This window comes from Rattus norvegicus, chromosome 16 (assembly GCF_021556685.1).
Source record: "Rattus norvegicus strain SHRSP/BbbUtx chromosome 16, alternate assembly SHRSP_T2T, whole genome shotgun sequence".
In the NCBI taxonomy this organism is placed as follows: Eukaryota; Metazoa; Chordata; class Mammalia; order Rodentia; family Muridae; genus Rattus; species Rattus norvegicus.
Window position 1 is genome coordinate 20,051,783 of NC_141549.1, and position 576,716 is coordinate 20,628,498.

Below are 576,716 nucleotides of genomic sequence, written 5' to 3' on the forward strand. Positions count from 1 at the left end.
ATTCAGTATCACATATGAGGAGAGACATAAAAGAGGGCCAGAGAGCCCGGAGAATAAATGGAAATCTACAGCAGACATGGTGTGTGTGTGTGTGTGTGTGTGTGTGTGTGTGTGTGTGTGTGTGTGTGTGTGTGTGTGTGTTTGTCAAATGAGGTCCTCCTGAGGATGTATCAGACACCTGGGTCGGAAATGTTCTCAGGAAAAACAGTGGTGACATTACCTGATACTCATAGCAGTGGGGATATGGAAGCTGAAGAAGCCACCTTCTTCAGGAACATCCTTATAGAAGAAGGGGCGGGGGATGGTATGGGGACTTACAGACAGGAAACTGGGAATGGGAATAACATTTGAAATATAAGTAAAGAAATATCCAATAAAAAGCTAACATGTTTAGTATATAATACAAAAACAAGATTCATTGATGAGTCCAATATAATTAAACATCTGTATATAAATTTTTACCCATACACCCATTGTTCATCTAAGAAAAGTTCCATGGTATGTGGGGTATTAACAGTAACTTTAACAAATTATACTGATCAAAAGAGGTAGCTATATGAAGAAGAAAGAAATGTAGTCCATTACCCAGACCAACCACAAAAGTCAATTCCCCATGCATCAAGGAACAGGACAGAAGACTTGACATCACAAATGTGGTAGATGAGAAAGTAGGAAATATGCTTGACTTCAATGTACAGAATAGTACTTCCTGAACATTATTCCTATAGTATAGAAAAGAAAACCAAGAATTCATAAATAGTACCTCCTGAAACTTAAAAGATGACATAAGTCAAAGAACATCATTTGACTGAAAAGAATGCCTCTACCATGGGTTAAAATCTTACTAGTTCCTTATAAAAAATAAGTCCACTTACAATATAAACACATGTAAAACGTTATCTATTAAGTTTCACCACTATTAAGGAGCATTATCAAATATGCAAGTTAGTCTACATGTGATCAGACAGAATTATAAACATGGTTATCCCAAAGCTACAAATACTGCAAACTAAATGAGTAACTTCCCTTTAAGATATTCTGGTGCAATAGTGGGACAAATTCTGTGGAAAGAATTCTGTTTCTTGATTATACTTAAGACACATTCCATGTGATGGGACCCATGTCAGAAATTGCTAAAGCAGGCAAAATCCTAGAAGTAGATATGTTTTGATCCAAGAGGAAGACTCAGTACTCTTTTTTTTTTAATTAACTTGAGTATTTCTTATATACATTTCAAGTGTTATTCCCTTTCCCGGTATCCGGGCAAACATCCTCCCTCCTCTCTCCTTCCTTATGGGTGTTCCCCTCCCAACCCTCTCCCCATTGCCACCCTCCCCCCACCAGTCTAGTTCACTGGGGGTTCAGTCTTAGCAGGACCCAGGGCTTCCCCTTCCACTGGTGCTCTTACTAGGATATGCATTGCTACCTATGAGGTCAGAGTCCAGGGTCAGTCCATGTATAGTCTTTGGGTAGGGGCTTAGTCCCTGGAAGCTCTGGTTGCTTGGCATTGTTGTACATATGGGGTCTCGAGCCCCTTCAAGCTCTTCCAGTTCTTTCTCTGATTCCTTCAACGGGGGTCCTATTCTCAGTTCAGTGGTTTGCTGCTGGCATTCGCCTCTGTATTTGCTGTATTCTGGCTGTGTCTCTTAGGAGTGATCTACATCCGGCTCCTGTCGGCATGCACTTCTTTGCTTCATCCATCTTGTCTAATTGGGTGGCTATATATGTATGGGCCACATGTGGGGCAGGTTCTGAATGGGTGTTCCTTCAGTCTCTGTTTTAATCTTTGCCTCTCTCTTCCCTGCCAAGGGTATTCTTGTTCCCCTTTTAAAGAAGGAGTGAAGCATTCACATTTTGATCATCCGTCTTGAAGACTCAGTACTCTTATCCTACTAAAATACCATATCAATTAAGTGACTGCCATGTGTATAGATTTGTGTTTCAGTCAGCCCTCATTAAAAAAGCATCACCTTCTTGTAGACTATGGAAACTAACACAGAGACCACACACTGGAAAGTTTACAGAGAAAGTGGGAACCCAATTTTAAATGGGATGAGTTCTTTTAGGATCTCCCTCAAGGATCCATTATCTCTATATTAAAGGAAACACAGAGATTCTAAGAGACAGAGGTGATAGATTAAGGAAACAATGCCTTCTAGACATAATTTCATACAAAAGTAAAACATTTTTGAACAAGGTCCCTAGGAAAAAAAGAGAAGAAAATTAATATAGAATTTGTGATAGAATCTGTGAAGTACTATTAAGAACTCAATAGGATTCGAATAATGAATTACTCCGTGGATGATGGTAGAGGTAACCACATTCACTTGAGTGCATTCAGAGGACCTGAGATAGTGCCACCTAATGATGGCACCTATGCACAAACCTGTGTTTCCCTTTAGTATTTTGGTATTTTATTTTAGTAGTTTCTGCAATTAAATGAATATAAACATCCTCCACTTCAGAAGACAGATGTGCTGTGTGTCTTCCATGGATATTAGACACATGTTGTACTCTATTCTCACTCTAAAGTCAAGTCTAAACGGAAGCATGTGCCGTGCACTCACTGAGTTTTGGTGAACAGGATTTCTAAGAGTGAGGAGAAAAAATACTTCTCATGATTTACTGGATAGTACAATTCAGGGGACTTGAACCCTGATCAAGGAGAATCCATGTCTCTGTGAGACCACATTATCCTGAAAATGACTCATTTCTTTTTCTTTTTCATGATTAGGCAGGTAGCAGGCTAATAGCATATGTGTGTGTGTGTGTGTGTGTGTGTGTGTGTGTATGTGTGTGTGTGTGTATACATACATATATATGTATATATACACATACATATATATCCTCAATGAAATTAAATTTTTTCAGAGATAAGTGACATCATGAATAGCAGAGGACCAGGGTAGAAATGACAATTTATGGGGTCAGGTCTTCACATGCTGTAAAGTTGTAAAGGAAAGGCAGCAGAGCACTGTGGGAAAAACAGTCCAAGGAGAGCAATGGACCCAGATGTGTAACAATGTAGTTATCTGCCCAGGGTTTCAACAGAGGTCAATGTGTTGCATTGTTGAGATGGCAGCCCTGTCCCCCTTTGCACGAAATCAGATGCTACTTAGGCTCATGCACTGCTTCCTCAGGAGTTAGCCCTTCCATTAGGTTAATTGTCAGTGTCCACAGACTGCACTAAGCCAACCTTATCAATCAGGCCACTGTTCAGTATTCATTTTAATCTCTCAGAGACTCCTCAGTCCACTCCTTTGTAGCTTCCCATCACACATGTACCTTCTTGCCTTTAGCTGTTTGTATGTAGTGCTTCTAGGTTTCTGGTTTGTGCTGTCTTCACTGTAACCCTCCACCATAGAGCCTATAGTTTGACCAAACACTGACCTCTAACTCCCTCCTTCAGTTAAATCTGTTCCCGATATATACTACATGCACTTAATATGTGAAGGGAGTGTCCCTCTGATTTGTGAGGGCATATCATAAAGTTGCTAAATAGAACACCTTGGTGTCAAAGACCGTATTGCTTGTCCTAGGGACTTATCATATGAGTTTTTAATTAAACTGCTTGCCTATTAAGTATAAGGGTTTTCCATTAAAATGTTAGAGGTGAAAGCTATGAATGTTTACACTTTTTATTGCATCAGTAGCTTCTTTAGTGTATTTTCAAGTGAAATCAATCTTTAACCCTACTCTTAAATACTACTCAAATTACCAAGTCGTGTGTAGTTAGTTAGTAAAGAGAAAAGACAGTTGAATGGTGGCTTCTTTGAATTTCCTTTCTTTGTTTCTATCTTTTTTCTTTTTCTTTTTCTTTATAAAACTTTTATGCTGCTCCCTCCATAAATGTCCATTAACTGGGGCTTTATGAACCACTCCAAATACCTGATAGAAAGGTGATTACCCATTCTTGTGTAGGGCATTTTTGGGAAAACACACTGTATTGGATTCATAACTGTCACCAGTTTGTCACATCCAGAAGACCTAGTTTCATAGCACTGCTCCCTATAATTTGCTTTTATGTCCTTTCTGACTCCCTCTTCAACAACAGTACCTGAGCCTTGGAGGATGTTGTGCTGGTTGATTTTAATGAACTTTCCATAAATCTAGATATAATCTGGGAAGACTGAATCAGAGTAGAGGAATCTTCTCCATCACATTGTCTTGAAGGAAGTCTGTGGGTCATTTTTTGTAATTGATGTTGAATGTCTCCTGTAATTGTAGGTCTTGGTAATAGTCATTGGCACCACTGGGTGGATCATCCTCAGTTGTATAAGAAAACAGGCTGAGCAAACCATTGGGAGGATGGTAATAAGCACTGCCCATTTCTCCCGCACCCCCACTCTGTTCTTCCCTCCCTCCCTCCCCCACTCTTCTTATCTATGGGTGGGTGTGCATGGGCGGGTGAGTGTAAGTGACAAGGCACCTATGTAGATGTGAGCCTGCAACATCTTAGAGTTGCTTTGATCATCTACAAGATAGCAGGTCATCAGGCTTGGATGAAAAATGATCTTAGGTGCTGCGTCATCTAAATGGCCACTCTTCTAGGAATTTCTTCCCATTAACATTCTTTTCATTAAAAAAAGAGAAGGGTTTCTAATATTTCTGTCCCTCTCTAAATACATCAAATCTTGGAAAATATTAAGGAACACATAAGGCTGTGCGTGTACTTTAGAGGTAGTGTGAGTTTGCTTCACACATGGAAGGCAGCTCTCTAACAGTGAAGACAAGCATGACATTTTAAGGTAACTAAATATTTTTAGTACATTCAATAATTGTATAAGACACCAGGGCCTGATGCTCAAGTTCCTGATTTTTCTTTATTCATTTGTGTCGAGAAGAAGTCAGTGTGTTTTTCCTGTTGTTTGAAATGTTTCCATATGTTGTATGTAAAGATATAGGCTTATAGCAATCTTTGTTAGGAATGTATGAAGATTTCTTATACCCCAACAAACAAAGGACAGATTGGGCAATGGATTTCAAGACATTTCTTCAGAGACTTCCAAAAATTTCACTGATATATTTGAAGATGCCCAGCTAGAAGAACATAACAACCAGAAAAGTAAGAGCTTTTGTGACAGACCCTGCTCCAGGTGTTCAGGCCACACATGAATATCGAGCTGCATATCTGCTACACATGTACTGGGAGGCCTAATTCCAGCCCCTGTATGTTCTTTGGTTGGTGGTTCAGACGCTGAGAGCCCAAAGTGTCCAGGTTAGTTAACTGCTGGACTTCTTAGGGAGTTTTATTACTCTTTTTCTTTTCTTTTTTTTCGGAGCTGGGGACCGAACCCAGGGCCTTGTGCGTGCTAGGCAAGCACTCTACCACTGAGCTAAATCCCCAACCCTGAGTTTTATTACTCTTAAGGGCAATAAGCTCTACCCACTGTTTAGCTGTGGATGTCTGCATCTGTCTGAGTAAGCTGTTGAGTGGAGCCTCTCAGAGGACAGCCATGCTAAACACTTGTCTGCAATTATAACAGAGTATCATGAAATGTCAAGGATTGGTGCTTGCCCACGGATGGGTATCAAGTTTGGCTAGTAATTAGCTGTCTATTCCCTCAGTCTCTACTCTATCATCAATTCCTGATTTTTTTCTTTCAGTTTGTTTATATGGCAGATAAATTTGATGAGTGTTTGTAAACTGAACCATTCCTGCTTCCCTGGTATAAAGCCTATTTTCCAAGTATTCTATCTAGTTGTTTTGTAGAGAGTTTGGTAGCTCAGTTCATAGAGCAGGGGAGTGTAGTTGACAAATACATTTTATAAATATTTTTTATAAGTTTTTCATTTATATATAACATATAGTATAATAAAATGATATATATATTCATTTTATGAGTGTGTAGGTTAGTGGTTGAGCACTTGTGTAGTGTCTATAAGTGCAAAAGCACATGTGAGACTGTAAAGGAACTGAGAAATAGCAACCTTCTATATTACTGTTGGAAGTATAAATATCAAATGGTTCAGCCTCAAGCACCTGAATGTGCACAGAACTTATAATAGACAAAAGGGAGGAACCCCAAGAAGTACAGCGTGATGAGTAGGTAAACAAAGTGTGGCATATCAATACAATGGACTAGTATCTTACAATGACAAGATGTATTCATAATAATCCTAAAACAGAAATAAACATTACAAACCTTACATTCTGTGAAAATAGCATTTTTAATGGCCAAAAGCTTTATTTTTATATTAAATGATTTCATTTCTATTAAATACTTAGAATGAACTGGTTAGTGGTGACATATGCCTTAAATTCCAGCACTCAGGAGTCTGAGGCATGTAGTTCTCCATGAGTTTAAGGACAGCCTGGTCTACAGAGTTAGGTATCAGACAGCCAGGGATGCTACACACACACACACACACACACACACACACACACACACACACACACACACGCACACACACACGCACAGATATACGGACATACATGCACATACATACACAGACAAATAGACATACAGGCACTCACAAACTCATTCTTGAAAATAACTCGCCCACATACTCACTCACTCACTCACTCACTCACTCACTCACTCACTCAAAGGAAAGCCTCAAAAATGAGGCAACAAAAAGAAATCAATCAATAAAACACAACAACTGCAGCAGCAGCAGCAGCAGCAATAGCAACAACAAAAACTAACAGAATGAGAAACCTAAAGCAGAAGTTAGATTGGGTTCCAGCCTGTTTCCTCATTAATCAAAGGGCCTCTCGGAAAAGAGTTCATATTATGGGCTATTGCAATGGCATTGGAGCTGTACACGACCTGATTTTAAGGTTCTATATTTGAAGGTCATACTTCTATCATCAAAGAGAGATAGTAGGAACTGGTGCCTAAAAAGTTGATGGGGGTAGGCTGTGGAGGAATAAAGAGTAACTTGTAGGGGTTGGGGATTTAGCTCAGTGGTAGAGCACTTGCCTAGCAAGGGCAAGGCCCTGGGTTCGGTCACCAGCTCTGGAAAAAAAGAAAAAAGAAAAAAGAAAAAAGAAAAAAAAAAGAGTAACTTGTAATGGCCACAGGGTTTTGGTGAAAGATAAATTATTTTTTTTAAAACCAATAGAGTGATAGGGACATAATTTTAATAAAATACTAAGACAGCACTACTAGATTATATGCTTGGAAGTAATAAACTTAGCACATAAGTTTACTACATACCTGTGAACCTATTATTATTGAAAGATTATGCTTCTTTCCTATGTGTGAATAATTTGCCTACATATATGTGTGTGGACTGTGTGCATGTCTGGGCCTGTGAAGACATAAGAGGGGTCTAGATCACCTGGAATTAGATTTGAAGATGGTTTTGGGCTTCCACATAGGTGTCATTGTAGGTTGCAGGGTTTGTAGGTGACAGATATTGAGGATTACCTTTGCCCTCCAGTAGCAGACAGGGTACCTTCCAGTATTATGAACTCTGGTTAGTAGGGTGAAGAGTCTAGTTAGACCCCGGCTCAACCTCTCCCACTGTGATGACAGAAGTGTTACCATCAGAAATCAGTCCTGAACATCAGATTGTGTAGACCAACCAATAGTCTTGACACAAGCCTGTGACAGTTGAGGCTTCCTATAGGACCCTATGGTTAATGACTCAGCAGTTTGTTACCCATTCCTGTTACTGGAGGTGAAATTGTGTGGCACAAGATGTCTAGGTGGAGCCTTCTGTCTGCTGCTAGTTTTTTTTAAAATTTTTTTATTTTTTTTAACTTGAGTATTTCTTATTTACATTTCAAGTGTTATTCCCTTTCCTGGTTTACGGGCCAACATCCCCCTAATCCCTCCCCCTCCTCTTCTTTATGGGTGTTCCCCTCCCCATCCTCCCCCCATTGCCACCCTCCCCCCAACAATCACGTTCAGTCTTAGCAGGACCCAGGGCTTACTGGTGATCTTACTAGGATATTCATTGCTACCCATGAGGTCAGAGTCCAGGGTCACTCCATGTATAGTCTTTAGGTAGTGGCTTAGTCCCTGGAAGCTCTGGTTGCTTGACATTGTTGTACATATGGGGTCTCGAGCCCCTTCAAGCTCTTCCAGTTCTTTCTCTGATTCCTTCAATGGGGGTCCTGTTCTCAGTTCAATGGTTTGCTGCTGGCATTCGCCTCTGTATTTGCTGTATTCTGGCTGTGTCTCTCTGGAGCGATCTACATCCGGCTCCTGTCTGCCTGCACTTCTTTGCTTCATCCATCTTATCTAGTTTGGTGGCTGTATATGTATGGGCCACATGTGGGGCAGGCTCTGAATGGGTGTTCCTTCTGTCTCTGTTTTAATCTTTGCCTCTCTATTGCTGCTAGTTTTTGTCTCCATATGTATTCCCTAAGCATATATATATATATATTTTTTTTTTCCTATTTGGCAGCATATATTAAACTATTAAACTTGGCATTTTTGCTTTTGTTGGCTGAGAGAAGTGTAGAAGAAACCCACAAGGTTTTTGGAATAGGTGGATTATTGTCTTTTAAGGTGACTGGCATTGACAGTTGTGGGAAAAAAATAAATATAAAATAACATACATGTATTAATAAATCATGTCAGGGAGAAAAGTTCTGAGACAGAGGTCATAGAAACCTCATGGAAATGTAAAGAGAAGTGGCCTTCATCCTGCACATGCTTGGGCCGTTTTGAGACTGTCCATTCTAACAAGTGCTGGAGGACTCCTCCCCCGATCCATGTACTTCCGGTTCCTGGAGCTGATGCGGGCATTCACCAAGATGGCGGTTGTGAGACTTGCTCCGTCTAGTCTCTCCAGTGTGAGTGGACCCCACATCAGTGGACTTCCAGAACAAGCCCGATCCTTAAAGGCTTTGTGGTCTCACGGGGCTGTCTGTCAGAACCAACAACTGCAGGATGGAGCTGCGGTCATCTCCACAAGGACTTCATCTCCTCAAGAGGTAAAGGGGCAGCGCGCAAGTCTGGAGTTTAGGAAGGAAGGATTTGGCCTGTGATACACAAGGAGCAAAGGCAGCCCTCACATACGTCCCCTGTTTTCCTGCCTCATTACAAACAACTCTGGAGCATCACATAAATCAGTCATCAACCTTTCTACAAGGGCTCACAGAAGACATCTGAAGCAGATGACACCGTCTCTGGGAAGGTAACTTACTACTTCTGAGATAGAATCTCACTTTGTGGGCAGCCTGGTCTACAGAGAAATCCTGGCTCAAAACACCAAACCAAACCAAAACCCCAAAAACATTAACAGAGCCCAGGCAATCTCACAAGTCTCTGCAGCACCATTTGCCAAACAGCAAGTCAAGGCGTTCTGCTGCTCTCCCTAGCTGCTTGTCTCTCTTCAGGATCCCTAAGCATCCTTTTCATGATGGGTACCAGGTGACCCATGATTTGAAGACACAGCCCAAGCCTGGGGACTCCTGAGTTTATACCTGCTAAATGTTCTTAGTCATATGAGACCTCCACCCTGTGGGACAGCAGCTCCTAGGCCTTAATGAAACTACCTAATTTTATTTTTATGTATAACTTAAGTTGTGTAAACATACAAAAAGACACACAGATACAGACACACACATGCACGTGGGCAAACACACACACACACACACACACACACACACACACACACACACACACACAATCGTTTTGCCTCTGTGTATTTTCTGTGTACCATGTGTGATAGAACCTGGTGCTGGTTCCCCTGGGACTGCAGCTATAGACAGTTGTGAGCTGCCCTGTGTGTCCTAGCAATCAGAACTGAGTGTTCTTCAAACCAAAACTAGAGCTGGTCACAGCCATGCCCCCATGTAGATTTTCTTTTTGTTTTTCCTGTTATTGTTATTTTTGCTGTCTTTTCCTTTTTTATTAGATATTTTATGTATTTACATTTCAAATGTTATCCCCTTTCCTGCCTCTCCCATCCTCCCTCTATAACCACCCTGATTCCCTGAGAATTTCTTAATATAGAGCATTAATATTAATAGACAGCACTGGAAAATTTATCACAAGACAAATTGTCAATTTTAGGGCAATATCAATAATGAATATTAGATCAATATTACCTGTTTGCTAATGGATAAAAGACATATTGAACAGGAACTGTGACCATGTTCCCCTCACAGAAGGTGAGTGAGGACCTTCTGTTCTGTTGATTTTGCACTGATATACATGTGAAGGTCAGAGATTCCCGTTGTTTTCCTCTCACTTTCCAGTGCCCCACACATGTGGAGCTAAGTGTGTACCAACTGACGGTTGAGCCAACTGACGGTTCTGTTCTGCCACATTGTGGCTTCTGAGGACTATACTTAGGCTATCAGGCCTCCCTGTGGGTTCCACCCCTGGTCCCTCTGATCTGGAGACAAACTTCACTCACCCACATCCCTGGTGTGTTTGATTTACTATCTTGGAGCACATTGATATTCATACTTGCAGGCAAGTAAGCCTTGGGGATCCCCTTTTTCCCCACATCTACAGTTGGGTTTTCAGGGTAAAAGTTTTACCAAGTGAGGTTTACCAACCACCAAAGCACTTCATAATTTTTCTGTGCCGGGGGTGGGGTGGGGTTCCTTTTCTTTTCTTTTCTCCGTATTTATTAGATTGGGTGTTTCTTATTTACATTTCAATTGTTATTGTTATTCCCTTTCCAGTTTCCAGGCCAACATCCCCCGAACCCTTCCCCCTCCCCTTCAATATAGGTGTTCCCCTCCCCATTCTCCCCCCATTACCTCGCCCCAAGAATCCCATTCATTGAGGGTCCAGCCTTGGCAGGACCAATGGCTTCCCCTTCCACTGGTGCCCCTACTAGGCTATTCATTGCTACCTATGAGGTCAGAGTCCAGGGTCAGTCCATGTATAGTCTTTGGGTAGTGGCTTAGTCCCTGGAAGCTCTGGTTGCTTGGCATTGTTGTTCATATGGGGTCTCAAGCCCCTTCAAGCTCTTTCAATCCTTTCTCTGATTCCTTCAACGGGTGTCCTGTTCTCAGTTCAGTGGTTTGCTGCTGGCATCCACTTATGTATTTGCCATATTCTGGCGGTGTCTCTCAGGAGAGATCTACATCTGGTTCCTGTCAGTCTGCACTTCTTTGCTTCATCCATCTTATCTAGTTTGGTGGCTGTATATGTATGGGCCACATGTGGGGCAGGCTCTGAATGGGTGTTCCTCCTGCTTCTGTTCTTAACTTTGCCTCCCTATTCTAGGGGTGGGGGGATTTTTATTTGATATTTTTTGTTCCCATGTTATCCCCTTTCCTAGTTTCCCATCCATGAACCGCCTATCACCTTGCCCCTCTCCCTCTTCTATGAGGGTGTTCTCCCACCCACCACTCACCCCTTCCCACCTCCCTGTCTTATTATTCCCTTACACTGGGAGGTAGAGCCTTGGCAAGACTAAGGGCTTTTCCTCTCATTGGTTCCCAAAAGGCCATCTTCTGCTACATATGCACCTGAAGACATGAGTGTGTCAATGTGTACTTTGTACATGGAGGGACATCTGGGTTCTTTCCAGCTCCAGGCAATTACAAAAAGGGTGCTATGATCATAATTTGAGCATGTGTCCTTGTTATATGTTGCAGCCCCTTTTAGGTATATGCCCAGGATGGGGTATAGCTGGGTCCTCAGGTAGTACTATGCCCAATTTTCTGAGGAACATGCTAAGTAATTTCTAGAGTTGTACCAGCTTGCTCTCCCACCTACAAGGAGGAGTGTTCCTCTTTCTCCACATCCTCACCGACATCTGTTGTCACCTGAGATTTTGTTCTTAGTCATTCTACTGGTGTGAGGTGGAATCTCTTCATTTTCTTGATTTGCATTTCCCAGATGATTAAGGATGTTCAATAGTTCCTTAGGAGCTTCTGGGCCTTTGATATTCCTCAGTTTAGAATTCTTTGTTTATGTTTGCACCTCCTCATTTTGTAATAGAGCTATTTGATTCTCTGGAGTCTAAACATAGATTTCTTTGTATACGTTGCATATTAGCCTTCTATCAGATGTAGGAGTCGTAAAGATCTTTTTTCTAATCTCTTTGTTTCCATTTTGTCCTAATGACAGTGTCCTTTTCCTTGCATAATCTTTGCAATTTTTTGAGGTCTCATTTTTTGATTCTTGATCTTAGAGCCTAAGCTATTGGTGTTTTATTCAGGAAAATTTCCCCAGTGCCCATGTGGTCCAGGCTCTTCCCCAATTTTCCTTTTATTATTTTGAGTGTATCTGCTTCTATGTGGAGATCCTCAATTCACGTGGACTTTAGCTGTGTACAGGGTGACAAGAAAAGATTGATTTGCATTCTACATGCTGACTGCCAGTTGATTCAACAGCATTTGCTGGAAATGCTGTCTTTTTTCCACTGAATGACTTCAGTGTCTTTGTCAAACATCAAGTGACCAAAGTTATGTGGGTTCATTTCTCTGTCTCCAATTCTACTCCCTTGATCAACCTGCCTGTCTGTGTACCAAACCATGCAGTGTTTATCACTATTGATATGTAATACAGCCTGACGCCTGGGATGGTGAGTCTCCCAGAAGTTCTTTTATTGTTGAGGACAGTTCTCACTACCCTGGATTTTTTATTATTCCAAATGAATTTGCACATTCCTCTTTCTACCTAAATGAGGAATAGAGTTGGAACTTTCATGGGAATTACATTGAATCTTAGATTGCTTTTGGTCAGATTTCCATTTTTACAATTTTAATCCTGCCAATATGTGAGCATGGGAAATCTTTCCATCTTATGAGATCTTGTTCAAGTTCTTTCTTTAGAAATTTAAAGTTCTTGTCAAAGAGATCATTCACTTGTTTGATTAGAGTCACACCGAGGTATTTTATATCATTTGTTACTGTTGTGAAGGGTGTCATTTCCCTAAGTCCTTTCTGAGCCTGTTTATCCTTTGAATAGAGGAAGGCCGTGGACTTTAGTGCTAATTCTTCAAGGTTTTCTCCATTTAGTTTGATATTGGCCACTGGTTTGCTGTATATTGTTTTTACTATGTTTAGGTATGGGCCTTGAATTCCTGATCAATCCAAGAATTTTAAAATGAAGGCTAGCCCTCACTTTTTACTTTACATATATTATAGTTTTTATTGGATGGAAGATTACTTAGATTTGTGTTGATTGTTGTAATTTAACAGGCTCCACAGACATTGTTGTCAATTTCGAATCATTCACTAACTGTGAGCACACAGTGGCATTACTGGACTAATTAAAGTTCTCTAAGTGCCAGGAGCCATGTGGAGCTAGACAGGTTTAGTGTGTCAAGAGGGTCAGCTAGAAGCCCTGTTGGAGGCTTCCAGCCTATCCTACAGTGCCCGTATTCAAAACAAACAAAGAAAGCAAAATCTCATAAATGAGTTAGTCAGTAAATAAATAGTGTGATACCTAGAAAAGCAACACACGGGTGTCAAGCTTCTCTTTGGTTGCTGGTTTAGTCTCTGGGAGCTCTGAGGGTCTGGATGGTTGATGTTGTAGTAATTCCTATGGGGTTGAAACTCCTTCAGCTCCTTCAGTCTATTTTATTTTTCTTCTTCTTCTTCTTTTTTTTTGATTGGATATATTTCTTTATTTACATTTCAAATGTACATTCCTTTCCCATTTTCCTATCCATAAGCCTCCTATCCCCTCCTCCATTGCCATAACTGTGGCCCTCCCATTCACTCTCCCATTCTATACCCCCAAAAATTCCCCCGTTCTGGGGTCCAACCTTGGCAGGACCAAGGACTTCCCCCTCCACTGGTGCCCAAGAAATGATATTCCAACTCTGCAACATATGCATTTGGAGTCCTGGGTCAGTCCATGTATAGTCTTCGGGTAGTGGTTAGTCCCTGGAAGCTCTGGATGGTAGGCCTTGGTATTCTTATGGAGTTGCAAGAACCTTCAGATCTTTCAATCCCTTCTGTAATTTCCCCAAGGGAGTCCCGTTCTCAGTTGAGTGGGTTGGTGCTAGTCTTCACCTCTGTATTTGACATGCTCTGGTTGTGTCTCTCAGGAGAGACCTATATTTGGTTCCTGTCAGCATGCTCTTCTTAGCTTCATCAATCTTACCAAGTTTTGGTGGCTGTATATACATATATATATATATATATATATATATATATATATATATATGGCACATATGTGGGGCCGGTTCTGAATATCCATTCCTTGAGCGTCTACTGTAACCTTTGCCTCCATATCCCTTCCTATGAATACTTTTGTTCCCCATTTTAAGAAGGATTGCAAGCATCTGCAGTTTTGTCATCCTTCTTCTTGAGCTTCATGGGTCTGGGGATTGCATCTTGGGTAATTTGAGCTTTTGGGTTAACATAAAATTATCACTGAGTGTAAACCACGTGTGTTTTCCTGTGAATGGGTTCCCTCACTCAGGATGATATTTTCTAGTTCTTTCCATTTGCCTATGAATTTCATGAAGTCATTGTTTTGGATAGTGGGGTAGTATTCCAATGTGTAGATGTACCACATTTTCTTTTTTTTTATTTTTATTTTTAATTAACTTGAGTATTTCTTATTTACATTTCGAATGTTATTCCCTTGCCTGGTTTCCCGGCAAACATCCCTCTAATCCCTTCCCCTCCCCTTATTTACGGGTGTTCCCCTCCCCACCCTCTTCCCATTGCCTCCCTCTCCCCAACAATCATGTTCACTGGGGGTTCAGTCTTAGCAGGACCAAGGGCTTCCCCTTCCACTGGTGATCTTTCTAGGATATTCAATGCACCTATGAGGTCAGAGTCCAGGGTCAGTCCATGTATAGTCTTTAGGTAGTGGCTTAGTCCCTGGAAGCTCTGGTTGCTTGGCATTGTTGTACATATGGGGTCTCGAGCCCCTTCAAGCTCTTCCAGTTCTTTCTCTGATTCCTTCAACGGGGGTCCTATTCTCAGTTCAATGGTTTGCTGCTGGCATTCGCCTCTGTATTTGCTGTATTCTGGCTGTGTCTCTCAGGAGGGATCTACATCCGTCTCCTGTCGGCATGCACTTCTTTGCTTCATCCATCTTGTCTAATTGGGTGGCTGTATATGTATGGGCCACATGTGGGGCAGGTTCTGAATGGGTGTTCCTTCTGTCTCTGTTTTAATCTTTGCCTCTCTATTCCCTGCCAAGGGTATTCTTGTTCCCCCATTTAAAGAAGGAGTGAAGCATTCACATTTTGATCATCCATCTTGAGTTTCATGTGTTCTAGGCATCTAGGGTAATTCAAGCATTTGGGCTAATAGCCAGTTATCAATGAGTGCATACCATGTGTGTTTTCTGTGATTGGGTTACCTCACTCAGGATGATATTTTCCAGTTCCGACCATTTGCCTACGAATTTCATAAAGGCATTGTTTTTGATAGCTGAGTAATATTCCATTGTGTAGATGTACCACATTTTCTGTATCCTTTCCTCTGGTGAAGGGCATCTGGGTTCTTTCCAGCTTCTGGCTATTATAAATAAGGCTGCGATGAACATAGTGGAGCACGTGCCTTTTTTATATGTTGGGGCATCTTTTGGGTATATGCCCAAGAAAGGTATAGCTGGATCCTCAGGCAGTTCAATGTCCAATTTTTTGAGGAACCTCCAGACTGATTTCCAGAATGGTTTTACCAGTCTGCAATCCCTCCAACAATGGAGGAGTGTTCCTCTTTCTCCACATCCTCGCCAGCATCTGCTGTCACCTGAGTTTTTGATCTTAGCCATTCTCACTGGTGTGAGGTGAAATCTCAGGGTTGTTTTGATTTGCATTTCACTTATGACTAAAGATGTTGAACATTTCTTTAGGTGTTTCTCAGCCATTCGGCATTCCTCAGCTGTGAATTCTTTGTTTAGCTCTGAACCCCATTTTTTAATAGGGTTATTAGTCTCCATGCGGTCTAACTTCTTGAGTTCTTTGTATATTTTGGATATAAGGCCTCTATCTGTTGTAGGATTGGTAAAGATCTTTTCCTAATATGTTGGTTGCTGTTTTGTCCTAACCACAGTGAGATCCCATTTGTCAATTCTTGATCTTAGAGCATAAGCAATTGGTGTTTTGTTCAGGAAATTTTTTCCAGTGCCCATGTGTTCAAGATGCTGCCCTAGTTTTTCTTCTATTAGTTTGAGTGTATCTGGTTTGATGTGGAGGTCCTTGATCCATTTGGACTTAAGCTTTGTACATGGTGATAAGCATGGATCGATCTGCATTCTTATACATGTTGACCTCCAGTTGAACCAGCACCATTTGCTGAAAATGCTATATTTTTTCCATTGAATGCTTTTGGCTCCTTTGTCAAAAATCAGGTGCTCATAGGTGTGTGGGTTCATTTCTGGGTCTTCAATTCTGTTCTATTGGTCTATCTGTCTGTCTCTGTACCAATACCATACAGTTTTTATCACTATTGCTCTGTAATATTGCTTGAGTTCAGAGATAGTGATTCCCCCTGAAGTCCTTTTATTTTTGAGAATAGTTTTAGCTATCCTGGTTTTTTTGTTATTCCAGATCAATTTTCAAATTGTTCTGTCTAACTCTTTGAAGAATTGGATTGGTATTTTGATGGGGACTGCATTGAATCTGTAGATTGCTTTTGGTAAAATGGCCATTTTTACTATATTAATCCTGCCAATCCATGAGCATGGGAGATCTTTCCATCTTCTGAGGTCTTCTTCAATTTCTTTTTCAGAGTCTTGAAGTTCTTATTGTACAGATCTTTTACTTGCTTGGTTAAAGTCACACCGAGGTACTTTATATTGTTTGGGTCTATTATGAAGGGTGTCGTTTCCCTAATTTCTTTCTCGGCTTGTTTCTCTTTTGTGTAGAGGGAGGCTACTGATTTATTTGAGTTAATTTTATACCCAGCCACTTTGCTGAAGTTGTTTATCAGCGTTAGTCGTTCTCTGGTGGAACTTTTGGGATCACTTAAATATACTATCATATCATCTGCAAATAGTGATATTTTGACTTCTTCTTTACGATCTGTATCCCCTTGATTTCCTTTTGTTGTCTGATTGCTCTGGCTAGAACTTCAAGAACTATTTTGAATAAGTAGGGAGAGAGTGGGCAGCCTTGTTTAGTCCCTGATTTTAGTGGGATTGCTTCAAGTTTCTCTCCATTTAGTTTAATGTTAGCAACTGGTTTGCTGTATATGGCTTTTACTATGTTTAGGTATGGGCCTTGAATTCCTATTCTTTCCATGACTTTTATCATGAAGGGGTGTTGAATTTTGTCAAATGCTTTCTCAGCGTCTAATGAAATGATCATGTGGTTTTGTTCTTTCAGTTTGTTTATATAATGGATCACGTTGATGGTTTTCCGTATATTAAACCATCCCTGCATGCCTGGGATGAAGCCTAATTGATCATGGTGGATTATTGTTTTGATGTGCTCTTGGATTCGGTTTGCCAGAATCTTATTGAGTATTTTTGCGTCGATATTCATAAGGGAAATTGGTCTGAAGTTCTCTTTCTTTGTTGGGTCTTTGTGTGGTTTAGGTATAAGAGTAATTGTGGCTTCATAGAAGGAATTCGGTAGTGCTCCATCTGTTTCAATTTTGTGGAATAGTTTGGACAATATTGGTAGGAGCTCTTCTATGAAGGTCTGATAGAATTCTGCACTAAACCCATCTGGACCTGGGCTCTTTTTGGTTGGGAGACCTTTAATGACTGCTTCTATTTCCTTAGGAGTTATGGGGTTGTTTAACTGGTTTACCTGTTCCTGATTTAACTTTGGTACCTGGTATCTGTCTAGGAAATTGTCCATTTCCTGCAGATTTTCACGTTTTGTTGAATATAGGCTTTTATAGTAAGATCTGAGGATTTTCTGAATTTCCTCTGAATCTGTAGTTATGTCTCCCTTTTCATTTCTGATTTTGTTAATTTGGATACACTCTCTGTGTCCTCTCGTTAGTCTGGCTAAGGGTTTATCTATCTTGTTGATCTTCTCAAAGAACCAACTTTTGGTTCTGTTGATTCTTTCTATGGTCCTTTTTGTTTCTACTTGGCTGATTTCAGGTCTGAGTTTGATTATTTCCTGTCTTCTACTCCTCCTGGGTGTATTTGCTTCTTTTTGTTCTAGATCTTTTAGGTGTGCTGTCAAGCTGCTGACATATGCTCTTTCCTGTTTCTTTCTGCAGGCACTTAGAGCTATGAGTTTTCCTCTTAGCACAGCTTTCATTGTGTCCCATAAGTTTGGGTATGTTGTACCTTCGTTTTCATTAAATTCTCAGAAGTCTTTAATTTCTTTCTTTTTATTTCTTCCTTGACCAGGTTATCGTTGAGTAGAGCATTGTTCAACTTCCATGTATATGTGGGCGTTCTTCCCTTATTGTTATTGAAGACCAGCTTTAGCCCGTGGTGGTCTCATAGCACGCATGGGATTATTTCTATCTTTCTGTACCTGTTGAGGCCCATTTTTTGACCAATTATATGGTCAGTTTTGGAGAAAGTACCTTGAGGAGCTGAGAAGAATGTATATCCTTTTGCTTAAGATAGAATGTTCCATAAATATCTGTTAAGTCCATTTGACTCATGACTTCTCTTAGTCTGTCTACGTCTCTGTTTAATTTCTGTTTCCATGATCTGTCCATTGATGAGAGTGGGGTGTTGAAATCTCCTACTATTACTGTGTGAGGTCCAATGTGTGTTTTGAGCTTTAGTAAGGTTTTTTTTACGTATGTAGGTGCCCTTGTATTTGGAGCATAGATATTTAGGATTGAGAGTTCATCTTGTTGGATGTTTCCTTTGATGAATATGAAGTGTCTTTCCTTATCTTTTTTGATGACTTTTAGTTGAAAATTGATTTTATTTGATATTAGAATGGCTACTCCAGCTTACTTCTTCTGACCATTTGCTTGGAAAGTTGATTTCCAGCCTTTCACTCTGAGGTAGTGTCTGTCTTTGTCTCTGAGGTGTGTTTCCTGTAGGCAGTAGAATGCAGGGTCCTCATTGCGTATCCAGTTTGTTGATATATGTCTTTTTATTGGGCAGTTGAGACCATTGATGTTGAGAGATATTAAGGAATAGTGATTATTGCTTCCTGTTATATTCATATTTGGATGTGAGGTTATGTTTGTGTGCTTTTCTCCTCTTTGTTTTGTTGCCAAGACGATTAGTTTCTTGCTTTTTCTAGGGTGTAGCTTGCCTCCTTATGTTGGGCTTTACCATTTATTATCCTTTGTAGTGCTGGATTTGTAGAAAGAAATTGTGTAAATTTGGTTTTGTCATGGAATATCTTGGTTTCTCCATCTATGTTAATTGAGAGTTTTGCAGGATATAGTAACCTGGGCTGGCATTTGTGTTCTCTTAGGGTCTGTATGATATCTGACCAGGATCTTCTGGCCTTCATCGTCTCTGGTGAAAAGTTGGTGTGATTATATGTTACTTGACCTTTTCCCCTTACTGCTTTTAATATTCTTTCTTTATTTTGTGCATTTGGTGTTTTGACTATTATGTGTTGGGAGGTGTTTCTTTTCTGGTCCAATCTATTTGGAGTTCTGTAGTCTTCTTGTATGCCTATGGGTATCTCTTTTTTTAGGTTAGGGAAGTTTTCTTCTATGATTTTGTTGAAGATATTTACTGGTCCTTTGAGCTGGGAGTCTTCACTCTCTTCTATACCTATTATCCTTAGGTTTGATCTTCTCACTGAGTCCTGGATTTCCTGTATGTTTTGGACCAGTTGCTTTTTCTGCTTTACATTATCTTTGACAGTTGAGTCAATGATTTCTATGGAATCTTCTGCTCCTGAGATTCTCTCTTCCATATCTTGTATTCTCTTTGTGATGCTTGTATCTACGGCTCCTTGTCTCTTCTTTCGTTTTTCTATATCCAGGGTTGTTTCCATGTGTTCTTTCTTGATTGCTTCTATTTCCATTTTTAATTCCTTCAATTGTTTGATTGTGTTTTCCTGGAATTCTTTCATGGATTTTTGTGATTCCTCTCTGTAGGCTTCTACTTGTTTATTTATGTTTTCCTGTGTTTCTCTAAGGGAGTTCTTCATGTCTTTCTTGAAGTCCTCCAGCATCATGATCAAATATGATTTTGAAACTAGATCTTGCTTTTCTGGTGTGTTTGGATATTCCGTGTTTGCTTTGGTGGGAGAATTGGGCTCCAATGGTGCCATGTAGTCTTGGTTTCTGTTGCTTGGGTTCCTGAGCTTGCCTCTCGCCATCAGATTATCTCTTGTTACTTTGTTCTGCTATTTCTGACAGTGGCTGAACTGTCGTATAAGCCTGTGTTTCAGGAGTGCTGTAGACCTGTTTTCCTGCTTTCTTTCAGCCAGTTATGGGGACAGAGTGTTCTGCTTTCGGGCGTGTAGTTTTTCCTATCTACAGGTCTTCAGCTGTTCCTGTGTGCCTGTGTCTTGTGTTTTCCAGGCAGGTCGCTTGCAGCAGAAAAGTTGGTCCCTCCTGCGGTCCCGAGGCTCAAGTTTGCTCGTGGGGTGTTGCTTATGAGCTTTCCGCAGCAGCAGCTACCGGGAAGATCTGTGCCGCCCTTTCTGGGTCCTTCTGTGCACCAGGGTTCCAGATGGCGTTTGGTGTTTTCCTCTGGAGTCAGAGATGTGGGCCGAGTGTAGACTCTTCTGGTTTCCCAGGCGTGTCTGCCTCTCTGAAGGTTTAGCTCTCCCTCCCACGGGATTTGGGTACAGAGAACTGTTTTTCTGGTCGGTTCCTTCAGGTTCCGGTGGTGTCTCAGACCCAGGGGACACGCTGCTGCTTTGCCCTTATCCAAGGGAACCCAGAGGCCGTATACAGTTTCCTCTTGGGCCAGGGATGTGGGCAGGGGTGGGCAGTATTGGTGGTCTCTTCCGCTCTGCAGTCTCAGGAGTGCCCACCTATCTAGGCAGTGAGCTCTCTCTCCCACGGGGTTTGGGAGCAGTGAGCTAGAGGCAGGGAGCGGGAGATTGTTGTACCACATTTTCTGTATCCATTCTTCTGTTGATGGGCATCTGGGTTCTGTCCAGCTTCTGGCTATTATAAATGAGGCTGCTAAGAACATAGTGGAACATGTGTCTTTGTTATATGTTGGAGCATCTTTTGGGTATATGCCCAAGAGAGGGATGGCTGGGTCCTCAGGTAGTGCAGTGTCCAATTTTCTGAGCAATCTGTAGCCTGATTTCCAGAATGACTGTAGCAGTCTGCGATCCCAGCAACAATGGAGGAGTGTTCCTCTTTCTCCACATCGTTGCCAGCATCTGCTGTCCCCGGAGTTTTCGATTTTAGTCATTCTGACTGGTGTGAGGTGGAATTTCAGGGTTGTTTTCCCTTATGACTAAATATGTTGAACATTTCTTTAGGTTCCTCTCAGCCATACGGCATTCCTCAGTTGTGAATTCTTTGTTTAGCTCTGAACCCCATTTTTAATAGGGTTATTTGTCTCCCTGCTGTTTAACTTCGTGAGTTCTTTGAATATTTTGGATATGAGCCCTCTATCAGTTTTAGAATTGGTAAAGATCTTTTCCCAATCTGTTGGTTGCCGTTTTGTCCTAACCACAGTGTCTTTTGCCTTACAGAAGCTTTGCAGTTTTATGAGATCCCATTTGTCGATTCTTGATCTTAGAGCATAAACCATTGGTGTTTTGTTCCGGAAGACCAACCTTAGTCCGTCATGATCTGATAGGACACGTGAAATTATTTATATCTTCCTGTATCTGTTGAGGCCTGTTTTGTGACCAATTATATGGTCAGTTTTAGAGAAGGTACCATGAGGTGCTGAGAAGTATGCATATCCTTTCATTTTATGATGGAATGTTCTTTAAATACCTGTTAAATCCATTTGGTTCATAACTTCTGTTAGCTTCAATATGTCTCTGTTTATTTTTTGTTTCTATGATTTGATGAGAGTGGGCTGTTGAAATCTCCTACAATTATTGTGTGATGTGCAATGTGTGATATGAGCTTTAGTAAGGTTTCTTTTATGAATGTATTTGCCCTTGCATATGGAGCATAGATATTTAAGATTGAGAGTTCATCTTGGTGGATTTTTTCCTTTGATGTGTATGAAGTGTCCTTCCTCATTTTTTTTGATGACTTTGTTTGAAAGTCAATCTTATTCTATATTACCGTGGCTACTTCTGCTTGTTTCTTCAGATCATTTGCTTGGAAATTTGTGTTCCAACCTTTTACTCTGAGGTAGTTACTGTCTTTATCTCTGAGGTGTTTTTCCTGTATGCAGCAAAATGCTGAGTCTCCTGTATGGATCCAGTCTGTTAGTCTATGTATTTTCATTGGTGAATTGGGTCCATTGATGTTGAGAGATATTAAGGAATAGTAATTGTAGGTTCCTATTATTTTCGTTGTTAGAGGTGAAATTATGTTTGTGTGACTCTCTTCTTTTGGTTTTGTTGCAAGGAGATTACGTTCTTGCTTTCTGTATGGTGTAGTTTCCCTCCTTGTGTTGTAGTTTCCCACCTATTATCCTTTGTAGTGCTGGATACATTAATTGAAAGTTTTGAGATATATATATATATATATAATACTATATTATATATAGTATATATATAAATTATAATATATATATATATATATAATTTTTTTTTTGGTTCTTTTTTTCGGAGCTGGGGACCGAACCCAGGGCCTTGCGCTTCCTAGGTAAGCGCTCTACCACTGAGCTAAGTCCCCAGCCCCATATATATAATTTTTTTGTTGCCTGGCCTGGCATTTGTGTTCTCTTAGGGTCCATATGACATCTTTCCAGGATCTTCTGGCTTTCATAGTCTCTGGTGAGAAATCTGTCATAATTCTCCTAGATCTGCCATTTTATGTCACTTGACCTTTCCCCTTACTTCTTTTAATATTCTTTGTTTTGTGCAGTTGATGTTTTAACTATTATGGGATGGGAGGAATTTATCTTCTGGTTCAATCTATTTGGAGTTCTGTAGCCTTCTTGTATGTTTATGGGTGTCTCTTTCTTTAGGTTAGGGAAGTTTTCTTTTATAATTTTGTTGAATACATTTACTGGCCCTTTAAGTTGGAAGTCTTCACTTTCTTCTAAGCCTATTATCCTTAGGTTTGATTTTCTCATTGTGTCCTGGATTTCCTGGATGTTTTGGGCTAGGAGCTTTTTGTGTTTTCCATTATCTTTGACAGTTGTGTCAATGTTTTGTATGGTATCTTCTGCTCCTGAGATTTTCTCTTCTATCTCTTCCATTATGTTGGTGATCCTTGTATCTACAGCTTCTTGTCTCTTCCATAGGTTTTTTATATCCAGGGTTGTCTCCCTTTGTGCTTTCTTTATTGTTTCTATTTACATTTTCAATTCGTTCACCTGTTTGGTTGGTTTTTTTTTTTTTGGAATTTTTTCAGGGATTTTTGTGTTTCCTCTCTAAGGGACAAATTGATCCATTCTTATTGCCGTGTACAAAGCTCAAGTCCAAATGGATCAAGTACCTCCTCATAAAACCAGAATACTTAAACCAATAGAAGAAAAAGCAGGGGAAAGCTTCGAACACATGGAGTTTGGGGAAAATGCCTGATGAGAGCACCAATGGCTATGCTCAAGAATTGTCATATGGGATCTCATAATATTGCAGAGCTTCTATAAGGCAACAGATACTGTCTTTAGGATAAAACAGCAACCAAGAGATTGGGAAAAGGTCTTCACCCCTCCGACATCTGATAGAGGGCTAATATCCAATATGTACTAAGAAATCAAGAACTTAGACTCCAGAGAGCCAAATAACCTTATTAAAGAAATGGGTACAGAGCTAAACAGGGAAATCTCAGCCGAGGAATATTGAATAGCTGAGAACTACCTATAGAAATGTTCAACAACCTTAGTCATCAGGGGAACACAAATCAAAACAATGCTGAGATTCCTCCTCACAACCTGTAGAGTGGCTAAGAACAAAAACTCAGGTAATGACAGATGCTGGCAAGGATGTGGAGAAAGAGGAACACTCTTCCATTGTTACTTGGATAACAAGCTGGTAGAACTGCTTTGGAAGTCAGTTGGAGTTTCCTCAGAAAATTGGACATAGTACCACCTGAGGACCCAGGTATAATAATTCCTGGTCATAGAGACAATAGATGCTCCAACATATGTCGAACAAATATGCTCCAATAAGTTCATAGCAACCTTATTTATAATAGCCAGGAGCTGGAAAGAATCCAGACATCCATCAACAAAGGAATGGATACAGAAAATGTGGTACATTTATACCATGTAGTACTACTCAGCTATTAAAAAACTTCATGAAATTCATAGGCAAATGGATGGAACCAGAAAATATCATCCTGAGTGAGGTAACCCAATCAGAAAACAACACACATGGTATGCACTCACTGATAAATGAATATTAAACCCAAGGCTCAGATTACCCAAAATACAATCCACAGATCACATGAAGCTGAAGAAGGACGACAAACATGTGTATGCATCAGTACATTTTAGAAGGGGAAACAAAAATATTTATAGCAGGAAATATGGAGACAAAAGTTTGGAGCAGACCTTGAAGCAAAGTTTATATAAATAGATAAATGAATAAATAAGTAAATAAGTAAATAAATAAAACAAAATCAAAGAGAGAAAAAAGAAAGAAAACATCCACAGATTATGGGGAATTGACAGCATTTTAACAAATTACACTGATCCATAGAGATAGCTGCATGGAGAAGACAGAAACTTAGTCCATTTCAACACCAAGCACAGAAGTCAATGCCACATACATCACATACACACGGATCTGCATAATACTTCACACAACAAATGTGGCAGAGGAGAAAGTAGGAAATATGTTTGACTTTACTGTACAGAATGGTACTTCCTGAACATTAGTCCTATAGCACAGAGAATAAAAGCAACCATTCATAAATCATACCTCCTGAAATTTAAAACATGGCATAAATCAATGATCATCATCATTTGACTGAATATGATGCCTCTGCCATTCATAAAAATCTTAGTAGATTCTTATAAAAATAAGTATATTTACAAAACAAACCAAGATAAACCTCATCTATTAAGCTTCACACCTACCAAGTAGCATTCATGATACGTAAAGTAGTCTGCATGATTTCAGAACAGAAATGCAAACATGGTTATCCCAAAGCTACAAATACTGCAAAGTAAACCAGTTACTGGCTCGTAAGATGTTCTGGTACAGTAGTGGAACACATATTATGGAAATAATTCTATTTCCTGATTCTATTTCAGACACACTCTATGTGATGGAAGCCAGGCCTGAAACTGCTAAAGCAGCCAAAACCCTAAGAGTAGATATGTCCTGAGCCAAGAGGAAAACTCAGTACTCTTATCCGTATCAATGAAATGACTGTCATAGCTATAGATCTGTGTTTGGAACCCTCATTAGAAAAGCATCATCTTCTTGTAGGCTATAGACACTAACACAGAGACCCCAACCTGGAAAGTGTACAGAGAAGGTGGTAACTCCATTTTAAATGGTATGACTCCTTTACATCTCTCCCTCAAGACTTCATTATCTCTATAGCAAATAAACGTAGAGATTCTAAGAGATTGGGGTGATAGATTACTGTAGTGAGTGACTTACAGACATAATACCAAGTCCCTAGTAAAAGAGAAGAAAAAACAACATGGAATCTGAGAAGTAATACTAAGAAGTCAATAGGATTCAAACAAGGAATTGCTGAGTGGATGAAGGTAGAGGTCAGTACTTTCCCTTTCGTGCATTCAGAGGACCTGTGGGATCACCTAAGGACGGCACAATGGCACCAGCCACCCTGGGTTTCCCTTCAGTATTTAGGTATTTTAGTAATATCTGCAATTTAATGAGTATAAATATCCTCCACTTGGGAAGACAGATGTGATGTTTGGATTCCACTGAGCATGGATGTTTGTTAAAATTTATTCTCAGTCTAATAGGTCAGGTCTGCACCTGAAGGGTGCACTGTGCACTCACTGATTTTGGTGAACAGGATTTTATGTGTGAAAAGAACAAATACTTCTCACGCACTTACCAGATGATGCAATCCAGGAGATTGGAACCTTGATCAAGGAGAATCCATGTCTCTGTGACTGCAGTGTCCTGGAGGTGACTCATTTGTCCTCCTTTGCCATCGGGCAGGCAGCAGGCCAATACCATGACAGTAGATGTATCCATGTCCAAGGTGATCCTTAGTGAAGCTCAGTTTTTTTCAGAGATAAAGTGACGTCACGAACAGCAGATGACGTTTGCAGACATGACAATTTATGGAGTCTGGTCTGCATACGCTGTAAAGTGGTAAAAGAAAGCCAGCACAGCACTGTTAGTAAAACAGTCCAAGGAGAGCAGTGGGCCTCTGATTTGTGAGGGTTTATCATGACATTGCTAAGTAGGACTCCCTCTTGTCAAGGACTCTGCTGCTAGTCCTAGTGACTCATCCTATGAGTGTTGACCTAAACTGTTTGCCTTTTAATTAAGAGTTTCCCATTAAAATGTTTTAAGTGAAAGCCACAAGTTTCTATACTCTTTATTACATCAGTAGCTTTTTAGTGTATTTTTCAAGTGAAAACCAGTCTTCAACTGGTACCCTTTAAAACTTCAGGAGCTCCTTCCAGTACCTGATGGAATTAGGATGCCCCATTCTGTGTGGGGTGTTTTCAGCAAAGGCCCCTGTATTGGATTCATGACTCCTAGCATTTTGTTCCATCCAGAAGACCCAGTTTTACAGGAATGCTCCCCAAAATTTCCTCGTCCTTCCTTTCTGACTGTTCAACAGCAGTACTGGAGCCTTGGAGGCTAGGATGCTGGTTGATTTTAACCAACTCTACAAAATATAGATATAATCTGGGAAAAGTGAATCACAGAAGAGGTATCTTCTCCATCACATTGTCCTGAGGGGAAGTCTGAAGCTCATTTTATTGTGATTGAGTTATAATTGCCCTGCTAAGTGTAAAAGACAAAAGAGAGGGGTTGGGGATTTAGCTCAGTGGTAGAGCGCTTGCCTAGGAAGCGCAAGGCCCTGGGTTCGATCCCCAGCTCCGAAAAAAAAGAACCAAAAAAAAAAAGACAAAAGAGAGAACCCCAAATAGTCCAGCATGATGAACGGGTAAACAGAGTTTATCGTATTGATACAATGGACTAGTCTCTAGAGATGGACAGAGGCATTGACAGTATCTTATGATAAAAGAAGCTATTATTTAATGACCAAGAAAGGGGATATTTCTATATTAGATGACTTCATTTCTGTTAGATACATAAAATGACCAGGTTGGTGAGGGCATATAACTTTAATCCCAGCACTCAGGAGGCAGAGTCATGTAGATTTTCAAGAGTTTGGGGCCAGCCTGGTCTACAGAGGTACATTTAGGACAGCCAGCTCTACACACACTCAAACGCGCACACACACAAACACACCCACACACACCTACCTACCCACCCACCCACCCACCCACACACACACACACACACACACATGGAGAGAGAGAGAGAGAGAGAGAGAGAGAGAGAGAGAGAGAGAGAGAGAGAGAAAGAGAAACTTTCTTGAAAACCAATCAATCACCCAAAGAATCAATTAAACAAACAAAAACCTCAAAAAACACAACACTAAAAACCAATCAATGTATCAAACAATATCAGAAGCAACAGCAACAACAACAACAACAACAACACCCAGCAGAATGTGACACCTAGCCAAAAGTTAGTTTGGATTACAGCCTGTTTACTTGTTGACCAAAGGGATTCATGAAACCCGGGCACATCATGGGCTATGCAAAGGCAGTGGTACTCTACACATCCTGATCTTAAGTTCCTACACTTCTGTCATTGAAGAGGGATAGGCTGAGCTGGTGCCTAACAAGTTTATAGGGTGTAGGGTCTGGAGGAATAAAGAGGAACTTCTAATGGCCACAGGGTTTCTTCTCAAAGATAAAAATGTTTTTAAAACCAATAGGGTAATGGGTGCATAATTTTAATGACATACTAAGAATGCACTCCTAGATTATATACTTGGAAAGAATGAACTTAGTGCATAAGTGTATTACATACCTGTAAACCAATTATTATCGAAAGATTACGCTTCTTTCACATGTATGAATGTTTTGCCTACGTGTCTGTGTGTGTACTATATGTATGTCTGGGCCTGTGAAGATATGAGGGTTCTAGATCGCCTATAATTAGATTTGAAGATGCCTTTGAGCTTCTTTGTAGGTGTTACTGTAGGTTTCAGGGTTTGAAGCTGACTGATATTGAGGATTACCTTTGCCCTCCAGTAGCAGACAGGGTACCTTCCAGTATTATGAACTCTGGTTAGTAGTGTGAAGAGTCTAGTTAGACCCCGGCTCAACCTATCCCCCACTGTGTGATGACAGAAATGTTATCTTCAGAAGTCAGTCCTGAACATCAGATTGTATAGAGCAACCAATAGTCTTGGCACTGGCTTGTGATGGTCAAGGTTTTCTATAGGACCCTTTGGGTAATGACTCAACAGGTTGCCACCCATTCCTGTTGCTGGATTTGTAACTTGTTGGCACAACATGTCTAGGTGGAGCCTCGTGTCATGTTAGTTTTTGGCTCCATATGTATTCCATACATATAGGAAGCTGATAGAGTAGATTTCCATTTAATTTTTTCAAAGGGACTTTAGTGTTTGTTGTCCCTCCCCTTATTTCCTACTTTACCTAGGTTTGCATGCCAGGGCAGTGGGTGCCTGGTTAAGAAAAAGAAATTGACCCTCTTCCTTATCAAGTATGAATCTGTATGCCCATTCCAACATGCAGCCAGCAGGTGACCTGGATACACTGGAGAGAGTGATCAACTCCAGTCAACATCATGTTGATGAATATGAAAGGAGGGTAACGGGGCTTGAAAAATGCGAGGGAGGTAGAAGTGTGTACCCTTTGCCTCTACCCATTTCTCCCGGTTCCCTCTCATTAACCCCTCCTATTCTAGCTTTTATCTCTTCCCAACACTATACACTCCTTCCTCTTCCTGGGCAGATATTCTTCTGCCCCCTAGTTCCCTAGTAGATAGTCAGGAATCCTGTGTGGTTATCCAGATTGTAGTTCTCATGTCAGATACTTAAAACCTAACATCCTTAACAGCAGACACATGAAATATTTGTTGTTTTGGGTCTGGGGTTTGCTAAATCAGGATGATTATTTAGGTCCATCAGTCCAGTCTTAGGGTTACAGATTACAATGGCTGCCCTAACTGCCCTCAGTATTCCCTTTGAAGGCCATTCAAGTAGATCTACTTCAGTGTCAACATTGACAGAGCTTTGAACAAGCACTGAGGGGGCTGGGCTCCTAACAGTGGAGTCTGAGGGGGGCACACATGGAGCATAATCATAGGGTCCTGCCCTTAAGCCAGCTCCATTGTGTGCTCAGAGCACATCACTGTGGTGGTGCCGGCACAGCTGAGCTACTAGTTTATAGCTCAGTATTTGCTGAACTAGCAGGACGTGCCAACATTTTGTTGGCAAGTATTGATTGTTAATACAGAGAATTATTGTAGAATTTGGGAGGTGGCGATCAGTTAACGGGGAGGGAAGAGGGAAAGAAGGTCCTGGGTGGCCCTAGCTCAATAATGGATGAAGACTCGATGACATTCAACTTCCCCCGAAGGAGACGCTGGTACACACGTCTGTGGCATTCCTGTCGTCGTTTAGGTTGCCTGTGTCATCAGAGATCAAGGCAATTTCACCGCTATCAGATCGGGTATGACCCGGTGGGTCCATTACAACGAGCGGCAAGTGTTGGAGATCTGGTGACAACAGAGAGTATGATCTACTCCAGGGAACATCATGTGGATGAATATGATAGACGGGGCAGGTAATTGATGAGAGCAGTAAAAGCAGGTTGGTGGGAACTGTTAGGGACACTCAGGGCTAAGCAGGAAGAAAAATCAACTTCTAGCGTTACATCTTGAGGGTGGAGAATGGTCATACATAGGCTCATTTTCACTGGGGACCCCTGGGTTTTATACCTGCTAAATGCTCTTAGTCGTATGAGACCTCCACACTGTGGAACAGCAGCTCCTAGGCCTTAATGAAACTACATAATTTTACTTTTATGTTTACCCTTAAATTTTGTAAGAACACACAAATACACAACACACACACACACACACAAATACAGTTGTTTTGCGTAGATGTATTTTTTGTGCACTCTGTGTGACAGAACCTGGTGCTGGATCATCTGGAACTGCAGCTATAGACAGTTGTGAGCTGTGATGTGGGTCCTAACAATCAAACCTGTGTTCTCTACTAAACAAAACTAGAGCTGTTATTGCCAAGACCCCTATCTAGATTTTATTTTTTTGTTGTTGTTCTTTTCTGCTTTTCTTTTTATTTGATATTTTATGCATTTACATTTCAGTGTTATACCCTTTCCTGCCTCTCCCATTTCCACTCCCCACTCCCTTGATTCTATGAAGATTTTCTTTTTCTTTTTTTAAAGATTTTATTTATATGAGTACACTGTAGCTGTCTTCAGACACACCAGATCCCATTACAGATGGTTGTGAGCCACCGTGTGGTTGCTGGGAATTGAACTCAGGACCTCTGGAAGAGCAGTCTGTGCTCTTAACCTCTGAGCCATCTCTCCAAGCAAGATTTTCTTAATATATAGGGCCTTAATCTGAACATACAACACTAGAAAATTTATCATAAGGTAAATTGTCAACTTTAATGCAAAAATATCAATAAGATCAATATGACAGGTTTGCTAATGGATCAAAGACATTTAGAACTGGAACTGTGACCATGCTCCCATGTAATCACCTTCTGTACTGTTGTTTTTACATCGATACACATGTGAAGGACAGAGATTGTCCTCATCTCACTTCCTGTGCCCCACACGTGTGGAGCTTAGGGTGTGGTGGTCAGAGACAATGTCGACTGCTAGTTATGTTGTACCACCATGGGGTTCTAAGGTCTGAGCAAGCAGGCCTCCCTGTGGGTTCCAGCCCATTGTCCCTCTGTTCTGGAGACTCCACTCAAGCAAGTCCATGGTGTGCTTTATTTACTGTTTTGGAGCACAATGATCCTCACACTTGTAGGCAAGTGAGCTTTGCGGATCCCCTTATCCCAACAGCTCCAGTCAGGTTTTGAGGGAAAATGTTTTATCAATTGAGTTTTAACAACTACCCCAGCCCCTCATTCCTTTTTCTGTGTGTGTGGGTTATTACCATGAACCCCCTTGCTCATCGTCCCTCCTCCTCTTATATGAGGGTTCACCCCACCCGTTTGCCCACTCCTTCTGGATTCCCTGCCTTAGCATTCCGTTCTACTGGGGCTAGAGCCTTGGCAGGACCACGGGCTTCTCCTCTTATTGGTGCCCAACAAGGCCATCCTCTGCTACATATGCAGTTGAAGCCATGGGTCTTTCCATGTGAACTCTTTAGATGAAGGGACATCTGGGTTCTCTCCAGCTCCTGGCTATTATGAATAAGGCTGCTGTAAATGTAATGGAATATGTTTCCTTGTTTTATGTTGGAGCCCTTTTTGGGTATATACACAGGCGTGTGTAAAGCTGGGTCCTCCAAACAGATTTCCAGAGTTGTTGTCCCAGCTTGCTCTCCCACCTACAAAGGAGGAGTGTTCCTCCTCCTCCAAATCCTCGCCTACCTCTGTTGTCACCTGAGCTTTTGATCTTTGCCATTCTGACTGGTGTGGGGTTGAATCACAGGGTGGTATTGATTTGCATTTTCTCTGATGACTAAAGATGTTGAACAGTTCTTTAGGTTCTTTTTGGCCATTTGATATTCCTCAATTGAGAATTCTTTGTTTAGCTCTGCTCCCCATTTTGTAATAGATTCTCTGGAGTCTAATTTTTTGAATTCTTTGTGTATATTGGATGTAAGCCTTCTATCAGATGTAGGATTCATAAAAATCTTTTCCAATCTGTTAGTAGCCATTTTCTTCTAATGACAGTGTCCTTTGTCTTACAGAAGTTTTGCAATTTTATGAGGTCCCATTTCTTTATTCTTGATCTTGGAGAATAAGCTATTGTTGTTCTGTTCAGGAAATTTTCCCAAGTGCTCATGTTTTCCAGGTTCTTCCCCACGTTTTCTTCCTATAGGTTGAGTATATCTTGTTTTATGTGGAGATCCTTGATTCACTTGGCCTTATGTGTGTGCAGGGCGATAAGAATGGTTCGATTTGCAGTCTACATGCTGAGTGCCAGTTGATCCAGCACCAGTTGTTGAAAAAGCTATCTCTTTTTCCACTAGATGGTTTTAGCTCCTTTCTCAAAAATCAAGTGACCATAGGTGTGTAGGTTCATTTCTGGGTCTCTTATTCTATTCCATTGATCTACTTGCCTATCTCTGTACCAATACCATAACACTTTTATCATTATTGCTCTGTAATACAGCTTAAGGTTAGGGAGGGTAATTCCCCCAGAATTTCTTTTATTTTTGAGTATAGTTTTAACTATCCTGTTATTTTTTTGTCAATGCAAATGAATTTGCAAATGTTCTTTCTACCTCTATGAGGAATTGAGTTGGAATTTTGATGGGGATTGCATTGAATCAGTAGATTGCTTTTGGACAGATGGCCAATTTTATAATATTAATCCTGCCAATCTGCGAGAATGCGAGATCTTTCCATCTTATGAGATCTTCTAATTGTTTCTTCAGAGACTTGAAGTTTTTGCCATACAGAATTTTCACTTGCTTGGTTAGAGTCACACTGGGTTATTTTATTTCATTTGTGATTATTCTGAAGGTGTCGTTTCCCTAATTCCTTTCTTAGCCTGTTCATCCTTTGAGTAGAGGAAGGCTACTGATTTGTTTGCGTTAATTTTATATCCACCACTTTGCTGAATTTGTGTAGGGGGCATCCTTGTCTGCTCCCTGATTTTAGTGGTATTCCTTCACGTCTCTCTCAGTTTAGTTTATGAAACACCAGCATATTTCCCTAGTCCACATGCTTCTTGGTCATTTTGTAATTCTAAGGCATTAATTAGTCTTTAAGCTGGAGTTTCATATAAAGAATACAAGAATGAATTACAGTTTTAAAATATTCTGCTTATTGAATATTTTCTTTGAAAACACTGACTTGTCCAACGGTAATTTTTCATTCTGTCAGTCCATTTACTCCCCACATGTAACTTAGATATCTCCTGTGTAGAATACACATTCTAATATCTCTCAAGGTCTTCCTATTTGTAATTCCTTGTTTCTCTGCCCAGTCAAGCTTCCTTACATTCTATAAATTTAAATATAACATGAAATGAACCTTGCTCTTTGGAACCATCCTTTCATTTTGCTGAAATTCTTTTGAATCTCAAGCAAGGCAGCTAGGCCACCATAGGTTATTACCTTGTAGGAATATTTACCCAATTTTGGTGTGAGTACATGGGCACATTGATCAATATATGGCAAAGCATGAGGTCCTGGTTTCTATACTGGTACTGAGTACAGAAATAGTACACATGGGCATAAAAGAATGAAATGAGGAAATAAAAATGAATCAAAGTATGGATGACTGACGACTTACATTTTTGTTCATTGTTAAAAATGTACATAGATACAAGCAGCCTGTATAATTGCAATTTACCTGTGGGTTGTGACATATTTTGTTTAATGTAGGGCACAAAGCATTGCATGATTACCTTTTATTTTGTAGAGTAACAGTGTTAAAATATTGCTAATTATTGTTCTACAACAGTAAATAGGATGAGTGACCTTGTACTCTTAGAGAGGCTAAAATGTGAATGAAAAAGGAAGGTAACCACACGGATGAGATCGGAGGATTATCAAGCTCAGGACATGGTCAATAAAGAGAGTTCTTTTCTATAAGAAATGTAAATTTTTTTCTGTGAAAATTTTTATGTGTACTGCTGATAAAATCCCGTTTTTCTCTCACAGAAAAGTTCTGTTTGTTATCACTAGGAAGAGAAATCATTATCATGATCAGCAAATGCTGAGCTCTCAGGAGCTGGAAATGCTTGTAGTGTTGTAGCAGATTTCTTGCCAATCCAAATTCAAACATCACAGCAGCCCCTTGTAAGATAGCTACTATGTTTATTGTTCATCCCTTGGATGGGGACATGGAATCGTGGCGTTTCTAAAAATCCCAAGTAGTAACTAGTAAGTTCCAGATATTAGAGTAGGGTTTAAATTGAAGCTGAGATCAATTGGGGAACTTTTCTAGGTTTCAGACTATGTAGTACTTACAGGTGATGATAGTCTTATTTGGAATTCATAGATGTCCTTAAATGTGCTTCCAATTTGCAGGACATCCCTACATTATGCATGTGTCCACAACCATCCAGATGTAGTAACACTGTTACTGGAATATAACTCCAACATTAACATCCAGGATGATGAAGGCTGCACACCGTTGATTAAGGTAGCTATTGGCCATCTATCTGTTTTGGTATAAAATGGATTAGAGGTGTCCTTGTTTGGTTTTTGCTGCTGTGAGAAAGCACTGAACAAAACCAACTGAGGAGAGGGAAAAGTTATTTGGCTTACATGTATACATCCCAGTTGATCCTTGTGGGAAACCTGGTCAGGAGCTCAAATCAGGAACTCGAGGGAAGAACTAAACTAGAGACCAGGGGAGAATGCAGCTTTCCATGGCTTTTACCAAGGTTTGCTCATCATTTCTTCTACAACTGAGAACTTTCTTCTCAGGCATGCCCCTACCACAAGACCTTGGGCTTACCTACTTCCTTTTTTGGTTAGATACATTTCTTTCGTTACATTTCAAATGTTATTCCCTTTCCTGGTTTCCTGTCCATAAGCCCCATCTCCTCTCTCTCCCCGATACGGGTTTTTTCCCATCCATTCCTCTTACTGCCCCCATATTCACCTGCACTGGGGGTCAAACCTTGGCAGGACCAAGGGCTTAGCCTTCCACTGGTGCCACAACAAGGCTATTCTCTGCTCCCTATGCAGTTGGAGCCCTGTGTCAGTTCATGTATAGTTCTTTCCTGCTTCTATCTAAACAAAAAAATTCCACACAGTTGCCCAGAACCCAGTCTGATAGAGACAATCCCTCAAGTGAGGATCTTTCCAGGTGTATTAAGCCTGGGCCACATTGGCAAAAAGAACAAAATCTAACCAAACAAGCAATCTCTGCACTGTGACAGCCAACCAGCACAGACCTGAGTGCTTAGAGCATCTAGGTGGGTTGGTAGAACCCCTTAACTCTACCACTTGGAAAAAGATGTGGTGGGGAGATCATTAAATGAGTCAAGCCTGGAGTACTTAAGAAGACCTTGTGTCAAAATAGAAGGATAATATGAATAACTAAAACTCTGTCTGATTTAAGGGTAACTATTCAGTATCATGGTAGAAATGTCTCTCTTGGCTTCCTTGAATTGACGATGTATTTCTTTGTACAATTTCCACAGGCCGTGCAGTGCCAAAACACAGACTGTGTTTATATATTGCTCAGGCACAATGCTAATCCAAATCTGACAGATTTCCATGGGAATACAGCCTTTCATCATGCCGCTTCCAGGGGAAACATAAAAATTGTAAAATTGCTCCTGAAGTACAACGTTGATTTTGAAGCCAAAACAAAGGTAAAGGTCATTCAACTTCATTCCCAATGCACTTCTACCTGTCACACTCAGACCTGTTTTCTACATGCAGAACCTCAAGCATTCTCTCTGAATGTGTTCAGAGGAGTGCTTTTTTTCTTTAAATAGAATACACACACACACACACACACACACACACACACACATATATATATATATGTTATATATATATGCATATATATAACATATATACATATTTGTAATTAGTGCAAAAGAACACAGAACAGCATGGTTTTCCTCAGCATTGACCTTGTTTAAAATTCAAGAATAAAGGCTTTAGGAACACACACACACACACACACACACACACACACACACACACACACATCACATCTACACTGACAATAAATATAAATACATTTCAAGTTAAATGATTGTAGAATAAATAGAAATGGCTTGCAGCTAAGGAGGTACTAATGTGGGTTTGGCTCAGGGATGAGGGCAGACTGGAAAAGGAAAGAGGTGACAGGCAAATTAGGAAATTTGATCATTGGAGACAATATGCAAAAACATTTTTATTATTTTCAAAAGTTTTGGTATTCATAGAAGATGCTGTTGACCTTGGGAGATAATTCTTAGTTTAGAAAAGAAATATATTTGAAGTGCAGATTGAGAAACTCTGCTCCAGATACCTCTTGAGCACACTCCTTCAACAGGGGCATACCAAACTTCGTTTTGGGGTTGTGTCCATAGAGGTCCTACTCTTTGGAGCTAAGAAGAGTGGATCCATTGAGTGTTTGGGGAAAATTCTGGAAGGGATTGGTGTTCATATGCAGTGTTGTGTAGGCAAAAGATGTGTCAAAGGGAAGAAGAGAGCTGTGTGTGGGAAAGCACAGCAGGTGTTGTAGGGAAAATGATGCCTTGTGACTCAGTACAGTGTGTGTTTATGTTCACAAAATCTGTGATGAACTTTATAAAGTGTTTTATTAAATGTAATATTGTTTTCTTTACAGTATGGCTTGACACCACTGCAACTTGCAACATATGAAAATCACACTGAAATGATAAAATTTTTAGAATCAAAGAGTGCAGATGCACAGGCCGTGCAAGTGTCAAGCAGGTACAGTTTCTTCTCTTCTACAATCTTAGTGTTGTTCTTGATGGTGACAATTACTTAAGTATGAATATTAAAATGATATTAAATGATTTGAAAAACTCAGAGACAAATATTTAGAAAGCTTATGACACAGGAAATATGGAGACTGTTCCAACACAACAAAAGAACAGCAGTACCAGGATTACTACATAGTTCAGTAGTTCAGTTCGTGAGTCATGAACCAAGACAAAGAATAAGCTAGATCAGCTGTTGGTCCACTTCAGTATTTTTTATTTTGACACAGTTTGCCACTGAATTAAAGGTCATGTGTGTCATTGGCAAATGTTCTACCATGAATAAACACCCCCAGTCCCTGAGTCTGAAATTTTATAATTTCTGACTCTAAAAATGACAGCATAAGCCATATGTTTAGAATTATACATACATAATCACAGGTAATAAATAGTGTTTCCTAATGATCTGTTTGAGTTTTGAAATGTCCAATGCAGCAGAAAACTACCTTTTGCTAGGAGGCTTTCTGTCAACTTTCATCCTGTAATGAACCAGCAATGTTCTTGATACTGCAGTCCAAGACATTTTTGTGTCATATTTCAGATGGAGCTTTCAATGTGGATACATAAATAGTTCATTTCCTTCCACATATTCTGGTATTGTAGAATTATAAATCTTGTCCTAGACTTTGTTAATGTTTAGCTCTACAAAATGATCTTACAAAGCTATATTCCTTTCCATATGAAATAAAATTGTTTATGCTGAAATTCCCTGTTTAGTACACATGTTTACCGATTGTTTATGTTGAGCCATTATTTCCAGACAACAGATCTGTGCTTTAAGGTGAGCCTTTCTAGAGAGAGCTCACTCTCATTTCAAAACTTTAATGCTCTTTGAAATATTTAATTTTATTTTTTCTTATTCACTTTACATCAAACTCACTGACCCTGTCTCAGTCTCCTTATTCTACAGTCCTTTCCGGTTCCCTTTTCCCTTCACCTCTGAGCAGTCATGGATCCCCTATGTATCCCCACACCCTGGCACTTCAAGTCTCTGCAAGGGTAGACACTTCCTCTCTCTCCAAGGTCAGACAAGGCAGCTCAGCTAGAAGGAGGTATCCCATGTATAAGGAACAGCTTTTTGATAGGCCCCATCCCAGTTGACTGGGACCTATATGAAAATCCAGCTGCTCTTCTGCTACATATGAGTGGGAAGGTGTGAGTCCAGCCCGTGTATTTTCTGTGGTTGGTGGTTCAGTCTCTGAGAGCCCCAGGCGTCCAGGTTATTTCACTCTGTTGTTTGTCCTCTGGAGTTCTTATCTCCTTGCAGACCTGGAATCTTTCCTCCTAGTGTTCCCTAAGAGTCTACTGCCATACATCCCTGAGCAAGGCAAATCTTGTCATTAGAGTTTTTAAGTGGGAGGAAGGGAGGGAGGGAGGAAGGGAGGGAGGAAGGGAGGGAAAGAGGGAAAGATTGTGTGTATGCTTTCTCGAGCCTTTTAGTTTGTGCTCTATTTAAAACTTAACCATGCCTCATGTTTTCTCTTGTGAAATTCGGGAGGATACCAGTCAATAATCATAATCATTTGCTGAAAAATGAATTAAAGATTATTTGCCTAGACCTGTAGTTCTATGAATTACATCCCAGACTGTGGGAGGTAGGAGACACATAGACCTTTGTGAGTTAAGTCCAACATGGTCTATGGGGTGGGTTTCAGACCAGCATGGCTACATAGTGAGATCCGGTTTCAAAAAAGAATGTTTGTAAACATCTAAACTAAGACACAGGGGACTCAAATATAAAGGGCTTCAAATGCTCGCTAAATGTTTTTCTTATGAATAGTACGATAACCATAACTTTAAAATCTATGCCACAGTGCAAGAAGACCAGCACATAAAAAAAAAGTGAAGCATGTCAGATTTAACAAAGGTAAGATTTTTATATCATATATAAATTTACTATATTGTAGCTGGTCTTATTCACCCTAGATAAAATAGTGCAGACATTTTAGCTCCTCTCCTACTGTGACCACACAAGGCAGCCCAGCTAGCAGAAAGGAATCCAAATGTGAACAGAATGTGAACCTGCCCTCAGTTCAGTAAACCAGGAGTCCACATGAAGAGCACGTGAAGCTGCACGTCTGCTACCTCTGAATATGGGGTCTATGTACAGCCCTGACGTGCTCTTTGATCGGTGGTTCAGTCCCTGTGAGCCCTCATGGGCCCCCGTTGGTTAATCTGTAGGTTTTCTTGTGTTCCTGACCCTTCAATGGCACTGTCCTCCTTTGAATTCAATATCCTTCCCCCAACTCTTTCACAAGACGCCCCAACCTCCACCTGATATTTATTTGGCTGTGGGTGTGCACATCTGTTTCTATCCAGGGCTTGATGAAGACTCTCAGAAGAATTATCCAAGGCTTCTGTCTGCAAGCATAGCAAAATATCATTAATGGAGTCAAAGATTGGCTCTCTCCCATAGGGTGGGTCTCAAGTTGGGCCAGTTATTGGTTTGGTATCTCCTTAATGTCCGTTCCATTTTAACCTGCCTATCTTGCTGGTAGGATAAATTTTGGGTTGATGTTTTTCTGAGTGCTTTGGTGTTCTCCTCCTTCTCCTGGAAGTCTCCCCTGTGTACAGAAGATGACCACTGAAAGCTGCATATCACCTGCTGCTAGTAGGCTCCGCGAGTCTCAGCTCCATAGATAGACTGCTAAGAGCCCCCATGGTTCTTGGTCTTTGTTTCACCACAGAGATGCCTCTCCACTGGTATCTTCTGTCCCAGCTCCCACACCACACCTGCTCTGCACCTTAGTTCCCCTCCCCATCTCCCACAAATTTCCCTCCCTCAATTGAATCCTGATATCTATTTCATTTTCTCTCCTGAGTGAGATTCACGCATCTTCCCTTGGGCCCTCATTACTTAGCTTCTTTAGGTCTGTGCACTGTGGCCTGGTTATTCTGTAATTTATGGCTGCTAAGGTCCTCACCTTTAAGTGAGTACATACCATGCCTGTCCTTCTCGGTTTCAGTTACCTCATCCATTATGATGTTTGCCAATCCCATCCATTCTTAATTTTTAGAAAAAAAACCTGTCAAGTTCCTTTTCAAAGGGGGTTGTAAATGTGTCCTCCCACCAACAATGGAGGAGTGTTTCCTTTGCTAAATATCCTTGCCAGCATGTGCTGTCACTTGTGTTTTCTATTTTAGCCATTCTGACTGGGGTAGGATGGAATCTAAGAGTTCTTTTTATTTGCATTCAGTGATGACTGAAGACTGAACATTTACTAGTTCTCTGCCTCCTGAGATTCCTCTGTTGAGAATTCTCCATCTACCACTTTACCTCATTTTCCAATTGGTTTATTGGTGTCTAACTCCTTGGGTTTTTATATATAATTTGACCATTATTTCTCTTTCAAGTGCAGGACTGGTGAAGATCTTTTCCCAATGCGTAGGCTTCTGTTTTGTCCTTTAATGGTTTCCTTTGCTTTACAGAAGGTTTTCAGTTTCATGAGTCCCCATTCATCAGTTGTTGGTCTTAGAGGCTGGGACATTGGTGTTCTGTTTAGGAAATTGTCTACTGTACTAATGTTCCAAGGATATTAATGTTTCTGCTTCAATGCTGAGGTCTTTTATCCATGTGAACTTGAGTTTTGTGCAGGGTGATAAATACTCATCTATTTGCATTCTTCTTCATGCAGACATCCAGTTACACCTGCATCATTTGTTGAAGATACTTTCATTTTTTCCCCCATTGTATGGTTTTGCCTTCTTTGTCCTAATCATGTGTTGGTAGATATGTGTGTCTTTGATTTGATTCCACCGATCAACTTTTTGTTTCTGTACTAATTCTATACAACTTTTGATATGATTGCTTTGTGATATGTCTTGAGATCAGGGATGGTGATACCTCCAAGAATTATTTTATTATTCAAGATCTATAACTATATCGATATCTAACTCTATCTATCTATCTATCTATCTATCTATCTATCTATCTATCTATGTCTTAGCGATCTTGGGTTTTTTTTTTTGAAAGAATTGCTCTTTCAAGGTCTGTAAATAACTGTCTTGCAATTTTGATGGGAAGTGCAGTGAATGTGATGATGCTTTTTATAAGATGGCCATTTTCACCTTGTTAATCCTATCCATCTGTAGCATAGGAGACCTTTCCATCTTCAGATGTCCTGTTAATTCCTTTTTCAGAGACATAAAGTTTTTGACAGACAGGACTTTAAGTAGCTTGATTAGAGTTGTATTGGGCTATTTAATATTCCCTGTGGTTACTGTGAAGGGTTTTGCTTGGCTAAATTTTTTCTTATCCCTTTTAACTATTGTATGAGGGAGGGCTGCTGGTTTTTGGAGTTAATCTTGTATCCAGACACTTTTCTGTAAGGGTTTATCACCTTTGGTGTAGGTGTACTTTGGTAGATTTTGCGAGGTCTCCTTTGTATGTGGGCAGCTTTGCTTACTCTCTGGTTTTAAGTTTCTCTGCATTTAAGTTGTTATTGTCTATTGGCTGGTTTAGGTATGCAAATTTGATCACTGAGGTCTCTAAGACTTTTAACATGAAGGGGTGTTTGTTTTTATATGGCTTTATCAGCATCTAATGTGATGATCAAGTAAAATTTTTCCATAACCCCACCCCTACCAGCTGCAGCTATCCATTCATTTTCATGGCTGTCAAGCCATCTCCTCTGTATCTCCCCAGACCCGATCCTGAAACACTCAATTGTCCCAAATTTATCCACTCCCACCTACTTCCTTCCTTCCTCTGCCTCCTCTGACTATTTTACAGTATGTTCTAAGTTAGATTCAAAATCCTCTCTTGATCCTTTCTTCTTCATCTTCTTTTGGTCCTGAGTATAGTAGTGAAATCCTGTACTTTATTGCTAATATCCACTTATAAGTGAGTATACACCATCCATGTCTTTTGGGTCTGGGTTATGTCACTCAGGAAGATACTCTCAAGTTCTATTCATTCACCAGCAAAATTCATTATCTTTGTCCTTAGTAGGTGAATGGTATCCCACATTGTCTTTTTTCATTTTAAAAATTTATTTTTTTGAGATTTATTTTATTTATATGAGTACACTGTAGCTGTCTTCAGACACACAGAAGAGGGCATCGGATCCCATTTCAGATGGTTATGAGCCACAATGTGGTTGCTGGGAATCGAACTCAGGACCTCTGGAAGAGCAGACAGTGCTCTTAACTGCTGAGCCAACTCTCCAGCCCATAGCAGCCTTATTTATAATAGCCAGAAGCTGGAAAGAACCCAGATGCCCTTCAACAGAGGAATGGATACAGAAAATGTGGTACATCTACACAATGGAATATTACTTACCTATCAAAAACAATGCCTTTATGAAATTCATAGGCAAATGGTTGGAACTGGAAAATATCATCCTGAGTAAGGTAACCCAATCACAGAAAAACACACATGGTATGCACTCATTGATAAGTGGCTATTAACCCAAATGCTTGAATTACCCTAGATGCCTAGAACACATGAAACTCAAGACGGATGATCAAAATGTGAATGCTTCACTCCTTCTTTAAAAGGGGAACAAGAATACCCTTGGCAGGGAATAGAGAGGCAAAGATTAAAAGAGAGACAGAAGGAACACCCATTCAGAGCCTGCCCCACATGTGGCCCATACATATACAGCCACCCAATTAAACAAGAGGGATGAAGCAAAGAAGTGCAGGCTGACAGGCGCTGGATGTAGATCTCTCCTGAGAGACACAGCCAGAATACAGCAAATACAGAGGCGAATGCCAGCAGCAAAGCACTGAACTGAGAATAGGACCCCCATTGAAGGAATCAGAGAAAGAACTGGAAGAGCTTGAAGGTGCTCGAGACCCCATATGAACAACAATGCCAAGCAACCAGAGCTTCCAGGGACTAAGCCACTACCCAAAGACTATCCATGGACTGACCCTGGACTCTGACCTCATGGGTAGCATTGAATATCCTAGTAAGATCACCAGTGTAAGGGGAAGCCCTGGGTCCTGCTAAGACTGAACCCCCAGTAAACGTGATTTATGGGGGGAGGGCGGCAATGGGGGGAGGATGGTGAGGGGAACACCCATAAAGAAGGGGAGGAGGAGGGGTTAGGGGGATGTTGGCCCGGATACCGGGAAAGGGAATAACACTCGAAATGTAAGTAAGAAATACTCAAGTTAATAAAAAAAAAGAAAGTATGTGTACATGTGACCTATGAAGCCAGAAGTAGTCATTCTCATAGAGTTGGAGTAAGAGTTTTAGAGATGGGACTGAGAACTGAACTGTAGTCCTCTGGAAGAGCACCATGTGTGCCTAAATGCTGACCCATATCTCAGGTCTATAAATTATTATTCTTAACTTAATATAATTTTTCTTTACTTATTCACTTTAAATTCAGCTCATCGATTGTCTCCTGGTCACTCCTTTTACACAATCCTTCCTCCATCTCCCACTCCTCCCCTGAGTGGGTAGGAGACTTGCACTTGACGTGTCTGCAAGGCTAGGTGCTTCCTTTCCCATTGAGTCCCGACGAATCAGCCGAGTTAGAACAACATATCCCAAGGATATGCAATAGCTTTTGGGATAGCCCTCGCTCCAGTTCTTTGGACCCACATGATGACCAAGCTGCATGTCTGCTATGTAGGTCGGGGAGGCCTAGGCCCAGCCCACGTATGTACTTTGGTTGGTGGTCCCTAGCCTAAGAGCCTCAAGGGTCCTGGTTAGTTTACTCTGTTGGTTTTCCTGTGGAATTGCTATCCCATTTTGGGTACTCGTACTTTCCTGTATTCTTCCACATAGATTCCCATGTTCCCTCCACTGTTTGGCTGTGGGTATCTGTATCTATGTGTCCAAGTGAGATGCTGGATGGAGCCTCTCAGATGACAGCTTGCTCATGCCTGCAAACATTAAAGAATATCACTAATAATGTCAGGGATTGGTACCTGCTCATGAGATTGGTCTCAATTTGGGCTGCTCTTGGTTGGCCATACTCTCAGTCTCTGCTCTAACCTTGGACTTGCAATATTTTTGGTAGACAAAATAAATTATGGGTGCCATATCCCCAACGTGGTCAGTCACAGCTAAGGTCATCCCAGTTTTTTCTTGGGTGCCTCAATGATTCTAGGTCTCTGTCTCATCAGAGATGCTCCCTGCTCTTCACCCTTGTCAGTTGCAGATTTCCATTCATTTTCAGAACCTTCCACCCATCACTCCTCTTCCTTCCCCACACCTGATTCTGAACCCCTCCCTACCCCTCTGTATCTCTTCTCTATCCAGTTCACTCCCTCCGACTTCCTCTTAGGACTGCTTTGTACACTCATTTAAGTGAGATTCAGGCATCCTCACTTGTGCATTCCTTCTTGTGTAGCTTTTCTGAGTCTGTGGATAGTTCTATGGTACCTGCACTTTTTGGCCAATAACCATCTATAAGTGAGTACATACCACACATGTCCTGTTGGGACTCAGGATGATGTTCTCACGTTCCATTGCTTTGACTGTATAATTCATGCTGCCCTTGTTCTTAATGGCTGCATAGTATGCCATCGTGTAGGTACACATCTTTTCCTTTATCCATTGTTCAGTAGAGGGACATCTAGGTTGTTTCCAGTTTCTGGTTGGTATGAGCAAAGCTACTAGAACATAGTTTAAGATGTGGTTCTTTGGTATCGTGTGACATCTTTCTGACTACACCCAGGAGAGTTATAGCTGGCCCTGGAGGTAGAACTATTCTCAGTTTTCTGAGAAACCACCCAATTGATATCCAGTTGTTGTTGACACCCACCAGTGATGGAGTAGACTTCCCTTTGCTCCACATCCTGCCAGCATTTACTCTCACTTGAGTTTGTCACCTTGTTTTGTGATGGGTGTCAAATCACATGTCAGTGGGTTTGAGTAAGCAGCCCTTGGTTTTGTTCTCTGTATTGTTTGCCATGTTTCTATGTTTAATTTTCATACCATCTTCTCTTGAGCCTGTTTGCTTCTTTTTTTCAATATTTCAGATTTGATGTTTAGCTGCTTTTATGAAATCGCTCCATTTTATGAAGGGACATAGTGCTATGAACTTTCCTTTTGCACTGCTTTTATTGTGTTCCCTAAGTTGGGATGTTTTGTGCCTTCATTTTCATTGAATTCTAGAAAGTCTTCGATTTCTTTTTGCACCAGTGGTCACCGAGCATAGCATTGTTCAGTTTCTATCAGATTGTATGCTTTCTGTTGTTTTCTTGTTGATGTAGTCCAGCTTTAGTCCATGGTGACCTTATTAGATGCAAGAGTTTTTTGGGGGGATTGTTGTTGGTTCTTTTTTTCCCTTTTCTTGTATCTGTTGATGTAGATCTGTATCTATATATGTTCAATTTTGGAGAACATTCCATGAGATGCTGAGACGGTACATATTTTTTATTTGTGTGAAAGGTTCTGTAGATATCTGTTAGGTCCATTTGGTACATGCCATCTATGAGTTGCATAATTTTTCAGTTTAGTTTCTCTTTTGGTGACATGTCCTTTGGTCATAATAGTGATAATATGTAGTTGATGCCCCCTACTCGTAATTTGTGAGGTTTGAGGTGTGGTTTAAGCTTTAGCCAAATAAGTAAATGTTTCTTTTATGAAGCAGGATGCCCTTGCATCTCAGGCATTGTTCAGAATTGAGACATCATGTTGGTGTATTTTCCTTTGATTTGTATGCAGTGTCCTTTCCCATCTCTTTTGATTATTTCTGATCGAAGGTCTATTTTACCAGTTATTAGATTGACTGCTTCAGCTTGTGTCTTGGGTCCATTTGCTTTTCAGTCCTTTTGTTCAGCCCTTTATTTTGTGGTAGTTTTTATCTTTGTGGCTGAGTTCCGTTTCGATATGCAACAGAATGATAGATTCTGTTTATACATCTGCTCTCTTAGACCCTGTCTTTTTGTTTGGCAAGTGAATCTGTTCCTGTTCAGAGGTATTAATGACTAACGATTGCTTTTACTTATTATTTTGATGTTGGTTTGCATGTCTTTCTCTTCTATTGGTTTTGCTGTGTGATTATTAATTTCTTCTGTTTTGTTGAGTTCAGTTACTCTACTTGTCTTGGAGTTTTGCTTGTAGCATCCCTGGTAGGTATGGATTAGTAGAAAGATATAGTTTGTATTTGGTTTTGTCACAAAACATCTTTTTACTCCATGTATGTTGTTTGAAAATTTTGCTAAGTGTTGTAGTCTGGGCAGACAGTTGTAGTCTCTTAGGGTCTAGAAGACATCTCATTGGCTCTTCTGGCTTTTAATTCTCTGTTGAGAAGTTCGGTATATTTCTGATTGGTTTGCCTTTATATGTAATATGTTACTTGCCTCTTTCTCCTTGCCGCTTTTTAATTTTCTCTCTTTTTTGGTGGATTTACTGTTTTGGTTATTATGTAGCTGGAGGATTTTCTTTTCTGGCACAATAAAGTATTATTTGTACTTTAAGCTTCTTGTGTGTAGATAGGCATCTTTTTCTTGAAGTTTGGGATGTTTTCTTCTATGATGTTGTTGAGGATATTTTCTGTGCCTTTAATCTGGGAAACTTCTTCCATTCCTATTTTTCATAGATTTGGTCCTAATTTCACATCCTGCTTGTCAGGCTGTGTCTTTTTAGTGGGGAAGATGAGTTCACTTATATTGAGAGATATTAATAGCCAATGAGTGTTAATTCCTACCATTCTCGTTTTGTGAAGAGATTATTATGTGTTGGGAACACTAATCAATTTGGTGTTCTGTGAGGTTCTTTTATGTTCATAAGCATTCTTTCTTTACGTTGTATAAATTATCTTCTATGATTTTGCTGAACATATGTTCTCATCCTTGGAGCTCGTACTCTCCACTTTTGTTCATGGCTATTATTCTTAGGAAATTTCACAGTGTCTCAGACTACCTGAACATTTTGGGTCAGTCATTTTTTTAAGTAACCTTTTCTTTGGATGATGTATTAATTTCTTAAAGTATATATTCTATGCCTGAGATCATCTCTTCCAATTCTTTTATTGTGTTGGCTGTGCTTCTGTTCTTGTTCTCTTTTGTAGATTTTCCCTCTCCAAGGTTCCATCAGTTTGTTTCCTTTATTTCTTTTTTTATCATTTGCAGGTATTGACATGTTTTATTCATTTTTCACCTGTTTGATTATATTTTCCTATACATTTTAAGGGATTTATTAATTTCTCCTTTAAATTCCTCTATCGTATCAATAAGATTGGTTTCAAAGTAATTTCATTGTGCTTTGATTGTGTTAGGATATCCAGGTCTTGCTGTAGTAGGATATCTGGGCTCAGGATGTGTCATGTTGATTTGGCTCTTGTTGAATGTATTCTCATGCTGGCCCTCAGCCAACTGTTTATCCCTGGGTGTTTTTCAGGTGCAGTGTCCTGAGGTGGGCTCTGGGTTTTTCTCTTTTTACGGGTGAAGTTGAGACATTGTCTCACTAAATTGTAGTTCTGTTTGTCTAAGGAATCACAGTGATCAATGTGTTTTTGCTTCCTCAGTGTTGGTATTCATGTTATGCACCACCAGACCCAATCTGTTATTCTTTCCAGAATCATTAGCCCAGAGTAAAAAGAATCACAGTTGATTATATTCATACTGGTAAGGATTGGGCTTCCTGTCATTCTGAGAGAGTTCAGTTAGGATCATCGCAATTGTTTACGGCTATTTATTTCTAGACATTAATGTTTGATAAATTGCTGTCATCCTTGATTTGAAATATATAGGGAATGGATTGGTTCTAAGTGAAGTAATTGGCTACAAATGAATATTTACTCTAGAATACTCTCTAGATTGCTCTTATAGACATTGATACTAATAATGAGTCTGATTATTCGTAATATTCTTCTATACTTGTAATAATACATTCTTTGTTTTTATTTTCAGAAGTATTTGTTTTTAACAATGAAAGGCCTTTGTCCCGGTAAGGTTTAACAATACATTAATACTAGAGAAATGCAAAGATAATAAGTAAATTATTTTGGGTATACTTTGAGACTTGTGTCTTACAGGTCCCACAATATTCTGAATATAATTTTAGGTTGAAAACTTGTTCAGTGTATTTCATAAGAAAATGAAAATTATACTCACCCACCATTTCCAAGAACAAACTATACAGTTTTTAAAAAGAGCCTGCTAGGATTAACTGTGCAAGTTAGTGTCTACTTAAGATTCTTTGGCTTTTCAAAGCCTTACTAAATACTTGTGCACTAAGACCCACACTCATAGTTATCATTTCAGTCATTCATCTTGTCTGACATGTTACATAATTTGGAATGATTCTCAGTCAGTCATTACTAGAGGATGGCAACAATTTCTTTCCTCCTTTGGCACCAGCTATGAATGCAAAGGTGTAGTATATATCATAGATGTTGGAAGACACCCATGAGTTGCAGTCCATCCAATGACAGGCTGAGAGAATTTGAAGGTGGATGTTAAGAATTCTCTCTGTACATTTATTAGGTGTTATGGTTATTCTGAAGGGATGGATATGTACAGGATTTTGTGTGTCTAGATGAACAAACTATATCTTATCTTGGTGGGCGGTTTATGTCCTTATAAGTTAGTTATGAGTTAATTGTGCGAATGTATTGTTCATTAAGTAATTAACATATGACTCTGGTTGCTGGGTTACAGTTTGTTGAGTCATGACTTCACTGGGTTGTTGGGAGTGTGAGAAGAGTCTGTGACAGGAAGCCGTGCTAGGCTATAGAATGCTTGGGGCTAGCTTGACATTTGGCCACACTAGCATGGCCCACGGAACGTGATGTGGGTTTCAGGTTGGGAACAACCCTTTATGGAGACAGTGTGTGAAAATGGAGGACAGAGAAACATCTAGAGCATGTGATTCCACCTGGCATGGGAACTCGAGGGAATCATTCACCTTTTAATTATTCCACAAGTCCAATGTCTTCCTGAAAGTTCCACCCGTCAATTATCCATTCATATGATCTGCTTTCCACAGTAACAGATCCTTTGAATCTCAATAGGTTAGCTGAATGTATAGAACTAAATGACCATGTGACAATTATTTATCTCTGTATAAAAGGGGTTTTTGCCTTCCACATCAGTTGGACATGAACATACAGGTGAAGGCCCATCCATTCCTGTCCAGGATGCTAGGTTAGACACTGGTTTGGTAGAAAATTAAAAGGTGTATTTCAAGCTAATTCTGTGCTCATTAAGAGTAATTACCTTCACAAGAGAAGACAATTATGTTGTTCTCTTTATTTGGGCTCTACATCAGGAAAACATTTTATAAATACTATCAAATGACTTATTTCCTCCATGTTTAAAATTTCCTAAATCATACAAGCTAATGTCAAAAATCAAGATTCAAACTTTTCCATACTAAAACTGTTCAATGACTCCTTGCAAAATATGCATTTTAACTTATACTTGGAAGTGCAGTTTCACAGTCTCAATGCGCTTAGTCTTATTGTTCTTTTTTTCTGTTATTACCTTATTATGTTCATAAAAATGCATAAATGGCACAGAAACAGGCATATTGTGACTTCAGGATTCATTCATGCATGAGTTAAGAAGGAGCAGCTTGAACATTACAAAAGCAGTGGTGGGTTTTGAAGAGCTCTAGCAGCAACAGAAATCTATTTGATGTTCGACAAGCAAACCACTTGGGTGATACCATCATAGATAGTGAAATATTCACAAAGTATCATGGGAAAAGGTGCTTTGTTGCATCAGGGGCAGAGACTGTTATGATTAATGTAGTCAGGGGACTAATTCCATTGCATCTACAGATTAAAAATATCACTTGGTATAGCTATGAGAGCAAAAGCTGGAAAGGTGTGTGTGTGTGTGTGTGTGTGTGTGTGTGTGTGTGTGTGTGTGTAACTGTGTAATGGTTTCATTAGGCTAATTTTGTGTTGCTAAATTCCTTCCCTTTTTTCCACATGGGGAAAAGTTGAAAGGAAAGTATTCCCAGACTTGTAATGTAATATAAGTTAGGAAATCAAACAAGAAGTAATTCAATGCATTGGATTAATGTTTAATATGAATATTAACATAACATTCTTAAAATACCCCACAGTCGAGTAAGATCACCAAGACAGCTAAAATCCATTCTGAAAACATCTATCCAGCATAATTCAGGTAAGATTAAGTGTAAGTCCTCTACTGATTCTACCCTTACTATAAAAAGAATAAGGTAATCAAATACGAATATATTTATATTCTTTGTTCACTTGCTGGCAACCATTTTTAGACTATAGATTTATTAAGGTATTGTTTCTAAGAAATGTCAAATTCAAATTATACCCTCTGATGTGTTAGCTTCTTCAAATTGAACTACTGATGCGTGTAGTGTCTTTTGATACAAAAAATACACTATTCCATGATTTGTGTCTTCTCTAGACACATAGCAGTAAGTTGACTTTGTAATAAAATACATTTTTATTTCAGTTTTTTATATATAATATATATATATGATTAATGCTACGTATTATAGGTGTTAGTGTCTGTAAAATATGATAAGGTTAAAAAACAAACCAAAAACAGTATTCAATTACTTTCATTATGTTTTGGAGACTAAATGTTTTTAGCATAATCTGGAATTTTTCCCTTCATAATATTTCAATCATACTTATTTGATAATTCATAGATTATCTTATAGTTATTTTTAGATGTCTTCCATTTAATGTAAATATCTTGATATTATAAATATCTGGCTCACTCAGGAACCCTTGGAGAAGTGAATGGTGTGTGAGATTTGTAGGTAGTGCTGGGGAATGAAAACTGATATTCTTAGCATTCAATGAAAGCGGCCTCCATATGGGCTACTCTGACAGCACCTTTTCCCTGTAGTCCTATTAATTAGCAAAAGATATAGTGATACTTGATTTATATGCTGCAAGACAAAATTTCCAGTAAAAACAACATTGACACAGTAGATGGAAGGTTGAAAAACCACATCATTCTCCAGTACACAGCACTGAATGATCCCTTGATTGAGTCTGAATAAGATTAGATTCCAATAGGGGGAGAAGCACCACAGAATTTATCCTTTCAGCAACCTACACCACAGCATCTCTCATACCTACTGTGCCTTTGGAGAGAGCCAGCCAGAGAATAGTGTAGAGGAACCTAAATGACCCTCTTCACATAACCCTGAGGGAAACAGAATTATCATAATGTGGGTGTCTTTTTTTAAAATGTATTTCAGCACTGGAGTTTTGTTTGTGTTGTCGAGGACTGTAAGAGGCCCCACACATGCTGAGCATACGGTCCACCATAGAGACATTTTCTCAGCCCATTTGTTGATAGGACAAAAACTTGCTCTGGTCATGGGCAATGCCAAGGGGTGTGCAGTGGAGTTTTACATACTGTAAAGGAAATGAACTAGGGTTGTTCATTCTCTGAAGCATGTTTCAAGGGCAGGCTTTATCCAGAGAGTGAAACTTGAGACACACTATGGTTTATATGTGGAAATATATTTTAAAAATGTTTTATGTGAGATTGCTGTTCTATCTGCAAGTTTCTTTCATGCTTCTCTCTGGAGTAATAATTCATGTTGCATAACTACTAAGGAAGTCTTTCCAGTTGCTCTTGCCATGGCCAGCAATGGAAGTTGATGTTGAACTTCTTTTTGATGGAAATGAGCTAGGGGTCAATGCTAGATCTGAGGGCCCTTAACATCTTCTTCAGAAGATCTCGACTACAGTAACACACTGATCTCTCAAGAGCTTTGTCACACTTGCAGCTGGAAATGTTTTATAAAGGTCTTTGGGTCTCCTATATTTGACTGTCCTGCAATGACAGTCACCAGAGACTGTGCTTCCCGGTGGTAGCAATGAATGTTCCCCTACAGTGAAGGAAGTTCAAGTCGACCTTTGTAGCAGTCCCTTTCACTGCTGTACCAGATGAGCATGCTCACCTAGAGTGCTGCAAACATCCCTAGTCCAGAGGCAAAAAGCAGCAGTGGCAACATGACGCTGTCCTTTTAACCCTTCACTATGGGACAACAGTTCAGGCTAAGATGATAATTTCTGTGTCTGATAGTGATCAGGATCATAGGTAATTTGCACAACAATTTTTATAAGTAGTAACTTTTGATGAAATTTTCTCTTTGTCTTTAAAATATACTAGGAAATGGGAAGGAAGGTTTTTGCATATATTTATTATTTACCAATAATTATTCACTTTAAAGGCTTTTCATAAATGGTGCCAAAAGATATAGGGTCACAAATATTAGCCTTTGCACTTATTGTCATGTTTCCTATAGTTGTTTAGTGACAAATTTTGCTTCCCTATTTAGAAGCTGGTATGCAACTTACAGGAAGATCACCGTGGTAAGAATGTGTGCATTGTACAATACATTAATCTGTAAAAAGTATAATGTTCAGAACATGACACTGTCTTTGTCTCTGTGTACAACGATTTCAGCTTCTTTATTTCTTCTATAATCACAAGCTAAACAATTATTTGTAGAGCAAACCATGTTCAAACTACTAGACCTATCTCCCACACAGCATGAGATATGGACAAACATCCTTAGGTAGGGAGATGATTCAGTGGATAAAGTGCTTGCCATGAGTCTGTGAGAATAGAAGTTTGGATTCTCAGAATCCACATGAAGTCTGATGATCTCACGTGCATCTGAATCCTGGGGCACTTATGATGAGGCAGGAGGTGGTGACAGAGAATCCCCTGAAGTTTACTGGCTAGTTTGCCTGGGTTTCTTATTCACGAAGAAGGGATTGAGCCACAAAACTGAGGTTGGAAGAATGTTGCATGCTGTTATTCTAAAGGCTCCCTGACAAGCCCTCCTTTGTTGTTCCTAGGTGTGTGAATGTGGATAATGTCAGCTCTACCTCCTCTGTGAAGGTAAAATGCTTCTTTGTGAAATTAATTTTCTTATGAATTTTGTTATAATTCAGCAATAGTGTAACTGGGATCAGTTTTATATGGAAAGATTGCTCAAGGGAGTCTACATTGTAGATGTGGAGATTTCTACAAACTGCAAGTGAGCAGTAAGTCCTTGTGGGTAGTGGTGGCCAATAAGAGAATGGACTCAAAAGACATAGTGAGTGGAAGATTGAGCACAGTCCTTGTACAATAGAAGATGTCTGATGTTTGACAAGTATTGTTTGCAGAGATGAGTACACATTTGACTGATTTTAAAATGTGACTGTTACTAGACCATAATATTTCTTTTTTAAAAATTCTTTATTAGATATATTTCTTTACTTTTCCAATGTTTTTCCCCTTCCCGGTTTCCTGTCCATGAGCCCCCATCCCTTCCCCCTCACCTCTCCCATACGGGTTTTCCTGGGCTGGAGAGATGGCTCAGTGGTTAAGAGCACTGACTGCTCTTCCAGAGGTCTTGATGAATCCAATTCCCAGCAACCACATGGTGGCTCACAACCATCTATAATGAGATCTGATGATCTCTCCTGGTGTGTCTGAAGACAGCTACAGTGTACTTATATATAATAAGTACTTCTTAGTAAGTCCAGACATTTCTATAATCCAGGAATCTCCTAAGTGACTTGACCCTCAGGAAAATGCATGCAATTTTTTTCATCTTTATTAACTTGGGTATTTCTTATTTAGATTTCGATTCTTATTCTGTTTTCGGGTTTCTGGCCAACATCTCCCTAAACCCTCCCCATCCCCCTAGCCCCTCCCTGTCGCCTTCTCTATGTGTGTTCCCCTCCCCATCCTCCCCCCATTACCGTCCTCCTCTGCTAAGTTGTAAGTAGGCATATTAGAAGATATTTTATATTTAATAATGAATTTTAATTTTCATGTGTCAATATCCTGTAATTCCTAAGTAATAAAGTTGATTTAAAAGCATGCATCCTAAAAGAAAAGAGTTAATTTCGGGACCAAATAAAAAGTTAACTGTCCCCTCTGCATTGCAGGGAGAATCAGGGAGAAAGATCCACATAAAACCTAAGAAGAGCCAGAACAGTTTTAGAAAATCTGGAGTTTATGTGTCTTCTCGGGTAGCCCCAATTCTTGAAGTATGGGAAGAAAATACATCTGCAACGGTAATCCCCACTGATGTGAGAAGTAACCTATTTCCTTTTGTGAAGGGGAGTGATGGGTGTTTGTGCCTATGCCTTCCTAGTGCAAGTAGTGAACGAGTAGAGAAAGATCAGCCTTGAGCATTCCCTTCACACTCTCCATATCCTCACTCCTTGCCAGTCACTGCATTAGGCAGTGCTTCTCAACCTTCCTAACGCTGTGACCTTTAATACAGTTCCTCATGCTGTGGTGATTCCCAACCATACAACTGTTTTGTTGCTACTGCATCAGTGTCAGATTGATAATATCATCAACTGTAATGTCGTATTGGTATTTTCAGAAGGTCTTTGCCAACCTGTGTGAGACTGTTCTATGCCCTCCTCCAATAGGGTATGACAGACAGGTTGAGAATCACTGTCATAAAATGTAATAATAGTAAATTAGACTATGGAAACAGAAGAAAAAACAGAAAATGAGCATGTTTTTAACTCACTGAGGAGAAGTCATAAAAATACAGAAACCAAATAGTACATGCTCCTGGAAATAGGTACAGTCAATATGAAAGCGACCACCATAGTTGTGTTTCATTTACTTTGGATTGACTGACTTTATGTGTGTGAATGTTTTGCGTGTATTCTGTCTGTATACCATGTGCGTGTGCTTCCCACAAAAATCAGAAGAGGTCATTTCATCCTTTGTTCTTGTTGTTCCAGAACTTTGTCAGCCAATATTATGTGTTTTACAAAGCAAAGCCAGGTGTCCTGGAGGAGCAATGAATGTTTTAAACTCCTCAGCCCCTTTTCCAGCACACAGATTTAATATGTTTGATAGGCAAAAAGATTAAAATTATCATCAGGGGAAATAAGAAGTCAGTCTTCTGATATTTCTTAACTTCCTGGACAGGACCTCAGCATTCTGGTTTTACCCATTGAAGTCCAAAGTACTTATAGGCAGGGTGCCCACAACAGGTGGCTGGGTATGTTGGTGTACACAGTTAATTCACGAACTCATAAAGCAGGCAGGGTGGTCTCTGTCAGTTCAAGGACGTCCTGTTCTTAATTTATTTGGGGAGTAGGAGAATGTAAGTTGAATTGTGGGTATCAAAAGATAACTTGTATGAATCAATCTTTCCCTTCCTCTGTTTCCAGTCTCAGGTATCAAATTCAAGTTATCAGTCAGGCTGCCAAGTAGGTTTATCACATTTGTAGCATGATTTACACTTTGGTTAGCATTAACAGACAGACAGTAGATAAACTCTGCATGTGTGTGTGTGTGTGTGTGGGGGGGGTTATTTAACATTAACACAAATGCTAAGCAGTGCATGGGAGGATCAGACAAAGAGATGGGAGTTCATGTGTTTGAACACTTGGCCACTGTTTGGGAGATTGTTTAACTTTTGGGGTCTGGCCTCGCTAGCAGAAGGTTTTCAGTGGTAGATTTTAATGGCTGTGACTACTTGTGGTACCAGTACTGTGTTATCTGCTTCCCGGTCTACCAGCCTGTGAGAACCAATAATGTACTGCCAAAAGTCAGGCCTCCCTGTTCCTTCCTTGAAATAAGTGACTGGTTTTCCCCATCAGATATTTTGTCACAGAAAGTACAGAAACAAATTCAAAAGTAACAGCCATCTTTCCTGTTTAAATCCCCTTTCAGAAGTTACAAAGCAAGCAGAAGGGTGTGTCTGCTGATCTTACACACACTACTTACTCCTTACTCCACTGCATACTGTCAACACGTAGCTAATTACCTTCCTCTAGACCTCTAATTTCATCATTAGGAAAGAGGAAGTTCAGATATAATTATTACACATAATGGAATCATTAGAAACTGTAAATTTATAGAAACCAAACTCAAATGCTCTTCCTTTATGCCTAGATCAATTTGGTTTCCAATTAACTACTACAGGTGATGAACCTGAGTAATTTTTATTCTAGGAAGAACTTAGCAAAGACATGGAACTCAGGTACTTTTTATTTTTATTTTTATTTTTTTCTTTATTAACTTGAGTATTTCTTATTTACATTTCGATTGTTATTCCCTTTCCCAATTTCCAGGCTAACGTCCCCCTAGCCCCTCCCCCCTGTTCCCCTCCCCATCCTCCTCCCATTACCTCCCTCCCCCTAACAATCTTGTTCACTGGGAGTTCAGTCTTAGCAGGACTAAGGGCTTCCCCTTCCACTGGTGCTCTTACTAGGATATTCATTGCTACCTATGAGGTCAGAGTCCAGGGTCAGTCCATGTATAGTCTTTGGGTAGTGGCTTAGTCCCTGGAAGCTCTGGTTGCTTGGCATTGTTGTTCATATGGGATCTCAAGCCCCTTCATGCTCTTCCAGTCCTTTCTCTGATTCTTTCAACGGGGGTCCCGTTCTCAGTTCAGTGGTTTCATGCTGGCATTCGCCTATGTATTTGCTGTATTCTGGCTGTGTCTCTCAGGAGAGATCTACATTCGGCTCCTGTCGGCCTGTACTTCTTTACTTCATCCATCTTGTCTAACTGGATGGCTGTATATGTGTGGGCCACATGTGGGGCAGGCTCTGAATGGGTGTTCCTTCTGCCTCTGTTTTAAACTTTGCCTCTCTATTCCCTGCCAAGGATATTCTTGTTCCCCTTTTAAAGAAGGAGTGAAGCATTCACATTTTGATCATCCATCTTGAGTTTCATTTGTTCTAGGCATCTAGGGTAATTCAAGCATTTGGTCTAATAGCCACTTATCAATGAGTGCATGCCATGTGTGTTTTTCTGTGATTGGGTTACCTCACTCAGGATGATATTTTCCAGTTCCAACCATTTGCCTATGAATTTCATAAAGTCATTGTTTTTGATAACTGAGTAATATTCCATTGTGTAGATGTACCACATTTTCTGTATCCATTCCTCTGTTGAAGGGCATCTGGGTTCTTTCCAGCTTCTGGCTATTATAAATAAGGCTGCTATGAACATAGTGGAGCACGTGTCTTTTTTATAAGTTGGGGCATCTTTTGGGTATATGCCCAAGAGAGGTATAGCTGGGTCCTCGGGTAGTTCAATGTCCAATTTTCTGAGGAACCTCCAGACTGATTTCCAGAATGGTTGTACCAGTCTGCAATCCCACCACATCCTTGCCAGCATTTGCTGTCACCTGAGTTTTTGATCTTAGCCATTCTCACTGGTGTGAGATGAAATCACAGGGTTGTTTTGATTTGCATTTCCCTTATGACTAAAGATGTTGAACATTTCTTTAGGTGTTTCCCAGCCATTCAGCATTCCCCAGCTGTGAATTCTTTGCTTCGCTCTGAACCCCATTTTTTATTAGGGTTATTTGTCTCCCTGCGGTCTAACTTCTTGAGTTCTTTGTCTATTTTGGATATAAGGCCTCTATCTGTTGTAGGATTGGTAAAGATGTTTTCCCAATCTGTTGGTTGCCGTTTTGTCCTAACAACAGTGTCCTTTGCCTTACAGAAGCTTTCCAGTTTTATGAGATCCTGTTTGTCCATTCTTGAACTTAGAGCATAAGCCATTGGTGTTTTGTTCAGGAAATTTTCTCCAGTGCCCATGTGTTCCAGATGCTTCCTCACTTTTTCTTCTGTTGTTTGAGTGTATCTGGTTTGATGTGGAGGTCCTTGATCCACTTGGACTTAAGCTTTGTACAGGGTGATAAGCATCGGTCGATCTGCATTCCTCTACATGTTGACCTTCTGTTGAACTGCATCATTTGCTGAAAATGCTATGTTTTTTTCTATTGGATGGTTTTGTCTCCTTTGTCAAAAATCAAGTGCCCATAGGTGTGTGGGTTCATTTCTGGGTCTTCAATTCTAGTCCATTGGTCTATCTGTCTCTGTACCAATACCATGCAGTTTTTATCACTATTACTCTGCAATACTGCTTGAGTTCAGGGATAGTGATTCCCCCTGAAGTCCTTTTATTGTCGAGGATAGTTTTAGCTATCCTGGGTTTTTTGTTATTCCAGAGGAATTTGCAAATTGTTCTAACTCTGTGAAGAATTGGATTGTTATTTTGATGGGGATTGCATTGAATCTGTAGATCGCTTTTGGTAAGATGACCATTTTTACTATATTAATCCTGCCAATCCATGAGCGTGGGAGATCTGTCCATCTACTGAGGTCTTCTTCAATTTCTTTCTTCAGAGACTTGAAGTTCTTATTGTACAGATCTTTTACTTGCTTGGTTAAAGTCACACTGAGGTACTTTATATTCTTTGGGACTATTATGAAGGGTGTCGTTTCCCTAATTTCTTTCTCTGCTTGTTTCTCTTTTGTGTAGAGGAAGGCTACTGATTTATTTGAGTTAATTTTATACCCAGCCACTTTGCTGAAGTTGTTTATCAGGTGTAGTAGTTCTCTGGTGGAACTTTTGGGATGAACCATAGAATATGAAGGAGAGAGAATATTACAAATTTGCTATTTAGAGGAGAAGCAGAGCAAAACATCAGAGGCCAAGAAACACATTTTGTCACTTCTTTTTATATATTTCCATCTTAAAAAGTACCATGACTTTAGATCCCAAAGAGCAGAATAGTGGTAAGTTTAAACCTAAGAATGTCCACATTAAAGATTTTTAAAGACTCTGGGCCGTTTACTCATCCTGAAAGGAAGCAGACGTTACTGAATATCATTGAATGTAGTGCTAAATATCAACAGAATACAGAAATAGTTTGGGGACTATAAATCAAGGTCCTGACATTATCAGAAGGGTGATGAAATGAATAAAATCAGTGAATTTTAAATCAAAAATAACAATGATAATTTTCCTTATAGGATGAAAAAACTAAAATGGAAAATTTCCATTCCGTGCCTTCTGAGGCTGCTGCTGATGTTGGACCTTCCACTTCTACTGCTGACAGCCTGGATGCTGCTGAGCCTGCGCAGACTAAGTCCACCAAGGAGGCTGCCAGTCTGACTGCAGTTGAGCCTGAGCCAACTAAGTCCACCATTGCCGCTGACAGTCTGACTGCAGTTGAGCCTGCGCAGACTAAGTCCACCATTGCCACTGACAGTCTGACTGCAGTTGAGCCTGCACTGACTAAGTCCACCAAGGATGCTGCCAGTCTGACTGCAGCTGAGCCTGCGCCGACTAAGTCCACCAATGCCGCTGACAGTCTGACTGCAGTTGAGCCTGTGCCGACTAAGTCCACCAATGCCGCTGACAGTCTGACTGCAGTTGAGCCTGTGCCGACTAAGTCTACCATTGCCGCTGACAGTCTGATTGCAGCTGAGCCTGCGCCGACTAAGTCCACCACTGCCGCTGACAGTCTGACTGCAGTTGAGCCTATGCCGACTAAGTCCACCAATGCCGCTGACAGTCTGACTGCAGTTGAGCCTGCGCCGACTAAGTCCACCACTGCTGCTGCCAGTCTGACTGCAGCTGAGCCTGCGCCGACTAAGTCCACCACTGCCGCTGACGGTCTGACTGCAGATGAGCCCGAGCTGTCCCTTACATATGCTGCTGACAGTACTGTGTCAGGTGACTCAGGACCAGCTAGTCACATTGGATTGGATTATGTAGTTGATTTACCTCTTTACAAGGAGAGTACAAGGTACAAACCCCATGCTGACCCAGAGCCCACTCCTGGTTCCTGCACTTGTTATTCCCTTGATTCCATTCAAATGACTAACCTGACTCTTTTGATATCCTTTAGTGAAGAAGAAATATTTTATACTGCTTCTTCAGATGAGGAATCTTCTTTTATTCCTGACATAGAAGAAGGTCTGCCTGCTACTCAGGCACCTGTTGATAATTTTGATGCTTCTGCGTCAGCTGAACCAATAAACCACAGCATGAACCCTCTCAGGGTGGGTGGATATCTTCGGGCACCAGCGATAGCACACATCCCCTTTTTGCCTTTTATATGGCTTGTATCCTCACTTTTCTCTGTCATAACATGGATGAAAATCCAAATTCAACATGCATGGCATGAAGAAAATGGCCAAGGAGCTCCCACTGACAAAAAAGTTGGATCAGGTAAGTTAGACAAAAATAGTAGCTTAAAATAGATGAATTTTTTTCCCTTGAAACCTAGGTCTGTTTTGTTAATAAATTTCATGCTTCTATAGGGTTATTCATGAATAACCTAGAACCTGAAAATTTTTTTTCAATTTATATATTTTCAGTAACGTGATAAATCCAGTTTGGACAAATACAAGTGACATGTAAAACTGTTTTCTGATTGGTTGTTTTCTAGTCTAGAATGAGGAGATTATGGTCACTCCCAGTGAAGACCTTGTGTTTCCTGAATGACTAAGCAGGGGTAACTTCCTGTTAAATGTTATTGTCTATTTAATGCTGTCATTCTGAACTCTGACTTCTGAGGTTAGCATAGCCTTTGACCGCAACATTCCAAAAGAAGCAACTTCTGAGATTAAAAATAACAAGAGAAGCATCCACCTTCTCACTGTTTCTCACTACGTTGATCCCGATGATAATGACACTGATGTTGTTGATGCTGGGCATGACAATATCACCAGTGATGTGCCTGATGATGCTGTTGATAATTCTTGTTTTTCTTCTAGTGGCTGCGGCTCCTGATCCCTAGACCCTTGATGTTCCTCCAGGATCGATTGGAATGCCACAGCAGTCTGTGTGGGAGAATTGATCATATATATAAATTGTAGAGTTAAAGGTATAATGTGATAGTAGACTGAAGTAAAAATTTATTGTTTCACTGGAGACTCAGTTGTGCCATGTGATGCTTCCTAGAAAAAATGTTCAATTATTTTCAATTTTATTTTTTACTTGTTTACTTTACATCCTGCTCACTGCCCCCTCCCTGTCAGCCTCTCCCACAATCCTTCCCTTGCGCCCCGCCTCCTTCTCCTCTGAGAGGGTAGGGGCCACTTGGTTATCTTCCCACCCTGGAACATGAAGTCTCTGTGAGACTATGCCCTTCCTCTCCCACTGAGTCCAGACAAGGCCGTCTAGATAGAAGGACATATCCCGCATACGGGCAACAGCTTTAAGGATAGTCCCTGCTGCAGTTTTTTTGGGACTCACATGAAGATCGAGGTCCATATGTGCTACCTATGTGTGTGGAGGCTTAGGACCAGCCTCTGTATATTCTTTGGTTGGTGGATCAGTCTCTAAGAGCCCTAAGAGTCCAGGTCAATCGATTTTGTTAGTCTTCCTGTTGCGTTCTTATCTTCTGAGGGACTGCAATCCTTCTACTTTTTCTTCCATAAGAGTCTTCAAGATCCATCCAATTTTAGCTGTGGGTGTGTACATCTAAGTCAGCTGCTGGGTGCAACCTCTCCAGACAGCCTGTGCTAGACTCTGTCTGCTAGCATAACAGGGTATCATTCAGAGTCAGGGACTGTCGCTTGTTCAAGGGATCAGTTTCAAGTTGGGTGGGTTATTGGTTGGCTGTTCCCTCAGTCTCTCCTCCAGCCCTATTCCTTCATTTCCTGTAGACAGGAAAAAATTTGGATTTAAAGTTTTGTGGTTGGGTCGATGTTCCAGTTGCTCCACTGGGCTTCCTGTATAGCGAGAAGAGCCAGGATCCCCATGCTCTGTATCCCCAGTGCAGTGAGTCAAAAGCTCCAGTGATTCTTGTTGCCTCCCCTACCTCAGTCTCTGTCTCTCTCTGAGGTCGCCTCCTCACTCACCACCCCTATCTGTTGCAGATTTCCATTCATTATCATGGTTCCCTCCCCCTCCCTACACTGGACCCTCAGTGACCCTATTCCTTCCTTTCTCCTTTCCCAACTGGTTCCCTTCATCCATATGCCTTCCATGACCCTTCCATATTCTCAATTATCCTTTCTTGTGCCCTTCTTTTGTTCAGTCTTCTTGGATCTGTGGAGTGTAGCACTGGGCATCCTTTATTTTATAGGCTCCTTACTGAGAGGGGAGAGGTCATGCTTAGCTTCCTTTTCACTGAGCCCCACTGGATTGCATACCTACTTTAGGCTCCTAGGCATATGAGAGCTGCGTACCTGAAGACAGCAGCTCATAGGCCTTCTGTACGGAAAACAGAAACATTGAGTTAGTTTATCAATTCTTTTCCATGGTCTCCTTTAGAGCCCGTTATTGGGCACATGTTTTAGGTCAAGAAGTTAATACATTTTATTTTCTTTGTCTATCATTAAATTGATTAGATTTATATGTAGGAGTTTTTACTGCTGTGCGTTTTCTATGCAGTATGTGTGATAGAACCCAGTGCTGGTTCCCCTGGAACTGGATTTACAGATGGTTGGTTTTGAGTGGCCAGCGATGTGCTAGCAATTAAAACTGAGTGCTCTACAAACAAAACTAGAACTCTTAACTGCGTCTCCATCTCTCTAGGCCATATGTGTGTATGTATGTGTGTGTGTGTGTGTGTATGTATATGTATATGTATGTTAATATTATACAACATGGTAAATTTCACCATAAGATAAATTTTTATCATGAAACTTCAATAAATTTTCTAGTATCGTGCAAAAATTTTCACCAAGAGATATTTACACCAATATGACTTGTGCTTGCAGATGGGTCAAACAAAGACATTTTGAATTGGATCTATAACCCTGAACCCCAGTATAAGCCTTGTGTACATCTTGTGTGTGCATTGATCCACATGTGAAGGATAGAGACTGATATTGTCTTCCTCTCAATTTCCTGTACCCCACTCACATGTGTAATTGTGTGGGTCAAAGGACAATGCCACTCTACAGTTCTGTTCCGCCACATTGTGGGTTCTAGGGACTGAACTCAGGCCATCATCCCTCTGTATGGGTTCCACCCCTGGTCCCTCAGTTCTGGGGACATGTTCATTCACTCAAATCCTAGTGTCTTGGAGCACACTGATCTTCATCCTTGCAGGAAAGCAAGTTTTGGGGATCCCCTTATTTCCACATCTGCAGTGAGGTTTTCAGGAAACGTGTTTTACCAAACACCTCAGGCTCTAATCCTTATTTCCTATTGTTAGGCTGTACTAGGTTATGAAGGAGAACCATAGCACAGTAGTAGATATTCCATAATCCACATGCTTCTTGATAATTTTGTAGATCTAAAGGCCTTTAGTCTTTAAGTTACAGTTTCATATAAATAATAAATTCTGAATTAGAATTCCAAGATCTTCCTGTTTATTGAATATTTTCTTTAAATACACTGACTTGTCCTACTGTAGTTTTTCATTCTGTCAGTCCATTTACTCCCCACATGTAACTTAGATGTGTACTGAGTACAATACACATTCTACTATCTCTCAAAATCGTCCCATTCTTAACCTTTTTGTTTCTGTGCCCAGTCTCAGAGCCTGTAAATCATTCATAGGTAATGTCAACAGCCTGTGAATCAACCCCAAGAAACACATACCAACTCTGTCACTTCTCTAAAGGACAAGCCTACAGTCTGTCAGTCATTCATAAGAAATGACTACACCCTGACCATCATTCATAAGAAACACCCAACGCGAATCACTATCCCTGAACTCAAGCAGTATTACAGAGCAATAGTGATAAAAACTGCATGGTATTGGTACAGAGACAGACAGATAGACCAATGGAATAGAATTGAAGACCCAGAAATGAACCCACACACCTATGGTCACTTGATTTTTGACAAAGGAGCCAAAACCATCCAATGGAAAAAAGATAGCATTTTCAGCAAATGGTGCTGGTTCAACTGGAGGTCAACATGTAGAAGAATGCAGATCGATCCATGATTATCACCCTGTACAAAGCTTAAGTCCAAGTGGATCAAGGACCTCTACATCAAACCAGATACACTCAAGCTAATAGAAGAAAAACTAGGGCAGCATCTGGAACACATGGGCACTGGAAAAAATTTCCTGAACAAAACACCAATGGCTTATGCTCTAAGATCAAGAATCGACAAATGGGATCTCATAAAACTGCAAAGCTTCTGTAAGGCAAAGGACACTGTGGTTAGGACAAAACGGCAACCAACAGATTGGGAAAAGATCTTTACCAATCCTACAACAGATAGAGGGCTTATATCCAAAATAGACAAAGAACTCAAGAAGTTAGACCGCAGGGAGACAAATAACCCTATTAAAAAATGGGGTTCAGAGCTAAACAAAGAATTCACAGCTGAGGAATGCCGAATGGCTGAGAAACACCTAAAGAAATGTTCAACATCTTTAGTCATAAGGGAAATGCAAATCAAAACAACCCTGAGATTTCACCTCACACCAGTGAGAATGGCTAAGATCAAAAACTCAGGTGACAGCAGATGCTGGCGAGGATGTGGAGAAAGAGGAACACTCCTCCATTGTTGGTGGGATTGCAGACTGGTAAAACCATTCTGCAAATCAGTCTGGAGGTTCCTCAGAAAATTGGACATTGAACTGCCTGAGGATCCAGCTATACCTCTCTTGGGCATATACCCAAAAGATGCCTCAACATATAAAAGAGACACGTGCTCCACTATGTTCATCGCAGCCTTATTTATAATAGCCAGAAAATGGAAAGAACCCAGATGCCCTTCAACAGAGGAATGGATACAGAAAATGTGGTACATCTACACAATGGAATATTACTCAGCTATCAAAAACAACGAGTTTATGAAATTCGTAGGCAAATGGTTGGAACTGGAAAATATCATCCTGAGTGAGCTAACCCAACCACAGAAAGACATACATGGTATGCACTCATTGATAAGTGGCTATTAGCCCAAATGCTTGAATTACCCTAGATCCCTAGAACAAACGAAACTCAAGACGGATGATTAAAATGTGAATGCTTCACTCCTTCTTTAAATGAGGAAAAAGAATACCCTTGGCAGGGAAGGGAGAGGCAAAGATTAAAACAGAGACTGAAGGAACACCCATTCAGAGCCTGCCCCACATGTGGCCCATACATATACAGCCACCCAATTAGACAAGATGGATGAAGCAAAGAAGTGCAGACCGACAGGAGCCGGATGTAGATCGCTCCTGAGAGACACAGCCAGAATACAGCAAATATAGAGGCGAATGCCAGCAGCAAACCACTGAACTGAGAATAGGTCCCCTATTGAAGGAATCAGAGAAAGAACTGGAAGAGCTTGAAGGGGCTCGAGGCCCCAAAAGTACAACAATGCCAAGCAACCAGAGCTTCCAGGGACTAAGCCACTACCTAAAGACTATACATGGACTGACCCTGGACTCTGACCCCATAGGTAGCAATGAATATCCTAGTAAGAGCACCAGTGGAAGGGGAAGCCCTGGGTCCTGCTAAGACTGAACCCCCAGTGAACTAGTCTATGGCGGGAGGGCGGCAATGGGGGGAGGGTTGGGAGGGGAACACCCATAAGGAAGGGGAGGGGGGAGGGGGATGTTTGCCCGGAAACTGGGAAAGGGAATAACACTCGAAATGTATATAAGAAATACTCAAGTTAATTAAAAAAATGGGGTTCAGAGCTAAACAAAGAATTCACAGCTGAGGAATGCCGAATGGCTGAGAAACACCTAAAGAAATGTTCAACATCTTTAGTCATAAGGGAAATGCAAATCAAAACAACCCTGAGATTTCACCTCACACCAGTGAGAATGGCTAAGATCAAAAACTCAGGTGACAGCAGCTGCTGGCGAGGATGTGGAGAAAGAGGAACACTCCTCCATTGTTGGTGGGATTGCAGACTGGTACAACCATTCTGGAAATCAGTCTGGAGGTTCCTCAGAAAATTGGACATTGAACTGCCTGAGGACCCAGCTATACCTCTCTTGGGCATATACCCAAAAGATGCCCCAACTTATAAAAAAGACACCTGCTCCACTATGTCCATAGCAGCCTTATTTATAACAGCCAGAAGCTGGAAAGAACCCAGATGCCCTTCAACAGAGGAATGGATACAGAAAATGTGGTACATCTACACAATGGAATATTACTCAGCTATCAAAAACAATGACTTTATGAAATTCATAGGTGAATGGTTGGAACTGGAAAATATCATCCTGAGTGAGGTAACCCAATCACAGAAAAACACACATGGTATGCACTCATTGATAAGTGGCTATTAGCCCAAATGCTTGAATTACCCTAGATGCCTAGAACAAATGAATCTCAAGACGGATGATCAAAATGTGAATGCTTCACTCCTTTTTTAAATGGGGAACAAGAATACCCTTGGCAGGGAATAGAGAGGCAAAGATTAAAACAGACACAGAAGGAACACCTATTCAGAGCCTGCCCCACATGTGGCCCATGCATATACAGCCATCCAATTAGACAAGATGGATGAAGCAAAGTGCAGGCCCACAGGAGCCGGATGTAGATCGCTCCTGAGAGACACAGCCAGAATACAGCAAACACAGAGGCGAATGCCAGCAGCAAACCACTGAACTGAGAATAGGACCACCGTTGAAGGAATCAGAGAAAGAACTGGAAGAGCTTGAAGGGGCTCGAGACCCCATATGTACAACAATGCCAAGCAACCAGAGCTTCCAGGGACTAAGCCAATACCTAAAGACTATACATGGACTGACCCTGGACTCTGACCTCATAGGTAGCAATGAATATCCTAGTAAGAGCAGCAGTGGAAGGGGAAGCCCTGGGTCCTGCTAAGACTGAACCCCCAGTGAACTAGATTGTTGGGAGGAGGGCGGCAATGGGGGGAGGATGGGGAGGGGAACACCCATAAGGAAGGGGAGGGGGAGGGGGGAGGGGGATGTTTGCCTGGAAACCGGGAAAGGGAATAACACTCAAAATGTATATAAGAAATACTCAAGTTAATTAAAAAAAAAAAACACCCAAATGCCTGTCAACCATACATAGTACATATCTACAATTGTTCAATATGCACAGTAAACATGTACAGCCTTCTAGTCAGTCATCCATATTAACTGAGTGCTACCTGCAAATCATCCATAGGAAGTACCCACATCCTGTCAGGCATTCATAGGGAATGCCCACAGCCTGTCAATCGTTTATAGGAAATAGCTACAGCTTGTTAGTCATCAATACACATTGCACACCCCCAAGCTGGCAATCATCTGGAGGAAGAACCTACATTCTATCAGTCATCCATAAGAATTCCCTACAGCCTTAGAATCATTTATAAGGAATGACCATATCCTGTCATCTATTAGAAACACGCACAGTCTGTCAGTCATCCACACATCACATACATTGCGTGAGAGTCATCCATAGGAAAAGCTAAGTGCCTGTCATGCATACAAAGGAAATGAACACAACCAGTAAATCATGCATAGGAATCTCCAACAGTCTGTCAGTTATCAAGAGAAAATTCACACAGTCTTTCAATTATCCAAAGTAAACAGCAACAGTATTCAATTAAGATTAAACAGAAAAATTTCAAAAACCCACAACCCTCACACACTGATATCATAAATGGGGACATGATAAACCTGGGAGACAGCACACAATAAATCATGCCGAGAGCAAAGATTCATCTCTGCCTCAGGCTCCTCCTCCTACATCATTCAGGCCTCAGGTTTGCCATGCAGAGCCGATCCTGTTACCATGCCTGCTTGAAATCAAATGGGGAGATGTTAGTGATGATCAACATCATGTATTTATTCTTTATGAAAAATCCTGTAGTGAAGGAAGCGCAGGATTTTGTTTCTGTTGACAGCACATTTTCAGAAGGATTTAGAACACTTTTTCTGCATACAGGTAGCTAATTCTTCAGAGCTCCTGATAAAGCAGAAGATTGTATAATAGGAAAACAAGGCAGCAAGTTTGTGTCCATTCAAGAGTCCATCCTCATATTATTTTGATTATATTGACAATAGCGAAAAGTTCAGAAAAAATAAAGGAAACTCCTCATTCTGAATGATCACAGGTTACCATGGACACACAAACACCAATGTTTTTAACAATGTGAGCGTAGAATTAATATTTTATGAGTAAATCACATTGACAGGTTTGTAACCTGCTTTAATGGTTTACGTTCCTGTATGAAAGGCACACACACACACCGACACACAGACACACACACAGACATGCACACACACACACCGACACACAGACACACACACAGACACACACACGCACACACACACACACACACAACACACACAAAGGTTTTATGTTTTGATATATCTTGATCAGTACCGTAGATAGGCCATTGCCTAATCTCCACATGGTTAATTCACCTTCTGCCAATAATTCTGAGTTTTTACTTACTAAATGCTGAAACAAGATGCTATTTAAGACAGTCAGAGAGTGAAACATTCAAGGTTTTGTGTGTAGATATTTCAGAGAGAATCACAGAGACTAGGTGCAAAATAATTCTTTATAACAATGGATGTAAGTTGAATGTGCTTCCTGAAGTATTTTCAGGGGGAAAATCGGGATCACATTAGGAGACAGTGTTCTTTCTGCAGTTTTTCCCTGGCTCTTTGCCAGGCACACCTTTCTTATTGCAGTTCGTTTGAACGGGCAGCACTCATTTTCCTACCCTAGGTTTTGATGTTCTTGGGCTGGATCCTGCTACTCTGTCTCTATTTCCTCATTCACACAATTTCCTTTAAGTTCTTCTTAGAAATGTTACTTCTTCAAATATTAATTTGTGGATCTACTCTATTCCTCTCATATGAAAGCCACGGACTTCAGGCTGTCTGGTAAGCTTTTCTTTATAAAACTTTCTGGGATATTTATCGTGGCTGTAATTATAATAGATTTTTTAACTTGATTCTTCATAATCTTAATGTTTTTATTCCTTGATAATACTCACTAAATCTTTAGTTAATAGCTAAGGAAACCTGAGTTTTCTGATGGATAACGGAGCAGTCCCACTGATGTCCACATCCTAAAATTCCCTAATTTGCCTAAACCGCAGCATGCTTGGTGAATCTAAACATACAGTGGAGTGGTGGATATTATCCCAAAATTTCAGCATACTGACCATATAATTTAGAGACTATTTGTAGCTCAAGAAGACGAACGACAAAAATCTGATGCTTCAGTACTTCTTAGAAGGGGGTACAAAATAGTCACAGGAGGAAATACGAAGACAAAGTATGGAGCAGAGACTGAAGGAAAGGCCATCCAGAGAGTAACACATATGTGGATCCATCCCACATGCAGTCAACAAACCCATTCACTATTGGGGTGACAAGAGGTACATGCTGACAGGAGCCTGATACAGCTGCCTCCTGAGAGAATATGCCAGAGCCTGACAAATCAGAGGCAGATGCTCTCAGCAAGCCATTGGATTGAGAACTGGGACCTCAATGGGGGAGTTAGTGAAAGGACTGAGGTAATTGAGGGGATGTGCAACCCCATAGGAAGAACTACAGTATCAACCAACCAGATACCGCAGAGCTTCCAGGGACTAAAGCACCAAGTAAAGAGTACACTTGGAACGAACCCTGGCTCCAGCAGCATGTGTAGCAGAAGATGGGCCTTGTTGGGCATCAATGGGAGGAGAGACCCGTGGTCCTGTGAAGGCTCAATGACAAGTATAGGGGAATGCCAGGGCAGGGAGGCAGGAGGGAGTGTGTGGGTGTGTGGGAGTTCACCCTCATGGAGGCAGGGGTTGAGGAGATGGGATGGAGTAGCGGTTTTCTGGACTGGAAGCAGAGAAGCAGGATAACATTTGAAATGTAAATAAAGCAATTATCTAATAAAAGCAATAAAAATCAGTGGAGGGCTATTCCTATAAAAACTTAAATTCAAGGGAGCTAAATCATTCGCTAAGAGTAGTTTAAAGAAGTACATGGCTGTGGCAATTTTAGACGATGTCAAGAGACTTCAAAACATTTCATTTTGTATGTTGAACACAAATTTGTCTTCTGCATTCTTAAGGTTAATCTCTCTCACTGACTGTCACCTTTCTCAATCCTGTAGGAGAGTGAGGTCCACTTGATTCCTACACTTCCATGCTTAGTGATCAAGAAAGTGGTTCTCTCATTAAATTCCCTGTTTATGAGTCTACAACTAGTTTGTTGTTTCTTTGGTTGCAATAATCGCAACCCCCTACACTCTTATGCAACTCTGAGATTTTCTGAGCACTTTTAAAATTGATTCTATAGTATTTTATCTTTTAGAATATTTTTAGGAGATGTGGCCCAGTGGTTAAACGCACTGGCTAACTGCTCTTCTAGGAGACATGAGCCTAATATCTAGCTGTACATGGTGGCCATCAGCTGTCTGTAACTACAGTTTGAAGGAGATCTGGCAGTGGCACCCACTTCTGAATGCTTCAGGCACTACATTCATTCGGTGCACAGAAATACATGCAGACAAAATATCTATACAGGTCAAACATCAAAATAATAAACGCTTGTCATGTGCGTCTGTGTTTGCCACCTATGTCATATCTAGAGCATCCAGAAGATAAGGTCAGGTACTCTTGAGCCACTGGATAAGTTCTGAGAATAGAACATAGATTTTTGGCAAATGCACCAGGCCCTTATCAATACTGAGCCATCCCTGCAACCCCCATATAGGTTCTTCCTATGTCACAGTGCAATCATCTTTGGCTTTCATTTTGGCAATTGGAGCTCATTACGCTAGAACTACTTCTTAAGCCCTGCCAGGTCAGGATTTCTGGTCCCTGGGTTTATCAATTTAAAATGGCATACAAAGATAAGCAGGGAATCCTCAACAACGGAACCTCAAATGGCCAAGAAATCTTCAAAGTACTTAGCCATCTTGGAAATGAGTATCAAAATGACCCTGAGATTCCATATCCACTGTTAGAATGGCTAAGTCCAAAAATTCAAGTGATAGCACATGCTGGTAAGGATGTAGAGCACAGGAAAGAGTTTCTCAGTGTTGCTGGAGTGGAAACTTGTACAATGAATTTGGAAAATTAATTTGGAGGTTTCTCAGAAAACTAAAAATTGTTTTACCTCAAGACCCAGGTATACCACTCCTAGGCATATACCAAAAAGATAACCAACCATACGACAGGGACACCTGCTCAACTCTCACTTTCCAGTGCCCCACACATGTGGAGCTAAGTGTGTAGTGGCCAGAAGGCAGGGTCAACTGACCGTTCTGTTCTGCCACATTGTGGCTTCTGAGGACTGAACTCAGGCCATCAGGCCGCCCTGTGGGTTCCACCCCTGGTCCCTCTGTTCTGGAGACAAACCTCACTCACCCACGTCCCTGGTGTGATTGATTTACTATCTTGGAGCGCACTGATATTCACACTTGCAGGCAAGTAGCTTTGGGGATCCCCTTGTCCCCACATCTGCAGTTGGGTTTTCAAGGCAAGAGTTTTACCAAGTGAGGTTTACCAACCACCCCTTCCCCTCATCCTTTTTTGGGGAGGAGTATTTGATTTTTTTTATTTCCATTTCAAATGTTATCCCCTTTCCTGGTTTCCCACCCATGAACGCCCATCCCATCTTCCCTTTCCCTCTTCTATGAGGCTGTTCCCCCACCTATCCACTCACCCCTTCCCACCTCCCTCCCTGTCTCAGCATTCCTTTACACTGTGGAGGTAGAGCCTTGGCAAGACCAAGGGCTTCTCCTCCCATTGGTTCCCCACAAGGCCATCCTCTGCTACATGTGCACCTAAGACATGGGTCTGTCAGTGTACTCTGTAGATGGCGGGACATCTGGGTTCTTTCCAGCTCCTGGCAATTACAAATAAGGGTTCTATGAACATAATGGAGCATGTTTCCTTGCCACATGTTGGCGCCCCTTTTGGGTATATGCCCAGGAGGGTGTATAGCTAGGTCCTCAGGTAGTACTATGTCCGAATTCTGAGGAACTTACAAACTAATTTCCAGAGTTAGTATAAGAGCTTGCAATCCCACCTACAGTGGAGGAATGTTTCTCTTTCTCCTCATCCTCGTCAACATTTGTTGTCACTTTAGACTTTTTTCTTAGTCATTCTGAGTGGTCTGAGGTCAAATCTCAACATTTTCTTGGTTTGATTTTTGCTGATGATTAAGGATGTTTAATAGTTCCTTAGGAGCTTCAGGGCCATTTGATATTCCTCAGCTTAGAATTCTTTGTTTAGCTCTGCACCTCATTTTGTGCTAGAGTTATTTAATTCTCTGCAGTCTAAACTTATGAATTTCTTTGTATGCATATTAGCCCTCTATCAGATATAGATATAGATACAGATTCTCTGGCTTCTCCTTCTATTCCTGCTTCTCCTTCTACTCCGGCTTCTCCTCCTCCTTCTTCTTCTCCTTCTCCTTCTTCTCCTTCTCCTTCTTCTTCTTCTCCTTCACCTTCTTCTCCTTCATCTTCTTCCTTTTCTTAGGCTTCTTCTTCTTCTCGTCCTAGTCATCTTTGTGGTTGTCATCATCTCCTCCTTCCCCGCCTTCTCCCCTTTGCTTCCCCTCCCCCTCCCCCTCCTCCTCTGTCTTCTTCCTTGTCCTCATTGGCTTCTTTGGCTTTGTTGGCTTCTTATGCTTCGCCAGCTTCTTCTGCTTCGGCTTCGCCTTCTCCTTCTTCTTTGGCTTCTGCTTAGGCTTCGGCTTGGCGGTTTCGGCATCGGCTTTAGCTGCTTCGGCGGCTTCCGTGGCTATGGAGGCTTTGGCGCCTTTGGCGGCTTCGGTGGCTTCGGGGGTTTCGGCGGATTAGGTGGCTTAGGCTTCCGCTGTTTTGGCTTCAGCTGCTTTGGCTTTGGCTGCTTCTGTTGGAGCTTGGGCTGCGGCTTCGGGTGCTGCTTCTGTTGCTGCTGCTGCTGCTGCTGCTGCTGCTGCTTCTGTTGCTGCTGCTGCTCCTTGTCCTCGTCCTCGTCCTCCTCCACCCCTCCTCCTCCTCCTCGTCCTTGTCCTCCTCCTCGCCCTCCTCCTCCTCGTCCTCGTCCTCCTCGTCCTCGTCCTCCTCCTCATCCTCCTCCTCCCCCTCCTCCTTCTCGTCCTCCTCCTCCCCCTCCTCGTCCTTCTCCTCCTCCACCTTGTCGTCCTCTTGGTCCTCCTCCTCGTCGTCCTCCTCCTCCTCTACTTATTTTTCTTCTTTTTTTAATTGGATATGTTTCTTTATTTACATTTCAAATGTTATTGCCTTTCCCAGTTTCCTGTCCTTAAACCCCTATGCCCTCCCCCTTCCCTGTAAGGGTGTCCCTCCCCGAATCCAACCCCCTTACAATCCACCCCTACATTCCCCTGCACTGGGGGTCCAACCAGGGTAGGATCAAGGGCTTCCCCTTCCACTGGTGACCAACAAGTGTATTCTCTGCTACATACACAGCTGGAGCCCTGGGTCCATATATAGTCTTTGGGTAGTGGTTTAGTCCCTGGCAATCTCTGGCATTGTTATTCTTATGGGGTTGCAAGCCCCTTCAGCTCTTTCAATCCTTTCTCTAATCCCTGAAAGGGCGTCCTGTTCTCAGTTCAGTAGTTTGCTGCTAGTGTTAACCTCTGTATTTGACATGCTCTGGTTGTGTCTCTCAGGAGATATCTATATCCAGTTCCGGACATGACGCACTTCTTAGCTTCATCAGTCTAATCTAGTTTTGGTGGCTGTATATGTATGGGCCACATGTGGGCCAGGCTCTGAATGGCTGTTCCTTCAGTCTCTGCTCTAAACTTTGCCTCTATATCCCTTCCTATGGATATTTCTGTTATCCCATTATAATAAGTAGTGGAAGCATCTGTATTTTATTCAATCTTTTTCTTGAGCTTCAAGTGGTCTGTGGATTGCATCTTGGGTAATTCGAGGTTTTGGGCTAATATCCACTTATCGATGAGTGCGTGCCATGTGTGTTTTCTGTGGTGTGTTACCTCCCTCAGGATGATATTTTCTAGTTCATTCCATTTGCCTATGAATCTCATGAAGTCATTGTTTTTGATACCTGAGTAGTACTCCATTGTGTAAATGTACCACATTTTCTGTATCCATTCCTCTGTTGAAGGGCACCTGGGTTTTTTCCAGCTTCTGGCTATTATAAATAAGGCTGCTATGAACATAGTGGAGCATGTGTCTTTATTGTATGTTGGAGCATCTTTGGGTGTATGCCCAAGGGTGGTAGAGCTGGGTTCTGAGGTAGTGTAATGCCCAATTTTCTGAGGAACCTCCAGACTGATTTCCAGAGAGGTTGTAGAAGTTTGCAATCCCACCAACAATGGAGGAGTGTTCCTCTTTCTCCACATCCTCACCAGCGTCTGCTGTCATCTGAGCTTTTTTTATCTCAGGGCTGCTTTGATTTGCATTTACCTGATGACTAAGGATGTTGAACATTTCTTTAGATGCTTTTTGGCCATTTGATAATCCTCAGCTGAGAATGTTTTCTTTAGCTCTGTACCCTATTTTTTGATAGGGTGATTTGGCTCTCTGGAGTCCATCTCCTTGAGTTCTTTGTATATTTTGGATTAATATTAGCTCTCTGTCAGATGTAGGATTGGTAAAGATCTTTTCCCAATCTGTTGGTTGCCATTTTGTCCTAATGACATTGTCTTTTGCTTTACAAAAGCTTTGCAGTCTTATGAGGTCCCATTTGTTGATTCTTGATCTTAGAGCATAAGACATTGTTTTGTTCAGGAAATTTTCTCCAGTGCCCATGTGTTTGAGATGCTTCCCCACTTTTTCTTCTATTAATTTGAGTGTATCTGGTTTGATGTGGAGGTCCTTGATCCACTTCTTTGTACAGGGTGATAAGCATGGATCGATTTGCCTTTTTCTATATGCTGACCTCCAGTTGAACCAGCACCATTTGTTGAAAATGTTATCTTTTTTCCATTGGAAGGTTTTAGCTCCTTTGTCAAAGATCAAGAGGCTATAGGTGTGTGTTTCATTGCTGGGTCTTCAATTCTGTTGCACTGATCTACCTGCCTGTCTCTGTAGCAATACCATACAGTTTTGAAGACTATTGCTCTGTAATACTGCTTGAAGTCAGGGATGGAGATTCCCCCAGAATTTCTTTTACTGTTGAGTATAGTTTTCGCTATTCTGGGTTTTTTGTTATTCCAAATGAATTTGCAAATTGCTCTTTCTATCTCTATAAAGAATTGAGTAGGAAATTTGATGGGAATTGCATTGACCTATAGATTGATTTTGGCAAAATGGCCATCTTTACTATATTAATCCTGCCAATCCATGACCATGGAAGATCTTGTCATCTTCTGAGATCTTCTTCAATTTCTTCAGAGATTTGAAGTTCTTGTCATACAGATCTCTCACTTGCTTGGTTAAAGTCACATCAAGATATTTTCTGTTATTTGGGACTATTTTTAAGGGTGTCATTCCCTAATTTCTCTCTCAGCCGGTTTATCCTTTGTGTAGAGTAAGGCTACTGATTTGTTTGAGTTAATTTTATACCCCGGCACTTTGCTGAAGTTGTTTATCAGGTTAAGTAGTTCTCTGGTGGATCGTTTGTGTTCGCTTAAGTACACTATCATATCATCTGAAAATAGTGATATTTTGATTTCTTCCCTTCCAATTTGTATCCCTTTGACCTCCTTTCGCTGTCTGATTGCTCTGGCTAGAACTTCAAGAACTTTATTGAATAAGTAGGGAGAGCGTGGGCAGCCTTGTCTAGTCCCTGATTTTAGTGGGATTGCTTCAAGTTTCTCTCCATTTAGTTTGATGTCAGCTACTGGTTTGCTGTATATTGCTTTTAGAATGTTTAGATATAGGCCTTGAATTCCTGATCTTTTCAGGACTTTTATCATGAAGGGGTGTGGAATTTTGTCAAGTGCTTTCTCAGCATCTAATGAAATGACCATGTGCTTCTTATCTTTGAGTTGTTTACGTAGTGGATTACATTGATGGATTTTCATACATTAAACCATCCCTGCATCCCTGGGATGAAGCCTACTTGATCATGATGGATGATCGTTTTGATGTGTTCTTAGATTCAGTTTGCAAGAATTTTATTGAGTATTTTTACGTTGATATTCTTAAGGGAAATTGTTCTAAAGTTCTCTTTCTTTGTTGGGTCTTTGTGTGGTTTAGGTATAAGAGTAATTGTGGCTTCATAGAAGGAATTTGGTAGTGCTCCGTCTGTTTTAATTTTGTGGAATAGTTTGGACAGTATTGAGTTGAGATCTTCTATGAAGGTATGATAGAATTCTGCACTGAACCCATCTGGACCTGGGCTCTGTTTGGTTGGGAGACTTCTAATAACTGCTTTTATTTCTATAGAGTTACGGGGTTGTTTAGATGATTTATTTGTTCTTGATTTAACTTTGGTACCTGGTATATGCCTAGAAAATTGTCCATTTCCTCCAGATTTTCCAGTTTTATTTAATATAGGCTTTTGTAGTAGGATATGATGATTTTTTAAAATTTATTCAGATTTTGTTATGTCTCCCTTTTCATTTCTGATTTTGTTAATTTGGATACACTGTCTGTGACTACTGGTTAGTCTGGCTAAGGGTTTATCTATCTTGTTGATTTTCTCAAAGAACCAGCTCCTGATTTTGTTGATTCTTTGTATAGTCCATTCCATTTCTACTTGGTTGATTTCAGCTCTGAGTTTGATTTTTTTCCTGCCTTCTACTCCTCTTGGGTTTATTTATTTCCTTTTGTTCTAGAGCTTTAAGATGTGATGTCAAGCTGCTGACATATGCTCTCTCCTGTTTCTATTTGTAGGCACTCAGAGCTATGAGTTTTCCTCTTAGTACCGCTTTCATTGTGTCCCATAAGCTAGGGAATGTTTCATCTTCATTTTCATTAAATTCTAAGAAGTCTTAATTTCTTTCTTTATTTCTTCCTTGACCACATTGTCCTTGAGTAGAGCATTGTTCAACTTCCATGTATATGTGGGCTTTCTGTCATTATTGTTGTTACTGAAGACCAGTCTTAGCTCATGGTGATCTGATAGGACGCATGGGATCATTTCTATCTTCCTGTATCTGTTGAGGCCTGTTTTGTGACTGATTATATGGTCAGTTTTGGAGAAGGTTCCATGAGGTGCTGAAAAGAAAGTATATCGTTTTGTTTTAGGATGGAATGTTCTGTAAATATCTGTTAAATCAAATTGGTTCATAACTTCTGTTAGTTTTTGTATGTCTCTGTTTAATTTCTGTTTCCATGATCTGTCCAGTGATGAGAGTGAGGGGTTGAAGTCTCCTGGTATTATTGTGTAAGTTACAATGTGTGCTTTGAGCTTTAGTAAGGTTTCTTTTATGAATGTAGTTGACCTTGCACTAGGAGCATAGATATTTAGGATTGAGAGTTCATCTTGGTGGATTTTTCCTTTGATGAATATAAAGTGTCCTTCCTTATCTTTTTTAATGACTCTTGGTTGAAATTCAATTTTATTTGGTATTAGAATGGCAACTCCAGCTTGTTTTTTTGGCCATTTGCTTGGAAATTTTTTTCCAGCCATTTACTCTGAGGTAGTGTCTGTCCTTGTCTCTGACGTGTGTTTCCTGCATGTTGCAAAATGCTGGGTCCTCTTTATTCAGTCTGTTAGCCTATGTCTTTTTATTGGGGAATCGAGTCTGTTGATGTTGAGAGGTGTTAAGGGATAGTGATTGTAGCTTCCTGTTATTTTCATTGTTAGAGGTGAAATTATGTTTGTTTGTCTCTCTTTTGGTTTCAATGCAAGGAAATTATATTCTTGCTTTCTGTATGGTGTAGTTCCTCTCCCTGTCTTGGAGTTTTCTATCTCTTATCCTTTGTAGGCCTGGATTTGTAGAAAGATACTGTGTAAATTTGGTTTAGTCATGGAATAGCTTGGTTTCTCCATCTATGTTAATTGAAAGTTTTACTGGATACAGTAACTAGGGCTGGCAGTTGTGTTCTCTTAGGGTCTGTATGACATTTGTCCTGCATCTTATATCTTTCATAGTCTCTGGTGAGAAGTCTGGTGTAATTCTTATAGGTCTGCCTTTGTATGTCACTTGACCTTTTTCCCTTACTGCTTTTAATATTCTCTCTTTGTTTTGTGCATTTGCTGTTTTAACTATTATGTGATGGGAGGAATTTCTCTTCTAGTCCAATCTATTTGGAGGTCTGTAGGCTTCTTGTATGTTTATGGGCATCTCTTTCTTTAGGTTAGGGAAGTTTTCTTCTATAAGTTTGTTGAATAATTTACTGGCCCTTTAAGTTGTGAGTCTTCACTTTCTTCTATACCTATTATCCTTAGGTTTGATCTTCTCATTGTGTCCTGGATTTCCTGTATGTTTTGGGCTAGGAGATTTTTGCGTTTTACATTATCTTTGACAGTTGTGTCGATGTTTTCTACAGTATCTTCTGCCCCTGAGATTCTCTCTTCTATCTCTTGCATTCTATTGGTGATGCTTGTGTCTACGACTCCTTGTCTCTTCCTTTGGTTTTCTTTATCCAGAGTTGTCTCCCTTTGTGCTTTCTTTATTGTCTCTATTTTCATTTTCAACTCTTTCACCTGTTTTATTTCATTGTGTTTTCCTGTAATTCTTTCAGTGATTTTTGTGTTTCCTCTCTAAGGGCTTCTACTTGTTTACTTGTGCATTCCTGCATTTCTCTAAGGGAGTTCTTTATGTCTTTCTTAAAATCCTCCATCATTATCAAAAAATGTAATTTCAAATCCAAATCTTGCTTTTCTGGTGTGTTTGGATATCCAGTATTTTCTTTGGTTGGAGAACTGGGCTCTGTTGATTCAAAGTAGTCTTGGTTACTGTTTATTATGTTCCTGCGTTTGCCTCTAGCCATTGGGTTGTCTCTGGTGTTTGCTTGTCTTGCCATATCTGGGAGTGTCTTGTCCCTGTGAGAGGCCTGTGTGGCCCCACTCCTGTAGAACTGTTTTCCTGTTTTCTTTCAGCCTTTCCTGAGAACAGGTGCTTGCTCTCAGCTGTGGCAGCACTCCTGGAGACTGTATTCCAGCTCTAGGCATGGGCAGGAATCAAAGGGTCCTGCCCCTGATTGCTCATGTAGGTCCTTGCACCCAGCGGGCACACTTGGCACTATTCAATTCCCTCTTGGGTCTGGACTGTGGGCAGAGGGTATTCTCCACTGACTTCTCAGGAGTATCCACACTTCTGAGATTCCAGCTCTCTCCCCCATGGGATTTGGCTTCAGGGAGCTGTTTGGGGGATCAGTTCCGTCCTGGGCGCAGACCAGAACTGCAGGTACTGGCAGTTGTCTGTTCTTATATCCCTCTGTCCAGAGGCATTGTGCAGTTTCCCCTTGGACAAGGAATGTGGGCCGAGGTGTTCAGAGGTGGCAGTCTGTCCTGGGGCCTTGGGATGTCTGCGCGCCTGGGTGGTCTGCTCTCTTTCCCACGGGATTTGGGTGCAGGGAACTGTGGGATGGTATTAGTTCACCAGCAGCCTTATTTGTAGTAGCCAGAAGCTGCAGACAAACCAGATCTCCCTCAATAGAGGGATGGATACAGAAAATGTGGTATATTTGCATAATAAAGTAATTTTCAGCTGTAAAAAAATGTCTATGTGAAATTTGCAGACAAATGGATGGAACTAGAAAAGATCTTCCTGTGTAAGGTAACCCAGACACAAAAAGGTCACATAGGGTATGGTCACTGATCATATGGTCACATATCACTTATCTCACTGATAAGTGGATATTAGCCCAAATTTCACAATACTTACAATATAATTCACAGATCATATGAAGCCCAAGAATGAAGAGCAAAATGTAGATGTTTCATTCCTACTTGGAGGGGGGAACAAAATAATTATGGGAGGTAGAAGAGGGAGGAACCTGGGAGGGAGATAGCAGGCACAGGGAAAAATGGTGGCAGGAAGAGGTCTGGGAGGAGAAGGGGAGATGTACTAAGGGTCAGGAAAATGAACAGAGGTGTGCAGTAGTGGGGTATGGGTACTGGTGACAACTACTAGATAGTCCCAGATGCCAGGGAAGCAAGAGTTTCCCAGGACCCAATCAGAATGACATTAGGCAAAATACTCAACAAAGAGGAGAGAGAACCAGTAGAGACTATATCCTGTTGATAGCATGGCCCCAGCTGAGGGATGTGGCCACCCACCATTTCAAAATATTAACCCAGAATTGTTCATGTCTAAAGGAAATATAGACAAAGAGTGGAGCAAAGACTGAAACACCATCCAGGGACCACTCCACCTGGGGATCCATGCCATCTGCAGACACCAAACACAGACACTATTGCTGATGCCAAGAAACACTTGCCGATAGGAGCCTGGCATAACTCTCCCCTGACAGGCTGTGCCAGAACCTGACCAATTCAAATTCAGGTGCCCAAAGCCAACCATCAGACTGGACATGGGGGCCCCATGGAAGAATTAGGGGAAGGACTGAAGGAGCTGAAGGGAACTGCAACACCATAGGAAGAAAGATACCAAGTAATTACACAGTAGGAGATTCCAAGGACTAGACCACCAACCAAAGAGTATACATGAAGGGAATCCATGGCTCCACATACATATATATCAGAGGATGGTCTTACCTGGCCTCATTTGAAGGGGAGGCCCTTGGTCCTCTGGAGGCTTGATGCCCCAAAATAGGGAGATGCTAGAGTAGGGAAGTGAAGAGTGAGTGGTTGAGTGTGTGGAGGAGCCCCCTCATAGAGGTAAATAGGAGGGGGGAGAAGGAGATGGGATGGGGGGTTTGTGTGGGATAATCCGGAAGGGAGATATCATTTGGAATGCAAGTGAATAAAATGATTAATAAAAAAGGAAACTGGTTAGCTGTAGCATGTATTGTCTAGGGTTTGTGTGCTGAGAAAGTGCAGGTATAAATGAAGCTTTGATTTGAACAAATGATTTGAACAGTCTGAAATGGTGGACCAAGTGACCAACTGCTCTGAAAATGTCTGAGACGCAAGTCTTTAGAGGAAAAACTTCAATGCAGTTGAGGTAGTATGAAGCAGAGAGCTGGAAAAGACCCTCTGAAGTGCCAGGGCAGCAGGGGCAAGGGAGGTGCCTCACTTCCGTGGCTGCCCAACACCAGCTGCTATGAGGCCCTGTGCAGCCCTTACTGCCTCTCTACCTGGCACCAGCCTCTCCAGCCACAGAGTGTGCCAGGATTGAGGCAATTGTGGGGGAGGGGCTGAGGGGGCATGCAGTCAGAGCCAGGTGCACCTGCCCTCATCTGCCCAGGAGCAGCCTTAAAGTAGCCAAACTTACTCTCAGGAGCCCATCTCTAAAAACTCCTGTTTCTGTCACAGAGAGCCTCCCCCAAATCCCAGCTATCACCCAACTGCCACAGTCCATAAGATAGTTTTGATTTTGTCCCTGAATAATGTTACCTTTCTGCATCATTGGTTTGCAAGTCCTGGGCTGACTTGTTTAGATTTCCAGGTTTGGAAGCTGCTGGATCTTACTAGTCATCAGCAGATTACTGATGATTATTGGAAAAAAATTGCTTCCAGAATTCAGAATATATTTGAGATCAGCATTTCTGGTTGTCTCAGTATGTCTGATGTGTGTTCTAGCATTTAAGTGTCCTGGACTTCTTAGGTATACAACATATAGGTGTAAGCAGCTTCCTGACACCTCTCTCATAGTGGTCATGCCTCACTGCTCTTTACTGCAGAAAGTCCAAGTAGGCAACCAGGACAAACTCACTGATGAAAGACTCAAGCAGGTAAATCCACAGGATTTACTGAGAGCTCTCACACACCGACTGAACACCTGTCCCAGCAACATTTTGAAAGGTAGTTGCATTAAAAGGAATTACTAGACACTAAAGTGGGTTGTTTTCTATGTAAAAATGAATATTTGATTAGGCTAGTGAAACTACAGTGCTGTGGTGATGAGCAGAAAATATCAATTCTGCTGTGTTTTACAGTGAGTGCCTAATCAGTGTGGCCAGCCATTTTATTAGCTCCTGATTTTGTTAGCTCCTATTTAAAATTAATTTTTTCTTTTCATTTATTCATTTTTTAAGTTGGTCAATACCATACTGGGCCTTAAGTTACAGTACTCAGTTTAGGTCAGAATAAGTTGTTCAAAGGTTTTTCAAAAGCTTAATTTACCTTTCATGCTATCAGATGGCATATTTTAAACATGGTTTAAAATACCAGTGTTTTTTTTTTTTTAATGAGCTCCAATCTTTATTGCATAAAGAAAGGAAAAGGTTCAACCCTTTTAATGCTAAATGAATTAAACCCAGATGTATGAAGAAAGCTTTCTTCTCTTTAATAAGGATAAGCTGCCTTGCCTTATTTATAATAGCCAGAAGCTGGAAAGAACCTAGATGCCCTTCAACAGAGGAATGGATACAGAAAATGTGGTAAATCTACACAATGGAATACTACTCAGCTACGAAAACAATGACTTCATGAAATTCATAGGTAACTGGATGAAAATATTCTGAGTGAGGTAACCCAATCACAGAAAAACACACATGGTATGCACTCATTGATAAGTGACTATTAGCCCAAATGCTCGAATTATTCCAGATACACAGTACACATGAAACTCAAGAAGGATGAAGAAAATGCGAATGCTTCACTCCTTCTTTAAAAGGGGAATAAGAATACCCTTGGCAGGGAATAGGGAGGCTAAGTTTAGAACAGAGGCTGAAGGAACGCCCATTCAGAGCCTGCCCCACATGTGGCCCATACATATACAGCCACCAAACTAGATAAGATGGATGAAGCAAAGAGGTGCAGGCTGACAGGAACCAGATGTAGATGTCTCCTGAGAGACACAGCCAGAATACAGCAAATACATAGGCGAATGTCAGCAGCAAACCACTGAACTGAGAACGGGACCCCCGTTAAAGGAATCAGAGAAAGGACTGAAAGAGCTGAAGGGGCTCGAGACCCCATATGAACAACAATGCCAAGCAACCAGAGCTTCCAGGGACTAAGCCACTACCTAAAGACTATACATGGACTGACCCTGGACTCTGACCTCATAGGTAGCAATGAATAGCCTAGGAAGGGCACCAGTGGAAGGGGAAGCCCTTGGTCCTGCCAAGACTGAACCCCCAGTGAATGGATTGTTGCAGGGGAGGGCAGTAATGGGGGGAGGATGGGGAGGGGAACACCCACATAGAAGGGGAGGGTTTAGGGGGATGTTGGCCTGGAAACCGGAAAGGGGAATAACAATTGAAATGTAAATAAGGAATACCCAAGTTAATGAAGATGGGAAAAAACTTGTCCCATGGCCCTGAGAAGCCTGCCCATTCCTCCCGCTCTCTGCAGCCTCCTTCTTATTTCCTCTTTTCCTCCGCTATGCACTTTGCTCTCTTAAAAATACCAGTGTTTTAAGATATAAATGGAGCTTCAAGTTGAAGAGCATAAAATGAGAAAGAAAGAAAATGTAATTACCTACATTTGGCTTGATAATTGGAATTACATCAGTTCTATAATACCCTCCCTGTTGACACTCTTCCTTCGGAATAGCATTTAACATCTCCTGACAGACTGGCTTACTCGTTTGTGAAGGGAGGCTCCTTCAGTTTAATGATTATATACGGATTCATTGAAAGTTAAGTGTGAGGAGAACTTTGAGGAGACTGCCTTGAGTAGAGTCTACTGAGTGTGGCCATTCACTGTGTTTGTCAAGGATGCAACCCACTAAGAATTGAGCCCATGCCAGGCATGCTGTGAAGTGACACTTTTCTTTATTTTAACATTTCCTGAATAGTTTCCTCTGTTACAGATAAAACATTTTTAACATTCTTAAGATAATTCATTTACTCTTTTCCAGAAAAATATTCATATTAATGGATATGCTGAGATTTCATTTATTGTGATGATTTTCTTTTGGCATTTCAAAGCAAAATATTTTTTAATTCAATGTATTAACAGTTGGATTATCTTTTCATAATTAGGTGTCATGTTAAAACAACAGGCATCATATTAGCAGACTACTAGGGGTGTTCAGAGTAATACTTGGAAGAAATAAAATCATAGTTGTAGTTAAAGTAGAGGGAAAGTAGTAAGTTTTTAAAGGACTGAATATGTTATCACAATCAAATATTATAAACTTTACAACCTTGAAACTGATAATGTAAATAATCTCTATTAGGTCAGTTGTTATATGAGTCAGTTAGCATTTCACTGTCTGTTTTAGCTATTTATGGTTTTTGAATCATCAAGTGGGTATACAGAATGCAGTATCCTAATAGAAATAGGAAAGCCGTATGAATATTTCCTCTGTAGTAACTTTGTTCTTCACTGATCAGACTGTCCTTGTACTGTAGGGTACACTTTTCCTGTTCTTAACTGTTCTGTAGCGAGGTGTGGGAAAATTGGGCCTTTATGTTAGATTGCTCTGACTGACAGAGTGGTGTTTTGGGTATTGTACAAAGAGAATGGTTTTCATATCGATATAAAACGACGTTTGTGTGGGTTATTTATTCATGTTTCCTAATTTATTCCATATTATGGTGCTAAATAATAGTTTAATTTGGATACTGTATCCATAATTTTTAGTTAGATTGGTTAACAGTTTATCTGCTTTGTTAATTTTCTTTAAGAATCAGCTGTTGGTTTTTTTGATTCTTTGTATTGTTCTCTTTGTAAATGGTTGATTTTAGTCATGTGCTTGACAATTTCTGGCTGTCTATTCCTCTTAGGGATGTTTGCTTCTTTTGCTTCTATAGCTTTCAGGTTTTCTGTTAAGTTTTCAGTATAAGACCTCTCCAATTTCTTTGTAAAGTCGTTTAGTGGTATGAACTTTCCTCTTAACATTACTTTCATTGTGTCCTCTGATTTTGAATATGCTGTGCTTTTATTTTCATTGAATTCTGGGAATTTTTTATTTTTTTCTTTATTTCCTCCCTGATCAAGTTGTCATTGATTAGACATTTCTTTGGTTTTCAAGTATCTGTGTGCTTTCTGTTGCTTGCTTTCTTTCTCTCTTTCTCTCTCTCTCTCTCTCTCTTTCTTTCTTTCTTTCTTTCTTCCTTTCTTCCTTTCTTTCTTTCTTTTTCTTTTTCTTTTTCGGTATGGATGTTCATTATTAGACCCTGGCGATCCAATAGAATGTATGAGATTATTTCAATCTTCTTGTATCTGTTGATGCTTGTTTTGTGTCCAATTAACTGGTCAATTTTGGAGAAGATTTCATGAGATCCTGAGAAATTTTGTTCTTTTGTATTATGGTGACATGTTTTGTGGATATCTGTTAAATCCTTTTAGTTCATAACTTCTGCTAGCTTTTCTGTGTGTCTGTTTAGTTTCTGTTTCAATAACTTGTTCATGGGTGAGAGTGGGCCATTGAAGTCTCCCACTATTACTGTGTAAGTTCAATATGTTTTTTGAGCTTTAATAATGTTTTTGCTTTTTTTTTAAGAATGCTGGTGTCCTTTCATTGGGACTTAGATATTCAGAATTGAGAGTTCATATTGGTGGACTTTTCCTTTGATGAATATGAAGTGTCCTTCCCCATCTCCGTTGGTTATTTTTCATTGAAAGTCTATTTTATTGGGTATTAGAATGGCTACTACAGCTTGTTTCTTGGGACCATTTGCTTGGAAAACTTTTTTCTAGACCTTTACTCAGAATTCTTTCTGTATTTGTCAGTGAGGTATTATTCTTGTATGCAGACAAAAGCTGAATCCTAGGGACTGGGGATTTAGCTCAGTGGTAGAGCGCTTACCTAGGAAGCGCAAGGCCCTGGGTTCGGTCCCCAGCTCCGAAAAAAAAAAACCAAAAAAAAAAAAAAAAAAAAAAGCTGAATCCTGTTTGCAAATCCAGTCTTTATTTTGAATTTGAGTCCACTGATTTTTATAAATATTTTTTTATTAACTTGAGTATTTCTTATATACATTTCAAGTGTTATTCCCTTTCCCGGTTTCCGGGCAAAATCCCCCTCCCCCCTCCCCTTCCTTATGGGTGTTCCCCTCCCAACCCTCCCCCCATTGCCGCCCTCCCCCCATAGTCTAGTTCACTGGGGGTTCAGTCTTAGCAGGACCCAGGGCTTCCCCTTCCACTGGTGCTCTTACTAGGATATTCATTGCTACCTATGGGGTCAGAGTCCAGGGTCAGTCCATATATAGTCTTTAGGTAGTGGCTTAGTCCCTGGAAGCTCTGGTTGCTTGACATTGTTGTATTTTTGGGGTCTCGAGCCCCTTCAAGCTCTTCCAGTTCTTTCTCTGATTCCTTCAACGGGGGACCTATTCTCAGTTCAGTGGTTTGCTGCTGGCATTCGCCTCTGTATTTGCTGTATTCTGGCTGTGTCTCTCAGGAGCGATCTACATCCGGCTCCTGTCGGTCTGCACTTCTTTGCTTCATCCATCTTGTCCAATTGGGTGGCTGTATATGTATGGGCCACCTGTGGGGCAGGCTCTGAATGGGTGTTCCTTCAGTCTCTGTTTTAATCTTTGCCTCTCCCTTCCCAGCCACGGGTATTCTTTTTCCTCATTTAAAGAAGGAGTGAAGCATTCATATTTTGATCATCCGTCTTGAGTTTCGTTTGTTCTAGGGATCTAGGGTAATTCAAGCATTTGGGCTAATAGCCACTTATCAATGAGTGCATACCATGTATGTGTTTCTGTGATTGGGTTAGCTCACTCAGGATGATATTTTCCAGTTCCAACCATTTGCCTACGAATTTCATAGACTCGTTGTTTTTGATAGCTGAGTAATATTCCATTGTGTAGATGTACCACATTTTCTGTATCCATTCCTCTGTTGAAGGGCATCTCGGTTCTTTCCATTTTCTGGCTATTATAAATAAGGCTGCGATGAACATAGTGGAGCACGTGTCTCTTTTATATGTTGAGGCATCTTTTGGGTATATGCCCAAGAGAGGTATAGCTGGATCCTCAGGCAGTTCAATGTCCAATTTTCTGAGGAACCTCCAGACTGATTTACAGAATGGTTTTACCAGTCTGCAATCCCACCAACAATGGAGGAGTGTTCCTCTTTCTCCACATCCTCGCCAGCATCTGCTGTCACCTGAGTTTTTGATCTTAGCCATTCTCACTGGTGTGAGGTGAAATCTCAGGGTTGTTTTGATTTGCATTTCCCTTATGACTAAAGATGTGGAACATTTCTTTAGGTGTTTCTCAGCCATTCGGCATTCCTCAGCTGTGAATTCTTTGTTTAGCTCTGAACCCCATTTTTAATAGGGTTATTTGTTTCCCTGCGGTCAAACTTCTTGAGTTCTTTGTATATTTTGGATATAAGGCCTCTATCTGTTGTAGGATTGGTAAAGATCTTTTCCCAATCTGTTGGTTGCCGTTTTGTCCTAACCACCGTGTCCTTTGCCTTACAGAAGCTTTGCAGTTTTATGAGATCCCATTTGTCGATTCTTGATCTTAGAGCATAAGCCATTGGTGTTTTGTTCAGGAAATTTTTTCCAGTGCCCATGTGTTCCAGATGCTTCCCTAGTTTTTCTTCTATTAGTTTGAGTGTGTCTGGTTTGATGTGGAGGTCCTTGATCCACTTGGACTTAAGCTTTGTACAGGGTGATAAGCATGGATCGATCTGCATTCTTCTACATGTTGACCTCCAGTTGAACCAGCACCATTTGCTGAAAATGCTATCTTTTTTCCATTGGATGGTTTTGGCTCCTTTGTCAAAAATCAAGTGACCATAGGTGTGTGGGTTCATTTCTGGGTCTTCAATTCTATTCCATTGGTCTATCTGTCTGTCTCTGTACCAATACCATGCAGTTTTTATCACTATTGCTCTGTAATACTGCTTGAGTTCAGGGATAGTGATTCCCCCTGAAGTCCTTTTATTGTTGAGGATAGCTTTAGCTATCCTGGGTTTTTTGTTATTCCAGATGAATTTGCAAATTGTTCTGTCTAACTCTTTGAAGAATTGGATTGGTATTTTGATGGGGATTGCATTGAATCTGTAGATTGCTTTTGGTAAAATGGCCATTTTTACTATATTAATCCTGCCAATCCATGAGCATGGGAGATCTTTCCATCTTCTGAGGTCTTCTTCAATTTCTTTCCTCAGTGTCTTGAAGTTCTTATTGTACAGATCTTTTACTTGCTTGGTTAAAGTCACACCGAGGTACTTTATATTGTTTGGGTCTATTATGAAGGGTGTCGTTTCCCTAATTTCTTTCTCGGCTTGTTTCTCTTTTGTATAGAGGAAGGCAACTGATTTATTTGAGTTAATTTTATACCCAGCCACTTTGCTGAAGTTGTTTATCAGCTTTTGTAGTTCTCTGGTGGAACTTTTGGGATCACTTAAATATACTATCATGTCATCTGCAAATAGTGATATTTTGACTTCTTTTCCGATCTGTATCCCCTTGATCTCCTTTTGTTGTCTGATTGCTCTGGCTAGAACTTCAAGAACTATATTGAATAAGTAGGGAGAGAGTGGGCAGCCTTGTCTAGTCCCTGATTTTAGTGGGATTGCTTCAAGTTTCTCTCCATTTAGTTTAATGTTAGCAACTGGTTTGCTGTATATGGCTTTTACTATGTTTAGGTATGGGCCTTGAATTCCTATTCTTTCCAGGACTTTTATCATGAAGGGGTGTTGAATTTTGTCAAATGCTTTCTCAGCATCTAATGAAATGATCATGTGGTTTTGTTCTTTCAGTTTGTTTATATGATGGATCACGTTGATGGTTTTCCGTATATTAAACCATCCCTGCATGCCTGGGATGAAGCCTACTTGATCATGGTGGATGATTGTTTTGATGTGCTCTTGAATTCGGTTTGCCAGAATTTTATTGAGTATTTTTGCGTCGATATTCATAAGGGAAATTGGTCTGAAGTTCTCTTTCTTTGTTGTGTCTTTGTGTGGTTTAGGTATAAGAGTAATTGTGGCTTCGTAGAAGGAATTCGGTAGTGCTCCATCTGTTTCAATTTTGTGGAATAGTTTGGATAATATTGGTATGAGGTCTTCTATGAAGGTTTGATAGAATTCTGCACTAAACCCGTCTGGACCTGGGCTCTTTTTGGTTGGAAGACCTTTAATGACTGCTTCTATTTCCTTAGGAGTTATGGGGTTGTTTAACTGGTTTATCTGTTCCTGATTTAACTTCGATACCTGGTATCTGTCTAGGAAATTGTCCATTTCCTGAAGATTTTCAAATTTTGTTGAATATAGGTTTTTATAGTAAGATCTGATGATTTTTTGAATTTCCTCTGAATCTGTAGTTATGTCTCCCTTTTCATTTCTAATTTTGTTAATTTGGACGCACTCTCTGTGTCCTCTCGTTAGTCTGGCTAAGGGTTTATCTATCTTGTTGATTTTCTCAAAGAACCAACTTTTGGTTCTGTTGATTCTTTCTATGGTCCTTTTTGTTTCTACTTGGTTGATTTCAGCTCTGAGTTTGATTATTTCCTGCCTTCTACTCCTCCTGGGTGTATTTGCTTCTTTTTGTTCTAGAGCTTTTAGGTGTGCTGTCAAGCTGCTGACATATGCTCTTTCCTGTTTCTTTCTGCAGGCACTCAGCGCTATGAGTTTTCCTCTTAGCACAGCTTTCATTGTGTCCCATAAGTTTGGGTATGTTGTATCTTCATTTTCATTAAATTCTAAAAAGTTTTTAATTTCTTTCTTTATTTCTTCCTTGACCAGGTTATCATTGAGTAGAGCATTGTTCAATTTCCACGTATATGTGGGCATTCTTCCCTTATTGTTATTGAAGACCAGTTTTAGGCCGTGGTGGTCCGATAGCATGCATGGGATTATCTCTATCTTTCCGTACCTGTTGAGGCCCGTTTTTTGACCAATTATATGGTCAATTTTGGAGAAAGTACCATGAGGAGCTGAGAAGAAGGTATATCCTTTTGCTTTAGGATAGAATGTTCTATAAATATCCGTTAAGTCCATTTGGCTCATGACTTCTCTTAGTCTGTCGACATCACTGTTTAATTTCTGTTTCCATGATCTGTCCATTGATGAGAGTGGGGTGTTGAAGTCTCCCACTATTATTGTGTGAGGTGCAATGTGTGTTTTGAGCTTTAGTAAGGTTTCTTTTACGTATGTAGGTGCCCTTGTATTTGGGGCATAGATATTTAGGATTGAGAGTTCATCTTGGTGGATTTTTCCTTTGATGAATATGAAGTGTCCTTCCTTATCTTTTTTGATGACTTTTAGTTGGAAATTGATTTTATTTGATATTAGAATGGCTACTCCAGCTTGCTTCTTCTGACCATTTGCTTGGAAAGTTGTTTTCCAGCCTTTCACTCTGAGGTAGTGTCTGTCTTTGTCTCTGAGGTGTGTTTCCTGTAGGCAGCAGAATGCAGGGTCCTCATTGCGTATCCAGTTTGTTAATCTATGTCTTTTTATTGGGGAGTTGAGGCCATTGATATTGAGAGATATTAAGGAATAGTGATTATTGCTTCCCTTTATATTCATATTTGGATGTGAGGTTATGTTTGTGTGCTTTCATTCTCTTTGTTTTGTTGCCAAGACGATTAGTTTCTTGCTTCTTCTAGGGTATAGCTTGCCTCCTTATGTTGGCCTTTACCATTTATTATCCTTTGTAGTGCTGGATTTGTAGAAAGATATTGTGTAAATTTGGTTTTGTCATGGAATATCTTGGTTTCTCCATCAATGTTAATTGAGAGTTTTGCTGGATACAGTAACCTGGGCTGGCATTTGTGTTCTCTTAGGGTCTGTATGACATCAGTCCAGGATCTTCTGGCCTTCATAGTTTCTGGCGAGAAGTCTGGTGTGATTCTGATAGGTCTCCCTTTATATGTTACTTGACCTTTTTCCCTTACTGCTTTTAATATTCTTTCTTTATTTTGTGCGTTTGGTGTTTTGACAATTATGTGACGGGAGGTGTTTCTTTTCTGGTCCAATCTATTTGGAGTTCTGTAGGCTTCTTGTATGTCTATGGGTATCTCTTTTTTTAGGTTAGGGAAGTTTTCTTCTATGATTTTGTTGAAGATATTTACTGGTCCTTTGAGCTGGGAGTCCTCACTCTCTTCTATACCTATTATCCTTAGGTTTGATCTTCTCATTGAGTCCTGGATTTCCTGTATGTTTTGGACCAGTAGCTTTTTCTGCTTTACATTATCTTTGACAGTTGAGTCAATGATTTCTATGGAATCTTCTGCTCCTGAGATTCTCTCTTCCATCTCTTGAATTCTGTTGGTGAGGCTTGTATCTACAGCTCCTTGTCTCTTCTTTTGGTTTTCTATATCCTGGGTTGTTTCCATGTGTTCTTTCTTGATTGCTTCTATTTCCATTTTTAATTCCTTCAACTGTTTGATTGTGTTTTCCTGGAATTCTTTCAGGGATTTTTGCGATTCCTCTCTGTAGGCTTTTACTTGTTTATTAATGTTTTCCTGTGCTTCCCTAAGTGTGTTCATGTCTTTCTTGAAGTCCTCCAGCATCATGATCAAATATGATTTTGTAACTAGATCTTGCTTTTCTGGTGTGTTTGGATATTCCATGTTTGTTTTGGTGGGAGAATTGGGCTCCGATGATGGCATGTAGTCTTGGTTTCTGTTGCTTGGGTTCCTGCGCTTGCCTCTCGCCATCAGATTATCTCTAGTGTTACTTTGTTCTGCTATTTCTGACAGTGGCTAGACTGTCCTATAAGCCTGCGTGACAGGAGTGCTGTAGACCTGTTTTCCTCTCTTTCAGTCTGTTATGGGGACAGAGTGTTCTGCTTTCTGGCGTGTAGTTTTTCCTCTCTACAGGTCTTCAGCTGTTCCTGTGGGCCTGTGTCTTGAGTTCACCAGGCAGCTTTCTTGCAGCAGAAAATTTGGTCTTACCTGTGGTCCCGAGGCTCAGGTTCGCTCGTGGGGTGCTGCCCACGGGCTCTCTGCAGCGGCAGCAACCAGGAAGACCTGTGCCGCCCCTTCCGGGAACTTCAGTGCACCAGGGTTCCAGATGGTCTTTGGCTTTTTCCTCTGGCGTCCGAGATGTGTGTGCAGGGAGCAGTCACTTCTGGTTTCCCAGGCTTGTCTGCCTCTCTGAAGGTTTAGCTCTCCCTCCCACGGGATTTGGGTGCAGAGAACTGTTTATCCGGTCTGTTTCTTTCAGGTTCCGGCGGTGTCTCAGGCACAGGGGTCCTGCCCCTCCTGGGCCCTCCCCCACGGGAGCCCAGAGGCCTTATACAGTTTCCTCTTGGGCCAGGGATGTGGGCAGGGGTGAGCAGAGTTGGTGGTCTCTTCCGCTCTGCAGCCTCAGGAGTGCCCACCTGACCAGGCGGTTGGGTCTCTCTCTCACCGGGTCTGGGAGCAGAGAGCTGCTGCGGGCCGGGATCCGCGGGTGTGGGACTTCCGGTAAACACAGAACGTGCCCGGTCCTAGAGAAATTCTGCTTTCCTGTGTCCCAAGCTCACCAGGCAGCTTTCTTGCAGCAGAAAATTTGGTCTTACCTGTGGTCCCGAGGCTCAGGTTCGCTCGTGGGGTGCTCCCCACGGGCTCTCTGCAGCGGCAGCAACCAGGAAGACCTGTGCCGCCCCTTCCGGGAGCTTCAGTGCACCAGGGTTCCAGATGGTCTTTGGCTTTTTCCTCTGGTGTCCGAGATGTGTGTGCAGGGAGCAGTCACTTCTGGTTTCCCAGGCTTGTCTGCCTCTCTGAAGGTTTAGCTCTCCCTCCCACGGGATTTGGGTGCAGAGAACTGTTTATCCGGTCTGTTTCTTTCAGGTTCCGGCGGTGTCTCAGGCACAGGGGTCCTGCCGATCCTGGGCCCTTCCCCACGGGAGCCCAGAGGCCTTATACAGTTTCCTCTTGGGCCAGGGATGTGGGCAGGGGTGAGCAGAGTTGGTGGTCTCTTCCGCTCTGCAGCCTCAGGAGTGCCCACCTGACCAGGCGGTTGGGTCTCTCTCTCACCGGGTCTGGGAGCAGAGAGCTGCTGCGGGCCGGGATCCCGATTTTTATAAATATTAAAGATCAAAGATTGTTATTGTTTTTTGGTTGGACATGGTAGTGTGTGTGTGTGTGTGTGTTTGTGTGTGTGTGTGTGTGTGTGTGTGTGTGTCTTATGTTAGGTTTATTGTGAGTTGATTAATTTCTTGTTTTCTTGGGTGTAGTTACATACCTTGTGTAGGAGTATTGGGTCTAGTGTCCTTTGTAGTGCTTTATATTAGAAAAATACTGTTTAAATTTGGTTTGATCATGAAATATCTTTGTTTCTACATCTATGATGATTGAGATTTGTGCTGGGTATTGGAGCCTGGGCTGGCACTTCTGGTCTCCTATGGACTGCATGACATGTGTCCTGGATTTTCACGGTTTAGTGTCTCTTTTGAGGAGTGTGGTGTAATTCTCACAGTTCTACTTTCATATGTTACTTGACCTTTTCTCCTTACACCTTCTAATATTCTTTCTTAGTTCTGTGCATTTTGTGTTCTGATTTTTGTGTGACAAGAGGATTTTATTTCCTAGTCCAAAGATTTTGGTGTTCTGTAGGCTTCTTGTATGTTTTTGGCCATCTCCTCCTTCGGATTAGGAAAGTTTCTTCTTAAATGTTGTTGAAGACATTCTCTGGCTCTCTGACCTGGGACTCTTTGCCCTCTTCTATTCCTATTATTCTTAGGTTTGTTCTTCTCATTGTATCCCACATTTTCTGGATGTTTTGGATGAGGACGTTTTGTATATTGTATTTTCTGACCAATGTGGTAATATCTTCATATACTATACTTGTGATTCTCTCTTCCCTCCCTTGTCTTCTGCTGGTGATGTAGTTCCTGAACTGTTTCCTAGGGTGCCATCTTCAAGGTTGTTGCCTCCATTTGTGATTTCCTTTTTCTGTTTCAATTTTTTGTGTCTTGAACATTTTTGTTCAATTCCTTTACCTGCTTGGTCATGTTTTCCTGTATATCTTTAAGGAATTGACTTGTTTTCTCTCTAATGGATTCTACATGTTTGCCTGTGTTTTCCTGTATTTCTTTAAGGGAATTATTTATATCCTTTTTAAAGGCTTCTTTCATCTTTATGAGTTGGAATGTCAGGTCAGAATCTAGTTTCCAGGTGTGTTAGGGTATCCAGGGCCTGCTGTTGTAGCAGAACTGTTTTCTCATGGTGCCATATTACCTTGGCTTCTCTTGCTTATATTCTTGTGCTTTTTCTCTTATTACCTCATTAACTGTAATGTTAACTGGATTGTTTGTCTCTCATTGGAGCCATTCACCTGTGTCCCTGGTTAAGGGAGACCTCCTGAAAAGCTTGTGGCAGATCTCCTGGGAGGTGCTCAGGATGTAGGGTGTGGTAGCAGGTCAGACAGTCTAATCTGCTCTGGTTGGAAGTGTAGATCAGAAAGAAGACGGGACTTGATCAGAGAGGTGAGTAGTCTCCTGTGCTGGGCTCTGTGGTGATCCCAGCTGGCATGTGTACTGGGATAGGGATCATCCCTGTGTCCCTGGTGATGGCAGATATTCAGGGAAACGTGTAGGCTCTACAGTTTGGAAAGGGGCAGACACATCTATCTGTCCTGGGCTTCTGTAGTATTTTCACTCAATTCATGTGTGCTAAATCTGTTGGTGCTGTGGAGGAAGTATGAAAGAGAGCAGCACTACAGATTTGTCTTGAGGTCTGGGGTCCTCCCAGGCTTTTCCCTGAGGCTACAATGTATGGAGAAGAAAAGTTGTTTCATCAACATACATGTTAGTTCCATTAACATTTGTGTGTGCATGTCTTTGCATCCCTTTTCTGAGGCTCTTATGTATATTATATGCGAAATACTAAGTTCCTTCTCTATAACAAGGAGCATGCTTGGCAGTGCCTGTAGAACAAGGCCAACAATTTTGTGGACCATTGGCTTAGGATCAGAAGAACCTATTGTTTCTTCTCATACTAGGTTATAGTCACCAGCCCCAAGGCTGTTGGGTACTCTGTCTATAATGATCCAGAAGTATCCTTTGTTGCTTTGTGCAATCTTGCTTTATTAGCTTCCTGGTGTCTGCATCGCATTGTATGGTAATTTCTGCTTACCTCATCCCATTCCTTTATTAAAAATAAATATTCTACTTATGAGTCATCACTCTTGGCATAAGACATAGCTTGTATAAGACGTTGTAATACCAAACAACACTATCTGCCTGATCTTTTGGTCTCTTGGTCTTCTATCACAGGACAGTGTCACTGAAAAATAACTTGGTGTATCAGTCCACAATTGACATCTTCTGTTTTACCTCAAAAGCTCATGCAACTGTGTGATCTAAAGAAACGAGGCCATTTCATGAGTTAAGTAAGGAAGAGTGATTATCATCTGTGTGGTACTAATATTTGAGAATATGAAAGAGAGCCAATGTCCTTCAGGCATATGTGAAGTCTCATTAGAGAGCCCTGGAGAGGACACTATTTGCAGTGGACACCTGAAGATATGATATACTCTAGAACATAGGAGAAGAGCAGGTATGAATGGATTTGGCATGTGAGCGAGGCTGTGAGTATTACAGGCCAAGCTTGAAACACGGAGTTTCCCACGTCTTTTTGAGTCCAGAGTATCATTATGTTTCATCGAATTTGCACATTGTGGTAACAGAAGCTATTCGGTTTTGCTCTCTTTAAGTAGGATTGATTACACTACTCTCTTTTTTCCACTTTGAAATATTGGGATACTAATCATTTGTTGTTGTTAATTTCAAGGAATCTACACAGGGAACTTAGGGTTTCAGTTTTTTTAAAATGTTGGTATTTTTAAAGACTATGGGTATCATGGCTATTCCAGGTTGTCAACTTGAATATATCTTGAGTAAATTACAATACAGCATTGGAGGGTTCACCTCTGATCCTGATCTTGAAGATGGGAGATACAAGTTTTCTGACATGGATCTTGGGATATGAGATCTTGAGGCACAGTGGCTATGAATCCCAGGAGACCAAGGCAAGGAGATCTCTGAGTTCAAGGTCACCTGGAGCAAAGCAAGTCCCAGATCTAGGCATGGTGGTACACACCTTTAATCTGGGACACACCTTCTGCTGGAGACCTACATAAGGACAATGGAAGAAGGAAGAATCTCTCTTTTTCTCTCTACTGCCTTGTGGGACTGAGCCAAAGCTAGATCTTTGGACTTTTATTCACAGCTGCTTCTGACCATTGTTGGGACTTGGAGTACAGACTATAAGTCATCAACAAAGTCTCTTACTATATAGAGATTACTCATAAGTTCTGGGACTCTAGAACCCTATTTAATCCATGGGATTTAAGAATTTAGAAGTGTTTTTTGTTAGGAAAAACAGGACTCCTTGGTTAATAGGGATGGACAGGCAAGCTTGTGAAGGGTGTTATTCAAGTTAAAAGTTGTGGAATTTCAACTGTCAACTTGACACAAGCAAATATACTTGGAAAATGTCTGACAGTTGACCAGGTTGTCCTGTTTGCATATGGGTGTTAAACTGTGTGACAGTTCATTGATATGAAATACCAAGCCCACTCTGGATATGTCTGGACAATAGGCTGAGCCATGACTTGTCAATGAGTGAAGAAAGCAGGAAAGAGGAAAGCAAGTATGTGTTTAATATTTTTTGGATTTGACTATGAATGAGATGTGATTAGACTCTATTTTTCAGCATTTGTAGCCTTGTATATGATGAGCTGTCATTTAGAACTTTGATACAAATGACTGTTTTCCCATGTATTTCACGTTGGGTCAGGTTACTTAATCAGCTCAATGGGAATGAGGATGAAACTCTTTTCTGTGTTTGGTTTACAGAGTAAAGATAACCAGGACATTAATTCATGGGACATCTCCAACATCCCCTTTTGAAACATAGTTTGCATAGTGAATCCTGGCATACAAGGCTAAGTCTTTGAGTGACTAAAGTATATTTCCTTACTGCTTTCTTGTGCTTTTCCTTCCTTTCCTTGTGCTTTGCCTGTGAATGTGGCAACTGTTAGAAGGGACTTGTTAGGCCATGGAGACAGAAAGTCAGTCACCCACAAAGAGATGAGAAGATATATTAAGTTGATGACATACAGTTTTAGGTAAAGATAATGAACTAGGAGCAGGTAACAACTTTATATAAATGGGACTGGAGACATTATTGATTATGATTAAAAAGCATATATGGAAATGAAGCAAGGAAAAACTTGAGCCTGTTGTAAAACTTCTAAAGTAGTTTCAGAAGTGCAGGGTGGCTATAGATAGGATGCTTAAACTATTTTCCTTAGGTTAAATAGAAGGTAATTGCATACAATAGAACAAAAATATAATGGTCATAGAGAATGCAGTTAATATTTTATGGCACTGTATGTTGAAAACATATCAGTGCCATTTAAGTTGGCACTAACTAAGAATTTCAGAAAACTGTGTTGGTTAAATGAAAATGGCTCCCATACTCTTTTCTGTTTGAATAATTGTTAACCAGCTGCCTTAACTCTTTGCGAGAGATGAGAGGTGTGGCCTTTTAAAGGAGGGGCATCATGTTAATAGTCTTGGATGTGGATTCCTATAGCCATGCCCAGTGTATTTTCTACTTTCAACCTGAGGTTCCAGATGTAAGCTCTCAGTGCTTCCTGCTGCCCTGTGTTTATTGTGCCAGCACCATCTCTAACTGTGGATTTGTAAGCCCAATTTACTGCTTTCTTTTAAAACCTGCCTTGGCCATGTTATGTTTTATCACAGCAGTAGAAGGGTAACTGTATGAAAGTGTTCTGTGGAAGATCAGAATACTGATGTCTCTCCATCCAGGTACAGGAAACCAGGAAGGGGTGTGTTTTAACTGTAGCTCTAGAGCAGGTAGCATGAATACCATGACCTTGAGGGTAGAAGAGATCCGAAGATGACGAGTGTAGACTGCCATGAACAACCACATAAGGAACATTCTCATCTACTCCTTAACAGAGTTAGCAATATTAATTTATTCATTAGCTCTCTCTTTTATAGAAGATTGGAAAGCTAGCAATGATAATTCACAGGCACTGAGATTAAATGTATATGAGAATTTGTTAAAGATTCAATATGTATTATGATTATAGTATAAGAAGTAAATCAAAGTCAAAGTTCTTGTGACATCTACTGTCAACCAGTGAATCAAATGAAAATTACATTTACTTTAAAAAAATCGGGGGTATTCGTGAGGTTAGTCTGATAATGTGAGTGACTAAGTAGATTAAAATGCACTGTAACTCATGGAAATCAGACTGTCTTAGCCTCTAAGTGCTTGCATTAACATTTGTGCTACCGTTCTTGGCAATGTTCGTTACTGAAAATGATTATGGGCACCAAAATAGAATTTCACTTGTATTTCATGTATATGGGTTTTTTTTTCCTGTTTATGTGACTTTTCCCCATTCCTGCCTGGTAAATTTTTGCCTGACTAGGGAGGTGAACAGCTTTTTTCTGAACCTCTAAAACTGGAATTAGAGGTAGATGTGAGCTACTCTTATGTTGCTGGAAATGAAACCTGGATGCTCTCAAAAAATCTACAGTGTTCTCAGCTGCTCATGTGTTTTCCATCCCAAGGTTTTTTTTTTTTTTTTTTTTTTTTTTTTTAATATTTCCTCTCCAAAGCTGCTAGGTCATTAGAAGGGTTATTCCCCTACTGTCCTTTCATTCATTTGCAAGTCAGAGAATCAGCCTACTGGAAGAATAAACCCCCTAATTGGCAATTTAATGCATTGTGATCACACCTGAAATTATATACACACAATCAATAACAACAATAACAACAGCAACAACATCAACAAATGACTCAGTCTTATATGTATGCTTACTCATAGGCCTATGGGGGGCGAGAGGAGAAGGAGACCAAGCAAGATTCTATTGTCAAGGTCTCATTTATTGGGGTGAACGTTCCAGCTTTTAAGGCTTTCAGGTAGGGGGAGTGTCCTTTGTGAAACACAAAGGATGGAGGGATGAGGATATAGTCAGTGATAGCAGGAGGCAAAGAGGTCAGGCGGTAGACGATGAGGTCATGCGGTGGAGACACCGGGTGTTGACTCAGGAGATAACTGGTAAATGCTCAAGCTGAGGCATCCCTTGAATGTTATCTTCCTGTGCTGTAAATTCATGGGAGAGGCTTTTGTCCAACAATCTCAAGACTTCATGGCAGTCATCTTAGGGGTGAATATCTGTGGCCAAACAGCCCAGAGTCACCTAGCCACTTTGCGCCATGGAGTCAAAAAGTGGCCAGGCCCAAATCCAATATGGCTCCCTACATTTCCCCCATTTTTCTTTATAAAAGACCATTAGCTGGAAGTAGTGGCCTAAGAGAGATTAGACATGCCTCACAGAGTGCCCAGCTCGGCCATGGCGAGCCACTCTTGCAGTTAGGACTGCACCCCAATGGCTAGGAATGAACTTATGCTGTAACACACCGTACTGGGCTATACGTGTGTGTTTATTGGGGGAGAAACTGGGCCGAGGAGCATTTGACCAACCCATACGTTTAAACAGGGTGTAGCCACCTCTGTCTTAGGATCTACCTCTCGAACCCCAGCCTTATCTGTCATAGGGTCACCTTGTTGCCCTCAAGGCTCCATGTCTTAGATTGGTCAAGGGTCAGAGGAAGTTGCCCGTCGTTGATGATGGCTACACTGGGTCATCTACTCATTCCTCTTATTTGAGCCCAGGGGCGAAAGAGTAGGGGCCAGATGACATTAATATAAGAGATTGTGGAAATCAAGCCTCTCCTGATATGTTGTAGGCACCTCATCTTGTTCATTGTCTCTCTGGTTCTCCTCAGCTATTCTGGTCTCCAAGCAATGATAAGGTACTGAATCAGAATTTCTAGGCAAAGCAGAATCTATTTGTGATTTAATAAAGCATATAAGTCGCTGAAAGGCCCAAGGACCAAAGGAAATCTACAAAAGTAGGCCCACAAGGGGTCCCAAAATTGAGGGCAACAGGGTAGAGAGCCATGGGGATGTAGAAAACCAGTTTTTGTAGCAAGACTCTTGTTGCTCTCTCTCTCCTTCGTTTTTCTAGGCTAACTCTCACCTTTTTTAGACTGTCTTCTACAAGTCCAGTCTTATCTACATAAGCACAGCATTCCTATTTTAAGGCTGCACAAAGTCCTCCTTGTTGTAGGAAGATTAAGTCTAGGCCTCGTCTATTTTTTAAGACTACCTCAGACAACGAGGCAACTGAATCTTTTAAGTTAGCTAATCCATCTCTTAATTCAGCAATATCCTTATCTATGGCTTCACTAAGCTGGTTATAGTATTGATGGGAGGTAACTAGGGAAGTGATGCCAGTGCCTGCACCCGCAGCCCGTAGTCCTAGGAGAACCGCGAGAGTGATGGCAGTTACTGGTTCTCTTTTTACTTTGTGGGGAAAGCCCTTTTCCTAGGATTTAAGAAAAGTCTCTGGCTCATGTATGCTGATTCTGGGGAGTAATTGTACTCATACACAATAATCGTGCTGCTGCAGGAACTCAGATATTATTACATAGGTAGTCAGCCCTGATGAACATGCCAGATAAGTATGGTTTGGGGCGAGCAGGTACTCATGATGTTTATTAACAACCAAGGTATGGTTGTATATTTCTAACAGCTGGTGAGGATGGAGCATATGTTCTCCCAAAATATAACTTTCCACCCCAGATACCTCGGTGAGGGTAAATCCTAAAAAGTCTCCATCTTCTTTCAAGGGCACAGGAATGACTCCACGGTCCCGAACCAGGAGAGCTGAATCTTCATGCTCCCAGGATCAGCATGTCTCACCAGACACGCAGGCAGCTGGCACACTTCTGTAGCATCCTGTAGAAAAAAACACAAAGATTCCCTCTTCCACATAAAAATACCTGGACATGTTCATGCCAATATGTGGATCTTTCTATTTCACCTAGGCAGAAGTATGCCTAGTTGTAGGGTGCCATAAACTCAGAGTGTTCCTTGGCATCCAAATTTATAATTAATATAAAAGGAGTATTTTTAAATAATTGCATAGCATACAGGGATATAATTCCCCCTGTTTATTTATTAAGACATTGTTAATATACTATTTATTAAGACAAGTCCTCTAGGATTAAATTGCGGACACTGAGCACTTGTATTTATAAATAGACTTGTATATCAAATTACTGTCTCTAGCATTATTGTGCTAGAGCATTTGGATAATAAAGAATAATATTTTTTGAATAATTGTTCCTATGTAAGGCCTATAATCTGCCTGGTATCATTGTCCTCCCTTGTTAAGGAGTCTAGGCAATCCAGTTTGAGTTCTTAAATGTTCTTGAGTAGTGTAACAGCTATTCCCCAAATGTTAAAGCTCATTTTGAGAGCAAAGGTTTGTAGTAAAAATTTCCAGATACACTGAAAGATTTAAAGTTTTAACTTCTTACATTGAAGAAGTGATGAAATTACATAATAAGGGTATTAGCCATTTTTTTAAATTATAAATAAGTTTGAGTTAGTCAATGTAACACTGGCAATCCTAAATCACAATCCTTAAGTTCTCCTTGTAACACCAGAGCACAACCACAACTTTGGAAGTCATCTGAGTTCTGAGTAAGACTAGGAAGCTTCCCTTGGGGCAGTAGAATTAGCATCAAAATACAGGTAACTTCAGGGCAAACCACAACTTTGGAAAGCAAAACTCAACCTCCAACAAACGATCTAGTCTCCAAGACACAGAGTCTATCCTTCATGCTACAAAGTTTGATTGCCAATTCCTACATATGAACGCACGATGGTGTGGTCTCCAATACCTCAACAAAGAGACATTGCCCTAAATTCTTTTAGAAGCCTGGTTTCTAGGATAAGAGTTCCATAAAAATATTATCTCAATTTAGACCTGTTTCCCTAGGTTGGCTCATGCCACATGTTGTCTAGAATGACTGTATCCAAATTACCAGTTTTATGTCAACTTTCTGTTACCAACGTTATAATTTTATAACCATCTCCAATAACCTAAAAGTCAATAATCTATGACCAAGGCATGTAGAGCATATTTATACATTTAAAACCAGTCAGAAACAAGATTGAAGTGGCTACACATGTCTTTAATATTTAGACCAAGCACCATTTTTACTTTTCTAGCTGTGATTTTAAGAGAAGCACCTTGTCACCTGCTAAGTCTAATAATAAGTCAGGGATTTTTCTAAGAGAAACAGCCATCAGCTCCCATACCATAGAAGCTGAGGGGCTGTTGGCGCCTTTAAGATCAGCTCCTGTAGACGCTCTGCCCCCAGGCAGCTTCTCCAGCTGACCTAGGCTCCTAGCTACAGGTACAGGGCTCCAAAGGCCCATTGAAACTGTTTTTTATTCATTTGTTCCCTTTTTTTGAAACGAGTTAAAACCAAATCAAGGTGTGAATGACTGGCAGATAAAGTTTTTACCATTTTTTCTTTTGAACATGAAACATAAAACATTTAAACAACAAGAAACAAAAACCACAGACATAAACTGACAGACATGGACAGCTTGGTGCACCAGACAATAGACATACAGGGGAAAAACTAGATGGTGTCCCACCGAAGGGACTCAGATATCCTACCTATGGAACCCAGAACCAGAAAGAAGCATTTCTCCAATAGGAGCCAGCAGAGAGGCAGGACATCTCCTGCATTTCTTCTGTTACTAGGAGAGCTCTGTAAGTTTTTCTCTTTCTCCAAAGCATCCATGGAGAGTCTGGGAGGACTCTTTTTCCCAAACCCATTCTCTCTCATGTCTAGGGTGTAAACTATCTCTAATCAGGTCCAAAGACTAAAACATAACTCTAAAAGAACGCATACATAAAAACAATTTACCATTACCTTGTCCCTTTTTTATTACAAGTTTTACTCAAGCTAGTCCAAATCATCGAGGCCTTTTCTAGCCCATCTTACCCCAATATATCCCTGTTTCTGCGCTGGCTTCCTCACCTTGAAACTCTTCTTATGCTGACTTGGCCTGAGCTGTGCTGTTGCCCACGCACAGCCTGCAGCTTGCTTGTTAGCAGGCCTGCACACTTGTCACCCTCAGCCCCACACTGCTTAAAATTAACCAGGGACATTTTTCATCAATAAAACAAAAGAATTTAGGACAGACAGGATAAACAGTTCTCTGCACCCAAATCCCGTGGGAGGGAGAGCTAAACCTTCAGAGAGGCAGACACGCCTGGGAAATCAGAAGAGACTGCACTCTGCACACATCTCTGACGCCAGAGGAAAACACCAAACGCCATCTGGAGCCCTGGTGCACTGAGGCTCCCGGAAATGGCGGCGCAGATCTTCCTGGTTGCTGCCACCGCGGAGAGCTCGTAGGCAGCACCCCACGAGCAAACTTGAGCCTCGGGACCACAGGTAAGACCAACTTTTCTGCTGCAAGTGACCTGCCTGGTGAACTCCAGACACAGGCCCACAGGAACAGTTGAAGGCCTGTAGATAGGAAAAACTACACGCCTGAAAGCAGAACACTCTGTCCCCATAACTGGCTGAAAGAAAACAGGAAAAGAGGTCTACAGCACTCCTGACACACAGGCTTATAGGACAGTCCAGCCACTGTCAGAAATAGCAGAACAAAGTAACACTAGAGATAATCTGATGGCGAGAGGCAAGCGCAGGAACCCAAGCAACAGAAACCAAGACTACATGGCATCATCGGAGCCCAATTCTCCCACCAAAATAAACATGGAATATCCAAACACACCAGAAAAGCAAGATCTAGTTTCAAAATCATATTTGATCAGGATGCTGGAGGACTTCAAGAAAGACGTGAAGAACTCCCTTAGAGAACAAGTAGAAGCCTACAGATAGGAATCGCAAAAATCCCTGAAAGACTTCCAGGAAATCATAAATAAACAAGTAGAAGCCCATAGAGAGGAGTCACAAAAATCCCTGAAAGAATTCCAGGAAAACACAAACAGTTGAAGGAATTAAAAATGGAAATAGAAGCAATCAAGAAAGAACACATGGAAACAACCCTGGATATAGAAAACCAAAAGAAGAGACAAGGAGCTGTAGATACGAGCTTCACCAACAGAATACAAGAGATGGAAGAGAGAATCTCAGGAGCAGAAGATTCCATAGAAATCATTGACTCAACTGTCAAAGATAATGTAAAGTGGAAAAAGCTACTGGTCACAAAACATACAGGAAATCCAGGACTCAATGAGAAGATCACACCTAAGGATAATAGGTGTAGCAGAGAGTGAAGACTGCCAGCTCAAAGGACCAGTAAATATCTTCAACAAAATCATAGACGATAACTTCCCTAACCTAAAGAAAGCGATACCTATAGGCACACAAGAAGCCTACAGAACTCCAAATAGATTGGATCTCCCATGCTCATGGATTGGCAGGATTAATATAGTGAAAATGGCCATTTTACCAAAAGCGATCTACAGATTCAATGCAATCCCCATCAAAACACCAATCCAATTCTTCAAAGAGTTAGACAGAACAATTTACAAATTCATCTGGAATAACAAAAAACCCAGGATAGCTAAAACTATCCTCAACAATAAAAGGACATCAGGGGGAATCACTATCCCTGAACTCAAGCAGTATTACAGAGCAATAGTAATAAAAACTGCATGGTATTGGTACAGAGACAGACAGATAGACCAATGGAACAGAATTGAAGACCCAGAAATGAACCCACACACCTATGGACACTTGATTTTTGACAAAGGAGCCAAAACCATCCAATGGAAAAAAGATAGCATTTTCAGCAAATGGTGCTGGTTCAACTGGAGGTCAACATGTAGAAGAATGCAGATCGATCCATGCTTATCACCCTGTACAAAGCTTAAGTCCAAGTGGATCAAGGACCTCCACTTCAAGCCAGATACACTCAAACTAATAGAAGAAAAACTAGGGAAGCATCTGGAACACATGGGCACTGGAAAAAATTTCCTGAACAAAACCCCAATGGCTTATGCTCTAAGATCAAGAATGGACAAATGGGATCTCATAAAACTGCAAAGCTTCTGTAAGGCAAAGGACACTGTGGTTAGGACAAAATGGCAACCAAGAGATTGGGAAAAGATCTTTACCAATCTTACAACAGATAGAGGCCTTATATCCAAAATAGACAAAGAACTCAAGAAGTTAGACCGCAGGGAGACAAATAACCCTATTAAAAATGGGGTTCAGAGCTAAACAAAGAATTCACAGCTGAGGAATGCCGAATGGCTGAGAAACAACTAAAGAAATGTTCAACATCTTTAGTCATAAGGGAAATGCAAATCAAAACAACCCTGAGATTTCACCTCACACTAGTCAGAATGGCTAATATCAAAAATTCAGGTGACAGGAAATGCTGGCGAGGATGTGGAGGGGGAACACTCCTCCATTGTTGGTGGGATTGCAGACTGGTACAACCATTCTGGAAATCAGTTTGGAGGTTCCTCAGAAAATTGGACATTGAACTGCCTGAGGATCCAGCTATACCTCTCTTGGGCATATACCCAAAAGATGCCCCAACATATAAAAAAGACATGTGCTCCACTATGTTCATCGTAGCCTTATGTATAATAGCCAGAAGCTGGAAAGAACCCAGATGCCCTTCAACAGAGGAATGGATACAGAAAATGTGGTACATCTACACAATGGAATATTACTCACCTATCAAAAACAATGACTTTATGAAATTCGTAGGCAAATGGATGGAATTGGAAAATATCATCCTGAGTGAGGTAACACAATCACAGAAAAACACACATGGCATGCACTCATTGATAAGTGGCTATTAGCCCAAATGCTTGAATTACCCTAGATGCCTAGAACAAATGAAACTCAAGACGGATGATCAAAATGTGAATGCCTCACTCCTTCTTTAAAAGGGGAACAAGAATATCCTTGGCAGGGAATAGAGAGGCAAAGTTTAAAACAGAGGCAAAAGGAACACCCATTCAGAGCGTGCCCCACATGTGGCCCACACATATACAGCCATCTATTTAGACAAGATGGATGAAGTAAAGAAGTGCAGGCTGACAGGAGCCGGATGTAGATCTCTCGTGAGAGACACAGCCGGAATACAGCAAACACAGAGGCGCATGCCAGCAGCAAACCACTGAATTGAGAATAGGACCCCCGTTGAAGGAATCAGAGAAAGAACTGGAAGAGCTTGAAGGGGCTCGAGACCCCATATGTACAACAATGCCAAGCAACCAGAGCTTCCAGGGACTAAGCCACTACCTAAAGACTATACATGGACTGACCCTGGACTCTGACCTCATAGGTAGCAATAAATATCCCAGTAAGAGCACCAGTGGAAGGGGAAGCCCTAGGTCCTGCTAAGACTGAACCCCCAGTGAACTAGATTGTTGGGGGGAGGGCGACAAGGGGGGGAGGATGGGGAGGGGATTGCCCATAAAGAAGGGGAGTGGGAGGGGGATGTTTGCCCGGAAACCGGGAAAGGGAATAACACTGGAAATGTATACAAGAAATACTCAAGTTAAGTAAAAAAAAAAAAAAAAGAACTTGATTAAATCCTTTTTCTTCACTCTTAATCCTCTCTACCTGAGTGAGTGCTTGATCTCTCCTGAAACAAGCCTCCTTAGACAGTACCTTCCCCAAGGGGATGGGACGACACTTATTCGACCGGTCTTACCTCCCTCTCTTCACATAAATTCTTCTTGTCACATAATCCTCAACACACTAAATGCAAAGAACAGAGAAAGAATATTAAAAGCTGCAAGGGAAAAGGGCCACATAACATAAAAAGGCAGACCTGTCAGAATTACACCAGACTTCTCAACAGAGACTATGAAAGCCTGAAGAGCCTGGTCAGAGGTCATGCAGACTCTAAGAGAACACAAATGCCAGCCCAGGCTACTGTACCCAGCAAAACTCTTAATCAATAGGTGGAGAAACTAGAATATTGCAGGAGAAAACTAAATTCAAACAGTATCTATCTACTAATCCAGGACAACAGAGAATCCTGTAAGGAAAAGTTTAATATAAGGAAGATACCTATAACAAAGAAAAGACAACATATTAAACATCTCACAGCAAAGCCTAAAGGAGAAAACCCCAAACACATAAAAAATACTTACAATAGCAAATATAACAGGAACCAACAGTCATCTGGTTTTAATGTCTCTCAATATTAATGAACTCAACTCACCTATAAAACGACATAAGCTGTGTGATGGGCTACACAAACAATATCAAGCATTTTGCTGCATATAAGAAGCACACCTCATTAACGTAGACAGAAACTATTTCAGAATAAAAGGATGGCAACAGTTCTACCGAGGGAATGGGCTCAAAAAACAACCTGGAGTTGCCATCCTAAAATACAATAAAATAGACTTTCAACTGAAAGTTATAAGTATGATGAACAAAGACACTCATATTTCATTAAAGGGAAAATCCCCCAAGAGAAAATTAAGAATTCTGAATATCTATGACCTGAATGCAAGGGCATTCCCATTAAAAATAAAAACCTTACTCAGGATGATATTTTCCAGTTCCATCCATTTGCCTATGATTTTCATAAAGTTATTGTTTTTTTTCCACTGTTCAATTTTGATTTTTACTTTTTATCTTTACTAACTTGAGTATTTCTTATTTACATTTTGATTGTTATTCCCTTTCCGGTTTCTGGACCCATAACCTGTCCCCCTCCTCTTCTATATGGGAGTTCCCCTCCCCATCCTCCCCCCATTACTACCCTCTCCCCAAGAATCATGTTCACTGGGGGTTCAGTCTTGACAGGACCAAGGGAGTCTCCTTCCACTGGTGATCTAACTAGGATATTCATTGCTACCTATGAGGTTGGAGCCCAGGGTCAGTCCATGTATAGTCTTTGGGTAGTGGCTTACTCCCTGGAAGCTCTGATTGGTTGGCATTATTGCTCATATGGGGTCTCGAGCCCCTTCAAGCTCTTCCAGTCCTTTCTCTGATTCCTTCAACGGAGGTCCTGTTCTCAGTTCAGTGGTTTGCTGCTGGCATTCGCCTATGTATTTGCTGTATTCTGGCTGTGTCTCTCAGGAAAGATCTACATCCTGTTCCTGTCGGCCTGCACTTCTTTCCTTCATCCATCTTATCTAAATGGTTGGCTGTATGTGTATGGGCCACATGTGGGGCAGGCTCTGAATGCGTGTTCGTTCTGCCTCTGTTTTAAACTTTGCCTCCCTATTCCCTGCCAAGGGTATTCTTGTTCCCCTTTTAAAGAAGGAGTGAAGCATTGGCATTTTGGTCACCCCTCTTGAGTTTCATGTGTTCTGTGCATCTAGGGCAATTCAAACTGTAGGGATAATAGCCACTTTTCAATGAGTGCATACCATGTGTGTTTTTCTGTGATTGGGTTACCTCACTCAGGATGATATTTTCCAATTCCATCCATTTGCCTACGAATTTCATAAAGTCATTGTTTTTGATAGGTGAGTAATATTCCATTGTGTAGATGTACCACATTTTCTGTATCCATTCCTCTGTTGAAGGGCATCTGGGTTCTTTCCAGCTTCTGGCTATTATATATAATACTGCTATGAACATAGTGCAGCATGTGTCATTGTTATATGTGGGAGCATCTTTTGGGTATATGCCTAAGAAGGGTATAGTTGGGGGAGGGTTGGGAGGGGAACATCCATATAGAATGGGAAGGGGAGGGGTTATGGTGATGTTGGCATGGAAACCGGGAAAGGGAATAACATTTGAAATATAAATAAACAAATACCCATTTTAATAAAGATGAAAACAAACAAACAAACAAACAAACAAAACCATGTATTGTGTTTTCCACATTGTCTTTACTATGTTGAACTACTAAGAAAATGTAAAACACTCATAGCAGTTTCAAATAAATGTTAACCTGCTGGGTTTACAAAAACAAAGCAAAACAAAACAAAACAAAACAAAACAAAAAACAAACCTTTAGTAAAGCTCAAAAGACACATTGAAACCCACACAATAATCATGGTAGACTTCAACACCCCTGTCTCATCAATGGAGAGGTCTTTGGTAGAGAAACTAAGCAGAGACACAGTGAAACTAATAGAGGTTATGAACCAAAAGTATTTAACAGATATATCCAAAACATTTCACCCTAAAGAAAGAATACACCTTCTTTTCAGTACCTCATGGTATCTTCTCCAAAATGGAACATATAATTGGATACAAAACTGTTCTTAACCAATACAAGAAGATTGAAATAATCCCATGCACCCTTTCAGGCCACAATAGCCTGAGGCTGGTCTTTAATAAGAGCAAAGGCAAGAGAAAACCCACATACATGTGGAAACTGAACAACTCTCTACTTAATGATCATTTGGTCTGGGATGAAAAAACCACCACTTTCTGGAATTTAATGAAAATATGAACACATCATACCCAAACCTATGGCACACAATGAAAGCAGTGCTAAAAGGAAAATTTGTACCACCTCGAATGGCTGAGAAACACCTAAATAATGTTCAAATTCATTATTGATCAGAGAAATGCAAATCAAAGTGACCCTGAGATTCCACCTTACACCACTCAGCATATCTAAGATCTAAACCTCAATTAACAACAGATGTTTGTGAGGATGTGGTGAAAGAGGAACTCTCCTCCATTCCTGGTGGGATTGCACACTGGTACAACCACTCTGGAAATCAATTTGGAGGTTGCTCAGTAAATTGGAAATAGACATACCTAAAGATGCAGAAATACTACTCTTGGGAATATACCCAAGATTCTGCAGCCTGCCAGAGGGACACATATTCCACTATGTGCATAATTGCTTCACTTGTGATGGCTGAAACCTGGAAACAATGCAGATGTTCCAAGACAGAAGAATAGATAAAGAAAATGTGGTTCATTTACACAATGGAATACTAACCAGCTATTAAAAATGAGGACATTCTGCATTTTTCGGGCACGTGGATGGAACTAGAAAATGTCATCCTGAGTGAAGTAACTCAGACCCAAAAGGACATGCACAATATGTCCTCACTAATAAGTGGATATTAGCCAAAATAAAAAAATACAGAATACCCATAGAGTCCACAGGACTCAAAAAGGTCAACAAACTAAGGGCTCAAGTGAGGAAGCCTCAGTTCCACTTGGGAGGGAACAGAAAGCAATCACAAGGGGGAGGGAGGGAGGTACTGGGAGGGAATGAGGTAGGGAGGGTCATGATCTGGTATAATGATCTGAAGCCCTGAGGTACAGCAGAAAACATTGAAACAGATGAACTTGCGAGGACAGAGGTTGAGAAGACCCTCTAGAATATACCAGAGACCTGGGAAGTGAACGACTCTCTGGTCTCAAATGGGGTACCCTAGGTGAAAGGCCCTACTGTGAAAAGACTGAACTTTTTGAGTCCACCTGTCTTTTCCCCAGGAAGACAGGGAATCAAGTGAGGGATGGAGTAGCTATCCCACAGCCAAAGCTCTGACCCATATTTCTTCCTGTCTGAAGGAAATGCAGGAATGGAAATGGAGAGGAGCTGAGGAAAAGGAGGTCAAGCAAAAGGCCCAAAGTGAGATCCAGCTCAAGGGGAGGTGCCAAGACCTGAAACCATTACTGAAGCTATGGAGCTTTCACAAAAAGGGATGTATCATGGTTGCTCCTCAAAAGACCCAACAAGCAGCTGAAAGAGTCAGATGCAGTTATGTGCACCCAACCAGTGAACAGAAGCTGCTGACTCCTCTGGTTGAATTGGAGAAAAGCTGGAGGAAGCGAAGGAGGTGGGTAACCCTGGAGGAGGACCAGCAGTCTCAATTACCTAGCCCCCCTGAGATTGCTTAGACACTGGATCACCAACCAGGTAGTATACAGCAGCTGAGATGAGGCCTCCAACACACATACAGCAGAGGACTCCCAGGTCTGTGTTCAGTCAGAGAAGGATGCACCTAATCCTCAAAGACTAGAATTCCCAGGAACTTTACGGGTTGGGTGGAGTGCATGGAATGGGAATGTTCTTGTGGAGAAGTTAAGGGAGGGTGATTGCAAGGGGAGGGAGGTATGCAATATGGAACACTGGGAGGTCGAGGACCAAGAGGTGAATAAATATGGAATGATAAAAAATAAATAATTAGTAAAAAAAATACCTAGGGTACATTCCCAAAAGATAACCTAGTACAGAACAGAGACACTTGCTCAACTATGTTCATAGCAGCTTTCTTCATAATAGCCAGATACTGGAGATAACCCAGATGCTCCTCAAACAAACAATAGATAAAGAAAATGCTATATCTACACAGTAGAATACTATTCAGGTATGAAAAACTAATGGATGGAAATTGATGTCATCCTCAATTAGGTAACCACACCTAAAAATACATGCAGTGTATGTACTTATTTATAAGTGGATATTAGCAATAAAATACAAAACACTCTCAGTGCATTCTATAGACCCAGAGATGCTAAACAACAAGGAAGGCTCAAGAGAGAATGCATGCTTTTCACAAGGAGGGGGAGTAAAAGAGTAATAGGAGAAAGATGGAGGGAGGGCACTGTGTAAGAGAAGTATAGAAAAAGGAATGGGGAAGGGATTCAGTATCACATATGAGGTGAAACATAAAACAGGGTCACAGAGCCCAGAGAATAAATGGAAATCTACAGCAGACATGGTGTGTTTGTGTGTGTATCTGTTTATATGTCTGTGTGTGTGTGCTTGTGTGTATCTGTTTGTATGTCTCTGTGTGTGCACCTGTGTGTGTGTGTGTGTGTGAGCCTGTGTGTGTGTGTGTGTCTCTCTGTGTGTGTGTGTTTGCTGAATGAGGTCCTCCTGAGGATGTATCAGACACCTGGGGTGGAAAAGTTCTCAGGACAAATGGTGGTGACATTACCTGATACTCATAGCAGTGGGGATATGGAAGATGAAGAAGCTGCCTGTCAGGTAGAAACTCCAGTAGAAGAATAAGGACACCAACACACAAGAGGACACAAATTTGTGACCCCCAAATTTATCCTTCCTGCAAGAAAGGCAGGGACAAGATGGAACAGAGACTGAGAGAATGGGCATCCAACAAGAGGCCCAACTTTAGACCCATCTCACAGGCAAGTACAAGTCTCTGACACCATTAACGATAATTCGTTATGCTTGGAGACAGAAGAATAGCTTAACTTTCCTCTGATAGGTTCCACCAAGCACTGACTGAAGCAGATTTAGAAACCTACAGCCAAATATTGTGTTCAGAGGCTCTTATGGGACACTTGGCAGAATGACTGAGGGCCAGAAGAGGATAGCAACTACACAGGAATACCAGGAATCAAGTAAACTGAACCTCTCAGAGACTGAACTACCTACCTAAGATCATACATGAAGTAGTCCTAGGCCCCCACACATATGCTGCAGATATGTAGCTCAGTCTTCATTATGGGCCCCAAACATGGAGTGGGAGCTGTTCTTAAAGCTGTTGCCTATCTGTGGAATCAGCAGCCCTTTTCTAGACTCAGTAGGCAAATAGCAGGCTATCTTGTGGAGCAAGAGGGATGGAAAAAAACAATCTTTAATATCAATAATAATAATAGGCCAATCGGCAGGGATGCTGGAGAGTAATGGCAAACCTCTCTGTATGGGACCCATTGTTTGCATCTGAGAATTGATAGCTCTTAAATCCTGCAATAATCGCCATTTTCCTGACTTTTTCTTAATAACAAATATGGGTGTATTCCAAGGTGATCTGGATGGTTTAATATGTCCTAATTGCAATTGTTCAAATACTAATTCGGCAGCAGCAATTAATTTTTCAGAGGATAGAGGCCATTGAGGAACACATACAGGCTCCTCTGTTTTCCACGTAATGGGTATTCCTCCCTCAATGGCCCCTAGGAAAAACCCAGACCCGTCCTGTTTTGTTTTTGTTTTGACAGTACTGGGTCAACTCGTCCTTGTAATTTTTTCCCAGACCTTTTCTAGGCATGTAGCCCATTTTCGCCATTATATCCTTAACTTGCAGGGAGTAAGCATTAGTCAGTCTCATGTCTAGATTTATCAAAACATCTCTGCCCCACAGTGTCACGGGAATGTCTATAACATAGGGAGCAATCTTTCCTGATCTCCCTTCTGTATCCTTCCATGTCAATTCTTTGGAGCTTATAAAAGGAGCCATTTCATACCCTAGACCACGTAGGGCCTGAGATGATGTTTGCGTAGGCCACCTAGGTGGCCAGTCATGAGCAGAGATAATACTATGATCTGCTCCAGTGTCCAACAGGCCAAGGAATGATTGTCTCTCTACAGTCAATGTTAACATTGGATGATCACCCAGTTCCAATGAGATAAAGGCAAATCGGGAGCCTGTAGATCCTAAGCCCCTGTCCCCTCTGATTCTATTTTCAGCAGGAAAGCACTTATGCAAGCTAGGCGGAAGCAGCATTTGAGCGATTCTGTCTCCAGGGGAAATTGCAGTAATTCCCTAGGGGGAGGCTACCAGGACTTTTACTGTGCCTAAATAATCAGGGTCAATTACTCCGGGCACAATCTGTAAACCCTTCAGGGCAGAGGAGGAGCATCCCAACAATAGCCCAACTGTATCTTTAGGGAGGGGTCCTCTAAAATCTGTGTCTACAGGCTGTACTCCCATTTGGGGGGTTAGTACGAGTCTGGTGGTGGAGTGAAGGTCCAGTCCTGCGGAGCCTTTAGTGGCTCTCCTCGGTCCTTTGGGTGGCGAAGGAAAGGCCAAGGCCTCTGATTGTCCTGTCCCTGTCTGTCGCCCTGCAGAGCCCCATATATTTGAGGGCCCTGGGGACGTGGGCCCTGTTGTCTGTTTTTTGGCCGTGCACCACCATATCCTGTCGCTAGGGGTCGGCCATCCAAGTCCTTCACAGATCTACACTCATTTGCCCAATGACTTCCCTTCTTACACTGTGGACATAGTCCAGGCTGCTTAGGTCTATCACTAATTCTCCCCTTATTCCTTTCAGGACACTGTCTTCGATAATGCCCTTTATGGCCACATTTGAAACAGGTATCCGTGGTGGCAGTTTTTCCTAACTGTATCACAGCTGCCGCTAGGCCAGCATTAGTCAATGGTCCTCCCAGTTCCCTGCAGACTTTCATCCAAATTTCTAAACCTTTGTGTTAGTATGGGTTTATAGCAGTCCTACATTCTTTTGTACATTGCTCATACACTAGCTGCTTAATGAGAGGCATGGCTGTATCAGGGTCTCCGAAGATCTTGGTAGCAGCCTCTACCATGCAGGCTACAAAGTCTGAAAACAGCTCTGTGGGTCCTTGCAGAACCTTGGTAAGGTTCCCGAAGACTGCACCCCTATTAGGCAGTGCTTTCCATGCCTTGATGGCTATTTCATTAATTTGACTATAGACTTGTTCTGGATAACCAGTCTGGTGCAGAGTGAATCTCCCTAGACCCAATAGCAATGTCAGCATCCCAATGTCTCTGAGGGTCTACTCCTGAGGCTAGATTAATGGTGGCCTGAGTATTAGCATACTCAAAAAGATAAGATTTCCAATCTAAGTATTGACCTGAGGAGAGGCAGGCTTTAGCCAGACTCCCCCAATCCCCAGAGGTGAGGCAATACCTAGCAATAGCCTCAACTTGAGCCACAACAAAAGCTGCACTCACCCCATAGGTTCTGACCGATTCTGCCAATTTCTTTATAGTCTTAAAGTCAACATGTTCATGATATCAATGCCCGTTAGCATCCAGAAACACTGGAAAACTTAATCCCATCTCTTTCCACACCTCTGGGCAAAAGGAAGTAGCTTTTGTAGGCTTCACCATGCTTTTATATTGAGGGTTATACGGAGGTGCTGTTGGTATAACCGCTTTCTTGTCTAATTGTCCGCCTTGTTGCCATGTGGCACTAGCGTGTGGCCAGTCTGGATCATATCTCTCCCTCTCACACTGAGCAGCCTCTTCCTCGAAATCAGCCTCATCATCCTCACTAAGCTCTGAATCATCTGACATTTCTAAGGTCAAGGCTTTTAAAGAAGAATATATCTTATTTGTTTCCTGGTTCTGATTATCCTCTTTTTTTTTTATCTCTACCTTCTCTCTGTTCCTTTTATCTCCTTTTCTTTTCTTTTTTTCTTTCGAGAACTTTTCTCCCTCCGACCTACTTTCTTGTTGCTCTGCAAGGACCCTCTGACCTGTCCTAATGGCTCTAACGGCTTCCTCACGTCGTTTATCCTCTAAGCAGGCACGGACCATTCGCCAAAGAGGTTTTGGTCAGGGCTTAAGCTTGCCCTCTGTGGCTTCTCTATCCCACACAAAGAAAAAAGGAAACAAAAAGAGGTACAAGCCCTACCCACAAAGGATCCATTGGAAACAACATTGCCATAGTTTACAAACCTTTCGGTTTCTATAGCAAGGCTTTCATCTTCTCTGCTTACCTCCAGAGAACCTTATGGTCCCTTATCCGGGAATTTACCGATGTCACCGTCCTGAACTTTAAGAGTTCTGAATCCACGAGATTGTCCTCGGGTCACCGCACAGGCCACCAATTGTCTTGCCTGCCTCGGCCAGCAAGGAAGACGCAACACGGTCGGATTCTTCTCAACAACCTTTATTGCAGGACCACCTCTTTGCTGATACGGGGACCTCGAGCGGCAAAGCACTCGCCTTATATACATAACAGGCTGTGGCTAATTGTCCTTCAGGGATTGGCGGAGAATGAATCACCTCACTAGCATGGTACCGTCCCGGCCAACTGACTCCAGGTACAAAACCTGCGCATGCGCAGTACCGTTGTTCACCACAGGAGGGCGCCCTACAATCTCTCTTTAACCCTACTCTGAAAAACTACTCATATTACCAAGTCATGTGTTATTAGTTGCCAAAGAGAAAAGACAGTTGAAACCTGGCTTTTCTGAACTAACTTTCTTCCTCTCTCTCTCTCTCTCTCTCTCTCTCTCTCTCTCTCTCTCTCTCTCTCTCTCCCTCTCTCTCTCTCCCTTCCTTTCTTTCTTTCTTTCTTTTTTTCTTTCTTTCTTTCTTTCTTTCTTTCCTTTGTAAAACTTTTATCCTGCTCCCTCAAGAAGTGGCCATTAATGGGGGCTTTATGAACCACTCCAAATACCTGAGATGATGGTGATGCCCCATTCTTTTTTTTTTCAGAGCAGGGGACCAAACCCAGGGCCTTGTGCTTGCTAGGCAAGCGCTCTACCACTGAGCTAAATCCCCAGCCCCATGATGCCCCATTCTTGTGTAGGGTGTTTTCAGGAAAACACCTGTATTGGATTCATGACTGTCATTACTTTGTCACATCCAGAAGACCTAGTTTCACAGCATGTCTCCCCAAATTTTGTTCTTATATCATTTCTGACTCCCTCTTCAACAACAGTACCTGAGCCTTGGAGGATGTTGTGCTGGTTGAATTTAATGAACTTTCCATAAATCTACATATAATCTGGGAAGACTGAATCAGAGTAGAGGTATCCTCTCCATCACATTGTCTTGAAGGAAGTCTGTGGGTCATTTTCTTGTGATTAATGTAGAATGTCCCCTGTAATTGTAGGTGGTGGTCCTAGATGTTGGTATTCCAGGGTGGATGGGCCTCAATTGTATAAGAAAACAGGTTCAGCAAACCATGGGAGCAAGCACTGCCCCTCCCACTTCTCTCTCTCTCTCTCTCTCTCTCTCTCTCTCTCTCTGAGTGTGTGTGTGTGTGTGTGTGTGTGTGTGTGTGTGTGTGTGTAAGTGATGATGCATATATGTAGAGGTGAGACTGCAATGTCTTAGAGTAGATTTGATCCTCCTACCAAGATTGAGGGTCATCAGGCTTGGATGGAAAATGATCTTATGTGCTGCATCATCTAAATGGATGCTTTTTTACGAATTTCTTCTCATTAACATTCTTTTCATTCAAAAACATAAGTGTTTTTAATATTTCTGTCCCTTTCTAAATACATCAAACATTAGAAAGTATTAAGGAACACATAAGGCTGTGCATGTACTTTAGAGGGAGTGTGAGTTTGCTTCACACATGGAAGGCAGCTCTCTAACAGTGAAGACAAGCACAATATTTTAAGGCAAGTAAATAATTTTTAGTACAATCAATAATTGTATAAGACACCAGGGCCTGATGTCTTTATTCATTTGTGTCCAGAAGAAGCCAGTGTGTTTTTCCTGCTGTTTGAAATATTTCCAGAAGTTTATGCAAAGGTATAGATGTAGCAATCTTTGTCCAGAATATATGAAGATGTCTAATAACTCAACAGTAAAAGGACAGCGTGGACAATGGATTTCAAGACACTTCTCCAGAGATTTCCAAGTACTTCATTTATATATTCGAAGATGCCCAGCTAGAAGAACATAGCAACCAGAAAAGCAACAGCTTTTGGTCCAGCCCCTGTTCCAGTTGTTCAGGACACACATGAATATCGAGCTGCACATCTGCCACACATGTACTGGGAGGCCTGTCTCCAGCCCCTGTGTGTTCTTTTGCTGATGGTTCAGACACTGAGAGCCCAAAGTGTCAAGTCTAGTTAACTCTGCTGTATGGCCTATGGAGTTTCATTCCCCTTGAGGGCTGCAATCCTTCTTCTGAATCTTGTATATGAGTCCTTAAGTTCTACCCACTGTTTAGCTGTGGATATCTGCATCAGTCTGAGTAAGCTGTTCAGTGGAGCCTCTCAGAGGACAGCCATGTTAAACACTTGTCTGCAGTTGTTACAATTGTTATAAAATACTCTGTTACAGAGTATTATGAAATGTCAAGGATTGGTGCTTGCCCACGGATGGGTATCAAGTTTGGCTAGTAATTAGCTGGCCATTCCCTCAGTCTCTACTCTGTCATCAATTCCTGATTTTTTTCTATCAGTTTCTTTATATGGCAGATAAATTTGATGAGTGTTTGTAAACTGAACATTGCTGCTTCCCTGGTATAAGGCCTATTTTCCAAGTATTCTATCTAGTTGTTTTGTAGAGAGTGTGGTAGCTCAGTTCATAGAGCAGGGGAGTGCAGTTGAGAAATATATTTTATATGTTTATCATTTATGTAACATATAGTATAATATAACAATATATATTCATATATATTTATATGCTGAGTGTGTAGGTCAGTGGTAGAGCACTTGTGTAGTGTCTAAAAGTGCAAGAGCACATGTGAGACTGTAAAGGAACTGAGAAATAGCAACCTTCTATATTACTGTTTGAAGTATAAATATAAAATGGTTCAGTCTTAAGCACCTGAATGTGCACAGAACTTATAAATGACAAAAGGGAGGAACCCGAAGAAGTACAGTGTGATGAATAGGTAAACAAAGTGTGGCATATCAATACAATGGACTAGTATCTAGCAATGACAAGACTTATTGATACTAATCCTAAAACATTAATAAAAATGACAAACATTAAACTCTGTGAAAGAAGAAATTCTAGTGAACAAAAAGGGGTTAATGTTATATTAGATGATTTCATTTCTATTAAATACCTAGAATGAAGTGGTTGGTGGCGACATATGCCTTTAATCGCATCACTCAGGCAGCAGAGGCATGCAGTTCTCCATGAGTTTAAGGTCAGTCTGGTCTACAGAGCTAGATTCAGGACAGCCAATGGTGCTACACACACATACACACACACACACACACACACACACACACACACACACACACACACAAGCACGCACACGCACATGCACACACGCACATTCATTCTGGAAATAACTCACTCACCCTCTCTCTCTCACTCACTCATTCAATCAAATCCAACAAATACCTCAAAAACCAGACACAAAAAAAATCAATCAATCAATAAGACAGTAGCAGCAACAACAAACGCTAGCAGAATGAGAAACCTGAAGTAGAAGTTAGATTGGGTTCCAGCCTGTTTCCTCATTAATCAAAGGGCCCCTCAGAAAACCATTTATATTATGGGCTATTGCAAAGGCACTGGTGCTGTACACAACCTGGTTTTAAGGTTATATATTTGAAGGTCATACTTCTATCATCAATAGTTGGAAGTGGTACCTAAAAATTTAATAGGGGGTAGGCTGTGGAGGAATAAAGAGTAGCTTGTAATGGCCACAGGTTTTTTGGTGAAAGATAATTTTTTTTTTAAAACCAATAGGGTGATAGGGGCATAATTTTAATAAAATACTAAGAAAGCACTAATAGATTGTATGCTTGTAAGTAATGAACTTAGCACATAAGTTTACTACATACATGTGAACCTATTATTATTGAAACATTATGGTTATTTCCTATGTGTGAATGATTTGCCTATGTATATGTGTGTGCACTGTGTGCATGTCCAGGCCTGTGAAGATATAAGAGGGGTCTAGATCACCTGGAATTAGATTTGAAGATGCTTTTGGGCTTCCACATAGGTGTCATTGTAGTTGCAGGGTTTGTAGGTGACAGATATTGAGGATTACCTTTGCCCTCCAGTAGCAGACAGGGTACCTTCCAGTATTATGAACTCTGGTTAGTAGGGTGAAGAGTCTAGCTAGACCCCGGCTCAACCTCTCCCACTGTGATGACAGAAGTGTTACCATCAGAAATCAGTCCTGAACATCAGATTGTGTAGACCAACCAATAGTCTTGACACAAGCCTGTGACAGTTGAGGCTTCCTATAGGACCCTATGGTTAATGACTCAGCAGTTTGTTACCCATTCCTGTTACTGGAGGTGAAATTGTGTGGCACAAGATATCTAGGTGGAGCCTTGTGTCCTCTGTTAGTTTGGCTCCATATGTATTCCCTCTGTGCGCGCGCACACACACACACACACACAGACACAGATTTATATATATATATATTTATATATTCATATATTCATATATTCATATATATATTTATATTCATATATATTATTATTTTCATTTTTTAAAATTTGGCCACATATGTTAAACTGTTAAACTGGGCATTCATGCTTTTGTTGGCTGAGAGAAGTGTAGAAGAAACCTACAGGGTTTTTGGAATATGTATATTATTGCCTTTTAAGGTGACTGGTAGTGACAGTAGTGGGAAAATAGATAAGTATAAAATAACATACATGTATTAAAAATCATGCCTAGGAGAAAAGTATTGAGACAGAGGTCACAAAGTCCACATGGAAATGTAAAGAGAAGTGGCCTGGACATGCTTGGGCGTTTTGAGACTGTCCATTCTAACCAGTGCTGGAGGACTCCTCCCCCCATCCATGTACTTCCGCTTCCTGGAGCTGATGTGGGCATTCACCAAGATGGCGGTTGTGAGACTTGCTCCGTCTAGTCTGTCCAGTGTGGGTGGACCCCACATTAGCGGACTTCCAGAACAAGCCCGATCCTTAAAGGCTTTGTGGTCTCACGGGGCTGTCTGTCAGAACCAGCAACTGCAGGATGGAGCTGCGGTCATCTCCACAAGGACTTCATCTGCTCAAGAGGTAAAGGGGCAGCGCGCAAGTCTGGAGTTTAGGAAGGAAGGATTTGGCCTGTGATACACAAGGAGCAAAGGCAGCCCTCACATACGTCCCCTGTTTTCCTGCCTCATTACAAACAGCTCTGGTAGCATCACATAAATCAGTCATCAACCTTTCTACAAGGGCTCACAGAAGACATCTGAAGCAGATGACACCGTCTCTGGGAAGGTAACTTACTACTTCTGAGATAGAATCTCACTTTGTGGGCAGCCTGGTCTACAGAGAAACCCTGGCTCAAAACACCAAACCAAAGCAAAACCCCCAAAACATTAACAGAGCCCAGGCAATCTCACAAGTCTCTGCAGCACCATTTGCCAAACAGCAAGTCAAGGCGTTCTGCTGCTCTCCCTAGCTGCTTGTCTCTCTTCAGGATCCCTAAGCATCCTTTTCATGATGGGTACCAGGTGACCCATGATTTGAAGACAGAGCCCAAGCCTGGGGACTCCTGAGTCTATACCTGCTGAATGCTCTTAGTCATATGAGACCTCCACCCTGTGGGACAGCAGCTCCTACGCCTTAATGAAACTACCTAATTTTATTTTTATGTATAACTTAAGTTGTGTAAACATACAAAAAGGTACACAGATACAGACACACACATGCACGTGGGCAAACACACACACACACAAACACACACACACACACACACACACAATTGTTTTGCCTCTGTGTATTTTCTGTGTACCATGTGTGGTAGAACCTGGTGCTGGTTCCCCTGGGACTGCAGCTATAGACAGTTGTGAGCTGCCCTGTGTGTCTTAGCAATCAGAACTGAGTGTTATTCAAACCAAAACTAGAGCTGGTCACTGCCAAGCCCCCTATCTAGATTTTTTTTTGTTTTTCCTGTTTTTGTTATTTTTGTTCTTTTTTCTTTTTTCTTGGATATTTTATGTATTTACATTTCAAATGTTATCCCCTTTCTTGCCTCTCCCATCCCCCCTCCACAACCCCTGATTCTATGAAGACTTTCTTAATATATAGAGCATTAATGTTAATAGACAGCACTGGAAAATTAATCATAAGACAAATTGTCAACTTTAGGGCAATATCAATAATGAATATTAGATTAACATTACCTGTTTGCTAATGGATAAAAGACATATTGAACAGGAACTGTGACCATGTTCCCCTCACAGAAGGGGAGTGAGGACCTTCTGTTCTGTTGATTTTGCACTGATATACATGTGAAGGTCAGAGATTCCCATTGTCTTCCTCTCAGTTTCTTGTCCCCCACACATGTGGAGCTAAGTGTGTACTGGTCAGAGGACAGAGCCAACTTACAGTTCTGTTCTGCCACATTGTGGCTTCTGAGGACTGAACTCAGGTCATCAGGCCTCCCTGTGGGTTCCACCCCTGGTCCCTCTGTTCTGGAGACAAACCTCACTCACCCACATCCCTGGTGTGATTGATTTACTACTTTGGAGTGCACTGATATTCACACTTGCAGGCAAGTAGCTTTGGGATCCCCTTATCCCCACATCTACAGTCGGGTTTTCAAGGCAAAAGTTTTACCAATTGAGCTTTACCAACCACCACAGCCCTTCATTATTTTCTTGGGGGGGATTTTTATTTGATATTTTTCATTTCCATTTCAAATGTTATCCCCTTTCCTAGTTTGCCATCCATGAACCCCTATTTCATCGCCCCTCCCCCTGAGGGTTTTCCCCCACCCATATACTCACCCCTTCCTACCTCCCTGTCTTAGCATTCCCTTACATTGTGGAGAGGATAGAGCCTTGGCAAGACCAAGGGCTTCTCCTCCCATTGGTGCTCAACAAGGCCGTCCTCTGCTACATATGCACCTGAAGACATGGGTCTGTCAGTGTACTCTGTAGATGGCGGGACATCTGGGTTCTTTCCAGCCCTGGCAATTACAAGTAAGGGTGCTATGAATGTAACTGAGTATGTGTCCTTGTTATATGTTGGTGCCCCTTTTGGGTATATGCCCAGGAGGCTGTATAGCTAGGTCCTCAGGTAGTACTATGTCCGAATTCTGAGGAACTTACAAACTAATTTCCAGAGTTGCAATCCCACCTACAGTGGAGGAGTGTTCCTCTTTCTCCTCATCCTCGTCAACATTTGTTGTCACCTTAGATTTTGTTCTTAGCCATTCTGACTGGTGTGGGGTCAAATCTCAGCATTTTCTTAGTTTGATTTTTGCTGATGATTAAGGATGTTTAATAGTTCCTTAGGTACTTCAGGGCCATTTGATATTCCTCAGTTTAGAATTCTTTGTTTAGCTCTGCACCTCATTTTGTACTAGAGTTATTTGATTCTCTGCAGTCAAAACTTCTGAGTTTCTTTGTACACATTGCATATTAGCCTTCTATACTCTGTCTTCTCCTTCACCTTCTTCTTAGTCGTTGTCTTCGTTGTCTTCATCGTTGTCGTCTCTTCCTACCCCTCCTTCTCCTCTTCACCCTCCCCTCTCCCCCCTCCCCCCGCTTCCTGTGATCCTCGTCCTCCTAATCTCCTCCTCCTCCTCCTCCTCCTCCTCCTCCTCCTCCTCCTCCTCCTCCTCCTCCTCCTCCTCCTCCTCCTCCTCCTCCTCCTCCTCCTCCTCCTCCTCCTCAGTCTTCTTTGTCTTCGTCTTCTTCCTAGAAGTTGTCGGCTTCGTCGGCTTCTTAGGCTTTGTTGGCTCCTTGGCTTCGGCTTCTTTTGCTTCTTTCCCTTCTTCTTGGCTTTGTCTTCGCCTTCTTCTTTCACTTCTTCTTTCCCTTCTTCTTCGGCTTCAGCTTCAGTTTCGGCTTCGACTTAGGCAGCTTCGGCCCCATCGGCTTCAGCGGCATCGGCTTCGTGGGCACTGGCTTGGTCGGCATCGACTTCCGGCACATCAGGGTAGGCCGCATCAGCTTCGACAGCTTCTTTGGCAGCCTCGGCCTCGCCTTCAGCTTAGGCTTTGTCTTCGGCTTCGGCCTCGGCCTCGGACTCTGCCTCGGCTTTGTCTTCGGCTTCGGCTTCGGCTTCGGCTTCGGCTTTGGCTTCGGCGTTGGCTTCTTGGTCAGCTTCGGCTTCGGTGGTTTCAGCATCGACTTCGTTGGCTTCGGCGGCTTCAGCCGCATCGACAGCTTCGGTGTCGATTTCTTCGGCTGTGGCTTGGCCTGCTGCATCAGGTGCTGCTTTGGCTGCATCTTCTGCTTCTGCTTAGGTTGCTCCTGCTGCTGCTGCTACTGCTGCTCCTCCTCCCGCTCCTCCTCCCCCTCCTTTAACTTTTTCTTATTTTTCTTCTTCTTTTATATTGGATATATTTCTTTATTTAACATTTCAAATGTTATTCCCTTTCCCAGTTTCCTGTCCATAAACACCCAATGCCCTCCCCCTTCCCTGTAAGGGTCTCCCTCCACGAATCCACCCCCTTACAACCCACCCCTACATTCCCCTGAGCTGGGGGTCCAACCAGGTTAGGACCAAGGGCTCCCCCTTCCACTGGTGACCAACAAGTGTATTCTCTGATACATATACAGTTGGAGCCCTGGGTCCATATATAGTCTTTGGGTAGTGGTTTAGTCCCTGGCAATCTCTGGCATTGTTGTTCTTATGGGGTTGCAAGCACGTTCAGCTCTTTCAGTCCTTTCTCTAATTCGTGAAAGGGGGTCCTGTTCTCAATTCAGTAGTTTGCTGCTAGTGTTCACCTCTGCATTTCACATGCTCTGGTTGTGTCTCTCAGGGGACATCTATATCCGGTTCCTGTCATCACACACTTCTTAGCTTCATCAGTCTAATCTAGTTTTGGTGGCTGTATATGTATGGGCCACATGTGGGCCAGGCTCTGAATGGCTGTTCCTTCAGTCTCTGCTCTAAACTTTGCCTCTATATCCCTTCCTATGGATATTTCTGTTATCCCATTATAATAAGTAGTGGAAGCATCTGTATTTTATTCAATCTTTTTCTTGAGCTTCAAGTGGTCTGTGGATTGCATCTTGGGTAATTCGAGGTTTTCTTCTAATAGCCACTTATCAATGAGTGCATGCCATGTGTGTTTTTCTGTGATTGGGTTACCTCACTCAGGATGATATTTTCCAGTTCCAACCATTTGCCTATAAATTTCATGAAGTCATTGTTTTTGATTGCTGAGTAATATTCCATTGTGTAGATGTACCACATTTTCTGTATCTATTCCTCTGTTGAAGGGCATCTGGATTCTTTCCAGCTTCTAGCTATTATAAAGAAGGCTGCTATGAACATAGTGGAGCACGTGTCTTTGTTATATTTAGGGCATCTTTTGGGTATATGCCCAAGAGAGGTATAGCTGGGTTCTCAGGTAATGCAATGCCAATTTTCTCAGGAACCTCCAGACTGATTTCCAGAGTGGTTGTACCATTCTGCAATCCTTCCAAATCCTGGCCAGCATCTGAGTTTTTTATCTTAGCCATTCTGACTAGTGTGAGGTGGAAATCTCAGGGTGTTTTTTGATTTGCATTTCCCTGATGACTAAGTATGCTGAACATTTCTTTAGGTGATTCTCAGACATTCAGTATTCTTCAGCTGGGAATTCTTTGTTTACATCTGCACCCTAATGTTTAATAGATTTATTTGTCTCTCTGGAGTCTAAGTTATTAGGGTTTTTTTTGTATATTTTGGATATTAGCCCTGTATCAGTTGTAGTATTGATAAAGATCTTTTGCAAATCTGTTGGTTGCTGTTCTGTCCTATTGAAAGTGTCGTTTGTATTGCAGAAGCTTTGCAGTTTTATGAGGTTCCATTTGTCAATTCTTGATCTTAGAGCATACACCATTGTTGTTTTGTCAGGAAATTTTCCCCAATGTCCATGTGTTTGAGCCTCTTCCCCACATTTTCTTCTATTAGTTACAGTGTATGTGCTTTGAAGTTGATGTTCGTGATCCACTTAGACTTAAGCTTTGTACAGGGAGATAAGAATTTTTTTTTGTATCTTCTACATGCTAACCTATTGAACCAGCACCATTTGTTGAAAATGCTATCTTTTTTCTATTGGATGGTTTTTGCTCTTTGTCAAAGATCAAGTGACCAAAGGTGTGTGGGTCCAGATCTGGGTCTTCAATTATATTTCACTGATCTGTCTGACTGTCTCTGTAACTATACCATACAGCTTTTTTTCACTATTGCTCTGTAATACTGCTTGAGGTCAGGGATGATGATTCCCCCAGAAGTTGTTTTATCATTGAGTATAGGTTTTGCTATCCTGGTTTTTTTTTTTATTCCAAATGAATTAGTAAATTGCTCTTTCTATCTCTGAAGAATCAAGTTGGATTTTTGATGGGGATTGCAGTGAATCTGTAGATTGCTTTTGGCAAAATGGCCATTTTTACTCTATTAATCTGGCCAATCCATGAGAATGGGAGGCCGTTCCATTTTCTGGTATCTTCTTCAATGTCTTTTCAGAGACTTGAAGTTCTTGTCATACAGATCTTTCATTTATTTCATTAAAGTCACACCAAGTTAGTTTATATTATTTGGGACTATTTTGAAGGGTGTCATTTCCCTAATTTTTTTTCTCAGCCTGTTTATCCTTTGAGTGGAGGAAGGCTACTGATTCGTTCGAATTATTTTTATACCCAACACTTTGCTAAAGTTGTTGTCAGGTTTAGTAGTTCTCTGGTGGAACTTTTGGGGTCACTTAAATATACTATCATATCATCTGCAAATAGTGATATTTTGACTTCTTCCCTTCCAATTTGTATCCCTTTGACCTCCTTTTGTTGTCTGATTGCTCTGGCTAGGACTTCCAGCACTATATTGAATAAGTAGTTAGAGAGTAGACAGCCTTATCTAGTCCCTGATTTTGGTGGTATTGCTTCAAGTTCCTTTCCATTTAGTTTGGTGTTAGTTACTGGTTTGCTGTACATGGTTTTACTATGTTTAGTTATGGACCTTGATTGCTGACATTTCCAGGACATTTATCATCAAGGTTGATTAATTATTTCAAATATTTTCTCAGCATATAAGGAAATGATCGTGTGTGTTTTTTTTCCTTCTCTCCATCTTTATTAAATTGGTTATTTCTTATTTACTTTTTTTTGGAATTGTTTTTATAATTTTTTCATCTTTATTAACTTGAGTATTTCTTTTTTTTTTCAATTAGTCAACGTTTTAATTCATAGGATTCTGGCTTTTTCTTTATCTGTCAAATTATTATATTTTTTAATTTATTTAATACTTAATAATAATTCTTTGGTTTCCGGGCAAACATCCCCCCACCCCTCCCCTTCCTTATGGGTGTTCCCCTCCCAACCCTCCCCCCATTGCCGCCCTCCCCCCAACAGTCTAGTTCACTGGGGATTCAGTCTTAGCAGGACCCAGGGCTTCCCCTTCCACTGGTGCTCTTACTAGGATATTCATTGCTACCTATGAGGTCAGAGTCCAGGGTCAGTCCATGTATAGTCTTTAGGTAGTGGCTTAGTCCCTGGAAGCTCTGGTTGCTTGGCATTGTTGTATATATGGGGTCTCGAGCCCCTTCAAGCTCTTCCAGTTCTTTCTCTGACTCCTTCAACGGGGGTCCTATTCTCAGTTCAGTGGTTTGATGCTGGCATTCGCCTCTGTATTTGCTGTATTCTGGCTGTGTCTCTCAGGAGAGATCTACATCCGGCGCCTGTCGGTCTGCACTTCTTTGCTTCATCCATCTTGTCTAATTGGGTGGCTGTATATGTATGGGCCACATGTGTGGCAGGCTCTGAATGGGAGTTCCTTCAGTCTCTGTTTTAATCTTTGCCTCTCTTCCCTGCCAAGGGTATTCTTGTTCCCCTTTTAGAGAAGGAGTGAAGCATTCACATTTTGATCATCCGTCTTGAGTTTCATTTGTTCTAGGCATCTAGGGTAAATCAAGCATTTGGGCTAATAGCCACTTATCAGTGAGTGCATACCATGTATGTCTTTCTGTGTTTGGGTTAGCTCACTCAGGATGATATTTTCCAGTTCCAACCATTTGCCTACGAATTTCATAAAGCCGTTGTTTTTGATAGCTTAGTAATATTCCATTGTGTAGATGTACCACATTTTCTGTATCCATTCCTCTGTTGAAGGGCATCTGGGTTCATTCCAGCTTCTGGCTATTATAAATAAGGCTGCAATGAACATAGTGGAGCACGTGTCTTTTTTATATGTTGGGGCATCTTTTGGGTATATGCCCAAGAGAGATATAGCTGGATCCTCAGGCAGTTCAATGTCCAATTTTCTGAGGAACCTCCAGACTGATTTCCAGAATGGTTGTACCAGTCTGCAATCCCAGCAACAATGGAGGAGTGTTCCTCTTTCTCCGCATCCTCGCCAGCATCTGCTGTCACCTGAGTTTTTGATCTTAGCCATTCTCACTGGTGTGAGGTGAAATCTCAGGGTTGTTTTGATTTGCATTTCCCTTATGACTAAAGATGTTGAACATTTCTTTAGGTGTTTCTCAGCCATTCGGCATTCCTCAGCTGTGAATTCTTTGTTTAGCTCTGAACCCCATTTTTAATAGGGTTATTTGTCTCCCTGGGGTCTAACTTCTTGAGTTATTTGTATATTTTGGATATAAGGCCTCTATCTGTTGTAGGATTGGTAAAGATCTTTTCCCAATCTGTTGGTGTCCGATTTGTCCTTACCACAGTGTCCTTTGCCTTACAGAAGCTTTGCAGTTTTATGAGATCCCATTTGTCGATTCTTGATCTTAGAACATAGCCATTGGTGTTTTGTTCAGGAAATTTTTTCCAATGCCCATGTGTTCGAGATGCTGCCCTAGTTTTCCTTCTATTAGTTTGAGTTATCAGGTTTGATGTGGAGGTCCTTGATCCACTTGGACTTAAGCTTTGTACAGGGTGATAAGCATGGATCAATCTGCATTCTTCTTCATGTTGACCTCCAGTTGAACCAGCACCATTTGCTGAAAATGCTATCTTTTTTCCATTGGATGGTTTTGGCTCCTTTGTCAAAAATCAAGTGACCATAGGTGTGTGGGTTCATTTCTGGGTCTTCAATTCTATTCCATTGGTCTATCTGTCTGTCTCTGTACCAATACCATGCAGTTTTTATCACTATTGCTCTGTAATACTGCTTGAGTTCAGGGATAGTGATTCCCCCTGAAGTCCTTTTATTGTTGAGGATGGTTTTAGCTATCCTGGGTTTTTTGTTATTCCAGATGAATTTGCAAATTTTTCTGTCTAACTCTTTGAAGAATTGGATTGGTATTTTGATGGGGATTGCATTGAATCTGTAGATCGCTTTTGGTAAAATGGCCATTTTTACTATATTAATCCTGCCAATCCATGAGCATGGGAGATCTTTCCATTTTTTGAGGTCTTCTTCAGTTTCTTTCTTCAGTGTCTTGAAGTTCTTATTGTACAGATCTTTTACTTGCTTGGTTAAAGTCACACCGAGGTACTTTATATTATTTGGGTGTATGATGAAGGGTGTCGTTTCCCTAATTTCTTTCTCGGCTTGTTTCTCTTTTGTGTAGAGGAAGGCTACTGATTTATTTGAGTTAATTTTATACCCAGCCACTTTACTGAAGTTGTTCATCAGCTTTAGTAGTTCTCTTGTGGAACTTTTGGGATCACTTAAATATACTATCATATCATCGGCAAATAGTGATATTTTGACTTCTTATTTTCTGATCTGTATCCCCTTGACCTCCTTTTGTTGTCTGATTGCTCTGGCTAGAACTTCAAGAACTATATTGAATAAGTAGGGAGAGAGTGGGCAGCCTTGTCTAGTCCCTGATTTTAGTGGGATTGCTTCAAGTTTCTCTCCCTTTAGTTTAATGTTAGCAACTGGTTTGCTGTATATGGCTTTTACTGTGTTTAGGTATGGGCCTTGAATTCCTATTCTTTCCAGGACTTTTATAATGAAGGGGTGTTGAATTTTGTCAAATGCTTTCTCAGCATCTAATGAAATGATCATGTGGTTTTGTTCTTTCAGTTTGTTTATATAATGGATCACGTTGATGGTTTTCCGTATATTAAACCATCCCTGCATGCCTGGGATGAAGCCTACTTGATCATGGTGGATGATTGTTTTGATGTGCTCTTGGATTCGGTTTGCCAGAATTTTATTGAGTATTTTTGCGTCGATATTCATAAGGGAAATTGGTCTGAAGTTCTCTTTCTTTGTTGGGTCTTTGTGTGGTTTAGGTATAAGAGTAATTGTGGCTTCATAGAAGGAATTTGGTAGTGCTCCATCTGTTTCAATTTTGTGAAATAGTTTGGATAATATTGGTATGAGGTCTTCTATGAAGGTCTGATAGAATTCTGCACTAAACCTGTCTGGACCTGGGCTCTTTTTGGTTGGGAGACCTTTAATGACTGCTACTATTTCCTTAGGAGTTATGGGGTTGTTTTACTGGTTTATCTGTTCCTGATTTAACTTTGGTACCTGATATGTGTGTAGGAACTTGTCCATTTCCTGTAGATTTTCAAGTTTTGTTGAATATAGGCTTTTATAGTAAGATCTGATGATTTTTTGAATTTCCTCTGAATCTGTAGTTATGTCTCCCTTTTCATTTCTGATTTTGTTAATTTGGACACACTCTCTGGGTCCTCTCGTTAGTCTGGCTAAGGGTTTATCTATCTTGTTGATTTTCTCAAAGAACCAACTTTTGGTTCTGTTGATTCTTTCTATGGTCCTTTTTGTTTCTACTTGGTTGATTTCATCTCTGAGTTTGATTATTTCCTGCCTTCTACTCCTCCTGGTTGTATTTGCTTCTTTTTGCTCTAGAGCTTTTAGGTGTGCTGTCAAGCTGCTGACATATGCTCTTTCCTGTTTTTTTCTTCAGGCACTCAGCGCTATGAGTTTTCCTCTTAGCACAGCTTTCATTGTGTCCCATAAGTTTGGGTATGTTGTACCTTCATTTTCATTAAATTCTCAGAAGTCTTTAATTTCTTTCTTTATTTCTTCCTTGACCAGGTTATCATTGAGTAGAGCATTGTTCAATTTCCTTGTATATGTGGGCATTCTTCCCTTATTGTTATTGAAGACTAGTTTTAGGCCGTGGTGGTCTAATAGCACGCATGGGATTATTTCTATCTTTCTGTACCTGTTGAGGCCCGTTTTTTGACCAACTATATGGTCAATTTTGGAGAAAGTACCATGAGGAGCTGAGAAGAAGGTATATCCTTTTGCTTTAGTATAGAATGTTCTATAAATATCCGTTAAGTCCATTTGGCTCATGACTTCTCTTAGTCTGTCTACGTCTCTGTGTAATTTCTGTTTCCATGATCTGTCCATTGATGAGAGTGGGGTGCTGAAATCTCCCACTATTATTGTGTGAGGTGCAATGTGTGTTTTGAGCTTTAGTAATGTTTCTTTTACGTATGTAGGTGCCCTTGTATTTGGGGCATAGATATTTAGGATTGAGAGTTCATTTTGGTGGATTTTTCCTTTGATGAATATGAAGTGTCCTTCCTTATCTTTTTTGATGACTTTTAATTGAAAATTGATTTTTTTTTGATATTAGAATGGCTACTCCAGCTTGCTTCTTCTGACCATTTGCTTGGAAATTTGTTTTCCAGCCTTTCACTCTGAGGTAGTGTCTGTCTTTGTCTCTGAGGTGTGTTTCCTGTAGGCAGCAGAATGCAGGGTCCTCGTTGAGTATCCAGTTTGTTAATCTGTGTCTTTTTATTGGGGAGTTGAGGCCATTGATGTTGAGAGATATTAAGGAATAGTGATTATTGCTTCCTGTTATATTCATATTTGGATGTGAGGTTATGTTTGTGTGCTTTTCTTCTCTTTGTTTTGTTGCCAAGACGATTAGTTTCTTGCTTCTTCTAGGGTATAGCTTGCCTCCTTATGTTGGGCTTTACCCTTTATTATCCTTTGTAGTGCTGGATTTGTAGAACGATATTGTGTAAATTTTGTTTTGTCATGGAATATCTTGGTTTCTCCATCTATGTTAATTGAGTGTTTTGCAGGATACAGTAACCTGGGCTGGCACTTGTGTTCTCTTAGGGTCCGTATGACATCTGTCCAGGATCTTCTGGCCTCATAGTTTCTGGCGAAAAGTCTGGTGTAATTCTGATAGGTCTACCTTTATATGTTACTTGACCTTTTTCCCTTACTGCTTTTAATATTCTTTCTTTATTTTGTGCGTTTTGTGTTTTGACTATTATGTGACGGGAGGTGTTTCTTTTCTGGTCCAATCTATTTGGAGTTCTGTAAGCTTCTTGTATGCCTATGGGTATCTCTTCTTTTAGGTTAGGGAAGTTTTCTTCTATGATTTTGTTGAAGATATTTAATGGTCCTTTGAGCTGGGAGTCTTCACTCTCTTCTATACCTATTATCCTTAGGTTTGATCTTCTCATTGAGTCCTGGATTTCCTGTATGTTTTGGACCGGTAGCTTTTTCCGCTTTACATTATCTTTGACAGTTGAGTCAATGATTTCTAGGGAATCTTCTGCTCCCGAGATTCTCTCTTCCATCTCTTGTATTCTGTTGGCGAGGCTTCTATCTACAGCTCCTTGTCTCTTCTTTTGATTTTCTATATCCAGGGTTGTTTCCATGTGTTCTTTCTTGATTGCTTCTATTTCCATTTTTAATTCCTTCAACTGTTTGATTGTGTTTTCCTGGAATTCTTTCAGGCATTTTTGTGATTCCTCTCTGTAGGCTTCTACTTGTTCTCTAAGGAAGTTCTTCACGTCTTTCTTGAAGTCCTCCAGCATCATGATCAAATATGATTTTGAAACTAGATCTTGCTTTTCTGGTGTGTTTGGATATTCCATGTTTATTTTGGTGGGAGAATTGGGCTCCGATGATGCCATGTAGTCTTGGTTTCTGTTGCTTGGGTTCCTGCGCTTGCCTCCCGCCATCAGATTATCTCTAGTGTTACTTTGTTCTGCTATTTCTGACAGTGGCTAGACTGTCCTATAAGCCTGTGTGTCAGGAGTGCTGTAGACCTGTTTTCCTTTTTTCTTTCAGCCAGTTATGGGGACAGAGTGTTCTGCTTTCGGGCGTGTAGTTTTTCCTCTCTACAGGTCTTCAGCTGTTCCTGTGGGCCTGTGTCTTGAGTTCACCAGGCAGGTCACTTGCAGGGGAAAAGTTGGTCCTACCTGAGGTTCCGAGGCTCAAGTGTGCTCGTGGGGTACTGCCTAAGTCCTCTCCGCGGCGGCAGCAACCGAGGAGATCTGCGCCGCTCTTTCTGGGAGTCTCCGTGCACCAGGGTTCCAGATGGCGTTTGGTGTTTTCCTCTGGCGTCTGGATGTGTGCAGAGTGCAGTCTCTTCTGGTTTCCCAGGCGTGTCTGCCTCTCTGTAGTTTTAGCTCTCCCTCCCACGGGATTTGGGTGCAGAGAACTGTTTATCCCGTCTGTTTCCTCGACTTGAGTATTTCTTATTTACATTTCAGTTGTTATTACCTTTCCTGGTTTCCAAGCAAACATCCCCCTGACCCCTTCCCCTCCCCTTCTATATGGGTGTTCACCTTTCCATCCTCCTCTCCTTACAACCCTCCCCACAACAATCCTGTTCACTGGGCATTAGGTCTTGGCAGCACCAAGGGCTTCCCCTTCCACCGGTGCCCCACTAGGCTATTCATTGCTACCTATGCAGTTGGAGACCAGGGTCAGTCCATGTATAGTCTTTGGGTAGTGGCTTAGTGGTTGATGGTTTAGTCTCTGGGAGCTCTGGAGGGTCTGGATGGTTGATGTTGTTGTTATTCCTATGGGATTGAAAGCCCCTTCAGCTCCTTCAGTCTGTTTTCTTTTTCTTCTTTTTAATTGGATAAATTATTTATGTTCAAATGTACATTCCTTTCCCATTTTCCTGTCCGTAAGCCTCCTATCCCCTCCTCCTTCATCATAACTGTGGCCATCCCATCACTCCCCCTTTCTATGCCCCCGACATTTCCCCGCTCTGGGGTCCATCCTTGGCAGGACCAAGGACGTCCCCTTCCACTGGTGCCCAAAAATGATATTCCAACTCTGCAACATATGCAGTTGGAGTCCTGGGACAGTCTATGTAAAGTCTTTGGGTAGTGATTTAGTCCCTGGAAGCTCTGGATGGTAGGCCTTGGTATTGTTATGAGGTTTCAAGAACCTTCAGATCTTTCAGTCCCTTCTGTAATTTCCCCAAGGGTGCCCCATTCTCAGTTGCGTAGGTTGCTGCTAGTGTTTACCTATGTATTTGACATGCTCAGCTCGTGTCTCTCAGGAGAGACCTATATCCGGTTCCTGTCATCATGCTCTTCTTAGCTTCATCAGTCTCACCTAGTTTTGGTGGCTCTCTCTCTCTCTCTCTCTCTCTCTCTCTCTCTCTCTCTCTCTGTATTTCTGTATATATATATATGGGGCACATTTGGGCAGGCTCTGAATGGCCGTTTCTTGAGTGTCTGCTGTAAAGTTTGCCTCCATATACCCTCCTATGAATATTTTTGTTCCCCATTTTAAGAAGGATTGCAAGCATCTGAATTTTGGTCATCCTTCTTGAACTTCATGGAGTCTGGGGATTGCATCTTGGGTAATTTGAGCTTTTGGGCTAACATACAATTATCACTGAGTGTAGACCATGTGTGTTTTCCTGTGAATGGGTTCCCTCACTCAGGTTGACATTTTCCAGTTCCATCCATTTGCCTCTGAATTTCATGAAATCATATAGTTGAGTAGTACTCCATTGTGTAGATGTACCACATTTTCTGTATCCATTCCTCTGTTGAAGGGCATCTGGGTTCTTTCCAGCTTCTGGCTATTATAAATAAGTCTGCTATGAACATAGTGGAGCATGTGTCTTTGTTATATGTTGGAGCACCATTTGGGTCTTTGCCCAGGAGAGGTGTAGCTGGGTCCTCAGGTAGTGGAATGTTCAATTTTCTGAGGAACCTCCAGACTGATTTCCAAATTGGTTGTACCAGTTTGCAATCCTACCAACAATGGAGGAGTGTTCCTCTTTCTCCACATCCTCACCAGCATCTACTGTCACCTGAGATTTTATCCTAGCCATTCTGACTAGTGTGAGGTGAAATTGTAGGGTTGTTTTGATTTGCATTGCCCTGATGACTAAGGATGTTGAACATTTCCTAAGGTGCTTCTCACCCATTCGATATTCCTCACCTTTGAATTTTTGTTTAGCTCTGTACCCCAGTTTTTGATAGTGTTATTTGGCTCTCTGGAACATAAGTTCTTGAGTTCTTTCTATATTTTTGATATTAGCCCTGTATCAGATGTAGTATTGGTAAAGATCTTTTCCCAATTTGTCGATTTCTATTTTGTCCTAACAACAGTGTCCTTTGCCTCATAGAAGCTTTGTAGTTTTATGAGATCCCATTTGTTGATTCCTGATCTTAGAGCATAAACCATTGGTGTTTTGTTCAGGAAATTTTTCCCAGTTCTCACGTGTTTGAGACAGTTCCCTACTTTTTCTTCTGTTACTTTCAGTGCATGTGGTTTGATTTGGAGGTCCTTGATCCATGTGGACTTAAGGTTTGTATAGGGAGATAAGAATGGACCCAAAGCCCTTGGTCCTCCGAAGGTTGGACTCCCAGTGCAGGGGTATGTGGGGGGGCAGTAAGGGGAATGTATGGGGTAATACCCATATGGGGGAGGATATTGGAGGGGATGGGGTCAGATGGACCGGAAACTGGGAAGGGGAATAACTTTTAAAATGTAAATAAGGAAACATATCTAATAAAAGATTAATAAAAAAGAACGTAACTATTTGCATTCTTCTACATGCTGTCCTCCATTGATCTAGAACCATATGTTGAAAACGCTTTTTTTTCCATTGGATGATTTTAGCTCCTTTTTCAAAGATTAAGTGACCAACGGTGTGTGGAAAAATTTCTGGATTTTCAGTTTTATTTCGCTGATCTATCTGCAGGTCTCTGTACCAATACCATACAGTTTTTATGACTATTGCTCTGTAATACTGTTTGTGGTGAGGGATGGTGATTCCCCAGGAAGTTCTTTCATTGTTGAGTATAGTTTTTGCTATTCTTGTTTTTTTGTTCTTTCAACGGGCCTCTGTGTCAGCACTCAGGTGGAATTGTTTTCCTGTTTTCTTTCAGCCATTTCTGGGAAGAGGTGCTCTGCTCTCAGGTATGGAGGTGCTCCTGGTGACTGTCTTTGAGCTCTTGGCACAGGTAGGAATTGGAAGGATCCCCCACCCCCGACTGCTCCTATGTCCCTGCACCCAGCAGGCAGAGATGACACTAGACCATTCCCTCTTGGGCTGGGAATGTGGGCAGAGGGTAGTCTCCTTTGATTTCTCAGGAGTGTCCTCACTTCTGAGGGTCCAGCTATCTCCCCCACAGGATTTGGGAGCAGGGAGCTGTTTGACTCATTCAGTTCAGTTCTGGGCACCGACCAGAACTGCAGGTACCTGCTGCTAACAGTTCCTATATTACTGTGTCCAGAGGAACTATGCAGTTTCCTGTCTGACCAGGGATGTGGGCAGAGGTGAGCAGAAGTGTCCTGCGGTTTCAGGATGTTCTGCACTTCTCAGTTTTCAGCTCTCTTCCCCACGGGATTTGAGATTAGGGATCTACACTCTCATTCTCATTTCCTATTTTTTTGCTTGAAGGAGAATTGATGATACACCAGCATATTTTCTGAAGTCCACATGCTTCTTGATCATTTTGTTATTTTAGGGTGTTAATTAGTTGTTAAGGTAGAGATTCATGTAAATAATGCAAGGATGAATTATATTTGATATAATATAATGAAAATATTCTTTTGCTTATTGAATATTTTCTTTAAAACTCTGACTTGTCCAACTTTACTTTTTCATTCTGTCAGTCCATTTATTCCCCACATGTAACTTAAATATCTATTGTGTATAATACACATTCTAATATATCTCAAGATCTTCCCATTCCTCAACCTTTACATTCCTCTGCCCAGTCAAGCTTCCTTACATTATATGAATGTAAATATAACATGAAATGAACTTTGCTATTTGGAAACCTCGTTTCTTTTTGCTGAAACCTTTTGGACTCTCATGTATAGGAGATTGGATGCCATAGGTTATCTCCTTGTATTTATATTTACCCAATTTGTTGTAAGTCCAGGGACACATCGACCATTTTACCATAAAGCCTGAGGTCCTACTTTACTACCTTTTAGCCCCTGTGTTATCATGGATACTTTATCTATAAGCAGTATGTGGTGATCCTAATGGCAGCAAATATGGAAACCTTAATCGTGGGTGTAAAAAAATGAAATTTGGAAATGAAAAGAGTCAAAGTATTGGTGACTGGGGGTTTCAATTTTTCATTTGTTGCTAAAATTTACGGAGATACAAATAGTCTGTAGATCTGCATCTGTAGGTCATGCCTATGTTGTGTCAGTCATCTAGCATAAGACCCACAACATGTCAGTCACCCACAAGTCATACAGGTTATCAAAAATCTGTCCCTAAAACCTACATAGCCTGTTAATTATCCAAAGGAAAAGCCCACAGCCTGGCAACCATCCATAAGAATTGCCCATGTCCTGTCAGTCATCCACTGGAAACCCCCTCATCCTGTCAATCATCTATCAGCAACTCACAAAACCTGTCAGTCACCCAGAAGAAATTATCACAGTCTGTCAATCAGACCTAACAAATGGCCATAGTCTATTAATCACCCACAGGACATGCCCACAAAGTTATATACAAACCCCTCAGAGCCTGTTAGTCATTCATTAGAAACTCCCATAGCCTCTCATTCAATGGAGAGACCCACAGCTTGTCAGTCTTTCATAACATATCTTAAAGCCTGTCAATTATTCATAGGTAGAGTCAACAGCCTGTCTCTCAACCGTAGGAAACACATACCAACTTTGTCACTTGTCCAAAGTACAAGCCCACACTATGTCAGTCATTCACAGGAAATACCCACACCCTGTCCATCATTCATAAGGAACACCCAACGCCTGTCAACCATACATAGTACACATCTACAATTGTTCAATATGCATAGCAAACATGCACAGCCTTCCAGTCAGTCATCCATATTAGCTGACTGCTACCTGCAAATCATCCATAGAAAGTACCCACAACCTGTCAGGCATTCATAGGAAACACCTACAACATGTCAATCATCCGTAGGAAGGAGTTACAGCCTGTTTGTCACCTACATGGCAGACCCCCAACCTGGCAACCATCTGTGGGAAAAACCTGCAGCCTATCAAACACCCATAGGAATTGCCCACAGCCTTAGAACCATTTCTAAAAAATGCCCATATCCTCTGAAAATCCACAGAGAAAGTCAACAGCCTTTCAGTCATCTATTGGAAACACACACAGTCTGTTAGTCATCTAGAGGACACACACATTGCTTGAGAGTCATCCATAGGAAAAACTAAGTGCATGCCATTCATGCATAGGAAATGACCACAGCAAGCCAATTGTGCATAGGAATTTCCAATAGTCTGTCAGTTATCAAGAGAAAATTCACACAGTCTGTCAATTATACAAAGTAAATATCAACAGTATTCAATTAAATATTAAACATAGAAATGTTCAAAAACCCACAACCCCCACACACTCACAACATAAATAGGGACGTGATAAACCTGGGAGACAGCACACAATAAATCATGCTGATAGCAAAGATCCATCTCTGCCTCCGGCTCCTCTCCTACATCATTCAGACCTCAGGTTTGCCATGCAGAGCCGATCCTGTTACCATGCCTGCTTGAAATCAAATGGGGAGATGTTTGTGATGAGGAACTTCATCAATGTATTCTAATAGCTTTATAAAAATCATGTAGTGAAGGAAGCGCAGGATTTTGTTTCTGTTGACAGCACATTTTCAGAAGGGTTTAGTCCACGGTTTTTCTGCATACGGTAGCTAATTCTTCAGAGCTCCTGATAAAGCAGAAAAGTGTGAAAACAAGGCCCTGCCTTGTGTGTCCATTCAAGAGTCCAACCTCACCTTATTTCAATTATATTGACAATAGCAACAAGAAACGTCAGAAAAATGAAAGGAAATGCCTCATTGTGAATATGATCACAGTTTACCAAGGATATAAACACAAATGTTTACACAATATGAACATAGAATTAATATTTATTTAATAAATCCCAGTGAGAGGTTTACAGCGTGCCTCAATTGTTTACATTCCTGAATGAAAGACACACACACACACACACACACACACACACACACACACACACACCCCTACACAAAGGGAGTATAAAATAGTCATAGGAGGGAATACAAAGTGTGAAGCAGAGACTGAAGGAAAGGCCATCCAGAGAGTGCAACATAAGGGGATCCATCACCAAACTCAGGCACTCTTGTGGATGCCAAGAGGTGCATGCTGACAGGAGCCTGATATAGGTGTCATCTGAGAGGCTCTGCCAGAGCCTGAGAAATTTAGAGGCAATGTTCTCAACAAACCATTGGACTGAGAAGTGGGACCACAATGGAGGAGTTAGAGAAAGGACCCCATAGGAAGAAAAACAATGTCAACCAACCAGATACCGCAGAGCTTCCAGGGACTAAAGCTCCAAGTAAAGCATACACATGGAGCAACCCCTGGCTCCAGCAGAATATGGAGCAGAAGATGGACCTTGTTGGGCATCAATGGGAAGGGAAGCCTGTGGTCCTGTGAAGACACAATGCCCCAGTGAAGGAGAATGCCAGGGCAGGGAAGCAGGTGGGAGTGGGTGGGAGGGTGGGGAGTGCCCTTATGGAGGCATGGTGTGGGGTGATGTGATGGGCTGAGGTTTTCTGGAGGGGAATCATTTCATATGTAAATAAAAAATCTTACGAATGAAATGAAAAAGAGTAGAGGGCTATTCCTATAAAAACTGGAAATCAATGGAACTAAATATTTTCTGAGGGCAGTTTAAAGAAGAAAATGTCTGTGGAAATTTAGAAGATGGTAAGTGACCTCAAAACATTCCATGTTCTATGTTGAAGAGAATTTTGTCTTCTGAATTCTAAAACTGACTCTTTTTCCATTCTTAATCCTGTAGGAGAGCGAGGTCCACCTAATTCCTACTCTTTCATGCTTACTGATCAAGAAAATAGTTCTCTCCTTCTAAATTCACTGTTTATGAGTCTAGAACTTCTTTGTTGTTACTTTGGTTGCAACAATTGCATCCCCCTACACTCTGTTGCAACTCTGAGATTTTCAGTGCTCTTTAAAAATTGATTCTATAGTATTTTATCCTTTGGAATATTTTTAGGTCTAGAGATATGGCTCAGTCGTTAGGAGCAGTGGCTAACTGCACTTCTAGGAGACCTGAGTCTAATATGCAGCTGTACATTTTGGCCTTCAACTGTGTGTAACTACAGTTTGAAGGGGATGTGGAATTCTATTCTGGATGCTACAGACACTACATTCATTTGGTGCACAGAAATACATGCTAAGTATCTATACAGGTCAAATATCAAAATAATGCATACTTACCCATGGGTGTCTGTTTTTACCACCTATGTTGCACCTATAGTGTCCAGAAGAGAGGTTCAGGTCCCAGAGATGTAAGTGCTCTTAGGCACTGGATGATTCTGAGAATAGAAATAGGTTGTTGGAAAATGCAACCAACCCTTATCAATATTGAGTCATTCCTCTAAGCCCCACATTGATTTTCCCTATTTTATGGTGTAATTTTGCTTTGTTTTTGTCCATGGCAGTTGGAGCTCTTCAAGAGAGCACTACTTCTTAAGCCCTCCCAGGTCAGGCTTTCGGGTCCCTGGGTTTATCAATTAAAATTGGGGTACAAAGATAAGCAGAGAATTCTCAACAAAGGAATTTCAAATGGCCAAGAAGCACTTAAAGAAATCTTCAAAGTCCTTAACCATCTTTGAAATAAGAATCAAAATGATGCTGAGATTTCATATACACTGTTAGAAAGGCTAAGTCCATAATTTCAAGTGATAGTACATGCTGGTAAGGATGTGGAGCACAGAAAAGATTTTTTCATTGTTGCTGGAGTAGAAATTTGTACAATTAATTTGGAAAATTAATTTGGCATTTTCTCTGAATACTCAAAATAATTTTACCTCAAGACCTAGCTATACCACTCCTAGGCATTTACACAAACGGTTACCTACTATACAACAGGGACACTTGCTCAACTATGATCATAGTAGCTTTGTTCATAATACGCATAAACTAGAAACAATTCAATTGCCCCTAAAACAAGGATGGATAAAAAATAATGTGGTACATTTGCACTGTAGAATACTATTCAGCTATGAAAAACAAAGACATCTTGAATTTTGCAAGCAAATAGGTGGAAATTGAGAATATCATCCTGAGTTAGGTAACCCACACCCAAAAACATGCATTGAATGTACTGACTTATAAGTGCTTATTAGTCAAAATTACAGTGTAATCATAATATACCGTATATACAGAAAGATACTGAATATGAAGGAAAGCTCAATATAAAATACCTGATTCTCACTTAGGAGGGGGAATAAAATAGTCATAGGAGAAATATGTAGGGAGAGAACTGAGTAAGAGAGGGATAGGAAGAGGAATAGGGAATGAGTTGAGTATGAAGTTTGAGGAGAGACAGAAGAGAGGGCTGGAGAACCAGAAGTGTAAATGAAAACCTATAGCTGGAGAGAGGGAGAGAGAGAGAGAGAGAATAAGAGAGAATGAGAGAGAGAGAGAGAGAGAGAGAGAGAGAGAGAGAGAGAGAGAGACAGAGAGACAGAGAGACAGACAGAGAGAGAGACAGAGACAGAGAGACAGAGAGAGACAGACAGAGGCAGAGAGAGACAGAGTTGGGGGGTGCGGAAGGTGGGAACATCTTGAGGATATACCAGACACCTGGAGTGGGACATTTCCCATGGTAAATAGTGGTGACATTAGCTGATACTCCTGGCAGTGGGGATATGGAAACTGAAGATGCCACTTCTGTAGCCACACAGGAACTCCAGTGGGAATATAAGGACAACAACCCACAAGAAGACACAAAACTTTTGACCCCAAGTTTATCCTTCCTACAAGAAATGCAGAGAGAAATGTGGAGCAGAGACTATGGGAATGGACAACCTATAAAGGTCCTAAGTTTAGACCCATCCACAGGCAAGTACAAGTTCCTGACAATATTAATGATACTTTGTTATACTAGAAGACAAAGGAATCACTTAACCCTCCGCTGACAGGTTCTACCTAGCAGCTGACTGAAACAGATTCAGAAACCCATAGTGAAACATTGTATCATGCCTACAGACTCTTATGGGAGATTTAGGGGAATGAGTGAGGGCCTGGAACAGAACATCAACTACACAGAATACCAACAGAGTCATCTAAACTGAACCTTTGGGACCTCTCAGAGACTGAACAATGTAGTACATGAAGCAGAACTTGTCTGACACACATTTGTTGAAGATGTGCAGCTCACACTTTATTTCGAGTGCTAAAAGTGGGGTGGGAGCTCTTTTTAAAGCCGTTTCTTGTCTGTGAAATCTGATACTTTTTCTAGACTCAGTAGGAGTGGATGAACGTAATCCTGCTGTTTCTTGATGTGGCAAGGTGCGGGAATACTCACGGGGCTGGGGAGTTCAACCTCTTAGAGGAGGAGGAGAGGTGGGATGGAAGGAAGAATGGTGTTAGGATGGTCTCAGAGGGGGCAATGATTGAGATATAAAGTGAATAAAAATATAAAAAATAAAACAAAAGTATATGTAATATATAGCAGAGGACCCCTTGGTCAGGCTTCTGTCACAGAAGATGCCACTAATCCTCAAGAGATTGGAGGCCCCAGGAAGTTTAGACGTTTTGTGGGTGTGGATATCCCCAGTAGAATTGGCGGGGGGTTATGGGATCCAGAATTCTTGGGGAATGGGCCAGGAGGGGAATAATATCTAGAGTGTAGAATTGATTAATTTATTTACTAATTAAAAATTCTTTGGATCTTTGTAGATGTAAAATTGTCAGTATAACCCTTTAAGAAATTATTCATATCTACATCAAAATGATAATTCACCATTATAAAGCTCTCATGATCCTAGAGATGCAGATAAGATCTTGTCTATCTAGAGGATTAAATATTATTTATTGCATTATTAAAGTCAGAGTCTATATGACCAACTGAGGAGAGGTAAAATGGTTTTGAAATTATTCAACGTTAGTATTGAAAGACATCCTTGAGAGAATAGGGATACCCAGTGTCCTAGTTAGGGTATTACTGCTGTGAATAGACACCATGACCAAGACAAATCTTATGAAGGACAACGTTTAATTGGGGCTGGTTTATGTGTTCAGAGGTTCACTTGATTATCATCAAGGTAGGGGTATGGTGGCATCCAGGGAGACATGGTGCAGGAGGAGCTGAGAGACTACATCTTTATGTGAAGGCTGTTAGTTTAAGACTGACTCCCATGCAGCTAGGATCAGGGTCCTAAAGCCTACACCTCAGTGACACACATTCCAACATGGTCACAACTTGGAATATTGCTATTCCCTGGGCTTCACACATATAAACCATCAGACCCAGGATACAGTTCAATATAATAAAGACAAGATAAGAATGGTACACAGCAAATATCATTCTAAAATATATATGCCCAAGCATTCACACTAAATCAGAAATCAGAAATGTGAAAAGTATATTTGATCTTCCCCTGTTCAATAAAATCATTGAAGTCTTAGCTAGAATAAGAGCACAAGTGAATGAGATAGATGTACACCCTTGAAAGAATGAAGCCAATGTCACTTTATTTAGGCCTGGGTGGTTGATATACACAAAAGACTCTAAAGCCTCCACCAAAATTCCCCTGTAGCTATTCAATTGTTCAGCATTGTATTAGAGGAAAAGCAATGCATAAAACCAAGTTAGTTTCCTAAATCCAAATACCCAGCACACTCTGCAAATAAGCAAACTAACAGATTCTCACAGATATTATAGACTAAATATAACCAAGGAATTGAATGACTTGTATAGTTAAAAACTCTAAACTTAATGTAAATTAACAGAAGAAGACACAGTAACATGGAAAGGCCACACGCTCCTAGGTCAGAAGGATTAATATGGTGGAGTTGGATGTGATGGTTTATATTTCCTTGGCTCAGGGGTGGCACTATTAGAAGCATGGTCCTGTTGTAGTAGGTGTGGCCCTGTTGGAGTAGGTGTGCGACTGTGTGTAAGGGGTTTAACACACTCATCCTAGCTGCCTAGAAGGCAGTATTCTGTAGGACCATCCAGATGAAGATCTACAGCTCTCAGATCCTCCTTCACCATGTCTGATTGGTGGCTGCAGTGATCCTGCTGTGATGATAACAGGTCTGAACCTCTGAAGTTGTAAACCAGCCCTAATGAAATGGTGTCCTTTTAAGAGTTGCCTTGGCCATGGTGTCTGTTCACACAACTAAAGTCCTAAGCTGAGGAATATTGAATGGCTGTGAAGTACCTATAGAAATGTTCAACAACCTTAGTCATCAGGGGAATGCAAATCAAAACAAAGCTGAGATTCCTCCTCACACCCCTCAGCATGGCTAAGAACAAAAACTCAGGTGATGACAGATGCTGGCAAGGATGTGGAGAAAGAGGAACACTCCTCCACTGTTACTTGGATAGCAAGCCAGTACAACTGCTCTGGAAATCAGTTGGGAGTTTCCTCAGAAAATTGGACATAGTACTACCCGAGGACCCAGGTATACTCATTCCTGGGCATAGAATCAATAGATGCTCCAACATATAACAGACAAACATGCTCCAGTAAGTCCATAGAAGCCTTATTTTTAATAGCTAGAATCTGGAAAGAACCCAGAAGTCCATCAACAAAAGAATGGATACAGAGAATGTGGTTCAATTACACAAACGCAGTACTACTCCGCTATTAAAAAGACAATGACTTCATGAAATTCATAGGCAAAAGGATGGAACTAGAAAATATCATCTTGAGTGAGGTGACCCCAGAAAATAACACAGATGGTGTGCACTCACTGATAAGTGAATAGTAGCCCTGAAGCTCAGATGAGCCAAGGTGCAATCCACAGACCACATAAAGCTCAAGAAGAAGGACAACCAAAATGTGTATGTGTCAGTATTTCTTAGAAGGGGGAACAAAAATATTTATAGTAGGAAATATGAAGCCAAAATTTGGAGAAGGGATTGAAGAAAAGTATAAATAAATAAATTTAAAAAATCAAAATAAAAATAAAGAAAACATCCACAGTATATGGGGAATTGACAGCACTTTATCAAATTACACTGATCCATAGAGATAACTGCATGCAGAAGACAGAAACTTAGTCCATTTCAACACCAAGCACAGAAGTCAATGCCACATACATCACATACATACGGATCTGCATAATACTTCACACAACAAATGTGGCAGAGGAGAAAGTAGGAAATATGTTTGACTTTACTGTACAGAATGGTACTTCCTGAACATTAGTCCTATAGCACAGAGAATAAAAGCAACCATTCATAAATCATACCTCCTGAAATTTAAAACATGGCATAAATCAATGATCATCATCATTTGACTGAATATGATGCCTCTGCCATTCGTAAAAATCTTAGTAGATTCTTATAAAAATAAGTATATTTACAATACAAACCAAGGTAAACCTCATCTATTAAGCTTCACACCTACCAAGTAGCATTCATGATACGTAAAGTAGTCTGCATGATTTCAGAACAGAAATGCAAACATGGTTATCCCAAAGCTACAAATCCTGCAAAGTAAACCAGTTACTGGCTCTTAAGATGTTCTGGTACAGTAGTGGAACACATATTATGGAAATAATTCTCTTTCCTGATTCTATTTCAGACACACTCTATGTGATGGAAGCCAGGCCTGAAACTGCTAAAGCAGCCAAAACCCTAAGAGTAGATATGTCCTGAGCCAAGAGGAAAACTCAGTACTCTTATCCGTATCAATGAAATGACTGTCATAGCTATAGATCTGTGTTTGGAACCCTCGTTAGAAAAGCATCATCTTCTTGTAGGCTATAGACACTAACACAGAGACCCCAACCTGGAAAGTGTACAGAGAAGGTGGTAACTCCATTTTAAATGGGATGACTCCTTTACATCTCTCCCTCAAGACTTCATTATCTCTATAGCAAATAAACGTAGAGATTCTAAGAGATTGGGGTGATAGATTACTGTAGTGAGTGACTTACAGACATAATACCAAGTAACTAGTAAAAGAGAAGAAAAAACAACATGGAATCTGAGAAGTAATACTAAGAAGTCAATAGGATTCAAACAAGGAATTGCTGAGTGGATGAAGGTAGAGGTCAGTACTTTCCCTTTCGTGCATTCAGAGGACCTGTGGGAGCATCACCTAAGGACGGCACAATGGCACCAGCCACCCTGGGTTTCCCTTCAGTATTTAGGTATTTTAGTAATTTCTGCAATTTAATGAGTATAAATATCCTCCACTTGGGAGGACAGATGTGATGTTTGGATTCCACTGAGCATGGATGTTTGTTAAAATTTATTCTCAGTCTAATAGGTCAGGTCTGCACCTGAAGGGTGCACTGTGCACTCACTGATTTTGGTGAACAGGATTTTATGTGTGAAAAGAACAAATACTTCTCACGCACTTACCAGATGACACAATCCAGGAGACTTGACCCCCGATCAAGGAGAATCCATGTCTCTGTGAGACCACATTATCCTGAAAATGACTCATTTCTTCTGCTTTTTCGTGATTAGGCAGGTAGCAGGCCAGTAACAAGAATGACTATATATATATATATCCAATTGAATTAAATTTTTTCAGAGATAAGTGACATCATGAACAGCAGATGGCAATTGGAGAAATGGTATTTTATGGAGTCAGGTCTTCACATGTTATAAATTTGTAAAGGAAAGGCAGCAGAGCATTGTGAGAAAAACAGTCCAAGGAGATCAATGGACCCAGATATGTAACCATGTAGCTATCTGCCCAGGGTTTCAACAGAGGTCAATGTGTTGCATTGTTGAGATGGCAGCTCTGTCCCCCTTTGCACAAAATCAGATACCACTTAGGCTCATGCACTGCTTCCTCAGGACTTAGCCCTTCCTTTGGGTTAGTTGTCAGTGTCCACAGCCTGCACTAAGCCAACCTTATCAATCAGGCAACTGTTCAGTATTCATTTTAATCTCTCAGAGACTCTCAGTCCACTCCTTTGTAGCTTCCCATCACACATGTGCCTTCTTGCCTTTAGCTGTTTGTATGTAGTGCTTCTAGGTTTCTGGTTTGTGCTGTCTTCACTGTAACCCTCCACCATAGAGCCTATAGTTTGACCAAACACTGACCTCTAACTCTGTCTTTCAGTTAAATCTCTTCCCGATATATACTACATGCACTTAATATGTGAAGGGAGTGTACATTGCCTGTCCCTCTGATTTGTGAGGATATATCATAAAGTTGCTAAATAGAACACCTTGGTGTCACAGACTGTATTGTTTGTCCAAGGGACTTAGCATATGAGTTTTGAATTAAACTGCTTGCCTCTTAATTGTAAGAGTTTCCCATTAAAATGTTCAAAGTGAAAGTCTTGCATTTTAAAATTTTTATTGCATCAGTAGCTTTTTAGTGTATTTTCAAGGGAAAACAATCTTTAACCCTACTCTTACTTCTCATATTATCAAGTCATGTGTTATTAGTTGGCAAAGAGAAGACAGTTGAAATGTGGCTTCTCTGAATTTTTGTTCTTTCCTTTCCTTCCTCCTTTCTTTCCTTTTTTTCTTTCTTTATTTTTGTAAAACGTTTATTCTGCTCCCTCCACAAGTGGTCATTAATGGTGACTTTATGAGCCATTCCAAATACCTGAGATGATGGTGATGCTCCATTCTCGTGTAGGGCGTTTTGAGGAAATCACCCTTATTATATTCATGACTGTCATTACTTTGTCACATCCAGAAGACCTAGTTTCACAGCACGTCTCCCCACATTTTGTCCTTATATCTTTTCTGACTCCCTCTTCCACAACAGTACCTGAGCCTTGGAGGATGTTGTGCTGCTTGATTTTAATGAACTTTCCATAAATCTACGTATAATCTGGGAAGACTGAATCAGAGTAGAGGTTTCTTCTCCATCACATTGTCTTGAAGGAAGTCTGTGGGTCATTTTCTGTGGTTAATGTAGAATGTCCCCTGTAATTGTAGGTGGTGATACTAGATGTTGGTACTTCTGGGTGGATGGGCCTCAGTTGTATAAGAAAACAGGTTGAGGGGCTGGGGATTTAGCTCAGTGGTAGAGCGCTTGCCTAGGAAGCGCAAGGCCCTGGGTTCGGTCCCCAGCTCCGGAAAAATAAAAAAAAAAAAGAAAACAGGTTGAGCAAATCATGTGAACAAGGCAGTAATCTCTGCCCCTCCCCACTCTCTCTCTCTCTCTCTCTCTCTCTCTCTCTCTCTCTCTCTGTGTGTGTGTGTGTGTGTGTGTGTGTTTGTAAGTGACAAAGTCCATATGTAGAGGTGAGAGTGCAATGTCTTAGAATTGGTTTGATCCTCCTACCAAGATTGCAGGTCATCAGGCTTGAATGGAAAATGATCTTAGGTGCTGTGTCATCTCAATGGTTGCTTTTCTACAAATTTCTTCCCATTGACATTCTTTTCATTTAAAAAGCAGAAGCATTTCTAATATTTCTGTCACTTTCTAAGTACATCAAATCTTAGACAATATTAAGGAACACGTAAGGATGTGCAAGTACTTTAGAGGCAGTGCGAGTTTGCTTCACACATGGAAGGCAGCTCTCGAACTGTGAAGACAAGCACAACATTTTAAGGGAAGTAAATAATTTTTAGTACAATAAATAATTGTATAAGACACCAGGGCCTGACACTCAAGTTCCTGATTTTTTTAATTCATTTGTGTCCAGAAGAAGTCAGTGTGTTTTTCCTGCTGTTTGAAATATTTCCAGAAATTATGTAAAGGTATAGGCTTATAGCAATTTTTTGTCCAAAATATATAAAGATGTCTAAAATCTCAACAGTAAAACGTCAGCATGGGCAATGGATTTCAAGACCTTTCTCCAGAGATTTCCAGCTAGATACCTAGCTAGAAGAACATACCAACCAGAAAAGCAACAACTTTTGGTCCAACCCCTGCTCCAGTTGCTCAGGCCACACATGAATATCGAGCTGCATATCTTCTACACATGTACTGGGAGGCCTGTCTCCAACCCCTGTATGTTCTTTTGCTGGTGGTTCAGATGCTGAGAGCCCAAAGTGTCAAGTTTAGTTAACTCTGCTGGACGGCCTATGGAGTTTCATTCCCCTTGAGGGCTGCAATCCTTCTTCTGAATCTTGTATATGAGTCCTTAAGTTCTACCCAGTGTTTAGCTGTGGATGTCTGCATTTGTCTGAGTAAGCTGTTCAGTGGAGCCTCTCAGAGGACAGCCATGCTAAACACTTGTCTGTAATTGTTATAATTGTTATAAAATACTCTGTTATAGAGTATTATGAAATGTCAAGGATTGGTGCTTGCCCACGGATGGGTATCAAGTTTGGCTAGTATCCCTCAGTCTCCACTCTGTCATCAATTGCTGATTTTTTCTTTCAGTTTGTTTATATGGCAGATGACTTGTTGAGTGTTTGTAACTGAACCATCCCTGCTTTCCTGGTATAAAACCTACTTTGCAAGTATTTTCTGTAGTTGTTTTGAAGAGACTTCGATAGCTCAGTTCACAGAGCACTGGAGTGTAGTTGACACATACGTTTTATAAATACTCTTATAAGTTTCTCATTTATATATAACATATAGTATAATAAAATGATATATATATATATTCATATGCTGAGTGTGTAGGTCAGTGGTGGAGCACTTGTATGGCACATGTGAGACTGTAAAGGAACTGAGAAATAGCAACCTTCTATATTACTGTTGGAACTATATATATAAAATGGTTCAGCCTCAAGCAGCTGAATGTGCACAGAACTTATAAATGACAAAAGGGAGGAACCCCAAGAAGTATAGCATGATGAATAGGTAAACAAAGTGTGGCATATCAATACAATGGACTAGTATCTAGCAATGACAAGAGGTATTCATAATAATCCTAAAACATGAAAACACATTACAATCCGTAAACTCAGTGAAAATAGCATTTTTAATGACCAAAAAGCTTTATTTTTATATTAGATCATTAATTTCTATTAAATACCTAGAATGAACTGGTTGGTGGTGACATATGCCTTTAATCCCAGCACTCAGGAGGCTGAGACATGTAGTTCTCCATGAGTTTAAAGCCAGCCTGGTCTACAGAGTTAGGTATCGGACAGCCAGGGATGCTACACACACACACACACACACACACACACACACACACACGCACACACACACACACACACACACACACACACACACACACACGGACATACACGCACTCACACAATCAATCAATCATTCAATCAATCAATCAATCAATCAAACAAAAACCTCAAAAACAAGACAACAAAAAGAAATCAATCAATTAAACACAACAACTGCAGCAGCAGCAGCAGCAGCAACAACAGCAACAACAAACACTAACAGAATGAGAAACGTAAAGCAGAAGTTAGATTGGGTACCAGCTTGTTTCCTCATTAATCAAAGGGCCCCTCAGAAAACCATTCATATTATGGGCTATTGCAATGGCATTGGAGCTGTACACAATCTGATTTTAAGGTTGTATATTTGAAGGTCATACTTCTATCATCAAAGAGGGATAGTTGGAACTGGTGCCTAAAAAGTTGATAGGGGGTAGGCTGTGGAGTAAAAAAGAGTAACTTGTAATGGCCCAGGGTTTCCTGTCAAAGATGAGAATGTTTTTAAAACAATAGGGTGATGGGAGCATGACTTTAATAAAGTACTAAGAAACCACTACTACATTGTATGCTTGTAAGTAATGAACTTAGCACATAAGTTTACTACATACCTGTGAACCTATTATTATTGAAACATTATGCTTATTTCCTATGTGTGAAAGTTTTGCCTATGTGTCTGTCGGTGCACTATATGCATGTCTGGGCCTGTGAAGATATAAGAGGGGTCTAGATCACCTGGAATTAGATTTGAAGATGCTTTTGGGCTTCCACATAGGTGTCATTGTAGGTTGCAGGGTTTGTAGGTGACAGATATTGAGGATTACCTTTGCCCTCCAGTAGCAGACCGGTTATCTTCCAGTATTATGAACTCTGGTTAGTAGGGTGAAGAGTCTAGCTAGACCCCGGCTCAACATCTCCCACTGTGATGACAGAAGTGTTACCATCAGAAATCAGTCCTGAACATCAGATTGTGTAGACCAACCAATAGTCTTGACACAAGCCTGTGACAGTTGAGGCTTCCTATAGGACCCTATGGTTAATGACTCAGCAGTTTGTTACCCATTCCTGTTACTGGAGGTGAAATTGTGTGACACAAGATGTCTAGGTGGAGCCTTGTGTCTTCTGTTAGTTTTTGGCTCCGTATGTATTCCCTTGGCGCATGCATGCATATATATATATAAATATATATGTGTATATATATGTATTTATATATGTATTTTTTTCATTTTTTTAACTTGGTGACAAATATTAAACTGTTATACTTGGCACTTTTTGCTTTTGTTCGCTGAGAGAAATGTAGAATAAACCCACAGTGTTTTTGGAATAGGTGAATGATTGCCTTTTAAGGTGACTGGCATTGACAGTAGTGGAAAATAAATAACCCCAAAATAACATACATGTATTAATAAATCATGTCAGGGAGAAAAGTACTGAGACAGAGGTCACAGAGACCTCTCGGTGATGATAAGAGAAGTGGCCTCGATCCTGGACATGCTTGGGGCGTTTACCTCCCTGGCCGTTTTGAGACTGTCCATTCTAACCAGTGCTGGAGGACTCCTCCCCCGATCCATGTACTTCCGCTTCCTGGAGCTGTTGTGGGCCTTCACCAAGATGGCGGATGTGAGACTTGCTCCGTCTGGGCTGTCCAGTGTGGGTGAACCCCACATCAGCGGACTTCCAGAACACGCCCTATCCTTAAAGGCTTTGTGGTCTCTCGGGGCTGTCTGTCAGAACCAGCAACTGCAGGATGGAGCTGCGGTCATCTCCACAAGGACTTCATCTGCTCAAGAGGTAAAGGGGCAGCGCGCAAGTCTGGAGTTTAGGAAGGAAGGATTTGGCCTGTGATACACAAGGAGCAAAGGCAGCCCTCACATACGTCCCTGTTTTCCTGCCTCATTACAAACAGCTCTGTGGCATCACATAAATCAGTCAGCAACCTTTCTACAAGGGCTCACAGAAGACATCTGAAGCAGATGACACCGTCTCTGGCAAGGTAACTTACTACTTCTGAGATAGAATCTCACTTTGTGGGCAGCCTGGTCTACAGAGAAATCCTGGCTCAAAACACCAAACCAAAGCAAAACCCCAAAAACATTAACAAAGCCCAGGCAATCTCACAAGTCTCTGCAGCACCATTTGCCAAACAGCAAGTCAAGGCGTTCTGCTGCTCTCCCTAGCTGCTTGTCTTTCTTCAGGATCCCTAAGCATCCTTTTCATGATGGGTACCAGGTGACCCATGATTTGAAGACAGAGCCCAAGCCTGGGGACTCCTGAGTCTATACCTGCTGAAAGCTCTTAGTCATATGAGACCTCAACCCTGTGTGACAGCAGGTCCTAGGCCTTAATGAAACTACCTAATTTTATTTTTATGTATAACTTAAGTTGTGTAAACATACAAAAAGGCACACAGATACAGACACACATGCACGCAGGCAAACACACACACACACACACACACACACACACACACACACACACACATACACACACACAATCGTTTTACCTCTGTGTATTTTCTGTGTACCATGTGTGGTAGAACATGGTGCTGGTTCCCCTGGGGCTGCAGCTATAAACAGTTGTGAGCTGCCCTGTGTGTCCTAGCAATCAGAACTGAGTGTTATTCAAACCAAAACTAGAGCTGGTCACTGCCATGCCCCCATGTAGATTTTCTTTTTGTTTTTCCTGTTTTTGTTCTTTTTGTTCTTTTTTCTTTTTTTCTTAGATATTTTATGTATTTACATTTCAAATGTTATCCCCATTCCCCCTCCATAACCCCTGATTCTATGAAGACTTTATTAATATATAGAGCATTAATTATAATAGACAGCACTCGAAAATTTATCATAAGACAAATTGTCAACTTTAGGGCAATATCAATAATGAATATTAGATCAACATTACCTGTTTGCTAATGGATAAAAGACATTTTGAACAGGAACTGTGACCATGTCCCCCTCACAGAAGGTGAGTGAGGACCTTCTGTTCTGTTGATTTTGCACTGATATACATGTGAAGGTTAGAGATTGCCATTGTCTTTCTCTCACTTTCCAGTGCCCCACACATGTGGAGCTAAGTGTGTAGTGGTCAGAGGACAGAGCCAACTGATGGTTCTGTTCTGGCTTCTGAGGACTGAACTCAGGCCATCAGGCCTCCCTGTGGGTTCCACCCCTGGTCCCTCTGTTCTAGAGACAAACCTCACCCAGCCACGTCCCTCATGTGATTGATTTACTATCTTGGAGCACATTGATATTCACACTTGCAGGCAAGTAAGCCTTGGGGCTCCCCTTATCCCCACATCTACAGTCGGGTTTTCAGGGCAAATGTTTTACCAAGTGAGGTTTACCAACCGCAAAAGCGCTTCATTATTTTTCGGGGGGGGGGCGATTTTTTCCTTTTCTTTTATTTCCCGGTCAATATTAAATTGGATGTATCTTATTTACATTTCAATTGTTATTCCCTTTCCCGGTTTCCAGGCCAACATCCCCCGAACCCCTCCTCCTCCTCTTCTATATGGGTGTTCCCCTCCCCATTCTCCCCCCATTACCTCACCCCAAGAATCCCATTATTTAAGGGTCCAGCCTTGGCAGGACCAATGGCTTCCCCTTCCACTGATGACCTTACTAGGCTATTCATTGCTACCTATGCAGTTGGAGCCCAGGGTCAGTCCATGTATAGTCTTTGGGTAGTGGCTTAGTCCCTGGAAGCTCTGGTTGCTTGGCATTGTTGTTCATATGGGGTCTCAAGTCCCTTCAAGCTCTTTCAATCCTTTCTCTGATTCCTTCAACGGGGGTCCCGTTCTCAGTTCAGTGGTTCGCTGCTGGCATCCACTTATGTATTTGCTGTATTCTGGCTGTGTTTCTCAGGAGAGATCTACATCTGGTTCCTGTCAGCCTGCACTTCTTTGCTTCATCCATCTTATCTAGTTTGGTGGCTGTATATGTATGGGCCACATGAGGGGCAGGCTCTGAATGGGTGTTCCTTCTACGTCTATTCTAAACTTAGCCTCCCTATTCTGGGGGTGGGGGGATTTTTATTTGATATTTTTGGTTCCCATTTCAAATGTTATCCCCTTTCCTAGTTTCCCATCCATGAACTGCCTATCACATTGCCCCTCCCCCTCTTCTATTAGGGTGTTTTCCCACCCATCCGTTCACCCCTTCCCACCTCCCTGTCTTAGCATTCCCTTACACTGGGAGGTGGAGCCTTGGCAAGACCAAGGGCTTCTCCTCTCATTGGTTCCCAAAAAGGTCATCCTCTGCTACATATGACCTGAAGACATGAGTGTGTCAATGTGTACTTTGTACATGGAGGGACATCTGGGTTCTTTCCAGCTCCAGGCAATTACAAAAAGGGTGCTATGATCATAATTTGAGCATGTGTCTTTGTTATATGTTGGAGCCCCTTTTAGATGTATGCCCAGGATGGGGTATAGCTGGGTCCTCAGGTAGTACTATGCCCAATTTTCTGAGGAACATCCTAAGTAATTTCTAGAGTTGTACCAGCTTGCTCTCCCACCTACAAGGAGGAGTGTTCCTCTTTCTCCACATCCTCACCAACATCTGTTGTCACCTGAGATTTTGTTCTTAGTCATTCTACTGGTGTGAGGTGGAATCTCTTCATTTTCTTGATTTACATTTCCCTGATGATTAAGGATGTTCAATAGTTCCTTAGGAGTTTCTGGGCCATTTGATATTCCTCAGTTTAGAATTCTTTATTTAAGTTTGCACCTCCTCATTTTGTAATAGAGCTATTTGATTCTCTGGAGTCTAAACATAGATTTCTTTGTATACGTTGCATATTAGCCTTCTGTCAGATGTAGGAGTCGTAAAGATCTTTTTCTAATCTGTTAGTTTCCATTTTGTCCTAATGACAGTGTCCTTTTCCTTGCATAATCTTTGCAATTTTTTGAGGTCTCATTTTTTGATACTTGAAATTGGAGCCTAAGCTATTGGTGTTCTATTCAGGAAAATTTCCCCAGTGCCCATGTGGTCCAGGCTCTTCCCCAATTTTCCTTTTATTATTTTGAGTGTATCTGCTTCTATGTGGAGATCCTCAATTCACGTGGACTTTAGCTGTGTACAGGGTGACAAGAAAAGTTTGATTTGCATTCTACATGCTGACTGCCAGTTGATTCAACAGCATTTGCTGGAAATGCTGTCTTTTTTCCACTGAATGACTTCAGTGTCTTTGTCAAACATCAAGTGACCAAAGTTGTGTGGGTTCATTTCTCTGTCTCCAATTCTACTCCCTTGATCAACCTGCCTGTCTGTGTACCAAACCATGCAGTTTTTATCACTATTGATATGTAATACAGCCTGATACCTGGGATGGTGAGTCTCCCAGAAGTTCTTTCATTTTTGAGGACAGTTCTCACTACCCTGGATTTTTTATTATTCCAAATGAATTTGCACATTCCTCTTTCTACCTAAATGAGGAATAGAGTTGGAACTTTCATGGGAATTACATTGAATCTTAGATTGCTTTTGGTCAGATTTCCATTTTTACAATTTTAATCCTGCCAATATGTGAGCATGGGAAATCTTTCCATCTTATGAGATCTTGTTCAAGTTCTTTCTTTAGAAATTTAAAGTTCTTGTCAAAGAGATCATTCACTTGTTTGATTAGAGTCACAGCGAGGTATTTTATATCATTTGTTACTGTTGTGAAGGGTGTCATTTCCCTAATTCCTTTCTGAGCCTGTTTATCCTTTGAATAGAGGAAGGCCGTGGACTTTAGTGCTAATTCTTCAAGGTTTTCTCCATTTAGTTTGCTGTATATTGTTTTTACTATGTTTAGGTATGGGCCTTGAATTCCTGATCAATCCAAGAATTTTAAAATGAAGGCTAGCCCTCACTTTTTACTTTACATATATTATAGTTTTTATTGGATGGAAGATTACTTAGATTTGTGTTGATTGTTGTAATTTAACAGGCTCCACAGACATTGTTGTCAATTTCGAATCATTCACTAACTGTGAGCACACAGTGGCATTACTGAACTAATTAAAGTTCTCTAAGTGCCAGGAGCCATGTGGAGCTAGACAGGTTTAGTGTGTCAAGAGGGTTAGCTAGAAGCCCTGTTGGAGGCTTCCAGCCTATCCTACAGTGCCCATATTCAAAACAAACAAAGAAAGCAAAATCTCATAAATGAGTTAGTCAGTAAATAAATAGTGTGATACCTAGAAAAGCAACACACGGGTGTCAAGCTTCACTTTGGTTGCTGGTTTAGTCTCTGGGAGCTGTGGAGGGTCTGAATGGTTGATGTTGTAATTAATCTTATGGGGTTGAAACCCCTTCAGCTCCTCCAGTCCGTTTTCTTCTTCTTCTTCTTCTTCTTCTTCTTCTTCTTCTTCTTCTTCTTCTTCTTCTTCTTCTTCTTCTTCTTCTTCTTCTTCTTCTTCTTCTTCTTCTTCATCTCCTCCTCCTCCTCCTCCTCCTTCTTCTTCTTTTTTTTTGATGGGATATATTTCTTCATTTACATTTCAGATGTACATTCCTTTCCCATTTTCCTATCCATAAGCCTCCTATCCCCTCCTCCTTCACCATAACTGAGGCCCTCCCATTCATTCTCCCGTTCTACACCCCCAGACATTCCCCCACTCTGTGGTCCAACCTTGGCAGGACCAAGGACTTCCCCTTCCACTGGTGCCTAAGAAATGATATTCCAACTCTGCAACATATGCATTTGGAGTCCTGGGTCAGTCCATGTATGGTCTTTGGGTAGTGGTTTAGTCCCTGGAAGCTCTGGATGGTAGGCCTTGGTATTCTTATGGGGTGGCAAGAACCTTCAGATCTTTCAATTCCTTCTGGAATTACCCCAAGGGAGTCCCGTTCTCAGTTGAGTGGGTTGGTGCTAGTGTTTACCTATGTATTTGACATGCTCTGGTTGTGTCTGTAGGAGAGACCTATATCTGGTTCCTGTCAGCATGCTCTTCTTAGCTTCATCAATCTTACCTAGTTTTGGTGGATACACACACACACACACACACACACACACACACACACACACACAAATTAAAAGGTGAGGAATATCGAATGGGCGAGAAGCACCTTAGGAAATATTCTTAGTTCAATATTCTTAGACATCAGGGAAATGCAAATCAAAAAATCCCTGAGATTCCACCTCACACGAGTCAGAAAGGCTAGGATAAAAATCTCAGATGACAGCCGATGCTGGTGAGGATGTGGAGAAAGAGGAACACTCCTCCATTGTTGGTGGAATTGCAAACTGGTATAACCACTTTGGAAATCATTCTGGAGGTTCCTCAGAAAATTGGACATTGCATTACCTAAAGACCCAGCTATACCTCTCCTGGGCGTAGACCCAAATGATGCTCCAACATGCAACAAGAAAACATGCTCCATTATTTTCATAGCAACCTTATTTATAATAGCCAGAAACTGGAAAGGATTCAGATGCCTTAAACAGAGAAATTGATTCAGAAAATGTGGTACATCGACACAATGGAGTACTACTCAACTATCAAAAACAATGACTTCATGAAACTCAGAGGCAAATGGAAAGAACTAGAAAATATCAACCTGAGTGAGTTAACCCATTCACAGGAAAACACACATGTTCTACACTCAGTGATTATTGTATGTTAGCCCAAAAGCTCAAATTACCCAAGATGCAATCCCCAGACCCCATGAAGCTCAAGAAGAAGGATGACCAAAATGCAGACGCTTGCAATCCTTCTTAAAATGGGGGGGGGGGGAGTATTCATAGGAGGGGATATGGAGGCAAACTTTACAACAGACACTCAAGGAATGGCCGTTCAGAGCCTGCCCCACATTTTTAAATAGTGTTATTTGGCTCTCTGGAGCCTAAGTTCTTGAGTTCATCTTTTTTTGATACTAGCCTTGTATCGGATGTAGTATTGGTAAAGATTTTTTCCCAATTTATAGGTTGCTGTTTTGTCCTAATGACAGTGTACATTGCCTTACAGAAGCTTTGCAGTTTTATAAGGTCCCATGTCTTGATTCTTGATCTTAGAGCATAAGCCATTGGCATTTTTTCAGGAAATTTTTCTCAGTCCCTACAAGTTTGACACAGTTCCCCACTATTTATTCTATAACTTCCAGTGTATGTGGTTTGATGTGGTGGTCCTTGATCCATGTGGACTTAAGCTTTGTACAGGGTGATAAGAATGGATCGATCTAAGATCAAGAATCGACAAATGGGATCTCATAAAACTGCAAAGCTTCTGTAAGGCAAAGGACACTGTGGTTAGGACAAAACGGCAACCAACAGATTGGGAAAAGATCTTTACCAATCCTAGAACAGATAGAGGCCTTATATCCAAAATATACAAAGAACTCAAGAAGTTAGACCACAGGGAAAGAAATAAGCCTATTAAAAATGGGGTTCAGAGCTAAACAAAGAATTCACAGCTGAGGAATGCCGAATGGCTGAGAAACACCTAAAGAAATGTTCAACATCTTTAGTCATAAGGGAAATGCAAATCAAAACAACCCTGAGATTTCACCTCACACCAGTGAGAATGGCTAAGATCAAAAACTCAGGGGACAGCAGATGCTGGCGAGGATGTGGAGAAAGAGGAACACTCCTCCATTGTTGGTGGGATTGCATACTGGTACAACCATTCTGGAAATCAGTCTGGAGGATCCTCAGAAAATTGGACATTGAACTGCCTGAGGATCCAGCTATACCTCTCTTGGGCATATACCCAAAAGATCCCCCAACATATAAAAAAGACACGTGCTCCACTATGTTCATTGCAGCCTTATTTATAATAGCCAGAAGCAGGAAAGAACCCAGATGCCCTTCAACAGAGGAATGGATACAGAAAATGTGGTACATCTACACAATGGAATATTATTCAGCTATCAAAAACAACGATTTTATGAAATTCGTAGGCAAATGGTTGGAACTGGAAAATATCATCCTGAGTGAGCTAACCCAATCACAGAAAGACATACATGGTATGCACTCATTGATAAGTGGCTATTAGCCCAAATGCTTGAATTACCCTAGATGCCTAGAACAAATGAAACTCAAGACGGATGATCAAAATGTGAATGCTTCACTCCTTCTTTAAAAGGGGAACAAGAATACCCTTGGCAGGGAAGAGAGAGGCAAAGATTAAAACAGAGACAGAAGGAACACCCATTCAGAGTCTGCCCCACATGTGGCCCATACATATACAGCCACCCAATTAGACAAGATGGATGAAGCAAAGAAGTGCAGGCCGACAGGAGCCGGATGTAGATCGCTCCTGAGAGACACAGCCAGAATACAGCAAATACAGAGGCGAATGCCAGCAGCAAACCACTGAACTGAGAATAGGACCCCCGTTGAAGGAATCAGAGAAAGAACTGGAAGAGCTTGAAGGGGCTCGAGACCCCATATGTACAACAATGCCAAGCAACCAGAGCTTCCAGGGACTAAGCCACTACCTAAGACTATACATGGACTGACCCTGCACTCTGACCTCATAGGTAGCAATGAATATCCTAGTAAGAGCACCAGTGGAAGGGGAAGCCCTGGGTCCTGCTAAGACTGAACCCCCAGTGAACTAGACTGGTGGGGGGAGGGCGGCAATGGGGGGAGGGTTGGGATGGGAACACCCATAAGGAAGGGGAGGTGGGAGGGGGATGTTTCCCCGGAAACCGGGAAAGGGAATAACACTCGAAATGTATATAAGAAGTACTCAAGTTAATAAAAAAAAAAAAAAAAAAGAATGGATCGATCTGCATTCCTCTACAGGCTGACCACCAGTTGAACCAGCACCATTTGCTGAAAATGCTCTTTTTTCCATTGGATGGTTTTGGCTCCTTTCTCAAAAATCAAGTGACCATAAGTGTATGGGTTCATTTCTGCATCTTCACTTCTATTCCACTTGTCTATCTGTCTGTCTCTGTAGCAATACCATGAAGTTTTTTTTTTTTTTTTATCACTATTGCTCTGTATTACTGCTTGAGTTCAGGGATAGTGATTCCCCTGGAAGTGATTTCATTTTTGAGGATAGTTTTAGCTATCCTGGGTTTTTTGTTATTCCAGATGAATTTGCAAATTGTTCTGTCTAACTCTCTGGAGAACTGGATTGGTATTTTGATGGGGATTGCATTGAATCTGTAGATCGCTTTTGGTAAAATGGCCATTTTTACTATATTAATCCTGCCAATCCATGAGCATGGGAGATCTTTCCATCTTCTGAGGTCTTCTTCAATTTCTTTCTTCAGAGGCTTAAAGTTATTATCATACAGATCTTTCACTTGCTTGGCTAGAGTCACACCGAGGTATTTTTTATTATTTGGGACTATTAGGAAGGGTGTCATTTCCCTATTTCTTTCTTGGCTTGTTTCTCTTTTGTGTAGAGGAAGGCTACTGATTTATTTGAGTAATTTTAGACCCAGCCACTTTGCATAAGGTGTTTATCAGTTTTAGTAGTTCTCTGGTGGGACTTTTGGGTTCACTTAGATATACTATCATATCATCTGCAAATAGTGATATTTTGACTTCCTCTTTTCCAATCTTTATCCCTTTGATCTCCTTTTGTTGTCTGATTGCTCTGGCCAGAACTTCAAGAACTATATTGAATAAGTAGGGAGAGAGTGGGTAACCTTGTGTAGTCCCTGATTTTCGTGGGATTGCTTCAAGTTACTGTCTATTTAGTTTAATGTTAGCAACTGGTTTGCTGTATATGGCTTTTACTATGTTTAGGTATGGGCCTTCAATTCCTATTCTTTCCAGAACTTTGATTATGAAGGGGTGTTGAAATTTTGTCAAATGCTTTCTCAGTATCTAATGAAATGATCATGTGGTTTTGTTCTTTCGGTTTGTTTATATAGTGGATTATGTTGATGGTTTTCTGTATATTAAACCATCTCTGCATGCCGGGGATGAAGCCTACTTGATCATGATGGATGATGGTTTTGATGTGTTCTTTGATTCTGTTTGCCATTTACAAGAATTTTATTGAGTATTTTTGTGTCAATATTCATAAAAGAAATTGGTCTGAACTTCTCTTTCTTCATGGGGTCTTTGTGTGGTTTCTGTATAAGAGTAATTGTAGCTTCATAGAAGGAATTTGGGAGTGCTCCATCTGTTTCTTTTTGGGGGAATAATCGGGATAGTATTGCTGTGATATCTTCTATTCTGATAGAATTCTGCACTAAATCCATCTCGTCCTGGGCTCTTTTTGGTTAGGCGACTCTTAATCACTGCTTCTATTTCTTTAGGAGTTACAGGATTGTTTAGATGGTTTATGTGTTCCTCATTTAACATTGGTAAATGGTATTTGTCTAGAAAATTGTCCATTTCCTCCAGATTTTCCAGTTATGCTGAATATAGGCTTTTGTTGGATGATCTAATGATTTTTTTTAATTTACTCAGATTTTGCTATGTCTCTCTTTTCATTTATGATTTTTTTGATTTGGCTACACTTCTCTGTGGTCTCTGATTAGTCTGTCTAAGTGTTTATCTATCTTGTTGATTTCTCAAAGAAACAGCTCCAGGTTTTGTTGAATCTTTATGTAATCCTTTTTGTTTCTACTTGCTTAATTTTAGCCTGGAGTTTGATTATTTGCTGCCTTCTACAAATACACCACTTGGGTGTATCTGTTTCTTTTGTTCTAGAGCTTTTAGGTGTGCTGTCAAGTAGCTGAGTATGCTCTCTCCTGTTTCTTTTGCAAGCACTCAGAGCTATGAGTTTTACTCTTAGCACTGCTTTCATTGTGTCCCTTATATTTCGATATGTTGTATCTTCATATTCATTAAATTCTAAGAAGTCTTTATTTCTTTAATTCTTCCTTGACCAAGTTGTCATTGAGGATAGAGTTGTTCAACTTCCATGAATATGTGAACGTTCTGTCAGTTTGATATTGCCCATTGGTTTGCTGTTCCTTGCTTTTATTATGTTTGGATTTGGGCCGTGAATTCCTGATTATTCAAGACTTTTAACATTAAGGGGTGGTGTATTTTGCCCAAGGCTTTTAATGATAATGTATTTTTTAGTTTGTTTATATAGTAGATTATGTTGATTGATATTCATATATTGAACCATCCCTGCATCTCTGGGCAGAACTCTGCTTTATCATGATGAATGGTTATTTTAAAGCGTTCTTGAAATAGGTTTGTTAGAAATTTATTGAGTATTTTTGCCTCAATATTCATAGGAAAAATTGGTCTGAAATTCTCTTTCTTTTTTGAGTCTTTGTGTGGTTTAGTTATCAACATAACTGTGGCTTCATGGAATTCCCAGAAGTTAAACTCCTGAGAGAAAAATAACCCTATTAAAAATGGGGTACAGAGGTAAAGAATTCTCAACTGATGAATTTCAAATGTCCAAGAAGCATCTAAAGAAGTGTTCAAAATCCTTAGTCATGAGGGAAATGAAACTCAAAATGACCATGAGATTCTACCTCATATCAGTCTGAATGGCAAAGAGTAAAAACTCATGTGACAGCATATGCTGGCCAACATGTGGAAAAAGAGGAACAGCCCTCCATTGCTGGTAGCATTGCAGGCTTGTTCAATCACTCCGGAAATCAGGCTGGAGGTTCTTCAGAAAACTGGACACCGTGCCTCAGAACCAGATATATAACCCTGGGCATATACCTACAAAGATTCCCCAACATTTAACAAGTACACATGATCCACTATGTTCCATAGCAGCCTTATTTATTTATTTATTTATTTATTTATTTATTTATTTACTTATTTTTAAATTTATTTATTTTTAATTTTTTATTATATGTTTCTTTACTTACATTTCAAAGGTTATTCCCCTTCCTGGTTTCCTGTCCATAAGCCCACATTCCTTCCCCTCCTTCTCCCCTATACAGGTATTCCTCCTATACATCCCCCTCATTGCCCTCCCCCATATTCCCCTGAACTGGCGGTCCAACCGTGGCAAGACCAAGGGCTTTCCCTTCCACTGGTGCCCCAACAAGGCTATTCTCTGCTACATATGCAGCTGGAGACCTGGGTCAGTCCATGTATAGTCTTTAGGTGATGGTTTAGTCCCTGGAGGCTCTGGTTGGTTGGCATTCTTGTTTTTATGGGGTTGCAAGCTCCTTCAAATCTTTCAATACTTCCTCTAATTCTGCCCAACAGGGTCCTCTTCTCAGTTTGGTGGTTTGCTGCTAGCATTGACCTCTGTATTAGACATGCTCTGGATTGTCTCTCAGGAGAGATCTATATCCGGTCCCTTTTTAGCTTCATCAATCTTATCTAGTTTTGGTGGTTGTATATACATGGGCCATATGTGTGTCAGGCTCTGAACAGCCATTTCTTGAGTCGCTGCTCTAAACTTCGCTTCCATATCCCATCACATGAATATTTTCCCCAATTTTAAGAAAATGTAGGAGCATCTGCAATTTGGTCATCCTTCTTCTTGAGCTTCCTGTGGTCTGTAGATTGTGTCTTGGGAAATTGGGTTTTTGACTAATATCCACTTATCAATGAGTGCATACCAAGTGTGTTTTTTGTCATTGAGTAACCTCACTCAGCATGATATTTTCTAGTTCATTCCATTTGCCTATGAATTTCATGAAGTCATTGTTTTTGATAGCTGAGTAATACTTCATTGTGTAGATTTACCACATTTTTTGAATCCTTTCTTCTGTTGAAGGGCATCTGGGTTCTTTCCAGCTCCTGGCTATTGTAAATAAGGCAGCTATGAACATAGTGGAGCATGTGTCTTTGTTGTATGTTTGAGCATCTCTTGGGTATGTGCCCAAGGGTGGTAGAGCTGGGTCCTGAGGTAGTGTAATGTCCAATTTTCTGAGGAACCTCCAGCCTGATTTCCAGAGAGGTTGTAGAAGTTTGCAATCCCCCCAACAATGGAGGAGTGTTCCTCTTTCTCCACATCCTCACCAGTGTCTGCTGTCACCTGAGGTTTTTTTTTTTTTTTTTTTATCTCAGGGCTGTTTGATTTGCATTCACGTGATGACTAAGGATGTTGAACATTTCTTTAGATGCTTTTTGGCCATTTGATAATCCTCAGCTGAGAATGTTTTCTTTAGCTCTGTACCCTATTTTTTGATAGAGTGATTTGGCTCTCTGGAGTCTACCTCCTGAGTTCTTTGTATATTTTGGATTAATAATAGCTCTCTATCAGATGTAGGATTGGTAAAGATCTTTTCCCAATCTGCTGGTTGCTGTTTTGTCCTAATGACATTGTCTTTTGCTTTACAAAAGCTTTGTAGTTTTATGAGGTCCCATTTGTTGATTCTTGATCTTAGAGCATAAGCCATTTTTGTTTTGTTCAGGAAATTTTCCCCAGTGCCCATGTGTTTGAGACTCTTCTCCAATTTTTCTTCTATCAATTCGAGTGTATCTGGTTTGATGTGGAGGTTCTTGATCCACTTGGATTTAAGCTTTGTACAGGGTGATAAGAATGGATCCATTTCCATTCTTCTATATGCTGACCTCCAGTTGAACCAGCACCATCTGTTGAAAATGCTATCTTTCTTCCATTGGACAGTTTTAGCTCCTTTGTCAAAGATCAAGAGGCTACAGGTGTGTGGTTCATTGCTGGATCGTCAATTCTGTTGCACTGATCTACCTGCCTGTCTCTGTACTAATACCATAAAGTTTTGAAGATTATTGCTCTGTAATACTGCTTGAAGTCAGGGATGGTGATTCCCCCAGAATTTCTTTTATTGTTGAGTATAGTTTTCGCCATCCTGGGGTTTTGTTATTCCAAATGAATTTGCAAATTGCTCTATCTCTATAAAGAATTGAGCAGGAAATTTGATGGGGATTGCATTGACCTGTAGATTGATTTTGGCAAAATGGCCAACTTTAGCATATTAATCCTGCTAATCCTTGAGCATGGAAGATCTTGTCATCTTCTGAGATCTTCTTCAATTTCTTCAGAGATTTGAAATTCTTGTCATACAGATCTCTCACTCGCTTGGTTAACGTCACACCAAGGCATTTTATGTTATTTGGGACTATTGTTAAGGGAGCCATTCCCTAATTTCTCTCTCAGCTTGTTTATCCTTTGGGTAGAGTAAGGCTACTGATTTGTTTGAGTTAATTTTACACCCCGGCACTTTGCTGAAGTTGTTTATCAGGTTAAGGAGTTCTCTGGTGGGTCTTTTGTGTTCGCTTAAGTACACTATCATATCATCTGCAAATAGTGATATTTTGATTTCTTCCCTTCCAATTTGTATCCCTTTGACCTGCTTTTGCTGTCTGATTGCTCTGACTAGGATTTCCGGTACTATATTGAATAAGTAGGGAGAGCGTGGGCAGCCTTGTGTAGTCCCTGATTTTAGTGGGATGGCTTCAAGTTTCTCTCCATTTAGTTTGATGTTAGCTACTGGTTTGCTGTATGTTGCTTTTACTATGTTTAGATATGGGCCTTGAATTCCTGATCTTTCCAGGACTTTTATAATGAAGGAGTGTGGAATTTTGTGAAATGCTTTCTCAGTATTTAATGAAATGACCATGTGCTTCTTATCTTTGAATTTGTTTATATAGTGGGTTACATTGATGGTTTTCCGTATATTAAACCATCCCTGCATGCCTGGGATGAAGCCTACTTGATGATGATGGATGTTTTCTTAGATTTAGTTTGCAAGAGTTTTATTGAGTTTTTGCAGTTTTTTTTTTTTTTTTTTTTTTTTTTTTTTTGGTTCTTTTTTTCGGAGCTGGGGACCGAACCCAGGGCCTTGCGCTTCCTAGGTAAGCGCTCTACCACTGAGCCAAATCCCCAGCCCGAGTTTTTGCAGTTTTATGAGATCCCATTTGTCCATTCTTGATCTTAGAGTATAAGCCATTGGTGTTTTGTTCATGAAATCTTCTCCAGTGCCCATGTGTTCAAGACGCTTCCCCACTTTTTCTTCTATTAGTTTGAGTGTATTTGGTTTGATGTGGAGGTCCTTGATCCACTTGGACTTAAGCTTTGTACAGGGTGATTAGCATGGATTGATCTGCATTCTTCTACATGCTGACGTCCAGTTGAACCTGTACCATTAGCTGAAAAATGCTTTTTCCATTGGATGGTTTTGGCTCCTTTGTCAAAAATCAAGTGACCATATGTGTGTGGCTTCATTTCTGGGTCTTCAATTCTATTCCTCTGGTCTATCTGTCTGTCTCTGTACCAATACCATACAGTTTTTATCATTATTGCTCTGTAATACTGCTTGAGTTCACGAAAGTGATTCCCCTGGAAGTCCTTTTATTGTTGAGGATAGTTTTAGCTATCCTGGGTTTTTTGTAATTCCAGATGAATTTGCAAATTGTTCGGTCTAACTCTCTGAAGAATTGGATTGGTATTTTAATGGGGATTGCATTGAATCTGTAGATTGCTTTTAGTAAAATGGCCATTTTTACTATATTAATCCTGCCAATCTATGAGCCTGGGAGATCTTTCCATCTTCTGAGATCTTCTTCTATTCCTTTCTTCAGAGGCTAGAAGTTTTTATCATACAGGTTTTTCACTTGCTTGGTTAAAGTCACTCCAAGTTATTTTATATCATTTGGGACTATTTTGAAGGGTGTCATTTCCCTAATTTCTTTCTTGGCTTGTATCTCTTTTGTGTTAGAGGAAGGCTATTGATTTATTCGAGTTAAATTTATACCCAGTCACTTTTCTGAAGGTGTTTATTAGGTTTAGTAGTTGTCTGGTTGAACTTTTGGGATCACTTAAATATACAATCTTATCGTGTGCAAATAGTGATATTTTGACTTCTTCCTTTCCAATCCGTATCCCGTTGATATATTTTCTTGTCTGATTGCTCTGGGTAGAACTTCAAGAACTATATTGAAGAAGTAGGGAAAGAGTGGCCAGCCTTGTCTAGTCCCTGATTTTAGTGGGATTGCTTCATGTTTATTTCCGTTTAGTTTAATATTAGCTACTGGTTTGGTGTATATGAATTTTACTATGTTTAGATATGGGCCTTGAATTTCTGTTCTTTCCAGGTCTCTTATCATGAAGGGGGGTTGAATTTTGTCAAATTCTTTCTCAACATCTAATGAAATGATCATGTGGTTTTTATCTTTCAATTTGTTTATATAGTGGATTACGGTGACGGTTTTTCGTATATTAAACCATCCCTGCATTTCTGTGATGAAGCTGATTTGATCATAATGGATGATTGTTTGGATGTGCTCTTGGATTTGGTTTTCAAGAATTTTATTAAGTATCTTTGCGTCGATATTCGTAAGGGAAATTGATCTGAAGTTCTCTTTCTATGTTGGGTCTTTGTGTGGTTTAGGTATAATAGTAATTCTGTCTTCACAGAAGGAATTCGGTAGCGCTACGTCTGTTTTAAATTTCTGGAATATTTGGATAGTATTGGTATGAGGTCTTCTATGAAGGTCTGATAGAATTCTGCACTAAACCCGTCTGGACCTGGGCTCTTTTTGGTTGGGAGACTTTTAATGACTGCTTCTACTACTTTAGGAGTTATGGGGTTGTTTCAATGGTTTATTTGTTCCTGATTTAACTTTGGTAACTGGTATCTGTCTAGGAAATTGTCCATTACGTGCAGATTTTCAAGTTTTGTTGAATATAGGATTTTGTAGTAAAATCTGACGATTTTTTGAATTTCCTCTGATTCTGTTGTTATGTTTCCCTTTTCATTTCTGATTTTGTTAATTTGGACACACTCTCTGTGTCCTCTTGTTAGTGTGGCTAAGGGTTTATCTATCTTGTTCATTTTCTCAAAGAACCAGCTTTTGGCTCTGTTGATTTTTTGTATAGTCCTTTTTGTTTCTACTTGGCTGATTTCAGCTCTGAGTTTCATTATTTCCTGCGTTCTACTCCTCCTGGGTGTATTTGCTCCTTTTTGTTCTAGAGCTTTTAGGTGTGCTGTCAAGCTGTTGACCTATGCTCTCTCCTGTGTCTTTCTGCAGGCACTCAGAGCTATGAGTTTTCCTCTTAGCACAACTTTCGTTTTGTCCCATAAGTTTGGGTATGTTGTACCCTCATTTTCATTAAATTCTAAGAAGTCTTTAATTTCTTTATTTCTTCCTTTTCTAGGATATCATTGAGTAGAGCATTGCTCATCTTTAATTTCTTTCTTCAGAAGCTTGAAGTTCTTATCATACAGATCTTTCTCTTGCTTGGTTAAAGTCACACCGAGTTATTTTATATCAATTGGGACTATTATGAAGGGTGTCATTTCCCTAATTTCTTTCTCGGCTTGTTTCTTTTTTGTATAGAGGAAGGCTACTGATTTATTTGAGTTAATTTCATACCCAGCCACTTTGCTGGAGGTGTTTGTGTATTTTATGTATTTACATTTCAAATGTTATCCCCTTCTTTGACTCTCCCATTCCTCTCCACAACCCCTGATTCTATGAAGACTTTCTTAATATATAGAGCATTAATGTTAATAGACAGTACTGGAAAATTAATCATAAGACAAATTGTCAACTTTGGGACAAAATATCAATAATGAATATTAGATCAATATTACCTGTTTGCTAATGGATAAAAGACATTTTGAACAGGAACTGTGACCATGCCCCCTCACAGAAGGTGAGTGAGGACCTTGTGTACTGTTGATTTTGCACTGATATACATGTGACGGTCAGAGATTGCCATTGACTTCCTCTCACTTTCCACACACGTGGAGCTAAGTGTGTAGTGGTCAGAGGGCAGAGCCAACTGACGGTTCTGTTCTACCACATTGTGGCTTCTGAGGACTGAACTCAGGCCATCAGGCCCCCCTGTGGGTTCCACCTCTAGTCCCTCTGTTCTGGAGACAAACTTTACTCTCCCACGTTCCTGGTGTTATTGATTTACTATCTTGGAGCACATTGATACTCACACTTGCAGGCAAGTAAGCTCTGGGGCTCCCGTTATCCCCACATCTACAGTCAGTTTCTCAGGGCAAATGTTTTACCAAGTGAGTTTTACCTGCCACCACAGCCCTTCATTTTTTTGGGAGGGGGTTGTTTGATATTTTTTTATTTCCATTTCAAATGTTATCTCCTTTCCTGGTTTCCCATCCATGTACAGCCTATCACATCGCCCCTTCCCAATTTCTATGTGGGTTTTCCCCCACCCATCTACTCACCTCTTCCCACCTCACTGCTTTAGCATTTTCTTACACTGGGGGATAGAGCCTTGGCAAGACCAAGGGCTTCTCCTCCAATTAGTTCCCAATAAGGCCATCCTCTGCTACATATGCACCTGAGGCCATGGGTCAGCCAATGTGTACTCTGTAGATGGAGGGACATCTGAATTCTTTCCAGCGCCTGGCATTTACAAATAAGGGTTCTATGAACATAATGGAGCATGTTTCCTTGCTATATTTTGGAGCCCCTTTTGGGTATATGCCCACTAGGGGGTATAGCTGGGTCCTCAGGTAGTACTATGTCCAATTTTCTGAGGAACTTACAAACTAATTTCCAGAATTATTTTGCCAGCTTGCTCTCCCACATACAGTGGAGGAGTGTTCCTCTTTCTCCACATCCCCATCAACATTTGTTGTCACCTTAGATTTTGTCCTTAGTCATTCTGAGTGGTGTGAGGTCAAATCTCAGCATTTTCTTGGTTTGATTTTTTCTGATGATTAAGGATGTTTAATAGTTCCTTAGGAGCTTCAGGGCCATTTGATATTCCTCAGCTTAGAATTCTTTGTTTAGCTCTTTACCTCATTTTGTAGTAGAGTTATTTGATTTTCTGCAGTCTAAACTTCTAGATTTCTTTATATATATTACATATTACCCTTCTATCAGATATAGGATTGGTAAAGATCTTTTCCCAATCTGTTGTTTTCCATTTTGTCCTAATGACAGTGTCCTTTTCCTTGCATAATCTTTGCAATTTTTTGAGGTCCCATTTGTTGAATCTTGATCTTAAAGCATAAGCTATTGGTGTTCTATTCAGGAAATTTTCCCTAGTGCCCAAGTGTTCCAGGGTCTTCCCCAATTTTCCTTTTATTATTTGGAGTATATCTTCTTCTATGTGGAGATCCTCAATTCGCTTGGATTTTAGCTGTGTACGGGGTGATAAGAAACATTTGATTTGCATTGTCCATGCTGACTGCTGGTTGATCCAGCAACATTTGTTCAAAATGCCATATTTTTTCCAGTGGATGGTTTTAGGTCCTTTGTCAAACATCAAGGGCCCAAAGGTGTGTGGGCTCATTTCTGGGTCTCCACTTCTATTCCATTGATCTGCCTGTCTGAATCTGTACCAAACCATACAGGTTTTATCACTATTGCTATATAATACAGCTTGAGGCCTGGGATGGTGATTCTCCCAGAAATTCTTTTATAGTTGAAGATAGTTTTCACTATCCTGGATTTCTTGTCATTTCAAACGAATTTGCAAATTGCTCTTTCTACCTCTATGAAGAATAGAGTTGAAATTTTCATGGGGATTACATTGAATTTGTAAATTCCCTTTGGTCAGATGGCCATTTTACATTTTTATTCCCGTCAATCCATGAGCATGGGAGATCTTCCCATCTTATGAGATCTTTTTCAAATTCTTTCTTCAGAAACTTGAAGGTCTTGTCAAAGAGATCATTCACTTGCTTGGTTAGAGTAACACCGAGGTATTTTTTTAACATCTGTTACTATTGTGAAGTGCATTATTTCCCTAATTTCTTTTTGAGCCTGTTTATCCTTTGAATAGAGGAAGGCTACTGATTTTAGTGGTATTTCTTCAAGTTTATCTCCATTTAGTTTGCTGTTGGCTACTGGTTTGCTGTATATTGTTTTTACTATGTTTAGATTTGGGACTTGAATTCCTGATCTTTCCAAGACTTTTAAAATGAAGGCTAGCCTTCATTCTTTTTTTTTACTTTAAATATATTATAGCTTTTATTAGATACAAGTTTATTTAGATTTGTTTTGACTGTGGCAAACTTAACTAGCTCCAGAGATAATGTTGGCAATTTTGAATCAATCCCTTTCTGTGAGCACACAGTGGCATTACTGAGCTAATTAATGTTCTCTAAATGCCTGGAGCCATCTGGAGCTAGACAGGATTAGTGTCTCAAGAGGGACAGATAAAAGCCCTTTTGGAGGCTTCTATCCTATTCTACAGTGCCCGTATCTAAAACAAACCACGAACAGCAAAATCCCATAAATCAGTTAGTCAGTAAATAGATAATGTGATACCTAGAAAAGCAATACATAAGTATCAAGCTACTCTTTGGTTGGTGTTTTAGTCTCTGGGGACTCTGCGATTCTGGTTGGTTGATAGTGTTGTTCTTCCTGTGGTGTTGAAACCCCTTCAGCTCCTCCAGTCTGTTTCCTCCTCCTCCTCCTCCTCCTCAGGCTGCTGCTGCTGCTGCTTTATTCCCTTTCCTAGTTTCCTCTCCATATGCCCCCGTCCCCTCCCCCTTCCCTATAAGGGTATTCTCCCCCCAAACCCACACCCTTTACAACCTACCCCTATATTCCCCTGCACTGTGGGTCCACCCAGGGTAGGACCAAGGGTTTCCCCTTCCACTAGTGTTCAACAAGTCTATTCTCTGATACATAAGCAGTTGGAGCCCTGGGTCCATGTATACTCTTTGGGTAGTGGTTTAGTCCCTGGGCATCTCTGACATTGTTGTTCTTATCGGGTTGCAAGCACCTTCAGCTCTTTCAATCCTTTCTCTAATTCCCCAAAAGGGAGTCCTGTTCTAAGTTCAGTAGTTTGCTGTTAGTGTTCACCTCTGCATTTGACATGCTCTGGTTGTGTCTCTCAGGAGACATCTATATCCGGTCCGTGTCATCACACATTTCTTAGCTTCATCAGTCAAATGTAGTTTTGGTGGCTGTATATGTATGGGCCACATGTGGGGCAGGCTCTGAATGGCTGTTCCTTCAGGCTCTGCTCTAAACTTTGCCTCTATTTCCCTCCTATGGATATTTTTGTTATCCCATTTCAGAAGGAGTGGAAGCATCTGTATTTTATTCATCCTTTGTCATGAGCTTCATGTGGTCTGTGGATTGCATCTAGAGTAATTCGAGGTTTTCGGCTAATATCCACTTATGAATGAGTGCATACCATGTGTGTTTTTCTGTGATTGGGTTACTTCACTCAGGATGATATTTTCTAGTTCATTCCATTTGCCTATGAATTTCATGAAGTCATTGTTTTTGATTGCTGAGTAGTACTCCATTGTGTAGATGTACCTTATTTTCTGAATCCACTCCCCTGTTGAAGGGCATCTGGGTTCTTTCCAGCTTCTGGCTATTATAAATAAGGCTGCTATGAACATAGTGGAGCGTGTTTCCTGGTTGTTTGTTGGGGCATCTATTGGGTATATGCCCAGGAGAGGTGTGGCTGGGTCCTCAGGTAGTGGAATTTTCTCAGGAACCTCCTGGCTGATTTCCAGAGTGGTTGTACCAGTCTGCAATCCTACCAACAATGGAAGAGTTTTCCTCTTTATCCACATCCTGGCCAGCATCTGCTGTCACCTGAGTTTTTTTATCGTAGCCATTCTTACTGGTGTGAGTGGAATCTCAGGGTTTTTTGATTTGTACACCCCTGATGACTAAGTATGCTAAACATTTCTATAGGTGCTTCTCAGCCATTTGATATTCCTCAGCTGAGAATTCTTTGTTTAGCTCTGAACCCAAATTTTAATAGGGTTATTTGGCTCTCTGGACTCTAAGTTCTTGTTTTTGTTTTTTGGTTTTTTTTTTTTGTATATTTTCGATATTAGCCCTGCATCAGATGTAATATTGGTAAAGATCTTTTCCAAATCTGTTGGTTGCTGTTCTGTTCTATTGAAAAGTATCCATTGCATTACAGAAGCTTTGCAGTTTTATGAGGTTCCATTTGTCAATTTTTGACCTTAGCACATAAGCCATTGTTGTTTTGTTTAGGAAAATTTCCCCAGTGCCCATTTGTGTGAGTCTATTCTCCAGTTTTTCTTCTATTAGTTCCAGTGTATATGTTTTAATGTTGATGTTCTTGATCCACTTGGACGTAAGCTTTGTACAGGGAGATAAGAATTGTTTGATTTGTATCTTTTACATGCTAACCTATTGAATGAGCACCATTTATTGAAAATGCTATCTTTTTACAAATGGATGGTTTTTGCTCTTTGTCAAAGATCAATTGACCAAAGGTGGGTGGGTTCAGGTCTGGGTCTTCAATTATATTTCACTGATCTGTCTAGCTGTCTATGTTACTAAACCATACAGCTTTTTTTCCACTATTGCTCTGTAATACTGCTTGAGGTCAGGAATGATGATTTCCCCAGAAGTTCTTTTATCATTGAGTATAGGTTTTGCTATCCTGGTTTTTTTTTATTCCAAATGAATTAGTAAATTGCTCTTTCTATGTCTGAAGAATTGAGTTGGATTTTTGATGGGGATTGCAGTGAATTTGTAGATTGCTTTTGGCAAAATGGCCACTTTTACTATATTAATCCTGCTAATCCATGAGAATGTGAGGCCGTTCCATCTTCTGATATCTTCTTCAATGTCTTTTCAGAGACTTGAAGTTCTTGTTATACAGATCTTTCACTTATTTCGTTAAAGTCACACTGAGGTATTTTATATTATTGCGACTATTGTGAAGGGTGTCATTTCCCTAATTTTACTCAGCCTGTTTTTCCTTTGAGTGGAGGAAGGCTACTAATTTTTTTGAGTCATTTTGTACCCAAAAATTTGCTGAAGTTAATATCAGGTTTTGTAATTCTCTGGTGGACCTTTTGGTGTCACTTAAATATACTATCGTTGGCAAATAGCCATATTGTGACATCTTCCCTCCCACTTTGTATCCCTTGACCTCCTTTTGTTGTCTGACTGCTCTGGCTCGGAATTCCAGGGCTGTATTGAATAAGTAGTTACAGTGCAGGCAGCCTTATCTAGTCCCTGATTTTAGTGGGATTTCATCAAGTTCCTCTCCATTTAGTTTGATGTTAGTTACTGGTTCACTGTATATTGTTTTTACTATGTTTAGTTATGGGTTTTGATTTCCTGATCTTTCCAGGACTTTTTTGTTGTTGTTTTCTCTTTATTACAAAATATAACATTTATGCAATGAAATATTGTACCTGAGCCATACCTTTTACATAATAAAGTATAAAATGTATGTGCTACTGAAAAAGATGAGTTCATTATCATATAATGGATAGAAGTTATATAATAATTATAAGATAAAACCATTAAATACACATATACTTTATAGTAGAGAAAACAATCTTTGAATTTTAGAAATGGTCCTGGGGTTAGAAACTTGTTGAAGTCAATTTTTTTTTATTAATTTGAGTATTTCTTATTTACATTTTGAGTGTTATTTCCTTCCCCGGTTTCCGGGCAAACATCCCCCTAATCCCTCCCCCTCCCCTTCGCTATGGGTGTTCCCCCTCCCCATCCTTCCCCCATTGCTGCCCTCCTCCCAACAATCACGTTCACTGGGGGTTCAGTCTTAGCAGGACCCAGGGCTTCCCCTTACACTGGTGCTCTTACTAGGATATTCATTGCTTCCTATGAGGTCAGAGTCCAGGGTCAGTCCATGTATAGTCTTTAGGTAGTAGCTTAGACCCTGGAAGCTCTGGTTGCTTGGCAGTGTTGTTCATAAGGGGTCTTGAGCCCCTTCGAGCTCTTCCAGTTCTTTCTCTGATTCCTTCAATGGGGTCCTATTCTCAGTTCAGTGGTTTGCTGCTGGCATTCGCCTATGTATTTGCTGTACTCTGGCTGTGTCTCTCAGGAGAGATCTACATCCCGCACCTGTCAGCCTGCCCTTCATTGCTTCATCCATCTTGTCTAATTGGGTGGCTGTATATGTATGGGCCACATGTGGGGCAGGCTCTGAATGGGTGTTCCTTCTGTGTCTGTTTTAATCTTTGCCTCTCTATTCCCTGCCAAGGGTATTCTCGTTCCACATTTAAAGAAGGAGTGAAGCATTCACGTTTTGATCATCCGTCTTGAGTTTCATGTGTTCTAGGCATCTAGGGTAATTCAAGCATTTGGGCTAATAGCCACTTGTCAATGAGTGCATACCATGTGTGTTTTTCTGTGATTGGGTTACCTCACTCAGGATGATATTTTCCAGTTCCAACCATTTGCCTACGAATTTCATAAAGTCATTGTTTTTGATAGCTGAGTAATAATATTCCATTGTGTAGATGTACCACATTTTCTGTATCCATTCCTCTGTTGAAGGGCATCTGGGTTCTTTCCAGCTTCTGGCTGTTATAAATAAGGCTGCTATGAACATAGTGGAGCACGTGTCTTTTTTATATGTTGGGGCATCTTATGGGTATATGCCCAAGAGAGGTATGGCTGGATCCTCAGGCAGTTCCATGTCCAATTTTCTGAGTAACCTCCAGACTGATATCCAGAATGGTTGTACCAGTCTGCAACCCCACCAACAATGGAGGAGTGTTCCTCTTTCTCCACATCCTCTCCAGCATCTGCTGTAACCTGAGTTTTTGATCTTTGATCTTAGCCATTCTCACTGGTGTGAGGTGAAATCTCAGGGTTGTTTTGATTTGCATTTCCCTTATGACTAAAGATGTTGAACATTTCTTTAGGTGTTTCTCAGCTATTCGGCATTCCTCAGCTGTGAATTCTTTGTTTAGCACTGAACCCCATTGTTTAATAGGGTTATTTGTCTTCCTGTGGTCTAACTTCTTGAGTTCTGTGTATATTTTGGATATAAGGCCTCTATCTGTTGTAGGATTGGTAAAGATCTTTTCCCAATCTGTTGGTTGCCGTTTTATCCTAACCACAGTGTCCTTTGCCTTACAGAAGCTTTGCAGTTTTAAGAGATCCCATTTGTCGATTCTTGATCTTAGAGCATAAGCCATTGGTGTTTTGTTCTGGAAATTTTTTCCAGTGCCCATGTGTCCCAGATGCTCCCCTAGTTTTTTTTCTATTAGTTTGAGTGTATCTGGTTTGATGTGGAGGTCCTTGATCCACTTGGACTTAAGCTTTGTACAGGGTGATAAGCATGGATCAATCTGCATTCTTCTACATGTTTACCTCCAGTTGAACCAGCACCATTTGCTGAAAATGCTATCTTTTTTCCATTGGATGGTTTTGGCTCCTTTGTCAAAAATCAAGTGCCCATAGGTGTGTGGGTTCATTTCTGGGTCTTCAATTCTATTCCTTTGGTCTATCTGTCTGTCTGTGTACCAATACCATGCAGTTTTTATCAGTATTGCTCTGTAATACTGCTTGAGTTCAGGGATAGTGATTCCCCCTGATGTCCTTTTATTGTTGAGGATAAATTTAGCTATCCTGGGTTTTTTGTTATTCCAGATGAATTTGAAAATTGTTCTGTCTAACTCTTTGAAGAATTGGATTGGTATTTTGATGGGGATTGCATTGAATCTGTGGATCGCTTTTGGTAAAATGGCCATTTTTGCTATGTTAATCCTGCCAATCCATGAGCATGGGAGATCTTTCCATCTTCTGAGGTCTTCTTCAATTTCTTTCCTCAGTGTCTTGAAGTTCTTATTGTACAGATCTTTTACTTGCTTGGTTAAAGTCACACCGAGGTACTTTATATTATTTGGGTCTATTATGAAGGGTGTCGTTTCCCTAGTTTCTCTCTCGGCTTGTTTCTCTTTTGTATAGAGGAAGGCAACTGATTTATTTGAGTTAATTTTATACCCAGCCACTTTGCTGAAGTTGTTTATCAGCTTTAGTAGTTCTCTGGTGGAACTTTTGGGATCACTTAAATATACTATCATGTCGTCTGCAAATAGTGATATTTTGACCTCTTCTTTTCCGATCTGTATCCCCTTGATCTCCTTTTGTTGTCTGATTGCTCTGGCTAGCACTTCAAGAACTATATTGAATAAGTAGGGAGAGAGTGGGCAGCCTTGTCTAGTCCCTGATTGTAGTGGGATTGCTTCAAGTTTCTCTCCATTTAGTTTAATGTTAGCAACTGGTTTGCTGTATATGGCTTTTACTATGTTTAGGTATGGGCCTTGAATTCCTATTCTTTCCAGGACTTTTATCATGAAGGGGTGTTGAATTTTGTCAAATGCTTTCACAGCATCTAATGAAATGATCATGTGGTTCTGTTCTTTCAGTTTGTTTATATAATGGATCACGTTGATGGTTTTCCGTATATTAAACAATCCCTGCATGCCTGGGATGAAGCCTACTTGATCATGGTGGATGATTGTTTTGATGTGCTCTTGAATTCGGTTTGCCAGAATTTTATTGAGTATTTTTGCGTCGATATTCATAAGGGAAATTGGTCTGAAGTTCTCTTTCTTTGTTGTGTCTTTGTGTGGTTTAGGTATAAGAGTAATTGTGCCTTCGTAGAAGGAATTCGGTAGGGCTCCATCTGTTTCAATTTTGTGGAATAGTTTGGATAATATTGGTATGAGGTCTTCTATGAAGGTTTGATAGAATTCTGCACTAAACCCGTCTGGACCTGGGCTCTTTTTGGTTGGGAGACCTTTAATGACTGCTTCTATTTCCTTAGGAGTTATGGGGTTGTTTAACTGGTTTATCTGTTCCTGATTTAACTTCGATACCTGGTATCTGTCTAGGAAATTGTCCATTTCCTGAAGATTTTCAAATTTTGTTGAATATAGGTTTTTATAGTAAGATCTGATGATTTTTTGAATTTCCTCTGAATCTGTAGTTATGTCTCCCTTTTCATTTCTGATTTTGTTAATTTGGACACACTCTCTGTGTCCTCTCGTTAGTCTGGCTAAGGGTTTATCTATCTTGTTGATTTTCTCAAAGAACCAACTTTTGGTTCTGTTGATTCTTTCTATGGTCCTTTTTGTTTCTACTTGGTTGATTTCAGCTCTGAGTTTGATTATTTCCTGCCTTCTACTCCTCCTGGGTGTATTTGCTTCTTTTTGTTCTAGAGCTTTTAGGTGTGCTGTCAAGCTGCTGACATATGCTCTTTCCTGTTTCTTTCTGCAGGCACTCAGCGCTATGAGTTTTCCTCTTAGCACAGCTTTCATTGTGTCCCATAAGTTTGAGTATGTTGTATCTTCATTTTCATTAAATTCTAAAAAGTTTTTAATTTCTTTCTTTATTTCTTCCTTGACCAGGTTATCATTGAGTAGAGCATTGTTCATTTTCCACGTATATGTGGGCATTCTTCCCTTATTGTTATTGAAGACCAGTTTTAGGCCGTGGTGGTCCGATAGCACGCATGGGATTATTTCTATCTTTCTGTACCTGTTGAGGCCCGTTTTTTGACCAATTATATGGTCAATTTTGGAGAAAGTACCATGAGGAGCTGAGAAGAAGGTATATCCTTTTGCTTTAGGATAGAATGTTCTATAAATATCCGTTAAGTCCATTTGGCTCATGACTTCTCTTAGTCTGTCTACATCACTGTTTAATTTCTGTTTCCATGATCTGTCCATTGATGAGAGTGGGGTGTTGAAATCTCCCACTATTATTGTGTGAGGTGCAATGTGTGTTTTGAGCTTTAGTAAGGTTTCTTTTACGTATGTAGGTTCCCTTGTATTTGGGGCATAGATATTTAGGATTGAGACTTCATCTTGGTGGATTTTTCCTTTGATGAATATGAAGTGTCCTTCCTTATCTTTTTTGATGACTTTTAGTTGGAAATTGATTTTATTTGATATTAGAATGGCTACTCCAGCTTGCTTCTTCTGACCATTTGCTTGGAAAGTTGTTTTCCAGCCTTTCACTCTGAGGTAGTGTCTGTCTTTGTCTCTGAGGTGTGTTTCCTGTAGGCAGCAGAATGCAGGGTCCTCGTTGCGTATCCAGTTTGTTAATCTATGTCTTTTTATTGGGGAGTTGAGGCCATTGATATTGAGAGATATTAAAGAATAGTGATTATTGCTTCCCGTTATATTCATATTTGGATGTGAGGTTATGTTTGTGTGCTTTCATTCTCTTTGTTTTGTTGCCAAGACGATTAGTTTCTTGCTTCTTCTAGGGTATAGCTTGCCTCCTTATGTTGGGCTTTACCCTTTATTATCCTTTGTAGTGCTGGATTTGTAGAAAGATATTGTGTAAATTTGGTTTTGTCATGGAATATCTTGTTTTCTCCATCAATGTTAATTGAGAGTTTTGCTGGATACAGTAATCTGGGCTGGCATTTGTGTTCTCTTAGGGTCTGTATAACATCAGTCCAGGATCTTCTGGCCTTCATAGTTTCTGGCGAGAAGTCTGGTGTGATTCTGATAGGTCTCCCTTTATATGTTACTTGACCTTTTTCCCTTACTGCTTTTAATATTCTTTCTTTATTTTGTGCGTTTGGTGTTTTGACAATTATGTGACGGGAGGTGTTTCTTTTCTGGTCCAATCTATTTGGAGTTCTGTAGGCTTCTTGTATGTCTATGGGTATCTCTTTTTTTAGGTTAGGGAAGTTTTCTTCTATGATTTTGTTGAAGATATTTACTGGTCCTTTGAGCTGGGAGTCTTCACTCTCTTCTATACCTATTATCCTTAGGTTTGATCTTCTCATTGAGTCCTGGATTTCCTGTATGTTTTGGACCAGTAGCTTTTTCCGCTTTACATTATCTTTGACAGTTGAGTCAATGATTTCTATGGAATCTTCTGCTCCTGAGATTCTCTCTTCCATCTCTTGTATTCTGTTGGTGAAGCTTGTATCTACAGCTCCTTGTCTCTTCTTTTGGTTTTCTATATCCAGGGTTGTTTCCATGTGTTCTTTCTTGATTGCTTCTATTTCCATTTTTAATTCCTTCAACTGTTTGATTGTGTTTTCCTGGAATTCTTTCAGTGATTTTTGCGATTCCTCTCTGTAGGCTTTTACTTGTTTATTAATGTTTTCCTGTGCTTCCCTAAGTGTGTTCAGGTCTTTCTTGAAGTCCTCCAGCATCATGATCAAATATGATTTTGAAACTAGATCTTGCTTTTCTGGTGTGTTTGGATATTCCATGTTTGTTTTGGTGGGAGAATTGGGCTCCGATGATGGCATGTAGTCTTGGTTTCTGTTGCTTGGGTTCCTGCGCTTGCCTCTCGCCATCAGATTATCTCTAGTGTTACTTTGTTCTGCTATTTCTGACAGTGCCTAGACTGTCCTATAAGCCTGTGTGTCAGGAGTGTTGTAGACCTGTTTTCCTCTCTTTCAGTCAGTTATGGGGACAGAGTGTTCTGCTTTCGGGCGTGTACTTTTTCCTCTCTTCAGGTCTTCAGCTGTTCCTGTGGGCCTGTGTCTTGAGTTCACCAGGCAGCTTTCTTGCAGCAGAAAATTTGGTCTTACCTGTGGTCCCGAGGCTCAGGTTTGCTCGTGGGGTGCTGTCCAGGGGCTCTCTGCAGCGGCAGCAACCAGGAAGACCTGTGCAGCCCCTTCCGGGAGCTTCAGTGCACCAGGGTTACAGATGGTCTTTGGCTTTTTCCTCTGGCGTCCGAGATGTGTGTGCAGGGAGCAGTCTCTTCTGGTTTCCCAGGCTTGTCTGCCTCTCTGAAGGTTTAGTTCTCCCTCCCACGGGATTTGGGTGCAGAGAACTGTTTATCCGGTCTGTTTCCTTCAGGGTCCGGCGGTGTCTCTGGCAGGGGTCCTGCCGCTCCTGGGCCCTCCCCCACGGGAGCCCAGAGGCCTTATACAGTTTCCTCTTGGGCCAGGGATGTGGGCAGGGGTGAGCAGTGTTGGTGGTCTCTTCCGCTCTGCAGCCTCAGGAGTGCCCACCTGACCAGGCGGTTGGGTCTCTCTCTCACCGGGTCTGGGAGCAGAGAGCTGCTGCGGGCCGGGATCCGCGGGTGTGGGACTTCCGGTAAACACAGAACGTGCCCGGTTCTAGAGAAATTCTGCTTCCGTGTGTCCCAAGCTGACCAGGCAGCTTTCTTGCAGCAGAAAATTTGGTCTTACCTGTGGTCCCGAAGCTCAAGTTCGCTCGTGGGGTGCTGCCCAGGGGCTCTCTGCAGCGGCAGCAACCAGGAAGACCTGTGCCGCCCCTTCCGGGAGCTTCAGTGCACCAGGGTTACAGATGGTCTTTGGCTTTTTCCTCTGGCGTCCGAGATGTGTGTGCAGGGAGCAGTCTCTTCTGGTTTCCCAGGCCTGTCTGCCTCTCTGAAGGTTTAGCTCTCCCTCCCACGGGATTTGGGTGCAGAGAACTGTTTATCCGGTCTGTTTCCTTCAGGGTCCGGCGGTGTCTCTGGCAGGGGTCCTGCCGCTCCTGGGCCCTCCCCCACGGGAGCCCAGAGGCCTTATACAGTTTCCTCTTGGGCCAGGGATGTGGGCAGGGGTGAGCAGTGTTGGTGGTCTCTTCCGCTCTGCAGCCTCAGGAGTGGGTTGGGAGACCTTTAATGACTGCTTCTATTTCCTTAGGAGTTATGGGGTTGTTTAACTGGTTTATCTGTTCCTGATTTAACTTCGGTACCTGGTATCTGTCTAGGAAATTGTCCATTTCCTGCCGATTTTCAAGTTTTGTTGAATATAGGCTTTTATAATAAGATCTGATGATTTTTTTAATTTCCTCTGAATCTGTAGTGTGTCTCCCTTTTCATTTCTGATTTTGTTAATTTGGACACACTCTCTGTGTCCTCTCGTTAGTCTGGCTAAGGGTTTATCTGTCCCGTTGATTTTCTCAAAGAACCAACTTTTGGTTCTGTTGTTTCTTTCTATGGTCCTCTTTTCTTCTACTTGGTTGATTTCAGCTCTGAGTTTGATTATTTCCTGCCTTCTACTCCTCCTGGGTGTATTTGCTTCTTTTTGTTCTAGAGCTTTTAGGTGTGCTGTCAAGCTGCTGATATAGGCTCTCTCCTGTTTCCTTCTGCAGGCACTAAGAACTATGAGTTTTCCTCTTAGCACAGCTTTAATTGTGTCCCATACGTGTGGGCATGTCGTACCTTCATTTTCATTAAATTCTAAGAAGTCTTTAATTTCTTTCTTTATTTCTTCCTTGCCCAGGTTATCGTTTAGTATATTGGACCATCCTTTCATCCTTGGGCTGAAGCCTAACTGATCATGATGTGTGATTATTTTGATGTGTTCTTGCATTCACTTTGCAAGATTTTTATTGAGTATTTTTACATCAATAATCATAAGGGTAAATGGTCTCAAGTTCTCTTTCTTTGTTGGATTTTTGTGTGGTTTAGTTATAAGAGTAACTGTCGTTTCAAAGAAGGAATTTGGTAGTGCTCTGCCTATTTCTGTTTTGGGAACTAATCTGGACAGTATTGATATGAGGTCTTCTATGAAGGCCTGATAGAATTCTGCAGTAAATTCATGGAGTCCTGGGTTCTCTTTGATTGGGAGACTCTTAATAACTGCTTCTACTTCTTTAGGAATTATGGTGTTGTTTAGATGTTTATCTGTTTCTGATTTAACTTTAGTACCTTGTATTTGTCTAGAAAATTGTCTATTTCCTCCAGATTTTCCAGTTTTGTTGAATATATGCTTTTGTAGTAGGATTTGTTGATATTTTTAATTTCCTCAGATTTTTTTTGTTATGTCTCCCTTTTCCCTTCTGGTTTTGTTAATTTGGATACACTCTGGGTATTCTTGCTAAGGGTTTATCTATCTTGTTGATTTTGTCGAAGAACCAGCTCCTGCTTTTGTTGATTCTTTGTGTACTCTTTTTTTTTTAAACTTGGATGATTTTAGCTCTTAGTTTTATTATTTCTTCCCTTCTATTCCTCTTGTGTGTATTTACTTCTTTTGGCTCTAGACTTTTTAGATGTGCTGTCAAGCTGCTGAGTATGCTCTCTCCTGTTTCTTTTGGCGGCACTCAGAGCTATGAGTTTTCCTTTTAGTACTGCTCTCACTGTGTCCTAAATGTTTGGGTGTGTTGTATCTTCATTTTCATTAAATTCTAAGAAATCTTTTTTTTAAAACTGGCATTATTTATTTATTTTTTGGCTTGTGAAACTTCCTTAATTTGTTGATGTAGCAAACAAATTTCAACTCTGCTATGCAAATGACAGAAGAAATCTGCTCAGCAATTAACTTTAGCGTTCAATTTCATAAAGGCAACATGCTATATGTGAAAAAATTACTAACTGAACTACAGGTATTAAATACTGAAAAAAATTAGCAGTTTATTATAATTTATCTTATTTAACAATCTAAGAAGTTCACGGCCATCAGCAGTTCCAGTGCAATTTCAGGTGCAGTTGGGAATTCAGGAATTTCAGTGGAGCTGTTAGTATAGCGGACCTTGTAGGTAAAATACATGCACACTTTCGATAGCACATGTGAAGGGATCTCTCTAAAGTTGACCTCATTGGTTTCATTCTCCGCAAACTGACCTGGACCACTCAACATGGCCTTTATTGTTCCTGATGTTAATGCATGTTCTCTTTTTACAATAAATTCATGACCATCAGAAGATATTAATTTCACATACATGGCATCAGGGCCTTCACAGCCACCATAGGTTTTCTCCTCTCCATCCATTATGTTCTTATAAAATTCTATTTGATCCCAGAGGAAATAAATAGTTTCCTGGCGAGGCCAAGAAGCAGTCATCTAGTAACTTGCATCCGAAGGAAGTGCTAAGAAATCTTTAATTTCTATCATTAATTCTTCCTTGACCAAGTTTTCATTGAGTAGTGTGTTGTTAAACTTCAATGTATCTGAGGGCATTCTGCCATTATTGTTTTTATTGAAGACCAGCCTTTGTCCATGGTGATCTGATAGGACTAATAGAATTATTTCTATCTTCCTGTATCTGTTGATGCCTATTTTTTTGACAAATTATATGGTCAATTTTCGAGGAGGTACTATGAGGTACTGAGAAGAATGTAAATCCTTTTGTTTTATTATTTAATGTTCTATAAATATTTGTTAAATCCATTTAGTATATAACTTCTGTTAGTTTCTCTATGTCGCTGTTTAATTTCTGTTTCTCTTATCTGTCCATTGATGAGAATGTGGTGTTGAAAGTGGACAGATGTGTCTGTCTGTCCTGTGGTCTCAGGATGTTCCATACTTCTTGGTGTTTAGCTCTCTTCTCCATGGGATTTGAGATCAGGGAGCAGTGTGATGGGCTAGGCCCTCATTCATATTTCATATTTTTTTGCTTGAAGGGGAATTGATAGCACACCAGCATATTTTCCGAAGTCCACATGCTTCATAATCATTTTGTTATTTTAAGGTGTTTATTAGTTGTTAAGGTAGAGCTTCATATAAATAATACAAGAATGAATTATAGTTTGAAAATATTCTTATGCTTATTGAATATTTTCTTCAAACTCTGATTTGTCCAACTATAGTTTTTCATTCTGTCAGTCCATTTATTCCTCACATGTAATTAAATGTCTATTGTGTATAATACACATTTTAATATATCTCAAGGTCAGGTTGGGGATTTGGCTCAGTGGTAGAGCCCTTGCCTAGCAAGCACAAGGTCCTGGGTTCGGTCCCCAGCTCCGAAAAAAAAATATAACTCAAGGTCTTCCCATTCTTAAACCTTTATGTTTCTCTGCCCAGTCAAGCTTCCTTACATCATATAAATGTAAATATAGCATGAAATGACCCTTGCTTTTTGGAACTCTCATTTCATTTTGCTGAAACCTTTTTGAATCTCATATATAGGAGATTGGATGCCATAGTTTATCTCCTTCTACTTATATTTACCAAATTTAGTGTAAGTCCAGGGATACATTGACCATTTTAAAACAAAATGCAAGGTCCTGCTTTGCTACATTTTTGCTCCCGGGTTAACATGGATACTTTATTTATTACCTAAGCAATATGTTGTGATCCTAATGGTAGCAAATATAGAAAGCTTAATCATGGGCATAAAAAATGAAATTTGGATTGAAAAAGTCAAAGTATTGGTGACTGGGGATTTCAATTTTCATTTGTTTATAAAATTTACAGTGAAACAATTGGTCTGCAGATCTGCATCTGTAGGTCATGCCTATGATGTATCAATCATCTAGCTTAAGAAGCACAACATGTCAGTCACCCACAAGTCATACAGCTTATCAAAAATCTGTCCCCAACACCTACATCATCCAAAGTAAAAGCCCACAGCCTGGCTACCATCCATAAGAATTGCCCATGTCCTGTCAGTCATCCACTGGAAATCCCCTCACCCTGTCAATCATCTACCAGCAACTCACAAAACCTGTCAGTCATCCAGAAGAAATTATCACAGTCTGTCAATCAGACATAACAAATGGCCATAGTCTGTTAATCACCCACAGGACATGGCGACTAACTTATATAGAAACCTCTCAGAGCCGGTCAGTCATACATTAGAAACTCCCATAGCCAGTCATTCAATGGAGAGACCCACAGCCTGTCAGTCTTTCACAACATATCTCAAAGCCTGTGGATTATTCATAGGTAGTGTCAACAGCCTATCACTCAGCCCCAGGAAACATATACCAACTTTGTCACTTGTCCAAAGGACAAGCCCACACTCTATCTGTCATTCATAGGAAATACCTACACCCTGTCCATCATTGATAAGAAATAGCCAAAGCCTGTCAACCATACATAGTATGTATCTACCATTGTTCAGTATGCATAACAAATATGCACAGACTTTCAGTCAGTCCTCCATGGTAAATGACTGCTACATGAAATCATCCATAGAAAGTACCCACAACCTGTAAGGCATTCATAGGAAAAACCAACAACCTGTCAATCATGTGTAGGAAAGAGTTGCCTGTTTGTCAGCTACATGGCACACCCCCAACTTGGTAGTCATCTGGGGGAAAAATCTACATCCTATCAATAACCCATAGGAATTGCCCATAGCCTTAGAACCATTTATAAGAAATTTCAATATCCTTTCAAACAGCCACAGTAAAGTCAACAGCCTCTCAGTCATCTATTAGAAACACGCACAGTCTGTCAGTCATCCACAGATCACATACATTGCGTGAGAGTCATCCATAGGAAAAGCTAAGTGCCTGTCATGCATACAAAGGAAATGAACACAACCAGTAAATCATGCATAGGAATCTTCAACAGTGTGTCAGTTATCAAGAGAAAATTCACACAGTCTTTCAATTATCCAACAGTATTCAATTAAGATTAAACAGAAAAATTTCCAAAATCCACAACCCTCACACACTGATATCATAAATAGGGACATGATAAACCTGGAGACAGCACACAATAAATCATGCCGAGAGCAAAGATCCATCTCTGCCTCAGGCTCCTCCTCCTACATCATTCAGACCTCAGGTTTGCCATGCAGAGCCGATCCTGTTACCATGCCTGCTTGAAATCAAATGGGGAGATGTTTGTGATGAGGAACTTCATCAATTTATTCTAATAGCTTTATAAAAATCATGTAGTGAAGGAAGCGCAGGATTTTGTTTCTGTTGACAGCACATTTTCAGAAGGGTTTAGTCCACGGTTTTTCTGCATACGGTAGCTAATTCTTCAGAGCTCCTGATAAAGCAGAAGAGTGTGTAATGTGAAAACAAGGCCCTGCCTTGTGTGTCCATTCAAGAGTCCAACCTCACCTTATTTCAATTATATTGACAATAGCAACAAGAAACGTCAGTAAAATGAAAGGAAATGCCTCATTGTGAATATGATCACATTTTACCATTGAAAGAAACACAGGAAACCCCGTGGGAGAGAGACCTCACCGCCTGATCAGGTGGGCACTCCTGAGGCTGCAGAGCGGAGGAGACCACCAACACTGCCCACCCCTGCCCACATCCCTGGCCCAAGAGGCAACTGTATAAGGCCTCTGGGTTCCCGTAGGGGAGGGACCGGGAGGGGCAGGACCCCTGCGCCTGAGACACTGCCGGAACCTGAAGGAAACAGAAGGGATAAACAGTTCTCTGCACCCAAATCCCGTGGGAGGGAGAGCTGAACCTTCAGAGAGGCGGACACGCCTGGTAAACCAGAAGAGACTGCACTCTGTGCACATCCAGGCGCCAGAGGAAAACACCAAACGTCATCTGAAACCCTGGTGCACGGAGGCTCCCGGAAGGAGCGGCACAGATTTTCCCGGTTGCTGCCACAGCGGAGAGGACTTAGGCAGTACCCCACGACCAAACTTGAGCCTTGGAACCACAGGTAGGACCAATTTTTCCCCTGCAAGAAACCTGCCTGGTGAACTCAAGACACAGGCCCACAGGAACAGCTGAAGACCTGTAGAGAGGAAAAACTACACGCCCGAAAACAGAACACTCTGTCCCCATAACTGGCTGAAAGAAAACAGGAAAACAGGTCTACAGCACTCCTGACACACAGGTTATAGGACAGTCTAGCCACTGTCAGAAATAGCAGAACAAAGTAACACTAGAGATAATCTGATGGCGAGAGGCAAGCACAGGAACCCAAGCAACAGAAACCAAGACTACATGGCATCATCGGAGCCCAATTCTCCCACCAAAGCAAACACGGAATATCCAAACACACCAGAAAAGCAAGACCTAGTTTCAAAATCATATTTGATCATGATGCTGGAGGACTTCAAGAAAGACATAAAGAACTCCCTTAGAGAACAAGTAGAAGCCCACAGAGAGGAATCGCAAAAATCCCTGAAAGAATTCCAGGAAAACACAATCAAACAGTTGAAGGAATTAAAAATGGAAATAGAAGCAATCAAGAAAGAACACATGGAAACAACCCTGGATATAGAAAATCAAAAGAAAAGACAAGGAGCTGTAGATACAAGCTTCACCAACAGAATTCAAGAGATGGAAGAGAGAATCTCGGGAGCAGAAGATTCCATAGAAATCATTGACTCAACTGTCAAAGATAATGTAAAGCGGAAAAAGCTACTGGTCCAAAACATACAGGAAATCCAGGACTCAATGAGAAGATCAAACCTAAGGATAATAGGTATAGAAGAGAGTGAAGACTCCCAGCTCAAAGGACCAGTAAATATCTTCAACAAAATCATAGAAGAAAACTTCCCTAACCTAAAAAAAGAGATACCCATAGGCATACAAGAAGCCTACAGAACTCCAAATAGATTGGACCAGAAAAGAAACACCTCCCGTCACATAATTGTCAAAACACCAAACGCACAAAATAAAGAAAGAATATTAAAAGCAGTAAGGGAAAAAGGTCAAGTAACATATAAAGGCAGACCTATCAGAATCACACCAGACTTTTCGCCAGAAACTATGAAGGCCAGAAGATCCTGGACAGATGTCATACAGACCCTAAGAGAACACAAATGCCAGCCCAGGTTACTGTATCCTGCAAAACTCTCAATTAACATAGATGGAGAAACCAAGATATTCCATGACAAAACCAAATTTACACAATATCTTTCTACAAATCCAGCACTACAAAGGATAATAAAGGGTAAAGCCCAACATAAGGAGGCAAGCTATACCCTAGAAGCAAGAAACTAATCATCTTGGCAACAAAACAAAGAGAATGAAAGCACACAAACATAACCTCACATCCAAATATGAATTTAACGGGAAGCAATAATCACTATTCCTTAATATCTCTCAATATCAATGGCCTCAACTCCCCAATAAAAAGACATAGATTAACAAACTGGATACGCAACGAGGACCCTGCATTCTGCTGCCTACAGGAAACACACCTCAGAGACAAAGAGAGACATTACCTCAGAGTGAAAGGCTGGAAAACAATTTTCCAAGCAAATGGTCAGAAGAAGCAAGCTGGAGTAGCCATTCTAATATCAAATAAAATCAATTTTCAACTAAAAGTCATCAAAAAAGATAAGGAAGGACACTTCATATTCATCAAAGGAAAAATCCACCAAGATGAAGTCTCAATCCTAAATATCTATGCCCCAAATAAAAGGGCACCTACATATGTAAAAGAAACCTTACTAAAGCTCAAAACACACATTGCACCTCACACAATAATAGTGGGAGATTTCAACACCCCACTCTCATCAATGGACAGATCATGGAAACAGAAATTAAACAGAGATGTAGACAGACTAAGAGAAGTCATGAGCCAAATGGACTTAACGGATATTTATAGAACATTCTATCCTAAAGCAAAAGGATATACCTTCTTCTCAGCTCCTCATGGTACTTTCTCCAAAATTGACCATATAATTGGTCAAAAAACGGGCCTCAACAGGTACAGAAAGATAGAAATAATCCCATGCGTGCTATCGGACCACCACGGCCTAAAACTGGTCTTCAATAACAATAAGGGAAGAATGCCCACATATACGTGGAAATTGAACAATGCTCTACTCAATGATAACCTGGTCAAGGAAGAAATAAAGAAAGAAATTAAAAACTTTTTAGAATTTAATGAAAATGAAGGTACAACATACCCAAACTTATGGGACACAATGAAAGCTGTGCTAAGAGGAAAACTCATAGCGCTGAGTGCCTGCAGAAAGAAACAGGAAAGAGCATATGTCAGCAGCTTGACAGCACACCTAAAAGCTCTAGAACAAAAAGAAGCAAATACACCCAGGAGGAGTAGAAGGCAGGAAATAATCAAACTCAGAGCTGAAATCAACCAAGTAGAAACAAAAAGGACCATAGAAAGAATCAACAGAACCAAAAGTTGGTTCTTTGAGAAAATCAACAAGATAGATAAACCCTTAGCCAGACTAACGAGAGGACACAGAGAGTGTGTCCAAATTAACAAAATCAGAAATGAAAAGGGAGACATAACTACAGATTCAGAGGAAATTCAAAAAATCATCAGATCTTACTATAAAAACCTATATTCAACAAAATTTGAAAATCTTCAGGAAATGGACAATTTCCTAGACAGATACCAGGTATCGAAGTTAAATCAGGAACAGATAAACCAGTTAAACAACCCCATAACTCCTAAGGAAATAGAAGCAGTCATTAAAGGTCTCCCAACCAAAAAGAGCCCAGGTCCAGACGGGTTTAGTGCAGAATTCTATCAAACCTTCATAGAAGACCTTATACCAACATTATCCAAATTATTCCACAAAATTGAAACAGATGGAGCCACAACCGAATTCCTTCTATGAAGCCACAATTACTCTTATACCTAAACCACACAAAGACCCAACAAAGAAAGAGAACTTCAGACCAATTTCCCTTATGAATATCGACGCAAAAATACTCAATAAAATTCTGGCAAACCGAATTCAAGAGCACATCAAAACAATCATCCACCATGATCAAGTAGGCTTCATCCCAGGCATGCAGGGATGGTTTAATATAAGGAAAACCATCAATGTGATCCATCATATAAACAAACTGAAAGAACAGAACCACATGATCATTTCATTAGATGCTGAGAAAGCATTTGACAAAATTCAACACCCCTTCATGATAAAAGTCCTGGAAAGAATAGGTATTCAAGGCCCATACCTAAACATAGTAAAAGCCATATACAGCAAACCAGTTGCTAACATTAAACTAAATGGAGAGAAACTTGAAGCAATCCCACTAAAATCAGGGACTAGACAAGGCTGCCCACTCTCTCCCTACTTATTCAATATAGTTCTTGAAGTGCTAGCCAGAGCAATCAGACAACAAAAGGAGATCAAGGGGATACAGATCGGAAAAGAAGAGGTCAAAATATCACTATTTGCAGACGACATGATAGTATATTTAAGTGATCCCAAAAGTTCCACCAGAGAACTACTAAAGCAGATAAACAACTTCAGCAAAGTGGCTGGGTATAAAATTAACTCAAATAAATCAGTTGCCTTCCTCTATACAAAAGAGAAACAAGCCGAGAAAGAAATTAGGGAAACGACACCCTTCATAATAGACCCAAATAATATAAAGTACCTCGGTGTGACTTTAACCAAGCAAGTAAAAGATCTGTACAATAAGAACTTCAAGACACTGAGGAAAGAAATTGAAGAAGACCTCAGAAGATGGAAAGATCTCCCATGCTCATGGATTGGCAGGATTAATATAGTAAAAATGGCCATTTTACCAAAAGCAATCTACAGATTCAATGCAATCCCCATCAAAATACCAATCCAATTCTTCAAAGAGTTAGACAGAACAATTTGCAAATTCATCTGGAATAACAAAAAACCCAGGATAGCTAAAGCTATCCTCAACAATAAGAGGACTTCAGGGGGAATCACTATCCCTGAACTCAAGCAGTATTACAGAGCAATAGTGATAAAAACTGCATGGTATTGGTACAGAGACAGACAGATAGACCAATGGAATAGAATTGAAGACCCAGAAATGAACCCACACACCTATGGTCACTTGATTTTTGACAAAGGAGCCAAAACCATCCAATGGAAAAAAGATAGCATTTTCAGCAAATGGTGCTGGTTCAACTGGAGGTCAACATGTAGAAGAATGCAGATCGATCCATGCTTATCACCCTGTACAAAGCTTAAGTCCAAGTGGATCAAGGACCTCCACATCAAACCAGACACACTCAAACTAATAGAAGAAAAACTAGGGAAGCATCTGGAACACATGGGCACTGGAAAAAATTTCCTGAACAAAACACCAATGGCTTATGCTCTAAGATCAAGAATCGACAAATGGGATCTCCTAAAACTGCAAAGCTTCTGTAAGGCAAAGGACACTGTGGTTAGGACAAAACGGCAACCAACAGATTGGGAAAAGATCTTTACCAATCCTACAACAGATAGAGGCCTTATATCCAAAATATACAAAGAACTCAAGAAGTTAGACCGCAGGGAAACAAATAACCCTATTAAAAAATGGGGTTCAGAGCTAAACAAAGAATTCACAGCTGAGGAATGCCGAATGGCTGAGAAACACCTAAAGAAATGTTCAACATCTTTAGTCATAAGGGAAATGCAAATCAAAACAACCCTGAGATTTCACCTCACACCAGTGCGATTGGCTAAGATCAAAAACTCAGGTGACATCAGATGCTGGCGAGGATGTGGAGAAAGAGGAACACTCCTCCATTGTTGGTGGGATTGCAGACTGGTAAAACCATTCTGGAAATCAGTGTGGAGGTTCCTCAGAAAATTGGACATTGAACTGCCTGAGGATCCAGCCATACCTCTCTTGGGCATATACCCAAAAGATGCCTCAACATATAAAAGAGACACGTGCTCCACTATGTTCATCGCAGCCTTATTTATAATAGCCAGAAACTGGAAAGAACCCAGATGCCCTTCAACAGAGGAATGGATACAGAAAATGTGGTACATCTACACAATGGAATATTACTCAGCTATCAAAAACAACGAGTTTATGAAATTCGTAGGCAAATGGAAACTGGAAAATATCATCCTGAGTGAGCTAACCCACTCACAGAAAGACATACATGGTATGCACTCATTGATAAGTGGCTATTAGCCCAAATGCTTGAATTACCCTTGATCCCTAGAACAAAGGAAACTCAAGACGGATGATCAAAATGTGAATGCTTCACTCCTTCTTTAAATGAGGAAAAAGAATACCCTTGGCAGGGAAGGGAGAGGCAAAGATTAAAACAGAGACTGAAGGAACACCCATTCAGAGCCTGCCCCACAGGTGGCCCATACATATACAGCCACCCAATTAGACAAGATGGATGAAGCAAAGAAGTGCAGACTGACAGGAGCCGGATGTAGATCTCTCCTGAGAGACACAGGCAGAATACAGCAAATACAGAGGCGAATGCCAGCAGCAAACCACTGAACTGAGAATAGGTCCCCCGTTGAAGCAATCAGAGAAAGAACTGGAAGAGCTTGAACGTGCTCGAGACCCCAAAAGTACAACAATGTCAAGGAACCAGAGCTTCCAGGGACTAAGCCACTACCTAAAGACTATACATGGACTGACCCTGGACTCTGTCCCCATAGGTAGCAATGAATATCCTAGTAAGAGCACCAGTGGAAGGGGAAGCCCTGGGTCCTGCTAAGACTGAACCCCCAGTGAACTAGACTATGTGGGGAGGGTGGCAATGGGGGGAGGTTTGGGAGGGGAACACCCATAAGGAAGGGGAGGGGGGAGGGTGATGTTTGTCCGGAAACCGGGAAAGGGAATAACACTTGAAATGTATATAAGAAATACTCAAGTTAATAAAAAAAAAAAAGAAAAATTAAAAAAAAAAAAGAAAAAAATAAAAAAGAAAGAAAAAAACATTCAATATCCTTAGCATCAAGGAAATGCAAATAAAAACTACTTTGAAATTTCAAAAAAAAAAAAAGAAAGAAACACAGATGTTTAAACAATATGCACATAGAATTAATATTTAATTAATGAATTCTAGTGACAGGTTTACAACGTGCCTCAATGGTTTACATTCCTTTCTTTTATTCAGTATTTTTTCCTCCATCTTTATTAACTTGGGTATTTCTTATTTAAATTTCAACTGTTATTCCCTTTGCCGGTTTCTGGGCCAAATCCCCCAACCACTCCCCTTCCCCTACTATATGGGTGTTACCCTCCCCATCTTCCCCTGTTACTGCCCTCCCCCCAATAATCACGTTCACTGGGGGTTCAGTCATGGCAGGACCAAGGGCTTCCCCTTCCACTGGTGCTCTTACTAGGCTATTCATTGCTACCTATGCAGTTGGAGCCCAGAATCAGTCCATGTATAGTCTTTGGGTAGTGGCTTAGTCCCTGGAAGCTCTGGTTGGTTGGCATTGTTGTTCATATGGCGTCTCATCCCCTTCAATCTCTTTCAGTCCTTTCTCTGATTCCTTCAACGGGGGTCCTGTTCTCAGTTCAGTGGTTTGCTGTTCGTGTTCGCCAATGTATTTGCCTTATTCTGGCTGTGTCTCTCAGGAAAGATCTATATCTGGTTCCTGTCAGCCTGCACTTCTTTGCTTCATCCATCTTATCTAGTTTGGTGGCTGTATATTTACGGGCCACATGTGGGGCAGGCTCTGAATGGGTGTTCCTTCAGCCTCTGTTCTAAACTTTGCATCCCTATTCCCTCCCAAGGGTATTCTTGTTCCCCTTTTAACGAAGGAGTGAAGCAATCACATTTTGGTCATCCCTCTTGAATTTCATGTGTTCTATGCATCTAGGGTAATTCGAGCATTTGGGCTAATATCTACTTATCAATGAGTGCATACATACCATGTGTGTTTTTCTGTGATTGGGTTACCTCACTCAGGATATTTTCCAGTTCCATCCACTTGCCTTTGAATTTCATAAAGTCATTGTTTTTTGATAGCTGAGTAGTCTACATGTTTACGTGAAGGCTGTTAGTTTAAGACTGACTGCCATGCAGCTAAGATCAGGGTCTTAAAGCCCACACCCACAGTGACATGCCTATTCCAACAGGGTCACAACTTCTAATACTGCTACTTCCTCGGCTTCACACATACAAACCATCAGACCCAGGATACAGTTCAATATAATAAAGACAAGATAAGAATGGTACACAGCAAATATCATTCTAAAATATTTATGCCAAGCATTCACACTAAATCAGAAATCAGAAATGTGAAAAGTATATTTGATCTTCCCCTGTTCAATAAAATCATTGAAGTCTTAGCTAGAATAACAGCACAAGTGAATGAGATAGATGTACACCCTTGAAAGAATGAAGCCAATGTCACTTTATTTAGGCCTGGGTGGTTGATATACACAAAAGACTCTAAAGCCTCCACCAAAATTCCCCTGCAGCTATTCAATTGTTCAGCATTGTATTAGAGGAAAAGCAATGCATAAAACCAAGTTAGTTTCCTAAATCCAAATACCCAGCACACTCTGCAAATAAGCAAACTAACAGATTCTCACAGACATTATAGATTAAATATAACCAAGGAATTGAATGACTTGTACAGTAAAAACTCTAAACTTAATGTAAATTAACAGAAGAAGATACAGTAATATGGAAAAGCCCCACGCTCCTAGGTCAGAAGGATTAATATGGTGGAGTTGGATGTGATGGTTTATATTTCCTTGGCTCAGGGGTGGCACTATTAGAAGCGTGGTCCTGTTGGAGTAGGAGTGGCCCTGTTGGAGTAGGTGTGCGACTGTGTGTAAGGGGTTTAACACACTCATCCTAGCTGCCTAGAAGGCCGTATTCTGCAGGACCATCCAGATGAAGATCTACAGCTCTCAGATCCTCCTTCACCATGTCTGATTGGTGGCTGCAGTGATCCTGCTGTGATGATAACAGGTCTGAACCTCTGAGGCTGTAAACCAGCCCTAATGAAATGGTTTCCTTTTAAGAGTTGCATTGGCCATGGTGTCTGTTCACACAACTAAAGTCCTACGTAAGACAGTGGCCATAACACAAAAATTCATCTAGATAGTCTGTGCAATCCCCTAAGAATACCAACACGATTCTTTAATGACATTTAGAAATCCATCATTAATTTAATAGGTCAATATAAAGGAGCCATGTAGGTCAGCACAGTCATCAACATTAGCGCAGCTTGAGCCCTCACCGACACAGATTTGGAGTTAATACACCATAGAGGTAAAGCAATAATGAAATCTGCAACAGTATTCAAAGGCTCATAGGTTGGGAAACGTAATTAAGCATCTGTCCATAATTTTGTACACAGACAGCCATGAGTCATTGAACACCCCTGTCTGGGTTCAGGTAAAGCAGATGTCTACCCTTCAAGAGACTAGAGGCTCCAGGAAGCTTATACATATGGTGGAGTTGCTGGGCTGGGGATATCCTTGTGGAGGAGACAAGGGGTAGGGGGAGGAGGTATGCAATATTTAGATGTGGAACTGTCAGGGGGTGGATTGGGAGGGGAATGAAATCTGAAGTGTAAAAGTAAATAAATAAAAAATGGCTATCTTGCTGATAGCAATCTACTGATTCAATACAATCTATCAAAATTCCAATTCAATCCTTCATAGAGTCAGAAAGATGAATTTGGAAATTCACTTGGAATAACAACAAAAAAAAACAAGGATAGAGAAAACTATCCTCAACATAAAGAAATAATAACAATAAAAGATAGAATCACCATCCTTGACCTCAAGCTGTATTACAGAGCAATAGTTTTAAAAACTGTATGGTATTAAAAACAGAGACAAGCAGGTAGATCAATGTAATAGAATTGAAGACACCGAAATGAACAAATACTCCTATGGTCCCTTGATGTTTGACAAAGGAAATATAACCATACAGTAGAAAAAAGATAGCTTTTTCAATAATTGTTGCTGGATCAACTGGAAGTTCGCACCCAGAAGAATGCATATTGATCTTCTTCCCTAGTGCAAAGCTCAAGGGCAAGTGGATCAAGGACATCCACATAAAAAGAAAACACTCAAAGCCAGAGGGGAAACTGTGGAGAAAAGCCTCGAACGTAGGGACTCTGCGGAAATTTTCCTGAAAAGAAACACCAATGGCTTCTGCTCAAGGACTTTCAAATGGGACCTCATAATATTGCAAAGCTTCTCTAAGGCAAAGGATACTGTCTTTAGGACAACACGGCAACCAAGAGATTGGGAAAAGGTCTTTACCAATCCTACATTCAATAGAGGTCTAATATCCAATATGTACTAAGAACTCAAGAACTTAGACTCCAGAGAGCCAAATAATCCTATTAGAGAAATGGATATAGAACTAAACAGAGAAATCTCAGCTGAGGAATATCGAACAACTGAAAAGTACCTGTAGAAATGTTCTTCAACAATCTTAGTCATTAGGGGAATGCAAATCAAAACAATGCTGAGATTCTACTTCACACCCCTCAGAGTGGCTAGGAACAAAACTCAGGTGACCACAGATTCTGACAAGAATGTGGAGAAAGCAGAACACTCCTCCACTGTTACTTGGATAGCGAGCTGGTACAACTGCTCTGGTAATCAGCTGGGGGTTTCCTCAGAAAATTGGACATAGTACTACCTGAGGACCCAGGTATACCCATTTCTGGGCATAGAGCCAATAGATGCTCCAACATATAACAGACAAACATGCTCCAGTAAGTCCATGGCAGCCTTATTTTTAATAGCTAGAAGCTGGAAAGAACCCAGAAGTCCATCAACAAAAGAATGGATACAGAGAATGTGGTACAATTACACAAACGCAGTACTACTCAGCTATTAAAAAGCAATGACTTCATGAAATTCATAGGCAAAAGGATGGAACTAGAAAATATCATCTTGAGTGAGGTGACCCCAGAAAATAACACAGATGGTGTGCACTCACTGATAAGTGAATAGTAGCCCTGAAGCTCAGATGAGCCAAGGTGCAATCCACAGATCACATAAAGCTCAAGAAGAAGGACAACCAAAATGTCTATGTGTCAGTATTTCTTAGAAGGGGGAACAAAAATATTTATAGCAGGAAATATGAAGCCAAAATTTGGAGAAGAGATTGAAGGAAAGTATATATTAATTAACTAATTAATTAAAAAATAAAAATTAAAAATAAATCCATGGTATATGGGGAATTGACAGCACGTTAACAAATTATACTGATGAATAGAGACAGCTTCATGGAGAAGACAGAAACTTGGTCCATTACACAGAACAAGCACAAAAGTCAATGCCACATGCATCATGGAACAAAACATAAGACTTCATACCACAGATGTGGCAGATGAGAAAATAGGAAATATGTTTGACTTCGCTGTGCAGAATGGTACTTCCTGAACATTACTCCTATAGCACAGAGAATAAAAACATCCATTCATAAATCATACCTCCTGAAATTTAAAACATGGCATAAATCAATGATCATCATCATTTAGCTGAAAATGATGCCTCTACCATTCGTAAAAATCTTAATAGATTCCTATAAAAATAAGTATATTTACTCTATAAACACAAGAAAAGCCTTATCTATTAAGCTTCACACCTACCAAGTAGCATTCATGATACATAAAGTAGTCTGCATGATTTCAGAACAGAAATGCAAACATGGTTATCCCAAAGCTACAAATACTGCAAAGTAAACCAGTTACTGGCTCGTAAGATGTTCTGGTACAGTAGTGGAACACATATTATGGAAATAATTCTCTTTCCTGATTCTATTTCAGACACACTCTATGTGATGGAAGCCAGGCCTGAAACTGCTAAAGCAGCCAAAACCCTAAGAGTAGGTATGTCCTGAGCCAAGAGGAAAACTCAGTACTCTTATCCGTATCAATGAAATGACTGTCATAGCTATAGATCTGTGTTTGGAACCCTCATTAGAAAAGCATCATCTTCTTGTAGGCTATAGACACTAACACAGAGACCCCAACCTGGAAAGTGTACAGAGAAGGTGGTAACTCCATTTTAAATGGTATGACTCCTTTACATCTCTCCCTCAAGACTTCATTATCTCTATAGCAAATAAACGTAGAGATTCTAAGAGATTGGGGTGATAGATTACTGTAGTGAGTGACTTACCGACATAATACCAAGTCCCTAGTAAAAGAGAAGAAAAAACAACATGGAATCTGAGAAGTAATACTAAGAAGTCAATAGGATTCAAACAAGGAATTGCTGAGTGGATGAAGGTAGAGGTCAGTACTTTCCCTTTCGTGCATTCAGAGGACCTGTGGGAGCATCACCTAAGGACGGAACAATGGCACCAGCCACCCTGTGTTTCCCTTCAGTATTTAGGTATTTTAGTAATTTCTGCAATTTAATGAGTATAAATATCCTCCACTTGGGAAGACAGATGTGATGTTTGGATTCCACTGAGCATGGATGTTTGTTAAAATTTATTCTCAGTCTAATAGGTCAGGTCTGCACCTGAAGGGTGCACTGTGCACTCACTGATTTTGGTGAACAGGATTTTATGTGTGAAAAGAACAAATACTTCTCACGCATTTACCAGATGATGCAATCCAGGAGATTGGAACCTTGATCAAGGAGAATCCATGTCTCTGTGACTGCAGTGTCCTGGAGGTGACTCATTTGTCCTTCTTTGCCATCGGGCAGGCAGCAGGCCAATACCATGACAGTAGATGTATCCATGTCCAAGGTGATCCTTAGTGAAGCTCAGTTTTTTTCAGAGATAAAGTGACGTCACGAACAGCAGATGACGTTTGCAGACATGACAATTTATGGAGTCTGGTCTGCGTACGCTGTAAAGTTGTAAAAGAAAGCCAGCACAGCACTGTTAGTAAAACAGTCCAAGGAGAGCAGTGGGCCTCTGATTTGTGAGGGTTTATCATGAGATTGCTAAGTAGGACTCCCTCTTGTCAAGGACTCTGCTGCTAGTCCTAGTGACTCATCCTATGAGTGTTGACCTAAACTGTTTGCCTTTTAATTAAGAGTTTCCCATTAAGAATATCCTTGTAAGAGCACCAGTGGAAGGGGAAGCCCTGGATCCTGCTAAGACTGAACCCCCAGTGAACTAGATTGTTGTGGGGAGGGCGGCAATGGGGGGAGGATGGGGAGGGGAACACCCATAAAGAAGGGGAGGGGCAGGGATTAGGGGGATGTTTTCCTGGAAACCAGGAAAGGGAATAACATTCGAAATGTATATAAGAAATACTCAAGTTAATTAAAAAAAAGTTTCCCATTAAAATGTTCTAAGTGAAAGCCACAAGTTTCTATACTCTTTATTACATCAGTAGCTTTTTAGTGTATTTTTCAAGTGAAAACCAGTCTTCAACTGGTACCCTTTAAAACTTCAAGAGCTCCTTCCAGTACCTGATGGAATTAGGATGCCCCATTCTGTGTGGGGTGTTTTCAGCAAAGGCCCCTGTATTGGACTCATGACTGCTAGCATTTGTTCCATCCGGAAGACCTAGTTTTACAGGAATGCCCCCAAAATTCACTCTTCCATCCTCTCTGACTCTGCTCAACAGCAGCACTGGAGCCTTGGAGGCTAGGATGCTGGTTGATTTTAAGCAACTCTACAAAATGTGGATATAATCTGGGAAAAGTGAATCACAGTAGAGGTATCTTCTCCATCACATTGTCCTGAGGGCAAGTCTGAAGCTCATTTTTTTGTGATTGATGTATAATTGCCCTGCTAAGTGTAAAAGACAAAAGAGAGAACCCCAAATGGTCCAGCATGATGAATGGGTAAACAGAGTTTATCATATTGATACAATGGACTAGTCTCTAGAGATGGACAGAGGCATTGACAGTATCTTATGATAAAAGAAGCTATTATTTAATGACCAAGAAAGGGGATATTTCTATATTAGATGACTTCATTTTTGTTAAATACGCAAAATGACCTGGTTGGTGGGGGCATAGAAATTTATCCCAGCACTCAGGAAGCAGAGGCATGTAGATTTTCACGAGTTTGGGGCCAGCCTAGTCTACAGAGGTAGATTCAGGAGAGCCAGAGCTACACACACTCAAACACACACACACACACACACACACACACACACACACACACACACACACACACAGACAGAGAGAGAGAGAGAGAGAGAGAGGGAGAGAGAGAGGGAGAGAGAGAGAGAGAGAGAGAAAGGGGGTGGGCAGAGACAAACTTTCTTGAAAATCAACCAATCACTCACACAAGGAATCACTTAAACAAACAAAAACCTCAAAAAACCAGACACCAAAAAACCAATCAATCTATCAAACAATGTCAGAAGCAACAGCAGCAGCAGCAGCAGCAGCAACAACAACAACGACAACAACAACGACGACAACATCTACACCAAAAACCAACCGAATGAGACCAAATGTTAGATTGGATTGCAGCCAGTTTACTCCTTAACTCAAAGCATCCATGAAACCCAGGCACATCATGGGCTATGGTGTGCTCTACACATCCTGATCTTAAGTTCCTATACTTAAAGTAACACTTCTGTCATTAAAGAGGGATAGGCTGAGCTGGTGCCTAACAAGTTGATAGGGGGTAGGATCTGGAGGAATAAAGAGTACCTTCTAATGGCCACAGAGTTTTCTCAAATTTAAAATATTTTTAAAACCAATAGTATAAGGGATGCATAATTTAATGACATAGTAAGAATGCACTCCTAGATTATATACTTGAAAAAGATGAATTTGCTGCATAAGTGTATTACATACCTGTAAACATGTTATTATTGAAAGATAATGCTTCTTTCACATGTATGAATGTTTTGCCTACGTGTCTGTGTGTGCACTATATGTATGTCTGGGCCTGTGAAGATATGAGAGTTCTAGATCGCCTATAATTAGATTTGAAGATGCCTTTGAGCTTCTTTGTAGGTGTTACTGTAGGTTTCAGGGTTTGAAGCTGACTGATGTTGAGGATTACCTTTGCCCTCCAGTAGCAGACAGGTTACCTTCCAGTATTATGAACTCTGGTTAGTAGTGTGAAGAGTCTAGTTAGACCCCGGCTCAACCTATCCCTACCCCCCTGTGATGACAGAAATGTTATCTTCAGAAGTCAGTCCTGAACATCAGATTGTGTAGAGCAACCAATAGTCTTGGCACTGGCTTGTGATGGTCAAGGTTTTCTATAGGACCCTTTGGGTAATGACTCAACAGGTTGTCACCCATTCCTGTTGCTGGATTTGTAACTTGGTGGCACAAGATGTCTAGGTGGAGCCTCGTGTCATGTTAGTTTTTGGCTCCATATGTATTCCATACATATAGGAAGCTAATAGAGTAGCAGATTTCCATTTAATTTTTTCAAAGGGACTTTAGTGTTTGTTGTCCCTCCCCTTATTTCCTACTTTACCTAGGCTTGCATGCCAGGGCTGTGGGTGCCTGGTTAAGAAAAAGAAACTGACCCTCTTCCTTATCAAGTATGAATCTGTATGCCCATTCCAACATGCAGCCAGCAGGTGACCAGGATACACTGGAGAGAGTGATCAACTCCAGTCAACATCATGTTGATGAATATGAAAGGAGGGTAATGGGGCTTGAAAAATGCGAGGGAGGTAGAAGTGTGTACCCTTTGCCTCTACCCATTTCTCCCGGTTCCCTCTCATTAACCCCTCCTATTCTAGCTTTTATCTCTTCCCAACACTATACACTCCTTCCTCTTCCTGGGGCGATATTCTTCTGCTCCCTAGTTCCCTAGTAGATAGTCAGGAATCCTGTGTGGTTATCCAGATTGTAGTTCTCATATCAGATACTTAAAACCTAACATCCTTAACAGCAGACACATGAAATGTTTGTTGTTTTGGGTCTGGGTTTGCCAAATCAGGATGATTTTTTTAGGTCCATCAGGCCAGTCTTAGGGTTACAGATTGCAATGGCTGCCCTAACTGCCCTCAGTACTCCCTTTGAAGGCCATGCAAATAGATCTACTTCAGCGTCAACATTGACAGAGCTTTGAACAAGCACTGAGGGGGCTGGGCTCCTAACAGTGGAGTCTGAGGGGGGCACACATGGAGCATAAGCATAGGGTACAGTCCGTAAGCCAGCTCCATTGTGAGCTCAGAGCATGTCACTATGGTGGTGCCAGTGCAGCTGTGTTACTAGGTGATGAAGTATAGTTCAGTTAACCCTGAACGAGCAGGTCTTGCCTACACTTCTTTGGCAAGAATTGGTGATTTTAGCAAACTCTTATCGTATAATTTGGGAGGTGGAGATTAGCTAAATGGGAGGGAAGAGAGGGTAAGAAGGTCCTGGGCGGCCCTAGCGCTCCATAATGGAGGAAGATTTTGAATATGATGCTCTGGCATTGAAGTTCCCCAGAAGGGGACGCTGGTACACCCGTCTGTGGCGCTCCTGTCCTGGTTTTGGATGCCTGCGTCAAAAGAAAACGACGAAATTTCCCCTCTATCTGATCGGGTATGATCCCGTGGGTCGATTACAAACAGCGGCCTGTGTTGGGGACGTGGAGAAAATTGAAAGTATGATCCATGAGTGTCATCATCATGTGGATGAATCTGATTGGAGGGGCAGGTAATGGGGCTTCAAATTGATGAGGGGAGTGAAAGGAGGAGGGTAGGAACTGCTAGGGACACTCAGGGCTAAGGAGGAAGACAAATCAACTTCCAGGGCTACAATCTGAGGGTAGAGAGTGGTCATACATAGGCTCATTTTCACTGGGGACCCCTGGGTTTTATACCTGCTAAATGCTCTTAGTCGTATGAGACCTCCACACTGTGGAACAGCAGCTCCTAGGCCTTAATGAAACTACATAGTTTTATTCTTATGTTAACCCTTACATTTTGTAAACATACAAAAAGACACACACACTCACACACATAAATACCGTTGTTTTGCCTCTGTGTATTTTCTGTGTACCATTGTGATAGAACCTGGTGCAGGATCCCCTGGAACTGCAGCTATAGACAGTTGTGAGCTGCCCTGTGTGTCTTAGCAATCAAACTGAGTTCTCTACTAAACAAAACTAGAGCTGTTATTGCCAAGACCCCTATCTAGATTTTCTTTCTTCTTTGTTGTTGTTGTTGTTTTCTGTTTTTTCATTTTTATTAGATAGTTCATACATTTACATTTCAATGTTATGTCCTGTCCTGCCTCTTCCATCCCACTTCCCACTCCCCCTGTTTCTATGACGACTTTCTTAATACATAATATGATGCAATATAATAATGTATAATATAATATAATGTATATGATACAATATAATAATATAGTATAAAATAATAATGGATCAAAGACATTTAGAACTGGAACTGTGACCATGCTCCCATGTAATCACCTTCTGTACTGTTGTTTTTACATCGATACACATGTGAAGGACAGAGATTGTCCTCATCTCACTTCCTGTGCCCCACACGTGTGGAGCTTAGGGTGTGGTGGTCAGAGACAATGTCGACTGCTAGTTATGTTGTACCACCATGGGGTTCTAAGGCCTGAGCTCAGGCAAGCAGGCCTCCCTGTGGGTTCCAGCCCATCGTCCCTCTGTTCTGGAGACTCCACTCAAGCAAGTCCATGGTGTGCTTTATTTACTGTCTTGGAGCACACTGATCCTCACACTTGTAGGCAAGTGAGCTTTGCGGATCCCCTTATCCCAAGATCAGCAGTCAGGTTTTCAGGACAAATGCTTTACCAGTTGAGTTTTAACAACTACCCCAGCCCCTCATTCCTTTTTCTCTGTGTGTGTGTGGGTTCTTACCATGAACCCCCTTGCTCATCGTCCCTCCTCCTCTTATATGAGGGTTCACCCCCACCCGTTTGCCCACTCCTTCCGGATTCCCTGCCTTAGCATTCCGTTCCACTGGGGCTAGAGCCTTGGCAGGACCACGAGCTTCTCCTCTTATTGGTGCCCAACAAGGCCATCCTCTGCTACATATGCAGTTGAAGCCAGGGGTCTTTCCATGTGAACTCTTTAGATGAACGGATATCTGGGTTCTCTCCAGCTCCTGGCTATTGTAAATAAGGCTGTTGTGAATGTAATGGAATATGTTTCTTTGTTTTATGTTGGAGCCCTTTTTGTGTATATGCACAGGAGTGTGTAAAGCTGGGTCCTCCAAACAGATTTCCAGAGTTGTCCCAGCTTGCTCTCCCACCTACAAAGGAGGAGTGTTCCTCCTTCTCCAAATCCTCGCCTACCTCTGTTGCCTGAGTTTTGATCTTAGCCATTCTGACTGGTGTGGCGTTGAATCACAGGGTGGTACTGATTTGCATTTTCTCTGATGACTAAAGATGTTGACCAGTCCTTTAGGTTCTTTTTGGCCATTTGATATTCCTCAATTGAGAATTCTTTGTTTAGCTCTGCTCCCCATTTTGTAATAGAGTAATTTGATTCTCTGGAGTCCAACTATTTGAATTCTATGTGTATATTGGTTGTAAGCCTTCTATCAGATGTAGGATTCATAAAAATCTTTTCCAATCTGTTAGTAGCCATTTTTTTCTAATGACAGTACTCTTTGCCTTACAGAAGCTTTGCAATTTGATGAGGTCCCATTTGTTGATTCTTGATCTTGGAGAATAAACTATTGCTGTTCTGTTCAGGAAATTTTCCCAAGTATTCCAGGCTCATGTATTCTAGGCTCTTCCCCATGTTTTCTTCTTTTAAGTTGAGAATATCTGGTTTTATGTGGAGATCCTTGATTTGCTTGGATTTTAACTGTGTACAGGGTGATAAGAAAGGTTTGATTTGCAGTCTACATGCTGAGTGCCAGTTGATTCAGCACCAGTTGTTGAAAAAGCTATCTTTTTCCCACTAGATGGTTTTAGTTCTTTTGTTAAAAATCAAGTGACCATAGGTAGGTGTATGGGTTCATTTCTGGGTCTCCTATTCTATTCCATTGATCTACTTGCCTATCGCTGTACCAGTATCATAACATTTTTATCACTATTGCTCTGTAATACAGCTTAAGGTTAGGGAGGGTGATTCCCCCAGAATTTTTTTTTCTTGTTGAGTATAGTTCTCAGGATCCTGTTTTTTTGTTAATGCAAGTGAATTTCCAAATCGCTCTTTCTACCTCCATGGGGAATGGAGTTAGAATTTTGATGGAGATTGCGTCGAATCAGTAGATTGCTTTTGGACAGATGGCCAATTTTATAATGTTAATCCTGCCAATCTGTGAGAATGGGAGATCTTTCCATCTTATGAGATCTTCTATTCTTTCTTCAGAGACTTGAAGTTCTTACCGAACAGGATTTTCACTTGCTTGGTTAGAGTCACACTGGGTTATTTTATTTTATTTGTGATTATTCTGAAGGTGTTGTTTCCCTAATTCCTTTCTTAGCCTATTCATCCTTTGAATAGAGAAAGGCTACTGATTTGTTTGAGTTAATTTTGTATCCAGCCACTTTGCTGAATTTGTTTAAGGGGGCATCCTTGACTACTCCCTGATTTTAGTGGTATTCCTTCAACTTTCTCTCAATTTAGTTTGATGTAGGCTATTGGTTTGCTGTATATTGCTTTTCCTATGTTTATAGTAAGCTTTGAATTCCTGATTTTTCCAAGACTTTTAAAGGTTAGCACCTCATTCTTATATCCTGTCTTTATGGTTGAAGGGGAATCGATGACACACCAGCATATTTTCCCTAGTTCACATGCTTCTTGATCATTTTGTTATTCTAAGATGTTAATTAGTCTTTAAGGTGGAGCTTCATATAAAGAATACAAGAATGAAGTTTAGTTTTAAAATATTCTTCTGTTCATTGAATATTTTCTTTAAAAACACTGAATTGTCCAATGGTAATTTTTCATTCTGTCAGTCCATTTATTCCCCACATGTAACTTAGATATCCCCTGTGTAGAATACACGTTCTAATATCTCTCAAGATCTTCCCATTTGTAAAACTTCATTTCTCTGCCCAGTCAAGCTTCCTTACATTCTATAAATTTAAATATAACATGAAATGAACATTACTCTTTGGAACCCTTCTTTCATTTTACTGAACCTCTATGAATCTCAAGCAAGGCAGCTATGCCACCATAGGTTATTACCTTGTAGCAATATTTACCTGATTTTGGTGTGAGTCCATGGGCACATTGATCAATATACGGCAAAGCATGAGGTCCTGGTTTCTATACCGAGTATAGAAGTGTTACATATGGGCATAAAAAATGAAATGTGAAAATAAAAATAAAAGAAAGTATTGAGGACTGAGGGCTTATATTTTGTTCACTGTTAAAAATGTACATAGATGCAAGTGACCGGTAAAATTGCCACTTACCTGTTGATTGTGACATATTTTGTTTAATGTAGGCCACAATGGGTTGCATGATAATTACCTTTAATTTTGTAAAGTGCTAAAAGTATTGCTAATTATAGTTGTAAAATAATAAAAAGGATAAATGACCTTCCATTCTTAGAGAGGGTAAAATGTGAATGAAAATGAAGGTAACCACAATAGATAAGATAGGAGGATTAAGAAATGTAAACTTCTTTTATATGAATTTTTTTATGTGTACTGCTGATAAAATCCTGTTTTTCTCTCACAGAATAGTTCTGTTTGTTATCACTAGGAAGAGAAATCATTACCATGATCAGGAAATGCTGAGCTCTCAGGAGCTGGAAATGCTTGTAGTGTTGTAGCAGATTTCTTCCCCATTCGAACTGAAACATCAGAGTAGCCCCTATTAAGATATGTTTAATGTTCATCCCTTGGATGGGGACATGGAGTCATGGAGCTCCTGAAAATACCGAGGAGTAACTAGTAAGTTCCAGATATTAGAGTATGATTTAAATTCAAGCTGAGATCAATTTGGGAACTTTTCTAGGATTCAGACAGGCTGCTTTGAGCAGCGAAGAAGGTCAGGATAGAACACCTGCCTTAAATAGGAAGAGTCATGTACCATATCCCTAGCACAGTAAATGAACATTCGAGTAGACCTCAATAAATAAGAACATTGTAGTTACTTTCTTCCATCAGATAGAAATCACCTTCATATTATGTAGTACTTACAGGTGATGATAGTCTTACTGGGAATTCAGAGATGTTGCTAAATGTGTTTTCAATTTGCAGGACATCGCTGCATTATGCGAGTGCCCACAACCATCCAGATGTAGTGACACTGTTATTAGAAAATAGGTCCAACATTAACATCCAGGATGATGAAGGCTGCACACCGTTGATTAAGGTAGCTATTGGCCATCTGTTTTGGTATGAAATGGATTAGAGGTGTCCTTGTTTGGTTTCTGTTGTTGTGAGAAAACACAGACCAAAACTTACTCAGGAGAGGAAAAAGTTATTTAGCTTACATTTATTCATCCCAGTTGATCCTCATGGGAAACCTGGTCAGGAAATCAAATCAGGAACTGGGGGGAAGAACTAAACTAGAGATCAGGGGAGAATGCAGCTTTCCATGGCTTTTACCCAGGTTTGGTCAGCTTTTTTTTATACAACTTTGAACTCAGGCATGCCCCTACCACAAGACCTTGGGCTTTCCTACTTCTGTCTAAATAAAAAAAAATAGTTCCACACAGTGCCCCAGAGGCCAGTCCAATTCCTCAAGTGAGGATCTTTCCAGGTGTATTAAGCATGTATCACATTGGCAAAAAGAACAAAATCTAAGCAAACAAGCAATCTCTGCATTGTGACAGCCAACCAGCACAGACCTGAGTGCTTAGGACATCTAGGTGGGTTGGTAGAACCCCTTAATTCTACCACTTGGAAAAAGATGTGGTGGGGAGATCATTAAATGAGTCAAGCCTGGAGTATTTAAGAAGACCTTGTGTCAAAATGGAGGGAAAATATGAATAACTAAAACTCTGTCTGATTTCAGAGAAACTATTCAGTGCCATTGTAGAAATGTCTCCCTTGGCTTCCTTGAAGTGAAGATGTATTTCTTTGTACAATTTCCACAGGCTGCGCAGCGGGACAACACACATTGTGTTTGTGTATTGCTCAGGCACAATGCTAATCCAAATTTGATGGATTACAGTGGGAATACAGCCTTTCACCATGCCATTTCCAGGGGCAGCATAGCAATTGTAAAGATGCTCCTGGAGTACAACGTAGATATTGAAGCCAAAACAGAGGTAAAGGTCATTCAACTTCATTCCCAATGCACTTCTAGCTACTTCTAGCTGGGACACTCAGACCTATTTTCTACATGCAGAACCTCAAGCATTCTCACTGAATGTGTTCAGAGGAACGCTTTTTCTCTTTAAATATGTGTGTGTGTGTGTGTGTGTGTGTGTGTGTATTTATAATTAGTGCCAAAAAACCCACAGAATAGCATATTTTGTCTCAGCGTTGACTTTAAGTTTGAAATTCAAGATTATAGGCTTTAGGATTACACACAGACACACACAGACACACACAGACACACACAGACACACACACACATACACACACACATCACATCACATCTACACCAACAAGAAAAAGAAATACATTTCAAGTTTAATGATTATAGAATATATAGAACTGGGTTGCTGCTAAGAAGGTATTGATGTGTGTTTGGCTCAGGGATGAGGGCAGACTGGGAAAGGAGAGAGGTGTCAGGCAAATTAGAAAATCTGATCATTGAGAAAATATACAAAACATTTTTATGATTTTCAAAAGTTTTGGTATTCATAGAAGATGCTATTGCCCTTGGGAGATAATTTTTAGTTTAGAAAAGAAATATATTTGGAGTGCAGATTGAGAAACTCTGCTCCAGATACCTCTTGAGCACACTCCTTCAACAGGGGCATACCAAACTTTATATTTTGGGGTTGTGTCCATGGAGGTCCTAGTCTTTGGAGCTAAGAAGATTGGAACCATTGAGTGTTTGGGGAAAATTCTGGAAGGGATTGGTGTTCATATGCAGTGTTGTGTAGACAAAAGATGTGTCAAAGGGAAGAAGAGAGCTGTGTGTGGAAAGCACAGCAGGTGTTGTAGGAAAAATGATGCCTTGTGACTCAGTACAGTGTGTGTTTATGTTCACAAAATCTGTGATGAACTTTCAGTTGAGAAACAAGTTGTTTTATAAAATGTAATATTGTTTTCTTTACAGTATGGCTTGACACCACTGCAACTTGCAACATATGAAAATCAGACTGAAATGATAAACTTCTTAGAATCAATGAGTGCAGATGCACAGGCCGTGCAAGTGTCAAACAGGTACAGTTTCTTCTCTTCTACAATCTTAGTGCTGTTCTTGATGGTGAGAATTGCTTAAGTCAGGAATATTAATATGATATTAAATGATTTGAAAAACTCAGAGAAATATTTAGAAAGCTTATTACACACGAAATATGAGCTAGAAAAGAGACTGTTCCAACACAACAAAAGAACAGCAGTACCAGGAGTGCTACATAGCTCAGTAGTTCAGTTCGTGAGTCATGAACCAAGACAAAGAATAAGCTAGATCAGCTGTTGGTCTACTTCAGTATTTTTTATTTTGACACAGTTTTTATAATTTCTGACCTTAAAAATGACAGTATAAGCCATATCTTTAGAATTATATGTTACATAATCACAGGTAATAAATAGTGTTTCCTAATGATCTGTTTGAAATGTCCAATGCAGTAGAAAACTACCTTTTGCTAGGAGGTGTTCGGTAAACTTTCATCCCGTAATTAACTAGCAATGTTGGTGATATTGCAGTCCAAGACATTTTTGTGTCACATTTCAGATGGAGCTTTTAATGTGGATATATAAATAGTTCATTTCCTTCCACATATTCTGGTATTTTAGAATTATAAATCTTCTCCTAGATTTTGTCAATGTTTAGCTCTAAAAAAATTGATCTTACAAAGCTATATTCCCTTCCATATGAAATAAAATTATTATGCTGAAATTCCCTGTTTAGTACACATGTTTACCTAATGTTTATGTTGAGCCATTATTTCCAGACAACCGATCTGTGCTTTAAGGTGAGCCTTTCTAGAGAGAGCTCACTCTCCTTTCAAAACTTAATGCTCTTTGAAATATTTAATTTTATTTTTTCTTATTCATTTTACATCAAACTCACTGACCCTGTCTCAGTCTCCCTATTCCACAGTCCTTTCCGGTTCCCCTTCCCCTTCACCTCCGAGCAGTCATGGATCCCCTATGTATCCCCAGACCCTGGCACTTCAAGTCTCTGCAAGGGTAGACACTTCCTCTCTCTCCAAGGTCAGACAAGGCAACTCAGCTAGAAGGAGGTATCCCATGTATAAGCAACAGCTTTTTGATAGGCCCCATCCCAGTTGACTGGGACCCATATGAAAACCTAGCTGCTCTTCTGCTACATATGAGTGGGAAGGTGTGAGTCCAGCCCGTGTATGTTCTGTGGTTGGTGGTTCAGTCTCTGAGAGCCCCAGGCGTCCAGGTTATTTCACTTTGTTGTTTGTCCTCTGGGGTTCTTATCTCCTTGCAGACCTGGAATCTTTCCTCCTAGTGTTCCCTAAGAGTCTACTGCCATACATCCCTGAGCAAGGCAAATATTCTCTTTAGAGTTTTTAAGAGGGAGGGAGGAGAGAGAGAGAGAGAGAGAGAGAGAGAGAGAGAGAGAGAGACAGAGACAGAGACAGAGACAGAGACAGAGAGAGACACAGAGAGAGAGACAGAGAGAGACAGAGAGAGAGACAGAGAGAGACAGAGAGTCAGAGAGAGAGAGAGAGAGAGAGAGAGAGAGAGAGAGATTGATTGACTGATTGTGTGTATGCATGCTTGAGCCTTTTAGTTTGTGTTCTATTTAAAAGCTAACCATGCCTCATGTTTTCTCTTGAGAAAGTCGCAAGGATACCAGTCAACAGTCATAGTGAATTGCTGAAAAATAAATTCAAAATTGTTTGACTAGACCTGTAGTTCCATGAATTACATCCCAGACTGTGGGAGGTAGGAGACACACAGACCTTTGTGAGTTAAGTCCAACATGGTCTATGGGGTGGGTTTCAGACCAGCATGGCTACATAGTGAGATCCGGTTTCAAAAAACATTGTTTGTGAACATCTAAACTAAGATACAGGGGACTGAAATATAAAGGGCTTCAAATGCTCGCTAAATGTTTTTCTTATGAATAGTGCAATAACCATAACTTATAAATCTATGCCACAGTGCAAGAACACCAGCACATAAAAAAGAAGTGAAGCATGTAAGATTTTTGGAAGGTAAGATTTTTATATCATATATAAATTTATTATATTGTAGCTGGTCTTATTCACCCTAGATAAAATAGTGCGGACATTTTAGCTCCTCTCCTACTGTGACCACACAAGGCAGCCCAGCTAGCAGAAAGGAATCCAAATGCAGGCAACAGAATGAGAACCTGCCCTCACTTCAGTAAACCAGGAGTCCACATGAAGAGCACGTGAAGCTGCACGTCTGCTACCTCTGAATATGGGGTCTATGTGCAGCCCTGACGTGCTCTTTGATAGGTGGTTCAGTCCCTGTGAGCCCTCATGGGCCCCTGTTGGTTAATCTGTAGGTTTTCTTGTTGTGTTTCTGAACCTTCAATGGCACTGTCCTCCTTTGAATTCAATATCCTTCCCCCAATTCTTTCACAAGACGCCCCAACCTCCACCTGATATTTATTTGGCTGTGGGTGTGTACATCTGTTTCTATCCAGGGCTTGATGAAGACTCTCAGAAGAATTATCCAAGGCTTCTGTCTGCAAGCATAGCAAAATATCATTAATGGAGTCAAAGACTGGCTCTCTCCCACAGGGTGGGTCTCAAGTTGGTCCAGTTATTGGTTTGGTATCTCCTTAATGTCCGTTCCATTTTAACCTGCATATCTTGGTGGTAGGATAAATTTTGGGTTGATGTTTTTCTGAGTGCTTTGGTGTTCTCCTCCTTCTCCTGGAAGTCTCCCCTGGTACAGAAGATGACCACTGAAAACTGCATATCACCTGCTGCTAGTAGGCTCTGCAAGTCTCAGCTCCATAGATAGACTGCTAAGAGCCCCCATGGTTCCTGGTCTTTGTTTCACCACAGAGATGCCTCTCCACTGGTATCTTCTGTCCTAGCTCCCACACCACACCTGCTCTGCACCTTAGTTCCCCTCCCCATCCTACAAATTTCCCTCCCTCAATCGAATCCTGATATCTATTTCATTTTCCCTCCTGAGTGAGATTCACGCATCTTCCCTTGGGCCCTCATTACTTAGCTTCTTTAGGTCTGTGCACTGTGGCCTGGTTATTCTGTAATTTATGGCTGCTAAGGTCCTCACCTTTAAGTGAGTACATTCCATGCCTGTCCTTCTCGGTTTCAGTTACCTCATCCAGTATGATGTTTGCCAATCCCATCCATTTGCCTGCAGTTTTCTCAAATTCCATGTTTTTCATAGCCGAGTATTATTTCATTGTGCAAATATACCACATTTCCTTAATCAGTTTTTCAGTTGTCTCCTGTCCATGGTTATTACAAGGAGAGGTTTTATGAACATAGTTAAGCAAGTGTGCTTGGGTGGTATGGTGGAGCAAGTTTGGGGTATATGCCCATGATTGACATAGTTGTGTCTTAAGGTAAAAACTATTTCAAATTTTTTGGAAAAAAAACCCGCCAAATTGCTTTTCAAAAGGGATTTTAGGGGTTGGGAATTTAGCTCAGTGGTAGAGCATTTGCCTAGCAAGCGCAAGGCCCTGGGTTCGGTCCCCAGCTCTGAAAAAAAGAAAAAAAAAAAGAAAAGGGATTTTAATGTCTCTCCCACCAACAATGGAGGAATATTCCCTTTGCTCAATATCCTTGTCAGCATGGCTGTCCCTTGAGGTTTTGATTCTGGCTGCTCTGACTGGTGTAGGATGGACTCAGGGTCCTTCTGATCTGCATTCAGTGATGACTGTAGATGAGCATTTGATGTCTCTCGGCCTCCTGAGCATCCTCGGCTGGGAATGCTTCGTTTACCACTGTACACCATATTCAGATTGGTTTATTGCTGTCTAACTTTTTGGGCATTTTATATATTTTAACCATTATTTCTCTGTGAAGTGTAAGACTGATGACGATCTTTTCCCAAAATGTAGGCTTCTCTTTTGTCCTTTTGATGGTGTCCTTTGCTTTACAGAGGTTTTTAAGTTTTGTGAGTCCCCATTTATCAATCATTGATCTCAGAGGCTGGGACAGTGGTGTGCTGTTCAGGAAATTGTCTACTGTACCGATGTCCTCAGTATATTGAAGTTTCTGCTTCAATGTCAAGGTCTTTCATCCACATGAACTTGAGTTTTGTGCAGGTTGAGAAATACAGATCTATTTGCATTCTTCTTCATGCAGACATACAGTTACACCTGCACCATTTGTTGAAGAAACTTTCCTATTTTCCCCATTGTGTGGTTTTGCCTTTGTCAAAATCATGTGTTGGTAGGTATGTGTGTTTTTTCTTTGATTTGATTCCATCGGTCAACTTTTTGTTTCTATACTAATTCTAAACAGCTTTTGTTATGATTGCTCTGTGATATGTCTTGATATCAGGGATGATGATACCTCCAAAAATTATTTAATTATTCAAGATATCTATCTATCTATCTATCTATCTATCTATCTATCTATCTATCTATCTATGTATCTATCATCTATGTATCTATCATCTATCTATCTATCATCTATGTATCTATCAGCTATCATGGGTTTTTTGTTTTTTAAAAAATTGCTCTTTCAAGGTCTGTAAATAATGGTCTTGCAATTTTGAAGAGAAATGCATTGACTGTGAAGATGCTTTTTGTAAGATGGCCATTTTCACCTTGTTAATCCTATCCATCTGTAGTATAGGAGACCTTTCCATCTTCAGATGTCCTGTTAATTCCTTTTTCAGAGACATAAAGTTTTTGACAGGCAGGTCTTTAAGTAGCTTGATTAGAGTTGTACTGGGCTATTTAATGTTATCTGTGGTTACTGTAAAGGGTTTTGCTTGACTAAATTTTTCTTATCCATTTTAACTGTTGCATGAGGAAGGGCTGCTGGTTATTTGAGTTAATCTTGCATTCAGACACTTTTCTGTAAGGGTTTATCACCTTTGGTGTAGGAGTTCTTTGGTAGATTTTGTGAGGTCTCTTTTGTATGTGGGCAGCTTTGCTTACTCTCTGGTTTTAAGTTTCTCTGCATATAAGTTGTTAGTGTTTATTGGCTGGTTCAGGTATGCAAATTTGATCACTGAGGTCTCTAAGACTTTTAACATGAAGGGGTGCTTGATTTTATCAACGGCTTTATCAGCATCTAATGTGATGACCAAGTGAATTTTTTTGACATCTCCACCCTTGCCAGCTGCAGCTATCCATTCATTTTCATGGCTGTCAAGCCATCTCCCCTGTATCTCCCCAGACCCGATCCTGAAACACTCAGTTGTCTCAAATTTACCCACTCCCACCTAGTTCCTTCCTTCCTCTGCCTCCTCTGAGTATTTTCCGGTATGTTCTAAGTTAGATTCAAAATCCTCTCTTGGTCCTTTCTTCTTCATCTTCTTTTGGTCCTGAGTATAGTATTGATATCCTGTACTTTATTGCTAATATCCACTTAGAAGTGAGTATACGCCATCCATGTCTTTTGGGTCTGGGTTATGTCACTCAGGAAGATATTCTCAAGTTCTATTCATTCACCTGCAAAGGTCATTATGTCTTTGTCTTTAGTAGGTGAATAGTATCCCACATTGTCTTTTTTCATTAAAAAAAAAAACTTCACCCTTGTCAGTTGCAGATTTCCATTCACTTTCAGGACCATCCATCCATCTCTCCTCTTCCTTACCCACACCTGATTCCAAACCCATCCCATAGCCCTCCGTATCTCTTCTCTATTCAGTTCACTCCCTCCGTCTTCCTCTTAGGACTGCTTTATGCACTCCTTTAAGTGAGATTCAGGCATCCTCACTTGTGCATTCCTTCTTGTGTAGCTTTTCTGAGTCTGTGGATAATAGCATGGTGTCTGTATTTTTGGCCAATAACCATCTATAAGTGAGTACATAACACACATGTCCTGTTTGAACTCCGGAGGATATTCTCAAGTTCCATTGATTTACCTGCAAAATTCATTCTGCCTTTGTTTGTAATAGTGGGATAATATGCCATTTTGAAAGTATACATCACTTTCTTTTTTTTATTAACTTATGTATTTCTTATTTACATTTCAAGTGTTATTCCTTTCCCAGTTTCCAGGCCAAAATCTCCGTAGCCCCTCCCACTCCCCTTCTTTATGGGTGTTCCACTCCCATTCCTCCCCTATTGCCGCCCTCCCCCCAACAATCACGTTCACTGGGGGTTCAGTCTTCGCAGGACCCAGGGCTTCCCCTTCCACTGGTGCTCTTACTAGGCCATTCATTGCTACCTATGAGGTCGGAGTCCAGGGTCAGTCCATGTATAGTCTTTAGGTAGTGGCTTAGTCCCTGGAAGCTCTGGTTGCTTGGCATTGTTGTTCATATGGCATCTCATCCCCTTCAATCTCTTTCAGTCCTTTCTCTGATTCCTTCAACGGGGGTCCTGTTCTCAGTTCAGTGGTTTGCTGCTGGCATTCACCTCTGTATTTGTTGTATTCTGGCTGTGTCTCTCAGGAGAGATCTACATCCGGCTCCAGTCTGCCTACACTTCTTTGCTTCATCCATATTGTCTAATTGGGTGGCTGTATATGTATGGGCCACATGTGGGGCAGGCTCTGAATGGGTGTTACTTCAGTCTCTGTTTTAATCTTTGCCTCTCTATTCCCTGCCATGGGCATTCTTGTTCCCCTTTCAAAGAAGGAGTGAAGTATTCACATTTTGATCATCCATCTTGAGTTTCATGTGTTCTATGCATCTAGGGTAATTCAAGCATTTGGGCTAATATCCACTTATCAATGAGTGGATACCATATGTGTTTTTCTGTGATGGGTTAGCTCACTCAGGATGATATTTTCCAGTTCCAACCATTTCCCTATGAATTTCACAAAGGCATTGTTTTTGATAGCTGAGTAATATTCCATTGTGTAGATGTACCACATTTTCTGTATCCATTCCTCTGTTGAAGGGCATCTGGGTTCTTTCCAGCTTCTGGCTATTATAAATAAGGCTGCTATGAACGTAGTGGAGCACGTGTCTTTTTTATATGTTGGGGCATCTTTTGGGTATATGCCCAAGAGAGGTATAGCTGGATCCTCAGGCAGTTCAATGTCCAATTTTCTGAGGATCCTCCAGACTGATTTCCAGATTGGTTGTACCAGTCGGCAATCCCACCAACAATGGAGGAGTGTTCCTCTTTCTCTGCATCCTTGCCAGCATCTGCTGTCACCTGACTTTTTGATCTTAGCCATTCTCACTGGTGTGAGGTGAAATCTCAGGGTTGTTTTGATTTGCATTTCCATTATGACTAAAGATGTTGAGCATTTCTTTAGGTGTTTCTCAGCCATTCGGCATTCCTCAGCTGTGAATTCTTTGTTTCGCTCTGAACCCCATTTTTTAATAGGGTTATTTGTCTCCCTTCGGTCTAACTTCTTGAGTTCTTTGTTTATTTTGGATATAAGGCCTCTATCTGTTGTAGGATTGGTAAAGATCTTTTCCCAATCTGTTGGTTGCCGATTTGTCGAACCACAGTGTCCTTTGCCTTACAGAAGCTTTGCAGTTTTATGAGATCCCATTTGTCGATTCTTGATCTTAGAGCATAAGCCATTGGTGTTTTGTTCAGGAAATTTTTTCCAGTGCCCATGTGTTCCAGATGCTTCCCTAGTTTTTCTTCTATTAGTTTGAGTGTGTCTGGTTTGATGTGGAGGTCCTTGATCCACTTGGACTTAAACTTTGTACAGGGTGATAAGCATGGATCAATCTGCATTCTTCTACATGTTGACCTCCAGTTCAACCAGCACCATTTGCTGAAAATGCTATCTTTTTTCCATTGGATGGTTTTGGCTCCTTTGTCAAAAATCAAGTGACCATAGGTGTGTGGGTTCATTTCTGGGTCTTCAATTCTATTCCTTTGGTCTATCTGTCTGTCTGTGTACCAATACCATGCAGTTTTTATCAGTATTGCTCTGTAATACTGCTTGAGTTCAGGGATAGTGATTCCCCCTGAAGTCCTTTTATTGTTGAGGATAGCTTTAGCTATCCTGGGTTTTTGGTTATTCCAGATGAATTTGCAAATTGTTCTGTCTAACTCTTTGAAGAATTGGATTGTTATTTTGATGGGGATTGCATTGAATCTGTAGATCGCTTTTGGTAAGATGACCATTTTTACTATATTAATCCTGCCAATCCATGAGCATGGGAGATCTTTCCATCTTCTGAGGTCTTCTTCAATTTCTTTCTTCAGAGTCTTGAAGTTCTTATTGTACAGATCTTTTACTTGCTTGGTTAAAGTCACGCCGAGGTACTTTATATTATTTGGGTCTATTATGAAGGGTGTCGTTTCCCTAATTTCTTTCTCAGTTGTTTCTCTTTTGTGTAGAGGAAGGCTACTGATTTATTTGAGTTAATTTTATGTCCAGCCACTTTACTGAAGTTGTTTATTAGCTTTAGTAGTTCTCTGGTGGAACTTTTGGGATCACTTAAATGTACTATCATATCATCTGCAAATAGTGATATTTTGACTTCTTCTATTCCAATCTGTATCCCCTTGACCTCCTTTTGTTGTCTGATTGCTCTGGCTAGAACTTCAAGAACTGTATTGAATAAGTAGGGAGAGAGTGGGCAGCCTTGTCTGGTCCCTGATTTTAGTGGGATTGCTTCAAGTTTCTCTCCACTTATTTTAATGTTAGCAATTGGTTTGCTGTATATGGCTTTTACTATGTTTAGGTATGGGCCTTGAATACCTTTCTTTCCAGGACTTTTATCATGAAGGGGTGTTGAATTTTGTCAAATGCTTTCTCAGCATCTAATGAAATGATCATGTGGTTCTGTTCTTTCAGTTTGTTTATATGATGGATCACGTTGATGGTTTTCCGTATATTAAACCATCCCTGCATGCCTGGGATGAAGCCTACTTGATCATGGTGGATGATTGTTTTGATGTGCTCTTGGATTTGGTTTGCCAGAATTTTATTGAGTATTTTTGCGTCTATATTCATAAGGGAAATTGGTCTAAGTTCTCTTTCTGTGTTGGGTCTGTGTGTGGTTTGGGTATAAGAGTAATTGTGGCTTCATAGAAGGAATTTGGTAGTGCTCCATCTGTTTTAATTTTGTGGAATAGTTTGGATAGTATTGGTATGAGGCCTTCTATGAAGGTCTGATAGAATTCTGCACTGAACCCGTCTGGACCTGGGCTCTTTTTTGTTGGGAGACCTTTAATGACTGCTACTATTTCCTTAGGAGTTATGGGGTTGTTTAACTGGTTTATCTGTTCCTGATTTAACTTCGGTACCTGGTATCTGTCTAGCAAATTGTCCATTTCCTGCAGATTTTCAAGTTTTGTTGAACGTAGGCTTTTATAGTAAGATCTGATGATTTTTTGAATTTCGTCTGAATCTGTAGTTATGTCTCCCTTTTCATTTCTGATTTTGTTAATTTGGAAACACTCTCTGTGTCCTCTAGTTGGTCTGGCTAAGGGTTTATCTATCTTAATGATTGTCTCAAAGAACCATCTTTTGGTTCTGTTGATTCTTTCTATGGTCCATTTGTTTCTACTTGGCTGATTTCAGCTCTGAGTTTGATTATTTCCTGCCTTCTACTCCTCCTGGGTGTATTTGCTTCTTTTTGTTCTAGAGCTTTTAGGTGTGCTGTCAAGCTGGTGACATATGCTGTTTCCTGTTTCTTTCTGCAGGCACTCAGAGCTATGGGTTTTCCTCTTAGCACAGCTTTCATTGTGTCCCATAAGTTTGGGTATGTTGTACCTTCGATTTCATTAAATCTAAGAAGTCTCTATTTTCTTTCTTTATTTCTTCCTTAACTAGGTTATCATTGAGTAGAGCATTGTTCAACTTCCACGTATATGTGGGCATTCTTCCATTATTGTTATTGAAGACTAGATTTAGGCCGTGGTCGTCTGATAGCACCCATGGGATTATTTCTATCTTTCTGTACCTGTTGAGGCCTGTTTTTTGACCAAATATATGGTCAATTTTGGAGAAAGTACCATGAGGACCTGAGAAGAATGTATATCCTTTTGCTTTAGGATAGAATGTTCTATAAATATCTGTTAAGTCTATTTGGTTCATGATTTCTCTTAGTCTGTCTACGTCTCTGTTTAATTAGTGTTTCCATGATCTGTCCATTGATGAGAGTGGGGTGTGGAAATCTCCTACTATTATTGTGTGAGGTGCAATGTGTGTTTTGAGCTTTAGTAAGGTTTCCTTTACGTATGTAGGTGCCCTTGTATTTGGGGCATAGATATTTAGGATTGAGAGTTCATCTTGGTGGATTTTTCCTTTGATGAATATGAAGTGTCCTTCCTTATCTTTTTTGATGACGTTTAGTTGGAAATTGATTTTATTTGATATTAGAATGGCTACTCCAGCTTGCTTCTTCAGACCATTTGCTTGGAAAGTTGATTTCCAGCCTTTCACTCTGAGGTAGAGTCTGTCTTTGTCTCTGAGGTGTGTTTCCTGTAGGGAATGCAGGGTCCTCATTGCATATCCAGTGTGTTAATCTGTGTATTTTTATTGGGGAGTTGAGGCCATTGATGTTGAGAGATATTCAGGAATAGTGATTATTGCTTCCTGTTATGTTCATATTTGGATGTGAGGTTATGTTTGTGTGCTTTTCTTCTTTTTGTTTTGTTTCCAAGACGATTTGTTTCTTGCTTTTTCTAGGGTGTAGCTTGCCTTCTTATGTTGGCCTTTACCATTTATTATCCTTTGTAGTGCTGGATTTGTAGAAAGATATTGTGTAAATTTGGTTTTGTCCTGGAATATCTTGGTTTCTCCATCTATGTTAATTGAGAGTTTTGCAGGATAAAGTAACCTGGGCTGGCATTTGTGTTCTCTTAAGGTCTGTAGGCCATCTGTCCAGGACCTTTTGGCTTTCACAGTTTCTGGTGTGATTCTGATAGGTCTGCCTTTATGTTACTTGACCTTTTTCCCTTACTGCTTTTAATATTCTTTATTTTGTGTGTTTGGTCTTTTGACTATTATGTGACGGGAGCTGTTTCTTTTCTGGTCCAATCTATTTGGAGTTCTCTAGGCTTCGTGTATGCTTATGGGTATCTCTTCCTTTAGGTTAGGGAAGTTTTCTTCTATGATTTTGTTGAAGATATTTACTGGTCCTTTGAGCTGGGAGTCTTCACTCTCTTCTATACCTATATCCTTAGGTTTGATCTTCTCATTGAATCCTGGATTTCCTGTATGTTTTGGACCAGTAGCTTTTTCTGCTTTACATTATCTTTCACAGTTGAGTCGATAGTTTTCTATAGAATCTTCTGCTCCTGAGATTCTCTCTTCTATCTCTTGTATTCTGTTGGTGAAGCTCGTATCTACAGCTCCTTGTCTCTTCTTTTGGTTTTCTATATTCAGGGTTGTTTCCATGTGTTCTTTCTTGATTGATTCTATTTCCATTTTTAATTCCTTCAAGTGTTTGTGTTTTCCTGGAATCCTTTCAGGGATTTTTGTGATTCCTCTCTGTAGGCTTCTACTTGTTTATGTTTTCCTGCGTTTCTCTAAGGGAGTTCTTCATGTCTTTCTTGAAGTCCTCCAGCATCGATCAAATATGATTTTGAAACTAGATCTTGCTTTTCTGGTGTGTTTGGATATTCCGTGTTTGCTTTGGTTGGAGAATTGGGATCCGATGATGTCATGTAGTCTTGGTTTCTGTTGCTAGGGTTCCTGTGCTTGCCTCTCGCCATCAGATTATCTCTAGTGTTTCTTTGTTCTGCTATTTCTGACAGTGGCTAGACTGTCCTATAAGCCTGTGTGTCAGGAGTGCTGTAGACCTGTTTTCCTGTTTTCTTTCAGCCAGTTATGGGAACAGAGTGTTCTGCTTTGGGGCGTGTAGTTTTTCCTATCTACAGGTCTTCAGCTGTTCCTGTGGGCCTGTGCCCTGAATTCACCAGGCAGGTCACTTGGAGCAGAAAAGTTGGTCTTACCTGTGGTCCCAAGGCTCAAGATTGCTCGTGGGGTGTTGCTAATGATCTCTCCTCAGGGGCAGCAACCAGGCGGACCTGCGCTGCCCTTTCCGGGAGCCCCCCGTGCACCAGAGTCCCAGATGGCGTTTGGTGTTTTCCTCTGGAGTCAGAGATGTGGGCAGAGTGCAGTCTCTTCTGGTTTACCAGTCGTGTCTGCCTCTCTGACGGTTTAGCTCTCCCTCTCCCAGGATTTGGGTGCAGAGAACCGTTTATCTGGCTGGTCCCTTCAGGTTCCTGCGGTGTCTCAGACGCAGTGGACCTGCTGCTCCTGTGCCCTTATCTACGGGAACCCAGAGACTGTTTCCTCTTGGGCCAGGGATATGGGCAGGGGTGGGCAGTGTTGGTGGTCTCTTCTGCTCTGCAGTCTCAGGAGTGCCCACCTGTCCGGGCGGGGAGCTCTGTCTCCCACGGGGTTTGGGAGCAGTGAGCTGGAGGCAGGGAGCACGAGATTCGGACTCCCGCTAAAAACTGGAAGTGTCCGGTCCTCCCACGGGGTTTGGGAGCCATACATCACTTTCTTTATTCATTGTTCAGTAGAGGCACATCCAGGTTGTTTCCAGATTCTGGTTAGTATGAACAAAGCTACTATGAACATAGTTTGACAAGTGGTTCTTTGGTACAGTGTGACATCTTTATGACTACACACCCAGGAGCGTTATAGCTGGCCCTTGAGGTAGAACAGTTTTTTTCTCTCAGTTTTGTGAGAAACCACCCAATTGATTTCCAAAGTTGTTGTTCAAAGTTTCACGTCCATCAGTGATGGATTAGTGTTCCCTTTGCTCCACAACCTGCCAGCATTCACTCTCACTTGAGTTTTTCATCTTTGCTTTTGTGATGGGTGTCAAATGACATGTCAGAGTGGTTTTGAGTAAGCAGCTCTTGGTTTTGTTCATTCTTTGTATTGTTTCCCATGTTTCTATGTTTAATTTTCATACCATCTTCTCTTGAGCGTGTATGCTTCTGTTTTTATTTTTAATATTGCATATGTGCTGATTAGCTGCTATTATGAAATCTCTCCATTTCTTTTGAAGGGACATAGTGTTATGAACTTTCCTTTTGCACTGCTTTTATTGTGTTCCCTAAGTTTGTATGATTTGTGCCTTCACTTTCATTGAATTCTAGAAAGACTTTTCTTCTTTCAACAGTGGTCACTTAGCATAGAGTTGTTCAGTTTCCATGAGATTGTAGGCTTTCCATTGTTTTTGTTGTTGACATAGTCCAACTTTAGTCCATGGTGACCTTATCAGACACAAAAGCATTTTGGTGTTCTTTTGTTGTTGTTGTTTTTGTATTTTCTTGTATCTGTTGTAGATCTGTATCTGTACATGTTCAATTTTGGAGAAGGTTCCATGAGGTGCTGAGAAGATACATATTTTTTTATTTGAGTGACAGCTTCTATAGATATATGTTGTTGTAAAAATATTAAAATAAAAAAGTAAAAGTTGTCTTTTACCCCGCTAGGTCCGCACCTCGGTGCCCCAAGATATCTGCTAGATATCTTGGCGGAAACACAGCCCAGCCGCACATTTTCCTACACTCAAACCCTCACATAAAAGAACACACAACACAATAATCTTTGATCCAATTGGTAAGGTATAGTTGCCACTTAAACATACAAGGCCTGGTACCATCCATCCCTTAGGAAGATTGATAACAACCTGTAAATACACAGAGCAGAATCTTAACATCACCTGCCATGGCTCCTCCCCCCTCTCTCTCCTCTTCTCTGTGTTAATCCCCTTCTCTTCCTTCAAGCTTCTCTCCTGCCCATCCTTGCTTCTCCTCCAGTGTCAGGTCTCCTACTATCCTGTACCTGCCCCTCACCTGTATTTTACAAATTCAATGGGGAGGTGGTTCTGGTGAAGTCATCTGAGTTCTGAGTATGTGACTAGGCAGCTGTCCTTGGGGCAGTGGAATTAGCATCAAAATACAGAAACTTCAGGGCAAACCACCACAGATATCTGTTAGGTCCATTTGATTCATGTCATCTACTAGTTGCATTACATTTCAGTTTAGTTTCTCTTTTGGTGACATGCCTGTTGGTCATTAACGTGATAATATGTAGGTGATGTCCCCTACTATTAATGTGTGGAATTGGAGGTGTGGTTTAAGCTTTAACAAAATTAGTAAATGTTTCTTTTGTAAAGGAGGATGCACTTGTATCGCAAGCATTGATGTTTAGAATTGAAGCACCATCTTGTTGGATTTTCCTTTGATTTATATGCAGTGTCCTTTCCCATCTCTTTTAATTATTTCTCATTGAAAGTCTATTTTACCAGATATTAGATTGGCTGCTGCAGCTTGACTCTTGGGTCCATTTGCTTTACAGACCTTTTGTCCAGTCCTTTATTCTGTGGCAGTGATTATCTTTGTGGCTGAGTTGCATTTCTATATGCAACAGAAGCATAGATTCTGTTTATGCATCTACTCTCTTAGACTATGTCTTTTTATTTGGTAAGTGAATCTGTTCCTGTTCAGAGATATTAATAATTAATGATTGCTTTTACTTGGTATTTTGATTTTGGTTTGCATGTGTTTCTCTTGGTTGGTTTTACTATGCGATTATTAGTTTCTCGTGTTTCATTGAGTTCAGTTACTCTCCTTGTCTTGGAGTTTTGCTTGTAGCATCCTGATTAGTGATGGGTTAGTAGAAAGATATAGTTTGCGTTTGGTTTTGTCACAGAATAGCTTTTTACTCCATCTTGAGTAAAATTGATTGAAAATTTTGCTAAGTATTGTAGTCTGGGCTGACAGCTATAGTCTCTTAGGGTCTGTAAGACATCTCTCTGGCTCTTCTGGCTTTTAATTCTCTGTTGAGAAGTTTGGTATAATTCTGATTGTTCTGTCTTTATATGTAATATGTTACTTGCCTCTTTCTCCTTGTGGCTTTTTAATTTTCTCTCTTTGTTTTGGGGATTTAATGTTTTGGTTATTATGTAGCTGGAGGATTTATTTTCTGACACAGTAAACTCTTATTTGTACTGTAAGCTTCTTGTGTGTATGTAGGCATCTTTTTCTTGAGGTTTGGGATGTTTTCTTCTATGATGTTGTTGAAGATATTTTCTGGGCCTTTCATCTGGGAATCTTCTTCTCCTGTTCCTATTTTTCTTAAGTTTGGCCCTGATTCCACATCCAGCCTATCAGGCTGTGCCTTTTTAATGGGGAAGATGAGTTCACTGATATTGAGAGATATTAACAACAAATGAGTGTTAATTCCTGCCATTCTCATTTTGTGAATGAGTGATTATTATTTATTTTTGTTAACACCAATCAATTTGGTGTTCTGTAAGGTTCCTCTAAGTTTATAGGCATTCTTCCTTTATGTTGTATAAATTTCCTTCTATGATTTTGTTGAACATGTGTTCTCATCTTTGGAGCTGGTACTCTCTTCACTTTTGAACAATTCCTATTATCCTTAGTACAAAATTTCACAGTGTCTCAGACTACCTGAATATTTTGAGTCAGTAACTTTTTAGGTGATATTTTCTTTGGTTGACGTATTAATTTCTTTGAGTATATCATGTATGCCTGAGATCATCTCTTCCAATTCTTTTATTGTGTTGGCTGTGCTTCTGTTCTTGTTCTCTTTTGGAGTATTTCTGTCTCCAAGGTTCCATCATTTTGGGTTGCCTTTATTGCTTCTTTAATCATTTGCAGGTGTTGACATATTTTATTCATTTTGCTCACCTGTTTGATTGTATTTTCCTGTATATTTTAAGGGATTTGATAATTTCTCCTTTAAATTCCTCTATCATATTCATAAGATTGGATTCAATGTCATTTTATTGTGTTTTGATTTTATTCGCATATCCAGGTCTTGATGTAGTAGGATAGCTGGGCTCCAGGTGTGTTATATTGTTTTGTTCTTGTTGAGTGTATTCTCATGCTGGCCTTTAGCCAACTCTTTATCCATGGGTGTTTACTGGTGCAAGAGTCATGAAGTGGGCTCTGGGTTTTTCTCTTTTTAGGGGTTAGGTTAAGATATGGTCTCACTAAATTGTAGCTTTCTTTGTCTAAGGAATCACAGTGATCCATATGCTTTTGCTTCCTCAGTGTTGGGATTCATGTTGTGCGCCACCAGACCCAATCTGTTATTCTTTCAAGAATCATTAGCCCAGAGTAAAAGGAATCACAGTTGATTGTTTTTATACTGGTAAGGATTGGGTTTTCTGTCATTCTGAGAGAGTTCAGTTAGGATCATCACAATTGTTCACGGGTATTTATTTCTAGACATTGATGTTTGATAAATTACTGCCATCTTTGATTTGAAATATACAGGGAATGGATTGGTTCTAAGTGACGTAATTGGCTACAAATGAATATTTACTCTAGAGTACTCAATAGATTGTTCTCATAGACATTGATACTAAAAATGAGTTTCATAATTTTATTTGTAATATTCTTCTATACTTGTAATAATACACATTTTGTTTTTATTTTCAGAAGTCTTGTTTTTTAAAGATGAAAGGCCTTTGTCCTGGTAAGGCTTAACAGTACATTAGTACTAGAGGAGTGCAAAGATAAAAAGCAAATTCTTTTTGGGTATACTTTGAGACTTGTGTCTTACAGGTCCCACAGTATTCTGAATATAATTTTAGCCTAAAATTTGTTCAGTGTACTTTATATGAATGTGAAAAGTATGCTCACAAGTATGCCATTTCCAAGAAAAAACTATGCAGTTTTTAAAAAGAGCCTGCTAGGATTAACTCTGCAAGTTAATGTCCACTTAAGATTCTTCAGCTTTTCAAAGCCTTACTAAATTGTATTTGTGGACTAAGACCCACACTCATAGTTATCATTTCAGGCATTCATCTCTCTGACACGGTACATAATGTGGGATGATTCTCAGTTGTCAGTCATTACTACAAGATGGCAACCATTTCTTTCCTCCTTTGACACCAGCTATGAAGGCAAAGGAACTTTTTGTCAGGTGTAGCATATATCATATATCTTAGAAGAAACCCATGAGTTGCAGTCCATCCAATGAAAGGCTGAGATTCCATGAAGGTGGATATTAACATTTCTCACTTTACATTTATAGGTTGTTATGGCTATTCTTAAGGGATGGATATATACTGGTTTGTGTGTGTCTAGATGAACTAACTATATCTTACCTAAGTGGGTGGTTTATGTCCTTATCAATTGGTTGTAAGTTGATTGTGCAAATGTATTGTTCATTAAGTAATTAACATATGACTCTGGGTTACAGTTGCTGGGTTACAGTTTGTTGAGTCATGACTTCACTGGATTGTTGGGAGTGTGAGAAGAGTCTGTGACAGGAAGCGGTGCTAGGCTATGGAATGCTTGGGGCTAGCTTGGCATGTGGCCACACTAGCATGGCCCACAGAACAACCCGCTATGGAGACAGTGTGTGAAAATGGATGACAGAGAAACATCTAGAGCATGTGATTGCACCTGGCATGGGAACTCATGGGAACCAGTCATTCACCTTTTAATTATTCCACAAGACCCATGTCTTCCTGAAAGCTCCACCCATCAAATATCCATTCATATGATCAGTTTTCCACAGGAATGGATCCTTTGAATCTCAATAGATTAGCTGAATGTATAGAACTAAGTGACCATGTGACTATTATTTATCTCTCTATAAAGGAGGTTTTTGCCTTCCATATCAGTTGGACATGAACATACAGGTGAAGGCCCATCCATTCCTGTCCAGGATGCTAGGTTAGACACTGGTTTGGTAGAAAATTAAAAGGTGTATTTCAAGCTCATTCTGTGCTCATTAGGATTACTTACCTCCACAAGAGAGGACAATTATGTTGTTCTCTTTATTTGGGCTCTGCATCAGGAAATCATTTTATAAATACTATCACATGACTTATTCCCTCCATGTTTAAGATTCCCTAAATCATACAAGCTAATGTCAAAATCAAGATTCAAACTTTTCCATACTAAAACTGTTCAAAGACTCCTTGCAAAATACGCATGTTAACTTATACTTGGAAGTGCAAACAGTTTCACAGTCTCAATGCAATTAGTCTTATTGTTCTTTGTTTCTGTTATTACCTTATTATGTTCATAAAAATGGATAAATGGCACAGAAACAGGCAGATTGTGACTTCGGGATTCATTCATGCGTGTGTTAAGAAGGAGCAGCTTGAACATTACAAATGCAGTGGTGGGTTTTGAAGAGCTCTAGCAGCAACAGAAATCTATTTGATGTTCGACAAGCAAACCACTTGGGTGGTACCATCATAGATAGTGAAATATTCACAAAGTATCATGGGAATAGGTGCCTTACTGCATCAGGGGCAAAGACTGTTATGATTAATGTAGTCAGGGGACTAATTCCATTGCATCTATAGATTAAAAATATCACTCGGTATAGCTATGAGAGCAAAAGCTAGAGAGGTGGTTGTGTGTATATATGTATCTGTATAATGGTTTCATTGGGCTAATTTTTGGGCCTAATTTCCTTCCCTTTCTTCTACATGGGGGAAAGTTGGAAGTAAAGTATTCCCAGACATACTCAACTGGTTAAAGAACAAATGAATAGCTTTTTAAAACAATTTATAATGTAATATAAGTTAGAAAATCAAGCAAGAAGTAATCCAATGCATTGGATTAATGTTTAGTATGAATATTAACATAACATTCTTAAAATACACCACAGTGGAGTAAGACCACCAGGACAGCTAAAATCCATTTTGAAAAACTCTAACCGGCATAATTCAGGTAAGATTAAGTGTAAGTCCTCTACTGATTCTACCCTAACTATAGAAAGAACTTTGTTTGTGCTAGGAAAGTAAGGAAATCAAATATGAATATATTTATATCCATTCTTCACTTCCTGGCAACCATTTTTAGAATTCAGATTTACTTAAGATATTGTTTCTAAGAAATTTCTTTTTTTCTTTTAAAGTTGTTTTATGTATTTGCATTCTTTTTATTGAATTACATTTTATTTCTTTACACAACTTTTCCATAGGCATTCTAGACATCAATCCAGTGGTTGGCTGTCTCTGCGTCTGTCTTAGTCAGCTTCTGGTAGAGCCTCTTAGCGGACAGCCATGCTAGGCTCCTGTTTGCCAGCACAACATGGCATCAGTAATAGTATCAGGGTTTGGTGCCTATGCATGGGATAAATCCCAAGTTGGGCCGGTCACTGGACAGCCTTTCCTTTCCTCTCTGCTCCATTTTTTACCCTGTATTTCTTTTTTTTTTTTCTTTTTTTTCCTTTTTTCTTTTATGGGATTTTTAAAAATTTATACAACCACCAAACTAGATAAGATGGATGAAGCAAAGAAGTGCAGGCCGACAGGAACCGGATGTAGATCTCTCCTGAGAGGCAAAGCCAGACTACAGCAAATACATAGGCAAATGCCATCATTAAACCACTGAACTGAGGACGGGACCCCCGTTGAAGGAATCAGAGAAAGGACTGAAGGAGCTTGAAGGGGCTTGAGACCCCATATGAACAACAATGCCAACCAACCAGAGCTTCTAAGAAATTTCAAATTCAAATTATATCATCTGCAATGCTACTATATTCAAATCGAACTACTGATGCATGTAGTGACCTTTGATAAAAAAAAAAAAACTATTCCATGATTTGTGTCCTCTCTAGACACATAGCAGCAAGTTGACTTTGATATAAAATACATTTTTATTTCAGGTTTTAGCATATATACTATATATATGATTATTGCTACATGTCATAGGTGTCAGTGTGTGAAAATATGATCATATTAAAAAGCAAACCAAAAACAGTATTCAATTAATTTCATTATGTTTTGGAGACTAAATATCATTAGCATAATCTGGAATTTTTCCCTCCATAATATTTCAATCATACTTATTTTATAATTCACAGATTATCTTATAGTTATTTTTAGTTGTCTTCCATTTAATGTGAATATCTTGATATTATAAATATCTGGCTCACTCAGGAACCTTTGGAGAAGTGAATGGTGTGTGAGATTTGTAGGTAGTGCTGGGGAATGAAAACTGATATTCTTAGCATTCAATGAAAGCAGCCTCCATATGGGCTACTCTGACAGCACCTTTTCCCTGTAGTCCTATTAATTAGCAAAAGATATAGTGATACTTGATTTATATGCTGCAAGATATAATTTCCAGTAAAAACAACATTGACACAGTAGATGGAAGGTTGAAAAACCACATCATTCTCCAGTACACAGCACTGAATGATCCCTTGATTGAGTCTGAATAAGATTAGATTCCAACAGGGGGAGAAGCACCACAGAATTTATCCTTTCAGCAACCTACACCACAGCATCTCTCATACCTACTGTGCCTTTGGAGAGAGCCAGCCAGAGAATAGTGTAGAGGAACCTAAATGACCCTCTTCACATAACCCTGAGAGAAACAGAATTATCATAATGTGGGTGTCTTTTTTTAAAATGTATTTCAGCACTGGAGTTTTGTTTCTGTTGTCGAGGACTGAAAGAGGCCCCACACATGCTGAGCATACGGTCCACCATAGAGACATTTTCTCAGCCCATTTGTTGATAGGACAAAAACTTGCTCTGGTCATGGGCAATGCCAAGGGGTGTGCAGTGGAGTTTTACATACTGTAAAGGAAATGAACTAGGGTTGTTCATTCTCTGAAGCATGTTTCGAGGGCAGGCTTTATCCAGAGAGTGAAACATGAGACACACTATGGTTTATATGTGGAAATATATTTTTAAAATGTTTTATGTAAGATTGCTGCTCTATCTGCAAGTTTCTTTCATGCTTCTCTCTGGAGTAATAATTCATGTTGCATAACTACTAAGGAAGTCTTTCCAGTTGCTCTTGCCATGGCCAGCAATGGAAGTTGATGTTGAACTTCTTTTTGCTGGAAATGAGCTAGGGGTCAATGCTAGATCTGAGGGCCCTTAACATCTTCTTCAGAAGATCTCGACTACAGTAACACACTGATCTCTCAAGAGCTTTGTCACACTTGCAGCTGGAAACACTTTGTAAAGGTCTTTGGGTCTCCTATATTTGACTATGCTGCAACGACAGTCACCAGAGACTGTGCTTCCCGGTGGTAGCAATGAATGTTCCCCTACAGTGAAGGAAGTTCAAGTCGACCTTTGTAGCAGCCCCTTTCACTGCTGTAGGAGATGAGCATGCTCACCTAGAGCGCTGCAAACATCCCTAGTCCAGAGGCAGAAAGCAGCAGTGGCAACATGACGCTGTCCTTTTAACCCTTCACTATGGGACAACAGTTCAGGCTAAGATGATAATTTCTGTGTCTGATAGTGATCAGGATCATAGGTAATTTGCACAACAATTTTTATAAGTAGTAACTTTTGATGAAATTTTCTCTTTGTCTTTAAAATATACTAGGAAATGGGAAGAAAGGTTTTTGCATATATTTATTATTTACCAATAATTATTCACTTTAAAGGCTTTTCATAAATGGTGCCAAAGGATATAGGGTCACAAATATTAGCCTTTGTACTTATTGTCATGTTTCCTATAGTTGTTTTGTGACAAATTTTGCTTCCCTCTTTAGAAGCTGGTAAGAGACTTACAGGAACATCACCATGGTAAGAATGTGTGCATTTTACAATTAATCTGTAAAAAGTATAATGTTCAGAACCTGACATTCTCTTTGCCTCTGTGTACTCCGATTTCAGCTTCTTTATTTCTTCTATAATCACAAGCTGAACAATTATCTCCCACACAGCATGAGTTATGGACAAACATCCTTAGGAAGGGAGATGATTCAGTGGATAAAGTGCTTGCCATGAGTCTGTGAGAATGGAAGTTTGGATTCTCAGAATCCACATGAGGTCTTGAGGATCTCATGTGCATCTGAATCCTGGGGCACTTATGGTGAGGCAGGAGGTGGTGAGAGAGAATCCCCTGAAGTTTACTGGCTAGTTTGCCTGGGTTTCTTATTCATGAAGAAGGGATTGAGCCACAAAACCAAGGTTGGAAGAATGTTGCATGCTGTTATTCTAAAGGCTCCCTGACAAGCCCTCCTTTGTTGTTCCTAGGTGTGTGAATGTGGATAATGTCAGCTCTACCTCCTCTGTGAAGGTAAAATTCTTCTTTGTGAATTTAATTTTCTTATGAATTTTGTTACAATTCAGCAATAGTGTAACTATCCCAGTTTTATATGGAAAGATTGCTCAAGGGAGTCCACATTGTAGATGTGGAGATTTCTACAAACTGCAAGTGAGCAGTAAGTCCTTGTGGGTAGTGGTGGCCAATAAGAGAATGGACTCAAAAGACATAGTGAGTGGAAGACTGAGCGCAGTCCTCGTACAATAGAAGATGTCTGATGTTTGACAAGTATTGTTTGCAGAAATGAGTACATGTTCGACTGATTTTAAAATGTGACTGTTACTAGACCATAATATTTCTTTTTTAAAAAATTTTTATTAGATATATTTCTTTACTTACTTTTCCAATGTTTTTCCCCTTCCTGGTTTCCGGTCCATGAGCCCCCATCCCTTCCCCCTCACCCTCTCCCATATCGGTTTTCCTGGGCTGGAGAGATGGCTCAGTGGTTAAGAGCACTGACTGAAAGAACCAAAAAAAAAAAAAAAAAACCAAAAAAAAAGGAGCACTGATTGCTCTTCCAGAGGTCTTGATGAATCCAATTCACAGCAACCACATGTTGACTGACGACCATCTATAATGAGATATGATGATCTCTCCTGGTGTGTCTGATGATAGCTACTGTATACTTATATATAATAAGTACTTCTTAGTAAGTCCAGACATTTCTATAATCCATGAATCTCCTAAGTGACTTTACCCTCAGGAAAATGCATGCAATTTTTATCTACCTTTGGACACTGCTATTTTAGGATCCTGTATGAGAGCATCTCCTTGGTTTCTCTATTTCATGTGTATTTACACTAAGGAGAAATTGTGGCTATGTAGCAGTTTGTAATATGTTCATCAAGTTTGTCTTATGAGAATAGAGCATTTTCTATTTGATTCTATGAGGGTATGTTGAAAGCTCTTCATCTAGAAAAACAACAAGTGTTTTTCCCAATTATCCAGCATTTTTAGATGCAGGGAGTCAATTACTGTATATTTCCATTTAAGTTCTTCTTTATGGATTTTAAAATAATATAAACTTATATTCTTTGTGCCACATTCAAACAGTTAAAATATTGTAGTGCTTTACTTAGATATTTCCATATCCAGTCTGAGGCTGCTTTATCACTGTGAGCTGCTCCAGGTTAAGAAACCTGTTTCTATATAACCTATAGCCCTATAGTGAGGGGCTGTGTGAATGAAGAGTGGCAATTTAATGATTTTTGAATGTGACTCAGTGGACAATTGTGTTTCTATAAAGCAGTTTCACCGGTTCTATGGTATGGACAGTGCTAGCAATTAAATTGCCATTTATTTGTAAATGAAAACTGTGCATTTTGTGATTCCCCACAATGGAAGAGGAAGACTGTTAGAAGGGGCCTCATTAATATTAATAATCATCTTAAACTAGAAGCAGAATAATTGACTGATAATGAATTAAGCTTAGTCTCAACAAGAACAAGGTCAAGTTTGTCAGTTAATGATTTTCTCTTAATCTAGGCTAGCATAAATATTTTAACTTCTTGATGGTATCCTATTAAGTTGTAAATAGGCATATAAGAAGATATTTTATATTTAATAATTTTGATTTTCATGTGTCAATATCCTGTAATTCCTAAAGAACATTGTTGATGTGAAAGCATGCATCCTAAAAGAATAGAGTTAATTTCAAGACCAAATAAAAAGTAAACTCTCTTCTCTGCATTGCAGGGAGAATCGGGAAGAAAATTCCATATAATACCTAAGAAGATCCAAAATATTTTTAGAAAATCTGGAGTTTATGTGTCTTCTCGGGTAGACCCAATTCTTGAAGTATGGGAAGAAAATACATCTGCAACAGTAATCCCCACTGATGTGAGAAGTAACCTATTTCCTTTTGTGAAGGGGAGTGATGGGTGTTTGTGCCTATGCCTTCCTAGTGCAAGTAGTGAACGAGTAGAGAAAGATGAGCCTTGAGCATTCCCTTCACACTCTCCATATCCTCACTCCTTGCCAGTCACTGCATTAGGCATTGCTTCTCAACCTTCCTAACGCTGTGACCTTTAATACAGTTCCTCATGCTGTGGTGATTCCCAACCATACAACTGTTATGTTGCTACTGCATCAGTGTCAGATTGATAATATCATCAACTGTAATGTCGTATTGGTATTTTCAGAAGGTCTTTGCCAACCTGTGTGAGACTGTTCTATGCCTTCCTCCAATAGGGTATGACAGACAGGTTGAGAATCACTGTCATAAAATGTAATAATAGTAAATTAGACTATGGAAACAGAAGAAAAAACAGAAAATGAGCATGTTTTTAACTCACTGAGGAGAAGTCATAAAAATACAGAAACCAAATAGTACATGCTCCTGGAAATAGGTACAGTCAACATGAAAGCTTCATTTACTTTGTGCTTCATTTACTTTGGATTGACTGACTTTATGTGTGTGAATGTTTTGCGTGTATTCTGTCTGTATACCATGTGCGTGTGCTTCCCACAAAAATCAGAAGAGGTCATTTCATCCTTTGTTCTTGTTGTTCCAGAATTTTGTCAACCAATATTATGTGTTTTACAAAGCAAAGCCAGGTGTCCTGGAGGAGCAATGAATGTTTTAAACTCCTCAGCCCCTTTTCCAGCACACAGATTTAATATGTTTGATAGGCAAAAAGATTAAAATTATCATCAGGGGAAATAAGTCAGTCTTCTGATATTTCTTAACTTCCTGGACAGGACCTCAGCATTCTGGTTTTACCCATTGAAGTCCAAAGTACTTATAGGCGGGGTGCCCACAACAGGAGGCTGGGTATGTTGGTGTACACAGTTAATTCATGAACTCATAAATCAGGCAGGATGGTCTCTGTCAGTTCAAGGACATTCTGTACTTAATTTATTTGGGGAGTAGGAGAATGTAAGTTGAATTGTAGGTATCAAAAGATAACTTGTAGGAATCAATCTTTCCCTTCCTCTGTTTCCAGTCTCAGGTATCAAATTCAAGTTGTCAGTCAGGCTGCCAAGTAGGTTTATCACATTGGTAGTATGATTTACACTTTGGTTAGCATTAACAGACAAACAGTAGATAAACTCTGCATGTGTGTGTGGGGGGGGTTATTTAACATTAACACAAATGCTAAGCAGTGCATGGGAGGATCAGACAAAGAGATGGGAGTTCATGTGATTGAACACTTGGCCACTGATGGGAGATTGTTTAACTTTCGGGGTCTGGCCTTGCTAGCAGAAGGTTTTCAGTGGTAGATTTTAATGGCTATGACTACTTGTGGTACCAGTACTGTGTTATCTGCTTCCCGGTCTACCAGCATGTGAGAACCAACAATGTACTGCCAAAAGTCAGGCCTCCCTGTTCCTTCCTTGAAATAAGTGACTGGTTTTCCCCATCAGATATTTTGTCACAGAAAGTACAGAAACAAATTCAAAAGTAACAGCCATCTTTCCTGTTTAAATCCCCTTTCAGAAGTTACAAAGCAAGCAGAAGGGTGTGTCTGCTGATCTTACACACACTACTTACTCCTTACTCCACTGCATACTGTCAACACGTAGCTAACTACCTTCCTCTAGACCTCTAATTTCATCATTAGGAAAGAGGAAGTTCAGATATAATTATTACACATAATGGAATCATTAGAAACTGTAATTTACAGAAACCAAACTCAAATGCTCTTCGTTTATGCCTAGATCAATTTGGTTTCCAATTAACTACTACAGGTGATGAACCTGAGTAATTTTTATTCTAGGAAGAACTTAGCAAAGACATAGAACTCAGGTACTTTAATAAACAGAAATTCACTCGGCAATCACCTTCTATTGCAGTGAAAAGTCATTAGAATTTTCTAAACTAAAATTTCTAATGCAAACACATTTTATCCTAACTAGAATTTTATGATGCTATGGAATGTACAAATAATGGTGATGAATATAGTAACTAAATTTTATATGCCCATGATTAGAATACAATCCACAATATCATTACAGCAGTGGGATCTTACAGAGACAACTAAGACAAAGGTAGTTTCCATTCTTCCAAGGAATAAATGTCACTGAAGTAAAACTAAACATCATTTCTGATGTTAAATTTGAATAAAACCAAACGAACACAAGACTTCCCACAAGACTACATGGGAAATGCAGTGTAATGAGTATAAAATAAAAAAATGAAAGACCTTAGCTAGTTAATACCAGTTCTCTACCCCATGCTAGCGGAATACCAGGTATAAGTCATTATAAACAAGTACAGCCAGCAGGATTTACAATGACACAGGCACATTTCAAAGGTGATGCCTAGTTTGGCTGAAAGAAAAAGATCACATGAATGAGAAATTCACACTTACTACATTTCATTTTTATTCTAAACGGCTATACACCAATCTTTCTCCTTTTATTTTAAAAGCAGTAAATATATATACATATATACATATATACATATACTTGCATATATATGCATGTATACACATCTTCTCACGTACACATATGTAGTTACAAATACATACATGCGTATAAGTGCACACACATGTGTATATGCATATTTGCCAGCCAGATGGTTCAATGGGGTAGTGATAAGTAGTCTGGTAACACATTGCATATGAAAACATGACTATGTGTGTAACATACCCCATGGTTTGCTATATTCAAGTCTGTCTTTCTCAGGAAATCCAAGGAACTTAAATTCTCTCATGATCCATTTTAATAGTGTGAACACTAAGAGGAAATGCATGCTTCTTCAACATTATTCTTTGATCAACAGTCCTCCTTCACCTGTTCTGTTGAATCTTCTCTGTGATATATTGCTTGTTGATGCAGAGAATGTTTGACGTGTCAGTTTTGCAAGTAAGAAACGTAAATCATCCTCAAACCTGGCACTGAAAGTCAAAAGTAGACTGCCATGTTATGGGTTTCCCTGAGGTGTAAGGAAGAACAAACATGTGAAGATCTTATTTCTTATGCAGTATGAGTCAATGAGGCTTCCCATTTACAATGCAGCATCAAACCCATTCACAAGCCCAACTTCCTGAATTTATCTATTTAAATCAACGAGTGTTCCGGGCATCCTATCTAAGCTAGCTTTATGGAATTTGATAACACATTTTGTGACCAAATCCCCTGGGTAACACCACTTCACAGCTTTGAATGAATCCTTCAGACTCTGTTAAATACACTCTTATTGTAACTAGCTGATGCTTATGTTAGTCACTTTCTATAGTTGTAAAAAATATCATGGGAAAGAAAATGTTTAGAAGAAAGAGATGGTGTGAAGTGGGTCTCTTGGTTAAATTGGATACAGAAATCACCATCATGATTCAGGCAGACAAGCATGACGATGAAGCAGCAGCTGAGAGATCACATCTTGACCTACACAGGAAAGAGAGAACTTAGTGGAAATGACACCAGTCTATTGAAATCTTTTTTTTTATTAACTTGAGTATTTCTTATTTACATTTCGAGTGTTATTCCCTTTCCTGGTTTCTAGGCCAACATCCCCCTAATCCCTCCCCCTCCCCTTCTTTATGGGTGTTCCCCTCCCCATCCTCCCCCCATTGCTGCCCTCCCCCCAACAATCACGTTCACTGGGGGTTCAGTCTTAGCATGACCAAGGGCTTCCCCTTCCACTGGTGATCTTACTAGAATATTTATTGCTACCTATGAGGTCAGAGTCCAGAGTCCAGGGTCAGTCCATGTATAGTCTTTAGGTAGTGGCTTAGTCCCTGGAAGCTCTGGTTGCTTGGCATTGTTGTTCATATGGGGTCTCGAGCTCCTTCGAGCTCTTCGAGTTCTTTCTCTGATTCCTTCAACGGGGGTCCCGTTCTCAGTTCAGTGGTTTGCTGCTGGCATTCGGCTATGTATTTGCTGTATTCTGGCTGTGTCTCTCAGGAGAGATCTACATCCGTATCCTGACAGCATGCACTTCATCGCTTTATCCATATTGTCTAATTGGGTGGCTGTATATGTATGGGCCACATGTGGGGCAGGCTCTGAATGGGTGTTCCTTCTGTGTCTGTTTTAATCTTTGCCTCTCTATTCCCTGCCAAGGGTATTCTTGTTCCCCATTTAAAGAAGGAGTGAAGCATTCACATTTTGATCATCCGTCTTGAGTTTCATTTGTTCTATGCATCTAGGGTAATTCAAGCATTTGGGCTAATAGCCACTTATCAATGAGTGCATACCATGTGTGTTTTTCTGTGATTGGGTTGCCTCACTCAGGATGATATTTTCCAGTTCCAACCATTTGCCTATTAATTTCATAAAGTCATTGTTTTTGATAGCTGAGTAATATTCCATTGTGTAGATGTACCACATTTTCTGTATCCATTCCTCTGTTGAAGGGCATCTGGGTTCTTTCCAGCTTCTGGCTATTATAAATAAGGCTGCTATGAACATAGTGGAGCACGTGTCTTTTTTATATGTCGGGGCAACTTTTGGGTATGTGCCCAAGAGAGGTATAGCTGGATCCTCAGGCAGTTCAATGTCCAATTTTCTGAGGAACCTCCAGACTGATTTCCAGAATGGTTGCACCAGTCTGCTTTCCCACCAACAATGGAGGAGTGTTCCCCTTTCTCCACATCCTCGCCAGCATTTGCTGTCACCTGAGTTTTTGATCTTACCCATTCTCACTGGTGTGAGGTGAAATCTCAGGGTTGTTTTGATTTGCATTTCCATTATGACTAAAGATGTTGAACATTACTTTAGATGTTTCTCAGCCATTTCGCCTTCCTCAGCTGTGAATTCTTTGTTTAGCTCTGAACCCCATTTTTTAATAGGGTTATTTGTCTCGCTGCGGGCTAACTTCTTGAGTTCTTTGTATATTTTGGATATAAGGCCTCTATCTGTTGTAGGATTGGTAAAGATCTTTTCCCAATCTGTTGGTGGCCGTTTTGTCCTAACCACAGTGTCCTTTGCCTTACAGAAGCTTTGCAGTTTTATGAGATCCCATTTGTCGATTCTTGATCTTAGAGCATAAGCCATTGGTGTTTTGTTCAGGAAATTTTTTCCAGTGCCCATGTGTTCCAGATGCTTCCCTAGTTTTTCTTCTATTAGTTTGAGTGTATCTGGTTTGATGTGGAGGTCCTTGATCCACTTGGACTTAAGCTTTGTACAGGGTGATAAGCATGGATCGATCTGCATTCTTCTACATGTTGACCTCCAGTTGAACCAGCACCATTTGCTGAAAATGCTATCTTTTTTCCATTGGATGGTTTTGGCTCCTTTGTCAAAAATCAAGTGCCCATAGGTGTGTGGGTTCATTTCTGGGTCTTCAATTCTGTTTCATTGGTCTATCTGTCTGTCTCTGTTCCAATACCATGCAGTTTTTATCATTATTGCTCTGTAATAGTGCTTGAGTTCAGGGATAGTGATTCCTCCTGAAGTCCTTTTATTGTTGAGGATAGTTTTAGCTATCTTGGGCTTTTTGTTGATGAATTTGCAAATTGTTCTTTCTAACTCTTTGAAGAAATGGATTGGTATTTTGATGGGGATTGCATTGAATCTGTAGATTGCTTTCGGTAAGATGGCCATTTTTACTATATTAATCCTGCCAATCCATGAGCATGGAAGATCTTTCCATCTTCTGAGGTCTTCTTCAATTTCTTTCTTCAGAGTCTTGAAGTTCTTATTGTACAGATCTTTTACTTGCTTGGATAAAGTCACACCGAGGTACTTTATATTATTTGGATCTATTATGAAGGGTGTTATTTCCCTAATTTCTTTCTCAGCTTTTTCTCTTTTGTGTAGAGGAAGGCTACTGATTTATTTGAGTTAATTTTATACCCAACCACTTTGCTGAAGTTGTTTATCAGCTTTTGTAGTTCTCTGGTGGAACTTTTGGGATCACTTAAATGTACTATCATATCATCTGCAAATAGTGATATTTTGACTTCTTCTTTTCCCATCTGTATCCCCTTGACCTCCATTTGTTGTCTGATTGCTCTGGCTAGAACTTCAAGAACTATATTGAATAAGTAGGGAGAGAGTGGGCAGCCTTGTCTAGTCCCTGATTTTAGTGGGATTGCTTCAAGTTTCTCTCCATATTGTTTAATGTTAGCAACTGGTTTGCTCTATATGGCTTTTACTATATTTAGGTATGGGCCTTGAATTCCTATTCTTTCCAGGACTTTTATCATGAAGTGGTGTTGAATTTTGTCAAATGCTTTCTCAGCATCTAATGAAATGATCATGTGGTTCTGTTCTTTCAGTTTGTTTATATAATGGATCACGTTGATGGTTTTCCGTATATTAAACTATCCCTGCATGCCTGGGATGAAGCCTACTTGATCATGGTGGATGATTGTTTTGATGTGTTCTTGGATTTGGTTTGCCAGATATTTATTGAGTATTCTTGTGTCGATATTCATAAGGGAAATTGTTCTGAGGTTCTCTTTCTTTGTTGGGTCTTTGTGTGGTTTAGGTATAAGAGTAATTGTGGCTTCATAGAAGGAATTCGGTAGTGCTCCGTTTGTTTCATTTTTGTGGAATAGTTTGGAGAATATTGGTATGAGGTCTTCTATGAAGGTCTGATAGAATTCTGCACTGAATCCGTCTGGACCTGGGCCCTTTTTGGTTGGGAGACCTTTAATGACTGCTTCCATTTCCTTAGGAGTTATGGGGTTGTTTATCTGGTTTATATGTTCCTGATTTAACTTTGGTACCTGGTATCTGTCTAGGAAATTGTCCATTTCCTGCAGATTTTCAAGTTTTGTTGAATACAGGCTTTTATACTAAGATCTGATGATTTTTTGAATTTCGTCTGAATCTGTAGTTATGTCTCCCTTTTCATTTCTGATTTTGTTAATTTGGACACACTCTCTGTGTCCTCTAGTTAGTCTGGCTAAGGGTTTATCTATCTTAATGATTGTCTCAAAGAACCATCTCTTGGTTCTGTTGATTCTTTCTATGGTCCATTTGTTTCTACTTGGCTGATTTCAGCTCTGAGTTTGATTATTTCCTGCATTCTACTCCTCCTGGGTGTGTTTGCTTCTTTTTGTTCTAGAGCGTTTAGGGGTGTTGTCAAGCTGCTGACATATGCTCTTTCCTCTTTCTTTCTGCAGGCACTCAGCGTTATGAGTTTCCTCATAGCACAGCTTTCATTGTGTCCCATAAGTTTGGGTATGTTGTACCTTCGTTTTCATTAAATTCTAAGCAATCTTTAATTTCTTTCTTTATTTCTTCCTTGACCTGGTTATCATTGAATAGAGCATTGTTTTATTTCCACGTATATGTGGACGTTCTTCCATTATTTTTATTGAAGACCAACTTTAGGCCATGGTGGTCTGATAAGATGCATGGGATTATTTCTATCTTTCTGTACCTGTTGAGGCCCGTTTTTTGACCAATTATATGGTCAATTTTGGAGAAAGTACCATGAGGAGCTGAGAAGAAGGTATATCCTTTTGCTTTAGGATAGAATGTTCTATAAATATCCGTTAAGTCCATTTGGCTCATGAATTCTCTTAATCTGTCTAGGTCTCTGTTTAATTTCTATTTCCATGATCTGTCCATTGATGAGAGTGGGGTGTTGAAATCTCCTACCATCATTGTGTGAGGTGCAATGTGTGTTTTGAGCTTTAGTAAGGTTTCTTTTATGTATGTAGGTGCCCTTGTATTTGGGGCATAGATATTTAGGATTGAGAGTTCATCTTGGTGGATTTTTCCTTTGATGAATATAAAGTGTCCTTCCTTATCTTTTTTGATGACTTTTGGTTGAAAATTGATTTTATTTGACATTAGAATGGCTACTCCAGCTTGCTTCTTCTGACCATTTGCTTGGAAAGTTGTTTTCCAGCATTTCACTCTGAGGTAGTGTCTGTCTTTGTCTCTGAGGTGTGTTTCCTGTAGGCAGCAGAATGCAGGGTCCTCGTTGCGTATCCAGTTTGTTAATCTATGTCTTTTCATTGGGGAGTTGAGGCCATTGATGTTGAGAGATATTAAGGAATAGTGATTATTGCTTCCTGTTATATTCATATTTGGATATGAGGTTATGTTTGTGCGCTTTTCTTCTCTTTGTTTTGTTGCCAAGACGATTAGTTTCTTGCTTCGTCTAGGGTATCTCTTGCCTCCTTATGTTGGGCTTTACCATTTATTATCCTTTGTAGTGCTGGATTTGTAGAAAGATATTGTGTAAATTTGGTTTTGTCCTGGAATATCTTGGTTTCTTCATCTATGTTAATTGAGAGTTTTGCAGGATGCAGTAACCTGGGCTGGCATTTGTGTTCTCTTAGGGTCTGTATGACATCTGTCCAGGATCTTCTGGATTTTATAGTTTCTGGCGAAAAGTCTGTATGATTCTGATAGGTCTGCCTTTATGTTACTTGATCTTTTTCCCTTACTGCTTTTAATATTCTTTCTTTATTTTGTGCGTTTGGTGTTTTGACTATTATGTGACGGGAGCTGTTTCTTTTCTGGTCCAATCTATTTGGAGTTCTGTAGGCTTCTTGTATGCTTATGGGTATCTCTTTCTTTAGGTTAGGGAAGATTTCTTCTATGATTTTGTTGAAGATATTTACTGGTCCTTTGAGCTGGGAGTCTTCACTCTCTTCTATACCTATTATCCTTAGGTTTGATCTTCTCATTGAGTCCTGGATTTCCTGTATGTTTTGGACCAGTAGCTTTTTCCGCTTTACATTATCTTTGACTGTTGAGTTGATGATTTCTATGGAATCTTCTGCTCCTGAGATTCTCTCTTCCATATCTTGTATTCTGTTGGTGAAGCTCGTATCTACAGCTCCTTGTCTCTTCTTTAGGTTTTGTATTTCCAGGGTTGTTTCCATGTGTTCTTTCTTGATTGCTTCTATTTCCATTTTCAATTCCTTCAACTGTTTGATTGTGTTTTCCTGGAATTCTTTCAGGGATTTTTGTGACTCCTCTCTATGGGCTTCTACTTGTTTATTTATGTTTTCCTGGAATTCTTTCAGGGATTTTTGCGATTCCTCTCTGTCGGCTTCTACTTGTTCTCTAAGGGAGTTATTCACGTCTTTCTGGAAGTTCTCCAGCATCATGATCAAATATGATTTTGAAACTAGATCTTGCTTTTCTTGTGTGTTTGGATATTTTGTGTTTGCTTTGGTGGGAGAATTGGGCTCCGATGATGCCATGTAGTCTTGGTTTCTGTTGCTTGGGTTCCTGTGCTTGCCTCTCGCCATCAGATTATCTCTAGTGTTACTTTGTTCTGCTATTTCTGACAGTGGCTAGACTGTCCTATATGCCTGTTTTTCAGGAGTGCTGTAGACCTGTTTTCCTGTTTTCTTTCAGCCAGTTATGGGAACAGAGTGTTCTGCTTTGGGGCGTGTAGTTTTTCCTATCTACAGGTCTTCAGCTGTTCCTGTGGGCCTGTGCCCTGAATTCACCAGGCAGGTCACTTGGAGCAGAAAAGTTGGTCTTACCTGTGATCCGGAGGCTCAAGGTTGCTCATGGGGTGTTGCTTATGAGCTCTCCGCGGCGGCAGCCACCAGGAAGTTCTGACCGCCCTTTCCGGGAGCTTCTGTGCACCAGGGTTCCAGATGGCGTTTGGTGTTTTCCTCTGGAGTCAGTAATGTGTGCAGAGTGCAGTCTCTTCTGGTTTCCCAGGCATGTCTGCCTCTCTGAAGGTTTAGCTCTCCCTCCCACAGGATTTGGGTGTAGAGAACTGTTTATATGGTCAGTCCCTTCAGGTTCTGGCGGTGTCTCAGATGCCAAAAGAAAGCACTGTTGTTCTACTCTGTTTCCAGCTCTGTCTCTCTATTGAAATCTTAAACCTCATCCTGGCAACAGTTTTACTACAAAACAGCCCCACCACCTACTCCTTTTGAAAATAATTCAGCGCTCTGCACAGCAAGCATAATGTGAGCCTATGGGGCTGTTGACATTCAAGCCACCACAGAGGTGCTGGATGAGGTCTTAATATACATCCTGTAAGTGTAGCAATAGTCATGATGTTACAGAATAGTTGACGATACTGTGCCCTCCTCCCAGATTGCGTTGTTTACTTATAAACAAATTTCTACTAATTGCTGTGGTTCAGCCTTTGCACAGACCTCTAATCTCTCAAACTGGAATGTAGACATTTCCTTAGTACCCACCCTTAATGCTAAGTAATCAATGTAACCTTAGTTTATAGAATGAAGCACCTCATTTAAAAGTGATGCTTAATTGCATGAAAGAGAAGGTGATTATCCAGAGAAAGATTTGGTATAAAGAATATTCCCATCTCTCTCACGAAGGAATAAGAAAAGTGGCTACTTGAGGGGTAGTGCAGCAGAAAGTACAAAAAGACGGGGGGAGAGAGAGAGAGAGAGAGAGGGAGGAGGGAGGGAGGGGCGGAGGGAGGGAGGTGGCCTTTTTACTTGGAGAGTTTTAGAGAGAAACAGTGCAGAATGAACCATAGAATATGAAGGAAAGAGAATATTACAAAATCACTATTTAGAGGAAGAGTAGAGCAAAACATCAGAGGCCAAGAGTCACATTTTGTCCTTTCTATTTATATATTTCCATCTTACAAGGAAAAATGACTTCAGGTAGCAAAGAGCAGAAGAAATCTAAGTATAAACCTAAAGAGATCCACAGTAAAGACTTTGAAAAACTCTGGGCCAATTACTCAAGCAGACAGGAAGCAGACTTCACTGAATGTCACTGAATGTCGTGCTAACTTTCGACAGAATACACAAATAGTTTGGGGACTATGAATCCAGGTTCTGACATTATCAGAAGGGTGATAGAATGAATAAAATCAGTAAATTTTCAATCAAAAGTATCACTGCTAATTTTCGTTTTAGGATGAAAAATATAAAACAGATAATTTCTATGCGGTGTCTTCTGAGCATAGAAATTCTATTCCTAAGGCTACTGCTGATCGTGAAGCTTCCACCTCTACTGCTGACAGCCTGGATGCTGCCGAGCCTGACCCAACAAATTCTACAAATGCTACTGACTGTCTGGCTGCTCTTGAGCGTGAGCTGACTAATTCCAACAACACTGCTGACTGTCTGGCTGACCTTGAGCCTGATCCGACGATTTCTACCAATGCCGCTGACTTTCAGGCTGCTGTTGCACCAGAGCCAACTATGTCCACCCACCCTGCTGACTGTCTGCCTGATGTGGAACCAGAGCCAACTATGTCCACCCACCCTGCTGACACTCTGGCTGCTCTTGAGCCTGAGCTGACTACTTTCAACAACACTGCTGACTGTCTGGCTGACCTTGAGCCTGAGCCAAACATGTCCACCCACCCTGCTGACAGTCTGCCTGATGTGGAACCAGAGCCAACTATGTCCAATCACCCTGCAGACACTCTGGCTGCTCTTGAGCCTGAACTGACTAATTCCAACAACACTGCTGACTGTCTGGCTGACCTTGAGCCTGATCCGACGATTTCTACCAATGCCGCTGACTTTCAGGCTGCTGTTGCACCAGAGCCAACTATGTCCACCCACCCTGCTGACTGTCTGCCTGATGTGGAACCAGAGCCAACTATGTCCACCCACCCTGCTGACACTCTGGCTGCTCTTGAGCCTGAGCTGACTACTTTCAACAACACTGCTGACTGTCTGGCTGACCTTGAGCCTGAGCCAAACATGTCTACCCACCCTGCTGACAGTCTGCCTGATGTGGAACCAGAGCCAACTATGTCCACCCACCCTGCTGACACTCTGGCTGCTCTTGAGCCTGAGCTGACCAATTTCAACAACACTGCTGACTGTCTGGCTGACCTTGAGCCTGATCCGACTATTTCTACCAATGCCGCTGACTTTCAGGCTGCTGTTGCACCAGAGCCAACTATGTCCACCTACCCTGCTGACTGTCTGCCAGATGTGGAACCAGAGCCAACTATGTCCACCCACCCTGCTGACACTCTGGCTGATCTTGAGCCTGAGCTGACTAATTCCAACAACACTGCTGACTGTCTGGCTGACCTTGAGCCTGATCCGACGATTTCTACCAATGCCGCTGACTTTCAGGCTGCTGTTGCACCAGAGCCTGCTATGTCCACCTACCCTGCTGACTGTCTGCCAGATGTGGAACCAGAGCCAACTATGTCCACCCACCCTGCTGACACTCTGGCTGCTCTTGAGCCTGAGCTGACTAATTCCAACAACACTGCTGACTGTCTGGCTGACCTTGAGCCTGATCCGACGATTTCTACCAATGCCGCTGACTTTCAGGCTGCTGTTGCACCAGAGCCTGCTATGTCCACCAACCCTGCTGACAGTATGGCAGCTGTTGAGCCTGAGCCGACTATGTCCACCCACCCTGCTGACATTCTGACTGCTGATGAGCCTGAACATAATAATTCTACCAAAGCTGCTGACTGTCTGGCTGACCTTGAGCCTGAGCCAAACATGTCCACCCACCCTGCTGACAGTCTGCCTGATGTGGAACCAGAGCCAACTATGTCCACCCACCCTGCTGACACTCTGGCTGCTCTTGAGCCTGAGCTGACCAATTTCAACAACACTGCTGACTGTCTGGCTGACCTTGAGCCTGATCCGACTATTTCTACCAATGCCGCTGACTTTCAGGCTGCTGTTGCACCAGAGCCAACTATGTCCACCCACCCTGCTGACTGTCTGCCTGATGTGGAACCAGAGCCAACTATGTCCACCCACCCTGCTGACACTCTGGCTGCTCTTGAGCCTGAGCTGACTAATTCCAACAACACTGCTGACTGTCTGGCTGACCTTGAGCCTGATCCGACTATTTCTACCAATGCCGCTGACTGTCGGGCTGCTGTTGCACCAGAGCCCGCTATGTCCACCAACCCTGCTGACAGTATGGCAGCTGTTGAGCCTGAGCCGACTATGTCCACCCACCCTGCTGACATTCTGACTGCTGACGAGCCTGCACATAATACTTCTACCAAAGGTGCTGACTGTCTGGCTGACCTTGAGCCTGAGCCAAACATGTCCACCCACCCTGCTGACAGTCTGCCTGATGTGGAACCAGAGCCAACTATGTCCAATCACCCTGCTGACACACTGGCTGCTCTTGAGCCTGAGTCGACTAAATCCTCCAATGCTGCTGACTGTCTGGCCTATGTTGAGCCAGAGCCAGCTATGTCCACCCACCATGCCGACAGTCTGGCTGCTCTTGAGCATGAGCTGTCTCATGCCAACAAAGATGCTGACTGTCTGGCTTCTCTCAAGGCTGAGCTGATTAATTCCACCAATGCTACTGATTGTCTGGCTTCTGTTGGGACTGAGACAACCATGTCCACCCAGCCTACTGACAATTTGGCAGCTGTTGAGCCTGAACATAATTCCACCAATACTGCTGACGGTAAGGACTCTGTTGAACAAGAGCCATCTAAGCCCACCTACCGTGCCGACAGCCTGGCTGCACTTGAGCATGAGCTGACTAATTCCAACAACACTGCTGACTGTCTGGCTTCTCAGAAGGCTGAGTCAATTGATTCTACCAATGCTACTGATTGTTTGGCTTCTGTTGGGACTGAGACAACTATGTCCACCCACCCGGCTGACAATATGGCTACTGATGAGCTTGAGGCTACACATTCCACCAATGCTGCTTACTTTCTGGCGGCTCTTGAGCCCCAGTCGACTAATTCCTCCAATGCTGCTGATATTCTGGCTTCTGTTGGGTCTGAGACAACCATGTCTACCCACCTTGCTGATATTCCTATTGCTCATGAGCCTGACTATAATGATTCTACCAATGCTGCTGACAGTCTGGACTCCGTTGAGCCAGAGCCAGCTATGTCCACCCACCGTGCCGACAGTCTGGCTGCTCTTGAGCATGAGCTGTCTCATGCCAACAAAGCTGCTGACTGTCTGGCTTCTCTCAAGGCTGAGCCAACCATGTCCACCCAGCCTGCTGACAGTTCGGCAGCTGTTGAGCCTGAGCCTACAATTTCCACCAGAGCTGCTGATTTTCTGGCTACTGTTCTGCCAGAGCTAACTAGGTCAAACCACCCTGCTGACTGTCTGGACTCTGTTCAGCCTGAGTCATCTATGTCCACACACCCTGCTGATAATATGGCTACTGATGAGCTTGAGCCTACAAATTTGACCAACGCTGCTTACTGTCTGGCTGCTCTTGAGCCTGAGTCGACTAAATCCTCCAATGCTGCTGACTGTCTGGCCTATGTTGAGCCAGAGCCAGGTATGTCCACCCACCGTGCCGACAGTCTGGCTTCTCTTGAGCATGAGCTGTCTCATGCCAACAAAGATGCTGACTGCCTGCCTTCTCTCAAGACTGAGCTGATTAATTCCATCAATGCTACTGATTGTCTGGCTTCTTTTGGGACTGAGACAACCATGTCCACCCAGCCTACTGACAGTGTGGCAGCTGTTGAGCCTGAACATAATAGTTCCACCAATGCTGCTGATGGTCTGGGCTCTGTTGAACAAGAGCCAGCTAATCCCACCCACCGTTCCAACAGTCTGGCTGCTCTTGAGCATGAGCTGACTAATTCCAACAACACTGCTGACTGTCTGGCTTCTCAGAAGGCTGAGTCAATTGATTCTACCAATGCTACTGATTGTTTGGCTTCTGTTGGGACTGAGACAACTATGTCCACCCACCCTGCTGACAATATGGCTATGGATGAGCTTGAGCCTACACATTCCACCAATGCTGCTTACTGTCTGGCTGCTCTTGAGCCTGAGTCGACTAATTCCTCCAATACTGCTGATATTCTGGCTTCTGTTGGGTCTGAGACAACCATGTCTACCCACCTTGCTGATATTCCTATTGCTCATGAGCCTGACTATAATGATTCTACCAATGCTGCTGACAGTCTGGACTCCGTTGAGCCAGAGCCAGCTATGTCCACCCACCATGCCGACAGTCTGGCTGCTCTTGAGCATGAGCTGTCTCATGCCAACAAAGCTGCTGACTGTCTGGCTTCTCTCAAGGCTGAGCCAACCATGTCCACCCAGCCTGCTGACAGTTCGGCAGCTGTTGAGCCTGAGCCTACAATTTCCACCAGAGCTGCTGATTTTCTGGCTACTGTTCTGCCAGAGCTAACTAGGTCAAACCACCCTGCTGACTGTCTGGACTCTGTTCAGCCTGAGTCATCTATGTCCACACACCCTGCTGATAATATGGCTACTGATGAGCTTGAGCCTACACATTCCACCAATGCTGCTTACTGTCTGGCTGCTCTTGAGCCTGAGTCGACTAAATCCTCCAATGCTGCTGACTGTCTGGCCTATGTTGAGCCAGAGCCAGCTATGTCCACCCACCATGCCGACAGTCTGGCTGCTCTTGAGCATGAGCTGTCTCATGCCAACAAAGATGCTGACTGTCTGGCTTCTCTCAAGGCTGAGCTGATTAATTCCACCAATGCTACTGATTGTCTGGCTTCTGTTGGGACTGAGACAACCATGTCCACCCAGCCTACTGACAATTTGGCAGCTGTTGAGCCTGAACATAATTCCACCAATACTGCTGACGGTAAGGACTCTGTTGAACAAGAGCCATCTAAGCCCACCTACCGTGCCGACAGCCTGGCTGCACTTGAGCATGAGCTGACTAATTCCAACAACACTGCTGACTGTCTGGCTTCTCAGAAGGCTGAGTCAATTGATTCTACCAATGCTACTGATTGTTTGGCTTCTGTTGGGACTGAGACAACTATGTCCACCCACCCGGCTGACAATATGGCTACTGATGAGCTTGAGGCTACACATTCCACCAATGCTGCTTACTTTCTGGCGGCTCTTGAGCCCCAGTCGACTAATTCCTCCAATGCTGCTGATATTCTGGCTTCTGTTGGGTCTGAGACAACCATGTCTACCCACCTTGCTGATATTCCTATTGCTCATGAGCCTGACTATAATGATTCTACCAATGCTGCTGACAGTCTGGACTCCGTTGAGCCAGAGCCAGCTATGTCCACCCACCGTGCCGACAGTCTGGCTGCTCTTGAGCATGAGCTGTCTCATGCCAACAAAGCTGCTGACTGTCTGGCTTCTCTCAAGGCTGAGCCAACCATGTCCACCCAGCCTGCTGACAGTTCGGCAGCTGTTGAGCCTGAGCCTACAATTTCCACCAGAGCTGCTGATTTTCTGGCTACTGTTCTGCCAGAGCTAACTAGGTCAAACCACCCTGCTGACTGTCTGGACTCTGTTCAGCCTGAGTCATCTATGTCCACACACCCTGCTGATAATATGGCTACTGATGAGCTTGAGCCTACAAATTTGACCAACGCTGCTTACTGTCTGGCTGCTCTTGAGCCTGAGTCGACTAAATCCTCCAATGCTGCTGACTGTCTGGCCTATGTTGAGCCAGAGCCAGGTATGTCCACCCACCGTGCCGACAGTCTGGCTTCTCTTGAGCATGAGCTGTCTCATGCCAACAAAGATGCTGACTGCCTGCCTTCTCTCAAGACTGAGCTGATTAATTCCATCAATGCTACTGATTGTCTGGCTTCTTTTGGGACTGAGACAACCATGTCCACCCAGCCTACTGACAGTGTGGCAGCTGTTGAGCCTGAACATAATAGTTCCACCAATGCTGCTGATGGTCTGGGCTCTGTTGAACAAGAGCCAGCTAATCCCACCCACCGTTCCGACAGTCTGGCTGCTCTTGAGCATGAGCTGACTAATTCCAACAACACTGCTGACTGTCTGGCTTCTCAGAAGGCTGAGTCAATTGATTCTACCAATGCTACTGATTGTTTGGCTTCTGTTGGGACTGAGACAACTATGTCCACCCACCCTGCTGACAATATGGCTATGGATGAGCTTGAGCCTACACATTCCACCAATGCTGCTTACTGTCTGGCTGCTCTTGAGCCTGAGTCGACTAATTCCTCCAATACTGCTGATATTCTGGCTTCTGTTGGGTCTGAGACAACCATGTCTACCCACCTTGCTGATATTCCTATTGCTCATGAGCCTGACTATAATGATTCTACCAATGCTGCTGACAGTCTGGACTCCGTTGAGCCAGAGCCAGCTATGTCCACCCACCGTGCCGACAGTCTGGCTGCTCTTGAGCATGAGCTGTCTCATGCCAACAAAGCTGCTGACTGTCTGGCTTCTCTCAAGGCTGAGCCAACCATGTCCACCCAGCCTGCTGACAGTTCGGCAGCTGTTGAGCCTGAGCCTACAATTTCCACCAGAGCTGCTGATTTTCTGGCTACTGTTCTGCCAGAGCTAACTAGGTCAAACCACCCTGCTGACTGTCTGGACTCTGTTCAGCCTGAGTCATCTATGTCCACACACCCTGCTGATAATATGGCTACTGATGAGCTTGAGCCTACAAATTTGACCAACGCTGCTTACTGTCTGGCTGCTCTTGAGCCTGAGTCGACTAAATCCTCCAATGCTGCTGACTGTCTGGCCTATGTTGAGCCAGAGCCAGGTATGTCCACCCACCGTGCCGACAGTCTGGCTTCTCTTGAGCATGAGCTGTCTCATGCCAACAAAGATGCTGACTGCCTGCCTTCTCTCAAGACTGAGCTGATTAATTCCATCAATGCTACTGATTGTCTGGCTTCTTTTGGGACTGAGACAACCATGTCCACCCAGCCTACTGACAGTGTGGCAGCTGTTGAGCCTGAACATAATAGTTCCACCAATGCTGCTGATGGTCTGGGCTCTGTTGAACAAGAGCCAGCTAATCCCACCCACCGTTCCAACAGTCTGGCTGCTCTTGAGCATGAGCTGACTAATTCCAACAACACTGCTGACTGTCTGGCTTCTCAGAAGGCTGAGTCAATTGATTCTACCAATGCTACTGATTGTTTGGCTTCTGTTGGGACTGAGACAACTATGTCCACCCACCCTGCTGACAATATGGCTATGGATGAGCTTGAGCCTACACATTCCACCAATGCTGCTTACTTTCTGGCGGCTCTTGAGCCTGAGTCGACTAATTCCTCCAATACTGCTGATATTCTGGCTTCTGTTGGGTCTGAGACAACCATGTCTACCCACCTTGCTGATATTCCTATTGCTCATGAGCCTGACTATAATGATTCTACCAATGCTGCTGACAGTCTGGACTCCGTTGAGCCAGAGCCAGCTATGTCCACCCACCGTGCCGACAGTCTGGCTGCTCTTGAGCATGAGCTGTCTCATGCCAACAAAGCTGCTGACTGTCTGGCTTCTCTCAAGGCTGAGCCAACCATGTCCACCCAGCCTGCTGACAGTTCGGCAGCTGTTGAGCCTGAGCCTACAATTTCCACCAGAGCTGCTGATTTTCTGGCTACTGTTCTGCCAGAGCTAACTAGGTCAAACCACCCTGCTGACTGTCTGGACTCTGTTCAGCCTGAGTCATCTATGTCCACACACCCTGCTGATAATATGGCTACTGATGAGCTTGAGCCTACAAATTTGACCAACGCTGCTTACTGTCTGGCTGCTCTTGAGCCTGAGTCGACTAAATCCTCCAATGCTGCTGACTGTCTGGCCTATGTTGAGCCAGAGCCAGGTATGTCCACCCACCGTGCCGACAGTCTGGCTTCTCTTGAGCATGAGCTGTCTCATGCCAACAAAGATGCTGACTGTCTGGCTTCTCTCAAGGCTGAGCTGATTAATTCCACCAATGCTACTGATTGTCTGGCTTCTGTTGGGACTGAGACAACCATGTCCACCCAGCCTACTGACAATTTGGCAGCTGTTGAGCCTGAACATAATAGTTCCACCAATGCTGCTGATGGTCTGGGCTCTGTTGAACAAGAGCCATCTAAGCCCACCTACCGTGCCGACAGCCTGGCTGCACTTGAGCATGAGCTGACTAATTCCAACAACACTGCTGACTGTCTGGCTTCTCAGAAGGCTGAGTCAATTGATTCTACCAATGCTACTGATTGTTTGGCTTCTGTTGGGACTGAGACAACTATGTCCACCCACCCGGCTGACAATATGGCTACTGATGAGCTTGAGGCTACACATTCCACCAATGCTGCTTACTTTCTGGCGGCTCTTGAGCCCCAGTCGACTAATTCCTCCAATGCTGCTGATATTCTGGCTTCTGTTGGGTCTGAGACAACCATGTCTACCCACCTTGCTGATATTCCTATTGCTCATGAGCCTGACTATAATGATTCTACCAATGCTGCTGACAGTCTGGACTCCGTTGAGCCAGAGCCAGCTATGTCCACCCACCGTGCCGACAGTCTGGCTGCTCTTGAGCATGAGCTGTCTCATGCCAACAAAGCTGCTGACTGTCTGGCTTCTCTCAAGGCTGAGCCAACCATGTCCACCCAGCCTGCTGACAGTTCGGCAGCTGTTGAGCCTGAGCCTACAATTTCCACCAGAGCTGCTGATTTTCTGGCTACTGTTCTGCCAGAGCTAACTAGGTCAAACCACCCTGCTGACTGTCTGGACTCTGTTCAGCCTGAGTCATCTATGTCCACACACCCTGCTGATAATATGGCTACTGATGAGCTTGAGCCTACAAATTTGACCAACGCTGCTTACTGTCTGGCTGCTCTTGAGCCTGAGTCGACTAAATCCTCCAATGCTGCTGACTGTCTGGCCTATGTTGAGCCAGAGCCAGGTATGTCCACCCACCGTGCCGACAGTCTGGCTTCTCTTGAGCATGAGCTGTCTCATGCCAACAAAGATGCTGACTGTCTGGCTTCTCTCAAGGCTGAGCTGATTAATTCCACCAATGCTACTGATTGTCTGGCTTCTGTTGGGACTGAGACAACCATGTCCACCCAGCCTACTGACAATTTGGCAGCTGTTGAGCCTGAACATAATAGTTCCACCAATGCTGCTGATGGTCTGGGCTCTGTTGAACAAGAGCCATCTAAGCCCACCTACCGTGCCGACAGCCTGGCTGCACTTGAGCATGAGCTGACTAATTCCAACAACACTGCTGACTGTCTGGCTTCTCAGAAGGCTGAGTCAATTGATTCTACCAATGCTACTGATTGTTTGGCTTCTGTTGGGACTGAGACAACTATGTCCACCCACCCGGCTGACAATATGGCTACTGATGAGCTTGAGGCTACACATTCCACCAATGCTGCTTACTTTCTGGCGGCTCTTGAGCCCCAGTCGACTAATTCCTCCAATGCTGCTGATATTCTGGCTTCTGTTGGGTCTGAGACAACCATGTCTACCCACCTTGCTGATATTCCTATTGCTCATGAGCCTGACTATAATGATTCTACCAATGCTGCTGACAGTCTGGACTCCGTTGAGCCAGAGCCAGCTATGTCCACCCACCGTGCCGACAGTCTGGCTGCTCTTGAGCATGAGCTGTCTCATGCCAACAAAGCTGCTGACTGTCTGGCTTCTCTCAAGGCTGAGCCAACCATGTCCACCCAGCCTGCTGACAGTTCGGCAGCTGTTGAGCCTGAGCCTACAATTTCCACCAGAGCTGCTGATTTTCTGGCTACTGTTCTGCCAGAGCTAACTAGGTCAAACCACCCTGCTGACTGTCTGGACTCTGTTCAGCCTGAGTCATCTATGTCCACACACCCTGCTGATAATATGGCTACTGATGAGCTTGAGCCTACAAATTTGACCAACGCTGCTTACTGTCTGGCTGCTCTTGAGCCTGAGTCGACTAAATCCTCCAATGCTGCTGACTGTCTGGCCTATGTTGAGCCAGAGCCAGGTATGTCCACCCACCGTGCCGACAGTCTGGCTTCTCTTGAGCATGAGCTGTCTCATGCCAACAAAGATGCTGACTGCCTGCCTTCTCTCAAGACTGAGCTGATTAATTCCATCAATGCTACTGATTGTCTGGCTTCTTTTGGGACTGAGACAACCATGTCCACCCAGCCTACTGACAGTGTGGCAGCTGTTGAGCCTGAACATAATAGTTCCACCAATGCTGCTGATGGTCTGGGCTCTGTTGAACAAGAGCCAGCTAATCCCACCCACCGTTCCAACAGTCTGGCTGCTCTTGAGCATGAGCTGACTAATTCCAACAACACTGCTGACTGTCTGGCTTCTCAGAAGGCTGAGTCAATTGATTCTACCAATGCTACTGATTGTTTGGCTTCTGTTGGGACTGAGACAACTATGTCCACCCACCCTGCTGACAATATGGCTATGGATGAGCTTGAGCCTACACATTCCACCAATGCTGCTTACTGTCTGGCTGCTCTTGAGCCTGAGTCGACTAATTCCTCCAATACTGCTGATATTCTGGCTTCTGTTGGGTCTGAGACAACCATGTCTACCCACCTTGCTGATATTCCTATTGCTCATGAGCCTGACTATAATGATTCTACCAATGCTGCTGACAGTCTGGACTCCGTTGAGCCAGAGCCAGCTATGTCCACCCACCATGCCGACAGTCTGGCTGCTCTTGAGCATGAGCTGTCTCATGCCAACAAAGCTGCTGACTGTCTGGCTTCTCTCAAGGCTGAGCCAACCATGTCCACCCAGCCTGCTGACAGTTCGGCAGCTGTTGAGCCTGAGCCTACAATTTCCACCAGAGCTGCTGATTTTCTGGCTACTGTTCTGCCAGAGCTAACTAGGTCAAACCACCCTGCTGACTGTCTGGACTCTGTTCAGCCTGAGTCATCTATGTCCACACACCCTGCTGATAATATGGCTACTGATGAGCTTGAGCCTACACATTCCACCAATGCTGCTTACTGTCTGGCTGCTCTTGAGCCTGAGTCGACTAAATCCTCCAATGCTGCTGACTGTCTGGCCTATGTTGAGCCAGAGCCAGCTATGTCCACCCACCATGCCGACAGTCTGGCTGCTCTTGAGCATGAGCTGTCTCATGCCAACAAAGATGCTGACTGTCTGGCTTCTCTCAAGGCTGAGCTGATTAATTCCACCAATGCTACTGATTGTCTGGCTTCTGTTGGGACTGAGACAACCATGTCCACCCAGCCTACTGACAATTTGGCAGCTGTTGAGCCTGAACATAATTCCACCAATGCTGCTGACGGTCTGGACTCTGTTGAACAAGAGCCAGCTAAGCCCACCCACCGTGCCGACAGTCTGGCTGCTCTTGAGCATGAGCTGACTAATTCCAACAACACTGCTGACTGTCTGGCTTCTCAGAAGGCTGAGTCAATTGATTCTACCAATGCTTCTGATTGTTTGGCTTCTGTTGGGACTGAGACAACTATGTCCACCCACCCTGCTGACAATATGGCTACTGATGAGCTTGAGCCTACACATTCCACCAATGCTGCTTACTGTCTGGCTGCTCTTGAGCCTGAGTCGACTAAATCCTCCAGTGCTGCTGACTGCCTGGCCTATGTTGAGCCAGAGCCAGCTATGTCCACCCACCGTGCCGACAGTCTGGCTGCTCTTGAGCATGAGCTGTCTCATGCCAACAAAGATGCTGGCTGTCTGGCTTCTCTCAAGGCTGAGCTGATTAATTCCACCAATGCTACTGATTGTCTGGCTTCTGTTGGGACTGAGACAACCATGTCCACCCAGCCTGCTGACAGTTTGGCAGCTGTTGAGCCTGAACATAATAATTCTACCAATGCTGCTGACGGTCTGGACTCTATTGAACAAGAGCCAGCTATGCCCACCCCCCGTTCCGACAGTCTGGCTGCTCTTGAGCATGAGCTGTCTCATGCCAATAAAGCTGCTGACTGTCTGGCTTCTCTCAAGGCTGAGCCAACCATGTCCACCCAGCCTGCTGACACTTTGGCATCTGTTGAGCCTGAGCCTACTTTTTCCACCAAAGCTGCTGATTGTCTGGCTACTGTTCAGCCTGAGCTAACTAGGTCAAACCACCCTGCTGACTGTCTGGATTCTGTTCAGCCTGAGTCATCTATGTCCCCACACCCTGCTGACAGTTTGGTAGCTATTGAGCCTGAACTGACTAATTCCACCAAAGCTGCTGACTGTCTGGACTCTGCTGAGCCAGAGCCAACTATGGCCACCCACCATGCTGACATTCTGACTGCTGTTGAGCCTGAACATACTAATTGCTCCAGTACTGCTGACTGTCTGCCTGCTGTTCAGCCTGAGTCCAGTATGTCCACCCACCCTGCTGACAGTATGGCTGCTATTGATGCTGAGCCTACAGATCCTGCCATTGTTGCTGACTGTCTGGCTGCTCTTGAACCTCGGCTGTCTGTTACATGTGCTGCTGACAGTAGTGTGTTAGTTGAGAGTCATGACTCAGGACCAGCTAGTCACATTGGATTGGATTATGTAGTTGATTTACCTCTTTACAAGGAGAGTACAAGGTACAAACCCCATGCTGACCCAGAGCCCACTCCTGGTTCCTGCACTTGTTATTCCCTTGACTCCATTCAAATGACTAACCTGACTCTTTTGATATCCCTTAGTGAAGAAGAAATATTTGATTCTGCTACTTCAGATGAGGAATCTTCTTTTACTCCTGACGTAGAAGAAGGTCTGCCTGCTACTCAGGGTGCTGAGGATATTTTTCATGCTTCCGCACGAGCTGAACCAATAAACCACAGCTTGATCCTTCTCAGGGAGAGTGGATATCTTCGGGCAACAGAGATACCACGCATACCTTTTTTGCTCTTCATATGGCTTATATCCTCACTCTTATCCATCATAACATGGATGAAAATCCAAATTCAACAAGCATGGCATGAAGAAAATGGCCAAGGAGCTCCCACTAAGAAGAGAGTCGGACCAGGTAAGTTAAACTAAAATAGTAGCTTAAAATAGATTAAGATTGTTTTACTAGAAACCTAGGTCTCTTTTGTTAATAAATTTCATACTTCTATAGGGCTATTTACGCATAACCTAGAACCTGAAAACTTTATTTTTTCTCAATTTATAGAAAATAATTTTCATAATGTAACAAATCCAGTTTAGAGAAATACAACTGACCAGGTAATATTTTTTCCTACTTGGATGTTTCCTATTCTAGAATGAGGAGATTATTGTCACTTCCAGTGAAAACATGTGTTTCCTGAATGACTAAGCCGGGAAAACTTCCTGTTAAATGTTATTGTCTATTTATCGCTGTCATTCTGAACTCTGACTTCTGAAGTTAGCATAGCCTTTGACCGCAACATTCCAAAAGAAGCAACTTCTGAGATTAAAAATAACAAGAGAAGCATCCACCTTCTCACTGTTTCTCTCTACATTGATATGTCTACATTGATATCTACATGATAATGACACTGATGTTGTTGATGCTGGGCATGACAATATCACCAGAGATGTGCCTGATGATACTGTTAATAATTCTTCTTTTTCTTCTAGTGGCTGCGGCTCCTGATCCCTAGACCCTTGATGCTCCTCCAGGATCGATTGGAATATCAAAACACAGTCTGTGTGGGAGAATTGATCATATATATAAATTTTAAAATAAAATGTTCAGTCTGATTGTAGACTGAAGTAAAAATTGATTGTTTCATTGGAGTCTCAGTTGTGCCATGTGATGCTTCCTGGAAACTTTTTTCAATTATTTTCAATTTTAATATTTTCAATTTTAATATTTACTTATTTACTTTACATCCTGCTCACTGCCCCCTCCCTGTCAGCCTCTCCCATAATTGTTCCCTTGTGCCCCACTCTCCTTCTCCTCTCAGTGGGTAGGGGCCATTTGGTTATCTTCCCACCCTGGAACATGAAGTCTCTGTGAGACTAATCTAGGACACAATCTAGCTAGAAGAACCTATTCTGCATACAGGCAACATCCTTTAGGATAACCCATGCTGTAATTGTTTGGGACTCACACAAAGATCAAGCTGCACATCTCCTACCTATGTGTGTGGAGGCTTAGGACCAGCCTCTGTATGTTCTTTGGTTGGTGGTTCAGTCTCTAAGAGCCCTAAGAGTCCAGGTCAGGTGATTTGGTTAGTCTTCCTGTGGCGTTCTTATCGTCTGAGGGACTGCAATCCTTCCACTTATTTTTCCATGACAGTCTTCAAGATCCATCCAATTTTAGCTGGGAGTGTTCATCTAAGTCAGCTTCTGGGTGAACCCTCTCATGGGACAGCCTATGCTAGACTCTGTCTGCAAGCATAACAGGATATCATTAATAGTGTCAGGGACTGTTGCTTGACAATGCGATGGGTTTCAAGTTGGGTAGGCTGGTGGTTGGCTTTTCCCTCAGTCTCTCCTCCAGCCCTGTTCCTTCATTGACTGTAGACAGGAAAAAAATTGGATTTAAAGTTTTGTGGTTGGGTTGATGTTCGAATTGCTCCAGTGGGCTTGCTGCGTAGCTAGAAGAGCCAGTCACCCCAGGCTCTGTATCCCCAAGGCTATGATTCACAACCTCCACTGATTCTTGTGTGCCTCCCCTATCCCATTCTCTGTCTCTCTCTCTGAGGTTGTACCCTCACTCAACACCCTTACAAGTTACAGATCTCCATTCATTATCATGGTTCCCTCCTCCTTCCCACACTGAACCCTGCCTGACCCTATCCCTTTCTATCTCCTTTCTTAATCAGCTCCTTTCATCCATCCATATGCCTTCCATGACCATTCTATATTCTCAAATATCCTTTCTTGTGCCCTTCTTTTTCTACCTTCTTGGGTCTGTAGAGTCTATCATGGGCATCCTGTATTTTATGGGCTGCCTCCTGAGAGGGAGGGGTCATGCTTACCTTCCTTTTCACTGAGCCCCACTGGATTGCATTCCTATTTAGGGCTCCTAGGCATAAGAGGCCTGTATAACTAAAGAGAGCCAATCCTAGGCCTTCTATAAGAAAACATAATCATTGAATTAAGTCATAAATACTTTTCCAATGTTTCTTTTAGAGCCCATCTATTCAGCACTTTAACATGTTTAAGTTAAAGAAATTACATTTTTTTATATCATTAAATTGATTAGATTTATATGTAGAAGATTTTGCTGCTGTGCATTTTCTATGCAGTATGTGTGATAGAATTCAGTACTGGTTCCCCTGGAATTGGAGTTACAGATAGTTGTGAGTGACCAGCAATGTGCTAGCAATTAAAACTGAGAGCTCTACAGTCAAAACTAGAACTCTTAACAGCCCATCCATCTCTAAAGGTATATATATATATATCTCAACATGGTAAATTTTATCATAAAATCTTATGAAATTTCAATACATTGTCTAGTTTATGTAAAAAAAAATTCACTAAGAACATTTTACTCTAATATGACCTGTGTTTGCAGATGGGTCAAAGACATTTTGAATTGGATCTATGACCCTGAACCCCAGTACTCACATTGTGTACATGTGTACATCTTGTTTGTGCATTGATCCACATATGAAAGATAGAGACTGATATTGTCTTTCTCTCACTTTACCCCCCACACGTGGATTACTGTGTTTGGGCCAAAGGACAATGCCACTTGACAGTTCTGTTCTGCTATACTGTGGGTTCTAGGGACTGAATACAGACCATCAACCCTCATTTTCGTTCCACCCCTGGTCCCTCCATTTTGGAGACTGTTCACTCACTCAAATCCCTAGTGTGTTTGATTTTCTGTCTTGGAGCAAAATTATCTTCATACTTGCAGGAAAGTAAGCTTTGGGGATCCCATTATACCCACATCTGCAATGAGGTTTTCAGGACAAGTGTTTTGCCAATTGAGTTTTACCAAGCACCCCAGTCTCTATCCCTTATTTCCTATTTTTAGGCTGTACTAGCTTAGGAAGGAGAACCAGTAGCACAGTAGTAGACATTCCATTGTCCACATGCTTCTTGATCATCTTGTAGTTCTAAAGGCTTAATTAATTAGTCTTTAAGCTGCAGTTTCATATAAATAATAAATTATGCATTCTAATTCCAAAATATTCCTCTGTTTATTGAACATATTCTTTAAATACTCCGACTTGATGAACTGGAATTTTTCATTCTGTCAGTCCATTTACTCCCCACATGTAACTTCCCACATGTACTGTGTAGAATCCCCATTCTACTATTTCTCAAGATTGTCCCATTCTTACACCTTTTTGTTTCTTTAGCCAGTCAAGATCCTTACACTTCATAAATTTAAATATTATGAAATGAACCCTGGTCTTTGGGACCCTCATTTCATTTTGCTTAAACCATTTTGAATCTAAAATCCAGGAGCTGGGGTGCCATTGTTTCTCACCTCATAGTGATATTTACCAATTTTGGTGTAAGTCCAGGCACACACTGACCATTTTACCATAAAGCGTGAAGTCCTGCTTTGCTACCTTTTAGTCCCTGTGTTACCATTGATACTGTATCTATTACCTAAGAAGCATGTTGTGATCCTGATGGAAGCAAATACAGAAACATTACTCCTGGGCATAAAAAATGAAATTTGGAAATGAAAAAAAAATCAAAGTACTAGTGACTGGGGGTTTCCTTGTTCATTTGTTGGTAAGAATTTACATAGATACACGTGGTCTGAAAACTGCATCAGTGGGTCATGTCTACATTGTGTCAATCATCCAGCCTAAGACCCACAGCCTGTCACTCATCCACAAGACACACAGCTTATCAAAAAATCTGTCCGCAAACCCTCCATAGTCTGTCAATTATCCATAGGGAAATCCCACAGCCTGGCAATCATCAATAAGAATTGCCTAAGTCCTGTCAATCATCCACTGGAAACCTCCTTGTCCTGTCAGTCATCTACAAGCAACTCTCAACTCTCTGTCATCCAGAAGAAATTTTCACAGCCTGTCAATCACGCATAAAAAATAGCCATAGTCTGTTAATCATCCACAGGTCATGTCCACAAGCTTACATACAAACCTTACATGGAGATCTGTAACTTGTAAGAGTGTTGAGTGAGGGTACAACCTCAGAGAGAGAGACAGAGAATGGGATAGGGGAGGCACACAAGAATCAGTGGAGGTTATGAATCATAGCCTTGGGGATACAGAACCTGGGGTGACTGGCTCTTCTAGCTACACAGCAAGCCCACTGGAGCAATTCGAACATCGACCCAACCACAAAACTTTACATCCAATTTTTTTCCTGTCTACAGTCAATGAAGGAACAGGGCTGGAGTGTAGAGGGCCGCAATAACATTCGCCACCACAAGATGGCGCGGGCCTCCGCCGCGCCAGCCGACTTCCTTTCAGGAAGTTAACTGTGTGTGCATGTGCAAGAGTGCCTTCGTGCCAGGTCTTTGCCCACTCCGGGGTGTGCCTAATGAGATCTTGGGTAAGCGACCAATCAGGTGTGGATGTGCCGCGCTAGGGTGTATATAAGCCGCGCCCTGCCGGCGTCCCGGGCCTCTCCTTAAGATTCAAAAAATGTTTAGCTGCAGTAAGAATTCGTGTGTTCCCATGTATTCTTGCTGGCGAGCTCGCGCGGGACACTGGAGGAGAGACTGAGGGAAAAGCCAACCACTAGCCTACCCAACTTGAAACCCATCACATTGTCAAGCAACAGTCCCTGACACTATTAATGATATCCTGTTATGCTTGCAGACAGAGTCTAGCATAGGCTGTCCCATGAGAGGGTTCACCCAGAAGCTGACTTAGATGAACACTCCCAGCTAAAATTGGATGGATCTTGAAGACTGTCATGGAAAAATAAGTGGAAGGATTGCAGTCCCTCAGACGATAAGAACGCCACAGGAAGACTAACGAAATCAACTGACCTGGACTCTTAGGGCTCTTAGAGACTGAACCACCAACCAAAGAACATACAGAGGCTGGTCCTAAGCCTCAACACACATAGGTAGGAGATGTGCAGCTTGATCTTTGTGTGAGTCCCAAACAATTACAGCATGGGTTATCCTAAAGGATGTTGCCTGTATGCAGAATAGGTTCTTTTTTTTTTTTTTTTTTTATTAACTTGAGTATTTCTTATATACATTTCGAGTGTTATTCCCTTTCCTGGTATCCGGGCAAGCATCCCCCTCCCCATTCCCCTTCCTTATGGGTGTTCCCCTCCCAACCTTCCCCCCATTGCCGCCCTCCCCCCACCAGTCTAGTTCACTGGGGGTTCAGTCTTAGCAGGACCCAGGGAACCCCTTCCACTGGTGCTCTTACTAGGATATTCATTGCTACCTCTCCCTTCCCTACAATCTTAGTGTTGTTCTTGATGGTGACAATTACTTAAGTATGAATATTAAAATGATATTAAATGATTTGAAAAACTCAGAGACAAATATTTAGAAAGCTTATGACACAGGAAATACGGAGACTGTTCCAACACAACAAAAGAACAGCAGTACCAGGATTACTACATAGTTCAGTAGTTCAGTTCGTGAGTCATGAACCAAGACAAAGAATAAGCTACATCAGCTGTTGGTCCACTTCAGTATTTTTTATTTTGACACAGTTTGCCACTGAATTAAAGGTCATGTGTGTCATTGGCAAATGTTCTACCATGAATAAACACCCCCAGTCCCTGAGTCTGAAATTTTATAATTTCTGACTCTAAAAATGACAGCATAAGCCACATGTTTAGAATTATACATACATAATCACAGGTAATAAATAGTGTTTCCTAATGATCTGTTTGAGTTTTGAAATGTCCAATGCAGCAGAAAACTACCTTTTGCTAGGAGGTTTTCTGTAAACTTTCATCCTGTAATGAACCAGCAATGTTCTTGATACTGCAGTCCAAGACATTTTTTTGTCATATTTCAGATGGAGCTTTCAATGTGGATATATAAATAGTTCATTTCCTTCCACATATTCTGGTATTGTAGAATTATAAATCTTGTCCTAGACTTTGTTAATGTTTAGCTCTACAAAATGATCTTACAAAGCTATATTCCTTTCCATATGAAATAAAATTGTTTATGCTGAAATTCCCTGTTTAGTACACATGTTTACCTATTGTTTATGTTGAGCCATTATTTCCAGACAACAGATCTGTGCTTTAAGGTGAGCCTTTCTAGAGAGAGCTCACTCTCATTTCAAAACTTTAATGCTCTTTGAAATATTTAATTTTATTTTTTCTTATTCACTTTACATCAAACTCACTGACCCTGTCTCAGTCTCCCTATTCTACAGTCCTTTCCGGTTCCCCTTCCCCTTTACCTCTGAGCAGTCATGGATCCCCTATATATCCCCACACCCAGGCACTTCAAGTCTCTGCAAGGGTAGACACTTCCTCTCTCTCCAAGGTCAGACAAGGCAGCTCAGCTAGAAGGAGGTATCCCATGTATAAGGAACAGTTTTTGATAGGCCCCATCCCAGTTGACTGGGACCTATAAGAAAATCCAGCTACTCTTCTGCTACATATGAGTGGGAAGGTGTGAGTCCAGCCCGTGTATTTTCTGTGGTTGGTGGTTCAGTCTCTGAGAGCCCCAGGTGTCCAGGTTATTTCACTCTGTTGTTTGTCCTCTGGAGTTCTTATCTCCTTGCAGACCTGGAATCTTTCCTCCTAGTGTTCCCTAAGAGTCTAATGCCATACATCCCTGAGCAAGGCAAATCTTGTCATTAGAGTTTTTAAGTGGGAGGAAGGGAGGGAGGGAGGGAGGGAGGGAGGGAGGGAGGGAGGGAGGGAGGGAGGGAGGGAGGAAGGGAGGGAAAGAGGGAAAGATTGTGTGTATGCTTTCTCGAGCCTTTTAGTTTGTGCTCTATTTAAAACTTAACCATGCCTCATGTTTTCTCTTGTGAAATTCGGGAGGATACCAGTCAATAATCATAATCATTTGCTGAAAAATGAATTAAAGATTATTTGCCTAGACCTGTAGTTCCATGAATTACATCCCAGACTGTGGGAGGTAGGAGACACACAGACCTTTGTGAGTTAAGTCCAACATGGTCTATGGGGTGGGTTTCAGACCAGCATGGCTACATAGTGAGATCCGGTTTCAAAAAAGAATGTTTGTAAACATCTAAACTAAGACACAGGGGACTCAAATATAAAGGGCTTCAAATGCTCGCTAAATGTTTTTCTTATGAATAGTACGATAACCATAACTTTAAAATCTATGCCACAGTGCAAGAAGACCAGCACATAAAAAAAAAGTGAAGCATGTCAGATTTAACAAAGGTAAGATTTTTATATCATATATAAATTTACTATATTGTAGCTGGTCTTATTCACCCTAGATAAAATAGTGCAGACATTTTAGCTCCTCTCCTACTGTGACCACACAAGGCAGCCCAGCTAGCAGAAAGGAATCCAAATGTGAACAGAATGTGAACCTGCCCTCAGTTCAGTAAACCAGGAGTCCACATGAAGAGCACATGAAGCTGCACATCTGCTACCTGTGAATATGGGGTCTATGTGCAGCCTTGCGTGCTCTTTGATTGGTGGTTCAGTCCCTGTGAGCCCTCATGGTCCCCTGTTGGTTAATCTGTAGGTTTTCTTGTTGTGTTTCTGAACCTTCAATGGCACTGTCCTCCTTTGAATTCAATATCCTTCACCCAACTCTTTCACAAGACGCCCCAACCTCCACCTGATATTTATTTGGCTGTGGGTGTGCACATCTGTTTCTATCCAGGGCTTGATGAAGACTCTCAGAACAATTAGCCAAGGTTTCTGTCTGCAAGCATAGCAAAATATCATTAATGGAGTCAAAGATTGGCTCTCTTCCACAGGGTGGGTCTCAAGTTGGTCCAGTTATTGGTTTGGTATCTCCTTAATGTCCGTTCCATTTTAACCTGCCTATCTTGCTGGTAGGATAAATTTTGGGTTGATGTTTTTCTAAGTGCTTTGGTGTTCTCCTCCTTCTCCTGGAAGTCTCCCCTGTGTACAGAAGATGACCACTGAAAGCTGCATATCACCTGCTGCTAGTAGGCTCCGCGAGTCTCAGCTCCATAGATAGACTGCTAAGAGCCCCCATGGTTCCTGGTCTTTGTTTCACGATAGAGATGCCTCTCCACTGGTATCTTCTGTCCCAGCTCCCACACCACACCTGCTCTGCACCTTAGTTCCCCTCCCCATCTCCCACAAATTTCCCTCCCTCAATTGAATCCTGATATCTATTTCATTTTCTCTCCTGAGTGAGATTCACGCATCTTCCCTTGGGCCCTCATTACTTAGCTTCTTTAGGTCTGTGCACTGTGGCCTGGTTATTCTGTAATTTATGGCTGCTAAGGTCCTCACCTTTAAGTGAGTACATACCATGCCTGTCCTTCTCGGTTTCAGTTACCTCATCCATTATGATGTTTGCCAATCCCATCCATTCTTAATTTTTAGAAAAAAAAAAAACTGTCAAGTTCCTTTTCAAAGGGGGTTGTAAATGTGTCCTCCCACCAACAATGGAGGAGTGTTTCCTTTGCTCAATATCCTTGCCAGCATGTGCTGTCACTTGTGTTTTCTATTTTAGCCATTCTGACTGGGGTAGGATGGAATCTAAGAGTTCTTTTTATTTGCATTCAGTGATGACTGAAGACTGAACATTTACTATTTCTCTGCCTCCTGAGATTCCTCTGTTGAGAATTCTCCATCTACCACTTTACCTCACTTTCCAATTGGTTTATTGGTGTCTAACTCCTTGGGTTTTTATATATAATTTGACCATTATTTCTCTTTCAAGTGCAGGACTGGTGAAGATCTTTTCCCAATGCGTAGGCTTCTGTTTTGTCCTTTAATGGTTTCCTTTGCTTTACAGAAGGTTTTCAGTTTCATGAGTCCCCATTTATCAGTTGTTGGTCTTAGAGGCTGGGACATTGGTGTTCTGTTTAGGAAATTGTCTACTGTACTAATGTTCCAAGGATATTAATGTTTCTGCTTCAATGCTGAGGTCTTTCATCCATGTGAACTTGAGTTTTGTGCAGGGTGATAAATACTCATCTATTTGCATTCTTCTTCATGCAGACATCCAGTTACACCTGCATCATTTGTTGAAGATACTTTCATTTTTCCCCCATTGTATGGTTTTGCCTTCTTTGTCATAATCATGTGTTGGTAGATATGTGTGTCTTTTCTTTGATTTGATTCCACCTATCAACTTTTTGTTTCTGTACTAATTCTATACAACTTTTGTTATGATTGCTTTGTGATATGTCTTGAGATCAGGGATGGTGATACCTCCAAGAATTATTTTATTATTCAAGATCTATATCTATATCGATATCTAACTCTATCTATCTATCTATCTATCTATCTATCTATCTATCTATCTATCTATCTATCTATCTATCTATGTCTTAGCGATCTTGGGTTTTTTTTTTTGAAAGAATTGCTCTTTCAAGGTCTGTAAATAACTGTCTTGCAATTTTGATGGGAAGTGCAGTGAATGTGATGATGCTTTTTATAAGATGGCCATTTTCACCTTGTTAATCCTATCCATCTGTAGCATAGGAGACCTTTCCATCTTCAGATGTCCTGTTAATTCCTTTTTCAGAGACATAATGTTTTTGACAGACAGGACTTTAAGTAGCTTGATTAGAGTTGTACTGGGCTATTTAATGTTCCCTGTGGTTACTGTGAAGGGTTTTGCTTGGCTAAATTTTTTCTTATCTCTTTTAACTATTGTATGAGGGAGGGCTGCTGGTTTTCAGAGTTAATCTTGTATCCAGACACTTTTCTGTAAGGGTTTATCACCTTTGGTGTAGGTGTACTTTGGTAGATTTTGCGAGGTCTCCTTTGTATGTGGGCAGCTTTGCTTACTCTCTGGTTTTAAGTTTCTCTGCATTTAAGTTGTTATTGTCTATTGGCTGGTTTAGGTATGCAAATTTGATCACTGAGGTCTCTAAGACTTTTAACATGAAGGGGTGTTTGTTTTTATATGGCTTTATCAGCATCTAATGTGATGATCAAGTAAAATTTTTCCATAACCCCACCCCTACCAGCTGCAGCTATCCATTCATTTTCATGGCTGTCAAGCCATCTCCTCTGTATCTCCCCAGACCCGATCCTGAAACACTCAATTGTCCCAAATTTACCCACTCCCACCTAGTTCCTTCCTTCCTCTGCCTCCTCTGACTATTTTACAGTATGTTCTAAGTTAGATTCAAAATCCTCTCTTGGTTCTTTCTTGCTCATCTTCTTTCGGTCCTGAGTATAGTAGTGATATCCTGTACTTTATTGCTAATATCCACTTAGAAGTGAGTATACACCATCCATGTCTTTTGGGTCTGGGTTATGTCACTCAGGAAGATACTCTCAAGTTCTATTCATTCACCAGCAAAATTCATTATCTTTGTCCTTAGTAGGTGAATGGTATCCCACATTGTCTTTTTTCATTTTAAAAATTTATTTTTTTAAGATTTATTTTATTTATATGAGTACACTGTAGCTGTCTTCAGACACACAGAAGAGGGCATCGGATCCCATTTCAGATGGTTATGAGCCACAATGTGGTTGCTGGGAATCAAACTCAGGACCTCTGGAAGAGCAGACAGTGCTCTTAACTGCTGAGCCAACTCTCCAGCCCATAGCAGCCTTATTTATAATAGCCAGAAGCTGGAAAGAACCCAGATGCCCTTCAACAGAGGAATGGATACAGAAAATGTGGTACATCTACACAATGGAATATTACTTACCTATCAAAAACAATGCCTTTATGAAATTCATAGCAAAGCTACTAGAACATAGTTTAAGATGTGGTTCTTTGGTATCGTGTGACATCTTTCTGACTACACCCAGGAGAGTTATAGCTGGCCCTGGAGGTAGAACTATTCTCAGTTTTCTGAGAAACCACCCAATTGATATCCAGTTATTGTTGACACCCACCAGTGATGGAGTAGATTTCCCTTTGCTCCACATCCTGCCAGCATTTACTCTCACTTGAGTTTGTCACCTTGTTTTGTGATGGGTGTCAAATCACATGTCAGTGGGTTTGAGTAAGCAGCCCTTGGTTTTGTTCTCTGTATTGTTTGCCATGTTTCTATGTTTAATTTTCATACCATCTTCTCTTGAGCCTGTTTGCTTCTTTTTTTCAATATTTCAGATTTGATGTTTAGCTGCTTTTATGAAATCGCTCCATTTTATGAAGGGACATAGTGCTATGAACTTTCCTTTTGCACTGCTTTTATTGTGTTCCCTAAGTTGGGATGTTTTGTGCCTTCATTTTCATTGAATTCTAGAAAGTCTTCGATTTCTTCTTGCACCAGTGGTCACCGAGCATAGCATTGTTCAGTTTCTATCAGATTGTATGCTTTCTGTTGTTTTCTTGTTGATGTAGTCCAGCTTTAGTCCATGGTGACCTTATTAGATGCAAGAGTTTTTTGGGGGGATTGTTGTTGGTTCTTTTTTTCCCTTTTCTTTTATCTGTTGATGTAGATCTGTATCTATATATGTTCAATTTTGGAGAACATTCCATGAGATGCTGAGACGGTACATATTTTTTATTTGTGTGAAAGGTTCTGTAGATATCTGTTAGGTCCATTTGGTACATGCCATCTATGAGTTGCATAATTTTTCAGTTTAGTTTCTCTTTTGGTGACATGTCCTTTGGTCATAATAGTGATAATATGTAGTTGATGCCCCCTACTCTTAATTTGTGAGGTTTGAGGTGTGGTTTAAGCTTTAGCCAAATTAGTAAATGTTTCTTTTATGAAGCAGGATGCCCTTGCATCTCAGGCATTGTTCAGAATTGAGACATCATGTTGGTGTATTTTCCTTTGATTTGTATGCAGTGTCCTTTCCCATCTCTTTTGATTATTTCTGATCGAAGGTCTATTTTACCAGTTATTAGATTGACTGCTTCAGCTTGTGTCTTGGGTCCATTTGCTTTTCAGTCCTTTGGTTCAGCCCTTTATTTTGTGGTAGTTTTTATCTTTGTGGCTGAGTTCCGTTTCGATATGCAACAGAACGATAGATTCTGTTTATACATCTGCTCTCTTAGACCCTGTCTTTTTGTTTGGCAAGTGAATCTGTTCCTGTTCAGAGGTATTAATGACTAACGATTGCTTTTACTTATTATTTTGATGTTGGTTTGCATGTCTTTCTCTTCTATTGGTTTTGCTGTGTGATTATTAATTTCTTCTGTTTTGTTGAGTTCAGTTACTCTACTTGTCTTGGAGTTTTGCTTGTAGCATCCCTGGTAGGTATGGATTAGTAGAAAGATATAGTTTGTATTTGGTTTTGTCACAAAATATCTTTTTACTCCATGTATGTTGTTTGAAAATTTTGTTAAGTGTTGTAGTCTGGGCTGACAGTTGTAGTCTCTTAGGTTCTAGAAGACATCTCATTGGCACTTCTGGCTTTTAATTCTCTGTTGAGAAGTTCGGTATATTTCTGATTGGTTTGCCTTTATATGTAATATGTTACTTGCCTCTTTCTCCTTGCCGCTTTTTAATTTTCTCTCTTTTTTGGTGGATTTACTGTTTTGGTTATTATGTAGCTGGAGGATTTTCTTTTCTGGCACAATAAAGTACTATTTGTACTTTAAGCTTCTTGTGTGTAGATAGGCATCTTTTTCTTGAAGTTTGGGATGTTTTCTTCTATGATGTTGTTGAGGATATTTTCTGTGCCTTTAATCTGGGAAACTTCTTCCATTCCTATTTTTCATAGATTTGGTCCTAATTTCACATCCTGCTTGTCAGGCTGTGTCTTTTTAGTGGGGAAGATGAGTTCACTTATATTGAGAGATATTAATAGCCAATGAGTGTTAATTCCTACCATTCTCGTTTTGTGAAGAGATTATTATGTGTTGGGAACACTAATCAATTTGGTGTTCTGTGAGGTTCTTTTATGTTCATAAGCATTCTTTCTTTACGTTGTATAAATTATCTTCTATGATTTTGCTGAACATATGTTCTCATCCTTGGAGCTCGTACTCTCCACTTTTGCTCATGGCTATTATTCTTAGTAGGAAATTTCACAGTGTCTCAGACTACCTGAACATTTTGGGTCAGTCATTTTTTTAGGTAACCTTTTCTTTGGATGATGTATTAATTTCTTAAAGTATATATTCTATGCCTGAGATCATCTCTTCCAATTCTTTTATTGTGTTGGCTGTGCTTCTGTTCTTGTTCTCTTTTGTAGATTTTCCATCTCCAAGGTTCCATCAGTTTGTTTCCTTTATTTCTTTTTTTATCATTTGCAGGTATTGACATGTTTTATTCATTTTTCACCTGTTTGATTATATTTTCCTGTACATTTTAAGGGATTTATTAATTTCTCCTTTAAATTCCTCTATCATATCAATAAGATTGGTTTCAAAGTAATTTCATTGTGCTTTGATTGTGTTAGGATATCCAGGTCTTGCTGTAGTAGGATATCTGGGCTCAGGATGTGTCATGTTGATTTGGCTCTTGTTGAATGTATTCTCATGCTGGCCCTCAGCCAACTGTTTATCCCTGGGTGTTTTTCAGGTGCAGTGTCCTGAGGTGGGCTCTGGGTTTTTCTCTTTTTACGGGTGAAGTTGAGACATTGTCTCACTAAATTGTAGTTCTGTTTGTCTAAGGAATCACAGTGATCAATGTGTTTTTGCTTCCTCAGTGTTGGTATTCATGTTATGCACCACCAGACCCAATCTGTTATTCTTTCCAGAATCATTAGCCCAGAGTAAAAAGAATCACAGTTGATTATATTCATACTGGTAAGGATTGGGCTTCCTGTCATTCTGAGAGAGTTCAGTTAGGATCATCGCAATTGTTTACGGCTATTTATTTCTAGACATTAATGTTTGATAAATTGCTGTCATCCTTGATTTGAAATATATAGGGAATGGATTGGTTCTAAGTGAAGTAATTGGCTACAAATGAATATTTACTCTAGAATACTCTCTAGATTGCTCTTATAGACATTGATACTAATAATGAGTCTGATTATTCGTAATATTCTTCTATACTTGTAATAATACATTCTTTGTTTTTATTTTCAGAAGTATTTGTTTTTAACAATGAAAGGCCTTTGTCCCGGTAAGGTTTAACAATACATTAATACTAGAGAAATGCAAAGATAATAAGTAAATTATTTTGGGTATACTTTGAGACTTGTGTCTTACAGGTCCCACAATATTCTGAATATAATTTTAGGTTGAAAACTTGTTCGGTGTATTTCATAAGAAAATGAAAATTATACTCACCCACCATTTCCAAGAACAAACTATACAGTTTTTAAAAAGAGCCTGCTAGGATTAACTGTGCAAGTTAGTGTCTACTTAAGATTCTTTGGCTTTTCAAAGCCTTACTAAATACTTGTACACTAAGACCCACACTCATAGTTATCATTTCAGTCATTCATCTTGTCTGACATGTTACATAATTTGGAATGATTCTCAGTCAGTCATTACTAGAGGATGGCAACAATTTCTTTCCTCCTTTGGCACCAGCTATGAATGCAAAGGTGTAGCATATATCATAGATGTTGGAAGACACCCATGAGTTGCAGTCCATCCAATGACAGGCTGAGAGAATTTGAAGGTGGATGTTAAGAATTCTCTCTGTACATTTATTGGGTGTTATGGTTATTCTGAAGGGATGGATATGTACAGGATTTTGGGTGTCTAGATGAACAAACTATATCTTATCTTGGTGGGCGGTTTATGTCCTTATAAGTTAGTTATAAGTTAATTGTGCGAATGTATTGTTCATTAAGTAATTAACATATGACTCTGGTTGCTGGGCTACAGTTTGTTGAGTCATGACTTCACTGGGTTGTTGGGAGTGTGAGAAGAGTCTGTGACAGGAAGCCGTGCTAGGCTATAGAATGCTTGGGGCTAGCTTGACATTTGGCCACACTAGCATGGCCCACGGAACGTGATGTGGGTTTCAGGTTGGGAACAACCCTTTATGGAGACAGTGTGTGAAAATGGAGGACAGAGAAACATCTAGAGCATGTAATTCCACCTGGCATTGGAACTCGAGGGAATCATTCACCTTTTAATTATTCCACAAGTCCAATGTCTTCCTGAAAGTTCCACCCGTCAATTATCCATTCATATGATCTGCTTTCCACAGTAACAGATCCTTTGAATCTCAATAGGTTAGCTGAATGTATAGAACTAAATGACCATGTGACAATTATTTATCTCTGTATAAAAGGGGTTTTTGCCTTCCACATCAGTTGGACATGAACATACAGGTGAAGGCCCATCCATTCCTGTCCAGGATGCTAGGTTAGACACTGGTTTGGTAGAAAATTAAAAGGTGTATTTCAAGCTAATTCTGTGCTCATTAAGAGTAATTACCTCCACAAGAGAAGACAATTATGTTGTTCTCTTTATTTGGGCTCTACATCAGGAAAACATTTTATAAATACTATCAAATGACTTATTTCCTCCATGTTTAAAATTTCCTAAATCATACAAGCTAATGTCAAAAATCAAGATTCAAACTTTTCCATACTAAAACTGTTCAAAGACTCCTTGCAAAATATGCATTTTAACTTATACTTGGAAGTGCAAACAGTTTCACAGTCTCAATGCGCTTAGTCTTATTGTTCTTTTTTTCTGTTATTACCTTCTTATGTTCATAAAAACGCATAAATGGCACAGAAACAGGCATATTGTGACTTCAGGATTCATTCATGCATGAGTTAAGAAGGAGCAGCTTGAACATTACAAAAGCAGTGGTGGGTTTTGAAGAGTTCTAGCAGCAACAGAAATCTATTTGATGTTCGACAAGCAAACCACTTGGGTGATACCATCATAGATAGTGAAATATTCACAAAGTATCATGGGAAAAGGTGCTTTGTTGCATCAGGGGCAGAGACTGTTATGATTAATGTAGTCAGGGGACTAATTCCATTGCATCTACGGATTAAAAATATCACTTGGTATAGCTATGAGAGCAAAAGCTGGAAAGGTGTGTGTGTGTGTGTGTGTGTGTGTGTGTGTGTAACTGTGTAATGGTTTCATTTGTGTTGCTAAATTCCTTCCCTTTTTTCCACATGGGGAAAAGTTGAAAGGAAAGTATTCCCAGACTTGTAATGTAATATAAGTTAGGAAATCAAACAAGAAGTAATTCAATGCATTGGATTAATGTTTAATATGAATATTAACATAACATTCTTAAAATACCCCGCAGTCGAGTAAGATCACCAAGACAGCTAAAATCCATTCTGAAAACATCTATCCAGCATAATTCAGGTAAGATTAAGTGTAAGTCCTCTACTGATTCTACCCTTACTATAAAAAGAATAAGGAAATCAAATACGAATATATTTATATTCTTTGTTCACTTGCTGGCAACCATTTTTAGACTATAGATTTATTAAGGTATTGTTTCTAAGCAATGTCAAATTCAAATTATACCGTCTGACGTGTTAGCTTCTTCAAATTGAACTACTCATGCGTGTAGTGTCTTATGATACAAAAAATACACTATTCCATGATTTGTGTCTTCTCTAGACACATAGCAGTAAGTTGACTTTGTAATAAAATACATTTTTATTTCAGTTTTTATATATAATATATATATGATTAATGCTACGTATTATAGGTGTTAGTGTCTGTAAAATATGATAAGGTTAAAAAACAAACCAAAACAATATTCAATTACTTTCATTATGTTTTGGAGACTAAATGTTTTTAGCATAATCTGGAATTTTTCCCTTCATAATATTTCAATCATACTTATTTGATAATTCATAGATTATCTTATAGTTATTTTTAGATGTCTTCCATTTAATGTAAATATCTTGATATTATAAATATCTGGCTCACTCAGGAACCCTTGGAGAAGTGAATAGTGTGTGAGATTTGTAGGTAGTGCTGGGGAATAAAAACTGATATTCTTAGCATTCAATGAAAGCGGCTTCCATATGGGCTACTCTGACAGCACCTTTTCCCTGTAGTCCTATTAATTAGCAAAAGATATAGTGCTACTTGATTTATATGCTGCAAGACAAAATTTCCAGTAAAAACAACATTGACACAGTAGATGGAAGGTTGAAAAACCACATCATTCTCCAGTACACAGCACTGAATGATCCCTTGATTGAGTCTGAATAAGATTAGATTCCAACAGTGGGAGAAGCACCACAGAATTTATCCTTTCAGCAACCTACACCACAGCATCTCTCATACCTACTGTGCCTTTGGAGAGAGCCAGCCAGAGAATAGTGTAGAGGAACCTAAATGACCCTCTTCACATAACCCTGAGGGAAACAGAATTATCATAATGTGGGTGTCTTTTTTAAAAATGTATTTCAGCACTGGAGTTTTGTTTGTGTTGTCGAGGACTGAAAGAGGCCCCACACATGCTGAGCATACGGTCCACCATAGAGACATTTTCTCAGCCCATTTGTTGATAGGACAAAAAACTTGCTCTGGTCATGGGCAATGCCAAGGGGTGTGCAGTGGAGTTTTACATACTGTAAAGGAAATGAACTAGGGTTGTTCATTCTCTGAAGCATGTTTCGAGGGCAGGCTTTATCCAGAGAGTGAAACTTGAGACACACTATGGTTTATATGTGGAAATATATTTTAAAAATGTTTTATGTGAGATTGCTGCTCTATCTGCAAGTTTCTTTCATGCTTCTCTCTCTGGAGTAATAATTCATGTTGCATAACTACTAAGGAAGTCTTTCCAGTTGCTCTTGCCATGGCCGGCAATGGAAGTTGATGTTGAACTTCTTTTTGCTGGAAATGAGCTAGGGGTCAATGCTAGATCTGAGGGCCCTTAACATCTTCTTCAGAAGATCTCGACTACAGTAACACACTGATCTCTCAAGAGCTTTGTCACACTTGCAGCTGGAAATGTTTTGTAAAGTTCTTTGGGTCTCCTATACTTGACTGTCCTGCAATGACAGTCACCAGAGACTGTGCTTCCCGGTGGTAGCAATGAATGTTCCTCCACAGTGAAGGAAGTTCAAGTCGACCTTTGTAGCAGCCCCTTTCACTACTGTATGAGATGAGCATGCTCACTTAGAGCGCTGCAAACAACCCCAGTCCAGAGGCAAAAAGCAGCAGTGGCAACATGACGCTGTCCTTTTAACCCTTCACTATGGGACAACAATTCAGGCTAAGATGGTAATTTCTGTGTCTGATAGTGATCAGGATCATAGGTAATTTGCACAACAATTTTTATAAGTAGTAACTTTTGATGAAATTTTCTCTTTGTCTTTAAAATATACTAGGAAATGGGAAGGAAGGTTTTTGCATATATTTATTATTTACAAATAATTATTCACTTTAAAGGCTTTTCATAAATGGTGCCAAAAGATATAGGGTCACAAATATTAGCCTTTGCACTTATTGTCATGTTTCCTATAGTTGTTTAGTGACAAATTTTGCTTCCCTATTTAGAAGCTGGTATGCAACTTACAGGAAGATCACCGTGGTAAGAATGTGTGCATTGTACAATACATTAATCTGTAAAAAGTATAATGTTCAGAACATGACACTGTCTTTGCCTTTGTGTACAACGATTTCAGCTTCTTTATTTCTTCTATAATCACAAGCTAAACAATTATTTGTAGAGCAAACCATGTTCAAACTACTAGACCTATCTCCCACACAGCATGAGATATGGACAAACATCCTTAGGAAGGGAGATGATTCAGTGGATAAAGTGCTTGCCATGAGTCTGTGAGAATGGAAGTTTGGATTCTCAGAATCCACATGAAGTCTGATGATCTCACGTGCATCTGAATCCTGGGGCACGTACGATGAGGCAGGAGGTGGTGACAGAGAATCCCCTGAAGTTTACTGGCTAGTTTGCCTGGGTTTCTTATTCAAGAAGAAGGGATTGAGCCACCTAACTGAGGTTGGAAGAATGTTGCATGCTGTTATTCTAAAGGCTCCCTGACAAGCCCTCCTTTGTTGTTCCTAGGTGTGTGAATGTGGATAATGTCAGCTCTACCTCCTCTGTGAAGGTAAAATGCTTCTTTGTGAAATTAATTTTCTTATGAATTTTGTTATAATTCAGCAATAGTGTAACTGGGATCAGTTTTATATGGAAAGATTGCTCAAGGGAGTCTACATTGTAGATGTGGAGATTTCTACAAACTGCAAGTGAGCAGTAAGTCCTTGTGGGTAGTGGTGGCCAATAAGAGAATGGACTCAAAATACATAGTGAGTGGAAGATTGAGCACAGTCCTTGTACAATAGAAGATGTCTGATGTTTGACAAGTATTGTTTGCAGAGATGAGTACACATTTGACTGATTTTAAAATGTGACTCTTACTAGACCATAATATTTCTTTTTTAAAAATTCTTTATTAGATATATTTCTTTACTTTTCCAATGTTTTTCCCCTTCCCGGTTTCCTGTCCATGAGCCCCCATCCCTTCCCCCTCACCCTCTCCCATACGGGTTTTCCTGGAGTGGAGAGATGGCTCAGTGGTTAAGAGCACTGACTGCTCTTCCAGAGGTCTTGATGAATCCAATTCCCAGCAACCACATGGTGGCTCACAACCATCTATAATGAGATCTGATGATCTCTCCTGGTGTGTCTGAAGACAGCTACAGTGTACTTATATATAATAAGTACTTCTTAGTAAGTCCAGACATTTCTATAATCCAGGAATCTCCTAAGTGACTTGACCCTCAGGAAAATGCATGCAATTTTTTTCATCTTTATTAACTTGGGTATTTCTTATTTAGATTTCGATTCTTATTCTGTTTTCGGGTTTCTGGCCAACATCTCCCTAAAACCTCCCCATCCCCCTAGCCCCTCCCTGTCGCCTTCTCTATGTGTGTTCCCCTCCCCATCCTCCCCCCATTACCGTCCTCCTCTGCTAAGTTGTAAGTAGGCATATTAGAAGATATTTTATATTTAATAATGAATTTTAATTTTCATGTGTCAATATCCTGTAATTCCTAAGTAATAAAGTTGATTTAAAAGCATGCATCCTAAAAGAAAAGAGTTAATTTCGGGACCAAATAAAAAGTTAACTGTCCCCTCTGCATTGCAGGGAGAATCAGGGAGAAAGATCCACATAAAACCTAAGAAGAGCCAGAACAGTTTTAGAAAATCTGGAGTTTATGTGTCTTCTCGGGTAGACCCAATTCTTGAAGTATGGGAAGAAAATACATCTGCAACGGTAATCCCCACTGATGTGAGAAGTAACCTATTTCCTTTTGTGAAGGGGAGTGATGGGTGTTTGTGCCTATGCCTTCCTAGTGCAAGTAGTGAACGAGTAGAGAAAGATCAGCCTTGAGCATTCCCTTCACACTCTCCATATCCTCACTCCTTGCCAGTCACTGCATTAGGCAGTGCTTCTCAACCTTCCTAATGCTGTGACCTTTAATACAGTTCCTCATGCTGTGGTGATTCCCAACCATACAACTGTTTTGTTGCTACTGCATCAGTGTCAGATTGATAATATCATCAACTGTAATGTCGTATTGGTATTTTCAGAAGGTCTTTGCCAACCTGTGTGAGACTGTTCTATGCCCTCCTCCAATAGGGTATGACAGACAGGTTGAGAATCACTGTCATAAAATGTAATAATAGTAAATTAGACTATGGAAACAGAAGAAAAAACAGAAAATGAGCATGTTTTTAACTCACTGAGGAGAACTCATAAAAATACAGAAACCAAATAGTACATGCTCCTGGAAATAGGTACAGTCAACATGAAAGCGACCACCATAGTTGTGTTTCATTTACTTTGGATTGACTGACTTTATGTGTGTGAATGTTTTGCGTGTATTCTGTCTGTATACCATGTGCGTGTGCTTCCCACAAAAATCAGAAGAGGTCATTTCATCCTTTGTTCTTGTTGTTCCAGAACTTTGTCAGCCAATATTATGTGTTTTACAAAGCAAAGCCAGGTGTCCTGGAGGAGCAATGAATGTTTTAAACTCCTCAGCCCCTTTTCCAGCACACAGATTTAATATGTTTGATAGGCAAAAAGATTAAAATTATCATCAGGGGAAATAAGTCAGTCTTCTGATATTTCTTAACTTCCTGGACAGGACCTCAGCATTCTGGTTTTACCCATTGAAGTCCAAAGTACTTATAGGCAGGGTGCCCACAACATGTGGCTGGGTATGTTGGAGTACACAGTTAATTCACGAACTCATAAAGCAGGCAGGGTGGTCTCTGTCAGTTCAAGGACGTCCTGTTCTTAATTTATTTGGGGAGTAGGAGAATGTAAGTTGAATTGTGGGTATCAAAAGATAACTTGTATGAATGAATCTTTCCCTTCCTCTGTTTCCAGTCTCAGGTATCAAATTCAAGTTATCAGTCAGGCTTCCAAGTAGGTTTATCACATTTGTAGCATGATTTACACTTTGGTTAGCATTAACAGACAAACAGTAGATAAACTCTGCATGTGTGTGTGTGGGGCGGGGTTATTTAACATTAACACAAATGCTAAGCAGTGCATGGGAGGATCAGACAAAGAGATGTGAGTTCATGTGTTTGAACACTTGGCCACTGTTTGGGAGATTGTTTAACTTTTGGGGTCTGGCCTCGCTAGCAGAAGGTTTTCAGTGGTAGATTTTAATGGCTGTGACTACTTGTGGTACCAGTACTGTGTTATCTGCTTCCCGGTCTACCAGCCTGTGAGAACCAATAATGTACTGCCAAAAGTCAGGCCTCCCTGTTCCTTCCTTGAAATAAGTGACTGGTTTTCCCCATCAGATATTTTGTCACAGAAAGTACAGAAACAAATTCAAAAGTAACAGCCATCTTTCCTGTTTAAATCCCCTTTCAGAAGTTACAAAGCAAGCAGAAGGGTGTGTCTGCTGATCTTACACACACTACTTACTCCTTACTCCACTGCATACTGTCAACACGTAGCTAACTACCTTCCTCTAGACCTCTAATTTCATCATTAGGAAAGAGGAAGTTCAGATATAATTATTACACATAATGGAATCATTAGAAACTGTAAATTTATAGAAACCAAACTCAAATGCTCTTCGTTTATGCCTAGATCAATTTGGTTTCCAATTAACTACTACAGGTGATGAACCTGAGTAATTTTTATTCTAGGAAGAACTTAGCAAAGACATGGAACTCAGGTACTTTTTATTTTTATTTTTATTTTTTTTCTTTATTAACTTGAGTATTTCTTATTTACATTTCGATTGTATTTCCCTTTCCCGATTTCCAGGCCAACGTCCCCCTAGCCCCTCCCCCCTGTTCCCCTCCCCATCCTCCTCCCATTACCTCCCTCCCCCTAACAATCTTGGTCACTGGGAGTTTAGTCTTAGTAGGACTAAGGGCTTCCCCTTCCACTGGTGCTCTTACTAGGATATTCATTGCTACCTATGAGGTCGGAGCCCAGGGTCAGTCCATGTATAGTCTTTGGGTAGTGGCTTAGTCCCTGGAAGCTCTGGTTGCTTGGCCTTGTTGTTCATATGGGGTCTCAAGCCCCTTCATGCTCTTCCAGTCCATTCTCTGATTCCTTCAACGGGGGTCCCGTTCTCAGTTCAGTGGTTTCATGCGGGCATTCGCCTATGTATTTGCTGTATTCTGGCTGTGTCTCTCAGGAGAGATCTACATTCGGCCCCTGTCGGCCTGTACTTCTTTACTTCATCCATCTTGTCTAACTGGACTGCTGTATATGTGTGGGCCACTTGTGGGGCAGGCTCTGAATGGGTGTTCCTTCTGCATCTGTTTTAAACTTTGCCTCTCTATTCCCTGCCAAGGATATTCTTGTTCCCCTTTTAAAGAAGGAGTGAAGCATTCACATTTTGATCATCCATCTTGAGTTTCATTTGTTCTAGGCATCTAGGGTAATTCAAGCATTTGGGCTAATAGCCACTTATCAATGAGTGCATGCCATGTGTGTTTTTCTGTGATTGGGTTACCTCACTCAGGATGATATTTTCCAGTTCCAACCATTTGCCTATGAATTTCATAAAGTCATTGTTTTTGATAGCTGAGTAATATTCCATTGTGTAGATGTACCACATTTTCTGTATCCATTCCTCTGTTGAAGGGCATCTGGGTTCTTTCCAGCTTCTGGCTATTATAAATAAGGCTGCTATGAACATAGTGGAGCACGTGTCTTTTTTATAAGTTGGGGCATCTTTTGGGTATATGCCCAAGAGAGGTATAGCTGGGTCCTCGGGTAGTTCAATGTCCAATTTTCTGAGGAGACTCCAGACTGATTTCCAGAATGGTTGTACCAGTCTGCAATCTCACCACATCCTCGCCAGCATTTGCTGTCACCTGAGTTTCTGATCTTAGCCATTCTCACCGGTGTGAGATGAAATCACAGGTTTGTTTTGATTTGCATTTCCCTTATGACTAAAAATGTTGAACATTTCTTTAGGTTTTTTCCCAGCCATTCAGCATTCCCCAGCTGTGAATTCTTTGTTTCGCTCTGAACCCAATTTTTTAGTAGGGTTATTTGTCTCCCTGCGGTCTAAATTCTTGAGTTCTTTGTCTATTTTGGATATAAGCCCTCTATCTGTTGTAGGATGGGTAAAGATCTTTTCCCAATCTGTTGGTTGCCGTTTTGTCCTAACAACAGTGTCCTTTGCCTTACAGAAGCTTTCCAGTTTTATGAGATCCTGTTTGTCCATTCTTGATCTTAGAGCATAAGCCATTGGTGTTTTGTTCAGGAAATTTTCTCCAGTGCCCATGTGTTCCAGATGCTTCCCCACTTTTTCTTCTATTGTTTGAGTGTATCTGGTTTGATGTGGAGGTCCTTGATCCACTTGGACTTAAGCTTTGTACAAGGTGATAAGCATGGATCGATCTGCATTCTTCTACATGTTGACCTTCTGTTGAACTGCACCATTTGCTGAAAATGCTATGTTTTTTTCTATTGGATGGTTTTGGCTCCTTTGTCAAAAATCAAGTGCCCATAGGTGTGTGGGTTCATTTCTGGGTCTTCAATTCTAGTCCGTTGGTCTATCTGTCTGTCTCTGTACCAATACCATGCAGTTTTTATCACTATTACTCTGCAATACTGCTTGAGTTCAGAGATAGTGATTCCCCCTGAAGTCCTTTTATTGTTGAGGATAGTTTTAGCTATCCTGGGTTTTTTGTTATTCCAGAGGAATTTGCAAATTGTTCTAACTCTGTGAAGAATTGGATTGATATTTTGATGGGGATTGCATTGAATCTGTAGATCACTTTTGGTAAAATGGCCATTTTTACTATATTAATCCTGCCAATCCATGAGCATGGGAGATCTTTCCATCTTCTGAGGTCTTCTTCAATTTCTTTCTTCAGAGACTTGAAGTTCTTATTGTACAGATCTTTTACTTGCTTGGTTAAAGTCACACTGAGGTACTTTATATTCTTTGGGACTATTATGAAGGGTGTCGTTTCCCTAATTTCTTTCTCGGCTTGTTTCTCTTTTGTGTAGAGGAAGGCTACTGATTTATTTGAGTTAATTTTATACCCAGCCACTTTGCTGAAGTTTTTTATCAGGTGTAGTAGTTCTCTGGTGGAACTTTTGGGATGAACCATAGAATGTGAAGGAGAGAGAATATTACAAAATCGTTATTTCGAGGAGAAGCAGAGCAAAACATCAGAGGCCAAGAAACACATTTTGTCACTTCTTTTTATATATTTCCATCTTAAAAGGTACCATGAGTTTAGATCCCAAAGAGCAGAATAGTGGTAAGTTTAAACCTAAGCATGTCCACATTAAAGACTTTTAAAGACTCTGGGCCGTTTACTCATCCTGAAAGGAATCAGACGTTACTGAATATCATTGAATGTAGTGCTAAATATCGACGGAATACAGAAATAGTTTGGGGACTATAAATCAAGGTCCTGACTTTATCAGAAGGGTGATGAAATGAATAAAATCAGTGAATTTTAAATCAAAAATAACAATGATAATTTTCCTTATAGGATGAAAAAACTAAAATGGAAAATTTCCATTCCGTGCCTTCTGAGGCTGCTGCTGATGTTGGACCTTCCACTTCTACTGCTGACAGCCTGGATGCTGCTGAGCCTGCGCAGAATAAGTCCACCAAGGAGGCTGCCAGTCTGACTGCAGTTGAGCCTGAGCCAACTAAGTCCACCATTGCCGCTGACAGTCTGACTGCAGTTGAGCCTGCGCCAACTAAGTCCACCATTGCCACTGACAGTCTGACTGCAGTTGAGCCTGCGCAGACTAAGTCCCCCAAGGAGGCTGCCAGTCTGACTGCAGCTGAGCCTGCACTGACTAAGTCCACCAAGGATGCTGCCAGTCTGACTGCAGCTGAGCCTGCGCCGACTAAGTCCACCACTGCCGCTGACAGTCTGACTGCAGTTGAGCCTGTGCCGACTAAGTCCACCAATGCCGCTGACAGTCTGACTGCAGTTGAGCCTGTGCCGACTAAGTCCACCACTGCCGCTGCCAGTCTGACTGCAGCTGAGCTTGCGCTGACTAAGTCCACCAATTCCGCTGACGGTCTGACTGCAGATGAGCCCGAGCTGTCCCATACAAATGCTGATGACAGTACTGTGTCAGGTGACTCAGGACCAGCTAGTCACATTGGATTGGATTATGTAGTTGATTTACCTCTTTACAAGGAGAGTACAAGGTACAAACCCCATGCTGACCCAGAGCCCACTCCTGGTTCCTGCACTTGTGATTCCCTTGACTCCATTCAAATGACTAACCTGACTCTTTTGATATCCCTTAGTGAAGAAGAAATATTTTATACTGCTTCTTCAGATGAGGAATCTTCTTTTATTCCTGACATAGAAGAAGGTCTGCCTGCTACTCAGGCACCTGTTGATAATTTTGATGCTTCTGCGTCAGCTGAACCAATAAACCACAGCATGAACCCTCTCAGGGTGGGTGGATATCTTCCGGCACCAGCGATAGCACACATCCCCTTTTTGCCTTTTTTATGGCTTGTATCCTCACTTTTCTCTGTCATAACATGGATGAAAATCCAAATTCAACATGCATGGCATGAAGAAAATGGCCAAGGAGCTCCCACTGACAAAAAAGTTGGATCAGATTAGTTAGACAAAAATAGTAGCTTAAAATAGATGAATTTTTTTCCCTTGAAACCTAGGTCTGTTTTGTTAATAAATTTCATGCTTCTATAGGGCTATTCATGAATAACCTAGAACCTGAAACTTTTTTTCAATTTATATATTTTTAGTAACATGATAAATCCAGTTTGGACAAATACAAGTGACATGTAAAACTGTTTTCTGATTGGTTGTTTTCTAGTCTAGAATGAGGAGATTATGGTCACTCCCAGTGAAGACCTTGTGTTTCCTGAATGACTAAGCAGGGGTAACTTCCTGTTAAATGTTATTGTCTATTTAATGCTGTCATTCTGAACTCTGACTTCTGAGGTTAGCATAGCCTTTGACCGCAACATTCCAAAAGAAGCAACTTCTGAGATTAAAAATAACAAGAGAAGCATCCACCTTCTCACTGTTTCTCACTACATTGATCCCGATGATAATGATACTGATGTTGTTGATGCTGGGCATGACAATATCACCAGTGATGTGCCTGATGATGCTGTTGATAATTCTTGTTTTTCTTCTAGTGGCTGCGGCTCCTGATCCCTAGACCCTTGATATTCCTCCAGGATCGATTGGAATGCCACAGCAGTCTGTGTGGGAGAATTGATCATATATATAAATTGTAGAGTTAAAGGTATAATGTGATAGTAGACTGAAGTAAAAATTTATTGTTTCACTGGAGACTCAGTTGTGCCATGTGATGCTTCCTAGAAAAAATGTTCAATTATTTTCAATTTTATTTTTTACTTGTTTACTTTACATCCTGCTCACTGCCCCCTCCCTGTCAGCCTCTCCCACAATCCTTCCCTTGCGCCCCACCTCCTTCTCCTCTGAGAGGGTAGGGGCCACTTGGTTATCTTCCCACCCTGGAACATGAAGTCTCTGTGAGACTATGCCCTTCCTCTCCCATTGAGTCCAGACAAGGCCGTCTAGATAGAAGGACATATCCCGCATAGGGGCAACAGCTTTAAGGATAGTCCCTGCTGCAGTTTTTTTTGGGACTCACACGAAGATCGAGCTCCATATGTGCTACCTATGTGTGTGGAGGCTTAGGACCAGCCTCTGTATATTCTTTGGTTGGTGGATCAGTCTCTAAGAGCCCTAAGAGTCCAGGTCAATCGATTTTGTTAGTCTTCCTGTTGCGTTCTTATCCTCTGAGGGACTGCAATCCTTCTACTTTTTCTTCTATAAGAGTCTTCAAGATCCATCCAATTTTAGCTGTGGGTGTGTACATCTAAGTCAGCTGCTGGGTGCAACCTCTCCAGACAGCCTGTGCTAGACTCTGTCTGCTAGCATAACAGGGTATCATTCAGAGTCAGGGACTGTCGCTTGTTCAAGGGATCAGTTTCAAGTTGGGTGGGTTATTGGTTGGCTGTTCCCTCAGTCTCCCCTCCAGCCCTATTCCTTCATTTCCTGTAGACAGGAAAAAATTTGGATTTAAAGTTTTGTGGTTGGGTCGATGTTCCAGTTGCTCCACTGGGCTTCCTGCATAGCGAGAAGAGCCAGGATCCCCATGCTCTGTATCCCCAGTGCAGTGAGTCACAAGCTCCAGTGATTCTTGTTGCCTCCCCTACCTCAGTCTCTGTCTCTCTCTGAGGTTGCCTCCTCACTCACCACCCCTATCTGTTGCAGATTTCCATTCATTATCATAGTTCCCTCCCCCTCCCCACACTGGACCCTCAGTGACCCTATTCCTTCCTTTCTCCTTTCCCAACTGCTTCCCTTCATCCATATGCCTTCAATGACCCTTCCATATTCTCAATTATCCTTTCTTGTGCCCTTCTTTTGTTCAGTCTTCTTGGCTCTGTGGAGTGTAGCACTGGGCATCCTTTATTTTATAGGCTCCTTACTGAGAGGGGAGAGGTCATGCTTAGCTTCCTTTTCACTGAGCCCCACTGGATTACATACCTACTTTAGGCTCCTAGGCATATGAGAGCTGCGTACCTGAAGACAGCAGCTCATAGGCCTTCTGTACAGAAAACAGAAACATTGAGTTAGTTTATCAATTCTTTTCCATGGTCTCCTTTAGAGCCCGTTATTGGGCACATGTTTTAGGTCAAGAAGTTAATACATTTTATTTTCTTTGTCTATCATTAAATTGATTAGATTTATATGTAGGAGTTTTTACTGCTGTGCGTTTTCTATGCAGTATGTGTGATAGAACCCAGTGCTGGTTCCCCTGGAACTGGATTTACAGATGGTTGGTTTTGAGTGGCCAGCGATGTGCTAGCAATTAAAACTGAGTGCTCTACAAACAAAACTAGAACTCTTAACTGCGTCTCCATCTCTCTAGGCCATATGTGTGTATGTATGTGTGTGTGTGTGTGTATGTATATGTATATGTATGTTAATATTATACAACATGGTAAATTTCACCATAAGATAAATTTTTATCATGAAACTTCAATAAATTTTCTAGTATAGTGCAAAAATTTTCACCAAGAGATATTTACACCAATATGACTTGTGCTTGCAGATGGGTCAAACAAAGACATTTTGAATTGGATCTATAACCCTGAACCCCAGTATAAACCTTGTGTACATCTTGTGTGTGCATTGATCCACATGTGAAGGATAGAGACTGATATTGTCTTCCTCTCGATTTCCTGTACCCCACTCACATGTGTAATTGTGTGGGTCAAAGGACAATGCCACTCTACAGTTCTGTTCCGCCACATTGTGGGTTCTAGGGACTGAACTCAGGCCATCATCCCTCTGTATGGGTTCCACCCCTGGTCCCTCAGTTCTGGGGACATGTTCATTCACTCAAATCCTAGTGTCTTGGAGCACACTGATCTTCATCCTTGCATGAAAGCAAGTTTTGGGGATCCCCTTATTTCCACATCTGCAGTGAGGTTTTCAGGAAACGTGTTTTACCAAACAACTCAGGCTCTAATCCTTATTTCCTATTGTTAGGCTGTACTAGGTTATGAAGGAGAACCATAGCACAGTAGTAGATATTCCATAATCCACATGCTTCTTGATAATTTTGTAGATCTAAAGGCCTTTAGTCTTTAAGTTACAGTTTCATATAAATAATAAATTCTGAATTAGAATTCCAAGATCTTCCTCTTTATTGAATATTTTCTTTAAATACACTGACTTGTCCTACTGTAGTTTTTCATTCTGTCAGTCCATTTACTCCCCACATGTAACTTAGATGTGTACTGAGTACAATACACATTCTACTATCTCTCAAAATCGTCCCATTCTTAACCTTTTGTTTCTGTGCCCAGTCTCAGAGCCTGTAAATCATTCATAGGTAATGTCAACAGCCTGTGAATCAACCCCAAGAAACACATACCAACTCTGTCACTTCTCTAAAGGACAAGCCTACAGTCTGTCAGTCATTCATAAGAAATGACTACACCCTGACCATCATTCATAAGAAACACCCAACGCGAATCACTATCCCTGAACTCAAGCAGTATATCCTCCATTGTTGGTGGGATTGCAGACTGGTACAACCATTCTGGAAATCAGTCTGGAGGTTCCTCAGAAAATTGGACATTGAACTGCCTGAGGACCCAGCTATACCTCTCTTGGGCATATACGCAAAAGATGCCCCAACTTATAAAAAAGACACGTGCTCCACTATGTTCATCACAGCCTTATTTATAATAGCCAGAAACTGGAAAGAACCCAGATGCCCTTAAACAGAGGAATGGATACAGAAAATGTGGTACATCTACACAATGGAATATTACTCAGCTATCAAAAACAATGAGTTTATGAAATTCGTAGGCAAATGGTTGGAACTGGAAAATATCATCCTGAGTGAGGTAACCCAATGACAGAAAAACACACATGGTATGCACTCATTGGTAAGTGGCTATTAGCCCAAATGCTTGAATTACCCTAGATGCCTAGAACAAATGAAACTCAAGACGGATGATCAAAATGTGAATGCTTCACTCCTTCTTTAAAAGGGGAACAAGAATATCCTTGGCAGGGAATAGAGAGGCAAAGATTAAAACAGAGACTGAAGTAACACCCATTCAGAGCCTGCCCCACATGTGGCCCATACATATACAGCCACCCAATTAGACAAGATGGATGAAGCAAAGAAGTGCAGGCTGACAGGAACCAGATGTAGATCTCTCCTGAGAGACACAGCCAGAATACAGCAAATACATAGGCGAATGCCAGCAGCAAAGCACTGAACTGAGAATAGGACTCCCATTGAAGGAATCAGAGAAAGAACTGGAAGAGCTTGAAGGGGCTCGAGACCCCTTATGAACAACAAGGCCAAGCAGCCAGAGCTTCCAGGGACTAAGCCACTACCTAAAGACTATACATGGACTGACCCTGGACTCTGACCTCATAGGTAGCAATGAATATCCTAGTAAGAGCACCAGTGGAAGGGGAAGCCCTGGGTCCTGCTAAGACTGAACCCCCAGTGAACTAGATTGTTGGGGGAGGGCGGCAATGGGGGGAGGATGGGGAGGGGAACACCGATAAGAAAGGGGAGGGGGAGAGGGGAGGGGGATGTTTGCCTGGAAACCGGGAAAGGGAATAACACTCGAAACGTATATAAGAAATACTCAAGTTAATTAAAAAAAAAACAAAAAAAAACCACCCAATGCCTGTCAACCATACATAGTACATATCTACAATTGTTCAATATGCACAGTAAACATGTACAGCCTTCTAGTCAGTCATCCATATTAACTGAGTGCTACCTGCAAATCATCCATAGGAAGTACCCACATCCTGTCAGGCATTCATAGGGAATGCCCACAGCCTGTCAATCATTTATAGGAAATAGCTACAGCTTGTTAGTCATCAATACACATGGCACACCCCCAAGCTGGCAATCATCTGGAGGAAGAACCTACGTCCTATCAATCATCCATAAGAATTCCCTACAGCCTTAGAATCATTTATAAGAAATGACCATATCCTGTCATCTATTAGAAACACACACAGTCTGTCAGTCATCCACACATCACATACATTGCGTGAGAGTCATCCATAGGAAAAGCTAAGTGCCTGTCATGCATACAAAGGAAATGAACACAACCAGTAAATCATGCATAGGAATCTCCAACAGTCTGTCAGTTATCAAGAGAAAATTCACACAGTCTTTCAATTATCCAAAGTAAACAGCAACAGTATTCAATTAAGATTAAACAGAAAAATTTCAAAAACCCACAACCCTCACACACTGATATCATAAATAGGGACGTGATAAACCTGGGAGACAGCACACAATAAATCATGCCGAGAGCAAAGATTCATCTCTGCCTCAGGCTCCTCCTCCTACATCATTCAGGCCTCAGGTTTGCCATGCAGAGCCGATCCTGTTACCATGCCTGCTTGAAATAAAATGGGGAGATGTTTGTGATGATGAACTTCATGTATTTATTCTTTATGAAAAATAATGTAGTGAAGGAAGCGCAGGATTTTGTTTCTGTTGACAGCACATTTTCAGAAGGATTTAGAACACTTTTTCTGCATACAGGTAGCTAATTCTTCAGAGCTCCTGATAAAGCAGAAGATTGTATAATAGGAAAACAAGGCAGCAAGTTTGTGTCCATTCAAGAGTCCATCCTCATATTATTTTGATTATATTGACAATAGCGAAAAGTTCAGAAAAAATAAAGGAAACTCCTCATTCTGAATGATCACAGGTTACCATGGACACACAAACACCAATGTTTTTAACAATGTGAGCGTAGAATTAATATTTTATGAGTAAATCACATTGACAGGTTTGTAACCTGCTTTAATGGTTTACGTTCCTGTATGAAAGGCACACACACACACCGACACACAGACACACACACAGACATGCACACACACACACCGACACACAGACACACACACCGACACACAGACACACACACAGACACACACACACACAAAGGTTTTATGTTTTGATATATCTTGATCAGTACCGTAGATAGGCCATTGCTTAATCTCCACATGGTTAATTCACCTTCTGCCAATAATTCTGAGTTTTTACTTACTAAATGCTGAAACAAGATGCCATTTAAGACAGTCAGAGAGTGAAACATTCAAGGTTTTGTGTGTAGATATTTCAGAGAGAATCACAGAGACTAGGTGCAAAATAATTCTTTATAACAATGGATGTAAGTTGAATGTGCTTCCTGAAGTATTTTCAGGGGGAAAATCGGGATCACATTAGGAGACAGTGTTCTTTCTGCAGTTTTTCCCTGGCTCTTTGCCAGGCACACCTTTCTTATTGCAGTTCGTTTGAACAGGCAGCACTCATTTTCCTACCCTAGGTTTTGATGTTCGTGGGCTGGATCCTGCTACTCTGTCTCTATTTCCTCATTCACACAATTTGCTTTAAGTTCTTCTTAGAAATGTTACTTCTTCAAATATTAATTTGTGGATCTACACTATTCCTCTCATATGAAAGCCACGGACTTCAGGCTGTCTGGTAAGCTTTTCTTTATAAAACTTTCTGGGATATTTATCGTGGCTGTAATTATAATAGATTTTTTAACTTGATTCTTCATAATCTTAATGTTTTTATTCCTTGATAATACTCACTAAATCTTTAGTTAATAGCTAAGGAAACCTGAGTTTTCTGGTGGATAACGGAGCAGTCCCACTGATGTCCACATCCTAAAATTCCCTAATTTGCCTAAACCGCAGCATGCTTGGTGAATCTAAACATACAGTGGAGTGGTGGATATTATCCCAAAATTTCAGAATACTGACCATATAATTTAGAGACTATTTGTAGCTCAAGAAGACGAACGACAAAAATCTGATGCTTCAGTACTTCTTAGAAGGGGGTACAAAATAGTCCAGGAGGAAATATGAAGACAAAGTATGGAGCAGAGACTGAAGGAAAGGCCATCCAGAGAGTAACACATATGTGGATCCATCCCACATGAGGTCACCAAACCCATTCACTGTTGGGGTGACAAGAGGTACATGCTGACAGGAGCCTGATACAGCTGCCTCCTGAGAGAATATGCCAGAGCCTGACAAATCAGAGGCAGATGCTCTCAGCAAGCCATTGGATTGAGAACTGGGACCTCAATGGGGGAGTTAGTGAAAGGACTGAGGTAATTGAGGGGATGTGCAACCCCATAGGAAGAACTACAGTATCAACCAACCAGATACTGCAGAGCTACCAGGGACTAAAGCACCAAGTAAAGAGTACACATGGAACGAACCCTGGCTCCAGCAGCATGTGTAGCAGAAGATGGGCCTTGTTGGGCATCAATGGGAGGAGAGACCCGTGGTCCTGTGAAGGCTCAATGACAAGTATAGGGGAATGCCAGGGCAGGGAGGCAGGAGGGAGTGTGTGGGTGTGTGGGAGTTCACCCTCATGGAGGCAGGGGTTGAGGAGATGGGATGGAGTAGCGGTTTTCTGGACTGGAAGCAGAGAAGCAGGATAACATTTGAAATGTAAATAAAGCAATTATCTAATAAAAGCAATAAAAAACAGTGGAGGGCTATTCCTATAAAAACTTAAATTCAAGGGAGCTAAATCATTCGCTAAGAGTAGTTTAAAGAAGTACATGGCTGTGGCAATTTTAGACGATGTCAAGAGACTTCAAAACATTTCATTTTGTATGTTGAACACAAATTTGTCTTCTGCATTCTTAAGGTTAATCTCTTTCACTGACTGTCACCTTTCTCAATCCTGTAGGAGAGTGAGGTCCACTTGATTCCTACACTTCCATGCTTAGTGATCAAGAAAGTGGTTCTCTCATTAAATTCCCTGTTTATGAGTCTACAACTAGTTTGTTGTTTCTTTGGTTGCAATAATCGCAACCCCCTACACTCTTATGCAACTCTGAGATTTTCTGAGCACTTTTAAAATTGATTCTATAGTATTTTATCATTTAGAATATTTTTAGGAGATGTGGCCCAGTGGTTAAACGCACTGGCTAACTGCTCTTCTAGGAGACATGAGCCTAATATCTAGCTGTACATGGTGGCCATCAGCTGTCTGTAACTACAGTTTGAAGGAGATCTGGCAGTGGTACCCACTTCTGAATGCTTCAGGCACTACATTCATTCGGTGCACAGAAATACATGCAGACAAAATATCTATACAGGTCAAACATCAAAATAATAAACGCTTGTCATGTGCGTCTGTGTTTGCCACCTATGTCATATCTAGAGCATCCAGAAGATAAGGTCAGGTACTCTTGAGCCACTGGATAAGTTCTGAGAATAGAACATAGATTTTTGGCAAATGCACCAGGCCCTTATCAATACTGAGCCATCCCTGCAACCCCCATATAGGTTCTTCCTATGTCACAGTGCAATCATCTTTGGCTTTCATTTTGGCAATTGGAGCTCATTACGCTAGAACTACTTCTTAAGCCCTGCCAGGTCAGGATTTCTGGTCCCTGGGTTTATCAATTTAAAATGGCATACAAAGATAAGCAGGGAATCCTCAACAAAGGAACCTCAAATGGCCAAGAAATCTTCAAAGTACTTAGCCATCTTGGAAATGAGTATCAAAATGACCCTGAGATTCCATATCCACTGTTAGAATGGCTAAGTCCAAAAATTCAAGTGATAGCACATGCTGGTAAGGATGTAGAGCACAGGAAAGAGTTTCTCAGTGTTGCTGGAGTGGAAACTTGTACAATGAATTTGGAAAATTAATTTGGAGGTTTCTCAGAAAACTAAAAATTGTTTTACCTCAAGACCCAGGTATACCACTCCTAGGCATATACCAAAAAGATAACCAACCATACGACAGGGACACCTGCTCAACTCTCACTTTCCAGTGCCCCACACATGTGGAGCTAAGTGTGTAGTGGCCAGAAGGCAGGGTCAACTACCGTTCTGTTCTGCCACATTGTGGCTTCTGAGGACTGAACTCAGGCCATCAGGCCGCCCTGTGGATTCCACCCCTGGTCCCTCTGTTCTGGAGACAAACCTCACTCACCCACGTCCCTGGTGTGGTTGATTTACTATCTTGGAGCGCACTGATATTCACACTTGCAGGCAAGTAGCTTTGGGGATCCCCTTGTCCCCACATCTGCAGTTGGGTTTTCAAGGCAAGAGTTTTACCAAGTGAGGTTTACCAACCACCCCTTCCCCTCATCCTTTTTTGGGGAGGAGTATTTGATTTTTTTTATTTCCATTTCAAATGTTATCCCCTTTCCTGGTTTCCCACCCATGAACGCCCATCTCATCTTCCCTTCCCCTCTTCTATGAGGCTGTTCCCCCACCTATCCACTCACCCCTTCCCACCTCCCTCCCTGTCTCAGCATTCCTTTACACTGTGGAGGTAGAGCCTTGGCAAGACCAAGGGCTTCTCCTCCCATTGGTTCCCCACAAGGCCATCCTCTGCTACATGTGCACCTAAGACATGGGTCTGTCAGTGTACTCTGTAGATGGAGGGACATCTGGGTTCTTTCCAGCTCCTGGCAATTACAAATAAGGGTTCTATGAACATAATGGAGCATGTTTCCTTGCCACATGTTGGCACCCCTTTTGGGTATATGCCCAGGAGGGTGTATAGCTAGGTCCTCAGGTAGTACTATGTCCGAATTCTGAGGAACTTACAAACTAATTTCCAGAGTTAGTATAAGAGCTTGCAATCCCACCTACAGTGGAGGAATGTTTCTCTTTCTCCTCATCCTCGTCAACATTTGTTGTCACTTTAGACTTTTTTCTTAGTCATTCTGAGTGGTGTGAGGTCAAATCTCAACATTTTCTTGGTTTGATTTTTGCTGATGATTAAGGATGTTTAATAGTTCCTTAGGAGCTTCAGGGCCATTTGATATTCCTCAGCTTAGAATTCTTTGTTTAGCTCTGCACCTCATTTTGTGCTAGAGTTATTTAATTCTCTGCAGTCTAAACTTATGAATTTCTTTGTATGCATATTAGCCCTCTATCAGATATAGATATAGATACAGATTCTCTGGCTTCTCCTTCTATTCCTGCTTCTCCTTCTACTCCGGCTTCTCCTCCTCCTTCTTCTCCTTCTCCTTTTTCTCCTTCTCCTTCTCCTTCTTCTCCTTCTCCTTCTTCTTCTCCTTCACCTTCTTCTCCTTCACCTTCTTCCTTTTCTTCGGCTTCTTCTTCTTCTTGTCCTAGTCATCTTTGTGGTTGTCATCATCTCCTCCTTCCCCACCTTCTCCCCTTTGTTTCCCCTCCCCCTCCCCCTCCTCCTCTGTCTTCTTCCTTGTCCTCATTGGCTTCTTTGGCTTTGTTGACTTCTTATGCTTCGCCAGGTTCTTCTGCTTCGGCTTCGCCTTCTGCTTCTTCTTTGGCTTCTGCTTAGGCTTCGGCTTGGCGGTTTTGGCATCGGCTTTAGCTGCTTCGGCGGCTTCTGTGGCTATGGAGGCTTTGGCGGCTTTGGCGGCTTCGGTGACTTCCGGGGTTTCGGCGGATTAGGTGGCTTAGGCTTCCGCTGTTTTGGCTTCAGCTGCTTTGGCTTTGGCTGCTTCTGTTGGAGCTTGGGCTGCGGCTTCGGGTGCTGCTTCTGTTGCTGCTGCTGCTGTTGCTGCTGCTGCTGCTGCTGCTGATGCTGCTGCTGCTGCTGCTTCTGTTGCTGCTGCTGCTCCTTGTCCTCGTCCTCGTCCTCCTCCACCCCTCCTCCTCCTCCTCGTCCTCGTCCTCCTCCTCGCCCTCCTCCTCCTCGTCCTCGTCCTCCTCGTCCTCGTCCTCGTCGTCCTCGTCCTCCTCGTCCTCGTCCTCCTCGTCCTCGTCCTCGTCGTCCTCGTCCTCCTCCTCATCCTCCTTCTCCTCCCCCTCCTCCTCCTCCTCGTCCTCCTCGTCCTCCTCCTCCCCCTCCTCGTCCTTCTCTTCCTCCACCTTGTCGTCCTCTTGGTCCTCCTCCTCCTCGTCGTCGTCCTCCTCCTCCTCTACTTATTTTTCTTCTTTTTTTAATTGGATATGTTTCTTTATTTACATTTCAAATGTTATTGCCTTTCCCAGTTTCCTGTCCTTAAACCCCTATGCCCTCCCCCTTCCCTGTAAGGGTGTCCCTCCCCGAATCCAACCCCCTTACAATCCATCCCTACATTCCCCTGCACTGGGGGTCCAACCAGGGTAGGATCAAGGGCTTCCCCTTCCACTGGTGACCAACAAGTATATTCTCTGCTACATACACAGCTGGAGCCCTGGGTCCATATATAGTCTTTGGGTAGTGGTTTAGTCCCTGGCAATCTTTGGCATTGTTATTCTTATGGGGTTGCAAGCCCCTTCAGCTCTTTCAATCCTTTCTCTAATCCCTGAAAGGGCGTCCTGTTCTCAGTTCAGTAGTTTGCTGCTAGTGTTCACCTCTGTATTTGACATGCTCTGGTTGTGTCTCTAAGGAGATATCTATATCCAGTTCCGGACATGACGCACTTCTTAGCTTCATCAGTCTAATCTAGTTTTGGTGGCTGTATATGTATGGGCCACATGTGGGCCAGGCTCTGAATGGCTGTTCCTTCAGTCTCTGCTCTAAACTTTGCCTCTATATCCCTTCCTATGGATATTTCTGTTATCCCATTATAATAAGTAGTGGAAGCATCTGTATTTTATTCAATCTTTTTCTTGAGCTTCAAGTGGTCTGTGGATTGCATCTTGGGTAATTCGAGGTTTTGGGCTAATATCCACTTATCGATGAGTGCGTGCCATGTGTGTTTTCTGTGGTGGGTTACCTCCCTCAGGATGATATTTTCTAGTTCATTCCATTTGCCTATGAATCTCATGAAGTCATTGTTTTTGATACCTGAGTAGTACTCCATTGTGTAAATGTACCACATTTTCTGTATCCATTCCTCTGTTGAAGGGCACCTGGGTTTTTTCCAGCTTCTGGCTATTATAAATAAGGCTGCTATGAACATAGTGGAGCATGTGTCTTTATTGTATGTTGGAGCATCTTTGGGTGTATGCCCAAGGGTTGTAGAGCTGGGTTCTGAGGTAGTGTAATGCCCAATTTTCTGAAGAACCTCCAGACTGATTTCCAGAGAGGTTGTAGAAGTTTGCAATCCCACCAACAATGGAGGAGTGTTCCTCTTTCTCCACATCCTCACCAGCGTCTGCTGTCATCTGAGCTTTTTTTATCTCAGGGCTGCTTTGATTTGCATTTACCTGATGACTAAGGATGTTGAACATTTCTTTAGATGCTTTTTGGCCATTTGATAATCCTCAGCTGAGAATGTTTTCTTTAGCTCTGTACCCTATTTTTTGATAGGGTGATTTGGCTCTCTGGAGTCCATCTCCTTGAGTTCTTTGTATATTTTGGATTAATATTAGCTCTCTGTCAGATGTAGGATTGGTAAAGATCTTTTCCCAGTCTGTTGGTTGCCATTTTGTCCTAATGACATTGTCTTTTGCTTTACAAAAGCTTTGCAGTCTTATGAGGTCCCATTTGTTGATTCTTGATCTTAGAGCGTAAGACATTGTTTTGTTCAGGAAATTTTCTCCAGTGCCCATGTGTTTGAGATGCTTCCCCACTTTTTCTTCTATTAATTTGAGTGTATCTGGTTTGATGTGGAGGTCCTTGATCCACTTCTTTGTACAGGGTGATAAGCATGGATCGATTTGCCTTTTTCTATATGCTGACCTCCAGTTGAACCAGCACCATTTGTTGAAAATGTTATCTTTTTTCCATTGGAAGGTTTTAGCTCCTTAGTCAAAGATCAAGAGGCTATAGGTGTGTGTTTCATTGCTGGGTCTTCAATTCTGTTGCACTGATCTACCTGCCTGTCTCTGTAGCAATACCATACAGTTTTGAAGACTATTGCTCTGTAATACTGCTTGAAGTCAGGGATGGTGATTCCCCCAGAATTTCTTTTACTGTTGAGTATAGTTTTCGCTATTCTGGGTTTTTTGTTATTCCAAATGAATTTGCAAATTGCTCTTTCTATCTCTATAAAGAATTGAGTAGGAAATTTGATGGGAATTGCATTGACCTATAGATTGATTTTGGCAAAATGGCCATCTTTACTATATTAATCCTGCCAATCCATGACCATGGAAGATCTTGTCATCTTCTGAGATCTTCTTCAATTTCTTCAGAGATTTGAAGTTCTTGTCATACAGATCTCTCACTTGCTTGGTTAAAGTCACATCAAGATATTTTCTGTTATTTGGGACTATTTTTAAGGGTGTCATTCCCTAATTTCTCTCTCAGCCGGTTTATCCTTTGGGTAGAGTAAGGCTACTGATTTGTTTGAGTTAATTTTATGCCCCGGCACTTTGCTGAAGTTGTTTATCAGGTTAAGTAGTTCTCTGGTGGATCGTTTGTGTTCGCTTAAGTACACTATCATATCATCTGCAAATAGTGATATTTTGATTTCTTCCCTTCCAATTTGTATCCCTTTGACCTCCTTTCGCTGTCTGATTGCTCTGGCTAGAACTTCAAGAACTATATTGAATAAGTAGGGAGAGCATGGGCAGCCTTGTCTAGTCCCTGATTTTAGTGGGATTGCTTCAAGTTTCTCTCCATTTAGTTTGATGTCAGCTACTGGTTTGCTGTATATTGCTTTTAGAATGTTTAGATATAGGCCTTGAATTCCTGATCTTTTCAGGACTTTTATCATGAAGGGGTGTGGAATTTTGTCAAATGCTTTCTCAGCATCTAATGAAATGACCATGTGCTTCTTATCTTTGAGTTGTTTACGTAGTGGATTACATTGATGGATTTTCATACATTAAACCATCCCTGCATCCCTGGGATGAAGCCTACTTGATCATGATGGATGATCGTTTTGATGTGTTCTTAGATTCAGTTTGCAAGAATTTTATTGAGTATTTTTGCATTGATATTCTTAAGGGAAATTGTTCTAAAGTTCTCTTTCTTTGTTGGGTCTTTGTGTGGTTTAGGTATAAGAGTAATTGTGGCTTCATAGAAGGAATTTGGTAGTGCTCCGTCTGTTTTAATTTTGTGGAATAGTTTGGACAGTATTGATTTGAGATCTTCTATGAAGGTATGATAGAATTCTGCACTGAACCCATCTGGACCTGGGCTCTGTTTGGTTGGGAGACTTCTAATAACTGCTTTTATTTCTATAGAGTTACGGGGTTGTTTAGATGATTTATTTGTTCTTGATTTAACTTTGGTACCTGGTATATGCCTAGAAAATTGTCCATTTCCTCCAGATTTTCCAGTTTTATTTAATACAGGCTTTTGTAGTAGGATATGATGATTTTTTAAAATTTACTCAGATTTTGTTATGTCTCCCTTTTCATTTCTGATTTTGTTAATTTGGATACACTGTCTGTGACTACTGGTTAGTCTGGCTAAGGGTTTATCTATCTTGTTGATTTTCTCAAAGAACCAGCTCCTGATTTTGTTGATTCTTTGTATAGTCCATTCCATTTCTACTTGGTTGATTTCAGCTCTGAGTTTGATTTTTTTCCTGCCTTCTACTCCTCTTGGGTTTATTTATTTCCTTTTGTTCTAGAGCTTTAAGATGTGATGTCAAGCTGCTGACATATGCTCTCTCCTGTTTCTATTTGTAGGCACTCAGAGCTATGAGTTTTCCTCTTAGTACCGCTTTCATTGTGTCCCATAAGCTAGGGAATGTTTCATCTTCATTTTCATTAAATTCTAAGAAGTCTTAATTTCTTTCTTTATTTCTTCCTTGACCACATTGTCCTTGAGTAGAGCATTGATCAACTTCCATGTATATGTGGGCTTTCTGTCATTATTGTTGTTACTGAAGACCAGTCTTAGCTCATGGTGATCTGATAGGACGCATGGGATCATTTCTATCTTCCTGTATCTGTTGAGGCCTGTTTTGTGACTGATTATATGGTCAGTTTTAGAGAAGGGTCCATGAGGTGCTGAAAAGAAAGTATATCGTTTTGTTTTAGGATGGAATGTTCTGTAAATATCTGTTAAATCAAATTGGTTCATAACTTCTGTTAGTTTTTGTATGTCTCTGTTTAATTTCTGTTTCCATGATCTGTCCAGTGATGAGAGTGAGGGGTTGAAGTCTCCTGGTATTATTGTGTAAGTTACAATGTGTGCTTTGAGCTTTAGTAAGGTTTCTTTTATGAATGTAGTTGACCTTGCATTAGGAGCATAGATATTTAGGATTGAGAGTTCATCTTGGTGGATTTTTCCTTTGATGAATATAAAGTGTCCTTCCTTATCTTTTTTAATGACTGTTGGTTGAAATTCAATTTTATTTGGTATTAGAATGGCAACTCCAGCTTGTTTTTTTGGCCATTTGCTTGGAAAATTTTTTCCAGCCATTTACTCTGAGGTAGTGTCTGTCTTTGTCTCTGACGTGTGTTTCCTGCATGTTGCAAAATGCTGGGTCCTCTTTATGTATTCAGTCTGTTAGCCTATGTCTTTTTATTGGGGAATCAAGTCTGTTGATGGTGAGAGGTGTTAAGGGATAGTGATTGTAGCTTCCTGTTATTTTCATTGTTAGAGGTGAAATTATGTTTGTTTGTCTCTCTTTTGGTTTCAATGCAAGGAAATTATATTGTTGCTTTCTGTATGGTGTAGTTCCTCTCCCTGTCTTGGAGTTTTCTATCTCTTATCCTTTGTAGGCCTGAATTTGTAAAAAGATATTGTGTAAATTTGGTTTAGTCATGGAATAGCTTGGTTTCTCCATCTATGTTAATTGAAAGTTTTACTGGATACAGTAACTAGGGCTGGCAGTTGTGTTCTCTTAGGGTCTGTATGACATCTGTCCTGGATCTTATATCTTTCCTAGTCTCTGGTGAGAAGTCTGGTGTAATTCTTATAGGTCTGCCTTTGTATGTCACTTGACCTTTTTCCCTTACCGCTTTTAATATTCTCTCTTTGTTTTGTGCATTTGCTGTTTTAACTATTATGTGACGGGAGGAATTTCTCTTCTAGTCCAATCTATTTGGAGGTCTGTAGGCTTCTTGTATGTTTATGGGCATCTCTTTCTTTAGGTTAGGGAAGTTTTCTTCTATAAGTTTGTTGAATAATTTACTGGCCCTTTAAGTTGTGAGTCTTCACTTTCTTCTATACCTATTATCCTTAGGTTTGATCTTCTCATTGTGTCCTGGATTTCCTGTATGTTTTCGGCTAGGAGATTTTTGCGTTTTACATTATCTTTGACAGTTGTGTCGATGTTTTCTACAGTATCTTCTGCCCCTGAGATTCTCTCATCTATCTCTTGCATTCTATTGGTGATGCTTGTGTCTACGACTCCTTGTCTCTTCCTTTGGTTTTCTTTATCCAGAGTTGTCTCCCTTTGTGCTTTCTTTATTGTCTCTATTTTCATTTTCAACTCTTTCACCTGTTTTGTTTCATTGTGTTTTCCTGTAATTCTTTCAGTGATTTTTGTGTTTCCTCTCTAAGGGCTTCTACTTGTTTACTTGTGCATTCCTGCATTTCTCTAAGGGAGTTCTTTATGTCTTTCTTAAAATCCTCCATCATTATCAAAAAATGTAATTTCAAATCCAAATCTTGCTTTTCTGGTGTGTTTGGATATCCAATATTTTCTTTGGTTGGAGAACTGGGCTCTGTTGATTCAAAGTAGTCTTGGTTACTGTTTATTATGTTCCTGCGTTTGCCTCTAGCCATTGTGTTGTCTCTGGTGTTTGCTTGTCTTGCCATATCTGGGAGTGTCTTGTCCCTGTGAGAGGCCTGTGTGGCCCCACTCCTGTAGAACTGTTTTCCTGTTTTCTTTCAGCCTTTCCTGAGAACAGGTGCTTGCTCTCAGCTGTGGCAGCACTCCTGGAGACTGTATTCCAGCTCTAGGCATGGGCAGGTATCAAAGGGTCCTGCCCCTGATTGCTCATGTAGGTCCTTGCACCCAGCGGGCACACTTGGCACTATTCAATTCCCTCTTGGGTCTGGACTGTGGGCAGAGGGTATTCTCCACTGACTTCTCAGGAGTATCCACACTTCTGAGATTCCAGCTCTCTCCCCCATGGGATTTGGCTTCAGGAAGCTGTTTGGGGGATCAGTTCCGTCCTGGGCGCAGACCAGAACTGCAGGTACTGGCAGTTGTCTGTTCTTATATCCCTCTGTCCAGAGGCATTGTGCAGTTTCCCCTTGGACCAGGAATGTGGGCCGAGGTGTTCAGAGGTGGCAGTCTGTCCTGGGGCCTTGGGATGTCTGCGCGCCTGGGTGGTCTGCTCTCTTTCCCAAGGGATTTGGGTGCAGGGAACTGTGGGATGGTATTAGTTCACCAGCAGCCTTATTTGTAGTAGCCAGAAGCTGCAGACAAACCAGATCTCCCTCAATAGAGGGATGGATACAGAAAATGTGGTATATTTGCATAATAAAGTAATTTTCAGCTGTAAAAAAATGTCTATGTGAAATTTGCAGACAAATGGATGGAACTAGAAAAGATCTTCCTGTGTAAGGTAACCCAGACACAAAAAGGTCACATAGGGTCACTGATCATATGGTCACATATCACTTATCTCACTGATAAGTGGATATTAGCCCAAATTTCACAATACTCACAATATAATTCACAGATCATATGAAGCCCAAGAATGAAGAGCAAAATGTAGATGTTTCATTCCTACTTGGAGGGGGGAACAAAATAATTATGGGAGGTAGAAGAGGGAGGAACCTGGGAGGGAGATAGCAGGCACAGGGAAAAATGGTGGCAGGAAGAGGTCTGGGAGGAGAAGGGGAGATGTACTAAGGGTCAGGAAAATGAACAGAGGTGTGCAGTAGTGGGGTATGGGTACTGGTGACAACTACTAGATAGTCCCAGATGCCAGGGAAGCAAGAGTTTCCTAGGACCCAATCGGAATGACATTAGGCAAAATACTCAACAAAGAGGAGAGAGAACCAGTAGAGACTATATCCTGTTGATAGCATGGCCCCAGCTGAGGGATGTGGCCACCCACCATTTCAAAATATTAACCCAGAATTGTTCATGTCTAAAGGAAATATAGACAAAGAGTGGAGCAAAGACTGAAACACCATCCAGGGACCACTCCACCTGGGGATCCATGCCATCTGCAGACACCAAACACAGACACTATTGCTGATGCCAAGAAACACTTGCTGATAGGAGCCTGGCATAACTCTCCCCTGACAGGCTGTGCCAGAACCTGACCAATTCAAATTCAGGTGCCCAAAGCCAACCATCAGACTGGACATGGGGGCCCCATGGAAGAATTAGGGGAAGGACTGAAGGAGCTGAAGGGAACTGCAACACCACAGGAAGAAAGATACCAAGTAATTACACACCAGGAGATTCCAAGGACTAGACCACCAACCAAAGAGTATACATGAAGGGAATCCATGGCTCCACATACATATATATCAGAGGATGGCCTTACCTGGCCTCATTTGAAGGGGAGGCCCTTGGTTCTCTGGAGGCTTGATGCCCCAAAATAGGGAGATGCTAGAGTAGGGAAGTGAAGAGTGAGTGGTTGAGTGTGTGGAGGAGCCCCCTCATAGAGGTAAATAGGAGGGGGGAGAAGGGGATGGGATGGGGGGTTTGTGTGGGGTTATCCGGAAGGGAGATATCATTTGGAATGCAAGTGAATAAAATGATTAATAAAAAAGGAAACTGGTTAGCTGTAGCATGTATTGTCCAGGGTTTGTGTGCTGAGAAAGTGCAGGTATAAATGAAGCTTTGATTTGAACAAATGATTTGAACAGTCTGAAATGGTGGACCAAGTGACCAACTGCTCTGAAAATGTCTGAGACGCAAGTCTTTAGAGGAAAAACTTCAATGCAGTTGAGGTAGTATGAAGCAGAGAGCTGGAAAAGACCCTCTGAAGTGCCAGGGCAGCAGGGGCAAGGGAGGTGCCTCACTTCCGTGGCTGCCCAACACCAGCTGCTGTGAGGCCCTGTGCAGCCCTTTTGCCTCTCTACCTGGCACCAGCCTCTCCAGCCACAGAGTGTGCCAGGATTGAGGCAATTGTGGGGGAGGGGCTGAGGGGGCATGCAGTCAGAGCCAGGTGCACCTGCCCTCATCTGCCCAGGAGCAGCCTTAAAGTAGCCAAACTTACTCTCAGGAGCCCATCCCTAAAAACTCCTGTTTCTGTCACAGAGAGCCTCCCCCAAATCCCAGCTATCACCCAACTGCCACAGTCCATAAGATAGTTTTGAATTTGTCCCTGAATAATGTTACCTTTCTGCATCATTGGTTTGCAAGTCCTGGGCTGACTTGTTTAGATTTCCAGGTTTGGAAGCTGCTGGATCTTACTAGTCATCAGCAGATTACTGATGATTATTGGAAAAAAATGCTTCCAGAATTCAGAATATATTTGAGATCAGCATTTCTGGTTGTCTCAGTATGTCTGATGTGTGTTCTAGCATTTAAGTGTCCTGGACTTCTTAGGTATACAACATATAGGTGTAAGCAGCTTCCTGACACCTCTCTCATAGTGGTCATGCCTCACTGTTCTTTACTGCAGAAAGTCCAAGTAGGCAACCAGGACAAACTCACTGATGAAAGACTCAAGCAGGTAAATCCACAGGATTTACTGAGAGCTCTCACACACCGACTGAACACCTGTCCCAGCAACATTTTGAAAGGTAGTTGCATTAAAAGGAATTACTAGACACTAAAGTGGGCTGTTTTCTATGTAAAAATGAATATTTGATTAGGCTAGTGAAACTACAGTGCTGTGGTGATGAGCAGAAAATATCAATTCTGCTGTGTTTTACAGTGAGTGCCTAATCAGTGTGGCCAGCCATTTTATTAGCTCCTGATTTTGTTAGCTCCTATTTAAAATTAAATTTTTCTTTTCATTTATTCATTTTTTAAGTTGGTCAATACCATACTGGGCCTTAAGTTACAGTACTCAGTTTAGGTCAGAATAAGTTGTTCAAAGGTTTTTCAAAAGCTTAATTTACCTTTCATGCTATCAGATGGCATATTTTAAACATGGTTTAAAATACCAGTGTTTTTTTTTTTTTTAATGAGCTCCAATCTTTATTGCATAAAGAAAGGAAAAGGTTCAACCCTTTTAATGCTAAATGAATTAAACCCAGATGTAAGAAGAAAGCTTTCTTCTCTTTAATAAGGATAAGCTGCCTTGCCTTATTTATAATAGCCAGAAGCTGGAAAGAACCTAGATGCCCTTCAACAGAGGAATGGATACAGAAAATGTGGTAAATCTACACAATGGAATACTACTCAGCTACGAAAACAATGACTTCATGAAATTCATAGGTAACTGGATGAAAATATCCTGAGTGAGGTAACCCAATCACAGAAAAACACACATGGTATGCACTCATTGATAAGTGACTATTAGCCCAAATGCTCGAATTATTCCAGATACACAGTACACATGAAACTCAAGAAGGATGAAGAAAATGCGAATGCTTCACTCCTTCTTTAAAAGGGGAATAAGAATACCCTTGGCAGGGAATAGGGAGGCTAAGTTTAGAACAGAGGCTGAAGGAACGCCCATTCAGAGCCTGCCCCACATGTGGCCCATACATATACAGCCACCAAACTAGATAAGATGGATGAAGCAAAGAGGTGCAGGCTGACAGGAACCAGATGTAGATGTCTGCTGAGAGACACAGCCAGAATACAGCAAATACAGAGGCGAATGTCAGCAGCAAACCACTGAACGGAGAACGGGACCCCCGTTAAAGGAATCAGAGAAAGGACTGAAAGAGCTGAAGGGGCTCGAGACCCCATATGAACAACAATGCCAAGCAACCAGAGCTTCCAGGGACTAAGCCACTACCTAAAGACTATACATGGACTGACCCTGGACTCGGACCTCATAGGTAGCAATGAATAGCCTAGGAAGGGCACCAGTGGAAGGGGAAGCCCTTGGTCCTGCCAAGACTGAACCCCCAGTGAATGGATTGTTGCAGGGGAGGGCAGTAATGGGGGGAGGGTGGGGAGGGGAACACCCACATAGAAGGGGAGGGTTTAGGGGGATGTTGGCCTGGAAACCGGAAAGGGGAATAACAATTGAAATGTAAATAAGGAATACCCAAGTTAATGAAGATGGGAAAAAAACCTGTCCCATGGCCCTGAGAAGCCTGCCCATTCCTCCCGCTCTCTGCAGCCTCCTTCTTATTTCCTCTTTTCCTCCGCTATGCACTTTGCTCTCTTAAAAATACCAGTGTTTTAAGATATAAATGGAGCTTCAAGTTGAAGAGCATAAAATGAGAAAGAAAAAGCAGTAATTACCTACATTTGGCTTAATAATTGGAATTACATCAGTTCTATAATACCCTCCCTGTTGACACTCTTCCTTCGGAATAGCATTTAACATCTCCTGACAGACTGGCTTACTCGTTTGTGAAGGGAGGCTCCTTCAGTTTAATGATTATATATGGATTCATTGAAAGTTAAGTGTGAGGAGAACTTTGAGGAGACTGCCTTGAGTAGAGTCTACTGAGTGTGGCCATTCACTGTGTTTGTCAAGGATGCAACCCACTAAGAATTGAGCCCATGCCAGGCATGCTGTGAAGTGACACTTTTCTTTATTTTAACATTTCCTGAATAGTTTCCTCTGTTACAGATAAAACATTTTTAACATTCTTAAGATAATTCATTTACTCTTTTCCAGAAAAATATTCATATTAATGGATATGCTGAGATTTCATTTATTGTGATGATTTTCTTTCGGCATTTCAAAGCAAAATATTTTTTAATTCAATGTATTAACAGTTGGATTATCTTTTCATAATTAGGTGTCATGTTAAAACAACAGGCATCATATTAGCAGACTACTAGGGGTGTTCAGAGTAATACTTGGAAGAAATAAAATCATAGTTGTAGTTAAAGTAGAGGGAAAGTAGTAAGTTTTTAAAGGACTGAATATGTTGTCACAATCAAATATTATAAACTTTACAACCTTGAAACTGATAATGTAAATAATCTCTATTAGGTCAGTTGTTATATGAGTCAGTTAGCATTTCACTGTCTGTTTTAGCTATTTATGGTTTTTGAATCATGAAGTGGGTATACAGAATGCAGTATCCTAATAGAAATAGGAAAGCCGTATGAATATTTCCTCTGTAGTAACTTTGTTCTTCACTGATCAGACTGTCCTTGTACTGTAGGGTACACTTTTCCTGTTCTTAACTGTTCTGTAGCGAGGTGTGGGAAAATTGGGCCTTTATGTTAGATTGCTCTGGCTGACAGAGTGGTGTTTTGGGTATTGTACAAAGAGAATGGTTTTCATATCGATATAAAACGACGTTTGTGTGGGTTATTTATTCATGTTTCCTCATTTTTTCCATATTATGGTGCTAAATAATAGTTTAATTTGGATACTGTATCCATAATTTTTAGTTAGATTGGTTAACAGTTTATCTGCTTTGTTAATTTTCTTTAAGAATCAGCTGTTGGTTTTTTTGATTCTTTGTATTGTTCTCTTTGTAAATGGTTGATTTTAGTCATGTGCTTGACAATTTCTGGCTGTCTATTCCTCTTAGGGATGTTTGCTCCTTTTGCTTCTATAGCTTTCAGGTTTTCTGTTAAGTTTTCAGTATAAGATCTCTCCAATTTCTTTGTAAAGTCGTTTAGTGGTATGAACTTTCCTCTTAACATTACTTTCATTGTGTCCTCTGATTTTGAATATGCTGTGCTTTTATTTTCATTGAATTCTGGGAATTTTTTATTTTTTTCTTTATTTCCTCCCTGATCAAGTTGTCATTGATTAGACATTTCTTTGGTTTTCAAGTATCTGTGTGCTTTCTGTTGCTTGCTTTCTTTCACTCTTTCTCTCTCTCTTTCTCTCTTTCTTTCTTTCTTTCCTTCCTTCTTTCTTTCTTCCTTCCTTTCTTTCTTTCTTTCTTTCTTTCTTTCTTTTTCTTTTTCGGTATGGATGTTCATTATTAGACCCTGGTGATCCAATAGAATGTATGAGATTATTTCAATCTTCTTGTATCTGTTGATGCTTGTTTTGTGTCCAATTAACTGGTCAATTTTGGAGAAGATTTCATGAGATCCTGAGAAATTTTGTTCTTTTGTATTATGGTGACATGTTTTGTGGATATCTGTTAAATCCTTTTAGTTCATAACTTCTGCTAGCTTTTCTGTGTGTCTGTTTAGTTTCTGTTTCAATAACTTGTTCATGGGTGAGAGTGGGCCATTGAAGTCTCCCACTATTACTGTGTAAGTTTCAATATGTTTTTTGAGCTTTAATAATGTTTTTGCTTTTTTTTTTAAGAATGCTGGTGTCCTTTCATTGGGACTTAGATATTCAGAATTGAGAGTTCATATTGGTGGAGTTTTCCTTTGATGAATATGAAGTGTCCTTCCCCATCTCCGTTGGTTATTTTTGGTTGAAAGTCTATTTTATTGGGTATTAGAATGGCTACTACAGCTTGTTTCTTGGGACCATTTGCTTGGAAAACTTTTTTTCTAGACCTTTACTCAGAATTCTTTCTGTATTTGTCAGTGAGGTATTATTCTTGTATGCAGACAAAAGCTGAATCCTGTTTGCAAATCCAATCTGTTAGCTTGTGTCTTTATTTTGAATTTGAGTCCACTGATTTTTATAAATATTAAAGATCAAAGATTGTTATTGTTTTTTGGTTGGACATGGTAGTGTGTGTGTGTGTGTGTTTGTGTGTGTGTGTGTGTGTGTGTGTGTGTGTGTGTCTTATGTTAGGTTTATTGTGAGTTGATTAATTTCTTGTTTTCTTGGGTGTAGTTACATACCTTGTGTAGGAGTATTGGGTCTAGTGTCCTTTGTAGTGCTTTATATTAGAAAAATACTGTTTAAATTTGGTTTGATCATGAAATATCTTTGTTTCTACATCTATGATGATTGAGATTTGTGCTGGGTATTGGAGCCTGGGCTGGCACTTCTGGTCTCCTATGGACTGCATGACATGTGTCCTGGATTTTCACGGTTTAGTGTCTCTTTTGAGGAGTGTGGTGTAATTCTCACAGTTCTACTTTCATATGTTACTTGACCTTTTCTCCTTACACCTTCTAATATTCTTTCTTAGTTCTGTGCATTTTGTGTTCTGATTTTTGTGTGACAAGAGGATTTTATTTCCTAGTCCAAAGTTTTTGGTGTTCTGTAGGCTTCTTGTATGTTTTTGGCCATCTCCTCCTTCGGATTAGGAAAGTTTCTTCTTAAATGTTGTTGAAGACATTCTCTGGCTCTCTGACCTGGGACTCTTTGCCCTCTTCTATTCCTATTATTCTTAGGTTTGTTCTTCTCATTGTATCCCACATTTTCTGGATGTTTTGGATGAGGACGTTTTGTATATTGTATTTTCTGACCAATGTGGTAATATCTTCATATATTATACTTGTGATTCTCTCTTCCCTCCCTTGTCTTCTGCTGGTGATGTAGTTCCTGAACTGTTTCCTAGGGTTGCCATCTTCAAGGTTGTTGCCTCCATTTGTGATTTCCTTTTTCTGTTTCAATTTTTTGTGTCTTGAACATTTTTGTTCAATTCCTTTACCTGCTTGGTCATGTTTTCCTGTATATCTTTAAGGAATTGACTTGTTTTCTCTCTAATGGATTCTACATGTTTGCCTGTGTTTTCCTGTATTTCTTTAAGGGAATTATTTATATCCTTTTTAAAGGCTTCTTTCATCTTTATGAGTTGGAATGTCAGGTCAGAATCTAGTTTCCAGGTGTGTTAGGGTATCCAGGGCCTGCTGTTTTAGCAGAACTGTTTTCTCATGGTGCCATATTACCTTGGCTTCTCTTGCTTATATTCTTGTGCTTTTCTCTTATTATCTCATTAACTGTAATGTTAACTGGATTGTTTGTCTCTCATTGGAGCCATTCACCTGTGTCCCTGGTTAAGGGAGACCTCCTGAAAAGCTTGTGGCAGATCTCCTGGGAGGTGCTCAGGATGTAGGGTGTGGTAGCAGGTCAGGCAGTCTAATCTGCTCTGGTTGGAAGTGTAGATCAGAAAGAAGACGGGACTTGATCAGAGAGGTGAGTAGTCTCCTGTGCTGGGCTCTGTGGTGATCCCAGCTGGCATGTGTACTGGGATAGGGATCATCCCTGTGTCCCTGGTGATGGCAGATATTCAGGGAAACATGTAGGCTCTACAGTTTGGAAAGGGGCAGACACATCTATCTGTCCTGGGCTTCTGTAGTATTTTCACTCAATTCATGTGTGCTAAATCTGTTGGTGCTGTGGAGGAAGTATGAAAGAGAGCAGCACTACAGATTTGTCTTGAGGTCTGGGGTCCTCCCAGGCTTTTCCCTGAGGCTACAATGTATGGAGAAGAAAAGTTGTTTCATCAACATACATGTTAGTTCCATTAACATTTGTGTGTGCATGTCTTTGCATCCCTTTTCTGAGGCTCTTATGTATATTATATACGAAATACTAAGTTCCTTCTCTATAACAAGGAGCATGCTTGGCAGTGCCTGTAGAACAAGGCCAACAATTTTGTGGATCATTGGCTTAGGATCAGAAGAACCTATTGTTTCTTCTCATACTAGGTTATAGTCACCAGCCCCAAGGCTGCTGGGTACTCTGTCTATAATGATCCAGAAGTATCCTTTGTTGCTTTGTGCAATCTTGCTTTATTAGCTTCCTGGTGTCTGCATCGCATTGTATGGTAATTTCTGCTTACCTCATCCCATTCCTTTATTAAAAATAAATATTCTACTTATGAGTCATCACTCTTGGCATAAGACATAGCTTGTATAAGACATTGTAATACCAAACAACACTATCTGCCTGATCTTTTGGTCTCTTGGTCTTCTATCACAGGACAGTGTCACTGAAAAATGACTTGGTGTATCAGTCCACAATTGACATCTTCTGTTTTACCTCAAAAGCTCATGCAACTGTGTGATCTAAAGAAACGAGGCCATTTCATGAGTTAAGTAAGGAAGAGTAATTATCATCTGTGTGGTACTAATATTTGAGAATATGAAAGAGAGCCAATGTCCTTCAGGCATATGTGAAGTCTCATTAGAGAGCCCTGGAGAGGACACTATTTGCAGTGGACACCTGAAGATATGATATACTCTAGAACATAGGAGAAGAGCAGGTATGGAATGGATTTGGCATGTGAGGGAGGCTGTGAGTATTACAGGCCAAGCTTGAAACACGGAGTTTCCCACGTCTTTTTGAGTCCAGAGTATCATTATGTGTCATCGAATTTGCACATTGTGGTAACAGAAGCTATTCGGTTTTGCTCTCTTTAAGTAGGATTGATTACACTACTCTCTTTTTTCCACTTTGAAATATTGGGATACTAATCATTTGTTGTTGTTAATTTCAAGGAATCTACACAGGGAACTTAGGGTTTCAGTTTTTTTTTAAATGTTGGTATTTTTAAAGACTATGGGTATCATGGCTATTCCAGGTTGTCAACTTGAATATATCTTGAGTAAATTACAATACAGCATTGGAGGGTTCACCTCTGATCCTGATCTTGAAGATGGGAGATACAAGTTTTCTGACATGGATCTTGGGATATGAGATCTTGAGGCACAGTGGCTATGAATCCCAGGAGACCAAGGCAAGGAGATCTCTGAGTTCAAGGTCACCTGGAGCAAAGCAAGTCCCAGATCTAGGCATGGTGGTACACACCTTTAATCTGGGACACACCTTCTGCTGGAGACCTACATAAGGACAATGGAAGAAGGAAGAATCTCTCTTTTTCTCTCTACTGCCTTGTGGGACTGAGCCAAAGCTAGATCTTTGGACTTTTATTCACAGCTGCTTCTGACCATTGTTGGGACTTGGAGTACAGACTATAAGTCATCAACAAAGTCTCTTACTATATAGAGATTACTCATAAGTTCTGGGACTCTAGAACCCTATTTAATCCATGGGATTTAAGAATTTAGAAGTGTTTTTTGTTAGGAAAAACAGGACTCCTTGGTTAATAGGGATGGACAGGCAAGCTTGTGAAGGGTGTTATTCAAGTTAAAAGTTGTGGAATTTCAACTGTCAACTTGACACAAGCAAATATACTTGGAAAATGTCTGACAGTTGACCAGGTTGTCCTGTTTGCATATGGGTGTTAAACTGTGTGACAGTTCATTGATATGAAATACCAAGCCCACTCTGGATATGTCTGGACAATAGGCTGAGCCATGACTTGTCAATGAGTGAAGAAAGCAGGAAAGAGGAAAGCAAGTATGTGTTTAATATTTTTTGGATTTGACTATGAATGAGATGTGATTAGACTCTATTTTTCAGCATTTGTAGCCTTGTATATGATGAGCTGTCATTTAGAACTTTGATACAAATGACTGTTTTCCCATGTATTTCACGTTGGGTCAGGTTACTTAATCAGCTCAATGGGAATGAGGATGAAACTCTTTTCTGTGTTTGGTTTACAGAGTAAAGATAACCAGGACATTAATTCATGGGACATCTCCAACATCCCCTTTTGAAACATAGTTTGCATAGTGAATCCTGGCATACAAGGCTAAGTCTTTGAGTGACTAAAGTATATTTCCTTACTGCTTTCTTGTGCTTTTCCTTCCTTTCCTTGTGCTTTGCCTGTGAATGTGGCAACTGTTAGAAGGGACTTGTTAGGCCATGGAGACAGAAAGTCAGTCACCCACCAAGAGATGAGAAGATATATTAAGTTGATGACATACAGTTTTAGGTAAAGATAATGAACTAGGAGCAGGTAACAACTTTATATAAATGGGACTGGAGACATTATTGATTATGATTCAAAAGCATATATGGAAATGAAGCAAGGAAAAACTTGAGCCTGTTGTAAAACTTCTAAAGTAGTTTCAGAAGTGCAGGGTGGCTATAGATAGGATGCTTAAACTATTTTCCTTAGGTTAAATAGAAGGTAATTGCATACAATAGAACAAAAATATAATGGTCATAGAGAATGCAGTTAATATTTTATGGCACTGTATGTTGAAAACATATCAGTGCCATTTAAGTTGGCACTAACTAAGAATTTCAGAAAACTGTGTTGGTTAAATGAAAATGGCTCCCATACTCTTTTCTGTTTGAATAATTGTTAACCAGCTGCCTTAACACTTTGCGAGAGATGAGAGGTGTGGCCTTTTAAAGGAGGGGCATCATGTTAATAGTCTTGGATGTGGATTCCTATAGCCATGCCCAGTGTATTTTCTACTTTCAACCTGAGGTTCCAGATGTAAGCTCTCAGTGCTTCCTGCTGCCCTGTGTTTATTGTGCCAGCACCATCTCTAACTGTGGATTTGTAAGCCCAATTTACTGCTTTCTTTTAAAACCTGCCTTGGCCATGTTATGTTTTATCACAGCAGTAGAAGGGTAACTGTATGAAAGTGTTCTGTGGAAGATCAGAATACTGATGTCTCTCCATCCAGGTACAGGAAACCAGGAAGGGGTGTGTTTTAACTGTAGCTCTAGAGCAGGTAGCATGAATACCATGACCTTGAGGGTAGAAGAGATCCGAAGATGACGAGTGTAGACTGCCATGAACAACCACATAAGGAACATTCTCATCTACTCCTTAACAGAGTTAGCAATATTAATTTATTCATTAGCTCTCTCTTTTATAGAAGATTGGAAAGCTAGCAATGATAATTCACAGGCACTGAGATTAAATGTATATGAGAATTTGTTAAAGATTCAATATGTATTATGATTATAGTATAAGAAGTAAATCAAAGTCAAAGTTCTTGTGACATCTACTGTCAACCAATGAATCAAATGAAAATTACATTTACTTTAAAAAAATCGGGGGTATTCGTGAGGTTAGTCTGATAATGTGAGTGACTAAGTAGATTAAAATGCACTGTAACTCATGGAAATCAGACTGTCTTAGCCTCCAAGTGCTTGCATTAAAATTTGTGCTACTGTTCTTGGCAATGTTCGTTACTGAAAATGATTATGGGCACCAAAATAGAATTTCACTTGTATTTCATGTATATGGGTTTTTTTTTCCTGTTTATGTGACTTTTCCCCATTCCTGCCTGGTAAATTTTTGCCTGACTAGGGAGGTGAACAGCTTTTCTCTGAACCTCTAAAACTGGAATTAGAGGTAGATGTGAGCTACTCTTATGTTGCTGGAAATGAAACCTGGATGCTCTCAAAAAATCTACAGTGTTCTCAGCTGCTCATGTGTTTTCCATCCCAAGGTTTTTTTTTTTTATATATATATATATATTTCCTCTCCAAAGCTGCTAGGTCATTAGAAGGGTTATTCCCCTACTGTCCTTTCATTCATTTGCAAGTCAGAGAATCAGCCTACTGGAAGAATAAACCCCCTAATTGGCAATTTAATGCATTGTGATCACACCTGAAATTATATACACACAATCAATAACAACAATAACAACAGCAACAACATCAACAAATGACTCAGCTGGTTGTAGTCTTATATGTATGCTTACTCATAGGCCTATGGGGGGCGAGAGGAGAAGGAGACCAAGCAAGATTCTATTGTCAAGGTCTCATTTATTGGGGTGAACGTTCCAGCTTTTAAGGCTTTCAGGTAGGGGGAGTGTCCTTTGTGAAACACAAAGGATGGAGGGATGAGGATATAGTCAGTGATAGCAGGAGGCAAAGAGGTCAGGCGGTAGACGATGAGGTCATGCGGTGGAGACACCGGGTGTTGACTCAGGAGATAACTGGTATCTGCTCAAGCTGAGGCATCCCTTGAATGTTATCTTCCTGTGCTGTAAATTCATGGGAGAGGCTTTTGTCCAACAATCTCAAGACTTCATGGCAGTCATCTTAGGGGTGAATATCTGTGGCCAAACAGCCCAGAGTCACCTAGCCACTTTGCGCCATGGAGTCAAAAAGTGGCCAGGCCCAAATCCAATATGGCTCCCTACATTTCCCCCATTTTTCTTTATGAAAGACCATTAGCTGGAAGTAGTGGCCTAAGAGAGATTAGACATGCCTCACAGAGTGCCCAGCTCGGCCATGGCGAGCCACTCTTGCAGTTAGGACTGCACCCCAATGGCTAGGAATGAACTTATGCTGTAACACACCGTACTGGGCTATACGTGTGTGTTTATTGGGGGAGAAACTGGGCCGAGGAGCATTTGACCAACCCATACGTTTAAACAGGGTGTAGCCACCTCTGTCTTAGGATCTACCTCTCGAACCCCAGCCTTATCTGTCATAGGATCACCTTGTTGCCCTCAAGGCTCCATGTCTTAGATTGGTCAAGGGTCAGAGGAAGTTGCCCGTCGTTGATGATGGCTACATTGGGTCATCTACTCATTCCTCTTATTTGAGCCCAGGGGCGAAAGAGTAGGGGCCAGATGGCAATAATATAAGAGATTGTGGAAATCGAGCCTCTCCTGATATGTTGTAGGCACCTCATCTTGTTCATTGTCTCTCTGGTTCTCCTCAGCTATTCTGGTCTCCAAGCAATGATAAGGTACTGAATCAGAATTTCTAGGCAAAGCAGAATCTATTTGTGATTTAATAAAGCATATAAGTCGCTGAAAGGCCCAAGGACCAAAGGAAATCTACAAAAGTAGGCCCACAAGGGGTCCCAAAATTGAGGGCAACAGGGTAGAGAGCCATGGGGATGTAGAAAACCAGTTTTTGTAGCAAGACTCTTGTTGCTCTCTCTCTCTCCTTCGTTTTTCTAGGCTAACTCTCACCTTTTTTAGACTGTCTTCTACAAGTCCAGTCTTATCTACATAAGCACAGCATTCCTATTTTAAGGCTGCACAAAGTCCTCCTTGTTGTAGGAAGATTAAGTCTAGGCCTCTTCTATTTTGTAAGACTACTTCAGACAACGAGGCAACTGAATCTTTTAAGTTAGCTAATCCATCTCTTAATTCAGCAATATCCTTATCTATGGCTTCACTAAGCTGGTTATAGTATTGATGGGAGGTAACTAGGGAAGTGATGCCAGTGCCTGCACCCGCAGCCCCTAGTCCTAGGAGAACCGCGAGAGTGATGGCAGTTACTGGTTCTCTTTTTACTTTGTGGGGAAAGCCCTTTTCCTAGGATTTAAGAAAAGTCTCTGGCTCATGTATGCTGATTCTGGGGAGTAATTGTACTCATACACAATAATCGTGCTGCTGCAGGAACTCAGATATTATTACATAGGTAGTCAGCCCTGATGAACATGCCAGAGAAGTATGGTTTGGGGCGAGCAGGTACTCATGATGTTTATTAACAACCAAGGTATGGTTGTATATTTCTAACAGCTGGTGAGGATGGAGCATATGTTCTCCCAAAATATAACTTTCCACCCCAGATACCTCGGTGAGGGTAAATCCTAAAAAGTCTCCATCTTCTTTCAAGGGCACAGGAATGACTCCACGGTCCCGAACCAGGAGAGCTGAATCTTCATGCTCCCAGGATCAGCATGTCTCACCAGACACGCAGGCAGCTGGCACACTTCTGTAGCATCCTGTAGAAAAAAACACAAAGATTCCCTCTTCCACATAAAAATACCTGGACATGTTCATGCCAATATGTGGATCTTTCTATTTCACCTAGGCAGAAGTATGCCTAGTTGTAGGGTGCCATAAACTCAGAGTGTTCCTTGGCATCCAAATTTATAATTAATATAAAAGGAGTATTTTTAAATAATTGCATAGCATACAGGGATATAATTCCCCCTGTTTATTTATTAAGACATTGTTAATATATTATTTATTAAGACAAGTCCTCTAGGATTAAATTGAGGACACTGAGCACTTGTATTTATAAATAGACTTGTATATCAAATTACTGTCTCTAGCATTATTGTTTTGGATAATACAGAATAATATTTTTTGAATAATTGTTCCTATGTAAGGCCTATAATCTGCCTGGTATCATTGTCCTCCCTTGTTAAGGAGTCTAGGCAATCCAGTTTGAGTTCTTAAATGTTCTTGAGTAGTGTAACAGCTATTCCCCAAATGTTAAAGCTCATTTTGAGAGCAAAGGTTTGTAGTAAAAATTTCCAGATACACTGAAAGATTTAAAGTTTTAACTTCTTACATTGAAGAAGTGATGAAATTACATAATAAGGGTATTAGCCATTTTTTTAAATTATAAATAAGTTTGAGTTAGTCAATGTAACACTGGCAATCCTAAATCACAATCCTTAAGTTCTCCTTGTAACACCAGAGCACAACCACAACTTTGGAAGTCATCTAAGTTCTGAGTAAGACTAGGAAGCTTCCCTTGGGGCAGTAGAATTAGCATCAAAATACAGGTAACTTCAGGGCAAACCACAACTTTGGAAAGCAAAACTCAACCTCCAACAAACGATCTAGTCTCCAAGACACAGAGTCTATCCTTCATGCTACAAAGTTTGACTGCCAATTCCTACATATGAACGCACGATGGTGTGGTCTCCAATACCTCAACAAAGAGACATTGCCCTAAATTCTTTTAGAAGCCTGGTTTCTAGGATAAGAGTTCCATAAAAATATTATCTCAATTTAGACCTGTTTCCCTAGGTTGGCTCATGCCACATGTTGTCTAGAATAACTGTATCCAAATTACCAGTTTTATGTCAACTTTCTGTTACCAACGTTATAATTTTATAACCATCTCCAATAACCTAAAAGTCAATAATCTATGACCAAGGCATGTAGAGCATATTTATACATTTAAAACCAGTCAGAAACAAGATTGAAGTGGCTACACATGTCTTTAATATTTAGACCAAGCACCATTTTTACTTTTCTAGCTGTGATTTTAAGAGAAGCACCTTGTCACCTGCTAAGTCTAATAATAAGTCAGGGATTTTTCTAAGAGAAACAGCCATCAGCTCCCATACCATAGAAGCTGAGGGGCTGTTGGCGCCTTTAAGATCAGCTCCTGTAGACGCTCTGCCCCCAGGCAGCTTCTCCAGCTGACCTAGGCTCCTAGCTACAGGTACAGGGTTCCAAAGGCCCATTGAAACTGTTTTTTATTCATTTGTTCCCTTTTTTTGAAACGAGTTAAAACCAAATCAAGGTGTGAATGACTGGCAGATAAAGTTTTTACCATTTTTTCTTTTGAACATGAAACATAAAACATTTAAACAACAAGAAACAAAAACCACAGACATAAACTGACAGACATGGACAGCTTGGTGCACCAGACAATAGACATAGAGGGGAAAAACTAGATGGTGTCCCACCGAAGGGACTCAGATATCCTACCTATGGAACCCAGAACCAGAAAGAAGCATTTCTCCAATAGGAGCCAGCAGAGAGGCAGGACATCTCCTGCCTTTCTTCTGTTACTAGGAGAGCTCTGTAAGTTTTTCTCTTTCTCCAAAGCATCCATGGAGAGTCTGGGAGGACTCTTTTTCCCAAACCCATTCTCTCTCATGTCTAGGGTGTAAACTATCTCTAATCAGGTCCAAAGACTAAAACATAACTCTAAAAGAACGCATACATAAAAACAATTTACCATTACCTTGTCCCTTTTTTATTACAAGTTTTACTCAAGCTAGTCCAAATCATCGAGGCCTTTTCTAGCCCATCTTACCCCAATACATCCCTGTTTCTGCGCTGGCTTCCTCACCTTGAAACTCTTCTTATGCTGACTTGGCCTGAGCTGTGCTGTTGCCCACGCACAGCCTGCAGCTTGCTTGTTAGCAGGCCTGCCCACTTGTCACCCTCAGCCACACACTGTTTAAAATTAACCAGGGACATTTTTCATCAATAAAACAAAAGAATTTAGGACAGACCGGATAAACAGTTCTCTGCACCCAAATCCCGTGGGAGGGAGAGCTAAACCTTCAGAGAGGCAGACACGCCTGGGAAATCAGAAGAGACTGCACTCTGCACACATCTCTGACGCCAGAGGAAAACACCAAAGGCCATCTGGAGCCCTGGTGCACTGAGGCTCCCGGAAACGGCGGCGCAGATCTTCCTGGTTGCTGCCACCGCGGAGAGCTCGTAGGCAGCACCCCACGAGCAAACTTGAGCCTCGGGACCACAGGTAAGACCAACTTTTCTGCTGCAAGTGACCTGCCTGGTGAACTCCAGACACAGGCCCACAGGAACAGTTGAAGGCCTGTAGATAGGAAAAACTACACGCCTGAAAGCAGAACACTCTGTCCCCATAACTGGCTGAAAGAAAACAGGAAAACAGGTCTACAGCACTCCTGACACACAGGCTTATAGGACAGTCCAGCCACTGTCAGAAATAGCAGAACAAAGTAACACTAGAGATAATCTGATGGCGAGAGGCAAGCGCAGGAACCCAAGCAACAGAAACCAAGACTACATGGCATCATCGGAGCCCAATTCTCCCACCAAAATAAACATGGAATATGCAAACACACCAGAAAAGCAAGATCTAGTTTCAAAATCATATTTGATCAGGATGCTGGAGGACTTCAAGAAAGACGTGAAGAACTCCCTTAGAGAACAAGTAGAAGCCTACAGATAGGAATCGCAAAAATCCCTGAAAGAATTCCAGGAAATCATAAATAAACAAGTAGAAGCCCATAGAGAGGAGTCACAAAAATCCCTGAAAGAATTCCAGGAAAACACAAACAGTTGAAGGAATTAAAAATGGAAATAGAAGCAATCAAGAAAGAACACATGGAAACAACCCTGGATATAGAAAACCAAAAGAAGAGACAAGGAGCTGTAGATACGAGCTTCACCAACAGAATACAAGAGATGGAAGAGAGAATCTCAGGAGCAGATGATTCCATAGAAATCATTGACTCAACTGTCAAAGATAATGTAAAGTGGAAAAAGCTACTGGTCACAAAACATATAGGAAATCCAGGACTCAATGAGAAGATCACACCTAAGGATAATAGGTGTAGCAGAGAGTGAAGACTGCCAGCTCAAAGGACCAGTAAATATCTTCAACAAAATCATAGACAAAAACTTCCCTAACCTAAAGAAAGCGATACCTATAGGCACACAAGAAGCCTACAGAACTCCAAATAGATTGGACCAGAAACGAAACACCTCCCGTCACATAATAGTCAAAACACCAAATGCACAAAATAAAGAAAGAATATTAAAAGCAGTAAGGGAAAAAGGTCAAGTAACATATAAAGGCAGACCTATCAGAATTACACCAGACTTTCCGCCAGAAACTATGAAAGCCAGAAGATCCTGGACAGATGTCATACAGACCCTAAGAGAACACAAATGCCAGCTCAGGTTACTGTATCCTGCAAAACTCTCAATTAACATAGATGGAGACACCAAGATAATCCATGACAAAACCAAATTTACACAATATCTTTCTACAAATCCAGCACTACAAAGGATAATAAATGGTAAAGCCCAACATAAGGAGTCAAGCTATACCCTAGAAGAAGCAAGAAACTAATTGTCTTGGCAACAAAACAAAGAGAAGAAAAGCACACAAACATAACCTCACATCCAAATATGAATATAACAGGAAGCAATAATCACTATTCCTTAATATCTGTCAACATCAATGGCCTCAACTCCCCAATAAAAAGACATAGATTAATAAACTGGATATGCAATGAGGACCCTGCATTCTGCTGCCTACAGGAAACACACCTCAGAGACAAAGACAGACACTACCTCAGAATGAAAGGCTGGAAAACAAATTTCTAAGCAAATAGTCAGAAGAAGCAAGCTGGAGTAGCCATTCTAATATCAAATAAAATCAATTTTCAACTAAAATTTATCAAAAAAGATAAGGAAGGACACTTCATATTCATCAAAGGAAAAATCCACCAAGATGAACTCTCAATCCTAAATATCTATGCCCCAAATACCAGGGCACCTACATACGTAAAAGAAACATTACTAAAGCTCAAAACACACATTGCACCTCACACAATAATAGTAGGACACCCCACTGTCATCAATGGACAGATCATGGAAACAGAAATTAAACAGAGACGTAGAAAGACTAAGAGAAGTCATGAGCCAAATGGACTTAACAGATATTTATAGAACATTCTAACCTAAAGCAAAAGGATATACCTTCTTCTCAGCTCCTCATGGTACTTTCTCCAAAATTGACCATACAATTGGTCAAAAAACGGGACTCAATAGGTACAGAAAGATAGAAATAATCCCATGCGTGCTATCGGACCACCATGGCCTAACACTGGTCTTCAATAACAATAAGGGAAGAATGCCCACATATACGTGGAAATTGAACAATGCTCTACTCAATGATAACCTGGTAAAGGAAGAAATAAAGAAAGAAATTAAAGACTTCTGAGAATTTACTGAAAATGAAGGTACAACATACCCAAACTTATGGGACACAATGAAAGCTGTGCTAAGAGGAAAACTCATAACGCTGAGTGCCTGCAGAAAGAAACAGGAAAGAGCATATGTCAGCAGCTTGACAGCACACCTAAAAGGTCTAGAACAAAAAGAAGCAAACACACCCAGGAGGAGTAGAAGCCAGGAAATAATCAAACTGAGAGCTGAAATCAACCAGGTAGAAACAAAAAGGACCATAGAAAGAATCAACAGAACCAGAAGTTGGTTCTTTCAGAAAACCAACAAGATAGATAAACCCTTAGCCAGACTAATGAGAGGACACAGAGAGTGTATCCAAATTAACAAAATCAGAAATGAAAAGGGAGACATAACTACAGATTCAGAGGAAATTCAAAAAATCATCAGATCTTACTAAAAAAGCCTATGTTCAACGAAACTTGAAAATCTGCAGGAAATGGACAATTTCCTAGACATATACCAGGTACCAAAGTTAAATCAGGAACAGATAAAGCAGTTAAACAACCCCATAACTCCTAAGAAACTAGAAGCAGTCATTAAAGGTCTCCCAACGAAAAAGAGACCAGGTCCAGATGGGTTTAGTCCAGAATTCTATCAGACCTTCATAGAAGACCTCGTACCAATATTATCCAAACTATTCCACAAAATTGAAACAGATGGAGCACTACCAAATTCCTTCTTTGAAGCCACAATTACTCTTACACCTAAACCACACAAAGACCCAACAAATAAAGAGAACTTCAGACCAATTTCCCTTATGAATATAGACACAAAAATACTCAATAAAATTCTGGCAAACGGAATCCAAGAGCACATCAAAACAATAATCCACCATGATCAAGTAGGCTTCATCCCAGGCATGCAGGGATGGTTTAATATACGGAAAACCATCAATGTGATCCATTATATAAACAAACTGAAAGAACAAAACAACATGATCATTTCATTAGATGCTGAGAAAGCATTTGACAAAATTCAACACCCCTTCAGGATAAAAGTCTGGGAAAGAATAGGAATTCAAGGCCTATACCTAAAAATAGTAAAAGCCATATACAGCAAACCAGTTGTTAACATTAAATTAAATGGAGAGAAATTTAAAGCAATCCCACTAAAATCAGGGACTAGACAAGGCTGCCACTCTCTCCCTACTTATTCAATATAGTTCTTGAAGTTCTAGCCAGAGCAATCAGACAACAAAAGGAGGTCAAGTGGATACAGATGGGAAAAGAAGAAGTCAAAATATCACTATTTGCAGATGATATGATAGTATATTTAAGTGATCCCAAAATTCCACCAGAGAACTACTAAAGCTGATAAACAACTTCAGCAATGTGGCTGGGTATAAAATTAACTCAAATAAATCAGTAGCCTTCCTCTACACAAAAGAGAAACAAGCCGAGAAAGAAATTGGGGAAATGACACCCTTCATAATAGACCCAAATAATATAAAGTACCTCGGTGTGACTTTAACCAAGCAAGGAAAAGATTTGTACAATAAGAACTTCAAGACTCTGAAGAAAGAAATTGAAGAAGACCTCAGAAGATGGAAAGATCTCCCATGCTCATGGATTGGCAGGATTAATATAGTGAAAATGGCCATTTTACCAAAAGCGGTCTACAGATTCAATGCAATCCCCATCAAAATACCAATCCAATTCTTCAAAGAGTTAGACAGAACAATTTACAAATTCATCTGGAATAACAAAAAACCCAGGATAGCTAAAACTATCCTCAACAATAAAAGGACATCAGGGGGAATCACTATCCCTGAACTCAAGCAGTATTACAGAGCAATAGTGATAAAAACTGCATGGTATTGGTACAGAGACAGACAGATAGACCAATGGAACAGAATTGAAGACCCAGAAATGAACCCACACACCTATGGGCACTTGATTTTTGACAAAGGAACCAAAACCATCCAATGGAAAAAAGATAGCATTTTAAGCAAATGGTGGTGGTTCAACTGGAGGTCAACATGTAGGAGAATACAGATCGATCCATGCTTATCACCATGTACAGAGTTTAAGTCCAAGTGGATCAAGGACCTCCACATCAAACCAGACACACTCAAACTAATAGAAGAAAAACTAGGGAAGCATCTGGAACACATGGGCACTGGAAAAAATTTCCTGAACAAAACACCAATGGCTTATGCTCTAAGATCAAGAATGGACAAATGGGATCTCATAAAACTGCAAAGCTTCTGTAAGGCAAAGGACACTGTGGTTAGGGCAAAATGGCAACCAAGAGATTGGGAAAAGATCTTTACCAATCCTACAACAGATAGAGGCCTTATATCCAAAATAGACAAAGAACTCAAGAAGGTAGACCGCAGGGAGACAAATAACCCTATTAAAAATGGGGTTCAGAGCTAAACAAAGAATTCACAGCTGAGGAATGCCGAATGGCTGAGAAACAACTAAAGAAATGTTCAACATCTTTAGTCATAAGGGAAATGCAAATCAAAACAACCCTGAGATTTCACCTCACACTAGTCAGAATGGCTAATATCAAAAACTCAGGTGACAGGAAATGCTGGCGAGGATGTGGAGGGGGAACACTCCTCCATTGTTGGTGGGATTGCAGACTGGTACAACCATTCTGGAAATCAGTTTGGAGGTTCCTAAGAAAATTGGACATTGAACTGCCTGAGGATCCAGCTATTCCTCTCTTGGGCATATACACACAAGATGCCCCAATATATAAAAAAGACATGTGCTCCACTATGTTCATCGTAGCCTTATGTATAATAGCCAGAAGCTGGAAAGAACCCAGATGCCCTTCAACAGAGGAATGGATACAGAAAATATTGTACATCTACACAATGGAATATTACTCACCTATCAAAAACAATGACTTTATGAAATTCGTAGGCAAATGGATGGAATTGGAAAATATCATCCTGAGTGAGGTAACACAATCACAGAAAAACACACATGGCATGCACTCATTGATAAGTGGCTATTAGACCAAATGCTTGAATTACCCTAGATGCCTAGAACAAATGAAACTCAAGACAGATGATCAAAATGTTATTGCTTCACTCCTTCTTTAAAAGGGGAACAAGAATGTCCTTGGCAGGGAATAGAGAGGCAAAGTTTAAAACAGAGGCAAAAGGAACACCCATTCAGAGCCAGCCCCACATGTGGCCCACACATATACAGCCATCTAGTTAGACAAGATGGATGAAGTAAAGAAGTGCAGGCCGACAGGAGTCAGATGTAGATCTCTCGTGAGAGACACAGCCAGAATACAGCAAACACAGAGGCGCATGCCAGCAGCAAACCACTGAATTGAGAATAGGACCCCCGTTGAAGGAATCAGAAAAAGAACTGGAAGAGCTTGAAGGGGCTCGAGACCCCATATGTACAACAATGCCAAGCAACCAGAGCTTCCAGGGACTAAGCCACTACCTAAAGACTATACATGGACTGACCCTGGACTCTGACCTCACAGGTAGCAATAAATATCCTAGTAAGAGCACGAGTGGAAGGGGAAGCCTTAGGTCCTGCTAAGACTGAACCCCCAGTGAACTATATTGTTGGCGGGAGGGCGACAAGGGGAGGAGAATGGGGAGGGGATTGCCCATAAAGAAGGGGAGTGGGAGGGGGATGTTTGCCCGGAAACCGGGAAAGGGAATAACACTGGAAATGTATACAAGAAATACTCAAGTTAATTAAAAAAAAAAGAACTTGATTAAATCCTTTTTCTTCACTCTTAATCCTCTCTCCCTGAGTGAGTGCTTGATCTCTCCTATGAAACAAGCCTCCTTAGACAGTACCTTCCCAACGGCGATGGGACGACACTTATTCGACCGGTCTTACCTCCCTCTCTTCACATAAATTCTTCTTGTCACACAATCCTCAACACACTAAATGCAAAGAACAGAGAAAGAATATTAAAAGCTGCAAGGGAAAAGGGCCACATAACATAAAAAGGCAGACCTGTCAGAATTACACCAGACTTCTCAACAGAGACTATGAAAGCCTGAAGAGCCTGGTCAGAGGTCATGCAGACTCTAAGAGAACACAAATGCCAGCCCAGGCTACTGTACCCAGCAAAACTCTTAATCAATATAGGTGGAGAAACTAGAATATTCCAGGAGAAAACTAAATTCAAACAGTATCTATCTACTAATCCAGGACAACAGAGAATCCTGTAAGGAAAAGTTTAATATAAGGAAGATACCTATAACAAAGAAAAGACAACATATTAAACATCTCACAGCAAAGCCTAAAGGAGAAAACCCCAAACACATAAAAAATACTTACAATAGCAAATATAACAGGAACCAACAGTCATCTGGTTTTAATGTCTCTCAATATTAATGAACTCAACTCACCTATAAAACGACATAAGCTGTGTGATGGGCTACACAAACAATATCAAGCATTTTGCTGCATATAAGAAGCACACCTCATTAACGTAGACAGACACTATTTCAGAATAAAAGGATGGCAACAGTTCTACCGAGGGAATGGGTTCAAAAAACAACCTGGAGTTGCCATCCTAAAATACAATAAAATAGACTTTCAACTGAAAGTTATAAGTATGATGAACAAAGACACTCATATTTCATTAAAGGGAAAATCCCCCAAGAGAAAATTAAGAATTCTGAATATCTATGACCTGAATGCAAGGGCATTCCCATTAAAAATAAAAACCTTACTCAGGATGATATTTTCCAGTTCCATCCATTTGCCTATGATTTTCATAAAGTTATTGTTTTTTTCCCACTGTTCAATTTTGATTTTTACTTTTTATCTTTACTAACTTGAGTATTTCTTATTTACATTTTGATTGTTATTCCCTTTCCGGTTTCTGGACCCATAACCTGTCCCCCCTCCTCTTCTATATGGGAGTTCCCCTCCCCATCCTCCCCCCTTTACTACCCTCCCCCCAAGAATCACGTTCACTGGGGGTTCAGTCTTGACAGGACCAAGGGAGTCCCCTTCCACTGGTGATCTAACTAGGATATTCATTGCTACCTATGAGGTTGGAGCCCAGGGTCAGTCAATGTATAGTCTTTGGGTAGTGGCTTACTCCCTGGAAGCTCTGATTGGTTGGCATTATTGCTCATATGGGGTCTCGAGCCCCTTCAAGCTCTTCCAGTCCTTTCTCTGATTCCTTCAATGGAGGTCCTGTTCTCAGTTCAGTGGTTTGCTGCTGGCATTCGCCTATGTATTTGCTGTATTCTGGCTGTGTCTCTCAGGAAAGATCTACATCCTGTTCCTGTCAGCCTGCACTTCTTTCCTTCATCCATCTTATCTAAATGGTTGGCTGTATGTGTATGGGCCACATGTGGGGCAGGCTCTGAATGGGTGTTCCTTCTGCCTCTGTTTTAAACTTTGCCTCCCTATTCCCTGCCAAGGGTATTCTTGTTCCCCTTTTAAAGAAGGAGTGAAGCATTCGCATTTTGGTCACCCCTCTTGAGTTTCATGTGTTCTGTGCATCTAGGGCAATTCAAACATTAGGGCTAATAGCCAATTTTCAATGAGTGCATACCATGTGTGTTTTTCTGTGATTGGGTTACCTCACTCAGGATGATATTTTCCAATTCCATCCATTTGCCTACGAATTTCATAAAGTCATTGTTTTTGATAGCTGAGTAATATTCCATTGTGTAGATGTACCACATTTTCTGTATCCATTCCTCTGTTGAAGGGCATCTGGGTTCTTTCCAGTTTCTGGCTATTATATATAAGGCTGCTATGAACATAGTGCAGCATGTGTCATTGTTATATGTGGGAGCATCTTTTGGGTATATGCCTAAGAAGGGTATAGTTGGGGGAGGGTTGGGAGGGGAACATCCATATAGAATGGGAAGGGGAGGGGTTATGGTGATGTTGGCATGGAAACCGGGAAAGGGAATAACATTCCAAATATAAATAAAAAAATACCCATTTTAATAAAGATGAAAACAAACAAACAAACAAACAAACAAAACCATGTATTCTGTTTTCCACATTGTCTTTACTATGTTGAACTACTAAGAAAATGTAAAACACTCATAGCAGTTTCAAATAAATGTTAACCTGCTGGGTTTACAAAAACAAAACAAAACAAAACAAAAAACAAACCTTTAGTAAAGCTCAAAAGACACATTGAAACCCACACAATAATCGTGGTAGACTTCAACACCCCTGTCTCATCAATGGAGAGGTCTTTGGTAGAGAAACTAAGCAGAGACACAGTGAAACTAATAGAGGTTATGAACCAAAAGTATTTAACAGATATATCCAGAACATTTCACCCTAAAGAAAGAATACACCTTCTTTTCAGTACCTCATGGTATCTTCTCCAAAATGGAACATATAATTGGATACAAAACTGTTCTTAACCAATACAAGAAGATTGAAATAATCCCATGCACCCTTTCAGGCCACAATAGCCTGAGGCTGGTCTTTAATAAGAGCAAAGGCAAGAGAAAACCCACATACATGTGGAAACTGAACAACTCTCTACTTAATGATCATTTGGTCTGGGATGAAAAAACCACCACTTTCTGGAATTTAATGAAAATATGAACACATCATACCCAAACCTATGGCACACAATGAAAGCAGTGCTAAAAGGAAAATTTGTACCACCTCGAATGGCTGAGAAACACCTAAATAATGTTCAAATTCATTATTGATCAGAGAAATGCAAATCAAAGTGACCCTGAGATTCCACCTTACACCACTCAGCATATCTAAGATCTAAACCTCAATTAACAACAGATGTTTGTGAGGATGTGGTGAAAGAGGAACTCTCCTCCATTCCTGGTGGGATTGCACACTGGTACAACCACTCTGGAAATCAATTTGGAGGTTGCTCAATAAATTGGAAATAGACATACCTAAAGATGCAGAAATACTACTCTTGGGAATATACCCAAGATTCTCCAGCCTGCCACAGGGACACATATTCCACTATGTGCATAATTGCTTCACTTGTGATGGCTGAAACCTGGAAACAACACAGATGTTCCAAGAGAGAAGAATAGATAAAGAAAATGTGGTTCATTTACACAATGGAATACTAACCAGCTATTAAAAATGAGGACATTCTGCATTTTCCGGGCACGTGGATGGAACTAGAAAATGTCATCCTGAGTGAAGTAACTCAGACCCAAAAGGACATGCACAATATGTCCTCACTAATAAGTGGATATTAGCCAAAATAAAAAAGTACAGAATACCCATAGAGTCCACAGGACTCAAAAAGGTCAACAAACTAAGGGCTCAAGTGAGGAAGCCTCAGTTCCACTTGGGAGGGAACAGAAAGCAATCACAAGGGGGAGGGAGGGAGGTACTGGGAGGGAATGAGGTTGGGAGGGTCATGATCTGGTATCATGATCTGAAGCCCTGAGGTACAGCAGAAAACATTGAAACAGATGAACTTGGGAGGACAGAGGTTGAGAAGACCCTCTAGAATATACCAGAGACCTGGGAAGTGAACGACTCTCTGGTCTCAAATGGGGTACCCTAGATGAAAGGCCCTACTGTGAAAAGACTGAACTTTTTGAGTCCACCTGTCTTTTCCCCAGGAAGACAGGGAATCAAGTGAGGGATGGAGTAGCTATCCCACAGCCAAAGCTCTGACCCATATTTCTTCCTGTCTGAAGGAAATGCAGGAATGGAAATGGAGAGGAGCTGAGGAAAAGGAGGTCAAGCAAAAGGCCCAAAGTGAGATCCAGCTCAAGGGGAGGCACCAAGACCTGAAACCATTACTGAAGCTATGGAGCTTTCACAAAAAGGGATGTATCATGGTTGCTCCTCAAAAGACCCAACAAGCAGCTGAAAGAGTCAGATGCAGTTATGTGCACCCAACCAGTGAACAGAAGCTGCTGACTCCTCTGGTTGAATTGGAGAAAAGCTGGAGGAAGCGAAGGAGGTGGGTAACCCTGGAGGAGGACCAGCAGTCTCAATTACCTAGCCCCCCTGAGATTGCTTAGACACTGGATCACCAACCAGGTAGTATACAGCAGCTGAGATGAGGCCTCCAACACACATACAGCAGAGGACTCCCAGGTCTGTGTTCAGTCAGAGAGGATGCACCTAATCCTCAAAGACTAGAATTCCCAGGAACTTTACGGGTTGGGTGGAGTGCATGGAATGGGAATGTTCTTGTGGAGAAGTTAAGGGAGGGTGATTGCAAGGGGAGGGAGGTATGCAATATGGAACACTGGGAGGTTGAGGACCAAGAGGTGAATAAATATGGAATGATAAAAAATAAATAATTAGTGGGGCTGGGGATTTAGCTCAGTGGTAGAGCGCTTGCCTAGGAAGCGCAAGGCCCTGGGTTCGGTCCCCAGCTCCGAAAAAAAGAACCAAAAAATAAATAAATAAATAATTAGTAAAAAAAAATACCTAGGGTACATTCCCAAAAGATAACCTAGTACACAACAGAGACACTTGCTCAACTATGTTCATAGCAGCTTTCTTTATAATAGCCAGATACTGGAGATAACCCAGATGCTCCTCAAACAAACAATAGATAAAGAAAATGCGTTATATCTACACAGTAGAATACTATTCAGGTATGAAAAACTAATGGATGGAAATTGATGTCATCCTCAATTAGGTAACCACACCTAAAAAGACATGCAGTGTATGTACTTATTTATAAGTGGATATTAGCAATAAAATACAAAACACTCTCAGTGCATTCTATAGACCCAGAGATGCTACACAACAAGGAAGGCTCAAGAGAGAATGCATGCTTTTCACAAGGAGGGGGAGTAAAAGAGTAATAGGAGAAAGATGGAGGGAGGGCACTGTGTAAGAGAAGTATAGAAAAAGGAATGGGGAAGGGATTCAGTATCACATATGAGGTGAAACATAAAACAGGGTCACAGAGCCCAGAGAATAAATGGAAATCTACAGCAGACATGGTGTGTTTGTGTGTGTATCTGTTTATATGTCTCTGTGTGTATGCTTGTGTGTATCTGTTTGTATGTCTCTGTGTGTGCGCCTGTGTGTGTGCGTGTGTGTGTGCCTGTGTGTGTGTGTGTCTCTGTGTATGTGTGTGTTTGCTGAATGAGGTCCTCCTGAGGATGTATCAGACACCTGGGGTGGAAAAGTTCTCAGGACAAACACTGGTGACATTACCTGATACTCATAGCAGTGGGGATATGGAAGATGAAGAAGCTGCCTTCTATAGTCAGGTAGAAACTCCAGTAGAAGAATAAGGACACCAACACACAAGAGGACACAAATTTGTGACCCCAAATTTATCCTTCCTGCAAGAAAGGCAGGGACAAGATGGAACAGAGACTGAGAGAATGGGCATCCAACAAGAGGCCCAACTTTAGACCCATCTCACAGGCAAGTACAAGTCTCTGACACCATTAACGATAATTTGTTATGCTTGGAGACAGGAGAATAGCTTAACTTTCCTCTGATAGGTTCCACCAAGCACTGACTGAAGCAGATTTAGAAACCTACAGCCAAATATTGTGTTCAGAGGCTCTTATGGGACACTTGGCAGAATGACTGAGGGCCAGAAGAGGATAGCAACTACACAGGAATACCAGGAATCAAGTAAACTGAACCTCTCAGAGACTGAACTACCTACCTAAGATCATACATGAAGTAGTCCTAGGCCCCCACACATATGCTGCAGATATGTAGCTCAGTCTTCATTATGGGCCCCAAACATGGAGTGGGAGCTGTTTTTAAAGCTGTTGCCTATCTGTGGAATCAGCAGCCCTTTTCTAGACTCAGTAGGCAAATAGCAGGCTATCTTGTGGAGCAAGAGGGATAGAAAAATCAATCTTTAATATCAATAATAATAATAGGCCAATCGGCAGGGATGCTGGAGAGTAATGGCAAACCTCTCTGTATGGGACCCATTGTTTGCATCTGAGAATTGATAGCTCTTAAATCCTGCAATAATCGCCATTTTCCTGACTTTTTCTTAATAACAAATATGGGTGTATTCCAAGGTGATCTGGATGGTTTAATATGTCCTAATTGCAATTGTTCAAATACTAATTCGGCAGCAGCAATTAATTTTTCAGAGGATAGAGGCCATTGAGGAACACATACAGGCTCCTCTGTTTTCCAAGTAATGGGTATTCCTCCCTCAATGGCCCCTAGGAAAAACCCAGACCCGTCCTGTTTTGTTTTTGTTTTGACAGTACTGGGTCAACTCGTCCTTGTAATTTTTTCCCAGACCTTTTCTAGGCATGTAGCCCATTTTCGCCATTATATCCTTAACTTGCAGGGAGTAAGCATTAGTCAGTCTCATGTCTAGACTTATCAAAACATCTCTGCCCCACAGTGTCACGGGAATGTCTATAACACAGGGAGTAATCTTTCCTGATCTCCCTTCTGTATCCTCCCATGTCAATTCTTTGGAGCTTATAAAAGGAGCCATTTCATACCCTAGACCACGTAGGGCCTGAGATGATGTTTGCATAGGCCACCTAGGTGGCCAGTCATGAGCAGAGATAATACTATGATCTGCTCCAGTGTCCAACAGGCCAAGGAATGATTGTCTCTCTACAGTCAATGTTAACATTGGATGATCACCCAGTTCCAATGAGATAAAGGCAAATCGGGAGCCTGTAGATCCTAAGCCCCTGTCCCCTCTGATTCTATTTTCAGCAGGAAAGCACTTATGCAAGCTAGGCGGAAGCAGCATTTGAGCGATTCTGTCTCCAGGGGAAATTGCAGTAATTCCCTAGGGGGAGGCTACCAGGACTTTTACTGTGCCTAAATAATCAGGGTCAATTACTCCGGGCACAATCTGTAAACCCTTCAGGGCAGAGGAGGAGCATCCCAACAATAGCCCAACTGTATCTTTAGGGAGGGGTCCTCTAAAATCTGTGTCTACAGGCTGCACTCCCATTTGGGGGGTTAGTACGAGTCTGGTGGTGGAGTGAAGGTCCAGTCCTGCGGAGCCTTTAGTGGCTCTCCTCGGTCCTTTGGGTGGCGAAGGAAAGGCCAAGGCCTCTGATTGTCCTGTCCCTGTCTGTCGCCCTGCAGTGCCCCATATATTTGAGGGCCCTGGGGACGTGGGCCCCGTTGTCTGTTTTTTGGCCGTGCACCACCACATCCTGTCGCTAGGGGTCGGCCATCCAAGTCCTTCACAGATCTACACTCATTTGCTCAATGACTTCCCTTCTTACACTGTGGACATAGTCCAGGCTGCTTAGGTCTATCACTAATTCTCCCCTTATTCCTTTCAGGACACTGTCTTCGATAATGCCCTTTATGGCCACATTTGAAACAGGTATCCGTGGTGGCAGTTTTTCCTAACTGTATCACAGCTGCCGCTAGGCCAGCATTAGTCAATGGTCCTCCCAGTTCCCTGCAGACTTTCATCCAAATTTCTAAACCTTTGTGTTAGTATGGGTTTATAGCAGTCCTACATTCTTTTGTACATTGCTCATACACTAGCTGCTTAATGAGAGGCATGGCTGTATCAGGGTCTCCGAAGATCTTGGTAGCAGCCTCTACCATGCAGGCTACAAAGTCTGAAAACAGCTCTGTGGGTCCTTGCAGAACCTTGGTAAGGTTCCCGAAGACTGCACCCCTATTAGGCAGTGCTTTCCATGCCTTGATGGCTATTTCATTAATTTGACTATATACTTGTTCTGGATAACCAGTCTGGTGCAGAGTGAATCTCCCTAGACCCAATAGCAATGTCAGCATCCCAATGTCTCTGAGGGTCTACTCCTGAGGCTAGATTAATGGTGGCCTGAGTATTAGCATATTCAAAAAGATAAGATTTCCAATCTAAGTATTGACCTGAGGAGAGGCAGGCTTTAGCCAGACTCCCCCAATCCCAAGAGGTGAGGCAATACCTAGCAATAGCCTCAACTTGAGCCACAACAAAAGCTGCACTCACCCCATAGGTTCTGACCGATTCTGCCAATTTCTTTATAGTCTTAAAGTCAACACGTTCATGATATCAATGCCCATTAGCATCCAGAAACACTGGAAAACTTAATCCCATCTCTTTCCACACCTCTGGGCAAAAGGAAGTAGCTTTTGTAGGCTTCACCATGCTTTTATATTGAGGGTTATACGGAGGTGCTGTTGGTATAACCGCTTTCTTGTCTAATTGTCCGCCTTGTTGCCATGTGGCACTAGCGTGTGGCCAGTCTGGATCATATCTCTCCCTCTCACACTGAGCAGACTCTTCCTCGAGATCAGCCTCATCATCCTCACTAAGCTCTGAATCATCTGACATTTCTAAGGTCAAGGCTTTTAAAGAAGAATATATCTTATTTGTTTCCTGGTTCTGATTATCCTCTTTTTTTTTTTATCTCTACCTTCTCTCTGTTCCTTTTATCTCCTTTTCTTTTCTTTTTTTCTTTCGAGAACTTTTCTCCCTCCGACATACTTTCTTGTTGCTCTGCAAGGACCCTCTGACCTGTCCTAATGGCTCTAACGGCTTCCTCACGTCGTTTATCCTCTAAGCAGGCACGAACCATTCGCCAAAGAGGTTTTGGTCAGGGCTTAAGCTTGCCCTCTGTGGCTTCTCTATCCCACACAAAGAAAAAAGGAAACAAAAAGAGGTACAAGCCCTATCCACAAAGGATCCATTGGAAACAACATTGCCATAGTTTACAAACCTTTCGGTTTCTATAGCAAGGCTTTCATCTTCTCTGCTTACCTCCAGAGAACCTTATGGTCCCTTATCCGGGAATTTACTGACGTCACCGTCCTGAACTTGAAGAGTTCTGAATCCACGAGATTGTCCTCGGGTCACCGCACAGGCCACCAATTGTCTTGCCTGCCTCGGCCAGCAAGGAAGACGCAACACGGTCGGATTCTTCTCAACAACCTTTATTGCAGGACCACCTCTTTGCTGATACGGGGACCTCGAGCGGCAAAGCACTCGCCTTATATACACAACAGGCTGTGGCTAATTGTCCTTCAGGGATTGGCGGAGAATGAATCACCTCACTAGCATGGTACCGTCCCGGCTAACTGACTCCAGGTGCAAAACCTGCGCATGCGCAGTACCGTTGTTCACCACAGGAGGGCGCCCTACAATCTCTCTTTAACCCTACTCTGAAAAACTACTCATATTACCAAGTCATGTGTTATTAGTTGCCAAAGAGAAAAGACAGTTGAAACCTAACTTTCTTCCTCTCTCTCTCTCTCTCTCTCTCTCTCTCTCTCTCTCTCTCCCTCTCTCTCCCTTTCTTTCTTTCTTTCTTTCTTTCTTTCTTTCTTTCTTTCTTTCCTTTGTAAAACTTTTATCCTGCTCCCTCAAGAAGTGGCCATTAATGGGGGCTTTATGAACCACTCCAAATACCTGAGATGATGGTGATGCCCCATTCTTTTTTTTTTTTTTCAGAGCAGGGGACCAAACCCAGGGCCTTGTGCTTGCTAGGCAAGCGCTCTATCACTGAGCTAAATCCCCAGCCCCATGATGCCCCATTCTTGTGTAGGGTGTTTTCAGGAAAACACCTGTATTGGATTCATGACTGTCATTACTTTGTCACATCCAGAAGACCTAGTTTCACAGCACGTCTCCCCAAATTTTGTTCTTATATCATTTCTGACTCCCTCTTCAACAACAGTACCTGAGCCTTGGAGGATGTTGTGCTGGTTGAATTTAATGAACTTTCCATAAATCTACATATAATCTGGGAAGACTGAATCAGAGTAGAGGTATCTTCTCCATCACATTGTCTTGAAGGAAGTCTGTGGGTCATTTTCTTGTGATTAATGTAGAATGTCCCCTGTAATTGTAGGTGGTGGTCCTAGATGTTGGTACTCCAGGGTGGATGGGCCTCAATTGTATAAGAAAACAGGTTCAGCAAACCATGGGAGCAAGCACTGCCCCCCCCACTTCTCTCTCTCTCTCTCTCTCTCTCTCTCTCTCTCTCTGAGTGTGTGTGTATGTGCATGTGTGTATGTGTGTGTGTGTGTGTGTGTGTGTGTGTGTGTGTGTGTGTAAGTGATGATGCATATATGTAGAGGTGAGACTGCAATGTCTTAGAGTAGGTTTGATCCTCCTACCAAGATTGAGGGTCATCAGGCTTGGATGGAAAATGATCTTATGTGCTGCATCATCTAAATGGATGCTTTTTTACGAATTTCTTCTCATTAACATTCTTTTCATTCAAAAACATAAGTGTTTTTAATATTTCTGTCCCTTTCTAAATACATCAAACATTAGAAAGTATTAAGGAACACATAAGGCTGTGCATGTACTTTAGAGGTAGTGTGAGTTTGCTTCACACATGGAAGGCAGCTCTCTAACAGTGAAGACAAGCACAATATTTTAAGGCAAGTAAATAATTTTTAGTACAATCAATAATTGTATAAGACACCAGGGCCTGATGTCTTTATTCATTTGTGTCCAGAAGAAGCCAGTGTGTTTTTCCTGCTGTTTGAAATATTTCCAGAAGTTTATGTAAAGGTATAGATGTAGCAATCTTTGTCCAGAATATATGAAGATGTCTAATAACTCAACAGTAAAAGGACAGCGTGGACAATGGATTTCAAGACACTTCTCCAGAGATTTCCAAGTACTTCATTTATATATTCGAAGATGCCCAGCTAGAAGATCATAGCAACCAGAAAAGCAACAGCTTTTGGTCCAGCCCCTGTTCCAGTTGTTCAGGACACACATGAATATCGAGCTGCACATCTGCCACACATGTACTGGGAGGCCTGTCTCCAGCCCCTGTGTGTTCTTTTGCTGATGGTTCAGACACTGAGAGCCCAAAGTGTCAAGTCTAGTTAACTCTGCTGTATGGCCTATGGAGTTTCATTCCCCTTGAGGGCTGCAATCCTTCTTCTGAATCTTGTATATGAGTCCTTAACTTCTACCCACTGTTTAGCTGTGGATATCTGCATCAGTCTGAGTAAGCTGTTCAGTGGAGCCTCTCAGAGGACAGCCATGTTAAACACTTGTCTGCAGTTGTTACAATTGTTATAAAATACTCTGTTACAGAGTATTATGAAATGTCAAGGATTGGTGCTTGCCCACGGATGGGTATCAAGTTTGGCTAGTAATTAACTGGCCATTCCCTCAGTCTCTACTCTGTCATCAATTCCTGATTTTTTTCTATCAGTTTCTTTATATGGCAGATAAATTTGATGAGTGTTTGTAAACTGAACATTGCTGCTTCCCTGGTATAAAGCCTATTTTCCAAGTATTCTATCTAGTTGTTTTGTAGAGAGTTTGGTAGCTCAGTTCATAGAGCAGGGGAGTGCAGTTGAGAAATATATTTTATATGTTTATCATTTATGTAACATATAGTATAATATAACAATATATATTCATATATATTTATATGCTGAGTGTGTAGGTCAGTGGTAGAGCACTTGTGAAGTGTCTAAAAGTGCAAGAGCACATGTGAGACTGTAAAGGAACTGAGAAATAGCAACCTTCTATATTACTGTTTGAAGTATAAATATAAAATGGTTCAGTCTTAAGCACCTGAATGTGCACAGAACTTATAAATGACAAAAGGGAGGAACCCGAAGAAGTACAGTGTGATGAATAGGTAAACAAAGTGTGGCATATCAATACAATGGACTAGTTTCTAGCAATGACAAGACTTATTGATACTAATCCTAATACATTAATAAAAATGACAAACATTAAACTCTGTGAAAGAAGAAATTCTAATGACCAAAAAGGGGTTAATGTTATATTAGATGATTTCATTTCTATTAAATACCTAGAATGAAGTGGTTGGTGGTGACATATGCCTTTAATCGCATCACTCAGGCAGCAGAGGCATGCAGTTCTCCATGAGTTTAAGGCCAGTCTGGTCTACAGAGCTAGATTCAGGACAGCCAATGCTGCTACACACACACACACACACACACACACACACACACAAGCACGCACACGCACATGCACACACGCACCTTCATTCTGGAAATAACTCACTCACCCTCTCTCTCTCACTCACTCATTCAATCAAATCCAACAAATACCTCAAAAACCAGACACAAAAAAAATCAATCAATCAATAAGACAGTAGCAGCAACAACAAACGCTAGCAGAATGAGAAACCTGAAGTAGAAGTTAGATTGGGTTCCAGCTTGTTTCCTCATTAATCAAAGGGCCCCTCAGAAAACCATTTATATTATGGGCTATTGCAAAGGCACTGGTGCTGTACACAACCTGGTTTTAAGGTTCTATATTTGAAGTTCATACTTCTATCATCAATAGTTGGAAGTGGTACCTAAAAATTTAATAGGGGGTAGGCTGTGGAGGAATAAAGAGTAGCTTGTAATGGCCACAGGTTTTTTGGTGAAAGATAATTTTTTTTTGAAAACCAATAGGGTGATAGGGGCATAATTTTAATAAAATACTAAGAAAGCACTAATAGATTGTATGCTTATAAGTAATGAACTTAGCACATAAGTTTACTACATACATGTGAACCTATTATTATTGAAACATTATGGTTATTTCCTACGTGTGAATGATTTGCCTATGTATATGTGTGTGCACTGTGTGAATGTCCAGGCCTGTGAAGACATAAGAGGGGTCTAGATCACCTGGAATTAGATTTGAAGATGCTTTTGGGCTTCCATGTAGGTGTCGTTGTAGGTTGCAGGGTTTGTAGGTGACAGATATTGAGGATTACCTTTGCCCTCCAGTAGCAGACAGGGTACCTTCCAGTATTATGAACTCTGGTTAGTAGGGTGAAGAGTCTAGTTAGACCCCGGCTCAACCTCTCCCACTGTGATGACAGAAGTGTTACCATCAGAAATCAGTCCTGAACATCAGATTGTGTAGACCAACCAATAGTCTTGACACAAGCCTGTGACAGTTGAGGCTTCCTATAGGACCCTATGGTTAAGGACTCAGCAGTTTGTTACCCATTCCTGTTACTGGAGGTGAAATTGTGTGACACAAGATGTCTAGGTGGAGCCTTGTGTCCTCTGTTAGTTTGGCTCCATATATATTCCCTCTGTGCGCGCGCGCGCGCGCACACACACACACACACACACACACACACACACACACAGATTTATATATATATATTTATATATTCACATATTCATATATATATTTATATATTCATATATTTAATTATTTTCATTTTTTAAAATTTGGCCACATATGTTAAACTGTTAAACTTGGCATTCATGCTTTTGTTGGCTGAGAGAAGTGTAGAAGAAACCTACAGGGTTTTTGGAATATGTGTATTATTGCCTTTTAAGGTGACTGGTAGTGACAGTAGTGGGAAAATAGATAAGTATAAAATAACATACATGTATTAAAAAATCATGCCTAGGAGAAAAGTATTGAGACAGAGGTCACAAAGTCCACATGGAAATGTAAAGAGAAGTGGCCTGGACATGCTTGGGGCGTTTTGAGACTGTCCATTCTAACAAGTGCTGGAGGACTCCTCCCCCCATCCATGTACTTCCGCTTCCTGGAGCTGATGCGGGCATTCACCAAGATGGCGGTTGTGAGACTTGCTCCGTCTAGTCTGTCCAGTGTGGGTGGACCCCACATTAGCGGACTTCCAGAACAAGCCCGATCCTTAAGGGCTTTGTGGTCTCACGGGGCTGTCTGTCAGAACCAGCAACTGCAGGATGGAGCTGCGGTCATCTCCACAAGGACTTCATCTGCTCAAGAGGTAAAGGGGCAGCGCGCAAGTCTGGAGTTTAGGAAGGAAGGATTTGGCCTGTGATACACAAGGAGCAAAGGCAGCCCTCACATACATCCCCTGTTTTCCTGCCTCATTACAAACAGCTCTGGAGCATCACATAAATCAGTCATCAACCTTTCTACAAGGGCTCACAGAAGACATCTGAAGCAGATGACACCGTCTCTGGCAAGGTAACTTACTACTTCTGAGATAGAATCTCACTTTGTGGGCAGCCTGGTCTACAGAGAAACCCTGGCTCAAAACACCAAACCAAAGCAAAACCCCAAAACATTAACAGAGCCCAGGCAATCTCACAAGTCTCTGCAGCACCATTTGCCAAACAGCAAGTCAAGGCGTTCTGCTGCTCTCCCTAGCTGCTTGTCTCTCTTCAGGATCCCTAAGCATCCTTTTCATGATGGGTACCAGGTGACCCATGATTTGAAGACAGAGCCCAAGCCTGGGGACTCCTGAGTCTATACCTGCTGAATGCTCTTAGTCATATGAGACCTCCACCCTGTGGGACAGCAGCTCCTACGCCTTAATGAAACTACCTAATTTTATTTTTATGTATAACTTAAGTTGTGTAAACATACAAAAAGGTACACAGATACAGACACACACATGCACGTGGGCAAACACACACACACACACACACACACACACACACACACACAATTGTTTTGCCTCTGTGTATTTTCTGTGTACCATGTGTGGTAGAACCTGGTGCTGGTTCCCCAGCAGACAGTTGTGAGCTGCCCTGTGTGTCTTAGCAATCAGAACTGAGTGTTATTCAAACCAAAACTAGAGCTGGTCACTGCCAAGCCCCCTATCTAGATTTTTTTTTTGTTTTTCCTGTTTTTGTTATTTTTGTTCTTTTTTCTTTTTTATTGGATATTTTATGTATTTACATTTCAAATGTTATCCCCTTTCTTGCCTCTCCCATCCCCCCTCCACAACCCCTGATTCTATGAAGACTTTCTTAATATATAGAGCATTAATGTTAATAGACAGCACTGGAAAATTAATCATAAGACAAATTGTCAACTTTAGGGCAATATCAATAATGAATATTAGATTAACATTACCTGTTTGCTAATGGATAAAAGACATATTGAACAGGAACTGTGACCATGTTCCCCTCACAGAAGGGGAGTGAGGACCTTCTGTTCTGTTGATTTTGCACTGATATACATGTGAAGGTCAGAGATTCCCATTGTCTTCCTCTCAGTTTCTTGTCCCCCACATATGTGGAGCTAAGTGTGTACTGGTCAGAGGACAGAGCCAACTGACAGTTCTGTTCTGCCACATTGTGGCTTCTGAGGACTGAACTCAGGTCATCAGGCCTCCCTGTGGGTTCCACCCCTGGTCCCTCTGTTCTGGAGACAAACCTCACTCACCCACATCCCTGGTGTGATTGATTTACTACTTTGGAGTGCACTGATATTCACACTTGCAGGCAAGTAGCTTTGGGATCCCCTTATCCCCACATCTACAGTCGGGTTTTCAAGGCAAAAGTTTTACCAATTGAGCTTTACCAACCACCAGAGCCCTTCATTATTTTCTTGGGGGGGATTTTTATTTGATATTTTTCATTTCCATTTCAAATGTTATCCCCTTTCCTAGTTTGCCATCCATGAACCCCTATTTCATCGCCCCTCCCCCTGAGGGTTTTCCCCCACCCATATACTCACCCCTTCCTACCTCCCTGTCTTAGCATTCCCTTACATTGTGGAGAGGATAGAGCCTTGGCAAGACCAAGGGCTTCTCCTCCCATTGGTGCTCAACAAGGCCGTCCTCTGCTACATATGCACCTGAAGACATGGGTCTGTCAGTGTACTCTGTAGATGGCGGGACATCTGGGTTCTTTCCAGCCCTGGCAATTACAAGTAAGGGTGCTATGAATGTAACTGAGTATGTGTCCTTGTTATATGTTGGCGCCCCTTTTGGGTATATGCCCAGGAGGCTGTATAGCTAGGTCCTCAGGTAGTACTATGTCCGAATTCTGAGGAACTTACAAACTAATTTCCAGAGTTGCAATCCCACCTACAGTGGAGGAGTGTTCCTCTTTTCTCCTCATCCTCGTCAACATTTGTTGTCACCTTAGATTTTGTTCTTAGCCATTCTGACTGGAGTGGGGTCAAATCTCAGCATTTTCTTAGTTTGATTTTTGCTGATGATTAAGGATGTTTAATAGTTCCTTAGGTACTTCAGGGCCATTTGATATTCCTCAGTTTAGAATTCTTTGTTTAGCTCTGCACCTCATTTTGTACTAGAGTTATTTGATTCTCTGCAGTCAAAACTTCTGAGTTTCTTTGTACACATTGCATATTAGCCTTCTATACTCTGTCTTCTCCTTCACCTTCTTCTTAGTCGTTGTCTTCGTTGTCTTCATCGTTGTCGTCTCTTCCTACCACTCCTTCTCCTCTTCACCCTCCCCTCTCCCCCCTCCCCCCGCTTCCTGTGATCCTCGTCCTCCTCCTAATCCTCCTCCTCCTAATCCTCCTCCTCCTCCTCCTAATCTTCCTCCTCCTCCTCCTCCTCCTCCTCCTACTCCTCCTCAGTCTTCTTTGTCTTCGTCTTCTTCCTAGAAGTTGTCGGCTTCGTCGGCTTCTTAGGCTTTGTTGGCTCCTTGGCTTCGGCTTCTTTTGCTTCTTTCCCTTCTTCTTGGCTTTGTCTTCGCCTTCTTCTTTCACTTCTTCTTTCCCTTCTTCTTCGGCTTCAGCTTCAGTTTCGGCTTCGACTTAGGCAGCTTCGGCCCCATCGGCTTCAGCGGCATCGGCTTCGTGGGCACTGGCTTGGTCGGCATCGACTTCCGGCAGATCAGCTTAGGCCGCATCAGCTTCGACAGCTTCTTTGGCAGCCTCGGCCTCGCCTTCAGCTTAGGCTTTGTCTTAGGCTTTGGCCTCGGCCTCGGCCTCTGCCTCGGCTTTGGCTTCAGCTTCGGCTTCGGCTTCGGCTTTGGCTTCGGCGTTGGCTTCTTGGTCAGCTTCGGGTTCGGTGGTTTCAGCATCGACTTCGTTGGCTTCGGCGGTTTCAGCCGCATCGACAGCTTCGGTGTCGATTTCTTCGGCTGTGGCTTGGCCTGCTGCATCAGGTGCTGCTTTGGCTGCATCTTCTGCTTCTGCTTAGGTTGCTCCTGCTGCTGCTGCTACTGCTGCTCCTCCTCCTGCTCCTCCTCCCCCTCCTTTAACTTTTTCTTATTTTTCTTCTTCTTTTATATTGGATATATTTCTTTATTTAACATTTCAAATGTTATTCCCTTTCCCAGTTTCCTGTCCATAAACACCCAATGCCCTCCCCCTTCCCTGTAAGGGTCTCCCTCCACGAATCCACCCCCTTACAACCCACCCCTACATTCCCCTGAGCTGGGGGTCCAACCAGGTTAGGACCAAGGGCTTCCCCTTCCACTGGTGACCAACAAGTGTATTCTCTGATACATATACAGTTGGAGCCCTGGGTCCATATATAGTCTTTGGGTAGTGGTTTAGTCCCTGGAATCTCTGGCATTGTTGTTCTTATGGGGTTGCAAGCACGTTCAGCTCTTTCAGTCCTTTCTCTAATTTGTGAAAGGGGGTCCTGTTCTCAATTCAGTAGTTTGCTGCTAGTGTTCACCTCTGCATTTCACATGCTCTGGTTGTGTCTCTCAGGGGACATCTATATCCGGTTCCTGTCATCACACACTTCTTAGCTTCATCAGTCTAATCTAGTTTTGGTGGCTGTATATGTATGGGCCACATGTGGGCCAGGCTCTGAATGGCTGTTCCTTCAGTCTCTGCTCTAAACTTTGCCTCCTCCTATGGATATTTCTGTTATCCCATTTTAAGAAGGAATGGAAGCATCTGTATTTTATTCATTGTTTCTTTTTTATAGCTTCATGTGGTCTGTGGATTGCATCTAGAGTAATTCAAGGTTTTGTTCTAATAGCCACTTATCAATGAGTGCATGCCATGTGTGTTTTTCTGTGATTGGGTTACCTCACTCAGGATGATATTTTCCAGTTCCAACCATTTGCCTATAAATTTCATGAAGTCATTGTTTTTGATTGCTGAGTAGTACTCCATTGTGTAGATGTACCACATTTTCTGTATCTATTCCTCTGTTGAAGGGCATCTGGGTTCTTTCCAGCTTCTGGCTATTATAAATAAGGCTGCGATGAACATAGTGGAGCACGTGTCTCTTTTATATGTTGAGGCATCTTTTGGGTATATGCCCAAGAGAGGTATAGCTGGATCCTCAGGCAGTTCAATGTCCAATTTTCTGAGGAACCTCCAGACTGATATCCAGAGTGGTTTTACCAGTCTGCAATCCCACCAACAATGGAGGAGTGTTCCTCTTTCTCCGCATCCTCGCCAGCATCTGCTGTCACCTGAGTTTTTGATCTTAGCCATTCATTGGTGTGAGGTGAAATCTCAGGGTTGTTTTGATTTGCATTTCCCTTATGACTAAAGATGTTGAACATTTCTTTAGGTGTTTCTCAGCCCTTCGGCATTCCTCAGCTGTGAATTCTTTGTTTAGCTCTGAACCCCATGTTTTAATAGTGTTATTTGTCTCCCTGCGGTCTAACTTCTTGAGTTCTTTGTATATTTTGGATATAAGGCCTCTATCTGCTGTAGGATTGGTAAAGATCTTTTCCCAATCTGTTGGTTGCCGTTTTGTCCTAACCACAGGGTCCTTTGCCTTACAGAAGCTTTGCAGTTTTATGACATCCCATTTGTCCATTCTTGATCTTAGAGCATAAGCCATTGGTGTTTTGTTCAGGAAATTTTTTCCAGTGCCCATGTGTTCCAGATGCTTCCCTAGTTTTTCTTCTATTAGTTTGCGTGTATTAGGTTTGATGTGGAGGTCCTTGATCCACTTGGACTTAAGCTTTGTACAGGGTGATAAGCATGGATCGATCTGCATTCTTCTACATGTTGACCTCCAGTTGAACCAGCACCATTTGCTGAAAATGCTATCTTTTTTCCATTTGATGGTTTTGGCTCCTTTGTCAAAAATCAAGTGACCATAGGCATGTGGGTTCATTTCTGGGTCTTCAATTCTATTCCATTGGTCTATCTGTCTGTTCTGTACCAATACCATGCAGTTTTTATCACTATTACTCTGTAATACTGCTTGAGTTCAGGGATAGTGATTCCCCCTGAAGTCCTTTTATTGTTGAGGATACTTTTAGCTATCCTGGGTTTTTTGTTATTCCAGATGAATTTGCAAATTGTTCTGTCTAACTCTTTGAAGAACTGGATTGGTATTTTGATGGGGATTGCATTGAATCTGTAGATCGCTTTTGGTAAAATGGCCATTTTTACTATATTAATCCTGGCAATCCATGAGCATGGGAGATCGTTCCATCTTCTGAGGTCTTCTTCAGTTTCTTTCTTCAGTGTCTTGAAGTTCTTATTGTACAGATCTTTTACTTGCTTTGTTAAAGTCACACCGAGGTACTTTATATTATTTGGGTCTATTATGAAGGGTGTCGTTTCCCTAATTCCTTTCTCGGCTTGTTTCTCTTTTGTGTAGAGGAAGGCTACTGATTTATTTGAGTTAATTTTATACCCAGCCACTTTACTGAAGTTGTTTATCAGCTTTAGTAGTTCTCTGGTGGAACTTTTGGGATCACTTAAATAAACTATCATATCATCTGCAAATAGTGATATTTTGACTTCTTCTTTTCCGATCTGTATCCCCTTGACCAAATCCTTTTGTTGTCTGATTGCTCTGACTAGAACTTCAAGAACTATATTTAATAAGTATTGAGAGAGTGGGCAGCCTTGTCTAGTCCCTGATTTTAGTGGGATTGCTTCAAGTTTCTCTCCATTTAGTTTAATGTTAGCAACTGGTTTGCTGTATATGGCTTTTACTATGTTTAGGTATGGGCCTTGAATTCCTATTCTTTCCCAGACTTTTATCATGAAGGGGTGTTGAATTTTGTCAAATGCTTTCTCAGCATCTAATGAAATGATCATGTGGTTTTTGTTCTGTCAGTTTGTTTATATAATGGATCACGTTGATGGTTTTCCGTATATTAAACCATCCCTGCATGCCTGGGATGAAGCCTACTTGATCATGGTGGATGATTGTTTTGATGTGCTCTTGGATTCGGTTTGTCAGAATTTTATTGAGTATTTTTGCGTCGATATTCATAAGGGAAATTGTTCTGAGGTTATCTTTCTTTGTTGGGTCTTTGTGTGGTTTAGGTATAAGAGTAATTGTGGCTTCATAGAAGGAATTCGGGAGTGATCCATCTGTTTCAATTTTGTGGAATAGTTTGGATAATATTGGTATGAGTTCTTCTATGAAGGTTTGATAGAATTCTGCACTAAACCCATCTGGACCTGGGCTGTTTTTGGTTGGGAGACCCTTAATGACTGCTTCTATCTCCTTTGGAGTTATGGGGTTGTTTAACTGGTTTATCTGTTCCTGATTTAACTTCGGTACCTGATATTTGTCTAGGAACTTGTCCATTTCCTGTAGATTTTCAAGTTTAGTTGAATATAGGCTTTTATAGTAAGATCTGATGATTTTTTGAATTTCCTCTGAATCTGTAGTTATGTCTCCCTTTTCATTTCTGATTTTGTTAATTTAGACACACTCTCAGTGTCCTCTCGTTAGTCTGGCTAAGGGTTTATCTATCTTGTTGATTTTCTCAAAGAACCAACTTTTGGTTCTGTGGATACTTTCTATGGTCCTTTTTGTTTCTACTTGGTTGATTTCAGCTCTGAGTTTGATTATTTCCTGCCTTCTACTCCTCCTGGGTGTATTTGCTTCTTTTTGCTCTAGAGCTTTTAGGTGTGCTGTCAAGCTGCTGACATATGCTCTTTCCTGTTTCTTTCTGCAGGCACTCAGCGCTATGAGTTTTCCTCTTAGCACAGCTTTCATTGTGTCCCATAAGTTTGGGTATGTTGTATCTTCATTTTCATTAAATTCTAAAAAGTTTTTAATTTCTTTCTTTATTTCTTCCTTGACTAGGTTATCATTGAGTAGAGCATTGTTCAATTTCCACGTATATGTGGTCATTCTTCCCTTATTGTTTTTGAAGACCAGTTTTAGGCCGTGGTGGTCTGATAGCACACATGGGATTATTTCTATCTTTCTGTACCTGTTGAGGCCCGTTTTTTGACCAACTATATGGTCAATTTTGGAGAAAGTACCATGAGGAGCTGAGAAGAAGGTATATCCTTTTGCTTTAGGATAGAATGTTCTATAAATATCTGTTAAGTCCATTTGGCTCATGACTTCTCTTAGTCTGTCTACGTCTCTGTGTAATTTCTGTTTCCATGATCAGTCCATTGATGAGAGTGGGGCGTTGAAATCTCCCTTTATTATTGTGTGAGGTGCAATGTGTGTTTTGAGCTTTAATAAGGTTTCTTTTACGTATGTAGGTGCCCTTGTATTTGGGGCATAGTTATTTAGGATTGAGAGTTCATCTTGGTGGATTTTTCCTTTGATGAATATGAAGTGTCCTTCCTTATCTTTTTTGATGACTTTTAATTGAAAATTGATTTTTTTTGATATTAGAATGGCTACTCCAGCTTGCTTCTTCTGACCATTTGCTTGGAAAGTTGTTTTCCAGCCTTTCACTCTGAGGTAGTGTCTGTCTTTGTCTCTGAGGTGTGTTTCCTGTAGGCAGCAGAATACAGGGTCCTCGTTGCGTATCCAGTTTGTTAATCTATGTCTTTTTATTTGGGAGTTGTGGCCATTGATGTTGAGAGATATTAAGGAATAGTGATTATTGCTTCCTGTTATATTCATATTTGGATGTGAGGTTATGTTTGTGTGCTTTTCTTCTCTTTGTTTTGTTGCCAAGACGATTAGTTTCTTGCTTCTTCTAGGGTATAGCTTGCCTCCTTATGTTGGGCTTTACCCTTTATTATCCTTTGTAGTGCTGGATTTGTAGAAAGATATTGTGTAAATTTGGTTTTGTCATGGAATATCTTGGTTTCTCCATCTATGTTAATTGAGAGTTTTGCAGGATACAGTAACCTGGGCTGGCACTTGTGTTCTCTTAGGGTCTGTATGACATCTGTCCAGGATCTTCTGGCCTTCATAGTTTCTGGCGAAAAGTCTGGTGTGATTCTGATAGGTCTGCCTTTATATGTTACTTGACCTTTTCCCCTTACTGCTTTTAATATTCTTTCTTTATTTTGTGCGTTTGGTGTTTTGACTATTATGTGATAGGAGGTGTTTCTTTTCTGGTCCAATCTATTTGGAGTTCTGTAGGCTTCTTGTATGCCTATGGGTATCTCTTTTTTTAGGGTAGGGAAGTTTTCTTCTATGATTTTGTTGAAGATATTTACTGGTCCTTTGAGCTGGGAGCCTTCACTCTCTTCTATACCTATTATCCTTAGGTTTGATCTTCTCATTGAGTTCTGGATTTCCTGTATGTTTTGGACCAGTAGCTTTTTCCGCTTTACATTATCTTTGACAGTTGAGTCAATGATTTCTAGGGAATCTTCTGCTCCCAAGATTCTCTCTTCCATCTCTTGTATTCTGTTGGTGAGGCTTCTATTTACAGCTCCTTGTCTCTTTTTTTGATTTTCTATATCCAGGGTTGTTTCCATGTGTTCTTTCTTGATTGCTTCTATTTCCATTTTTAATTCCTTCAACTGTTTGATTGTGTTTTCCTGGAATTCTTTCAGGCATTTTTGCGATTCCTCTCTGTAGGCTTCTACTTGTTCTCTAAGGGAGTTCTTCACGTCTTTCTTGAAGTCCTCCAGCATCATGATCAAATATGATTTTGAAACTAGATCTTGCTTTTCTGGTGTGTTTGGATATTCCATGTTTATTTTGGTGGGAGAATTGGGCTCCGATGATGGCATGTAGTCTTGGTTTCTGTTGCTTGGGTTCCTGCACTTGCCTCCCGCCATCATATTATCTCTAGTGTTACTTTTTTCTGCTATTTCTGACAGTGGCTAGACTGTCCTATAAGCCTGTGTGTCAGGAGTGCTGTAGACCAGTTTTCCTGTTTTCTTTCAGCCAGTTATGGGGACAGAGTTTTCTGCTTTCGGGCGTGTAGTTTTTCCTCTCTATAGGTCTTCAGCTGTTCCTGTGGGCCTGTGTCTTGAGTTCAGCAGGCAGGTCACTTGCAGGGGAAAAGTTGGTCCTACCTGAGGTTCCGAGGCTCAAGTGTGCTCGTGGGGTACTGCCTAAGTCCTCTCCGCGGCGGCAGCAACCGAGGAGATCTGCGCCGCTCTTTCCGGGAGCCTCCGTGCACCAGGGTTCCAGATGGCGTTTGGTGTTTTCCTCTGGCGTCTGGATGTGTGCAGAGTGCAGTCTCTTCTGGTTTCCCAGGTGTGTCTGCCTCTCTGTAGTTTTAGCTCTCCCTCCCACGGGATTTGGGTGCAGAGAACTGTTTATCTGGTCTGTTTCCTCAACTTGAGTATTTCTTATTTACATTTCAATTGTTATTACCTTTCCTGGTTTCCAAGCAAACATCCCCCTAACTCCTTCCCCTCCCCTTCTATATGGGTGTTCCCCTTTCCATCCTCCTCACCTTACAACCCTCCCCACAACAATCCTGTTCACTGGGCATTAGGTCTTGGCAGCACCAAGGGCTTCCCCTTCCACCGGTGCCCTACTACATTGCTACCTATGCAGTTGGAGACCAGGGTCAGTCCATGTATAGTCTTTGGGTAGTGGCTTAGTGGTTGATGGTTTAGTCTCTGGGAGCTCTGGAGGGTCTGGATGGTTGATGTTGTTGTTATTCCTATGGGATTGAAAGCCCCTTCAGCTCCTTCAGTCTGTTTTATTTTTCTTCTTTTTAATTGGATATATTTATTTATGTTCAAATGTACATTCCTTTCCCATTTTCCTGTCCGTAAGCCTCCTATCCCCTCCTCCTTCATCATAACTGTGGCCATCCCATTCACTCCCCCTTTCTATGCCCCCGACATTTCCCTGCTCTGGGGTCCATCCTTGGCAGGACCAAGGACTTCCCCTTCCACTGGTGCCCAAAAATGATATTCCAACTCTGCAGCATATGCAGTTGGAGTCCTGGGACAGTCTATGTAAAGTCTTTGGGTAGTGATTTAGTCCCTGGAAGCTCTGGATGGTAGGCCTTGATATTGTTATGAGGTTTCAAGAACCTTCAGATCTTTCAGTCCCTTCTGTAATTTCCCCAAGGGTGCCCCATTCTCAGTTGAGTAGGTTGCTGCTAGTGTTTACCTATGTATTTGACATGCTCAGCTCGTGTCTCTCAGGAGAGACCTATATCCGGTTCCTGTCATCATGCTCTTCTTAGCTTCATCAGTCTCACCTAGTTTTGGTGGCGCTCTCTCTCTCTCTCTCTCTCTCTCTCTCTCTCTCTCTCTCTCTCTCTCTCTCTCTCTGTGTGTGAGTATTTCTGTATATATATATATATATATATATATATATATATATATATATATATATATATATGGGGCACATGTTGGGCAGGCTCTGAATGGCCGTTTCTTGAGTGTCTGCTGTAAAGTTTGCCTCCGTATACCCTCCTATGAATATTTTTGTTCCCCATTTTAAGAAGGATTGCAAGCATCTGAATTTTGGTCATCCTTCTTGAACTTCATGGAGTCTGGGGATTGCATCTTGGGTAATTTGAGCTTTTGGGCTAACATACAATTATCACTGAGTGTAGACCATGTGTGTTTTCCTGTGAATGGGTTAACTCACTCAGGTTGACATTTTCCAGTTCCATCCATTTGCCTCTGAATTTCATGAAATCATATAGTTGAGTAGTACTCCATTGTGTAGATGTACCACATTTTCTGTATCCATTCCTCTGTTGAAGGGCATCTGGGTTCTTTCCAGCTTCTGGCTATTATAAATAAGTCTGCTATGAACATAGTGGAGCATGTGTCCTTGTTATATGTTGGAGCACCATTTGGGTCTTTGCCCAGGAGAGGTGTAGCTGGGTCCTCAGGTAGTGGAATGTTCAATTTTCTGAGGAACCTCCAGACTGATTTCCAAATTGGTTGTACCAGTTTGCAATCCTACCAACAATGGAGGAGTGTTCCTCTTTCTCCACATCCTCACCAGCATCTACTGTCACCTGAGATTTTATCCTAGCCATTCTGACTAGTGTGAGGTGAAATTGTAGGGTTGTTTTGATTTGCATTGCCCTGATGACTAAGGATGTTGAACATTTCCTAAGGTGCTTCTCACCCATTCGATATTCCTCACCTTTGAATTTTTGTTTAGCTCTGTACCCCAGTTTTTGATAGTGTTATTTGGCTCTCTGGAACATAAGTTCTTGAGTTCTTTCTATATTTTTGATATTAGCCCTGTATCAGATGTAGTATTAGTAAAGATCTTTTCCCAATTTGTCGATTTCTATTTTGTCCTAACAACAGTGTCCTTTGCCTCATAGAAGCTTTGTAGTTTTATGAGATCCCATTTGTTGATTCTTTATCTTAGAGCATAAACCATTGGTGTTTTGTTCAGGAAATTTTTCCCAGTTCTCACGTGTTTGAGACAGTTCCCTACTTTTTCTTCTGTTACTTTCAGTGCATGTGGTTTGATTTGGAGGTCCTTGATCCATGTGGACTTAAGGTTTGTATAGGGAGATAAGAATGGACCCAAAGCCCTTGGTCCTCCGAAGGTTGGACTCCCAGTGCAGGGGTATGTGTGGGGGCAGTAAGGGGAATGTATGGGGTAATACCCATATGGGGGAGGATATTGGAGGGGATGGGGGCAGATGGACCGGAAACTGGGAAGGGGAATAACTTTTAAAATGTAAATAAAGAAACATATCTAATAAAAGATTAAAAAAAAGAACGTAACTATTTGCATTCTTCTACATGCTGTCCTCCATTGATCTAGAACCATATGTTGAAAACGCTTTTTTTCCATTGGATGATTTTAGCTCCTTTTTCAAAGATTAAGTGACCAACGGTGTGTGGAAACATTTCTGGATTTTCAGTTTTATTTCGCTGATCTATCTGCAGGTCTCTGTACCAATACCATACAGTTTTTATGACTATTGCTCTGTAATACTGTTTGTGGTGAGGGATGGTGATTCCCCAGGAAGTTCTTTCATTGTTGAGTATAGTTTTTGCTATTCTTGTTTTTTTGTTCTTTCAACGGGCCTCTGTGTCAGCACTCAGGTGGAATTGTTTTCCTGTTTTCTTTCAGCCATTTCTGGGAAGAGGTGCTCTGCTCTCAGGTATGGAGGTGCTCCTGGTGACTGTCTTTGAGCTCTTGGCACAGGTAGGAATTGGAAGGATCCCCCACCCCCGACTGCTCCTATGTCCCTGCACCCAGCAGGCAGAGATGACACTAGACCATTCCCTCTTAGGCTGGGAATGTGGGCAGAGGGTAGTCTCCTTTGATTTCTCAGGAGTGTCCTCACTTCTGAGGGTCCAGCTCTCTCCCCCACAGGATTTGGGAGCAGGGAGCTGTTTGACTCATTCAGTTCAGTTCTGGGCACCGACCAGAACTGCAGGTACCTGCTGCTAACAGTTCCTATATTACTGTGTCCAGAGGAACTATGCAGTTTCCTGTCTGACCAGGGATGTGGGCAGAGGTGAGCAGAAGTGTCCTGCGGTTTCAGGATGTTCTGCACTTCTCAGTTTTCAGCTCTCTTCCCCACGGGATTTGAGATTAGGGATCTACACTCTCATTCTCATTTCCTATTTTTTTTGCTTGAAGGAGAATTGATGATACACCAGCATATTTTCTGAAGTCCATATGCTTCTTGATCATTTTGTTATTTTAGGGTGTTAATTAGTTGTTAAGGTAGAGCTTCATGTAAATAATGCAAGAATGAATTATATTTTGAAAATATTCTTTTGCTTATTGAATATTTTCTTTAAAACTCTGATTTGTCCAACTTTACTTTTTCATTCTGTCAGTCCATTTATTCCCCACATGTAACTTAAATATCTATTGTGTATAATACACATTCTAATATATCTCAAGATCTTCCCATTCCTCAACCTTTACATTCCTCTGCCCAGTCAAGCTTCCTTACATTATATGAATGTAAATATAACATGAAATGAACTTTGCTATTTGGAAACCTCGTTTCTTTTTGCTGAAACCTTTTGGACTCTCATGTATAGGAGATTGGATGCCATAGGTTATCTCCTTGTATTTTTATTTACCCAATTTGTTGTAAGTCCAGGGACACATCGACCATTTTACCACAAAGCCTGAGGTCCTGCTTTACTACCTTTTAGCCCCTGTGTTACCATGGATACTTTATCTATTACCTAAGCAGTATGTGGTGATCCTAATGGCAGCAAATATGGAAACCTTAATCGTGGGTGTAAAAAAATGAAATTTGGAAATGAAAAGAGTCAAAGTATTGGTGACTGGGGGTTTCAATTTTTCATTTGTTGCTAAAATTTACGGAGATACAAATAGTCTGTAGATCTGCATCTGTAGGTCATGCCTATGTTGTGTCAGTCATCTAGCATAAGACCCACAACATGTCAGTCACCCACAAGTCATACAGGTTATCAAAAATCTGTCCCTAAAACCTACATAGCCTGTTAATTATCCAAAGGAAAAGCCCACAGCCTGGCAACCATCCATACGAATTGCCCATGTCCTGTCAGTCATCCACTGGAAACCCCCTCATCCTGTCAATCATCTATCAGCAACTCACAAAACCTGTCAGTCACCCAGAAGAAATTATCAGAGTCTGTCAATCAGACCTAACAAATGGCCATAGTCTATTAATCACCCACAGGACATGCCCACAAAGTTATATACAAACCCTTCAGAGCCTGTTAGTCATTCATTAGAAACTCCCATAGCCTCTCATTCAATGGAGAGACCCACAGCTTGTCAGTCTTTCATAACATATCTTAGAGCCTGTCAATTATTCATAGGTAGAGTCAACAGCCTGTCTCTCAACCGTAGGAAACACATACCAACTTTGTCACTTGTCCAAAGTACAAGCCCACACTATGTCAGTCATTCACAGGAAATACCCACACCCTGTCCATCATTCATAAGAAACACCCAACGACTGTCAACCATACATAGTACACATCTACAATTGTTCAATATGCATAGCAAACATGCACAGCCTTCCAGTCAGTCATCCGTATTAGCTGACTGCTACCTGCAAATCATCCATAGAAAGTACCCACAACCTGTCAGGCATTCATAGGAAACACCTACAACATGTCAATCATCCGTAGGAAGGAGTTACAGCCTGATTGTCACCTACATGGCAGACCCCCAACCTGGCAACCATCTGTGGGAAAAACCTGCAGCCTATCAAACACCCATAGGAATTGCCCACAGCCTTAGAACCATTTCTAAAAAATGCCCATATCCTCTGAAAATCCACAGAGAAAGTCAACAGCCTTTCAGTCATCTATTGGAAACACACACAGTCTGTTAGTCATCTAGAGGACACACACATTGCTTGAGAGTCATCCATAGGAAAAACTAAGTGCATGCCATGCATGCATAGGAAATGACCACAGCAAGCCAATTGTGCATAGGAATTTCCAATAGTCTGTCAGTTATCAAGAGAAAATTCACACAGTCTGTCAATTATACAAAGTAAATATCAACAGTATTCAATTAAATATTAAACATAGAAATGTTCAAAAACCCACAACCCCCACACACTCACAACATAAATAGGGACATGATAAACCTGGGAGACAGCACACAATAAATCATGCTGATAGCAAAGATCCATCTCTGCCTCCGGCTCCTCCTCCTACATCATTCAGGCCTCAGGTTTGCCATGCAGAGCCGATCCTGTTACCATGCCTGCTTGAAATCAAATGGGGAGATGTTTGTGATGAGGAACTTCATCAATTTATTCTAATAGCTTTATAAAAATCATGTAGTGAAGGAAGCGCAGGATTTTGTTTCTGTTGACAGCACATTTTCAGAAGGGTTTAGTCCACGGTTTTTCTGCATACGGTAGCTAATTCTTCAGAGCTCCTGATAAAGCAGAAAAGTGTGAAAACAAGGCCCTGCCTTGTGTGTCCATTCAAGAGTCCAACCTCACCTTATTTCAATTATATTGACAATAGCAACAAGAAACGTCAGAAAAATGAAAGGAAATGCCTCATTGTGAATATGATCACAGTTTACCAAGGATATAAACACAAATGTTTACACAATATGAACATAGAATTAATATTTATTTAATAAATCCCAGTGAGAGGTTTACAGCGTGCCTCAATTGTTTACATTCCTGAATGAAAGACACACACACACACACACACACACACACACACACGCACACAAACACACACACACCTACACACACACACCCCTACACAAAGGGAGTATAAATTAGTCATAGGAGGGAATACAAAGTGTGAAGCAGAGACTGAAGGAAAGGCCATCCAGAGAGTGCAACGTAAGGGGATCCATCCCACATGCAGTCACCAAACTCAGGCACTCTTGGGGATGCCAAGAGGTGCATGCTGACAGGAGCCTGATATAGGTGTCATCTGAGAGGCTCTGCCAGAGCCTGAGAAATTTAGAGGCAATGTTCTCAACAAACCATTGGACTGAGAAGTGGGACCACAATGGAGGAGTTAGAGAAAGGACCCCATAGGAAGAAAAACAATGTCAACCAACCAGATACCGCAGAGCATCCAGGGACTAAAGCTCCAAGTAAAGCATACACATGGAGCAACCCCTGGCTCCAGCAGAATATGGAGCAGAAGATGGACCTTGTTGGGCATCAATGGGAAGGGAGGCCTGTGGTCCTGTGAAGACACAATGCCCCAGTGAAGGAGAATGCCAGGGCAGGGAAGCAGGTGGGAGTGGGTGGGAGGGTGGGGAGTGCCCTTGTGGAGGCATGGTGTGGGGTGATGTGATGGGCTGAGGTTTTCTGGAGGGGAATCATTTCATATGTAAATAAAAAATCTTACGAATGAAATGAAAAAGAGTAGAGGGCTATTCCTATAAAAACTGGAAATCAATGGAACTAAATATTTTCTGAGGGCAGTTTAAAGAAGAAAATGTCTGTGGAAATTTAGAAGATGGTAAGTGACCTCAAAACATTCCATGTTCTATGTTGAAGAGAATTTTGTCTTCTGAATTCTAAAACTGACTCTTTTTCCATTCTTAATCCTGTAGGAGAGCGAGGTCCACCTAATTCCTACTCTTTCATGCTTACTGATCAAGAAAATAGTTCTCTCCTTCTAAATTCACTGTTTATGAGTCTAGAACTTCTTTGTTGTTACTTTGGTTGCAACAATTGCATCCCCCTACACTCTGTTGCAACTCTGAAATTTTCAGTGCACTTTAAAAATTGATTCTATAGTATTTTATCCTTTGGAATATTTTTAGGTCTAGAGATATGGCTCAGTCGTTAAGAGCTTTGGCTAACTGCACTTCTAGGAGACCTGAGCCTAATATGCAGCTGTACATTTTGGCCTTCAACTGTGTGTAACTACAGTTTGAAGGGGATGTTGAATTCTATTCTGGATGCTACAGACACTACATTCATTTGGTGCACAGAAATACATGCTAAGTATCTATACAGGTCAAATATCAAAATAATACATACTTACCCATGGGTGTCTGTTTTTACCACCTATGTTGCACCTATAGTGTCCAGAAGAGAGGTTCAGGTCCCAGAGATGTAAGTGCTCTTAGGCACTGGATGATTCTGAGAATAGAAATAGGTTGTTGGAAAATGCAACCAACCCTTATCAATATTGAGTCATTCCTCTAAGCCCCACATTGATTTTCCCTATTTTATAGTGTAATTTTGCTTTGTTTTTGTCCATGGCAGTTGGAGCTCTTCAAGAGAGCACTACTTCTTAAGCCCTCCCAGGTCAGGCTTTCGGGTCCCTGGGTTTATCAATTAAAATTGGGGTACAAAGATAAGCAGAGAATTCTCAACAAAGGAATTTCAAATGGCCAAGAAGCACTTAAAGAAATCTTCAAAGTCCTTAACCATCTTTGAAATGAGAATCAAAATGATGCTGAGATTTCATATACACTGTTAGAAAGGCTAAGTCCATAATTTCAAGTGATAGTACATGCTGGTAAGGATGTGGAGCACAGAAAAGATTTTTTCATTGTTGCTGGAGTAGAAATTTGTACAATCAATTTGGAAAATTAATTTGGCATTTTCTCTGAATACTCAAAATAATTTTACCTCAAGACCTAGCTATACCTCTCCTAGGCATTTACACAAACGGTTACCTACTATACAACAGGGACACTTGCTCAACTATGATCATAGTAGCTTTGTTCATAATACCCATAAACTAGAAACAATTCAATTGCCCCTAAAACAAGGATGGATAAAAAATAATGTGGTACATTTGCACTGTAGAATACTATTCAGCTATGAAAAACAAAGACATCTTGAATTTTGCAAGCAAATAGGTGGAAATTGAGAATATCATCCTGAGTTAGGTAACCCACACCCAAAAACATGCATTGAATGTACTGACTTATAAGTGCTTATTAGTCAAAATTACAGTGTAATCATAATATACCGTATATACAGAAAGATACTGAATATGAAGGAAAGCTCAATATAAAATACCTGATTCTCACTTAGGAGGGGGAATAAAATAGTCATAGGAGAAATATGTAGGGAGAGGACTGAGTAAGAGAGGGATAGGAAGAGGAATAGGGAATGAGTTGAGTATGAAGTTTGAGGAGAGACAGAAGAGAGGGCTGGAGAACCAGAAGTGTAAATGAAAACCTATAGCTGGAGAGAGGGAGAGAGAGACAGAGAGAATAAGAGAGAGAGAGAGAGACAGAGAGAGAGAGAGGAGAGAGACAGAGACAGAGACAGAGAGACAGAGAGAGAGACAGACAGAGGCAGAGAGAGACAGAGTTGTGGGGTGCGGAAGGTGGGAACATCTTGAGGATATACCAGACACCTGGAGTGGGAAATTTCCCACGGTAAATAGTGGTGACATTAGCTGATACTCCTGGCAGTGGGGATATGGAAACTGAAGATGCCACTTCTGTAGCCACACAGGAACTCCAGTGGGAATATAAGGACAACAACCCATAAGAAGACACAAAACTTTTGACCCCAAGTTTATCCTTCCTACAAGAAATGCAGAGAGAAATGTGGAGCAGAGACTATGGGAATGGACAACCTATAAAGGTCCAAGTTTAGACCCATCCACAGGCAAGTACAAGTTCCTGACAATATTAATGATACTTTGTTATACTAGAAGACAAAGGAATCACTTAACCCTCCGCTGACAGGTTCTACCTAGCAGCTGACTGAAACAGATTCAGAAACCCATAGTGAAACATTGTATCATGCCTACAGACTCTTATGGGAGATTTAGGGGAATGAGTGAGGGCCTGGAACAGAACATCAACTACACAGAATACCAACAGAGTCATCTAAACTGAACCTTTGGGACCTCTCAGAGACTGAACTATGTAGTACATGAAGCAGACCTTGTCTGACACACATTTGTTGAAGATGTGCAGCTCACTCTTTATTTCGAGTGCTAAAAGTGGGGTGGGAGCTCTTTTTAAAGCCGTTTCTTGTCTGTGAAATCTGATACTTTTTCTAGACTCAGTAGGAGTGGATGAACGTAATCCTGCTGTTTCTTGATGTGGCAAGGTGCGGGAATACTCACGGGGCTGGGGAGTTCAACCTCTTAGAGGAGGAGGAGAGGTGGGATGGAAGGAAGAATGGTGTTAGGATGGTCTCAGAGGGGGCAATGATTGAGATATAAAGTGAATAAAAATATAAAAAATAAAACAAAAGTATATGTAATATATAGCATAGGACCACTTGGTCAGGCTTCTGTCACAGAAGATGCCACTAATCCTCAAGAGATTGGAGGCCCCAGGAAGTTTAGACGTTTTGTGGGTGTGGATATCCCCAGTAGAATTGGCGGGGGGTTATGGGATCCAGAATTCTTGGGGAATGGGCCAGGAGGGGAATAATATCTAGAGTGTAAAATTGATTAATTTATTTACTAATTAAAAATTCTTTGGATCTTTGTAGATGTAAAATTGTCAGTATAACCCTTTAAGAAATTATTCATATCTACATCAAAATGATAATTCACCATTATAAAGCTCTCATGATCCTAGAGATGCAGATAAGATCTTGTCTATCTAGAGGATTAAATATTATTTATTGCATTATTAAAGTCAGAGTCTATATGACCAACTGAGGAGAGGTAAAATGGTTTTGAAATTATTCAACGTTAGTATTGAAAGACATCCTTGAGAGAATAGGGATACCCAGTGTCCTAGTTAGGGTATTACTGCTGTGAATAGACACCATGACCAAGACAAATCTTATGAAGGACAACGTTTAATTGGGGCTGGTTTATGTGTTCAGAGGTTCACTTGATTATCATCAAGGTAGGGGTATGGTGGCATCCAGGGAGACATGGTGCAGGAGGAGCTGAGAGACTACATCTTTATGTGAAGGCTGTTAGTTTAAGACTGACTCCCATGCAGCTAGGATCAGGGTCCTAAAGCCTACACCTCAGTGACACACATTCCAACATGGTCACAACTTGGAATATTGCTATTCCCTGGGCTTCACACATATAAACCATCAGACCCAGGATACAGTTCAATATAATAAAGACAAGATAAGAATGGTACACAGCAAGTATCATTCTAAAATATATATGCCCAAGCATTCACACTAAATCAGAAATCAGAAATGTGAAAAGTATATTTGATCTTCCCCTGTTCAATAAAATCATTGAAGTCTTAGCTAGAATAACAGCACAAGTGAATGAGATAGATGTACACCCTTGAAAGAATGAAGCCAATGTCACTTTATTTAGGCCTGGGTGGTTGGTATACACAAAAGACTCTAAAGCCTCCACCAAAATTCCCCTGCAGCTATTCAATTGTTCAGCATTGTATTAGAGGAAAAGGAATGCATCAAACCAAGTTAGTTTCTTAAATCCAAATACCCAGCACACTCTGCAAATAAGCAAACTAACAGATTCTCACAGATATTATAGATTAAATATAACCAAGGAATTGAATGACTTGTACAGTTAAAAACTCTAAACTTAACGTAAATTAACAGAAGAAGATACAGTAACATGGAAAGGCCCCACGCTCCTAGGTCAGAAGGATTAATATGGTGGAGTTGGATGTGATGGTTTATATTTCCTTGGCTCAGGGGTGGCACTATTAGAAGCATGGTCCTGTTGGAGTAGGTGTGGCCCTGTTGGAGTAGGTGTGCGACTGTGTGTAAGGGGTTTAACACACTCATCCTAGCTGCCTAGAAGGCAGTATTCTGTAGGACCATCCAGATGAAGATCTACAGCTCTCAGATCCTCCTTCACCATGTCTGATTGGTGGCTGCAGTGATCCTGCTGTGATGATAACAGGTCTGAACCTCTGAAGCTGTAAACCAGCCCTAATGAAATGGTGTCCTTTTAAGAGTTGCCTCGGCCATGGTGTCTGTTCACACAACTAAAGTCCTAAGCTGAGGAATATTGAATGGCTGTGAAGTACCTATAGAAATGTTCAACAACCTTAGTCATCAGGGGAATGGAAATCAAAACAATGCTGAGATTCCTCCTCACACCCCTCAGCATGGCTAAGAACAAAAACTCAGGTGATGACAGATGCTGGCAAGGATGTGGAGAAAGAGGAACACTCCTCCACTGTTACTTGGATAGCAAGCCAGTACAACTGCTCTGGAAATCAGTTGGGAGTTTCCTCAGAAAATTGGACATAGTACTACCTGAGGACCCAGGTATACTCATTCCTGGGCATAGAATCAATAGATGCTCCAACATATAACAGACAAACATGCTCCAGTAAGTCCATAGAAGCCTTATTTTTAATAGCTAGAATCTGGAAAGAACCCAGAAGTCCATCAACAAAAGAATGGATACAGAGAATGTGGTACAATTACACAAACGCAGTACTACTCAGCTATTAAAAAGACAATGACTTCATGAAATTCATAGGCAAAAGGATGGAACTAGAAAATATCATCTTGAGTGAGGTGACCCCAGAAAATAACACAGATGGTGTGCACTCACTGATAAGTGAATAGTAGCCCCAAAGCTCAGATGAGCCAAGGTGCAATCCACAGATCACATAAAGCTCAAGAAGAAGGACAACCAAAATGTCTATGTGTCAGTATTTCTTAGAAGGGGGAACAAAAATATTTATAGTAGGAAATATGAAGCCAAAATTTGGAGAAGGGTTTGGAGAAAAGTATAAATAAATAAATAAATTTAAAAAATCAAAATAAAAATAAAGAAAACATCCACAGTATATGGGGAATTGACAGCACTTTATCAAATTACACTGATCCATAGAGATAACTGCATGCAGAAGACAGAAACTTAGTCCATATCTACACCAAGCACAGAAGTCAATGCCACATACATCACATACATACGGATCTGCATAATACTTCACACAACAAATGTGGCAGAGGAGAAAGTAGGAAATATGTTTGACTTTACTGTACAGAATGGTACTTCCTGAACATTAGTCCTATAGCACAGAGAATAAAAGCAACCATTCATAAATCATACCTCCTGAAATTTAAAACATGGCATAAATCAATGATCATCATCATTTGACTGAATATGATGCCTCTGCCATTCATAAAAATCTTAGTAGATTCTTATAAAAATAAGTATATTTACAATACAAACCAAGATAAACCTTATCTATTAAGCTTCACACCTACCAAGTAGCATTCATGATACGTAAAGTAGTCTGCATGATTTCAGAACAGAAATGCAAACATGGTTATCCCAAAGCTACAAATACTGCAAAGTAAACCAGTTACTGGCTCGTAAGATGTTCTGGTACAGTAGTGGAACACATATTATGGAAATAATTCTATTTCCTGATTCTATTTCAGACACACTCTATGTGATGGAAGCCAGGCCTGAAACTGCTAAAGCAGCCAAAACCCTAAGAGTAGATATGTCCTGAGCCAAGAGGAAAACTCAGTACTCTTATCCGTATCAATGAAATGACTGTCATAGCTATAGATCTGTGTTTGGAACCCTCATTAGAAAAGCATCATCTTCTTGTAGGCTATAGACACTAACACAGAGACCCCAACCTGGAAAGTGTACAGAGAAGGTGGTAACTCCATTTTAAATGGGATGACTCCTTTACGTCTCTCCCTCAAGACTTCATTATCTCTATAGCAAATAAACGTAGAGATTCTAAGAGATTGGGGTGATAGATTACTGTAGTGAGTGACTTACAGACATAATACCAAGTCCCTAGTAAAAGAGAAGAAAAAACAACATGGAATCTGAGAAGTAATACTAAGAAGTCAATAGGATTCAAACAAGGAATTGCTGAGTGGATGAAGGTAGAGGTCAGTACTTTCCCTTTCGTGCATTCAGAGGACCTGTGGGAGCATCACCTAAGGACGGCACAATGGCACCAGCCACCCTGGGTTTCCCTTCAGTATTTAGGTATTTTAGTAATATCTGCAATTTAATGAGTATAAATATCCTCCACTTGGGAAGACAGATGTGATGTTTGGATTCCACTGAGCATGGATGTTTGTTAAAATTTATTCTCAGTCTAATAGGTCAGGTCTGCACCTGAAGGGTGCACTGTGCACTCACTGATTTTGGTGAACAGGATTTTATGTGTGAAAAGAACAAATACTTCTCACGCACTTACCAGATGATGCAATCCAGGAGATTGGAACCTTGATCAAGGAGAATCCATGTCTCTGTGACTGCAGTGTCCTGAAAATGACTCATTTCTTCTTCTTTTTCGTGATTAGGCAGGTAGCAGGCCAGTAACAAGAATGAATATATATATCCAATTGAATTAAATTTTTTCAGAAATAAGTGACATCATGAACAGCAGATGACAATTGGAGAAATGGTAAGTTATGGAGTCAGGTCTTCACATGTTATAAAGTTGTAAAGGAAAGGCAGCAGAGCATTGTGAGAAAAACAGTCCAAGGAGATCAATGGACCCAGATGTGTAACCCTGTAGCTATCTGCCCAGGGTTTCAACAGAGGTCAATGTGTTGCATTGTTGAGATGGCAGCTCTGTCCCCCTTTGCACAAAATCAGATGCCACTTAGGCTCATGCACTGCTTCCTCAGGACTTAGCCCTTCCTTTAGGTTAGTTGTCAGTGTTCACAGCCTGCACTAAGCCAACCTTATCAATCAGGCCACTGTTCAGTATTCATTTTAATCTCTCAGAGACTCTCAGTCCACTCCTTTGTAGCTTCCCATCACACATGTGCCTTCTTGCCTTTAGCTGTTTGTATGTAGTGCTTCTAGGTTTCTGGTTTGTGCTGTCTTCACTGTAACCCTCCACCATAGAGCCTATAGTTTGACCAAACACTGACCTCTAACTCTGTCTTTCAGTTAAATCTCTTCACGATATATACTACATGCACTTAATATGTGAAGGGAGTGTACATTGCCTGTCCCTCTGATTTGTGAGGATATATCATAAAGTTGCTAAATAGAACACCTTGGTGTCACAGACTGTATTGTTTGTCCAAGGGACTTAGCATATGAGTTTTGAATTAAACTGCTTGCCTCTTAATTGTAAGAGTTTCCCATTAAAATGTTCAAAGTGAAAGTCTTGCATTTTAAAATTTTTATTGCATCAGTAGCTTTTTTAGTGTATTTTCAAGGGAAAACAATCTTTAACCCTACTCTTACTTCTCATATTATCAAGTCATGTGTTATTAGTTGGCAAAGAGAAGACAGTTGAAATGTGGCTTCTCTGAATTTTCTTTCTTTCCTTTCCTTCCTCCTTTCTTTCCTTTTTTTCTTTCTTTATTTTTGTAAAACGTTTATTCTGCTCCCTCCACAAGTGGCCATTAATGATGACTTTATGAGCCATTCCAAATACCTGAGATGATGGTGATGCTCCATTCTCGTGTAGGGCGTTTTGAGGAAAACACCCTTATTATATTCATGACTGTCATTACTTTGTCACATCCAGAAGACCTAGTTTCACAGCACGTCTCCCCACATTTTGTCCTTATATCTTTTCTGACTCCCTCTTCCACAACAGTAACTGAGCCTTGGAGGATGTTGTGCTGTTTGATTTTAATGAACTTTCCATAAATCTACATATAATCTGGGAAGACTGAATCAGAGTAGAGGAATCTTCTCCATCACATTGTCTTGAAGGAAGTCTGTGGGTCATTTTCTGTGGTTAAGGTAGAATGTCCCCTGTAATTGTAGGTGGTGATACTAGATGTTGGTACTTCTGGGTGGATGGGCCTCAGTTGTATAAGAAAACAGGTTGAGGGGCTGGGGATTTAGCTCAGTGGTAGAGCGCTTGCCTAGGAAGCGCAAGGCCCTGGGTTCGGTCCCCAGCTCCGGAAAAAAAAAAAAAAAAAAAAAGAAAACAGGTTGAGCAAATCATGTGAACAAGGCAGTAATCTCTGCCCCTCCCCACTCTCTCTCTCTCTCTCTCTCTCTCTCTCTCTCTCTCTCTCTGTGTGTGTGTGTGTGTGTGTGTGTGTGTGTGTGTGTGTGTTTGTAAGTGACAAAGTCCATATGTAGAGGTGAGAGTGCAATGTCTTAGAATTGGTTTGATCCTCCTACCAAGATTGCAGGTCATCAGGCTTGAATGGAAAATGATCTTAGGTGCTGTGTCATCTCAATGGTTGCTTTTCTACAAATTTCTTCCCATTGACATTCTTTTCATTTAAAAAGCAGAAGCATTTCTAATATTTCTGTCACTTTCTAAGTACATCAAATCTTAGACAATATTAAGGAACACGTAAGGATGTGCAAGTACTTTAGAGGCAGTGCGAGTTTGCTTCACACATGGAAGGCAGCTCTCGAACTGTGAAGACAAGCACAACATTTTAAGGGAAGTAAATAATTTTTAGTACAATAAATAATTGTATAAGACACCAGGGCCTGACACTCAAGTTCCTGATTTTTTTAATTCATTTGTGTCCAGAAGAAGTCAGTGTGTTTTTCCTGCTGTTTGAAATATTTCCAGAAGTTTATGTAAAGGTATAGGCTTATAGCAATTTTTTGTCCAAAATATATAAAGATGTCTAAAATCTCAACAGTAAAAGGTCAGCATGGGCAATGGATTTCAAGACCTTTCTCCAGAGATTTCCAGCTAGATACCTAGCTAGAAGAACATACCAACCAGAAAAGCAACAACTTTTGGTCCAGCCCCTGCTCCAGTTGCTCAGGCCACACATGAATATCGAGCTGCATATCTGCCACACATGTACTGGGAGGCCTGTCTCCAACCCCTGTATGTTCTTTTGCTGGTGGTTCAGATGCTGAGAGCCCAAAGTGTCAAGTTTAGTTAACTCTGCTGGACGGCCTATGGAGTTTCATTCCCCTTGAGGGCTGCAATCCTTCTTCTGAATCTTGTATATGAGTCCTTAAGTTCTACCCAGTGTTTAGCTGTGGATGTCTGCATCTGTCTGAGTAAGCTGTTCAGTGGAGCCTCTCAGAGGACAGCCATGCTAAACACTTGTCTGTAATTGTTATAATTGTTATAAAATACTCTGTTATAGAGTATTATGAAATGTCAAGGATTGGTGCTTGCCCACAGATGGGTATCAAGTTTGGCTAGTATCCCTCAGTCTCCACTCTGTCATCAATTGCTGATTTTTTCTTTCAGTTTGTTTATATGGCAGATGACTTGTTGAGTGTTTGTAACTGAACCATCCCTGCTTTCCTGGTATAAAACCTACTTTGCAAGTATTTTCTGTAGTTGTTTTGAAGAGACTTCGATAGCTCAGTTCACAGAGCACTGGAGTGTAGTTGACACATACATTTCACAAATACTCTTATAAGTTTCTCATTTATATATAACATATAGTATAATAAAATGATATATATATATTCATATGCTGAGTGTGTAGGTCAGTGGTGGAGCACTTGTATGGCACATGTGAGACTGTAAAGGAACTGAGAAATAGCAACCTTCTATATTACTGTTGGAACTATAAATATAAAATGGTTCAGCCTCAAGCAGCTGAATGTGCACAGAACTTACAAATGACAAAAGGGAGGAACCCCAAGAAGTATAGCATGATGAATAGGTAAACAAAGTGTGGCGTATCAATACAATGGACTAGTATCTAGCAATGACAAGAGGTATTCATAATAATCCTAAAACATGAAAACACATTACAATCCGTAAACTCAGTGAAAATAGCATTTTTAATGACCAAAAAGCTTTATTTTTATATTAGATCATTAATTTCTATTAAATACCTAGAATGAACTGGTTGGTGGTGACATATGCCTTTAATCCCAGCACTCAAGAGGCTGAGACATGTAGTTCTCCATGAGTTTAAAGCCAGCCTGGTCTACAGAGTTAGGTATCGGACAGCCAGGGATGCTACACACACACACACACACACACACACACACACACACACACACACACACGGACATACACGCACTCACACAATCAATCAATCAATCAATCAATCAAACAAAACCTCAAAAACAAGACAACAAAAAGAAATCAATCAATTAAACACAACAACTGCAGCAGCAGCAGCAGCAGCAGCAACAACAGCAACAACAAACACTAACAGAATGAGAAACGTAAAGCAGAAGTTAGATTGGGTACCAGCTTGTTTCCTCATTAATCAAAGGGCCCCTCAGAAAACCATTCATATTATGGGCTATTGCAATGGCATTGGAGCTGTACACAACCTGGTTTTAAGGTTCTATATTTGAAGGTCATACTTCTATCATCAAAGAGGGATAGTTGGAACTGGTGCCTAAAAAGTTGATAGGGGGTAGGCTGTGGAGTAAAAAAGAGTAACTTGTAATGGCCCAGGGTTTCCTGTCAAAGATGAGAATGTTTTTAAAACAATAGGGTAATGGGAGCATGACTTTAATAAAGTACTAAGAAACCACTACTACATTGTACGCTTGTAAGTAATGAACTTAGCACATAAGTTTACTACATACCTGTGAACCTATTATTATTGAAACATTATGCTTATTTCCTATGTGTGAAAGTTTTGCCTATGTGTCTGTCGGTGCACTACATGCATGTCTGGGCCTGTGAAGATATAAGAGGGGTCTAGATCACCTGGAATTAGATTTGAAGATGCTTTTGGGCTTCCACATAGTTGTCATTGTAGGTTGCACGGTTTGTAGGTGACAGATATTGAGGATTACCTTTGCCCTCCAGTAGCAGACAGGGTACCTTCCAGTATTATGAACTCTGGTTAGTAGGGTGAAGAGTCTAGCTAGACCCCGGCTCAACCTCTCCCACTGTGATGACAGAAGTGTTACCATCAGAAATCAGTCCTGAACATCAGATTGTGTAGACCAACCAATAGTCTTGACACAAGCCTGTGACAGTTGAGGCTTCCTATAGGACCCTATGGTTAATGACTCAGCAGTTTGTTACCCATTCCTGTTACTGGAGGTGAAATTGTGTGACACAAGATGTCTAGGTGGAGCCTTGTGTCCTCTGTTAGTTTTTGGCTCCGTATGTATTCCCTTGGCGCATGCATGCATATATATATAAAAATATATATGTGTATATATATGTATTTATATATGTATTTTTTTCATTTGTTTTTTTAACTTGGTGACAAATATTAAACTGTTATACTTGGCACTTTTTGCTTTTGTTCGCTGAGAGAAATGTAGAATAAACCCACAGTGTTTTTGGAATAGGTGAATGATTGCCTTTTAAGGTGACTGGCATTGACAGTAGTGGAAAAATAAATAACCCCAAAATAACATACATGTATTAATAAATCATGTCAGGGAGAAAAGTACTGAGACAGAGGTCACAGAGACCTCTCCGTGATGAAAAGAGAAGTGGCCTCGATCCTGGACATGCTTGGGGCGTTTACCTCCCTGGCCGTTTTGAGACTGTCCATTCTAACCAGTGCTGGAGGACTCCTCCCCCGATCCATGTACTTCCGCTTCCTGGAGCTGTTGTGGGCCTTCACCAAGATGGCGGATGTGAGACTTGCTCCGTCTAGGCTGTCCAGTGTGGGTGAACCCCACATCAGCGGACTTCCAGAACACGCCCTATCCTTAAAGGCTTTGTGGTCTCTCGGGGCTGTCTGTCAGAACCAACAACTGCAGGATGGAGCTGCGGTCATCTCCACAAGGACTTCATCTGCTCAAGAGGTAAAGGGGCAGCGCGCAAGTCTGGAGTTTAGGAAGGAAGGATTTGGCCTGTGATACACAAGGAGCAAAGGCAGCCCTCACATACGTCCCTGTTTTCCTGCCTCATTACAAACAGCTCTGTGGCATCACATAAATCAGTCAGCAACCTTTCTACAAGGGCTCACAGAAGACATCTGAAGCAGATGACACCGTCTCTGGCAAGGTAACTTACTACTTCTGAGATAGAATCTCACTTTGTGGGCAGCCTGGTCTACAGAGAAACCCTGGCTCAAAACACCAAACCAAAGCAAAACCCCAAAAACATTAACAGAGCCCAGGCAATCTCACAAGTCTCTGCAGCACCATTTGCCAAACAGCAAGTCAAGGCGTTCTGCTGCTCTCCCTAGCTGCTTGTCTTTCTTCAGGATCCCTAAGCATCCTTTTCATGATGGGTACCAGGTGACCCATGATTTGAAGACAGAGCCCAAGCCTGGGGACTCCTGAGTCTATACCTGCTGAAAGCTCTTAGTCATATGAGACCTCCACCCTGTGTGACAGCAGGTCCTAGGCCTTAATGAAACTACCTCATTTTATTTTTATGTATAACTTAAGTTGTGTAAACATACAAAAAGGCACACAGATACAGACACACATGCACGCGGGCAAACACACACACACACACACACACACACACACACACACACACACACACACACAATCGTTTTACCTCTGTGTATTTTCTGTGTACCATATGTGGTAGAACCTGGTGCTGGTTCCCCTGGGGCTGCAGCTATAAACAGTTGTGAGCTGCCCTGTGTGTCCTAGCAATCAGAACTGAGTGTTATTCAAACCAAAACTAGAGCTGGTCACTGCCATGCCCCCATGTAGATTTTCTTTTTGTTTTTCCTGTTTTTGTTCTTTTTGTTCTTTTTTCTTTTTTCTTAGATATTTTATGTATTTACATTTCAAATGTTATCCCCATCCCCCCTCCATAACCCCTGATTCTATGAAGACTTTATTAATATATAGAGCATTAATTATAATAGACAACACTCGAAAATTTATCATAAGACAAATTGTCAACTTTAGGGCAATATCAATAATGAATATTAGATCAACATTACCTGTTTGCTAATGGATAAAAGACATTTTGAACAGGAACTGTGACCATGTCCCCTTCACAGAAGGTGAGTGAGGACCTTCTGTTCTGTTGATTTTGCACTGATATACATGTGAAGGTTAGAGATTGCCATTGTCTTTCTCTCACTTTCCAGTGCCCCACACATGTGGAGCTAAGTGTGTAGTGGTCAGAGGACAGAGCCAACTGACGGTTCTGTTCTGGCTTCTGAGGACTGAACTCAGGCCATCAGGCCTCCCTGTTCTGCTGCTCTCCCTAGCTGCTTGTCTTTCTTCAGGATCCCTAAGCATCCTTTTCATGATGGGTACCAGGTGACCCATGATTTGAAGACAGAGCCCAAGCCTGGGGACTCCTGAGTCTATACCTGCTGAAAGCTCTTAGTCATATGAGACCTCCACCCTGTGTGACAGCAGGTCCTAGGCCTTAATGAAACTACCTCATTTTATTTTTATGTATAACTTAAGTTGTGTAAACATACAAAAAGGCACACAGATACAGACACACATGCACGCGGGCAAACACACACACACACACACACACACACACACACACACACACACACACACAATCGTTTTACCTCTGTGTATTTTCTGTGTACCATATGTGGTAGAACCTGGTGCTGGTTCCCCTGGGGCTGCAGCTATAAACAGTTGTGAGCTGCCCTGTGTGTCCTAGCAATCAGAACTGAGTGTTATTCAAACCAAAACTAGAGCTGGTCACTGCCATGCCCCCATGTAGATTTTCTTTTTGTTTTTCCTGTTTTTGTTCTTTTTGTTCTTTTTTCTTTTTTCTTAGATATTTTATGTATTTACATTTCAAATGTTATCCCCATCCCCCCTCCATAACCCCTGATTCTATGAAGACTTTATTAATATATAGAGCATTAATTATAATAGACAACACTCGAAAATTTATCATAAGACAAATTGTCAACTTTAGGGCAATATCAATAATGAATATTAGATCAACATTACCTGTTTGCTAATGGATAAAAGACATTTTGAACAGGAACTGTGACCATGTCCCCTTCACAGAAGGTGAGTGAGGACCTTCTGTTCTGTTGATTTTGCACTGATATACATGTGAAGGTTAGAGATTGCCATTGTCTTTCTCTCACTTTCCAGTGCCCCACACATGTGGAGCTAAGTGTGTAGTGGTCAGAGGACAGAGCCAACTGACGGTTCTGTTCTGGCTTCTGAGGACTGAACTCAGGCCATCAGGCCTCCCTGTGGGTTCCACCCCTGGTCCCTCTGTTCTGGAGAGAAACCTCACCCAGCCACACCCTCGTGTGATTGATTTACTATCTTGGAGCACATTGCTATTCACACTTGCAGGCAAGTAAGCCTTGGGGCTCCCCTTATCCCCACATCTACAGTCAGGTTTTCAGGGCAAATGTTTTACCAAGTGAGGTTTACCAACCGCAAAAGCGCTTCATTATTTTTCTGCGGGGGGGGCGATTTTTTCCTTTTCTTTTATTTTCCCGGTCAATATTAAATTGGATGTATCTTATTTACATTTCAATTGTTATTCCCTTTCCCGGTTTCCAGGCCAACATCCCCCGAACCCCTCCTCCTCCTCTTCTATATGGGTGTTCCCCTCCCCATTCTCCCCCCATTACCTCACCCCAAGAATCCCATTATTTAAGGGTCCAGCCTTGGCAGGACCAATGGCTTCCCCTTCCACTGATGACCTTACTAGGCTATTCATTGCTACCTATGCAGTTGGAGTCCAGGGTCAGTCCATGTATAGTCTTTAGGTAGTGGCTTAGTCCCTGGAAGCTCTGGTTGCTTGGCATTGTTGTTCATATGGGGTCTCAAGTCCCTTCAAGCTCTTTCAATCCTTTCTCTGATTCCTTCAACGGGGGTCCCGTTCTCAGTTCAGTGGTTCGCTGCTGGCATCCACTTATGTATTTGCTGTATTCTGGCTGTGTTTCTCAGGAGAGATCTACATCTGGTTCCTGTCAGCCTGCACTTCTTTGCTTCATCCATCTTATCTAGTTTGGTGGCTGTATATGTATGGGCCACATGTGGGGCAGGCTCTGAATGGGTGTTCCTTCTACGTCTATTCTAAACTTAGCCTCCCTATTCTGGGGGTGGGGGGATTTTTATTTGATATTTTTTGTTCCCATTTCAAATGTTATCCCCTTTCCTAGTTTCCCATCCATGAACCGCCTATCACATTGCCCCTCCCCCTCTTCTATTAGGGTGTTTTCCCACCCATCCACTCACCCCTTCCCACCTCCCTGTCTTAGCATTCCCTTACACTGGGAGGTGGAGCCTTGGCAAGACCAAGGGCTTCTCCTCTCATTGGTTCCCAAAAAGGTCATCCTCTGCTACATATGACCTGAAGACATGAGTGTGTCAATGTGTACTTTGTACATGGAGGGACATCTGGGTTCTTTCCAGCTCCAGGCAATTACAAAAAGGGTGCTATGATCATAATTTGAGCATGTGTCTTTGTTATATGTTGGAGCCCCTTTTAGATGTATGCCCAGGATGGGGTATAGCTGGGTCCTCAGGTAGTACTATGCCCAATTTTCTGAGGAACATGCTAAGTAATTTCTAGAGTTGTACCAGCTTGCTCTCCCACCTACAAGGAGGAGTGTTCCTCTTTCTCCACATCCTCACCAACATCTGTTGTCACCTGAGATTTTGTTCTTAGTCATTCTACTGGTGTGAGGTGGAATCTCTTCATTTTCTTGATTTACATTTCCCTGATGATTAAGGATATTCAATAGTTCCTTAGGAGTTTCTGGGACATTTGATATTCCTCAGTTTAGAATTCTTTATTTAAGTTTGCACCTCCTCATTTTGTAATAGAGCTATTTGATTCTCTGGAGTCTAAACATAGATTTCTTTGTATACGTTGCATATTAGCCTTCTATCAGATGTAGGAGTCGTAAAGATCTTTTTCTAATCTGTTAGTTTCCATTTTGTCCTAATGACAGTGTCCTTTTCCTTGCATAATCTTTGCAATTTTTTGAGGTCTCATTTTTCGATACTTGAAATTGGAGCCTAAGCTATTGGTGTTCTATTCAGGAAAATTTCCCCAGTGCCCATGTGGTCCAGGCTCTTCCCCAATTTTCCTTTTATTATTTTGAGTGTATCTGCTTCTATGTGGAGATCCTCAATTCACGTGGACTTTAGCTGTGTACAGGGTGACAAGAAAAGTTTGATTTGCATTCTACATGCTGACTGCCAGTTGATTCAACAGCATTTGCTGGAAATGCTGTCTTTTTTCCACTGAATGACTTCAGTGTCTTTGTCAAACATCAAGTGACCAAAGTTGTGTGGGTTCATTTCTCTGTCTCCAATTCTACTCCCTTGATCAACCTGCCTGTCTGTGTACTAAACCATGCAGTTTTTATCACTATTGATATGTAATACAGCCTGACGCCTGGGATGGTGAGTCTCCCAGAAGTTCTTTCATTTTTGAGGACAGTTCTCACTACCCTGGATTTTTTATTATTCCAAATGAATTTGCACATTCCTCTTTCTACCTAAATGAGGAATAGAGTTGGAACTTTCATGGGAATTACATTGAATCTTAGATTGCTTTTGGTCAGATTTCCATTTTTACAATTTTAATCCTGCCAATATGTGAGCATGGGAAATCTTTCCATCTTATGAGATCTTGTTCAAGTTCTTTCTTTAGAAATTTAAAGTTCTTGTCAAAGAGATCATTCACTTGTTTGATTAGAGTCACAGCGAGGTATTTTATATCATTTGTTACTGTTTTGAAGGGTGTCATTTCCCTAATTCCTTTCTGAGCCTGTTTATCCTTTGAATAGAGGAAGGCAGTGGACTTTAGTGCTAATTCTTCAAGGTTTTCTCCATTTAGTTTGATATTGGCCACTGGTTTGCTCTATATTGTTTTTACTATGTTTAGGTATGGGCCTTGAATTCCTGATCAATCCAAGAATTTTAAAATGAAGGCTAGCCCTCACTTTTTACTTTACATACATTATAGTTTTTATTGGATGGAAGATTACTTAGATTTGTGTTGACTGTTGTAATTTAACACGCTCCACAGACATTGTTGTCAATTTCGAATCATTCACTAACTGTGAGCAGTTACTGGACTAATTAAAGTTCTCTAAGTGCCAGGAGCCATGTGGAGCTAGACAGGTTTAGTGTGTCAAGAGGGTCAGCTAGAAGCCCTGTTGGAGGCTTCCAGCCTATCCTACAGTGCCCGTATTCAAAACAAACAAAGAAAGCAAAATCTCATAAATGAGTTAGTCAGTAAATAAATAGTGTGATACCTAGAAAAGCAACACACGGGTGTCAAGCTTCTCTTTGGTTGCTGGTTTAGTCTTTGGGAGCCCTGGAGGGTCTGAATGGTTGATGTTGTAATTAATCTTATGGGGTTGAAACCCCTTCAGCTCCTCCAGTCCGTTTTCTTTTTCTTCTTCTTCTTCTTCTTCTTCTTCTTCTTCTTCTTCTTCTTCTTCTTCTTCTTCTTCTTCTTCTTCTTCTTCTTCTTCTTCTTCTCTTTTTTGATGGGATATATTTCTTAATTTACATTTTAGATGTACATTCCTTTCCCATTTTCCTATCCATAAGCCTCCTATCCCCTCCTCCTTCACCATAACTGAGGCCCTCCCATTCATTCTCCCGTTCTACACCCCCAGACATTCCCCCGCTCTGGGGTCCAACCTTGGCAGGACCAAGGACTTCCCCTTCCACTGGTGCCTAAGAAATGATATTCCAACTCTGCAACATATGCATTTGGAGTCCTGGGTCAGTCCATGTATGGTCTTTGGGTAGTGGTTTAGTCCCTGGAAGCTCTGGATGGTAGGCCTTGGTATTCTTATGGGGTGGCAAGAACCTTCAGATCTTTCAATTCCTTCTGGAATTTCCCCAAGGGAGTCCCGTTTTCAGTTGAGTGGGTTGGTGCTAGTGTTTACCTATGTATTTGACATGCTCTGGTTGTGTCTGTAGGAGAGACCTATATCTGGTTCCTGTCAGCATGCTCTTCTTAGCTTCATCAATCTTACCTAGTTTTGGTGGATACACACACACACACACACACACACACACACACACACACACACACACACAAATTAAAAGGTGAGGAATATCGAATGGGCGAGAAGCACCTTAGGAAATGTTCAATATTCTTAGACATCAGGGAAATGCAAATCAAAAAATCCCTGAGATTCCACCTCACACCAGTCAGAAAGGCTAGGATAAAAATCTCAGGTGACAGCAGATGCTGGTGAGGATGTGGAGAAAGAGGAACACTCCTCCATTGTTGGTGGAATTGCAAACTGGTATAACCACTTTGGAAATCAGTCTGGAGGTTCCTCAGAAAATTGGACGTTGCATTACCTAAGGACCCAGCTATACCTCTCCTGGGCGTAGACCCAAATGATGCTCCAACATGCAACAAGAAAACATGCTCCATTATTTTCATAGCAACCTTATTTATAATAGCCAGAAACTGGAAAGGATTCAGATGCCTTCAACAGAGAAATTGATTCAGAAAATGTGGTACATCTACACAATGGAGTACTACTCAACTATCAAAAACAATGACTTCATGAAACTCAGAGGCAAATGGAAAGAACTAGAAAATATCAACCTGAGTGAGTTAACCCATTCACAGGAAAACACACATGTTGTACACTCAGTGATTATTGTATGTTAGCCCAAAAGCTCAAATTACCCTAGATGCAATCCCCAGACCCCATGAAGCTCAAGAAGAAGGATGAGCAAAATGCAGACGCTTGCAATCCTTAAAATGGGGGGAAAAAAGTATTCATAGGAGGGGATATGGAGGCAATCTTTACAACAGACACTCAAGGAATGGCCGTTCAGAGCCTGCCCCACATTTTTAAATAGTGTTATTTGGCTCTCTGGAGCCTAAGTTCTTGAGTTCATCTATTTTTGATACTAGCCTTGTGTCGGATGTAGTATTGGTAAAGATTTTTTCCCAATTTATAGGTTGCTGTTTTGTCCTAATGACAGTGTACATTGCCTTACAGAAGCTTTGCAGTTTTATAAGGTCCCATGTCTTGATTCTTGATCTTAGAGCATAAGCCATTGGCATTTTTTCAGGAAATTTTTCTCAGTCCCTACATGTTTGACACAGTTCCCCACTATTTATTCTATAACTTCCAGTGTATGTGGTTTGATGTGGTGGTCCTTGATCCATGTGGACTTAAGCTTTGTACAGGGTGATAAGAATGGATCATCTGCATTCTTCTACAGGCTGACCACCAGTTGAACCAGCACCATTTGCTGAAAATGCTCTTTTTTCCACTGGATGGTTTTGGCTCCTTTGTCAAAAATCAAGTGACCATAGGTGTATGGGTTCATTTCTGCATCTTCACTTCTATTGCACTTGTCTGTCTGTCTCTGTACCAATAGCATGCAGTTTTTTTTATCACTATTGCTCTGTATTACTGCTTGAGTTCAGGGATAGTGATTCCCCTGGAAGTGATTTCATTTTTGAGGATAGTTTTAGCTATCCTGGGTTTTTTGTTATTCCAGATGAATTTGCAAATTGTCTAACTCTCTGGAGAATTGGATTGGTATTTTGATGGGGATTGCGCTGAATCTGTAGATCGCTTTTGGTAAAATGGCCATTTTTACTATATTAATCCTGCCAATCCATGAGCATGGGAGATCTTTCCATCTTCTGAGGTCTTCTTCAATTTCTTTCTTCAGAGGCTTAAAGTTATTATCATACAGATCTTTCACTTGCTTGGCTAGAGTCACACCGAGGTATTTTTTATTATTTGGGACTATTAGGAAGGGTGTCATTTCCCTATTTCTTTCTTGGCTTGTTTCTCTTTTGTGTAGAGGAAGGCTACTGATTTATTTGAGTAATTTTAGATCCAGCCACTTTGCATAAGGTGTTTATCAGTTTTAGTAGTTCTCTGGTGGGACTTTTGGGTTCACTTAGATATACTATCATATCATCTGCAAATAGTGATATTTTGACTTCCACTTTTCCAATCTTTATCCCTTCGATCTCCTTTTGTTGTCTGATTGCTCTGGCTAAAACTTCAAGAACTATATTGAATAAGTAGGGAGAGAGTGGGTAACCTTGTGTAGTCCCTGATTTTCGTGGGATTGCTTCAAGTTACTGTCTATTTAGTTTAATGTTAGCAACTGGTTTGCTGTATATGGCTTTTACTATGTTTAGGTATGGGCCTTCAATTCCTATTCTTTCCAGAACTTTGATTATGAAGGGGTGTTGAAATTTTGTCAAATGCTTTCTCAGCATCTAATGAAATGATCATGTGGTTTTGTTCTTTCGGTTTGTTTATATAGTGGATTATGTTGATGGTTTTCTGTATATTAAACCATCCCTGCATGCCTGGGATGAAGCCTACTTGATCATGATGGATGATGGTTTTGATGTGTTCTTTGATTCTGTTTGCCATTTACAAGAATTTTATTGAGTATTTTTGTGTCAATATTCATAAAAGAAATTGGTCTGAACTTCTCTTTCTTCATGGGGTCTTTGTGTGGTTTCTGTATAAGAGTAATTGTAGCTTCATAGAAGGAATTTGGGAGTGCTCCATCTGTTTCTATTTGGGGGAATAATCGGGATAGTATTGCTGTGATATCTTCTATTCTGATAGAATTCTGCACTAAATCCATCTCGTCCTGGGCTCTTTTTGGTTAGGCGACTCTTAATCACTGCTTCTATTTCTTTAGGAGTTACAGGATTGTTTAGATGGTTTATGTGTTCCTCATTTAACATTGGTAAATGGTATTTGTCTAGAAAATTGTCCATTTCCTCCAGATTTTCCAGTTATGCTGAATATAGGCTTTTGTTGGATGATCTAATGATTTTTTTAATTTACTCAGATTTTGCTATGTCTCTCTTTTCATTTATGATTTTTTTTTTGATTTGGCTACACTTCTCTGTGATCTCTGGTTAGTCTGTCTAAGTGTTTATCTATCTTGTTGATTTCTCAAAGAAACAGCTCCAGGTTTTGTTGAATCTTTATGTAATCCTTTTTGTTTCTACTTGCTTAATTTTAGCCCGGAGTTTGATTATTTGCTGCCCTCTACAAATACACCACTTGGGTGTATCTGTTTCTTTTGTTCTAGAGCTTTTAGGTGTGCTGTCATGTAGCTGAGTATGCTCTCTCCTGTTTCTTTTGCAGGCACTCAGAGCTATGAGTTTTACTCTTAGCACTGCTTTCATTGTGTCCCTTATATTTCGATATTTTGTATCTTCATATTCATTAAATTCTAAGAAGTCTTTATTTCTTTAATTCTTCCTTGACCAAGTTGTCATTGAGGATAGAGTTGTTCAACTTCCATGAATATGTGAACGTTCTGTCAGTTTGATATTGCACATTGGTTTGCTGTTCCTTGCTTTTATTATATTTGGATTTGGGCCGTGAATTCCTGATTATTCAAGACTTTTAACATTAAGGGGTGGTGTATTTTGCCCAAGGCTTTTAATGATAATGTATTTTTTAGTTTGTTTATATAGTAGATTATGTTGATTGATATTCATATATTGAATCATCCCTGCGTCTCTGGGCAGAACTCTGCTTTATCATGATGAATGGTTATTTTAAGGCGTTCTTGAAATAGGTTTGTTAGAAATTTATTGAGTATTTTTGCCTCGATATTCATAGGAAAAATTGGTCTGAAGTTCTCTTTCTTTTTTGAGTCTTTGTGTGGTTTAGTTATCAACATAACTGTGGCTTCATGGAATTCCCAGAAGTTAAACTCCTGAGAGAAAAATAACCCTATTAAAAATGGGGTACAGAGGTAAAGAATTCTCAACTGATGAATTTCAAATGTCCAAGCAGCATATAAAGAAGTGTTCAAAATCCTTAGTCATGAGGGAAATGAAACTCAAAATGACCATGAGATTCTACCTCATATCAGTCTGAATGGCAAAGAGTAAAAACTCATGTGACAGCATATGCTGGCCAACATGTGGAAAAAGAGGAACAGCCCTCCATTGCTGTTAGCATTGCAGGCTTGTTCAATCACTCCGGAAATCAGGCTGGAGGTTCTTCAGAAAACTGGACACCGTGCCTCAGAACCAGATATATAACCCTGGGCATATACCTACAAAGATTCCCCAACATTTAACAAGGACACATGATCCACTATGTTCCATAGCAGCCTTATTTATTTATTTATTTATTTATTTATTTATTTATTTATTTATTTTCTTATTTTTAAATTTATTTATTTTTAATTTTTTATTATATGTTTCTTTACTTACATTTCAAAGGTTATTCCCCTTCCTGGTTTCCTGTCCATAAGCCCACATTCCTTCCCCTCCTTCTCCCCTATACAGGTATTCCTCCTATACATCCCCCTCATTGCCCTCCCCCATATTCCCCTGAACTGGCGGTCCAACCGTGGAAAGATCAAGGGCTTTCCCTTCCACTGGTGCCCCAACAAGGCTATTCTCTGCTACATATGCAGCTGGAGACCTGGGTCAGTCCATGTATAGTCTTTAGGTGATGGTTTAGTCCCTGGAGGCTCTGGTTGGTTGGCATTCTTGTTTTTATGGGGTTGCAAGCTCCTTCAAATCTTTCAATACTTCCTCTAATTCTGCCCAACAGGGTCCTCTTCTCAGTTTGGTGGTTTGCTGCTAGCATTGACCTCTGTATTAGACATGCTCTGGATTGTCTCTCAGGAGAGATCTATATCCGGTCCCTTTTTAGCTTCATCAATCTTATCTAGTTTTGGTGGTTGTATATACATGGGCCATGTGTGTGTCAGGCTCTGAACAGCCATTTCTTGAGTCGCTGCTCTAAACTTCGCTTCCATATCCCATCACATGAATATTTTCCCCAATTTTAAGAAAATGTAGGAGCATCTGCATTTTGGTCATCCTTCTTCTTGAGCTTCCTGTGGTCTGTAGATTGTGTCTTGGGAAATTGGGTTTTTGACTAATATCCACTTATCAATGAGTGCATACCAAGTGTGTTTTTTGTCATTGAGTAACCTCACTCAGCATGATATTTTCTAGTTCATTCCATTTGCCTATGAATTTCATGAAGTCATTGTTTTTGATAGCTGAGTAATACTTCATTGTGTAGATTTATCACATTTTTTTTAATCCTTTCTTCTGTTGAAGGGCATCTGGGTTCTTTCCGGCTCCTGGCTATTATAAATAAGACTGCTATGAACATAGTGGAGCATGTGTCTTTGTTGTATGTTTGAGCATCTTTTGGGTATGTGCCCAAGGGTGGTAGAGCTGGGTGCTGAGGTAGTGTAATGTCCAATTTTCTGAGGCTGGAGAGCCTGATTTCCAGAGAGGTTGTAGAAGTTTGCAATCCCCCCAACAATGGAGGAGTGTTCCTCTTTCTCCACATCCTCACCAGCGTCTGCTGTCACCTGAGTTTTTTTTTTTTTTTTTTTATCTCAGGGCTGTTTGATTTGCATTCACGTGATGACTAAGGATGTTGAACATTTCTTTAGATGCTTTTTGGCCATTTGATAATCCTCAGCTGAGAATGTTTTCTTTAGCTCTGTACCCTATTTTTGATAGAGTGATTTGGCTCTCTGGAGTCTACCTCCCGAGTTCTTTGTATATTTTGGATTGATAATAGCTCTCTATCACATGTAGAATTGGTAAAGATCTTTTCCCAATCTGCTGGTTGCTGTTTTGTCCTAATGACATTGTCTTTTGCTTTACAAAAGCTTTGTAGTTTTATGAGGTCCCATTTGTTGATTCTTGATCTTAGAGCATAAGCCATTTTTGTTTTGTTCAGGAAATTTTCCCCAGTGCCCATGTGTTTGAGACTCTTCTCCAATTTTTCTTCTATCAATTCGAGTGTATCTGGTTTGATGTGGAGGTTCTTGATCCACTTGGATTTAAGCTTTGTACAGGGTGATAAGAATGGATCCATTTCCATTCTTCTATATGCTGACCTCCAGTTGAACCAGCACCATCTGTTGAAAATGCTATCTTTCTTCCATTGGACAGTTTTAGCTCCTTTGTCAAAGATCAAGAGGCTACAGGTGTGTGGTTCATTGCTGGATCGTCAATTCTGTTGCACTGATCTACCTGCCTGTCTCTGTACCAATACCATAAAGTTTTGAAGATTATTGCTCTGTAATACTGCTTGAAGTCAGGGATGGTGATTCCCCCAGAATTTCTTTTATTGTTGAGTACAGTTTTCGCCATCCTGGGGTTTTGTTATTCCAAATGAATTTGCAAATTGCTCTCTCTATCTCTATAAAGAATTGAGCAGGAAATTTGATGGGGATTGCATTGACCTGTAGATTGATTTTGGCAAAATGGCCAACTTTAGCATATTAATCCTGCTAATCCTTGAGCATGGAAGATCTTGTCATCTTCTGAGATCTTCTTCAATTTCTTCAGAGATTTGAAATTCTTGTCATACAGATCTCTCACTTGCTTGGTTAACATCACACCAAGGCATTTTATGTTATTTGGGACTATTGTTAAGGGAGCCATTCCCTAATTTCTCTCTCAGCCTGTTTATCCTTTGGGTAGAGTAAGGCTACTGATTTGTTTGAGTTAATTTTACACCCCGGCACTTTGCTGAAGTTGTTTATCAGGTTAAGGAGTTCTCTGGTGGATCTTTTGTGTTCGCTTAAGTACACTATCATATCATCTGCAAATAGTGATATTTTGATTTCTTCCCTTCCAATTTGTATCCCTTTGACCTGCTTTTGCTGTCTGATTGCTCTGACTAGGATTTCCGGTACTATATAGAATAAGTAGTGAGAGCATGAGCAGCCTTGTGTAGTCCCTGATTTTAGTGGGATGGCTTCACGTTTCTCTCCATTTAGTTTGATGTTAGCTACTGGTTTGCTGTATGTTGCTTTTACTATGTTTAGATATGGGCCTTGAATTCCTGATCTTTCCAGGACTTTTATAATGAAGGAGTGTGGAATTTTGTCAAATGCTTTCTCAGTTTTTAATGAAATGACCATGTGCTTCTTATCTTTGAATTTGTTTATATAGTGGGTTACATTGATGGTTTTCCGTATATTAAACCATCCCTGCATGCCTGGGATGAAGCCTACTTGATGCTGATGGATGTTTTCTTAGATTTAGTTTGCAAGAGTTTTATTGAGTTTTTGTAGTTTTATGAGATCCCATTTGTCCATTCTTGATCTTAGAGTATAAGCCATTGGTGTTTTGTTCAGGAAATCTTCTCCAGTGCCCATGTGTTCAAGACGCTTCCCCACTTTTTCTTCTATTAGTTTGAGTGTATCTGGTTTGATGTGGAGGTCCTTGATCCACTTGGACTTAAGCTTTGTACAGGGTGATTAGCATGGATTGATCTGCATTCTTCTACATGCTGATGCCCAGTTGAACCTGTACCATTAGTTAAAAAATGCTTTTTTCCATTGTATGGTTTTGGCTCCTTTGTCAAAAATCAAGTGACCATATGTGTGTGGCTTCATTTCTGGGTCTTCAATTCTATTCCTCTGGTCTATCTGTCTGTCTCTGTACCAATACCATACAGTTTTTATCATTATTGCTCTGTAATACTGCTTGAGTTCACGAAAGTGATTCCCCTGGAAGTCCTTTTATTGTTGAGGATAGTTTTAGCTATCCTGGGTTTTTTGTAATTCCAGATGAATTTGCAAATTGTTCTGTCTAACTCTCTGAAGTATTGGATTGGTATTTTAATGGGGATTGCATTGAATCTGTAGATTGCTTTTGGTAAAATGGCCATTTTTACTATATTAATCCTGCCAATCCATGAGCCTGGGAGATCTTTCCATCTTCCGAGGTCTTCTTCAATTCCTTTCTTCAGAGGCTAGAAGTTCTTATCATACACTTATAAAAGTTCTTATCTTTTCACTTGCTTGGTTAAAGTCACACCAAGTTATTTTATATCATTTGGGACTATTTTGAAGGGTATCATTTCCCTAATTTCTTTCTTGGCTTGTATCTCTTTTGTGTTAGAGGAAGGCTATTGATTTATTCGAGTTAAATTTATACCCAGTCACTTTTCTGAAGGTGTTTATTAGGTTTAGTAGTTGTCTGATGGAACTTTTGGGATCACTTAAATATACAATCTTATCGTGTGCAAATAGTGATATTTTGACTTCTTCCTTTCCAATCCGTATCCCGTTGATATTATTTTCTTGTCTGATTGCTCTGGGTAGAACTTCAAGAACTATATTGAAGAAGTAGGGAAAGAGTGGCCAGCCTTGTCTAGTCCCTGATTTTAGTGGGATTGCTTCATGTTTATTTCCGTTTAGTTTAATATTAGCTACTGGTTTGGTATATATGAATTTTACTATGTTTAGATATGGGCCTTGAATTTCTCTTCTTTCCAGGTCTCTTATCATGAAGGGGTGTTGAATTTTGTCAAATTCTTTCTCAACATCTAATGAAATGATCATGTGGTTTTTATCTTTCAATTTGTTTATATAGTGGATTACGGTGATGGTTTTTCGTATATTAAACCATCCCTGCATTTCTGTGATGAAGCTGATTTGATCATGATGGATGATTGTTTTGATGTGCTCTTGGATTTGGTTTTCAAGAATTTTATTAAGTATCTTTGCGTCAATATTTGTAAGGGAAATTGATCTGAAGTTCTCTTTCTTTGTTGGGTCTTTGTGTGGTTTAGGTATAATAGTAATTCTGTCTTCACAGAAGGAATTCGGTAGCGCTACGTCTGTTTCAAATTTCTGGAATATTTGGATAGTATTGGTATGAGGTCTTCTATGAAGGTCTGATAGAATTCTGCACTAAACCCGTCTGGACCTGGGCTCTTTTTGGTTGGGAGACTTTTAATGACTGCTTCTACTACTTTAGAAGTTATGGGGTTGTTTCAATGGTTTATTTGTTCCTGATTGAACTTTGGTAACTGGTATCTGTCTAGGAAATTGTCCATTACGTGCAGATTTTCAAGTTTTGTTGAATGTAGGATTTTGTAGTAAGATCTGACGATTTTTTGAATTTCCTCTGATTCTGTTGTTATGTTTCCCTTTTCATTTCTGATTTTGTTAATTTGGACACACTCTCTGTGTCCTCTTGTTAGTGTGGCTAAGGGTTTATCTATCTTGTTCATTTTCTCAAAGAACCAGCTTTTGGCTCTGTTGATTCTTTGTATAGTCCTTTTTGTTTCTACTTGGCTGATTTCAGCTCTGAGTTTCATTATTTCCTGCGTTCTACTCCTCCTGGGTGTATTTGCTCCTTTTTGTTCTAGAGCTTTTAGGTGTGCTGTCAAGCTGTTGACCTATGCTCTCTCCTGTGTCTTTCTGCAGGCACTCAGAGCTATGAGTTTTCCTCTTAGCACAACTTTCGTTTTGTCCCATAAGTTTGGGTATGTTGTACCCTCATTTTCATTAAATTCTAAGAAGTCTTTAATTTCTTTATTTCTTCCTTTTCTAGGATATCATTGAGTAGAGCATTGCTCATCTTTAATTTCTTTCTTCAGAAGCTTGAAGTTCTTATCATACAGATCTTTCTCTTGCTTGGTTAAAGTCACACCGAGTTATTTTATATCAATTCGGACTATTATGAAGGGTGTCATTTCCCTAATTTCTTTCTCGGCTTATTTCTTTTTTGTATAGAGGAAGGCTACGGATTTCTTTGAGTTAATTTCATACCCAGCCACTTTGCTGGAGGTGTTTGTGTATTTTATGTATTTACATTTTAAATGTTATCCCCTTCTTTGCCTCTCCCATTCCTCTCTACAACCCCTGATTCTATGAAGACTTTCTTAATATATAGAGCATTAATGTTAATAGACAGTACTGGAAAATTAATCATAAGACAAATTGTCAACTTTGGGACAAAAATATCAATAATGAATATTAGATCAATATTACCTGTTTGCTAATGGATAAAAGACATATTGAACAGGAACTGTGACCATGCCCCCTCACAGAAGGTGAGTGAGGACCTTCTGTACTGTTGATTTTGCACTGATATACATGTGACGGTCAGAGATTGCCATTGACTTCCTCTCACTTTCCACACACGTGGAGCTAAGTGTGTAGTGGTCAGAGGGCAGAGCCAACTGACGGTTCTGTTCTACCACATTGTGGCTTCTGAGGACTGAACTCAGGCCATCAGGCCGCCCTGTGGGTTCCACCTCTAGTCCCTCTGTTCTGGAGACAAACTTTACTCTCCCACGTTCCTGGTGTTATTGATTTACTATCTTGGAGCACATTGATACTCACACTTGCAGGCAAGTAAGCTTTGGGGCTCCCCTTATCCCCACATCTACAGTCAGTTTCTCAGGGCAAATGTTTTACCAAATGAGTTTTACCTGCCACCACAGCCCTTCATTTTTTTGGGAGGGGTTTGTTTAATTTTTTTTATTTCCATTTCAAATGTTATCTTCTTTCCTGGTTTCCCATCCATGTACAGCCTATCACATCGCCCCTTCCCAATTTCTATGTGGGTTTTCCCCCACCCATCTACTCACCTCTTCCCACCTCACTGCTTTACCATTTTCTTACACTGGGGGATAGAGCCTTGGCAAGACCAAGGGCTTCTCCTCCAATTAGTTCCCAACAAGGCCATCCTCTGCTACATATGCACCTGAGGCCATGGGTCAGCCAATGTGTACTCTGTAGATGGAGGGACATCTGAATTCTTTCCAGCTCCTGGCATTTACTAATAAGGGTTCTATGAACATAATGGAGCATATTTCCTTGCTATATTTTGGAGCCCCTTTTGGGTATATGCCCACTAGGGGGTATAGCTGGGTCCTCAGGTAGTACTATGTCCAATTTTCTGAGGAACTTACAAACTAATTTCCAGAATTATTTTGCCAGCTTGCTCTCCCACATACAGTGGAGGAGTGTTCCTCTTTCTCCACATCCCCGTCAACATTTGTTGTCACCTTAGATTTTGTCCTTAGTCATTCTGAGTGGTGTGAGGTCAAATCTCAGCATTTTCTTGGTTTGATTTTTGCTGATGATTAAGGATGTTTAATAGTTCCTTAGGAGCTTCAGGGCCATTTGATATTCCTCAGCTTAGAATTCTTTGTTTAGCTCTGTACCTCATTTTGTAGTAGAGTTATTTGATTTTCTGCAGTCTAAACTTCTAGATTTCTTTATATATATATTACATATTACCCTTCTATCAGATATAGGATTGGTAAAGATCTTTTCCCAATCTGTTGTTTTCCATTTTGTCCTAATGACAGTGTCCTTTTCTTTGCATAATCTTTGCAATTTTTTGAGGTCCCATTTGTTGAATCTTGATCTTAAAGCATAAGCTATTGGTGTTCTATTCAGGAAATTTTCCCTAGTGCCCACGTGTTCCAGGGTCTTCCCCAATTTTCCTTTTATTATTTGGAGTGTATCTTCTTCTATGTGGAGATCCTCAATTCTCTTGGATTTTAGCTGTGTACGGGGTGATAAGAAACATTTGATTTGCATTGTCCATGCTGACTGCTGGTTGATCCAGCAACATTTGTTCAAAATGCTATATTTTTTCCAGTGGATGGTTTTAGGTCCTTTGTCAAACATCAAGGGCCCAAAGGTGTGTGGGCTCATTTCTGGGTCTCCACTTCTATTCCATTGATCTGCCTGTCTGAATCTGTACCAAACCATACAGGTTTTATCACTATTGCTATATAATACAGCTTGAGGCCTGGGATGGTGATTCTCCCAGAAATTCTTTTATAGTTGAAGATAGTTTTCACTATCCTGGATTTCTTGTCATTTCAAACGAATTTGCAAATTGCTCTTTCTAACTCTATGAAGAATAGAGTTGAAATTTTCATGGGGATTACATTGAATTTGTAAATTCCCTTTGGTCAGATGGCCATTTTACATTTTTATTCCCGTCAATCCATGAGCATGGGAGATCTTCCCATCTTATGAGATCTTTTTCAAATTCTTTCTTCAGAAACTTGAAGGTCTTGTCAAAGTGATCATTCACTTGCTTGGTTAGAGTAACACCGAGGTAGTTTTTTAACATCTGTTACTATTGTGAAGTGCATTATTTCCCTAATTTCTTTTTGAGCCTGTTTATCCTTTGAATAGAGGAAGGCTACTGATTTTAGTGGTATTTCTTCAAGTTCATCTCCATTTAGTTTGATGTTGGCTACTGGTATGCTGTATATTGTTTTTACTATGTTTAGATTTGGGACTTGAATTCCTGATCTTTCCAAGACTTTTAAAATGAAGGCTAGCCTTCATTCTTTTTTTTTTTTTACTTTAAATATATTATACCTTTATTAGATACAAGTTTATTTAGATTTGTTTTGACTGTGGCAAACTTAACTAGCTCCAGAGATAATGTTGGCAATTTTGAATCAATCCCTTTCTGTGAGCACACAGTGGCATTACTGAGCTAATTAATGTTCTCTAAATGCCTGGAGCCATCTGGAGCTAGACAGGATTAGTGTCTCAAGAGGGACAGATAAAAGCCCTTTTGGAGGCTTCTATCCTATTCTACAGTGCCTGTATCTAAAACAAACCATGAACAGCAAAATCCCATAAATCAGTTAGTCAGTAAATAGATAATGTGATACCTAGAAAAGCAATACATGAGTATCAAGCTACTCTTTGGTTGGTGTTTTAGTCTCTGGGAACTCTGCGATTCTGGTTGGTTGATAGTGTTGTTCTTCCTGTGGTGTTGAAACCCCTTCAGCTCCTCCAGTCTGTTTCCTCCTCCTCCTCCTCCTCCTCAGGCTGCTGCTGCTGCTGCTTTATTCCCTTTCCTAGTTTCCTCTCCATATGCCCCCGTCCCCTCCCCCTTCCCTATAAGGGTATTCTCCCCCCAAACCCACACCCTTTACAACCTACCCCTATATTCCCCTGCACTGTGGGTCACCCAGGGTAGGACCAAGGGTTTCCCCTTCCACTAGTGTTCAACAAGTCTATTCTCTGATACATATGCAGTTAGAGCCCTGGGTCCATGTATACTCTTTGGGTAGTGGTTTAGTCCCTGGGCATCTCTGACATTGTTGTTCTTATCGGGTTGCAAGCACCTTCAGCTCTTTCAATCCTTTCTCTAATTCCCCAAAAGGGAGTCCTGTTCTAAGTTCAGTAGTTTGCTGTTAGTGTTCACCTCTGCATTTGACATGCTCTGTGTGTCTCTCAGGAGACATCTATATCCGGTCCGTGTCATCACACATTTCTTAGCTTCATCAGTCAAATGTAGTTTTGGTGGCTGTATATGTATGGGCCACATGTGGGGCAGGCTCTGAATGGCTGTTCCTTCAGGCTCTGCTCTAAACTTTGCCTCTATTTCCCTCCTATGGATATTTTTGTTATCCCATTTCAGAAGGAGTGGAAGCATCTGTATTTTATTCATCCTTTGTCATGAGCTTCATGTGGTCTGTGGATTGCATCTAGAGTAATTCGAGGTTTTCGGCTAATATCCACTTATGAATGAGTGCATACCATGTGTGTTTTTCTGTGATTGGGTTACTTCACTCAGGATGATATTTTCTAGTTCATTCCATTTGCCTATGAATTTCATGAAGTCATTGTTTTTGATTGCTGAGTAGTACTCCATTGTGTAGATGTACCTTATTTTCTGAATCCACTCCCCTGTTGAAGGGCATCTGGGTTCTTTCCAGCTTCTGGCTATTATAAATAAGGCTGCTATGAACATAGTGGAGCGTGTTTCCTGGTTGTTTGTTGGGGCATCTATTGGGTATATGCCCAGGAGAGGTGTGGCTGGGTCCTCAGGTAGTGGAAATTTCTCAGGAACCTCCTGGCTGATTTCCAGAGTGGTTGTACCAGTCAGCAATCCTACCAACAATGGAAGAGTTTTCCTCTTTATCCACATCCTGGCCAGCATCTGCTGTCACCTGAGTTTTTTTATCGTATCCATTCTTACTGGTGTGAGTGGAATCTCAGGGTTTTTTGATTTGTACATCCCTGATGACTAAGAATGCTAAACATTTCTATAGGTGCTTCTCAGCCATTTGATATTCCTCAGCTGAGAATTCTTTGTTTAGCTCTGAACCCAAATTTTAATAGGGTTATTTGGCTCTCTGGACTCTAAGTTCTTGGGTTTTTTTTTTTTTTTGTATATTTTTGATATTAGCCCTGCATCAGATGTAATATTGGTAAAGATCTTTTCCAAATCTGTTGGTTGCTGTTCTGTTCTATTGAAAAGTATCCATTGCATTACAGAAGCTTTGCAGTTTTATGAGGTTCCATTTGTCAATTTTTGACCTTAGCACATAAGCCATTGTTGTTTTGTTTAGGAAAATTTCCCCAGTGCCCATGTGTGTGAGTCTATTCTCCAGTTTTTCTTCTATTAGTTCCACTGTATATGTTTTAATGTTGATGTTCTTGATCCACTTGGACTTAAGCTTTGTACAGGGAGATAAGAATTGTTTGATTTGTATCTTTTACATGCTAACCTATTGAATGAGCACCATTTATTGAAAATGCTATCTTTTTACAAATGGATGGTTTTTGTTCTTTGTCAAAGATCAATTGACCAAAGGTGGGTGGGTTCAGGTCTGGGTCTTCAATTATATTTCACTGATCTGTCTAGCTGTCTATGTTACTAAACCATACAGCTTTTTTTTTTCCACTATTGCTCTGTAATACTGCTTGAGGTCAGGAATGATGATTTCCCCAGAAGTTCTTTTATCATTGAGTATAGGTTTTGCTATCCTGGGTTTTTTTTATTCCAAATGAATTAGTAAATTGCTCTTTCTATGTCTGAAGAATTGAGTTGGATTTTTGATGGGGATTGCAGTGAATCTGTAGATTGCTTTTGGCAAAATGGCCACTTTTACTATATTAATCCTGCTAATCCATGAGAATGTGAGGCCGTTCCATCTTCTGATATCTTCTTCAATGTCTTTTCAGAGACTTGAAGTTCTTGCTATATAGATCTTTCACTTATTTCGTTAAAGTCACACTGAGGTATTTTATATTATTGCGACTATTGTGAAGGGTGTCATTTCCCTAATTTTACTCAGCCTGTTTTTCCTTTGAGTGGAGGAAGGCTACTAATTTTTTTTTGAGTCATTTTGTACCCAAAAATTTGCTGAAGTTAATATCAGGTTTTGTAATTCTCTGGTGGACCTTTTGGCGTCACTTAAATATACTATCCTATCGTTGGCAAATAGCCATATTGTGACATCTTCCCTCCCACTTTGTATCCCTTGACCTCCTTTTGTTGTCTGACTGCTCTGGCTCGGAATTCCAGGGCTGTATTGAATAAGTAGTTACAGTGCAGGCAGCCTTATCTAGTCCCTGATTTTAGTGGGATTTCATCAAGTTCCTCTCCATTTAGTATGATGTTAGTTACTGGTTCACTGTATATTGTTTTTACTATGTTTAGTTATGGGTTTTGATTTCCTGATCTTTCCAGGACTTTTTTTTTGTTGTTGTTTTCTCTTTATTACAAAATATAACATTTATGCAATGAAATATTGTACCTGAGCCATACCTTTTACATAATAAAGTATAAAATGTATGTGCTACTGAAAAAGATGAGTTCATTATCATATAATGGATAGAAGTTATATAATAATTATAAGATAAAACCATTAAATACACATATACTTTATAGTAGAGAAAACAATCTTTGAATTTTAGAAATGGTCCAGGGGTTAGAAACTTGTTGAAGTCAAATTTTTTTCATTAATTTGAGTATTTCTTATTTACATCTCGAGTGTTATTTCCTTTCCCGGTTTCAGGGCAAACATCCCCCTAATCCCTCCCCCTCCCCTTCGTTATGGGTGTTCCCCTCCCCATCCTCCCCCCATTGCTGCCCTCCTCCCAACAATCACCTTCACTGGGGGTTCAGTCTTAGCAGGACCCAGGGCTTCCCCTTACACTGGTGCTCTTACTAGGATATTCATTGCTTCCTATGAGGTCAGAGTCCAGGGTCAGTCCATGTATAGTCTTTAGGTAGTAGCTTAGACCCTGGAAGATCTGGTTGCTTGGCAGTGTTGTTCATAAGGGGTTTTGAGCCCCTTCGAGCTCTTCCAGTTCTTTCTCTGATTCCTTCAATGGGGTCCTATTCTCAGTGCAGTGGTTTGCTGCTGGCATTCGCCTATGTATTTGCTGTACTCTGGCTGTGTCTCTCAGGAGAGATCTACATCCGGCTCCTGTCAGCCTGCCCTTCATTGCTTCATCCATCTTGTCTAATTGGGTGGCTGTATATGTATGGGCCACATGTGGGGCAGGCTCTGAATGGGTGTTCCTTCAGTCTCTGTTTTAATCTTTGCCTCTCCCTTCCGTGCCAAGGGTATTCTCATTCCACATTTAAAGAAGGAGTGAAGCATTCACATTTTAATCATCCGTCTTGAGTTTCCTTTGTTCTAGGCATCTAGGGTAATTCAAGCATTTGGGCTAATAGCCACTTGTCAATGAGTGCATACCATGTGTGTTTTTCTGTGATTGGGTTACCTCACTCAGGATGATATTTTCCAGTTCCAACCATTTGCCTACGAATTTCATAAAGTCATTGTTTTTGATAGCTGAGTAATATTCCATTGTGTAGATGTACCACATTTTCTGTATCCATTCCTCTGTTGAAGGGCATCTGGGTTCTTTCCAGCTTCTGGCTGTTATAAATAAGGCTGCTATGAACATAGTGGAGCACATGTCTTTTTTATATGTTGGGGTATCTTATGGGTATATGCCCAAGAGGTATAGCTGGATCCTCAGGCAGTTCAATGTCCAATTTTCTGAGTAACCTCCAGACTGATATCCAGAATGGTTGTACCAGTCTGCAACCCCACCAACAATGGAGGAGTGTTCCTCTTTCTCCACATCCTCTCCAGAATCTGCTGTAACCTGAGTTTTTGATCTTTGATCTTAGCCATTCTCACTGGTGTGAGGTGAAATCTCAGGGTTGTTTTGATTTGCATTTCCCTTATGACTAAAGATGTTGAACATTTCTTTTGGTGTTTCTCAGCTATTCGGCATTCCTCAGCTGTGAATTCTTTGTTTAGCTCTGAACCCCATTTTTTAATAGGGTTATTTGTCTCCCTGCGGTCTAACTTCTTGAGTTCTTTGTTTATTTTGGATATAAGGCCTCTATCTGTTGTAGGATTGGTAAAGATCTTTTCCCAATCTGTTGGTTGCCGATTTATCCTAACCACAGTGTCCTTTGCCTTACAGAAGCTTTGCAGTTTTATGATCCCATTTGTCGATTCTTGATCTTAGAGCATAAGCCATTGGTGTTTTGTTCAGGAAATTTTTCCAGTGCCCATGTATTCCAGATGCTCCCCTAGTTTTTCTTCTATTAGTTTGAGTATATCTGGTTTGATGTGGAGGTCCTTGATCCACTTGGACTTAAGCTTTGTACAGGGTGATAAGCATGGATCGATCTGCATTCTTCTACATGTTGACCTCCAGTTGAACCAGCACCATTTGCTGAAAATGCTATCTTTTTTCCATTGGACGATTTTGGCTCCTTTGTCAAAAATCAAGTGCCCATAGGTGTGTGGGTTCATTTCTGGGTCTTCAATTGTCTTCCATTGGTCTATCTGTCTGTCTCTGTACCAATACCATGCAGTTTTTATCACTATTGCTCTGTAATACTGCTTGAGTTCAGGGATAGTGATTCCCCCTGATATCCTTTTATTGTTTAGGATAGATTTAGCTATCCTGGGTTTTTTGTCATTCCAGATGAATTTGCAGATTGTTCTAACTCTTTGAAGAATTGGATTGGTATTTTGATGGGGATTGCATTGAATCTGTAGATCGCTTTTGGTAAAATGTCCATTTTTACTATATTAATCCTGCCAATCCATGAGCATGGGAGATGTTTCCATCTTCTGAGGTGTTCTTCAATTTCTTTCTTCAGAGTCTTGAAGTTCTTATTGTACAAATCTTTTACCTGCTTGGTTAAAGTCACACCGAGGTACTTTATATTATTTGGGTCTATTATAAAGCGTGTCATTTCCCGAATTTCTTTCTTGGCTTGTTTCTCTTTTGTGTAGAGGAAGGCTACTGAGTTATTTGAGTTAATTTTATACCCAGCCACTTTGCCGAAGTTGTTTATCAGCTTTAGTAGTTCTCTTGTGGAACTTTTGCGATCACTTAAATGTACTACCATATCATCTGCAAATAGTGATATTTTGACTTCTTCTTTTCCAATCTGTATCCCTTTTGCCTCCTTTTGTTGTCTAATTGCTCTGGCTAGAAATTCAAGAACTGTATTGAATAAGTAGGGAGAGAGTGGGCAGCCTTGTCTAGTCCCTGATTTTAGTGGGATTGCTTTAAGTTTGTCTCCATTTAGTTTAATGTTAGCAACTGGTTTGCTGTATATGGCTTTTACTATGTTTAGGTATGGGCCTTGAATTCCTATTCTTTCCAGGACTTTTATCATGAAGGGGTGTTGAATTTTGTCAAATGCTTTCTCAACATCTAATGAAATGATCATGTGGTTTTGTTCTTTCAGTTTGTTTATATAATGGATCACATTGATGATTTTCCATATATTAAACCATCCCTGCATGCCTGGAATGAAGCCTACCTGATCATGGTGGATGATTGTTTTGATGTGCTCTTAGATTCGGTTTTCCAGAATTTTATTGAGTATTTTTGCGTCTATATTCATAAGGGAAATTGGTCTGAATTTCTCTTTCTTTGTTGGGTCTTTGTGTGGTTTAGGTATAAGAGTAATTGTGGCTTCATAGAAGGACTTTGGTAGTGCTCCATCTGTTTCAATTTTGTGGAATAGTTTGGCTAATATTGGTATGAGGTCTTCTATGAAGGTCTGATAGAATTCTGCACTAAACCTGTCTGGACCTGGGCTCTTTTTGGTTGGGAGACCTTTAATGACTGCTTCTATTTCCTTAGGAGTTATGGGGTTATTTAACTGGTTTATCTGTTCCTGATTTAACTTCGGTACCTGGTATCTGTCTAGGAAATTTTCCATTATCTGCAGATTTTCAAGTTTTGTTGAATATAGGCTTTTATAATAAGATCTGATGATTTTTTGAATTTCCTCTGAATCTGTAGTTATGTCTCCCTTTTTATTTCTGATTTTGTTAATTTGGACACACTCTCTGTGTCTTCTCGTTAGTCTGGCTAAGGGTTTATCTGTCCCGTTGATTTTCTCAAAGAACCAACTTTTGGTTCTGTTGATTCTTTCTATGGTCCTCTTTTTTTCTACTTGGTTGATTTCAGCTCTGAGTTTGATTATTTCCTGCCTTCTACTCCTCCAGGGTGTATTTGCTTCTTTTTGTTCTAGAGCTTTTAGGTGTGCTGTCAAGCTGCTGATATATGATCTCTCCTGTTTCTTTCTGCAGGTACTAAGAACTATGAGTTTTCCTCTTAGCACAGCTTTAATTGTGTCCCATACGTGTGGGTATGTCGTACCTTCATTTTCATTAAATTCTAAGAAATCTTTAATTTCTTTCTTTATTTCTTCCTTGCCCAGGTTATCGTTTAGTATATTGGACCATCCTTTCATCCCTGGGCTGAAGCCTAACTGATCATGATGGGTGATTATTTTGATGTGTTCTTGTATTCACTTTGCAAGATTTTTATTGAGTATTTTTACATCAATAATCATAAGGGTAAATGGTCTCAAGTTCTCTTTCTTTGTTGGATTTTTGTGTGGTTTAGTTATAAGAGTAACTGTGGTTTCAAAGAAGGAATTTGGTAGTGCTCTGCTTATTTCTATTTTGGGAACTAATCTGGATAGTGTTGATATGAGGTCTTCTATGAAGGCCTGATAGAATTCTGCAGTAAATTCATGGAGTCCTGGGTTCTCTTTGGTTGGGAGACTCTTAATAACTGCTTCTACTTCTTTAGGAATTATGGTGTTGTTTAGATGTTTATCTGTTTTTGATTTAACTTTAGTACCTTGTATTTGTCTAGAAAATTGTCTATTTCCTCCAGATTTTCCAGTTTTGTTGAATATATGCCTTTGTAGTGGGATCCGTTGATATTTTTAATTTCCTCAGATTTTTTGTTATGTCTCCCTTTTCCCTTCTGATTTTGTTAATTTGGATACACTCTGGGTATTCTTGCTAAGGGTTTATCTATCTTGTTGATTTTGTCGAAGAACCAGCTCCTGCTTTTGTTGATTCTTTGTGTACTCCTTTTTTTTTAAAACTTGGATGATTTTAGCTCTTAGTTTTATTATTTCTTCCCTTCTATTCCTCTTGTGTGTATTTACTTCTTTTGGCTGTAGACATTTTAGATGTGCTGTCAAGCTGCTGAGTATGCTCTCTCCTGTTTCTTTTGGGGGCACTCAGAGCTATTTTTCCTTTTAGTACTGCTCTCACTGTGTCCTAAATGTTTGGGTGTGTTGTATCTTCATTTTCATTAAATTCTACGAAATCTTTTTTTTAAAACTGGCATTATTTATTTATTTTTTGGCTTGTGAAACTTCCTTAATTTGTTGATGTAGCAAACAAATTTCAACTCTGCTATGCAAATGACAGAAGAAATGTGCTCAGCAATTAACTTTAGAGTTCAATTTCATACAGGCAACATGCTATATGTGAAAAAATTACTAACTGAACTACAGGTATTAAATACTGAAAAAAAATTAACAGTTTATTTTAATTTATCTTATTTAACAATCTAAGAAGTTCACGGCCATCAGCAGTTCCAGTGCAATTTCAGGTGCAATTGGGAATTCAGGAATTTCAGTGGAGCTGTTAGTATAGCGGACCTTGTAGGTAAAATACATGCACACTTTCGATAGCACATGTGAAGGGATCTCTCTAAAGTTGACCTCATTGGTTTCATTCTCCGCAAACTGACCTGGACCACTCAACATGGCCTTTATTGTTCCTGATGTTAATGCATGTTCTCTTTTTACAATAAATTCATGACCATCAGAAGATATTAATTTCACATACATGGCATCAGGGCCTTCACAGCCACCATAGGTTTTCTCCTCTCCATCCATTATGTTCTTATAAAATTCTACTTGATCCCAGAGGAACTTACTAGTTTCCTGGCGAGGCCGAGAAGCAGTCATCTAGTAACTTGCATCCGAAGGAAGTGCTAAGAAATCTTTAATTTCTATCATTAATTCTTCCTTGACCAAGTTTTCATTGAGTAGTGTGTTGTTAAACTTCAATGTATCTGAGGGCATTCTGTCATTATTGTTTTTATTGAAGACCAGCCTTTGTCCATGGTGATCTGATAGGACAAATAGAATTATTTCTATCTTCCTGTATCTATTGATGCCTATTTTTTTGACAAATCATATGGTCAATTTTCGAGGAGGTACTATGAGGTACTGAGAAGAATATAAATCCTTTTGTTTTATTATTTAATGTTCTATAAATATTTGTTAAATCCATTTAGTATATAACTTCTGTTAGTTTCTCTATGTCGCTGTTTAATTTCTGTTTCTCTTATCTGTTCATTGATGAGAATGTGGTGTTGAAAGTGGACAGATGTGTCTGTCTGTCCTCTGGTCTCAGGATGTTCCATACTTCTTGGTGTTTAGCTCTCTTCTCCGTGGGATTTGAGATCAGGGAGCAGTGTGATGGGCTAGGCCCTCATTCGTATTTCATATTTTTTTGCTTGAAGGGGAATTGATGGCACACCAGCATATTTTTCCGAAGTCCACATGCTTCCTAATCATTTTGTTATTTTAAGGTGTTTATTAGTTGTTAAGGTAGAGCTTCATATAAATAATACAAGAATGAATTATAGTTTGAAAATATTCTTATGCTTATTGAATATTTTCTTCAAACTCTGATTTGTCCAACTATAGTTTTTCATTCTGTCAGTCCATTTATTCCTCACATGTAATTAAATGTCTATTGTGTATAATACACATTTTAATATATCTCAAGGTCGGGTTGGGGATTTGGCTCAGTGGTAGAGCCCTTGCCTAGCAAGCACAAGGTCCTGGGTTCAGTCCCCAGCTCCGAAAAAAAATATATCTCAAGGTCTTCCCATTCTTAAACCTTTATGTTTCTCTGCCCAGTCAAGCTTCCTTACATCATATAAATGTAAATATAGCATGAAATGACCCTTGCTTTTTGGAACTCTCATTTCATTTTGCTGAAACCTTTTTGAATCTCATATATAGGAGATTGGATGCCATAGTTTATCTCCTTCTACTTATATTTACCAAATTTAGTGTAAGTCCAGGGACACATTGACCATTTTAAAACAAAATGGAAGGTCCTGCTTTGCTACGTTTTTGCTCCCGGGTTAACATGGATACTTTATTTATTACCTAAGCAATATGTTGTGATCATAATGGTAGCAAATATAGAAAGCTTAATCGTGGGCATAAAAAATGAAATTTGGATTGAAAAAGTCAAAGTATTGGTGACTGGGGATTTCAATTTTCATTTGTTTATAAAATTTACAGTGAAACAAGTGGTCTGTAGATCTGCATCTGTAGGTCATGCCTATGATGTATCAATCATCTATCTTAAGAAGCACAACATGTCAGTCACCCACAAGTCATACAGCTTATCAAAAATCTGTCCCCAACACCTACATCATCCAAAGTAAAAGCCCACAGCCTGGCAACCATCCATAAGAATTGCCCATGTCCTGTCAGTCATCCACTGGAAATCCCCTCACCCTGTCAATCATCTACCAGCAACTCACAAAACCTGTCAGTCATCCAGAAGAAATTATCACAGTCTGTCAATCAGACATAACAAATGGCCATAGTCTGTTAATCAACCACAGGACATGGCGGCTAACTTATATACAAACCTCTCAGAGCCGGTCAGTCATACATTAGAAACTCCCATAGCCAGTCATTCAATGGAGAGACCCACAGCCTGTCAGTCTTTCACAACATATCTCAAAGCCTGTGGATTATTCATAGGTAGTGTCAACAGCCTATCACTCAGCCCCAGGAAACATATACCAACTTTGTCACTTGTCCAAAGGACAAGCCTACACTCTATCTGTCATTCATAGGAAATACCTACACCCTGTCCATCATTGATAAGAAATAGCCAAAGCCTGTCAACCATACATAGTATGTATCTACCATTGTTCAGTATGCATAACAAATATGCACAGACTTTCAGTCAGTCCTCCATGGTAAATGACTGCTACATGAAATCATCCATAGAAAGTACCCACAACCTGTAAGGCATTCATAGGAAAAACCAACAACCTGTCAATCATCTGTAGGAAAGAGTTGCCTGTTTGTCAGCTACATGGCACACCCCCAACTTGGTAGTCATCTGGGGGAAAAATCTACATCCTATCAATAACCCATAGGAATTGCCCATAGCCTTAGAACCATTTATAAGAAATTTCAATATCCTTTCAAACAGCCACAGTAAAGTCAACAGCCTCTCAGTCATCTATTAGAAACACACACAGTCTGTCAGTCATCCACAGATCACATACATTGCATGAGAGTCATCCATAGGAAAAGCTAAGTGCCTGTCATGCATACAAAGGAAATGAACACAACCAGTAAATCATGCATAGGAATCTCCAACAGTCTGTCAGTTATCAAGAGAAAATTCACACAGTCTTTCAATGTCGGGGCCAGCACCAACAGGGTACCTAGAATCGGGCGAAAGCCTGCGGGATGAAAGAAGCACACACACACAGGTTATTCGTGTCAAGCCAGAAGAGGAAGAGAGCTCCTGGTTTCTTTATTGACCAAACTATATATCCAAAGAACACCACTTAGCAGGTATCTGTCAAGCACAGTGGGGAACCCTGGCTGAGACTTCGGTAACAAAGGACCAACTATGTGGCCTGAATAAATTAGGGAAATAACCAGGAAGGCCAGCCTAATTCTGACTCAGGTGAGAAGTACCCGGCCAGACTGTTCCCAGTTGGGGACAAAAGGCTTCCACATGCAAGGGCAGGGCTCAGCAGGGGTCAAACCTTGTTGGAGACCCAGAAGGGTCTTGTTCAGGCTGACAACATTCTGTGAATGTAAACTTCTTGTGCCACGCAGTGACAAAGCAACCAGGCCCAAATCCAATACAGCTCCCACATTTCAATTATTCAACAGTATACAATTAAGATTAAACAGAAAAATTTCCAAAATCCGCAACCCTCACACACTGATATCATAAATAGGGACATGATAAACCTGGGAGACAGCACACAATAAATCATGCCGAGAGCAAAGATTCATCTCTGCCTCAGGCTCCTCTCCTACATCATTCAGGTCTCAGGTTTGCCATGCAGAGCCGATTCTGTTACCATGCCTGCTTGAAATCAAATGGGGAGATGTTTGTGATGATGAACTTCGTCAATTTATTCTAATAGCTTTATAAAAATCATGTAGTGAAGGAAGCGCAGGATTTTGTTTCTGTTGACAGCACATTTTCAGAAGGGTTTAGTCTACTGTTTTTCTGCATACGTTAGCTAATTCTTCAGAGCTCCTGATAAAGCAGAAGATTGTATAATAGGAAAACAAGGCAGGAAGTGTATGTCCATTCAAGAGTCCTATCTCACCTTATTTCAATTATATTGACAATAGCAAAAGGAAACGTCAGAAAAATGAAAGGAAATGCCTCATTTTGAATATGATCACAGTTTGCCATTGAAAGAAACACAGATGTTTAAACAATATGCACATAGAATTAATATTTAATTAATGAATTCTAGTGACAGGTTTACAACTTGCCTCAAAGGTTTACATTCCTTTCTTTTATTCAGTATTTTTTCCTCCATCTTTATTAACTTGGGTATTTCTTATTTAAATTTCAACTGTTATTTCCTTTGCCAGTTTCTAGGCCAAATCCCCCAACCACTCCCCTTCCCCTACTATATGAGTGTTACCATCCCCATCTTCCCCTGTTACTGCCCTCCCCCCAATAATCACGTTCACTGAGGGTTCAGTCATGGCAGGACCTAGGGCTTCCCCTTCCACTGGTGCTCTTACTAGGCTATTCATTGCTACCTATGCAGTTGGAGCCCAGAATCAGTCCATGTATAGTCTTTGGGTAGTGGCTTAGTCCCTGGAAGCTCTGGTTGGTTGGCATTGTTGTTCATATGGCGTCTCATCCCCTTCAATCTCTTTCAGTCCTTTCTCTGATTCCTTCAACGGGGGTCCTGTTCTCAGTTCAGTGGTTTGCTGTTCGCGTTCGCCAATGTTTTTGCCTTATTCTGGCTGTGTCTCTCAGGAAAGATCTATATCTGGTTCCTGTCAGCCTGCACTTCTTTGCTTCATCCATCTTATCTAGTTTGGTGGCTGTATATTTACGGGCCACATGTGAGGCAGGCTCTGAATGGGTGTTCCTTCAGCCTCTGTTCTAAACTTTGCATCCCTATTCCCTCCCAAGGGTATTCTTGTTCCCCTTTTAACGAAGGAGTGAAGCAATCACATTTTGGTCATCCCTCTTGAATTTCATGTGTTCTATGCATCTAGGGTAATTCGAGCATTTGGGCTAATATCTACTTATCAATGAGTGCATACATACCATGTGTGTTTTTCTGTGATTGGGTTACCTCACTCAGGATATTTTCCAGTTCCATCCACTTGCCTTTGAATTTCATAAAGTCATTGTTTTTTGATAGCTGAGTAGTCTACATGTTTACGTGAAGGCTGTTAGTTTAAGACTGACAGCCATGCAGCTAAGATCAGGGTCTTAAAGCCCACACCCACAGTGACATGCCTATTCCAACAGGGTCACAACTTCTAATACTGCTACTTCCTCGGCTTCACACATACAAACCATCAGACCCAGGATACAGTTCAATATAATAAAGACAAGATAAGAATGGTACACAGCAAATATCATTCTAAAATATTTATGCCAAGCATTCACACTAAATCAGAAATCAGAAATGTGAAAAGTATATTTGATCTTCCCCTGTTCAATAAAATCATTGAAGTCTTAGCTAGAATAACAGCACAAGTGAATGAGATAGATGTACACCCTTGAAAGAATGAAGCCAATGTCACTTTATTTAGGCCTGGGTGGTTGATATACACAAAAGACTCTAAAGCCTCCACCAAAATTCCCCTGCAGCTATTCAATTGTTCAGCATTGTATTAGAGGAAAAGCAATGCATAAAACCAAGTTAGTTTCCTAAATTCAAATACCCAGCACACTCTGCAAATAAGCAAACTAACAGATTCTCACAGATATTATAGATTAAATATAACCAAGGAATTGAATGACTTGTACAGTAAAAACTCTAAACTTAATGTCAATTAACAGAAGAAGATACAGTAACATGGAAAGGCCCCACGCTCCTAGGTCAGAAGGATTAATATGGTGGAGTTGGATGTGATGGTTTATATTTCCTTGGCTCAGGGGTGGCACTATTAGAAGCGTGGTCCTGTTGGAGTAGGTGTGGCCCTGTTGGAGTAGGTGTGCGACTGTGTGTAAGGGGTTTAACACACTCATCCTAGCTGCCTAGAAGGCAGTATTCTGCAGGACCATCCAGATGAAGATCTACAGCTCTCAGATCCTCCTTCACCATGTCTGATTGGTGGCTGCAGTGATCCTGCTGTGATGATAACAGGTCTGAACCTCTGAGGCTGTAAACCAGCCCGAATGAAATGGTTTCCTTTTAAGAGTTTCATTGGCCATGGTGTCTGTTCACACAACTAAAGTCCTACGTAAGACAGTGGCCATAACACAAAAATTTATCTAGATAATCTGTGCAACCCCCTAAGAATACCAACACGATTCTTTAATGACATTTAGAAATCCATCATTAATTTAATAGGTCAATATAAAGGAGCCATGTAGGTCACACAGTCATCAACATTAGCGCAGCTTGAGCCCTCACCGGCACAGATTTGGAGTTAATACACCATAGAGGTAAAGCAATAATGAAATCTGCAACAGTATTCAAAGGCTCATAGGTTGGGAAACATAATTAAGCATCTGTCCATAAATTTGTACACAGACAGCCATGAGTCATTGAACACCCCTGTCTGGGTTCAGGTAAAGCAGATGTCTACCCTTCAAGAGACTAGAGGCTCCAGGAAGCTTATACATATGGTGGAGTTGCTGGGCTGGGTATATCCTTGTGGAGGAGACAAGGGGTAGGGGGAGGAGGTATGCAATATTGAGATGTGGGACTGTCAGGGGGTGGATTGGGAGGGGAATGAAATCTGAAGTGTAAAAGTAAATAAATAAAAAATGGCTATCTTGCTGATAGCAATCTACTGATTCAATACAATCTATCAAAATTCCAATTCAATCCTTCATAGAGTCAGAAAGATGAATTTGGAAATTCACTTGGAATAACAAAAAAAAAAAACAAGGATAGAGAAAACTATCCTCAACATAAAGAAATAATAACAATAAAAGATAGAATCACCGTCCTTGACCTCAAGCTGTATTACAGAGCAATAGTTTTAAAAACTGTATGGTATTAAAACAGAGACAAGCAGGTAGATCAATGTAATAGAATTGAGGACACAGAAATGAACAAATACTCCTATGGTACCTTGATGTTTGACAGGAAATATAACCATACAGTAGAAAAAAGATAGCTTTTTCAATAATTGTTGCTGGATTAACTGGAAGTTCGCACCCAGAAGAATGCAAATTGATCTTCTTCCCTAGTGCAAAGCTCAAGGGCAAGTGGATCAAGGACATCCACATAAAAAGAAAACACTCAAAGCCATAGGGGAAACTGTGGAGAAAAGCCTCGAACGTAGGGACTCTGCGGAAATTTTCCTGAAAAGAAACACCAATGGCTTCTGCTCAAGGACTTTCAAATGGGACCTCATAATATTGCAAAGCTTCTCCAAGGCAAAGGATACTCTCTTTAGGACAAAACGGCAACCAAGAGATTGGGAAAAGGTCTTCACCTATCCTACATTCAATAGAGGTCTAATATCCAATATATACTAAGAACTCAAGAACTTAAACTCCAGAGAGCCAAATAATCCTATTAGAGAAATGGATATAGAACTAAACAGAGAAATCTCAGCTGAGGAATATCGAATAACTGAAAAGTACCTGTAGAAATGTTCTTCAACAATCTTAGTCATTAGGGGAATGCAAATCAAAACAATGCTGAGATTCTACTTCACACCCCTCAGAGTGGCTAGGAACAAAACTCAGGTGACCACAGATTCTGACAAGAATGTGGAGAAAGCAGAACACTCCTCCACTGTTACTTGGATAGCGAGCTGGTACAACTGCTCTGGTAATCAGCTGGGGGTTTCCTCAGAAAATTGGACATAGTACTACCTGAGGACCCAGGTATACCCATTTCTGGGCATAGAGCCAATAGATGCTCCAACATATAACAGACAAACATGCTCCAGTAAGTCCATGGCAGCCTTATTTTTAATAGCTAGAATCTGGGAAGACCCCAGAAGTCCATCAACAAAAGAATGGATACAGAGAATGTGGTACAATTACACAAACGCAGTACTACTCCGCTATTAAAAAACAATGACTTCATGAAATTCATAGGGAAAAGGATGGAACTAGAAAATATCATCTTGAGTGAGGTGACCCCAGAAAATAACACAGATGGTGTGCACTCACTGATAAGTGAATAGTAGCCCTGAAGCTCAGATGAGCCAAGGTGCAATCCACAGACCACATAAAGCTCAAGAAGAAGGACAACCAAAATGTCTATGTGTCAGTATTTCTTAGAAGGGGAAACAAAAATATTTATAGCAGGAAATATGAAGCCAAAATTTAGAGAAGAGATTGAAGGAAAGTATATATTAATTAACTAATTAATTAAAAAATAAAAATTAAAAATAAATCCATGGTATATGGGGAATTGACAGCATGTTAACAAATTATACTGATGAATAGAGACAGCTTCATGGAGAAGACAGAAACTTGGTCCATTACACAGAACAAGCACAAAAGTCAATGCCACATGCATCATGGAACAAAACATAAGACTTCATACCACAGATGTGGCAGATGAGAAAATAGGAAATATGTTTGACTTCGCTGTGCAGAATGGTACTTCCTGAACATTACTCCTATAGCACAGAGAATAAAAACATCCATTCATAAATCATACCTCCTGAAATTTAAAACATGGCATAAATCAATGATCATCATCATTTAGCTGAAAATGATGCCTCTACCATTCGTAAAAATCTTAATAGATTCCTATAAAAAATAAGTATATTTACTCTATAAACACAAGAAAAACCTTATCTATTAAGCTTCACACCTACCAAGTAGCATTCATGATACATAAAGTAGTCTGCATGATTTCAGAACAGAAATGCAAACATGGTTATCCCAAAGCTACAAATACTGCAAAGTAAACCAGTTACTGGCTCGTAAGATGTTCTGGTACAGTAGTGGAACACATATTATGGAAATAATTCTCTTTCCTGATTCTATTTCACACACACTCTATGTGATGGAAGCCAGGCCTGAAACTGCTAAAGCAGCCAAAACCCTAAGAGTAGATATGTCCTGAGCCAAGAGGAAAACTCAGTACTCTTATCCGTATCAATGAAATGACTGTCATAGCTATAGATCTGTGTTTGGAACCCTCGTTAGAAAAGCATCATCTTCTTGTAGGCTATAGACACTAACACAGAGACCCCAACCTGGAAAGTGTACAGAGAAGGTGGTAACTCCATTTTAAATGGGATGACTCCTTTACGTCTCTCCCTCAAGACTTCATTATCTCTATAGCAAATAAACGTAGAGATTCTAAGAGATTGGGGTGATAGATTACTGTAGTGAGTGACTTACAGACATAATACCAAGTCCCTAGTAAAAGAGAAGAAAAAACAACATGGAATCTGAGAAGTAATACTAAGAAGTCAATAGGATTCAAACAAGGAATTGCTGAGTGGATGAAGGTAGAGGTCAGTACTTTCCCTTTCGTGCATTCAGAGGACCTGTGGGAGCATCACCTAAGGACGGCACAATGGCACCAGCCACCCTGGGTTTCCCTTCAGTATTTAGGTATTTTAGTAATATCTGCAATTTAATGAGTATAAATATCCTCCACTTGGGAAGACAGATGTGATGTTTGGATTCCACTGAGCATGGATGTTTGTTAAAATTTATTCTCAGTCTAATAGGTCAGGTCTGCACCTGAAGGGTGCACTGTGCACTCACTGATTTTGGTGAACAGGATTTTATGTGTGAAAAGAACAAATACTTCTCACGCACTTACCAGATGACACAATCCAGGAGATTGGAACCTTGATCAAGGAGAATCCATGTCTCTGTGACTGCAGTGTCCTGGAGGTGACTCATTTGTCCTTCTTTGCCATCGGGCAGGCAGCAGGCCAATACCATGACAGTAGATGTATCCATGTCCAAGGTGATCCTTAGTGAAGCTCAGTTTTTTTCAGAGATAAAGTGACGTCACGAACAGCAGATGACGTTTGCAGACATGACAATTTATGGAGTCTGGTCTGCATACGCTGTAAAGTTGTAAAAGAAAGCCAGCACAGCACTGTTAGTAAAACAGTCCAAGGAGAGCAGTGGGCCTCTGATTTGTGAGGGTTTATCATGAGATTGCTAAGTAGGACTCCCTCTTGTCAAAGACTCTGCTGCTAGTCCTAGTGACTCATCCTATGAGTGTTGACCTAAACTGTTTGCCTTTTAATTAAGAGTTTCCCATTAAGAATATCCTAGTAAGAGCACTAGTGGAAGGGGAAGCCCTGGATCCTGCTAAGACTGAACCCCCAGTGAACTAGATTGTTGGGGGGAGGGCGGCAATGGGGGGAGGATGGGGAGGGGAACACCCATAAAGAAGGGGAGGGGCAGGGATTAGGGGGATGTTTTCCTGGAAACCAGGAAAGGGAATAACATTCGAAATGTATATAAGAAATACTCAAGTTAATTAAAAAAAAGAAAGAGTTTCCCATGAAAATGTTCTAAGTGAAAGCCACAATTTTCTATACTCTTTATTACATCAGTAGCTTTTTAGTGTATTTTTCAAGTGAAAACCAGTCTTCAACTGGTACCCTTTAAAACTTCAGGAGCTCCTTCTAGTACCTGATGGAATTAGGATGCCCCATTCTGTGTGGGGTGTTTTCAGCAAAGGCCCCTGTATTGGACTCATGACTGCTAGCATTTGTTCCATCCATAAGACCTAGTTTTACAGGAATGCCCCCAAAATTCACTCTTCCATCCTCTCTGACTCTGCTCAACAGCAGCACTGGAGCCTTGGAGGCTAGGATGCTGGTTGATTTTAAGCAACTCTACAAAATGTGGATATAATCTGGGAAAAGTGAATCACAGTAGAGGTATCTTCTCCATCACATTGTCCTGAGGGCAAGTCTGAAGCTCATTTTTTTTTGTGATTGATGTATAATTGCCCTGCGAAGTGTAAAAGACAAAAGAGAGAACCCCAAATGGTCCAGCATGATGAATGGGTAAACAGAGTTTATCATATTGATACAATGGACTAGTCTCTGGAGATGGACAGAGGCATTGACACTATCTTATGATAAAAGAAGCTATTATTTAATGACCAAGAAAGGGGATATTTCTATATTAGATGACTTCATTTTTGTTAAATATGCAAAATGACCTGGTTGGTGGGGGCATAGAAATTTATCCCAGCACTCAGGAAGCAGAGGCATGTAGATTTTCACGAGTTTGGGGCCAGCCTAGTCTACAGAGGTAGATTCAGGACAGCCAGAACTACACACACTCAAACACACACACACACACAGAGAGAGAGAGAGAGAGAGAGAGAGAGAGAGAGAGAGAGAGAGAGAGAGAGAGAGAGAGAGAAAGGGGGTGGGCAGAGACAAACTTTCTTGAAAATCAACCAATCACTCACACAAGGAATCAATTAAACAAACAAAAACCTCAAAAAACTAGACACCAAAAAACCAATCAATCTATCAAACAATGTCAGAAGCAACAGCAGCAGCAGCAACAACAACAATGACAACAACAACAACGACGACAACATCTACACCAAAAACCAACCGAATGAGACCAAATGTTAGATTGGATTGCAGCCAGTTTACTCATTAACTCAAAGCATCCATGAAACCCAGGCACATCATGGGGTATGGTGTGCTCTACACATCCTGATCTTAAGTTCCTATACTTAAAGTAACACTTCTGTCATTAAAGAGGGATAGGCTGAGCTGGTGCCTAACAAGTTGATAGGGGATAGGATCTGGAGGAATAAAGAGTACCTTCTAATGGCCACAGAGTTTTCTCAAACTTAAAATATTTTTAAAACCAATAGTATAAGTGATGCATAATTTAATGACATAGTAAGAATGCACTCCTAGATTATATACTTGAAAAAGATGAATTTGCTGCATAAGTGTATTACATACCTGTAAACATGTTATTATTGAAAGATTATGCTTCTTTCACATGTATGAATGTTTTGCCTACGTGTCTGTGTGTGCACTATATGTATGTCTGGGCCTGTGAAGATATGAGGGTTCTAGATCACCTATAATTAGATTTGAAGATGCCTTTGAGCTTCTTTGTAGGTGTTACTGTAGGTTTCAGGGTTTGAAGCTGACTGATATTGAGGATTACCTTTGCCCTCCAGTAGCAGACAGGTTACCTTCCAGTATTATGAACTCTGGTTAGTAGTGTGAAGAGTCTAGTTAGACCCCGGCTCAACCTATCCCCCCCTGTGATGACAGAAATGTTATCTTCAGAAGTCAGTCCTGAACATCAGATTGTATAGAGCAACCAATAGTCTTGGCACTGGCTTGTGATGGTCAAGGTTTTCTATAGGATCCTTTGGTTAATGACTCAACAGGTTGTCACCCATTCCTGTTGCTGGATTTGTAACTTGGTGGCACAAGATGTCTAAGTGGAGCCTCGTGTCATGTTAGTTTTTGGCTCCATATGTATTCCATACATATAGGAAGCTAATAGAGTAGCAGATTTCCATTTAATTTTTTCAAAGGGACTTTAGTGTTTGTTGTCCCTCCCTTTATTTCCTACTTTACCTAGGCTTGCGTGCCAGGGCTGTGGGTGCCTGGTTAAGAAAAAGAAACTGACCCTCTTCCTTATCAAGTATGAATCTGTATGCCCATTCCAACATGCAGCCAGCAGGTGACCAGGATACACTGGAGAGAGTGATCAACTCCAGTCAACATCATGTTGATGAATATGAAAGGAGGGTAATGGGGCTTGAAAAATGCGAGGGAGGTAGAAGTGTGTACCCTTTGCCTCTACCCATTTCTCCCGGTTCCCTCTCATTAACCCCTCCTATTCTAGCTTTTATCTCTTCCCAACACTATACACTCCTTCCTCTTCCTGGGGCGATATTCTTCTGCCCCCTAGTTCCCTAGTAGATAGTCAGGAATCCTGTGTGGTTATCCAGATTGTAGTTCTCATATCAGATACTTAAAACCTAACATCCTTAACAGCAGACACATGAAATGTTTGTTGTTTTGTGTCTGGGTTTGCTAAATCAGGATGATTTTTTTAGGTCCATCAGGCCAGTCTTAGGGTTACAGATTGCAATGGCTTCCCTTACTGCCCTCAGTATTCCCTTTGAAGGCCATGCAAATGGATCTACTTCAGCGTCAACATTGACAGAGCTTTGAACAAGCACTGAGGGGGCTGGGCTCCTAACAGTGGAGTCTGAGGTGGGCACACATGGAGCATAAGGATAGGGTACAGTCCGTAAGCCAGCTCCATTGTGAGCTCAGAGCATGTCACTATGGTGGTGCCAGTGCAGCTGTGTTGCTAGGTGATGAAGTATAGTTCAGTTAACCCTGAACGAGCAGGTCTTGCCTACACTTCTTTGGCAAGAATTGGTGATTTTAGCAAACTCTTATCGTATAATTTGGGAGGTGGAGAGTAGCTAAATGGGAGGGAAGAGAGGGTAAGAAGGTCCTGGGCGGCCCTAGAGCTCCATAATGGAGGAAGATTTTGAATATGATGCTCTGGCATTGAAGTTCCCCAGAAGGGGACGCTGGTACACCCGTCTGTGGCGCTCCTGTCCTGGTTTTGGATGCCTGCGTCAAAAGAAAACGACGAAATTTCCCCTCTATCTGATCGGGTATGATCCCGTGGGTCGATTACAAACAGCGGCCTGTGTTGGGGACGTGGAGAAAATTGAAAGTATGATCCATGAGTGTCATCATCATGTGGATGAATCTGATTGGAGGGGCAGGTAATGGGGCTTCAAATTGATGAGGGGAGTAAAAGGAGGAGGGTAGGAACTGTTAGGGACACTCAGGGCTAAGGAGGAAGACAAATCAACTTCCAGGCCTACAATCTGAGGGTAGAGAGTGGTCATACATAGGCTCATTTTCACTGGGGACCCCTGGGTTTTATACCTGCTAAATGCTCTTAGTCGTATGAGACCTCCACACTGTGGAACAGCAGCTCCTAGGCCTTAATGAAACTACATAGTTTTATTCTTATGTTAACCCTTACATTTTGTAAACATACAAAAAGACACACACACTCACACACATAAATACCGTTGTTTTGCCTCTGTGTATTTTCTGTGTACCATTGTGATAGAACCTGGTGCAGGATCCCCTGGAACTGCAGCTATAGACAGTTGTGAGCTGCCCTGTGTGTCTTAGCAATCAAACTGAGTTCTCTACTAAACAAAACTAGAGCTGTTATTGCCAAGACCCCTATCTAGATTTTCTTTCTTCTTTGTTGTTGTTGTTTTCTGTTTTTTCATTTTTATTAGATAGTTCATACATTTACATTTCAATGTTATGTCCTGTCCTGCCTCTTCCATCCCACTTCCCACTCCCCCTGTTTCTATGACGACTTTCTTAATACATAATATGATGCAATATAATAATGTATAATATAATATAATGTATATGATACAATATAATAATATAGTATAAAATAATAATGGATCAAAGACATTTAGAACTGGAACTGTGACCATGCTCCCATGTAATCACCTTCTGTACTGTTGTTTTTACATCGATACACATGTGAAGGACAGAGATTGTCCTCATCTCACTTCCTGTGCCCCACACGTGTGGAGCTTAGGGTGTGGTGGTCAGAGACAATGTCGACTGCTAGTTATGTTGTACCACCATGGGGTTCTAAGGCCTGAGCTCAGGCAAGCAGGCCTCCCTGTGGGTTCCAGCCCATCGTCCCTCTGTTCTGGAGACTCCACTCAAGCAAGTCCATGGTGTGCTTTATTTACTGTCTTTGTGCACACTGATCCTCACACTTGTAGGCAAGTGAGCTTTGCGGATCCCCTTATCCCAAGATCAGCAGTCAGGTTTTCAGGACAAATGCTTTACCAATTGAGTTTTAACAACTACCCCAGCCCCTCATTCCTTTTTCTCTGTGTGTGTGTGGGTTCTTACCATGAACCCCCTTGCTCATCGTCCCTCCTCCTCTTATATGAGGGTTCACCCCCACCCGTTTGCCCACTCCTTCCGGATTCCCCGCCTTAGCATTCCGTTCCACTGGGGCTAGAGCCTTGGCAGGACCACGGGCTTCTCCTCTTATTGGTGCCCAACAAGGCCATCCTCTGCTACATATGCAGTTGAAGCCAGGGGTCTTTCCATGTGAACTCTTTAGATGAACGGACATCTGGGTTCTCTCCAGCTCCTGGCTATTGTAAATAAGGCTGTTGTGAATGTAATGGAATATGTTTCTTTGTTTTATGTTGGAGCCCTTTTTGTGTATATGCACAGGAATGTGTAAAGCTGGGTCCTCCAAACAGATTTCCAGAGTTGTCCCAGCTTGCTCTCCCACCTACAAAGAAGGAGTGTTCCTCCTTCTCCAAATCCTCGCCTACCTCTGTTGCCTGAGTTTTGATCTTAGCCATTCTGACTGGTGTGGCATTGAATCACAGGGTGATACTGATTTGCATTTTCTCTGATGACTAAAGATGTTGACCAGTCCTTTAGGTTCTTTTTGGCCATTTGATATTCCTCAATTGAGAATTCTTTGTTTAGCTCTGCTCCCCATTTTGTAATAGAGTAATTTGATTCTCCGGAGTCTAACTACTTGAATTCTATGTGTATATTGGATGTAAGCCTTCTATCAGATGTAGGAATCATAAAAATCTTTTCCAATCTGTTAGTAGCCATTTTTTTCTAATGACAGTACTCTTTGCCTTACAGAAGCTTTGCAATTTGATGAGGTCCCATTTGTTGATTCTTGATCTTGGAGAATAAACTATTGCTGTTCTGTTCAGGAAATTTTCCCAAGTATTCCAGGCTCATGTATTCTAGGCTCTTCCCCATGTTTTCTTCTTTTAAGTTGAGAATATCTGGTTTTATGTGGAGATCCTTGATTTGCTTGGATTTTAACTGTGTACAGGGTGATAAGAAAGGTTTGATTTGCAGTCTACATGCTGAGTGCCAGTTGATTCAGCACCAGTTGTTGAAAAAGCTATCTTTTTCCCACTAGATGGTTTTAGTTCTTTTGTTAAAAATCAAGTGACCATAGGTAGGTGTATGGGTTCATTTCTGGGTCTCCTATTCTATTCCATTGATCTACTTGCCTATCGCTGTACCAGTATCATAACATTTTTATCACTATTGCTCTGTAATACAGCTTAAGGTTAGGGAGGGTGATTCCCCCAGAATTTTTTTTTTTTTTTTCTTGTTGAGTATAGTTCTCAGGATCCTGTTTTTTTGTTAATGCAAGTGAATTTCCAAATCGCTCTTTCTACCTCCATGGGGAATGGAGTTAGAATTTTGATGGAGATTGCGTCGAATCAGTAGATTGCTTTTGGACAGATGCCCAATTTTATAATGTTAATCCTGCCAATCTGTGAGAATGGGAGATCTTTCCATCTTATGAGATCTTCTATTCTTTCTTCAGAGACTTGAAGTTCTTACCGAACAGGATTTTCACTTGCTTGGTTAGAGTCACACTGGGTTATTTTATTTTATTTGTGATTATTCTGAAGGTGTTGTTTCCCTAATTCCTTTCTTAGCCTATTCATCCTTTGAATAGAGAAAGGCTACTGATTTGTTTGAGTTAATTTTGTATGCAGCCACTTTGCTGAATTTGTTTAAGGGGGCATCCTTGACTACTCCCTGATTTTAGTGGTATTCCTTCAACTTTCTCTCAATTTAGTTGGATGTAGGCTATTGGTTTGCTGTATATTGCTTTTCCTATGTTTATAGTAAGCTTTGAATTCCTGATTTTTCCAAGACTTTTAAAGGTTAGCACCTCATTCTTATATCCTGTCTTTATGGTTGAAGGGGAATCGATGACACACCAGCATATTTTCCCTAGTTCACATGCTTCTTGATCATTTTGTTATTCTAAGATGTTAATTAGTCTTTAAGGTGGAGCTTCATATAAAGAATACAAGAATGAAGTTTAGTTTTAAAATATTCTTCTGTTCATTGAATATTTTCTTTAAAAACACTGAATTGTCCAATGGTAATTTTTCATTCTGTCAGTCCATTTATTCCCCACATGTAACTTAGATATCCCCTGTGTAGAATACACGTTCTAATATCTCTCAAGATCTTCCCATTTGTAAAACTTCATTTCTCTGCCCAGTCAAGCTTCCTTACATTCTATAAATTTAAATATAACATGAAATGAACATTACTCTTTGGAACCCTCCTTTCATTTTACTGAAACTCTATGAATCTCAAGCAAGGCAGCTATGCCACCATAGGTTATTACCTTGTAGCAATATTTACCTGATTTTGGTGTGAGTCCATGGGCACATTGATCAATATACGGCAAAGCATGAGGTCCTGGTTTCTATACCGAGTATAGAAGTGTTACATATGGGCATAAAAAATGAAATGTGAAAATAAAAATAAAAGAAAGTATTGAGGACTGAGGGCTTATATTTTGTTCACTGTTAAAAATGTACATAGATGCAAGTGACCGGTAAAATTGCCACTTACCTGTTGATTGTGACATATTTTGTTTAATGTAGGCCACAATGGGTTGCATGATAATTACCTTTAATTTTGTAAAGTGCTAAAAGTATTGCTAATTATAGTTGTAAAATAATAAAAAGGATAAATGACCTTCCATTCTTAGAGAGGGTAAAATGTGAATGAAAATGAAGGTAACCTTCCCATTAGGTTTTCCATATGCTACTTGAGTAGCACTTAACCTGTTGGGAACATTTTTTGAGCAAATCTTTATCCAGTTGTTACTTTATATGTAGATGGTTCTAGAATACTGACTACTCATCCCATTACTCCCATGTTCTTATTATGCAGGGCTAAAAATAAAAAGCACAACTGGATGCCCTTGAGGAAAGGGCTATTTTCAGAGTGCCTGGATGGACAGCAAAGAAATCAAACCAACCACTTAAATAAAAATTTATTGACAATAAATAATTTTATACATTAAAAAAGAACCCTTAACACAAAAAAAAAAAAAAAAAAAAACAAAAGAAAATGAAGGTAACCACAATGGATAAGATAGGAGGATTAAGAAATGTAAACTTCTTTTATATGAATTTTTTTATGTGTACTGCTGATAAAATCCTGTTTTTCTCTCACAGAATAGTTCTGTTTGTTATCACTAGGAAGAGAAATCATTACCATGATCAGGAAATGCTGAGCTCTCAGGAGCTGGAAATGCTTGTAGTGTTGTAGCAGATTTCTTCCCCATTCGAACTGAAACATCAGAGTAGCCCCTATTAAGATATGTTTAATGTTCATCCCTTGGATGGGGACATGGAGTCATGGAGCTCCTGAAAATACCGAGGAGTAACTAGTAAGTTCCAGATATTAGAGTATGAGTTAAATTCAAGCTGAGATAAATTTGGGAACTTTTCTAGGATTCAGACAGGCTGCTTTGAGCAGCGAAGAAGGTCAGGATAGAACACCTGCCTTAAATAGGAAGAGTCATGTACCATATCCCTAGCACAGTAAATGAACATTCGAGTAGACCTCAATAAATAAGAACATTGTAGTTACTTTCTTCCATCAGATAGAAATCACCTTCATATTATGTAGTACTTACAGGTGATGATAGTCTTACTGGGAATTCAGAGATGTTGCTAAATGTGTTTTCAATTTGCAGGACATCGCTGCATTATGCGAGTGCCCACAACCATCCAGATGTAGTGACACTGTTATTAGAAAATAGGTCCAACATTAACATCCAGGATGATGAAGGCTGCACACCGTTGATTAAGGTAGCTATTGGCCATCTGTTTTGGTATGAAATGGATTAGAGGTGTCCTTGTTTGGTTTCTGTTGTTGTGAGAAAACACAGACCAAAACTTACTCAGGAGAGGAAAAAGTTATTTAGCTTACATTTATTCATCCCAGTTGATCCTCATGGGAAACCTGGTCAGGAAATCAAATCAGGAACTGGGGGGAAGAACTAAACTAGAGATCAGGGGAGAATGCAGCTTTCCATGGCTTTTACCCAGGTTTGGTCAGCTTTTTTTTATACAACTTTGAACTCAGGCATGCCCCTACCACAAGACCTTGGGCTTTCCTACTTCTGTCTAAATAAAAAAAAATAGTTCCACACAGTGCCCCAGAGGCCAGTCCAATTCCTCAAGTGAGGATCTTTCCAGGTGTATTAAGCATGTATCACATTGGCAAAAAGAACAAAATCTAAGCAAACAAGCAATCTCTGCATTGTGACAGCCAACCAGCACAGACCTGAGTGCTTAGGACATCTAGGTGGGTTGGTAGAACCCCTTAATTCTACCACTTGGAAAAAGATGTGGTGGGGAGATCATTAAATGAGTCAAGCCTGGAGTATTTAAGAAGACCTTGTGTCAAAATGGAGGGAAAATATGAATAACTAAAACTCTGTCTGATTTCAGAGAAACTATTCAGTGCCATTGTAGAAATGTCTCCCTTGGCTTCCTTGAAGTGAAGATGTATTTCTTTGTACAATTTCCACAGGCTGCGCAGCGGGACAACACACATTGTGTTTGTGTATTGCTCAGGCACAATGCTAATCCAAATTTGATGGATTACAGTGGGAATACAGCCTTTCACCATGCCATTTCCAGGGGCAGCATAGCAATTGTAAAGATGCTCCTGGAGTACAACGTAGATATTGAAGCCAAAACAGAGGTAAAGGTCATTCAACTTCATTCCCAATGCACTTCTAGCTACTTCTAGCTGGGACACTCAGACCTATTTTCTACATGCAGAACCTCAAGCATTCTCACTGAATGTGTTCAGAGGAACGCTTTTTCTCTTTAAATATATATATATATATATATATATGTGTGTGTGTGTGTGTGTGTGTGTGTGTGTATTTATAATTAGTGCCAAAAAACCCACAGAATAGCATATTTTGTCTCAGCGTTGACTTTAAGTTTGAAATTCAAGATTATAGGCTTTAGGATTACACACACACACACACACAGACACACACAGACACACACACACACATACACACATACACACACACATCACATCACATCACATCTACACCAACAAGGAAAAGAAATACATTTCAAGTTTAATGATTGTAGAATATATAGAACTGGGTTGCTGCTAAGAAGGTATTGATGTGTGTTTGGCTCAGGGATGAGGGCAGACTGGGAAAGGAGAGAGGTGTCAGGCAAATTAGAAAATCTGATCATTGAGAAAATATACAAAACATTTTTATGATTTTCAAAAGTTTTGGTATTCATAGAAGATGCTATTGCCCTTGGGAGATAATTCTTAGTTTAGAAAAGAAATATATTTGGAGTGCAGATTGAGAAACTCTGCTCCAGATACCTCTTGAGCACACTCCTTCAACAGGGGCATACCAAACTTTATATTTTGGGGTTGTGTCCATGGAGGTCCTAGTTTTTGGAGCTAAGAAGATTGGAACCATTGAGTGTTTGGGGAAAATTCTGGAAGGGATTGGTGTTCATATGCAGTGTTGTGTAGACAAAAGATGTGTCAAAGGGAAGAAGAGAGCTGTGTGTGGAAAGCACAGCAGGTGTTGTAGGAAAAATGATGCCTTGTGACTCAGTACAGTGTGTGTTTATGTTCACAAAATCTGTGATGAACTTTCAGTTGAGAAACAAGTTGTTTTATAAAATGTAATATTGTTTTCTTTACAGTATGGCTTGACACCACTGCAACTTGCAACATATGAAAATCAGACTGAAATGATAAACTTCTTAGAATCAATGAGTGCAGATGCACAGGCCGTGCAAGTGTCAAACAGGTACAGTTTCTTCTCTTCTACAATCTTAGTGTTGTTCTTGATGGTGAGAATTGCTTAAGTCAGGAATATTAATATGATATTAAATGATTTGAAAAACTCTGAGAGAAATATTTAGAAAGCTTATTACACACGAAATATGAGCTAGAAAAGAGACTGTTCCAACACAACAAAAGAACAGCAGTACCAGGAGTACTACATAGCTCAGTAGTTCAGTTCGTGAGTCATGAACCAAGACAAAGAATAAGCTAGATCAGCTGTTGGTCCACTTCAGTATTTTTTATTTTGACACAGTTTGCCACTGAATTAAAGGTCATGTGTGTCATTGGCAAATGTTCTACCATGAATAAACACCCCCAGTCCCTGAGTCTGAAATTTTATAATTTCTGACCTTAAAAGTGACAGTATAAGCCATATCTTTAGAATTATATGTTACATAATCACAGGTAATAAATAGTGTTTCCTAATGATCTGTTTGAAATGTCCAATGCAGTAGAAAACTACCTTTTGCTAGGAGGTGTTCGGTAAACTTTCATCCTGTAATTAACTAGCAATGTTGGTGATATTGCAGTCCAAGACATTTTTGTGTCACATTTCAGATGGAGCTTTTAATGTGGATATATAAATAGTTCATTTCCTTCCACATATTCTGGTATTTTAGAATTATAAATCTTCTCCTAGATTTTGTGAATGTTTAGCTCTAAAAAAATTGATCTTACAAAGCTATATTCCCTTCCATATGAAATAAAATTATTATGCTGAAAATCCCTGTTTAGTACACATGTTTACCTAATGTTTATGTTGAGCCATTATTTCCAGACAACAGATCTGTGCTTTAAGGTGAGCCTTTCTAGAGAGAGCTCACTCTCCTTTCAAAACTTAATGCTCTTTGAAATATTTAATTTTATTTTTTCTTATTCATTTTACATCAAACTCACTGACCCTGTCTCAGTCTCCCTATTCCACAGTCCTTTCCGGTTCCCCTTCCCCTTCACCTCCGAGCAGTCATGGATCCCCTATGTATCCCCACACCCTGGCACTTCAAGTCTCTGCAAGGGTAGACACTTCCTCTCTCTCCAAGGTCAGACAATGCAACTCAGCTAGGAGGAGGTATCCCATGTATAAGCAACAGCTTTTCGATAGGCCCCATCCCAGTTGACTGGGACCCATATGAAAACCTAGCTGCTCTTCTGCTACATATGAGTGGGAAGGTGTGAGTCCAGCCCGTGTATGTTCTGTGGTTGGTGGTTCAGTCTCTGAGAGCCCCAGGTGTCCAGGTTATTTCACTTTGTTGTTTGTCCTCTGGGGTTCTTATCTCCTTGCAGACCTGGAATCTTTCCTCCTAGTGTTCCCTAAGAGTCTACTGCCATACATCCCTGAGCAAGGCAAATATTCTCTTTAGAGTTTTTAAGAGGGAGGGAGGAGAGAGAGAGAGAGAGAGAGAGAGAGAGAGAGAGAGACAGAGAGAGAGAGAGAGACAGAGACAGAGAGAGACACAGAGAGAGAGACAGAGAGAGACAGAGAGAGAGACAGAGAGAGACAGAGAGTCAGAGAGAGAGAGAGAGAGAGAGAGAGAGAGAGAGATTGATTGACTGATTGTGTGTATGCATGCTTGAGCCTTTTAGTTTGTGTTCTATTTAAAAGCTAACCATGCCTCATGTTTTCTCTTGAGAAAGTCGCAAGGATACCAGTCAACAGTCATAGTGAATTGCTGAAAAATAAATTCAAAATTGTTTGACTAGACCTGTAGTTCCATGAATTACATCCCAGACTGTGGGAGGGAGAAGACACACAGACCTTTGTGAGTTAAGTACAACATGGTCTATGGCGTGGGTTTCAGACCAGCATGGCTACATAGTGAGATCCGGTTTCAAAAAACATTGTTTGTGAACATCTAAACTAAGATACAGGGGACTGAAATATAAAGGGCTTCAAATGCTCGCTAAATGTTTTTCTTATGAATAGTACAATAACCATAACTTATAAATCTATGCCACAGTGCAAGAAGACCAGCACATAAAAAAGAAGTGAAGCATGTAAGATTTTTGGAAGGTAAGATTTTTATATCATATATAAATTTACTATATTGTAGCTGGTCTTATTCACCCTAGATAAAATAGTGCGGACATTTTAGCTCCTCTCCTACTGTGACCACACAAGGCAGCCCAGCTAGCAGAAAGGAATCCAAATGCAGGCAACAGAATGAGAACCTGCCCTCACTTCAGTAAACCAGGAGTCCACATGAAGAGCACGTGAAGCTGCACGTCTGCTACCTCTGAATATGGGGTCTATGTGCAGCCCTGATGTGCTCTTTGATAGGTGGTTCAGTCCCTGTGAGCCCTCATGGGCCCCTGTTGGTTAATCTGTAGGTTTTCTTGTTGTGTTTCTGAACCTTCAATGGCACTGTCCTCCTTTGAATTCAATATCCTTCACCCAACTCTTTCACAAGACGCCCCAACCTCCACCTGATATTTATTTGGCTGTGGGTGTGTACATCTGTTTCTATCCAGGGCTTGATGAAGACTCTCAGAAGAATTATCCAAGGCTTCTGTCTGCAAGCATAGCAAAATATCATTAATGGAGTCAAAGACTGGCTCTCTCCCACAGGGTGGGTCTCAAGTTGGTCCAGTTATTGGTTTGGTATCTCCTTAATGTCCGTTCCATTTTAACCTGCATATCTTGGTGGTAGGATAAATTTTGGGTTGATGTTTTTCTGAGTGCTTTGGTGTTCTCCTCCTTCTCCTGGAAGTCTCCCCTGTGTACAGAAGATGACCACTGAAAGCTGCATATCACCTGCTGCTAGTAGGCTCTGCAAGTCTCAGCTCCATAGATAGACTGCTAAGAGCCCCCATGGTTCCTGGTCTTTGTTTCACCACAGAGATGCCTCTCCACTGGTATCTTCTGTCCCAGCTCCCACACCACACCTGCTCTGCACCTTAGTTCCCTTCCCCATCTCCCACAAATTTCCCTCCCTCAATCGAATCCTGATATCTATTTCATTTTCCCTCCTGAGTGAGATTCACGCATCTTCCCTTGGGCCCTCATTACTTAGCTTCTTTAGGTCTGTGCACTGTGGCCTGGTTATTCTGTAATTTATGGCTGCTAAGGTCCTCACCTTTAAGTGAGTACATACCATGCCTGTCCTTCTCGGTTTCAGTTACCTCATCCAATATGATGTTTGCCAATCCCATCCATTTGCCTGCAATTTTCTCAAATTCCATGGTTTTCATAGCCGAGTATTATTTCATTGTGCAAATATACCACATTTCCTTAATCAGTTTTTCAGTTGTCTCCTGTCCATGGCTATTACAAGGAGAGGTTTTATGAACATAGTTAAGCAAGTGTGCTTGGGTGGTATGGTGGAGCAAGTTTGGGGTATATGCCCATGATTGACATAGTTGTGTCTTAAGGTAAAAACTATTTCAAAATTTTTGGAAAAAAAAACCCGCCAAATTGCTTTTCAAAAGGGATTTTAGGGGTTGGGGATTTAGCTCAGTGGTAGAGCACTTGCCTAGCAAGCGCAAGGCCCTGGGTTCGGTCCCCAGCTCTGAAAAAAAGAAAAAAAAAAAAAGGGATTTTAATGTCTCTCCCACCAACAATGGAGGAATGTTCCCTTTGCTCAATATCCTTGTCAGCATGGCTGTCACTTGAGGTTTTGATTCTGGCTGCTCTGACTGGTGTAGGATGGACTCAGCGTCCGTCTGATCTGCATTCAGTGATGACTGAAGATGAGCATTTGATGTCTCTCGGCCTCCTGAGCATCCTCGGCTGGGAATGCTCCGTTTACCACTGTACACCATATTCAGATTGGTTTATTGCTGTCTAACTTTTTGGGCATTTTATATATTTTAACCATTATTTCTCTGGAAGTGTAAGACTGATGACGATCTTTTCCCAAAATGTAGGCTTCTCTTTTGTCCTTTTGATGGTGTCCTTTGCTTTACAAAGGTTTTTAAGTTTTGTGAGTCCCCATTTATCAATCGTTGATCTCAGAGGCTGGGACAGTGGTGTGCTGTTCAGGAAATTGTCTACTGTACTGTCCTCAGTATATTGAAGTTTCTGCTTCAATGTCAAGGTCTTTCATCCACATGAACTTGAGTTTTGTGCAGGTTGAGAAATACAGATCTATTTGCATTCTTCTTCATGCAGACATACAGTTACACCTGCACCATTTGTTGAAGAAACTTTCCTATTTTCCCCATTGTGTGGTTTTGCCTTCGTCAAAATCATGTGTTGGTAGGTATGTGTGTTTTTTCTTTGATTTGATTCCATCGGTCAACTTTTTGTTTCTATACTAATTCTATACAGCTTTTGTTATGATTGCTCTGTGATATGTCTTGATATCAGGGATGATGATACCTCCAAAAATTATTTAATTATTCAAGATATCTATCTATCTATCATCTATCTATCTATCTATCTATCTATCTATGTATCTATCATCTATCTATCTGTCAGCTATCATGGGTTTTTTGTTTTTTAAAAAATTGCTCTTTCAAGGTCTGTAAATGGTCTTGCAATTTTGAAGAGAAATGCATTGACTGTGAAGATGCTTTTTGTAAGATGGCCATTTTCACCTTGTTAATCCTATCCATCTGTAGTATAGGAGACCTTTCCATCTTCAGATGTCCTGTTAATTCCTTTTTCAGAGACATAAAGTTTTTGACAGGCAGGTCTTTAAGTAGCTTGATTAGAGTTGTACTGGGCTATTTAATGTTATCTGTGGTTACTGTAAAGGGTTTTGCTTGACTAAATTTTTCTTATCCCTTTTAACTGTTGCATGAGGAAGGGCTGCTGGTTTTTTGAGTTAATCTTATTCAGACACTTTTCTGTAAGGGTTTATCACCTTTGGTGTTGGAGTTCTTTGGTAGATTTTGTGAGGTCTCTTTTGTATGTGGGCAGCTTTGCTTACTCTCTGGTTTTAAGTTTCTCTGCATATAAGTTGTTAGTGTTTATTGGCTGGTTCAGGTATGCAAATTTGATCACTGAGGTCTCTAAGACTTTTAACATGAAGGGGTGCTTGATTTTATCAACGGCTTTATCAGCATCTAATGTGATGACCAAGTGAATTTTTTTGACATCTCCACCCCTGCCAGCTGCAGCTATCCATTCATTTTCATGGCTGTCAAGCCATCTCCCCTGTATCTCCCCAGACCGGATCCTGAAACACTCAGTTGTCTCAAATTTACCCACTCCCACCTAGTTCTTTCCTTCCTCTGCCTCCTCTGATTATTTTCCGGTATGTTCTAAGTTAGATTCAAAATCCTCTCTTGGTCCTTTCTTCTTCATCTTCTTTTGGTCCTGAGTATAGTAGTGATATCCTGTACTTTATTGCTAATATCCACTTAGAAGTGAGTATACGCCATCCATGTCTTTTGGGTCTGGGTTATGTCACTCAGGAAGATATTCTCAAGTTCTATTCATTAACCTGCAAAGGTCATTATGTCTTTGTCTTTAGTAGGTGAATAGTATCCCACATTGTCTTTTTTCATTAAAAAAAAAAACAAAAACTTCACCCTTGTCAGTTGCAGATTTCCATTCACTTTCAGGACCATCCATCCATCTCTCCTCTTCCTTACCCACACCTGATTCCAAACCCATCCCATAGCCCTCCGTATCTCTTCTCTATTCAGTTCACTCCTTCCGTCTTCCTCTTAGGACTGCTTTATGCACTCATTTAAGTGAGATTCAGGCATCCTCACTTGTGCATTCCTTCTTGTGTAGCTTTTCTGAGTCTGTGGATAATAGCATGGTGTCTGTATTTTTGGCCAATAACCATCTATAAGTGAGTACATAACACACATGTCCTGTTTGGACTCCGGAGGATATCCTCAAGTTCCATTGATTTACCTGCAAAATTCATTCTGCCTTTGTTTGTAATAGTGGGATAATATGCCATTTTGAAAGTATACATCACTTTCTTTTTTTTATTAACTTATGTATTTCTTATTTACATTTCAAGTGTTATTCCCTTTCCCAGTTTCCGGGCCAAAATCTCCGTGGCCCCTCCCACTCCCCTTCTTTATGGATGTTCCCCTCCCATTCCTCCCCTATTGCCGCCCTCCCCCCAACAATCACGTTCACTGGGGGTTCAGTCTTCGCAGGACCCAGGGCTTCCCCTTCCACTGGTGCTCTTACTAGGCCATTCATTGCTACCTATGAGGTCGGAGTCCAGGGTCAGTCCATGTATAGTCTTTAGGTAGTGGCTTAGTCCCTGGAAGCTCTGGTTGCTTGGCATTGTTGTTCATATGGCATCTCATCCCCTTCAATCTCTTTCAGTCCTTTCTCTGATTCCTTCAACGGGGGTCCTGTTCTCAGTTCAGTGGTTTGCTGCTGGCATTCACCTCTGTATTTGCTGTATTCTGGCTGTGTCTCTCAGGAGAGATCTACATCCGGCACCTGTCGGTCTGCACTTCTTTGCTTCATCCATCTTGTCTAATTGGGTGGCTGTATATGTATGGGCCACATGTGGGGCAGGCTCTTAATGGGTGTTACTTCAGTCTCTGTTTTAATCTTTGCCTCTCTATTCCCTGCCAAGGGCATTCTTGTTCCCCTTTCAAAGAAGGAGTGAAGTATTCACATTTTGATCATCCATCTTGAGTTTCATGTGTTCTATGCATCTAGGGTAATTCAAGCATTTGGGCTAATATCCACTTATCAATGAGTGCATACCATATGTGTTTTTCTGTGATTGGGTTAGCTCACTCAGGATGATATTTTCCAGTTCCAACCATTTGCCTATGAATTTCACAAAGGCATTGTTTTTGATAGCTGAGTAATATTCCATTGTGTAGATGTACCACATTTTCTGTATCCATTCCTCTGTTGAAGGGCATCTGGGTTCTTTCCAGCTTCTGGGTATTATAAATAAGGCTGCTATGAACATAGTGGAGCACGTGTCTCTTTTATATGTTGAGGCATCTTTTGGGTATATGCCCAAGAGAGGTATAGCTGGATCCTCAGGCAGTTCAATGTCCAATTTTCTGAGGATCCTCCAGACTGATTTCCAGATTGGTTTTACCAGTCTGCAATCCCACCAACAATGGAGGAGTGTTCCTCTTTCTCTGCATCCTTGCCAGCATCTGCTGTCACCTGACTTTTTGATCTTAGCCATTCTCACTGGTGTGAGGTGAAATCTCAGGGTTGTTTTGATTTGCATTTCCCTTATGACTAAAGATGTTGAGCATTTCTTTAGGTGTTTCTCAGCCATTCGGCATTCCTCAGCTGTGAATTCTTTGTTTAGCTCTGAACCCCATTTTTTAATAGGGTTATTTGTCTCCCTGCGGTCTAACTTCTTGAGTTCTTTGTTTATTTTGGATATAAGGCCTCTATCTGTTGTAGGATTGGTAAAGATCTTTTCCCAATCTGTTGGTTGCCGATTTGTCGAACCACAGTGTCCTTTGCCTTACAGAAGCTTTGCAGTTTTATGAGATCCCATTTGTCGATTCTTGATCTTAGAGCATAAGCCATTGGTGTTTTGTTCAGGAAATTTTTTCCAGTGCCCATGTGTTCCAGATGCTTCCCTAGTTTTTCTTCTATTAGTTTGAGTGTATCAGGTTTTATGTGGAGTTCCTTGATCCACTTGGACTTAAACTTTTTACAGGGTGATAAGCATGGATCAATCTGCATTCTTCTACATGTTGACCTCCAGTTGAACCAGCACCATTTGCTGAAAATGCTATCTTTTTTCCATTGGATGGTTTTGGCTCCTTTGTCAAAAATCAAGTGCCCATAGGTGTGTGGGTTCATTTCTGGGTCTTCAGTTCTGTTCCATTGTTCTATCTGTCTGTCTCTGTACCAATACCATGCAGTTTTTATCACTATTGCTCTGTAATACTGCTTGAGTTCAGGGATAGTGATTCCCCCTGAAGTCCTTTTATTGTTGAGGATTGTTTTAGCTATCCTGGGTTTTTGGTTATTCCAGATGAATTTGCAAATTGTTCTGTCTAACTCTTTGAAGAATTGGATTGTTATTTTGATGGGGATTGCATTGTATCTGTAGATCGCTTTTGGTAAGATGACCATTTTTACTATATTAATCCTGCCAATCCATGAGCATGGGAGATCTTTCCATCTTCTTAGGTCTTCTTCAATTTCTTTCTTCAGAGTCTTGAAGTTCTTATTGTACAGATCTTTTACTTGCTTGGTTAAAGTCACACCGAGGTACCTTATATTATTTGGGTCTATTATGAAGGGTGTTGTTTCCCTAATTTCTTTCTCGGTTGTTTCTCTTTTGTGTAGAGGAAGGCAACTGATTTATTTGAGTTAATTTTATACCCAGCCACTTTACTGAAGTTGTTTATTAGCTTTAGTAGTTCTCTGGTGGAACTTTTGGGATCACTTAAATGTACTATCATATCATCTGCAAATAGTGATATTTTGACTTCTTCTATTCCAATCTGTATCACTTTGATCTCCTTTTGTTGTCTGATTGCTCTGGCTAGAACTTCAAGAACTATATTGAATAAGTAGGGAGAGAGTGGGCAGCCTTGTCTAGTCCCTGATTTTAGTGGGATTGCTTCAAGTTTCTCTCCATTTAGTTTAATGTTAGCAACTGGTTTGCTGTATATGGCTTTTACTATGTTTAGGTATGGGCCTTGAATTCCTATTCTTTCCAGGACTTTTATCATGAAGTGGTGTTGAATTTTGTCAAATGCTTTCTCAGCATCTAATGAAATGATCATGTGGTTCTGTTCTTTCAGTTTGTTTATATAATGGATCACGTTGATGGTTTTCCGTATACTAAACCATCCCTGCATGCCTGGGATGAAGCCTACTTGATCATGGTGGATGATTGTTTTGATGTGCTCTTGAATTCGGTTTGCCAGAATTTTATTGAGTATTTTTGCGTCGATATTCATAAGGGAAATTGGTCTGAAGTTCTCTTTCTTTGTTGTGTCTTTGTGTGGTTTAGGTATAAGAGTAATTGTGGCTTCGTAGAAGGAATTCGGTAGGGCTCCATCTGTTTCAATTTTGTGGAATAGTTTGGATAATATTGGTATGAGGTCTTCTATGAAGGTTTGATAGAATTCTGCACTAAACCCGTCTGGACCTGGACTCTTTTTGGTTGGGAGACCTTTAATGACTGCTTCTATTTCCTTAGGAGTTATGGGGTTGTTTAACTGGTTTATCTGTTCCTGATTTAACTTCGGTACCTGGTATCTGTCTAGGAAATTGTCCATTTCCTGAAGATTTTCAAATTTTGTTGAATATAGGTTTTTATAGTAAGATCTGATGATTTTTTGAATTTCCTCTGAATCTGTAGTTATGTCTCCCTTTTCATTTCTGATTTTGTTAATTTGGACGCACTCTCTGTGTCCTCTCATTAGTCTGGCTAAGGGTTTATCTATCTTGTTGATTTTCTCAAAGAACCAACTTTTGGTTCTGTTGATTCTTTCTATGGTCCTTTTTGTTTCTACTTGGTTGATTTCAGCTCTGAGTTTGATTATTTCCTGCCTTCTGCTCCTCCTGGGTGTATTTTCTTCTTTTTGTTCTAGAGCTTTTAGGTGTGCTGTCAAGCTGCTGACATATGCTCTTTCCTGTTTCTTTCTGCAGGCACTCAGCGCTATGTGTTTTCCTCTTAGCACAGCTTTCATTGTGTCCCATAAGTTTGAGTATATTGTATCTTCATTTTCATTAAATTCTAAAAAGTTTTTAATTTCTTTCTTTATTTCTTCCTTGACCAGGTTATCATTGAGTAGAGCATTGTTCAATTTCCACGTATATGTGGGCATTCTTCCCTTATTGTTATTGAAGACCAGTTTTAGGCCGTGGTGGTCCGATAGCACGCACGGGATTATTTCTATCTTTCTGTATCTGTTGAGGCCCGTTTTTTGACCAATTATATGGTCAATTTTGGAGAAAGTACCATGAGGAGCTGAGAAGAAGGTATATCCTTTTGCTTTAGGATAGAATGTTCTATAAATATCCGTTAAGTCCATTTGGCTCATGACTTCTCTTAGTCTGTCGACATCACTGTTTAATTTCTATTTCCATGATCTGTCCATTGATGAGAGTGGGGTGTTGAAATCTCCCACTATTATTGTGTGAGGTGCAATGTGTGTTTTGAGCTTTAGTAAGGTTTCTTTTACATATGTAGGTGCCCTTGTATTTGGGGCATAGATATTTAGGATTGAGAGTTCATCTTGGTGGATTTTTCCTTTGATGAATATGAAGTGTCCTTCCTTATCTTTTTTGATGACTTTTAGTTGGAAATTGATTTTATTTGATATTAGAATGGCTACTCCAGCTTGCTTCTTCTGACCATTTGCTTGGAAAGTTGTTTTCCAGCCTTTCACTCTGAGGTAGTGTCTGTCTTTGTCTCTGAGGTGTGTTTCCTGTAGGCAGCAGAATGCAGGGTCCTCGTTGCGTATCCAGTTTGTTAATCTATGTCTTTTTATTGGGGAGTTGAGGCCATTGATATTGAGAGATATTAAGGAATAGTGATTATTGTTTCCCTTTATATTCATATTTGGATGTGAGGTTATGTTTGTGTGCTTTCATTCTCTTTGTTTTGTTGCCAAGACGATTAGTTTCTTGCTTCTTCTAGGGTATAGCTTACCTCCTTATGTTGGGCTTTACCATTTATTATCCTTTGTAGTGCTGGATTTGTAGAAAGATATTGTGTAAATTTGGTTTTGTCATGGAATATCTTGGTTTCTCCATCAATGTTAATTGAGAGTTTTGCTGGATTCAGTAACCTGGGCTGGCATTTGTGTTCTCTTAGGGTCTGTATGACATCAGTCCAGGATCTTCTGGCCTTCATAGTTTCTGGCGAGAAGTCTGGTGTGATTCTGATAGGTCTCCCTTTATATGTTACTTGACCTTTTTCCCTTACTGCTTTTAATATTCTTTCTTTATTTTGTGCGTTTGGTGTTTTGACAATTATGTGACAGGAGGTGTTTCTTTTCTGGTCCAATCTATTTGGAGTTCTGTAGGCTTCTTGTATGTCTATGGGTATCTGTTTTTTTAGGTTAGGGAAGTTTTCTTCTATGATTTTGTTGAAGATATTTACTGGTCCTTTGAGCTGGGAGTCTTCACTCTCTTCTATACCTATTATCCTTAGGTTTGATCTTCTCATTGAGTCCTGGATTTCCTGTATGTTTTGGACCAGTAGCTTTTTCCACTTTACATTATCTTTGACAGTTGAGTCAATGATTTCTATGGAATCTTCTGCTCCTGAGACTCTCTCTTCCATCTCTTGTATTCTGTTGGTAAAGCTTGTATCTACAGCTCCTTGTCTCTTCTTTTGGTTTTCTATATCCAGGGTTGTTTCCATGTGTTCTTTCTTGATTGCTTCTATTTCCATTTTTAATTCCTTCAACTGTTTGATTGTGTTTTCCTGGAATTCTTTCAGGGATTTTTGCGATTCCTCTCTGTAGGCTTCTACTTGTTTATTAATGTTTTCCTGTGTTTCCCTAAGTGTGTTCATGTCTTTCTTGAAGTCCTCCAGCATCATGATCAAATATGATTTTGAAACTAGATCTTGCTTTTCTGGTGTGTTTGGATATTCCATGTTTGTTTTGGTGGGAGAATTGGGCTCCGATGATGGCATGTAGTCTTGGTTTCTGTTGCTTGGGTTCCTGCGCTTGCCTCTCGCCATCAGATTATCTCTAGTGTTCCTTTGTTCTGCTATTTCTGACAGTGGCTAGACTGTCCTATAAGCCTGTGTGTCAGGAGTGCTGTAGACCTGTTTTCCTCTCTTTCAGTCAGTTATGGGGACAGAGTGTTCTGCTTTCGGGCGTGTAGTTTTTCCTCTCTACAGGTCTTCAGGTGTTCCTTTGGGCCTGTGTCTTGAGTTCACCAGGCAGCTTTCTTGCAGCAGAATATTTGGTCTTACCTGTGGTCCTGAGGCTCAAGTTCGCTCGTGGGGTGCTGCCCAGGGGCTCTCTGCAGCGGCAGCAAACAGGAAGACCTGTGCCGCCCCTTCCGGGAACTTCAGTGCACCAGGGTTCCAGATGGTCTTTGGCTTTTTCCTCTGGCGTCCGAGATGTGCGTGCAGGCAGCAGTCTCTTCTGGTTTCCCAGGCTTGTCTGCCTCTCTGAAGGTTTAGCTCTCCCTCCCACGGGATTTGGGTGCAGAGAACTGTTTATCCGGTCTGTTTCTTTCAGGTTCCGGCGTTGTCTCAGGCAGGTGTCCTGCCGCTCCTGGGAAAACTGATATTCTTAGCATTCAATGAAAGCAGCCTCCATATGGGCTACTCTGACAGCACCTTTTCCCTGTAGTTCTATTAATTAGCAAAAGATATAGTGATACTTGATTTATATGCTGCAAGACATAATTTCCAGTAAAAAAAAAAAACATTGGCACAGTAGATGGAAGGTTGAAAAACCACATCATTCTCCAGTACACAGCACTGAATGATCCCTTGATTGAGTCTGAATAAGATTAGATTCCAACAGTGGGAGAAGCACCACAGAATTTATCCTTTCAGCAACCTACACCACAGCATCTCTCATACCTACTTTGGAGAGAGCCAGCCAGAGAATAGTGTAGAGGAACCTAAATGACCCTCTTCACATAACCCTGAGGGAAACAGAATTATCATAATGTGGGTGTCTTTTTTTAAAATGTATTTCAGCACTGGAGTTTTGTTTGTGTTGTCGAGGACTGAAAGAGGCCCCACACATGCTGAGCATACGGTCCACCATAGAGACATTTTCTCAGCCCATTTGTTGATAGGACAAAAACTTGCTCTGGTCATGGGCAATGCCAAGGGGTGTGCAGTGGAGTTTTACATACTGTAAAGGAAATGAACTAGGGTTGTTCATTCTCTGAAGCATGTTTCGAGGACAGGCTTTATCCAGAGAGTGAAACTTGAGACACTCTACGGTTTATATATGGAAATATATTTTTAAAATGTTTTATGTGTGATTGCTGCTCTATCTGCAAGTTTCTTTCATGCTTCTCTCTGGAGTAATAATTCATGTTGCATAACTACTAAGGAAGTCTTTCCAGTTGCTCTTGCCATGGCCGGCAATGGAAGTTGATGTTGAACTTCTTTTTGCTGGAAATGAGCTAGGGGTCAATGCTAGATCTGAGGGCCCTTAACATCTTCTTCAGATGATCTCGACTACAGTAACACACTGATCTCTCAAGAGCTTTGTCACACTTGCAGTTGGAAATACTTTGTAAAGGTCTTTGGGTCTCCTATATTTGACTATGCTGCAACGACAGTCACCAGAGACTGTGCTTCCGGGTGGTAGTAATGAATGTTCCCCTACAGTGAAGGAAGTTCAAGTCGACCTTTGTAGCAGCCCCTTTCACTACTGTATGAGATGAGCATGCTCACCTAGAGTGCTGCAAACATCCCTAGTCCAGAGGCAAAAAGCAGCAGTGGCAACATGACGCTGTCCTTTAACCCTTCACTATGGGACAACAGTTCAGGCTAAGATGATAATTTCTGTGTCTGATAGTGATCAGGATCATAGGTAATTTGCACAACAATTTTTATAAGTAGTAACTTTTGATGAAATTTTCTCTTTGTCTTTAAAATATACTAGGAAATGGGAAGAAAGGTTTTTGCATATATTTATTATTTACCAATAATTATTCACTTTAAAGGCTTTTCATAAATGGTGCCAAAGGATATAGGGTCACAAATGTTAGCCTTTGTACTTATTGTCATGTTTCCTATAGTTGTTTTGTGACAAATTTTGCTTCCCTCTTTAGAAGCTGGTAAGAGACTTACAGGAACATCACCATGGTAAGAATGTGTGCATTTTACAATAAATTAATCTGTAAAAAGTATAATGTTCAGAACCTGACATTCTCTTTGCCTCTGTGTACTCCGATTTCAGCTTCTTTATTTCTTCTATAATCACAAGCTGAACAATTATCTCCCACACAGCATGAGTTATGGACAAACATCCTTAGGAAGGGAGATGATTCAGTGGATAAAGTGCTTGCCATGAGTCTGTGAGAATGGAAGTTTGGATTCTCAGAATCCACATGAGGTCTTGAGGATCTCATGTGCATCTGAATCCTGGGGCACTTATGGTGAGGCAGGAGGTGGTGAGAGAGAATCCCCTGAAGTTTACTGGATAGTTTGCCTGGGTTTCTTATTCATGAAGAAGGGATTGAGCCACATAACCAAGGTTGGAAGAATGTTGCATGCTGTTATTCTCAAGGCTCCCTGACAAGCCCTCCTTTGTTGTTCCTAGGTGTGTGAATGTGGATAATGTCAGCTCTACCTCCTCTGTGAAGGTAAAATGCTTCTTTGTGAAATTAATTTTCTTATGAATTTTGTTATAATTCAGCAATAGTGTAACTATCCCAGTTTTATATGGAAAGATTGTTCAAGGGAGTCCACATTGTAGATGTGGAGATTTCTACAAACTGCAAGTGAGCAGTAAGTCCTTGTGGGTAGTGGTGGCCAATAAGAGAATGGACTCAAAAGACATAGTGAGTGGAAGACTGAGCGCAGTCCTCGTACAATAGAAGATGTCTGATGTTTGACAAGTATTGTTTGCAGAAATGAGTACATGTTCGACTGATTTTAAAATGTGACTGTTACTAGACCATAATATTTCTTTTTAAAAAAATTTTTATTAGATATATTTCTTTACTTACTTTTCCAATGTTTTTCCCCTTCCTGGATTCCGGTCCATGAGCCCCCATCCCTTTTCCCTCACCCTCTCCCATATCGGTTTTCCTGGGCCGGAGAGATGGCTCAGTGGTTAAGAGCACTGACTGAAAGAACCAAAAAAAAACCAAAAAAAAAAAACAAAAAAAAAAAAAGAGCACTGATTGCTCTTCCAGAGGTCTTGATGAATCCAATTCCCTGCAACCACATGTTGACTGACGACTATCTATAATGAGATATGATGATCTCTCCTGGTGTGTCTGATGATAGCTACTGTATACTTATATATAATAAGTACTTCTTAGTAAGTCCAGACATTTCTATAATCCATGAATCTCCTAAGTGACTTTACCCTCAGGAAAATGCATGCAATTTTTATCTACCTTTGGACACTGCTATTTTAGGATCCTGTATGAGAGCATCTCCTTGGTTTCTCTATTTCATGTGTATTTACACTAAGGAGAAATTGTGGCTATGTAGCAGTTTGTAATATGTTCATCAAGTTTGTCTTCTGAGAATAGAGCATTTTCTATTTGATTCTATGAGGGTATGTTGAAAGCTCTTCATCTAGAAAAACAACAAGTGTTTTTCCCAATTATCCAGCATTTTTAGATGCAGGGAGTCAATTACTGTATATTTCCATTTAAGTTCTTCTTTATGGATTTTAAAATAATATAAACTTATATTCTTTGTGCCACATTCAAACAGTTAAAATATTGTAGTGCTTTACTTAGATATTTTGATATCCAGTCTGAGGCTGCTTTATCACTGTGAGCTGCTCAAGGTTAAGAAACCTGTTGCTATATAACCTATAGCCCTATAGTGAGGGGCTGTGTGAATGAAGAGTGGCAATTTAATGATTTTTGAATGTGACTCAGTGGACCAATGTGTTTCTATAAAGCAGTTTCACCGGTTCTATGGTATGGACAGTGCTAGCAATTAAATTGCCATTTATTTGTAAATGAAAACTGTGCATTTTGTGATTCCCCACAATGGAAGAGTAAGACTGTTAGAAGGGGCCTCATTAATATTAATAATCATCTTAAACTAGAAGCAGAATAATTGACTGATAATGAATTAAGCTTAGTCTCAACAAGAACAAGGTCAAGTTTGTCAGTTAATGATTTTCTCTTAATCTAGGCTAGCATAAATATTTTAACTTCTTGATGGTATCCTATTAAGTTGTAAATAGGCATATAAGAAGATATTTTATATTTAATAATTTTGATTTTCATGTGTCAATATCCTGTAATTCCTAAAGAACATTGTTGATTTGAAAGCATGCATCCTAAAAGAATAGAGTTAATTTCAAGACCAAATAAAAAGTAAACTCTCTTCTCTGCATTGCAGGGAGAATCGGGAAGAAAATTCCATATAATACCTAAGAAGATCCAAAACATTTTTAGAAAATCTGGAGTTTATGTGTGTTCTCGAGGAGAGCCAGTACCTGATGTATGGAAAGCAAAAAAATCCATAATGGTAATTCCCCTAATTTGAGAAGTAACCTATTTCCTTTTGTGAAGGGGAGTGATGGGTGTTTGTGCCTATGCCTTCCTAGTGCAAATAGTGAACGAGTAGAGAAAGATCAGCCTTGAGCATTCCCTTCACACTCTCCATATCCTCACTCCTTGCCAGTCACTGCATTAGGCAGTGCTTCTCAACCTTCCTAACGCTGTGACCTTTAATACAGTTCCTCATGCTGTGGTGATTCCCAACCATACAACTGTTTTGTTGCTACTGCATCAGTGTCAGATTGATAATATCATCAACTGTAATGTCGTATTGGTATTTTCAGAAGGTCTTTGCCAACCTGTGTGAGACTGTTCTATGCCCTCCTCCAATAGGGTATGACAGACAGGTTGAGAATCACTGTCATAAAATGTAATAATAGTAAATTAGACTATGGAAACAGAAGAAAAAACAGAAAATGAGCATGTTTTTAACTCACTGAGGATAAGTCATAAAAATACAGAAACCAAATAGTACATGCTCCTGGAAATAGGTACAGTCAACATGAAAGCGACCACCATAGTTGTGTTTCATTTACTTTGGATTGACTGACTTTATGTGTGTGAATGTTTTGCGTGTATTCTGTCTGTATACCATGTGCGTGTGCTTCCCACAAAAATCAGAAGAGGTCATTTCATCCTTTGTTCTTGTTGTTCCAGAATTTTGTCAACCAATATTATGTGTTTTACAAAGCAAAGCCAGGTGTCCTGGAGGAGCAATGAATGTTTTAAACTCCTCAGCCCCTTTTCCAGCACACGGATTTAATATGTTTGATAGGCAAAAAGATTAAAATTATCATCAGGGGAAATAAGAAGTCAGTCTTCTGATATTTCTTAACTTCCTGGACAGGACCTCAGCATTCTGGTTTTACCCATTGAAGTCCAAAGTACTTATAGGCAGGGTGCCCACAACAGGTGGCTGGGTATGTTGGTGTACACAGTTAATTCACGAACTCATAAAGCAGGCAGGGTGGTCCCTGTCAGTTCAAGGACGTCCTGTTCTTAATTTATTTGGGGAGTAGGAGAATGTAAGTTGAATTGTGGGTATCAAAAGATAACTTGTATGAATCAATCTTTCCCTTCCTCTGTTTCCAGTCTCAGGTATCAAATTCAAGTTATCAGTCAGGCTGCCAAGTAGGTTTATCACATTTGTAGCATGATTTACACTTTGGTTAGCATTAACAGACAGACAGTAGATAAACTCTGCATGTGTGTGTGTGTGGGGGGGGGTTATTTAACATTAACACAAATGCTAAGCAGTGCATGGGAGGATCAGACAAAGAGATGGGAGTTCATGTGATTGAACACTTGGCCACTGATGGGAGATTGTTTAACTTTCGGGGTCTGGCCTTGCTAGCAGAAGGTTTTCAGTGGTAGATTTTAATGGCTATGACTACTTGTGGTACCAGTACTGTGTTATCTGCTTCCCGGTCTACCAGCATGTGAGAACCAACAATGTACTGCCAAAAGTCAGGCCTCCCTGTTCCTTCCTTGAAATAAGTGACTGGTTTTCCCCATCAGATATTTTGTCACAGAAAGTACAGAAACAAATTCAAAAGTAACAGCCATCTTTCCTGTTTAAATCCCCTTTCAGAAGTTACAAAGCAAGCAGAAGGGTGTGTCTGCTGATCTTACACACACTACTTACTCCTTACTCCACTGCATACTGTCAACACGTAGCTAACTACCTTCCTCTAGACCTCTAATTTCATCATTAGGAAAGAGGAAGTTCAGATATAATTATTACACATAATGGAATCATTAGAAACTGTAAATTTATAGAAACCAAACTCAAATGCTCTTCGTTTATGCCTAGATCAATTTGGTTTCCAATTAACTACTACAGGTGATGAACCTGAGTAATTTTTATTCTAGGAAGAACTTAGCAAAGACATAGAACTCAGGTACTTTAATAAACAGAAATTCACTCGGCAATCACCTTCTATTGCAGTGAAAAGTCATTAGAATTTTCTAAACTAAAATTTCCAATGCAAACACATTTTATCCTAACTAGAATTTTATGATGCTATGGAATGTACAAATAATGGTGATGAATATAGTAAATAAATTTTATATGCCCATGATTAGAATACAATCCACAATATCATTACAGCAGTGGGATCTTACAGAGACAACTAAGACAAAGGTAGTTTCCATTCTTCCAAGGAATAAATGTCACTGAAGTAAAACTAAACATCATTTCTGATGTTAAATTTGAATAAAACCAAACGAACACAAGACTTCCCACAAGACTACATGGGAAATGCAGTGTAATGAGTATAAAATAAAAAAATGAAAGACCTTAGCTAGTTAATACCAGTTCTCTACCCCATGCTAGTGGAATACCAGGTATAAGTCATTATAAACAAGTACAGCCAGCAGGATTTACAATGACACAGGCACATTTCAAAGGTGATGCCTAGTTTGGCTGAAAGAAAAAGATCACATGAATGAGAAATTCACACTTACTACATTTCATTTTTATTCTAAACGGCTATACACCAATCTTTCTCCTTTTATTTTAAAAGCAGTAAATATATATACATATATATACATATATACATATACTTGCATATATATGCATGTATACACATCTTCTCACGTACACATATGTAGTTAGAAATACATACATGCGTATAAGTGCACACACATGTGTATATGCATATTTGCCAGCCAGATGGTTCAAAGGGGTAGTGATAAGTAGTCTGGTAACACATTGCATATGAAAACATGACTATGTGTGTAACATACCCCATGGTTTGCTATATTCAAGTCTGTCTTTCTCAGGAAATCCAAGGAACTTAAATTCTCTCATGATCCATTTTAATAGTGTGAACACTAAGAGGAAATGCATGCTTCTTCAACATTATTCTTTGATCAACAGTCCTCCTTCACCTGTTCTGTTGAATCTTCTCTGTGATATATTGCTTGTTGATGCAGAGAATGTTTGACGTGTCAGTTTTGCAAGTAAGAAACGTAAATCATCCTCAAACCTGGCACTGAAAGTCAAAAGTAGACTGCCATGTTATGGGTTTCCCTGAGTTGTAAGGAAGAACAAACATGTGAAGATCTTATTTCTTATGCAGTATGAGTCAATGAGGCTTCCCATTTACAATGCAGCATCAAACCCATTCACAAGCCCAACTTCCTGAATTCATCTATTTAAATCAACGAGTGTTCCGGGCATCCTATCTAAGCTAGCTTTATGGAATTTGATAACACATTTTGTGACCAAATCCCCTGGGTAACACCACTTCACAGCTTTGAATGAATCCTTCAGACTCTGTTAAATACACTCTTATTGTAACTAGCTGATGCTTATGTTAGTCACTTTCTATAGTTGTAAAAAATATCATGGGAAAGAAAATGTTTAGAAGAAAGAGATGGTGTGAAGTGGGTCTCTTGGTTAAATTGGATACAGAAATCACCATCATGATTCAGGCAGACAAGCATGACGATGAAGCAGCAGCTGAGAGATCACATCTTGACCTACACAGGAAAGAGAGAACTTAGTGGAAATGACACCAGTCTATTGAAATCTTTTCTTTTATTAACTTGAGTATTTCTTATTTACATTTCGAATGTTATTCCCTTTCCTGGTTTCTAGGCCAACATCCCCCTAATCCCTCCCCCTCCCCTTCTCTATGGGTGTTCCCCTCCCCATCCTCCCCCCATTGCTGCCCTCCCCCCAACAATCACGTTCACTGGGGGTTCAGTCTTAGCAGGACCAAGGGCTTCCCCTTCCACTGGTGATCTTACTAGAATATTTATTGCTACCTATGAGGTCAGAGTCCAGAGTCCAGGGTCAGTCCATGTATAGTCTTTAGGTAGTGGCTTAGTCCCTGGAAGCTCTGGTTGCTTGGCATTGTTGTTCATAAGGGGTCTCGAGCTCCTTCGAGCTCTTCGAGTTCTTTCTCTGATTCCTTCAACGGGGGTCCCGTTCTCAGTTCAGTGGTTTGCTGCTGGCATTCGGCTATGTATTTGCTGTATTCTGGCTGTGTCTCTCAGGAGAGATCTACATCCGTATCCTGACGGCATGCACTTCATCGCTTTATCCATATTGTCTAATTGGGTGGCTGTATATGATTGGGCCACATGTGGGGCAGGCTCTGAATGGGTGTTCCTTCTGTGTCTGTTTTAATCTTTGCCGCTCTATTCCCTGCCAAGGGTATTCTTGTTCCCCTTTTAAAGAAGGAGTGAAGCATTCACATTTTGATCATCCGTCTTAAGTTTCATTTGTTCTATGCATCTAGGGTAATTCAAGCATTTGGGCTAATAGCCACTTATCAATGAGTGCATACCATGTGTGTTTTTCTGTGATTGGGTTGCCTCACTCAGGATGATATTTTCCAGTTGCAGCCATTTGCCTACGAATTTCATAAAGTCATTGTTTTTGATAGATGAGTAATATTCCATTGTGTAGATGTACCATATTTTCTCTATCCATTCCTCTGTTGAAGGGCATCTGGGTTCTTTCCAGCTTCTGGCTATTATAAATAAGGCTGCTATGAACATAGTGGAGCACGTGTCTTTTTTATATGTCGGGGCAACTTTTGGGTATGTGACCAAGAGAGGTATAGCTGGATCCTCAGGCAGTTCAATGTCCAATTTTCTGAGGAACCTCCAGACTGATTTCCAGAATGGTTGCACCAGTCTGCTTTCCCACCAACAATGGAGGAGTGTTCCTCTTTCTCCACATCCTCGCCAGCATTTGCTGTCACCTGAGTTTTTGATCTTACCCATTCTCACTGGTGTGAGGTGAAATCTCAGGGTTGTTTTGATTTGCATTTCCATTATGACTAAAGATGTTGAACATTACTTTAGGTGTTTCTCAGCCATTTCGCCTTCCTCAGCTGTGAATTCTTTGTTTAGCTCTGAACCCCAATTTTTAATAGGGTTATTTGTCTCGCTGCGGTCTAACTTCTTGAGTTCTTTGTATATTTTGGATGTAAGGCCTCTATCTGTTGTAGGATTGGTAAAGATCTTTTCCCAATCTGTTGGTGGCCGTTTTGTCCTACCCACAGTGTCCTTTGCCTTACAGAAGCTTTGCAGTTTTATGAGATCCCATTTGTCGATTCTTGATCTTAGAGCATAAGCCATTGGTGTTTTGTTCAGGAAATTTTTTCCAGTGCCCATGTGTTCCAGATGCTTCCCTAGTTTTTCTTCTATTAGTTTGAGTGTATCTGGTTTGATGTGGAGGTCCTTTATACACTTGGACTTAAGCTTTGTACAGGGTGATAAGCATGGATCGATCTGCATTCTTCTACATGTTGACCTCCAGTTGAACCAGCACCATTTGCTGAAAATGCTATCTTTTTTCCATTGGATGGTTTTGGCTCCTTTGTCAAAAATCAAGTGCCCATAGGTGTGTGGGTTCATTTCTGGGTCTTCAATTCTGTTTCATTTGTCTATCTGTCTGTCTCTGTTCCAATACCATGCAGTTTTTATCATTATTGCTCTGTAATAGTGCTTGAGTTCAGGGATAGTGATTCCTCCTGAAGTCCTTTTATTGTTGAGGATAGTTTTAGCTATCTTGGGCTTTTTGTTGATGAATTTGCAAATTGTTCTTTCTAACTCTTTGAAGAACTGGATTGGTATTTTGATGGGGATTGCATTGAATCTGTAGATTGCTTTTGGTAAGATGGCCATTTTTACTATATTAATCCTGCCAATCCATGAGCATGGAAGATCTTTCCATCTTCTGAGGTCTTCTTCAATTTCTTTCTTCAGAATCTTGAAGTTCTTATTGTACAGATCTTTTACTTGCTTGGATAAAGTCACACCGAGGTACTTTATATTATTTGGATCTATTATGAAGGGTGTTATTTCCCTAATTTCTTTCTCAGCTTTTTCTCTTTTGTGTAGAGGAAGGCTACTGATTTATTTGAGTTAATTTTATACCCAACCACTTTGCTGAAGTTGTTTATCAGCTTTTGTAGTTCGTTTTGGGATCACTTAAATGTACTATCATATCATCTGCAAATAGTGATATTTTGACTTCTTCTTTTCCCATCTGTATCCCCTTGACCTCCATTTGTTGTCTGATTGCTCTGGCTAGAACTTCAAGAACTATATTGAATAAGTAGGGAGAGAGTGGGCAGCCTTGTCTAGTCCCTGATTTTAGTGGGATTGCTTCAAGTTTCTCTCCATATTGTTTAATGTTAGCAACTGGTTTGCTGTATATGGCTTTTACTATGTTTAGGTATGGGCCTTGGATTCCTATTCTTTCCAGGACTTTTATCATGAAGTGGTGTTGAATTTTGTCAAATGCTTTCTCAGCATCTAATGAAATGATTATGTGGTTCTGTTCTTTCAGTTTGTTTATATAATGGATCACGTTGATGGTTTTCCGTATATTAAACAATCCCTGCATGCCTGGGATGAAGCCTACTTGATCATGGTGGATGATTGTTTTGATGTGCTCTTGGATTTGGTTTGCCAGATATTTATTGAGTATTCTTGCGTCGATATTCATAAGGGAAATTGTTCTGAGGTTATCTTTCTTTGTTGGGTCTTTGTGTGGTTTAGGTATAAGAGTAATTGTGGCTTCATAGAAGGAATTCGGTAGTGCTCCATTTGTTTCATTTTTGTGGAATAGTTTGGATAATATTGGTATGAGGTCTTCTATGAAGGTCTGATAGAATTCTGCACTGAATCCGTCTGGACCTGGGCCCTTTTTGGTTGGGAGACCTTTAATGACTGCTTCTATTTCCTTAGGAGTTATGGGGTTGTTTAACTGGTTTATCTGTTCCTGATTTAACTTTGGTACCTGGTATCTGTCTAGGAAATTGTCCATTTCCTGCAGATTTTCAAGTTTTGTTGAATGCAGGCTTTTATACTAAGATCTGATGATTTTTTGAATTTCGTCTGAATCTGTAGTTATGTCTCCCTTTTCATTTCTGATTTTGTTAATTTGGACACACTCTCTGTGTCCTCTAGTTAGTCTGGCTAACGGTTTATCTATCTTGTTGATTTTCTCAAAGAACCAACTTTTGGTTCTGTTGATTCTTTCTATGTTCCTTTTTGTTTGTACTTGGTTGATTTCAGCTCTGAGTTTGATTATTTCCTGCATTCTACTCCTCCTGGGTGTGTTTGCTTCTTTTTGTTCTAGAGCGTTTAGGGGTGTTGTCAAGCTGCTGACATATGCTCTTTCCTGTTTTTTTCTTCAGGCACTCAGCGTTATGAGTTTCCTCATAGCACAGCTTTCATTGTGTCCCATAAGTTTGGGTATGTTGTACCTTCGTTTTCATTAAATTCTAAGCAATCTTTAATTTATTTCTTTATTTCTTCCTTGACCTGGTTATCTTTGAATAGAGCATTGTTTTATTTCCACGTATATGTGGACATTCTTCCATTATTGTTATTGAAGACCAACATTAGGCCATGGTGGTCTGATAAGATGCATGGGATTATTTCTATCTTTCTGTACATGTTGAGGCCCGTTTTTTGACCAATTATATGGTCAATTTTGGAGAAAGTACCATGAGGAGCTGAGAAGAAGGTATATCCTTTTGCTTTAGGATAGAATGTTCTATAAATATCCGTTAAGTCCATTTGGCTCATGACTTCTCTTAGTCTGTCGACATCACTGTTTAATTTCTATTTCCATGATCTGTCCATTGATGAGAGTGGGGTGTTGAAATCTCCTACTATCATTGTGTGAGGTGCAATGTGTGTTTTGAGCTTTAGTAAGGTTTCTTTTATGTATGTAGGTGCCCTTGTATTTGGGGCATAGATATTTAGGATTGAGAGTTCATCTTGGTGGATTTTTCCTTTGATGAATATAAAGTGTCCTTCCTTATCTTTTTTGATGACTTTTGGTTGAAAATTGATTTTATTTGACATTAGAATGGCTACTCCAGCTTGCTTCTTCTGACCATTTGTTTGGAAAGTTGTTTTCCAGCCTTTCACTCTGAGGTAGTGTCTGTCTTTGTCTCTGAGGTGTGTTTCCTGTAGGCAGCAGAATGCAGGGTCCTCGTTGCGTATCCAGTTTGTTAATCTATGTCTTTTCATTGGGGAGTTGAGGCCATTGATGTTGAGAGATATTAAGGAATAGTGATTATTGCTTCCTGTTATATTCATATTTGGATATGAGGTTATGTTTGTGCGCTTTTCTTCTCTTTGTTTTGTTGCCAAGACGATTAGTTTCTTGCTTCGTCTAGGGTATCTCTTGCCTCCTTATGTTGGGCTTTACCATTTATTATCCTTTGTAGTGCTGGATTTGTAGAAAGATAGTGTGTAAATTTGGTTTTGTCCTGGAATATGTTGGTTTCTTCATCTATGTTAATTGAGAGTTTTGCAGGATGCAGTAACCTGGGCTGGCATTTGTGTTCTCTTAGGTTCTGTATGACATCTGTCCAGGATCTTCTGGATTTTATAGTTTCTGGCAAAAAGTCTGTGTGATTCTGATAGGTCTGCCTTTATGTTACTTGATCTTTTTCCCTTACTGCTTTTAATATTCTTTCTTTATTTTGTGCGTTTGGTGTTTTGACTATTATGTGACAGGAGCTGTTTCTTTTCTGGTCCAATCTATTTGGAGTTCTGTAGGCTTCTTGTATGCTTATGGGTATCTCTTTCTTTAGGTTAGGGAAGATTTCTTCTATGATTTTTTTGAAGATATTTACTGGTCCTTTGAGCTGGGAGTCTTCACTCTCTTCTATACCTATTATCCTTAGGTTTCATCTTCTCATTGAGTCCTGGATTTCCTGTATGTTTTGGACCAGTAGCTTTTTCCGCTTTACATTATCTTTGACTGTTGAGTCGATGATTTCTATGGAATCTTCTGCTCCTGAGATTCTCTCTTCCATATCTTGTATTCTGCTGGTGAAGCTCGTATCTACAGCTCCTTGTCTCTTCTTTAGGTTTTGTATTTCCAGGGTTGTTTCCATGTATTCTTTCTTGATTGCTTCTATTTCCATTTTCAATTCCTTCAACTGTTTGATTGTGTTTTCCTGGAATTCTTTCAGGGATTTTTGTGACTCCTCTCTATGGGCTTCTACTTGTTTATTTATGTTTTCCTGGAATTCTTTCAGGGATTTTTGCGATTCCTCTCTGTCGGCTTCTACTTGTTCTCTAAGGGAGTTATTCACGTCTTTCTGGAAGTTCTCCAGCATCATGATCAAATATGATTTTGAAACTAGATCTTGCTTTTCTTGTGTGTTTGGATATTTTGTGTTTGCTTTGGTGGGAGAATTGGGCTCCGATGATGCCATGTAGTCTTGGTTTCTGTTGCTTGGGTTCCTGTGCTTGCCTCTCGCCATCAGATTATCTCTAGTGTTACTTTGTTCTGCTATTTCTGACAGTGGCTAGACTGTCCTATATGCCTGTTTTTCAGGAGTGCTGTAGACCTGTTTTCCTGTTTTCTTTCAGCCAGTTATGGGAACAGAGTGTTCTGCTTTGGGGCGTGTAGTTTTTCCTATCTACAGGTCTTCAGCTGTTCCTGTGGGCCTGTGCCCTGAATTCACCAGGCAGGTCACTTGGAGCAGAAAAGTTGGTCTTACCTGTGATCCGGAGGCTCAAGGTTGCTCATGGGGTGTTGCTTATGAGCTCTCCGCGGCGGCAGCCACCAGGAAGTTCTGAGCCGCCCTTTCTGGGAGCTTCTGTGCACCAGGGTTCCAGATGGCGTTTGGTGTTTTCCTTTGGAGTCAGTAATGTGTGCAGAGGGCAGTCTCTTCTGGTTTCCCAGGCATGTCTGCCTCTCTGAAGGTTTAGCTCTCCCTCCCACGTGATTTGGGTGTAGAGAACTGTTTATATGGTCAGTCCCTTCAGGTTCTGGCGGTGTCTCAGATGCCAAAAGAAAGCACTGTTGTTCTACTCTGTTTCCAGCTCTGTCTCTCTATTGAAATCTTAAACCTCATCCTGGCAACAGTTTTACTACAAAACAGCCCCACCACCTACTCCTTTTGAAAATAATTCAGCGCTCTGCACAGCAAGCATAATGTGAGCCTATGGGGCTGTTGACATTCAAGCCACCACAGAGGTGCTGGATGAGGTCTTAATATACATCCTGTAAGTGTAGCAATAGTCATGATGTTACAGAATAGTTGACGATACTGTGCCCTCCTCCCAGATTGCGTTGTTTACTTATAAACAAATTTCTACTAATTGCTGTGGTTCAGCCTTTGCACAGACCTTTAATCTCTCAAACTGGAATGTAGACATTTCCTTAGTACCCACCCTTAATGCTAAGTAATCAATGTAACCTTAGTTTATAGAATGAAGCACCTCGTTTAAAAATGATGCTTAATTGCATGAAAGAGAAGGTGATTATCCAGAGAAAGATTTGGTATAAAGAATATTCCCAACTCTCTCACGAAAGAATAAGAAAAGTGGCTACTTGAGGGGTAGGGCAGCAGAAAGTACAAAAAGACGGAGAGAGAGAGAGAGAGAGAGAGAGAGAGAGAGAGAGAGAGAGAGAGAGGAGGGAAGGAGGGGCGGAGGGAGGGAGGTGGCCTTTTTACTTGGAGAGTTTCAGTGCAGAATGAACCATAGAATATGAAGGAAAGAGAATATTACAAAATCACTATTTAGAGGAAGAGCAGAGCAAAACATCAGAGGCCAAGAGTCACATTTTGTCCTTTCTATTTATATATTTCCATCTTACAAGGAAAAATGACTTCAGGTAGCAAAGAGCAGAAGAAATCTAAGTATAAACCTAAAGAGATCCACAGTAAAGACTTTGAAAAACTCTGGGCCAATTACTCAAGCAGACAGGAAGCAGACTTCACTGAATGTCACTGACTGTAGTGCTAACTTTCGACAGAATACACAAATAGTTTGGGGACTATGAATCCAGGTTCTGACATTATCAGAAGGGTGATAGAATGAATAAAATCAGTAAATTTTCAATCAAAAGTATCACTGCTAATTTTCGTTTTAGGATGAAAAATATAAAACAGATAATTTCTATGCTGTGTCTTCTGAGCATAGAAATTCTATTCCTAAGGCTACTGCTGATCGTGAAGCTTCCACCTCTACTGCTGACAGCCTGGATGCTGCCGAGCCTGACCCAACAAATTCTACAAATGCTACTGACTGTCTGGCTGCTCTTGAGCGTGAGCTGACTAATTCCAACAACACTGCTGACTGTCTGGCTGACCTTGAGCCTGATCCGACGATTTCTACCAATGCCGCTGACTTTCAGGCTGCTGTTGCACCAGAGCCAACTATGTCCACCCACCCTGCTAACTGTCTGCCTGATGTGGAACCAGAGCCAACTATGTCCACCCACCCTGCTGACACTCTGGCTGCTCTTGAGCCTGAGCTGACTACTTTCAACAACACTGCTGACTGTCTGGCTGACCTTGAGCCTGAGCCAAACATGTCCACCCACCCTGCTGACAGTCTGCCTGATGTGGAACCAGAGCCAACTATGTCCAATCACCCTGCTGACACTCTGGCTGCTCTTGAGCCTGAACTGACTAATTCCAACAACACTGCTGACTGTCTGGCTGACCTTGAGCCTGATCCGACGATTTCTACCAATGCCGCTGACTTTCAGGCTGCTGTTGCACGAGAGCCTGCTATGTCCACCAACCCTGCTGACAGTATGGCAGCTGTTGAGCCTGAGCCGACTATGTCCACCCACCCTGCTGACATTCTGACTGCTGATGAGCCTGAACATAATAATTCTACCAAAGCTGCTGACTGTCGGGCTGACCTTGAGCCTGAGCCAAACAGGTCCACCCACCCTGCTGACAGTCTGCCTGATGTGGAACCAGAGCCAACTATGTCCACCCACCCTGCTGACACTCTGGCTGCTCTTGAGCCTGAGCTGACCAATTTCAACAACACTGCTGACTGGTTGGCTGACCTTGAGCCTGATCCGACTATTTCTACCAATGCCGCTGACTTTCAGGCTGCTGTTGCACCAGAGCCCGCTATGTCCACCCACCCTGCTGACACTCTGGCTGCTCTTGAGCCTGAGCTGACTAATTTCAACAACACTGCTGACTGTCTGGCTGACTTTGAGCCTGATCCGACTATTTCTACCAATGCTGCTGACTGTCGGGCTGCTGTTGCACCAGAGCCCGCTATGTCCACCAACCCTGCTGACAGTATGGCAGCTGTTGAGCCTGAGCCGACTATGTCCACCCACCCTGCTGACATTCTGACTGCTGACGAGCCTGCACATAATACTTCTACCAAAGCTGCTGACTGTCGGGCTGACCTTGAGCCTGAGCCAAACATGTCCACCCACCCTGCTGACAGTCTGCCTGATGTGGATCCAGAGCCAACTATGTCCACCCACCCTGCTGACACTCTGGCTGCTCTTGAGCCTGAGCTGACCAATTTCAACAACACTGCTGACTGGCTGGCTGACCTTGAGCCTGATCCGAGTATTTCTACCAATGCCGCTGACTTTCAGGCTGCTGTTGTACCAGAGCCAACTATGTCCACCTACCCTGCTGACTGTCTGCCAGATGTGGAACCAGAGCCAACTATGTCTACCCACCCTGCTGACACTCTGGCTGCTCTTGAGCCTGAGCTGACTAATTTCAACAACACTGCTGACTGTCTGGCTGACCTTGAGCCTGATCCAACGATTTCTACCAATGCCGCTGACTGTCGGGCTGCTGTTGCACCAGAGCCCGCTATGTCCACCAACCCTGCTGACAGTATGGCAGCTGTTGAGCCTGAGCCGACTATGTCCACCCACCCTGCTGACATTCTGACTGCTGATGAGCCTGAACATAATAATTCTACCAAAGCTGCTGACTGTCGGGCTGACCTTGAGCCTGAGCCAAACAGGTCCACCCACCCTGCTGACAGTCTGCCTGATGTGGAACCAGAGCCAACTATGTCCACCCACCCTGCTGACACTCTGGCTGCTCTTGAGCCTGAGCTGACCAATTTCAACAACACTGCTGACTGGCTGGCTGACCTTGAGCCTGATCCGACTATTTCTACCAATGCCGCTGACTTTCAGGCTGCTGTTGCACCAGAGCCCGCTATGTCCACCCACCCTGCTGACACTCTGGCTGCTCTTGAGCCTGAGCTGACTAATTTCAACAACACTGCTGACTGTCTGGCTGACTTTGAGCCTGATCCGACTATTTCTACCAATGCCGCTGACTGTCGGGCTGCTGTTGCACCAGAGCCCGCTATGTCCACCAACCCTGCTGACAGTATGGCAGCTGTTGAGCCTGAGCCGACTATGTCCACCCACCCTGCTGACATTCTGACTGCTGACGAGCCTGCACATAATACTTCTACCAAAGCTGCTGACTGTCGGGCTGACCTTGAGCCTGAGCCAAACATGTCCACCCACCCTGCTGACAGTCTGCCTGATGTGGAACCAGAGCCAACTATGTCCACCCACCCTGCTGACACTCTGGCTGCTCTTGAGCCTGAGCTGACCAATTTCAACAACACTGCTGACTGGCTGGCTGACCTTGAGCCTGATCCGAGTATTTCTACCAATGCCGCTGACTTTCAGGCTGCTGTTGTACCAGAGCCAACTATGTCCACCTACCCTGCTGACTGTCTGCCAGATGTGGAACCAGAGCCAACTATGTCCACCCACCCTGCTGACACTCTGGCTGCTCTTGAGCCTGAGCTGACTAATTTCAACAACACTGCTGACTGTCTGGCTGACCTTGAGCCTGATCCGACTATTTCTACCAATGCTGCTGACTGTCGGGCTGCTGTTGCACCAGACCCCGCTATGTCCACCAACCCTGCTGACAGTATGGCAGCTGTTGAGCCTGAGCCGACTATGTCCACCCACCCTGCTGACATTCTGACTGCTGACGAGCCTGCACATAATACTTCTACCAAAGCTGCTGACTGTCGGGCTGACCTTGAGCCTGAGCCAAACATGTCCACCCACCCTGCTGACAGTCTGCCTGATGTGGAACCAGAGCCAACTATGTCCACCCACCCTGCTGACACTCTGGCTGCTCTTGAGCCTGAGCTGACCAATTTCAACAACACTGCTGACTGGCTGGCTGACCTTGAGCCTGATCCCAGTATTTCTACCAATGCCGCTGACTTTCAGGCTGCTGTTGCACCAGAGCCAACTATGTCCACCTACCCTGCTGACTGTCTGCCAGATGTGGAACCAGAGCCAACTATGTCCACCCACCCTGCTGACACTCTGGCTGCTCTTGAGCCTGAGCTGACTAATTTCAACAACACTGCTGACTGTCTGGCTGACCTTGAGCCTGATCCGACTATTTCTACCAATGCCGCTGACTGTCGGGCTGCTGTTGCACCAGAGCCCGCTATGTCCACCAACCCTGCTGACAGTATGGCAGCTGTTGAGCCTGAGCCGACTATGTCCACCCACCCTGCTGACATTCTGACTGCTGACGAGCCTGCACATAATACTTCTACCAAAGGTGCTGACTGTCTGGCTGACCTTGAGCCTGAGCCAAACATGTCCACCCACCCTGCTGACAGTCTGCCTGATGTGGAACCAGAGCCAACTATGTCCAATCACCCTGCTGACACACTGGCTGCTCTTGAGCCTGAGTCGACTAAATCCTCCAATGCTGCTGACTGTCTGGCCTATGTTGAGCCAGAGCCAGCTATGTCCACCCACCATGCCGACAGTCTGGCTGCTCTTGAGCATGAGCTGTCTCATGCCAACAAAGCTGCTGACTGTCTGGCTTCTCTCAAGGCTGAGCCAACCATGTCCACCCAGCCTGCTGACAGTTCAGCAGCTGTTGAGCCTGAGCCTACAATTTCCATCAGAGCTGCTGATTGTCTGGCTAATGTTCTGCCTGAGCTAACTATGTCAACCCACCCTGCTGGCTGTCTGGACTCTGTTCAGCTTGAGTCATCTATGTCCACACACCCAGCTGATAATATGGCTACTGATGAGCTTGAGACTACAAATTCGACGAACGCTGCTTACTGTCTGGCTGCTCTTGAGCCTGAGTCGACTAAATCCTCCAATGCTGCTGACTGTCTGGCCTATGTTGAGTCAGAGCCAGGTATGTCCACCCACCGTGCCGACAGTCTGGCTGCTCTTGAGCATGAGCTGTCTCATGCCAACAAAGCTGCTGACTGTCTGCCTTCTCTCAAGGCTGAGCCAACCATGTCCACCCAGCCTGCTGACAGTTCGGCAGCTGTTGAGCCTGAGCCTACAATTTCCATCAGAGCTGCTGATTGTCTGGCTAATGTTCTGCCTGAGCTAACTATGTCAACCCACCCTGCTGGCTGTCTGGACTCTGTTCAGCTTGAGTCATCTATGTCCACACACCCAGCTGATAATATGGCTACTGATGAGCTTGAGACTACAAATTCGACGAACGCTGCTTACTGTCTGGCTGCTCTTGAGCCTGAGTCGACTAAATCCTCCAATGCTGCTGACTGTCTGGCCTATGTTGAGTCAGAGCCAGGTATGTCCACCCACCGTGCCGACAGTCTGGCTGCTCTTGAGCATGAGCTGTCTCATGCCAACAAAGCTGCTGACTGTCTGCCTTCTCTCAAGGCTGAGCCAACCATGTCCACCCAGCCTGCTGACAGTTCGGCAGCTGTTGAGCCTGAGCCTACAATTTCCATCAGAGCTGCTGATTGTCTGGCTAATGTTCTGCCTGAGCTAACTATGTCAACCCACCCTGCTGGCTGTCTGGACTCTGTTCAGCTTGAGTCATCTATGTCCACACACCCAGCTGATAATATGGTTACTGATGAGCTTGAGACTACAAATTCGACGAACGCTGCTTACTGTCTGGCTGCTCTTGAGCCTGAGTCGACTAAATCCTCCAATGCTGCTGACTGTCTGGCCTATGTTGAGCCAGAGCCAGGTATGTCCACCCACCATGCCGACAGTCTGGCTGCTCTTGAGCATGAGCTGTCTCATGCCAACAAAGATGCTGACTGTCTGCCTTCTCTCAAGACTGACCTGATTAATTCCATCAATGCTACTGATTGTCTGTCTTCTGTTGGGCCTGAGACAACCATGTCCACCCAGCCTGCTGACAGTGTGGCAGCTGTTGAGCCTGAACATAATAGTTCCACCAATGCTGCTGACGGTCTGGACTCTGTTGAACAAGAGCCAGCTAAGCCCACCCACCGTTCCGACAGTCTGGCTGCTCTTGAGCATGAGCTGACTAATTCCAACAACACTGCTGACTGTCTGGCTTCTCAGAAGGCTGAGTCAATTGATTCTACCAATGCTACTGATTGTTTGGCTTCTGTTGGGACTGAGACAACTATGTCCACCCACCCTGCTGACAATATGGCTACTGATGAGCTTGAGCCTACACATTCCACCAATGCTGCTTACTGTCTGGCTGCTCTTGAGCCTGAGTCGACTAAATCCTCCAGTGCTGCTGACTGCCTGGCCTATGTTGAGCCAGAGCCAGCTATGTCCACCCACCGTGCCGACAGTCTGGCTGCTCTTGAGCATGAGCTGTCTCATGCCAACAAAGATGCTGGCTGTCTGGCTTCTCTCAAGGCTGAGCTGATTAATTCCACCAATGCTACTGATTGTCTGGCTTCTGTTGGGACTGAGACAACTATGTCCACCCAGCCTGCTGACAGTTTGGCAGCTGTTGAGCTTGAACATAATAATTCTACCAATGCTGCTGACGGTCTGCACTCTATTGAACAAGAGCCAGCTATGCCCACCCACCGTTCCGACAGTCTGGCTGCTCTTGAGCATGAGCTGTCTCATGCCAATAAAGCTGCTGACTGTCTGGCTTCTCTCAAGGCTGAGCCAACCATGTCCACCCAGCCTGCTGACACTTTGGCATCTGTTGAGCCTGAGCCTACTTTTTCCACCAAAGCTGCTGATTGTCTGGCTACTGTTCAGCCTGAGCTAACTAGGTCAAACCACCCTGCTGACTGTCTGGATTCTGTTCAGCCTGAGTCATATATGTCCCCACACCCTGCTGACAGTTTGGTAGCTACTGAGCCTGAACTGACTAATTCCACCAAAGCTGCTGACTTTCTGGGTGCTGTTGATCCCGAGTCAACCAAATCCATCCACCCTGCTGACAGTATGGCAGTTGATGAGCCTGAGCTGCCTAATTCCAACATTGCTGCTGACTGTCTGGACGACCTTGAGCCTGATACGACTATTTCTACCAATGCCGCTGACTGTCAGGCTGCTGTTGGGTCTGAGACAACCCTGTCCACCCAGCCTGCTGACAGTTTGGCAGCTGTTGAGCCTGAGCGGACTAATTCCACCAAAGCTGCTGACTGTCTGGACTCTGCTGAGCCAGAGCCAACTATGGCCACCCACCATGCTGACATTCTGACTGCTGTTGAGCCTGAACATACTAATTGCTCCAGTACTGCTGACTGTCTGCCTGCTGTTCAGCCTGAGTCCAGTATGTCCACCCACCCTGCTGACAGTATGGCTGCTATTGATGCTGAGCCTACAGATCCTGCCATTGTTGCTGACTGTCTGGCTGCTCTTGAACCTCGGCTGTCTGTTACATGTGCTGCTGACAGTAGTGTGTTAGTTGAGAGTCATGACTCAGGACCAGCTAGTCACATTGGATTGGATTATGTAGTTGATTTACCTCTTTACAAGGAGAGTACAAGGTACAAACCCCATGCTGACCCAGAGCCCACTCCTGGTTCCTGCACTTGTTATTCCCTTGACTCCATTCAAATGACTAACCTGACTCTTTTGATATCCCTTAGTGAAGAAGAAATATTTGATTCTGCTACTTCAGATGAGGAATCTTCTTTTACTCCTGACGTAGAAGAAGGTCTGCCTGCTACTCAGGGTGCTGAGGATATTTTTCATGCTTCCGCACGAGCTGAACCAATAAACCACAGCTTGAACCTTCTCAGGGAGAGTGGATATCTTCGGGCAACAGAGATACCACGCATACCTTTTTTGCTCTTCATATGGCTTATATCCTCACTCTTATCCATCATAACATGGATGAAAATCCAAATTCAACAAGCATGGCATGAAGAAAATGGCCAAGGAGCTCCCACTAAGAAGAGAGTCGGACCAGGTAAGTTAAACTAAAATAGTAGCTTAAAATAGATTAAGATTGTTTTAGTAGAAACCTAGGTCTCTTTTGTTAATAAATTTCATACTTCTATAGGGCTATTTACGCATAACCTAGAACCTGAAAACTTTATTTTTTCTCAATTTATAGAAAATAATTTTCATAATGTAACAAATCCAGTTTAGAGAAATACAACTGACCAGGTAATATTTTTTCCTACTTGGATGTTTCCTATTCTAGAATGAGGAGATTATTGTCACTTCCAGTGAAAACATGTGTTTCCTGAATGACTAAGCCGGGAAAACTTCCTGTTAAATGTTATTGTCTATTTATCGCTGTCATTCTGAACTCTGACTTCTGAAGTTAGCATAGCCTTTGACCGCAACATTCCAAAAGAAGCAACTTCTGAGATTAAAAATAACAAGAGAAGCATCCACCTTCTCACTGTTTCTCTCTACATTGATCCAGATGATAATGACACTGATGTTGTTGATGCTGGGCATGACAATATCACCAGTGATGTGCCTGATGATACTGTTAATAATTCTTCTTTTTCTTCTAGTGGCTGCGGCTCCTGATCCCTAGACCCTTGATGCTCCTCCAGGATCGATTGGAATATCAAAACACAGTCTGTGTGGGAGAATTGATCATATATATAAATTTTAAAATAAAATGTTCAGTCTGATTGTAGACTGAAGTAAAAATTGATTGTTTCATTGGAGTCTCAGTTGTGCCATGTGATGCTTCCTGGAAACTTTTTTCAATTATTTTCAATTTTAATATTTACTTATTTACTTTACATCCTGCTCACTGCCCCCTCCCTGTCAGCCTCTCCCATAATTGTTCCCTTGTGCCCCACTCTCCTTCTCCTCTCAGTGGGTAGGGGCCATTTGGTTATCTTCCCACCCTGGAACATGAAGTCTCTGTGAGACTTATCCCTTCCTCTCCCACTGAGTCAGAGGACACAATCTAGCTAGAAGAACCTATTCTGCATACAGGCAACATCCTTTAGGATAACCCATGCTGTAATTGTTTGGGACTCACACAAAGATCAAGCTGCACATCTCCTACCTATGTGTGTGGAGGCTTAGGACCAGCCTCTGTATGTTCTTTGGTTGGTGGTTCAGTCTCTAAGAGCCCTAAGAGTCCAGGTCAGGTGATTTGGTTAGTCTTCCTGTGGCGTTCTTATCGTCTGAGGGACTGCAATCCTTCCACTTATTTTTCCATGACAGTCTTCAAGATCCATCCAATTTTAGCTGGGAGTGTTCATCTAAGTCAGCTTCTGGGTGAACCCTCTCATGGGACAGCCTATGCTAGACTCTGTCTGCAAGCATAACAGGGTATTATTAGTAGTGTCAGGGACTGTTGCTTGACAATGCGATGGGTTTCAAGTTGGGTAGGCTGGTGGTTGGCTTTTCCCTCAGTCTCTCCTCCAGCCCTGTTCCTTCATTGACTGTAGACAGGAAAAAAATTGGATTTAAAGTTTTGTGGTTGGGTTGATGTTCGAATTGCTCCAGTGGGCTTCCTGCGTAGCTAGAAGAGCCAGTCACCCCAGGCTCTGTATCCCCAAGGCTATGATTCACAACCTCCACTGATTCTTGTGTGCCTCCCCTATCCCATTCTCTGTCTCTCTCTCTGAGGTTGTACCCTCACTCAACACCCTTACAAGTTACAGATCTCCATTCATTATCATGGTTCCCTCCTCCTTCCCACACTGAACCCTGCCTGACCCTATCCCTTTCTATCTCCTTTCTTAATCAGCTCCTTTCATCCATCCATATGCCTTCCATGACCATTCTATATTCTCAAATATCCTTTCTTGTGCCCTTCTTTTTCTACCTTCTTGGGTCTGTAGAGTCTATCATGGGCATCCTGTATTTTATGGGCTGCCTCCTGAGAGGGAGGGGTCATGCTTACCTTCCTTTTCACTGAGCCCCACTGGATTGCATTCCTATTTAGGGCTCCTAGGCATAAGAGGCCTGTATAACTAAAGAGAGCCAATCCTAGGCCTTCTATAAGAAAACATAATCATTGAATTAAGTCATAAATACTTTTCCAATGTTTCTTTTAGAGCCCATCTATTCAGCACTTTAACATGTTTAAGTTAAAGAAATTCATTTTTTTATATCATTAAATTGATTAGATTTATATGTAGGAGATTTTGCTACTGTGCATTTTCTATGCAGTATGTGTGATAGAATTCAGTACTGGTTCCCCTGGAATTGGAGTTACAAATAGTTGTGAGTGACCAGCAATGTGCTAGCAATTAAAACTGAGAGCTCTACAATCAAAACTAGAACTCTTAACAGCCCATCCATCTCTAAAGGTATATATATATATATATATATATCTCAACATGGTAAATTTTATCATAAAATCTTATGAAATTTCAATACATTGTCTAGTTTATGTAAAAAAAAATTCACTAAGAACATTTTACTCTAATATGACCTGTGTTTGCAGATGGGTCAAAGACATTTTGAATTGGATCTATGACCCTGAACCCCAGTACTCACATTGTGTACATGTGTACATCTTGTTTGTGCATTGATCCACATATGAAAGATAGAGACTGATATTGTCTTTCTCTCACTTTACCCCCCACACGTGGATTACTGTGTTTGGGCCAAAGGACAATGCCACTTGACAGTTCTGTTCTGCTATACTGTGGGTTCTAGGGACTGAATACAGACCATCAACCCTCATTTTCGTTCCACCCCTGGTCCCTCCATTTTGGAGACTGTTCACTCACTCAAATCCCTAGTGTGTTTGATTTTCTGTCTTGGAGCAAAATTATCTTCATACTTGCAGGAAAGTAAGCTTTGGGGATCCCATTATACCCACATCTGCAATGAGGTTTTCAGGACAAGTGTTTTGCCAATTGAGTTTTACCAAGCACCCCAGTCTCTATCCCTTATTTCCTATTTTTAGGCTGTACTAGCTTAGGAAGGAGAACCAGTAGCACAGTAGTAGACATTCCATTGTCCACATGCTTCTTGATCATCTTGTAGTTCTAAAGGCTTAATTAATTAGTCTTTAAGCTGCAGTTTCATATAAATAATAAATTATGCATTCTAATTCCAAAATATTCCTCTGTTTATTGAACATATTCTTTAAATACTCCGACTTGATGAACTGTAGTTTTTCATTCTGTCAGTCCATTTACTCCCCACATGTAACTTCCAACATGTACTGTGTAGAATCCCCATTCTACTATTTCTCAAGATTGTCCCATTCTTACACCTTTTTGTTTCTTTAGCCAGTCAAGATCCTTACAGTTCATAAATTTAAATATTATGAAATGAACCCTGGTCTTTGGGACCCTCATTTCATTTTGCTTAAACCATTTTGAATCTAAAATCCAGGAGCTGGGGTGCCATTGTTTCTCACCTCATAGTGATATTTACCAATTTTGGTGTAAGTCCAGGCACACACTGACCATTTTACCATAAAGCGTGAAGTCCTGCTTTGCTACCTTTTAGTCCCTGTGTTACCATTGATACTTTATCTATTACCTAAGAAGCATGTTGTGATCCTGATGGAAGCAAATACAGAAACATTACTCCTGGGCATAAAAAAATGAAATTTGGAAACGAAAAAAAAATCAAAGTACTAGTGACTGGGGGTTTCCTTGTTCATTTGTTGGTAAGAATTTACATAGATACACGTGGTCTGAAAACTGCATCCATAGGTCATGTCTACATTGTGTCAATCATCCAGCCTAAGACCCACAGCCTGTCACTCATCCACAAGACACACTGCTTATCAAAAAATCTGTCCGCAAACCCTCCATAGTCTGTCAATTATCCATAGGGAAATCCCACAGCCTGGCAATCATCCATAAGAATTGCCTAAGTCCTGTCAATCATCCACTGGAAACCTCCTTGTCCTGTCAGTCAACTACAAGCAACTCTCAACTCTCTGTCATCCAGAAGAAATTTTCACAGCCTGTCAATCACGCATAAAAAATGGCCATAGTCTGTTAATCATCCACAGGTCATGTCCACAAGCTTACATACAAACCTTACATGGAGATCTGTAACTTGTAAGGGTGTTGAGTGAGGGTACAACCTCAGAGAGAGAGACAGAGAATGGGATAGGGGAGGCACACAAGAATCAGTGGAGGTTGTGAATCATAGCCTTGGGGATACAGAACCTGGGGTGACTGGCGCTTCTAGCTACGCAGCAAGCCCACTGGAGCAATTCGAACATCGACCCAACCACAAAACTTTACATCCAATTATTTTCCTGTCTACAGTCAATGAAGGAACAGGGCTGGAGTGCAGAGGGCCGCAATAACATTCGCCACCACAAGATGGCGCTGGCCTCCGCCGCGCCAGCGACTTCCTTTCAGGAAGTTAACTGTGTGTGTATGTGCAAGAGTGCCTTCGTGCCAGGTCTTTGCCCACTCCGGGGCGTGCCTAATGAGATCTTGGGTAAGCGACCAATCAGGTGTGGATGTGCCACGTTAGGGTGTATATAAGCCGCGCCCTGCCGGCGTCCCGGGCCTCTCCTTAAGATTCAAAAAATGTTTAGCTGCAGTAAGAATTCGTGTGTTCCCAATGGCTTATGCTCTAAGATCAAGAATCGACAAATGGGATCTCATAAAACTGCAAAGCTTCTGTAAGGCAAAGGACACTGTGGTTAGGACAAAACGACAACCAACAGATTGGGAAAAGATCTTTACCAATCCTATAACAGATAGAGGCCTTATATCCAAAATATACAAAGAACTCAAGAAGTTAGACCGCAGGGAAACAAATAACCCTATTAAAAAATGGGGTTCAGAGCTGAACAAAGAATTCACAGCTGAGGAATGCCGAATGGCTGAGAAACACCTAAAGAAATGTTCAACATCTTTAGTCATAAGGGAAATGCAAATCAAAACAACCCTGAGATTTCACCTCACACCAGTGAGAATGGCTAAGATCAAAAACTCAGGTGACAGCAGATGCTGGCTAGGATGTGGAGAAAGAGGAACACTCCTCCATTGTTGGTGGGATTGCAGACTGGTAAAACCATTCTGGAAATCAGTCTGGAGGTTCCTCAGAAAATTGGACATTGAACTGCCTGAGGATCCAGCCATACCTCTCTTGGGCATATACCCAAAAGATGCCTCAACATATAAAAGAGACACGTGCTCCACTATGTTCATCGCAGCCTTATTTATAATAGCCAGAAACTGGAAAGAACCCAGATGCCCTTCAACAGAGGAATGGATACAGAAAATGTGGTACATCTACACAATGGAATATTACTCAGCTATCAAAAACAACGAGTTTATGAAATTCGTAGGCAAATGGTTGGAACTGGAAAATATCATCCTGAGTGAGCTAACCCACTCACAGAAAGACATACATGGTATGCACTCATTGATAAGTGGCTATTAGCCCAAATGCTTGAATTACCCTAGATCCCTAGAACAAAGGAAACTCAAGACGGATGATCAAAATGTGAATGCTTCACTCCTTCTTTAAATGAGGAAAAAGAATACCCTTGGCAGGGAAGGGAGAGGCAAAGATTAAAACAGAGACTGAAGGAACACCCATTCAGAACCTGCCCCACAGGTGGCCCATACATATACAGCCACCCAATCAGACAAGATGGATGAAGCAAAGAAGTGCAGACCGACAGGAGCCGGATGTAGATCGCTCCTGAGAGACACAGCCAGAATACAGCAAATACAGAGGCGAATGCCAGCAGCAAACCACTGAACTGAGAATAGGTCCCCCGTTGAAGGAATCAGAGAAAGAACTGGAAGAGCTTGAAGGTGCTCGAGACCCCAAAAGTACAACAATGTCAAGCAACCAGAGCTTCCAGGGACTAAGCCACTACCTAAAGACTATACATGGACTGACCCTGGACTCTGTCCCCATAGGTAGCAATGAATATCCTAGTAAGAGCACCAGTGGAAGGGGAAGCCCTGGGTCCTGCTAAGACTGAACTCCCAGTGAACTAGACTATGCGGGGAGGGTGGCAATGGGGGGAGGTTTGGGAGGGGAACACCCACAAGGAAGGGGAGGGGGGAGGGTGATGTCTGTCCGGAAACCGGGAAAGGGAATAACACTTGAAATGTATATAACAAATACTCAAGATAATAAAAAAAAATAAAATAAAAAAAAAAAAAAGAATTCGTGTGTTCCCATGTATTCTTGCTGGCGAGCTCGCGCGGGACACTGGAGGAGAGACTGAGGGAAAAGCCAACCACTAGCCTACCCAACTTGAAACCCATCACATTGTCAAGCAACAGTCCCTGACACTATTAATGATATCCTGTTATGCTTGCAGACAGAGTCTAGCATAGGCTGTCCCATGAGAGGGTTCACCCAGAAGCTGACTTAGATGAACACTCCCAGCTAAAATTGGATGGATCTTGAAGACTGTCATGGAAAAATAAGTGGAAGGATTGCAGTCCCTCAGACGATAAGAACGCCACAGGAAGACTAACGAAATCAACTGACCTGGACTCTTAGGGCTCTTAGAGACTGAACCACCAACCAAAGAACATACAGAGGCTGGTCCTAAGCCTCAACACACATAGGTAGGAGATGTGCAGCTTGATCTTTGTGTGAGTCCCAAACAATTACAGCATGGGTTATCCTAAAGGATGTTGCCTGTATGCAGAATAGGTTCTTTTTTTTTTTTTTATTAACTTGAGTATTTCTTATATACATTTCGAGTGTTATTCCCTTTCCTGGTATCCGGGCAAGCATCCCCCTCCCCCCTCCCCTTCCTTATGGGTGTTCCCCTCCCAACCTTCCCCCCATTGCCGCCCTCCCCCCACCAGTCTAGTTCACTGGGGGTTCAGTCTTAGCAGGACCCAGGGCTTCCCCTTCCACTGGTGCTCTTACTAGGATATTCATTGCTACCTCTCCCTTCCCTACCATCTTAGTGTTGTTTTTGATGGTGACAATTACTTAAGTATGAATATTAAAATGATATTAAATGATTTGAAAAATTCAGAGACAAATATTTAGAAAGCTTATGACACAGGAAATACGGAGACTGTTCCAACACAACAAAAGAACAGCAGTACCAGGATTACTACATAGTTCAGTAGTTCAGTTCGTGAGTCATGAACCAAGACAAAGAATAAGCTAGATCAGCTGTTGGTCCACTTCAGTATTTTTTATTTTGACACAGTTTGCCACTGAATTAAAGGTCATGTGTGTCATTGGCAAATGTTCTACCATGAATAAACACCCCCAGTCCCTGAGTCTGAAATTTTATAATTTCTGACTCTAAAAATGACAGCATAAGCCACATGTTTAGAATTATACATACATAATCACAGGTAATAAATAGTGTTTCCTAATGATCTGTTTGAGTTTTGAAATGTCCAATGCAGCAGAAAACTACCTTTTGCTAGGAGGTTTTCTGTAAACTTTCATCCTGTAATGAACCAGCAATGTTCTTGATACTGCAGTCCAAGACATTTTTTTGTCATATTTCAGATGGAGCTTTCAATGTGGATATATAAATAGTTCATTTCCTTCCACATATTCTGGTATTGTAGAATTATAAATCTTGTCCTAGACTTTGTTAATGTTTAGCTCTACAAAATGATCTTACAAAGCTATATTCCTTTCCATATGAAATAAAATTGTTTATGCTGAAATTCCCTGTTTAGTACACATGTTTACCTATTGTTTATGTTGAGCCATTATTTCCAGACAACAGATCTGTGCTTTAAGGTGAGCCTTTCTAGAGAGAGCTCACTCTCATTTCAAAACTTTAATGCTCTTTGAAATATTTAATTTTATTTTTTCTTATTCACTTTACATCAAACTCACTGACCCTGTCTCAGTCTCCCTATTCTACAGTCCTTTCCGGTTCCCCTTCCCCTTTACCTCTGAGCAGTCATGGATCCCCTATATATCCCCACACCCAGGCACTTCAAGTCTCTGCAAGGGTAGACACTTCCTCTCTCTCCAAGGTCAGACAAGGCAGCTCAGCTAGAAGGAGGTATCCCATGTATAAGGAACAGCTTTTTGATAGGCCCCATCCCAGTTGACTGGGACCTATATGAAAATCCAGCTACTCTTCTGCTACATATGAGTGGGAAGGTGTGAGTCCAGCCCGTGTATGTTCTGTGGTTGGTGGTTCAGGCTCTGAGAGCCCCAGGTGTCCAGGTTATTTCACTCTGTTGTTTGTCCTCTGGAGTTCTTATCTCCTTGCAGACCTGGAATCTTTCCTCCTAGTGTTCCCTAAGAGTCTACTGCCATACATCCCTGAGCAAGGCAAATCTTGTCATTAGAGTTTTTAAGTGGGAGGAAGGGAGGGAGGGAGGGAGGGAGGGAGGGAGGGAGGGAGGGAGGAAGGAAGGGAGGGAAAGAGGGAAAGATTGTGTGTATGCTTTCTCGAGCCTTTTAGTTTGTGCTCTATTTAAAACTTAACCATGCCTCATGTTTTCTCTTGTGAAATTCGGGAGGATACCAGTCAATAATCATAATCATTTGCTGAAAAATGAATTAAAGATTATTTGCCTAGACCTGTAGTTCCATGAATTACATCCCAGACTGTGGGAGGTAGGAGACACATAGACCTTTGTGAGTTAAGTCCAACATGGTCTATGGGGTGGGTTTCAGACCAGCATGGCTACATAGTGAGATCCGGTTTCAAAAAAGAATGTTTGTAAACATCTAAACTAAGACACAGGGGACTCAAATATAAAGGGCTTCAAATGCTCGCTAAATGTTTTTCTTATGAATAGTACGATAACCATAACTTTAAAATCTATGCCACAGTGCAAGAAGACCAGCACATAAAAAAAAAGTGAAGCATGTCAGATTTAACAAAGGTAAGATTTTTATATCATATATAAATTTACTATATTGTAGCTGGTCTTATTCACCCTAGATAAAATAGTGCAGACATTTTAGCTCCTCTCCTACTGTGACCACACAAGGCAGCCCAGCTAGCAGAAAGGAATCCAAATGTGAACAGAATGTGAACCTGCCCTCACTTCAGTAAACCAGGAGTCCACATGAAGAGCACATGAAGCTGCACGTCTGCTACCTGTGAATATGGGGTCTATGTGCAGCCTTGCGTGCTCTTTGATTGGTGGTTCAGTCCCTGTGAGCCCTCATGGTCCCCTGTTGGTTAATCTGTAGGTTTTCTTGTTGTGTTTCTGAACCTTCAATGGCACTGTCCTCCTTTGAATTCAATATCCTTCACCCAACTCTTTCACAAGACGCCCCAACCTCCACCTGATATTTATTTGGCTGTGGGTGTGCACATCTGTTTTTATCCAGGGCTTGATGAAGACTCTCAGAACAATTAGCCAAGGTTTCTGTCTGCAAGCATAGCAAAATATCATTAATGGAGTCAAAGATTGGCTCTCTTCCACAGGGTGGGTCTCAAGTTGGTCCAGTTATTGGTTTGGTATCTCCTTAATGTCCGTTCCATTTTAACCTGCCTATCTTGCTGGTAGGATAAATTTTGGGTTGATGTTTTTCTAAGTGCTTTGGTGTTCTCCTCCTTCTCCTGGAAGTCTCCCCTGTGTACAGAAGATGACCACTGAAAGCTGCATATCACCTGCTGCTAGTAGGCTCCGCGAGTCTCAGCTCCATAGATAGACTGCTAAGAGCCCCCATGGTTCCTGGTCTTTGTTTCACGACAGAGATGCCTCTCCACTGGTATCTTCTGTCCCAGCTCCCACACCACACCTGCTCTGCACCTTAGTTCCCCTCCCCATCTCCCACAAATTTCCCTCCCTCAATCGAATCCTGATATCTATTTCATTTTCTCTCCTGAGTGAAATTCACGCATCTTCCCTTGGGCCCTCATTACTTAGCTTCTTTAGGTCTGTGCACTGTGGCCTGGTTATTCTGTAATTTATGGCTGCTAAGGTCCTCACCTTTAAGTGAGTACATACCATGCCTGTCCTTCTCGGTTTCAGTTACCTCATCCATTATGATGTTTGCCAATCCCATCCATTCTTAATTTTTAGAAAAAAAACTGTCAAGTTCCTTTTCAAAGGGGGTTGTAAATGTGTCCTCCCACCAACAATGGAGGAGTGTTTCCTTTGCTCAATATCCTTGCCAGCATGTGCTGTCACTTGTGTTTTCTATTTTAGCCATTCTGACTGGGGTAGGATGGAATCTAAGAGTTCTTTTTATTTGCATTCAGTGATGACTGAAGACTGAACATTTACTATTTCTCTGCCTCCTGAGATTCCTCTGTTGAGAATTCTCCATCTACCACTTTACCTCACTTTCCAATTGGTTTATTGGTGTCTAACTCCTTGGGTTTTTATATATAATTTGACCATTATTTCTCTTTCAAGTGCAGGACTGGTGAAGATCTTTTCCCAATGCGTAGGCTTCTGTTTTGTCCTTTAATGGTTTCCTTTGCTTTACAGAAGGTTTTCAGTTTCATGAGTCCCCATTTATCAGTTGTTGGTCTTAGAGGCTGGGACATTGGTGTTCTGTTTAGGAAATTGTCTACTGTATTAATGTTCCAAGGATATTAATGTTTCTGCTTCAATGCTGAGGTCTTTCATCCATGTGAACTTGAGTTTTGTGCAGGGTGATAAATACTCATCTATTTGCATTCTTCTTCATGCAGACATCCAGTTACACCTGCATCATTTGTTGAAGATACTTTCATTTTTCCCCCATTGTATGGTTTTGCCTTCTTTGTCATAATCATGTGTTGGTAGATATGTGTGTCTTTTCTTTGATTTGATTCCACCTATCAACTTTTTGTTTCTGTACTAATTCTATACAACTTTTGTTATGATTGCTTTGTGATATGTCTTGAGATCAGGGATGGTGTTACCTCCAAGAATTATTTTATTATTCAACATCTATATCTATATCGATATCTAACTCTATCTATCTATCTATCTATCTATCTATCTATCTATCTATCTATCTATCTATCTATGTCTTAGCGATCTTGGGTTTTTTTTTTTTGAAAGAATTGCTCTTTCAAGGTCTGTAAATAACTGTCTTGCAATTTTGATGGGAAGTGCAGTGAATGTGATGATGCTTTTTATAAGATGGCCATTTTCACCTTGTTAATCCTATCCATCTGTAGCATAGGAGACCTTTCCATCTTCAGATGTCCTGTTAATTCCTTTTTCAGAGACATAATGTTTTTGACAGACAGGACTTTAAGTAGCTTGATTAGAGTTGTACTGGGCTATTTAATGTTCCCTGTGGTTACTGTGAAGGGTTTTGCTTGGCTAAATTTTTTCTTATCTCTTTTAACTATTGTATGAGGGAGGGCTGCTGGTTTCGGAGTTAATCTTGTATCCAGACACTTTTCTGTAAGGGTTTATCACCTTTGGTGTAGGTGTACTTTGGTAGATTTTGCGAGGTCTCCTTTGTATGTGGGCAGCTTTGCTTACTCTCTGGTTTTAAGTTTCTCTGCATTTAAGTTGTTATTGTCTATTGGCTGGTTTAGGTATGCAAATTTGATCACTGAGGTCTCTAAGACTTTTAACATGAAGGGGTGTTTGTTTTTATATGGCTTTATCAGCATCTAATGTGATGATCAAGTAAAATTTTTCCATAACCCCACCCCTACCAGCTGCAGCTATCCATTCATTTTCATGGCTGTCAAGCCATCTCCTCTGTATCTCCCCAGACCCGATCCTGAAACACTCAATTGTCCCAAATTTACCCACTCCCATCTAGTTCCTTCCTTCCTCTGCCTCCTCTGACTATTTTACAGTATGTTCTAAGTTAGATTCAAAATCCTCTCTTGGTTCTTTCTTGCTCATCTTCTTTTGGTCCTGAGTATAGTAGTGATATCCTGTACTTTATTGCTAATATCCACTTAGAAGTGAGTATACACCATCCATGTCTTTTGGGTCTGGGTTATGTCACTCAGGAAGATACTCTCAAGTTCTATTCATTCACCAGCAAAATTCATTATCTTTGTCCTTAGTAGGTGAATGGTATCCCACATTGTCTTTTTTCATTTTAAAAATTTATTTTTTTAAGATTTATTTTATTTATATGAGTACACTGTAGCTGTCTTCAGACACACAGAAGAGGGCATCGGATCCCATTTCAGATCGTTATGAGCCACAATGTGGATGCTGGGAATCGAACTCAGGACCTCTGGAAGAGCAGACAGTGCTCTTAACTGCTGAGCCAACTCTCCAGCCCATAGCAGCCTTATTTATAATAGCCAGAAGCTGGAAAGAACCCAGATGCCCTTCAACAGAGGAATGGATACAGAAAATGTGGTACATCTACACAATGGAATATTACTTACCTATCAAAAACAATGCCTTTATGAAATTCAAGGGGCAAATGGTTGGACCTGGAAAATATCATCCTGAGTGAGGTAACCCAATCACAGAAAAACACACATGGTATGCACTCATTGATAAGTGGCTATTAACCCAAATGCTTGAATTACCCTAGATGCCTAGAACACATGAAACTCAAGACGGATGATCAAAATGTGAATGCTTCACTCCTTCTTTAAAAGGGGAACAAGAATACCCTTGGCAGGGAATAGAGAGGCAAAGATTAAAAGAGAGACAGAAGGAACACCCATTCAGAGCCTGCCCCACATGTGGCCCATACATATACAGCCACCCAATTAAACAAGAGGGATGAAGCAAAGAAGTGCAGGCCGACAGGCGCTGGATGTAGATCTCTCCTGAGAGACACAGCCAGAATACAGCAAATACAGAGGCGAATGCCAGCAGCAAACCACTGAACTGAGAATAGGACCCTTATTGAAGGAATCAGAGAAAGAACTGGAAGAGCTTGAAGGTGCTCGAGACCCCATATGAACAACAATGCCAAGCAACCAGAGCTTCCAGGGACTAAGCCACTACCTAAAGACTATACATGGACTGACCCTGGACTCTGACCTCATGGGTAGCATTGAATATCCTAGTAAGATCACCAGTGTAAGGGGAAGCCCTGGGTTCTGCTAAGACTGAACCCCCAGTAAACGTGATTGTTGGGGGGAGGGCGGCAATGGGGGGAGGATGGTGAGGGGAACACCCATAAAGAAGGGGAGGAGGAGGGGTTAGGGGGATGTTGGCCCGGATACCGGGAAAGGGAATAACATTCGAAATGTAAGTAAGAAATACTCAAGTTAATAAAAAAAAAAAGTATGTGTACATGTGACCTATGAAGCCAGAAGTAGTCATTCTCATAGAGTTGGAGTAAGAGTTTTAGAGACGGGACTGAGAACTGAACTGTAGTCCTCTGGAAGAGCACCACGTGTGCTTAAATGCTGACCCATATCTCAGGTCTATAAATTATTATTCTTACTTAATATAATTTTTCTTTACTTATTCACTTTAAATTCAGCTCATTGATTGTCTCCTGGTCACTCCTTTTACACAATCCTTCCTCCATCTCCCACTCCTTCTCCCCTGAGTGGGTAGGAGACTTGCACTTGACGTGTCTGCAAGGCTAGGTGCTTCCTTTCCCATTGAGTCCCGACGAATCAGCCGAGTTAGAACAACATATCCCAAGGATATGCAATAGCTTTTGGGATAGCCCTCGCTCCAGTTCTTTGGACCCACATGATGACCAAGATGCATGTCTGCTATGTAGGTCGGGGAGGCCTAGGCCCAGCCCATGTATGTACTTTGGTTGGTGGTCCCTAGCCTAAGAGCCTCAAGGGTCCTGGTTAGTTTACTCTGTTGGTTTTCCTGTGGAATTGCTATCCCATTTTGGGTACTCAGTACTTTCCTGTATTCTTCCACATAGATTCCCATGTTCCCTCCACTGTTTGGCTGTGGGTATCTGTATCTATGTGTCCAAGTGAGATGCTGGATGGAGCCTCTCAGATGACAGCATGCTCATGCCTGCAAACATTAAAGAATATCATTAATAATGTCAGGGATTGGTACCTGCTCATGAGATTGGTCTCAATTTGGGCTGCTCTTGGTTGGCCATACTCTCAGTCTCTGCTCTAACCTTGGACTTGCAATATTTTTGGTAGACAAAATAAATTATGGGTGCCATATCCCCAACGTGGTCAGTCACAGCTAAGGTCATCCCAGTTTTTTCTTGGGTGCCTCAATGATTCTAGGTCTCTGTCTCATCAGAGATGCCCCCTGCTCTTCACCCTTGTCAGTTGCAGATTTCCATTCATTTTCAGAACCTTCCACCCATCACTCCTCTTCCTTCCCCACACCTGATTCTGAACCCCTCCCTACCCCTCTGTATCTCTTCTCTATCCAGTTCACTCCCTCTGACTTCCTCTTAGGACTGCTTTGTACACTCATTTAAGTGAGATTCAGGCATCCTCACTTGTGCATTCCTTCTTGTGTAGCTTTTCTGAGTCTGTGGATAGTTCTATGGTACCTGCACTTTTTGACCAATACCCATCTATAAGTGAGTACATACCACACATGTCCTGTTGGGACTCAGGATGATGTTCTCACGTTCCATTGCTTTGACTGTATAATTCATGCTGCCCTTGTTCTTAATGGCTGCATAGTATGCCATCATGTAGGTACACATCTTTTCCTTTATCCATTGTTCAGTAGAGGGACATCTAGGTTGTTTCCAGTTTCTGGTTGGTATGAGCAAAGCTACTAGAACATAGTTTAAGATGTGGTTCTTTGGTATCGTGTGACATCTTTCTGACTACACCCAGGAGAGTTATAGCTGGCCCTGGAGGTAGAACTATTCTCAGTTTTCTGAGAAACCACCCAATTGATATCCAGTTATTGTTGACACCCACCAGTGATGGAGTAGACTTCCCTTTGCTCCACATCCTGCCAGCATTTACTCTCACTTGAGTTTGTCACCTTGTTTTGTGATGGGTGTCAAATCACATGTCAGTGGGTTTGAGTAAGCAGCCCTTGGTTTTGTTCTCTGTATTGTTTGCCATGTTTCTATGTTTAATTTTCATACCATCTTCTCTTGAGCCTGTTTGCTTCTTTTTTTCAATATTTCAGATTTGATGTTTAGCTGCTTTTATGAAATCGCTCCATTTTATGAAGGGACATAGTGCTATGAACTTTCCTTTTGCACTGCTTTTATTGTGTTCCCTAAGTTGGGATGTTTTGTGCCTTCATTTTCATTGAATTCTAGAAAGTCTTCGATTTCTTCTTGCACCAGTGGTCACCGAGCATAGCATTGTTCAGTTTCTATCAGATTGTATGCTTTCTGTTGTTTTCTTGTTGATGTAGTCCAGCTTTAGTCCATGGTGACCTTATTAGATGCAAGAGTTTTTTGGGGGGATTGTTGTTGGTTCTTTTTTTCCCTTTTCTTTTATCTGTTGATGTAGATCTGTATCTATATATGTTCAATTTTGGAGAACATTCCATGAGATGCTGAGACGGTACATATTTTTTATTTGTGTGAAAGGTTCTGTAGATATCTGTTAGGTCCATTTGGTACATGCCATCTATGAGTTGCATAATTTTTCAGTTTAGTTTCTCTTTTGGTGACATGTCCTTTGGTCATAATAGTGATAATATGTAGTTGATGCCCCCTACTCTTAATTTGTGAGGTTTGAGGTGTGGTTTAAGCTTTAGCCAAATTAGTAAATGTTTCTTTTATGAAGCAGGATGCCCTTGCATCTCAGGCATTGTTCAGAATTGAGACATCATGTTGGTGTATTTTCCTTTGATTTGTATGCAGTGTCCTTTCCCATCTCTTTTGATTATTTCTGATCGAAGGTCTATTTTACCAGTTATTAGATTGACTGCTTCAGCTTGTGTCTTGGGTCCATTTGCTTTTCAGTCCTTTGGTTCAGCCCTTTATTTTGTGGTAGTTTTTATCTTTGTGGCTGAGTTCCGTTTCGATATGCAACAGAACGATAGATTCTGTTTATACATCTGCTCTCTTAGACCCTGTCTTTTTGTTTGGCAAGTGAATCTGTTCCTGTTCAGAGGTATTAATGACTAACGATTGCTTTTACTTATTATTTTGATGTTGGTTTGCATGTCTTTCTCTTCTATTGGTTTTGCTGTGTGATTATTAATTTCTTCTGTTTTGTTGAGTTCAGTTACTCTACTTGTCTTGGAGTTTTGCTTGTAGCATCCCTGGTAGGTATGGATTAGTAGAAAGATATAGTTTGTATTTGGTTTTGTCACAAAATATCTTTTTACTCCATGTATGTTGTTTGAAAATTTTGTTAAGTGTTGTAGTCTGGGCTGACAGTTGTAGTCTCTTAGGGTCTAGAAGACATCTCATTGGCACTTCTGGCTTTTAATTCTCTGTTGAGAAGTTCGGTATATTTCTGATTGGTTTGCCTTTATATGTAATATGTTACTTGCCTCTTTCTCCTTGCCGCTTTTTAATTTTCTCTCTTTTTTGGTGGATTTACTGTTTTGGTTATTATGTAGCTGGAGGATTTTCTTTTCTGGCACAATAAAGTATTATTTGTACTTTAAGCTTCTTGTGTGTAGATAGGCATCTTTTTCTTGAAGTTTGGGATGTTTTCTTCTATGATGTTGTTGAGGATATTTTCTGTGCCTTTACTCTGGGAAACTTCTTCCATTCCTATTTTTCATAGATTTGGTCCTAATTTCACATCCTGCTTGTCAGGCTGTGTCTTTTTAGTGGGGAAGATGAGTTCACTTATATTGAGAGATATTAATAGCCAATGAGTGTTAATTCCTACCATTCTCGTTTTGTGAAGAGATTATTATGTGTTGGGAACACTAATCAATTTGGTGTTCTGTGAGGTTCTTTTATGTTCATAAGCATTCTTTCTTTACGTTGTATAAATTATCTTCTATGATTTTGCTGAACATATGTTCTCATCCTTGGAGCTCGTACTCTCCACTTTTGCTCATGGCTATTATTCTTAGTAGGAAATTTCACAGTGTCTCAGACTACCTGAACATTTTGGGTCAGTCATTTTTTTAGGTAACCTTTTCTTTGGATGATGTATTAATTTCTTAAAGTATATATTCTATGCCTGAGATCATCTCTTCCAATTCTTTTATTGTGTTGGCTGTGCTTCTGTTCTTGTTCTCTTTTGTAGATTTTCCATCTCCAAGGTTCCATCAGTTTGTTTCCTTTATTTCTTTTTTTTATCATTTGCAGGTATTGACATGTTTTATTCATTTTTCACCTGTTTGATTATATTTTCCTGTACATTTTAAGGGATTTATTAATTTCTCCTTTAAATTCCTCTATCATATCAATAAGATTGGTTTCAAAGTAATTTCATTGTGCTTTGATTGTGTTAGGATATCCAGGTCTTGCTGTAGTAGGATATCTGGGCTCAGGATGTGTCATGTTGATTTGGCTCTTGTTGAATGTATTCTCATGCTGGCCCTCAGCCAACTGTTTATCCCTGGGTGTTTTTCAGGTGCAGTGTCCTGAGGAGGGCTCTGGGTTTTTCTCTTTTTACGGGTGAAGTTGAGACATTGTCTCACTAAATTGTAGTTCTGTTTGTCTAAGGAATCACAGTGATCAATGTGTTTTTGCTTCCTCAGTGTTGGTATTCATGTTATGCACCACCAGACCCAATCTGTTATTCTTTCCAGAATCATTAGCCCAGAGTAAAAAGAATCACAGTTGATTATATTCATACTGGTAAGGATTGGGCTTTCTGTCATTCTGAGAGAGTTCAGTTAGGATCGTCGCAATTGTTTACGGCTATTTATTTCTAGACATTAATGTTTGATAAATTGCTGTCATCCTTGATTTGAAATATATAGGGAATGGATTGGTTCTAAGTGAAGTAATTGGCTACAAATGAATATTTACTCTAGAATACTCTCTAGATTGCTCTTATAGACATTGATACTAATAATGAGTCTGATTATTCGTAATATTCTTCTATACTTGTAATAATACATTCTTTGTTTTTATTTTCAGAAGTATTTGTTTTTAACGATGAAAGGCCTTTGTCCCGGTAAGGTTTAACAATACATTAATACTAGAGAAATGCAAAGATAATAAGTAAATTATTTTGGGTATACTTTGAGACTTGTGTCTTACAGGTCCCACAATATTCTGAATATAATTTTAGGTTGAAAACTTGTTCAGTGTATTTCATAAGAAAATGAAAATTATACTCACCCACCATTTCCAAGAACAAACTATACAGTTTTTAAAAAGAGCCTGCTAGGATTAACTGTGCAAGTTAGTGTCTACTTAAGATTCTTTGGCTTTTCAAAGCCTTACTAAATACTTGTGCACTAAGAGCCACACTCATAGTTATCATTTCAGTCATTCATCTTGTCTGACATGTTACATAATTTGGAATGATTCTCAGTCAGTCATTACTAGAGGATGGCAACAATTTCTTTCCTCCTTTGGCACCAGCTATGAATGCAAAGGTGTAGCATATATCATAGATGTTGGAAGACACCCATGAGTTGCAGTCCATCCAATGACAGGCTGAGAGAATTTGAAGGTGGATGTTAAGAATTCTCTCTGTACATTTATTGGGTGTTATGGTTATTCTGAAGGGATGGATATGTACAGGATTTTGTGTGTCTAGATGAACAAACTATATCTTATCTTGGTGGGCGGTTTATGTCCTTATAAGTTAGTTATGAGTTAATTGTGCGAATGTATTGTTCATTAAGTAATTAACATATGACTCTGGTTGCTGGGTTACAGTTTGTTGAGTCATGACTTCACTGGGTTGTTGGGAGTGTGAGAAGAGTCTGTGACAGGAAGCCGTGCTAGGCTATAGAATGCTTGGGGCTAGCTTGACATTTGGCCACACTAGCATGGCCCACGGAACGTGATGTGGGTTTCAGGTTGGGAACAACCCTTTATGGAGACAGTGTGTGAAAATGGAGGACAGAGAAACATCTAGAGCATGTGATTCCACCTGGCATGGGAACTCGAGGGAATCATTCACCTTTTAATTATTCCACAAGTCCCATGTCTTCCTGAAAGTTCCACCCGTCAATTATCCATTCATATGATCTGCTTTCCACAGTAACAGATCCTTTGAATCTCAATAGGTTAGCTGAATGTATAGAACTAAATGACCATGTGACAATTATTTATCTCTGTATAAAAGGGGTTTTTGCCTTCCACATCAGTTGGACATGAACATACAGGTGAAGGCCCATCCATTCCTGTCCAGGATGCTAGGTTAGACACTGGTTTGGTAGAAAATTAAAAGGTGTATTTCAAGCTAATTCTGTGCTCATTAAGAGTAATTACCTCCACAAGAGAAGACAATTATGTTGTTCTCTTTATTTGGGCTCTACATCAGGAAAACATTTTATAAATACTATCAAATGACTTATTTCCTCCATGTTTAAAATTTCCTAAATCATACAAGCTAATGTCAAAAATCAAGATTCAAACTTTTCCATACTAAAACTGTTCAAAGACTCCTTGCAAAATATGCATTTTAACTTATACTTGGAAGTGCAAACAGTTTCACAGTCTCAATGCGCTTAGTCTTATTGTTCTTTTTTTCTGTTATTACCTTCTTATGTTCATAAAAACGCATAAATGGCACAGAAACAGGCATATTGTGACTTCAGGATTCATTCATGCATGAGTTAAGAAGGAGCAGCTTGAACATTACAAAAGCAGTGGTGGGTTTTGAAGAGTTCTAGCAGCAACAGAAATCTATTTGATGTTCGACAAGCAAACCACTTGGGTGATACCATCATAGATAGTGAAATATTCACAAAGTATCATGGGAAAAGGTGCTTTGTTGCATCAGGGGCAGAGACTGTTATGATTAATGTAGTCAGGGGACTAATTCCATTGCATCTACAGATTAAAAATATCACTTGGTATAGCTATGAGAGCAAAAGCTGGAAAGGTGTGTGTGTGTGTGTGTGTGTGTGTGTGTGTGTGTGTGTGTGTAACTGTGTAATGGTTTCATTTGTGTTGCTAAATTCCTTCCCTTTTTTCCACATGGGGAAAAGTTGAAAGGAAAGTATTCCCAGACTTGTAATGTAATATAAGTTAGGAAATCAAACAAGAAGTAATTCAATGCATTGGATTAATGTTTAATATGAATATTAACATAACATTCTTAAAATACCCCACAGTCGAGTAAGATCACCAAGACAGGTAAAATCCATTCTGAAAACATCTATCCAGCATAATTCAGGTAAGATTAAGTGTAAGTCCTCTACTGATTCTACCCTTACTATAAAAAGAATAAGGAAATCAAATACGAATATATTTATATTCTTTGTTCACTTGCTGGCAACCATTTTTAGACTATAGATTTATTAAGGTATTGTTTCTAAGAAATGTCAAATTCAAATTATACCGTCTGATGTGTTAGCTTCTTCAAATTGAACTACTCATGCGTGTAGTGTCTTATGATACAAAAAATACACTATTCCATGATTTGTGTCTTCTCTAGACACATAGCAGTAAGTTGACTTTGTAATAAAATACATTTTTATTTCAGTTTTTTATATATAATATATATATGATTAATGCTACGTATTATAGGTGTTAGTGTCTGTAAAATATGATAAGGTTAAAAAACAAACCAAAACAATATTCAATTACTTTCATTATGTTTTGGAGACTAAATGTTTTTAGCATAATCTGGAATTTTTCCCTTCATAATATTTCAATCATACTTATTTGATAATTCATAGATTATCTTATAGTTATTTTTAGATGTCTTCCATTTAATGTAAATATCTTGATATTATAAATATCTGGCTCACTCAGGAACCCTTGGAGAAGTGAATAGTGTGTGAGATTTGTAGGTAGTGCTGGGGAATAAAAACTGATATTCTTAGCATTCAATGAAAGCGGCCTCCATATGGGCTACTCTGACAGCACCTTTTCCCTGTAGTCCTATTAATTAGCAAAAGATATAGTGCTACTTGATTTATATGCTGCAAGACAAAATTTCCAGTAAAAACAACATTGACACAGTAGATGGAAGGTTGAAAAACCACATCATTCTCCAGTACACAGCACTGAATGATCCCTTGATTGAGTCTGAATAAGATCAGATTCCAACAGTGGGAGAAGCACCACAGAATTTATCCTTTCAGCAACCTACACCACAGCATCTCTCATACCTACTGTGCCTTTGGAGAGAGCCAGCCAGAGAATAGTGTAGAGGAACCTAAATGACCCTCTTCACATAACCCTGAGGGAAACAGAATTATCATAATGTGGGTGTCTTTTTTAAAAATGTATTTCAGCACTGGAGTTTTGTTTGTGTTGTCGAGGACTGAAAGAGGCCCCACACATGCTGAGCATACGGTCCACCATAGAGACATTTTCTCAGCCCATTTGTTGATAGGACAAAAACTTGCTCTGGTCATGGGCAATGCCAAGGGGTGTGCAGTGGAGTTTTACATACTGTAAAGGAAATGAACTAGGGTTGTTCATTCTCTGAAGCATGTTTCGAGGGCAGGCTTTATCCAGAGAGTGAAACTTGAGACACACTATGGTTTATATGTGGAAATATATTTTAAAAATGTTTTATGTGAGATTGCTGCTCTATCTGCAAGTTTCTTTCATGCTTCTCTCTCTGGAGTAATAATTCATGTTGCATAACTACTAAGGAAGTCTTTCCAGTTGCTCTTGCCATGGCCGGCAATGGAAGTTGATGTTGAACTTCTTTTTGCTGGAAATGAGCTAGGGATCAATGCTAGATCTGAGGGCCCTTAACATCTTCTTCAGAAGATCTCGACTACAGTAACACACTGATCTCTCAAGAGCTTTGTCACACTTGCAGCTGGAAATGTTTTGTAAAGGTCTTTGGGTCTCCTATATTTGACTGTCCTGCAATGACAGTCACCAGAGACTGTGCTTCCCGGTGGTAGCAATGAATGTTCCTCCACAGTGAAGGAAGTTCAAGTCGACCTTTGTAGCAGCCCCTTTCACTGCTGTACCAGATGAGCATGCTCACTTAGAGCGCTGCAAACATCCCTAGTCCAGAGGCAAAAAGCAGCAGTGGCAACATGACGCTGTCCTTTTAACCCTTCACTATGGGACAACAGTTCAGGCTAAGATGGTAATTTCTGTGTCTGATAGTGATCAGGATCATAGGTAATTTGCACAACAATTTTTATAAGTAGTAACTTTTGATGAAATTTTCTCTTTGTCTTTAAAATATACTAGGAAATGGGAAGGAAGGTTTTTGCATATATTTATTATTTACCAATAATTATTCACTTTAAAGGCTTTTCATAAATGGTGCCAAAAGATATAGGGTCACAAATATTAGCCTTTGCACTTATTGTCATGTTTCCTATAGTTGTTTAGTGACAAATTTTGCTTCCCTATTTAGAAGCTGGTATGCAACTTACAGGAAGATCACCGTGGTAAGAATGTGTGCATTGTACAATACATTAATCTGTAAAAAGTATAGTGTTCAGAACATGACACTGTCTTTGTCTCTGTGTACAACGATTTCAGCTTCTTTATTTCTTCTATAATCACAAGCTAAACAATTATTTGTAGAGCAAACCATGTTCAAACTACTAGACCTATCTCCCACACAGCATGAGATATGGACAAACATCCTTAGGAAGGGAGATGATTCAGTGGATAAAGTGCTTGCCATGAGTCTGTGAGAATAGAAGTTTGGATTCTCAGAATCCACATGAAGTCTGATGATCTCACGTGCATCTGAATCCTGGGGCACTTATGATGAGGCAGGAGGTGGTGACAGAGAATCCCCTGAAGTTTACTGGCTAGTTTGCCTGGGTTTCTTATTCACGAAGAAGGGATTGAGCCACAAAACTGAGGTTGGAAGAATGTTGCATGCTGTTATTCTAAAGGCTCCCTGACAAGCCCTCCTTTGTTGTTCCTAGGTGTGTGAATGTGGATAATGTCAGCTCTACCTCCTCTGTGAAGGTAAAATGCTTCTTTGTGAAATTAATTTTCTTATGAATTTTGTTATAATTCAGCAATAGTGTAACTGGGATCAGTTTTATATGGAAAGATTGCTCAAGGGAGTCTACATTGTAGATGTGGAGATTTCTACAAACTGCAAGTGAGCAGTAAGTCCTTGTGGGTAGTGGTGGCCAATAAGAGAATGGACTCAAAAGACATAGTGAGTGGAAGATTGAGCACAGTCCTTGTACAATAGAAGATGTCTGATGTTTGACAAGTATTGTTTGCAGAGATGAGTACACATTTGACTGATTTTAAAATGTGACTGTTACTAGACCATAATATTTCTTTTTTAAAAATTCTTTATTAGATATATTTCTTTACTTTTCCAATGTTTTTCCCCTTCCCGGTTTCCTGTCCATGAGCCCCCATCCCTTCCCCCTCACCCTCTCCCATATGGGTTTTCCTGGGCTGGAGAGATGGCTCAGTGGTTAAGAGCACTGACTGCTCTTCCAGAGGTCTTGATGAATCCAATTCCCAGCAACCACATGGTGGCTCACAACCATCTATAATGAGATCTGATGATCTCTCCTGGTGTGTCTGAAGACAGCTACAGTGTACTTATATATAATAAGTACTTCTTAGTAAGTCCAGACATTTCTATAATCCAGGAATCTCCTAAGTGACTTGACCCTCAGGAAAATGCATGCAACTTTTTTCATCTTTATTAACTTGGGTATTTCTTATTTAGATTTCGATTCTTATTCTGTTTTCGGGTTTTTGGCCAACATCTCCCTAAACCCTCCCCATCCCCCTAGCCCCTCCCTGTCGCCTTCTCTTTGTGTGTTCCCCTCCCCATCCTCCCCCCATTACCGTCCTCCTCTGCTAAGTTGTAAGTAGGCATATTAGAAGATATTTTATATTTAATAATGAATTTTAATTTTCATGTGTCAATATCCTGTAATTCCTAAGTAATAAAGTTGATTTAAAAGCATGCATCCTAAAAGAAAAGAGTTAATTTCGGGACCAAATAAAAAGTTAACTGTCCCCTCTGCATTGCAGGGAGAATCAGGGAGAAAGATCCACATAAAACCTAAGAAGAGCCAGAACAGTTTTAGAAAATCTGGAGTTTATGTGTCTTCTCGGGTAGCCCCAATTCTTGAAGTATGGGAAGAAAATACATCTGCAACGGTAATCCCCACTGATGTGAGAAGTAACCTATTTCCTTTTGTGAAGGGGAGTGATGGGTGGTTGTGCCTATGTCTTCCTAGTGCAAGTAGTGAACGAGTAGAGAAAGATCAGCCTTGAGCATTCCCTTCACACTCTCCATATCCTCACTCCTTGCCAGTCACTGCATTAGGCAGTGCTTCTCAACCTTCCTAATGCTGTGACCTTTAATACAGTTCCTCATGCTGTGGTGATTCCCAACCATACAACTGTTTTGTTGCTACTGCATCAGTGTCAGATTGATAATATCATCAACTGTAATGTCGTATTGGTATTTTCAGAAGGTCTTTGCCAACCTGTGTGAGACTGTTCTATGCCCTCCTCCAATAGGGTATGACAGACAGGTTGAGAATCACTGTCATAAAATGTTATAATAGTAAATTAGACTATGGAAACAGAAGAAAAAACAGAAAATGAGCATGTTTTTAACTCACTGAGGAGAAGTCATAAAAATACAGAAACCAAATAGTACATGCTCCTGGAAATAGGTACAGTCAATATGAAAGCGACCACCATAGTTCTGTTTCATTTACTTTGGATTGACTGACTTTATGTGTGTGAATGTTTTGCGTGTATTCTGTCTGTATACTATGTGCGTGTGCTGCCCACAAAAATCAGAAGAGGTCATTTCATCCTTTGTTCTTGTTGTTCCAGAACTTTGTCAGCCAATATTATGTGTTTTACAAAGCAAAGCCAGGTGTCCTGGAGGAGCAATGAATGTTTTAAACTCCTCAGCCCCTTTTCCAGCACACAGATTTAATATGTTTGATAGGCAAAAAGATTAAAATTATCATCAGGGGAAATAAGAAGTCAGTCTTCTGATATTTCTTAACTTCCTGGACAGGACCTCAGCATTCTGGTTTTACCCATTGAAGTCCAAAGTACTTATAGGCAGGGTGCCCACAACAGGTGGCTGGGTATGTTGGTGTACACAGTTAATTCACGAACTCATAAAGCAGGCAGGGTGGTCTCTGTCAGTTCAAGGACGTCCTGTTCTTAATTTATTTGGGGAGTAGGAGAATGTAAGTTGAATTGTGGGTATCAAAAGATAACTTGTATGAATCAATCTTTCCCTTCCTCTGTTTCCAGTCTCAGGTATCAAATTCAAGTTATCAGTCAGGCTGCCAAGTAGGTTTATCACATTTGTAGCATGATTTACACTTTGGTTAGCCTTAACAGACAGACAGTAGATAAACTCTGCATGTGTGTGTGTGTGGGGCGGGGTTATTTAACATTAACACAAATGCTAAGCAGTGCATGGGAGGATCAGACAAAGAGATGGGAGTTCATGTGTTTGAACACTTGGCCACTGTTTGGGAGATTGTTTAACTTTTGGGGTGTGGCCTCGCTAGCAGAAGGTTTTCAGTGGTAGATTTTAATGGCTGTGACTACTTGTGGTACCAGTACTGTGTTATCTGCTTCCCGGTCTACCAGCCTGTGAGAACCAATAATGTACTGCCAAAAGTCAGGCCTCCCTGTTCCTTCCTTGAAATAAGTGACTGGTTTTCCCCATCAGATATTTTGTCACAGAAAGTACAGAAACAAATTCAAAAGTAACAGCCATCTTTCCTGTTTAAATCCCCTTTCAGAAGTTACAAAGCAAGCAGAAGGGTGTGTCTGCTGATCTTACACACACTACTTACTCCTTACTCCACTGCATACTGTCAACACGTAGCTAATTACCTTCCTCTAGACCTCTAATTTCATCATTAGGAAAGAGGAAGTTCAGATATAATTATTACACATAATGGAATCATTAGAAACTGTAAATTTATAGAAACCAAACTCAAATGCTCTTCCTTTATGCCTAGATCAATTTGGTTTCCAATTAACTACTACAGGTGATGAACCTGAGTAATTTTTATTCTAGGAAGAACTTAGCAAAGACATGGAACTCAGGTACTTTTTATTTTTATTTTTATTTTTTTCTTTATTAACTTGAGTATTTCTTATTTACATTTCGATTGTTATTCCCTTTCCCAATTTCCAGGCCAACATCCCCCTAGCCCCTCCCCCCTGTTCCCCTCCCCATCCTCCTCCCATTACCTCCCTCCCCCTAACAATCTTGTTCACTGGGAGTTCAGTCTTAGCAGGACTAAGGGCTTCCCCTTCCACTGGTGCTCTTACTAGGATATTCATTGCTACCTATGAGGTCAGAGTCCAGGGTCAGTCCATGTATAGTCTTTGGGTAGTGGCTTAGTCCCTGGAAGCTCTGGTTGCTTGGCATTGTTGTTCATATGGGATCTCAAGCCCCTTCATGCTCTTCCAGTCCTTTCTCTGATTCTTTCAACGGGGGTCCCGTTCTCAGTTCAGTGGTTTCATGCTGGCATTCGCCTATGTATTTGCTGTATTCTGGCTGTGTCTCTCAGGAGAGATCTACATTCGGCTGCTGTCGGCCTGTACTTCTTTACTTCATCCATCTTGTCTAACTGGATGGCTGTATATGTGTGGGCCACATGTGGGGCAGGCTCTGAATGGGTGTTCCTTCTGCCTCTGTTTTAAACTTTGCCTCTCTATTCCCTGCCAAGGATATTCTTGTTCCCCTTTTAAAGAAGGAGTGAAGCATTCACATTTTGATCATCCATCTTGAGTTTCATTTGTTCTAGGCATCTAGGGTAATTCAAGCATTTGGTCTAATAGCCACTTATCAATGAGTGCATGCCATGTGTGTTTTTCTGTGATTGGGTTACCTCACTCAGGATGATATTTTCCAGTTCCAACCATTTGCCTATGAATTTCATAAAGTCATTGTTTTTGATAACTGAGTAATATTCCATTGTGTAGATGTACCACATTTTCTGTATCCATTCCTCTGTTGAAGGGCATCTGGGTTCTTTCCAGCTTCTGGCTATTATAAATAAGGCTGCTATGAACATAGTGGAGCACGTGTCTTTTTTATAAGTTGGGGCATCTTTTGGGTATATGCCCAAGAGAGGTATAGCTGGGTCCTCGGGTAGTTCAATGTCCAATTTTCTGAGGAACCTCCAGACTGATTTCCAGAATGGTTGTACCAGTCTGCAATCCCACCACATCCTTGCCAGCATTTGCTGTCACCTGAGTTTTTGATCTTAGCCATTCTCACTGGTGTGAGATGAAATCACAGGGTTGTTTTGATTTGCATTTCCCTTATGACTAAAGATGTTGAACATTTCTTTAGGTGTTTCCCAGCCATTCAGCATTCCCCAGCTGTGAATTCTTTGCTTCGCTCTGAACCCCATTTTTATTAGGGTTATTTGTCTCCCTGCGGTCTAACTTCTTGAGTTCTTTGTCTATTTTGGATATAAGGCCTCTATCTGTTGTAGGATTGGTAAAGATGTTTTCCCAATCTGTTCGTTGCCGTTTTGTCCTAACAACAGTGTCCTTTGCCTTACAGAAGCTTTCCAGTTTTATGAGATCCTGTTTGTCCATTCTTGAACTTAGAGCATAAGCCATTGGTGTTTTGTTCAGGAAATTTTCTCCAGTGCCCATGTGTTCCAGATGCTTCCTCACTTTTTCTTCTGTTGTTTGAGTGTATCTGGTTTGATGTGGAGGTCCTTGATCCACTTGGACTTAAGCTTTGTACAGGGTGATAAGCATCGGTCGATCTGCATTCCTCTACATGTTGACCTTCTGTTGAACTGCACCATTTGCTGAAAATGCTATGTTTTTTTCTATTGGATGGTTTTGTCTCCTTTGTCAAAAATCAAGTGCCCATAGGTGTGTGGGTTCATTTCTGGGTCTTCAATTCTAGTCCATTGGTCTATCTGTCTCTGTACCAATACCATGCAGTTTTTATCACTATTACTCTGCAATACTGCTTGAGTTCAGGGATAGTGATTCCCCCTGAAGTCCTTTTATTGTTGAGGATAGTTTTAGCTATCCTGGGTTTTTTGTTATTCCAGAGGAATTTGCAAATTGTTCTAACTCTGTGAAGAATTGGATTGGTATTTTGATGGGGATTGCATTGAATCTGTAGATCACTTTTGGTAAAATGGCCATTTTTACTATATTAATCCTGCCAATCCATGAGCGTGGGAGATCTGTCCATCTACTGAGGTCTTCTTAAATTTCTTTCTTCAGAGACTTGAAGTTCTTATTGTACAGATCTTTTACTTGCTTGGTTAAAGTCACACTGAGGTACTTTATATTCTTTGGGACTATTATGAAGGGTGTCGTTTCCCTAATTTCTTTCTCTGCTTGTTTCTCTTTTGTGTAGAGGAAGGCTACTGATTTATTTGAGTTAATTTTATACCCAGCCACTTTGCTGAAGTTTTTTAATCAGGTGTAGTAGTTCTCTGGTGGAACTTTTGGGATGAACCATAGAATATGAAGGAGAGAGAATATTACAAATTTGCTATTTAGAGGAGAAGCAGAGCAAAACATCAGAGGCCAAGAAACACATTTTGTCACTTCTTTTTATATATTTCCATCTTAAAAAGTACCATGACTTTAGATCCCAAAGAGCAGAATAGTGGTAAGTTTAAACCTAAGTATGTCCACATTAAAGATTTTTAAAGACTCTGGGCCGTTTACTCATCCTGAAAGGAAGCAGACGTTACTGAATATCATTGAATGTAGTGCTAAATATCAACAGAATACAGAAATAGTTTGGGGACTATAAATCAAGGTCCTGACATTATCAGAAGGGTGATGAAATGAATAAAATCAGTGAATTTTAAATCAAAAATAACAATGATAATTTTCCTTATAGGATGAAAAAACTAAAATGGAAAATTTCCATTCCGTGCCTTCTGAGGCTGCTGCTGATGTTGGACCTTCCACTTCTACTGCTGACAGCCTGAATGCTGCTGAGCCTGCGCAGACTAAGTCCACCAAGAAGGCTGCCAGTCTGACTGCAGTTGAGCCTGAGCCAACTAAGTCCACCATTGCCGCTGACAGTCTGACTGCAGTTGAGCCTGCGCAGACTAAGTCCACCATTGCCACTGACAGTCTGACTGCAGTTGAGCCTGCACTGACTAAGTCCACCAAGGATGCTGCCAGTCTGACTGCAGCTGAGCCTGCGCAGACTAAGTCCACCAATGCCGCTGACAGTCTGACTGCAGTTGAGCCTGTGCCGACTAAGTCCACCAATGCCGCTGACAGTCTGACTGCAGTTGAGCCTGTGCCTACTAAGTCTACCATTGCCGCTGACAGTCTGATTGCAGCTGAGCCTGTGCCGACTAAGTCCACCATTGCCGCTGACAGTCTGACTGCAGTTGAGCCTATGCCGACTAAGTCCACCACTGCCGCTGACAGTCTGACTGCAGTTGAGCCTGCGCCGACTAAGTCCACCACTGCTGCTGCCAGTCTGACTGCAGCTGAGCCTGCGTCGACTAAGTCCACCACTGCCGCTGACGGTCTGACTTTAGATGAGCCTGCGCCGACTAAGTCCACCACTGCCGCTGACGGTCTGACTGCAGATGAGCCCGAGCTGTCCCTTACATATGCTGCTGACAGTACTGTGTCAGGTGACTCAGGACCAGCTAGTCACATTGGATTGGATTATGTAGTTGATTTACCTCTTTACAAGGAGAGTACAAGGTACAAACCCCATGCTGACCCAGAGCCCACTCCTGGTTCCTGCACTTGTTATTCCCTTGATTCCATTCAAATGACTAACCTGACTCTTTTGATATCCTTTAGTGAAGAAGAAATATTTTATACTGCTTCTTCAGATGAGGAATCTTCTTTTATTCCTGACATAGAAGAAGGTCTGCCTGCTACTCAGGCACCTGTTGATAATTTTGATGCTTCTGCGTCAGCTGAACCAATAAACCACAGCATGAACCCTCTCAGGGTGGGTGGATATCTTCGGGCACCAGCGATAGCACACATCCCCTTTTTGCCTTTTATATGGCTTGTATCCTCACTTTTCTCTGTCATAACATGGATGAAAATCCAAATTCAACATGCATGGCATGAAGAAAATGGCCAAGGAGCTCCCACTGACAAAAAAGTTGGATCAGGTAAGTTAGACAAAAATAGTAGCTTAAAATAGATGAAATTTTTTCCCTTGAAACCTAGGTCTGTTTTGTTAATAAATTTCATGCTTCTATAGGGTTATTCATGAATAACCTAGAACCTGAAAATTTTTTTTCAATTTATATATTTTCAGTAACGTGATAAATCCAGTTTGGACAAATACAAGTGACATGTAAAACTGTTTTCTGATTGGTTGTTTTCTAGTCTAGAATGAGGAGATTATGGTCACTCCCAGTGAAGACCTTGTGTTTCCTGAATGACTAAGCAGGGGTAACTTCCTGTTAAATGTTATTGTCTATTTAATGCTGTCATTCTGAACTCTGACTTCTGAGGTTAGCATAGCCTTTGACCGCAACATTCCAAAAGAAGCAACTTCTGAGATTAAAAATAACAAGAGAAGCATCCACCTTCTCACTGTTTCTCACTACGTTGATCCCGATGATAATGACACTGATGTTGTTGATGCTGGGCATGACAATATCACCAGTGATGTGCCTGATGATGCTGTTGATAATTCTTGTTTTTCTTCTAGTGGCTGCGGCTCCTGATCCCTAGACCCTTGATGTTCCTCCAGGATCGATTGGAATGCCACAGCAGTCTGTGTGGGAGAATTGATCATATATATAAATTGTAGAGTTAAAGGTATAATGTGATAGTAGACTGAAGTAAAAATTTATTGTTTCACTGGAGACTCAGTTGTGCCATGTGATGCTTCCTAGAAAAAATGTTCAATTATTTTCAATTTTATTTTTTACTTGTTTACTTTACATCCTGCTCACTGCCCCCTCCCTGTCAGCCTCTCCCACAATCCTTCCCTTGCGCCCCGCCTCCTTCTCCTCTGAGAGGGTAGGGGCCACTTGGTTATCTTCCCACCCTGGAACATGAAGTCTCTGTGAGACTATGCCCTTCCTCTCCCACTGAGTCCAGACAAGGCCGTCTAGATAGAAGGACATATCCCGCATACGGGCAACAGCTTTAAGGATAGTCCCTGCTGCAGTTTTTTTGGGACTCACATGAAGATCGAGGTCCATATGTGCTACCTATGTGTGTGGAGGCTTAGGACCAGCCTCTGTATATTCTTTGGTTGGTGGATCAGTCTCTAAGAGCCCTAAGAGTCCAGGTCAATCGATTTTGTTAGTCTTCCTGTTGCGTTCTTATCTTCTGAGGGACTGCAATCCTTCTACTTTTTCTTCCATAAGAGTCTTCAAGATCCATCCAATTTTAGCTGTGGGTGTGTACATCTAAGTCAGCTGCTGGGTGCAACCTCTCCAGACAGCCTGTGCTAGACTCTGTCTGCTAGCATAACAGGGTATCATTCAGAGTCAGGGACTGTCGCTTGTTCAAGGGATCAGTTTCAAGTTGGGTGGGTTATTGGTTGGCTGTTCCCTCAGTCTCTCCTCCAGCCCTATTCCTTCATTTCCTGTAGACAGGAAAAAATTTGGATTTAAAGTTTTGTGGTTGGGTCGATGTTCCAGTTGCTCCACTGGGCTTCCTGTATAGCGAGAAGAGCCAGGATCCCCATGCTCTGTATCCCCAGTGCAGTGAGTCAAAAGCTCCAGTGATTCTTGTTGCCTCCCCTACCTCAGTCTCTGTCTCTCTCTGAGGTCGCCTCCTCACTCACCACCCCTATCTGTTGCAGATTTCCATTCATTATCATGGTTCCCTCCCCCTCCCTACACTGGACCCTCAGTGACCCTATTCCTTCCTTTCTCCTTTCCCAACTGGTTCCCTTCATCCATATGCCTTCCATGACCCTTCCATATTCTCAATTATCCTTTCTTGTGCCCTTCTTTTGTTCAGTCTTCTTGGATCTGTGGAGTGTAGCACTGGGCATCCTTTATTTTATAGGCTCCTTACTGAGAGGGGAGAGGTCATGCTTAGCTTCCTTTTCACTGAGCCCCACTGGATTGCATACCTACTTTAGGCTCCTAGGCATATGAGAGCTGCGTACCTGAAGACAGCAGCTCATAGGCCTTCTGTACGGAAAACAGAAACATTGAGTTAGTTTATCAATTCTTTTCCATGGTCTCCTTTAGAGCCCGTTATTGGGCACATGTTTTAGGTCAAGAAGTTAATACATTTTATTTTCTTTGTCTATCATTAAATTGATTAGATTTATATGTAGGAGTTTTTACTGCTGTGCGTTTTCTATGCAGTATGTGTGATAGAACCCAGTGCTGGTTCCCCTGGAACTGGATTTACAGATGGTTGGTTTTGAGTGGCCAGCGATGTGCTAGCAATTAAAACTGAGTGCTCTACAAACAAAACTAGAACTCTTAACTGCGTCTCCATCTCTCTAGGCCATATGTGTGTATGTATGTGTGTGTGTGTGTGTGTATGTATATGTATATGTATATGTATGTTAATATTATACAACATGGTAAATTTCACCATAAGATAAATTTTTATCATGAAACTTCAATAAATTTTCTAGTATCGTGCAAAAATTTTCACCAAGAGATATTTACACCAATATGACTTGTGCTTGCAGATGGGTCAAACAAAGACATTTTGAATTGGATCTATAACCTTGAACCCCAGTATAAGCCTTGTGTACATCTTGTGTGTGCATTGATCCACATGTGAAGGATAGAGACTGATATTGTCTTCCTCTCGATTTCCTGTACCCCACTCACATGTGTAATTGTGTGGGTCAAAGGACAATGCCACTCTACAGTTCTGTTCCGCCACATTGTGGGTTCTAGGGACTGAACTCAGGCCATCATCCCTCTGTATGGGTTCCACCCCTGGTCCCTCAGTTCTGGGGACATGTTCATTCACTCAAATCCTAGTGTCTTGGAGCACACTGATCTTCATCCTTGCAGGAAAGCAAGTTTTGGGGATCCCCTTATTTCCACATCTGCAGTGAGGTTTTCAGGAAACGTGTTTTACCAAACACCTCAGGCTCTAATCCTTATTTCCTATTGTTAGGCTGTACTAGGTTATGAAGGAGAACCATAGCACAGTAGTAGATATTCCATAATCCACATGCTTCTTGATAATTTTGTAGATCTAAAGGCCTTTAGTCTTTAAGTTACAGTTTCATATAAATAATAAATTCTGAATTAGAATTCCAAGATCTTCCTGTTTATTGAATATTTTCTTTAAATACACTGACTTGTCCTACTGTAGTTTTTCATTCTGTCAGTCCATTTACTCCCCACATGTAACTTAGATGTGTACTGAGTACAATACACATTCTACTATCTCTCAAAATCGTCCCATTCTTAACCTTTTTGTTTCTGTGCCCAGTCTCAGAGTCTGTAAATCATTCATAGGTAATGTCAACAGCCTGTGAATCAACCCCAAGAAACACATACCAACTCTGTCACTTCTCTAAAGGACAAGCCTACAGTCTGTCAGTCATTCATAAGAAATGACTACACCCTGACCATCATTCATAAGAAACACCCAACGCGAATCACTATCCCTGAACTCAAGCAGTATTACAGAGCAATAGTGATAAAAACTGCATGGTATTGGTACAGAGACAGACAGATAGACCAATGGAATAGAATTGAAGACCCAGAAATGAACCCACACACTTATGGTCACTTGATTTTTGACAAAGGAGCCAAAACCATCCAATGGAAAAAAGATAGCATTTTCAGCAAATGGTGCTGGTTCAACTGGAGGTCAACATGTAGAAGAATGCAGATCGATCCATGCTTATCACCCTGTACAAAGCTTAAGTCCAAGTGGATCAAGGACCTCTACATCAAAGCAGATACACTCAAGCTAATAGAAGAAAAACTAGGGCAGCATCTGGAACACATGGGCACTGGAAAAAATTTCCTGAACAAAACACCAATGGCTTATGCTCTAAGATCAAGAATCGACAAATGGGATCTCATAAAACTGCAAAGCTTCTGTAAGGCAAAGGACACTGTGGTTAGGACAAAACGGCAACCAACAGATTGGGAAAAGATCTTTACCAATCCTACAACAGATAGAGGGCTTATATCCAAAATAGACAAAGAACTCAAGAAGTTAGACCGCAGGGAGACAAATAACCCTATTAAAAAATGGGGTTCAGAGCTAAACAAAGAATTCACAGCTGAGGAATGCCGAATGGCTGAGAAACACCTAAAGAAATGTTCAACATCTTTAGTCATAAGGGAAATGCAAATCAAAACAACCCTGAGATTTCACCTCACACCAGTGAGAATGGCTAAGATAAAAAACTCAGGTGATAGCAGATGCTGGCGAGGATGTGGAGAAAGAGGAACACTCCTCCATTGTTGGTGGGATTGCAGACTGGTAAAACCATTCTGCAAATCAGTCTGGAGGTTCCTCAGAAAATTGGACATTGAACTGCCTGAGGATCCAGCTATACCTCTCTTGGGCATATACCCAAAAGATGCCTCAACATATAAAAGAGACACGTGCTCCACTATGTTCATCGCAGCCTTATTTATAATAGCCAGAAAATGGAAAGAACCCAGATGCCCTTCAACAGAGGAATGGATACAGAAAATGTGGTACATCTACACAATGGAATATTACTCAGCTATCAAAAACAACGAGTTTATGAAATTCGTAGGCAAATGGTTGGAACTGGAAAATATCATCCTGAGTGAGCTAACCCACTCACAGAAAGACATACATGGTATGCACTCATTGATAAGTGGCTATTAGCCCAAATGCTTGAATTACCCTAGATCCCTAGAACAAACGAAACTCAAGACGGATGATCAAAATGTGAATGCTTCACTCCTTCTTTAAATGAGGAAAAAGAATACCCTTGGCAGGGAAGGGAGAGGCAAAGATTAAAACAGAGACTGAAGGAACACCCATTCAGAGCCTGCCCCACATGTGGCCCATACATATACAGCCACCCAATTAGACAAGATGGATGAAGCAAAGAAGTGCAGACCGACAGGAGACGGATGTAGATCGCTCCTGAGAGACACAGCCAGAATACAGCAAATATAGAGGCGAATGCCAGCAGCAAACCACTGAACTGAGAATAGGTCCCCTATTGAAGGAATCAGAGAAAGAACTGGAAGAGCTTGAAGGGGCTCGAGACCCCAAAAGTACAACAATGCCAAGCAACCAGAGCTTCCAGGGACTAAGCCACTACCTAAAGACTATACATGGACTGACCCTGGACTCTGACCCCATAGGTAGCAATGAATATCCTAGTAAGAGCACCAGTGGAAGGGGAAACCCTGGGTCCTGCTAAGACTGAACCCCCAGTGAACTAGTCTATGGGGGGAGGGCGGCAATGGGGGGAGGGCTGGGAGGGGAATACCCATAAGGAAGGGGAGGGGGGAGGGGGATGTTTGCCCGGAAACCGGGAAAGGGAATAACACTCGAAATGTATATAAGAAATACTCAAGTTAATAAAAAAAAGAAAAAGAAAAAAAAGAAAAAAAAGAAAAAAAAAAAGAATCGACAAATGGGATCTCATAAAACTGCAAAGCTTCTGTAAGACAAAGGACACTGTGGGTAGGACAAAACGGCCACCAACAGATTGGGAAAAGATCTTTACCAATCCTACAACAGATAGAGGCCTTACATCCAAAATATACAAAGAACTCAAGAAGTTAGACCGCAGTGATACAAATAACCCTATTAAAAATGGGGTTCAGAGCTAAACAAAGAATTCACAGCTGAGGAAGGCGAAATGGCTGAGAAACACCTAAAGTAATGTTCAACATCTTTAGTCATAATGGAAATGCAAATCAAAACAACCCTGAGATTTCACCTCACACCAGTGAGAATGGGTAAGATCAAAAACTCAGGTGACAGCAAATGCTGGCGAGGATGTGGAGAAAGAGGAACACTCCTCCATTGTTGGTGGGAAAGCAGACTGGTGCAACCATTCTGGAAATCAGTCTGGAGGTTCCTCAGAAAATTGGACATTGAACTGCCTGAGGATCCAGCTATACCTCTCTTGGGCACATACCGAAAAGTTGCCCCGACATATAAAAAAGACACGTGCTCCACTATGTTCATAGCAGCCTTATTTATAATAGCCAGAAGCTGGAAAGAACCCATATCTACAATTGTTCAATATGCACAGTAAACATGTACAGCCTTCTAGTCAGTCATCCATATTAACTGAGTGCTACCTGCAAATCATCCATAGGAAGTACCCACATCCTGTCAGGCATTCATAGGGAATGCCCACAGCCTGTCAATCGTTTATAGGAAATAGCTACAGCTTGTTAGTCATCAATACACATGGCACACCCCCAAGCTGGCAATCATCTGGAGGAAGAACCTACGTCCTATCAATCATCCATAAGAATTCCCTACAGCCTTAGAATCATTTATAAGGAATGACCATATCCTGTCATCTATTAGAAACACGCACAGTCTGTCAGTCATCCACACATCACATACATTGCGTGAGAGTCATCCATAGGAAAAGCTAAGTGCCTGTCATGCATACAAAGGAAATGAACACAACCAGTAAATCATGCATAGGAATCTCCAACAGTCTGTCAGTTATCAAGAGAAAATTCACACAGTCTTTCAATTATCCAAAGTAAACAGCAACAGTATTCAATTAAGATTAAACAGAAAAATTTCAAAAACCCACAACCCTCACACACTGATATCATAAATAGGGACGTGATAAACCTGGGAGACAGCACACAATAAATCATGCCGAGAGCAAAGATTCATCTCTGCCTCAGGCTCCTCCTCCTACATCATTCAGGCCTCAGGTTTGCCATGCAGAGCCGATCCTGTTACCATGCCTGCTTGAAATCAAATGGGGAGATGTTTGTGATGTTCAACATCATGTATTTATTCTTTATAAAAAATAATGTAGTGAAGGAAGCGCAGGATTTTGTTTCTGTTGACAGCACATTTTCAGAAGGATTTAGAACACTTTTTCTGCATACGGTAGCTAATTCTTCAGAGCTCCTGATAAAGCAGAAGATTGTATAATAGGAAAACAAGGCAGCAAGTTTGTGTCCATTCAAGAGTCCATCCTCATATTATTTTGATTATATTGACAATAGCGAAAAGTTCAGAAAAAATAAAGGAAACTCCTCATTCTGAATGATCACAGGTTACCATGGACACACAAACACCAATGTTTTTAACAATGTGAGCGTAGAATTAATATTTTATGAGTAAATCACATTGACAGGTTTGTAACCTGCTTTAATGGTTTACGTTCCTGTATGAAAGGCACACACACACACCGACACACAGACACACAGACAGACATGCACACACACACACCGACACACAGACACACACAGAGACACACACACGCACACACACACACACACACACACACACAACACACACAAAGGTTTTATGTTTTGATATATCTTGATCAGTACCGTAGATAGGCCATTGCCTAATCTCCACATGGTTAATTCACCTTCTGCCAATAATTCTGAGTTTTTACTTACTAAATGCTGAAACAAGATGCTATTTAAGACAGTCAGAGAGTGAAACATTCAAGGTTTTGTGTGTAGATATTTCAGAGAGAATCACAGAGACTAGGTGCAAAATAATTCTTTATAACAATGGATGTAAGTTGAATGTGCTTCCTGAAGTATTTTCAGGGGGAAAATCGGGATCACATTAGGAGACAGTGTTCTTTCTGCAGTTTTTCCCTGGCTCTTTGCCAGGCACACCTTTCTTATTGCAGTTCGTTTGAACGGGCAGCACTCATTTTCCTACCCTAGGTTTTGATGTTCTTGGGCTGGATCCTGCTACTCTGTCTCTATTTCCTCATTCACACAATTTCCTTTAAGTTCTTCTTAGAAATGTTACTTCTTCAAATATTAATTTGTGGATCTACTCTATTCCTCTCATATGAAAGCCACGGACTTCAGGCTGTCTGGTAAGCTTTTCTTTATAAAACTTTCTGGGATATTTATCGTGGCTGTAATTATAATAGATTTTTTAACTTGATTCTTCATAATCTTAATGTTTTTATTCCTTGATAATACTCACTAAATCTTTAGTTAATAGCTAAGGAAACCTGAGTTTTCTGATGGATAACGGAGCAGTCCCACTGATGTCCACATCCTAAAATTCCCTAATTTGCCTAAACCGCAGCATGCTTGGTGAATCTAAACATACAGTGGAGTGGTGGATATTATCCCAAAATTTCAGCATACTGACCATATAATTTAGAGACTATTTGTAGCTCAAGAAGACGAACGACAAAAATCTGATGCTTCAGTACTTCTTAGAAGGGGGTACAAAATAGTCCAGGAGGAAATATGAAGACAAAGTATGGAGCAGAGACTGAAGGAAAGGCCATCCAGAGAGTAACACATATGTGGATCCATCCCACATGCAGTCACCAAACCCATTCACTATTGGGGTGACAAGAGGTACATGCTGACAGGAGCCTGATACAGCTGCCTCCTGAGAGAATATGCCAGAGCCTGACAAATCAGAGGCAGATGCTCTCAGCAAGCCATTGGATTGAGAACTGGGACCTCAATGGGGGAGTTAGTGAAAGGACTGAGGTAATTGAGGGGATGTGCAACCCCATAGGAAGAACTACAGTATCAACCAACCAGATACCGCAGAGCTTCCAGGGACTAAAGCACCAAGTAAAGAGTACACTTGGAACGAACCCTGGCTCCAGCAGCATGTGTAGCAGAAGATGGGCCTTGTTGGGCATCAATGGGAGGAGAGACCCGTGGTCCTGTGAAGGCTCAATGACAAGTATAGGGGAATGCCAGGGCAGGGAGGCAGGAGGGAGTGTGTGGGTGTGTGGGAGTTCACCCTCATGGAGGCAGGGGTTGAGGAGATGGGATGGAGTAGCGGTTTTCTGGACTGGAAGCAGAGAAGCAGGATAACATTTGAAATGTAAATAAAGCAATTATCTAATAAAAGCAATAAAAATCAGTGGAGGGCTATTCCTATAAAAACTTAAATTCAAGGGAGCTAAATCATTCGCTAAGAGTAGTTTAAAGAAGTACATGGCTGTGGCAATTTTAGACGATGTCAAGAGACTTCAAAACATTTCATTTTGTATGTTGAACACAAATTTGTCTTCTGCATTCTTAAGGTTAATCTCTCTCACTGACTGTCACCTTTCTCAATCCTGTAGGAGAGTGAGGTCCACTTGATTCCTACACTTCCATGCTTAGTGATCAAGAAAGTGGTTCTCTCATTAAATTCCCTGTTTATGAGTCTACAACTAGTTTGTTGTTTCTTTGGTTGCAATAATCGCAACCCCCTACACTCTTATGCAACTCTGAGATTTTCTGAGCACTTTTAAAATTGATTCTATAGTATTTTATCTTTTAGAATATTTTTAGGAGATGTGGCCCAGTGGTTAAACGCACTGGCTAACTGCCCTTCTAGGAGACATGAGCCTAATATCTAGCTGTACATGGTGGCCATCAGCTGTCTGTAACTACAGTTTGAAGGAGATCTGGCAGTGGTACCCACTTCTGAATGCTTCAGGCACTACATTCATTCGGTGCACAGAAATACATGCAGACAAAATATCTATACAGGTCAAACATCAAAATAATAAACGCTTGTCATGTGCGTCTGTGTTTGCCACCTATGTCATATCTAGAGCATCCAGAAGATAAGGTCAGGTACTCTTGAGCCACTGGATAAGTTCTGAGAATAGAACATAGATTTTTGGCAAATGCACCAGGCCCTTATCAATACTGAGCCATCCCTGCAACCCCCATATAGGTTCTTCCTATGTCACAGTGCAATCATCTTTGGCTTTCATTTTGGCATTTGGAGCTCATTACGCTAGAACTACTTCTTAAGCCCTGCCAGGTCAGGATTTCTGGTCCCTGGGTTTATCAATTTAAAATGGCATACAAAGATAAGCAGGGAATCCTCAACAAAGGAACCTCAAATGGCCAAGAAATCTTCAAAGTACTTAGCCATCTTGGAAATGAGTATCAAAATGACCCTGAGATTCCATATCCACTGTTAGAATGGCTAAGTCCAAAAATTCAAGTGATAGCACATGCTGGTAAGGATGTAGAGCACAGGAAAGAGTTTCTCAGTGTTGCTGGAGTGGAAACTTGTACAATGAATTTGGAAAATTAATTTGGAGGTTTCTCAGATAACTAAAAATTGTTTTACCTCAAGACCCAGGTATACCACTCCTAGGCATATACCAAAAAGATAACCAACCATACGACAGGGACACCTGCTCAACTCTCACTTTCCAGTGCCCCACACATGTGGAGCTAAGTGTGTAGTGGCCAGAAGGCAGGGTCAACTGACCGTTCTGTTCTGCCACATTGTGGCTTCTGAGGACTGAACTCAGGCCATCAGGCCGCCCTGTGGGTTCCACCCCTGGTCCCTCTGTTCTGGAGACAAACCTCACTCACCCATGTCCCTGGTGTGATTGATTTATTATCTTGGAGCGCACTGATATTCACACTTGCAGGCAAGTAGCTTTGGGGATCCCCTTGTCCCCACATCTGCAGTTGGGTTTTCAAGGCAAGAGTTTTACCAAGTGAGGTTTACCAACCACCCCTTCCCCTCATCCTTTTTTGGGGAGGAGTATTTGATTTTTTTTATTTCCATTTCAAATGTTATCCCCTTTCCTGGTTTCCCACCCATGAACGCCCATCCCATCTTCCTTTTCCCTCTTCTATGAGGCTGTTCCCCCACCTATCCACTCACCCCTTCCCACCTCCCTCCCTGTCTCAGCATTCCTTTACACTGTGGAGGTAGAGCCTTGGCAAGACCAAGGGCTTCTCCTCCCATTGGTTCCCCACAAGGCCATCCTCTGCTACATGTGCACCTAAGACATGGGTCTGTCAGTATACTCTGTAGATGGCGGGACATCTGGGTTCTTTCCAGCTCCTGGCAATTACAAATAAGGGTTCTATGAACATAATGGAGCATGTTTCCTTGCCACATGTTGGCGCCCCTTTTGGGTATATGCCCAGGAGGGTGTATAGCTAGGTCCTCAGGTAGTACTATGTCCGAATTCTGAGGAACTTACAAACTAATTTCCAGAGTTAGTATAAGAGCTTGCAATCCCACCTACAGTGGAGGAATGTTTCTCTTTCTCCTCATCCTCGTCAACATTTGTTGTCACTTTAGACTTTTTTCTTAGTCATTCTGAGTGGTATGAGGTCAAATCTCAACATTTTCTTGGTTTGATTTTTGCTGATGATTAAGGATGTTTAATAGTTCCTTAGGAGCTTCAGGGCCATTTGATATTCCTCAGCTTAGAATTCTTTGTTTAGCTCTGCACCTCATTTTGTGCTAGAGTTATTTAATTCTCTGCAGTCTAAACTTATGAATTTCTTTGTATGCATATTAGCCCTCTATCAGATATAGATATAGATACAGATTCTCTGGCTTCTCCTTCTATTCCTGCTTCTCCTTCTACTCCGGCTTCTCCTCCTCCTTCTTCTTCTCCTTCTCCTTCTTCTCCTTCTCCTTCTTCTTCTCCTTCACCTTCTTCTCCTTCATCTTCTTCTTTTTCTTCGGCTTCTTCTTCTTCTCGTCCTAGTCATCTTTGTGGTTGTCATCATCTCCTCCTTCCCCGCCTTCTCCCCTTTGCTTCCCCTCCCCCTCCCCCTCCTCCTCTGTCTTCTTCCTTGTCCTCATTGGCTTCTTTGGCTTTGTTGGCTTCTTATGCTTCGCCAGCTTCTTCTGCTTCGGCTTCGCCTTCTGCTTCTTCTTTGGCTTCTGCTTAGGCTTCGGCTTGGCGGTTTCGGCATCGGCTTTAGCTGCTTCGGCGGCTTCCGTGGCTATGGAGGCTTTGGCGCCTTTGGCGGCTTCGGTGGCTTCGGGGGTTTCAGCGGATTAGGTGGCTTAGGCTTCCGCTGTTTTGGCTTCAGCTGCTTTGGCTTTGGCTGCTTCTGTTGGAGCTTGGGCTGCGGCTTCGGGTGCTGCTTCTGTTGCTGCTGCTGCTGCTGCTGCTGCTTCTGTTGCTGCTGCTGCTCCTTGTCCTCGTCCTCGTCCTCCTCCACCCCTCCTCCTCCTCCTCGTCCTTGTCCTCCTCCTCGCCCTCCTCCTCCTCGTCCTCGTCCTCCTCGTCCTCGTCCTCCTCCTCGTCCTCCTTCTCCTCCTCCTCCTCCCCCTCCTCGTCCTTCTCCTCCTCCACCTTGTCGTCCTCTTGGTCCTCCTCCTCCTCCTCCTCGTCGTCCTCCTCCTCCTCTACTTATTTTTCTTCTTTTTTTAATTGTATATGTTTCTTTATTTACATTTCAAATGTTATTGCCTTTCCCAGTTTCCTGTCCTTAAACCCCTATGCCCTCCCCCTTCCCTGTAAGGGTGTCCCTCCCCGAATCCAACTCCCTTACAATCCATCCCTACATTCCCCTGCACTGGGGATCCAACCAGGGTAGGATCAAGGGCTTCCCCTTCCACTGGTCACCAACAAGTGTATTCTCTGCTACATACACAGCTGGAGCCCTGGGTCCATATATAGTCTTTGGGTAGTGGTTTAGTCCCTGGAATCTTTGGCATTGTTATTCTTATGGGGTTGCAAGCCCCTTCAGCTCTTTCAATCCTTTCTCTAATCCCTGAAAGGGCGTCCTGTTCTCAGTTCAGTAGTTTGCTGCTAGTGTTAGCCTCTGTATTTGACATGCTCTGGTTGTGTCTCTCAGGAGACATCTATATCCAGTTCCGGACATGACGCACTTCTTAGCTTCATCAGTCTAATCTAGTTTTGGTGGCTGTATATGTATGGGCCACATGTGGGCCAGGCTCTGAATGGCTGTTCCTTCAGTCTCTGCTCTAAACTTTGCCTCTATATCCCTTCCTATGGATATTTCTGTTATCCCATTATAATAAGTAGTGGAAGCATCTGTATTTTATTCAATCTTTTTCTTGAGCTTCAAGTGGTCTGTGGATTGCATCTTGGGTAATTCGAGGTTTTGGGCTAATATCCACTTATCGATGAGTGCGTGCCATGTGTGTTTTCTGTGGTGGGTTACCTCCCTCAGGATGATATTTTCTAGTTCATTCCATTTGCCTATGAATCTCATGAAGTCATTGTTTTTGATACCTGAGTAGTACTCCATTGTGTAAATGTACCACATTTTCTGTATCCATTCCTCTGTTGAAGGGCACCTGGGTTTTTTCCAGCTTCTGGCTATTATAAATAAGGCTGCTATGAACATAGTGGAGCATGTGTCTTTATTGTATGTTGGAGCATCTTTGGGTGTATGCCCAAGGGTTGTAGAGCTGGGTTCTGAGGTAGTGTAATGCCCAATTTTCTGAGGAACCTCCAGACTGATTTCCAGAGAGGTTGTAGAAGTTTGCAATCCCACCAACAATGGAGGAGTGTTCCTCTTTCTCCACATCCTCACCAGCGTCTGCTGTCATCTGAGCTTTTTTTATCTCAGGGCTGCTTTGATTTGCATTTACCTGATGACTAAGGATGTTGAACATTTCTTTAGATGCTTTTTGGCCATTTGATAATCCTCAGCTGAGAATGTTTTCTTTAGCTCTGTACCCTATTTTTTGATAGGGTGATTTAGCTCTCTGGAGTCCATCTCCTTGAGTTCTTTGTATATTTTGGATTAATATTAGCTCTCTGTCAGATGTAGGATTGGTAAAGATCTTTTCCCAATCTGTTGGTTGCCATTTTGTCCTAATGACATTGTCTTTTGCTTTACAAAAGCTTTGCAGTCTTATGAGGTCCCATTTGTTGATTCTTGATCTTAGAGCATAAGACATTGTTTTGTTCAGGAAATTTTCTCCAGTGCCCATGTGTTTGAGATGCTTCCCCACTTTTTCTTCTATTAATTTGAGTGTATCTGGTTTGATGTGGAGGTCCTTGATCCACTTCTTTGTACAGGGTGATAAGCATGGATCGATTTGCCTTTTTCTATATGCTGACCTCCAGTTGAACCAGCACCATTTGCTGAAAATGTTATCTTTTTTCCATTGGAAGGTTTTAGCTCCTTTGTCAAAGATCAAGAGGCTATAGGTGTGTGTTTCATTGCTGGGTCTTCAATTCTGTTGCACTGATCTACCTGCCTGTCTCTGTAGCAATACCATACAGTTTTGAAGACTATTGCTCTGTAATACTGCTTGAAGTCAGGGATGGTGATTCCCCCAGAATTTCTTTTACTGTTGACTATAGTTTTCGCTATTCTGGGTTTTTTGTTATTCCAAATGAATTTGCAAATTGCTCTTTCTATCTCTATAAAGAATTGAGTAGGAAATTTGATGGGAATTGCATTGACCTATAGATTGATTTTGGCAAAATGGCCATCTTTACTATATTAATCCTGCCAATCCATGACCATGGAAGATCTTGTCATCTTCTGAGATCTTATTCAATTTCTTCAGAGATTTGAAGTTCTTGTCATACAGATCTCTCACTTGCTTGGTTAAAGTCACATCAAGATATTTTCTGTTATTTGGGACTATTTTTAAGGGTGTCATTCCCTAATTTCTCTCTCAGCCGGTTTATCCTTTGGGTAGAGTAAGGCTACTGATTTGTTTGAGTTAATTTTATGCCCCGGCACTTTGCTGAAGTTGTTTATCAGGTTAAGTAGTTCTCTGGTGGATCTTTTGTGTTCGCTTAAGTACACTATCATATCATCTGCAAATAGTGATATTTTGATTTCTTCCCTTCCAATTTGTATCCCTTTGACCTCCTTTCGCTGTCTGATTGCTCTGGCTAGAACTTCAAGAACTATATTGAATAAGTAGGGAGAGCGTGGGCAGCCTTGTCTAGTCCCTGATTTTAGTGGGATTGCTTCAAGTTTCTCTCCATTTAGTTTGATGTCAGCTACTGGTTTGCTGTATATTGCTTTTAGAATGTTTAGATATAGGCCTTGAATTCCTGATCTTTTCAGGACTTTTATCATGAAGGGGTGTGGAATTTTGTCAAGTGCTTTCTCAGCATCTAATGAAATGACCATGTGCTTCTTATCTTTGAGTTGTTTACGTAGTGGATTACATTGATGGATTTTCATACATTAAACCATCCCTGCATCCCTGGGATGAAGCCTACTTGATCATGATGGATGATTGTTTTGATGTGTTCTTAGATTCAGTTTGCAAGAATTTTATTGAGTATTTTTTGCGTTGATATTCTTAAGGGAAATTGTTCTAAAGTTCTCTTTCTTTGTTGGGTCTTTGTGTGGTTTAGGTATAAGAGTAATTGTGGCTTCATAGAAGGAATTTGGTAGTGCTCCGTCTGTTTTAATTTTGTGGAATAGTTTGGACAGTATTGAGTTGAGATCTTCTATGAAGGTATGATAGAATTCTGCACTGAATCCATCTGGACCTGGGCTCTGTTTGGTTGGGAGACTTCTAATAACTGCTTTTATTTCTATAGAGTTACGGGGTTGTTTAGATGATTTATTTGTTCTTGATTTAACTTTGGTACCTGGTATATGCCTAGAAAATTGTCCATTTCCTCCAGATTTTCCAGTTTTATTTAATATAGGCTTTTGTAGTAGGATATGATGATTTTTTAAAATTTATTCAGATTTTGTTATGTCTCCCTTTTCATTTCTGATTTTGTTAATTTGGATACACTGTCTGTGACTACTGGTTAGTCTGGCTAAGGGTTTATCTATCTTGTTGATTTTCTCAAAGAACCAGCTCCTGATTTTGTTGATTCTTTGTATAGTCCATTCCATTTCTACTTGGTTGATTTCAGCTCTGAGTTTGATTTTTTTCCTGCCTTCTACTCCTCTTGGGTTTATTTATTTCCTTTTGTTCTAGAGCTTTAAGATGTGATGTCAAGCTGCTGACATATGCTCTCTCCTGTTTCTATTTGTAGGTACTCAGAGCTATGAGTTTTCCTCTTAGTACCGCTTTCATTGTGTCCCATAAGCTAGGGAATGTTTCATCTTCATTTTTATTAAATTCTAAGAAGTCTTAATTTCTTTCTTTATTTCTTCCTTGACCACATTGTCCTTGAGTAGAGCATTGTTCAACTTCCATGTATATGTGGGCTTTCTGTCATTATTGTTGTTACTGAAGACCAGTCTTAGCTCATGGTGATCTGATAGGACGCATGGGATCATTTCTATCTTCCTGTATCTGTTGAGGCCTGTTTTGTGACTGATTATATGGTCAGTTTTGGAGAAGGTTCCATGAGGTGCTGAAAAGAAAGTATATCGTTTTGTTTTAGGATGGAATGTTCTGTAAATATCTGTTAAATCAAATTGGTTCATAACTTCTGTTAGTTTCTGTATGTCTCTGTTTAATTTCTGTTTCCATGATCTGTCCAGTGATGAGAGTGAGGGGTTGAAGTCTCCTGGTATTATTGTGTAAGTTACAATGTGTGCTTTGAGCTTTAGTAAGGTTTCTTTTATGAATGTAGTTGACCTTGCATTAGGAGCATAGATATTTAGGATTGAGAGTTCATCTTGGTGGATTTTTCCTTTGATGAATATAAAGTGTCCTTCCTTATCTTTTTTAATGACTCTTGGTTGAAATTCAATTTTATTTGGTATTAGAATGGCAACTCCAGCTTGTTTTTTTGGCCATTTGCTTGGAAATTTTTTTCCAGCCATTTACTCTGAGGTAGTGTCTGTCTTTGTCTCTGACGTGTGTTTCCTGCATGTTGCAAAATGCTGGGTCCTCTTTATTCAGTCTGTTAGCCTATGTCTTTTTATTGGGTAATCGAGTCTGTTGATGTTGAGAGGTGTTAAGGGATAGTGATTGTAGCTTCCTGTTATTTTCATTGTTAGAGGTGAAATTATGTTTGTTTGTCTCTCTTTTGGTTTCAATGCAAGGAAATTATATTCTTGCTTTCTGTATGGTGTAGTTCCTCTCCCTGTCTTGGAGCTTTCTATCTCTTATCCTTTGTAGGCCTGGATTTGTAGAAAGATATTGTGTAAATTTGGTTTAGTCATGGAATAGCTTGGTTTCTCCATCTATGTTAATTGAAAGTTTTACTGGATACAGTAACTAGGGCTGGCAGTTGTGTTCTCTTAGGGTCTGTATGACATTTGTCCTGCATCTTATATCTTTCATAGTCTCTGGTGAGAAGTCTGGTGTAATTCTTATAGGTCTGCCTTTGTATGTCACTTGACCTTTTTCCCTTACTGCTTTTAATATTCTCTCTTTGTTTTGTGCATTTGCTGTTTTAACTATTATGTGACGGGAGGAATTTCTCTTCTAGTCCAATCTATTTGGAGGTCTGTAGGCTTCTTGTATGTTTATGGGCATCTCTTTCTTTAGGTTAGGGAAGTTTTCTTCTATAAGTTTGTTGAATAATTTACTGGCCCTTTAAGTTGTGAGTCTTCACTTTCTTCTATACCTATTATCCTTAGGTTTGATCTTCTCATTGTGTCCTGGATTTCCTGTATGTTTTCGGCTAGGAGATTTTTGCGTTTTACATTATCTTTGACAGTTGTGTCGATGTTTTCTACAGTATCTTCTGCCCCTGAGATTCTCTCTTCTATCTCTTGCATTCTATTGGTGATGCTTGTGTCTACGACTCCTTGTCTCTTCCTTTGGTTTTCTTTATCCAGAGTTGTCTCCCTTTGTGCTTTCTTTATTGTCTCTATTTTCATTTTCAACTCTTTCACCTGTTTTATTTCATTGTGTTTTCCTGTAATTCTTTCAGTGATTTTTGTGTTTCCTCTCTAAGGGCTTCTACTTGTTTACTTGTGCATTCCTGCATTTCTCTAAGGGAGTTCTTTATGTCGTTCTTAAAATCCTCCATCATTATCAAAAAATGTAATTTCAAATCCAAATCTTGCTTTTCTGGTGTGTTTGGATATCCAGTATTTTCTTTGTTTGGAGAACTGGGCTCTGTTGATTCAAAGTAGTCTTGGTTACTGTTTATTATGTTCCTGCGTTTGCCTCTAGCCATTGGGTTGTCTCTGGTGTTTGCTTGTCTTGCCATATCTGGGAGTGTCTTGTCCCTGTGAGAGGCCTGTGTGGCCCCACTCCTGTAGAACTGTTTTCCTGTTTTCTTTCAGCCTTTCCTGAGAACAGGTGCTTGCTCTCAGCTGTGGCAGCACTCCTGGAGACTGTATTTCAGCTCTAGGCATGGGCAGGAATCAAAGGGTCCTGTCCCTGATTGCTCATGTAGGTCCTTGCACCCAGCGGGCACACTTGGCACTATTCAATTCCCTCTTGGGTCTGGACTGTGGGCAGAGGGTATTCTCCACTGACTTCTCAGGAGTATCCACACTTCTGAGATTCCAGCTCTCTCCCCCATGGGATTTGGCTTCAGGGAGCTGTTTGGGGGATCAGTTCCGTCCTGGGCGCAGACCAGAACTGCAGGTACTGGCAGTTGTCTGTTCTTATATCCCTCTGTCCAGAGGCATTGTGCAGTTTCCCCTTGGACCAGGAATGTGGGCCGAGGTGTTCAGAGGTGGCAGTCTGTCCTGGGGCCTTGGGATGTCTGTGCGCCTGGGTGGTCTGCTCTCTTTCCCAAGGGATTTGGGTGCAGGGAACTGTGGGATGGTATTAGTTCACCAGCAGCCTTATTTGTAGTAGCCAGAAGCTGCAGACAAACCTGATCTCCCTCAATAGAGGGATGGATACAGAAAATGTGGTATATTTGCATAATAAAGTAATTTTCAGCTGTAAAAAAATGTCTATGTGAAATTTGCAGACAAATGGATGGAACTAGAAAAGATCTTCCTGTGTAAGGTAACCCAGACACAAAAAGGTCACATAGGGTATGGTCACTGATCATATGGTCACATATCACTTATCTCACTGATAAGTGGATATTAGCCCAAATTTCACAATACTCACAATATAATTCACAGATCATATGAAGCCCAAGAATGAAGAGCAAAATGTAGATGTTTCATTCCTACTTGGAGGGGGGAACAAAATAATTATGGGAGGTAGAAGAGGGAGGAACCTGGGAGGGAGATAGCAGGCACAGGGAAAAATGGTGGCAGGAAGAGGTCTGGGAGGAGAAGGGGAGATGTACTAAGGGTCAGGAAAATGAACAGAGGTGTGCAGTAGTGGGGTATGGGTACTGGTGACAACTACTAGATAGTCCCAGATGCCAGGGAAGCAAGAGTTTCCTAGGACCCAATCAGAATGACATTAGGCAAAATACTCAACAAAGAGGAGAGAGAACCAGTAGAGACTATATCCTGTTGATAGCATGGCCCCAGCTGAGGGATGTGGCCACCCACCATTTCAAAATATTAACCCAGAATTGTTCATGTCTAAAGGAAATATAGACAAAGAGTGGAGCAAAGACTGAAACACCATCCAGGGACCACTCCACCTGGGGATCCATGCCATCTGCAGACACCAAACACAGACACTATTGCTGATGCCAAGAAACACTTGCTGATAGGAGCCTGGCATAACTCTCCCCTGACAGGCTGTGCCAGAACCTGACCAATTCAAATTCAGGTGCCCAAAGCCAACCATCAGACTGGACATGGGGGCCCCATGGAAGAATTAGGGGAAGGACTGAAGGAGCTGAAGGGAACTGCAACACCATAGGAAGAAAGATACCAAGTAATTACACAGTAGGAGATTCCAAGGACTAGACCACCAACCAAAGAGTATACATGAAGGGAATCCATGGCTCCACATACATATATATCAGAGGATGGCCTTACCTGGCCTCATTTGAAGGGGAGGCCCTTGGTCCTCTGGAGGCTTGATGCCCCAAAATAGGGAGATGCTAGAGTAGGGAAGTGAAGAGTGAGTGGTTGAGTGTGTGGAGGAGCCCCCTCATAGAGGTAAATAGGAGGGGGGAGAAGGAGATGGGATGGGGGGTTTGTGTGGGGTAATCCGGAAGGGAGATATCATTTGGAATGCAAGTGAATAAAATGGTTAATAAAAAAGGAAACTGGTTAGCTGTAGCATGTATTGTCCAGGGTTTGTGTGCTGAGAAAGTGCAGGTATAAATGAAGCTTTGATTTGAACAAATGATTTGAACAGTCTGAAATGGTGGACCAAGTGACCAACTGCTCTGAAAATGTCTGAGACGCAAGTCTTTAGAGGAAAAACTTCAATGCAGTTGAGGTAGTATGAAGCAGAGAGCTGGAAAAGACCCTCTGAAGTGCCAGGGCAGCAGGGGCAAGGGAGGTGCCTCACTTCGGTGGCTGCCCAACACCAGCTGCTATGAGGCCCTGTGCAGCCCTTACTGCCTCTCTACCTGGCACCAGCCTCTCCAGCCACAGAGTGTGCCAGGATTGAGGCAATTGTGGGGGAGGGGCTGAGGGGGCATGCAGTCAGAGCCAGGTGCACCTGCCCTCATCTGCCCAGGAGCAGCCTTAAAGTAGCCAAACTTACTCTCAGGAGCCCATCCCTAAAAACTCCTGTTTCTGTCACAGAGAGCCTCCCCCAAATCCCAGCTATCACCCAACTGCCACAGTCCATAAGATAGTTTTGAATTTGTCCCTGAATAATGTTACCTTTCTGCATCATTGGTTTGCAAGTCCTGGGCTGACTTGTTTAGATTTCCAGGTTTGGAAGCTGCTGGATCTTACTAGTCATCAGCAGATTACTGATGATTATTGGAAAAAAATTGCTTCCAGAATTCAGAATATATTTGAGATCAGCATTTCTGGTTGTCTCAGTATGTCTGATGTGTGTTCTAGCATTTAAGTGTCCTGGACTTCTTAGGTATACAACATATAGGTGTAAGCAGCTTCCTGACACCTCTCTCATAGTGGTCACACCTCACTGCTCTTTACTGCAGAAAGTCCAAGTAGGCAACCAGGACAAACTCACTGATGAAAGACTCAAGCAGGTAAATCCACAGGATTTACTGAGAGCTCTCACACACCGACTGAACACCTGTCCCAGCAACATTTTGAAAGGTAGTTGCATTAAAAGGAATTACTAGACACTAAAGTGGGTTGTTTTCTATGTAAAAATGAATATTTGATTAGGCTAGTGAAACTACAGTGCTGTGGTGATGAGCAGAAAATATCAATTCTGCTGTGTTTTACAGTGAGTGCCTAATCAGTGTGGCCAGCCATTTTATTAGCTCCTGATTTTGTTAGCTCCTATTTAAAATTAAATTTTTCTTTTCATTTATTCATTTTTTAAGTTGGTCAATACCATACTGGGCCTTAAGTTACAGTACTCAGTTTAGGTCAGAATAAGTTGTTCAAAGGTTTTTCAAAAGCTTAATTTACCTTTCATGCTATCAGATGGCATATTTTAAACATGGTTTAAAATACCAGTGTTTTTTTTTTAATGAGCTCCAATCTTTATTGCATAAAGAAAGGAAAAGGTTCAACCCTTTTAATGCTAAATGAATTAAACCCAGATGTAAGAAGAAAGCTTTCTTCTCTTTAATAAGGATAAGCTGCCTTGCCTTATTTATAATAGCCAGAAGCTGGAAAGAACTTAGATGCCCTTCAACAGAGGAATGGATACAGAAAATGTGGTAAATCTACACAATGGAATACTACTCAGCTACGAAAACAATGACTTCATGAAATTCATAGGTAACTGGATGAAAATATCCTGAGTGAGGTAACCCAATCACAGAAAAACACACATGGTATGCACTCATTGATAAGTGACTATTAGCCCAAATGCTCGAATTATTCCAGATACACAGTACACATGAAACTCAAGAAGGATGAAGAAAATGCGAATGCTTCACTCCTTCTTTAAAAGGGGAATAAGAATACCCTTGGCAGGGAATAGGGAGGCTAAGTTTAGAACAGAGGCTGAAGGAACGCCCATTCAGAGCCTGCCCCACATGTGGCCCATACATATACAGCCACCAAACTAGATAAGATGGATGAAGCAAAGAGGTGCAGGCTGACAGGAACCAGATGTAGATGTCTGCTGAGAGACACAGCCAGAATACAGCAAATACATAGGCGAATGTCAGCAGCAAACCACTGAACTGAGAACGGGACCCCCGTTAAAGGAATCAGAGAAAGGACTGAAAGAGCTGAAGGGGCTCGAGACCCCATATGAACAACAATGCCAAGCAACCAGAGCTTCCAGGGACTAAGCCACTACCTAAAGACTATACATGGACTGACCCTGGACTCTGACCTCATAGGTAGCAATGAATAGCCTAGGAAGGGCACCAGTGGAAGGGGAAGCCCTTGGTCCTGCCAAGACTGAACCCCCAGTGAATGGATTGTTGCAGGGGAGGGCAGTAATGGGGGGAGGATGGGGAGGGGAACACCCACATAGAAGGGGAGGGTTTAGGGGGATGTTGGCCTGGAAACCGGAAAGGGGAATAACAATTGAAATGTAAATAAGGAATACCCAAGTTAATGAAGATGGGAAAAAACCTGTCCCATGGCCCTGAGAAGCCTGCCCATTCCTCCCGCTCTCTGCAGCCTCCTTCTTATTTCGTCTTTTCCTCCGCTATGCACTTTGCTCTCTTAAAAATACCAGTGTTTTAAGATATAAATGGAGCTTCAAGTTGAAGAGCATAAAATGAGAAAGAAAAAGCAGTAATTACCTACATTTGGCTTAATAATTGGAATTACATCAGTTCTATAATACCCTCCCTGTTGACACTCTTCCTTCGGAATAGCATTTAACATCTCCTGACAGACTGGCTTACTCGTTTGTGAAGGGAGGCTCCTTCAGTTTAATGATTATATACGGATTCATTGAAAGTTAAGTGTGAGGAGAACTTTGAGGAGACTGCCTTGAGTAGAGTCTACTGAGTGTGGCCATTCACTGTGTTTGTCAAGGATGCAACCCACTAAGAATTGAGCCCATGCCAGGCATGCTGTGAAGTGACACTTTTCTTTATTTTAACATTTCCTGAATAGTTTCCTCTGTTACAGATAAAACATTTTTAACATTCTTAAGATAATTCATTTACTCTTTTCCAGAAAAATATTCATATTAATGGATATGCTGAGATTTCATTTATTGTGATGATTTTCTTTCGGCATTTCAAAGCAAAATATTTTTTAATTCAATGTATTAACAGTTGGATTATCTTTTCATAATTAGGTGTCATGTTAAAACAACAGGCATCATATTAGCAGACTACTAGGGGTGTTCAGAGTAATACTTGGAAGAAATAAAATCATAGTTGTAGTTAAAGTAGAGGGAAAGTAGTAAGTTTTTAAAGGACTGAATATGTTATCACAATCAAATATTATGAACTTTACAACCTTGAAACTGATAATGTAAATAATCTCTATTAGGTCAGTTGTTATATGAGTCAGTTAGCATTTCACTGTCTGTTTTAGCTATTTATGGTTTTTGAATCATGAAGTGGGTATACAGAATGCAGTATCCTAATAGAAATAGGAAAGCCGTATGAATATTTCCTCTGTAGTAACTTTGTTCTTCACTGATCAGACTGTCCTTGTACTGTAGGGTACACTTTTCCTGTTCTTAACTGTTCTGTAGCGAGGTGTGGGAAAATTGGGCCTTTATGTTAGATTGCTCTGACTGACAGAGTGGTGTTTTGGGTATTGTACAAAGAGAATGGTTTTCATATCGATATAAAACGACTTTTGTGTGGGTTATTTATTCATGTTTCCTAATTTATTCCATATTATGGTGCTAAATAATAGTTTAATTTGGATACTGTATCCATAATTTTTAGTTAGATTGGTTAACAGTTTATCTGCTTTGTTAATTTTCTTTAAGAATCAGCTGTTGGTTTTTTTGATTCTTTGTATTGTTCTCTTTGTAAATGGTTGATTTTAGTCATGTGCTTGACAATTTCTGGCTGTCTATTCCTCTTAGGGATGTTTGCTTCTTTTGCTTCTATAGCTTTCAGGTTTTCTGTTAAGTTTTCAGTATAAGACCTCTCCAATTTCTTTGTAAAGTCGTTTAGTGGTATGAACTTTCCTCTTAACATTACTTTCATTGTGTCCTCTGATTTTGAATATGCTGTGCTTTTATTTTCATTGAATTCTGGGAATTTTTTATTTTTTTCTTTATTTCCTCCCTGATCAAGTTGTCATTGATTAGACATTTCTTTGGTTTTCAAGTATCTGTGTGCTTTCTGTTGCTTGCTTTCTTTCTCTCTTTCTCTCTCTCTCTCTCTTTCTTTCTTTCTTCCTTTCTTCCTTTCTTCCTTCCTTCCTTTCTTTCTTTCTTTTTCTTTTTCTTTTTCGGTATGGATGTTCATTATTAGACCCTTGTGATCCAATAGAATGTATGAGATTATTTCAATCTTCTTGTATCTGTTGATGCTTGTTTTGTGTCCAATTAACTGGTCAATTTTGGAGAAGATTTCATGAGATCCTGAGAAATTTTGTTCTTTTGTATTATGGTGACATGTTTTGTGGATATCTGTTAAATCCTTTTAGTTCATAACTTCTGCTAGCTTTTCTGTGTGTCTGTTTAGTTTCTGTTTCAATAACTTGTTCATGGGTGAGAGTGGGCCATTGAAGTCTCCCACTATTACTGTGTAAGTTTCAATATGTTTTTTGAGCTTTAATAATGTTTTTGCTTTTTTTTTTAAGAATGCTGGTGTCCTTTCATTGGGACTTAGATATTCAGAATTGAGAGTTCATATTGGTGGACTTTTCCTTTGATGAATATGAAGTGTCCTTCCCCATCTCCGTTGGTTATTTTTGGTTGAAAGTCTATTTTATTGGGTATTAGAATGGCTACTACAGCTTGTTTCTTGGGACCATTTGCTTGGAAAACTTTTTTCTAGACCTTTACTCAGAATTCTTTCTGTATTTGTCAGTGAGGTATTATTCTTGTATGCAGACAAAAGCTGAATCCTGTTTGCAAATCCAGTCTGTTAGCTTGTGTCTTTATTTTGAATTTGAGTCCACTGATTTTTATAAATATTAAAGATCAAAGATTGTTATTGTTTTTTGGTTGGACATGGTAGTGTGTGTGTGTGTGTGTGTGTGTGTGTGTGTGTGTGTGTGTGTCTTATGTTAGGTTTATTGTGAGTTGATTAATTTCTTGTTTTCTTGGGTGTAGTTACATACCTTGTGTAGGAGTATTGGGTCTAGTGTCCTTTGTAGTGCTTTATATTAGAAAAATACTGTTTAAATTTGGTTTGATCATGAAATATCTTTGTTTCTACATCTATGATGATTGAGATTTGTGCTGGGTATTGGAGCCTGGGCTGGCACTTCTGGTCTCCTATGGACTGCATGACATGTGTCCTGGATTTTCACGGTTTAGTGTCTCTTTTGAGGGGTGTGGTGTAATTCTCACAGTTCTACCTTCATATGTTACTTGACCTTTTCTCCTTACAGCTTCTAATATTCTTTCTTAGTTCTGTGCATTTTGTGTGACAAGAGGATTTTATTTCCTAGTCCAAAGTTTTTGGTGTTCTGTAGGCTTCTTGTATGTTTTTGGCCATCACCTCCTTCAGATTAGGAAAGTTTCTTCTTAAATGTTGTTGAAGACATTCTCTGGCTCTCTGACCTGGGACTCTTTGCCCTCTTCTATTCCTATTATTCTTAGGTTTGTTCTTCTCATTGTATCCCACATTTTCTGGATGTTTTGGATGAGGACGTTTTGTATATTGTATTTTCTGACCAATGTGGTAATATCTTCATATACTATACTTGTGATTCTCTCTTCCCTCCCTTGTCTTCTGCTGGTGATGTAGTTCCTGAACTGTTTCCTAGGGTGCCATCTTCAAGGTTGTTGCCTCCATTTGTGATTTCCTTTTTCTGTTTTAATTTTTTGTGTCTTGAACATTTTTGTTCAATTCCTTTACCTGCTTGGTCATGTTTTCCTGTATATCTTTAAGGAATTGACTTGTTTTCTCTCTAATGGATTCTACATGTTTGCCTGTGTTTTCCTGTATTTCTTTAAGGGAATTATTTATATCCTTTTTAAAGGCTTCTTTCATCTTTATGAGTTGGAATGTCAGGTCAGAATCTAGTTTCCAGGTGTGTTAGGGTATCCAGGGCCTGCTGTTGTAGCAGAACTGTTTTCTCATGGTGCCATATTACCTTGGCTTCTCTTGCTTATATTCTTGTGCTTTTTCTCTTATTACCTCATTAACTGTAATGTTAACTGGATTGTTTGTCTCTCATTGGAGCCATTCACCTTTGTCCCTGGTTAAGGGAGACCTCCTGAAAAGCTTGTGGCAGATCTCCTGGGAGGTGCTCAGGATGTAGGGTGTGGTAGCAGGTCAGACAGTCTAATCTGCTCTGGTTGGAAGTGTAGATCAGAAAGAAGACGGGACTTGATCAGAGAGGTGAGTAGTCTCCTGTGCTGGGCTCTGTGGTGATCCCAGCTGGCATGTGTACTGGGATAGGGATCATCCCTGTGTCCCTGGTGATGGCAGATATTCAGGGAAACATGTAGGCTCTACAGTTTGGAAAGGGGCAGACACATCTATCTGTCCTGGGCTTCTGTAGTATTTTCACTCAATTCATGTGTGCTAAATCTGTTGGTGCTGTGGAGGAAGTATGAAAGAGAGCAGCACTACAGATTTGTCTTGAGGTCTGGGGTCCTCCCAGGCTTTTCCCTGAGGCTACAATGTATGGAGAAGAAAAGTTGTTTCATCAACATACATGTTAGTTCCATTAACATTTGTGTGTGCATGTCTTTGCATCCCTTTTCTGAGGCTCTTATGTATATTATATGCGAAATACTAAGTTCCTTCTCTATAACAAGGAGCATGCTTGGCAGTGCCTGTAGAACAAGGCCAACAATTTTGTGGATCATTGGCTTAGGATCAGAAGAACCTATTGTTTCTTCTCATACTAGGTTATAGTCACCAGCCCCAAGGCTGTTGGGTACTCTGTCTATAATGATCCAGAAGTATCCTTTGTTGCTTTGTGCAATCTTGCTTTATTAGCTTCCTGGTGTCTGCATCGCATTGTATGGTAATTTCTGCTTACCTCATCCCATTCCTTTATTAAAAATAAATATTCTACTTATGAGTCATCACTCTTGGCATAAGACATAGCTTGTATAAGACGTTGTAATACCAAACAACACTATCTGCCTGATCTTTTGGTCTCTTGGTCTTCTATCACAGGACAGTGTCACTGAAAAATAACTTGGTGTATCAGTCCACAATTGACATCTTCTGTTTTACCTCAAAAGCTCATGCAACTGTGTGATCTAAAGAAACGAGGCCATTTCATGAGTTAAGTAAGGAAGAGTGATTATCATCTGTGTGGTACTAATATTTGAGAATATGAAAGAGAGCCAATGTCCTTCAGGCATATGTGAAGTCTCATTAGAGAGCCCTGGAGAGGACACTATTTGCAGTGGACACCTGAAGATATGATATACTCTAGAACATAGGAGAAGAGCAGGTATGGAATGGATTTGGCATGTGAGGGAGGCTGTGAGTATTACAGGCCAAGCTTGAAACACGGAGTTTCCCACGTCTTTTTGAGTCCAGAGTATCATTATGTTTCATCGAATTTGCACATTGTGGTAACAGAAGCTATTCGGTTTTGCTCTCTTTAAGTAGGATTGATTACACTACTCTCTTTTTTCCACTTTGAAATATTGGGATACTAATCATTTGTTGTTGTTAATTTCAAGGAATGTACACAGGGAACTTAGGGTTTCAGTTTTTTTTTAAATGTTGGTATTTTTAAAGACTATGGGTATCATGGCTATTCCAGGTTGTCAACTTGAATATATCTTGAGTAAATTACAATACAGCATTGGAGGGTTCACCTCTGATCCTGATCTTGAAGATGGGAGATACAAGTTTTCTGACATGGATCTTGGGATATGAGATCTTGAGGCACAGTGGCTATGAATCCCAGGAGACCAAGGCAAGGAGATCTCTGAGTTCAAGGTCACCTGGAGCAAAGCAAGTCCCAGATCTAGGCATGGTGGTACACACCTTTAATCTGGGACACACCTTCTGCTGGAGACCTACATAAGGACAATGGAAGAAGGAAGAATCTCTCTTTTTCTCTCTACTGCCTTGTGGGACTGAGCCAAAACTAGATCTTTGGACTTTTATTCACAGCTGCTTCTGACCATTGTTGGGACTTGGAGTACAGACTATAAGTCATCAACAAAGTCTCTTACTATATAGAGATTACTCATAAGTTCTGGGACTCTAGAACCCTATTTAATCCATGGGATTTAAGAATTTAGAAGTGTTTTTTGTTAGGAAAAACAGGACTCCTTGGTTAATAGGGATGGACAGGCAAGCTTGTGAAGGGTGTTATTCAAGTTAAAAGTTGTGGAATTTCAACTGTCAACTTGACACAAGCAAATATACTTGGAAAATGTCTGACAGTTGACCAGGTTGTCCTGTTTGCATATGGGTGTTAAACTGTGTGACAGTTCATTGATATGAAATACCAAGCCCACTCTGGATATGTCTGGACAATAGGCTGAGCCATGACTTGTCAATGAGTGAAGAAAGCAGGAAAGAGGAAAGCAAGTATGTGTTTAATATTTTTTGGATTTGACTATGAATGAGATGTGATTAGACTCTATTTTTCAGCATTTGTAGCCTTGTATATGATGAGCTGTCATTTAGAACTTTGATACAAATGACTGTTTTCCCATGTATTTCACGTTGGGTCAGGTTACTTAATCAGCTCAATGGGAATGAGGATGAAACTCTTTTCTGTGTTTGGTTTACAGAGTAAAGATAACCAGGACATTAATTCATGGGACATCTCCAACATCCCCTTTTGAAACATAGTTTGCATAGTGAATCCTGGCATACAAGGCTAAGTCTTTGAGTGACTAAAGTATATTTCCTTACTGCTTTCTTGTGCTTTTCCTTCCTTTCCTTGTGCTTTGCCTGTGAATGTGGCAACTGTTAGAAGGGACTTGTTAGGCCATGGAGACAGAAAGTCAGTCACCCACAAAGAGATGAGAAGATATATTAAGTTGATGACATACAGTTTTAGGTAAAGATAATGAACTAGGAGCAGGTAACAACTTTATATAAATGGGACTGGAGACATTATTGATTATGATTCAAAAGCATATATGGAAATGAAGCAAGGAAAAACTTGAGCCTGTTGTAAAACTTCTAAAGTAGTTTCAGAAGTGCAGGGTGGCTATAGATAGGATGCTTAAACTATTTTCCTTAGGTTAAATAGAAGGTAATTGCATACGATAGAACAAAAATATAACGGTCATAGAGAATGCAGTTAATATTTTATGGCACTGTATGTTGAAAACATATCAGTGCCATTTAAGTTGGCACTAACTAAGAATTTCAGAAAACTGTGTTGGTTAAATGAAAATGGCTCCCATACTCTTTTCTGTTTGAATAATTGTTAACCAGCTGCCTTAACTCTTTGCGAGAGATGAGAGGTGTGGCCTTTTAAAGGAGGGGCATCATGTTAATAGTCTTGGATGTGGATTCCTATAGCCATGCCTAGTGTATTTTCTACTTTCAACCTGAGGTTCCAGATGTAAGCTCTCAGTGCTTCCTGCTGCCCTGTGTTTATTGTGCCAGCACCATCTCTAACTGTGGATTTGTAAGCCCAATTTACTGCTTTCTTTTAAAACCTGCCTTGGCCATGTTATGTTTTATCACAGCAGTAGAAGGGTAACTGTATGAAAGTGTTCTGTGGAAGATCAGAATACTGATGTCTCTCCATCCAGGTACAGGAAACCAGGAAGGGGTGTGTTTTAACTGTAGCTCTAGAGCAGGTAGCATGAATACCATGACCTTGAGGGTAGAAGAGATCCGAAGATGACGAGTGTAGACTGCCATGAACAACCACGTAAGGAACATTCTCATCTACTCCTTAACAGAGTTAGCAATATTAATTTATTCATTAGCTCTCTCTTTTATAGAAGATTGGAAAGCTAGCAATGATAATTCACAGGCACTGAGATTAAATGTATATGAGAATTTGTTAAAGATTCAATATGTATTATGATTATAGTATAAGAAGTAAATCAAAGTCAAAGTTCTTGTGACATCTACTGTCAACCAATGAATCAAATGAAAATTACATTTACTTTAAAAAAATCGGGGGTATTCGTGAGGTTAGTCTGATATTGTGAGTGACTAAGTAGATTAAAATGCACTGTAACTCATGGAAATCAGACTGTCTTAGCCTCCAAGTGCTTGCATTAACATTTGTGCTACCGTTCTTGGCAATGTTCGTTACTGAAAATGATTATGGGCACCAAAATAGAATTTCACTTGTATTTCATGTATATGGGTTTTTTTTTTTCCTGTTTATGTGACTTTTCCCCATTCCTGCCTGGTAAATTTTTGCCTGACTAGGGAGGTGAACAGCTTTTTTCTGAACCTCTAAAACTGGAATTAGAGGTAGATGTGAGCTACTCTTATGTTGCTGGAAATGAAACCTGGATGCTCTCAAAAAATCAACAGTGTTCTCAGCTGCTCATGTGTTTTCCATCCCAAGGTTTTTTTTTTTTTTTTTTTTTTTTTTTTTAATATTTCCTCTCCAAAGCTGCTAGGTCATTAGAAGGGTTATTCCCCTACTGTCCTTTCATTCATTTGCAAGTCAGAGAATCAGCCTACTGGAAGAATAAACCCCCTAATTGGCAATTTAATGCATTGTGATCACACCTGAAATTATATACACACAATCAATAACAACAATAACAACAGCAACAACATCAACAAATGACTCAGCTGGCTGTAGTCTTATATGTATGCTTACTCATAGGCCTATGGGGGGCGAGAGGAGAAGGAGACCAAGCAAGATTCTATTGTCAAGGTCTCATTTATTGGGGTGAACGTTCCAGCTTTTAAGGCTTTCAGGTAGGGGGAGTGTCCTTTGTGAAACACAAAGGATGGAGGGATGAGGATATAGTCAGTGATAGCAGGAGGCAAAGAGGTCAGGCGGTAGACGATGAGGTCATGCGGTGGAGACACCGGGTGTTGACTCAGGAGATAACTGGTAAATGCTCAAGCTGAGGCATCCCTTGAATGTTATCTTCCTGTGCTGTAAATTCATGGGAGAGGCTTTTGTCCAACAATCTCAAGACTTCATGGCAGTCATCTTAGGGGTGAATATCTGTGGCCAAACAGCCCAGAGTCACCTAGCCACTTTGCGCCATGGAGTCAAAAAGTGGCCAGGCCCAAATCCAATATGGCTCCCTACATTTCCCCCATTTTTCTTTATAAAAGACCATTAGCTGGAAGTAGTGGCCTAAGAGAGATTAGACATGCCTCACAGAGTGCCCAGCTCGGCCATGGCGAGCCACTCTTGCAGTTAGGACTGCACCCCAATGGCTAGGAATGAACTTATGCTGTAACACACCGTACTGGGCTATACGTGTGTGTTTATTGGGGGAGAAACTGGGCCGAGGAGCATTTGACCAACCCATACGTTTAAACAGGGTGTAGCCACCTCTGTCTTAGGATCTACCTCTCGAACCCCAGCCTTATCTGTCATAGGATCACCTTGTTGCCCTCAAGGCTCCATGTCTTAGATTGGTCAAGGGTCAGAGGAAGTTGCCCGTCGTTGATGATGGCTACACTGGGTCATCTACTCATTCCTCTTATTTGAGCCCAGGGGCGAAAGAGTAGGGGCCAGATGACATTAATATAAGAGATTGTGGAAATCAAGCCTCTCCTGATATGTTGTAGGCACCTCATCTTGTTCATTGTCTCTCTGGTTCTCCTCAGCTATTCTGGTCTCCAAGCAATGATAAGGTACTGAATCAGAATTTCTAGGCAAAGCAGAATCTATTTGTGATTTAATAAAGCATATAAGTCGCTGAAAGGCCCAAGGACCAAAGGAAATCTACAAAAGTAGGCCCACAAGGGGTCCCAAAATTGAGGGCAACAGGGTAGAGAGCCATGGGGATGTAGAAAACCAGTTTTTGTAGCAAGACTCTTGTTGCTCTCTCTCTCCTTCGTTTTTCTAGGCTAACTCTCACCTTTTTTAGACTGTCTTCTACAAGTCCAATCTTATCTACATAAGCACAGCATTCCTATTTTAAGGCTGCACAAAGTCCTCCTTGTTGTAGGAAGATTAAGTCTAGGCCTCTTCTATTTTGTAAGACTACTTCAGACAACGAGGCAACTGAATCTTTTAAGTTAGCTAATCCATCTCTTAATTCAGCAATATCCTTATCTATGGCTTCACTAAGCTGGTTATAGTATTGATGGGAGGTAACTAGGGAAGTGATGCCAGTGCCTGCACCCGCAGCCCCTAGTCCTAGGAGAACCGCGAGAGTGATGGCAGTTACTGGTTCTCTTTTTACTTTGTGGGGAAAGCCCTTTTCCTAGGATTTAAGAAAAGTCTCTGGCTCATGTATGCTGATTCTGGGGAGTAATTGTACTCATACACAATAATCGTGCTGCTGCAGGAACTCAGATATTATTACATAGGTAGTCAGCCCTGATGAACATGCCAGATAAGTATGGTTTGGGGCGAGCAGGTACTCATGATGTTTATTAACAACCAAGGTATGGTTGTATATTTCTAACAGCTGGTGAGGATGGAGCATATGTTCTCCCAAAATATAACTTTCCACCCCAGATACCTCGGTGAGGGTAAATCCTAAAAAGTCTCCATCTTCTTTCAAGGGCACAGGAATGACTCCACGGTCCCGAACCAGGAGAGCTGAATCTTCATGCTCCCAGGATCAGCATGTCTCACCAGACACGCAGGCAGCTGGCACACTTCTGTAGCATCCTGTAGAAAAAAACACAAAGATTCCCTCTTCCACATAAAAATACCTGGACATGTTCATGCCAATATGTGGACTTTCTATTTCACCTAGGCAGAAGTATGCCTAGTTGTAGGGTGCCATAAACTCAGAGTGTTCCTTGGCATCCAAATTTATAATTAATATAAAAGGAGTATTTTTAAATAATTGCATAGCATACAGGGATATAATTCCCCCTGTTTATTTATTAAGACATTGTTAATATACTATTTATTAAGACAAGTCCTCTAGGATTAAATTGAGGACACTGAGCACTTGTATTTATAAATAGACTTGTATATCAAATTACTGTCTCTAGCATTATTGTGCTAGAGCATTTGGATAATAAAGAATAATATTTTTTGAATAATTGTTCCTATGTAAGGCCTATAATCTGCCTGGTATCATTGTCCTCCCTTGTTAAGGAGTCTAGGCAATCCAGTTTGAGTTCTTAAATGTTCTTGAGTAGTGTAACAGCTATTCCCCAAATGTTAAAGCTCATTTTGAGAGCAAAGGTTTGTAGTAAAAATTTCCAGATACACTGAAAGATTTAAAGTTTTAACTTCTTACATTGAAGAAGTGATGAAATTACATAATAAGGGTATTAGCCATTTTTTTAAATTATAAATAAGTTTGAGTTAGTCAATGTAACACTGGCAATCCTAAATCACAATCCTTAAGTTCTCCTTGTAACACCAGAGCACAACCACAACTTTGGAAGTCATCTGAGTTCTGAGTAAGACTAGGAAGCTTCCCTTGGGGCAGTAGAATTAGCATCAAAATACAGGTAACTTCAGGGCAAACCACAACTTTGGAAAGCAAAACTCAACCTCCAACAAACGATCTAGTCTCCAAGACACAGAGTCTATCCTTCATGCTACAAAGTTTGATTGCCAATTCCTACATATGAACGCACGATGGTGTGGTCTCCAATACCTCAACAAAGAGACATTGCCCTAAATTCTTTTAGAAGCCTGGTTTCTAGGATAAGAGTTCCATAAAAATATTATCTCAATTTAGACCTGTTTCCCTAGGTTGGCTCATGCCACATGTTGTCTAGAATGACTGTATCCAAATTACCAGTTTTATGTCAACTTTCTGTTACCATCGTTATAATTTTATAACCATCTCCAATAACCTAAAAGTCAATAATCTATGACCAAGGCATGTAGAGCATATTTATACATTTAAAACCAGTCAGAAACAAGATTGAAGTGGCTACACATGTCTTTAATATTTAGACCAAGCACCATTTTTACTTTTCTAGCTGTGATTTTAAGAGAAGCACCTTGTCACCTGCTAAGTCTAATAATAAGTCAGGGATTTTTCTAAGAGAAACAGCCATCAGCTCCCATACCATAGAAGCTGAGGGGCTGTTGGCACCTTTAAGATCAGCTCCTGTAGACGCTCTGCCCCCAGGCAGCTTCTCCAGCTGACCTAGGCTCCTAGCTACAGGTACAGGGCTCCAAAGGCCCATTGAAACTGTTTTTTATTCATTTGTTCCCTTTTTTTGAAACGAGTTAAAACCAAATCAAGGTGTGAATGACTGGCAGATAAAGTTTTTAAAATTTTTTCTTTTGAACATGAAACATAAAACATTTAAACAACAAGAAACAAAAACCACAGACATAAACTGACAGACATGGACAGCTTGGTGCACCAGACAATAGACATACAGGGGAAAAACTAGATGGTGTCCCACCGAAGGGACTCAGATATCCTACTTATGGAACCCAGAACCAGAAAGAAGCATTTCTCCAATAGGAGCCAGCAGAGAGGCAGGACATCTCCTCCATTTCTTCTGTTACTAGGAGAGCTCTGTAAGTTTTTCTCTTTCTCCAAAGCATCCATGGAGAGTCTGGGAGGACTCTTTTTCCCAAACCCATTCTCTCTCATGTCTAGGGTGTAAACTATCTCTAATCAGGTCCCAAGACTAAAACATAACTCTAAAAGAACGCATACATAAAAACAATTTACCATTACCTTGTCCCTTTTTTATTACAAGTTTTACTCAAGCTAGTCCAAATCATCGAGGCCTTTTCTAGCCCATCTTACCCCAATATATCCCTGTTTCTGCGCTGGCTTCCTCACCTTGAAACTCTTCTTATGCTGACTTGGCCTGAGCTGTGCTGTTGCCCACGCACAGCCTGCAGCTTGCTTGTTAGCAGGCCTGCACACTTGTCACCCTCAGCCCCACACTGCTTAAAATTAACCAGGGACATTTTTCATCAATAAAACAAAAGTATTTAGGACAGACAGGATAAACAGTTCTCTGCACCCAAATCCCGTGGGAGGGAGAGCTAAACCTTCAGAGAGGCAGACACGCCTGGGAAATCAGAAGAGACTGCACTCTGCACACATCTCTGACGCCAGAGGAAAACACCAAACGCCATCTGGAGCCCTGGTGCACTGAGGCTCCCGGAAATGGCGGCGCAGATCTTCCTGGTTGCTGCCACCGCGGAGAGCTCGTAGGCAGCACCCCATGAGCAAACTTGAGTCTCGGGACCACAGGTAAGACCAACTTTTCTGCTGCAAGTGACCTGCCTGGTGAACTCCAGACACAGGCCCACAGGAACAGTTGAAGGCCTGTAGATAGGAAAAACTACACGCCTGAAAGCAGAACACTCTGTCCCCATAACTGGCTGAAAGAAAACAGGAAAAGAGGTCTACAGCACTCCTGACACACAGGCTTATAGGACAGTCCAGCCACTGTCAGAAATAGCAGAACAAAGTAACACTAGAGATAATCTGATGGCGAGAGGCAAGCGCAGGAACCCAAGCAACAGAAACCAAGACTACATGGCATCATCGGAGCCCAATTCTCCCACCAAAATAAACATGGAATATCCAAACACACCAGAAAAGCAAGATCTAGTTTCAAAATCATATTTGATCAGGATGCTGGAGGACTTCAAGAAAGACGTGAAGAACTCCCTTAGAGAACAAGTAGAAGCCTACAGATAGGAATCGCAAAAATCCCTGAAAGACTTCCAGGAAATCATAAATAAACAAGTAGAAGCCCATAGAGAGGAGTCACAAAAATCCCTGAAAGAATTCTAGGAAATCATAAATAAACAAGTAGAAGCCCATAGAGAGGAGTCACAAAAATCCCTGAAAGAATTCCAGGAAAACACAAACAGTTGAAGGAATTAAAAATGGAAATAGAAGCAATCAAGAAAGAACACATGGAAACAACCCTGGATATAGAAAACCAAAAGAAGAGACAAGGAGCTGTAGATACGAGCTTCACCAACAGAATACAAGAGATGGAAGAGAGAATCTCAGGAGCAGAAGATTCCATAGAAATCATTGACTCAACTGTCAAAGATAATGTAAAGTGGAAAAAGCTACTGGTCACAAAACATACAGGAAATCCAGGACTCAATGAGAAGATCACACCTAAGGATAATAGGTGTAGCAGAGAGTGAAGACTGCCAGCTCAAAGGACCAGTAAATATCTTCAACAAAATCATAGACGATAACTTCCCTAACCTAAAGAAAGCGATACCTATAGGCACACAAGAAGCCTACAGAACTCCAAATAGATTGGATCTCCCATGCTCATGGATTGGCAGGATTAATATAGTGAAAATGGCCATTTTACCAAAAGCGATCTACAGATTCAATGCAATCCCCATCAAAATACCAATCCAATTCTTCAAAGAGTTAGACAGAACAATTTACAAATTCATCTGGAATAACAAAAAACCCAGGATAGCTAAAACTATCCTCAACAATAAAAGGACATCAGGGGGAATCACTATCCCTGAACTCAAGCAGTATTACAGAGCAATAGTAATAAAAACTGCATGGTATTGGTACAGAGACAGACAGATAGACCAATGGAACAGAATTGAAGACCCAGAAATGAACCCACACACCTATGGTCACTTGATTTTTGACAAAGGAGCCAAAACCATCCAATGGAAAAAAGATAGCATTTTCAGCAAATGGTGCTGGTTCAACTGGAGGTCAACATGTAGAAGAATGCAGATCGATCCATGCTTATCACCCTGTACAAAGCTTAAGTCCAAGTGGATCAAGGACCTCCACTTCAAGCCAGATACACTCAAACTAATAGAAGAAAAACTAGGGAAGCATCTGGAACACATGGGCACTGGAAAAAAATTTCCTGAACAAAACACCAATGGCTTATGCTCTAAGATCAAGAATGGACAAATGGGATCTCATAAAACTGCAAAGCTTCTGTAAGGCAAAGGACACTGTGGTTAGGACAAAATGGCAACCAAGAGATTGGGAAAAGATCTTTACCAATCCTACAACAGATAGAGGCCTTATATCCAAAATAGACAAACAACTCAAGAAGTTAGACCGCAGGGAGACAAATAACCCTATTAAAAATGGGGTTCAGAGCTAAACAAAGAATTCACAGCTGAGGAATGCCGAATGGCTGAGAAACAACTAAAGAAATGTTCAACATCTTTAGTCATAAGGAAAATGCAAATCAAAACAACCCTGAGATTTCACCTCACACTAGTCAGAATGGCTAATATCAAAAATTCAGGTGACAGGAAATGCTGGCGAGGATGTGGAGGGGGAACACTCCTCCATTGTTGGTGGGATTGCAGACTGGTACAACCATTCTGGAAATCAGTTTGGAGGTTCCTCAGAAAATTGGACATTGAACTGCCTGAGGATCCAGCTATACCTCTCTTGGGCATATACCCAAAAGATGCCCCAACATATAAAAAAGACATGTGCTCCACTATGTTCATCGTAGCCTTATGTATAATAGCCAGAAGCTGGAAAGAACCCAGATGCCCTTCAACAGAGGAATGGATACAGAAAATGTGGTACATCTACACAATGGAATATTACTCACCTATCAAAAACAATGACTTTATGAAATTCGTAGGCAAATGGATGGAATTGGAAAATATCATCCTGAGTGAGGTAACACAATCACAGAAAAACACACATGGCATGCACTCATTGATAAGTGGCTTTTAGCCCAAATGCTTGAATTACCCTAGATGCCTAGAACAAATGAAACTCAAGACAGATGATCAAAATGTGAATGCTTCACTCCTTCTTTAAAAGGGGAACAAGAATATCCTTGGCAGGGAATAGAGGGGCAAAGTTTAAAACAGAGGCAAAAGGAACACCCATTCAGAGCGTGCCCCACATGTGGCCCACACATATACAGCCATCTATTTAGACAAGATGGATGAAGTAAAGAAGTGCAGGCGGACAGGAGCCGGATGTAGATCTCTCGTGAGAGACACAGCCAGAATACAGCAAACACAGAGGCGCATGCCAGCAGCAAACCACTGAATTGAGAATAGGACCCCCGTTGAAGGAATCAGAGAAAGAACTGGAAGAGCTTGAAGTTGCTCGAGACCCCATATGTACAACAATGCCAAGCAACCAGAGCTTCCAGGGACTAAGCCACTACCTAAAGACTATACATGGACTGACCCTGGACTCTGACCTCATAGGTAGCAATAAATATCCCAGTAAGAGCACCAGTGGAAGGGGAAGCCCTAGGTCCTGCTAAGACTGAACCCCCAGTGAACTAGATTGTTGGGGGGAGGGCGACAAGGGGGGGAGGATGGGGATGGGATTGCCCATAAAGAAGGGGAGTGGGAGGGGGATGTTTGCCCGGAAACCGGGAAAGGGAATAACACTGGAAATGTATACAAGAAATACTCAAGTTAAGTAAAAAAAAAATAACTTGATTAAATCCTTTTTCTTCACTCTTAATCCTCTCTCCCTGAGTGAGTGCTTGATCTCTCCTATGAAACAAGCCTCCTTAGACAGTACCTTCCCCAAGGGGATGGGACGACACTTATTCGACCGGTCTTACCTCCCTCTCTTCACATAAATTCTTCTTGTCACATAATCCTCAACACACTAAATGCAAAGAACAGAGAAAGAATATTAAAAGCTGCAAGGGAAAAGGGCCACATAACATAAAAAGGCAGACCTGTCAGAATTACACCAGACTTCTCAACAGAGACTATGAAAGCCTGAAGAGCCTGGTCAGAGGACATGCAGACTCTAAGAGAACACAAATGCCAGCCCAGGCTACTGTACCCAGCAAAACTCTTAATCAATAGGTGGAGAAACTAGAATATTCCAGGAGAAAACTAAATTCAAAGAGTATCTATCTACTAATCCAGGACAACAGAGAATCCTGTAAGGAAAAGTTTAATATAAGGAAGATACCTATAACAAAGAAAAGACAACATATTAAACATCTCACAGCAAAGCCTAAAGGAGAAAACCCCAAACACATAAAAAATACTTACAATAGCAAATATAACAGGAACCAACAGTCATCTGGTTTTAATGTCTCTCAATATTAATGAACTCAACTCACCTATAAAACGACATAAGCTGTGTGATGGGCTACACAAACAATATCAAGCATTTTGTTGCATATAAGAAGCACACCTCATTAACGTAGACAGACACTATTTCAGAATAAAAGGATGGCAACAGTTCTACCGAGGGAATGGGATCAAAAAACAACCTGGAGTTGCCATCCTAAAATACAATAAAATAGACTTTCAAGTGAAATTTATAAGTATGATGAACAAAGACACTCATATTTCATTAAAGGGAAAATCCCCCAAGAGAAAATTAAGAATTCTGAATATCTATGACCTGAATGCAAGGGCATTCCCATTAAAAATAAAAACCTTACTCAGGATGATATTTTCCAGTTCCATCCATTTGCCTATGATTTTCATAAAGTTATTGTTTTTTTTTCCACTGTTCAATTTTGATTTTTACTTTTTATCTTTACTAACTTGAGTATTTCTTATTTACATTTTGATTGTTATTCCCTTTCCGGTTTCTGGACCCATAACCTGTCCCCCTCCTCTTCTATATGGGAGTTCCCCTCCCCATCCTCCCCCCATTACTACCCTCTCCCCAAGAATCATGTTCACTGGGGGTTCAGTCTTGACAGGACCAAGGGAGTCTCCTTCCACTGGTGATCTAACTAGGATATTCATTGCTACCTATGAGGTTGGAGCCCAGGGTCAGTCCATGTATAGTCTTTGGGTAGTGGCTTACTCCCTGGAAGCTCTGATTGGTTGGCATTATTGCTCATATGGGGTCTCGAGCCCCTTCAAGCTCTTCCAGTCCTTTCTCTGATTCCTTCAACGGAGGTCCTGTTCTCAGTTCAGTGGTTTGCTGCTGGCATTCGCCTATGTATTTGCTGTATTCTGGCTGTGTCTCTCAGGAAAGATCTACGTCCTGTTCCTGTCGGCCTGCACTTCTTTCCTTCATCCATCTTATCTAAATGGTTGGCTGTATGTGTATGGGCCACATGTGGGGCAGGCTCTGAATGCGTGTTCGTTCTGCCTCTGTTTTAAACTTTGCCTCCCTATTCCCTGCCAAGGGTATTCTTGTTCCCCTTTTAAAGAAGGAGTGAAGCATTCGCATTTTGGTCACCCCTCTTGAGTTTCATGTGTTCTGTGCATCTAGGGCAATTCAAACTGTAGGGCCACTTTTCAATGAGTGCATACCATGTGTGTTTTTCTGTGATTGGGTTACCTCACTCAGGATGATATTTTCCAATTCCATCCATTTGCCTATGAATTTCATAAAGTCATTGTTTCTGATAGCTGAGTAATATTCCATTGTGTAGATGTACCACATTTTCTGTATCCATTCCTCTGTTGAAGGGCATCTGGGTTCTTTCCAGCTTCTGGCTATTATATATAATACTGCTATGAACATAGTGCAGCATGTGTCATTGTTATATGTGGGAGCATCTTTTGGGTATATGCCTAAGAAGGGTATAGTTGGGGGAGGGTTGGGAGGGGAACATCCATATAGAATGGGAAGGGGAGGGGTTATGGTGATGTTGGCATGGAAACCGGGAAAGGGAATAACATTTGAAATATAAATAAACAAATACCCATTTTAATAAAGATGAAAACAAACAAACAAACAAACAAACAAAACCATGTATTCTGTTTTCCACATTGTCTTTACTATGTTGAACTACTAAGAAAATGTAAAACACTCATAGCAGTTTCAAATAAATGTTAACCTGCTGGGTTTACAAAAACAAAGCAAAACAAAACAAAACAAAACAAAACAAAAAACAAACCTTTAGTAAAGCTCAAAAGACACATTGAAACCCACACAATAATCATGGTAGACTTCAACACCCCTGTCTCATCAATGGAGAGGTCTTTGGTAGAGAAACTAAGCAGAGACACAGTGAAACTAATAGAGGTTATGAACCAAAAGTATTTAAAAGATATATCCAAAACATTTCACCCTAAAGAAAGAGTACACCTTCTTTTCAGTACCTCATGGTATCTTCTCCAAAATGGAACATATAATTGGATACAAAACTGTTCTTAACCAATACAAGAAGATTGAAATAATCCCATGCACCCTTTCAGGCCACAATAGCCTGAGGCTGGTCTTTAATAAGAGCAAAGGCAAGAGAAAACCCACATACATGTGGAAACTGAACAACTCTCTACTTAATGATCATTTGGTCTGGGATGAAAAAACCACCACTTTCTGGAATTTAATGAAAATATGAACACATCATACCCAAACCTATGGCACACAATGAAAGCAGTGCTAAAAGGAAAATTTGTACCACCTCGAATGGCTGAGAAACACCTAAATAATGTTCAAATTCATTATTGATCAGAGAAATGCAAATCAAAGTGACTCTGAGATTCCACCTTACACCACTCAGCATATCTAAGATCTAAACCTCAATTAACAACAGATGTTTGTGAGGATGTGGTGAAAGAGGAACTCTCCTCCATTCCTGGTGGGATTGCACACTGGTACAACCACTCTGGAAATCAATTTGGAGGTTGCTCAGTAAATTGGAAATAGACATACCTAAAGATGCAGAAATACTACTCTTGGGAATATACCCAAGATTCTCCAGCCTGCCACAGGGACACATATTCCACTATGTGCATAATTGCTTCACTTGTGATGGCTGAAACCTGGAAACAACGCAGATGTTCCAAGACAGAAGAATAGATAAAGAAAATGTGGTTCATTTACACAATGGAATACTAACCAGCTATTAAAAATGAGGACATTCTGCATTTTTCGGGCACGTGGATGGAACTAGAAAATGTCATCCTGAGTGAAGTAACTCATACCCAAAAGGACATGCACAATATGTCCTCACTAATAAGTGGATATTAGCCAAAATAAAAAAGTACAGAATACCCATAGAGTCCACAGGACTCAAAAAGGTCAACAAACTAAGGGCTCAAGTGAGGAAGCCTCAGTTCCACTTGGGAGGGAACAGAAAGCAATCACAAGGGGGAGGGAGGGAGGTACTGGGAGGGAATGAGGTTGGGAGGGTCATGATCTGGTATCATGATCTGAAGCCCTGAGGTACAGCAGAAAACATTGAAACAGATGAACTTGGGAGGACAGAGGTTGAGAAGACCCTCTAGAATATACCAGAGACCTGGGAAGTGAACGACTCTCTGGTCTCAAATGGGGTACCCTAGATGAAAGGCCCTACTGTGAAAAGACTGAACTTTTTAGTCCACCTGTCTTTTCCCCAGGAAGACAGGGAATCAAGTGAGGGATGGAGTAGCTATCCCACAGCCAAAGCTCTGACCCATATTTCTTCCTGTCTGAAGGAAATGCAGGAATGGAAGTGGAGAGGAGCTGAGGAAAAGGAGGTCAAGCAAAAGGCCCAAAGTGAGATCCAGCTCAAGGGGAGGCGCCAAGACCTGAAACCATTACTGAAGCTATGGAGCTTTCACAAAAAGGGATGTATCATGGTTGCTCCTCAAAAGACCCAACAAGCAGCTGAAAGAGTCAGATGCAGTTATGTGCACCCAACCAGTGAACAGAAGCTGCTGACTCCTCTGGTTGAATTGGAGAAAAGCTGGAGGAAGCGAAGGAGGTGGGTAACCCTGGAGGAGGACCAGCAGTCTCAATTACCTAGCCCCCCTGAGATTGCTTAGACACTGGATCACCAACCAGGTAGTATACAGCAGCTGAGATGAGGCCTCCAACACACATACAGCAGAGGACTCCCAGGTCTGTGTTCAGTCAGAGAGGATGCACCTAATCCTCAAAGACTAGAATTCCCAGGAACTTTACGGGTTGGGTGGAGTGCATGGAATGGGAATGTTCTTGTGGAGAAGTTAAGGGAGGGTGATTGCAAGGGGAGGGAGGTATGCAATATGGAACACTGGGAGGTCGAGGACCAAGAGGTGAATAAATATGGAATGATAAAAAATAAATAATTAGTAAAAAAAATACCTAGGGTACATTCCCAAAAGATAACCTAGTACAGAACAGAGACACTTGCTCAACTATGTTCATAGCAGCTTTCTTCATAATAGCCAGATACTGGAGATAACCCAGATGCTCCTCAAACAAACAATAGATAAAGAAAATGTATTATATCTACACAGTAGAATACTATTCAGGTATGAAAAACTAATGGATGGAAATTGATGTCATCCTCAATTAGGTAACCACACCTAAAAAGACATGCAGTGTATGTACTTATTTATAAGTGGATATTAGCAATAAAATACAAAACACTCTCAGTGCATTCTATAGACCCAGAGATGCTAAACAACAAGGAAGGCTCAAGAGAGAATGCATGCTTTTCACAAGGAGGGGGAGTAAAAGAGTAATAGGAGAAAGATGGTGGGAGGGCACTGGGTAAGAGAAGTATAGAAAAAGGAATGGGGAAGGGATTCAGTATCACATATGAGGTGAAACATAAAACAGGGTCACAGAGCCCAGAGAATAAATGGAAATCTACAGCAGACATGGTGTGTTTGTGTGTGTATCTGTTTATATGTCTCTGTGTGTGCGCCTGTGTGTGTGTGTGTGTGCGCCTGTGTGTGTGTGTGTGTGTGTGTGTCTGTGTGTGTGTGTTTGCTGAATGAGGTCCTCCTGAGGATGTATCAGACACCTGGGGTGGAAAAGTTCTCAGGACAAACGGTGGTGACATTACCTGATACTCATAGCAGTGGGGATATGGAAGATGAAGAAGCTGCCTTCTATAGTCAGGTAGAAACTCCAGTAGAAGAATAAGGACACCAACACACAAGAGGACACAAATTTGTGACCCCAAATTTATCCTTCCTGCAAGAAAGGCAGGGACAAGATGGAACAGAGACTGAGAGAATGGGCATCCAACAAGAGGCCCAACTTTAGACCCATCTCACAGGCAAGTACAAGTCTCTGACACCATTAACGATAATTCGTTATGCTTGGAGACAGAAGAATAGCTTAACTTTCCTCTGATAGGTTCCACCAAGCACTGACTGAAGCAGATTTAGAAACCTACAGCCAAATATTGTGTTCAGAGGCTCTTATGGGACACTTGGCAGAATGACTGAGGGCCAGAAGAGGATAGCAACTACACAGGAATACCAGGAATCAAGTAAACTGAACCTCTCAGAGACTGAACTACCTACCTAAGATCATACATGAAGTAGTCCTAGGCCCCCACACATATGCTGCAGATATGTAGCTCAGTCTTCATTATGGGCCCCAAACATGGAGTGGGAGCTGTTCTTAAAGCTGTTGCCTATCTGTGGAATCAGCAGCCCTTTTCTAGACTCAGTAGGCAAATAGCAGGCTATCTTGTGGAGCAAGAGGGATGGAAAAAAACAATCTTTAATATCAATAATAATAATAGGCCAATCGGCAGGGATGCTGGAGAGTAATGGCAAACCTCTCTGTATGGGACCCATTGTTTGCAGCTGAGAATTGATAGCTCTTAAATCCTGCAATAATCGCCATTTTCCTGACTTTTTCTTAATAACAAATATGGGTGTATTCCAAGGTGATCTGGATGGTTTAATATGTCCTAATTGCAATTGTTCAAATACTAATTCGGCAGCAGCAATTAATTTTTCAGAGGATAGAGGCCATTGAGGAACACATACAGGCTCCTCTGTTTTCCACGTAATGGGTATTCCTCCCTCAATGGCCCCTAGGAAAAACCCAGACCCGTCCTGTTTTGTTTTTGTTTTGACAGTACTGGGTCAAATCGTCCTTGTAATTTTTTCCCAGACCTTTTCTAGGCATGTAGCCCATTTTCGCCATTATATACTTAACTTGCAGGGAGTAAGCATTAGTCAGTCTCATGTCTAGATTTATCAAAACATCTCTGCCCCACAGTGTCACGGGAATGTCTATAACATAGGGAGCAATCTTTCCTGATCTCCCTTCTGTATCCTTCCATGTCAATTCTTTGGAGCTTATAAAAGGAGCCATTTCATACCCTAGACCACGTAGGGCCTGAGATGATGTTTGCGTAGGCCACCTAGGTGGCCAGTCATGAGCAGAGATAATACTATGATCTGCTCCAGTGTCCAACAGGCCAAGGAATGATTGTCTCTCTACAGTCAATGTTAACATTGGATGATCACCCAGTTCCAATGAGATAAAGGCAAATCGGGAGCCTGTAGATCCTAAGCCCCTGTCCCCTCTGATTCTATTTTCAGCAGGAAAGCACTTATGCAAGCTAGGCGGAAGCAGCATTTGAGCGATTCTGTCTCCAGGGGAAATTGCAGTAATTCCCTAGGGGGAGGCTACCAGGACTTTTACTGTGCCTAAATAATCAGGGTCAATTACTCCGGGCACAATCTGTAAACCCTTCAGGGCAGAGGAGGAGCATCCCAACAATAGCCCAACTGTATCTTTAGGGAGGGGTCCTCTAAAATCTGTGTCTACAGGCTGCAGTCCCATTTGGGGGGTTAGTACGAGTCTGGTGGTGGAGTGAAGGTCCAGTCCTGCGGAGCCTTTAGTGGCTCTCCTCGGTCCTTTGGGTGGCGAAGGAAAGGCCAAGGCCTCTGATTGTCCTGTCCCTGTCTGTCGCCCTGCAGAGCCCCATATATTTGAGGGCCCTGGGGACGTGGGCCCCGTTGTCTGTTTTTTGGCTGTGCACCACCATATCCTGTCGCTAGGGGTCGGCCATCCAAGTCCTTCACAGATCTACACTCATTTGCCCAATGACTTCCCTTCTTACACTGTGGACATAGTCCAGGCTGCTTAGGTCTATCACTAATTCTCCCCTTATTCCTTTCAGGACACTGTCTTCGATAATGCCCTTTATGGCCACATTTGAAACAGGTATCCGTGGTGGCAGTTTTTCCTAACTGTATCACAGCTGCCGCTAGGCCAGCATTAGTCAATGGTCCTCCCAGTTCCCTGCAGACTTTCATCCAAATTTCTAAACCTTTGTGTTAGTATGGGTTTATAGCAGTCCTACATTCTTTTGTACATTGCTCATACACTAGCTGCTTAATGAGAGGCATGGCTGTATCAGGGTCTCCGAAGATCTTGGTAGCAGCCTCTACCATGCAGGCTACAAAGTCTGAAAACAGCTCTGTGGGTCCTTGCAGAACCTTGGTAAGGTTCCCGAAGACTGCACCCCTATTAGGCAGTGCTTTCCATGCCTTGATGGCTATTTCATTAATTTGACTATAGACTTGTTCTGGATAACCAGTCTGGTGCAGAGTGAATCTCCCTAGACCCAATAGCAATGTCAGCATCCCAATGTCTCTGAGGGTCTACTCCTGAGGCTAGATTAATGGTGGCCTGAGTATTAGCATATTCAAAAAGATAAGATTTCCAATCTAAGTATTGACCTGAGGAGAGGCAGGCTTTAGCCAGACTCCCCCAATCCCCAGAGGTGAGGCAATACCTAGCAATAGCCTCAACTTGAGCCACAACAAAAGCTGCACTCACCCCATAGGTTCTGACCGATTCTGCCAATTTCTTTATAGTCTTAAAGTCAACACGTTCATGATATCAATGCCCGTTAGCATCCAGAAACACTGGAAAACTTAATCCCATCTCTTTCCACACCTCTGGGCAAAAGGAAGTAGCTTTTGTAGGCTTCACCATGCTTTTATATTGAGGGTTATACGGAGGTGCTGTTGGTATAACCGCTTTCTTGTCTAATTGTCCGCCTTGTTGCCATGTGGCACTAGCGTGTGGCCAGTCTGGATCATAGCTCTCCCTCTCACACTGAGCAGCCTCTTCCTCGAGATCAGCCTCATCATCCTCACTAAGCTCTGAATCATCTGACATTTCTAAGGTCAAGGCTTTTAAAGAAGAATATATCTTATTTGTTTCCTGGTTCTGATTATCCTCTTTTTTTTTTATCTCTACCTTCTCTCTGTTCCTTTTATCTCCTTTTCTTTTCTTTTTTTCTTTCGAGAACTTTTCTCCCTCCAACATACTTTCTTGTTGCTCTGCAAGGACCCTCTGACCTGTCCTAATGGCTCTAACGGCTTCCTCACGTCGTTTATCCTCTAAGCAGGCACGGACCATTCGCCAAAGAGGTTTTGGTCAGGGCTTAAGCTTGCCCTCTGTGGCTTCTCTATCCCACACAAAGAAAAAAGGAAACAAAAAGAGGTACAAGCCCTACCCACAAAGGATCCATTGGAAACAACATTGCCATAGTTTACAAACCTTTCGGTTTCTATAGCAAGGCTTTCATCTTCTCTGCTTACCTCCAGAGAACCTTATGGTCCCTTATCCGGGAATTTACCAACGTCACCGTCCTGAACTTGAAGAGTTCTGAATCCACGAGATTGTCCTCGGGTCACCGCACAGGCCACCAATTGTCTTGCCTGCCTCGGCCAGCAAGGAAGACGCAACACGGTCGGATTCTTCTCAACAACCTTTATTGCAGGACCACCTCTTTGCTGATACGGGGACCTCGAGCGGCAAAGCACTCGCCTTATATACACAACAGGCTGTGGCTAATTGTCCTTCAGGGATTGGCGGAGAATGAATCACCTCACTAGCATGGTACCGTCCCGGCCAACTGACTCCAGGTGCAAAACCTGCGCATGCGCAGTACCGTTGTTCACCACAGGAGGGCGCCCTACAATCTCTCTTTAACCCTACTCTGAAAAACTACTCATATTACCAAGTCATGTGTTATTAGTTGCCAAAGAGAAAAGACAGTTGAAACCTGGCTTTTCTGAACTAACTTTCTTCCTCTCTCTCTCTCTCTCTCTCTCTCTCTCTCTCTCTCTCTCTCCCTTTCTTTCTTTCTTTCTTTCTTTCCTTTGTAAAACTTTTATCCTGCTCCCTCAAGAAGTGGCCATTAATGGGGGCTTTATGAACCACTCCAAATACCTGAGATGATGGTGATGCCCCATTCTTTTTTTTTTTTTTCAGAGCAGGGGACCAAACCCAGGGCCTTGTGCTTGCTAGGCAAGCGCTCTACCACTGAGCTAAATCCCCAGCCCCATGATGCCCCATTCTTGTGTAGGGTGTTTTCAGGAAAACACCTGTATTGGATTCATGACTGTCATTACTTTGTCACATCCAGAAGACCTAGTTTCACAGCACGTCTCCCCAAATTTTGTTCTTATATCATTTCTGACTCCCTCTTCAACAACAGTACCTGAGCCTTGGAGGATGTTGTGCTGGTTGAATTTAATGAACTTTCCATAAATCTACATATAATCTGGGAAGACTGAATCAGAGTAGAGGTATCTTCTCCATCACATTGTCTTGAAGGAAGTCTGTGGGTCATTTTCTTGTGATTAATGTAGAATGTCCCCTGTAATTGTAGGTGGTGGTCCTAGATGTTGGTACTCCAGGGTGGATGGGCCTCAGTTGTATAAGAAAACAGGTTCAGCAAACCATGGGAGCAAGCACTGCCCCTCCCACTTCTCTCTCTCTCTCTCTCTCTCTCTCTCTCTCTCTCTCTCTCTCTGAGTGTGTGTGTGTGTGTGTGTGTGTGTGCATGTGTGTATGTGCGTGTGTGTGTGTATGTAAGTGATGATGCATATATGTAGAGGTGAGACTGCAATGTCTTAGAGTAGGTTTGATCCTCCTACCAAGATTGAGGGTCATCAGGCTTGGATGGAAAATGATCTTATGTGTTGCATCATTTAAATGGATGCTTTTTTACGAATTTCTTCTCATTAACATTCTTTTCATTCAAAAACATAAGTGTTTTTAATATTTCTGTCCCTTTCTAAATACATCAAACATTAGAAAGTATTAAGGAACACATAAGGCTGTGCATGTACTTTAGAGGTAGTGTGAGTTTGCTTCACACATGGAAGGCAGCGCTCTAACAGTGAAGACAAGCACAATATTTTAAGGCAAGTAAATAATTTTTAGTACAATCAATAATTGTATAAGACACCAGGGCCTGATGTCTTTATTCATTTGTGTCCAGAAGAAGCCAGTGTGTTTTTCCTGCTGTTTGAAATATTTCCAGAAGTTTATGTAAAGGTATAGATGTAGCAATCTTTGTCCAGAATATATGAAGATGTCTAATAACTCAACAGTAAAAGGACAGCGTGGACAATGGATTTCAAGACACTTCTCCAGAGATTTCCAAGTACTTCATTTATATATTCGAAGATGCCCAGCTAGAAGAACATAGCAACCAGAAAAGCAACAGCTTTTGGTCCAGCCCCTGTTCCAGTTGTTCAGGACACACATGAATATCGAGCTGCACATCTGCCACACATGTACTGGGAGGCCTGTCTCCAGCCCCTGTGTGTTCTTTTGCTGATGGTTCAGACACTGAGAGCCCAAAGTGTCAAGTCTAGTTAACTCTGCTGTATGGCCTATGGAGTTTCATTCCCCTTGAGGGCTGCAATCCTTCTTCTGAATCTTGTATATGAGTCCTTAACTTCTATCCACTGTTTAGCTGTGGATATCTGCATCAGTCTGAGTAAGCTGTTCAGTGGAGCCTCTCAGAGGACAGCCATGTTAAACACTTGTCTGCAGTTGTTACAATTGTTATAAAATACTCTGTTACAGAGTATTATGAAATGTCAAGGATTGGTGCTTGCCCAGGGATGGGTATCAAGTTTGGCTAGTAATTAGCTGGCCATTCCCTCAGTCTCTACTCTGTCACCAATTCCTGATTTTTTTTTATCAGTTTCTTTATATGGCAGATAAATTTGATGAGTGTTTGTAAACTGAACATTGCTGCTTCCCTGGTATAAAGCCTATTTTCCAAGTATTCTATCTAGTTGTTTTGTAGAGAGTTTGGTAGCTCAGTTCATAGAGCAGGGGAGTGCAGTTGAGAAATATATTTTATATGTTTATCATTTATGTAACATATAGTATAATATAACAATATATATTCATATATATTTATATGCTGAGTGTGTAGGTCAGTGGTAGAGCACTTGTGTAGTGTCTAAAAGTGCAAGAGCACATGTGAGACTGTAAAGGAACTGAGAAATAGCAACCTTCTATATTACTGTTTGAAGTATAAATATAAAATGGTTCAGTCTTAAGCACCTGAATGTGCACAGAACTTATAAATGACAAAAGGGAGGAACCCGAAGAAGTACAGTGTGATGAATAGGTAAACAAAGTGTGGCATATCAATACAATGGAGTAGTATCTAGCAATGACAAGACTTATTGATACTAATCCTAAAACATTAATAAAAATGACAAACATTAAACTCTGTGAAAGAAGAAATTCTAATGACCAAAAAGGGGTTAATGTTATATTAGATGATTTCATTTCTATTAAATACCTAGAATGAAGTGGTTGGTGGTGACATATGCCTTTAATCGCATCACTCAGGCAGCAGAGGCATGCAGTTCTCCATGAGTTTAAGGCCAGTCTGGTCTACAGAGCTAGATTCAGGACAGCCAATGCTGCTACACACACACACACACACACACACACACACACACACACACACACACACACACACACACATAAGCATGCACATGCACACACGCACATTCATTCTGGAAATAACTCACTCACCCTCTCTCTCTCACTCAGTCATTCAATCAAATCCAACAAATACTTCAAAAACCAGACACAAAAAATTCAATCAATCAATAAGACAGTAGCAGCAACAACAAATGCTAGCAGAATGAGAAACCTGAAGTAGAAGTTAGATTGGGTTCCAGCCTGTTTCCTCATTAATCAAAGGGCCCCTCAGAAAACCATTTATATTATGGGCTATTGCAAAGGCACTGGTGCTGTACACAACCTGGTTTTAAGGTTCTATATTTGAAGGTCATACTTCTATCATCAATAGTTGGAAGTGGTACCTAAAAATTTAATAGGGGGTAGGCTGTGGAGGAATAAAGAGTAGCTTGTAATGGCCACAGGTTTTTTGGTGAAAGATAAATTTTTTTTTAAAACCAATAGGGTGATAGGGGCATAATTTTAATAAAATACTAAGAAAGCACTAATAGATTGTATGCTTGTAAGTAATGAACTTAGCACATAAGTTTACTACATACATGTGAACCTATTATTATTGAAACATTATGGTTATTTCCTAAGTGTGAATGATTTGCCTATGTATATGTGTGTGCACTGTGTGCATGTCCAGGCCTGTGAAGATATAAGAGGGGTCTAGATCACCTGGAATTAGATTTGAAGATGGTTTTGGGCTTCCATGTAGGTGTCGTTGTAGGTTGCAGGGTTTGTAGGTGACAGATATTGAGGATTACCTTTGCCCTCCAGTAGCAGACAGGGTACCTTCCAGTATTATGAACTCTGGTTAGTAGGGTGAAGAGTCTAGCTAGACCCCGGCTCAACCTCTCCCACTGTGATGACAGAAGTGTTACCATCAGAAATCAGTCCTGAACATCAGATTGTGTAGACCAACCAATAGTCTTGACACAAGCCTGTGACAGTTGAGGCTTCCTATAGGACCCTATGGTTAATGACTCAGCAGTTTGTTACCCATTCCTGTTACTGGAGGTGAAATTGTGTGGCACAAGATATCTAGGTGGAGCCTTGTGTCCTCTGTTAGTTTGGCTCCATATGTATTCCCTCTGTGCGCGCGCACACACACACACACACACACACACACAGATTTATATATATATTTATATATTCATATATTCATATATATATTTATATATTCATATATTTAATTATTTTCATTTTTTAAAATTTGGCCACATATGTTAAACTGTTAAACTTGGCATTCATGCTTTTGTTGGCTGAGAGAAGTGTAGAAGAAACCTACAGGGTTTTTGGAATATGTGTATTATTGCCTTTTAAGCTGACTGGTAGTGACAGTAGTGGGAAAATAGATAAGTATAAAATAACATACATGTATTAAAAAATCATGCCTAGGAGAAAAGTATTGAGACAGAGGTCACAAAGTCCACATGGAAATGTAAAGAGAAGTGGCCTGGACATGCTTGGGGCGTTTTGAGACTGTCCATTCTAACAAGTGCTGGAGGACTCCTCCCCCCATCCATGTACTTCCGCTTCCTGGAGCTGATGCGGGCATTCACCAAGATGGCGGTTGTGAGACTTGCTCCGTCTAGTCTGTCCAGTGTGGGTGGACCCCACATTAGCGGACTTCCAGAACAAGCCCGATCCTTAAGGGCTTTGTGGTCTCACAGGGCTGTCTGTCAGAACCAGCAACTGCAGGATGGAGCTGCGGTCATCTCCACAAGGACTTCATCTTCTCAAGAGGTAAAGGGGCAGCGCGCAAGTCTGGAGTTTAGGAAGGAAGGATTTGGCCTGTGATACACAAGGAGCAAAGGCAGCCCTCACATACATCCCCTGTTTTCCTGCCTCATTACAAACAGCTCTGGAGCATCACATAAATCAGTCATCAACCTTTCTACAAGGGCTCACAGAAGACATCTGAAGCAGATGACACCGTCTCTGGCAAGGTAACTTACTACTTCTGAGATAGAATCTCACTTTGTGGGCAGCCTGGTCTACAGAGAAACCCTGGCTCAAAACACCAAACCAAAGCAAAACCCCAAAACATTAACAGAGCCCAGGCAATCTCACAAGTCTCTGCAGCACCATTTGCCAAACAGCAAGTCAAGGCGTTCTGCTGCTCTCCCTAGCTGCTTGTCTCTCTTCAGGATCCCTAAGCATCCTTTTCATGATGGGTACCAGGTGACCCATGATTTGAAGACAGAGCCCGAGCCTGGGGACTCCTGAGTCTATACCTGCTGAATGCTCTTAGTCATATGAGACCTCCACCCTGTGGGACAGCAGCTCCTACGCCTTAATGAAACTACCTAATTTTGTTTTTATGTATAACTTAAGTTGTGTAAACATACAAAAAGGTACACAGATACAGACACACACATGCAGGTGGGCAAACACACACACACACACACACACACACACACACACAATTGTTTTGCCTCTGTGTATTTTCTGTGTACCATGTGTGGTAGAACCTGGTGCTGGTTCCCCTGGGACTGCAGCTATAGACAGTTGTGAGCTGCCCTGTGTGTCTTAGCAATCAGAACTGAGTGTTATTCAAACCAAAACTAGATCTGGTCACTGCCAAGCCCCCTATCTAGATTTTTTTTTTGTTTTTCCTGTTTTTGTTATTTTTGTTCTTTTTTCTTTTTTATTGGATATTTTATGTATTTACATTTCAAATGTTATCCCCTTTCTTGCCTCTCCCATCCCCCCTCCACAACCCCTGATTCTATGAAGACTTTCTTAATATATAGAGCATTAATGTTAATAGACAGCACTGGAAAATTAATCATAAGACAAATTGTCAACTTTAGGGCAATATCAATAATGAATATTAGATTAACATTACCTGTTTGCTAATGGATAAAAGACATATTGAACAGGAACTGTGACCATGTTCCCCTCACAGAAGGGGAGTGAGGACCTTCTGTTCTGTTGATTTTGCACTGATATACATGTGAAGGTCAGAGATTCCCATTGTCTTCCTCTCAGTTTCTTGTCCCCCACATATGTGGAGCTAAGTGTGTACTGGTCAGAGGACAGAGCCAACTGACAGTTCTGTTCTGCCACATTGTGGCTTCTGAGGACTGAACTCAGGTCATCAGGCCTCCCTGTGGGTTCCACCCCTGGTCCCTCTGTTCTGGAGACAAACCTCACTCACCCACATCCCTGGTGTGATTGATTTACTACTTTGGAGTGCACTGATATTCACACTTGCAGGCAAGTAGCTTTGGGGATCCCCTTATCACCACATCTACAGTCGGGTTTTCAAGGCAAAAGTTTTACCAATTGAGCTTTACCAACCACCACAGCCCTTCATTATTTTCTTGGGGGGGATTTTTATTTGATATTTTTCATTTCCATTTCAAATGTTATCCCCTTTCCTAGTTTGCCATCCATGAACCCCTATTTCATCGCCCCTCCCCCTGAGGGTTTTCCCCCACCCATATACTCACTCCTTCCTACCTCCCTGTCTTAGCATTCCCTTACATTGTGGAGAGGATAGAGCCTTGGCAAGACCAAGGGCTTCTCCTCCCATTGGTGCTCAACAAGGCCGTCCTCTGCTACATATGCACCTGAAGACATGGGTCTGTCAGTGTACTCTGTAGATGGCGGGACATCTGGGTTCTTTCCAGCCCTGGCAATTACAAGTAAGGGTGCTATGAATGTAACTGAGTATGTGTCCTTGTTATATGTTGGCGCCCCTTTTGGGTATATGCCCAGGAGGCTGTATAGCTAGGTCCTCAGGTAGTACTATGTCCGAATTCTGAGGAACTTACAAACTAATTTCCAGAGTTGCAATCCCACCTACAGTGGAGGAGTGTTCCTCTTTCTCCTCATCCTCGTCAACATTTGTTGTCACCTTAGATTTTGTTCTTAGCCATTCTGACTGGTGTGGGGTCAAATCTCAGCATTTTCTTAGTTTGATTTTTGCTGATGATTAAGGATGTTTAATAGTTCCTTAGGTACTTCAGGGCCATTTGATATTCCTCAGTTTAGAATTCTTTGTTTAGCTCTGCACCTCATTTTGTACTAGAGTTATTTGATTCTCTGCAGTCAAAACTTCTGAGTTTCTTTGTACACATTGCATATTAGCCTTCTATACTCTGTCTTCCCCTTCACCTTCTTCTTAGTCGTTGTCTTCGTTGTCTTCATCGTAGTCGTCTCTTCCTACCCCTCCTTCTCCTTTTCACCCTCCCCTCTCCCCCCTCCCCCCCGCTTCCTGTGATCCTCGTCCTCCCCTTCCCCCTCCCCCTCCCCCTCCCCCTCCCCCTCCCCCCCCCCTCCTCCTCCTCCTCCTCCTCCTCCTCCTCCTCCTCCTCAGTCTTCTTTGTCTTCGTCTTCTTCCTAGAAGTTGTCGGCTTCGTCGGCTTCTTAGGCTTTGTTGGCTCCTTGGCTTCGGCTTCTTTTGCTTCTTTCCCTTCTTCTTGGCTTTGTCTTCGCCTTCTTCTTTCTCTTCTTCTTTCCCTTCTTCTTCGGCTTCAGCTTCAGTTTCGGCTTCGACTTAGGCAGCTTCGGCCCCATCGGCTTCAGCGGCATCGGCTTCGTGGGCACTGGCTTGGTCGGCATCGACTTCCGGCACATCAGCGTAGGCCGCATCAGCTTCGACAGCTTCTTTGGCAGCCTCGGCCTCGCCTTCAGCTTAGGCTTTGGCTTCGGCTTTGGCCTCGGCCTCGGCCTCTGCCTCGGCTTTGGCTTCAGCTTCGGCTTCGGCTTCGGCTTTGGCTTCGGCGTTGGCTTCTTGGTCAGCTTCGGCTTCGGTGGTTTCATCATCGACTTCGTTGGCTTCGGCGGCTTCAGCCGCATCGACAGCTTCGGTGTCGATTTCTTCGGCTGTGGCTTGGCCTGCTGCATCAGGTGCTGCTTTGGCTGCATCTTCTGCTTCTGCTTAGGTTGCTCCTGCTGCTGCTGCTACTGCTGCTCCTCCTCCTGCTCCTCCTCCCCCTCCTTTAACTTTTTCTTATTTTTCTTCTTCTTTTATATTGGATATATTTCTTTATTTAACATTTCAAATGTTATTCCCTTTCCCAGTTTCCTGTCCATAAACACCCAATGCCCTCCCCCTTCCCTGTAAGGGTCTCCCTCCACGAATCCACCCCCTTACAACCCACCCCTACATTCCCCTGAGCTGGGGGTCCAACCAGGTTAGGACCAAGGGCTTCCCCTTCCACTGGTGACCAACAAGTGTATTCTCTGATACATATACAGTTGGAGCCCTGGGTCCATATATAGTCTTTGGGTAGTGGTTTAGTCCCTGGAATCTCTGGCATTGTTGTTCTTATGGGGTTGCAAGCACGTTCAGCTCTTTCAGTCCTTTCTCTAATTCGTGAAAGGGGGTCCTGTTCTCAATTCAGTAGTTTGCTGCTAGTGTTCACCTCTGCATTTCACATGCTCTGGTTGTGTCTCTCAGGGTGACATCTATATCCTGTCATCACACACTTCTTAGCTTCATCAGTCTAATCTAGTTTTGGTGGCTGTATATGTATGGGCCACATGTGGGGCAGGCTCTGAATGGCTGTTCCTTCAGTCTCTGCTCTAAACTTTGCCTCCTCCTATGGATATTTCTGTTATCCCATTTTAAGAAGGAATGGAAGCATCTGTATTTTATTCATTGTTTCTTTTTTTTAGCTTCATGTGGTCTGTGGATTGCATCTAGAGTAATTCAAGGTTTTGTTCTAATAGCCACTTATCAATGAGTGCATGCCATGTGTGTTTTTCTGTGATTGGGTTACCTCACTCAGGATGATATTTTCCAGTTCCAACCATTTGCCTATAAATTTCATGAAGTCATTGTTTTTGATTGCTGAGTAATATTCCATTGTGTAGATGTACCACATTTTCTGTATCTATTCCTCTGTTGAAGGGCATCTGGATTCTTTCCAGCTTCTAGCTATTATAAATAAGGCTGCTATGAACATAGTGGAGCACGTGTCTTTGTTATATTTAGGGCATCTTTTGAGTATATGCCCAAGAGAGGTATAGCTGGGTTCTCAGGTAATGCAATGCCAATTTTCTCAGGAACCTCCAGACTGATTTCCAGAGTGGTTGTACCATTCTGCAATCCTTCCAAATCCTGGCCAGCATCTGAGTTTTTTATCTTAGCCATTCTGACTAGTGTGAGGTGGAAATCTCAGGGTGTTTTTTGATTTGCATTTCCCTGATGAGTAAGTATGCTGAACATTTCTTTAGGTGATTCTCAGCCATTCAGTATTCTTCAGCTGGGAATTCTTTGTTTACATCTGCACCCTATTGTTTAATAGATTTATTTGTCTCTCTGGAATCTAAGTTATTAGGGTTTTTTTTTTTTTGTATATTTTGGATATTAGCCCTGTGTCAGATGTAGTATTGATAAAGATCTTTTGCAAATCTGTTGGTTGCTGTTCTGTCCTATTGAAAGTGTCGTTTGTATTGCAGAAGCTTTGCAGTTTTATGAGGTTCCATTTGTCAATTCTTGATCTTAGAGCATACACCATTGTTGTTTTGTCAGGAAATTTTCCCCAATGCCCATGTGTTTGAGCCTCTTCCCCACATTTTCTTCTATTAGTTACAGTGTATGTGGTTTGAAGTTGATGTTCGTGATCCACTTGGACTTAAGCTTTGTACAGGGAGATAAGAATTTTTTTTTGTATCTTCTACATGCTAACTTATTGAACCAGCACCATTTGTTGAAAATGCTATCTTTTTTCCATTGGATGGTTTTTGCTCTTTGTCAAAGATCAAGTGACCAAAGGTGTGTGGGTCCAGATCTGGGTCTTCAATTATATCTCACTGATCTGTCTGACTGTCTCTGTAACTATACCATACAGCTTTTTTTCACTATTGCTCTGTAATACTGCTTGAGGTCAGGGATGATGATTCCCCCAGAAGTTCTTTTATCGTTGAGTGTAGGTTTTGCTATCCTGGTTTTTTTTTTTTTATTCCAAATGAATTAGTAAATTGCTCTTTCTATCTCTGAAGAATCAAGTTGGATTTTTGATGGGGATTGCAGTGAATCTGTAGATTGCTTTTGGCAAAATGGCCATTTTTACTCTATTAATCTGGCCAATCCATGAGAATGGGAGGCCGTTCCATCTTCTGGTATCTTCTTCAATGTCTTTTCAGAGACTTGAAGTTCTTGTCATACAGATTTTTCATTTATTTCATTAAAGTCACACCAAGTTAGTTTATATTATTTGGGACAATTTTGAAGGGTGTCATTTCCCTAATTTTTTTTCTCAACCTGTTTATCCTTTGAGTGGAGGAAGGCTACTGATTCGTTCGAATTATTTTTATACCCAACACTTTGCTAAAGTTGTTGTCAGGTTTAGTAGTTCTCTGGTGGAACTTTTGGGGTCACTTAAATATACTATCATATCATCTGCAAATAGTGATATTTTGACTTCTTCCCTTCCAATTTGTATCCCTTTGACCTCCTTTTGTTGTCTGATTGCTCTGGCTAGGACTTCCAGTACTATATTGAATAAGTAGTTAGAGAGTAGACAGCCTTATCTAGTCCCTGATTTTGGTGGGATTGCTTCAAGTTCCTTTCCATTTAGTTTGGTGTTAGTTACTGGTTTGCTGTACATGGTTTTACTATGTTTAGATATGGACCTTGATTGCTGACATTTCCAGGACATTTATCATCAAGGTTGATTAATTATTTCAAATAATTTCTCAGCATATAAGGAAATGATCGTGTGTGTTTTTGTTCCTTTTCTCCATCTTTATTAAATTGGTTATTTCTTATTTACTTTTTTTTGGAATTTTTTTTATAATTTTTTCATCTTTATTAACTTGAGTATTTCTTTTTTTTTTTTTCGATTAGTCAACGTTTTAATTCATAGGATTCTGGCTTTTTTTTATCTGTCAAATTATTATTTTTTAAATTTATTTAATACTCAATAATAATTCTTTGGTTTCCGGGCAAACATCTCCCTCCCCCCTCCCCTTCCTTATGGGTGTTCCCCTCCCAACCCTCCCCCCATTTCCGCCCTCCCCCCAACAGTCTAGTTCACTGGGGGTTCAGTCTTAGCAGGACCCAGGGCTTCCCCTTCCACTGGTGCTCTTACTAGGATATTCATTGCTACCTATGAGGTCAGAGTCCAGGGTCAGTCCATGTATAGTCTTTAGGTAGTGGCTTAGTCCCTGGAAGCTCTGGTTGCTTGGCATTGTTGTATATATGGGGTCTCGAGCCCCTTCAAGCTCTTCCAGTTCTTTCTCTGATTCCTTCAACGGGGGTCCTATTCTCAGTTCAGTGGTTTGCTGCTGGCATTCGCCTCTGTATTTGCTGTATTCTGGCTGTGTCTTTCAGGAGAGATCTACATCCGGCTCCTGTCGGTCTGCACTTCTTTGCTTCATCCATCTTGTCTAATTGGGTGGCTGTATATGTATGGGCCACATGTGGGGCAGGCTCTGAATGGGAGTTCCTTCAGTCTCTGTTTTAATCTTTGCCTCTCTCTTCCCTGCCAAGGGTATTCTTGTTCCCATTTAGAGAAGGAGTGAAGCATTCACATTTTGATCATCCGTCTTGAGTTTCATTTGTTCTAGGCATCTAGGGTAATTCAAGCATTTGGGCTAATAGCCACTTATCAGTGAGTGCATACCATGTATGTCTTTCTGTGTTTGGGTTAGCTCACTCAGGATGATATTATCCAGTTCCAACCGTTTGCCTACGAATTTCATAAAGCCGTTGTTTTTGATAGCTGAGTAATATTCCATTGTGTAGATGTACCACATTTTCTGTATCCATTCCTCTGTTGAAGGGCATCTGAGTTATTTCCAGCTTCTGGCTGTTATAAATAAGGCTGCGATGAACATAGTGGAGCACGTGTCTTTTTTATATGTTGGGGCATCTTTTGGGTATATGCCCAAGAGAAGTATAGCTGGATCCTCAGGCAGTTCAATGTCCAATTTTCTGAGGAACCTCCAGAATGATTTCCAGAGTGGTTGTACCAGTCTGCAACCCCACCAACAATGGAGGAGTGTTCCTCTTTCTCCACATCCTCTCCAGCATCTGCTGTAACCTGAGTTTTTGATCTTTGATCTTAGCCATTCTCACTGGTGTGAGGTGAAATCTCAGGGTTGTTTTGATTTGCATTTCCCTTATGACTAAAGATGTTGAACATTTCTTTAGGTGTTTCTCAGCCATTCGGCATTCCTCAGCTGTGAATTCTTTGTTTAGCTCTGAACCCCATTTTTTAATAGGGTTATTTGTCTCCCTGTGGTCTAACTTCTTGAGTTCTTTGTATATTTTGTATATAAGGCCTCTTTCTGTTGTAGGATTGGTAAAGATCTTTTCCCAATCTGTTGGTTGCCGTTTTGTCCTAACCACAGTGTCCTTTGCCTTACAGAAGCTTTGCAGTTTTATGAGATCCCATTTGTCGATTCTTGATCTTAGAGCATAAGCCATTGGTGTTTTGTTCAGGAAATTTTTTCCAGTGCCCATGTGTTCCAGATGCTTCCCTAGTTTTTCTTCTATTAGTTTGAGTGTATTAGGTTTGATGTGGAGGTCCTTGATCCACTTGGACTTAAGCTTTGTACAGGGTGATAAGCATGGATCAATCTGCATTCTTCTACATGTTGACCTCCAGTTGAACCAGCACCATTTGCTGAAAATGCTATCTTTTTTCCATTGGATGGTTTTGGCTCCTTTGTCAAAAATCAAGTGCCCATAGGTGTGTGGGTTCATTTTTGGGTCTTCAATTCTGTTCCATTGGTCTATGTGTCTGTCTCTGTACCAATACCATGCAGTTTTTATTACTATTGCTCTGTAATAGTGCTTGAGTTCAGGGATAGTGATTCCTCCTGAAGTCCTTTTATTGTTGAGGATAGTTTTAGCTATCCTGGGTTTTTTGTTATTCCAGATGAATTTGCAAATTGTTCTGTCTAACTCTTTGAAGAACTGGATTGGTATTTTGATGGTGATTGCATTGAATCTGTAGATCGCTTTTGGTAAAATGGCCATTTTTACTATATTAATCCTGGCAATCCATGAGCATGGGAGATCTTTCCATCTTCTGAGGTCTTCTTCAGTTTCTTTCTTCAGTGTCTTGATGTTCTTATTGTACAGATCTTTTACTTGCTTTGTTAAAGTCACACCGAGGTACTTTATATTATTTGGGTCTATTATGAAGGGTGTCGTTTCCCTAATTTCTTTCTCGGCTTGTTTCTCTTTTGTGTAGAGGAAGGCTACTGATTTATTTGAGTTAATTTTATACCCAGCCACTTTACTGAAGTTGTTTATCAGCTTTAGTAGTTCTCTGGTGGAACTTTTGGGATCACTTAAATAAACTATCATATCATCTGCAAATAGTGATATTTTGACTTCTTCTTTTCCGATCTGTATCCCCTTGACCTCCTTTTGTTGTCTGATTGCTCTGACTAGAACTTCAAGAACTATATTTAATAAGTAGTGAGAGAGTGGGCAGCCTTGTCTAGTCCCTGATTTTAGTGGGATTGCTTCAAGTTCCTTTCCATTTAGTTTGGTGTTAGTTACTGGTTTGCTGTACATGGTTTTACTATGTTTAGATATGGACCTTGATTGCTGACATTTCCAGGACATTTATCATCAAGGTTGATTAATTATTTCAAATAATTTCTCAGCATATAAGGAAATGATCGTGTGTGTTTTTGTTCCTTTTCTCCATCTTTATTAAATTGGTTATTTCTTATTTACTTTTTTTTGGAATTTTTTTTATAATTTTTTCATCTTTATTAACTTGAGTATTTCTTTTTTTTTTTCGATTAGTCAACGTTTTAATTCATAGGATTCTGGCTTTTTTTTTATCTGTCAAATTATTATTTTTTAAATTTATTTAATACTCAATAATAATTCTTTGGTTTCCGGGCAAACATCTCCCTCCCCCCTCCCCTTCCTTATGGGTGTTCCCCTCCCAACCCTCCCCCCATTTCTGCCCTCCCCCCAACAGTCTAGTTCACTGGGGGTTCAGTCTTAGCAGGACCCAGGGCTTCCCCTTCCACTGGTGCTCTTACTAGGATATTCATTGCTACCTATGAGGTCAGAGTCCAGTGTCAGTCCATGTATAGTCTTTAGGTAGTGGCTTAGTCCCTGGTAGCTCTGGTTGCTTGGCATTGTTGTATATATGGGGTCTCGAGCCCCTTCAAGCTCTTCCAGTTCTTTCTCTGATTCCTTCAACGGGGGTCCTATTCTCAGTTCAGTGGTTTGCTGCTGGCATTCGCCTCTGTATTTGCTGTATTCTGGCTGTGTCTTTCAGGAGAGATCTACATCCGGCTCCTGTCGGTCTGCACTTCTTTGCTTCATCCATCTTGTCTAATTGGGTGGCTGTATATGTATGGGCCACATGTGGGGCAGGCTCTGAATGGGAGTTCCTTCAGTCTCTGTTTTAATCTTTGCCTCTCTCTTCCCTGCCAAGGGTATTCTTGTTCCCATTTAGAGAAGGAGTGAAGCATTCACATTTTGATCATCCGTCTTGAGTTTCATTTGTTCTAGGCATCTAGGGTAATTCAAGCATTTGGGCTAATAGCCACTTATCAGTGAGTGCATACCATGTATGTCTTTCTGTGTTTGGGTTAGCTCACTCAGGATGATATTATCCAGTTCCAACCGTTTGCCTACGAATTTCATAAAGCCGTTGTTTTTGATAGCTGAGTAATATTCCATTGTGTAGATGTACCACATTTTCTGTATCCATTCCTCTGTTGAAGGGCATCTGAGTTATTTCCAGCTTCTGGCTGTTATAAATAAGGCTGCGATGAACATAGTGGAGCACGTGTCTTTTTTATATGTTGGGGCATCTTTTGGGTATATGCCCAAGAGAAGTATAGCTGGATCCTCAGGCAGTTCAATGTCCAATTTTCTGAGGAACCTCCAGAATGATTTCCAGAGTGGTTGTACCAGTCTGCAACCCCACCAACAATGGAGGAGTGTTCCTCTTTCTCCACATCCTCTCCAGCATCTGCTGTAACCTGAGTTTTTGATCTTTGATCTTAGCCATTCTCACTGGTGTGAGGTGAAATCTCAGGGTTGTTTTGATTTGCATTTCCCTTATGACTAAAGATGTTGAACATTTCTTTAGGTGTTTCTCAGCCATTCGGCATTCCTCAGCTGTGAATTCTTTGTTTAGCTCTGAACCCCATTTTTAATAGGGTTATTTGTCTCCCTGTGGTCTAACTTCTTGAGTTCTTTGTATATTTTGTATATAAGGCCTCTTTCTGTTGTAGGATTGGTAAAGATCTTTTCCCAATCTGTTGGTTGCCGTTTTGTCCTAACCACAGTGTCCTTTGCCTTACAGAAGCTTTGCAGTTTTATGAGATCCCATTTGTCGATTCTTGATCTTAGAGCATAAGCCATTGGTGTTTTGTTCAGGAAATTTTTTCCAGTGCCCATGTGTTCCAGATGCTTCCCTAGTTTTTCTTCTATTAGTTTGAGTGTATTAGGTTTGATGTGGAGGTCCTTGATCCACTTGGACTTAAGCTTTGTACAGGGTGATAAGCATGGATCAATCTGCATTCTTCTACATGTTGACCTCCAGTTGAACCAGCACCATTTGCTGAAAATGCTATCTTTTTTCCATTGGATGGTTTTGGCTCCTTTGTCAAAAATCAAGTGCCCATAGGTGTGTGGGTTCATTTTTGGGTCTTCAATTCTGTTCCATTGGTCTATGTGTCTGTCTCTGTACCAATACCATGCAGTTTTTATTACTATTGCTCTGTAATAGTGCTTGAGTTCAGGGATAGTGATTCCTCCTGAAGTCCTTTTATTGTTGAGGATAGTTTTAGCTATCCTGGGTTTTTTGTTATTCCAGATGAATTTGCAAATTGTTCTGTCTAACTCTTTGAAGAACTGGATTGGTATTTTGATGGTGATTGCATTGAATCTGTAGATCGCTTTTGGTAAAATGGCCATTTTTACTATATTAATCCTGGCAATCCATGAGCATGGGAGATCTTTCCATCTTCTGAGGTCTTCTTCAGTTTCTTTCTTCAGTGTCTTGATGTTCTTATTGTACAGATCTTTTACTTGCTTTGTTAAAGTCACACCGAGGTACTTTATATTATTTGGGTCTATTATGAAGGGTGTCGTTTCCCTAATTTCTTTCTCGGCTTGTTTCTCTTTTGTGTAGAGGAAGGCTACTGATTTATTTGAGTTAATTTTATACCCAGCCACTTTACTGAAGTTGTTTATCAGCTTTAGTAGTTCTCTGGTGGAACTTTTGGGATCACTTAAATAAACTATCATATCGTCTGCAAATAGTGATATTTTGACTTCTTCTTTTCCGATCTGTATCCCCTTGACCTCCTTTTGTTGTCTGATTGCTCTGACTAGAACTTCAAGAACTATATTTAATAAGTAGTGAGAGAGTGGGCAGCCTTGTCTAGTCCCTGATTTTAGTGGGATTGCTTCAAGTTTCTCTCCATTTAGTTTAATGTTAGCAACTGGTTTGCTGTATATGGCTTTTACTATGTTTAGGTATGGGCCTTGAATTCCTATTCTTTCCATGACTTTTATCATGAAGGGGTGTTGAATTTTGTCAAATGCTTTCTCAGCATCTAATGAAATGATCATATGGTTTTTGTTCTTTCAGTTTGTTTATATAATGGATCACGTTGATGGTTTTCCGTATATTAAACCATCCCTGCATGCCTGGGATGAAGCCTACTTGATCATGGTGGATGATTGTTTTGATGTGCTCTTGGATTCGGTTTGTCAGAATTTTATTGAGTATTTTTGCGTCGATATTCATAAGGGAAATTGGTCTGAAGTTCTCTTTCTTTGTTGGGTCTTTGTGTGGTTTAGGTATAAGAGTAATTGTGGCTTCATAGAAGGAATTCGGGAGTGATCCATCTGTTTCAATTTTGTGGAATAGTTTGGATAATATTGGTATGAGGTCTTCTATGAAGGTTTGATAGAATTCTGCACTAAACCCATCTGGACCTGGGCTGTTTTTGGTTGGGAGACCTTTAATGACTGCTTCTATTTCCTTTGGAGTTATGGGGTTGTTTAACTGGTTTATCTGTTCCTGATTAAACTTCGGTACCTGATATTTGCCTAGGAACTTGTCCATTTCCTGTAGATTTTCAAGTTTTGTTGAATATAGGCTTTTATAGTAAGATCTGATGATTTTTTGAATTTCCTCTGAATCTGTAGTTATGTCTCCCCTTTCATTTCTGATTTTTTTAATTTAGACACACTCTCTGGGTCCTCTCGTTAGTCTGGCTAAGGGTTTATCTATCTTGTTGATTTTCTCAAAGAACCAACTTTTGGTTCTGTTGATTCTTTCTATGGTCCTTTTTGTTTCTACTTGGTTGATTTCTGCTCTGAGTTTGATTATTTCCTGCCTTCTACTCCTCCTGGGTGTATTTGCTTCTTTTTGTTCTAGAGCTTTTAGGTGTGCTGTCAAGCTGCTGACATATGCTCTTTCCTGTTTCTTTCTGCAGGCACTCAGCGCTATGAGTTTTCCTCTTAGCACAGCTTTCATTGTGTCCCATAAGTTTGGGTATGTTGTATCTTCATTTTCATTAAATTCTAAAAAGTTTTTAATTTCTTTCTTTATTTCTTCCTTGACTAGGTTATCATTGAGTAGAGCATTGTTCAATTTCCACGTATATGTGGGCATTCTTCCCTTATTGTTATTGAAGACCAGTTTTAGGCCGTGGTGGTCTGATAGCACGCATGGGATTATTTCTATCTTTCTGTACCTGTTGAGGCCCGTTTTTTGACCAACTATATGGTCAATTTTGGAGAAAGTACCATGAGGAGCTGAGAAGAAGGTATATCCTTTTGCTTTAGGATAGAATGTTCTATAAATATCTGTTAAGTCCATTTGGCTCATGACTTCTCTTAGTCTGTCTACGTCTCTGTGTAATTTCTGTTTCCATGATCTGTCCATTGATGAGAGTGGGGTGTTGAAATCTCCCACTATTATTGTGTGAGGTGCAATGTGTGTTTTGAGCTTTAGTAAGGTTTCTTTTAGGTATGTAGGTGCCCTTGTATTTGGGGCATAGTTATTTAGGATTGAGAGTTCATCTTGGTGGATTTTTCCTTTGATGAATATGAAGTGTGCTTCCTTATCTTTTTTGATGACTTTTAATTGAAAATTGATTTTTTTTGATATTAGAATGGCTACTCCAGCTTGCTTCTTCTGACCATTTGCTTGGAAAGTTGTTTTCCAGCCTTTCACTCTGAGGTAGTGTCTGTCTTTGTCTCTGAGGTGTGTTTCCTGTAGGCAGCAGAATGCAGGGTCCTCGTTGAGTATCCAGTTTGTTAATCTATGTCTTTTTATTGGGGAGATGTGGCCATTGATGTTGAGAGATATTAAGGAATAGTGATTATTGCTTCCTGTTATATTCATATTTGGATATGAGGTTATGTTTGTGTGCTTTTCTTCTCTTTGTTTTGTTGCCAAGACGATTAGTATCTTGCTTCGTCTAGGGTATCTCTTGCCTCCTTATGTTGGGTTTTACCATTTATTATCCTTTGTAGTGCTGGATTTGTAGAAAGATATTGTGTAAATTTGGTTTTGTCATGGAATATCTTGGTTTCTCCATCTATGTTAATTGAGAGTTTTGCAGGATACAGTAACCTGGTCTGGCACTTGTGTTCTCTTAGGGTCTGTAAGACATCTGTCCAGGATCTTCTGGCCTTCATAGTTTCTGGCGAAAAGTCTGGTGTGATTCTGATAGGTCTGCCTTTATATGTTACTTGACCTTTTCCCCTTACTGCTTTTAATATTCTTTCTTTATTTTGTACGTTTGGTGTTTTGACTATTATGTGATAGGAGGTGTTTCTTTTCTGGTCCAATCTATTTGGAGCTCTGTAGGCTTCTTGTATGCCTATGGGTATCTCTTTTTTTAGGTTAGGGAAGTTTTCTTCTATGATTTTGTTGAAGATATTAACTGGTCCTTTGAGCTGGGAGCCTTCACTCTCTTCTATACCTATTATCCTTAGGTTTGATCTTCTCATTGAGTCCTGGATTTCCTGTATGTTTTGGACCAGTAGCTTTTTCCGCTTTACATTATCTTTGACAGTTGAGTCAGTGATTTCTAGGGTACTTCTGCTCCCAAGATTCTCTCTTCCATCTCTTGTATTCTGTTGGTGAGGCTTCTATCTACAGCTCCTTGTCACTTTTTTTGATTTTCTATATCCAGGGTTGTTTCCATGTGTTCTTTCTTGATTGCTTCTATTTCCATTTTTAATTCCTTCAACTGTTTGATTGTGTTTTCCTGGAATTCTTTCAGGCATTTTTGCGATTCTTCTCTGTAGGCTTCTACTTGTTCTCTAAGGGAGTTCTTCACGTCTTTCTTGAAGTCCTCCAGCATCATGATCAAATATGATTTTGAAACTAGATCTTGCTTTTCTGGTGTGTTTGGATATTCCATGTTTATTTTGGTGGGAGAATTGGGCTCCGATGATGCCATGTAGTCTTGGTTTCTGTTGCTTGGGTTCCTGCGCTTGCCTCCCGCCATCATATTATCTCTAGTGTTACTTTGTTCTGCTATTTCTGACAGTGGCTAGACTGTCCTATAAGCCTGTGTGTCAGGAGTGCTGTAGACCGGTTTTCCTGTTTTCTTTCAGCCAGTTATGGGGACAGAGTTTTCTGCTTTCGGGCGTGTAGTTTTTCCTCTCTATAGGTCTTCAGCTGTTCCTGTGGGCCTGTGTCTTGAGTTCAGCAGGCAGGTCACTTGCAGGGGAAAAGTTGGTCCTACCTGAGGTTCCGAGGCTCAAGTGTGCTCGTGGGGTACTGCCTAAGTCCTCTCTGCGGCGGCAGCAACCGAGGAGATCTGCGCCACTCTTTCCGGGAGCCTCCGTGCACCAGGGTTCCAGATGGCGTTTGGTGTTTTCCTCTGGCGTCTGGATGTGTGCAGAGTGCAGTCTCTTCTGGTTTCCCAGGCGTGTCTGCCTCTCTGTAGTTTTAGCTCTCCCTCCCTCGGGATTTGGGTGCAGAGAACTGTTTATCTGGTCTGTTTCCTCAACTTGAGTATTTCTTATTTACATTTCAATTGTTATTACCTTTCCTGGTTTCCAAGCAAACATCCCCCTAACCCCTTCCCCTCCCCTTCTATATGGGTGTTCCCCTTTCCATCCTCCTCACCTTACAACCCTCCCCACAACAATCCTGTTCACTGGGCATTAGGTCTTGGCAGCACCAAGGGCTTCCCCTTCCACCGGTGCCCTACTAGGCTATTCATTGCTACCTATGCAGTTGGAGACCAGGGTCAGTCCATGTATAGTCTTTGTGTAGTGGCTTAGTGGTTGATGGTTTAGTCTCTGGGAGCTCTGGAGGGTCTGGATGGTTGATGTTGTTGTTATTCCTATGGGATTGAAAGCCCCTTCAGCTCCTTCAGTCTGTTTTATTTTTCTTCTTTTTAATTGGATATATTTATTTATGTTCAAATGTACATTCCTTTCCCATTTTCCTGTCCGTAAGCCTCCTATCCCCTCCTCCTTCATCATAACTGTGGCCATCCCATTCACTCCCCCTTTCTATGCCCCCAACATTTCCCCGCTCTGGGGTCCATCCTTGGCAGGACCAAGGACCTCCCCTTCCACTGGTGCCCAAAAATGATATTCCAACTCTGCAACATATGCAGTTGGAGTCCTGGGACAGTCTATGTAAAGTCTTTGGGTAGTGATTTAGTCCCTGGAAGCTCTGGATGGTAGGCCTTGGTATTGTTATGAGGTTTCAAGAACCTTCAGATCTTTCAGTCCCTTCTGTAATTTCCCCAAGGGTGCCCCATTCTCAGTTGAGTAGGTTGCTGCTAGTGTTTACCTATGTATTTGACATGCTCAGCTCGTGTCTCTCAGGAGAGACCTATATCCGGTTCCTGTCATCATGCTCTTCTTAGCTTCATCAGTCTCACCTAGTTTTGGTGGCGCTCTCTCTCTCTCTCTCTCTCTCTCTCTCTCTCTCTCTGTGTGTGTGTGTGTGTGTGTGTGTGTGTGTGTGTGTGTGTGTGTGTGTGTGTATTTCTGTATATATATATGGGGCACATGTTGGGCAGGCTCTGAATGGCCGTTTCTTGAGTGTCTGCTGTAAAGTTTGCCTCCATATACCCTCCTATGAATATTTTTGTTCCCCATTTTAAGAAGGATTGCAAGCATCTGAATTTTGGTCATCCTTCTTGAACTTCATGGAGTCTGGGGATTGCATCTTGGGTAATTTGAGCTTTTGGGCTAACATACAATTATCACTGAGTGTAGACCATGTGTGTTTTCCTGTGAATGGGTTCCCTCACTCAGCTTGATATTTTCCAGTTCCATCCATTTGCCTCTGAATTTCATGAAATCATATAGTTGAGTAGTACTCCATTGTGTAGATGTACCACATTTTCTGTATCCATTCCTCTGTTGAAGGGCATCTGGGTTCTTTCCAGCTTCTGGCTATTATAAATAAGTCTGCTATGAAAATAGTGGAGCATGTGTCTTTGTTATATGTTGGAGCACCATTTGGGTCTTTGCCCAGGAGAGGTGTAGCTGGGTCCTCAGGTAGTGGAATGTTCAATTTTCTGAGGAACCTCCAGACTGATTTCCAAATTGGTTGTACCAGTTTGCAATCCTACCAACAATGGAGGAGTGTTCCTCTTTCTCCACATCCTCACCAGCATCTACTGTCACCTGAGATTTTATCCTAGCCATTCTGACTAGTGTGAGGTGAAATTGTAGGGTTGTTTTGATTTGCATTGCCCTGATGACTAAGGATGTTGAACATTTCCTAAGGTGCTTCTCACCCATTCGATATTCCTCACCTTTGAATTTTTGTTTAGCTCTGTACCCCAGTTTTTGATAGTGTTATTTGGCTCTCTGGAACATAAGTTCTTGAGTTCTTTCTATATTTTTGATATTAGCCCTGTATCAGATGTAGTATTGGTAAAGATCTTTTCCCAATTTGTCGATTTCTATTTTGTCCTAACAACAGTGTCCTTTGCCTCATACAAGCTTTGTAGTTTTATGAGATCCCATTTGTTGATTCTTGATCTTAGAGCATAAACCATTGGTGTTTTGTTCAGGAAATTTTTCCCAGTTCTCACGTGTTTGAGACAGTTCCCTACTTTTTCTTCTGTTACTTTCAGTGCATGTGGTTTGATTTGGAGGTCCTTGATCCATGTGGACTTAAGGTTTGTATAGGGAGATAAGAATGGACCCAAAGCCCTTGGTCCTCCGAAGGTTGGACTCCCAGTGCAGGGGTATGTGGGGGGGCAGTAAGGGGAATGTATGGGGTAATACCCATATGGGGGAGGATATTGGAGGGGATGGGGGCAGATGGACCGGAAACTGGGAAGGGGAATAACTTTTAAAATGTAAATAAAGAAACATATCTAATAAAAGATTTAAAAAAAAAGAACGTAACTATTTGCATTCTTCTACATGCTGTCCTCCATTGATCTAGAACCATATGTTGAAAACGCTTTTTTTTCCATTGGATGATTTTAGCTCCTTTTTCAAAGATTAAGTGACCAACGGTGTGTGGAAACAGTTCTCGATTTTCAGTTTTATTTCGCTGATCTATCTGCAGGTCTCTGTACCAATACCATACAGTTTTTATGACTATTGCTCTGTAATACTGTTTGTGGTGAGGGATGGTGATTCCCCAGGAAGTTCTTTCATTGTTGAGTATAGTTTTTGCTATTCTTGTTTTTTTGTTCTTTCAATGGGCCTCTGTGTCATCACTCAGGTGGAATTGTTTTCCTGTTTTCTTTCAGCCATTTCTGGGAAGAGGTGCTCTGCTCTCAGGTATGGAGGTGCTCCTGGTGACTGTCTTTGAGCTCTTGGCACAGGTAGGAATTGGAAGGATCCCCCACCCCCGACTGCTCCTATGTCCCTGCACCCAGCAGGCAGAGATGACACTAGACCATTCCCTCTTGGGCTGGGAATGTGGGCAGAGGGTAGTCTCCTTTGATTTCTCAGGAGTGTCCTCACTTCTGAGGGTCCAGCTATCTCCCCCACAGGATTTGGGAGCAGGGAGCTGTTTGACTCATTCAGTTCAGTTCTGGGCACCGACCAGAACTGCAGGTACCTGCTGCTAACAGTTCCTATATTACTGTGTCCAGAGGAACTATGCAGTTTCCTGTCTGACCAGGGATGTGGGCAGAGGTGAGCAGAAGTGTCCTGCGGTTTCAGGATGTTCTGCACTTCTCAGTTTTCAGCTCTCTTCCCCATGGGATTTGAGATTAGGGATCTACACTCTCATTCTCATTTCCTATTTTTTTGCTTGAAGGAGAATTGATGATACACCAGCATATTTTCTGAAGTCCACATGCTTCTTGATCATTTTGTTATTTTAGGGTGTTAATTAGTTGTTAAGGTAGAGCTTCATGTAAATAATGCAAGAATGAATTATATTTTGAAAATATTCTTTTGCTTATTGAATATTTTCTTTAAAACTCTGACTTGTCCAACTTTACTTTTTCATTCTGTCAGTCCATTTATTCCCCACATGTAACTTAAATATCTATTGTGTATAATACACATTCTAATATATCTCAAGATCTTCCCATTCCTCAACCTTTACATTCCTCTGCCCAGTCAAGCTTCCTTACATTATATGAATGTAAATATAACATGAAATGAACTTTGCTATTTGGAAACCTCGTTTCTTATTGCTGAAACCTTTTGGACTCTCATGTATAGGAGATTGGATGCCATAGGTTATCTCCTTGTATTTATATTTACCAAATTTGTTGTAAGTCCAGGGACACATCGACCATTTTACCATAAAGCCTGAGGTCCTGCTTTACACCTTTTAGCCCCTGTGTTACCATGAATACTTTATCTATTACCTAAGCAGTATGTGGTGATCCTAATGGCAGCAAATATGGAAACCTTAATCGTGGGTGTAAAAAAATGAAATTTGGAAATGAAAAGAGTCAAAGTATTGGTGACTGGGGGTTTCAATTTTTCATTTGTTGCTAAAATTTATGGAGATACAAATAGTCTGTAGATCTGCATCTGTAGGTCGTGCCTATGTTGTGTCAGTCATCTAGCATAAGACCCACAACATGTCAGTCACCCACAAGTCATACAGGTTATCAAAAATCTGTCCCTAAAACCTACATAGCCTGTTAATTATCCAAAGGAAAAGCCCACAGCCTGGCAACCATCCATAAGAATTGCCCATGTCCTGTCAGTCATCCACTGGAAACCCCCTCATCCTGTCAATCATCTATCAGCAACTCACAAAACCTGTCAGTCACCCAGAAGAAATTATCACAGTCTGTCAATCAGACCTAACAAATGGCCATAGTCTATTAATCACCCACAGGACATGCCCACAAAGTTATATACAAACCCCTCAGAGCCTGTTAGTCATTCATTAGAAACTCCCATAGCCTCTCATTCAATGGAGAGACCCACAGCATGTCAGTCTTTCATAACATATCTTAGAGCCTGTCAATTATTCATAGGTAGAGTCAACAGCCTGTCTCTCAACCGTAGGAAACACATACCAACTTTGTCACTTGTCCACAGTACAAGCCCACACTATGTCAGTCATTCACAGGAAATACCCACACCCTGTCCATCATTCATAAGGAACACCCAACGCCTGTCAACCATACATAGTACACATCTACAATTGTTCAATATGCATAGCAAACATGCACAGCCTTCCAGTCAGTCATCCATATTAGCTGACTGCTACCTGCAAATCATCCATAGAAAGTACCCACAACCTGTCAGGCATTCATAGGGCCTACAACATGTCAATCATCCGTAGGAAGGAGTTACAGCCTGTTTGTCACCTACATGGCAGACCCCCAACCTGGCAACTATCTGTGGGAAAAACCTGCAGCCTATCAAACACCCATAGGAATTGCCCACAGCCTTAGAACCATTTCTAAAAAATGCCCATATCCTCTGAAAATCCACAGAGAAAGTCAACAGCCTTTCAGTCATCTATTGGAAACACACACAGTCTGTTAGTCATCTAGAGGACACACACATTGCTTGAGAGTCATCCATAGGAAAAACTAAGTGCATGCCATGCATGCATAGGAAATGACCACAGCAAGCCAATTGTGCATAGGAATTTCCAATAGTCTGTCAGTTATCAAGAGAAAATTCACACAGTCTGTCAATTATACAAAGTAAATATCAACAGTATTCAATTAAATATTAAACATAGAAATGTTCAAAAACCCACAACCCCCACACACTCACAACATAAATAGGGACGTGATAAACCTGGGAGACAGCACACAATAAATCATGCTGATAGCAAAGATCCATCTCTGCCTCCGGCTCCTCTCCTACATCATTCAGACCTCAGGTTTGCCATGCAGAGCCGATCCTGTTACCATGCCTGCTTGAAATCAAATGGGGAGATGTTTGTGATGATGAACTTCATCAATGTATTCTAATAGCTTTATAAAAATCATGTAGTGAAGGAAGCGCAGGATTTTGTTTCTGTTGACAGCACATTTTCAGAAGGGTTTAGTCCACGGTTTTTCTGCATACGGTAGCTAATTCTTCAGAGCTCCTGATAAAGCAGAAAAGTGTGAAAACAAGGCCCTGCCTTGTGTGTCCATTCAAGAGTCCAACCTCACTTTATTTCAATTATATTGACAATAGCAACAAGAAACGTCAGAAAAATGAAAGGAAATGCCTCATTGTGAATATGATTACAGTTTACCAAGGATATAAACACAAATGTTTACACAATATGAACATAGAATTAATATTTATTTAATAAAACCCAGTGAGAGGTTTACAGCGTGCCTCAATTGTTTACATTCCTGAATGAAAGACACACACACACACACACACACACACACACACACACACACCTACACAAAGGGAGTATAAAATAGTCATAGGAGGGAATACAAAGTGTGAAGCAGAGACTGAAGGAAAGGCCATCCAGAGAGTGCAACATAAGGGGATCCATCCCACATGCAGTCACCAAACTCAGGCACTCTTGGGGATGCCAAGAGGTGCATGCTGACAGGAGCCTGATATAGGTGTCATCTGAGAGGCTCTGCCAGAGCCTGAGAAATTTAGAGGCAATGTTCTCAACAAACCATTGGACTGAGAAGTGGGACCACAATGGAGGAGTTAGAGAAAGGACCCCATAGGAAGAAAAACAATGTCAACCAACCAGATACCGCAGAGCTTCCAGGGACTAAAGCTCCAAGTAAAGCATACACATGGAGCAACCCCTGGCTCCAGCAGAATATGGAGCAGAAGATGGACCTTGTTGGGCATCAATGGGAAGGGAAGCCTGTGGTCCTGTGAAGACACAATGCCCCAGTGAAGGAGAATGCCAGGGCAGGGAAGCAGGTGGGAGTGGGTGGGAGGGTGGGGAGTGCCCTTATGGAGGCATGGTGTGGGGTGATGTGATGGGCTGAGGTTTTCTGGAGGGGAATCATTTCATATGTAAATAAAAAATCTTACAAATGAAATGAAAAAGAGTAGAGGGCTATTCCTATAAAAACTGGAAATCAATGGAAATAAATATTTTCTGAGGGCAGTTTAAAGAAGAAAATGTCTGTGGAAATTTAGAAGATGGTAAGTGACCTCAAAACATTCCATGTTCTATGTTGAAGAGAATTTTGTCTTCTGAATTCTAAAACTGACTCTTTTTCCATTCTTAATCCTGTAGGAGAGCGAGGTCCACCTAATTCCTACTCTTTCATGCTTACTGATCAAGAAAATAGTTCTCTCCTTCTAAATTCACTGTTTATGAGTCTAGAACTTCTTTGTTGTTACTTTGGTTGCAACAATTGCATCCCCTTACACTCTGTTGCAACTCTGAGATTTTCAGTGCACTTTAAAAATTGATTCTATAGTATTTTATCCTTTGGAATATTTTTAGGTCTAGAGATATGACTCAGTCGTTAAGAGCAGTGGCTAACTGCACTTCTAGGAGACCTGAGTCTAATATGCAGCTGTACATTTTGGCCTTCAACTGTGTGTAACTACAGTTTGAAGGGGATGTGGAATTCTATTCTGGATGCTACAGACACTACATTCATTTGGTGCACAGAAATACATGCTAAGTATCTATACAGGTCAAATATCAAAATTATACATACTTACCCATGGGTGTCTGTTTTTACCACCTATGTTGCACCTATAGTGTCCAGAAGAGAGGTTCAGGTCCCAGAGATGTAAGTGCTCTTAGGCACTGGATGATTCTGAGAATAGAAATAGGTTGTTGGAAAATGCAACCAACCCTTATCAATATTGAGTCATTCCTCTAAGCCCCACATTGATTTTCCCTATTTTATGGTGTAATTTTGCTTTGTTTTTGTCCATGGCAGTTGGAGCTCTTCAAGAGAGCACTACTTCTTAAGCCCTCCCAGGTCAGGCTTTCGGGTCCCTGGGTTTATCAATTAAAATTGGGGTACAAAGATAAGCAGAGAATTCTCAACAAAGGAATTTCAAATGGCCAAGAAGCACTTAAAGAAATCTTCAAAGTCCTTAACCATCTTTGAAATGAGAATCAAAATGATGCTGAGATTTCATATACACTGTTAGAAAGGCTAAGTCCATAATTTCAAGTGATAGTACATGCTGGTAAGGATGTGGAGCACAGAAAAGATGTTTTCATTGTTGCTGGAGTAGAAATTTGTACAATCAATTTGGAAAATTAATTTGGCATTTTCTCTGAATACTCAAAATAATTTTACCTCAAGACATAGCTATACCACTCCTAGGCATTTACACAAACGGTTACCTACTATACAACAGGGACACTTGCTCAACTATGATCATAGTAGCTTTGTTCATAATACCCATAAACTAGAAACAATTCAATTGCCCCTAAAACAAGGATGGATAAAAAATAATGTGGTACATTTGCACTGTAGAATACTATTCAGCTATGAAAAACAAAGACATCTTGAATTTTGCAAGCAAGTAGGTGGAAATTGAGAATATCATCCTGAGTTAGGTAACCCACACCCAAAAACATGCATTTAATGTACTGACTTATAAGTGCTTATTAGTCAAAATTACAGTGTAATCATAATATACCGTATATACAGAAAGATACTGAATATGAAGGAAAGCTCAATATAAAATACCTGATTCTCACTTAGGAGGGGGAATAAAATAGTCATAGGAGAAATATGTAGGGAGAGAACTGAGTAAGAGAGGGATAGGAAGAGGAATAGGGAATGAGTTGAGTATGAAGTTTGAGGAGAGACAGAAGAGAGGGCTGGAGAACCAGAAGTGTAAATGAAAACCTATAGCTGGAGAGAGGGAGAGAGAGAGAGAGAGAGAGAGAGAGAATAAGAGAGAGAGAGAGAGAGACAGAGAGACAGAGAGACAGAGAGACAGAGAGACAGACAGAGAGAGAGACAGAGACAGAGAGACAGAGAGAGACAGACAGAGACAGAGAGAGACAGAGTTGGGGGGTGCGGAAGGTGGGAACATCTTGAGGATATACCAGACACCTGGAGTGGGACATTTCCCACGGTAAATAGTGGTGACATTAGCTGATACTCCTGGTAGTGGGGATATGGAAACTGAAGATGCCACTTCTGTAGCCACACAGGAACTCCAGTGGGAATATAAGGACAACAACCCACAAGAAGACACAAAACTTTTGACCCCAAGTTTATCCTTCCTACAAGAAATGCAGAGAGAAATGTGGAGCAGAGACTATGGGAATGGACAACCTATAAAGGTCCTAAGTTTAGACCCATCCACAGGCAAGTACAAGTTCCTGACAATATTAATGATACTTTGTTATACTAGAAGACAAAGGAATCACTGAATCCTCGGCTGACAGGTTCTACCTAGCAGCTGACTGAAACAGATTCAGAAACCCATAGTGAAACATTGTATCATGCCTACAGACTCTTATGGGAGATTTAGGGGAATGAGTGAGGGCCTGGAACAGAACATCAACTACACAGAATACCAACAGAGTCATCTAAACTGAACCTTTGGGACCTCTCAGAGACTGAACAATGTAGTACATGAAGCAGACCTTGTCTGACACACATTTGTTGAAGATGTGCAGCTCACACTTTATTTCCAGTGCTAAAAGTGGGGTGGGAGCTCTTTTTAAAGCCTTTTCTTGTCTGTGAAATCTGATACTTTTTCTAGACTCAGTAGGAGTGGATGAATGTAATCCTGCTGTTTCTTGATGTGGCAAGGTGCGGGAATACTCACGGGGCTGGGGAGTTCAACCTCTTAGAGGAGGAGGAGAGGTGGGATGGAAGGAAGAATGGTGTTAGAATGGTCTCAGAGGGGGCAATGATTGAGATATAAAGTGAATAAAAATATAAAAAATAAAACAAAAGTATATGTAATATATAGCAGAGGACCCCTTGGTCAGGCTTCTGTCACAGAAGATGCCACTAATCCTCAAGAGATTGGAGGCCCCAGGAAGTTTAGACGTTTTGTGGGTGTGGATATCCCCAGTAGAATTGGCGGGGGGTTATGGGATCCAGAATTCTTGGGGAATGGGCCAGGAGGGGAATAATATCTAGAGTGTAAAATTGATTAATTTATTTACTAATTAAAAATTCTTTGGATCTTTGTAGATGTAAAATTGTCAGTATAACCCTTTAAGAAATTATTCATATCTACATCAAAATGATAATTCACCATTATCAAGCTCTCATGATCCTAGAGATGCAGATAAGATCTTGTCTATCTAGAGGATTAAATATTATTTATTGCATTATTAAAGTCAGAGTCTATATGACCAACTGAGGAGAGGTAAAATGGTTTTGAAATTATTCAACGTTAGTATTGAAAGACATCCTTGAGAGAATAGGGATACCCAGTGTCCTAGTTAGGGTATTACTGCTGTGAATAGACACCATGACCAAGACAAATCTTATGAAGGACAACGTTTAATTGGGGCTGGTTTATGTGTTCAGAGGTTCACTTGATTATCATCAAGGTAGGGGTATGGTGGCATCCAGGGAGACATGGTGCAGGAGGAGCTGAGAGACTACATCTTTATGTGAAGGCTGTTAGTTTAAGACTGACTCCCATGCAGCTAGGATCAGGGTCCTAAAGCCTACACCTCAGTGACACACATTCCAACATGGTCACAACTTGGAATATTGCTATTCCCTGGGCTTCACACATATAAACCATCAGACCCAGGATACAGTTCAATATAATAAAGACAAGATAAGAATGGTACACAGCAAATATCATTCTAAAATATATATGCCCAAGCATTCACACTAAATCAGAAATCAGAAATGTGAAAAGTATATTTGATCTTCCCCTGTTCAATAAAATCATTGAAGTCTTAGCTAGAATAACAGCACAAGTGAATGAGATAGATGTACACCCTTGAAAGAATGAAGCCAATGTCACTTTATTTAGGCCTGGGTGGTTGATATACACAAAAGACTCTAAAGCCTCCACCAAAATTCCCCTGCAGCTATTCAATTGTTCAGCATTGTATTAGAGGAAAAGCAATGCATAAAACCAAGTTAGTTTCCTAAATCCAAATACCCAGCACACTCTGCAAATAAGCAAACTAACAGATTCTCACAGATATTATAGACTAAATATAACCAAGGAATTGAATGACTTGTACAGTTAAAAACTCTAAACTTAATGTAAATTAACAGAAGAAGATACAGTAACATGGAAAGGCCCCACGCTCCTAGGTCAGAAGGATTAATATGGTGGAGTTGGATGTGATGGTTTATATTTCCTTGGCTCAGGGGTGGCACTATTAGAAGCATGGTCCTGTTGTAGTAGGTGTGGCCCTGTTGGAGTAGGTGTGCGACTGTGTGTAAGGGGTTTAACACACTCATCCTAGCTGCCTAGAAGGCAGTATTCTGTAGGACCATCCAGATGAAGATCTACAGCTCTCAGATCCTCCTTCACCATGTCTGATTGGTGGCTGCAGTGATCCTGCTGTGATGATAACAGGTCTGAACCTCTGAGGCTGTAAACCAGCCCTAATGAAATGGTTTCCTTTTAAGAGTTGCATTGGCCATGGTGTCTGTTCACACAACTAAAGTCCTAAGCTGAGGAATATTGAATGGCTGTGAAGTACCTATAGAAATGTTCAACAACCTTAGTCATCAGGGGAATGCAAATCAAAACAAAGCTGAGATTCCTCCTCACACCCCTCAGCATGGCTAAGAACAAAAACTCAGGTGATGACAGATGCTGGCAAGGATGTGGAGAAAGAGGAACACTCCTCCACTGTTACTTGGATAGCAAGCCAGTACAACTGCTCTGGAAATCAGTTGGGAGTTTCCTCAGAAAATTGAACATAGAACTACCTGAGGACCCAGGTATACTCATTCCTGGGCATAGAATCAATAGATGCTCCAACATATAACAGACAAACATGCTCCAGTAAGTCCATAGAAGCCTTTTTTTTAATAGCTAGAATCTGGAAAGAACCCAGAAGTCCATCAACAATAGAATGGATACAGAGAATGTGGTACAATTACACAAACGCAGTACTACTCCGCTATTAAAAAGACAATGACTTCATGAAATTCATAGGCAAAAGGATGGAACCAGAAAATATCATCTTGAGTGAGGTGACCCTATCAGAAAATAACACAGATGGTGTGCACTCACTGATAAGTGAATAGTAGCCCTGAAGCTCAGATGAGCCAAGGTGCAATCCACAGATCACATAAAGCTCAAGAAGAAGGACAACCAAAATGTCTATGTGTCAGTATTTCTTAGAAGGGGGAACAAAAATATTTATAGTAGGAAATATGAAGCCAAAATTTGGAGAAGGGTTTGAAGAAAAGTATAAATAAATAAATAAATTTAAAAAATCAAAATAAAAATAAAGAAAACATCCACAGTATATGGGGAATTGACAGCACTTTATCAAATTACACTGATCCATAGAGATAACTGCATGCAGAAGACAGAAACTTAGTCCATTTCAACACCAAGCACAGAAGTCAATGCCACATACATCACATACATACGGATCTGCATAATACTTCACACAACAAATGTGGCAGAGGAGAAAGTAGGAAATATGTTTGACTTTACAGAATGGTAATTCCTGAACATTAGTCCTATAGCACAGAGAATAAAAGCAACCATTCATAAATCATACCTCCTGAAATTTAAAACATGGCATAAATCAATGATCATCATCATTTGACTGAATATGATGCCTCTGCCATTCGTAAAAATCTTAATAGATTCTTATAAAAATAAGTATATTTACAATACAAACCAAGATAAACCTTATCTATTAAGCTTCACACCTACCAAGTAGCATTCATGATACGTAAAGTAGTCTGCATGATTTCAGAACAGAAATGCAAACATGGTTATCCCAAAGCTACAAATACTGCAAAGTAAACCAGTTACTGGCTCTTAAGATGTTCTGGTACAGTAGTGGAACACATATTATGGAAATAATTCTATTTCCTGATTCTATTTCAGACACACTCTATGTGATGGAAGCCAGGCCTGAAACTACTAAAGCAGCCAAAATCCTAAGAGTAGATATGTCCTGAGCCAAAAGGAAAACTCAGTACTCTTATCCGTATCAATGAAATGACTGTCATAGCTATAGATCTGTGTTTGGAACCCTCGTTAGAAAAGCATCATCTTCTTGTAGGCTATAGACACTAACACAGAGACCCCAACCTGGAAAGTGTACAGAGAAGGTGGTAACTCCATTTTAAATGGGATGACTCCTTTACATCTCTCCCTCAAGACTTCATTATCTCTATAGCAAATAAACGTAGAGATTCTAAGAGATTGGGGTGATAGATTACTGTAGTGAGTGACTTACAGACATAATACCAAGTCCCTAGTAAAAGAGAAGAAAAAACAACATGGAATCTGAGAAGTAATACTAAGAAGTCAATAGGATTCAAACAAGGAATTGCTGAGTGGATGAAGGTAGAGGTCAGTACTTTCCCTTTCGTGCATTCAGAGGACCTGTGGGAGCATCACCTAAGGACGGCACAATGGCACCAGCCACCCTGGGTTTCCCTTCAGTATTTAGGTATTTTAGTAATATCTGCAATTTAATGAGTATAAATATCCTCCACTTGGGAAGACAGATGTGATGTTTGGATTCCACTGAGCATGGATGTTTGTTAAAATTTATTCTCAGTCTAATAGGTCAGGTCTGCACCTGAAGGGTGCACTGTGCACTCACTGATTTTGGTGAACAGGATTTTATGTGTGAAAAGAACAAATACTTCTCACGCACTTACCAGATGACACAATCCAGGAGACTTGACCCCCGATCAAGGAGAATCCATGTCTCTGTGAGACCACATTATCCTGAAAATGACTCATTTCTTCTGCTTTTTCGTGATTAGGCAGGTAGCAGGCCAGTAACAAGAATGACTATATATATATATCCAATTGAATTAAATTTTTTCAGAGATAAGTGACATCATGAACAGCAGATGACAATTGGAGAAATGGTATTTTATGGAGTCAGGTCTTCACATGTTATAAAGTTGTAAAGGAAAGGCAGCAGAGCATTGTGAGAAAAACAGTCCAAGGAGATCAATGGACCCAGATGTGTAACCATGTAGCTATCTGCCCAGGGTTTCAACAGAGGTCAATGTGTTGCATTGTTGAGATGGCAGCTCTGTCCCCCTTTGCACAAAATCAGATACCACTTAGGCTCATGCACTGCTTCCTCAGGACTTAGCCCTTCCTTTGGGTTAGTTGTCAGTGTCCACAGCCTGCACTAAGCCAACCTTATCAATCAGGCCACTGTTCAGTATTCATTTTAATCTCTCAGAGACTCTCAGTCCACTCCTTTGTAGCTTCCCATCACACATGTGCCTTCTTGCCTTTAGCTGTTTGTATGTAGTGCTTCTAGGTTTCTGGTTTGTGCTGTCTTCACTGTAACCCTCCACCATAGAGCCTATAGTTTGACCAAACACTGACCTCTAACTCTGTCTTTCAGTTAAATCTCTTCCCGATATATACTACATGCACTTAATATGTGAAGGGAGTGTACATTGCCTGTCCCTCTGATTTGTGAGGATATATCATAAAGTTGCTAAATAGAACACCTTGGTGTCACAGACTGTATTGTTTTTCCAAGGGACTTAGCATATGTGTTTTGAATTAAACTGCTTGCCTCTTAATTGTAAGAGTTTCCCATTAAAATGTTCAAAGTGAAAGTCTTGCATTTTATAATTTTTATTGCATCAGTAGCTTTTTAGTGTATTTTCAAGGGAAAACAATCTTTAACCCTACTCTTACTTCTCATATTATCAAGTCATGTGTTATTAGTTGGCAAAGAGAAGACAGTTGAAATGTGGCTTCTCTGAATTTTCGTTCTTTCCTTTCCTTCCTCCTTTCTTTCCTTTTTTTCTTTCTTTATTTTTGTAAAACGTTTATTCTGCTCCCTCCACAAGTGGCCATTAATGGTGACTTTATGAGCCATTCCAAATACCTGAGATGATGGTGATGCTCCATTCTCGTGTAGGGCGTTTTGAGGAAATCACCCTTATTATATTCATGACTGTCATTACTTTGTCACATCCAGAAGACCTAGTTTCACAGCACGTCTCCCCACATTTTGTCCTTATATCTTTTCTGACTCCCTCTTCCACAACAGTACCTGAGCCTTGGAGGATGTTGTGCTGCTTGATTTTAATGAACTTTCCATAAATCTACATATAATCTGGGAAGACTGAATCAGAGTAGAGGTATCTTCTCCATCACATTGTCTTGAAGGAAGTCTGTGGGTCATTTTCTGTGGTTAAGGTAGAATGTCCCCTGTAATTGTAGGTGGTGATACTAGATGTTGGTACTTCTGGGTGGATGGGCCTCAGTTGTATAAGAAAACAGGTTGAGGGGCTGGGGATTTAGCTCAGTGGTAGAGCGCTTGCCTAGGAAGCGCAAGGCCCTGGGTTCGGTCCCCAGCTCCGGAAAAATAAAAAAAAAAAAGAAAACAGGTTGAGCAAATCATGTGAACAAGGCAGTAATCTCTGCCCCTCCCCTCTCTCTCTCTCTCTCTCTCTCTCTCTCTCTCTCTCCCTCTCTCCCTCTCTCTCTCTGAGTGTGTGTGTGTGTGTGTGTGTGTGTGTGTGTGTGTGTGTAAGTGACAAAGTCCATATGTAGAGGTGAGAGTGCAATGTCTTAGAATTGGTTTGATCCTCCTACCAAGATTGCAGGTCATCAGGCTTGAATGGAAAATGATCTTAGGTGCTGTGTCATCTCAATGGTTGCTTTCCTACAAATTTCTTCCCATTGACATTCTTTTCATTTAAAAAGCAGAAGCATTTCTAATATTTCTGTCACTTTCTAAGTACATCAAATCTTAGACAATATTAAGGAACACGTAAGGATGTGCAAGTACTTTAGAGGCAGTGCGAGTTTGCTTCACACATGGAAGGCAGCTCTCGAACTGTGAAGACAAGCACAACATTTTAAGGGAAGTAAATAATTTTTAGTACAATAAATAATTGTATAAGACACCAGGGCCTGACACTCAAGTTCCTGATTTTTTTAATTCATTTGTGTCCAGAAGAAGTCAGTGTGTTTTTCCTGCTGTTTGAAATATTTCCAGAAGTTTATGTAAAGGTATAGGCTTATAGCAATTTTTTGTCCAAAATATATAAAGATGTCTAAAATCTCAACAGTAAAAGGTCAGCATGGGCAATGGATTTCAAGACCTTTCTCCAGAGATTTCCAGCTAGATACCTAGCTAGAAGAACATACCAACCAGAAAAGCAACAACTTTTGGTCCAGCCCCTGCTCCAGTTGCTCAGGCCACACATGAATATCGAGCTGCATATCTTCTACACATGTACTGGGAGGCCTGTCTCCAACCCCTGTATGTTCTTTTGCTGGTGGTTCAGATGCTGAGAGCCCAAAGTGTCAAGTTTAGTTAACTCTGCTGTACGGCCTATGGAGTTTCATTCCCCTTGAGGGCTGCAATCCTTCTTCTGAATCTTGTATATGAGTCCTTAAGTTCTACCCAGTGTTTAGCTGTGGATGTCTGCATCTGTCTGAGTAAGCTGTTCAGTGGAGCCTCTCAGAGGACAGCCATGCTAAACACTTGTCTGTAATTGTTATAATTGTTATAAAATACTCTGTTATAGAGTATTATGAAATGTCAAGGATTGGTGCTTGCCCACGGATGGGTATCAAGTTTGGCTAGTAATTAACTGTCTATTCCCTCAGTCTCCACTCTGTCATCAATTGCTGATTTTTTCTTTCAGTTTGTTTATATGGCAGATGACTTGTTGAGTGTTTGTAACTGAACCATCCCTGCTTTCCTGGTATAAAACCTACTTTGCAAGTATTTTCTGTAGTTGTTTTGAAGAGACTTCGATAGCTCAGTTCACAGAGCACTGGAGTGTAGTTGACACATACATTTTATAAATACTCTTATAAGTTTCTCATTTATATATAACATATAGTATAATAAAATGATATATATATATATTCATATGCTGAGTGTGTAGGTCAGTGGTGGAGCACTTGTATGGCACATGTGAGACTGTAAAGGAACTGAGAAATAGCAACCTTCTATATTACTGTTGGAACTATAAATATAAAATGGTTCAGCCTCAAGCAGCTGAATGTGCACAGAACTTATAAATGACAAAAGGGAGGAACCCCAAGAAGTATAGCGTGATGAATAGGTAAACAAAGTGTGGCATATCAATACAATGGACTAGTATCTAGCAATGACAAGAGGTATTCATAATAATCCTAAAACATGAAAACACATTACAATCCGTAAACTCAGTGAAAATAGCATTTTTAATGACCAAAAAGCTTTATTTTTATATTAGATCATTAATTTCTATTAAATACCTAGAATGAACTGGTTGGTGGTGACATATGCCTTTAATCCCAGCACTCAAGAGGCTGAGACATGTAGTTCTCCATGAGTTTAAAGCCAGCCTGGTCTACAGAGTTAGGTATCGGACAGCCAGGGATGCTACACACACACACACACACACACACACACACACACACACACACACACACGGACATACACGCACTCACACAATCAATCAATCAATCAATCAATCAATAAATCAATCAAACACCTCAAAAACAAGACAACAAAAAGAAATCAATCAATTAAACACAACAACTGCAGCAGCAGCAGCAGCAGCAACAACAGCAACAACAAACACTAACAGAATGAGAAACGTAAAGCAGAAGTTAGATTGGGTACCAGCTTGTTTCCTCATTAATCAAAGGGCCCCTCAGAAAACCATTCATATTATGGGCTATTGCAATGGCATTGGAGCTGTACACAACCTGGTTTTAAGGTTCTATATTTGAAGGTCATACTTCTATCATCAAAGAGGGATAGTTGGAACTGGTGCCTAAAAAGTTGATAGGGGGTAGGCTGTGGAGTAAAAAAGAGTAACTTGTAATGGCCCAGGGTTTCCTGTCAAAGATGAGAATGTTTTTAAAACAATAGGGTGATGGGAGCATGACTTTAATAAAATACTAAGAAACCACTACTACATTGTATGCTTGTAAGTAATGAACTTAGCACATAAGTTTACTACATACCTGTGAACCTATTATTATTGAAACATTATGCTTATTTCCTATGTGTGAATGATTTGCCTATGTGTCTGTCGGTGCACTACATGCATGTCTGGGCCTGTGAAGATATAAGAGGGGTCTAGATCACCTGGAATTAGATTTGAAGGTGCTTTTGGGCTTCCATGTAGGTGTCGTTGTAGGTTGCAGGGTTTGTAGGTGACAGATATTGAGGATTACCTTTGCCCTCTAGTAGCAGACAGGGTACCTTCCAGTATTATGAACTCTGGTTAGTAGGGTGAAGAGTCTAGTTAGACCCCGGCTCAACCTCTCCCACTGTGATGACAGAAGTGTTACCATCAGAAATCAGTCCTGAACATCAGATTGTGTAGACCAACCAATAGTCTTGACACAAGCCTGTGACAGTTGAGGCTTCCTATAGGACCCTATGGTTAAGGACTCAGCAGTTTGTTACCCATTCCTGTTACTGGAGGTGAAATTGTGTGACACAAGATGTCTAGGTGGAGCCTTGTGTCCTCTGTTAGTTTTTGGCTCCGTATGTATTCCCTTGGCGCATGCATGCATATATATATAAAAATATATATGTGTGTATATATATGTATTTATATATGTATTTTTTTTTCATTTGTTTTTTTTTAACTTGGTGACAAATATTAAACTGTTATACTTGGCACTTTTTGCTTTTGTTCGCTGAGAGAAATGTAGAATAAACCCACAGTGTTTTTGGAATAGGTGAATGATTGCCTTTTAAGGTGACTGGCATTGACAGTAGTGGAAAAATAAATAACCACAAAATAACATACATGTATTAATAAATCCTGTCAGGGAGAAAAGTACTGAGACAGAGGTCACAGAGACTTCTCGGTGATGAAAAGAGAAGTGGCCTCGATCCTGGACATGCTTGGGGCGTTTACCTCCCTGGCCGTTTTGAGACTGTCCATTCTAACCAGTGCTGGAGGACTCCTCCCCCCATCCATGTACTTCTGCTTCCTGGAGCTGTTGTGGGCATTCACCAAGATGGCGGATGTGAGACTTGCTCCGTCTGGGCTGTCCAGTGTGGGCGAACCCCACATCAGCGGACTTCCAGAACACGCCCTATCCTTAAAGGCTTTGTGGTCTCTCGGGGCTGTCTGTCAGAACCAACAACTGCAGGATGGAGCTGCGGTCATCTCCACAAGGACTTCATCTGCTCAAGAGGTAAAGGGGCAGCGCGCAAGTCTGGAGTTTAGGAAGGAAGGATTTGGCCTGTGATACACAAGGAGCAAAGGCAGCCCTCACATACATCCCCTGTTTTCCTGCCTCATTACAAACAGCTCTGTAGCATCACATAAATCAGTCAGCAACCTTTCTACAAGGGCTCACAGAAGACATCTGAAGCAGATGACACCGTCTCTGGGAAGGTAACTTACTACTTCTGAGATAGAATCTCACTTTGTGGGCAGCCTGGTCTACAGAGAAACCCTGGCTCAAAACACCAAACCAAAGTAAAACCCCCAAAACATTAACAGAGCCCAGGCAATCTCACAAGTCTCTGCAGCACCATTTGCCAAACAGCAAGTCAAGGCGTTCTGCTGCTCTCCCTAGCTGCTTGTCTTTCTTCAGGATCCCTAAGCATCCTTTTCATGATGGGTACCAGGTGACCCATGATTTGAAGACAGAGCCCAAGCCTGGGGACTCCTGAGTCTATACCTGCTGAATGCTCTTAGTCATATGGGACATCCACCCTGTGTGACAGCAGGTCCTAGGCCTTAATGAAACTACTTAATTTTATTTTTATGTATAACTTAAGTTGTGTAAACATACAAAAAGGCACACAGATACAGACACACATGCACACGGGCAAACACACACACACACACACACACACACACACACACACACACACACACAATCGTTTTACCTCTGTGTATTTTCTGTGTACCATGTGTGGTAGAACATGGTGCTGGTTCCCCTGGGGCTGCAGCCATAAACAGTTGTGAGCTGCCCTGTGTGTTCTAGCAATCAGAACTGAGTGTTATTCAAACCAAAACTAGAGCTGGTCACTGCCATGCCCCCATGTAGATTTTCTTTTTGTTTTTCCTATTTTTGTTCTTTTTGTTCTTTTTTCTTTTTTATTGGGTATTTTATGTATTTACATTTCAAATGTTATCCCCATTCCCCCTCCATAACCCCTGATTCTATGAAGACTTTATTAATATATAGAGCATTAATTATAATAGACAGCACTCGAAAATTTATCATAAGACAAATTGTCAACTTTAGGGCAATATCAATAATGAATATTAGATCAACATTACCTGTTTGCTAATGGATAAAAGACATTTTGAACAGGAACTGTGACCATGTCCCCCTCACAGAAGGTGAGTGAGGACCTTCTGTTCTGTTGATTTTGCACTGATAGACATGTGAAGGTTAGAGATTGCCATTGTCTTTCTCTCACTTTCCAGTGCCCCATACATGTGGAGCTAAGTGTGTAGTGGTCAGAGGACAGAGCCAACTGATGGTTCTGTTCTGGCTTCTGAGGACTGAACTCAGGCCATCAGGCCTCCCTGTGGGTTCCACCCCTGGTCCCTCTGTTCTAGAGACAAACCTCACCCAGCCACGTCCCTCGTGTGATTGATTTACTATCTTGGAGCACATTGATATTCACACTTGCAGGCAAGTAAGCCTTGGGGCTCCCCTTATCCCCACATCTACAGTCGGGTTTTCAGGGCAAATGTTTTACCAAGTGAGGTTTACCAACCGCAAAAGCGCTTCATTATTTTTCTGGGGGGGGCGATTTTTTCCTTTTCTTTTATTTTCTCGGTCAATATTAAATGGGATGTATCTTATTTACATTTCAATTGTTATTCCCTTTCCCAGTTTCCAGGCCAACATCCCCCGAACCCGTCCTCCTCCTCTTCTATATGGGTGTTCCCCTCCCCATTCTCCGCCCATTAACTCACCCCAAGAATCCCATTATTTAAGGGTCCAGCCTTGGCAGGACCAATGGCTTCCCCTTCCACTGATGACCTTACTAGGCTATTCATTGCTGCCTATGATGTTGGAGCCCAGGGTCAGTCCATGTATAGTCTTTGGGTAGTGGCTTAGTCCCTGGAAGCTCAGGTTGCTTGGCATTGTCGTACATATGGGGTCTTGAGCCCCTTCAAGCTCTTTCAATCCTTTCTCTGATTCCTTCAACGGGGGTCCCGTTCTCAGTTCAGTGGTTCGCTGCTGGCATCCACTTATGTATTTGCTGTATTCTGGCTGTGTTTCTCAGGAGAGATCTACATCTGGTTCCTGTCAGCCTGCACTTCTTTGCTTCATCCATCTTATCTAGTTTGGTGGCTGTATATGTATGGGCCACATGTGGGGCAGGCTCTGAATGGATGTTCCTTCTGCGTCTATTCTAAACTTAGCCTCCCTATTCTGGGGGTGGGGGGATTTTTATTTGATATTTTTGGTTCCCATTTCAAATGTTATCCCCTTTCCTAGTTTCCCATCCATGAACCGCCTATCACCTTGCCCCTCCCCCTCTTCTATTAGGGTGTTTTCCCACCCATCCACTCACCCCTTCCCACCTCCCTGTCTTAGCATTCCCTTACACTGGGAGGTGGAGCCTTGGCAAGACCAAGGGCTTCTCCTCTCATTGGTTCCCAAAAAGGTCATCCTCTGCTACATATGACCTGAAGACATGAGTGTGTCAATGTGTACTTTGTACATGGAGGGACATCTGGGTTCTTTCCAGTTCCAGGCAATTACAAAAAGGGTGCTATGATCATAATTTGAGCATGTGTCTTTGTTATATGTTGGAGCCCCTTTTAGATGTATGCCCAGGATGGGGTATAGCTGGGTCCTCAGGTAGTACTATGCCCAATTTTCTGAGGAACATGCTAAGTAATTTCTAGAGTTGTACCAGCTTGCTCTCCCACCTACAAGGAGGAGTGTTCCTCTTTCTCCACATCCTCACCAACATCTGTTGTCACCTGAGATTTTGTTCTTAGTCATTCTACTGGTGTGAGGTGGAATCTCTTCATTTTCTTGATTTACATTTCCCTGATGATTAAGGATATTCAATAGTTCCTTAGGAGTTTCTGGGACATTTGATATTCCTCAGTTTAGAATTCTTTATTTAAGTTTGCATCTCCTCATTTTGTAATAGAGCTATTTGATTCTCTGGAGTCTAAACATAGATTTCTTTGTATACGTTGCATATTAGCCTTCTATCAGATGTAGGAGTTGTAAAGATCTTTTTCTAATTTGTTAGTTTCCATTTTGTCCTAATGACAGTGTCCTTTTCCTTGCATAATCTTTGCAATTTTTTGAGGTCTCATTTTTTGATACTTGAAATTGGAGCCTAAGCTATTGGTGTTCTATTCAGGAAAATTTCCCCAGTGCCCATGTGGTCCAGGCTCTTCCCCAATTTTCCTTTTATTATTTTGAGTGTATCTGCTTCTATGTGGAGATCCTCAATTCACGTGGACTTTAGCTGTGTACAGGGTGACAAGAAAAGTTTGATTTGCATTCTACATGCTGACTGCCAGTTGATTCAACAGCATTTGCTGGAAATGCTGTCTTTTTCCCACTGGATGATTTCAGTGTCTTTGTCAAACATCAAGTGACCAAAGTTGTGTGGGTTCATTTCTCTGTCTCCAATTCTACTCCCTTGATCAACCTGCCTGTCTGTGTACCAAACCATGCAGTTTTTATCACTATTGATATGTAATACAGCCTGACGCCTGGGATGGTGCGTCTCCCAGAAGTTCTTTCATTTTTGAGGACAGTTCTCACTACCCTGGATTTTTTATTATTCCAAATGAATCTGCACATTCCTCTTTCTACCTAAATGAGGAATAGAGTTGGAACTTTCATGGGAATTACATTGAATCTTAGATTGCTTTTGGTCAGATTTCCATTTTTACAATTTTAATCCTGCCAATATGTGAGCATGGGAAATCTTTCCATCTTATGAGATCTTGTTCAAGTTCTTTCTTTAGAAATTTAAAGTTCTTGTCAAAGAGATCATTCACTTGTTTGATTAGAGTCACACCGAGGTATTTTATATCATTTGTTACTGTTGTGAAGGGTGTCATTTCCCTAATTCCTTTCTGAGCCTGTTTATCCTTTGAATAGAGGAAGGCCGTGGACTTTAGTGCTAATTCTTCAAGGTTTTCTCCATTTAGTTTGATATTGGCCACTAGTTTGCTGTATATTGTTTTTACTATGTTTAGGTATGGGCCTTGAATTCCTGATCAATCCAAGAATTTTAAAATGAAGGCTAGCCCTCACTTTTTACTTTACATATATTATAGATTTTATTGGATGGAAGATTACTTAGATTTGTGTTGACTGTTGTAATTTAACAGGCTCCACAGACATTGTTGTCAATTTCGAATCATTCACTAACTGTGAGCACACAGTGGCATTACTGGACTAATTAAAGTTCTCTAAGTGCCAGGAGCCATGTGGAGCTAGACAGGTTTAGTGTGTCAAGAGGGTCAGCTAGAAGCCCTGTTGGAGGCTTCCAGCCTATCCTACAGTGCCCGTATTCAAAACAAACAAAGAAAGCAAAATCTCATAAATGAGTTAGTCAGTAAATAAATAGTGTGATACCTAGAAAAGCAACACACGGGTGTCAAGCTTCTCTTTGGTTGCTGGTTTAGTCTTTGGGAGCTCTGGAGGGTCTGAATGGTTGATGTTGTAATTAATCTTATGGGGATGAAACCCCTTCAGCTCCTCCAGTCCGTTTTCTTTTCTTCTTCTTCTTCTTCTTCTTCTTCTTCTTCTTCTTCTTCTTCTTCTTCTTCTTCTTCTTCTTCTTCTTCTTCTTCTTCTTCTTCTTCTTCTTGTTCTTCTTCTTGTTCTTCTTCTTGTTCTTCTTCTTGTTCTTCTTCTTGTTCTTCTTCTTGTTCTTCTTCTTCTTGTTCTTCTTCTTCTTGTTCTTCTTCTTCTTGTTCTTCTTCTTCTTGTTCTTCTTCTTGTTCTTCTTCTTCTTGTTCTTCTTCTTCTTGTTCTTCTTCTTCTTGTTCTTCTTCTTGTTCTTGTTCTTCTTGTTCTTCTTCTTGTTGTTCGTCTTCTTGTTCTTCTTCTTCTTCTTCTTGTTCTTGTTCTTCTTCTTCTTCTTCTTCTTCTTCTTCTTCTTCTTCTTCTTCTTCTCTTTTTTTTTTGATGGGATATATTTCTTCATTTACATTTCAGATGTACATTCCTTTCCTATTTTCCTATCCATAAGCCTCCTATCCCCTCCTCCTTCACCATAACTGAGGCCCTCCCATTCATTCTCCCGTTCTACACCCCCAGACATTCCCCCGCTCTGGTGTCCAACCTTGGCAGGACCAAGGACTTCCCCTTCCACTGGTGCCTAAGAAATGATATTCCAACTCTGCAACATACGCATTTGGAGTCCTGGGTCAGTCCATGTATGGTCTTTGGGTAGTGGTTTAGTCCCTGGAAGCTCTGGATGGTAGGCCTTGGTATTCTTATGGGGTGGCAAGAACCTTCAGATCTTTCAATTCCTTCTGGAATTTCCCCAAGGGAGTCCCGTTCTCAGTTGAGTGGGTTGGTGCTAGTGTTTACCTATGTATTTGACATGCTCTGGTTGTGTCTGTAGTAGAGACCTATATCTGGTTCCTGTCAGCATGCTCTTCTTAGCTTCATCAATCTTATCTAGTTTTCGTGGATACACACACACACACACACACACACACACACACACACACACTCACACACAAATTAAAAGGTGAGGAATATCGAATGGGCGAGAAGCACCTTAGGAAATGTTCAATATTCTTAGACATCAGGGAAATGCAAATCAAAAAATCCCTGAGATTCCACCTCACACCAGTCAGAAAGGCTAGGATAAAAATCTCAGGTGACAGCAGATGCTGGTGAGGATGTGGAGAAAGAGGAACACTCCTCCATTGTTGGTGGAATTGCAAACTGGTATAACCACTTTGGAAATCAGTCTGGAGGTTCCTCAGAAAATTGGACATTGCATTACCTAAGGACCCAGCTATACCTCTCCTGGGCGTAGACCCAAATGATGCTCCAACATGCAACAAGAAAACATGCTCCATTATTTTCATAGCAACCTTATTTATAATAGCCAGAAACTGGAAAGGATTCAGATGCCTTCAACAGAGAAATTGATTCAGAAAATGTGGTACATCTACACAATGGAGTACTACTCAACTATCAAAAACAATGACTTCATGAAACTCAGAGGCAAATGGAAAGAACTAGAAAATATCAACCTGAGTGAGTTAACCCATTCACAGGAAAACACACATGGTCTACACTCAGTGATAATTGTATGTTAGCCCAAAAGCTCAAATTACCCAAGATGCAATCCCCAGACCCCATGAAGCTCAAGAAGAAGGATGAGCAAAATGCAGACGCTTGCAATCCTTCTTAAAATGGGGGGAAAAAGTATTCATAGGAGGGGATATGGAGGCAGTCTTTACAACAGACACTCAAGGAATGGCCGTTCAGAGCCTGCCCCACATTTTTAAATAGTGTTATTTGGCTCTCTGGAGCCTAAGTTCTTGAGTTCATCTATTTTTGATACTAGCCTTGTATCGGATGTAGTATTGGTAAAGATTTTTTCCCAATTTATAGGTTGCTGTTTTGTCCTAATGACAGTGTACATTGCCTTACAGAAGCTTTGCAGTTTTATAAGGTCCCATGTCTTGATTCTTGATCTTAGAGCATAAGCCATTGGCATTTTTTCAGGAAATTTTTCTCAGTCCCTACATGTTTGACACAGTTCCCCACTATTTATTCTATAACTTCCAGTGTATGTGGTTTGATGTGGTGGTCCTTGATCCATGTGGACTTAAGCTTTGTACAGGGTGATAAGAATGGATTGATCTGCATTCTTCTACAGGCTGACCACCAGTTGAACCAGCACCATTTGCTGAAAATGCTCTTTTTTCCATTGGATGGTTTTGGCTCCTTTGTCAAAAATCAAGTGACCATAGGTGTATGGGTTCATTTCTGCGTCTTCACTTCTATTGCACTTGTCTGTCTGTCTGTCTCTGTACCAATACCATGCAGTTTTTTTTTTTATCACTATTGCTCTGTATTACTGCTTGAGTTCAGGGATAGTGATTCCCCTGGAAGTGATTTCATTTTTAAGGATAGTTTTAGCTATCCTGGGTTTTTTGTTATTCCAGATGAATTTGCAAATTGTTCTGTCTAACTCTCTGGAGAATTGGATTGGTATTTTGATGGGGATTGCGTTGAATCTGTAGATCGCTTTTGGTAAAATGGCCATTTTTACTATATTAATCCTGCCAATCCATGAGCATGGGAGATCTTTCCATCTTCTGAGGTCTTCTTCAATTTCTTTCTTCAGAGGCTTAAAGTTATTATCATACAGATCTTTCACTTGCTTGGCTAGAGTCACACCGAGGTATTTTTTATTATTTGGGACTATTAGGAAGGGTGTCATTTCCCTATTTCTTTCTCGGTTGTTTCTCTTTTGTGTAGAGGAAGGCTACTGATTTATTTGAGTAATTTTAGATCCAGCCACTTTGCATAAGGTGTTTATCAGTTTTAGTAGTTCTCTGGTGGGACTTTTGGGTTCACTTAGATATACTATCATATCATCTGCAAATAGTGATATTTTGACTTCCTCTTTTCCAATCTTTATCCCTTCGATCTCCTTTTGTTGTCTGATTGCTCTGGCCAGAACTTCAAGAACTATATTGAGTAAGTAGGGAGAGAGTGGGTAACCTTGTGTAGTCCCTGGGATTTTCGTGGGATTGCTTCAAGTTACTGTCTATTTAGTTTAATGTTAGCAACTGGTTTGCTGTATATGGCTTTTACTATGTTCAGGTATGGGCCTTCAATTCCTATTCTTTCCAGAACTTTGATTATGAAGGGGTGTTGAAATTTTGTCAAATGCTTTCTCAGCATCTAATGAAATGATCATGTGGTTTTGTTCTTTCGGTTTGTTTATATAGTGGATTATGTTGATGGTTTTCTGTATATTAAACCATCCCTGCATGCCTGGGATGAAGCCTACTTGATCATGATGGATGATGGTTTTGATGTGTTCTTTGATTCTGTTTGCCATTTACAAGAATTTTATTGAGTATTTTTGTGTCAATATTCATAAAAGAAATTGGTCTGAACTTCTCTTTCTTCATGGGGTCTTTGTGTGGTTTCTGTATAAGAGTAATTGTAGCTTCATAGAAGGAATTTGGGAGTGCTCCATCTGTTTCTATTTGGGGGAATAATCGGGATAGTATTGCTGTGATATCTTCTATTCTGATAGAATTCTGCACTAAATCCATCTCGTCCTGGGCTCTTTTTGGTTAGGCGACTCTTAATCACTGCTTCTATTTCTTTAGGAGTTACAGGATTGTTTAGATGGTTTATGTGTTCCTCATTTAACATTGGTAAATGGTATTTGTCTAGAAAATTGTCCATTTCCTCCAGATTTTCCAGTTATGCTGAATATAGGCTTTTGTTGGATGATCTAATGATTTTTTTAATTTACTCAGATTTTGCTATGTCTCTCTTTTCATTTATGATTTTTTTTTGATTTGGCTACACTTCTCTGTGATCTCTGGTTAGTCTGTCTAAGTGTTTATCTATCTTGTTGATTTCTCAAAGAAACAGCTCCAGGTTTTGTTGAATCTTTATGTAATCCTTTTTTGTTTCTACTTGCTTAATTTTAGCCCGGAGTTTGATTATTTGCTGCCTTCTACAAATACACCACTTGGGTGTATCTGTTTCTTTTGTTCTAGAGCTTTTAGGTGTGCTGTCAAGTAGCTGAGTATGCTCTCTCCTGTTTCTTTTGCAGGCACTCAGAGCTATGAGTTTTACTCTTAGCACTGCTTTCATTGTGTCCCTTATATTTCGATATGTTGTATCTTCATATTCATTAAATTCTAAGAAGTCTTTATTTCTTTAATTCTTCCTTGACCAAGTTGTCATTGAGGATAGAGTTGTTCAACTTCCATGAATATGTGAACGTTCTGTCAGTTTGATATTGCCCATAGGTTTGCTGTTCCTTGCTTTTATTATGTTTGGATTTGGGCCGTGAATTCCTGATTATTGAAGACTTTTAACATTAAGGGGTGGTGTATTTTGCCCAAGGCTTTTAATGATAATGTATTTTTTAGTTTGTTTATATAGTAGATTATGTTGATTGATATTCATATATTGAACCATCCCTGCGTCTCTGGGCAGAACTCTGCTTTATCATGATGAATGGTTATTTTAAAGCGTTCTTGAAATAGGTTTGTTAGAAATTTATTGAGTATTTTTGCCTCGATATTCATAGGAAAAATTGGTCTGAAGTTCTCTTTCTTTTTTGAGTCTTTGTGTGGTTTAGTTATCAACATAACTGTGGCTTCATGGAATTCCCAGAAGTTAAACTCCTGAGAGAAAAATAACCCTATTAAAAATGGGGTACAGAGGTAAAGAATTCTCAACTGATGAATTTCAAATGTCCAAGAAGCATCTAAAGAAGTGTTCAAAATCCTTAGTCATGAGGGAAATGAAACTCAAAATGACCATGAGATTCTACCTCATATCAGTCTGAATGGCAAAGAGTAAAAACTCATGTGACAGCATATGCTGGCCAACATGTGGAAAAAGAGGAACAGCCCTCCTTTGCTGGTAGCATTGCAGGCTTGTTCAATCACTCCGGAAATCAGGCTGGAGGTTCTTCAGAAAACTGGACACCGTGCCTCAGAACCAGATATATAACCCTGGGCATATACCTACAAAGATTCCCCAACATTTAACAAGGACACATGATCCACTATGTTCCATTGCAGCCTTATTTATTTATTTATTTATTTATTTATTTATTTATTTACTTATTTTTAAATTTATTTATTTTTAATTTTTATTATATGTTTCTTTACTTACATTTCAAAGGTTATTCCCCTTCCTGGTTTCCTGTCCATAAGCCCACATTCCTTCCCCTCCTTCTCCCCTATACAGGTATTCCTCCTATACATCCCCTTCATTGCCCTCCCCCATATTCCCCTGAACTGGCGGTCCAACTGTGGCAAGACCAAGGGCTTTCCCTTCCACTGGTGCCCCAACAAGGCTATTCTCTGCTACATATGCAGCTGGAGACCTGGGTCAGTCCATGTATAGTCTTTAGGTGATGGTTTAGTCCCTGGAGGCTCTGGTTGGTTGGCATTCTTGTTTTTATGGGGTTGCAAGCTCCTTCAAATCTTTCAATACTTCCTCTAATTCTGCCCAACAGGGTCCTCTTCTCAGTTTGGTGGTTTGCTGCTAGCATTGACCTCTGTATTAGACATGCTCTGGATTGTCTCTCAGGAGAGATCTATATCCGGTCCCTTTTTAGCTTCATCAATCTTATCTAGTTTTGGTGGTTGTATATACATGGGCCATATGTGTGTCAAGCTCTGAACAGCCATTTCTTGAGTCGCTGCTCTAAACTTCGCTTCCATATCCCATCACATGAATATTTTCCCCAATTTTAAGAAAATGTAGGAGCATCTGCATTTTGGTCATCCTTCTTCTTGAACTTCCTGTGGTCTGTAGATTGTGTCTTGGGAAATTGGGTTTTTGACTAATATCCACTTATCAATGAGTGCATAACAAGTGTGTTTTTTGTCATTGAGTAACCTCACTTAGCATGATATTTTCTAGTTCATTCCATTTGCCTATGAATTTCATGAAGTCATTGTTTTTGATAGCTGAGTAATACTTCATTGTGTAGATTTACCACATTTTTTTGAATCCTTTCTTCTGTTGAAGGGCATCTGGGTTCTTTCCAGCTCCTGGCTATTATAAATAAGGCTGCTATGAACATAGTGGAGCATGTGTCTTTGTTGTATGTTTGAGCATCTTTTGGGTATGTGCCCAAGGGTGGTAGAGCTGGGTCCTGAGGTAGTGTAATGTCCAATTTTCTGAGGAACCTCCAGCCTGATTTCCAGAGAGGTTGTAGAAGTTTGCAATCCCACCAACAATGGAGGAGTGTTCCTCTTTCTCCACATCCTCACCAGCTTCTGCTGTCACCTGAGTTTTTTTTTTTATCTCAGGGCTGTTTGATTTGCATTCACGTGATGACTAAGGATGTTGAACATTTCTTTAGATGCTTTTTGGCCATTTGATAATCCTCAGCTGAGAATGTTTTCTTTAGCTCTGTACCCTATTTTTTGATAGAGTGATTTGGCTCTCTGGAGTCTACCTCCTGAGTTCTTTGTATATTTTGGATTAATAATAGCTCTCTATCAGATGTAGGATTGGTAAAGATCTTTTCCCAATCTGCTGGTTGCTGTTTTGTCCTAATGACATTGTCTTTTGCTTTACAAAAGCTTTGTAGTTTTGTGAGGTCCCATTTGTTGATTCTTGATCTTAGAGCATAAGCCATTTTTGTTTTGTTCAGGAAATTTTCCCCAGTGCCCATGTGTTTGAGACTCTTCTCCAATTTTTCTTTTATCAATTCGAGTGTATCTGGTTTGATGTGGAGGTTCTTGATCCACTTGGATTTAAGCTTTGTACAGGGTGATAAGAATGGATCCATTTCCATTCTTCTATATGCTGACCTCCAGTTGAACCAGCACCATCTGTTGAAAATGCTATCTTTCTTCCATTGGACAGTTTTAGCTCCTTTGTCAAAGATCAAGAGGCTACAGGTGTGTGGTTCATTGCTGGATCGTCAATTCTGTTGCACTGATCTACCTGCCTGTCTCTGTACCAATACCATAAAGTTTTGAAGATTATTGCTCTGTAATATTGCTTGAAGTCAGGGATGGTGATTCCCCCAGAATTTCTTTTATTGTTGAGTATAGTTTTCGTCATCCTGGGGTTTTGTTATTCCAAATGAATTTGCAAATTGCTCTCTCTATCTCTATAAAGAATTGAGTAGGAAATTTGATGGGGATTGCATTGACCTGAAGATTGATTTTGGCAAAATGGCCAACTTTAGCATATTAATCCTGCTAATCCTTGAGCATGGAAGATCTTGTCATCTTCTGAGATCTTCTTCAATTTCTTCAGAGATTTGAAATTCTTGTCATACAGATCTCTCACTTGCTTGGTTAACGTCACACCAAGGCATTTTATGTTATTTGGGACTATTGTTAAGGGAGCCATTCCCTAATTTCTCTCTCAGCCTGTTTATCCTTTGGGTAGAGTAAGGCTACTGATTTGTTTGAGTTAATTTTACACCCCGGCACTTTGCTGAAGTTGTTTATCAGGTTAAGGAGTTCTCTGGTGGATCTTTTGTGTTCGCTTAAGTACACTATCATATCATCTGCAAATAGTGATATTTTGATTTCTTCCCTTCCAATTTGTATCCCTTTGACCTGCTTTTGCTGTCTGATTGCTCTGACTAGGATTTCCGGTACTATATTGAATAAGTAGGGAGAGCGTGGGCAGCCTTGTGTAGTCCCTGATTTTAGTGGGATGGCTTCAAGTTTCTCTCCATTTAGTTTGATGTTAGCTACTGGTTTGCTGTATGTTGCTTTTACTATGTTTAGATATGGGCCTTGAATTCCTGATCTTTCCAGGAATTTTATAATGAAGGAGTGTGGAATTTTGGCAAATGCTTTCTCAGTATTTAATGAAATGACCATGTGCTTCTTATCTTTGAATTTGTTTATATAGTGGGTTACATTGATGGTTTTCCGTATATTAAACCATCCCTGCATGCCTGGGATGAAGCCTACTTGATGATGATGGATGTTTTCTTAGATTAAGTTTGCAAGAGTTTTATTGAGTTTTTGCAGTTTTATGAGGTCTCATTTATCCATTCTTGATCTTAGAGCATAAGCCATTTGTGTTTTGTTCAGGAAATCTTCTCCAGTGCCCATGTGTTCAAGATGCTTCCCCACTTTTTCTTCTATTAGTTTGAGTGTATCTGGTTTGATGTGGAGGTCCTTGATCCACTTGGACTTAAGCTTTGTACAGGGTGATAAGCATGGATTGATCTGCATTCTTCTACATGCTGACGTCCAGTTGAACCTGTACCATTAGCTGAAAAATGCTTTTTTTCATTGGATGGTTTTGGCTCCTTTGTCAAAAATCAAGTGACCATATGTGTGTGGCTTCATTTCTGGGTCTTCAATTCTATTCCTCTGGTCTATCTGTCTGTCTCTGTACCAATACCATACAGTTTTTATCATTATCGCTCTGTAATACTGCTTGAGTTCACGAAAGTGATTCCCCTGGAAGTCCTTTTATTGTTGAGGATAGTTTTAGCTATCCTGGGTTTTTTGTAATTCCAGATGAATTTGCAAATTGTTCTGTCTAACTCTCTGAAGAATTGGATTGGTATTTTAATGGGGATTGCATTGAATCTGTAGATTGCTTTTGGTAAAATGGCCATTTTTACTATATTAATCCTGCCAATCCATGAGCCTGGGAGATCTTTCCATCTTCTGAGATCTTCTTCAATTCCTTTCTTCGGAGGCTAGAAGTTCTTATCATACAGGTTTTTCACTTGCTTGGTTAAAGTCACACCAAGTTATTTTATATCATTTGGGACGATTTTGAAGGGTATCTTTTCCCTAATTTCTTTCTTGGCTTGTATCTCTTTTGTGTTAGAGGAAGGCTATTGATTTATTCGAGTTAAATTTATACCCAGTCACTTTTCTGAAGGTGTTTATTAGGTTTAGTAGTTGTCTGGTGGAACTTTTGGGATCACTTAAATATACAATCTTATCGTGTGCAAATAGTGATATTTTGACTTCTTCCTTTCCAATCCGTATCCCGTTGATATTATTTTCTTGTCTGATTGCTCTGGGTAGACTTCAAGAACTATATTGAAGAAGTAGGGAAAGAGTGGCCAGCCTTGTCTAGTCCCTGATTTTAGTGGGATTGCTTCATGTTTATTTCCGTTTAGTTTAATATTAGCTACTGGTTTGGTATATATGAATTTTACTATGTTTAGATATGGGCCTTGAATTTCTGTTCTTTCCAGGTCTCTTATCATGAAGGGGTGTTGAATTTTGTCAAATTCTTTCTCAACATCTAATGAAATGATCATGTGGTTTTTATCTTTCAATTTGTTTATATAGTGGATTACGGTGATGGTTTTTCGTATATTAAACCATCCCTGCATTTCTGTGATGAAGCTGATTTGATCATGATGGATGATTGTTTTGATGTGCTCTTGGATTTGGTTTTCAAGAATTTTATTAAGTATCTTTGCGTCGATATTCGTAAGGGAAATTGATCTGAAGTTCTCTTTCTTTGTTGGGTCTTTGTGTGGTTTAGGTATAATAGTAATTCTGTCTTCACAGAAGGAATTCGGTAGCGCTATGTCTGTTTCAAATTTCTGGAATATTTGGATAGTATTGGTATGAGGTCTTCTATGAAGGTCTGATAGAATTCTGCACTAAACCCGTCTGGACCTGGGCTCTTTTTGGTTGGGAGACTTTTAATGACTGTTTCTACTACTTTAGGAGTTATGGGGTTGTTTCAATGGTTTATTTGTTCCTGATTTAACTTTGGTAACTGGTATCTGTCTAGGAAATTGTCTATTACATGCAGATTTTCAAGTTTTGTTGAATATAGGATTTTGTAGTAAGATCTGACGATTTTTTGAATTTCCTCTGATTCTGTTGTTATGTTTCCCTTTTCATTCCTGATTTTGTTAATTTGGACACACTCTCTGTGTCCTCTTGTTAGTGTGGCTAAGGGTTTATCTATCTTGTTCATTTTCTCAAAGAACCAGCTTTTGGCTCTGTTGATTCTTTGTATAGTCCTTTTTGTTTCTACTTGGCTGATTTCAGCTCTGAGTTTCATTATTTCCTGCGTTCTACTCCTCCTGGGTGTATTTGCTCCTTTTTGTTCTAGAGCTTTTAGGTGTGCTGTCAAGCTGTTGACCTATGCTCTCTCCTGTGTCTTTCTGCAGGCACTCAGAGCTATGAGTTTTCCTCTTAGCACAACTTTCGTTTTGTCCCATAAGTTTGGGTATGTTGTACCCTCATTTTCATTAAATTCTAAGAAGTCTTTAATTTCTTTATTTCTTCCTTTTCTAGGATATCATTGAGTAGAGCATCGCTCATCTTTAATTTCTTTCTTCAGAAGCCTGAAGTTCTTATCATACAGATCTTTCTCTTGCTTGGTTAAAGTCACACCGAGTTATTTTATATCAATTCGGACTATTATGAAGGGTGTCATTTCCCTAATTTCTTTCTCGGCTTGTTTCTTTTTTGTATGGAGGAAGGCTACGGATTTCTTTGAGTTAATTTCATACCCAGCCACTTTGCTGGAGGTGTTTTTGTATTTTATGTATTTACATTTCAAATGTTATCCCCTTCTTTGCCTCTCCCATTCCTCTCCACAACCCCTGATTCTATGAAGACTTTCTTAATATATAGAGCATTAATGTTAATAGACAGTACTGGAAAATTAATCATAAGACAAATTGTCAACTTTGGGACAAAAATATCAATAATGAATATTAGATCAATATTACCTGTTTGCTAATGGATAAAAGACATTTTGAACAGGAACTGTGACCATGCCCCCTCACAGAAGGTGAGTGAGGACCTTCTGTACTGTTGATTTTGCACTGATATACTTGTGATGGTCAGAGATTGCCATTGACTTCCTCTCACTTTCCATACACGTGGAGCTAAGTGTGTAGTGGTCAGAGGGCAGAGCCAACTGACGGTTCTGTTCTACCACATTGTGGCTTCTGAGGACTGAACTCAGGCCATCAGGCCGCCCTGTGGGTTCCACCTCTAGTCCCTCTGTTCTGGAGACAAACTTTACTCACCCACGTTCCTGGTGTGATTGATTTACTATCTTGGAGCACATTGACACTCACACTTGCAGGCAAGTAAGCTTTGGGGCTCCCCTTTGGGGATCCACATCTACAGTCAGTTTCTCAGGGCAAATGTTTTACCAAGTGAGTTTTACCTGCCACCACAACCCTTCATTTTTTTGGGAGGGGTTTGTTTGATTTTTTTTATTTCCATTTCAAATGTTATCTCCTTTCCTGGTTTCCCATCCCTGTACAGCCTATCACATCGCCCCTTCCCAATTTCTATGTGGGTTTTCCCCCACCCATCTACTCACCTCTTCCCACCTCACTGCTTTAGCATTTTCTTACACTGGGGGATAGAGCCTTGGCAAGACCAAGGGCTTCTCCTCCAATTAGTTCCCAACAAGGCCATCCTCTGCTACATATGCACCTGAGGCCATGGGTCAGCCAATGTGTACTCTGTAGATGGAGGGACATCTGAATTCTTTCCAGCTCCTGGCATTTACAAATAAGGGTTCTATGAACAAAATGGAGCATGTTTCCTTGCTATATTTTGGAGCCCCTTTTGGGTATATGCCCACTAGGGGGTATAGCTGGGTCCTCAGGTAGTACTATGTCCAATTTTCTGAGGAACTTACAAACTAATTTCCAGAATTATTTTGCCAGCTTGCTCTCCCACATACAGTGGAGGAGTGTTCCTCTTTCTCCACATCCCCGTCAACATTTGTTGTCACCTTAGATTTTGTCCTTAGTCATTCTGAGTGGTGTGAGGTCAAATCTGAGCATTTTCTTGGTTTGATTTTTGCTGATGATTAAGGATGTTTAATAGTTCCTTAGGAGCTTCAGGGCCATTTGATATTCCTCAGCTTAGAATTCTTTGTTTAGCTCTGTACCTCATTTTGTAGTAGAGTTATTTGATTTTCTGCAGTCTAAACTTCTAGATTTCTTTATATATATTACATATTACCCTTCTATCAGATATAGGATTGGTAAAGATCTTTTCCCAATCTGTTGTTTTCCATTTTGTCCTAATGACAGTGTCCTTTTCCTTGCATAATCTTTGCAATTTTTTGAGGTCCCATTTGTTGAATCTTGATCTTAAAGCATAAGCTATTGGTGTTCTATTCAGGAAATTTTCCCTAGTGCCCACGTGTTCCAGGGTCTTCCCCAATTTTCCTTTTATTATTTGGAGTGTATCTTCTTCTATGTGGAGATCCTCAATTCTCTTGGATTTTAGCTGTGTACGGGGTGATAAGAAACATTTGATTTGCATTGTCCATGCTGACTGCTGGTTGATCCAGCAACATTTGTTCAAAATGCTATATTTTTTCCAGTGGATGGTTTTAGGTCCTTTGTCAAACATCAAGGGCCCAAAGGTGTGTGGGCTCATTTCTGGGTCTCCACTTCTATTCCACTGATCTGCCTGTCTGAATCTGTACCAAACCATACAGGTTTTATCACTATTGCTATATAATACAGCTTGAGGCCTGGGATGGTGATTCTCCCAGAAATTCTTTTATAGTTGAAGATAGTTTTCACTATCCTGGATTTCTTGTCATTTCAAACGAATTTGCAAATTGCTCTTTCTACCTCTATGAAGAATAGAGTTGAAATTTTCATGGGGATTACATTGAATTTGTAAATTCCCTTTGGTCAGATGGCCATTTTACATTTTTATTCCCGTCAATCCATGAGCATGGGAGATCTTCCCATCTTATGAGATCTTTTTCAAATTCTTTCTTCAGAAACTTGAAGGTCTTGTCAAAGAGATCATTCACTTGCTTGGTTAGAGTAACACCGAGGTATTTTTTTTAACATCTGTTACTATTGTGAAGTGCATTATTTCCCTAATTTCTTTTTGAGCCTGTTTATCCTTTGAATAGAGGAAGGCTACTGATTTTAGTGGTATTTCTTCAAGTTTATCTCCATTTAGTTTGATGTTGGCTACTGGTTTGCTGTATATTGTTTTTACTATGTTTAGATTTGGGACTTGAATTCCTGATCTTTCCAAGACTTTTAAAATGAAGGCTAGCCTTCATTCTTTTTTTTTAACTTTAAATATATCATAGCTTTTATTAGATACAAGTTTATTTAGATTTGTTTTGACTGTGGCAAACTTAACTAGCTCCAGAGATAATGTTGGCAATTTTGAATCAATCCCTTTCTGTGAGCACACAGTGGCATTACTGAGCTAATTAATGTTCTGGAGCCATCTGGAGCTAGACAGGATTAGTGTCTCAAGAGGGACAGATAAAAGCCCTTTTGGAGGCTTCTATCCTATTCTACAGTGCCCGTACCTAAAACAAACCACGAACAGCAAAATCCCATAAATCAGTTAGTCAGTAAATAGATAATGTGATACCTAGAAAAGCAATACATGAGTATCAAGCTACTCTTTGGTTGGTGTTTTAGTCTCTGGGGACTCTGCGATTCTTGTTGGTTGATAGTGTTGTTCTTCCTGTGGTGTTGAAACCCCTTCAGCTCCTCCAGTCTGTTTCCTCCTCCTCCTCCTCCTCAGGCTGCTGCTGCTGCTGCTTTATTCCCTTTCCTAGTTTCCTCTCCATATGCCCCCGTCCCCTCCCCCTTCCCTATAAGGGTATTCTCCCCCCAAACCCACACCCTTTACAACCTACCCCTATATTCCCCTGCACTGTGGGTCCACCCAGGGTAGGACCAAGGGTTTCCCCTTCCACTAGTGTTCAACAAGTCTATTCTCTGATACATAAGCAGTTGGAGCCCTGGGTCCATGTATACTCTTTGGGTAGTGGTTTAGTCCCTGGGCATCTCTGACATTGTTGTTCTTATCGGGTTGCAAGCACCTTCAGCTCTTTCAATCCTTTCTCTAATTCCCCAAAAGGGAGTCCTGTTCTAAGTTCAGTAGTTTGCTGTTAGTGTTCACCTCTGCATTTGACATGCTCTGTGTGTCTCTCAGGAGACATCGATATCCGGTCCGTGTCATCACACATTTCTTAGCTTCATCAGTCAAATGTAGTTTTGGTGGCTGTATATGTATGGGCCACATGTGGGGCAGGCTCTGAATGGCTGTTCCTTCAGGCTCTGCTCTAAACTTTGCCTCTATTTCCCTC

At 40.9% G+C, this 576,716-nt stretch overlaps 5 protein-coding genes, 1 long non-coding RNA gene and 2 pseudogenes across 14 annotated transcripts; 5 read left to right on the forward strand and 3 right to left on the reverse strand.

Moving 5' to 3' along the window:
* The first annotated feature begins 8,716 nt into the window (after positions 1 to 8,716).
* On the forward strand, positions 8,717 to 473,205 carry Poteml2 (POTE ankyrin domain family member M like 2). 5 transcript variants are annotated; one of them, NM_001433323.1, is given in 13 exon segments: positions 8,717 to 9,096; positions 34,021 to 34,135; positions 35,145 to 35,318; positions 36,290 to 36,396; positions 38,261 to 38,313; positions 47,265 to 47,301; positions 49,429 to 49,490; positions 51,652 to 51,685; positions 52,178 to 52,220; positions 53,261 to 53,389; positions 58,121 to 58,899; positions 59,002 to 59,324; positions 59,873 to 60,029. In NM_001433323.1, coding segments are annotated over 13 exon segments (1,899 nt in total). In that variant the 5' UTR covers positions 8,717 to 9,076; the 3' UTR covers positions 59,896 to 60,029.
* On the reverse strand, positions 180,959 to 181,327 carry LOC148000432 (elongin-C pseudogene; annotated as a pseudogene).
* LOC148000433 (uncharacterized) lies at positions 204,818 to 207,126 on the forward strand. Its single transcript, XM_087589509.1, has 3 exons — positions 204,818 to 205,033; positions 205,761 to 205,934; positions 206,897 to 207,126. Exons 1-3 carry the CDS (start codon positions 204,890 to 204,892, stop codon positions 207,059 to 207,061), a joined length of 483 nt encoding a protein of 160 aa, XP_087445635.1. The 5' UTR covers positions 204,818 to 204,889; the 3' UTR covers positions 207,062 to 207,126.
* Positions 245,832 to 255,044, forward strand: LOC148000434 (uncharacterized). 2 transcript variants are annotated; one of them, XM_087589504.1, is made up of 4 exons: positions 245,832 to 253,898; positions 254,001 to 254,323; positions 254,471 to 254,523; positions 254,899 to 255,044. In XM_087589504.1, exons 1-3 carry the CDS (start codon positions 245,836 to 245,838, stop codon positions 254,503 to 254,505), a joined length of 8,421 nt encoding a protein of 2,806 aa, XP_087445630.1. In that variant the 5' UTR covers positions 245,832 to 245,835; the 3' UTR covers positions 254,506 to 254,523; positions 254,899 to 255,044. The 2 variants fall into 2 exon arrangements, with proteins under 2 accessions (XP_087445630.1, XP_087445631.1); XM_087589505.1 differs by lacking the exon at positions 254,471 to 254,523.
* On the forward strand, positions 267,881 to 280,925 carry LOC148000435 (uncharacterized). Its single transcript, XM_087589576.1, has 8 exons — positions 267,881 to 267,905; positions 268,286 to 268,322; positions 270,432 to 270,493; positions 272,654 to 272,687; positions 273,180 to 273,222; positions 274,264 to 274,392; positions 279,120 to 279,796; positions 279,899 to 280,925. Exons 1-8 carry the CDS (start codon positions 267,881 to 267,883, stop codon positions 280,224 to 280,226), a joined length of 1,335 nt encoding a protein of 444 aa, XP_087445702.1. The 3' UTR covers positions 280,227 to 280,925.
* On the reverse strand, positions 309,415 to 397,778 carry LOC148000436 (uncharacterized). Its single transcript, XR_015640282.1, has 4 exons — positions 397,724 to 397,778; positions 350,192 to 350,289; positions 311,207 to 311,358; positions 309,415 to 309,655 (listed from the first exon to the last, which is right to left on the reverse strand). It is a non-coding gene; the product is annotated as an uncharacterized LOC148000436 (long non-coding RNA).
* Positions 361,508 to 443,336, forward strand: LOC134482483 (uncharacterized). 3 transcript variants are annotated; one of them, XM_087589508.1, is made up of 11 exons: positions 361,508 to 361,916; positions 406,504 to 406,618; positions 407,346 to 407,519; positions 408,509 to 408,615; positions 410,612 to 410,664; positions 422,284 to 422,317; positions 422,775 to 422,817; positions 424,547 to 424,675; positions 435,584 to 442,206; positions 442,309 to 442,631; positions 443,191 to 443,336. In XM_087589508.1, exons 1-11 carry the CDS (start codon positions 361,897 to 361,899, stop codon positions 443,211 to 443,213), a joined length of 7,644 nt encoding a protein of 2,547 aa, XP_087445634.1. In that variant the 5' UTR covers positions 361,508 to 361,896; the 3' UTR covers positions 443,214 to 443,336. The 3 variants fall into 3 exon arrangements, with proteins under 3 accessions (XP_087445634.1, XP_087445632.1, XP_087445633.1); XM_087589506.1 differs by having other exon boundaries at positions 435,584 to 442,631; XM_087589507.1 differs by lacking the exon at positions 361,508 to 361,916 and having other exon boundaries at positions 406,412 to 406,618.
* LOC148000437 (elongin-C pseudogene) lies at positions 388,251 to 388,601 on the reverse strand (annotated as a pseudogene). Its single transcript, XR_015639719.1, has one exon. The product of XR_015639719.1 is annotated as an elongin-C pseudogene (transcript).
* Positions 473,206 to 576,716: the final 103,511 nt, after the last annotated feature.

Coding starts and splice junctions, on each gene's coding strand:
- LOC148000434 (XM_087589504.1), top strand. CDS start 245,836: ATGTCCACACACCCTGCTGATAATATGGCTACTGATGAGCTTGAGCCT. Junction 253,899..254,000: donor CTTTACAAGGAGAGTACAAG/GTACAAACCCCA, acceptor GATATCCCTTAG/TGAAGAAGAAATATTTGATT. Junction 254,324..254,470: donor TAAGAAGAGAGTCGGACCAG/GTAAGTTAAACT, acceptor CTCAATTTATAG/AAAATAATTTTCATAATGTA.
- LOC134482483 (XM_087589506.1), top strand. CDS start 361,897: ATGACACCGTCTCTGGCAAG. Junction 408,616..410,611: donor GCCGTGCAAGTGTCAAACAG/GTACAGTTTCTT, acceptor TCTATGCCACAG/TGCAAGAAGACCAGCACATA. Junction 422,318..422,774: donor CTTACAGGAACATCACCATG/GTAAGAATGTGT, acceptor TGTTGTTCCTAG/GTGTGTGAATGTGGATAATG.
- LOC148000433 (XM_087589509.1), top strand. CDS start 204,890: ATGTTGCTAAATGTGTTTTCAATTTGCAGGACATCGCTGCATTATGCG. Junction 205,034..205,760: donor GCTGCACACCGTTGATTAAG/GTAGCTATTGGC, acceptor CAATTTCCACAG/GCTGCGCAGCGGGACAACAC. Junction 205,935..206,896: donor ATATTGAAGCCAAAACAGAG/GTAAAGGTCATT, acceptor TTTTCTTTACAG/TATGGCTTGACACCACTGCA.
- LOC148000435 (XM_087589576.1), top strand. CDS start 267,881: ATGTGTTTTTGCTTCCTCAGTGTTG. Junction 274,393..279,119: donor AAGAAAATACATCTGCAACG/GTAATCCCCACT, acceptor TTTTCCTTATAG/GATGAAAAAACTAAAATGGA. Junction 279,797..279,898: donor CTTTACAAGGAGAGTACAAG/GTACAAACCCCA, acceptor GATATCCCTTAG/TGAAGAAGAAATATTTTATA.